The sequence below is a fragment of the Myodes glareolus genome, chromosome 22 (assembly GCF_982192425.1).
Source record: "Myodes glareolus chromosome 22, mMyoGla1.1, whole genome shotgun sequence".
Taxonomy (NCBI): domain Eukaryota; kingdom Metazoa; phylum Chordata; class Mammalia; order Rodentia; family Cricetidae; genus Myodes; species Myodes glareolus.
The window spans coordinates 20,342,780-20,919,495 of NC_142047.1; the positions used below are offsets into that span (position 1 = coordinate 20,342,780).

At 44.4% G+C, this 576,716-nt stretch overlaps 3 protein-coding genes across 7 annotated transcripts in view; 1 reads left to right on the plus strand and 2 right to left on the minus strand.

Annotated features, from left to right (window-relative positions):
- Nucleotides 1-13,068: 13,068 nt before the first annotated feature.
- On the minus strand, nt 13,069-111,453 carry Rpgrip1l (RPGRIP1 like). 4 transcript variants are annotated; one of them, XM_085682022.2, is made up of 28 exons: nt 111,324-111,373; nt 108,935-108,973; nt 108,519-108,610; nt 106,102-106,246; nt 102,720-103,018; nt 98,839-98,941; nt 97,502-97,645; nt 86,682-86,787; nt 84,491-84,637; nt 83,125-83,198; nt 77,370-77,509; nt 72,303-72,314; nt 71,858-71,964; nt 71,504-71,554; nt 70,630-70,809; nt 69,905-70,022; nt 65,414-65,866; nt 59,007-59,158; nt 56,124-56,502; nt 50,745-50,935; nt 50,523-50,606; nt 50,069-50,173; nt 48,911-49,064; nt 46,236-46,306; nt 28,721-28,904; nt 21,081-21,165; nt 17,536-17,669; nt 13,069-15,842 (listed from the first exon to the last, which is right to left on the minus strand). In XM_085682022.2, the coding sequence occupies exons 3-28, from the start codon at nt 108,601-108,603 to the stop codon at nt 15,739-15,741; spliced, it is 3,807 nt and encodes a 1,268-aa protein (XP_085538148.2). In that variant the 5' UTR covers nt 108,604-108,610; nt 108,935-108,973; nt 111,324-111,373; the 3' UTR covers nt 13,069-15,738. The 4 variants fall into 4 exon arrangements, 3 of the variants coding, with proteins under 3 accessions (XP_085538148.2, XP_048282738.3, XP_048282741.3); XM_048426781.3 differs by lacking the exon at nt 108,935-108,973 and having other exon boundaries at nt 111,324-111,453; XM_048426784.3 differs by lacking the exons at nt 72,303-72,314; nt 108,935-108,973 and having other exon boundaries at nt 111,324-111,453.
- A 25-nt stretch (nt 111,454-111,478) lies between these two features.
- Fto (FTO alpha-ketoglutarate dependent dioxygenase) lies at nt 111,479-448,290 on the plus strand. 2 transcript variants are annotated; one of them, XM_048426786.3, is made up of 9 exons: nt 111,481-111,740; nt 191,910-191,987; nt 202,150-202,768; nt 217,671-217,814; nt 247,876-247,955; nt 249,921-250,064; nt 260,730-260,849; nt 299,786-299,910; nt 446,165-448,290. In XM_048426786.3, exons 1-9 carry the CDS (start codon nt 111,696-111,698, stop codon nt 446,316-446,318), a joined length of 1,509 nt encoding a protein of 502 aa, XP_048282743.1. In that variant the 5' UTR covers nt 111,481-111,695; the 3' UTR covers nt 446,319-448,290. The 2 variants fall into 2 exon arrangements, with proteins under 2 accessions (XP_048282744.1, XP_048282743.1); XM_048426787.3 differs by lacking the exon at nt 299,786-299,910 and having other exon boundaries at nt 111,479-111,740.
- Nucleotides 448,291-574,753: 126,463 nt separating this feature from the next.
- The window catches only part of Irx3 (iroquois homeobox 3), a 3,159-nt gene continuing 1,196 nt past the window's right edge, over nt 574,754-576,716 (minus strand). The window contains exons 2-4 of the mRNA XM_087900248.1: nt 575,930-576,716; nt 575,680-575,746; nt 574,754-575,199 (exon numbers count right to left, since the gene is read on the minus strand). The exon at nt 575,930-576,716 is cut by the window's right edge and continues 333 nt beyond it. Of these exons, the coding sequence (XP_087756374.1) occupies nt 575,145-575,199; nt 575,680-575,746; nt 575,930-576,716 (909 nt within the window). The 3' untranslated portion in view covers nt 574,754-575,144. The remainder of the gene's footprint in view (nt 575,200-575,679; nt 575,747-575,929) is intronic.

Consider the following 576,716-nt stretch of genomic DNA (forward strand, 5'->3'; position numbering starts at 1 on the left):
AGCTAGGTCCACCTGCTGCATTCTCACTGCCTTGGGGTCCCTCCCTGAGCCACCGCTCACCCTCCCCAACTCCTGTAAGCATGTATTCTATACTGTCCTCCTCTCTGTGGAGTGCCATGCAGCCAGCACCACGCAGTACGTCACCTTTCACATAGTAGGCCTCTTCTCACTATTGGGCATGGAAGGCTCTGCCGTGCCATTTCTTGACTTGACAGCACTTGACTTTAGTGCCAGCACTTGGCAGCATTTCCGTATTGCCCGCTAAAGACTGTCCAGGCTGAGCCTCTGTGAACGACCCTCACAGCTTTCTGTGTGGCCATGTTCTCGGCCTCTTTGGACAGGTATCAGATAATTCCATTTCTGAATGCAGGGCACGACTGTGTTTCGTCTGGCAGGAAGCTGCCAAACCATCTTCCAGGGTGCGATGCCATCTTGCATTCCCACTGGGCACCCCCACCACCTGTTTCTCTGCTGCCTCGCCAGCAGCTCTGTTTGTGTGCTGCTGTGTTGTGGTACCGGGATGGAACCCGGGTCCTGAGCATGCCAGGCGAGTGCTCTGCCACCGAGCTACACCACAGTCTCTCTCGTTTGAATTTGGACGTTGTCACCTGTGTATCCTCTTCGGTAGCTGCTCATTTGGGATTCTGTGAGTTTATTTATTGGTATGCGTGAGCACCACAGTGTGTGTGCTGAGGTGGGCTGCTTTTCTCCTTCGCTGTATTTCGAGCCAGGATGCTTCTTAGTGCGCCTGTTTCTGAGCCGTGGACTGGCCTGTGTGTTTTCAAACCATCCTCCTGTCTCTGTCTCCCAGCTTGTGTTAAGTGCTGGGGTCACAGCTGTGTGCCCAGCTTTTTACAAGGGTCAGGGGTGGGGCTCAAGCTGTCAGGCTTGAATGGCAAGTGCTTCGATTCTGAGTCTGGTTACATGAAAAATCAACGTGCTGGACTCTCTGAATGAATGAATCTTTTATGGGAGACATGTTTTAACAAACTGCAAGTCCTGTAAAGTCCTCATAGATGTCGGTCGTCAGCTGTTGCGGTCCTTCCCCCACAGACCGCAGCTCTTCTCTTGGCGTTTCCAGAGATGCTGTGTTTCCATTGCAGCACGTGCTCCAGCACCCTCTTAAACACTTATTTCACGTGTCCCACACCATCTTTTCCCTTACAGTATTTTATCCTCAAATGTGTCTTGGAAGCACACTCAGAGGAGAAAGCCTGGTGAAGACAGGGGCCGCCTGGAGTGATGGACTGACAGCACAAAGAACACCAAGGATTGACATCACCAGGAGCCAATGCAACGCGGAGGGGCAGCTCTTCCTCCAGCACCCTTGGGTGATAGTCCTGCTGACGCTTTTAGGACTTCTCACCCTTAGGACCATGCAAGAATAAGCTTCTGCTTTAAGCCCAAAGCCAGCTTACCCGAGAGGGGCTTGGTCATGGTTACATGTTGGTGCACTTAAGGTACCACTTGTTTTACAGGGCTGCGTGCTATTCCCTTTCACGACATGTGTGTTCTACGAGTGAGCACCCTGCTGGACACGCAGTGATTTCAAGTTTGGTTTTTCTCAAACACTGCAGTGATAGCATTCTCACCTGTTACCTTTAGGATAAGATCTTGAAAGCGGATTAAAAGATAGACAGGGGCTGGGGGTGGGGAGCTCAGGGGTAGAGTGCTTCCCGAACGTGCATAATGCCTGCTTCAAGTCCCAGCACAGAAAAAAAGTGTATTTTTCCATGTTGATCTGCACAGTGTGTGTAGGAACTTGACTTCCAAAGAGGACAGTTCCCCACTGCTCTGAAGTACCACGTGCTCTAAAACAAAGCAAACTATTTCATGTGAATGGGTATTTTGTCTGCTTGTATGTCTGAGTACCACGTACAGAGAATACTTGTGAAGGCCAGAAGAAGGGCGTAGTCTCCTGGAACTGGAGGCACAGTCGGTTGTGAGCTGCCACGTAGGGTGCTGGGAATAGAACCCAGGTCCTCTTAGCCGCTGAGCCATCTCTCTAGTCCCCTATAAAATTTTGACCTTGTTAATCATGTGACTGAAAACTGTGTCCTTACTTTGTATTTTAATTCTGCTAAGCAGTCTTTACATTCGTTCCTACCCTAGTCAGTAACATTGTGCTCACTTTACAGAGTCACTTAAATGTGTTTTTCTGTGACTTTTCATTATCTTTTACCCATTTTTTTCTGTGGGTTGGTCTTTCTTTTGTTTTTCTCTAGGAGCACTTTATGCATTAGGAAAAATAATCTGTTTTTCCTGCTTTTAACAACTACTTTTCTGAGTTTTTATTTTTGCTAATTTTGCCACAAAGAAACCTTCATTTCCACGCAGTCATATGTGCCCTGCTCAGACCATTTCCTCATGAGACTGTAGGTAACTGCTTGTTCCTTCCAGGGTTTCTATACTCTATCTTTTTCAGCATCTGAAGAGTCCTATTACTATTTCTCTAGATACTTTTTCAGTATGCTCAATACTGTTGTTGAGTAGTCCATTTTTCTCCACAAATCTGGCATGTCACTTTTGGTGTACCAGCTCCTGGTATGCACGAAATCTCTAAGACACAGATCACAACATTCACATTTCCCAAACACCATTAAAGCATAATGTTATATTTTAATATGGTATTTTTATTATTGTAATTGTGTGTGCATGTGTGTGTGCATGTGTGTGTGCATGTGTGTGAGTTCAGAGGCATCAGATTCCTCAGGAGCTGGAGTTCCAAGTGGTTGTGAACTGCTTACTGTGAGTGCTGGGCCTCGAACTCGGGTGCTGTAGAAGAGCAAAAGAAGGTCCAGTGCACAGTAACGGAGAGGGAAGTGACAGCAAAGACATGTGCAGTATGCAGGCACTGCCCTGCATGTCCTGTACCTTTTCTTCTTTCAGTTAGCATATAAGTAATGGCTTTGCATTATGACATTGTCACACATTGTATCATGCACCTGGTTCCTCTCCCCAACTCTTGTCTCCGCTCCCCATTTGCTGATCTCCTTCCTCCTCTCAAATAGTTCCCCTTCAATGTAAGTGCTACATCACACACACACACACACACACACACAAACACACACACACACAGGCACATACACACACACAACACACACACAGAGACACACACACACAATTTTATACAGGAGAGGAAAACACGTCGTCTTTGTTGTTCTGAGTCTGGTTCACTTGTTTACATGATGGTTTCCAATTCTACTTATTTTCCTGCAAATGACATTTCATTCTTCTTTATGACTGAATAAAATTCCATAGGGTGGAAAGACACATATTGTCTTAAAAATTTAAAAAAAAAATCATTATCTGTTGAGCTGATTTTCCTGTATGCTGGCTAGTTTTATGTCAACTTGACACAAGCTAGGGTCGTTTGAGAGGAAGGAACCTCACCTGAGGTTCAGATTGGGCTGTAGGCAGACCTGTGATTGTGAATCAGCTCCTGCCTCCAGGTTCCTGCCCTGCTTGAGTTTCTCCCGTGGTTTCCCTCAGTGGACTCTAACTCGGGCCGTGAAAACAAATGAGCCCCTTCCTTCACAAGTTGCTTCTGATCATGGTGATTCTTCCTAGCAATAGTTACCTTAAGACAGCCTGCACACGTCTTTACACTATGGACTTGCCGCTCAGATCCTTTGGAACTGCAGTTACAGTGGTGAGCGGCGATGTGGGTGCTGGGAATCAAACCTCACTTGAGCCGCTGAAGGAGCCGTTGGTTCTCTTACCCAGTGGGCTCTCTCGCTCCACCATAGTGTCTCTGTCCAGTCATCTGTGAGGAGGTATCTCGTCTGCCTCCGTTTCTTGGTTCTTGTGAGTATTGCAGCAATAGCATGTGTGCAGCTATCTCTGTGGTGTGCTGCCTTAGAGTCTGGTTCTAGACCCAAGGTTCATGCAGTGGGCCATATGACAGTTTTGTGAGGAACTTGTCGTGGGATGGCTGAACCAGTCCACACCCCCGAGGGTTGTAGGGGGCCTCCCTTTCTCCACATTTTTGCAGTATTTTTTTTTTCTTGATGGTGGCTATTCGAACTGGAATGTGTGACATCCCAATCAAACTTTAATTTGATCATTAAGAATGTTGAGATTTTCTAAATATTTATTGCCTTTTATATTTCTTCCCTCTTTTTGAGAGCTCTGTGCTCAATTTATTTGCCTATTTACTGATTACATGATTTCATCTTTTGGAATTTAACTTTTGGCATTCTTTACACATTCTAGATATTAATTCCCCATTGGTTATATGGTCAACAGATACTTTTTTTCTATTCTGTAGACTATTGCTTCACTCTGCTGACTGCTTCCTTGCTACAAAGAAGCCTTTAGCCTTCTAATTCCGTGCAATCCAATTGTCAATTCTCAGGTCTATTTCCTATGCTTTTGGAGGTCTTGAATAGCAAGTGCTTGTCACTTCTTCAAGGGTTTTGTCTGTGTTTTTCTAGCAGTTTTGCATCTCCGGCTCTTATGGCTTGATCTTTGCTCAAAGTGAGAGAAAGGATTCTGTCTTCCTTCTTATGCGGAATTTCAGTTTCCCAGAATCATTTGTGGAAGAGGCTACCTTTCCCTCAATGTTTATTTTTTTTTTCTTAAAGTGAAAATGATGTGGCGATAGCTGTGTGTGTTGATTTCTGTTATCTGTTTTATTCTATTGGTTCATGTGTCTGTTTTGCACCAGGGCCTTGCTGTTTTTGTTACTACAACTCTGGAGTGTAACTTGAGGTCAGGTATTCCAGGGTTGCCTTTCTCTTGCTGATTAGGCCTGCTTTGGCTATTTAGAGCCCCTTTTATTTCCATGAGCTGTTCAACAATTTTAAAATGTTCGGGTGAAAAAGCACTGTTACCTTTAAAAACATATTTCCAGTCTTATTGAATTGTGATAGGACAGGACTGTTGATTCTGTTACTTCTTGATAGAACTTATTAAACTTTTCTAGATACTGCACATATGGCCAATTAACATGAATGCTCCCAAGTACTTAAAAAAGACACTTTCTCTTCTATAAGGCTGAAGTTCAATGTGTGTTTATAAGGTCTATTTAGGGATTACAACATTTATGCTATTGCCCTTTCTTCTCCTCCCCCTCTCCCTCCTCCTCTTCTCCCTACATGCCCTATCTTGAACAGGCCCTGGCCACCTCTCTAATTAATGTGTGTCCCTGTGTTTGTCCTCTCGGCCCTGTGTTTATGCTTCACGGAGGCTGCGGTTGTGGTCTTTACTGTGAACTATGGCTCTTAGAATCAGAGATCTGTTAGGCACCTATGGATAGGAACATCCACGGAGTTTGTCCTGTGAGATACCAAGCGCTTCCTCGTGGGCGTCTGCCTGGTAATTTTCCTTTTGGTTCAGTTGTTGTCTTTTAGAAGCAGTACTTCACAGGGAAGAGCTGAGTTCTGCAGGGTGGTCAAGCTGGACATTTGTTTCTTAAGTGTGCTGAGACTGTGAATCACAGCTTGGTCTCGGCCCCGTCACCTGCGTACATCACTGTACAGAGTCTATCTATCACTGTCCCCTCTTTAGCTTTTGCTTACAACATCTTCCTGTTTGACTCTGGGGGCTGTTTTCCACCAACCGAAAAAGTTCACACGCTCTTCCTCTCTTCCCCTTCCTGCCTGTGTGCTTACCTACTTCAAATGATACCTCGAATCATTCATAATGTGTGGTAAAATTAACGAGTACATTCTACTTTTTTCTGTAATTAAAATACATTTCTACTTTTTCAGAGCATGAAACGATCATCACTTTCCTTTTATTCTTCTCTCCATCAGTGGTTTCCTGAGCATCTTTGATTCTACAGTCAGCGCTCACGCCCAGTCCCCTTACGGTTCTTCCCTTGTAGACTATTTAGCTGCAAACTGTCTTCTAATAAATTCTCAGGAAGGGTGCCACCAGTCTAACACCCTCCATTTTTATGTTTAAATTGTTGTATAAACGAGCATGTGAAAATATGCTTAGTACCATTAGTGACTAGAGAAATTCAAATAAAACCACAGCAGACACGACTTCACACTCGAGGTAGAGAGGCCGGAACCCTTACACAATGTGCTGGTAATGTGTTATAAAATGGTTCAAAGGCTGTGGAAAAGAGATGAAGGTAGGCGTTTCATCACATGGCCCAGCAATTTCATTTCTAGATATATACCCAAAAGAGTTGAAAAGAAGTAAACGGATTCTTCTACCCAAATATTCATAGTAGTATTATTCAGTGTCCCAAAGGCAGAGACAGCCCAGATGTCTATCCACTGATAGATAGACAACATTTGCATATGCGTACAATGGCTTATTACTAAGCCATAAAAATTACAAAGTACTAATACATACTACAACATGGATGCACCCTTAAGAAACACTTAAGAAATCAGGTATATTCGATCCATTTGTAGGAAGTATCTAGAAGAGGTAAACTCATAGAAACAAAAAGCAGGTTGGCCCCAAACTGGAAGTGCTGAGGGTCCTAGCACTTGAAGGTCAGCAACACTGAGGTAACTGAGCCCCAAAGATCTCCATCATTGGAGCTCTTACTGGGATCCAGCAGAATTTCAGGAGCAACTGAGGTAAGAATCTACAAAAGCTAAGTATGGTTGAGGTACTGAGATGGTGAAAGATGGCAGGGAAACTGAGAGGCTGTGAGGAGCTGAAGGTGGGAGCTGATCCTCCACAGGATGCCAGTTCTGGTCCATTAGAAGAGTTCCCGAGTGCCAACAGAATGGAGAGTTGCTGGTCTTGATACCCAAAGAACTGAAACTTAGGCCGCTGTTAGTGCTTTAAACCCTATACAATGAGCCTTACAAAGGGGAGAACTCTCTTCCTTTGGAAGCTCCTGGTTCTCAGGGCTTAATGCCATAAGATTCTGGGTTCGGAAGCCCAGCCTTTGAGACTCTGTAACAGCAAGGGGACTGCCTGTTTGCCTGTCTGTGATTTTTATTGACACAGAACAGAAGAACCCGTCACCAGCTGTTTGTAACACTTCTGGTGATTTAACTGAGAAGTTCTCTCCAGTCTTGGTGTTGTCCCTCTGAACATGTGCCTTTTATCTCTACTTGCTTTGAAGATCTTCTTTTTCCTTTGGTCTTTCAGTTTTTCTATAAAGTATCATAAACATTTTTGTGTATTTAAGAATCCTGGACATATAGAATTAAATAATTAAAAAATTAACATTACGGTAAAACTTAGTTATTTTGTGTTTATGTGTTGGGGATTATGTATGCTATGATGCGTGTGTGTGTGTGTGTGTGTGTGTGTAGGTCAGAAGTCAATTTGAAGGGATTGTTTGTCTCCTTCCGCCATTATTAGTACTAATTTGAGGATGTAGAAGGTAACTTCTAAAGTGTTGTTTCTGTCAGTGACAGGTGGTGGTTCGAGGAGTCTGAGAACCCTTCATCCATTCAAAGATGGGAGAACGAGAACAGGGCTTCAGACTGGACGGTCTACTTCCCAGTCATCTTTGTCTTTAGTTTTCCAGTCCTGACTCAAATTGTGGAGGACTTACTTGGGTCTCAAGTCCAATAATGACTTTCTCTCTTCAAGACCCAGAGGTCTCTGAAGGTTCTGTGTGGCCTCTTGTCCTCATGTTCAAACCAGCAGGTACCTGTGAGGGAAGAGCAGGCCCAGTCTGGGCTCATCCTCCATGCGTTCAGCAGGCGGGACCATGGAGCACAACAGTCCAGGTTGCCAGACGGCATTTTTAACATTTCCAAATTATGTCCACTTGTTCTCAAAAGAGGGTGGTTCAGGCCATCAGGTTCACTAACACAGGGCAGATCGCTGTCCTGCTGCAGAAGGTTCACGCTCAAGCCACAGACTCCTCGATTTTGGCACTGAAATGTTAGCAACAAGGGTGGACTTCAAAAACATGGGTTAAAAATTATATGGAAAAAAGAATGCTATATAAACAATGCCTGCAGTGTCTGACAGTTATGTAAATAAAAAGCAAAACAATTCTATACATATTTTGTGGATAAATGTATGTGTTTACATACACATGGTGGTGGGAAGCAGGTCTGGATTCCGGGTGGGATGTAGCGGGAGACTAACCATCTGTATTCTGATTTCTAATGAACATATGGGCATGTGGCTCTTGTGCTATTTAAACATTTTTGTTCATTAAAAAAAAAATAGAGAAAACGAACATGCCCAGATGTGGATGACTACTTCTGGTTAGTGGGATGACGGGCAGTCGCTGCTTCCTTTGCCCTCGCCAGCTTCGTGATGCTCCACTGACAGCTGCTGAGAAGGCTTCATCCTTAGTTTGCATTCTCATTGAAGATGGAGGCAGGATTCCCTTTCAGTTTTGCATTTCTTGGACCAGCTGAGACAATCCTGATAGAGAAGGATTTGGGGGAACTCAAATTTCTTAGCTCAACATTGCCCTCTTCTGTTGCTGCGGCGCTCTTTAGTTTCTTGAGGGAATGCCCACTCTTATTGATTTAATCTTATTTATGGTGTTTCTTGGGAAGCCAGTTGGTTCTCTCTTTTATTTCGCTACAAGTCTCCAAGGCATCTCCCTCTTCCAGAATGGCCTCCTCCCTGCTGCATCTGGTCCTGCAGACTGGACGTTGCTTCTTCTTCTCCAAGAGCTAATGATCTGACTTTGCCAAGTGTGTTCGTCAGCTGACTGCTGCTATGGAAAAACATCTGAGGTAAAATTAATTTGGATACAGAGCTGCGGGTTTTCAGGCCATAATCACTTGGCCCTGCCGCTCTGGGTCTGTGCTGAGGGGGAGCAGCATGGTAGAGTATGTGGCAGGCAGACAGAGCAGACCTCTAGGAAGCAGAGACAGGGGAAGGGTCAGGCTCAACATCTTCAAGAGCACATCCCCAGTGACCCAAGGGCTTCTTACCAGGCTCCACCCCCTTCTACTAGCAACCCAGACTGGGTGCCATGAGCTTCCAGGGGACATTCTAGACTCTAACAGTAACACCAGGCCTTACCACCAGCTCCAGTACTCGGCCACTCGGGTTAGCTGGTCCCTCTCCTCTGCTGGCCCCATCTGTGTTCTTCCACCACCTGAATTCTGTCAGACCATGTTATGTGCAAACCAAACCATGCCCGGCTGGCAGCGGCTTTCTGAGTTGACATTTATTTCCCTCCCTTTTTCCCTCATGCATCAAAACATATTTGTAGATTTTCTTTCTCTTCATTCTGTTGCAGGAGTGGGGTTATTTCTAGTCCCATGAGAATCCCAAACAAACTGAAAACGAATACATGCATTTTAACTTTTAGAAAGGATTGGGTCTTAGCTATCTTTTTTTTTGCTATCTGCTTCTCATTTCATTGCCTTTTGCTTAGAGTAGTGCAGTCTAGCAGATCTGAGGCCTTTGGAAACTGAAGTTTCCTTTGTGGTTGAGTATGCTGTTGATTTTCCTTTGAATGTTCCATGTATGTTCTATATCTGTCTGAGCTTGGTGATCATGCTAAACAAATCTAGACTTTTCTACATCTCTGATCTGCCATGTCTGTAGGTTAAACAAATCTATGACTAAAATTCCTGCAGCTGTAACATCCTCTAGCCCGCTGGCTGTTGTATTTTGAGGCTAAATTCCTTGGTGCATGACTGGAGCGCACACATCCGTGGCCCACTGTTCCTTTTAATAGTACAAAGTCTTTGCCTTTTGTTTCCACTGTGGACTCTCATGGTCTGAGATGCCCCAATGTTTACAGATTCAGCATGTCTGTCTTGTGTTTGATACCTCCTGTCTTTCTTGTTTGGGTCAGAGAAAGGTCTACTTAATGTCTTGGTTGTGCGAACAGTATCTTACTTTTTCTTCTACAATCCCTCTTACTTCCTTGCTGTTAGTAACATGTGAGCCTATGGCAAAGCATATCTGTACCAAGGAGAGCTGGATTTTGATCAACTGTTTCCTTAGACATTTATAGAACTTCCCTTTTGTTTCCTGACCAGGGTTGCCTGAGAGCTGCCAGAGTGCCTGCCTCTGTGACCGGAAGCCCAGGCATGGAAATCAGTTCCAGAAGGGCTGCAGTGCCCTGCCATGTGCATGAAGACTAGCCTGTACCATGCGTGTTGGCATGCACTGTCATCCAGCTACTTGGGAAGTTGAGGCAGGAAGGCTTTGAGTTCAAGTCAGGAATGCCAGATTGGCCAGATAGCAGCCCCCGGCCTCATTGCCATCTCGAAAGAGAGAGACGTACAATGGAGCACTGTGAGAAGCCTCTGGGCTGCCACAGATGCTGCTGCCCACGCATGGGGAATGCCAAGCAGAGAAAGAGAGGAAGTATTCAACAGAGCTGGGGGGAGGGAGGGGTGGTGGTGGGGAGTGGGTCGTCTAATAGGTGAGTTCCAGGGCAGTATGAGCTGCACAGTGAGAGGGTCCAGAAAGTCAAGGCCAAGCTGCCAGCCAATGAAACAAGCTGACAGACATGGGGTGCTTGGTTGGCTAGAGGAATGACAAGCATAGATAACAGAAAGATAAGCATTAAGACACTAATAAAAAAGAAGCAGAAATGTAGGCTAGAGAGATGGCTCGGCAGTTAAGAGCACTGACTGTTCTTCCAGAGGACATGGGTCCCAGCACCCACCTGCCAGCTCGTATCTTCCCTTAACTCTAGCTCCAGCCTCTGCGGACAGCCCTGCCCACGTAACTTACTGCCATTATGACGACAAACACACAGACATAATGAAATATAAAACTTTAAATCAAACAAAACCAAATGGTGTTTCGTGAACAGAGAGATGGTGCCGTTACAGTAATCAATGTGATTCTCTGCAGAGTGGGAAGGGACAGGAGGAGGTGACCATCTCAGAGGGGAGCCACATTCTGTCTGGCAGTGCCAGACTTTACTCCAGAGCTCACACCATCCCTGTTTCTATTTTGTCTTCAGCTCTCAATTTGATTGTTTCCTGTCTTCTAGTTCTCTTGGGTGAGTTTCTTTTTGTTCTAAAATTTCCAATTGTTCTGTTAATTCACTAGTGTGGGATTTTTCCCAGCTTTTTTTTTTTTTTTTTTTTTTTTGGTGTGTCAAGACAGGGTTTCTCTGTGGCTTTGGAGCCTGTCCTGGAACTAGCTCTTGTAGACCAGGCTGGCCTCAAACTCACAGAGATCCATCTGCCTCTGCCTCCCAAGTGCTGGGATTAAAGGTGTGCACCACCACCACCCGGCTCCAGCTTCTTTATTATAGGCATTTAGTGCTATGAACTTTCCTCTTAACACTACTTTCATTGTGTCCCATAAATTTGGGTGTGTTGTGTGGTCATTTTCATTGAGTTTTAGGAAGTCTTTAATTTCTCCCTTTATTTCTTCCTTGACCCATTGATGATTCAGGTGAGCACTGTTTAATTTCCATGTGTTTGTGGGCTTTCTGGAATTAGTATTGCTATTGAATTCTAGTTTTAAGTCATGGTGATAAGATATATGGGGTTATTTCTTTTTTTTTGTATTTGTTGAGGTTTTATTTTGTGGTCAATTTTTGAGATGGTTCCATGAGGTGCTGAGAAGAAGGTATGTTCTTTTTATGTTTGGATGGAATATTCTACAGATGTCTGTTAAGTCCATTTGAGTCAAAATATCTGTTAGTTCCCTTATTTCTCTGTTCATTTTTTGTCTGACTGACCTGTCCAGTGCTGAGAGTGGATTGTTGAAGTCTCCCACTATTAGTGTGTGGGGTTTAATGTATGATTTAAGCTTTAAAAGTGTTTCTTTGATATATGAGGGCGCCTTTGTATTTGGGGCATAGATGTTCAGTATTGAGATTTCCTCTTGATGGATTTTTCCTGTGACTAATATGAAATATCCTTCTTTGTCTCTTTTGATTGATTTCAGTTTGAAGTCTATTTTTGTTAGATATTAGGATAGCTACACCTGCTTGTGTCTTAGGTCCATTTGATTGGAAAATTTTTTCTCAACCCTTTACTCTGAAGTGATGTCTGTCTTTGAGGTTGAGGTGTGTTTCTTGTATGTAGAAAAAAGATGGATTCTGCTTTTGTGTTCAATCTGTTAGCCTGATGCACACCATACCTGAATGCTATCTGGAAATCAAAGGGGTGCCAGGCTTGATGGTGCACACCTACCTCTGCCTTTAATTCCACACTCAGGAGATGAAGGTGCACGCCTGCCTCTGCCTTTAGTCCTGCACTCAGGAGGTGAAGGTGCACACCTGTCTCTGCCTTTAATCCAGCACTCAGGAGGTGAAGGCAGGCAGATCTCTGGGAGTTTGAGGCCAGACTGTTCCATATGGCGATTCCCAAGGCAGCCAAGGCTACATAGTGAGATCCTGATTTTTTTTTTTAAACAAAAGAAACATAAAAGAAAATGGAGAGGCCAGGACAAAGGGAGTCATACCTAGAGTGTGGGCTGGGCTTCCAGGAGTTGAACTGTGAGGTACTGTCCGCTGGTAATGCTTTGAGATGGAAGTGAAAGACTCTACCTTGCCAGTTGAAAGAGGATGTTTTCTAACTCTGCAATCTTAGCTTAAAAATGCTTGTTTCTATTACTTTGATATTTTCTGGCTGACCTAGAGGCTGTTTTTGTTGGGAACAAAAGGGATGTAAGACTGTGTTTGCTCCCACTTATGGATTTAATTAGGCGTGGTGCCCAATCTATCATAAATCATGGTTTGGTTTCTCTTTGTTAAGGGAGTCAGAGGCCTTTAGGCACTTTAGGGTCACTTACTAGACTGCACTCTTACCTTTGGGACGAGTTATCATCCCAATAGTGTCAATCACTTGATCACCTTAAAACCAAAGCTTCTTCCTCGGTTGTTTTGTGTTACACGAAGATCATATTTTATTCTCATATTTGTTCACAGACATGATTCACATTTTGCTATTTTGTACATAAGGAAATCATTCTAAACACAGCAACAGTGCCAGCTTGACTGAAAAAAAACTATTTTCCATATCCACAAAAATGTTAATCAGATTCTTGTTAGAACATGTGTAAGAACTGGTTCTCATTGTCACAGCTCTTGATGTCAGATTACTAAAATAATTTATGTTTTGTTGTGGGGACATGGGTGCACGCAGAGCCTCCCAAGTCACATGACCACATCTTAGCCCACACTTCTTCCTGACACATAGAAATTATTTGTGTTTTGTGGTAACAAATGAATGGCAGGAACAGTGGAATTTCAACGCGGCCGTTCTTTATTTGATTAAACATAGTCTCTATTTATTCTTAAAAAAACTAATTTAAGTTAAATGGCAACAAACCATGATAATTCAGAAAACATGTTGAAACCGAGAGTGAAGAGAAATGTCCTCTATGTAAACCACACTGTAAACCATAAAACTTATTTTTGTCAACTGCCTCTCATGACAGTGGCTGGGAATTTGACATTTCTACTACAGTAGGCAAAAAACCATGTACAATGCACTCGCCCACACGCCACATCACATCTCTGTTTATATTTCCAAACTAAAGCATTACAGCTCCCAGAGTGCTGCGTGCTCTGTGCGGTTACAAGAACTGCAAGTTCTTCTTCAGGCTGCGGCCGTGTGCTCGGTGGCCCCACAACCTAGCCATCCTTAACAAAGCAAGGCTGGCTCAGGGAGCTGAACTTTTCAATGAACCCTGGCTAACACACTGGTAGACAAAGAGGCCGTGGCCTCGGCGTGAGGGCACTCATTCCACTTCCGCATAGAACCCTTCAGCAGCCATTGCATTTGAACTTGGGAACCTCTGCGGGAGTCTGAAGCAGAGATTTTAAGGCTAGTAGATACAAATGGCACAGAAGCCTAAATCCCCACTGTACTTGAGGCACAGACTCTCACTTCTAAGACTTCCCTGTCTCTACTTAAAGATGCTAAGACGTCAGCACCATCCATTTTCCTCTCTGCAGAAAGCATTATTTAGTTTGGGATATAACATTTTAAAACAATAATGCATGCCTCCTGGGAGAATACCACAATAAATGTCTCAAAAACTGCTCAGCTAATCCCAGGGTATAATCTGGCTGTTTTAGATTACTGCAGGGAATATTATGGGCCTTAATGACACTTTAGCTGCACAAAGCCAAAGAAAGCTGGAAAGGGAGGCCAAAAAGATGAGCTCAGAGCCAGCTAAAGTGACAACAAACATGTGGTTGTTTACTAGGATTGGAGAGGTTTTGTCTGCAGATGTTTGTGGTCACTAGAAGGTTCCAGAGGAATGAGTTGTTATGAAGATCTGCAGAGTCTGATGAGAGCAAGATTCCTCTTGGAGATGGCAGGCCTGGGGGCAGGGATGCCCACTGGTACAGACAGAATTTATAGAATCCTGTGGTCAAATCATACTCTACTGGTCCCACAAAGTGTGCCAACAAATTAATATCATATGGATGTCATTTCAAAGCCTCCCAAGGAGGAGTCACCGCTGAAGCCGTCAGAGCACAGATGGTTCAACTGTACACTGATATTCATACTTGCATTTCTGCATTATAGCTGCTTTTTCCCCTGTTGAACTGTAATGAATTGTCTCATAATCTATTCCATCTTCCTGCCATTAGCAGGCTTTGAATGTTCACAAATAGGAGCAAAGAACTCATTTTCCAGGGCTTTAATCACACAAAGAGGGAATGCCTAATTCTCTAAATGAAATGGTCTGTGATCACTGAAGCAGAGATTTAATATAGCACGGCAAATTAGGTAGATTTTAATAAATTACTTATCTCACTGAATACTTTACATATGCTTAAGAAGGAATAGCCTGTTTGCAAACAGTGAAAACCCACAGCCTATAAAAATCCTTTGAAGAAAACGACAAATAAAAAAGTAAATTAAAAAATGAAATGCATTATATCTCAGACCCCCAGAGACAATTCTTTTGCAGCACTGATTCACAGCTCCATTAAAAATATCAATTAAACCCTTCAGCAAGACCGTGTAAAAGCTAGAAATTAACTTCTGGAGCTGCTCTTTGAGAATCTGCATAACCAGACCCATCCCAGCGCTGTGTAAGCGTGATGTAAGCTTACAAACGACAAAGGGCCTCCTTTCAAGTCTGACTAAACAGCTTAGAGGTCAGGTCATACTTTATTTTTTCTATGTGATAACTTTAGTTTGTAAAGTATGAATTCCCTATATGTATATATGCATGTATGTATCTCTCTCTTTATAATCTTGGGTCCCATATCAGCATTACAAACACATGGATACCATATAACGACTACAATGTTTATGGAAAACAACAAAAACTGGGAGCAATTTACTAAGCTGGTGCCACATCTCCTTCTTTATATCTAAGTGACAGAAACTGCATGCATCAAAGAAAACACACACTGAGCTTTAATGTGCACAAAGTGGATATTAGCATTTTAAAGCGGAAGATTAACACATTAATCCAAGTAATTTTCATATATTGCTTCTAATAAAATCTTCACAGTATAAAAGTCTTAATGAGGCTAATCAGAAGCTTTTCCTTTAGTGGGACAATTAGGGATAACATAAAAAGTATTTCTTTTCCATACGTTTCCTAAGATTTAGGCTTTTCCTTATGAAAAATAAACTATTCCCACTTCTTTGTAGGAAAATGTTGCAAATGTAAATAGATATTTCATCCTAACATGTTAATATAAATTATTGAGAAGGCAGAGCACTGAGGAGAACTGAAGTCCTAAGGGGTGGCAGTCATGGGTAGAGGGAATAGAAAAATAAACAAAAACCTCTACAAGATTTGAAACTGAAGCCTAAGCCCAGGCCCTCCCCCAGCTCCCCGTGAATTATAAATACACACACCAGAGTGATTACTCAGAATCTCATCCTGGGGCTTTCATATGGGCATTTCCTCATGAAGCAGCAGCTTCTTCCAGGCTTCCTAGTCCTCTCCCTGTTGCTCGTAGACAGACCGCAGAGCACCGAGCGCGCTCACGGTCACCTTCAGCTTGCCGATGCTGCCTCCGTCGGCTCGGGCGTCAAACACTGAGGAGAGGGAAGCAGCAAGGTCAATGGCGGTCAACAGTGTTCTCGGCTAGGCTGAGATGAGCACAATGTGTGGGAGCACATGTGTGAAGGCACACATTTTAGGTGCGCTCTTGAAGCCTACCAAGTGAGAGGCTGTAGCTATACAAACTTCAGCCCTCCAAACCTCTGCAAAGGCATCGTGCAATTAACGTTAGGAAAAGCAAAATGTCAGTCAGACCCACGAACCTTATGACGTCTATGAATTGGCTCTGCAGGCCTGAGGTTCACTTCTTGAGTGAATGTGGGTTTTCCTCAAGAGAGCTACCAGTGATGTCCCAAAGGCAGACTACAAGAAGACTGCTTAAGTCTTCTTTGAACACAGCCTGGTGCTATGCCAGGTCAGTCCCCCGGACCCTATCAGCTGGGGAGATATTTCCGAGGGATCCAAGGCCAGAATTCTAGAGTTTGTACGTTTGATAGTGCTTATGGGTCTTGTAGTTTCTTGTTATTTCTTTGAACTTTAATGATGGGGGTGGATCAAGTGTTCCTCCAGCCTCAGCACCCTGAGTAGATGAGCTACAGTGACTGCTCCTAGTAGTGCACGTGTTACTTCAAAGAGCCATTGTGAGAAGACCTTCAAAGAAAACTTGGTAGGCGTGTGGGTGGAGAAGGGAGCCGCCAGGCGCGCAGTGGCCCAGGGGTTCCCAGCATATTCTCCTGAGCTTTCATCTTTTCTGGGACCACTCACTTGCACATGATCCAGAACAAGGTATTAAAATGCTGTTAGGAACAGTGTCTGGCCACTGGACTGGCTTCTTAAACATGGTCCTAACAGCTGGGTGTCAGCCGAGTATGACCCTGTGGCCTCCAAGGAGAAGGAGGGTCACTAAGCAAAGCTGACTACAGAGACTGATTTTGGTGATTCCTATTGGATTCTTAGTCCCAGAAAGTTGACTAAGGGTACGTGAACATTTTCTCATCTTTTGCTCCATGACAAAGTGTAACTAGCTGCCACCACGTTAGCTGTGCAAACTTTATGGATGCTTCCAAACACGCTCCCAGATACTTATTTGCTCTAACTGGGGCAATCATTTGGTGCAGTCCGGACTTCCACAGAGCTGCCATAGCACTGTAGAATCCTGGACCCTAGAAAGTGCTCAGAAAAGAATTTGGTTGTGACCTCAACAGGTAAATCACAAACCCAGCACATAGTCTCAGAGAGGGCTTAGCCAGCTTGAAGCAGAAGCATTGAGTTTCTTGACTCACTGTGTGTGGCCAGGGCCTTCCTTGGTTATGGTTTATAAAGTATAATGCCTTGTGTGATGTAAGAACAGGAGGAATGATGCACTGATGGGACTCATGCCTAGAAAGGTAAAAATCTAGGCTACAGTTTTGTGAGGAACATGCAAACTACCAGAATCCTAGAGTTAGCAGAGGGGACACACCCTCTGGCTGCAGCTCTGAACTAGAGAAGCCTAGAAGATGCTGGTGTGGTTTGGAATAACAAGCTTAAGGCTGTGTATCTTAGCCCCCACACTAAGAAATGCATTAGTTATTTCTGTGAAGCTCAGTTATTTAAAAATTTCTATCAGCCACAGACGGGTGAGGAAGGGAAGAGGAGGGTGCAGGGAGAGGATTCCAGCTGCAGCAGTTGCAAGCCTGAGCTTTGGCAGTGGCGGCTGCGCAGACAGAGCCGTGCTTCCATTCATACCATCAAGGTCCTGCTCGATGATGTCTCTCCCTTTCTGAAACATATCCATGAGGTCGACGTGAGCAATGCCGATGTCCTCACACTCGAGGTCCTGCTCGTCCTCCGGAGGGTCACTCACCACGGTGAAGCGCACACTAAGAAGGATGGGACAGAGAAGGTCACGGACACTCATTTTGTTTTGTTTTTATGCTTTGTTTTTATATAACCATGTGGAAAATGACAATGTTTCCAGTGATGCTAGTAGAAAGGAAATTACCTTAGGCAAGTATTTTAACTGAACTATTTGAAGCTCAGAGCTCACCTCGCTTTCCAATGAGCACCAATCTCCTTTTTAAGTCTGGATGGTAATTTTCTCCAGAATCAAAGAAAATGACCAGGCAAAGAGAAGAACCCAATGTCCATGTCATTGCACCAAATCTGATATTTGATACCTCTACCTTTAATACTGAAAGGATGAAGCTCACAAAGGCCACGGTAGGTTACACAGTCAGCATTTTTGACAGAAAGAAATGCTTCCCCCCAAGCAGTACAACTCTGGGGTTGGTAGCAAGTAATCTATCCAACTGTATGTGTTGTTCTACAAAATGCAGAGGTTGCACTGCCTGGGGAGCGGTCTGAATGCCCACAGAGAAAGGCTGAGCTCTGCCCAACGGCTGTATCAGATATTCATATTGCTTCAGCAACCTTTTAATATACAACCACAGCATCCAAGTTCTACTTTACTTTTAGACACATAATTGCAGGGCTCTGATGGAACTGATTTGAATTAGTGGCTTGTGCTGAGGCCAAACACACTTGGATTGACCAAATGACAGGAATTTACAGTTAAGTACTCTTTTGATATGTCTTGGCAGCATAGCTTAAACCATGGATGCTTGTAAATCTTACCATTTTAAATTCTGTGAAACATATCTATCCCAAATCAGAAACAAAACAAGAAACAGAAAAACTGAAGCCCCTGAGAAATCAGACCTTGAAAAACACAAATCAAATCCTTTCCAAATGCTGCTAGGTAAACACGACGATGTCTCTAACTAGCTTGCTGAAGACAACACTCAGCATTGCATTCCTTTACAAGCCCGTTTTTAGCTAGAAAAAGAATGTGAAGACATTAGAAAATAGAGATCTCTTAAGTCCAAATGAAAGTTAACACCCGTTCATACAGAAACCATAGACATGGATCCTGACTGTCGTGTGGTCTCAGTATTTTACATGATGCACAGGATATAGGGATCCAGATGCATGGTTAGGACATTCATTTGTAGTTTACATTCTGACTGCCATACTTGTATAGCTGTGTGATGCTGGAGAAATCCCTCACGTCTCCCTGATCTCAGTTTTGTTATCTGTGCAATGAGGACATTAGACCTATGAATAGGGAGGGCTCTTGTGAAGAATAGATGTGGTGAAACAAGTAACCAGAGTCTGGAACACAGAAGGGTGGGCAACGTGAAGAAAAGTGAGTTAAACAGATTTCCAAGTTAACTACTGATTTCTTTACTCAATTAAACAAAACAACTGTTGATAGAGTCCAAGAGGTGGTACACTGGCTCTCTTGTAGAGGACTTGGATTTCAGTCCCAGCACCCACACGGCAGCTCACAAATATCTGTAATTCCAGTTCCAGGGGATCCAATGCCCTCTTCTGATCTCTTCAGGCATAGTACACACATGGTGCATATATAGACATGCAAGTGAAACACTCATGCACAACAACAACAACAACGAAGTTATCCTAGAATGAATGTAGTTTGGAAAGAAGCTACACTGTAGCATGGCGAGTGCCATGACATGCCATCCTCCTAACAGTGCCAGCGGAGGGCATCCTGCAGAGTGGGACACACAGAGAAGGAGGCATAGAGTAATGGGGTATTTTCAGGTACTTTGAGCTCATACCTGCATCATCTTATAAGGAAAGAACCTTCATTGAGTGTGCATTAATTATGAGACAAAATTAAAACACCTTCTAAGTTCTATAAAAAGGGCAAGGAATGTGAAAATGTAATATTCCTGACTTTAAATTCTATAAAGAGCAAATGAGAGGTCAAATAAAATTCGCAGATCTAGTGCAGAGATCAATGTAAAAACTCCAGCCTCTGGGACAGACTACTGGACCACTGGCAGTGGCGCCAGGATTTGTCCCTACTGCATGTACTGGCTTTTTGGGAACCCATTCTCTTTGGATGGATACCTTGCTCAGCCTAGATATAGTAGGGAGGGCCTTGAACCTTCCCCAAAGCAATGTGCCTTACCATCTCTGAGGAGTGGATGGGATTGGGGTGGGAGGGCTAGGTGGAGGGGAAGGAGGCAAGGGAGTGGGAACTGGGATTGGTATGTAAAATGAAAAAGATGATTTATTTTTAAAACAAACAAACAAACAAACAAACAACTCCAGCCTCACATGGACTCCAGCAACAACCTGGTTTCCATTCCCAGCATTTAAAAAAAAATAAAACCAATGAAAGAACTAGAAAGTTAAACTCAAAAGGGAAAAAAGTTTACTAGATAAAATTAAAAAACTAGCATGTATACACACATTCATACACCCAAGCATACCTCCTGACCTACTTTTGGCTGTTAGAACAAATGCGTTCTGGTGGCCATGCCTCATGGAGGCTCCTGGCCTGTCTAAGGACCCAGATGCACATCTGGGGGTCCAAACATCATGTGATCTCCAGTTGTCTTCCTGCAACTCTCTACTTCTAAGATCAGCTTTGCTAGTCCTCCCATCTATCCCAGAATGCCCTCTGCATCATCCTTCTTGCCCAGTATTCCCTCACCTGGAACCCTATTTCCCAGGCTCTTGATTCTCAACTGAGTCCCTCCAACCTTCATAAATCAGCTTAAATGTCCCCTTCCCAGATTGGTTTTCATGATTATCTACTCTTTTAGTATTTAGTTTGTTCAATCTTTTTTCTTTCTCTTTATCTTTTTAAGGGTCCTCACTACATAGCTCTGGCTGGTCAGTAACTTCTTATGTAGACCAGACTGGCCTCTAACTCACAGAGATGTACCTGCTTCTGCCTCCTAAGTACTGGGATTAAAGGTAAGTGCCACCATACCCTGTGTTTGTTCAATTTTTATTACTAATCATCACCGTGTGTCATTAATTTATTTGTTTACTTGTCACTACAGTTTGTCTTCCTCCTTGGTGAATTTTTTCAGTAGAAATTTGCTCAAGAAAAAGAAGCCAAAAGGGAACTTGAATCAGACTCAAAACTATGACCTAAAATTAATAAGGAAAAAACATTTTTGATATTTTATGTGTACAAGTGTTTGTCTGAATGTATGTATGTGTCCCATGTGTATGCAGTGCCCGTGGAGGCCAGAAGAGGGCCTTTTTTTCTTTTCTTTTTTTCCTATGGTGCAGGGTATCAACCTACTGTCTCACTCACGCTAAGCAAGCACTCTACCACTGAGCTACCCCACCCATATGTCTTCATTTTTGAACTTCCTTGGAGGTAACAGAACTGCAAGCAGTAATTCCAACACTCCAGACATAAAGAGGACATAAAAAGCTTCTTTCTGCAAACCTGCTGCCAGTACCTTCTGTGAGGCAGTTCTTGTCTTCGCAGTATGGCCTTTAAGATGCCTCTCTCTGTTTGGTTGTTTTCTTTATCCAGGTAGATCACTATAACAAAAGGAAAAACAGATCCGTAAGGGAACTCTTTCAGAATCACACTCCATTGGTACCATCCTGCACTCTGTAAATTCTGCTTTTATACACACACATCATGCCGTCTTGCTTGTGTGTCTGAGAAATCAGAATCCAATCTGAATGTGATCTAGTGTCACACCACTGGCAGGATTATGTGCACACTGTCAGAAAGGACACGAGCAACATCTCAGAGAGCTGCTCATCATCATCACTGCCTGTTAACGGCTCTGGCAGACCTCACGGACAAGCTGGAGGTCTTCACTGCTTTGTATTTGAGGGATTCACAGTATTTTCTTTCACCCAAGAAGCAAGTGATGATACCGTATGGCAGCATGCTTGTCCTTCCTGACAGCCCAGTAATTTAAGCCTTCTCTCCTGCCACTGCATGCAATAAAAGTGGCATCCAGTGTGCAGGTGAAGAATTCAAGGCTGATGTGGCTGTGCATGGTGGAGGAAGGGGGAGGGGCTATTTGGTGTGTGAAGACCGCTTTGGTCCTGGTGCTCAGGAATGTGGCTGAAACAGATGGAATACCTCTCAAAGGTGGATGCCATCTGGAGGATGGCAGTGCAGACGGACTACGCACACAGTGTGCACCTGGCACCCTGCTTTCTTAGCAGGAGACTCTCCTCTTGTACATTCCAGTCTGGGTTTAGGGCTCTCTTGTGGCCAGATCTCAGCTCAGACATGATCACGAGTGCACATGGGGACAGGGCTGGGACTCTGGAGCTCAGACATGATCACAAGTGCACACGGGGACAGGGCTGGGACTCTGGAGCTCAGACATGATCACAAGTGCACATGGGGACAGGGCTGGGACTCTGGAGCTCAGACATGATCACAAGTGCACACGGGGACAGTGCTGGGATGACTCCAAAACTCGTGCTCCTCCAGGTCCACTGTGCACACACATTTTACTGACAATGTTTGCAAGGACAGTTTCAGTTCAGCTCCAAATGACCATACCATTAACTCACTCAACAGATTGGCTTCCTGAACAGTATTAACCAAAATTCAAAGGTTTTTCCTGTGGGAGTTAAGCACATGGAGTGGGAGACAAAATGCCTGCAAGACTGCAACTTAGTTGCTCAGGAGAAGCAGAAGTCAATGAAGGAATAGGAGTCAAGTTACACAGCTCTGGAGAACTAAGGCCACTGTCCTTACAGAATGTCATACTCTGTGGAATTCACTTCAGCTACCAAAATTTGCAAAGACCAACACAAATGGTTTTAATGTTTTTCTTTCCTTTTTCTGTCTCTCTCTCTCTTTCAGACTTATTTATTTATTTTTTATGTATCCAGTATTCTAGTGTTCTGCCTGCAGACCAGAAGAAGGCACCAGATCAAATTACAGATGGTTGTGAGCCACCATGTGGTTGCTAGGAATTGAACCTGGGTCCTCTGGAAGAGCAGTCAGTGCTCTTAACCCCTGAGCTATCTCTCCAGCCCCTGAGTGTTTTTCTTATCATTGCCAGAAAGTCATCATAGTAGATACGTTTCACTAATGCTGTAGGTCAGTACCTCATTTTTAGAGGCAGCCAGTATATCAAACTTACTAGGATTTTTTTTTTTCTAATTCAGTATCTGGCTTATCGTATGTTCTTCTACTTTATAATTCCAAAAACTTTTATATCATATTGGTTTCTAACATTTGAGGGCCAGAATGATGAGAGTCATCTAGAAGAACAACTGTGGTGTGCTGGCTCAGCAGACAGAAGCTCTGCTGCACAGGCCTGGTGACCTACGAGCAATCCCTGGAACACGGGGATTGAGTGAACCCACTACCAAGGCTAGTCTCTGGCTTTCACACAGGTGCCGTGGCACACGTGTGCCCACACTCTCTTCCTCAAGCTTAGTAAGTTAAAAAAAAATTGAGGCAAAAACAGTGAATAATCTCTATAGCTTTTCAGACTGACTGTATCATGGCATGAACTCGCTATCCCTATCAAATAATAATATTTTGTTTTCAAATAATTTCTTAAGTCTCTGATACATAAATAAAAATATTTTCTTTGTAGTAAAAGCTTCTGAATTTCTAACATCATCATTCAAATTTAAATAAAAAGGTCTTTCAATTACTTTAGATTAGTTTTGATGAATTTCAATTTCTGTGGTAACATAATATAACTTAAAATGTATTTTAATCACTTTATAGCATATGCTATTGACATTAAATATGGACATGGTGGATATATTGCTACTTTTCCTCTCTAGAATCTTCCCCTCATCCCCCGCTGAACGTCTGCCTACTAATTATTGACTTTTCATTCTCATTCTTTCTCTACCAACCTCCGCTAAATCACACGTATGTCCTTTATGTGACATATGTGAAATCACACATATGTCCTTTACCTCTGGCTTATTTCTCTTAGCAGTGATCTTTAAAAGGCTCTTCTCTGCTGTAGCATGTATTATATGCAATGCCAAATTATATTCCATACATACACACAAGACATCGTGTTTTCCCAACCATTCTGTAATAGACTTGTGAGTTTTTTCTCCCTCTAGGTATTAGGAGCAGTGAACACATGGTTTATTGTGTGTTGTGTCCTTGATTCTGATTCTTTCTGCTACTTACACAGAGGCAGAGTTCTTGAGACAAATGGTGCTTCCATGTTAAACCTTCAAAAAGTAAACAAGTCCCCGACTACATTTCTATACACCGTTGGGCATTTACTGAGTGATGTTTTGGCACAAGGCACTACACTCAACCACAGAGTTGAGAGCAAGGTTGATCTGTATTTTACAGATGTCTAAGCAGACCAGAGAAAGCTTTGTTAGAACACAGTAAGGTTCTTTCGTGTCTGTGCCTCCCTCCCCCTACAGCTAAGCTTCTCCTGGCATTTCAACCTGGCATTTTGTTGGTCCAAGGCTGAAGTGGAGAGAAGTCTGTACCTGAACTGGGGCACCTACCTTCTTTCTCATTCTTCCACAAAGGGATATTGATTAGATCCACCAAGTTGACCTAAATATATTGGTTGACTCTTAAAAATTCATTTTTTGCAAATCAAATTCTAGTTCCCAACCAATACATTTTGTTTCAGAAAAACATACCAACTTGTAATTGTGCCTGTTTATAAAAACATATCCTAGATTGGGCTCCTGAGTTTAGCTTAGTGGTTCTCAGTGTTTAACACACATCCCGGCTACTTGGATGGCTTGTTAAAGTGCAGATTACTGTGCTGTACCCTCGGAGTTTCGTTTCTGATTCAAGGCATCTGTGGCACAGCCCAAGAATGTACCAGTCGACCATCTTTTCTCTTGCTGATATCAATGCTGGCCAGAGTACCATACACCAAGGACCATCGCAGACCAACATTACTTCACCCAAGTTTAGATGGGATCAGGAAATTCTAAACACTCTGTGTTGAATGCTGTGGGAAAGAGGACACCTTGGCCACCTACAATTGTGACATATGACCCTAATGACACTGTGACCACCAAGATTCATGTGGGATTCTAAAATAACAGATGAGCATTAAAAAAATAATTTCTATTATAAATAAACCCTTTAAAATGTAATTATAGTAGTCACTAAAAGTAAACTGACTCTCTCAGGTAGTGTTAACTCCCATTTTCAGGAGAGATCACATTTGTGTAGAACTTGCTAAGTTTTAACTTTACAAAAGCACACACTTAAAAAGATGATAGTCCAAATTCAAGCTAATTTCCAATTACCACCAAAATTATAATTTTCAGTCACAGAAAGGACAAAATTCTGTTAGTCGTGACAACACGAATGGGATTGGGGGGCTGGAGAGCATTATGTTCAGTCCAATAGGCTGGGCTAGCACCGGCGGTCTCTAGAGGAGCTGATCTCAGAGCTTGAGAACAGTGGGAGGGATGGCAAAGGCTGAGCAGTGTTCCCAGCTCATATCAGATAAGAGAAGGAAGTTCTGGTGTACACTGGACAGAATTTCTATTTCCAAGAGCAAACGATTAAGAATATTTTTACTACAGGGAAGGAAAAACTTCAGCAAAACCAGACAGGCTTAGTCAGCACTGGACATGGCATGCCGTGTGTATGTATAGCACCATCACGTGGTGCCCGGTAAAGAAGGATAGCTATTATGTTTACTATTATCTTCTGGGGCTCAGGGTTTGAACTTTGGGTTTCATGCTTGTTAAACAAGTACTCTAGCACTGACTATATCTACACTCCGACATTTAAAATTATTGTGTCAATTAAATACAGCAAAACGTCCCTCCCTTTGGTAGGCTGAAGAAATCTGCACATTCTCCATCCATATGAAATGCAAAAAGTGCAGATGGTTTAACTATAGAAGGTTGTTAACCTTGAACCTTTGATAACTTTTATATTAAAATATTATCACCCCTGTAATCTTTATCTTTGCCAAATTTCTCTTCCTATTAGTAACAAAATCTGATGTTCTACATCCTTTTCATTTTCTGAATTAAACTTTAATTGTTCCAAAAGATAGACTGCTCAATCCTCAGAGACTACGGGTCTGGATCCGCACAAGTCTCATAAAAACCTCGGCCGATTTCATTAATCTTTCTTCTTCCTACTGTCAATTCCCCAGAAAGCTTTATTCAGCCCAGACAACATTCTTCAGGCCTACCATTAATCTTCCCACCCAAAAAACTATTTTCTTTACTCAGCATTCTTGGAGTAAAATTTTCAAGCCCAATAAAGTGCAAATGTTTTATTCTCGCTACTAATGTCTACCAAGTGAACTGAACTTTAGCGTTTTTCAGAAGTAGTCCTAAGAAGATATTCTTGTCTGCACGTGGAGCTGGCATTAACACCTCTTCATAAAGACTGTATTTGATTATGAATAATCCTGGGGATTGCCAGTTTATTCCAGTCATCTTATGTACCTAACTTAGTCCTTGGCATTCAAGTTCCTTTTGTGTGTTTCAGATCACAATGTATAGTCAAACAGAGCTGGGGCAAGAGAACCTCTCTATGCGTAGAGTGTTTACACAATAGTGTGTGTCTAAATTGTGCCCTAAGTCTTCTATTGGGTTTATAAGTCGATTTGGGAATAAAATGACTTTCATTAACTTTCAATGAGATTTGGAGGGTGTAAGGCTGTTTTTTTTATCGACTTTCTCTAAGTAACAAGTGAATGGTAACTAGTACAATAATTAGTTATATTGTTCATTAACCAAAGATTCAAGGAAGTCTCTGAAACAGTGAGATAGATATAATGATTAAAGAATAAACATTCCTACTGTTCTACCTAACTGAAAAAAATGCTAGTAAAGTTACAATCTCTCAAATTTTGTGATGACCTGGGACTTCAGTTTCTGATATGAAATGACGCCAGTTTTAAGTGCTGAGTGCGTTTCTTTCCCTCCTCACAAAGATGCTTACAGTCAATCAGTCAAAACTCAATGGACAAGAACAGAAACACGTATATATAACAATATTGCTACTCAATCCTTTTCTGTCCTAAAAGATGTTCCCTGCCCCAAATCAAATGGCTAATTCCTTAGATCATAATCAACTCTCAAAACACCAATCAGATAGCAGAGGCCTTGCAATAAAGGGGAGAAATAAGAGCGACCTGGCAGCAAGATACCAAAGAGACCTCTACAACTCACGTGCACAAAACCTGGGAGGCATCCACATGTATCAGAGATTTCACCTGAAGAAGGACTGGGCATGCTTTCTAGGCAAATGAAAACAGTTGTTCTGCTACATGGCCACATTTCCCAGTGTACAGGTGATTTCTCAAGAACAATCTGTTGCCAGTTTATCTGAATACTGTTTAGGTGACCTCTAAACAACATAAAAGCCAAAGTTTATCTCTTTCCTTGGAGTAATTAAAATTTATTGAACATCTCTCTTACTAGTTCTAATATTTTGATATGGTTTATTTTTCTGGTACTATGCAACTGAATATCTTTAGGAAGCTTGAGAAAATACTTTTGGAAATGTTTCTTTGACAGCAAGGGAGTGAAAGAATGAACTCAGATTCTTGTCCTGACCACACCACTAACTTCTCAGACAATTTCTCAAGCCGTCACTTGTTACAGAGTATGAAATGGATGGGATCTTAGAAATCACTTTGTCTTTTAAATAAGAAATGAAGGGACCAGGGAATCAACATATCTGGACCAAGTTCACACATTAGTGAGAATTGTGTACACAGATAGGATTAGAGCAGATCTCTTGAGTCCTCACTATTACTGCCTCAAACAATGAACATATTTCTAAAAAGGTCAGTGTTTTGAGCAGGCATGATCATCTGTAATCCTGCTGCTACAACAGCACGACTATATGTGTTTCTTAAAATGCAGTTTCTAAGACTGTCAAAAAATATTACAGTAGCCTGGTTTGGTGACTCAGGCTTTTAATCCCAGCACTTGGGAAGCAGAGGCAGGTGGATCTAAGAGAACTCAAGGCCAGTCAACCTGGCCTATATAGCCAGTCCCAGGACAGCTAGGGCCACACAGAGAGACACTGTCTCAAGTCATCATTATCATCGTCTCCACTTTGGTTTGAATGAGAATGATCCTCATATTCGCATGTTTCAATGCTTGGTCCCCAGTTGGCTGAAGTGTTTGGGAAGGATTAGGAGTGTGGCCTTGTTGGAGGGGGTGTGCCACTGGGAGGAGCTCTGACCTTTCAAAGGCCATGGCATTCCAGTTGGCTCCCTTTCTGCCTCATGTTTGCTGTCTCACTATGTAATCCCTCAGTTATGCCTATCTGAGGCCACTGTCCCTACCATGATGGTCATGGACAACCCTCTGAAGCTATAAGACCCTAATCAACTCTTTCTTCTCTAGACTGCCTTCATCATGGTGTCTCTTAGCAGCAGAGAAGTCACTAAAACCTGGGTGAGACAGCCTGCTTCAATACAAGCTGTGAGCTCCCATCTTCACACTTTCACATGGACTCCAAAGAACATACTAACTGTTTCGACTCTTGGGTAAGGTAACTTGATCTGAGCTTTGTTTTCCCTCTGATTGTACACTGTTGATCATGGAATATTAAAAACTCCTGAGAAATGATTGATCTGAGCATCCTCAAGGTGCTTATTGGGTCTGTGTTGGTCCAATAGACTTACGTGTTAGCTGGTAGATAGAGCAAGCTGCCTGCCTGCTGTAATGCTAAGAGCTTATGCATTGCTGTATCAGGCAGTGCAGAAAGATTTACGGAAAGCACTGACCAAAAAGGCAGACCACAGCCATGGTACTACATGATCTGAATGCTGTAACCAAGGGAAAGCCCAGCACATTTCCCCCTTTTAAAATGTCGTGTTTTTAAATTAAAATTCAACAGTAGACTTAGGTGGCATTTCCTATAGATTTCCATAATATAGAAGAAGCAAGCAGACACTGCTTTCTCATTGACCGTGTTTTCTCTTAATTTTTAATGACTTTAAAGTAGTTTTCTTAATTGTCATGCTACAGTTCTGGCTTTTATTAACCTAGTCTGACAAGACTTCGATGTATGTGAACATCAGAGAATGAAATTCTATGCACATTACCTTAGCTACTTTCACTGAAAATAAAAGAAAAAGTACAAAAGGCTATATTACAAATAAATCATACATACCATTGGTATAGTTATAGTAGACCCACTGGCCAATCCTGGGTTTTGGCAGTGACACAGGTGTCTCTTCAGCTGGAAGACTGTAGAACCGACACTCAACAAACAGCCGTTGGATAGTGTCATCCCTGGTTATTCGAGAATCATTAAGGCTCAGAGCTATGATCTCAATCCGAATTTCCTCTGACGGCTGTTTAAAGAGTGAGCCCCAAAACAACAAAAGCAAAATAATCAAGTGAAAAAAAATCCTTTATTCTATTCCACTATTAGTTTAAAAAATAAAAGGTCACAGCCAATAGGTTTCTTCTCTGGAAGGCAGTATACACAACTGCACATTCCACATGATAGATTATTCATGACACACAGAGAGAATGAGATTCTAATGCCCCAGGGTTTGAAGTTAACAGTGTCATGGCAATCGTCTCCTGATTTACATTTGAGGCTATAAATACCCCACTGGTAGTCTATGAGGAGTGGAGATTATGAGGTCTTCATCTCCGATGGCTTTCAGAATGACAAGTATCAGCTGGCCTTGTTTCAAACTAGGTAATGAAGTACATGTTTATCACTGCTTTATTTAATCTGCAGTACCTGGGAACGCTCAGTTATGCAGCGACCAAAGCCTGTTGAACACTTGAGCACTATTATGCAACTGGAGCAGAACCTACAGCTCATTCTTACATTTCTGCTGTAATTTATTTCATTCAGTAAGTAACACATTTTCAAACAAAAGAAAAAAGTCTTATATCTAAGTTTACATATTATTTCTTGCAATATATTTTCCATTTCACATTTATAGAATGAAAAATTAAAATTACATTTGTTTGATATTCTCCTAGAATCCACAGATATTAACAAGAGATTTAGAAACATTCCTTGAGGAATGACTTCAATTGACAACGATGACTTAAATATTTGGTCAATATTTCCTCAGTTAAATTTGTTCCTCACAATTTAAAATTTGTTATTTAAAAAATTCTTCTTTATATCAAAGCCATGATACAGTCAATCATATTAACTTCAAGTGATAATTAGAAAAACATGAAAATAACACTTGTTTTGTGACCAGGTTGTAGAAGTTCACTGTTAAAGGCATACCAGCATGTAGATTCACCATAGCGATGATGCAGGCATTTCGCAGCACGTAATTAATCAAATTAAAAAAAGATTCGAGTATCCTATTGAAAGAATGCCTCCAAAAAGAACCATTTCCATTGCTGTCAAAACCCCCTCAATATTTGATGAAGTAATTTTACCCCCTTCTTCCAAAAGACATTTCCTTTTATTATGCATTCTAAGACACTTTAACTAAAAACTGAAATCTGAATATTTCAATAAGGTTATTTTATTATTCAGTAGATTCATGGAAATTTTACTAGGATGACAGAGAAAATTCCACACCATTCTGTCTCCACTAATACAGGTACAAGGCTGCAGCTGGCAATATTACTAGGATTAGCATAGTATGATGAAATATTTAAAGGGAAATTTTTTCTAAAACCTAATAAATCAAATGACTGCCAAATGTCATTAAAGTGATGGTCTTTGACTTGAATATGCTTTTCATATTCAAATTTGAAAAGAAAGAGATGAAAGCCTGGAAAGGTTACTCGGTTTCAACTAATAACCTCAAGCCCTCTCTGTTCACGTGCATAAAAGATGAAGTTGGTGCTATTGTCTAACCTCAGTTCAGAAAAGCCCTCTGACTGTGAAGACTATGCGGTAAGGAAAATATCTTAAACGATATTGTTTTTTCCTTAAAATGTATTGTGGCTGTAAGAAGTGCACACATTATTTCATAATGCTGGCATGAGGAAAGCACAAGGCAAAGGTGAACGGGAATATGGGCGCTTAGAATTCTCTAGCAATAGACCCTTAGATGTTTATGCTCCTGCACAAAAGCAGGAAAGGAAATAGCTGTAAGGAAGAAGCATATTCTCATTCTAGCTTGTGAAGATCAGAATTTAAAACTGCTTATGACACGTGTAATGAAGACAGAAATGAATTTTAAGATGGCATGAGACACCAATTTATTTCAGATGTTATTGTATTAATTCTGTATTAACTATGATTCCCAAGCAGAAACTGGCATGTTTTTAAGAACTAATTTGGGTTGTCAGGCCTATAAGGAACTCTCCAAAGGTAACAACAAAAGGAAAATACAATGAATTATCAAAAAAAAGCATGTAAACACATTTGTCTATTTTTCTTTCTGCTCCAGTTTTGTTATTTTGGCAACTTCTCCCACCTCAATATTTAAATTTCTGGCTTAATACTATGTTGTTAAATCTCTACAGGGGTGAATGTCAAATTATCTATGCCCAGAAATCACGCTCTGAAGAAGACATTTTTCAAGCATTATAATCGTCAGTAATGACTAGCAAATTTATTTAAACACTTGATTTAATCTGATACATTTAAGTCAAAAGTTCAACTAGTTCATCTAGGAAGATCGGGATGAAGAGATGCAGCATCAGCGTGAATGGACATCTTCTCTCTCCTCCCCCCAATCCCATTTGTTCTCTGGCATTTCTACCTTTGCCAACAGCATTGTCTTTTGACTGTTGTTGCCTACAGCTAGAAGGTCTGAGTCTTCTTGCTGTTTGCACCTTTCCCCCCTCCAACTATACTCTATAGATCACCATTTCTGTTCATTTTCCTTCCTATTTTAGTGCTTGGCCGAACTGTCAAAAGTACTTGATATTTCACACATTGTGCGGCCATTGATCCCTTTTCTCATTTAGTATCTGAAAAATGTCTTTAGATTTTTACTGGGGATAACTTTACATCAATGGATTTTTAGTTATTAAAAAGTAGAAACTTGAAAGGATGAGGGAGAAACTAAACAGGATTAATATAGTAGGTAACTTGTTGGCCATAGGAAACAGACTGTATCAAAAAGTTCAGCGATCACTACTGTGCACACCCAGGAAGCAGATCTACTCTCCTGGCCTCTATTCTCTTGCCTTTAATCCCAACCACTCTCCTGCTGTAAGAGAACTATCTCTCTAAAGCTAATCTACATCATCTTTTATTTTGTTTGAAATTTTTCTATTATCCTATATTCTAGCCATTCCCTTAAGCCATGGTGTGCTGGGTATATTGTTTGTTTTTGCATCTGTAATTTACTCTGTCTGAAATAATCTTTTTCATAGGACAAAATCCAGTCATTGAGACCATACCCTTTGTGCTGACCTCTAAGTGACTGCTGGCTGCTTTCTTCACATCCCTCACTGTTTCTCACACCCACAGCAGTGCATGGAGCCCTTCCCCAGCTGCTTCTCTGTAGACCATGAGCTCCAGCAGGGAGGCACAGGGCTTACCTGTCTGCCATTTACCATCCTTACCAGTACCTGCACATGGTAGGCTCACAACAGGGAAAGAAGAGGATACAGAGATGCTACATAGTCAGACTCTTGTATTCGCAGGACTATTGAAGCTGCTGTTTCTAGGGCTTTCTCAGTTGAAAAAATGTTTATGTGTGATACATTTTGGGAAATGGGTGATTTTTTACCACTGCATTAATTGGGGAAGACTATCTGAAAGACTAATGCACTGTATCTGGGTGGCAGGGTAGTATGACTTTAACTCTTGCGTATGTTTGAAATTTGTAAAGATACTTTAATTAAGAGAATTAGGAGTAATGATGTAGTTGAGAAGACAGTGGATGAATCTGGGAATGGTCCCAGCACTTAGGAGGTAAGGCAGGAGGATCAACACGAGTTTGAGGCACATAACTGAGATTCTGACTCAAAGACATATTTACACACAGGCATGCACACATGCGCGCGCACACACACACATGCAAGTATGCGCGCACACACAGAGGGGGCAGGGTTTTTTTTTCTTCAGTAGAAGCCTTCTAAAGTTTGCTTAGGATAACAAATGTAAAGTACATGTGACACCCTTGCACAGCATTAGTATTCACAAGATACAGGGCAGTGGCCAGAAGGTGCAGGCTTGGGCTTTTCCTGCTGTTTCCGCTTTATTGGTGTGGACCTTCGGTACTAGGTAAGTTGATGCATTCCATCACTGTCATGTCCCCCACTTGCCCCACCAGCTTCCCGTGTTAGGGAGATGTCAACATCAGCATGTAAGAGGAACGTTTATAAGTTGTGACTGCGGTGGACAGAAGTAACAGAAGTGGCTCAGGTAAGGACTGCACAAGACTTCCCTTAGTTGTCAGTATAGATGGACGCTCCACACTATGCGACTGAACGATGTGGAAATGTGACGACAGCTTGTGTTACTCAGAGAAACAGGAATCTGCACTCCCCGATTTTGGCTCCGTTCCACTGCTGCCCTGACTGATGCTACTTGACTTCCAGCCGCAGATCTCTGCAGTGCTCTTTCGGCTGTTGTTAGCAAGCGGGAAATGTCCGTGTTTGCTCTCACAGCACCCTGCTCAGTTCTCCATCTGAGTTTACACACTCCACTGACACAGTGGGGTTAGTTTGGCTTTTCTCTCCAGTGCTAGGGATTGAACCTAGGGCCTTGCACATGCTAGATGAGCACTCTGCCACTTTACTGTTTTTCAGAAAGTTCTCTAACCTGGAGGCTCTTCACACAGCATCATGGCTTTCTGTGAGAATGACTCATGATGCTTAGCAACTTGTCTCAGCCAGTAAGGCTGCATCTAACAATGGTGAAGTTACAGATGTGTTTAATTTTAGTCTCAGTTTCTACAATGAGATGGCATTAAGTTTTCTATGTATTTAATTTTTAAAATTACACTTATTTATTTGTGTGTATGTGTGTGTGTGTGTATGTGTGTGAGCGTGTGTATGTGCCACAGCATTCAAACGTCACAATGAGTTTGTGGCCAGAGGACAGTGTAAGCGAGTTGCTCTCTTCCACCTTGTGGGTCCTGAGGACTGAATTCAGCAGTCAGGCGTGGAAGGAATACTTTCATCCACTAAGCCATCTTGCTGACTTCAAATTTAAGTCTTCAATTTTAAAACATGAAAATGTGAGAAAAGTACAGAAAATAATTTGGTTTTTAAGTACCCACTGTCTTATAAAGGTGCCATGTATGTCAACCCTTTGTTCATGAAATTAATATTAACAATAATATTAATAAAGGCAAATCTCTCAAATACCAAATTCTCTCATGTTTCTTCAGAAGCAATCTGTTCTGAAACTGGTTGCATCATCCCAAAGCATACAATCATATTTTCTCTTTTCATATGTGTCCATAGCCAACATACAGCACTCTCTTCTGTTCTTAGGCTTCCACTGATGGTAGCACACACCATTAGTCATTTCATAACAAGTTCTGTCATCCACTATTATGTTTGTGAGATTTTCTTATCTTAGTCAAATCATTCTAACTCTTCGTCCCTTATATTACATATATAGTAATATATGTAAAATATATGGAGTCATTTCTCCCCTTGTGCTGGTTTTCGTCAGGCTCACACAGACCTACATCACTCTGGCCTGTGGGGCATTTTCTTGGTTGCTGATACAGGAGGGCCCAGCCCACTGTGGGTAGTGCTAGCCCTAGACAGAAGGGTCTGGTTATAGGACAGGAAGCTAAGTAAGTCAAGGAAGCAAACCAGCAAGCAGCTGCCTCTGTGGGATTTGCTTCACACTCCTGGAGCCTTGGCTTCCCTTAATGATGGACTGTAATCTCTAAGCAAAATAAACCCCTTTGTCTCCAATGTGATTTTGGTCATGATATTTTATCACAGCAACAGGAGCTTAAAGTAATATAATGCATGTGCAAAACAAAACAAAACAAAACAAAAAAACACCCCACAATATCTGCCTGGACATACGTGGAGCTTGGTTCTTTGTAACAAAGCAATAGAAGGAAAACAGAACTAGAAGGTGATCTACATCTGTGCCACTGAGGATGACTGTTCTAACTGGGGTGGTAAGTCCAAATCAAACTCACTACTGACGGCAGCAGAGGCGCGTGTAAGGAGGCTGAAATGCATACTGACTAAAAGAGTCTTCTACTTCCTTCCTTCAGACTGGGCATAGGAAAAGCCATTCCAAAGATTCAAAGAAACCCTCTTGACTTTATACTAGCCCCCAAGGCTTCTGTGTAGCAGGAATAATAACCTCCTTTGAGGGGAATGGTGGTACATGCTGTAATTCCGCACTGGGGAGGCAGAGAGGAAGACTGTGAGCTCCAGCCAGTCTGGGCCACCTAATGAGATGCTGCCTCAGTAAACCAAATGCTAAGTAAGAATGTGTTCAGTGCACAGTACATGGCTCTGGGTTTGACTCCCAGGATCCCTCCCTCCTCCTCCCCCAGTCATCTTCATACAGGCCTTGAAAAGTTTTGCTTTTTTAAAGATGATAACTATTTGGGAGAAATAAGAAGACACTGAAAAAAGCGTGTGTCTCCAGACCTCAGTGCCAAGGTGATGCTGTTAAACAAACAAAGCCAAGCTGGTCTCTCTTTTTGCTAAAACATTCTGTTAGCATGCACCACACTGAATAAATCTGAACACTGAAAAGTTCAGTGCAGGGTTAAAGTGGCACTAGGGTTAACTGAGAGCGCTTATTTTAAAAATGTTTTTATGTCCCTCTACCCCATGACATTACTCTTGTCTGTAATGGTCAGCAAATTTGAGGCTTATTATCACACATTGTAAGATTTTTCATGTCGTACAAGGATGGACATGCAAGACTTATTTTAACATCCCTGTGGTTGACTCTGATGGCGAGTGAAGGAAGGAGAGAGGTCTAAACAGCCCTCAGTTCCAGGTGACTCTGATGTGCTGCCACACGCTGCTGGTTTGAGGTTTATCCTTACGAAACCCTGCTCTAGTCCCCACACTCACCCTCTACCCACTGACCCTTCTCCGCTACTTAGAGGGGACTTCCAGAACAACCACAGTAAACGGCTCTTTAGTCATGTGACATTTTAGAGCAGGATTGTTAACAAATTATTTTCTTTGCAGAGGCAATCTATGTCATCATTAAAGACAGTCTAATGCACTGGTCCTCAACCTTTTTAATGCTGCGACCCTTTGATACAGGTCCTCATGCTGTGGTGACCCTCAACCATAACACTATTTTTGTTGTTACTTCACAATTATAGTTTTGCTACTGTTATGAACAATAATGTCAATATCTGATATTTGACTCCTGTAAAAAGGTCCTTCAACCTCCAAAGGGGTCATAACCCATAGGTTGAAAACCACTTGTCTAATATAAACTATAAACAACCTAACAGCTTTTGTCTAATCCTTTAAAAGTAAAGTTTCTTGGACATTAAGTCTAGAAGAGCTTCCTGAACAAACAAGGGCGAACTGATTTGTGTACTGAGTAGCTCCCAGAACCAGAGCACATTCTGAGAATGCCTTCTAGCCATAGGAACAGACAGCAGTTACCAAAAACCATGTAGAACCCAGAAAATAGCTTAACTGGCTATTGCTCCTTCAAGTACCCAATTGGTTACAGTCTGACTGAATGTTACAGTTTGATTAATTGGTTATGTGGCCTTTCAGGACTAAACAAAACTCAGTTACTGTGATTTGGTCCATACTGGCTCGGTCTTCTCAACCCTGTGCGCATGCTCAGTCTAATCTACGGTCTCCTGCAGAAATTTACTTGGCACATTCCATCCAATAAATTGGGAGCTGACAATTTTTTCTGTGAGGATCATACAACAAGTACTTTTGGTACTGCATATTACATGATCTCTGTGAAAACACTCAATTTTCCCTGTAATAAACTGGTGAGCAGTGCAGCTAACTGCCAGCAAATTATGACTTTTCACATATGTGTGAAATGTTGATTTTAACCAAAAGTTTGCATTAGCTGAAACTGTTCAAAACTCAAGGGGGTACCAAAAAAGTTTATTTAAATAAAATATACTAAAATAGAGTATATGTCTATGGAAAGATGTCAAGTATCCTGCACAAAAGCCCTCTCTCTCTTGCTGCAATTTGCCAATCTTACCTGTATACACATTTAACATACCTACATTAGTCCAGGTTCTTTATAGGAACAGAACTTACAGAAAGAATCTATTTATCTATCCATAGAAAGGGAATTTATTAGAATGGCTTACAGGCTATTTTCCAGATAGTACAGCAATGGCTCTGTACCAATGAAAGGTTCAAGAATCTAGTAGTTGGTAAGTGCACAGGCCGGACGTCTCGGCTGCTCTTCTGTAGACACTGGAATCCTGAAGAAGTGGGCTCTAATGCCACTGGAGGAATGGACTTGCCAGCCAGAGTGAGGACAAACAGAACAAACTTCCTTCTTCCACGGCCTTTGGATAGGCTGCCACTAGAAGCTGGGGCCCAGATTAGAGATGTCTTCCCACCTCAAAAGGTCTTTATTAAAAGTGGATCTTCCCACTTCAGATCCCTCACAGGTGAACCCAGTTACTTGGGTTTTAATTAATTACAGATGCAGTCAAGCTGACAACTAAGAATAGTCATACAACACCCAAGAGCTGACAGTCGTATATTTTGTGGAAAGTGGATGCCTCCTTTAAGTGATAAACTTAACAAGGATGCAAAAGAATTAATTTCTCACTGCCTTGGCAAGTACAAGTTCTCAGTTTTGACATCTATTTTGAGGCTCTAAAACAAGGCTTTTAATCGATGTATTATACATCAAATTGATACTGTTAACTTATGATTATTCAAATTAATAAAATATTCATAGAGAAATGTCCAAAGTTTTACATTTCCCAGACTTCTGCTCCCCACCCCCATTAATTATCATGCCTAGAAGCTTTTTAGCAAAAGCAGCAGTCATCAGGCTGACGGGGTCTGACAGGCCAGCAAGGCCCAATTACACTCGCGCTCTGTGCCACTTTGATGTCCGGGAAACGAAGAGAGATAGGGGCCAATTGGGTAGCACATTATGTTAATGACTTGATTTAATCCCACCACTAAACTTTATGTAGCCTGTTAAGAAAGATGCTAACACTAATTATACCACTTTGGAAAGGAAAGGAGGGGACAAGCATTTCATGCTGACAAAGTGAAGCTCATAGATGTTGCAAATGAAATGAAACAAAGTGAAGTAATCTGTGATTAATTATAGATCACAGACAGGAAGGAACGAGAGGGAACCAAGGAGTATGTCCAAGTCCTGGGAAATCTGCTAGATTCCTTTTAAGGATCAACATTCTAAGAAATAACTAGGAGCTGTCAGGATTTGTTAACAGAAAAAAAGAAACTAAGTGATCTTAAACTGCTTACACGGCAATACCAGAGAATTCCAGTCCACAATGTCACTGGCATCAGTGAGATGTACCTAGGACACTATTTCTAGTCCTAACTGCAACATTATAAAAGGAAGCAGGTCTAAAAGTCTGTGAAGAGGGGATAAGACAGGGTGGGTTATCTAATAACTTCTAAACTACTTTACCTCTAACAATTCTTTACACTGAATCTACCTTTTAAAATACATCCTAAGAACACAGACTACTTAAGAATAGGAGCCAAGATGGCTCAGTGGTTTTCTTGTTGATCTTGCAGAGGACCCAGGTTCAAATCTCAGGAACCACATGGCAACTCACAACTGTCTGTAACTCCATTTTCAGGCGATTGGACTCCTTTTCTGGCCTCTGTGTGATACAGACACACATGCAGGCAAAACACTAATGAACATAAAATGAAAATAAGCCTAAAAACACAGGAGCCCATCCCTTTGACTGCTTTATTCCCAGTCCCTAGAGTCAGCATTGTTTGTCTGCTTAATGATGAGTCGTTGTTCTTCCTCCATTCTTCAAAACTGTCAGGAGAAAACAGGGTGTAGTGGTGTTTATCTATAGAACTACTTACTCAGGAAGCTGAGGCAGGAGGATTGCTTTGAGCCTACGAGTTTGACATTGTCCTTGGCAATGAAACAGGACTCTAGTCTTTAAAAAAGCCTTATCAACCCAAGCCAAGCCAACCCAACCCCTAATAAAACTAAACCAAACCACTAAACCAAAACCAAACTAAACCAAACCTTATGCAGCCCCAAACCAAACCAAACCATCACTAAACCCAAGCCAACCTGGCCAGCCTTGATGCTCTGAATTCCCTATTTCAGTTGACTGTACCAGGGCTCCTCAAGTGCTCCACAAGCACCTTGTTCCAACCAAAAACTATTTTGAACCTCAACAATTTTTGCTCCATATTTTAAACTCTCGTGCTTTTCTCACTGGCCTCTAAATCCTTCCCTGTTTTTCCCTAGCTCCTAATTATCTGTAACACTGTCCAAGCATTACTAACTCTAGGAAGTCATCCTTCATCATGGTCCCTTAAACAAGACACCTCTTAGAGCATTCTCGCCACGCCCTGCACATTCCATTCTCCTGTACTGCTTAGCTTTTATCAATCTTGCTCCACAGCTCTCACGTTGGCTCTAGGCTACCCTTCTCAGATCTCAACTCCATAATAGAAGCAAGCCAGGCATGGTGCACTCATGGAATCCCAGCACTTAGGAGACTGAGGGAGCCGTTCTACAAAGCAACACACACACACACACACACACACACACACACACACACACACACACACACGTACACACGGAGAGAGAAAACCTTAAACACACTTATAGATAACCTTAACATATGTTCTCACATATTTAATCATCTCTAAATAGCTCATAGCTCAAGAATGTTATCTGAACAGATGTATTTTCTAAGGAATCATGGTGAGGCAGAGACAATTTACAAATAGTTTTGAGTGAGGCTGGTAGGTTCTTAGCTATGGAAACTGGCGGGTGGTGAGCCCTTTAAGTACAGGGACTATTTCTTTTATAGCTGTCTAATTCCTGCAGGTGCTATGGAATGGAGAATCACAGACATGCTCAGAACATAAAACACTTAGTAACATGTTTGCTGCAGTCTAGGTTTGCCATGTCCCCCAGGGACCCATGTGTTATATGCTAGTCACTGGCTTGGCACTATTGGGAAGTGGGGTTTCAAAGGAGGAAGTTAAGCTTTGAGGTGTGCTTTACAAGGAGATCCTGTAACAGCAGCACCTTCACGTCTTATCCCTAGGCATGAGGTGGGCAGGCCTCCTCCTCCCTGTGTTCCTGCTATGGTGTGCCTTCTGACAACATGCTGTAGACCAAGCTTATGAAGTTACTCTTCATAAGCTGGTTATTGCAGGGTTTCTACACGCAGTGACAGTTTGACTGACGTGCCCTCCTGCCTACAAAGGCTATGGTGCACTAATAAGCTATGGATATTTTTAAGTTTAAATTTGAGCCAAGTGCTGCAGTTTATGCCTGCAGTCCTTGCACTTGGGAGACTGTGGCAAGATTACTGTGAGTTCAGGGCCACCCTGGTTGCATAGTGAGTTCCAAATCAGTGTGGATTACAGCGTAAGACCTTGTCTCAACAACAACAACAACAACAACAAATAACAGGGCTACTACTACTGGTGATACGATACTTCAACCAAAGTTAATATCATCAACAATCTAGGAAGATGATGCCTCCCCCTTGACATGATGTGCTGAAAGAACACAGCATCATTTTTGTAGTATTCCCACAAGGCAGAACCAGAATGTGATCTCAATACCAGAGACACACCAGAGAAACCCAAACTACAGGGCATCATATAACACAGATGGTCTGTGGTCTACACAGTCAATGTTATAGAAGACTCAAACAAATGCTGAGGAATCACTACAGATCAATAAAAGCTAAATGGACATGGAACACAAGCACAATTTAGATACCCATAAATGATACTGTTGGGACAAGCGGCAGGATTTTAACGAGAACTGAGATTAGTGAGATGCTGTGGTCTTTTTCTGGCAGCCTAACATACAGGTCCTAGAACCCTTAGCCCAATGTAGCTCATAGTGAGATGACTTGGTGCTGGTCTCCTGAAAGAGCAGATTGGATTCAAGTTGTGACTTTCAGTTAGACTTCATAACCTCCAGCGAAAAGAGGGGGCTGTGGGTCAACCTAATTATCAGTGGCCAGTGATTTAATCTGCCATATCTATAGAACAGAGATTCCATATAATCCCCCAAGCTGTGAGAATGCAGATCTCTGAGAGAGCTGAAGGGATGTGGGGGTTTCAAATATGGTGTACCCCAAAGGGGCAAGGAAGTACCACAGGCCTCCTTTAGTACTTTGTCCTAAGTATGTTCATCTACACAAGACACTTAAAGGCAAATAAATGTTGGCCTGCATTTTGTGAGTCACTCTAGTGAGCTGATTGAACCCCAGTTGAGGTTGTTGGAACCCCAGTTTATTGTCAGAAGCACAGGTAAAACCCTTGATAGAGCTTGATATCTGGAGTGGGGATTCAGTCCTAGAACACTATTCCTGTAACTTGTAGCTTCTGATTTTGTTTATAGATATGCAAGAACTGAAGTAGATTAGAGGTCACTTACCTGGTATTCTTGAAGAAGTGTTTGGTTTATGGGGAGAACACCCACAAATATCTGATTACAGAACTGTTATGTTTTGTGTTAGGAAACTTCAGTAGGGGAAATAGAGTTTATCTTAGGTTCTCAGAATTATATACCAATGCTGTCTTGTTGCTGTGGAGTTCTTAGAGGTGAAGGGCCATCTTTGCAGTTCTGAAATAGTTCCCAGGAGTTCTATACATAAGGATGTATTTATATTATAAACAAACACTTAGGTATGCTCACACATACATATGTTTGAGAAACTGAAGGGTAAAAGAAATGTAGCAAAATGCTAACAATTGGTGGATTCAGATAAAGGATATATAGTTGTCTATGGTTTTTGTAATCATTAAAGTTTTAAAAGGGTTTTATTTCTCACATTAAATGATTTGCTAAAGTAGCATACAGAAAAACTGGCATAATCAATAGGAAATGTGCACGTCACTGTCTTAGTCCATTTGTACAGTGTCTGCTCTGTCTCTGATGGGGCCTTGCTGCTGTGTCCTCCAGAGAGGAGGAACATTATGTTCTTTTGTGGCAGGAGAGCAGGAGTCCTCCTTTTCATTCTGCCCTCTCTTTTTTTATTTGAGTGCTAATTCTATTTACAGTCTTGGAGTCCTTATGACCCAGCGAACCTCTTCCAGGTCTCAGTTCTTAACACTGCTGCCTTGGGGGTGAACTTTCAATATTTCTCCGTGAATTGTATTTTGGACAGCAAATTAAGACTGCATTGGTCCATTAATTTGGAGAGCTCTTTGTTGTGGGTCTTGAACATTGCAGCATGTTTACTTTATCCCTGACCTCTGCCCATGAGACACCAAGAAGCAGTTCCTCTTAATGTGACAGTAAGCAATGCTTTCAAACAGTGCCCAGTGCGCAGCTGTGATGGTCTAGGATAGTAAAATTTGGAAAACCCTTTTCTCTGTATTCCAAGTTAATTAAAGATGGTGAGTAAAGCTTTGAAAATTAGATTAACTACTACGCTGTCCCTGTTGTCTACTCTAGGCCAACATCCAAAGTATCTATTGCTCCACTCCATTGTAAACAAGGCCTTCTTACAAAAAGGCTGCAAGTTGGTGCATTCTTGTAGCTCTTCCTGAACTAGATGTGTTTATGATTTTCTTTTTGTCCATGAGCTGTCACAGCTACAACAGGACTCTCTTTACTATGTGATACAGGATGATATTGATGACAGGCCCAGTCCAGAGGTTAGATGTGACTAATTCTTCCTTTGGGGAATGGGCATTTTTGTGTGATTGTCTTCGGGCAATAAGCAAATCAAACAGATGAAGTCAGCCAAATGATTGTAAAGAAAGGAGGTGGTCACACCATATCAGAGCATACATATCCTTTAGAATTTCTATATTTAAAATTATCCCAAACTGACCCTTCCTATCAGTGTCCTTAGTTAGGAAAACGGCTGTTGGGCAGTGTCTTCCTTTCAAGATCTCAGGTTCTCATCTGGAGAAAGGGAAAGGAGGTTAGAAATCAGCTAAGAAATTCAAGTGTTGACTGGCTCAGCTACTCACACTATTTACAACCTAACTGATGAATTATTAACACTAGTTGGCTTTCCATAAGCATGTCTCTCCAATCAGTATAGAACTTCCTAAAAGCAGAGGTGGAATACTGTGTTTGCTATCACCGTAGGCAGTGAATTCCTGGCTTACCATATGAAGAATAAATATTGTTTACAAACTGACAAGATAAATATATTCTTATATTATTGTCTTCACAGACCCAGAAATTATTCAATATCTCATTTCTTATAATCTTATGTTCAAAGACTAAATCACTTATGTGCTCAAAAAGACAGCTGAAGTAGACACTGTCTTATGGAATAAACTACTGATATAAGAGAGAAAAATCAAACATGCAGACATGATAAATGGAAAGTTCTTAGTGAAATGGTGTGATGGTTAATTTTATTTGCCAACATGATTAAGCCAAGTGGTACCCAGACATTTGGTCAATTCAATAACGTTTGTGAAATAATTTACGTCTTGACAACTGAGTATCTGTGCTTCTGGACAGTGTAAATTCTAGATAGACTCCCAAAAGCAAATTGGTCTCCCTAACGTGGATGGGCTCTATCTAGTCAGTTGAAGGGATAATGGCACCAAAAGGCTGAATAGGAGGGAGCTCCTTGCTGGGCAGGGTGGCACACACACTTTTAATCCCGGCACTCAGAAGGCAGAGCCAGGCGAATCTTTGTGAGTCCGAGGCAGCCTGGTCTACACCGTGAGACCTTACCTCAAAGATCACCACATATGTGTACACACACACTCACGCAAAGAAGGAACTCCTTGTGCCAGGGTGACATCAATGGGGACACAACTTCAAACTTGGCCTGAAATAGATTCTTGGTTCTTGAGCCTGCTGGCTTTCAGATCAGAACACTGCCGCTGGGTGTCCTACTCCTCAGGCCTTTGGACTCAAACTCAAATTGGCAACACAGAATCTGTTCTTCTGCATTACTAGCTTATTGATCAAACATCTTCATTATAGTAGCCAATTCTCTTAGTAAATTTCTGTCTGTCTATCTGTCTGTCATCTATTGACTTATCTGTCTGTCTGTCCGTCCGTCCATCCATCCATCTAATCATTCCATCAATCCATCCATCCATCCATCCATCCTCCCTCTACTGTCAGTTCTACTTTGTAAAACCAAACCTTACACAAAAAGTTTATTTCCTTATATTATCAGCTCTAATGGGAGGCTGAGAATTTCTATTTGCTGGCTTGATAAATTATTTAGCAATTGATTAACAATTTGATTAATCAAAAATATTAAATTTAACTTAACTGAGCACCATAATTAAAACTGTTCAGGTAAGTGTATATAAAATTCCTTCTTTTATTTATCAATTTTAAGCAATGAACATTTCACATACTAGGTTACCATAGGTTAGATAATATTAATATAAGTCATAATTGTATACTAATTATAGTAATACTCTGTAGAAAGATGAGATGTTTCTTTATTAAGCACATACAAAATAGACATCATGAGATTCTGAGTTCAGATCCTCAGTAGCCATGTCAAAAGCTGATTGTAACAGCAGAGGCTGAGTATTGGGGAGGCGGACACAGGCAGACACATTCTCGGAGTTCACTGGCCACACAGTTTAGTCCATCAGTGAACTCCAGGCTCAGTGAGAGACAGGTTAAAAATAAGGTGGAGAATGATGGAGGAAGACACCTATGTTAGCCTTTGACCTCTACATGCATTCACACATGTGCACACAAACAAATGTATTCTGTTTCATGAAGGCACTGTAACAAACATGTTATGCTCATGGTTTTATTTTACAGAGATATTAAGCTTAGAATATGCAAAAGGAGTTAAAAAGAAGTACTATTTTTTCCCCAAAAAGGCTGAAATTCTAAAAATAAAATGTTCAAGGGAAGTTAATATGAAGGAAGAGAGAATGCTAAGCCTTTTCATTTTATTTACCTATACTTCTCCCTTCCTTCTGTTGCTCCATCCTTGCTTTCCTCACTTTCACTCTAGTGATGGGGATCTTAGCCTTGAATGCTAGGCTAGGACTGCACCACTGCACCACACCCACAGGGCTCCACCACTGCACCACATCCACAGGTCCTCCACTGCACCACACCCACAGGGCTCCACCACTGCACCACATCCACAGGTCCTCCACTGCATCACACCCACAGGACTCCACCACTGCACCACACCCACAGGTCCTCCACTGCATCACACCCACAGGACTCCACCACTGCACCACATCCACAGGTCCTCCACTGCACCACACCCACAGGACTCCACCACTGCACCACATCCACAGGTCCTCCACTGCACCACACCCACAGGTCCTCCACTGCACCCCACCCACAGGACTCCACTGCACCCCACCCACAGGTCCTCCACTGCACCCCACCCACAGGTCCTCCACTGCACCACACCCACAGGTACTATACCACTGCACCACACCCACAGGTTCTCCACTGCACCACACCCACAGATCTCTCTTTTCTCAAAAATGATTACATGGCTGCTTATGTTTACATATTTATTTATTGTGTGTATGCATGTGAGTGTATGTATGTGTGTGTATCTCCTTCCACTATGTGGGGTCCAGGGACTGAGACGGTACTTCTCCTTACCCACTGGACCATCCCACCAGTCCTTGTTTCTTTATGTCAGGTAGCTTGGCTTGATCATGCACTTTTCACGCCTCACTCTTCTGTGTATCGAGAACTTAGGCATGTGTTACCTGCCTGCTGCTTTTTACATGGAATGTATAAAATCTTTCCCTCCTATCTATGATAAAAATATGTTCTTAAATGTAGAAAATCTCATGTATATTTTGAAATTTAATTTTCTTTTCAATATTTCATTTTATATACTACATTTCAGAGATGTGATATAAAATGAAGTCTTGGATATGTTTAATCATTTTTTTTTCTGAATAGTTTTAGTCTTTCTATCAGAAGTGAAATAATTTTAGGAGTTTGTCAACAGACATATTTAGGTTTGAATACTCTACGAAGTTATGAATACATAAGCAGGTAGGCTATTACTGTTTCAATGCTACCTCACAGCTGTGTTCTCTGAGATGCAGATCTGCTTTAGTGCACCTTTGTACACAGAAACTGAAAGGGAAGCAGGTAGTTGGATGGTTTTAGCAAGAGGTGGATCACGTTACCAGTGTCAGGTACTCTTTGAAAAAGTAATGCTTACATGTTGCAGTCCATTTCCTTACACAAGTATAGGCAGGAACCAAGGAGGTGGTTCAGTTGATTAAGTGCTTGCCATGTAAGCATGAGAACCTGAGCTTGATTCTACAATCAAGTGTGAGTCTATAATCTCAGCAGTAGGGGGACGGGGACAGTTAGGTCCAAGTGGACGTGCTGGCCAGATAGTCTGGTCAAAGTGACAGGTTCAGGAAATAAGATACAGGGTTACTGAGCAAGACTCTTGGTGTTGATCTCTGGCCTCCACACACATGCACACATGTGTGCATTCATATAAACATGTGCATATATATACATAAACATACAGAGGAAAAACTGCATCAGTAAAACTATCTTGCAGTAGACAAGTAAAATTTTTCCAGAAATATTTTTACCTTAAATTTCCATTTATGAAGCCAGATATGCGGAAAATGACAGTCAGCCTTAGTTTAGAACACTGTTCTGGCATCGAGCTACTCACTTGTTTGGTTTCCTTGGAGACGGAACCTGGGATGATACAGTCATCGCTGTCAGAAGCCGATCTGTCCTCATCTGTCAGAAAACATGAGGCAACACTTACCTAGGTTGCCAATGTCCTTACACATGTCACAGAACAACAGAAAGGAACACCATGACAACTAGGTTTATCTCTTATGGATGTACATTTTAGGAAAGGAAAAAGTGACCTGAAAAACTACCATGTTTAATTTTGGTAAACGCAAAAGAAATAAAAACAATTTCTGCCATAAAATTAATGAAAACAATGTAAAAGGTAATAGATACTTTTTTCTCTTAAAATTCTTATGTTTAGTTATTTATTGTGTGTGTGTGTGTGTGTGTGTGTGTGTGTTTCACGGGCCACTACAAATGTGGAGGACAGAGGCTAACTTGTGTGAGTCAGTTCTCCCTTTTATTATGTGGGACCAGGGAATCAAACTCAGGTTCTTAGGGTTGGTGAGCCCCTTTCCCCACTGAGCCATCTTTCTAGTCCCTTCTTTTCCTCTTCATAGCTGGACTATAACATACTTCATTATTGATCCAATTATTTAAAAAATTCCTATATTCTGCTTACTGTATTTTAAACTCAAAGCAATATTACAAATTTTCATATATACTGGTAGCAAACAAAACTTAAAACATTCAGGCTTTATTATATTCCCAAGTAGAAAGAGCTGATGAGTGCTCAGGAAAGTTGGACTTCTCTTTCATAAAAAACAGAATGATTTTAAAAGGAAAAATAGCAAAGACGGAAGGAAGAACACTTTCTAAAGCGAAGCCACACTTGTATCACAATTTATATTATCTGTGCAAGGATGACATTAAGTAAATACTGGATATTCACAAAATACAGGTGAGAGGATTAGCAAATCTTTCAATCTTCTGGACATCTCAGTTTACACAGTAATTAAAAATGTGGTCATGCAATACATGAGAGAGAAAAGCAGGTGGGATTAACTGGGGGAAGAAAGGGAACCAGCTGCTGTGGGAACAGGGGAAGAGAATGAAAGAAAGCAAGGCATCATGACACATAGGTGTGAAAATGCAATGAGGAAATCCATTACTTGTATATTAGCCTAAAGAGTAAAACTCAGAGCCTAGCTAACTATAGTTGAAAAAGTATCAATGAAATTGTGAACAACAGCAATAGAAGTCGGGTATCCTTAATGTCCACTTTTTCCTTCCTTCATTGGTCACTGTGTGTTTGAAGGATGATATGTACATCCATGCTGACTAACCAGCCAACAGCCTGCACAGATCTATGCCATACAGCAATCTTACAGGGTAGTATGCAGGAGCAGGCCTATGCCCCAGCAGTGGTGTTCTGCTTCTATAACGAAAGTGTATTGTGGTGACATCTTCCTGCACAATTCTGGATGGTACTGTCCACAAGGCTTTGTCTCTTTTTTACCTCAACAGGAAACTGATGAGACTGTGTTAACTAGGTCATCTGCAACTGTAGCTACACAGCAAGAGCCAGCCCTTTTCTATTCATGCAACTAAGCATGAGACATAAGCTATCTACCAAGGCCAGATCCGACCAATTTCTGGTCCTACAGTTGGATCATCAATTATAGAAAGAACATCTTTCTTCCATTTCTCTCCCACGCATTCTTTTAAGTTGCCATATAAATTTTCATGTGTTTAGTAATGAAGTCTTGAGAGGCACTGGGTGCTTGCTAGAGTGTCTGGGCAAGCGATGCACAAAGGCCGTGGGGGTGGTAAATGGAGAATAAGGCCTAGTCTCACTCCAATATGACACTGGGGCTTCCTTCCACAAAAGCCACGTCCATGCCTGCCATCTCATAGTGGATATTTTCCAATGGCTTACACAAAATACTGTGAAAAAAATCAATATTACCCTTTCTTTAAATTTTTTTAAATTATAGCTCTATTGAGGTGAAAACACATATATAATAAACTGTATACCTATTTAAACTACAAAATTAGTTATTTGACATTTAAGTCTGTGAAACTATATTTTCCTAACTAAAATACCAAATATTGGCCTGAAGATGGCTCAGTGGGTAGAGGTACCTGTCGCCAAGGCTGATGAACTGAGTTTGATACCTGAAACCTACATGGAAGGGGAGAACCAACCCCCCAAAAATGTTCTTTGAGCTCCAAATGTGTAGCATACACACATGTACATGCATATGCAAAATCAATGCATGTTGTTAAAAAGGCAGTGGATCTAGCCAGCACTCCTGTTCCTCTGGATCTTTCTCCTTTGTTCCCACCCAACTTTCGCAGGCTACCAGCTTCCTGTGTATTCAAAATTAGTTCACTTTTATTACACTTTATATTAACGAAATGAGAGAGAACATGGTCTTTTTTTATGTCACAATTCCTGACTTTAATTTCAAAAAATCAAAGCTAAAGAATAATCCAATTGATAATATTGAACCCAAAGAGAACATAAAACATCTAAGACATAAGCTGGCAACAAGCTCGGCAATGACACTTGTATTCTATGCAGGAGCCCCAAGATGGCCTGAGAAGAGAGAGAGGACAGCCGAAGAGTGCTCACCCACCACTTCTGCCAAGAGGTGGGTGTCATGAGGTGGATTTCACCCTTAATGATGTGCTGTGGAAGGCACGCACGCTCTCACAGAAAACAGAGCAGAGTCAGGGAAACAACAGTTTAAACGCAGTCACCTTCTGGCTCCAGTTCTTCCGTTATTTCTGTTTCATCTTCAGAGGAAGCCACACTTTGCGATGCAAGCTGACCCTCAGATAGGAAAGAGATGTCATCTTCTTTTCCTTGCTGCATTCTCTCTATGGTTTCCTCTACCTCAGCCACACTGCTTTCCTGTGATACATGCAGAAGAGACGAACAGTGCTGTATTTATTTACTCATGTTGGGTTACATTTGACAGCGTTCTTGTTGGAGCACTTGAATAATAAAACATGTACATCTGAGACTTGAGTACACAGGCATCTAACTGGACACAGTGTCTCATGCCCATAGTTTCAGCACTCAGAGGCAGGAGGATCACAATGAGTTTGCGGCCAGCATGGGCTGCATAAGAAGAAGTGAGTTCCAAGCCAGTCTGGGCTACAAGTGAGCTTCTGTCACTAAACCACACCACCACCTCCTCCACCTTCTTTGCCTCTTCTTCCTCCACCACCACCACCATCACCTCCTTTACCACCACCACCTCCTCCTCCACCTCCACTGCCTCCTCTTCCTCTATAACCACCTCCTCCTCCACCATCACTCCACCACCTCCATTCCTATATCTTCCCCCCACCTCCACCTCTGCAACTACCTCCACTGCTCAAACAACAAAACACAAAGATCTAGGTAATACAGCTATTAAAGACTCATTAGAAAACCGTCACTTAGATTGTAGAAATAGATTAAAACATGCAGGTCAATAAAAATCCAAATATACATTAAGAATGAAGGATGCAAGTTGGGCTGGTGTGGTAGTACATATCAACAATACCAATACATGGAGGAAGAGGAAGGAGGACATGGAATCCAAGGTCATCCACAGCTACATAGTGAGTTTGAGATTAGCCTGGCATACATAAAATCCTGTCTCAACAAAACTAAACAAAATAATAAAGGATGTATTAATCCCAAAATGACTTTAACATTGATTTTAGTTTATATGCTTATATATTTCCTGCCCATTATGGACAACTATATCTGCTATATTTATCAATTTAAATATATTTATATCATGAGGAAGTCATATTCAAAAGTAGAAAAAAATGCTATGATTTCTTGAATCATGTCTAACATACAAGATAAAGTCTTAAGTCACAAAATAAACCTTTCAAAACAATTTTAATACAAAGGCATACCTTGGAAGTATATGTAACATCTGGCAGGCTATTTTCTGTTTCTGGTGTGTGTTCCATTTCTGGGGAATTGTCTTTTATATCTTTAGGAGGAGGAGGAGAAGTCTCCTTGAATTAATGGGAAAAAACAATGTATATTATTTTGTATTCATAACAAGAGTAGTTTTAGGTTGGTACACACTTGACTGTGTAAGATCAAGAAGCAGTATGAGGGAAGGGAGACAGAATTTATACAACTCCTTGAAGAGTCTTTTGTACAAGGGAGCAGAAAACTCAGCTGGGAGCTGGAAAGGACTATGGGGTCATGGAGGGTCTAACTAAAGCACACAAACTGGCAGCACAGTAAAGACGTGGTGGGTTTACTATCTCTGCTTAGGTCAGAAAGGCACAGCACAGTCTAGACTCTCAAGTGTCGGCTACAGGAAAGGGACTGGTATTTGGAATGTCTGTTACTCACAGGACTCAGGTGCGGCATGGTATCCACAAAAGAAACCTTTTTGTCCACAAGTGCTAAACGTTGTCTTGGTTTAGGTTTTGGTGCCTAAGATAAAATGATACGTCAAACTATGTTGAGTGTTACATTTTAGAGGAGGCTTCAGCTAGTTTTCAGTGGAATTATTTGACTATTAAGTTTATATATAAAGCACTATAACTGAAATTGAAAGCCATTTTTACTCACTACAACTGACGTAACACCCAAGGATGTTGGAGGTAGTTTCTGAACAACCTCTGGCTCTTCTCTGCATATGAACTTTCCTAGGTCTTCATTAGTTATTGATCCACTTGGGGGAAGGTAGGTGAATTTCCATTTTAATATAACTTGGATGGTTCCCGCAGAATGCTTTTCATTATCCATTAACTCAAATATCCCTGCAAATTATGAAAATCATTTTTACCAATGCCAGAGCCAAGCTTTGTTATTCTAAGAATTACAGCAGAGGCCTGGGAACCCGCAGGCCACTCACACCAAGGAGGCAGCTAGCCTAACTGTGAATCTTCACCTCTCCCACTAAGCCTCTTATTCCCAGCTGCTGCAGAACATCTGCTATAGTCTTCCCTTCCTTTCAGACCCATCACCAATGATCACACAGATCTTTTCCTCCAACCTCCCTTTCCCTGGCTCATACCATGATCCCAGCCTCACAGGCCAGGGATAGAGGTGGGCTAACTGCAGACCTTCCTCCTCCTCCAAATCCAAACCCCCTTCTGCATCTCCAGCTCTGTAGCAGACCGCCTTGTCCCTCCCTGCTCCCATATATAGTAAAACACACAGGTCCCCACCTCCAACCTTTCTTCACCCCACTCATTGCTTGGTCCCAGCCCCGAGCTCTAGCAGGCACTTCCTGGGAACCCCTAGGCCACTCCTGTCAGTTCCATATGGAAAGATACATGTGCAAAACAATAGCTGAAACAATCTGGATAATAAAAGAACTGCTGGATGTATCATCATCCCAGACTTCAAGTTGTACTGAAGAGCTATTGATATAAAAACAGTATTGTATTGGCACAAAAACAGATATGTTAATCAATGGATTGAACTGAAGATCCAGACATATGTCTATACACCTATGGACAGCTGATTTTTGACAAAGAATCAAAAAAAAAAAACTGAGAAAAAGTAGCATTTTGAGCAAACGGTGCTGGTCAAACTGGATGTCAAATGAATCTACATTTATCATCCTGCATAAAACTCGCTCCAAATGGGTCATAATACCAGACACCCTGAATCTGACAGGAAGGAAACTGGGAAATAGTCTTAAACTCATTGGCCCAGGAAAAGACTTTCTGAACAGAATACTGATAACAGAGGCACTAGTTACCAAGATATCCCTCAACTGAAGAATGGATAAAGAAAGTGTGGTATATTTGCACAATGGAGTATTGCTCAGCTGTTAGGAAAAAATGACATCATAAAATTTTCAGGCAAATGGATTGAATTAGGAAAAAATCATCCTGAGTGAGGCAACCCTGACCCAGAAGGACAAACATGGTATGTTCTCACTCATAAGTGGGTATTAGCTATTGATAATAGCTAATTACAGTTCACAGACCTAGAGAAGTCAGATAAAGAGGGGAGGTTGGGATGGGGTACACATATATCTCCCTGGGAAGGGGAAAAACAATAAATTTTACGGGTGACTGGAGGTGGGTGGGGATGGAACAGGAGTGATCAGGTGGGTAGGGAGGGACAGAGGAAGAGAGAACAGGAAGAGAAAACTGTAAGAGGTGGGCATTCAGGGGGCGATGTGGACACCCAGTGCAGTAGAAACTTCCGGAAACCTAGGAGGGTAACCCTAGTGAGGACTCCAGGGAATGTAGGATAGATATGGAGCCTGAATAGGTCATCTTCTGTAATGAGGCTAGGCTCCCAGTGGTGGGACAGGGACACCAATCCAACTACAACCAGTCCTGCCTGTAAGATGCTGGGCTAATGTTGGTGCAGGGCTTGTGGGAGTGGCGAAGCCATGACAGCAGCCCATGTTGGACACTGCCCGGATGGTCAGAATCTGGGAAGCCGGATGGTTCAGAGACCTAGTGTAGAACCAAACATGATATCCTGCTATACTCATAGATTGGTGCTTAGCTCAGTCACTGTCAGAGAGGCTTCCTTTAGTAGGTAATGGGAGCAGATACAGAGACCTGGACCAGATATTAGACCCAGAGTCTCCTGCATACACTCTGTGGTTGTTTTTAGCTTGGGGGTTTTGTGGGACTTCTAATAGCGGGAGTAGAGGTATCTCTGATTCCTGCTCGCGGGACCCTTTTTCTCCTACTGGATTGCTTCATCCAGCTATACTTAGTTTTAATTGGTTCTTGTAATGTCCTATTTGGTTGATATCCCTGGAAGGCCTGCTCTTTTCTGACAGGAAATGGAAAAGCAGTAGATCTGGGAGAGAGAGGAAGTGGGGGGCTAGGAGAAGGGGAGGGAGTGGAGGCTGTGATCTGGATTTATTGTATGAGAGAAGAATATAAAAAAAGAACAAAAGCTAATAAATGAAATGACCTTATTAAGTGAAACAAAACTTCTATATGGCAAAGGACAACATCATTATGGTAAAGTGGCAAGCTAAAAAACAGCTTTTTATAAAAACCAATTTCACATCTAATAGAGGGTTTATATCTAAAATATATAAAGAAATAAAAAACTGGGCACCAAGAAAACAACCCAATTAAAATATAGGATGCATAACTAGAACAGAGAGTTCTCAAAGGATCAAACACAAATGGCTGAGAAACACTTAAAGAAATGTCAACATCCTTAGTCATCAGAGAAATGCAAATCTTAACTACTCTGAGATTCCATCTTATACCAGTCAGCATCACCAAGATCAATAAAGGACATGACAGCTTCTGCTGTCAAAGATGTGGGGAAAGGGAACATCTACTCATGATCGCAGACTTGTACAACAGCAGTGGAAATCAGTTTGACAGTTCCTCGAGAGGCTGGCATTAGATCTACCTCAAAATCTAGCTATATCATTCTTGGGCATATACCCAAAGGACTCTACATCCTACTACAGAGAGAAAATATGGGGATGCAAAACTAACCCTAATGGCTACTTGAGGGACATCTGGAAACCTACTCCTCTAGAAGCTTCCTAAAATATGTACATATTTGAAAGAAATATAAATGGACTCACCAAATAAAGGGAGAGACTATGCTCCAATGAGATATCTTTCACCACCAAATAAAATATCCAGTTCCAGAAATAAATCTAGTTGAATAGTTGGCCAAGTGGCCCGCATGGATCCCTCCCCCTAAACATCCTGGGCTATTGCCAAGGTTATTGGCAGTTCCCACAACCCGTATAGGTTCAAGCCAGATGTGATCCCAGTACTGAAAGGGGGAAGTGGACATGCACTCCCACTCCTAATCTAGATGCTATCTGCAATTGATACAAACTTGTAAAGGAAAAGCTGGACTTCTCCAATGGAGTCTCACTGGGTATGTTTACCGCACGTAAGGGTAGGCCCTGTGCCCAGCAGTAGATGGCCAACACAAAACAAATTCCATGAAATTTTTCTAGACTTTTTGTCTTTAATTTATTTGTTTGGGCAGTTATTTTGTCTTACTGTTTTTTTTGCTTATTTATTATGTTTTCTGATTTTTTGGGTTTTTTTGGGGGGTTTTGTTTCTTTCTTCCGTGCTTTCTTTTCTCTTTTTTTTCCTTACTGCCTGTTTTCTTCCTAAAGAGAGAGAAGTAAGGACATGGAGTTGGGTGGGAGGAGAGGTGGGAGGATCTTGGTGGAATCAATGGAGAGGAAACTATGATTAGAATATACTGCATGGAATTTTTTCAATAGAAATATATGAGTAAAAATTAAATTATATGACAATGGCCTATGAAATAGAGACAGTAAGGAGAACCGATCATCCATCTATCCATCTCTATCTCAAATGGTGTTAGAATATCAGCAAGTGGTAGAGTGCTGGCTTACGTGAGTCTCTGGAGACCCAGCATTGGGAGTGGAGGTGGAGGACGGCAAAGAAGAAAATAAAAAGAAGTAATAGAAATTACTATTATTATTATTAGTAGTAGTAGTAATAGAAATTATTATTAATAGAAATTATGGAGCTCAAAACACTACAGCAACCAACAGTGGGGCTCAGCAGGAGACATGAGTGACACAGGAAATAATACAGTCTACTTGAAGGTAGAACAGTGAAACTATTAAATGTAAAGAATGGGAAGAAAAAAGAAGGGTGCCATTAGCCACATCAACCCATGTATCAGAAGAGAAGGGGAGAAACAAACGACAGAAGAAGTGACAGACTATTCACACTGGATGTGTAACATTATCTTACACGTACAAGAAGCTCAATAAACTGCAAGTGGAAGAAACACAAGAGGAAACACATGTAGGCACAAACTACTCAAACCTCAAAGACAGCCTTAAAAATAGCATTATGAATATGTGACTCTCCATAAGGTCAACAAGTGGCTTCTTAGAAACAACGGCTGCCTATAGCCAGAGCTTTGATGCACTGAATGTGCTAGAAGGATAACAAAACAAAACCAAAACCCAACAACCCAACTATTAGCCAGCAAGATAAGCCTTCAAAAAATTCAATAGAAAAGTAAGACTATTCCAAGATAAACAAGTGAACCCCTTGGCTAGCAGCAGGCCTGACTTCCAGCACACATCAAATAAGCCTTCTTCAGGCGGGAAGAAAAAGACACACTATGGTAACTCAAGTCCACACATCTGATAGGGACCAAAAGGGCAATTACATATGTAATCACAAAAGACCAGGCAACTATCTTTTCTTTTTTCTCTTAACTAGTTTAAAAGATAACCATTTGAAGCAATAATTATAAAATTATATTGTTGGGTTCATAACACTCAAGCAACACATATCATAAAGGACTGAGGCAGAGCGGCATGGAGCAAGGAAATGACCCTATGGTAAGGACATAAATCAGAGTGAGAAATGAAGCTGATCTATAAGAAGAAATAAATACCCCAAATAGTATATAGGTAAATATAAAGATCTCTATAGTTACAGTTTCTCATTCTCTTAACTTCATTACAGGAGCAAGATATTACATAAAGCAATTTGAACACTTCATTGTTGTTTTTTAATATATGTGGACAAAGGGGGTGGGGGAAGGAGGAAAGACAGTAACAGGGAAGAGAGGTGACTAGGATCACAACATGTTATATGCATGTATGAAAAAGTCATAACCCATTATTTTGTGCAATTATTATACATCAAGAAAAATGTCAAAATACCGGGATACTATGTACATATACATGGCAGTAACAACACAAAGGAAGGAAGGGAGAATGAAATAACATTAGACTTTTTATATTCTCATGTAATGAAGTTACTATCATTTTTAAGTAGACTATAAGGTGTATATTATAGTTTCCGAAACACTGAAAATGTTTCAATTCCAAGCAAGGAAATAACTAAAAATATAAACAGTATTATAGATCTGAAGTACAAATATTGTCTAAAGTTAGGAAAATTAGTAATAAATCATAGACATAACACTAAGGTACACTTTAAGTTTGCTTTTCCAGTTTTACAGAATCAAGAACACACTCTTACCTGAGATACACCTGTCATGGGCCAGTGAAATCAGAGGCACATTGACCTTTCCTATGTAAATATTTTCCTGGGCATCACTATCATCAAACACATAAAACCCCAGAGACTCTGACTTAAGGTAGCGATCCAAATCCATATTCATTGGCACTGGGAAACACATATGGTCATCAAACTGCGGATCATTGCTACTGGGAATGATGGCTGTATCATGGTCTGGAAAATCAAAAAACTTGTACACAACATATGCATGTGGCTGCAGGTGGCTGGCTCGGGACTGTAGGTTGCTGCAACATCTTACTGTAATGTGGAGTTCATTTAAGTTGCCTTCAGTGGAATCTGTTGAACTGATCTGAGCAGTTGTGGGTGCTTGCTGACTCAACTGAAAAAACATACATATTTATATTATAAAAATAATACAATTAAAAGATAATTATCAGCTGCCAACCTTCAAACAAAATTTTGTAAATGTACAAAACTACATATTTCACGCTAAAGTTATTTTTCTCAGCAAAAAGATTTTTATTCAAAACTAACATGCTCCCAAACTATATGCTGAAAGATCTAGCACATGCAAGAGTTCACAGTCCTGTGCACTGGCAGCTAAAATGGCGACTGAGGGTATCTATATAAATTAGTCCTCACATCAAGTAGACCCAAGACAAAAAGTTAATGTGATGTTCTTTACTTCTGTTTAATATCTGAGGAGCCAAGTCAGTGGTGGGTCTGAAGAACATCCTAATCAAAGGAGACTCATCTGCTCACCCAGAGTGTGGTTTGAGAAGCCCGAAAGGGTATAAAGCTGGATGTGAGGGCATTTCAGAAGAAATGAACAAAAACACTGGGCAGAAGAGGCAACTACTCTCAGTCCCTCTGGGAACACTGACGAGCACACCGGATGTTGAAAAGCATTTCAGGAAGTGGTAAATCTTTTCTAGCTGAGATGATTCGAGACAGAGAATGCCAGTGTTCTAGTGCTTCCTTTAGTTTACACTGGAGAGCTCGCTACTGAGCCCAGAGGAAGCCTTCTGCAGCGCTATCCCTGGACTGAGTAAGAGATCTGATCTCAATGCCTCTGGTGAAGACCCCCGCTGGTGTGCAGTGGAAGCCTGAGCAGGTACCATTCTGTTTACCCCAGTGAGCTTGCACTCAACCAAGCAGAGCTCAGTGGAGTCCTCTAAAGTACTCCCCCCTCCTACTATCCCCTCCCCAAATCAATCCATTAAAGAAGAAAACCAAGAACACACTAATTCTCATCTCTAACAGATTCTTTCAAGGCGGGCTGTGAAGAACACTACAGAAAGGTGATCTCTGGGAAGCAGGTGTCATGTCCTCTTTGGTTCGAGAGAGGATGTATGTTTACACATGATCCTTTAAATTAAAGTCAAAGAAGCAATACACCCGGCAAAAGTAAGAAAGAAAAAATTTCACATAACATTACAGGAATATTTTATGTACATGTACAACAGAAACACGGTTGGTCCCTAGAAGCTAGTACTTTTGAGAAAATACAAGAATTTACTTTGTCTGGTCTCGATTTTTCCCTGAGCACTGGCTCATTATTTTCTCTTTAGACTCTGTTCACTTAGCTGGCTAACATGGTGGAAGATGGCTGTCAATAGCTCCCAATTTTACATGTTAGAGACATGAAGAGTTATTTTCCTTTGCTTTCAGAAAGCAAAACATGCCTGGTCCAACGGAGGCCAAGGGGATATTCCTTAATCATAATGGGGTAGATTACTGGATTAGAAATGGGAGCAATGACCATAAACCTGGCCACTGGTTTATGGGGCCCAGAACCCATAGTCTGCAAGGAAAGAAGAAAGACAGCTGTGACCACACACATCTCAACATGTTTCTCCATGTTCTCTCCCTGTCACTCACATACGGTTTCTTTTGATATCCGTGTTATATAGAAGAAGTCATCAACTCCAAACTCAATGTTTAACTTGATTCAGTGCATTTACTGGCTCATGGAACTAATTTGAAAATGTGGCTATGAAGACTTGGTGAAATATAGTTAGGGAAATAGAGAGCTGCATTTAAACTCCTGGTATTTAGCAAGGAAGCATTAATTTTGTATTCTACTTTGCATTTCAGAAATCTAATGGTAGGAACCAGTTTGAAAGAAGCATAGAGAGTGATAGGATAGTTTTCTTTAACAGCAGAAGTCATTAATGAAGGTCTCGTGATGTGTGATAACACCACTGTATATCTTCTGAAACTGTCTGAGAAGCACAAGGGAATTCCTTTCTGTCAATGGAACAGCTCTGTCTTGTGGTAGTGGTTTAGTGAGTATCTACAAGCAATAAAAATACACAGAATGAACACACAAATGATTGTGAGCAAATACTGATGATGTCTGATTAAGGTATGGTGCTCAATTAATAATATTACACAGTCTCAATTTCCTGCTTTGTTTTGTTTTTCAACACTGGGTAGTGAGTCAGGAGACTGGCAGTGCACTTGCTAGACAAGCACTATACCATAAACCTACATCCTTAGTTCTTTAAAAAATATTTGTGTTTTGATTCAGGGTCTTGTGAAGTTGCCCAGGCTTGTCTTGAATCTGTCATCCTTGTGCCCCAGCCTCCCGAAGAACTGGGATGCCAGTGATGTACCCACATTCCCAGTTTGATTTCCACCTGTCCAGATTATGCTGTTAACTGTATAAGATGTTACAACTGGGAAAAAGTGGCAAAGTATACAGAGGCCACCTCTCTACTGTTCTTGTCACTTCCTGAGAGTCTGATTATTCTTAAATAAAAGGTCAAATTAGCTATTTGATGCCTATAAAAGAAAACAGTTTCAGTTTAAAGCGTAGGATTTAAGGACATAGTATAGAGTCCTGTGCTATAAAAGGGTTTTACAGTCAAACAAGCTTACCAATTGCATTTTCTCTGGCTTCTTAAAATTTGATGTTATATATCCTAATGCCTTTGCCCGCTCTCGATAAAGTCGAATTGCTTGATCCATGGGAACTCTTAATCGGAACCAGTATTCTACTGTGCCAAAATTTGGGATGTCTCCTTTAGTTCCTACAGATAATCAATGCATGACTTACTGTTAAAACAGTCACATAAATGAAAATATACATGAGTAAATACACCAATGGTATTATATATTAAAGGCATAAACTTTATACAGAGTAAAATAATATGACTTGCACAAATAATGTTTGATTGGGAAATAACAGAGATGAAGAAAAGCTACATCTGGAATATGAGTTTCACTGCATGTTAAATATTAAAGAGCCATATCAAACTATGATTGAGCTATTTCAACTCGTTATCATTTCAATCTTGCATATAAAGAAAAATCCAAACAGTGAATCGGATACTACACAGATTCTTCTGGATACTGTGGCATTTTTCTTTAAACAAGTTGGACTCGATCTAGCCTGACATTTACAATATACAACCTCACAATTATAAATATGGCATTCCATATCCTGATTCAACTTTTTAGGGATCTTTGGCATCCCTCCACTTCTTCGCTGGACCACAAGCATATGGAAGAGGTCATAGGTATGCCAAATAACAGCACTGTCAATGTGCCCTTGTATGGTACTCGCTGTGTGCACTCCACTCAGGCAGCCTCTCCTTCTCTACCATGACCTTGCTCCGTGGAAGATTTCACAGCCCTAAGCTTCCATTGCAGAGCTTATGTTATTATTACTGCACTGACCACTTCAGTCTGTCTGTTCACAAGTGTGCAGTATGTCTACCACACAAGTTCTTAAGGGCCAAGACTGTAGCTGCCTTCAAAATACTTCTTCCCAAGGACTGGTACATAAGGATTCTAAATAATTGTCAAAAAGAAAATTCTGTAACTTTTTCTGAATGTTACCATAGTATTTAAGTATATTATGTTTATTTCATTGGTTTTTTCTTACAAATGGGCCATCACCGTCAATACTGAAAAAGATTTAATATCAGCCACTATTTTAAAGGCCCCCCAAAGAAGAGTATCACTACAGACATATTTACTTGTAATACACATTAAGTATCTTTGGATGGACCTGTAGTCTTTGGTGAACAGCCAGAGTTGCTGATGACAGGAGGGGGGAAGGGCATTTAAATCTTGATTTCTGAGCCAGGAATCTATTATCTAAGCAAGAGTCAATCACAAAATAAAAGCTCTATCCAGACTCTACATTGTCCTCCTTCTCCTTAAGAGGCCTCAGTTTCTGAGGACCAGGGACTCAAGTTTTCCTGCTGTACACAGGCCACTGTTTTCTTGGGTGTTCTTCTTCCTGAGCCCTACTTCAGGAGATTGCCAACACTCAGGCATTAGTCACCTTCTCTTCTTTATCTGGATTCACTTTCAATGTGGTATTACCTGGCCCATAGGGTAAAGTGTATCTATCTATAAGCTAATGGCTCTGACTTCCAGACCTTCATCCCTACCTTCCATGCAATTTACCCAACCGTCTACCTGATACCTCAGCTCAGATGCTTAATAGGCAGGTCCACCTTGTCCAACAGAATCTTCCATTTTCTTATTTGTATCTGCTCCTAATGGGGCTTCCCTTGTGAGCTGCATCACCACTTTTCTAGATGCTCTTGTCAGGAAATCTGCTTTCTTTATTTCCTCACTGACCCACACTCAACTGATCAGCAAATATGCCCCCTCCCCAGACAGTTTGTCTAGCTGGGACTGACCTCATACTCACTATGACCTTGGACTTCTGATCCTCCTGCTTCTACCTCCCAAGTACTGGGGTTACAGACCTGCACCATGAGATAGGAGTCAAACCTAGGGTTTTGTGCATGCTGTGCAAGCAGTTACCACCTAAGTTATATTCCCCAGCCCAGCAAATCTTCATGGAACGGCTAAAGAACAGACAGGCTGAAGTTAATAAACTGCCTAATAAAATAAGGTCAAAGTATGATTTAAAACATTATCTTATTAATTTTGCTTTAGTGAGCACACAAAGTAATGGTGTTTCGTTGTGACATTTTTCTATGTATATACTGCTATACTTTGATTGTACCTTCACTCCCCTTGCTTCTCCTCAACCCTGGCTGCCTTCCTCCAAACTGCCCCCTTGGCTTTCATGCCCATCTATTCCATGACCCTCCTGTCTGCCCACATCTCATCTTCTACTTTCATGACATAAAAACATGTACTTACACACCTGGACACATTTAAGCATCAATTTCTCAAGCAATAATAAACAATATGTCTTCCTAATTTGGCTTATTTCTCTTAGCATAATGATCTCCAGCTCCATTAATTTTCCTATATTACTATAATGCTACCCTACAGCTGAATGGAATTCCACTGTGTATGTATATGTTTCCTTATTGCTTCTGAAGCTGGCTCCAGGGGTCTTGTCTGTTGTGAAGAGTGCAGCAGTTAGTACTAATGAAGCAAGCTCCTTCCATCCTGTGGATTCTTAGCTCCAGTCTCTTGAGTCATAGAGTTCATGAGCACGGTGGTCACTCACGCACACCTATAGCCTTTTCTTTATTCATATTTAAATGTATTAAACATATTTCCTTGACCTTGTCCTTATCCCTGATATTGTCTCTTGATTAGTTGAGTCTAGTCTGTTAGTGCCTCTTTGCACTGCAGTTTTTAAAACTTTGATTCACTCAAGTTTTCACATTAACACTCCCTCTGTCTTAATATCCTTGCAGGGTTTTTTAAAATCCATTTTTCTGACTTTCCTCTCATTGCTGCTGATTTTTCTCCCAGGTCCTAATCGAGTGCATCTTTTTGTCTGTGTATCTTCTTTAAGGCCCTTGGTAACTTTATTAGTCATCCCATCACCTGCCCTTCATGACTTCAGTGTCAGAGTTCAGCAGTTTAGGTGTTATGATTTTTGAGGAGTCAATGCTTTTTGAATTTTCATGTTTCTTGTATTGTGATTTGTGCTTCTATCTGCTTGGATATTGGTCTCAGTTTATCTGAGGATTTCCTTACTGAGCTGCCTACACTTGAGGGCCTATTGAGAGAAAGCAAACAGCACATCCATGTGTGGTACTGAGACGGTCCTAAATTACTCACAGCCCACTAGCATCCCTCAGTGACCACGGCAGATGGAAAGCTACTGTGCAGTGTGCTATAAAGTTAAACAGTAGCATTTTAAAAACTTTATTGATTTTTATTTCATATGCATTTGTGTTTTGCCGTCATGTATGTCTGTGTGAGGATGTTGACAGTTATAGGCAGTTGCATTACAGACAGTTGTGAGTTGCTATGTGGTTGCTGGGAACTGAACCCAGGTTCTCTGGAAGAGCAATCACTTCTTAACCACTGAGACATCTCTCCAGCCCAAGCTAAACATTATTTAGGGTAGATGTGGAAATAGAAACAATAAATGAATTAGATAAAGGAAGGAGGTAGAAAACTGGTAAACAAAGAGATCAGAGTTAAATAAAAGGAAAAAAAAGAGTCTGGCAAGAATGCTGTGGTATAGAGAGAAAAAACGAGAGACAGAAGTAACAACAATAAACACAAAGGAGATTCCCCTCCCAAACACGAAACCTTGAAAACATTAGAAAAACATAAGAATAAGACTAATATAAAACCCTAAACCAGTAAGATCAAGTAAAAATTCTACTAAGAGTATAGTGGGGGGAGAAGGCAAAACAAAATTAGGGACGAATGAGAAAGCCATATAAAAAGCTACTACTTTATTACTTTATAAGGAAACTAAAGCATTAAACAGACTTTGAATAGAAGTACCCTAAATACTACTCCCAGAAGCCATGCTTTTTTGTGTTTTGTCTTTAAACACCAAAGTTTCAGTGCCAGTCACAGAATACATCTCTGAGTGGTTGTCAGGAGAGCCTCAGGAGCTTTGGAAACAATAGGGGCTGTTGTCATTGCTCCTGTCCACAGAACTACATGGGAAGACTATCGGTGATGACACCACACTCTCTAGATACGGGTCACAGGACAATCAACCTGGAACTAAACTGGAAGCTTCCCTCTGGTGGCTAGCTTTCATAGCGCAGAAAGCACTGTGACTGCTAGGAGACAAAAACCCTTACTGGTCATACATAGCCGTGGACCTTACAAGCTAGAATATCAAGCAGTCAGGCAAGAAATGCCTACTGGTGGAAGAGTACCATGACTGGTTTGGGGTAACCAATTGCTATCTGGATAGATGTAGGACTGACCTATAGGAGGGAATACATGCTTGGTACTATAAACAGGTCAAAAGCATATGGCTGTTAAGATCATCTAGGTCCTGGGTGTGGGGGCGTCTACAACTGTTGTTTTACTAATGAACATACAGACAAACTGTCTTCTAGCAATGTTATGTTTATACCCACAGACTAGTGTTACTCTCAGCTTTGGGTAGAGAAACTCTTTTTGCAGCAGTTCATGCAAAGAGCCCTAATCGGCCAGAGAGCTAGGAATATGTGACTGCTGAGTGCTCAGTCCTAAACTGGACATCTATATGCTCTGTCTGCCACAGACCCACAAGACATTGCAGAAAGGGGGGCAGAAAGACCATAAGAGCCAGGGGATGGGGGAGCTACTATAAAACAATTCTGGATATGGCAAGGCTATTTCAATGATGAACACTCAGCAGCTGTGGGTACCTTGAACAAGACATGAACAACATTTCTTCATGGATGGCAGGAGGGTGGGAGTGGGTTTGGCTCATGAGGCCCCACTCTCTCCTGAGGAGCTACTGCCAGTTAATGGTTACCAGGGGAAGAGGTAACATTTCTTCAGCAGTACAGAGATTAGTACAGTGTCCACAATCCAAGAAACAGCCCTGTGCTCATGCTCAACCAAGCCGCCCTAACTAAACAGGCGTGAAAAGAGACTGCGAGGGAGGGGGTTGGGGAGGGAAGAAGAGCGTCAGCAGTAGCAGCAGGGAGGGAGAGCGAGTATGCTTGTACTGGGGAGTGGGTACACACGGTGCACTTAAGCTTTCCAAGTCTAGAACTGCTAGTGAAATTAAAAGCAATAAATTAAAAAGTATTTTGGAAGAAAGGGGAAATGGAAACATAAAACAAAAAAAGAATTTTTAAAAATTAAAAATAAAATAGACTGACCAATCAGGAAAATTATGTGCAAACAAACAAATATAGAAAATGGAATAAATAAAACCATAACTTTTCAGTATTATGAAATGAAAACACCACTATTGCAAGTGTATTAAAAAGAGAAACATGGAAGTACAGGGGAAAATTTTTTGTTCCTTTATTTTTTGAGATAGGGTTTTTCTGTGTAGCCCTGGCTATTGTGGAACTCACTTTGTAGACCAGGTCGGCCTCAAACTCAGAGATCTTCCTGTCTCTACCTCCTGAGTGCTGGGCTTAAAGGTGTACACACTGCCAAGTCAAGCAATTAAAAAAAAAAGGAACAAACACAAAGAAGTGTTAGACTGACTTCTTTGGAGTTTCTGATAATAGGAGATGATTTCAGTGCTGTGCATAGATGTAGGGGGAGGGTTATGAACTTTTATCTCTTCTGGGATCTGTGCTGGTGGTGAATCTGTATTGGACGAGTGTGTGATGTCTGTCAAAGTTTTTTCACTTTAGTTGTTACTCTTCTTTACACACCACAAACCTCTTCTGGCTACATTGAGCTTTACAGTCGGTGGACTGGGCAGGTTCTCTTGCCTTTACTATGTATACATATGTACTATATATATATCTATATTTTATAAAAATATCACATCTATAGGTGTGTGTGTGTGTGTGTGTGTGTGTGTGTGTGTGCTTATCTTCTCCTCTAGGCTTAGGAGTTGTCTGCCTTATTTACCATTTACCACTAACTAGTATTCCTAGAACTCAGTGTTGACATATCTTCAGAAGCATTTGAAGAATGTGTACAATGAACATTTTAATTAATCAAGAGTATCAATATCAAAATAAACATTTGACCTCCTAAGTTCAATGGCTATTTATAAAGATCGTAAGCATTGATAGCTATTTTGTACCACCATTCATGATATTGAAGATAGTTCAATCACTTGTAAGCAAAGATCTGTCCCTATCCAAAATGCCCTTAATGTATAAGATAGGAAACAAATTAGGGGCTGGAGAAATGGCTCAGTAGTTAGGAGCAGTGGTTGCTCCTCTAGAGGACCCAGATTCAATTCCCAGAACCTGCATAACAGCTCAAACTATAACTCCAGTTCCAGGGGAGCCATGGCACCAAGCACGCATGTGGTACACACACACACACACACACCCCAGAATAACCGTACACATAAAATAAAATAAATCTTTAAAAATAAAGATACAAATGAAGAACGCCAGTGAACACATAACCTAACCTAGTGATTCAAATATCCAAAGATCACAAACTGTACTTACCAACTAAACTTGCTGTGCAAAATATTCGGCCGCTTTTTTCTAGAATCTCATGGAATCTCAACTGACAAGATGCAATTGTCTCGTAATCTGTGCTGTAGGCTTGGTGGAGCTCCAGAGTGACAGTGTTCTTCTGAATATACTGCAAAAATAAGTCGTTTACATGGACAAGATACTGAGAAGTGAAGTTATATTCTGGGTGAAGGCCTTGAACAATGGGAGTGGTCTGCAGTTCAAAGTCATAGAAAGCATAGGTACAGAAAGTGACAGGCTCTTTGTCGCCAGATGCCTGCAGGGTTTCAGAAGAAAAGGTGACTTTATTGATGTGGATTTCAAATAGGTTTTCTCCTCGTTCCAGGTGGATGGTTTCATCAAATTCATCAACAGAGTCATCTGGCATGATTTCCGGTTTAAATTTGTACTGCTTAGTGCCGTAGGCAATGTCCTTTAACTGGGCTGCAAGGAAAGACAAAGTTTAGAGATGTCAACATGCCCACATGTGCAGATGCACACTAGTTTCTGAGGCTGCTGGATGTCTGCAGCTTTCAGCAATACTCTTCAAGTCTATAACTGTACTGTTATTTTCTTCAAATAATGCTCATTAACGACAACAAAAGTCCCTCAAGACTTGCTTTGACACCAGTCGTTAAACGACAAAATTACAACTTCAAAATATATGCTGCTCTAATTCATCAATTTACAATTAAAAGAACAAAAATGAAAAATATTATACCTTCAGTTGTAAGACAGCCTTAGCAGAAGGAGGAAGAAGAAAGGGCAGGTGACAGCTGAAGTCACTCTTCAGATGCCATGTGCTCCTCCCGCTTTGCTGGATCTACAGAGTAGATCTCCTTTGTCCTGGGTACCATCTCTTTAGCGTCATAGGATACGTCTGCTCCTCCTTGCGGGAGGTAATGGATATGCCCCACATCTCAATTATGGTGATAGTTCTACAGTTGTACACACAGGCCTAAACTAAACTAATTTATACTTTAAACCCTCAGTTAAAATTATATCAGTTATACTTTATAAGGCTGTTTTTTAAAAGTTATGCATCTTTCTAAATGCACAGCTTCCCCCTAGTATTACATTTACATTTCCAGAAGGAATAAAATGTGTCTCCAATGCCCCTATAAGACACTCCTGCACAAGGTCTGCCTTAGTCCTCTGTGAAACTACCCTTCAAAAGGTCACTAGGAGCCAGTTCAGCTCTAGACTGGGCAGTGTCTGACCTTCTGTTATTTCTTTTCTTTGTTTCAGGGTAATGAACACTCTCCTTTAAACTATTACCCTATCTTGACTTGTCTCTTTTCATCCTGTAGGTCTTTCTCTCTGCTAGTTTGCTGGGTTCTACATTGGTAAGCAGTAGCCTCTTTGATGTCCACCGTCTTCAGTACTTGAGTAGTCTATCTCATCAGTAACTTTATACTCTTAAAAGTTATTGAGGATCTGAAAAATCTTTTGATAACTATTTATACTTACTGTTATTGATCATACCGAAAAGAAAAAAATGTCTTTTTACATGTAACAACCATAACCTATTACATGTTAACATAAATCATAGTATTTATTTTTTTAAAGTTATAATTTCTAAAAAATGTGAGAAGAGTGACATTCTTTTAATCCTTTCAAATTTTTTTTAAAGATTTATTTATTTATTTATTATGCATACAACATTCTGCTTCCATGTATACCCACACACCAGAAGAGGGCACCAGATCTCATTACTGATGGTTGTGAGTCATCATGTGGTTGCTGGGAATTGAACTCATGACCTCTGGAAGAACAGTCAGTGCTCTTAACCACTGAGCCATCTCTCCAGCCCCTCCTTTCAAATTTTTTAAAAAACATTTTTATAAATGTCTTCTTGGTCTGGCTTAATAGCAACAAGCTGGAATAAGAATCTGTGGTTGGATCTAATCTGTTGTGATGTCACACATCATACAGCTTCCGAGAAACTCCGTTATAAACTTATAAGAGAATACAAATGAAAAAGGCAAATAACATATTACTATAAAGCTAGTTTTATCAGTGCAGACTTCTACAGCAGTTTAGGTTGAGAACCTGGGGGTACTTTGAGAACTTCTTGTCTATGAAGAAGAACTAACTAAATGTCTTTATTTGACTGAACAAAACTTTCCAGAAGTCAAAGATCACTATGTACCTTTTGTTCCGTACAGTACTCAATAAAAGTTTGTTTCATGGAATTTTATTGATTAAAAAGGAGGTCACTAAGTGAAGACTCTTCATTCAAGTCTTTGCAAGCCTTTACCGGCACACTTTGTTTTTGTTCCCTGTACTCAACAATTGATTTCATAAACACAATCAAAGTCTCTAAGGCATCATAAACAAACAGTAGACAGCAAGAATACACACAGGGAAACCTGAAGCACTGTCATTAAGGAACTCCTACAACCTAGACCAGAGTAGAAGTCTGTATTTTCCTGGAAAAAATGTGTGCCAAGAGAATGCAGACAGCATTGTCTTAATCCACTTCTAACGCTATCACAGGCTATATGTGCCCGGGTAATTCATAAAGAACAAAGATTGCTTGTTGTATTTCTTTTTTGTATTGGAGATTGAACTCAGGGTTCTGTGAGGCACAGTATGTATTCTACTGCAGAGCTACACTGCCATATAAGAGACTTAGCTCCTATAGTTAGTTGTAAAGTCTGGGAAGCTCAAGATGAAGGTTCTGCATCTATCAAGGCCTTTCTCATTATGCTATACCAAGGGAGAAGGGGTCAAATTTACTTATAGTAAACCCACTCTTGTAAGGATGAACCTGCTTCCATGGTAGTGGCATTGATCAATACTTGAGAGCAGAGTCAACTGATTTAACTACTTCTTAAACATTCTGTTCCTCAATATGATTGCATTTGGGGTTAAGTTTCCAATGCAGAAACTCTAAGGAAGATATTTGTAGGCATAGGCTACTTGTTCTTTTCCTGGCTGCCCAGACCCAAAATAATCACACAAAAACTGTATTATTACAACACCGCTTGGCCTATTAGCTCACACTTCTTATTGGCTAGCTCTTATATCTTAAATTAACCTATTTCTATTAATTTGTGTATCACCACATGGTTGTGGCCTACCAGTAATGTTCCATCTGGTGTCTGCTGTCTGTCTCCTGCTGCGGCTACATGGCTTCTCCCTGACTCCACCTACTCTCTCTTCCTTTATCTGCTTGGAATTTCTGCTTTGCCCTATTCTGTGCTATAATAGGCCCAAAGAAGTTTCTTTATTAACCAAATGTATTCACAGCATACAGAGGGAAATCCCACATCACCTCCCCTTTTCTGTCTAAATAAAACGGAAGGTTTTAACTCTAACTTAGCAAAGTTACATGTAATAAAGCAGGTAACAAAGAAGAATTGCAGTTACAATATTTATATCTACTTTATCTTTTATTATAACTAAGGAAAACTATAATTATAATTAATATTTCACAGCATACAGAGGGGAATCCCACATTAGACATTCATACCACAGCAGGTATCAGTGAAACAATGGCAATATAATACACAATATAATGTTTTATCCACAGAACATACAGATTTCACAGAAGATATGGGTCCATCACATATATACATGCATGCACATGCGCGCGCGCGCACACACACACACACACACACACACATGCTCTACCCTAAGAATAAGAAAAATCATCCTAGATGTGAAATAGGTCAAGTGGCAGAGAGAAGCCTAGGGTTATGTGGCTTCTAGCTGGGGAAGTGCATAAAGCTTCCACTGTCACTTGAGGTACAAAGAACACAACAGCTGGAGGCAGTACAGTACCTTCTGTGCTTAGATACATTCTTAAGATAGGATCTCTCTAGACAGCCCAGGCTGCTCATGAACTCATCATGGTGTGCAAGCTAGCTTCGAATCTGTATTCCTCGCACTTTATCCCCTGGAAAACTGGGATTCCACGCATGTACTGCCACACAGAGCTCTCTTAGATAACTTCTGTATTTGCTAAAGTTGGAAAATCACTGTGAGGGCATTTCAGGTAAAGGGATGGTGGCTGAATCAATCAGAGTCATTTCCTGGCATGCTAAGCACCAAATTAGATTTTGAAATACAGAAGGGTATTATCTTGATGTCAAGGAAGGAAAGAAGTTTAGGCAGAAAAAACATCAGGAACAAAAGCTGGTGCTGGGAATGAGCAAAATGAAATCTGATAAAGAGCAAGCACTTAGAATTGGCTAAGGTGCACATGCTGCTTAGAGGGAAAATCACAAAGGTGGTGTGAGACTTGAGTCTGTGACACTCTGTGGACCACTTTGAAATCTTGCTCACCATACTGAATCTGAAAGTAGCAAATTGTTGAAAATTCCTACTAAAAATTCTTCAGTAGAAGAGACTCAAATGAAATAGTCATTTGGTAACTTATTCCAGCTTCAAATTGGGAAAAAACAGAGCAGGAAGATATTGTGAGCCAGGGTTTGGACGGCATTCTCAACTGCCATAAAACTGTGCACACTGTACCTTCAAGCTTCTGGATGCGTGCAGTTCGGATATCAAGAAGATGAACATATTGTTCCACTTTGAGTTCATAATCTTGCTGCAAATTTTCCATCTTCTGAGTCACCGCCTCAACTTCCATCTAAAAATAAAAGACAGCAAGGTCCACTACTTATGATTATCCTATTTGCATCTGTCAAAGCGACTTTGAGCCAAGCATTTGAAGATGGAGCTGTAAAACCACCATGCTAGGATTCAAACGTTTCCTAGATGGAACTCAAGGCTACCATGTTATGAATCAAGTACTTCTAGTTGGATTTTTCAAAGCCATGATGATTTTAACCTTTTTTGGATGGCTAACAGGAGCTCTAAATCCTGGTGCCCTCCTGTCACAAGCCTTACAGTGCAGTGGCTTCGTTCTGTCACCAAACGTCCATAGTATTGAAAGCTGACGTGGCCAGCTGTGACGGGCTTTTAGACGATCACTGTGACTCACTGCAGGCTACAGTGACACTAGTAGAGGTGAGGTTACTGCCACCAGGAACTCCCCTAAGCCAAGGCTTCAATCATCTGCTTTTAAACTATTTACTCCAACTCTAGTCACAGGGCTGAATTACAGGAATGTACTAATACTTAATAAAGGTGACAATAGATAATAAAAGAGGGTAATACGAAAGCCTCTCTGAAAAGACAATCATCAGGAGAGTATCACAGAAAATACACTGTCTTGACTTAGCGTCTGACAGTACCTGATAGTCTTTATTGATTTTATGTTGCATAATTAGCATATTTCTTGTCTTTTCAAGTTCTTGTACTGTTTCTGCATGAGTTGCTTGAAGTTCTTTCATGGAATGTTCTAGATCTTTATTAAGTTTGTTGTCCACTTTTTCTAAAAATGAAAGGTCTCCATTCTTTTGTTCTTTTTGAGCCTAAAGTAAAACCAAAAGTTTAAATTGCAACAAGAATTTGCAGAATGTGGCTGTGTGAATTAATGTGATCCATCAAAAAACACTTTAATTGAATTGACACACTTCCGTTTTTCTACTAGAAACAAAGCATCACTAATATATACACTTGCATATATATTTAAAACAATTACAGAGGAATAAAAATAGTTTATCAACTTCATAACAAAAAATGAAATCACAAACATTTATTTTTCATCTTATCAAAATGTATACTATGATATAAACATAAAAGTGTACTTTTGATAACAGTATCTCAAAACTACACAATACCTTTGTGTTATATTTATGGTTCAACACCTTGCTTAAGAAGGCTAGCTTGGTTTCACAGTGGTCAGATAAAAATAAATTGTCTTTCGTAGTGAATTTAAAGTAGGACTTTAAATAAGAGTGCTAGCTCAACGTTCATGTGACTTTGACGTCACTATGAAATATGCATATGCTGTAACTAAATGTCATCTAACCACTTCCCTAATCTTAGTACATCACTGCGCTCTCTCCCCTTCACTCCCCCCACCCAGACATGCATGCACTAAGATGCAGTGAGTTTTAGAACATGCACAAATAATTCACTCTCTAATTATGGTTTATAGACAAAGGTCATGATTCTATGGAAACAGGAAGACATGGACTTGATGGCTAATTTTGAAAATGCTACCTTTATAAGCAGGAGCGCTTCACTGAGGTCATCAGCATTGATGTCACTTTCCTGTAGGAAAGAAAGTCAAAGGCCACACTGAGGGATTAGTTTCCAGCACAGATTCCCATGAGACTGACTGACTAGAACACTAGGAACCTGGAGGCCATGAATTTAAGAAACCTAGTACTCAGAATATTTCAGCTACACAGGATAGCCCCACAGAACATAAACAACCAGGTATACTAGCTAATAAACCAAGGGACATATCTATGTTTCTTGCTTTGCTGTGCATTGTTTCTTTCTGTGCTTTACACACACACACACACACACACACACACACACACACACACACTGAAGAAGGGAAATAGTCACCTGGTTGAAAAACCTCATGCGGCTCTTCAGCTCATCCAGCTGCTGCCTCTGCTGCAGACACTGCAGCTGGAGCTCTCTGTTCTCTTGCACAAGCTTTTCATTTTGGTCTTAAAAACAAAGTCAGCACGGTTAGAAATGTAAGTGAGAACTGTGTTGAAGAACACCTTTAAACAAATTTAAATTCGGCTACACACACACACCAAGCTGGCTCTAGTGGCATTCAGGTCAGAGGAGACAGGAGCCTGCCCCTTAGATGAAGGCATCAGCGGCCGAGTACCCAATGGACACCATCATGTGCCCGCCACATGACTTACTCGCTTATCAGAAACTTAAGACTTCAGTTCCCAGCATGAATACAAGGAAACTGCGGTTTCTGGAACTTCAAAGGAGCATTCTACTTAAAATGCCTAAAAAATACGTTTCTAAATATATGATTTTTACTTACTTATTAAGGGTCCTGAAAGACATGCAAAAAAAAAATTGGTTTTTAGTGTTCTGATTGACTTGCTTGAATTTTCTTTTCCTCACTTAGCATAAAGTCTTTGTATTAAAACAAGATCATTTATTTTATAAACTCTAAATTCATAACTTAATCAACCATATCCCTAACAAATCTGTTCCAACAGGAGAGATTTTTGAGGCAGCACCAATGATACTCAACTGTATTCTGAGCTCACTGTTCCTGCCATCACAGGACAAGGGTTTTAAGGAAAGAACACTGGTGCCTAGGCATTCAGTCACCATGACCCACAACAGGACTGTTGGGCAGAAATCAAGAAAACAGCAAATTCATATATTATTTGTTTGCTCTGTATTAAACATATTTAACTTTAAAGAGGTGGGGACATGGGCTAGAAAGATGGCTCAGCAGTTACAAGCTGTGGCGGCTTTTCCAGAGGTCTGGGTTCAATTTCCAGCAACTCCTCATGGCACCTTATATCCACCTGAAACTCCATTTCAAGGGAATCTGGTACCCTCTTCTGGCCTCTGCAGGCATTGCATGCACAAGGTATATAGAAATTCATGCAGGCAAAAACACCTAGACACATTAAACAGAAAAGCCACGGATGGCTAGCAGGCACGCGCACTGCGTTCTTTAGTGCTGTGTTCCTAGTGTGCTCCCACGGTCTGCACTGTGGTAGGCAGTTACTCTGCTCTGCTGACTCCTCGTGGACTACTTCTAGACCATGCCATCTACAGTGTGTCTCAATTTCTTTTTGATCTCAATTTTTGTTTATTCAAATAAACAAATTCAATTCAAGTTGTACATTTTCTTTCCTTTTATTAACAAAAAAAGTAAGTAACACATTTGCCAAGAATTCTTCCCATGAATGCATCTGCAGTCTGACTGGATGTTATACAGAAATATGTCTCTGCCTTTTTTGAAGGATTTGTTTCCCCAAGCTATAAATACTTCACACAGTAAAAATGTTAAATTACACAGTTAAGAGGAAATGGACTAATTTAGTAAGACTTTAATATCATATAGTTACTGGAAATCCTCAGGTATATAAAGATACAGAGGTACTTTATTAAATACACAAATACTTCTATTATATGGACATAAAGTTAAAGGTTATTTTGTTATTGTATGGTATAAATTGCTTAAATTCAATAAACTAAAGGAATTTCCAAGTGTGAAAAACACCTCAAAAGTTTGAAGGTATGGGCCAAACACCTGTCTCTCAACTAAAAATTGGCATTAATTATCATTGTGAATTCTTACAAAATAAACTTTTGTGGGGGGAATACAATGGTAATGTAGCATTCCTTGTACTGATCCAGTTAAAACAACTAGAACAGAGTGACTATGGCAGGGAATAACCAAATAACAACGAATGGTATAATGATAGACTAAAACGGTAACTAAGAGAGGGAGGAAACCTTAGATGCTGATGATAACTGAATTCACTCTGTGATCTGCACAAGCGGGAACTCTAAGATGTAATTAAGGTACAAAGGCAGCAGCTCTCAACTTGGGGGTCGAACTTCACAGGGGTCAACTAAGACCATTGGAAGACAGAGATATTTACATTATGACTCATGACAGTAGCAAAATCATAGTTATGAAGTACCAACAAAAACAGTTACAAAGTAGCAACGAAAAGAATTTTATGGTTCACATGAGGAACTGTATTAGAGGGTCGCAGCATTAGGAAGGTTGGGAACTGCTGTACATTGACGCTGCTCCTTCTTAGTATGGACACAGTATACACTGTGATCTTTCCTATGCTCTAGTTTTCTTTACTCCTTTCAATTCTGTACAGCTATGAATATATCAGGAGATACAAATAAAATTATATGAGCATTTCCATCCTTTTACTCTTTTTTTGTTTTGACAGCTATGTCCCCATTCACTGATATTTTAAAAATAGAATGCCATTTGTGGGAGAATAACTTAATGAAGAAACACACTGAGCACTGCTGACCTCTTTACAGAATTTATGTAGAATTATACACTAGAGTCTTCCTTTATCAAGCTGCTTATTTAGAATATGTTTTGGGTCTTTAAGAAGTACCAAAACGGCTACAGTTCAAAGAGGAAGCAGGCTTGCTGAATTATAATATGAAAAATCAAAACACTCTGCAAGAGATGAAAAACAACCGCCTTACCTTCTGATTTGACAAAAAGCAGGTTAAGTTAAACAGCATTTTATTCAAATGAGATACCATTTCACTCTTTAAACTTACATTCTTCCAGCACGCCATTAATAACAGTGCAGAGAACAATTCAACTAAACAATTTCAGAGCTCCTTTGTGCTAATATCTTCAGCTGTGATCAATATAACCATATGCATTATGCTGAATTATGCATTTCAGCTAAAGATAGAAAGGAACGTTCAAAAGCAAGCCCTTAAACACATGCAGTTAATTTAAGCATTAACCAAATGCAAACTGCATTTACATATCCTTCCCCACATATTCACACAATCTGAAACTAATTTGTACCTTGAATAAAGAGGTGAATATTCTCTAAAAATAACTTGCCGGTTAGATGAATGACTACAAGAAGCCAGGGAAGCATCTTCGGCAAGGGACACTTGATACAAGAGAAGGCAAATGTGTGAGCAGAGTTCAAAGTCAAATTAAACCATCTCAAAATCTGTACCACAAAAGGAACTTTCATCATATTCAAAGGCCTCCTTAAATAGATAATTACAAATTTTTGCTTATTTCCCCAAAATAATTAAAATCTAGAATATATTTCTTAATATTATTTTAACTTATTTTCTTTGATTCATCTGAATATTTTTATAAAGACTTAAATTCTTAGATTTGTAAATTTAAACCCTTCAAAAAAATAACTGGAAAAATCACAGATCCAGCAACTTTTACTTAGAAAATAATTATATTAATGTGTTAAGGAGGGTTTTCATGTCGGAAGATGTAGCCTATGATGTTAAAAATTAGTTCCTGAATATGTATCATAAGCAACTGCAGAGTCATCTTCAGGATATCTTACACTGAGAAACTGTAACAGGCACTGTCAATGATGGTGACACGCGTTTAAATTTCTACCAGAATACTGACTCAAAATTCAGTGACTAAAAGGACTTATTATAAAACTAAACCCACACATACACCAACACAAGAACCCTAAGTATCAGGAAGGTTGACTTGAGGGCTGTAACAGGGCCTAGGCCTCCCTCATGTGTGCATGCATTACTTTCAATATTCAGAAGATCCTTAAAGGGAAGAACCAGCAAAGAAGATGGGGGTGGACTTGGCAAATTAGAGTATCTGAGCAACTACAATACTTAATAATAAGAGATCTCCAAATAAATTAAAAACAACAGTTTAAAGAAAAATTAAGATTCTACCCTTTGAGATATCTTTAAGAAAATGCAGAAAAATAGAAACAAAATATGTTTATTTCATTTCCCCTTCTCTGTAAAATTAATTATGTATTTATTTACTGTGTATGTGTCGGGGGAATGTGGGGCCATGGTGTGCATGAGGTCAGAGGACAAGATGCAGAAGGCAGCTCTCTCCTACCACGTGTGACTTGGGGGATCAAACTCAGTTTGTGAGGCTTGGTGGCAGGATGCTTTTACCTGCTGGGATATCTTGCTGCTTCTTATTTCCCTTGTCATTTAAGGATGTGCAATTTATCTATTTTGGAAAATGAATGGGGCGATAGGGCACCTCTACTTCATGTATTTACTGAGCAACTATTAAGACGCAGCAGTCCAGTAAGACTCAATAGTGATATTAAGATAAGAAACCTGCTAAGAAGTCATGTCACCATGTAGTCCCATCGACAGTTCTCTCGAAATACTCATAATTAACATATCAGTCAATTTGAGCACTTGGTGGAAAATATTGACTACTGTGCTTCACTGGAATAAAGACTCCATTGAGTATGTGTTCCTATTTCAGGCTTGTTGAAATGTAAAAAACATGTCTAACCAGTTTTAAGGTGTTATTGCTAATGGATGCACTCTAATTTTAGGAACATTAAACATGAAAAATTCTCTTCCATTTAGTCAATAAAATGTGACCCTGTGGTAGTAGTACAACCAAAAATACATTTTTCTTACAGAGTCTGTATTTGCCTTTTTGTTGTTGTTGTTGTTAACACAGGGTCTTACTATGTAGCCCAAGGGACCTGGAATTTACAATTCTTCTGTCTTGGTCTCCTGAGTGCTATGATTACAGGCAGGTGCCACCATGTCTGTCTGTATTAAACTTTTAAAATTCTCATGTAACTGAACTGCAAATGTTCCAAAGGTCCAAGCTTATTACTACATTCCTAGGTGTATCTCATCAGTGCAGACACAGGTACCACGCTTGAATAAAAAAATCTGCCACCCCTGCTTTGTATCTATTTGCACTGGGAATGCATGTGTCTGTGTGCAATACACCAGTCCAGACATCTTTAATTACATTTTATTTCTATGAGACAAGACCCAATGATTATGCTTAATGATTATAATTTTAACAGGGACATTCTGACAAAGTGTTTTGGTTAATAGAATAGATTTAACATCTCACTATTAGATTGTTCAGTTTGATCTATCAAAAACAGCCAGAAGCTATTTCTCTTATTTGCCCCTACTTTGGGGTTTCCCCACTGCATCTGCCACTACCTGAGCCATTACAGATGTCTCTAGCTACTGCTGGCATCCATGTCTTACGTGGGCAAGTTTTTGTCTTGGTTGCTGTATCCTTAAAACTTACAACAATGCTGAGCACATACTGGTGCTTAATAAATACTTGTTTTCTGTCAAAGAGAAGTTCAAAATTTAAGGATATTAAATTAATGAAGACAACCTAGATAAAAGTGACTGTGAAAAGAAAAGCTCTTTCGGCATATATACGTTTGGCTGTATTACACACACACGCACACACACACACACACACGCGCGCACACACACACACACACATAAGCTGTGTCCCCAGAGGACAGCAGGATGATTGGCAAACAGTAGGTATACAAGAAGTACTGATTGACTCAGCAAATAAGCATCAGATGTCTGCAGAAGTAAACAGGTGGTTATTTCTCTGTACCTCTTTCAGTCTTTAACTTGTCGAGGACTTCAGTTTTGTCTGTTAGATCAGATTTTAGGGCAGTTTCTAGCTGAGCGATCTGCACTTTCATCTGCTGCTCCTTTAACCTCCACTGTTCTTCCTGGGCAGCACTGAAGGCACTGCAAAACACACGTGACACGCAGGGAGAGCTGGCAAGTCAGCTTCACCCGAAAATAATAAAGAGAAAGCTTTTAGTGGCACGGAGACCACTGTCATCATGTCTTAGGAATTAAGTAAACATATGCTGGTCTGCTGCTGTTGAAACCAAGGCGCCTTGCTCAGGCTGCGGTTAGGGAACATGAAAGAGTTTGTGGGATGAGCAAAGGAACTGGCCTTAATTTAGAGCTCCAAAGTCAGAAAAGTTGGCAACATGCAGCTTTTGTGGACTAGTAAAGGAATTCAGATACTGTACATACTCCAGAGGAATCCACGGTTCCAAACCTCAGCAACTGACAGGCGAGACTGTCCTCTCCCACTTACAAAGCCCACTCACCCAATACTGAGGAAAAGCGTTTTCCACCTCATCTTTAATTCTAAGGAAATTGGGAGTCTGTGATAACACAGACATAAGTGATGGTATACCGAACCACAAGGTGGTAATTCTGATACTAAGAAGTGGTGCAAAGGCAGTTTAACACAAAAGACAAAAGCAATAGGCTAAGAACAAATAATTTTACTTTGAACACAGATTATTATAAAATGAGTGCCTCTCTCTAATCTACTAAGATCATGAAGACAGGATTATAATTGATTCCTTATTAAAAATGTAATTCACTTTTTTTGTTGTTGTTGTTTTTGTTTTGAGACAGGGTCTCTGGCACAGGCTGGCCTTGAACTCCCTAAGTCCCTAAGAATGACCTTGAACTTCTGGCCTTCTGGCTTCTACCTCTCCAGGGCTGAAGCTGCAGGTGTACACCCCCACATCTGGTTTGTGTGAAGCTGGGGATAGAACCCAGGGTTTTGTGCAAACCCTCTACCCACTGAGCTACATCTGCAGCCCAAAGCAGTTTCAGCTCGGGTTTAAATCTGCTAGTGATCAAGGCATAGCACACCAGAAGAAAGGACAGGAATAGGAGTAACTAGATGCTACAGAGAGGGAGAAATGAACCATTTCCTCATCCAGGGGGCCTGAGCACAGTCCACACCGGTGCCTCAGCCGCTTGCCTCACTGACACGCAGGGACACTGCAAAGGAAAAGCCTGGCAATCCATGTTCCTGCAGCTTTCCAGGTGAGAGCCAGACTTCGGAAAACTGATCTTGATCTGCATTTCAGCAGAAAACCATTATCTGTGCAGCCTGACTTGACTGAGTAATCACCCACAGCTTTGACCCCTCTACTTATTTTAAATTCAGTAAATGAAACAAAAATCTATAAAATCTGGTTTTATACCAATGACAAAGTAAATGGAAAAGAAATGTACTGTTAAAACTTGACCCTGATGTTGCTCCCAACTTGTCCTGAGCTTTTATTCCAAGAGATAATTTCTGTAAAGACACAGTTTAAAAAAAAACAACTGTGTATTCATTTTACATTTTGAATATTTTTATTTTATTTAAAATAATATCACCTTGAAAACAAAAGGAATTCTAGACGTCACTCTAAAGGTGACATCTGTTTTCCTCTACCAGTGATCTCATTTCACATATGGATCCTTAAAAAACAAAAACCATGAAAACTGATATGCCAATTATCTTAAGCTAATTTTTGTCAAAGGTAGAATTACCTAGACTTAAATGGAATCTAAATAAACCATATATACTTTAAATACTAAAAAATATTTCTCTACAAATTCACTTAAAATGAATGCATACAATTTCTGTGTCTAACCAAATTAATACATATGCATGAATGTGAGTGTACATGTATGTATGTGTGCCTTCTATCATTAAAAACATGCACCACCCAGAAAACTTATCATGATGAAATAGGCACCAGCATACATTCCACGAGACGCCAGCAATTAGAAACAGTAGTATTCCAGCAGTGTGCGTACAGCAGAAGATCACCAGCAGCTAATCTGGCAGGAACATCAGAAGCTGGGTGTGTTTAAATTAAGAACAATTTAGCAGCCTGGTGTCTCCAAACCCACAAAATACTAGTATAAATCAGCATAAGTCAATCTGAATTTAGCCCACTGCTATCTTCCCTCTAAATTTAGGACTGCATTCCACTGGAGTTTCATGAGGAATTCCTTTTGAATTTACTATATTCCTTTATGCTTGGAGCCATCTGTGTAGCTATAAATGGTGAGCCACATCTGGCTCTATTTTCTTTGCAAGGGCCATATACATGATTAAATCTGCATATGAGAAGAATGTTTAGGAACTTTTTATTCATGAAAATGTTTTTGTATATGCCAACAGTGGCAGTGAAGGGAAGATGACGGTCTCTGTACCCATTGCACTGGTATGGCCTGTGACAGCCTGCAGGAGAGCTGCTGCTTGTTGGTGCCTGTGGTCACTAGCATGCCCATAGGCTGCCTTGGGTCTCAATTATACTGTTAATAACAACCTTTGATTAAAACATGATATGATCAAAATAAAACTTAAAAAAATTCCCCTCTACCCTCAGATCTTTTTTCTCACAGAAAAACTTCATCGCTCCAATGTTGTAGAACATGTTCCTCTTGTGAGAAATGAGGGAGCATAAGCCCCTCTCCCATGAAGAAACCCATAGGTACTGCATACAGTCAGAGCTCATGTAGAAAAGAACAGAGTCTACTGGGGGGGCAGCCATGCTCTTTCAAATTCTGAGTAATTTCACAATATAAAAACCTGATCTGTTTGGTTCTTGAAAGGTCACTACAACACTCAAACTCTAAATGGACTTTTTTTTTTTTAAACAAACAGCCATTAGATAAACATCTGTCAAAAAATTAATAGCTTAAACTCACTTTCAACAGGAATCTTGGACACAACCTGAAGATGAAAACTTGTCAGTGGATAGTGGTAGCAGCGCTTTGTGCACACAGTGAGTGAGTGAATGTGTGCGTGTGTGTGCGTGTGCACACGTGTGCATGTGCTCAGCATGAGAGGCTCAGGAAGTGTGGTGGAACCCAGATTCCAATAACCTCCCCAGGTTATATGTGCACATTGTTGCTTAAGGCCTAATGCATCTACTAGTTCCTGGCACCCAAACTACACTAAATTCAGGAATGGAACACAGCCTTACTATATTACTGCATGAAGTTTCTCTTTTACTGCACAGGAAGATTTAATTGCAGAAAGTTATTCTGAATCTTAAAACTGAAAATTTCTTAAAGTTCTTATTTCTTGGCACTGTATCAAAAATGTTTAGCATATTAAAGAAGTCTCATACCAAGTACTAACATGAGGGTTTTATCTTACCACATGATTCTCTAATATGTCACATGTCAAGTAATAAACACTTTCAAAATTTCATTTTAAAAAAGGAAGATGAGAATGCAATCTGCAAATCATCTTTTTTTTTTTCTCGTGAAAACCAGCCAACTTGGAAGAACAAACACATGCTCTCCTTTTAAAAGCATGTGATCATTATGAGTAAGCAAACAAGTAGCATTCGTAGTTTCTGATTAACATTACTTCAGCAGTGATGAATAAGAGTGTAATGAGAGAAAGAAGCTGCGAGAATCTGCGGACGATGGCCATGCCTGCAGTTTCTTTATGCTTCTGAATGCATAATAAAAAATCCCATCAGAAAATTTTGACATTCTACTTATGATTATATGCACATGTTGGGGTCGTTGTTTTTTTGTACTTTGTTTTGATGCTCACTTTAGCCATTTGTTTCCACACACATCATATAATATTTATGTGTGAGTGGCACAATGAAGCCTGCTTTCAGTGTGATGAGGAAAGATGTAGTGCAAGCCCAAAACATTAAAAAAGAAAAAAAAAAGAGCAAAATCTGCAAAGCCAGATTTACACTCTTAGATCATCTTCTAATATGGAAAGATAATGTTTTATGGTGATAAAGTAAATATGAGAAAAATATGCCTTGTCAAAATTCCATTTATGTTTTATTCCCAGATAAGTCTGATGTTTTTATTCCAGGAAAGTGTGTCTAGTAAATTCTCAAGTTGGAGCGAAGTAGAAATTTAGAAGTAATGGCCAAATGGTACTTTTTGTAATTTAGACCACATTAAATTACTTAGAGTTACAAGATGTTCAAAATAAGTATAAATCAATCAAAATCTCTGCATGTATGACAGGTCCATTATTTCATGTATGTTTCCTTTTCACACACATACTTTTCAAATACAATTAAAATCAGGGACAGTGGTGCACTGGGGAAAAATAAATCAAGTTTTAGAGCAGAAAGAGTTGGGTTCAGTTCCACACTAACTCCCAGCAGTGCTGTGTGACTCTGCACAAGTTTGTTCATCTGGCTTCTCGGTTGCCTCCTTTTTAAAAGAGCAGGATACCATCGCTTTTCACAATAGGGCAGCGCATTATATGCACAACAACTGACATCTCAAACATATGATTGTAAGGCATATAGATACATCAGTGTAAATATACACACAACATTTTAGAGATGGAGATATAAGCCAGGAGGTGTAATGGATTTTTTTTTTAGGTGAAGCTAATTAGAAGGGGACGGGAACAAAATGGTCTAGAAGGAAGTTTTATGCAATTCCACATAAAGATGTTTAGCTAGGCTACTCCTGCTAGAGGGCCCTGAATATTTAACTGGTAGCCTACTGTTATTAACCCCTAAGAAGGAAAAAAAGGTAAAAAGCATTACAATAATAACTAATATAGACTTCGGTCATGTTTACAAGTAACCAAAATAAAATTCCCCACACACACTGTCAGAACTAAAAATTCAAAATTTAAAATGTATATTAATCTGCAAAACATTCCATCAAAAGGGTAAAGATATATTTTAAGCACAGATACTATTTTGTTAGGTTTCAGTATATTGCCAACATGAAGTAGAGGTTGAGTATCAGATAAAGCATATTTAAACAGCTAAGTCAGCTTGCACGTCATCCCACATTTGTCATCCACATACTGCAAAGACAGTAACAACTCCACAGACATATTTAAGATAGACAGATCAGAATCGTTTAACAAGACTTAGCCATGGGGTAGAATTTTGCTTTGAATATTAGTAAAAGGGGTTATTTTCTAAAAGGCTGCAATTATGAAACATTAAGAAATGAAAGTGAAGTAGTTCTTCAAAATTCATCCTGAGCTGAGGCTGAGGTGCCCGAGTTTCTCTTTATAAGGAACATAGATATTGCTGGAGAGCCCCTTTCCCAACCACATTCACTCTGCTAATATGCTGGAAATCCAATAAGAGACTTAAGCAAGTTCCAGGAACCTCTCAGGCCTCCCGACTCTAACACTCTTCAGGAGCATATGGTATCTGTCGTACTCCAGCCTTGTTCTACCTCCTTGGCTGAGCATGCAGAATCCTACATTCCACAGTGTTCCGAGGAATTGATAGGAATGGATGCAGCCATCCCGCATGACATCTACTGGCTTGTAGCTCGTGTTCAATAAATGACAGACAGTGCTTGTTACTAGCAACAAAACAACCTGATTCTCCACGTGATGATATACTACAGCTCAGTTAAGAACCAGCAACCAGTGCCTTTAAAAAGCTTACTTTTCTTTTGCAAAGTAAGTACATGTCTTTCCATGGCATGTTGCTAGCTTTTAAATGAATATTAGATAATGCGACAATAAATGCTTTGATTAAAGAGAGTCCAAGGAGAATGAAACACATAGAATTGTGATTTACCTGTTATAAAGTTTATCATAGTTTTCCTTTAAAAGTTCTCGCTCCTTTTCTAAATCATTAATTCTATCCTGCAGCTAAAATGAAAATAAAATTACAAAGAGTTTCCATGGTTCAGGGTTAACACTCTAGTCTCTGAAAAATAAAGTTATACAATAAGTGATTATCATATCAAACCACACGGTAAGAAAACCAGAAGGGGACAGCCACTTGTTTAGTCTGGATTCCTATGCTGCTGCTGACTAGACCACATACAGTGCCTGCATTCAATTCAGTGTTGATTTCTTCCATGTTGTTAAATAAACATGAAATTAATATTCCTGTTCTAATTTAGTAGAAACGGATACACCACTTTATGACAACACGAGTCAGAACTCAATAAAGAATGTGTTAAGAGCTTTCTCTTAAGGTCCTGGAAACAATAGTTTTTCCTTTATACCATGATGAATTTCATCACTATATTCATTTTGTATTAATTTCTAACTGGCCCATAAAAAATGAATTCTAACTGTTCTTTGAGTTCATGATTAAAATAAGTTTGTTAATCACTATTTAAAGACACAATTTCTCTTGTTATCTAGAATTTATAAATGGTAGCACATCATAAGAATAAAGCATATTTCTTATTTTATCCTAATGAATAATATTTTCAGAAATAAATATAATTATCAGGTATCATAGTTATTAGATCATTTTGATTAAATGTGGATTGTTATCCTGTAGTATTTAAGGTTTTATTAGTAAATATGCTCTGTAGTCTGTAGTCACTCCTTTTTTTTTTTTTTTTTTTTGCTATTGAGTAGAGAACTTAAAAGTCATCTCTATTTTCGACATTCTCTTTTGATGCCAGTGAGAGACAGGAGGAGATTCTCCTGGTGCAGAACAGAATGTAAACACCTATTCCATTTCTGCTCTCCTTAGGAATACGTCTAATAGATACAGAAAAACACTATGCTGGTTGGGAGATATAAGTGGCAACAGTAACAGAAGGGTAAGTTTTCAAACAACCTCCCAGAACCCCTCAGGAGTACATCATTCCTCTGATTCCATTCTTGTGTCTCATGGACTAAGAAGCCGTATTTAGGAAAGCGCTGTTCTCCAGGCCATGCGCTATCACCTTACTTCTCATTTCACTCAAGGCTCGTTAATTTTAGATAAACAGGGGCTCTCAGCACATTTGCGGGTGATTTTAAGGCTCAGCTTGCCATTCATATTCTGTACTACCTAGTCTATTCTGCTGCATTCAGAATATCACACATATAGTTCAGGACTTTGACTAAATTTATTTTTGAACTGTTCTCTTTTACTTTTCCAAACAGTTCCAGAGACATTTCCATGCAGCAGATGACTCCGCTGTCCTGGAGCTTACCTCCTCCACTCTTCTTTCCGCAAACCTGGCCGAGTGCAGCTGCTTCTCAAGGCTGCAGCACTTTAAGCGCTGGTCCTTAAGCTGTGTATTTAGCTCATCTCCGTTGGCCATCAAGGCATCATGGCTGATCCTGAGCGTTCTCTGCTTCTATAAAACAGAGAGAAAAAACACTTCAGCATTTTAAATATTATACTCTGAATAACTAATTGCGAGTCTATCACGGCTTTATCCTCAACATTTACACTGCAGTTTCTTCCTCCAGCCATAAACACTGTAGATGTAACACAAGGAAAAAGAGGCTCACACAAACGGTCTCCTCTTTATTGTCCTTAGCCTTGACTTGGTGACAGTGACCAGTATACAAACTAGTTTTAGCAATTAATTTTCCCCCTTTTACTATGGTTATAGTGGTTGGACATGCTGTCTAAAAGTGCTTCAGCATGGGTCAAAAAACACTCATCACTGACATAGAGACTGGATGATTTGCCATTAGACCAAAGTAAACAATTTTGAATGGTTAGCTTTTAGTTTTAATACAAGAACATTTTTATAATTCTGCAAAAATATTTATAAACCTTTAAGTTGTAAAAAATTTATATGTGAACATGATTTATATTCAATTTTACATACTTAAATGCTACATTCTTTTAAAAGTAAATAAAACAGGTTATTAATTATAAAAAGGCATTTTGTAGATACCATTTGATCATAACATGAAATAGTCACCCGTGTAAGACTTTTTTAGTTCACCTACAAGAAATCTAGCCTTTAGGACAGATTAGGAATGCTCAGATCAGTTCCACTATTGCTGTTACTGGAGCAAGCTGCCTTTAGAGCCTTTCCTTTGAGCTCCCTACTTCATCGAGGCTGCTGGCCTCCACCTCTCAAGCCTTTCATTACACTAGTTCCCAAAAGATGTACCTGTAACGTAGCAGGCACTTGTTATTTTGTTATGTGAACAAATACACCAGGGGTCACTTTTACATGGGAATCAAGATAGTCAGAGAAGTAAGAGAACATAAAACCATTTTTCAGTTCCCCTCTTAATATCGCAGTTTTGAAACTGCTTTCTCCCACGTGTATTTCAGTCCAGAGGGACCTATCTATACACTGACAGAGGTAACACTCCCACTCACAAAACAGATTCTTCTCCTACAAATCTGTGCTTCTGTATGAAAGGTGGTTATATCTGGCACTACAGGAGGTTCCTGTAGGTTGGAAGATGTCACTCAGCGTGTCTGAAAGGTATTTAACCACTTAGTTCAACAGTGAAGCAGGCATCGTATGACCCTGTACTTTACATCAATGTACAGCTTTCCGTGTCTCTGTACTTCAAAGAAAGCATGACTTAATATAAATTCTGATCATCTGGAATGTTTTGGAGTTCATTAATCCCAGGACTTCTGTTAATTATGCAATGCCAATAAGCAGTAGCTCTGTGAGGGCTTATCAGTGTACCTACAGTCACCTGAAACCACCCTGAGGATGGGGAAGCCTAAATATAGCAGACTGAATTGTCAAGGTTTAAAATAAATATACTGATAGCTGACATTATGGGTACTCAAATATTTTCTGGTAATGGTGGTGACCAAAGAAACACAAAACAAGCCAGGTGGTGGTGGCTAATTCCAGCACTTGGGAGGTAGAGGGTTTCTTGGAGTTTGAGGCCAGCCTGGTCTACAAGGGTTAGTTCAGGAGGCTCCAAAGCTACAGAGAAACACTGTCTCGAAAAACAAACAAATAAAAACAAAACAAAACAAAAAACAAAGAAAAGAAAAGAAAAAAGAAAACAAAATTCACATCAAAGAAAGATTCAACAGAATATAATTATTGACCTGCTCGCTACTCTGGTCTTTGCTGCACACATGTGAAAGTGAATGTGCACGCAGGCACCGAGACATCTTCAGTACTGCAGGCCATTATGTGAGCTCAGAAAAAAGGAGATGAAAAGAATGTTCAGGGCATGAGGAGATTTATGGCAGATGCACTTGGTAAAATGACTTAGCTATTTATAAAAAGCCTAAGTAGGAAGGGAGTAACTATTAAGAACAATATATAAAGAGAAATTATACACATTTAATAAAGCACATATTAAAATAAAGATTTAGTGTTATGACCATTATTAAAAGTACAATTTGAATACTATTTTTGAATCCTTCTCATCTGTGAATAAAATAAATAATCACAGTACCTCTTGAAGCTGAATAAATTTTCCTTCTATGACTGAAAGAGCATTGCTTTTCTCCACTAGTTGTTTATGGAGTTTAATCAGCTCTACATTGTCTCGAATATTTGACCTTCAAAGTTGTGTTTAAGAAAAAGAAAAAAAATGAATACAAGTTAAATGGAAAACAACAACAACAATAACACAAACACACACCCATCGTTGATTTACTTGTGTATAAATAAGTCATCTAAAATTTTTATATTATTGTAAATTATGGTAGATGATTAAAACCAGTCACTATCCATTCTAGAAAGTGTATAAACAGACGCTCTGAATCTGAAGGGAGTTCCAAACTCGATGGCAATGTTAGCTTCATGAAGCTGATAGTATAGAATGACAGCTATTTTAGGATGGTCCGGAAGATTGCATAAAACCATCAGTTTTCAGCCAGCATTGTCTCCCAGCAAACTCTACGGTTCCATAATGAACTGCAACGCTACGTTCCTTACGTGCAGAAGAGGCAGCACCGTCATTCATCTCCCCACCACTCCCTCCACACACATAGTATCACAAGATTAGCATTTATTACAGTTTCCTCTTGGAGTTTCAACTTTTCATAAATATTTCCAAAAAAAGTGACTTAGCATTTTATACTAATAATGCCCAAAGCTGGCGTTTAAATATGTTGCAGATGTGCCTTTAGCTGTAAGAGATTATTTGATGTCCACAGGGTATATAGAAACCTTATATGCTGCAATACTATTTTGTATTTTTCCTACTGAGATTAAAGCAAATGTAGAATTTAACAGGAAGATCTTGTTAAAGGTTAATCATAGATCTAAATGAATACCTGTTCTCAAAAGGCATTTACTTTCCTGACAGAAAAAAGGTCCCTTAATTTAATGCCTCATTTAAACTTTTTTTTTTTAAATTGTGAAGCCTTGATTTTAAGACTTCACTTTAAAAAATATAAAGGTAAAAAAATTTAAATTCAGAAAATTATTTCAGCATTTAAACTAAGTAATTTGACTTCTAAGGCTTACCTAGTATCCACATATTGGAAACATTGTCACAAGGCCCAATGGAACCAGCAAATGCACTACAAAGCTCACACATCTGTAAACCAGCTGAGGACTTGAAATACTCAGTTTTCCTCTTTGATATTTGAAAGTTCATTGTATTTTGGCATTGCACAGTTAGTTGTCCTCACACAGAAGATAAACAAGTCCAAGAGCTTGGATCTTTCCCAGGGCACAGTCTTAACACAATGTTAAAATAATTATGTGTCTCAAACAAGTTATCTAGCAGCTCTGATCACAGATTCAACAGTGTGCTTATTGCTATTTTCCTTGTTCTTACATTTTTCACTAAAATGCAATATGTAGAAAAATATATTTTAAATAAAGAAAATATACAAATTTGTTTTCATTCAAAATGTGAAAAAACATTTGAAATCTAAATACAATTTACTTATTTTCCCCAGAATTACTTGGTTTAACCACTCAATAATATATATAGCATCTACTGATACAGGACAGAAAGAGACTCAAAAATATAAATTCTTTGTCATATTTTCTATTGTCTTAGTCTTTCTTAAAATTAAGTTAAACAATCTTGTATTATGGGAATTTGGCTGTATGTATGCCTGTGCACCAGGTGTGTGCCTGGTGCCCCCAGAGGGCAGGAGGCATCACATATCCTGGGACTGGAGTCACAGATGGTTATGAGATGCAGTGTAGGTCCTGGGACTGGAAACCAGGTCCTCTGGAAGAATGGCCAGTGTTCTTAACTGCTGAGCCATCTCTCTAGACCCCCTTCTCAGTTTTTTGCTATTTTTTACTGGGGTAGGGAAGGTGCCAAGGATCAAATCCACATTTTGTTTTAAAACAAAATTTCCAAGAAGAAAATTATATTTTCAACTATATTTTAAAATTAACTGTAGTTTAATGTTAATAACAAGCAATTAAATCTCAACAATCAGTTCAGTCATACAGCTTCACAAAATTTGATGCTGAATTTTCTTTGTATTGCAAAGGAGAACAAGTGCTTTAAACGCTGTAGTATTCTGGCTGAAAGAGTTCTACTGAGCACTGCCCTGAACGCTTTGGGGGTATGGACCCCAACATATTGGGAAGAAAAGAGGCAGAGCGTTTTATACCAATGACGGCCAACACTGGACATGAACACAACTGTATTTGAAATCAAGAATAATACCGTGGCATGTTAAGTACAAAGTCAGTTTACCATGGAGCACAGCTATTCTAGACTATGCAAAACCTCAATCCCATGTGAGGGCTTGGCAGGTAGCCGGTATTCTGATTACTATGATTACATATTTTCTGATGCCAATAATCTTAAGATGTTAATTTGTCACAAGTGCTGGTCAGAGATATAAAGGACACTCACATTAAAATTATCACCATGATATCTGTGGCATGGTGTTCATGATGTACAACCAAACCACCCCAACACCCCAGACCCGAGAAACAACTCAACATTTTTACACAGACAACTCTGGGGAAAGAGTGAGAGTGGAGTGACGGGAAAGAGACGTCACAAAAGGCCCCCAAGGATATCAGAAGTGAGAGGGAACAACTGACATCACTAGGCAGCCAGTCCTAGACCCAGATGTCTGTGGACAAAGCCTAGGGTTGGCTTCCTTTGAGGAAGAGGTGTAGGAGCAATGCATCAGCAATGTTCCCTGAGGCCTCTACACAGTACACTGCCCTTTACATGGATAGGACCAAGTCTTCAGGATGGTGCTGTTCTCACGGAATGAACTATGCACAATGCAATGTTCAGATGGACTCTGACAGCTGTGCAACCATTTGTATGGGCTGCATTACACAAAGTAAAATAACCTGCAGGCAGATATTAAGAGTTCTAATTAAGGCTTTGTAAAAATCCATTTCTCAAACTTTCAACAAGGAAAAAACTGTAAACAGTTAAGTCAGAAAATGCAGTGATTTTATTTTTCTTTTTTTGCTTTCTCTTTTTATAGATAAGATTTTGAGTTATGATCAGATCTTCTGAAACTATGAGAAAAGTTGTTGGCTCCTCTCTAGATTAAAAACAAGCTGAAATAAATTAGACTTTATGTTGAAAAAAGTAACCCAGCTCAACAACCTGTGTGCCAACTTTCTCTTGTATAATTTGAAACAGCCAAGCAATAAACTCTGAAAAAGAATTTCGAATGGAAGCCTTGAAAACACTTGACTCCAGCTTTGCTACTGGGTGCCATAATAAATCCAGAAACTTAAAACCTCAGCTATACTGGAGAAAGAGAACTTTCAGTGGAGCTATGTAATGTATAGTCTAATACGAAGGCTTAAAAAGCAGAAATCACTGCTACAGTCGAAGTTTCATATACTGCACTCCCTAGACACTGGCCTCCCCTCCTTAGCTGCCAGTGTTGCATTCCTTGCTACAGCAAGGATTATGGGCAGCGCACTACAGAGGATGGGGAGCCACTCCATCACACAGAAGCTGCGCTGCGAGGCTCTGGGAGGCAGTGAGGTCAGATGTTTAGGAGACAGAATGGAAAGGATTGCCGTGAGTAATAAAATAGTCTTAGGCTGTCTGAGTCCAAGGCACGAAGTTAAAGCAATCACAGTTGAAAACATTTTAATATTCTTTCCAAACAGCAGTAGGGACTTGATTATCATATTGTTGAAAGAAATGTGGGTCACCGATAACTGGGAAAAACAAAACGAAACAAAACACTAGCATAGATTTTTTTTTAGGTTTCTGTATTTTTTCCCTTTTTATTACTTTATAAATAATACCAATCAAAATTTCCACTTTCTCCCCTCCTCCCACTTACCTCCCGCACCCCCTATTCACCCTCTCCCCTCCCCCTCTAGTCCTAAGAGAGAACAGGGTACTCTGCCCTGTGGGAAGTCCAAGGCCTTCCCCCCCTCCATCCAGGCTTAGGAAGGTATGCATCCAAATAGAATAGGGTCCCAAAAAGTCAGTACATGCAGTAGAGACAAATCCCAGTGCCATTATCATTGGTTTCTCAGTCTGCCCCAATTGTCAGCTACATTCAGATGGTCCAGTTTGATCCTATGCTCCTTCAGTTCCAGTCCAGCTGGATTTGGAGAGCTCCCATTAGCTCAAGCACACTGTCTCAGTGGGTGGACCAACCCCTCGTGGTCCTGACTTCCTTGCATGAATGTTTAAAAAAAAGCTTCTAATAAAGACAGCAGTGACTTTCCCTAAAATTGTCAAGAGTAGACATAAAGGGTAATGGTTTTGCTCAGATTCACTACTTGCGGTCCTAGGTACAGATGACTCCCTGTTTTAAGAATGCATAAAGGAACACAAGACTATGTAAGTTTAGTTTGCTAATACAGAATAGTTCTCTTGGTGTTGGGACAAAGAACAAGTCACAACTCCAGCACTTTCTTACTGTCACCATTCAGAGGAGTGGAGGGACAGATCTGACAGACTTCCCGTATGCATGTACTCTGATGTGAGGGGAAGGGTTAGAACTGGTTTGGGGCAAAAGTAACCTAAATCTTCGCTCATCTTCTAGAGATGGTCATGTTCAGGATCAAGTTTAATAGATTTCAATAGAAAGTTTATTGTAACAGCTATGGGAATCTGGGACTTTTTAGCCAGTATTTCCAAAATCCCAGAGGAAAATGTACTTTTACCTTGCAAAAGGGAACTGAAGATTTTGTATTTTTTAAATTTAGTTTTAAGACTACTCCAATCCAGTGCAAAAGCAGGTTAACTCACAATTATCAGAAAGAATGAATGGAATGGTAGAGGTTTCGATGACAATAAAATGAGAAAATTGAAACGTTAGGAAGAGTGTTGGATAGGCGAATCTTCCAGCTATTTGGGAATAAATGACTTCTTTACAGAGTAGGGAGCCACTTACCCATTTCTTTATTCATTTATTAGAAAAATAAGGCATTTGAACAAAGTACTTAAGAGACTGAGTCAACACTCAACTCTAGTTTTAAGAGCTAAGTTTTTCTCATTCTTTCAAGTGACCTTCTCCTGTTAAAAGAGCCCTTCCCAAGTCTTCCTCCCCTGCTCTGTCGTGTGTATTTCCACGAGCATTGGAAGAATGTGTTAAGTTGTTATCCAGGAAAATCTTAGACAGTATGAATAATATAAAACAGAGGGACAAAAGAATATAGTTTTGGGGTATAATATTTGTCACTGGACACATTCTAAGTTATTCGGAACAATAGGGGAAGCTGAAGGTATTTTAAAAATGACAGATCGTCTCTCTGCATAATAATGTTTGCATGGGTACCCCAGGCCCCCATCATCCTTCCAGCAGAGAGCCAGATGTGCCCTCTAAATTAGTGGACTGGGCAATCAGGCAAATCCAAATTGAGGGGTATTCTGCAAACAGCTGTCACTGAACTGGAAAAGAGCAGGGACCACTCTAGAATAAGAAAAGTTAAAAGACATGGCAGTGAACACATCATCCTCGGTTGCATCCTAGATGAAAAAAAAAAAAACCCAAAATAAAATGTACTACTTAAAAAAAAAGCTATAAAGGACATTAGAGCAATCAGGAAAAAACTGGATATGGATTTGCATTCAGTTTTGAATGATGCTACTGTGTTATTCATTAAAGTTCTGAAGAACTGTTATATAGGAGGATGTTCCAATGCTTTCAAGTCTCCTAAGTATACAGTGGGTGAAGTAACAAAAGCAACTCACAAATGCGAAAGGGAGGAACTGAGGGAAGGGAGGAGAGGAAAACAGGAGAGGAGGAGGGGATGAAAGGAGGGGTCAGAGGCTGGTAAAGAAGGAAACAGAACAGAATTGGGGACAAAGGAGAGGGAAAGGAGAGAGAGAAGAAAGAGGAGGAGACAGCATGAGGGGTTTATGTAGCAGCGAGCGGCACAAACAGCTCTGGCACCACATTCAGATAGGTTAAAGGCAGAAGGCACGCAGAGCTCACCAGCGGCTCTGCCTTCGGGAGTTCACTGTGTTACCAAGTAAGTGCTGGGAGGGAATTTAGAGTGCTAGGAAGTAATCCTGTTCCTGCAAAAGGGAAGAGAAAGGCCCAAAGGCCAAGCTGTTTTTTATAATGCACGGCCGCAAAGAACCTCTTAGTTTAGAATTTGACAGTCTGCCGTCTGCCAAAGGGAACACGGCAAGTCAGAGAGTCTGAAACATATATAGGTCACATTTCCTCCCCTGGGACATAATGGCACTTACATGATTTTTAATTAAGAAAATAAATAGTGCCCTAATATTTATCTTTAAAGAAAGTACAAACTAGTTACACATTTGCTAAGGGTATAGCTATTTTTGGAGTTGAAAAAGTAAATAAAAGGTGAAACTGTTCTAATTTTAATGCTCACATACATGTGCCCACTGGTTACTGCTTTGCATTTAGTTTAAGACAGCCTTTTTAATAAGCAGAAAATGTGCAGTTTTATATTGTTTAAATTTTAATATGGATTTTTTGTTCAAAACAACAGACATTCAGGCTACTTGTAAATGATACAAGATTTTTTTGCTAATGAGGCATTATGTAGAACATATGCAAAAATCACAACTCAGTCTTCCAAAATAGACCACAACAACAGGAAAAAACATGACTTTAATAAAAAAGAGCAGCACTGGGATTTTACTTCAAAGCAATTAAGGGCTTTGGATAACCAAAAGTTTATGTCAAGCTGATGCCAAACCAAACTGGTCTATTAAACACACACTACGGAGAGTTTCTGTGCTGCTCTAGGAAAGGCTCCTTGCCATAAATATCAAGTGCTGCCACTCTGCAGATTACAGCTACGTTAGGTTCATGCTTGAGAACAAGGGGTCCAACATCCAGATCAGACTTCTAGAATTTCAATCTGAAATAATGTACCAGTGGGAGAGAAGTTCAAATATGTTTTCCATTTTGTTATTTCTCTCTACAGTAAATTACACCAAGTTTTACATTTTCCCCTAAGTTTTTCAATAATTTTCCATTAGCCTCAAAACATTGCTGTTACACATAAAGTTTTGAGCTACAAGTAAACATAATTGCTAAAATGTCTTGAAGATCTTTATTTCTTTAGTTTCAAAAACTGTATTCAAGAAACAACGTGCTATTCAACAGAGGTATCTTTCCTTCTAAGCAGATAATGTGGATTTTAGTTTTATAAACTCATTGGGGTAAGGTACTAACTAGCTTATTTCTTTGGCTTCTATAGCAATTTTCCTTTGCTCATCATACAATTTCTTTTCTACTTCTAATAGCTGATGTGGTAAAAAGAGACTGCTTCTTCTTATGTGGTTCATCTGGTCCCCGTGGAAGGCCGTGGTTTAGACTTCAAGGTAAACACTGTCTTTTCTTGGTAACACGTAGAATATGAAAGCATGTTGTCCTGCCTGCACTCTCCTTCTGCTCAACTGTGTCCTAGGGTTGGAGGACTTGTGGCGCCCCTCTTCAGTCACCGAAAGCCTAGCTCTAAGATGACCACACCCCTTTGGAATAGGAACAGTTAACACAGTCCGTCTTACTGTCCTTGAAGAATGTAATAGGAAAAGTAGTCCCTGATAACCTTTGCCTAATGGCTGAGCAAAACTGACGTGACATGTCTCAAGCCTGAACCTGCCCCGAGTAAACGTGTGTGTGTTGGGGTTGGTGTGTGTGTGAATGTGTAGGACAGAGAGGCCCATGTTTGGCATCTTTCTCAACTGTATTCTACCTTAATTTTTGAGACACGGTTTCTCACTGAACCTGGGCTTGGTGACTAACTGATAAGTCCCAGGGAGTCTCTGTCTCTGCCTTCTCAGTTCCAGGATCAAAGGCTGTCATGTCTGGCTTTTACGTGGGCACTTGGGATCTAGCCACAGATCCTTAAGCTTGCATGGTGTTCATGTTACTGACTGAGTCATGTTCCTAGTCACACACTGCATTTTCTGTTCAGGCAATATCTTAAGTATAGATGCTGGTAATAATACTAAGAAAGCACACTCAGATATGAGGTCCAAGACTCTGGCCCTGTCCTTCACGAGGAGGCAGCCATGCTACCTAAGGAGGCAGAGTCTAAAGTAGTTCTTTCTGGGGAACATGGTTAATGCCTTGTTACTAAAAGTGATGTAAAGCCAGAATTTTAATTATGCCCCAGCTTACATATAATTCTCAAAAATATTCATCTTTCTTAGGCCATGTTAAAAGAATACTATATAATTTTACTTGACATTAGGATCCTCTTATATAATATAGTTTTACATATTACAGTTTTAATATAATTATAAATTATACTAATCTTTCAAATCTAAGACTTTTCATATAATTTTTTAGTATGTTTAGACAAACAAACAAGGAAAAAAACCAAGTTGGTGCTAGAGAAATGGACCAGTGATGAAGAGCACTGGCTGCTCCTCCAGGGGACTTAGGTCTGATTCACAGCGCAGTTACAGCAGCTGTCAAACACCTGTGGCTCCAGTTCCTGGGGAGCCATCACCTTCATCTGGCCTCTGTGGACACCAGGCACACATATGATGTACAGACATATATTCAGGCAAAAATCCATACATATAAATTAAAATTAAAATCTTCCTTTAAAACCACAACCTAAGCCTACTGTTTCATGTATTTCCTTAGATCCTTCATCATGCAGGGCTAGCTTGTGAAGACAGGATTAGAGCTGGTGAAAGGGCTCAGTGGGGAAGGCGTGTGCTGCCCTGCTGCTTGGGGACCTAAGCTCAATTCCTAGGGACTCTTGTGAGTTGTTCTTGGATTTCCACATGGATGCTTGTGCACATACATGAGTGTGTACACACAAAATAAATAAATGTAATAAAAACCCTATTTTTTCTATTTCTAATTTTTAAAAAGCAATACTTAATACTCTATCTGAAATTAAAGTTAGAAAATCTTACTGGGATTTTTATACAATTTGTTACCCTATGTGTTTTTATATATCCCCTTTTATATAAAGGGATATTAATGTCCAGTGATTGCTAGTTCTTGTTATTTTAGTTTTTGTGGTGGTGATGTTATTGTGTGTGTTTTCCCCTTCTTTGGAATTTGCTGCTATGAGATCATCTATTGTCGGTGTTTTTGTGGATGTAGCTGACTTTCTTGGGTTGGAGTTTTTCTTCTAGTACTTTGTTTTGGGCTGAGTTTGTGGCTATGTATTGGTTAAATCTGGTTCTGACGTGAAATATCTTGTTTTGTTTGTCTATGGTGATTGAAAGTTTTGCTGGATATAGTAGTCTGGGTTGGCATCTGTGGTCTTTTAATGTCTGCATAACACTTGACTAGGACCTCCTGGCTTTCATTGTTTCCACTGAGAAGTCAGGTATAATTCTGATAGCTCTGTCTTTATATGTTAATTAACCTTTTTCCTTTGCAGCTCTTAATATTCTTTCTTTATTCTGTATGTTTAGTGTTTTGATTATTATGTGGCGAGGAGACTTTTTCTTGGTTCAGTCTATTTGATGTTCTGTAAGCTTCTTCTACCTTCATCTTCATAACTTTCTTTAGGTTAAGAAAGTTTTCTTCTGAGAGTTTGTCGAGTATATTTTCTGTGCTTTTGAGCTGAACTTCTCCTTCTTCTATTCCTATTATTCTTAGGTTTGTTTTTTCATGGTGTCCCATATTTCCTGAATATTTTGTCTTAAGCTTCTGTTAGATTTAATGTTTTCTTTGACAGATGAGTCTACTTCCTCCATTGTATCTTCATCGCTCGAGATTCTCTCTTCCATCTCTAGTATTCTGCTGTTTATGCTTGCACTTGTGGTTCCTGATTGTTATTCCATATTTTCCATTTCCAGAATTCCTTCAATTTGTATTTTCTTTATACTGTTTTTTTTTAAAAAGAGGAACTTGCCCAGTATGTCACATAGTTCACAAAGCAGAAATAGAAGTCAAGTCACTAAGTCTGATTTAAACAAATTATGAGATATGTGAAAAGAGCAAAAGCAATACCACTACCACATGCAATTTTATTTGGGGTCCACTAAAATGAACAGTAGAAAGGTATCTTTAGACAAGCCTGAATATAAACTGGCTATTAGATGCTATCAATAAATGATTATTAATTTTGTTGGGCATAGAGATACATTCTCAACTATTTATGAGTGACAGTGTGCTAGGACTAGCTAATTGAAGGAAACAGAAGTGTAAGTTTAAATAAAGTAATATTGTTAAGGTATTAACAGCTGTTGAAGTGGAGTTTTATATACATGAGTGTCCCATAAGCTACTATTTGCAGTTACGTCAAAAGAAGAGAAAAGGTTGTGAAAAGAAGGTAACTGAAGAGATTCTGTGGAGAAAAGAAATCTTGTTCAAAACACCATGTCAACACACAAATGAACAAATATGATCAGAACCAAAAACTGAGAGAGAACAAAAATATCATTTTATAAAACACCAGAATACAGTGGTCTCAAGGAAACTATTGCCAAGGTAGACCATAAACCACAACAATCATAAGATTTTCTTATAAACTGAGTACAAGGAGACTTGACACCTTTTTGTGGTCACATGCTGCTAAGCACTGTGGAACTACAGGCTGAGCAAACCCTTAAGACTTGACTTAAACACACAGTATGGGAGTGCAGCTTGTTACCCATGCTTCTCTGAGCAGCTGTGATCAAATGATGCAAACTTCTAAAGTCTTGACAAGTGGGGTAAATAGAGCCAGATGAGAGTGGCAGCCAGCCATAGGATGATTAGGGAAAACTGCCCCTTCTTCACAGGAGTACTTGATACAGTTAGTAGGTCTACAGCATTTCTACCCAAAGAATATTAAGTAGAAATAGGGTTTATAGAAATAGCTTAGATGGATTTTTCATCTTATGGTTCATGCTAAGTTATTTAAAATTAATTTGGAGTATATCAAAGTGATATTTCAGTCTTAACATACCTTTGATCTGTAGCTTGTTGTTCTCGAAGCTGAAGAAGAGACAACTCAATTTCATTTTCCTTTCTCCTCAACTGAGTTTTCAGGATCTCTGCTAAGTGCTCTAATTCTTCTATCTGGCCTCTTTGTGACTGAATAACATTTTCTCTGCAATAAAGAATTTTGATAAGAATATGCAGTTTGAGGAGAAATTTGTAGTATTTAAAGTCAGGGCAAAGATAGCTCTTTATTATAATATAGGGCAAGAAAAAGTTAATAAAGTGGCTTCTGCATACAGTGAAATAGCAGCGGATTCAATGTGATGACCTGGACTATATCTGGGACAATGTAAGAGATGGCCTTTTAGAAGATACTGTCTAGGCAATAGACTGGTCTGTGGTTGAATTCAGTTAAGGATGCACAGGTCACCTACTGGATGCTCTACAACATAATTTATGTGTCCTGCTCTTTAGTACATGCACAGCTGTTAACACTTCAGAGAGTGAGCATGACATGTGCCAAACATAACTATGGTCTCTAGCGTGCATTTATTTCTTCCTTGTCTGACAGCGTCCAGTGCAGCGAGTCCTGGGAAACTGTTACAAACCCTGGCTTTTCACTCGATTAGCTAAAAATGAGAAATTATTTAGCCTTTTATTTCCTCACTAGTTGATAACTAGTGTGATTGGTATTTAAAACATTCAAAAGAAAACATTTCAAATCTGTATCATTTTATTCTTTAGCAATGTTCTAAGGCTGATAATCTTAGTGTAATGCTTTCTTTCCTTAGTCAATGTTCTGATGATGCAGGTAAGGGCCTAACATCATTTGCACAGCTCAGACACTGAAAGCACCAGATGAACCAGAAAAAAGATGAATGAGGAAGAAGCAACTCTTTTGAAACCATGACACGATGAAGAATGCACGTCTCACGGAACCACAGGAAAGCAAGAGCTGACATCCATGTGTGTCACATACTTCTAGACTTTCAAGCAGCTCTTCACTCCTCTCCATGTCTCCCTCCCCCCAAAAACGGTTGAGTTAGGATCTAAAAAAAGGCCTGTAAGTTTATGGGAATGAAAATGTCTCTAAAACAGAAACTATTCGAAGTGACTGACTTTCAGGCCATTCCTTTGGTGGTAAATTGAACATACACCCTGCCATCAGTACAGATAGATAAACTATCCACTGAGAACATGTTATATAATACCTGTTACTACTCCCCAGAACTAGCAGTATTTTAGTAAAGCAAATTATTTATACATACTCCACTTTTGTTTACAATAAAGGAAAAAGAGGGATCAAAATAAGACATAATCAATATACAAAGTTCTAAAATGACCACGAAAAAGAATACATACAAATTTCTTATTTCTCCTCTGGCTTCTTCAAGTAAACTACTGCCATATTTTGTGAGCGTAGGTTGTGCAGTTTCTGCTTCATCTATATTTTGGAATCTTACACCTAAAAATAAAGTAGTAAACTATTATGGAAAAAAAGCTAAGAAAGACAGATCCTTGATTTGCTAAAAGTATATTTATAATAAACACTAGGCTACATATGTTCTTAGAATGGAGCAACAGAAGTGCAAGCCAAGGGGCATTATCCCTCAGCCACCAGCAGATAGTATGTGAAACAGAAAATGTATTGCCCTCTGAACAATTCTGCTAGAGAAACCATCTAGAAATAAGTCTATACATTTTGGGATTTAGAATTCTTATTTTCCTTTCTGAAAGAACCACCATTTTTTTAATTCAGAGATTTATAATAAAAACTGAAGTATGAAGGGAAAAATTTAGTCTATGGTAAAACCAAATATTACTGTTCAACTAAAAGAACGTAGCAATAAAGTGATGGCTATTGACATCCCGTGACACTGATAGATCAGTGCCCTGCACAGTCACCATCAGGGAAACGTCTTCCTGCAACAGAAGGGAACAGATGCAGAGAGCCACAGTCAGAGAGCGAGAGACCTTGGGACACTCAATGCATGTAACACAGCACATGTTTGGGGGTCAGAGTTATCTCTTCCACTGTATGTGTCCTGGTGATTGATCTCAGGTCACCAAGCTTGGGGGCAAGCACCATCTCATTAGTTCCTTTTTAGTGGTTTTGATAATGATCTTTTATACTTAATCATAAACATCCTTTGATCTTGTATCCTTAATTTATGTCATCTTTTTTTGTTATTCAATCCCAATAAGAAAATTCATATTTTAAAAAAGGTGGTTGGAGAATGAATCACCAACAAGAGATCTTAAAGCAGTATCCTACAGTATTTTTCTAATAGAAAGTTGCATGTTCTATTTATGGTGGCACACTCGTACAGTCTCAGAGAGCAGGGAATCTGAGGCAGGCTGACTGTTTGAGCTAGCCTAGGCAATAGAAGGAAACATTCATCTTAAAGGGAAAAAAGCATATGAAGTTTGGCGTGGACAGTCCATTTGTTAAAAAGTCAGACATACTTTTAATTATATGTGTCACCTTCTATTTCCAGAAGCATTAGAGTGAAGTGCAGACTTTAAATAGAGACTAGTCTAAGATCTAAAAAAATTCTCTTTAGAGAAGTTTTAACCTTTTCAAAATGAGAAATTCCAATATTTTTCAGTTGACAGATGGATATGGATTTCATTCATTCTTTCTGATATGCTGCCATAGCCTACTCTGCAGCACAGGAAAAATCTGCCTGAAACATCCAGACTTCACTGTGCTACAACAGCCAGACACATGGGCTACAATACTAAATCTTAAGCTTTCCATACACAATTATGGGGAAACGGAAAATTAGCAGAGGAGTTAAAAGACTAAATTCAAAATATACTGATTTGGTCACATGATGATTTGATTATTAATTAGTAACTTTGGTCATTATTTTTAACTAATGGTTATTACATACATACTCTTTTCAGCTTTGCTTTGATTGTCTGATATAGACCAGGATGGCTTCAAATTCCACATCTTCTTGTCTTATGTCTTTTTTCTTTTCTTTCTTTCTTTCTTTCCTTTCTTTCTTTTTTTTTTTTTTGGTTTTGGTTTTTCAAGACTAACTTTCCCTGTGCAACAGCTGTCCTGTCTTGGAATGAGCTCTGTACAGTAGGCTGGCCTCGAGCTTACAGAGATCCACCTGCCTCTGCCTCCTGAGCACTGTGGTTAAAACTGTGGGCCACCACTATCTGGCTCGTCTTAATGTTTTTAAGAATAATTTATCATCACTATCCTCATCTTCATCATCATTTGTGAAATGCCAGTTTTTGCCTGTGTACCACATGCATCGTGGTGCCCTCATAGGCCAGAGTATAGAATCAGATGTCCTGGAACAAGAGCTATTTACATTTGTGAGGTGTTATATGGGTGCTGGGAATTGAACCTGGGTTCTCTAGAAGATCAGTAAGCGCTCCTAGCCACTAAGTCATCTCTCCAGCTACTTGCTGCAGTCTTCTGAGTACTGGGTGTTGGATCACAAGCTGATACCATGCTCGGACACTAATGACTGTATTTTATAAACATACACACTTTACAAAAGTTTTGCTTCAGTGGTTCTTCACAGTAAGAACTGTGTCTACATAATGTCAATCACACTTGAGTTAGTGCTCACCACCATTTATTCCAAGGTGTAAACAGAGAATGAAGCCCTCCCCACAGCTGTTTCAGGGTAGATGCCTCCTAGGGCCAGAGGAGTCTGGGCTTCTCACTTAGCCCTCTCTCAAGTCAAGACAGTCTTAAAACTTGGGCCCACTTCCTAGTCTTCAAGGCAGCCTTGAAGGGTGTACTGCACATTGAAGATTAACTTTGCAAAGGACACCTCAGGTTTATTCACACACCATGATTAAGTATTCATCAATATTGACCACAGTGTGTGATTTCTGTGTCCCATACTCTATAAATGCGGAAGCAGTTCTAAATCACAAAGAGAATATAGATATAAGGAGATATTTAAGTTTACAAGTTATGTTTAAAAGACTGATGTTCCATGGATCAGTTTTAAAACAAATATTTTTAATAGAGGAGGTTAAGCTGATACCTTTGATTTGGGCAGTAATTTAACGCAAGTGGCTTGCCGTATCAATGCAAAGTTTGGGCATTACTTTTATGTAGCATGAAAGACCTGGCAGCCCTTCTATATCATCTCATGCACTTGCATTTCTAGATGACAACGCTAAGGTTCAGAGAGGACACGACACTTTAAGAGAATGTCCCTCAGTGAGCTCCACTTTCCTTCCTCTTACCTAATCCGGCATTATTATCACTCCATTTTATAGATGAAGAAAACGAGGCTGAGATGTCAAGGGCTGACTTCCATATAAAATAACAATTCACGGCAGAGTGTGTTTGCTGATTTATACTTCGCTGTGCTCACTTTGATTATACCCAAAGGCTACCGCAATCTCACATAGTGGCAACAGCTGAGCCCTTTCATCCTGCAGCTGCCTCCTGTCCGTGATGAGGCCGTCCTGACTTCAAAGGTTCACTATCTAGGGAAGAGACAGTGCTAACATTTTGCTTTGGAAAAGAAAACTACAACAATTTTTTCTACTCTCCTTCTGTTCATATGGTGTTTCCCTTTCCTCAGTGAATTATAACTAAAGGCTTACATCATTTTTTAATATCACAAAAGATGTTGGATATTTCTGTGAAGCATATTCCTAATAAAAACCAATTAGAGGGAGCATTTTATTTTCTTCTCTAGAAGTGTCATTGCAAAAAAGCGACTTAAGATATTTATACACTTTTAGTTTCATTTTAATAAGTTCATTTGGGAGTGGAAAGAATTTGGCCTTGATGCCTGAATTAGCTTGGTCTGCACAATTGCTTTGTAATACAGAGAAGCTTTACACCATTCTTTTCAGTGTGAATAAACTGATGGCATAATTATTTTAGAGATGACGAGACTTTTATAACCACCAGCTCTAGTACTTTTTACATGTAAAGAAAACAGCAAATCAACAGGGACAATCTGTCCTACTTTACCAGCGTGCAGGTCCAAGAACTCACATTCAACTGAGCCTCAACTGCTCTTAGCTTTACACATGCCTACTAAAATAGTTTTGGGATTGTTTAACTAAGTAAATTAGAGTGACCTAGGGATTCCTGAACAAAACCGACTTTGTTACAGGATTATGATCTTGCAAAAAGCAAGCCTCAAACTGTTTCTAGCCCCCTTTGAAGACATGTGAGAACATGAATAAGAAACAAAGCTGGAAACAGGTTTAGACTTAAGTGCAGTGTTTGGTGACTGTTTTACCTTTCCTGGGACATTCCTGTAAGCCTGTGGTTGCGCTAGCTCTCCTGCGGCCAGTGTTAATTCGAGCCTGCACACGACTGTGCGGAGTTTGCCTGTGCCCCTGGCCCTGGAGCTGCTGTTTGGCTGATATTAGCCTGTTTTTGAGGACTTCATTTTGTCTTTCAAGCTCATGGACTTTCTCTTGCAGCTGCTCAATCATTTCTTCCATTTCTACATCTCGTCCCAGCCGCTGGGGGCCGCCACCAACCCGCTCATATCTTTTCTTGTCATTAACTAGCCGTATTAACTTGGTGGCCATTCTAGGGAAATAATAAAAAGATGAAAAGGAATGTGAGAAGTCAGCATAAAATGCATTCTGTTGAAAGGAACATAATCACTGTGAAGACTCCAGTGCAGAACCTGAATAATAAATTTCAGGTTTTGATGTAACTATTACTGCCTGTGAAGAATCCTTTGATGCTAATTGAAACCACTGGGCAACAATCTGCTTTATAGCACTGACAAATAGCAGTTTCCTAAGGCTTATCATTTAAGGTTAGTAAAGAGAGGACACATATTTACCCCATATGTTCCAGAAACGCAATTTTTAACGCATGACCTTATATAGGAACACTGGATGCACTTAAATGTAGTCAGAGTGTGGATGTGGTGGGCCATGCCCACAACCCACAATGAGTTAGAACTTTTGAAAAGTGATCTAAGATTATGCAGATTTAGGTAGGATAGTATCTTATATTTCTATAGGATTAAGACAAGGAAAAATCATAAAAGTGATAGAATTCACAGATGTACACATATAAAATCCAGCGGAAAATTCAAAATAAACCAAAATGTGACATTAAATGTTGGTTAGTGCTCAATAAATGCTTGTGTTTAATTTCAGAAAATAATTACATGCAAGAAATATCATTTTAATGATACTTAAAGTTTTTTGACATAAATTGTTCTACTGACATTCCAGGAACTTATACCTTTGACTCTTTCAAGTTTTGATAAAAACTGGTCAGACAGAACAAAAGACAGAACGGGCACATGGGGGTGATGTAATATACACGCATGGAAAACATGCCTGACAGGGAATGGAAAAATCTTGGCAGGACAAGAAAGAAAAGGTGGCTTTGATGAGAGACACAAGTTCAAGACTTTACAAAATTGGTCGCACATCTTCAATAGCTGATTCTAGTTTATAGTGAATCTATTTTTATAAAGACCCAGACAGGAGATTGGAAATAAAAACACACTACATTTTTCTTTAAGTGCGGTTTGCTTTATTTTAGCATGGTTATGGACAGAAGCTTTTACTTAAGGGAACAAAAGTGAAATAAAAAAAAAAAACCCTTAATAGCTTTGGGATGTCATAGAACTACGTCTTTCCTCTAAGCACAGTCCTCTGTAAATGCGGTAGTAATACATGTCTATCTACACTTCTGGCTACTCGGTTACAGCATGCGGCATCAGGGAGAGCTATGCATAACATAATCAGTTAAGATTGTTTTCTCTTTCCCTTGAGGCACATCCACTAAGCATGCTTTATAAGGAATACTGAATAATAAAACCCAAGATCCAAGAGTACCACAAACATCCTGGTAAAGTAATTAGAGAATTACTTCCTTTTCCATCTAGTACTGTGGATGATCTATCACTGGGAAACCTGACCAGTTATCATCACCCAGCAAAACCACATTCTGCCTTGTCCAGTAATGAGGTTAGAGTCCTGAGCCCTGCTCAACGTCCCATAGTCATCCACATGAGAAGTCAATTAAATATCTGAATGCTTATTACAGGAAGATTAGCACTTAGAAACATAGATTACAATAAAGAGGAAAGTAAAGATTTCATATAAAAATCAGTTATCAGAAGAATGATAGAGGATTTTTTAAAGCAAGAGAAGGATATAGAGAGTGTCTTCAAATTCTTGACATGGTTTTCAAGGGAATTTCTTCATTTCTTCATCAGGAAATTTAAGACTGGATGTGCTTGTTTAGTCACAGGAATGTTTTAATATATTTAAGTTACTAATGAATTGTAAGTTATGTGGTAAGGTTTGAGTATTTACTTAAAAAGACAATTTGTAAAATCCACATTTACACAAGAGGTGACACCGACTCTCACACCTTAAGGATAAATGTAAAGACCTTCTATCCATGGATCCAGGCCAACGTCAGTGAGGTAAGGATGAGAAAGTGTTTACATCTATGGGCCTGTGTTCAGTAAGTAAGGACTCCACATTAGTAAAAAGTCTCAGGAGCGTAAATGGCCTGAGCACAGGATACTGGAGAAAGATAATAAAATACATACATACAACTCAACTCCTAGCCCAGTCCCGCCCCCAAATGAAACTAAGTGGCTCATTATTAATTAAGCTGGTTTTATTTTTTTGGTTAGGACAAATTACTAATATGGTCAGATTGTGAATTCAATTCTTCTACTGCCCAATTAAGTATATAAAGAAAAGAAAAAAAAAACAGTTTAGTGGTCACAGACTTCACATCTCATTCTGGCTGGTGGACCTAGGTGTGCTATTGGTCAGAAATGAACGAAGCACATCTTAAAAGTAGCCATTCCCATGTCTTGAAACCAACTTAAAGTAGAAGGCTTGCCCTAGGCTGATTGGTGGGTCTGAAACTAAGTCTACAGGGTAGAAAGTGAAATGGAATCACTTTTGAAGGATAAACTCTAAGCACTTTCTTTAGAGTCCACCTTCCTTTGAACCCAGAATGTGACTTTGAGTACAGATTTGTACGCATTCTTTTGTTTCCAATGCCAGGCACTCAAACGGTGGCCACAGTATGTATTCCTGAGTACAAAGGAACTGAAGAGAAATTACTGTGAAGACATTGTTTCTGCACGCATTTTTTTTACATGTCCATCAAAAGTGACAATGTGCTTTTTCAGAAATGGCAGAGACTGTTTGAAATAAATACAGAACGAAGACTAACCCAAGTGAAGTTAAACATGCCCCAGATATAAGTGATGTTTTCATTAGTAAATCCCAAATCATAAGCGAACACACATTCTAAGAAGTTGGAATAGTTAATTATTTTTTAAACTTTTATGACATTTAAAAAAACAGATGCCGGGCTATATGCTTATTAAGTCATAAATATTAACCCCAAAGTTATTTATAGACCGAATACACTCATGGTACTCTTAGCTATTAGCTGTGTTCTTTCAAACAGCAATGTCAGACATAATAAACACAATCTTCTTGGTTTATTATTCTACTTTGTAAGATTTTCCATTTTTAAAAAATTCTATTTATTTATAACCTGCCTGTTCCAGAAAAGATTGAAGGTGGGGCTTTCAATTAAGTTTATAAAAAAACTATATCCTTCAAACTTTACAGAGTTAAGAAAAAAAGCTAAAAGCTTTTTATCATAACCTTTTAATTTTATCCTCTTGCTTGCGGGCATGCTGTTTAAGTAGAATGTTCTCATCATGCAAACGCAAAAATCTGTCTTCCAGTTCCTCACGGCTGACACGTGACACTGCCTGGCGAGCCTTCATTGTTCGTGCAGTTGAAGTTTCTGAAAAAATGCCAAGATTATTAATTGTAGCATCACTGAAAATAGTCTCTAAAAACTGGTAACTGCTGATACTAAAAGAACCTCTGATGTATTCCTATTTTTCCTCCTATTTACTTTCCCCATTTTTTTGTTTTATGAAACAGGGCTTCACGCAGCATAGGCTAGCCTCACACTTGCTGGGATGACTTTGAACTCCTCCTAATCCTTGGCCTCTATTTTCCAAGTGCTGAGATTACAGGCAGGAAACATAACACTCCAACTCACCCCCACCCCAGCTGACCTACAAATTAAGTTGTTTTTCTCTAGAAAATGTTACAGCATTGTTCATGCCAATGACCTGAGGTGAGATGAAGCATCTGTGGCATTAATGCTTCATGTACAGTATTAGGGATCTGAGCAACAACTTTATTCACTAGCATGGACTTAATCACTGTTTCAGAATGTAGGAAGGACCTGATTCAAAAGATTTCTAATTCCTATTCTGAGTGATGTAAAGCCTCAGAGTTGGGAAAGTCAGGTTACCTGATCTGGGAACAGCTCTGTGGTAGAGCACATGCAGATCGTGTGCAAGGTTTAATCATGAACATGGCAGCAAGAAGAAGCCCCTGTCTCTGCAAATACATATAATATATATGGAGAGAGAGGGGGGCTGCAAAAACTGGAACAATTCAGTGAACATAATACAATTAGGACATTTTTCTCTAAATTAGGAGGCTAGGATAAAGAAAAATAAACTAAAACAAACACAAATCCTCCAAAATGAAAAAAAACCCCTGTCATTTGAAAGTTTAACAGAGCATTTCTCTACAAGCTTTTAATGTATTAAAAATTAACTTTTAGATCTGACATAGTAGCATTTGCTTTTAAATCTCAGCATTCAGGAGGCAGAGGCAGGACATTTCTGTGAGTTCAAGGTCAGCCTGGTCTACATGGTGAGTTCCAGGCCAGTCAAGGTTACGTAGTAAGACACTATCTCAAATACAAAACACAACACAACACAACACAACAGACTTCTATAACTTTTAAACATATATACATACACATACACACACATATATGCCTATTTAATTTTCAATCAGATATTAAGGACCAAAGGTGGCTACTGATGATAAGGACTAGACTTACACAGTACCAAAACCCAATAGTACTTACACAGTACCAGAACCCAATAGTACTTACACAGTACCAAAATCCAATAGTACTTACACAGTACCTAAACCCAATAGTACTTATACAGTACCTAAACCCAATAGTACTTACACAGTACCAAAACCCATAGTACTTACACAGTACCAGAACTCAATAGTACTTTCACAGTACCAGAACCTAATAGTACTTACACAGTACCAAAATCCAATAGTACTTACACTGTACCAAAATCCAATAGTACTTACACAGTACCAGAACCCAATAGTACTTACACAGTACCAGAACCTAATAGTTTTAAACACTTCAATTTTGTTTGTATGTGAATACCTGGTACTATTTCAGTATCAGGTTTCCTTTTAATATTTGTGGTCAGTTCTCAATGATCAATACATTGACTACCTTTCCTATGGTAGCTGAACCTGACCATTGATATTGTTATGATTAAATGGTATATGAAAAGTCCTTAAGATACATTTTGAACCTCCAGCCTCCTACAAGCAAAGTTGGTGGTGTGAGGGTTTGCCTGGCATTGTCCACACACATAAACCTGGCTCTCCAACCTACGCTGCTCTTTAAATCAGGGCTTTGCTTTCTCAGTTGAAAGTACTCTTCAACTCTACAGGAACAACTAAATGATAAAAGGATAAAGAAAGCCTTTAATGTATATTAATGTGATTGAAAACTCACTATCACTTGCATAAACAGGCCATTTTGAGATACTCTACTTGAAAGGCAAAAATTTTAAAATATGGCATTTCCTCTCGTATAAAATTTAAACATAAAGAAGTGTTTTAGTGGCGAATGTGATTTAAACCAGGCAATTCAGTTTGGAGGCCTGATACTCTATGCAGTTTCTACTCACGTGTGGAATTTTAAAAAGATGATTTATACCAACTCTTTATCAGAGCAGAGGGGATCTTGCATTTGCTATGGGCTGTTGATAATTGACGCGCGCAATAAAATACCATATGTGTTTTAAACTCCCCGTCTTGTTTAGTCCAATCAAGAGCTATATAGTTACTTAAATGGCTGGGTTTGTATGACTATCAGAAATACTTTAAATTAAAAGTACAGAAATTACTGATCAAAGTTCATAACTGTAATAAATAACAGGTGGCCGTACCTTGTAACCCTCCAGCTCCAAAGAGGTTTAGACCTATATCTTTCACCGGCAGGTCTCCTGCCGTCTCATCGCTTGGACCAGACATGGCTTATCTATGGAGAAAAGAAAATTCAAACAAACTCTTCTAAGTTATTGCATCAACTACGCAATGGAATGAGCCAAATAAAGAGACTAGGAAACTAGAACTTTAATGGACATGTTATTGCCCACATGTGCGGCTTGAGCGAGATGAAAGCTCCTATTCTACAAGGAATATTGCATCCAATCATGAAGACTGTCCTCTTTCAGCAGAGGATTTTCCACACTTTTCTTAGGGAAGGAGGTAAGATCATCATTGTTCCTTTTCTTATCCATCTATCTGAAAAAAAAACAAAAACAAAAAACAAAAACCAAACCCTTCCAAAGTTAAGACATACCTCCTATCCCTTCTCCTTTCCTGAAAGACAGCATGAATTCTGGGAAAACAAACCAACAAAAAAACCAGCTCAGGCCACGAACTTGAGGCAAACAGTTTGCTCTACCATCTAACAGCTGGTTATTAAATTTACCTAATTTAAAAAATAGAACAAATTATACCCATCTCATAGTTATTCTAAAAGCAAGTGAGATTACAAACTCAGGGCACTTAGCAAATGTGCCGGGGATGTCAAGAGTCTGAGAGTGCCAACTGTCTGCATGGTGTACTAATAAATGGCCCCATTCCGAGCTCTGTGACAGGCTCCATGTGTTTGTGATGTGTTTCCACGATTGTTGCAGCCCCCTTTGTTACTTCAGGCAAGTTCCATGGATGAGTCACCTCAACATATTAGCTTGTCTTGCTTGCTCTAGAACTTTTAGTTTTGTTTCTTTCCAGAGACATACCACAGTAATTTAGCTCTGCATATGGCTATGAATATACAGTACATAGTAAGAAAATAAATAAATAAATTCTCTATTTCCATTTCGACTGTTAGATGGAAACTGTTAGTGAAGAGCCCTTGTAATGAAGCGACTTCCAAGTTCTAGAATGTTGGTTGTAGAGTGTGAAGCCCTTGTTTGCTTCTGTCTCAGAGGCTGGGACAGAGTGTGGCACACGCAGTGAGAGCATCCACTAAGCAATCATTTGAATGGGTAAAGGGAGCTCCTGGATTCCAGCGTCTGGAAACTGAGACTCGGCTTATGATGATTTCATGGATACGTGCATGAAGATCATCTCTGAGAGAAAGGGTCCAGAAATTTGACTAGAACTCACAGTAGGCTGAGAACCACACTGCAAGGGACCGACGTCTCAGAGAATGACTGCAGAAGATGATGCTAACACATACTGAATGCTCAATGTGCTTGCAATACACACATGCAACAGCGACTCAGATGGTTCCTGATATACAAACAGAAGCTAACACAAACTAGCTCAGCTGCTCAAGGCCATCCATGCAGGAATTAGTGGTGTGGTGGTATTTTTGGTTATCACAACTGAGAGTGCTGTTGGCGTGGAGTGGGTGGATGCCAGCAATGAAATACTGGTTTGATGTATAATGATGAATTTTCAGGCCCACAGTGTGACTCATGTAGAGGCTAAGGAACCTCATACCATGCTGCATGGCCTCCTCAATGCCCCGAAGTTTCCCTCCTTGCTCTCTCTGCTTCACTTCCGCTGCTCTCCACTTCCCTCAAGTTCAGGGTTTTCATCTTGCACCAAAGGCCCTTGCATTACTTGTGTCCTCCTATGTCAGAGCTCAGACTAACTGTCTCAGCTTCCAGCTTTGCTTTTTCACGGGAAACCTATGCCGTCCAGGCTGACCTCAAATTCCCCAAGAACGCCAAGCACACCGGCCTCAAATTCTCTAGCCTTTTCTTTTCTAAAGACACGATTTCTCTATGTAAGCCTGGCTGGCCTCGAACTCAGATTCACCGGCCTCTGCTCTCTGAGGGCTAGCATTAAAGTGTCACATGCCCTGTGTAAACGCTGGAGTTTTCCTGAGTGTGCCATCCCACTGGGCTTATTTCTTACGGCAACAGCCTCTGTTATTGTTTCTGAGTTGTTCTGTCAAACCCATTGTCTTAGAATTCATTTTTAATTTAGCATATTACATTTTCACACCTATATCATTGTTCTTTGCTTTATATCTATCCCTGCAAACTCCCCAACTTCTCCAGCTTCCTCTCACTGGTCCCCTTCCTCCCCCAAATAACCCCCCACTTCTGCTATCTGATGTCACATAGTGGGCATCAATGTTCACATTTATTGAATGAATAAATAGTTGTCAGGCACTGAGAATGAACAATGTCTTTGTCTATAATGGCTCTAAGAGACTACGGGAGTAGACAGATGAGAAACAGTACTAAACATAGGTCACTAGGAACTGACTGTGGTGGTGGGAACTTGTGACAAGACCTATTACTGATTTTGAGGCCAGCACGGGCTAAAAAGTTAGTTCAAGGCCAGCCTGGGTACATAGGGAGCGACCCTGTTTTTAAAAATCGACAGCCACCACCACCAAACAACAACAGAAACAAGTCCCTTGGGAGTCTTAGGTTTTAAATCCAATCCCAAATCTTGGGAAATGGAGCGAACTGTGACTGTGCTCTTCGAACTGCAGGACTGAGACAGGGAGGCCAATTCCCATCAGCTAGGTTTCTGGTTTGGCAGGCGGTCAGGGCGGACAGTGAAGCAGGCCTGTATTGGGAGGTGTGTCGGGATGGACTCCTTTTCACGCAAGAATCTCAGGCCTTCCCCAGGCCTCGGAGAGGACCCCAGGCCCTCAGCTGTGAGGCAGAGGGAGGGCTGGCCAACCTGCATCTGCCCCCACCTCACAAGGTACTCACCTCAGCGTTCGCTCCCTGCTAGCTACCGTTGCTATAGCGCCCAGGGCGCGAGCTGCCGCAGGCCCAGAGGAGCACGGGAAAACATGGTGTGTCCCGCTGCCGCTGGGAAATGTAGTTCCCCCGGGCTCTCGGACGTCGGCGGGTCGGGTAGCGGACTAAGCTAGCCCAGCTAGCTGACTTGAGAAATTCGGCTCTGAAACCCAAGGAGTTCTCGGGAATCTCGCGGAGCATCCTGGGAAGCGTAGTTCTTGCGGCTCTTAGAGAGAATCGAGCCAGGCGGGAAAGAGTCGCTGAGAGAACTACACATAGGAGGCGGGGTCCTGGGACAGGGTAGTCGCGGCCCACGGTGGCGAAGAAGGCTTTAGAGGCAGCATGAAGCGCGCACAGACCGCTGAGGAACGAGAGCGTGAAGCTAAGGTATGTGGGACTCCGGGCATCTGGAACTCTGCGTTAGTCCAGGGCAAGAGGCAAGGAACCCACAGACCAGCTGGGGTGGTGAGCGGATGCTCGGCGTAAGGCCAAGGGATGACAGGGCCTTGTTTGCAAGAGACCTGCAGACGTGGTGTGTGTGTGCGCGCGCACGTCTGTGCTGTAGATTCGTATTGCTGGATGCAGACCTAGTATAGTTATACTTGGTCAGAAAGGAAAAGCTAGATCTACATCAATGTCCGTGTTCTGCTTCTGAACCTATTCCTTGGTTTTATTTGTTGCCACTCTTGTGCCTCAGTTTACCAGATGTGTGCTTTCTCAGCCCTAGTGGTCTCCAAGGCCCCGAGAGCAGCTGAGATAAAGTATCTATTCGGTGTCACTTATTTATCTGGAACATTGTCTCAGTGGCCAGGTGACGTAGTCTGCCTGGTCTACACAGGGGCTATGCTTAATACGCTTTACCTAGCTTCTGTGTCTAGTACTTTCCTTGTCTCTGTCTTTTCTGTTCAGTTTCTGACAGGATATTCCATGGGATGACAGTAATAACAGGAATAGTGCCTTTACTTATTTACAGTAATTATTGTATCGGACATCTAAATTAAATGCATAATATATTACTTTATATTATGCATCAGATGGCAAGACAGTATAGATCAAGTATAAACAGTCTGTTCTGCAGATGAGGAGTGGAAGCTCAATGTTTTCCTTTTCTCCATTCTCAAAATTGTGACCTATCGATTTGTTCTAATGCATCAGCATTCAGTCTATTCTTACATTTCTATTCCCTTGGGTGAATCTACCATGGTCTCTTAAGTGGCTTACCACAACAGCCCCGTTATTGGGCTATATCCACTCTCTCTTAAATCTTTATCCTCTTTCTTCTCCAATCATGCAATTCTTCCTACACTCTACTAGAGAGTGATTTCTTTTTCAGAATTTAAATCTATTCATGATCCTTTGACACCACCTGTTCAAATCTCTTAGGGACTTCTGCTGCTTAGGATCAATACAGATCTTCCCACAGTCCGAAAGATTCTGCATGGTTTGGGTTCACTGTGCTTCTACACCCACAGTGGACACAAGAGACCACCTACCAGTCGCTTTGACCTTCTCAAAAGTCCCTCTCGTTTGTAGTTCATTTGGTCAAAGGCCTTCTACATGCCGTTTGGTGCTTATTCAATAGTAGGTAAGTACTGGCTGTGAGGATCAGTGGGAGATAGAACAGGCACAGTTCTTGCTGTTATAGGATTTTGCCTCACAGGGGAGTCGGCCTTAAGGCAGTAAACGTAAGGATTTAAAATTTTGAATATGTTGTGTAGTAGCCTGAATTATGTATTTTACAGACGTGGAGACAGTCGGGCAGAAGTTGTGCCTTGCCCAGAGCCTGTTGTTTTCTATGTGAGAGTAGGGATCAGAATCAGGCCCTATGACTGTAATCCCCTAGCTCTTTCTGTTTGTGAAAAACACTTTGACTTGAAGCGCAAGTTGCTGGCCTCTTTGCTTTTTAAACATTTCTTTGATTTCTTTTTTAAAATTAGTTTGTTCCTTGAAATATTGGCTGAAATGAAATGTTTTAAATCTTAGATAGACAGTGTACAAGTAATCGGGAATGATTGTTTCTCATCCTGTTCAACTGAATTGAGGTATGACTTATATAGGGTAACTTGTAATTTATTGTGTATAGTTTGATGAGTGTGACAGTACATACATACAAAGTGTTCCAGTTGCATAGAGAACATCACGATCGCTTTTAAAAAAAATTTCTGCACAGCCAATATCTTCTTTTATTTTTACCTCACTGTGAATCAGTCACAATTGTTGAATCTCTATTATCTAGACCCTCTTATCTAAGCGGAGACGTGCGATACGTGTCCTGGTGTCTTTTGCTTTTATCTCATCATTCTTTCTGAGTTCTGTACATATTCTCAGGTTGCTCCTTTTCTGCTGGTGAGTACCAGTGCCTTTTGTGTGTTTGCTCACTCACTTATTGATGGGCATTTGGATGGTTACCGGCTTGGGACTGTTAAGAAAACAAGCTGTGAACAGTCATATATCTCTGTTTCTATCTACACTGGGCAATGCATTCATCTGCAATTTCCTCTACCTCTGTGTCTAGGCAACCACTATTGTTTTGTTCACAAGGACTACCTCTTGTGGATATTTGTACATATGCATGCATACGTGCGTGCTTGTGAAGGCCAAAGCTCTACGTTGAGTTTCTTTTTCAATTGCATTCTCCCGTATTTTTGAGGCAGGGTCTCTCCTTGAACCTGGAGCTCGCTAACTGGGCTAGGCTTGCTGGCTGGTAGCCCTGGGGTTCTTCCTGCCATCATCCTTCTTGTGCTGGGATTACAGGCATGTACTGTGCCTGATTTTTTACTTCAGTGCTGGCGTTCCAAACCCAGGTCCTTTTGCTTGAGCAACAAACATGTCACTGACTGAGCAGTCTCTAGCCCCAGAACATTCTCATGTACTAGATCATATATGGTGTGACCTTTGTGTTTGGCTGCTTTCACCCAGCATACATGTTCATACATGTTGAGGTTCCCACATCTCGCAGCACTCATCAATACTTCTCATTACCCAGAAGATGGTACTCCTATATCGAGACACACCACATTCTAGTTATTTATTTGCTTTCTATTGCCATGATAAAATATGACCAATAGCAACTCAGGGAAGAATGAAAGGGTTCATTTCATCTTACACTGTTTCGTAACAGTTCATCACTGAGGAAAGCCAAGGCAAGAACTTGAGGCAGGAACTGGAGCCGAGGCCATGGAGGAATGCTACTTACTGACTTGCTCCCATGACTTGTGCAACTTCCTTTCTGATATTGTCCAATACTACCTGACCAGGGTGGCACCATCTGTATCAATCATTAATCAATCAAGAGAATGTTACACAAACATGTCCGCTGACCAATCTGATGGAAGCAATTCCTCAAGTTAGTTTTCCTCTCCCCCAGTGACTGTAGTTTGTATCCAGGACATCTACTGTTTGGTGAACAATTTGTTTCTACTCATCTTAGTTAGGGTTTTATTGCTGTGAAGAAACCCCATGACCGTGACAACTCTTATAAAGGAAAACATTTAATTGGGGCTGACATACAGTTTCAGAAGTGTAGTCCATTATCGTCATGGCACGAAGCATGGCGCTAGGCGTGCAGGCAGACATGGTGCTGGAGAAGGAGTTGAGAGTTCTTGATCTGATGGTAGCAGGAGACTATGTGTGACACTGGGCTTAGCTTTAGCATATAGAACTCCTCAAAGCCAACTCCCAGTATGACACATTTCCTCCAACAAGACCACACACCTACTCCAACAGGTAATAATACCACCTCCTAATAATACCACTTCCTATGGGCCAAGCATTCAAACACAAGAGTCTATGAGTGCCGTTCCTATTCAAACCGCCATACTACTTTTTGGCTGTCATGAAAAATGATACCATGAGCAGGCACCCTAGTTTCTGTGTGGACAGGATTTTATCCGGCTCATGGCTAGAGGCCCAGTAGAACTGTTAGTCACATTGTGAGACTATGCTTAATATTTTGCAAAACTGTCACACTGTTTTCTACAGAGGCTGCTCCACCCTCCATTTCTCACCAGAGATTTTGGGAGTTAGAATTCCTTCAAGTCCTTGTCATTGCTTGCTACTCTTTGCTTTTTCGTTGTAACCTGCATGGTGAGCAGGAGGTAATATTTCTTTATGGTCTTGTTTTGTATTTCCCTGATGACAAATAATATTGACTATCTTCTTATATACTTAATGAACACGCGTGTATCATTTTTTTTGTGTGTGTGTGTTGTGGTACGTGTGTCTGGGTGTTAAGTGTGTATGGATGTGTTTGCATTGCATGTGTGGGCCTATATAATACTGATGCGTATGTCTGAGTACATGTATGTAGAGGCCCATGTGTGGGGAGTCTTTCTCTATCAATCTCCACCATTTCATTGAGGCTAGGTCTCTCAGTTGAAGCCAGAACTTGCACATACAGATAGTCTGGCTAGTCAGCTTCCTCAGGGAATCCTGTCCCTGCCTTAATTAGCTCTGGGACTAAAGGCAGATGCGCAGATGCCCCCCCCCCTCCTACCTAGCATTTACCTGTCTTCTGAGAATATGAATTTTGTTTCTTAAACACCCAGCCATCTCCCCAACCACATGCGAAGTGTGTGCTTATTTTTTTTATCCAGTTTTATTGTTCTTGTTGGCTTATTAAGTTTTATGAGTTCTTTATATTTTCTAAGTATATTTGTTGCCTCAGCTTCCTAATTAGCTGGGATTGTAGTCCTGTGCCAGTGTGTTAGCTTTTGAAATATTTCTCCTGAAGTCACAAAAGTTTCTTGTTTACTTTTTAAATTGAATGCTGTCATTCTGTAGTAATTACCTTTGATTCACCTTTCCTCTTTGTAATAACTTCGATTATATTTTTTTCCCTTACAACTGCTTGTACTGTAGACTTTATGCACTTTCCAAATCTGAAGGGCGAATAGGAAGATTGGACGAAATATCTGGCTTTCCAGCAAAGCATTTGTTCACTTTGTGTTGATGTATCAGTGTGCACATACATGGATTCGTGCATTTTAAAAGTGAACTTTTCTTACAGTGGCATGGTCCAGCAGTATTTGGTAGATAAATTTGTCCCAAGTTTGATCATTGGTTCTCTCAGTTCTCTGCTATTAGGATAGGGATTCATACTTTGGGCCTGTGTTTCTCCAACCAGACAGTAGTGCCGAGATTGGATGACTCTGGGCTGCTGTGAGTCTCCACTGTGTGTTTGCATGTGTGTGGGAGCTCGTATGGTACCTATATGCATGTATATGAATGTGCATGTGTGTGCCCCAGGGGCAAGGTAGGTGTGGCCTTCATCGAATTTGGTGTTCTCTTCAGATGATTTTATTTGTTATTTTAAGATAATGTAAAACTTACAAAAGAACTGGAGAAGTAGAACTTAGAACTAATCTTCTAGGCCTGTTGTCTCAGTTTACAGGTTGCCATCTTGCTGTGTCAGCTTTCTGCAGTTCCCACCCTCAAGTATACGTCTGAACCATTACTGCTACTTAGTTTTGTGTGTGCTGGGGATTGAACACGGGGCATTGCATTTGCTAGGTAACCTCTGGCACTGAGCTGCACCTGTCACTATTTTCTTTTTAACAAACCTTACCAGTGATAAGGAGATTTCAGTCCTCCTTAAATGATTCAGCATATATTTCTTGAAGAAAAGGGAAAGTCTAGTACATGTAAACACCTCCAATTGTCAATTTCAGAGACATTAATGCAGATGCAATACTTACTTAACCAATAGTCCCTAGTCCCACTTGCTGATTGTTCTAAGGTATATGCTTTGGAATTTTTTTCCTTGGTCCAGGTGCCAGTTCAGGATTGGCCGTTCCCTTTCGTTGTTATGTCTCTTTTCCTATAATCAGGTCTCCCTTATTGTCATTTTTTGGTGGCACTTGCACTGGAACTTAGAACCTTGATTATGCCAGACAGGTGGCCTACTATTCTGCTATTTATTTTTTTTTTTAAAAACTATTTATTTATTGTATGCATGTGTGTTTCTTTTATAAATTTGAGTATTATGGTTGCCGTTGAAATTGAAGTCAGGTCATTAGGCCTGAAGGCAAGTAACTTACCTGCTGAGCCATCTGGCTTGCCTAGCCTTTTTCCTTAATATCTCTTGAATTAGTTTTTACTTTTCTCCATCTTTAAAGGAGTCAGACTTTGTAGTGAGCACAGATGTTTGTTCTGTGTAATGGTCATATGTTCTTCTTTTCCTTCTTTTCTCCCTCTCTTTCTTTCTCTTCTTGATTCAGGGTCTTCCTGTGTAGCCCTGGCTGTCCTGGAACTCACTGTATAAATCAGGCTGGCCTTGAACCCATAGAGATCTGTTAAGGGCCATAGAAGTATACAGCAGGTGACTAGTATTCGGATGTCAACCCATCAGAGGAATGATTCTCTTTGATAGAGGAGAATCCCACCGAGATATAACCTGTGGGACCACCAACTCTGGAAACTGTTGCTCCTGTCTGTAGTTTCACACACACAAAAGCAGCTTTGGTGTCTCCCCCATACCTGCACTACTATGTAGTGTGTAATCTCATATGATATGTTTTTGTAATCTCATGATTGCATCTCAATCTTATGGGCACATATACTTGTGGATGGTCAGGAAGATGACTTATCATCAAGCTGTATGATTTCGATATATAGAAGATATGCTTTGTAACTAGACCTATTGTCCCACAAAGAATGTAAGGCATTTAAAAGTCTGCTTTGTTCCTTTTACCCAGACTAATATCAGGAAACGATTTCTCCTCAGTTTAGACAGACTGCTACAATTAGCTCATTTTTACCTCAGCGCAAGTTCAAACTAGACTAAAGGTTTTCATAAATGGATCTTAAGTTAAAAACCTTCCAGATATGCACAAGGTCAGAGTCGCAGGTATCTAACCAAGGTTATCAACTCAAACCTAAAAAATCATGCCAATTCTTCACTTGCTAAAGAACTATGGCTCATAGCTGGGCACTGGACACTGTGTCTCCAACTTCTGATCGCAGTCTTACACCAGAAACCTTGAAACTGTGTTGCTATGGTAAACGGCTCTGCCCTTATCACTTGCCCAAGGAATGTGCTGTGACCTATGAGATGTGACCCTTGTAACTTGTTTATATTACCCTAAACCTCCTGAAAGAAGTATTTTTATTTTAAGCCAGATGAAAAAAAAAAGCAAGGAGAACTGAAACAGAGAATTAGAAAAAGATTTAGAATTACAGAATTGTAACTAAAGAATTAGAACTAGGAAATTATAGACAATAAAAGAAAATGACCCTTAGATATGTTTGTTGCTATAGAAATCTTCAGTCCTCACTCCTGAGAATTTCTCTAAGTCATCCTGGGTAGTGGCCTGGGAGCTGGACTTCCAGACCGCCAAAGAGATCCACCTGTTCTTGCCTCCCAAGTGCTGGAGTTAAGTACATATACCACTATGCCCAGCTTTGTATGTTCTTCTTTGCCTGATGTTTTATTGTGGCTGTTGTAGGTCATGCAGTTTAAATGGGTAAATTTTTTGGTGAGCAAGGGAGATCATATGGTCTGCAATTTCATCCAGGTCTATAAGGGTGTTTTATTTGGATCAGTGAGTTACTTTTTGATGTTGAGAAGTGGAGGAATTTCACATAGATATCAGGATCTCAGGCTCCCCCAATATGATATGGAATATCCATAGCATCCTGTGAATACTTCCCTAGCTAGAAATGAGTGGACTTTCTTCTTCCCCGGGGAATGTCTGTTTCATTGCACAGCCATTTTTTGCATCCACCAATTCCTCCTTCATTCTCTACTTCCCCTTTATCCAGGGATTAACTTTCTGTGGTGTCAGCTACCCATGCTCGACCACATTTTCAAACGATTAATATTTGTCTTGGCTTTTTCTAGAGAGCAAAAGATGGCATCCATAGAATGTTTATTATAGTATTTTAATTATTCTGGTTTCTTATTTTGGTGTTGATCTCTCAGTATCTTGATAAAGTTTATTATCCATGGTTTTAGCCACTTTGGGGAGAGGTCTTAGACTGTATCCCCTAATCACAAGGCACAGCTGTGAGGTGTTTGCAGTGTGCCCCAGGTTAGAGGGCACAGCTGTGAGGTGTTTGCAGTGTGCCCCAGTTTAGAGGGCACAGCTGTGAGGTGTTTGCAGTGTGCCCCAGGTTGGAGGGCACGGCTGTGAGGTGTTTGCAGTGTGCCCCAGGTTGGAGGGCACAGCTGAGAGATAGATAGAACATGAGGCTCGGAAAGGATATTTTTTGGAGTAGTCGCTTTAGAAAGCAACTTAAGGTCTTTGGTCTGAGTTTCTTTTTTGATAAAATTTAAGTGATATGGTTACAGTGAATATTAAATGAGATTTGTGTATGCCTGTATCAGCTAGAACATTCTTGGAATGTAGTAAAGGAAATTTTATAAAGCTGGTTTCATTGTCATCACCACCTCTACTACTAATTGTTTGACCCTTTTAGATATTTAGCTTAAATTCTAAACTTCATTCTGTACATTGATATTGTCTGTAAAGTGCATTTTCTCGACTTGGATTCCAGAAACTTCTGTCCCATACATTTAAAATGATGGTACTAGTTGTGTTCCATGTTTTGGAAAATTGAAAAAATAGTCACTCAAACCGTTTTCTTTATTCTGGTTAAGTTCTTCATGTTAAGACTTGGGACATGTGTGTAGCGATGGAGAAATATCTAGATTAAACTACACATGCTTACACAAATGCATACTATATACATATACATATTTATATTTTGTTAAATCTAGGTTCCGCATTTGAGAGAAAGCATATTTGTCTTTCTGAGTCTGGCTTAATTCACTTAACATAATAATCTCCAATTTTATCCATTTTTCTGCAGGTATGTGTTCTTAGAGGTATATTCCTGCATGATCTAGATAGTCAACGGGCAGGTCTACTTTTAGTTTAGTTTTTTTTTTTTTGAGAACTCTGCGTACTGATTTCTAAAGTGACTACACAAGTCCACATTTCTCCTAGTGCTGAGTGTGTTTGGGTTCTTGTTCAGATACACCCAGGGCAGCCATTCTGATTTGGTGAGATGAACTCTCAAAGCAGTTTTACATTTATTTCCCTAATGGCTAAGGATGGTGAACATTTTTACAAATATTTATTGGACATTTATGTATTTATATTTCTCTTGAGACCTGGTGGTGCTTTCCACTGTGTTTTAAAATATGTGGTTTTTGTTTCTAACATTTCTTTCTTTTTTTCTTCCTCTCTCCCTTTCTCCCTCCCTCCCTTCCTTTCCTCCCCCTCCCTTTCTCTCTTTCCTTCTCTCTCTGTCTCTTTGTCTCTCTCTCTCTCTGTCTCTCTATCTCTGTCTCTCTCTCTGTCTTTGTCTCTGTCTCTCTCTCTGTCTCTCTGTCTCTGTCTCTCCCTCTCTCTCTGTCTCTGTCTCTGTCTCTCTCGGTCTCTGTTTCTTTGCTGGATTACCCTTCCCTGCTGCTGTCTTATTCCTATTGCTGTTATTCTTGCCATTTTTTTTTCTTTTTCCTCTCTGTTGCTGACTGTAAGCTTCAGGTCTTGGATTTAGCTAGTCTGAGTGTACCTTTTTAAGCCACTGATCATTTTTACTAGTGGACTTTTGGAGTCTGCGCCTGCCATTTTACCCATTTCAGGATCCTGAGTTCAGTAATGAGGAATGATCTTCAGGAGGAGTCACGTTGCATGTATTTTCATATTTCTTTTGTTTCTGCATCACTGATTATTATACACCTGCAAAGGAAAAAACACCAGGTAAAAACTAAGGGGAAAAGATTGCCTATAAAGTGAAAATTAAGGAAAAAAGGTTGCTCAAAAATATCCATTGTTAGCCAAATATCAAATAAACAAACAAGAAAACTGGAAGAATGTATAAAGGGGAAAAACACATTTTCAAAAAGTGAAGTTAAAAATACTCTAAAGGTATAGTTAAAACAAGCAATAATCAGCACGTGAAAAGGATTATTCCAATGGCTTCTTGTGGTCCTCGGATATTGGGAGACTTGTGACTTGCTCAGAAGATGGGGGTATTTATTACTGACATAGTTAGTTCAGTGTCAGCTTAAAACACAAGAAGAGGGGACCACAACCGAGGGATTGGCCTGCGGGCCTGTCCATGGGACTTTTTCTTAATTGCTAATTGATGTTGGAGGGCGTGGATCACGGTGGGCAGTGCCAGCCTTGTTAAGTGTGCCTGGACTGTATAGGCAATACCTTAGGGAAAGCAAGCCGCTCACCCGTGCTCATCCATGACTTGTTTGCCACCGTTGGTTCCTATGTTGGCCTCCCTTGATGAGGGACAATAACCTGTAAGATGAAATATCCCTGCCCTCAAGTTGCTTTTGTTGTGGTATTTTTCCATAGCAGCAGAAGCAAGCTAGGACAATTATAAAGGGTATTATGCAGGATACAGCCATGCCAAATGGATGAGATGCTTCAGACCAGGTGTCCGGGAAGAGGTACAAAGATTTTTTACCTTCTCCAGCTGGGCCAGACTCCGGTAACCACCATGTGTTCAGTTATTGAGAAGATCCCGGAACAAGTTTGTGATGTTTAATATTCATTACAGCTTGGTTGGACTTAGGTTTGCCAAGGAGACTGGACATACATTGGAGGGCATTTGAAGAGATTAAATGAGGGATAGAGACCCACTCTGAATTCCATGACTGGAGTTCTGGATAGTAAGAAAAAACATGTCCGATTTATTCACTTGACATAGGAGCCCTGAGAAGGAAGACCTAAAGTTTCAGGAAGTTTTTGGTGAAGAATGGCTACTCGGATAGACATAGGGCTGGGTGAAACTGGATCTTATGGAAAAGCTGAATGGGAAACTCACGGTGCCCTGCCTGGTATGTTCTAGACTCCTGTGTAATTCTTCCTCCCAAGCATGGGACGGGGCACTCCTGAAATGAGGGGCTTCCATGTCATGGCCTTCTCTTAGAAAGGTTGGGAAGTTATAATAATATTTTTAGGCTTTATGGTTTGTTTGGGAAAAGAACCTCAAGTTACACTGACTCCTCCTAGATAAGAGAGAATCCCTCGTTTTAACTTGTTTCTGTACAGTACGTTCTGAAGCCTTCCCATATCTCTTAGTTCAAAGTTCTCAGCAGGCCGAAACACCCTGCGTCAGGGTATGATTTTCCAAGCTCCAACCTTGTTTCATGGCTGCCACATGGCTGGTCACTCATGAGGCTACCAAAGACACTCAGTACTTCCAAGAGCCCATGGTTTTAAGGGTGTAGCTTTGGAAATAGGGATGGAAATTCAGTGCAGATAGTTCACAGTCTCAGGTTCTTAAAACCTCCTCTGAAAGATTCTGCTGTGCTTTTTTTTTTCTTTCCCCCAAATCCTTCTGTATTTTTTCATGCTTTCCCAGTCAGACTACCTTCTTCGCTGGTTTGTGTTTAGTTGCCTTCATTATTTGATTCTAGTTTCCAGATCACGTTAAACACCTCCCCGGATGTTTAATGCGCAGACCCATTGAGTGGCAGTTATTGTTGCTCTCTGTTTTCTCAGGTCTGCTTTACATTGTAATGTTGATTTTCAAGATGAAATTCCCTGTCTCCCCTCTCATCCAAGTATTGGGAACTTTGAACAACTATTATAGTGCTTACCGAAGACACCTTTTGTGGGGAGTCCTTTTTCTAGTGGTGCATGTCTTCCATGTAGGAGAGAGACGTTAGCAGTGTCTGCGGAGGGAAGACTGCGTGGTGGGGAGCCTCCAGTGTGTGGTATATGATATCACGTGACCAATAACAATGAATATTTCTAGCACCACTTTCCCGGCTACTGAGTACATTTGTTTTGTCAGAGTTTATTTAAAGGCTAAAAATATCTGAATCTGGCAAATGCTTGCACAGAAGCGCCCCCTCCCCCCCATCTCCCCCCCCCCCTTAGCCAAGTTCAGGAATAACCGCCAATACAGACAGTTCCCATCCTAAACTGCAGAGGCAGAACCAAGGCCAGAAAATTATCCACTGGTCTCCCACCCTGATGTGCCCCATCCTCCTCAAGCCCTGCAAAACTGCAGCCCCTGGTGCCACAGCACACGCTCTCCAGTTCCTCAAAGAGACTGTGGCCCTTAGTTGTTCTGATCGAAAGGACAGTTCTGCTTTGGAGACGCCTGTCCCCTCTCTTGTGTTTCCCTGTCGCCTCCATCCGCCCTGCTCTAACATCAGCAACTCAAGTTTGGGCATTTAGAAGATATGGTTGAGGAAATTCAGGTCTGCTCTTTTTTTTTTTTTTTAAATTTTTCCATTTTCCATATTATTCTCAGCATTTAACATTTTGCCAGACACATAGCAAATGTCCCATAAATATTTATTAAATGAATTCTCAAGAGTGCCACTTGTATTGGCCATGAGACTTCCTAATAGAGATGGAAGTAGAATTTGAAAGAAATAATGGAAAATGATTAGGTACTTAGGGATTTAAAATTAGTCACACACTAATGGTATGGCAATTAATTTTGAGAATCAGGATTCATCCATTGAACATGTGCACTGGCAGTGGTCAGCAATAGTTTCCAGTGTTTTCCTTCAATTTTTAAACTGCTAGTTACCCTTGTGTAGTTAATGTATTCTGTTAGCTTTTTATTTTTAGGGTAGATTTTTTCTTTCTTCCTAACCTCCTCTTCTTCCCTCCCTTCCTTTCCTTGTTTTGAAATAGTGCTGCACTATGTTGTCCCGACGGACCTCAAGTTTACCGTGTAGCCCAGACTGGCCTAGAACTTGTGTTATTTCTGCTTCAACCTCCTAAGTACTGGTATTAATGGGTACACGGAGTAGATTTTTTTGAGAGGGTTATTTTGGAAATGTGCCTTTCTGGTTTCTAGAAGACCTCCCCGTGAGATGGCGCTTCTGGAGCCTCAGGGAGGAAGGGCACTGTCGAGAGCAGCTGACTTCGGAACTCTGCTAAGTTCGTTCATCTGATCTTATAGATCAGCCTGGGTTTGTGTTATTGTACGAATGTGCCTCACTGGTTGATGTCATGGTGTAACGCAGGAGGAATCAGGAGGAATTGGGCTGGGTCAGGACACATTCAGGAGTTAAGATTTGCGTCGATCGGGACATGTTTCCAAACACTTGTTCTTGGCGTGTTTTGTAAGGCTGCTCTGGGTTTGAAAGGTAAGTGTTGAGTTGGAGCTGTAGGTTTCCATGCAGAACATTAGAAAAGCATTGTGTTTTAAATGGTATTACAAACCCTTACCGTGAGGTCTGTCCTCGGAGCACATTCTAAGCACGTCATACCGTAGTTTGGATGTTGCTGTGCACAGCGTTGTGCAGCAGACCCCTGCTCTCAGTGCTCTCAGATCGAAGCCCCCTTGTCCTCTTCCCCTGTTCACCCCACTAACCCCCGTTCTAGTCTCTGAGGGCACCAGGTTGACTACTGGTCCTGCATGAAAATTTCTATCCAGGGCCTCACCTGGTGCTATGCTGTGAATTTGTTTGCTGTGTCATGATAGAACCGATCTGCTTGTAAAGAGACCATGCCTTCCATTTTGCTGAAGAATTGCCCTGCAGATAAAGGGCAGTTGAGACTTAGTGGCTGGTGGAAATCAAGGAGGAGCTTGTTTTGAAGTGCCTTTTCAGGTTGCATCTGGTCCGAGGAGATGCGCTGGTAGCTGGGCAGTGTGTTCGTAACTGTGATCAGACACGTCAGAGCTCTGATTTCCTCACCAGCCCTAAGTCTGCCCTATGGCACCATGCCTTAGTGACTGGCTCTCTCAAGGAGAGCCTCCGGGGCCCATGTTTCTCCAGTACTAATACAAAATGGTCTGATGTTGCCACCTCGACTCATTGAGCTGAACTGCCTGTGATTCAAGTCCCAGGGCTGTGTTAATGAGGATTTTCTTTCCGTGTTCAGCAGTCTATCAATTCACTGTTTTCTGAAAACAGAGATGGAAAATTCTGCTGATGAATTTTCCCCCTGTCAGCATGAACGTTTTAATTTTTTATTTGCCTGAGAATATGAGCTGAGCACCAGACCACCAAATGCAAACATTTTAGTTTCTGAGCACACTAGCCTGTTGTCACGTCAACCTTGGTATTTGGGTAAATAGTGTGCCTTTTTTTTGGGGGGGGGGGATGCAAATCAGCAGGTAATATACTGCAAGCAGTTTTTGTTTGAGTCACATTATTGGCTGGTAGCACTATTAATGAGACAATAATTGAGAAATAGTAATCCTTGTTCCCATAAAACATCATCCTCCTGTGGCAGGCCCAGCCAGGCCGAGGGACCACGTAGGCAGACAGGAGGATTGGGTGAGGGCCACCATTCCAGCTTTTAAATGCAGCAGACCCCTGCTGCTTAAATTGTCCCAGCTGTTAATGCTGGAGCCATTACAGTAATGGGCTGAGCAAATGAAGGAGAGCGGAGACACGCACACTTTATTACCAGAGGGGCAATTTCTCCTCATCTGTAATAGCAGCGGTGCTTCATATTGATCAGACCATCAAGATACTAATCCTCTGTAAAATTACTTGTTATAGCTGAAGACGTGTTAATCCCAATCAGCCTGTGTCCTGACTGTCTACTTACTATTGAATACGGACTATTAGATGGTTTATTTTTCATGATTTAAAGCCTTCGCCTTGAAAATGGCTGGTGCTGCCCTCGCAACACTGAGTGCTTAATCTAAGCTGTAGCCCTGGGTTGTCTTTTTGTTTTAAGCAGAACATCACCCACTTAATTAAGGAGTGAGTGTCTGCCTTGCCATCTGAGTTATGCTGTGTTTTATGGTCCTCTGGATTTATTAAGCATCTTGTTTTACATTCAGTCTGCGGTTTGTGCTGTAAATAAAAACAGCCATCTTGCACATATTAGAACTCGCAGGTAGCACATGTCAATAAGTACCAGGGGCGGCAGGTGCTTTGATTTATATTTCAGGCACCGGGTTGTGCTCTGTCGATTGGACCCATAGGCAGGCTGCATCCGGGTGTCTTCTGCTTAGCAGATGTGGTTTTTGCACTGTTGTCTGAGAAAGTTTATGGCAATTTCTGCATACTTGGTTCAGGAGAGTGCTTTGTAGACAGTGAGGCTTATCCGCTTGCTGCACCTGTGACGTGTAAGAAAGGACTAGAGCTCGAATTGCCAAGATGTGTTAAAAACTGGTTTCTGTCTTCCTTAATATTTAGAGACTTGGAAACTCTCTATAAAATTTCCATTTTTATTATACTCTTTTCCCCATGCCATCTATGCATATTTGTTTATAGACTAGATAGTCTCTTGGCAATATTTTTCTTTGCTGTGGTGTCATCACTCAATGCATTTGCGTGGCTTTTTCAGTAGAGTACTTTCAGATATAATTAGTCCTCTTTGGGAGCCAGGACATGTGTTAGGGGCTGGAGAATCAAGAACCAGTGCAGTGCAATCTTTGCCAGCGATGACCACAGTGCAGCGTGTGAGCAAACAATGACGGCAGTGCACATAGTAAGCAGCAGACCGCCTTGAGTGTATTCTGGGGAATGAGCGCAGACTGGTGCAGTGAAATCAGCCGCACAGGGCTGCTGCTGTGTCAAAAGGCAGAAATCTGCTGTTGGTATAATCATCGTAAGCCTTGATTAGGAATGACTTCTAGCTGTTTGGAATCATTTTCAGAGAAGACTGTTTATTGCGTTCTGGGGACAATTAAAAAAAAGAATTTCCAAAAATGTTTTGAGCAGTGACCACATTTTTGGATATGTATAGCATTTCACTAGAACATTACTTTAAAAGAATCGTCCTTAATTTACTGCTTCTGCGTGTGTGTTGTAAGTCAGTCCTGCTGTTTCAGAGGGTACCTTACTTGGAGAGGCTGTGGGAGTTGAGAGCACAGATCTGGGGTCCAGGCTGCTTTGTTGTGTCCCTTCCTGGATACTTGCTAGCTGAATGCTGGTGGGCAGGTCACATCCCCTTCGCTTCACTCATCACCTCGGAGATGGCGCTGACAGTAGTGGCGAAGATCTAGGGATTTGAAGTATGTAGAGCATTCAGGATAGTGCCCCTGCCTTAGGTCTGACTGGAATGGACTTAGTTTTTACGGTGAATATGAAAGTTGGATTTGTAAATGTTATAACCATACTATGCATGGCATAAGATGATGAGACACTCACTGCTTAAAATAGTTTTTTCTGGTTGTAGTAATGTTTTAGAGAAACAGAAAAATGGTTTTTATTGTTTTTAGAATAAGATTTCTCTGTAGATCTTTAGAAATGACCACTGTTACTGTTTCTGTTTTGTTCACATTATTATTATGGTGCTTATTATGTACAATAAACATACTATGATCCTTTCGTTTAAAATATATGTATAATTTAGATTTTTATATATTTCAAAAACTCAGAATGTTTTTGTGAGCTTCAACTATGAAAATACATTTTAAACAAAAGTTGGAATTATACGGTATATATTTTGCACTGTAGTTTTCTCACAAGTATTCAATATATTGTGAATATTATTTCTATCATTACAGTGATAAGTTATTTCTTGTGCATTTTTTTCTTCTGCTATAGTTCATCATTTAGTGAACATTCTTACACATAAATCCCTGCACATCTGTGGCTTTTCCCCTGGGGCAATGGAAAGAAGGTGACCTGTGTGGGACAGCGTCTGTCCAGAGCTTTGGTTCAGGACATCCGCTTGCTGCCAGGGAGAAGACGCCAGTTTCTTATTTAAAAAATCATACAAGAAAATGTTCTTTGGTAGTTTCTTTCAAACTCTGGGAACTGTCCTAAAGTGAAAATCGCACTTGTGTTTTCTTAGCCCTTGTCCTTGAAGGACTTCTTCGGGGCCTGTTTATTGGGCAGACAGTTCTTTGAGCCTTGTTGGCTCCTGTAGTCTTAGTTCATTTGCTGTGGTGTTTTTGTCTTTTCTTCTGATTTTTAGGAACTTGTCATTTGTTAGTTATGTAGTCCTCTCTCAAGTGGGCAAATAGTTCTCGCCTCTGCCTTACCCCTTTCCGTGTTCATTTGAATCTCTAAATGTTCACCTGAGTTTTTTATTTTGCTTTGCCTTGTTATTATGGACACACTCCTTTAATTGCTGTAACTTTATGGTTCCTTTCACTATGTGGAAGTATAAAGGCACGTACTTACTCTGTTTTCAGATTTTCCTGGGATCTTTTCTTGTACATTTGGCAACTTTTTTTCCCCCTGATAAGTTAAAAGAAAAAAAAATATTTTTCAAGATTCCCCATGTGTCCCTCAAATCCTTGACAGTTTAGTTGCTGTTAGATTATTTCTAAATTAGTAAAGAACTGAGCTATTATAGTTTCCTTCATTCAGCAATGCTATCCATCTAAACGTGTTTAATTTGATAATTTTTAGAAAGTTCTGTAATTTTAGTTACTATACTATTGTCTTTGGGGTTTATTTTTGGTTATTTGCATTTTTGGTTATTGTGGGTTTTTTTTTTACTTCCTATTATAAATGGAATATTTTAAAGTTATATCTTTTGACTGATATAAAAGATGGCTTTGACTGCGGGACTGATTGCATTCTTATTCTAAAATTTTTGGTTGATTTTCTGTTTTTTAAGGTATATGGTAGGTAGATAATGTCTATTGTGGATATGCTTTTGTCCTTCTCCTCTTGACAATGTTTCCCTCCTTCCTCCAGCTTTAGAACCCTCAGTGCTGGTACCAACAGTGGACAGCCATGCCACTAGTGGCTACAGTTTGAGTTCCAATATGAAGAATAATAATAGCAGTTGGTAGTAATCTTTGATTCTTTTTTTTGAAAAAGATTGACATTTTGTTTTTGTTGAAGTTTTTGATATTTTTTTCACATGATAATGTCTTCGCTTTTTTTTACTATTATTTTTTTAATAGCACTCTGGTTCTCTGGTTCTTCTTCTCTTTTTTTTTATTTTTTTTGAGACAGGGTTTCTCTGTAGCTTTGGAGTCTGTCCTGGAACTTGCTCTTGTAGACCAGGCTGGCCTTGAACTCACAGAGATTCAGCTGCCTCTGCCTCCCGAGTGCTGGGTTAAAGGCGTGCGCCACCGCCACCCGGCTTTTGATAATGTCTTCGTTTATGGGTGGACTAAGTTTTTAATGGAGCTTCTAGTGGTGATGCACTTGATAAATCCTGCTTCGTCCATTAACACACTGCTGAATCCAACGTTGTGCTACTTCAGTTAGAACAGTCAGATGGGTCTGTGGTGGTGATTATTTAGAAGCTGAGGGTGGTCCTCCCTCGGTCTGTATGATTGTCTGTGAGTGTGACGTGTTTGGCATGCACAGTGCAGCCACTGCTCAGCCCACTCTTCGTGAAGCCCCATAGAGTGCTTTTTCTGGTGGGATAACTTAGCAGCCAGTATTCCGACAATACTTAGAAACCTTCCCTTTTGAACTTTGCTCATTTAATTTTGATACCGTATTATGCTAATATGAGATAAACGGCAATGCTTCCCTCCTCTGCCCTGGAGCTGTTTGTAATGTATTACACATTTTGTTCTTAGAAGTTTAGATTACCTTCACCTTTTTATGAGATGTTGGGGAAGGTTCTCTTTGGTGATGTCTCTATCTTCTGTAGTTGTCACTTGTTTTCACTGTGTGCTGGTTGAATTCAGGGCCCGGCACGTCTTTGGTCAGTGTTTTACCGCTTGGCTCCATAGCCACACCCCTGGCCCTGTCTTTTTAGTCCTCATCTTCATGAACATTCTTTGGTTACTATATTTTTTCAAAAATGAAGGTTTTCAAATGTATTAACATGAGGGGCTTGAGAAATGCCTCAACGGTGAAGAGCACTGGCTCCTCTCCTAGAGGACCTGGGCTCAATTCCCAGCACCCATGTGGCAGCTCACATCTGTCTGTAACTTCAGATCCAAGGGGTTTGGCACCCTTTCATTGGATTTGGCACCCTTTTCTGGCTTCCATGGGCTCCAAGCATGCATGTGGTGCACAAACATACATGCACGCAAACACCATATGCGTAAAAGAAAATTTTCTTTGCTATGACATTGAACATATTCTCCTGTTTAGACTTGTCTGTTGTCTTATAATTTAGAAAACCCACACTCGACTTTTCATAGCTTTCAAAATGAGAACATTCTGTGTTTAAGTCTTCTCTTTTAAAACAGCTTGCAGGGCTGGAGACATGGCTAGGGGATTAACAAAACTTGCTGCTTTACAGAGGATCTGGGTTCAGCGCTCACATGGAATTCCCAACCATCCGCATCTCCAGTTCCAGGCCATCTAATGCCTTCTGACATCCACGGGCACCAGGCATGTATCATGTATGTACTGTTGCCGCCACTCACCAGTTATCACTCTTCTTCTTCTTCGTCTTCGTCTTCGTCCTCGTCCTCGTCCTCGTCCTCGTCCTCTTCCTCTTCCTCTTCCTCTTCCTCTTCCTCTTCCTCTTCTTCTTCTTCTTCTTCTTCTTCTTCTTCTTTTTTTTTTTTTTTTTTGCTGAGGCTCAAACCCACAATATCCAGTGTGTTAAAATGTGGTGGTGGCACATGCCTTTAATTCCAGCACTCAGGAGTCAGAGGCAGGTGGATCTCTGTGAGTTCAAGGCCAACCTGGTCTACAAAGTAGAGGAATGGTAATTATCTAATGTCCTTTACTTACTTGAGATTTTCCATGGCTTTGGGAAATTGAGTGTCCTCTGGGTAAAGTTCATTTTGGGTAAGTACATTGTTTAAAAATTGCTGAACAACTCCCAAATGCAGTATTTCTACAGTGGGAAAGATATTTAGCATTCTCTTTCAGAATATTATCCATAGGAGGATTTTAATATCCACTGACATTTTATCACTGTGACTTTGGGTGGTGTGTGTGTGTGTGTGTCTGCACAGTATCCTCTTTCTCCAGCAAATCATTCACTGCAGTGGGAAAAGTAGGGCAGGTGTTATGGTTGGGATATGAAGTGTCTTCCTAAAGGATAATATATGGGGGACTTGGTCTTAGCTGACAGTGCTACTTTGGAATATTCTAGGCACTTCAGAAAAAAAACATGACACTGAGGGTGTGTTCTTGAGGACTGTATCTTATCTAGGGCCTCTGTCTTTTTCTCTTTGCTTCTTGTCTGTAATGGGGTGAATAGCTTCTGCTGCACACTCCTGCCTCATCAGGGTTCCAGAACCCATGGAGCCAAGAACTGTGTGTTGTTACCTCCAACACTGTGATCCAAGATAAGTAGTTCTTCCCTTAGGTTATTCAGGTTAAGCTAATGTAGTAGCTATAATCTTTTGAAAGCAGTGATACTTACCCTTCTGACTGCCTTTTAAAGATATGCGGTAGCCAGGCAGTGGTGGCGCGTGCTTTTAATCCCAACACTTGGAAAGCAGAGACAAGTGGATCTTAGTGAGTTCCAGACCAGCCTAGTCTACAAAGTGAGTTCCAGGACAGCCAAGAAACTCTATCTTAAAAAAACAAAAACAGAAAACAGAAAAAGAAAAAAAAGATACTATTCATGGTGAATTCTCCTAGATTGTTTGTAAGCTCAGAGTTTAGAGTTTTATCTTTACCAAAAGTGTTTCCTCTGAGAAACAGAAGTGAACTTGATGATGTTGTTTTAGACCCACAAATCCTTGAGGACTTTTCCTAAATATCTCCTTGCTCAAAAAGTTTTTCAGGATTTTCCTGTTTCTCTGATTTCTTCCCTCTTTTCCTCCTACCCTCCCTCCCTTCCTCTCTCCCTCCCTTCCTCCCACCCTTCCTCCCTCTCTCCCTCCCTCCCTTCTTTCCATCCCAATGTATCCTGCCAGCAGTAAGTATGTATTTACACTTCCTATGTATGGTAGATACCCTATATCTTGTCATTTAGGCAAATTATTTCGTGTGTGTGTGTGTGTGTGTGTGTGTGTGTGTGTGTGTAAACACACATGTGTGCATGTGTACATAGGGTAGAGATTGACATCAGGCATTTCCTCAATTGATTGTTGCCTTTATTATATTTTTATTTGAGGCAGGGTGTTACATGGAACCTAAGTGCACCATTTTATCAGACTGAAAAGGTTGGCAGACCATCTCTGCCCCCAGATCTGTGATTGCAGATGGGCAGTCTCTACTCAGCCGTTTATGTGAGTGCTGGGATCTGAACTCAGATCCTGATGTTTAGGTACCAGAACGTTACTGACTTAGCCATCTCCCCGGCCCAGTGCCTATTAGATTCCATAGGAAGATAGTGAGATCTCCTGGCCATGTCACAAATACGTTTATATGTCTAGAAATGTGCTAAAATGATTGACTTTCAACAGTTTTCTTTCAAGTAGGCACATATATAGGTTAGCAGTTGAGGTTTTGGGGCGGGGGCTTTACTTCAAATAATGTTCATTTAGCTGTAGCTCCCAATGTGTTCTCCATCAACAGTAAGAATACTGAATTAGAAAAGTATTGTGTATAAAGTCATATAAGAGCGTAGTAGACCACAGGAAAGTATCTGGAAGCTACTTTCGATTTTGGAGGCCCTTTATCTATCACTGCTTTCTAAGAGTTATATCTGAACCACTGAGTGTCCCGATTCATTTTGCCATTTCATCTGCGGTTCTTCTTCCTATTTTTATTTAAGACTATAAAGTTACTTTAGTGTAACTGCTGCTGTCACCTTTGCCCTTAGCTAATCAAATAGTTTACCTTGAGGGAAGCATTTATCTCCCACTTTCATTATTATTATTTTTGTAGCTGTAAAGATATATATTTTATGTCTGCAGAAGGCTGTAACAGTGAAACGAGGTATTGATCTGCTGTATTTAGCAATTTCTTTCCACCTTGCCATCAATAGCATGTCAGCATCTGTCTGTACTGGGGTTGACCTCACAAATAGCTCTTTATGCTCCCATTGGATTCAAATGATATAGTATGCTGAAAACTAAATCAATGAATGATTATCAAGTTTTTACTATTATTTCATGACCTGGAGGCAACGGGTACTCCTTGCACTGAACAGGGCCCTGTACAGTGAATATGGTAAAATGAGAATGTCTGGCTTTGTTCAGATGAAAGGAGGAGAGAGGGCACCTGTTCAGGCTAGCTCCTGCTTCTGACCAATCATCACAAAGCACTTAGGCACTGCTGTGAAGCATCCTATTCTGGTTCTGACATGGACAAGAGTAGCATCCTCCGGTAGCTTTCCTCTCCATCCCAACATGCAGAATTAAACTGTAGTGATACACAGAAGTCCCCAAACAACGATACAGCTTTGCCACCACGCTACAGAGGATCTAACAAAAAGACACATTGGAAGAGGATGGAGAATAACTTGGTCCAGTTCTGATGGCACTCTTGTATCCTCACAGCTCCGGAAACCAATACCGGGGTGTGGGATTGAGACCACATTTTCTTCCTCATCTCGTTTGTTCCTGCATTCCTCCCCATCTCTGGAGCACCAGAGTGGCTGGAGTCATAGATTTGTCTACTTCTGAATGCTGCTGAGTCCACTGACTTTTCTTATTTTACTCCTAATGAATCATATATTCAGATAAAACAACTTCACAGCTAGTAAAATTGACATTGGGATGTGGAACGGAGGGAGGGAATGATGGAGGGGATGTGGACAGTGAAAAGAGCAGCTGTCTGGGGTCCTTCGAGGCCATGAATCAAATGTCTAAGGAGGCAGTGACATTCTGATCCATTCCATTATCTCTGTTGAATGCTTGATACTGAAGGTTGAGGAAGCCACATGCTGATTCATTCCCCAGACATTTTTGAGTATCTACTTTGTCATTGGTTAGAGAGACCAGATGTCGAGACTCATCCTTCCTCCTGGATGTCATGACCAGCTGTTGTGCTCGCTTTATGAGACCCAGCTCTGCTCTGGCTTTGCTTTTCCCATTGCAACCCCTCTCTTCAGTATGATGTGGGAAACGCAACCCGGATTTCATGACCATGGTCTTAGATCTGGTCAGTTTCTCCCTTGCATGTTATCCATGGACTGGGGACTCCTTTATATAAAGTCAAAGAGCTAAAAGCCCAAGCAAGGAATTTCTCTTGGCTTTGGGATCTGGGGCTGGAAATGGTTTAATTCTGCACCTGCTACTTCCAGACCTTACTGACAGTGTAAAAGTTTGAACATTGAATTTATCTATATAAAGTTTTCCTTAGGCTCTGCTCAGGAATCTTCTTGCTCTTAAATTACCAGCCTATTTTTGTTGCTTCTTAAGTGTCTTAGACCCACTTATCATGAATTTTAGAATTTCATGTATAGGATATTCTGCAGGAATATGAGTGCCATTAGTTGACTCTGGAGTCCAAAGGAATATTTTCTTTTGTTTGTCTTCTATCAGTTTATATTAAACATGAGAGTTCCCTACCCAGGTCTAGAACATAAAGATTTGGGGAAGACATCTCTGATTCAGTTTTTATGTTTGTGTATATACATGCTTGAATGTTTGGTAAGGAGTTTTCTACTTCAAGCTCCGTCTGGGAAAACAATCCATTTCATCTTGGCCTCTTTATCAAGTCTCTATATTATAGAACGTTCATTTATTTCCCTCATCAGGAAGCTCTGGCTAGCCCAGAACTTGTTATGTAGACTAAGCCAGCCTTGAACTTACAAAGGTTCACCTACTGCTGCCTTCTGAGTTCTGGGGTCACAGTTATGTGCCCTCATGCTAGCTGAGTAGCTTTTTTCTGAATAACATTTTTTTAAAAGTAGCCCTGAATATAGTATTTGAATGTGTGCTTGTGGCTTGGGATATTTTTATTTATCAAAACTGCACGTAATACTGTGGGTTTATAATTTTTTTTTTCCTGAGTATAAGTTGGTACATGGTCATACATTACTTCCACATCAATTACGTGAGGCTGTCTGCAGCTCACCAAGAAACTAGCTATGCTTTTGTTGTTAGAAAATAGGGCAGCCAATATGGGTTTTAATAATAGGGTGTATTGGCTTGTTCCTTACAGATCATGATTTCTTCCTTCAGGCTGACTTAAGGAAGGATGGCGCTAGCCACGAGGGCTAAGGAGTTAACTGTATTGTGCAATCCCTTTCCAACCCATACCACCAAAGGCGGTCTGATACGGGCTATGCTGGGCTCTTTTTGTGGCTGTGATATTGTTGATGAAAAGGATGTAAGCAGATCTGTTCAACTTAATTCTGGATTCTTGCCCATTGCTTTAGTGACACTCAGCTGGCTTGTGAAACACTACATACTGCATGGCAAACAGTAACAGCATGCACTTACAGGTGTGTAAGGACGTGCTTTTGTCATGTGCAGCACTCTGAACTGTTGTGAACTCTTAATTTGTATACACAGGCTCTCAACAATTATGAAATATCCTTGTGAGCTTCGTTACTTAAAATTAAATTGTTGGGTAAATCAGCCCTGTGTATTCTCAGTTCTCCTGGTGCTGGGCTCATGTGATAAAATGAGTCCCTTTAAAGATTTCCATCCATAGATATCTATGAGGTTTTCTGAACAATGAATATATAAATTTTGTGTCTTTTTTGTTACTTCCATGTTTTGAGATTACAATTGCATCATGTTCCTTTTCCTTTCCCCCTCCAAACTCTCCCATAGACCTCTCCTTATTCTCTTTTCAATTTATAGCTTTTTAAAATTAATTGTTCCATTTTGAATTATATAGTTTATTAGAAACTTTAATTAGAAATTAAATAAATACTTTAATTAGAAATTAAAGAAGACTTTTGCATTTTATTTCTATTTTTTATGATCCAAGAAGGTACAAGTGTCTGAGGTTCTATATGTGTCGAAAGCAAAATCTGCTTAAAACCATGGCTGAAGAGTCATGCTTAACTGTATACTTTGCATGCATTTGTGATTTGAAATAGGAAAAAAAGTCAAATTTGAGACAGCTTGAATGGCATGCTGTCAGTTTGGAGCTTCATGAATTGGCAATGGTCTCATTTAGGACCTTCAGATGTGTCTTCGCCTGGACAGAATGAGATCGCTTTGCATGTTCCGGAGGAGACAGCCACTCCTTGCTGCCCCACGATAGGCAGCGGTGCATGACAGTTGCCCTTCATTGCTGGCTTCTTGGCGCTTAACCTCTGACCCTTCACTTAGTCGCTGAGAAGCAGCTGGAGCAGGTTGGAGATGTTGGTGAATGACGGGCAGTGGCCTGCAACGTGCTTGTCATTATTTGGCTGTCAAGAGGAGCCTGCCATTGGTTTCCATCAAGGCTTGAAACCTCTGTGCAGCAGTCCATAGTACTTAACTTCCAGGGCTGTCAACAGGACGCTCAAGTGTGCATAAAAAAATCAGAGCACTGAATATATCTTCAATCAGGAAATAGAAGTTTCCCCCTTTCTTTTTATCCCCCCCCCTTTCTGTTTGTTTTTCATTTGGCTAAATTTATTCAGAGAACTTTAACATGCCAAGGGGTTGCATCTTGCCGTGGTGAAGAAAGCGAACAGTTTTCTCAAGTAGTCGAAGTTTCTCAAGTAGCAGAGTTTAGATCCACGCATCTGCCAGTTAAGCTCCTTCTTGTCTTGCATATGTTGTCTGCTTTAAGCAGTAAAGGATATAAGGCAAGTCCACAGGTTCCTGGGCTAGCTCACAGGATGAAATGTTTATCATGGTATTTATGAATGCTGCAAAAGGGGAGGAGGGACCACTATGGGGAAGCATGAATAGAAACTTAAAATAAATAATGAAGTTGGAAGGTGTATGATTGGCATGCTATTTTATCAAGACTTTTTCTATCATGGAGGAGTTCAAACATAAGTAAATGAGTTGATTATGAGCATGCCTTAGAAACTTTAGTGGTCAGGACAGGGGAGATGGCTCAGTCAGTAATGTGCTTGCAGAGGAACTGAATCTGGACCCCCAGCACCCACATATAAAGGCTCTGGAGGGGGTGGAAACAGGTGGATCCTGAGGGCTTACCGTACAACCAGACTAGCTGTGTTGGTGAGCTCCAGCTTCAGAGACCTGCACCTCACACCCTGACATAAAACACCAGGAAAAGCCTGCAGAAGTCAGTCCTATGCAGTATAGTTTTTAAAGAGAGGAAGTTTGCGGTGAAAGCTGTCTGTGCTAACTTTCTGTCATTTCCCAAAGACCGAGACAACCTCCTTATTCAAAGAGACAAGGCCCGTTTTATTTGAGTGTTGGGGATTCTGGTCTATGATTGATTGGCTCTCTTGCATTTGTTCAAAGCAATAAACACATTCCGGTAGGGCCACGTGGCAGAACACAGCTACTTACCTGATGGTTCAAACACAAGGAAAAAGAGGAGTTGGGGTTCCAGCATCCTTTTCAAGGACATACCCGTAGTGACCAGAAGACCTCTCTGGGTCCTGATGTTCAAAGGTTCCAAAACCTCCCAGGAACACAGCCTCTAACCCTGACACATGGGCCTTTGGCAACATGAAAGTCCACATTAGTGCACTGTCGCCTCTCCTAAAAGTGTCCTGAAATGGAGAAGCTGAGATAGAGCTTAAGGTTGTCCTCCTGCCACAAACGCAGTGTGCCAGGGTGGCATGGGAGCATCAGAAGTCACTAGCTGCAGCTTTAGTTTTCCAATTCATCTGTGTCAGTAGGGTAAGTCACCTGAGCCCCCACCCTCAGTGTCCTTCTATGCCAAAATGGAGATATTTGCTAAGCACCAAAATTGCAAGTGTTGTCAGACCTCAGAAGGTACTAAAATTATTAAATAGCATAAGGTAGGGGTTGGCCTGCAAGTAGGTTTCAGAGCTAGACACAATCTTAGTATTTTGACATTTTCCTTTCTCTCATGTAACTGATTTTTGCTCAGAGTGCCGTAGTTGTGATAAGCATTGAAACCACAAGTCTGCGTAGCCTGCCTGCTTCCCTCTCCCCTTTCTCCTTTCACCCCTGCACTTGCTCACTCACTCACTGTTCAGTCTTCCCTTACCTGCTCGCTACTCGCTCGCTCACTCACACACTCACTCTCTTGCACTCTTGCAACCTCACTCACTCACTCATCAAGTATTTATTGAATTGTATATACCGGACGCCGGTCTAAATGTCGGCGTGCAGCCGTGAGCTGGACAGCAGCGCCTGTCTTTGCGCTGTCGCGGGAGACAGGAAGTCCATAAGCGGACTGTAGCGCACACTTTTGTAGTCCTAAGTGCAGTGAGAGAAGCAAAGGGGAACCAGATGTGACTGGGGAGGGTGGCCGAGGAAGAGCTGACCTTTGGGGCTCTCCCCAGCAGAGACATACCTGAGGCCAGAGTGGGTCTTGGGAAGATCAGAGGAGTATGCCAGAGGAAAGAGTGCCCCGTTCCCGCCCACGCTCTCATCCAAGTCCTGGCCTGTGACCTGCTGATTTCCGTCTTTATCTCACGCCTTCACACGACAGACTCCGACTCCGAGCTGTGGTTTTCCTTCCACTACGTACTTTGCCATCCTTGAAAGTGTAGAGTAGAGGTTGGGATGCAGCTCCGTGGAGGCCCACGTTTGGTCCTTCCCACTGCTAAGCTGAAGGACTGAATGGGAAAGTCAAGTCAGCATGTCCCTCGCTGGTGACCGTTTCTCACAGGTTTGACTTTCGCATCATTTTTTGTTTTTGGACAAATGAAATTCCCTGCCCTATAACTTTATGGTGACTAAAGTTTGATTTTGACAAAGGTTCTTTCTCACCTTAGGTGGGCTTCAACCCAGGACTTAGGGTGACCATACACTTACATCAAGATGTGGTAGTGGACAAATTAGTCTCAGAAGACTAATTACTTTAAAGAAATCCAACATATGAGTTGAGTTGCCTTTGGTAAAGCAATTGACAAAGTTGGTATTGCTGTTTGTAAATTTAACAGTTCATCCATCCTTCCATCTGCTTATTATCAGAGCATTCCATGTAATGCTGTTGTGGTTTGTTTGGTGTGTGCGTTGTTGTTTGTTTTCTTTCACATTCTAATTATATTCAAAATATTTTAATGCCAAACCACAATAGACCCTTATGGATATAATAATTTATTTGACTGTTCCATATGGTTGACCAATTAGCAGTTTCATTAATTTTGTTAGCTCAAATAACACTCTATTGAATCAGTTGGTAAGTTCCTAGAAACTTTGGGCAAAAGATAGTAATATTTTTTTAAGGCCCTTGATGCATACATATTTCCAGATTACGTTTTAGAAAATGTTTGTGTATTTCTCAAGGCAGCTTGTTGTAAACTTGTTCTTTGATCATCTGTGAGTGAATCTGGGGTATGGTCGAGGTTGGAATATAATGGATGATCCAGAGGAGGGTTCATTCATGCGTGAGGAGAGCAAGAGAAGTACTAAATGGATCAAAAGAGCTAGAGTCTTCTCAAGAGGCCTGTGAGCTGTGGTTCTGTGATCTTCGCCTGTGGTTCTGTGATCTTCACCTGTCCTGGGCTCCCTCAGGCCCTGCAGCTTCATTTGGTGCCTGAGGATAGCTCAGTGTCTGTGTGTGTTTCATTTGCTTGTATGTTGGGTAATATCTCTCTCATACTAATAATTTGAAACATTAACATTTGAAAGCTGTTGATCAGCAGATTTTTAAAGTTACTGCTACATTTTTGTTTTTTGTTTTGTTTTTAAGTCAAGATTTTTGCTATGTAGCCCAGGTTGTTCTTGGCCTTGTGATCCTCCTGCCTCAGCCTCCTATGTGCTGGGAATGTAGGCATGTAGTGCCATGCTTGGCCTCTCCTAATGTTTAGAATTAGATTCAGGCTGGATTGATTGCCTTGTTCAAACCTCTGATGCTCATTTGAGGAATCAGTGTCCTTCAGTGTTGTCTGCTTACAGGCCTCATCTTGCTAACTCACTCCATGGGGTCCTGATCTTCAGATCTGGGTGTCTCTGCTGGCCTTCTGTGCCTCACTCTACCTTCCTGCCTGCCGTGACTGAGACCAGTGTGGCTGACCCACACCATTTTCCACCTCCGACTCTGAAGTGTCTTTTAGGAAGCTAGCGCTTAAGGCACCTTTAGGGCAGCTACTTCTTATCTTGCTTTTGTTAGCAGTGGTGTCAGCATGTACTAACATGCGATGACCCACTCTCCTTTCTGATAAAAGAAGAACCTGCCTGGCATGGATGGAGAGAGGTGCCTGAGGCAGATTACATTGTCACCCCTTATAATAACAACAGACAATAAAAAAAAGCCAGCAGATTTCTGTTTACCCGTGTAAATGTTTGACAGTTTTGACTCCTGATGAGATGCATTGGGAAGAAGGGATGAAGTGGTACTGTACTAGGGCAAGGACTGAATGAACAAGGGAGACAAGAGTTCTGACTTTGTATGACAGATTGAACACACGTCTTAGTGCAGACCCATCTAATTGCGGAATCCCAAGATCGCAGGTCTAGCAGTCCGATTTATGTTTAATATATACTTACTTACAAACAGGCTCATTGCCGTGGCCTTCCTGACTTGTGTAAAAGTGAAGTAAGTGCACAGTTACTTGGAGAGTCACTAGTCTCTGAGATATCAACATGGAGGATGAGCGATAAGTCCCACTTCCTAGTGAGGGAGGTTTTCCCCTAGGTTAAAATACATTGACTGACAAGCTCTGAGGCCATTGCCAGAGAACTCTTGGAAAAAGTTGTGTTGTTTGGATGATGTGTTTGATATAATGCAGGGTTTCCCTGCACATTAATTGTGTGGTTCAGCTTGTCCGCCTTGAAGTAAAGTTAGAGGGAAATGACAGAGCTGCCTTCTGACTGCCAGGGGTTTCAGACAGAGCCTCAGAAAGAACATTGCAGGTAAATAAAATTACCTAAAGATTTCCTCCAGGGCTTTCAAGCTGCAAAGTGTGGTTTACTTGAGCCAGTATGAAAAAGTTTTATATGTATCGAATAGAGACTTGAAAGAAAAACAACTAAGAATAGTTCAGACAAGAAAAGCAATACTAAATTTAGCACACAATTATACAAATTGGCTGCCTCTGAGCCTTTTGGCCAAGATCAAGTGTAGTGTCTCTTCTTTTAATTTTAATTTTATCTTCATGTATAAGTGCCTGCATGTATGTCTGCGCACCACATGCATGTCTGATAGCCAAAGAAACCAGAAGTTGCATCTCTAGGAACTGGATGGAGTTCCAGATGATTGTGAGCTGCTGTGTGGGTGCTGGGAACCAAACCAGCTCCACAATAGGTCTTACCAGTTAAACAATTCTACAAATTGTGCACACAGAAAAGCACAATAATTCTTCAAATTGAAGATATTTAAAAATTCAAATGAAGACATTTGAATAAATTGAGGACATTTTCAAACTGTAAATACTAGCTCTTGAAATGTAAATGACAGGCTGTCTGAAAAAAGACACCTAGAGAACAGTCTTGGTCACAGTAGCTATGCTGACCAGGGTATAGCGCTGTGGCATAGCCCTTGCCTAGCATGCCTGAGGTCCTGGGTTCAATTCCAGATACCGTGTTGCAAAAACCAAAAGGGACATACAAAAACCACAGAAAACCTTACCTACGAATAAATTTAATCAAAGAGGTGAAAAGTCTCTACAGGAAAACTGCAAAGTAGTATGAAACAAATGGAAGAAGATACAAAATAAATGGAAAGATATCCTGTGTTCATGAATTGTAAGGATTATTCATAGACGGTCCATACTACCCTGTAATCTATAGATGCAGTATAATCACATTGGAAATACCAGTGTGATTCTTTGCATTACAAACCAAAATCTCAAAATTGATATGGAAGTACTAAAGACCCATCAGCCAAATCACTATAATGAACGCTACACTTTTATGGCCATTGGATTTGTTTATTTATTAAAACTTTTCATAAATATCGTTTGATCATGTCTTTCTTCTTCCCAAGATTCTCTGCAGCCAGTTTTATGTTCTTGTTCTCTCTTATAAAAACAACCAAAAACCAAAACCACAAAAACATAACAAAAGTTGAAACAAACAAAACTATCAAGAAACATTTTCTCTCCTCTCCTCTCCTCTCCTCTCCTCTCCTCTCCTCTCCTCTCCTCTCCTCTCCCCTCCCCTCCCCTCCCCTCCCCTCCCCTCCCCTTCTCTCCCCACTCCTCCACTTCCCTTCTCTCCCCTCCCCTTCTCTCCCCACTTCTCCACTCCCCTCCTCTCCCCTCCCCTTCTCTCCCCACTCCTCCACTCCCCTCCTCTTCCCCCTCCCCTCCCCTCCTCTCCCCTTCCCCTCTCCCCACTCCTCCCCTCCCCTCCTCTCCCCCCTCCCTTCCCTCTCTCATTCTGTCCCTGTCTGTTCCTCTGGAGAGCCCTGGCTAATGCAGGAGGGGCCGGAGATGCATCTCCATGCTGCCTCCTTCGCCAGCCTGAGCAGCTGCCATAGATTTTTAGACTGTAACCCAGGCCAACAGGGATTTGTGACTTTATTGCTGAAAAGAATCTGAGGACTAGCTGGTAGAGTGGAGTAGAATTGGAAATTTTGTTAAAGAGAAAGAGAGGTGCCCAGAAGGAAAGACAGACCCAAGTGTGGAATGTGCTTCTTAAAGAGTAGGGGAGTGAAGTGCTGAGCATAGCTTTGGCGCGAGCAAGCAGTTAACTGTCTTGGCATCACTGGCTGTGTGTACAGTTAGTGACTCTCAGGTGGCTGCTCAAAAGATTGCTAAGAAACTTGTTTTTTCTTTTTCTTCTTTCCTTCTTTTCTCCCTCCCACTCCCTTTCTTCTTCCTTCTCTCCTTTCCTTCTTCCCTTCCTCTTCCCCCTCCTGTTCATCCTCTTATTCTTCCTCCTCCTCCTCTTCTCTTTTTTTTTCTTTTCTTTTTCTTCTTCTTTGTTAAGGACTTAGTCTTGCTGTCTAGCTCTGGCTGGCCCCGAGCCTCCCTGTGTAGAAAAGAGTAGCCCCAAACTCAGAGATATGCCTGCCTCTGTTTGAGGAAAGCTGGGATTAAAGGCGTGTGTTGAGCCCCCCTTTATGATAAGGGGGAAGGTAAGGTGGTTTTGGAGATACTTTGATTGTAATTATAATTTGATGAGATAAAACCAGAAGCCGCTTAGGGCTCCCCAAGGAGTTTAGTATATTTTCCCCCTTTCTAAATGAGTTTCTGGTGAGATTCTTAGAAACTAGTAGGTTTGTGTCTTTGAAGGAGGAAGTCTTAAGCAATTGTCAGTTTTTGTAGAATTCAGTTCCACTGCTGCTGGTGAAGGCTTCAACCAGATGCCTGGGTGGGATCAGTAATCCTGCCCCCATCTGCCCAATTTTCCCTGCCTTTCTATCCGGCCTCAGATATTTTTCAAAAGAAGACATATATTTTGTCAACAACTATATGAAAAATAGCATCATTAATAACCAGAAAATGCAAGTGAAACACACAGTGAGATGGCACCTTGTCCCAATTTAGACTGTCGTCTTAAAGACAAATAAAAAGTTGTGACTGGCATATGGAGCAAAAGAGCGCCTTATATGCTATCAGTGAGTGTAAATTAGTATAGTAACTATTGGACAGTCTAGCGGCGCCTCAGAAACCTAAAAGTAGAAGTGCCATTTGCTTAGAAGTCCCACCAGTACGTGTGTACCTACGGGGATGAAATCAGCATGCAGAAGTGAAACAGCGGTTCTTGTTTTAGCTTTTTTTATTACATGCATTTATTTTTTTCCATATGTATGTGTCTGTATATCCATCAGTCTGTGCACATCTGCACACCTATGGAGGACAGAGTACAACTTCCAGGAGTCGGTTCTCTCATTCTGTCATGTGATCCTGGGGATCACACTCAGGTTGTCAGGCTTGGTGGTGAGTGCCTTTGTCTTGGTTTAGGCTTACTGAGGTCCAATCTGATGATGATGGTTTGGTTTTTTTTCCCCCAGACCTTTTTTTCATTTTTTGTCATGTTTAAAAAGTTTTAATTTTAATTTTATCCAGTGTATGTGTGTCTGTGGGGTGTTGGCTGTCCTGCCCTATCATTTCCCACCCTATTCCTTTGAGGCAGAATTTCTCATTGCACCTGGACTGAGGGTAAAAGCCAGCAAGCCCTGACAATCCTTCCATCTCTGCCCCCTGTGGTTGTGGGGTACAGGTGTACATGCACCGACATTTGAGTTTTTGCATGCTTGCTGGGATTCACACCCAGATCCTCGTGTGTGTACACTATGCACTCTCACCACTAGGCCATCTTTTCAACCCACATTTCACACGTTTAAACTACCAAGTTTTAGATTTAAGTAGTTTTTAGTCTCTTCTGTATGGGATTGACTCCCCTCCTTTCAAAGGCAGCTATTTCAATTGTAATAATGTCTGCTGTCTGTTTTGTCCTGCTGTTATAAATCCTCCATCAGAATCTGAGAGAAGCAGATACGGTCTGGTGAAGAAGGCAGTTCTCTAATGTTTTCCAAATCACATTTTGCTTCTCGCATAGGAAGTATAGTGTTCACTTAATTGCAGATGCTGAACACTGCAGCTCAGGTTGATGACAGGTGTCATGGTAGAACGGATGTGCCGTAAAGTGTTGTGTGCTTTTGTCTGTGAGCATTGGCTATGCGCACCAGAATCCCCAGGTAACAGTGAATTAAAGAGCAACTGTTAGAAGCTGCGTGGAAGAAAGTCCATCTAACAGTTGCTTGACCAAATGCTACCAAATGCACCAGAATATCCTAATGAATCCCATTGTTTTCTACATTAATTTAAGCAAACATTTTGAAAGGGGATGGGGACCCTGCTTCCTACACAGACAGATAAAATCAAACCTTTAGCTGTGTGACACCCAGAATGGTGCTGTCCACACTATTCTGCCTGGCTTCCAGGGCTGCCAACTGAGTTACATTTGCTTACATTACCTGTCTGTAATGTGCTTTGATCTGATGCATGCCCCCCCCATTATCCTTTCCTTTGCTGTGTAGTCCCCTTTCTGCCTTCATGTCTTTTAAACATTTACATATGAGGAGGAAAAGGCATGCAATGCTCTCCGAGCCTGGCATGCTTTCTGTGGTAGAATGACCTGTAGTCCCACCTGTGTCCTCTCCCAATGCTGTGGCTGTGTTCTTCACAGTGGGACAGTACTCCAAAGCGTAGCTGTCGTGAATAGTGTTTCAGTGACCATGGATTCTCCTACAATCTCTGTGGTGTGCTCCCTTAGCGTCCCTCTGGTGTGTACCTGAAAGCAGTATAGCTGGCTCACAAGACAGTTTTAATTTCTTTTCTCTTGAGACAGGGTCTCATTGTGTAGCCTGGCTGGCCTGGAACTCTCTCTGTGGACCAGGCTAGACCCAAACTCAGGGATCTACCCGCCTCTGCTTCCTGAACACTGGCACTGAAGGCATATAGCACTGCAGCCCAGCCATCTTGAGTTTTTCAGGAGCCTCCATTCTGATTTCCTTAGTGACTGTACTAACTGCTGCTTCCATCAACACTGCAGAAAGCTTTCCTTCTGCTCACATCCTCTCCAGAATTCGCTGTCACTTGTGTTCTTTCTAGCATGTATCTGTGCACATGTGTGCGGGTGTGCACCTGTGTACTTGGGCGTAGGGCCAGAGGTTAATGTCTGGTGTTTTCCTTTATCTTTCTCTGCTTTATTTTTTAAGGCAGAGTTTCTCTGAGCTTGTGTGGTGGTTTGAATGAGAATAGTCCCATGGGATTATATATGTGAATACTTGGTCCCCATGGTTGGAACTATTTGGGAAGGATTAGGAGGTTGTGGCCTTGGAGGGAATATGTCACTGGGGGTGGGCTTTGAGGCTTCAAAAGACTAGCTCCATTCTGAGTTTCTCTCTCTACCTCATGCCCTCAGCTACAGATCCAGTGCCATAGTTGCCTGCCTGCTGCCATACTGCCCTACACAATAGTCAGTGGACTTTGATCCTCTGGCAATGGAAGCCAATAAACTCCTTTCTCTATAAGTTGCGATGGTCACAATTCCTCTGCCAGCAATAGAAGAGTAACCATGGTAACCTAAAACACACTAATTCGGGTATAATAGCTGGTCAGCAAGCTCTTGGATTATAAGTATGCATAGCAGTTATAAGTGTGTATCGTCATGCCTGACTTTGTACATGGCTCCTGGGGATCATGTGTTAATGCTTACATAGAAAGCATTTTACTACCCGAGCCATTTCCTAAGCTTGTATCATTTGTTTTCTTTCTTTCTTAACAAAAATGTGTGTGTGTGATGTATGAGTAAGTGTGAGTGCACAAGGATGTGTGTGTGTGTGTGTGTGTGTGTGTGTATGTGCTTGTGCCATAGCATGTGTGTGGATGTCATAGGAGTTAGTTCTCTTCCACCTTTATATGAGTACTGTGTATTGAGCTCAGGTTGCTGGGCTTGTAACACGTGTCTTTTTCCCTTGGGCCATCCCTTGCTGGGCTTGCTGGCTGGCTTGCCTGCCTGCTTGCCTGCCTTCCTTTCCCTCATGTATAAGTGTGTTTACCTGCATATGTGTATGCATACCATGTTCGTTCCGTGCTCCCTTTTTTTTTATCCTCTGCTTTTAGCAAGTTGCCCGGTCTCAGCCTGTCAGCAACTCTGAAATCAGAGCCTTTCTACCCTTTCCCAGTTGCCTTCGCTGTAATTTGGGCTATCTAAAGATTGCAAGGCTCCAGATTGGATGTCTTGCCTCTGTTTTTTTCTTTCCTAGCGTGTTCTTCTGCCACTGCAGCCTCTGCTGCTGAAGGAACTTTTTTTAGTATTTGACTCTGGTTTGACTTTTGAAGAAGTGTTGGTCTTGTGTCCCTGTTCTGTGACACTGGGACACTGGTTTCTAGCACCATCTCGTTTCATCATCTTCTTTCCCAGTTTGGTCCATCTCTGCCTACCTGCTTCTCTCTCTCTCTCTCTCTCTCTCTCTCTCTCTCTCTCTCTCTCTCTCTCTCTCCAGAAACACATGCTTCAACTTCCCTGCAATGCTCACTCCTCTGAGCCTTTCCCCTTCAGTTTATGTGGGAGACTCTGCCCCTGCTGAAGGCTGTCTCACTTTTTGACTCTCCAAATCTTTCGGTTTGGTTGACTTCAGTTATGGCTTCAGTATGAGTCACTCTGTCCATGATTGTGGTGTTGGTGTATTTGGTGTCTCTTTGACGTCAAATCCCTGGAAGATAAGAATGCTGCCTGTATCTGTTTCTGCAGGACACACGACACAATTTTTGACAACATAAGGCCTGACATGCTGCTTACAGAAGTTTATGTTGGGGTCCTGAAAATTTGCTTTTAATTTTGCATATTGAACATAATTTATGTATTTGCCTTTGAGAGGCAGATTCATGTATAAGCATCTGTTTATATATACACATGTGCACACATATGTATGTGCATATGCATATATAGGAAGAGCGGTTCTTGCCACCTGGAAGTAATGTGCAACTCCTTTATTTTGCATGGTGTTTCAAGGGAAACAGTGATTATTCCCTTTGATTAACTTGACGAGCAAAGAATTTCTACTTTGATGACTGTATTGTTTTCTGTGTGCTTTTTCCAATAATTAAGTTTCTCATTATTTTAATGACACATTTGAAAAATAGTCACATTGCACAGAAAGATAATAATAGATAATGACCTTATACTTTTTCTCCCTGCCCATCTCCCTAATAAGAGATGATTACAGCTTTACTGAAATAAATTATATAATTCATCCATTTAAACCATACAGTTGTAAGTTCTATATGATATATTCTTAGATTGTACAACCTTTGCTACTAAATCCTCTTTTTAGAAATTTGCATCCTTGTTGAAGAAACCCTGGAACCCACTCTTGCTCTCTCTATAGTCTGTCTCATCCCTGGGCCTGGGCAGTTACAGTTGCCTTCTGTGTTTGTAGGTTTGCCTAGAAGGACTGCGCCATAGTCTATGGACTGTCCTTGTCACTTAGCCTGCTGTTTACAAAGCTCATCCAGGTTGTAGGCTGTGGAAATGCTTTATTTCCTTTTATGGATGAATTCCATTATATGGAGAGACTCCTTTTATCTGTTCATTACTTGGCAGGTGTTTGGATTATTCTACTTTTTATGAATGTTGCTGCCATTAGCATTCAGAGGCAGATGTTTATGTGGACATTGTAATCGTTTGTCTTCATCACACATCCTCTCTCTCTCTCTCTCTCTCTCTCACACACACACACACACACACACACATTCAGGAGTGGAGTTGTTGTTTCACTCTGCCTAAGTTTTTCAGTAGCTGTCAAGCTCTTTGCTAAGGTGTGTGTATCTTGTCATACTCCATTAGCAGTGTATCAGAGCCTTCTCTGTGTCCTTGCTACATTTGTCTCTTCATTTCTTTTTTTTTCTTTTCTTTTTTCTTTTTCTTTTTCTTTTTCTTTTTCTTTTCTTTTCTTTTCTTTTCTTTTCTTTTTTTTTTTTTTTTTTTTGAGATAGGGTCTCACTGTTTAGCTTTGGCTGGCCTGCCTGGAACTCTCTATGGAGACCAGAGTGGCCTGAAACTCACAGAGATCCACCTGCTTCTGCCTCTGCCTCTCAGGTGCTTGCGTCAAATGTGTACACCACCATACCAAGCAATTTAATATATATATATATATATGTATATTTAAATCATGTGTGTGTATCTGTGTGGGAAGGGTACCTGCAGTCATGCCCACAAGAGGTGTTGGATTCCCTGCAGTTGGAACTACAGGATTTTGTGAGCCACCTGATTTGTGTCCTGGGTCTCAAACTTAAGTCTTCTGGAAGAGCAGCGCATACATGTTCTTAATCACTGAGACATCTCTCCAGCTCTGAAAACTTCATGTTAACTGAGAGACTTGGTGGGATGCTTTGTGGAAGTATAAGTGACAAGAAAGAAGTGGTGTAGATAGTGTAAGACAGTACATTATCCCAAAGTAGTTTGGCTTAGGGCGGTTGAGATGACTCCAAAGTGCTTGCCCTGCACGCCTGATGACTTGTGTTCAATCCTAGAATCCAGGGAAAGGAAGAAGTTGTCCTCTGTCCTTGACAAGCACACCATGGCACACATGCACCCTCTCCAGATGCACACATACACAATAATAATAAATAAAATTTTTTAAAAGTTCTGTATTTAACACTCTGAGTATTTGGGATCTTAGGGATGGTATTTCCCAACTCCATATCCTTTATTTTTACTGTATTTTCTTGTCTGTCTCTTTTTGTGACATTGCTGTCTTCATGTCTATTTCTTAGCATTTTTAGTAGTTATATTATTTTTTAAAACACTTGTATACACTTAATATTCTCTCTTTTAGTAAAAAGGAAGGAGAAATATGCCAGTTTGTTTCCTTGGCAGCCATCATAAATCTATATTGGAACTAAGAATACATATCGAGCTATAAATGGTAGCAAAGACACTTCTTTTTTAAATTTATTTATGTATGTATTTTTATAATGGGCATGATGTTTGCCTACATGTATATCTGTGTGAGGGTATGGGATCCCCTGGAACTGGAGTGACAGACAGTTGTGAGCTACCCTGTGGGTCCTGGGAATTGAACCTGGGTCCTTTGGAAACGTAGCCTTACGTGCTGAGCCATCTCTCCAGCCCCATCAAAGCTACTTCTTTTCAGTAGTGAGGTATTTGTGTTGGCCTCTCTCTGTAGGTATGTGTGGCCTGGAGTTAGAAGGCTGTGCCTTCCTTGCTATTCTGACATGAATATTTAGCAGCGCCACCACTAACCCTAGGATCACACAGTAAATGTTAACAAGAAGCGCCAGAACTTGTGTGTTTCCTGCCCTATTGTTTTTCTACAAGAATGCTGACAGCTGGAATGGTTTTGTGACATCGAGCTGAATATTACATGTGTAGTTACTTGGGATTTTCCTAAGATCTGGACATAGTGACTGGATGTCATTACTTATGTCTGTTTTATTAGAATTTCTTAGATATTTACATCCCCATGGTGTTTCTGCTAAGCAAAGAGGCCGTTTTCTAAAAACTGAACCTTCTAATGTGCGCACAGGGTTGAAGATACGCTGAATATAGTGTCTTCAGATGTGCACACAGGGTTGAAGATACGCTGAATATAGTGTCTTCAGATGTGCACACAGGGTTGAAGATACGCTGTATATAGTGTCTTCAGATGTGCACACAGGGTTGAAGGTACGTGTCTCCAGATGTGCGCACAGGGTTGAAGGTACACTGTATATAGTGTCTTCAGGTACACTTGGACTTTCACTCAGTGCATCTTAATTTAGTTTTTTTTTTGAGGGAAGCTTGAACAGTGTATAGTCTTTTTCAGTTGCTGTCTTGTATTGTTTCTTTTGAATATGTTTTCTTTAGGGTCTTGAATATGCCACATAGGTGTGAGTAATTCTGGAAGCCCATCTTCCTTTCAGTACCAGTCTGTAAAAAGAGTGAGATTTGGTTAGGGTTAAACAGCAGTCAAAATGAACCTTTGTTTAATATATGTTATTCTATTTTTATACTGATGTTTCTTTTAATGAAACCCATTTTCCTGGATTATGATCTACTATTTGCTGTTTAATTGTAGTGTGAATGGGAACTTGCTTGGCCACTAGGTGTCGCTTGTTGGCACTGCCCTTCTGGTGCCACACTTAGAGGAAACTAAAAGACCACAAGGAAGATTAGAAAGCAAAGGCATCTAAAAGTGAATGACAGACACAGTGTGGTGATTCCCATTTTATACGTATCTCTCCACTTCTGTTCTTCTGTGCTCGCAGAGTGATGTTCGGGTAGGGCAAGTCTGGAAGCTCTAGGTGAGTCTTTAACTTCTCCTTCTCATCTCTGCTATAGGAGAGTGGTGCTGGGGTAATAAAACAATGGTAACATGTTTGCAGAGAATCGCAGGCACAGTTTTTAATATAGTTTATTATCCTGGGAATCCTTGTTACTAGGCAGATGGTGATTGCATTTATTAACATTAATTTCCTTGCTCTTTAATATAATAATGCCGGCTGTTATGTACATTTATTATCTCTTCTAATCCTCACCCATGCCCTTCATACTTACCATTTTCTCCCTGAGTTTAGAGATGGGCTAATTTGCTTGAAGTTAATTGCTCCCCTTGCTTTCTGATCCTCCCCCTCCATTTGGAACTTGATCATGGAAATGAAGAGTCTGACTTGATTATTGGATGCAGAAATTGCTAGGATGGAACTGTGTAGAGGGTGCTGTGGAACTGGCAGCGCTTGGCCGGGAGCAGGCGTGTCTCCTGCAGTTGTTTGATGGATGTGAGCAGCGTGCTCTGGATCCAGGCGCCCTTCAGGAAGGCCACAGGCTCTTTGCTGAGCTACAAATGTGTACACGTGGGGATCACTTCTTTTCGCTCACCTCCCAGTGAAGCACACATTGTCACAGAAACTGCAGGGCACTTAACCATGTGGCTCTGACCTGGAGCGTCATAGCATGGAACCTTCTTCTTAGTCAGTTAAGGGCCCACTAAAAAGAAGAGAAGAGAAGACATCAGGCTTTGGGTTTTCTGAGAACGCTAGCTGATCATTTCTCTTTTTACCTTTATCTGCATTAATTTCCAGATTTCTTCAATCTTCCTAGAAATGAATTGGCTCACTAGTTTTTTTTTTCTTTTTTTGTCACAGATGATTTAATTGTCTTAGGTATCTCTCTAGTTGACTTCCCAGTTCTATGGAGATTTCCCTGGACCATAGGAAAATGTGTAACAAATTCGAGATGAGAGACCTGTCAGGCAGGGAGCACTTCTCTGGGAAGTCAGGGCTGGCAGTGGGAGCCTTCCCAGTCCCTAACAGGCACACCCACAAGAGCTGCCTCCAACACTGTCACTTCTTTCTCTTTGTTCCCCTCTGGACTCACTTCCTGCCAGTGATTTGTGACATATTTTGCAGCAGATCAAATGAGCCCCTGACACCTGATTGCCGAGTGCTTCTTGTTTACAGTTGCTTTCCAAGGACAGGGAGTCAAGATGGAAAGCTTACCTTCGGTAATTAAATTTGCATCCGCTCAGTGACAGCACTCAAAGGCGCTTCCCTCGCCTAGGAATCTCATTGCAGAGTTCCTACTGTCTTTGACCATAAGCATCTAAGAAAGGCAAGATGTGGACAGATAAACAAACATTGGTTCAGCCCGCTGCCTGTCATTATATGATGAATATTAAATAGACTCGCCAAGAAGCCTGTCCTTTTGCCTGTCTCTCTGTCTTTCCACCTGCTTATTTAGCCAGGTTTATAACGGGTTTTAAATATAAGAACTGTAACTTGGAGGTGATTTATTATTATTTTTGTTATTATTATTATTATTATTATTATTGCATTTCAGTCCTTGAAAGGAAAGCAAGCACCGGAACACCCTGGATTGGTTTAACACCCTTTGGGTTGTGCATTTCTCACATACACTACTGAATAATTCAGCAAAGCCAAACACAATCTGCTGGTGGTATCTAGTGTGATTCACACTTGCTAATGAATAATTCCCTTTGGCTTCTATTGGCCAGCTCTAAGAAGTGACTTCTGAGACTCAGATGGGTTATTACTGGGCTATTTGTCAGTGTCCTTGGGGCTTTGTGAGTCCAAGTCCTGTTTGGCTACCCACCCCACATACCTTCTTGGAGTCTTCTGGGAAACATGGCACTCTGCATCCCAGTCTCAGTTTTTCAGCTTTAGAATCTTCTCGTGAAAGACACAGTTACAGAATTCAGCTGCATGATAATTTCATCAGTTCAGTTCCGTCATTGTTTCATTCAAATAAAGAAATCTTTAACGAGAACCTTATGAGAAACAAGGAACAGAGCCCTGGATTGTGTATGCAGGGGTGAGGTAGAGACGTGCTGTATCCTCAGGAAGTGAAGGGTCTGGAGACCTGTCTGGTCCAATGGAGGATGCTCACAGTCTTTTGTCAAAACGATTAGTTACAATTTTCTCACACTGTTCTCAGATATACATTTCAGTTCATGTTTGTTGGTGGTATTGGCTGAGAGTTATATTGCTCTTGATAACCTTAAATCTTGATTAATCTTAGAGCCGTTCACAAGATAAGCTCCTTAATATGATTCCAGATATGACTGGGTAAATGACTCTTGCTCATTTCTGCTGCACTGGTGTGGAATGCGTAATGGCCTGGCATTACCGGCCTGCAGCGTCTCCAAGTGGCTAGTGTGGATTTATGTAAGCATGAGTGCTGGGCATACCCTAGAAATTAGGCTGGTTACTGTCGACGTCTGCTGTCAGTGAGGTGCTCTCAGCCTCAGGAAGTTGTTTACAACGTCCTGCGTGTGCTTTAGCATTTGCTGGTCCACACTGAGTGTGTCTCTTCCTGAGGCACATAATGTCCAGTGTACAGTTCTGTAGGAGGCATGCGATTAGTTCTGGTCAGTGAAATATAAGTAGAGGTGTCAGGTGTTTTCTTGGTCAGCAAGACCGCTTCGTGCCCCATCCGTATCCCTTTCTTTGCTGAATCACCAATCTTGAGGCAAAGGGCGGAGTCTCCTTAGACTGAGTCTGTGATGACTACTTGGAGTTGAGCCTTCCTGTCTTCACTTGGCCCATCTGGTAAGTCAGCAAGAAAGGCAGTTGCCTCTCAGGAAGCACCTAAGGGCTGGAGTTCTGTAGTGTAGCCTGAAGGGATTAATGCTGGAACAGCTGTGTGTGGGAACAACAGACTGGCATCCAACAACATTTTAGCTAGATTTATAGAAGGTATTTCTTTTTATATAAAAAATAAATTTGTTCATTGACAACTATAGTTTTTAATGTGGTATAAAGTAGTTATATAATTTGTGATATAACATGGAATGTATTAGTTACATTTTGCTTTATTGTGTTCAAACACGCTTGATACAGGCAACGTAAAAGCAGGATTGATTTTTAGCTCCATAGTTCATATGTTTGGGCAGAACATCAGGGCACGTGGAGCATGTGGCAGAGATTGTACTTCACTTCTTAAGGAACAGGACGCAGGGATGCTGCAATCCAGGAAGGGACCAGGGCAAGATAAAGTCCTGGCGACATTGTCCCAGTGACACCTCCCTTCAGCTGGCCCCATCATACGAATCCATTCAAGGATAAATCCATTCATCCGGTCAGATCTGTCACTGGAAATGAAGAGGATGAGTATTTGAGAGTCAAGGCTAGCCTGGGGTAAAACCGTGTCTCAAAAATAATTAATTAAAAATAGGTAACACAAATGGCCAACAGATACTTGAAAGATCCCCATCACTAATCATTACAGAGGTTGCCTTCCCTAATCCCTTAGGCATTCCTTAATCCAATAAAAACTAACCTTCGTAGTCTAATTAAATCAAACTCATTTAACATGTCCATTTCCTCAAATACTTAGCGTTTTCTGTGGTACAAATCTATGGCCTTTACTGTTAGTGATTTTGAAGTGTCCATGTTTTATCATTTGCTGCTCACCACCCTAGGAGTCAAAAGACAGCAGTGTAGAAATGGATGCCACCGGCCACTCTGAGGCCTCGATGGCTCTGCTCATCACAGTCCCTCTTCTCTCCTCCTCCAGCATCTGGTAGCCACAGTTCTACCTCCTGCCTCTTGTCGTCAGCTGTCTGTAGATTTCACAAGCAGGAGAGAATGTATGATACTTATCTCTCTGTCTCTGGTGGATTTGACTCAGTGTACTGTTTTCCAGTTTTTCTGGAAAGGTAGAATTTCTTCCTTCGTCAAAGCTCACTGGATTGGGTGATGTTTTTCTACCACTTTTCTTTTATCTGTTCAACTGTTGGTGAACACTAACATAGTTCACTAGATGGTGTGAACAGCACCACACTGAACATGAGTGTGCAGACGCTCCCTCAACCTATCAAGTTTACAGCTTCCCGTCAGTGTTTTAGTTACTTGTCTTGCTACCATGACAAGTCACCCTAGCAAACACAGCTTAAGGAAGGAAGGGTTTATTTTGGCTTCTAGTTCTAAGATTTGGTCCACCATGGTTGAAGACCATGGTGTCTGCAGCAACTGGTCATCTGCAATTCTAGTCAGTCAGGAAGCGGAGGAAGATGAATGCTCCTGCCTAGCTCACTTTCTCCTTTTCAGACCCTGGAGTGCTGACATTCACGATTAATAAAATCTCAGGGTCTGAAGTCGGGGTTCAACCTGAAGATTTGAAAAGCAAAATAGGCATCCACTCTCTCTTACTTCGACCTCAGTCTGAAATGGTGATCCTGCCTCCCGGAATCTCAGAAAGAGACTGTGTGTTGAGAGCTGTTTCCTCCCATTTTATAATTCTCTCTAGGGCTGGGATTAAAGGCATGTGTCACTGTCATTAAAGGCATGTACTGCCCAGTTTCTATGGCAACTAGTGTGGCTACTGGGATTAAAGGTGCGTGTCATTATGGCTATTGAGATTAAAGGTGTGTGTTACCATAACCTGGTCTGTAAGGCTGGCCAGTGGGACTGTTTTACTCTCGGATCTTCAGGCAGTCTTTATTTATTACAATACAATTGAAATGCCACTACAAGGGTGCATCTTCCTACCTTGATTAACTTAGTTTAGGAATCCCTTGTAGATACTCCCACAGGCTAACCAAATCTAGATAGTCTCTACCAGCATGCCCACGAGATGCTTGTCTCCTTTGTGATTCTAGAGTCTGTCCAATTGACACTTGGTGCTAACTATCACAGGTATACATGCTCAGATGTGGAGTGTCTAGATTGGATGCTATTTATAATTTTAATCTTCTGAGGACCTCATTTACCTTGTTTTCACTAGTGAATAAGCTTCTTTTTTCCTATCCTTCTCAACGTTTGTCATCATCAGTTACCTTTACTAATAATACTGTTTTGATTAATATAGCATTGTGAATTTAGTTTGGGTTTCTATAGTGATTACTGATACTGAGCAGGTTTCATGTTGACTATTTTCATTGACTATTTATTTGTTAAGACAAGGTCAAGGTCTCACACTGTAGCTTAGGTTTGCCTTGAGTTGGAAGAAATCGCCCTGCCTCAACCTCTACTGTGCTGGGATTGCACACATGTACCATCATGCTTGGCTGTGTTGTTTCTTGTGAGAAATGTCCCTTCAGGTCCATTGTCCCTTGTAAAATTGTATTGCTATTATTTTCTGTGGAGTTGTCTGAGTCCTTTTCTGACTTGCAAATGTTTTCTCCCTATGTGTAGATTGTATCTGTTAGAGTCCTTCTTGTAGATGTTTATTATACAGACGGTTTTAATTTAAATGCAGCTCTTTTTGTCTGTTTGACTTGTGTCTATTGTTGCCTGTGCTCTTCAGATCAAGTCTAAAAAGTTATAGCCCAAATCAGTGTCCTCTCGTGTGCACCCTGTTTGTTGCTGGTAGTCTTACGGTTTAGGTGTAATGTTTAAGTCTTTTTATTTAAGACAGTTTGAGTTAAATTTTGGAGAAGGTGTGAGATAAGTAAGGATCCAATTTTATTCCTTTCATGTGGATATTCAATTCCCCAGCATCATTTATTGAACAGACTGTTTCCCAGACATGTACTTGACACCTCTGTTAAACTTCAGATGACCATACATTTGTGGGCTTTTCCCTTCTGCGTTGTTTAATCTACCTTGTTGGCCAGTGATCTGTTTTTATATTGGTACCATACTGTTTTAATTATTAGTGCTTTGTAATTTGAATTAGGGCGTGTACTGCCTCCATGTGTCACGGGCTAATGATTGCTCTGCCTGTCCAGGGTTTTCTATGGCCCAGCATGAACTTTAGGATTACTTTTTTTCTATTTCTATAAAAAATGACATTTGGATTTAGACGGGGGTTATATTGAATCTGGAAAATGTAATAACTTTCTATTTATGTGTGTCTTCACAATTTTTTTCACAACTTTTGTTGGCAGGCTTTTTTTTTTTTTTAAAAAAAAACCTCCTATTTGCTTACATTTGTTTCTAAGTGTTTTACTTTTTAATGCAGCTTTTATTAATGGGATTGTTCTTTCTTTTTTTATTCCTTTTTTTCCTTATCTAATTTTTCTGGAGAGTTACATGTTCATAGAAAACTGTTGTTGATATATGCATGTTGGTTTTATTCCCTACAGTGTTACTATATTTATTACTTATAGCAGTCTTTGACTTATACCACCAGCAAAAGTGACAGTTTCTCCGTTTACTCTCCTATTAGGATACTTCCTCCCCTTAATTGATCTGATTGTGAACTTCAGAACCATCTGCCTCAGCCTTTTAAATGCTGGGATTACAATGCACACTGCCATACCCAATGCTTTTGTTAGTTCTTTAATCATGGTGGTACTCTACTATAATCCTAACTCTTGGGAGTCTGGAGAGGATCCTGATCAAGTTCAAGGTCAACCTGGGCTCCATTGTAGTTTCTACGACAATTTGGGCTTACATGGTGAAACCCTGTCTCAAAAAACCCTGAAGATCTACCAGTAGCACACACAGTAAGAAAGTAAACAGATGAGCATTTGGAGCATATATATAATCCCAGCACTTGGGAAGCTGAGGCAGGAGGATCACTGTGATTTCAAGTCAGCCTGGCTTATGTGACTGTGAGGGCAGCCTTGTCTATGCATCAAAATCTTGTATCAAAAAATACAAACTAAACTTGTTAGGATGAATAAAACTATGTTTAGAGAAGTGGCTGACTGTCCTGATTAATGGAATTATTATTATTATTATTATTTAACAAAGAGTTTCTTTGTATAGCCTTGGCTGTCGCTGGAACTAGCTCTGTAGACCAGGCTAGCCTCAGACTTAGAAATATCTGCCTGCCTCCGCCTCCCAAGTGCTGGAATTAAAGGTGTGCACCACCACCTTTCAGATCTGTTTACATGGAATTCTTCAGACCTGATGTACAAATAAATTTCACAGTATAATAGGCAATTAATAAAAATATTTTTATTAAAAAGGAAAAAGAAATAAACAAATACTAGCTGGGTGGTGGTACATGCATTTGGTCCTAGCTCTTGGGAGCCAGAGACAGGTGAATCTCTGTGAGTCTGAAACCAGCCTGGTCTATAGAGAGAGTTACAGGACAGCCAGCGCTACACAAAAAAAATCCTGACTTGAAAAAAAAAAAACAAAAACAAACCAAACAAATGAAATGATGCTGAATTTTATTAAATACTTTTTTTTTTCAGCATCTAGTAAAGGATTGTTTGGGTTTTTGTTCGTTGCTCGTTTTTGTTTTGTTTTAGTCTTCCATGTAGAATGAGTTTCCATTTGGAATTGGAGGGACAGAGAAAAGTTTCAGCTGTCAGGTTTCAAATGCCAACTGGTGTAGAGAGTCATGGGCTTGAGAGTAATTAGCAAATAGAGACAGTTGAGGTTATCGTGAGCAGTATTAATAGAATGTAAGTTGTATCTGGCATGTTGAATTGGTGTGAGCGTCCATCTGCAAATTTTTCCCTTTTATGTGAGGGCCAACCCCTTGAGCTATGCATGGTTCTTACATTTTAAGAAATTGTGGAGGAGGTGGAAAGGGAGGCAAAAAAGCATTTAAGAGGGGATTTATGTGACACATGGGCCCAAATCATGTTTGACACTTAGCGGAAAACACTGCTGACCCTGCATTTATACCCTTAAAATCTCTACAAACTGTTGCCAGCAGCTGCCACACTTACCACGTCTTGAGCGTTTGCAGAATCGGGAACGTCAGGGTTCCAGCAGGGTGCAAGCACAGAACACATGTGTCTAAGTTAACAGACGGAATGTGGGCAATGAGAGATAGAGGCTGAGATGTCACCTTCTTCACCCTTCTCATGTTGGCGACGCTTCTGGGCTTAAGCCCATTATTATGGGAGTGTGTTTAATCTTCAGAGTCACTGTTAGACTGTGTCATACTTGAGCTTGTTTCAAAGGTTTGAACTTGTGTCCTGGCACCACCGAGCTGTCTTCTTGTTAATCTTCGGTGCTGGTTTTTGTTTTGTTTCTTTCTTGTCCTGCCAGTTACTCACTTAAAGGTAGTATTCAAGAGACCTGAGGACACATGGCCCTACCAGACCTGTGCACAACTCAGCAGGAATAGTTATCACAGCCAGAAAAATAAACAGCCCCAAATGTCTGTAGCTGATGAGCAGATAAACAAGTGTGTGTGTACGTAGAGAGGAGTAGTGTTCTTCAATAAACAATGGAGTTCTGATGTGCCCTATATTGTGCATGAATTTTGCAAACATGTTCAGTGAAAGCTAAGCACAAACAACTACATATTATAATTTTCTACTTATTTGAAAATTTCATCGATGTATGTACAGTATGTCTTGATTATATTCTCTCCAATGGGGCAGAGGCAACAGAGCCCCCCCGACTGAGGAGCAATTGGGAATTGTGGCTGGGCGGGGGAAGGGGGTGGCTGCTGGTAGGTTAGCCATGCTCTAGTGGAGGGTCCCACACCCACGCACCCATGTGCATATGGGCAGCGCTAATAAGACTCAGTGGGTTAAGTAAGTACATTTTAAAATTCTTTAAAAACAGCTTCCATTGATGAAAGATGTTTATAGCAGAAAGTCAAAGAGTGATTGCTTAGGGCTGCCTAGTGGGTGGAGTGAGGCTCAGGACCTAGTTAGAGCCAGGCAGCACAGAGGTTTCTTGGGGTGGGGGGGTCTTACATTAACAAGGTCTTACATTAACAAGGTAATTTCTGTACTACTCTGGGAATTTTCTCAGAACTGTTAACTTGAGCACTTTAAGTGGGTTAGTTCATTGTGTGAATTCCATCTCAGAGATGAAATTCTGTAGTGGCTGGCATTTATTTTCTAATGGTGCTTGCCTAACTCTTTATTAACAGCCATGATTTGAGTCTCTAAATTGTATTTTACCTTCTTAAACTAACATCTTCAGAAAACAAGATTGACAGTCAAATTCCCTTTGACTCATGTATTCTACTTATATAAGCTTATTATGCTTTATGCACTAGCAAGCATGCAGAATCTTATATGTGGGGACAGAGCGCACTAGGCAGCTCGGACAGCCGTCAGTAGGGAGCATGCTGAGTCAAAGATAAACCAGCAAGTAGGAGATACTCAAGGTATGTAAGCTAGTAAAGCAAGGTGCAGAATGTTATGTGACTATTTGTGATAAACGCTTGCATATAGATAGAACATTCTAGAAAGAGTCAACAGTAGTTACCGCTTTGAGAAGGTAAAATTTGAGGATTAGGTTTTTAAAGTTATTTGTCTATCTAAGTAAGTTTCATAGCAGCAACATTTGTGAAAAGGTCGAGCTAGCATACCTGGCTATCAGCTGATGGGTGGGGAGACAAAATGCAGCTCGTCTACATGTCCGTTTCTGTAGGGCTAACAAGAATTTTAGAGTAGATCAATTTTGTTTTGAGAAAGTATTAATTCAAGAAGGTGGTTTAATGTTCAATATTAAAAACCTCCCAAGTCAGTTTCTAGAAGGCGTTGCTCGCGTGTACCCGCTTTGAACCCGTGTGGCACAATCTGTTCTAGGACTCCTCCCCTTCACCCCTGCCACTAATAGTGCCGCAATTATGTGGTTCCACCAGTCATTTGAGCAACTGTCTCTAACACAGCTGTGTGGTCGCAGTGTATCTGCAGGGCACGGCTGTGGCTGCCAAAGGACGATATCCAACTGCCCACAATTATTTTACTGTCTCCTCTGAGATGATAAATGAAGTTTATAGTTATAATAAAAGCAAGCCAGTTTCCCCCAAGGTAAAAGAATGTGCAAGTAAAATTCCTGTTGTCAGACGTGACGACTGTTTCGTTTTCTAAAAACTCCTCTATTGAGGACTTCACAATAAAAACAAGGCAAACAAAACCCCAGCAGGGTGAGTTTTCAATATGATCATTTGCTCATGTTCAGCCCAATGAAGATGAATAAACATCAGATCTTTATATTATCGCTGTCCCTCTGGGGACTTATTTGGTTACCAGTATAACTGAAAAATTCTCACAGTTTTTGCACCTTCGTGATTTCCTTTGCAAACACAGACTTCACACAATTTGCAAAATATTTGCTGTGATTTTTCCTGGCGCCAGGAAGACCCATAACAGCTGCATAATTCCTGCTTCTTGTTTTTTGGTGCCGTATGAGGCTTGTGTCCTGATTACTGTCAGCCCTCCAGACTGCCCACACCTTTCATTTGACGAGATTGCTGTCTAGAGGGTAAGGAGTGGCTGGGCACAGTATCAAGCAGTGTGCCCATTTTGTAATGTAGGCATCTCTGAAAGAGGGCACTTCCCTCCACTGGGAAGTGGGGGTTATAGAAATGGCCCGACTTCTCCCTAAGTCTGAATCTTTCATTGCCCTCTTTCCATGGGCAGGTGGTCTGCCTACCTTTAGGATTGTGCTTTCTCTTCAGAGATAACACCTCTTTCTTCATAGTCTCATGCTTGCTCCCCACTGACTGCCCGCATTCAGTTTCTCCTCTTGCATTATATGGTACCCAGCTTTAGGCAACCACTGCCTTTGTTTTTATATCTTGTGTGTATCCTTGGAGACCTCTGGATATATCCTTTGTAATCCCTGTTAGCTAGGTCCCATTTGTGATTTTTTAAAATCTAGATGTATATTTGTGGTTATTGTTAGTGAGATAAGCCTGTGCATTTGAACTTATGTGGTGGAGAAGTACCATGTGGCTCTTCGAGTCAGTCCTTCCAGAGTAGAGCTGAGGTAGCTGAGGCCCAGAGGGTTCATTGCCTGCTTCAGAGTCCAGAATGACTAATTACGGAACAGAATCTATAATTTAGAAGTACAGGTTCAGAGCGTTTTCCACGGACTGACAGACTTAAAAGCTCAAAGCCCTTGAACTTGAGGGTAAATTAACAGTGAACCAGAAGAGGATTGCTACATCTCTGTACTGAAAAACAAAGCAAAACAGAACAAAACAAAAAATGACCTAATTAACATATCTCAGCCAAGAAATGTTTTGGTAAACCCAATGGTAAGGTCTTTTAAGTTTTTGCTTACCTTAGTTGTAATTAAAAGAAGTCACAAATCTCCCCTTAATACTCCTGACGGAAGCCTAAGGAGAGTGTGGCATGCTGTCTGCCGTGGCGCTCTGTGTTGGAGATCAGAGGCACCTGTGCTACAGCTGTAGCGCCATTCACCTGGCTGTAGGCGAGCCAGAAGCGACATTTCCTAGGTAAAGGGCTGACCTGTTACTATTCCTAGTTGCGTGTACAACACATGTTAGGAGAAGCAATTATTTTTAGCTGACTGACTATGACCAAGATTAATAGCTCCTAAGAGGGGTATAATGAAAGGCCGCCCCAACTGGCTTCTACATTTTTCTTTATTTTTTCCGCTCTCATCCCTGTCACCTTTAAGCATCAGCGGAATGTCATCCTGTGAGATTTGCCCCTTGGATGTGAAAGGCCTCTCTTTCTTAATGATAGGTGGTGATTGGGACTCAGGGCTGAGGAGCTTGGATGGTTGACAAGACCCAGAGGACAATCATCAGGTCTGTGGAAGTCACAGACCCAGGGTGTTAACTCCAGAAAAGGGAGGAACGCGTGAATGTCCAGCTGTTCAGTCTGGGTCACTGGGGTGTGCACGGGTATCAGGCAGGGAATCAAGGCCTCCCTTGCAAGGTCCTTGCATCTCAGTGGCTCTCGGGTTTGTAGTACTGTCTTATTCTAAACAAGTTACTTAACTGAAATCATAACCTCTGCCTAGTTTTATAAAAAATGGAAGACTCGTTGTGATAGACTGAAAGTTAACTTCTAAACCACGTCTCACTTCTGTCTTGAACTTTTAAGACGTGTAGTTTGGGTTGCGTCTGCTGGTCTCCCTGCAGCCAGTCGTAACCACATGACTAAAAGAAGAGGGATGATGTGGTTGTTTCCAGGAAGGTTCTTTAAGAGACAGCTGCTGCGCCCTTGACTGTTTTTTCTTAGGCCTTCTTTCTGTTATGCTTCCTGGCATGTTCTGCCCTTGGATCTTGAAGATGCAGGTCAGTACCAGAAGGAGTGGCAGCTTCTAACACCTTTGTGGGGGTCACAGACCAGGCCGGGAAAGCCAGAGCTATTTAGGGCTTCTGTCACCTGCAGGGAAACCTACACCTAGGTCATATACCGTTTCTCTTCATGGCACAAGAGGAAAGTAAGTCCGTCACCCCTAGATTTCTATTTCTCATCCTAAAGAGAGTATCAGAATTCAAACTGATTCCTCTCCTGCCCTCTCAGCTCCAACAGATTTTTTTTTTTTGATGGTTTTTCTAGACAGGATTTCTCTGTGTAACAAATCTTGGCTGTCCTGGAACTCATTTTGTAGACCAGGCCAGCCTCGAACTCACTGAGATCTGCCTGTCTCTGCTTCCCAAGTGCTGGGATTAATGGCGTATGCCATCACAGCACAGCTTCCAACAGACAACGGGATGATTAATTTAAGGAAATGGTTAACTTAAGGAAAAAAAGGCACGGGGTGGGGGGCTGTATTCATGAGAGAGCCACATGGAAAGGGGCTAGCAAGAAGGGTGCATGAGAAGCAGCAGGATGAGGGCCACAAGCTGGTGGTGGCCTTTGAGAACAGGGAGGTCAGGGAGCCCTCACTGCAGTTCAGTGCTAGGGCAGCAGCAGCTTCTTGATTGAGAGTTGGCCTTAGGGCGTCAGCTTCATCTGCTTTCTTAAGGCCTTGAAGCGTTTGAAAACCTCTGGCTTCAAATGTCAAGTTTGTGCAGTGCCCTGGGTCTCTTGCAAGGTACTGCTGTTTCTGTTTGCCTGGCACGTGGTGTCTTTACTCTAGCGTTGTGCTCAGTAGATAATAAGTACTGTATTAGTTACAGTGGCTTGTAAGTTATTATTTAATAGCCTTTTAAAAGATGCTAAAATGTGTAATTATTTTCATGAGTTGAAACTTGTGAAAAAGCAGAGCAAGGGCTTGCAGGCTGCGCTCGTTAGCATTTCCACAGTGAATGGCGGGAGATACTGTGTCAAGTGTTTCCCTGCTGTTCCTTCCTTTAGCTTGAAGAATGGCAGGCTCTTGTCTTTTGTTCACACCAGCGAGAGTCCATTCAGCTGGAAAGAGAACAGCGGCCTCTGTGTGTACTCCCGGCATTTGAATGCATTTTGGTCACACAGTAGCTGCTGTTTAATGACAATAAAATTGTGACCAAAGGAGATAAACATTTAAGGGATAAATGACAGGGCTGTTAATGTTAGCGTGAGAGCGAGGTGTTTTTAGCTAACAGGTGCATGGGCAGCAGAGAGAACTTTTAAGTCTAAAGCTGGTGAAATGGGTACTTCCAGCTCTTCAGAAAAGTTATGTCTAGACATTTTTTTCAAAAGTACCTTTTAAAATTTTTAAGACACTGCTTTTCACGTTCTCAGTAGAAAGGTGAAGATCAAGTCAATAAATGTATGTACACTGTGCTCATATACTTACCGTATTTTTTTCAATGATGGGAACACTTAAAATCTAGTCTCATAGTAATTTTTAAGTATATCCATACTATACAGTAGCTATTTGGCCGATCAGTTTGTATTAAACAAAAAAAAATCATTTGAGCCTGTCTAAATTGTCTTTGGAAGCTTCTAGAAATTTCCTTGACATAATTGATAACCATAGTCATGTGTGTATTACATATTTGTGTACATTTAATAATATGTGCATATGAATATATAACTGTAGTGTGTATATTTATAAAGCATATAAATATATTACCTAGTTAAAAAATTTGGGATTTTTTTGAGCATTAAAATTCAGAATTTGATTAATCTTTAACCCTATAGAACCTTGGTTTGCTTGCCTTTTCCTGGAAGACATCATTTTTGTTCCTAATTCTCTTCCCCTCTATTTTCTCCCCTTTCTATCTTGGGCACTAGGGAGGGAATGCCTTGCTATTGGGGTCGTGATGGTTTCTCGGGTGTAGAGTCTACAGGGTTTTTGCTTGTCTGTTGTCATAGAGTCCTGAAACGTGTTTAGCCTTTTCTTTCCACTTAAAACCTCTTAGATGTTATTTATTTTATGTGTAAGAGTGTTTTACCTGTGTGTCTATATCTGTACCATGTCCATACCTGATGCCTTGGAGGTTAGATGAGAGCACTGGATCCCCTGGGACTGGAATTGCAGGTGGTTGTGAGCCAAATGGTGGTGGTGGAAACCGAGCAGCAAGTGCTGTTAAATGCTGAGCTAGCTGTTTAGCCCTGTGTTTTACCTTTTCTGACCATTGCATCAAGCTGGTCAACCTTCTCCCAGAATAGCAAAAAAAAAAAAAAAATTAATCAAGACATATTTTGCAAATGCCCTTGTCTTTTATGTAGGTTCATTTCATTCCACAGCAGCTCCTACATGTTTGCTGCCTATCAGCTAATGATGGATGATTACTCAAGCTGAATCTCAGTCTCAGTTTAGGGGAGGATTTTGAACTGAGCCCCAGGGTGCTGAATGACAGCGTTTCAAGAAATTGGAGTCTTCAAAAGAAGCTGAAAATGTAGTTTTTTTCATTTGAAAGCATTTTTTAAAAAAGAAGTGGTGCTTTAATTTAGATTTAAAACACACACGATCTTATTACACCAAGTCTCCAAGCTGCAAGGAGTGAGGCCTTTCTGCTGTGAACTAGGGCTACTTGGAGAGGTTATGCAACTTTTGAGTCCAGAGTAGATGTTGGGGTTCCTATCTAAGGAAACTAGCCAGACCAGTGAAAAACATGGGTGACATGTAGTGATGCATAGAGAAAAGGTTCTGCTCTAGCCGACAAACTAAACTTTTGCATGTTGAGCCTCCAGTCTGGAAACTATGAACTGATAGGCAAGGCTCATCAAATACTAAGGAGTGCCTCAGATAGGAACAACAGAATACAAACAACAGAAGCAGAAAACAAAAGCTAAAAACCAAATAAAAAAGGAACCAGAGAAACAAGACAGTGTATGCTTTCCTTGGAAAGAGTCAAAGTCAGTGTACAATTGTAGTATACAGAGCTGTACACATTGGAGAACTATTCACATCTGCCACGCTGTGAATCAGCCTAGGCTTCCATCAAAGGGTAAATGGATAAAGAAAATGTGTGGCGTATACACACAGCGGAGTATTATTTATCTTTCATGGAGAATGCAATCATGGTGCAGGAAAAATGAGTGTTAGTGGAGGTGAGCAAGTAAAAAACTGAATGATTTCCTTATAGTTAAAAATATGATAGCAGAAGTAAACAATTTTCATAACAGTAATAGGAAATATTAAAGATGTTTTCCTTGAAAATGTGTGTGTGTGGCGGGGGGTGGTAGGGTGCAAACAGTTAAAGGGAGAGAAGAAATAGACAAAATGAGAGGATCCGTCCACAGGGTCCAGTATGTAGTGTTAGCAAAGAAGCGATAGAAATTGGTAGCTTCTTGTATCGAAGGAGCTTACCCAGGATGCCTAGAGATGACCCACTGAACTAAATTCTGGGATTTCTGAGCCCTGGGATAACCAGGGAGGAGAGGAGAAGGTCCTAAGTGTTGGATGCAGCTCTTATTTCTGCCCTTAGCTGGGCTGGGTAGCAGCTGATCTCAGCCACCCCTTCCAGACAGTTCAGCTCATGTTTTGCTTGATCAAAGATTCGGCATTGACCTAGGCTTAGGACAGAAAGAAAGGGTAATGCAGCTTTGCTTGTAGGTTTCCACCTAGCCTCCCTGTTTGCAGCTCCACTCTAAGATACGTCTACTTTTGGGAATATCAGATTCTTGTAAATTCTGAGGCTCTCAGGAGATGCGGGCAAGGAGTGGGGGCATCTGGGTCTTTCTGCTTGCTCCAAGGAGTTCAGCCTTTGCTGTTCTATTAATTACCTTCCCTTTGCCTCTTGACATGTATGGCGTCATCCCTCATCTGCTGTTATCTTCTCTTCCAATCTTTATGACTCTGACGTTTTGTTGTTATTTTGTTTTAATTCCCTCGCTCCCTCCCTCTCTGCCTTCCTTTCTTCCTTCCTTCCTTCCTTCTATCCTTCCTTTTGGAGACAAAGTTTTACTATGTAGCCCTGACTGGCCTAGAATATTTTACATAGACCAGACTGACTTTGAACTCACAAAGATCTGTTTGTGTCAGTTATTTTAATTTCTTTATAAGAATATCATTAAGATATGGGAAAAAAATCAAGTGCATATTTTGACATCATCATACTTAAATAGAAATTACTTTGTTGTGTTAATCATGACTTGGGCCTGGGTTTCTGTTTCTAAGGTCTGTTTGAAAGAAGAAATCAATTCAGTACATAAGTCAGTTCTTCCTTCTAAAGGTCTCCTTGCCTGCTGCCACTCAGATCGGTTCAACCCTGTATTCTTAAAATGTTGTGACCTTCAATATTAATTTAGCAATGGTTTCTATATTGTCTGGGGTCTTATTTAATTACTTGATGTGTGCTTTGTCACCCAATTGGATCCTGAAGCCTTGTGACTACCAAGTGATGTCTTAGTCTGCTGTTGTGTCCCCTTGACTGTGGATAGATCTGAGTTCATTGGATGCTTGGTGATCAAGTGTACACCCCACATTTTATCCTTTGTTTTTATTTCTGCTTTGTGTAATTCTTGGCCTGTTGCTCAGAGAACAAAGAGAGAAGGACAATTAGTTTATTTTGGAGATAATATTTCAAAGTCTAACATGTCATTTTTAAATTCAGTTTCAGGAGTATTTTATTGAGATTGTAGATGTATCTGTGGCATTTACAAAGGGTAACAATGGAAGCTCGACTACTTATTCTGAAGGAAGTCTTGGGACTGGTGTTGTGATTTTACCTTCCTGCTTGCGGGTTTGCTTAATGACTTACCTGTAAACAGTCACTTCTGTTTATTTGAAGCTCTTGTCTCTTAGCACGGCATAGCTTCGATTGTTCGGTGTGTGCTCTCTTGTATTAGTAACAATGCTGTCATTTTCTCTAAAGTCACCATTTTATTAGAGAAACTCTCTAATAGCGCCACACATTCCACAGTTATGCATTCCCGTACGTACTTACCGACCCCAGCAGAGTGTTTAATGAATTATTGAACTTGAAGAACCTTTGAGGAGCAGGGCTTTCTGTGACTGAGCAGCAGACATGAGAACGCGCTATCCTCCAGAGCACTGAACAGACAGAATGGAGGCTGGATCAGACAGCGTAAGCACTGAGTGAATGATGGTGCTCCCATGAAATATTTACACCCCGAGCATGCGAAGGGGGAGGAGTGTGTGGGCTTTACCGTTTGGGGTTGAACCTGACACCTATAACTCACCGCTCTGTGATCTTAAAAGCAAAACAGGAAGAGAGTAAGAAAAAAGGCTGGGAAAGAAATGACGGAAGGAAGGGCAGGTGGGAGAGGGAAGGAGAGAATCTTGGTTTGGGGATTTTTTGTTATTCACAGTCTGTCACAAAAGGGAAGATCCTTCTATAGATAGTGACCTTCCTAAGGACTGAGTTCGAACTGGTCCTGAAACAGACTACAAGCCTCAGAAATGATTTCTTTTGCTGTTACAAGGGCCAGGTTTCAACTTAATTATTGTATCACAAATGTACTTAGAAGTTGTCACCTAATTATCTGTGGAGACAGAGGGTTGATTAGCAAAGAGTTGATCGGCATTATTTTTGATCAGTATTATTTTCAAACAGAATGTGAAGTGAATTTGTTTCTTCTCAGATCACTGTTTGAAATTGGTTTGTGACGATAGCCTTAATAAGTTCTGTGAGAAAATAGAACAGTGAAGGAAAATATCTGGTTTACTTGGGAAAGCTTAGAAGATATTTATCAGACAATTTCTAATGCCTTCCAGTGTAGAAAAGAGCTAGGACAGCCTGGCTTGGCGGGGCGCATCTGTGACCCCAGCCCTCTAGAGGTGGAGGCAGGAGTTCAAGGCCAGCCTGGGCTACAAACCAAGCTCCTTTCTACCCCTCAAATAGAAGGACTAAAATAAACATGCTAGCCCAATTATTTTCGCCTCTTTGCCTTGTAGTGATAAACCCTTTAAGATGTCATGATGTCATGTGACTTATTAGAAATAATTATTGTAGGTGAGTAAAGATTGACAAGAGAAAAATCTGCTTCATTAAATTTTAATTTTACTCTTGATTTATTTAAAAAGCTCACAGATGAGAGGGTGTATTTTAACATAGTGAATCTGTGTTTTACTTTCCGGGCCTTCTGTTTATTAAGGAAGTTCAGATTGACCTCAGCCATTGGCTTTTGAGGATTGTTTGGCTTTGGAGCCCGCTGCGAGCACCTGGACGTTTGGCATGTGCTATGCTGAGCAGCTACTTGCCCTTTGATAGCACTGACATTTGTCCGGGTGAGACAGTCGTGCTAGGATGAAGAATTCAGTACTCCTGTTCTCTGCAACTGAAATGTCTTATCAGTGTACAATAGAAAAGGGAAATTTTACAGGGATTTTTAATTTCTTCTGTAGAAATTCAGTGCTTATAGAAGCCATAGGGTGGGGGGTCCAGTCAGTAAAAAGTGGTAAAGAACCATCTGGGACAGAATACATCACATTTAGACAGCAAAAGCAATATTTTATTTATGTATTCGTTATTTTTGTTGCTATGATGGTATCTTGGAAAGAATTGGGATTTTAGTGTGACTGATGTGGGTGTCAGTTCCTTCTCTGCCACTTCCTTGTTTGATTTCTGGAAAATCTTAGGCCTAATACTCTATATTTTCTTACCTAGAAATAGGACTTATTTGAATTTATCTCTCAGGCTTGGTAAAACTCCTAAGCATTCAGCACCACGTCCAGTGTATGAGTGGCTGTTAGCCCCCTCCCCAACATGTAGGTGGATACCAGTGCCTTACCCAGATATATGCAGATGCAAGCCTCTTATTGCACATATGATGGACATCAGCCCCTTACCCAGCCCTTTCCTGTCGTTTTTCCTTTTCCTTTGAGCCCAACATGCTTTATCTAGGAGATGGAGCTTTTAGATGTTCTTGATTGATGGAGGGGATGAGCCAGTGAACCAGAAAAGCACCGAGTGCTGTGGACAGTCTTGTGAGGAGATGAGAACGGTGTGTGTGATGGAGAGTGTGCAGGCAAGATGGTGTCGGTGTGTGCAGACTCCATCTGAGCTTCCACTGTCAGCACTAGCCTCACAGCATAGAAGTCGGGAGTGTCTCAGGAGCTGAGGCTTGATTTCTTCTTGACCTCTTGCTGAAAATGTTACTCTTTTGGAATGTTAAAGAGATTAAGCCAATTTGGAGAAAACCAAAGGTCTTTCTGTGCTCAGCTTCTATCTCTGACCGAAGCACTTTGCTAGTGTGTTCAGCATTAATATCAATACCAGATTCCCATGTGTTACCCATGTACTCCTTATAAGAATTCTAGCAGAGACCAGCGTGTGCTCACTGCTGTCCTGTTCTTGTTGGAGGAGGCAAGCCAGGAAGCAGTGACCATTATAAAGGTAATGAAGTGATGAGCAGAGGGGTGGGTTAGAGTGATCTGAAATGGCATTTAATATGAAACTCCAAATATGACAAGGACAGTTGTTCCAAGGACCTGTGGTGCTGATAAATTTTTTCAAAAAGGAGGCAAAAGCAATCAGTGGCAGGATTTAAGGAGAAAGCGTCAAAGTCAGATCTTATAGGCACCCTAAGTTGGGGTAAAGATTTAAGTTCTATTACAACTGTATGGAAGCCACTGGAAGGGTTAAGGTGAAGAATGTGTATAGAGTGACCCATCTGCTCTATACTTGTTACTGTTTTACTGTTTGTGACTATTTACACACACACATACACACACACGAAGGCAAGAGTAGAATGAGGAAGAAAGTCCTGCGAAGGATGTGCTGAAGACCAGGGGCAGGACACGATTACAGAAGTGGATGGAAGGGGAGAGGCTTAGAATATAATCTTGAGACGAAGTTGACAGCATCTCTTGTGAGACTGAGTGAGGATGTTGGTGAAGCTGGAGACACCAGAGTAGTGTCAGGATTTCAGTGACTAGATTATAACCATTTATGACAGCGAGAACACCAAGGAAGAACAGGGCTGTCCTGTCGACAGATACATGTCTGGTACCTAATTGGCATCCATAGGGCTATTGGGAGGCACAGATCTGAAGACGAGGGAAGGAGGTCCAGCATGTGGCTGCTGTGGGACATCTTCTCACAGACCATTGTTCTTTGGCTGGTAACAAACTTGGAAGTCTTGGCTTTCCTGAGCTACCGGGTGTACCTTCACCTTTCCCTATCTCCAGCCCCGCTGCCAGGCTCTCTCCATGCCCAACAAACACATTCCTTCCAGGCAAAAGCCAGAGATGACATACACCAGGAGCCAGATTGTCCACGACAGACTTGTAAGCAACAAGATAATCTCATTGTTCCTTCTGCTACTTAAAATAAAGGTAATATTGATTTTATAGCCGCAGTTCAAGTCCTAAGGCATCATATTGATTAAGCGTCTAGTGAGAATTTGTAGGGCAGCTTCTGAGCTGCAGCCACAGGGCATCTCCCCACTGGACAAGGCCTCTGTGCTGACCTTACTATTAGAAGTGTTTAGTCTAGGCCCTGGTCAGAGCATTCATTTCACCTGATAGATGGCTTAATCCAGCCTGTCACCTTAATCTGACCTTAAAGATGGGAACCCAGCTCTTTTGTTTGCAGTGAATGTGAAGACTGATTTTGGCACTGTTTGGAACTGTGTGAGCAGCAGCAGCCCACTGTTTAAACCTCCTCTCAATGCTGTCATCCAGCTGAAGACCTTTGCTTTTCTTCCTTATGATGCTTCTCTGCAGCAAGGCTTGTTTCATGGATTATTTTTTCTTTCTTTCTTTCTTTCTTTTTTTTTTAAATAGGGGAAGGCACCTCTTTTAACACTGCCATTATTAAGCCCATGGGCCTCTTCAGTTTTCATTTTCCATCAAGGAGAGTAGTTTGCTTGTGGTTTTTGTGGCATGAAGCTTTTAACATGCAAGTCAGGCTTCATAGCCTTTACAGACCTCGTTCTGAGGATATCTGGGGTAGTTCAATAGCAATGGAAGTAAATGGTTCATTCTTCTTAGTGTAGAAAGAGTCCCCAAAATTATCTAAAAGTAGTAGCTTTGTGCGAAAAAGTTTTGCCTGTCTTCTGTAATAAGGTTCTTTGTTTTTCCCCTGTGTCAGGTAGTCTGGGGTGGATTGTTCACAGGTTGGTGTGGACATCACATGAGTTACTACAGGCCAAGGAACCTGACACAGTAAATGCTTCACCCATCTTTGGTGCTATTAACTGTTGTGAAGTGATGTTAGCTATAGCTGCCTTTTATGTCATCCCCAATACCCAGCCCGGGCCCAGGCGCACAGGCTGGGAGATGCTCGGTGGCTGATGGATGCTGCCAGCGTTTGCGATCTCTTTCCACCCTTGTACCATCAGGGCTCATTTCATGTCTTTTCTAAAATGCTCTAGGTACTTGACATCCTTTTATCCTTCATATGGTTACTCTCAAAAGGAGCCGCGTGAATTTGACTGTTTGCACGTCTGTTCGATACCAGAGAGAACACAAGATTCAAACCTTCTCACAGTTAAAAGCTGATCAACCTAATATTCCTAGTACAGCTTCTGACACTGCAGCCTAACCGTGTCTGCTTCTCAGCTCACCTCTGAGGCGTGCTGGGTGCGAACTGGCGGCTCTTTTGGAGGGAGGAGACAGGACGATTACTTTGTAGCCTAGCCAGTTGGTGCATGGTTAGAGCGATGGATAGGCTAAGTGTGAGTAGAAAAATAGCCGCTGTTTGACGCAGGAGCAGTCATTTTAGGGCTCTTTCGAGAGTTGTCTGAAATAGACACTAAATCCAGACCCGAGGCTGCTGCGCTTATGATCGCGGCTGTCTTGTTCATGTCAAAACTTGCCTCCTTTCTTTGTTTACTTTGAATCGGGAGAATGTTCGTGAGCACGCTTGGACTCCTTCTTAAGTGTGCATTTGGTCTCATCACCCCTGGCTACCAGGAGTATGTGTCTGTTTATTTTGGATGTCTTTTTTGATGTTCAGCTAATTTAACCCACAATACAGTTAATCCTCATGTCTTTGGAAAAGTAAAGACCTACATATTAACTGCTTTCAGAGACGTTTGCATTTTCATGGGAGCAAGCGCATTGTTCCACTGCCTGTGGACCCTCCCCACATATGCAGCATGCGGCTTTTTGAAGTTAGGAATCAGAGCAAATCACAACTGTCCCGAGTTACTGAAGTTCTCTTTAATGTTAGCCGTGAACATGCATGTGTCAAACGTGAGGAGGTGGAATTGCTTTATATCCACTTATCTTGCCTTCGTGTGTGTGTGTGTGTGTGTGTGTGTGTGTGTGTGTGTTGGAGGGAGGGAGGAGAGAGAGAGAAACATATGCTGTTGGAATTGAAATTTTACTTCAAATAAAGTACACTGATTAAATGCCCAGATGCCAGGGCCGGAGTACTTGGATTTGAGTCCTGGCTCTGCCACTTATAAATTATGTAACTCTAGACAAGCCACTGAATTTCTCTGTTCTTTGCTTTCACTATCTATCAAGTGGAGACAACTGTGTTCACTGCCATTGAGGTTGCTCTGAGGCTCCAGGGCGTTCATCTGGATCAAGCATTTAGAACACAGCTTTGTGCGTAGCGAGTCTTTAGTTGTCATTTCTAGTAGTAATTAGCAATTGCACAAGTTTTAACAAAGAGGAAACTGCTAATGGCTAATCCAGGCCATGTGTCTGTCAGATGCTTTACGCACTGTGTCTAGTCCTACAGGTTTACGTTCCTACTTCAGGAAGGTCACTGCTGTAACAGAAACTATCAGAATCCGTGTGGTGATCTCAGATGTAACTTTGGTTTCCTGCTCATGTAGGCTGGTGCTGGCATTTGGCTCCATTAGCAGGGTCAGTCGGCTAAGGAGTCCTGGCAAGCGCAGCAAGACTGGGAAGGCCACCTCAGGTTATCTCCACCTCAGCCAGTGTGGGGAAGGTGACAGGCAGGGATGTGTTTAGGAGTGTTCTATGGGCCAGCCCTGGAAGTGGTCTCATCACTTGTGATCACGTACCTCTGCCCGGAGCTGGACAGACTTACTCCTCAGCCTCTTCCTCAGGTCTGTAAGAGTGGAGAAGGGAGAAGCATTTTCTCCAAACTCCGAACTGAAACTGCACAATTGGATAATTGTTCCATTGCTTGTTTATAAAATTCAACCTTACAACAGCTTCCAAAGATGACATAGATTTTTATGCAAAAAGTTTGACTATATTTGAAAATAATTTCTAAGTTGGGTTTTCTGATTTCCAGGAGTTCCCCAGAATGCCCAGAAATTTCTGAGAAAATCATTAAGGGTCTTTCAAGACCAAATACGTTTTAAAGTAAAATGATAAAAGAATGCGTTCACGTTCTTAAATTGTAAGGAAGCATTGATGGGAAATGTGGGTGCAATTTAATCTGTTTATTCTGCTGGCGAGTTGGGCCTTCAGAAGTGGCAGGATGTGGTTTGCTAACAAAGGCCTTAAACAGCCCTATTCGTGGGCCTTGGTCACATTTTGCATTTTGAGCTTTTAGATATTTTTCTCCCTTACATTCTTCCCTTTTATTGCTTTATTTTCTGATTAAATATTTGCTGCAGTGAAACCTAAGACCAGGAATCACACTGCACGTAATGACACAGGTGCGTGATCTGGTGAATTCGGTGCCAGAGAGGAAAGAACCTCCTGTGTGTGTACACTTGTATGTGTTCATGCATGTGAGGGCCTGAGGTTGACATCAGTGACATCAGGAATGATTTTGGATTGCTTTTCATTGATCCAGGCTGTCTCAGTCAGCTCCAGGGCTTGCCAGTATTGCTGGTCTCGCTAGTCAGCTTGTTCTGGGGACCCCGTCTCCAGGTTGTGAGGCTGGAATTTCATGTGGGCGCCCATGCCCTCTTGGCATTTATGTGGATCCTGGGAATTGCACTCTGTTCCTTAGCATGCTTCCTTTGTGCTTTGGTGGTCACATTCCTGGCTCTGCTCTGGCTTTCTGACTCCTTCATTGCTTCTTGGATCTTGACTTCCTTTCCCTAAATTCATACTGTTTCTTAAGGCGAGGCTTTTCCCAATAGGTGTGTGGGAGATATAGTTTGAGGCTTTTCTGAATGGGTGCCTGGGAAATGTAGTTTGAGGCTTTTGTGAATGGGTGTGTAGGAAATGTAGTTTGAGAGGCTGCTTTAATGATGCTTCAGCACGGCAGCGTTATTTACAGTAACCCCGAAGGGGGAAACCCCAAGTATAATGAAATGATGACTAGATAAAAATGTGGCGTATTCATACAATGGAATGCTATTTGACAATTCCAAGTAGTGAGACACTGGTACATACTATAGTCTAGATGGGTGGACTTTGAAGCCATATGTTAAGTGAAAGAAGCCAGTGAAAAAGGCCCATGTTACATGATTCCATGTGTAGAGCAGGCAAGGCCATGGTTGTCAAGTATAGGAGAGAGAAAGGCAGGGAAGAGTGGGGGTAATGAAAAGGGTCTGAAACTCATCGTGGTGATGATTGGATAATTCTGTGGCTGTACTGTCTGACCTGTGCTCTTTATGTCCAGTGTGAGCCTGTGGCTGTACTGTCTGACCTGTGCACCTTATGTCCAGTGTGAGCGTTGTGGCTCAAAGGTGCCACAGCCTTGCCCCTCTCTGATTTCCCTCCTCACGACCTCTTTGACTTGTCTCTCCATCCTCTTGCTCCTGATCTACCCCAATTGGGGTCCACTCTAGTCCTGCAGCAGGGCAGATGCTTCTGTACTTCCCTCACATTAGGCGTCTACACGGGACTCTGCTTTCTCCTGGTTTCTAGTCCAGGAGACTGTGGCCCATTGTCCTGAAATTGGCACTTCTGCCTCATATGCCGGAGTCTCCTTGCTTTAGTTTTCTCCTCTCATTCTCTGCTACACACCTGTGTTCTTGATTGACTTTTGTCTGTCCTCCATAGAAGGTGAGGACCAGGAGACAGTGACTGTGCTGTGTAACTTGTTTGAGCTACAGTAGTGTAGACCAGCTCTCTTCTGTGAAACTGTACCAGGAGAAAGGCATTATCCTGGTGCTGGCACTGTTCCTATTGCCAGGGTGTTTGAGGAATAGTTTCATTGATATATGTATTTGATGAGTATTTACCAATGTCAGGTTAGGAACCAGCCCCCAGCAAACTGAGAAAACAGTTCTCCAGGATTACATAGTCTGGTATTACTCTAAATCAGTAGATAACTGTATTTTCCTCCTCAGAAAACCATTCTTATTCTTTCAAATGAACTGCTTTTCATATTGGTCTGATGGAATCCGAACCATCAGCTCTGGTCAGTCTTCACTGAGTCCTCTGCTCATGTCCTTCCTTTCTGGGAACATTTAATTTTGAAGGGTCTTTTCTGCTAGCAGCTTCTTGGCAGGATAAAATACATATCTGGAAAATGACTGATTACTTTGGACTTTTAATTTGATTTTGGAGTTTGTTTTGAGACATACATACTTAGGAAATCTGAGGTAGAGAAAACAGGGAAGAAGAAAAACATGTGTATTTACAAAAACAAACATTTAGTTTAAGGAGTCTTTACAATGTGGTTATCTATCCATCCATTCATTCATTCTGGTGCAGAAGATTTAATTAGGACGTTCTAAGCCTGCCTTCTATCTCTATGCTACACCCAGTCACTCCAAGTGTGATTTCTTTTGACCTCTTTGTCCTACTTCCTCGTTCCATCTGGAGAGCCCAGGAGCAGGGCACTTTAAAACGTGATGGACACTAGGTGGCGCTGCAGCATTGCTCTTTATCAACCAAGCCTCAGAACACTTGCTCCAGCTGACTGGATTTCTGGGTGTCAGGGAAATTGTTTTGTTGGTAATGGGCATAGTGTAATATATTCTTCTCCACCTCGTGCAGCTATTTAATGCCCTGAAACATGCCCCTCTGTGGCCATGGCCTGTTAACTATGCTTATTTGGTGTAATAATTAGCAGAATTTCTCACTAACAGGGGTACTTACCAACACCTCACACCTCCACTGTGTTTTTGTACGTGATGGATTGTACATTCTCAGAAAAAGTTGGGAAGATCAAAGGTTAACCTGGGTCTAACAGGGCTACTTTCTGCACGTTTGTCCAGAATAGGTGTATATTAACTTGCTTCTGAGCCTCTTCAAACCGGGGTTGTGTGGAATACAAACATTTCTGAGCTTTTCTGTAAGGGCTCAGTGAAGGTTTGTAAACATAATGCTGTTAATTTTCTACCTTGTAGAATGATAGAAAAATAAATGAATAGCTGCCTGCATTGGATGGCACTCGCTGCTCAGTACTGTGTGTACTGGGAGTGTGCAAGTCCGCACAGCGAGCCTGGCACAAGCACTGCCTCCCAGGTTAAAATGGGGAGGAGAAGTTACACATGGGATTTTAATATTTTCCATGGCTGTAAGTTAGGCTCCATTTAATTCTTTGTGGTTTTGCAAGCCTTGCTAGGCTCCTACTATTTCTATGCCAACAATTTTATCATTTACAGAGCATGATCAGAATTAAGTGACAGAAGACCAAACAAGCTAAAGCTAAGTTGAAAGTAAGAAATGCTTTGGTTGGGCCATTAGCTTATCCCCCATGACCTTAGGCAGCCTGTTTACCGTAGCTTTGCTTTGATTCTCCCATTTCTTGTGGTTGGCACCATGCCTCTGCCCTCCTGAGTCTGGCGAAAATGAAATGAGAACTCTTCACAATACTTTTGCTTGTATTTATTTCCCTAGCCCCAGATAAGAGTGAGGTGTGATTATAATCATGTAAGACAACCAAAGAGGTTCCTGTGTTGACTCCAAGATAAATTATAGGGATTTTAAATGGAAGATTATTACAGTTTGAAGTATCTCAGACTTTGCCACTCATGCTGGGAATATGTAATATTCCCATATCTATATCTATATATAGATATAATTTGCTCTGTCCATCTTTGACCTTATTCTGTAGACCAGGCTGACCTGTAACTCTCAAAGGTCTACCTTCTTCTGCCTCCTGAGTGCTGGGGAGAAAGGCGTGCGCGACCACTATCTGGTTTGGGAGTTTGCTCTGACGGCTTTCTTTCCGAGTTCTAGCCCTGCACTTTTAATCACCTGCCACTTTGCAGCTTCCGCCTCAGCTCATGTCTGTGTGTGCACCTATGGCGCATGTATGGATTTAATGCCAAGATACAGCAATGAGGGGGTAGTTTCTGTATAGGAGCCTCCTGAGGAGCAGGGAAAGGAGCTCAGCCTGAGCCTCTAGAGCTGGGCTTCTGAAGCAGTGTTGTGGCCAGGGAGCCCCACATCTGCCACATGTGGGCAGGATAGGAATCAAGAAGCCATTTGTGAGAACAGACAGCTGTAGCTGCAGCCAGAGACAGCCAGGAATGAGGAAGGTGCCACCATGACAACTGGGCTTAAGAAGTATGAGTTAGTGGCCATTTCCGGGACTTTTGTTCAGTGTTTGCACAACCATGCTGTCTGCAGAGAAAGCCCAAACTTCACGACTCCGTTTCTTTCTATCTTCTGAGTCTCTCAGAAGTCTTCTCAGGCCCTGGGCGTGGTGGGGCCAAATACTTGTTCAGGGCCTTGGCTGCAGAGTGGCCCAAACCAGTATTCATTTGTTCTCCAGCACAGCGGATAGCTTAGCAAGTACTCTAAATGTGGTCAGTGGCGTTGACGTCCTCGTTTCGTGCATGGCCCCACCAGCCACTGTGCATACTGTATTCTCTACCATTTCCTCTGGCTCTCAGAGTGCTAGATTCTCTAGTTTGGTTTCCTTGGTTCAAGCTCAGCCGGTGCCTCCCTGGGCTTTCTCAGTAGTCTCCTTATCTGGCCCTTCGACCTCCAGTCTTGGTTCCTTTGAACTCACCCATATTATAAATAAAGTAGAATTTAAAACACAGGGCAACAAATTAAACACACACACACACACACATACACCCCACATACACACCCTCGTTCCCCAAAACTATCCCTTCACTGTGTTCCTGCCCTGCTCAAAAGCCTTTTGTGACTGCTTATTCCATTCAGGATGGAATCCAGACTCCTCAGCAGACTCTCTGGACCTTCCCTAATCAGGGCACAGCCTATCATCTCGCCTTATCTCCCACTCTGCCCTGCTGAAACCCAGTGTTAGCCAAAGGTCTAATCACCGACTCTTGATCACCAGCTTTGATTACTGACTTGTTAGCAGTGCTGCCCTTATTACCTGGCAATCTCGGTTTGCTGCTTTCTTCTTCTGGTCGCTTTGGCACATAGTTTTCCCTCCTTTGTTCAGACTTCTTACAGCACTATTTGCTAAGGCGTTTTTATTTTATTGCCTGCATTGTTAGTTTTCTTTTGCTCTATTTTTCATGTAAGCAGTATAAATATTTGTTATGGACTGATTGATTTGTTGATTCTGCATGGCTTTGACATCCACTTACTTGGGAAAGGGGGTTGGTGGAGGGTCAGTGTGGGGTTGAAGCAGAAGCCTGTCTCTATGACTTTGTCTTTTTGATTTCTAGTGAAAGGACAAATTAACTATTTGCTCTGAGCAAACGAATGCAGTGTTTTGTGGACTTAGTGTTTGAAAGGGACCCTGGGAGGGAGAGCCGGGGAGTTGAGCTCTTACCCCTGTTTGCTAGACTGGATGAGCTCCACTCTGCCGCAGCCTTGCAGTTTGTTTAAGTGCAGGCTGTGAAATCACAGTGAGGTTGGTGCTTGCTTGCCAGAGAGGAGGAAGAAAGGGTCTGAGTAAGTCAGGCATGCAAATTAGCCAGGCCTGTGGGCTTTAACAAATTGCACAATAAAGTCGCAAGAAATTTATTTTGTCTTCTTTTTGGGTTTTGTTTCTACCGTGCGAGAAAGTTTGTGTATGCGTGTGTGTGTGTGTGTGTGTGTGTGTATGTGTGTGTGTATGTGTGCATGCGCAAATATGATTTGTTTGTGAGTGCATGAGTATGTGTGTACAAGTGTGCATGTTGCATGTGTTTGTGAATATGCTTTGTAGATGTTTGAGCTTATGTGTTTGTGTGTGCAAGCAGCTATTAATATATTTGCTTTAGACTAGAAGTTCTCAAACTTTCTGTCTTACCAGCCTTTTTGTACTGAAGTTTACAGAGGTTCCCCAAGCCTTGTTTATGTGGAGGTTTGTCTGTGTAGTTACTGTGTTTGGAACAAAGCAGAAGAATTATAAAACAATTTTATCCATTTAATAATAGCAGAGACTGACTTTTTTATGAAAAGTAACTTTTCCAATACAAAAATGATCAAAAAGATTGATGTTATTTTACATACTGGAATATCTCCTTATTGTCTAGCATGTTGCAAGCTGTATTCTCATATCTAATTTTACACACTGTTGTTATAATGTGTTGTTTAGATTGAAGCATTTAAACAAACAAGTCTCCATCAGGTATTGAAGAGGGGAATATTGGAGTGTGCTTCTTAGTGTTAAATGTTCGTATTCTTCCTTGATATTATACTGAAACTTGACAAAGGACAGTTTTTTTATTTATTTATTTCAACAATGTCAGTTTTCAAAATTAACAAATAATAATTGTATATATGGAATGCATTGTCCTATTATGTCTGGTGCATGCGTATATTGTGGGATGGCCAAGTGAAACTAATTAGCATATCCATAATTTGCTTATCATTTATAGTAGTCTTTTTACAACTTAGAAATTGTCCATTGATATGAACTATAGTACCCAGGACTCATGCTTCTGTCCACTCAAATTTAGTAGCTGACTAGCATTTCTCCTTTAAACCCCAGTCCCTGCAGCGTCTGCAGACTGCTCTTCCCCTGTGTTTCTCAAGTGTCCCCATGGAGATCATGCATTCTTTTTAACCACAAATTAAAACAAGCAAATACTAATATTCTGAGAATACCATTATTGATCCTGTGGACTCTTTGCCAAACCAGCAGACCAGAGACTAGCTGGGCAGCTTTCAACAGGGAGCGTTCAGAGTGGGAGAAGAGCTTCAAGCTTATTTTTTCAAGGCTAATTTCTTCTTGATCCTGGAACTTAGCCCGAATGAGGCCATCAAGAGGAGAAAATCTCTTTCCTGTTCTTCCATTTCTTAGCCTAGGATCAGAATTCCTGGCTTTACTTTTCATTTTTTAAATTTAGTTTTTAAAGATGTATTTATTTGTATTGTATGTGTCTAGGTGTATGCCAGCGTACACCCGAGAGCACTGCCCACAGAGCAGGAGAGTTACAGGTGACTGTCAGCTGTCTTGTGGGTGCCAGGAACCGAACCCGGCTCCTCCGAAAGAGCAGGATGCTCAAAACAGCTGACCATCTCTCCAAATGTAGGAAGAGGTCTTTTTATCTTTTTTCCTTTTTTCCCAAATCTGCCTTTGGTGATAAGCACTCACCTAAGTCACCACAATGGTGGTGGTTGTTATTGTGTCTTAGGAGATTGATCGCCAGCATCAAATGTTGATCAAATGACTGTTTCCGCCACAGGGTCCCGCTGTGGAGACTTTTGTAAGGAGGCCTTTTCCACAGCAAGCCCTGTTTGGGGCAGCAAGCACACTCCCTTTCAGTCACTGACCCACTGCAAGCATTTCTGTGTGCTTGCTCATGTGAATTTACCCCTGCTCAGCGGTCTCCGAACCTTGAACACTGTCAGAGCTCCACAGAGCAGCTTCCTTTGCTGCCGGAGTAGAGTCCAGACGCAGGGCAGCAATTAAGCGAGCTTGTAATAGAAGACTCCCAATTTGCCAGTTTCTTTTTTTAACTTCTTGGGTGGTTGGGGCACATCATTGGAACAATTACTACATTTACTCAAGAGTTTGTCCTTTCTATTAAAAAAGATTCCAGCCAAGTGCCTTAAGGTGAGCGGAGGGGATTGTGTAACGGAGGCTCCTGCAAACCGGTCTTTGTTGTTCGAGAAGACTGAGTCCTTTGTGCTTCAGCTTGGCACCCAGCTTCAGTTCTAATTCAGGAGTCCAGCTCCTTTAATGATCAATTCTCCATTGTGTTCTGGACTTGGTTCACTCCCAGTTTACTGTCCAAGCCATCAGCTTCTTTGGAGAAATGGGGGCAGGGATGGCAGAAGAGACCCAGTCCTTTGGTGATAATTTATAGTCAGTCCCCACCCTTTATTTGTACACATTCACTGGAGAGAGTACTTGAGAACACGCGCTATGTGCTTTGCTGGCACTTTGTACAGCCTTGCCTAATTCTCGCAAGGTTCGGATGTGGGGTGGTTATGTTCCCTCTGTTGCTACTGTGACAGGGATAAGCATGTACCAGGTCCCCTTTATCTCACACCTGTGTGCCGGTCTGCCTTAGATCTTCACACACTGTCTTTTGTAACCCATTCAGTTAGATTCAGGGTTTAAAGTTGTAAATCAGTTTGTGTTACTTATGCTTCAGAGCCTCAGTGGCTCTGAGCTGCACATGAGCTGCGGTCCTTCTTTGCTGGAGGCCAGGCCCTACTCACCTGGCTCCTCCTGCCTCTGAGAGCCACCTGCGGGCTGTTGGACTCCAGGTACAGTTCCTCATGTTGTGGGAACCCCCAATCATAAAATTATTTTTGTTGCTGCTTCATAACTGTAATTCTGCTACTGTTATGGATTAGAATATAAATATCTGCATTTTCCGATGCTCTTAGGCTGCCCCCGTGAAAGGGTCGTTTGACTCCCCAAGGGGCCGTGACCCACAGGTTGAGAACTGCTGCCCTAGCGTGATTCGGGTGTCCAGGTCCCAAGTTGGTACTGTGGCAAAACTCCAGATGCGTAGTTTTTACCTCCCCTTCCAAATCAGGTGAACATTTCTCAGGTTCTTCATAAATCAGTACCTTTCACTGACATCCACTGGGCTTAAAAGCCTTTGGGATGGAATGCAGGCCATTTTAATGACAGGGTGACGCTCGTTACTACACGTAATTGGCTTGTTTATGAATATTGATACCAGTCCTCCTCCATCTTCCTCAGGTAGAGATCCCACAGGGATGGGAATCTCTTTCCTATTCAGCTCATTCCTTACCTCGTGTGTTATAGCTGGTGAAGCTGAATGAATGAATGAATGAACAAGTGTTTCATTGACAATTTCTTTGGATGTTTGTTTGTTCTGAGACAGAGCCTCACTGTAGAGAACATTTAGGTCTGGAACTCACCAGGTAGCTCATACTAGCTTCAAATCTGATGCATTTCTTCTGCCCTTTGAGTGCTAGGATCAGAGACATGAGCCGTTCTGCCCAGCTCCCCCGGCAGTCTGAATACTGTCAGGATACTTGCGATTTCACCCATCTTTAGTGAACGTTGGTGAGCCCACTGTGTATGAGACACCATAGCAGACACAGAAATAAGTGAGAGATGAGACCAACTTCAAAGAGTTAAAGTCTAAATACAAAACAACAGCACAGTCAGGATTAGCAGGTCAGAATCACAAGAGCACATTGGGACTGCAGTGTTTATTTATGAGATCTAATTGGAGTACATGCTTCATGACTTCCTATAGCAGCGGTTCTCAGACTTGCGAATGCTGCAGCCCTGTCATACAGTTCTTCCTGCTGTGGCGTCCCCAACCATAACATTTTCATAGCTACTTTATAACTGCAATTTTGCTACTGCTGAGAATCACGATGTAAATAATTTTGGAGATAGACGTTGCCGAAGGGGTCGCAACCCACAGGTTGAGAACTACTGCCCTCAGACTTTTAACACACGTGTCTTGTGTGTTTTGGTGCTTTACTTCTGATGACATTTACTTCCTGCTTTTCATTCTATAGATGAGTGTTCTTTAAACCTGGCTGATGTGCACTCTGCATCAGTGGCCTAGAAACAGTGCACACAGCCCTTCAGGATTTTCTCCTGTACTTCCTGGATCAGTAGGACCTGTGTTGCCTTGGAAGCCGTACTTAAAAAAAAAAAAATAACTCATAAAATGTGGTTTTAGAACTTGGCCCTCATATTTTACATTAATAAATCTTTCTCAGAGATTTTATGTGCATTTCACTGCATGATGAGTCTAATAGCATGCTTGCTGGTAGTGCATTCCGAAAAGTCCCTGAGATTTCTGGAGATGAAATAGTGAAAGTGGGAAAATGCCTGCCTTAGTTTAGCCAAGTTCATCATATAAGTTGAGTGTGGATTGGTGACATGGTGACTTTCAGAGTAACTACTATTTTTGTGTGTGTGGTGGGGGGGTGGTGGAACAAAAGCGGTGGATTGTACTTTCCTAGGATTTCTCTGCCTTGTGCCGGAGGAGAGCTAGCTAGACATGTGTCAGCAGACCTGCAGCGAGGTGAGCTGTCAGGGCGTTGGCGTTGATAGGCTCCTCTGGGTAGAACTCAGGGCATCCCACCAGCAAAATGAAGACTAGACTTAAATGGTTTCACATTTGGGCCTTACTTACTATAATTGCTGAAGCGCTAAATTGGGCGTGACAAACCTAACAGATAATTGCCAAGTAGGTTTCGTTACCAGTCATTGAATAGGTAGGTGATGTTCCTTCTGTTAAAGCCGAACTAGAAACAATGGGGACTATATTTGGAGTTAGGATTTGCATATTGCAGGTGTAGTCACATGCATTTAAACGTTTACAGTGGGTCTGTTAACTCAGTACACTTGCCTCTGTCACCATGGTCTGGAGTTTGTGGGGCACTGTGGGGGAGAAGTTGGAAGGGTTGTGATTTGAGAGAAATTATAAAAGAGGCTAGAACTCTAAAGAAAACCATTTTCTTTGAGTTGGTAAATATTAGGTCACATTTGGACAGTGGTCGTCTCTAAACACTTGTGTTACAGCTGAGCTTTCATTATTATCAGAGATCCCGTGGGAAACTAGTCTCAGTAGTTTTCATTCATTAGCATTAAGCATAAAGCGTTCATGGCTTTAATGGAAATGTAAAAGTCCTGCTGCAGCATAGTAAGGCTTACGATTCTCACTTCTGTGTGGGAACTCCAGCCTCACAGCACCCAGCCTTAGTGCTTGTGAAAGGGACTTTTGCCTTCATGGTTCAACAGAGACCCACTGACATCAGCCACCCTGTACCCAGTGTGGAGGTAAAATTACTTTTGAATAAAAGAATGAAGAAAGTCTGCTTGGTTTTTGCTTTGTGCGCTTATATTCCACTGGGTGAGAAGATAGCCCTTAGGACGAGGAAGCTGTTTTTTGTTCGGATGGTTTGGGAGTGAAGAGATGGGACAGTTGCAGAAAGCTGGGAGGCATGGGATAAAGGTCTGTATGACCTGGAGTAGGAGCCAAAGGGAGTTGAGGCAAGGGAGTCCCAGAGTGGCACAGATGTCTGTGTGTTGGCAGAGGTCGCTTGTTCGTCCCGGCCGCTCAAAACCGAAATACCCACACAGAAACTGTATTAATTAAATCACTGCTTGGCCTATTAGCTCTAGCTTCTTATTGGCTAGCTCTTACATCTTTATTTAACTCATTTCTATTAATCTGTGTATCACCACGTGGTTGTGGCTTACCGGCAAGGTTCCGGCTTGTCTGTTCCCAGCAGTGGCTACATGGCATCTTTCTGACTCTGCCTTCTTTCTCCCAGCATTCAGTTTAGCTTTTCCTGCCTAGCTCTGTTCTGCCCTGCTATAGGTCCAAAGCAGTTTCTTTATTCGTTAACTAATAAAAGCAGCACATAGACAGAAGGACTTCCCATATCATCTGTGGAGTTCATTAGAAAGGAAATGATACCAAGTGGCATGGTTCAGTATGCTTTTTAAAAAGGTTTCTGTGATTTGTGTGGAGAACGGATCCTAAAGAGGACGAGAAGAAAACCAGGAGGAAAAGTTACAGCACTGGGTGGCTTCACAGCGACTTGCCTGGAGGCAATAGCTCTGGGGATGAGAGGTGCGTGGATTGGGAATGTCTCGTGAAATGGAGGAAATGGTTCTGTGGTCTTGGGATTTCATAAGGAAGTTGATGCACACATTCTATGTTTGATTAGGAGGTTATAGGTCCTATAAGAGAAGCTGCTCTTTGAAGCATAGGTGGGGAAAGGCAGCCGTGGGATTGTTGGACACGGCCCTGTTGTGGTCCTGTGGCTGCAGGCACTTCTGACAGCATGCGTTCAAGGCAGAATGGCAGTGGAGTCACGTTATCTTTCGGCAGATCAGAGCAGAATGAAAAGAAAATAAATCATTCAGGCTCGTTAATGAAGTGGGTTTCCGAAGAGATGGTCTCAGTTCTGCTGCCTGCGATAATATGCTTTCTTAAGACACAAGCGCCAGTTACACATCTCAGATGTCTGAATAATTCTAGGTATCTTTTGACCGCTGTGAGCTCAGCGATCCATTTGGGTAGTCTCTGCAACTCTGAGGCTTTAATAGGTAGCAGTCAGAAGCAGAGGGGAAGAACATGGGAACACGCTGCAGTGTCAGTGGCTGGTGCTGTGGAGCCATTAGCCTTAAGTCTGCTAGGCTCCCCTGCTGTTGGAGCCCAAGGCAGCAAGGCAGCCTGCTGACGTGAGCACGGTCCTTCAGAACCAGCATTCTTGTCAAAATCCCAACCTCCACTTCCTAGGCAGCAGCGTTTGCTTACCAACACGTGTGTCTTAAGGGCCCTTGTTATCTGCACCGTCACCTTACGGGACAAAGGGACAGTCAGGTGAAAATGGCTCTAATATTGGCAGATGAGTTAACATGTGACTGCCGGTTCCTCTTTTTAGGAAAGGCAACCAACATTTGCTAACATACTCTGATGCTGGTAGTCTTCAAATGCCCCTGGGAGGGTCTGTATGTGGAGTTTGGCTCCCACCACTTTATGCCTAAGGGAGGAGTCTGGGGATTTGCCCATTAGCCACTAACTTAAGTTGTAACTTGGCTCACATTTAAGTGGCCAACTCAAATGTAAAAATAAATAGAAAGATAGCCTTTAGAATCGCCATCAGTTGCTTGCTTCTTTTTAATAGACTCATATTTAGTTGTGCAGATTAAATTTGAGACCTAATGTTAAACAGGGAGGACTGATTAATGCTGTGTTGGTAATTTAATCCCCACAACCCTTCAGATTTTCACTCTTCTTTTCCTCCCTGTAAGACTAGTGCATTTAACTAATTATCCAAACCTCTGTCATCTTAGACGGCAGGGTGTGTTCCTAGCAAAATAGACAAGTCAAATGAAATCTCGGCTAATGCACACCACTGCGTGAGAGACAAGGTATGTGAGTCTCGGCTCCATTGGTGTGAGGGGCTCAGAACAGGAACACCATGGTCACCAGTCCAGTCAGGGGTTCCACTAACTCTGAGGCATGGGTTTATTCTAGGGCTGTGTGTCCCCGTGTCCATCCGTGCCCCCATTCCATCTCCCTGCCTTCTCTTAACCATGGTGGGTAGTTCAGAAATGCCACGCTTTTGTTGAATGAGGTTTGTTTAATGACTGGGTAACAAGCAATGAAGGAAGAAAAATAGGCTGTATTTCCATCCAGTGATGTTCATTCACCATTTATAGAATGTGTGGCCTATTAGAAAAGTGCAGATTCCTAAGTTTAAGTAATTTAAAATGTGGTGGACATTCTACCCCTCAATTGTTTCGCTTTCACTTTTGCTTCCTTTCCTTTTAAGTTCCTTCTCTTATCTTTGGCTGTGTGCTTCTGATATAAAATGGATTTTATTTATGCCTAGTTTCTGACTTCATCACCCTAAATTCTCGGGAATGGTTGGTGTTTTCTTCTTTTCACCTCCCCCTGTACTGCGCTTCTTCGGTCTCGAGGGCTGTCCCCTGTGCCGTGTAGGGGCCGTGAGGCTTGTGTCCTTTGCTGGCTTGTACTGTGCTGGGTCAGTTATGTATGCACACACACTGCCTTTTCTCCTTCATGCACATTATGTAAGAAATGAGAACCAGGCCTTTGAGTAAGTTAATCACATGCCACATTTCACTCTGGAAATTAAATATGTTAGTTTAAGACTGTAGTATGTTTGTAAAGCTGAAACACACTACAAAGGGAGAGCTTGGGAATAGCTCAAGATTTGTCATAGTTGTCTGCCTTAAAATGTCCATGTGTGCTGCCATAGTTTTCTATCTGAATGTGTTCACTGACATGCCTCCAAAGCCGAGGTTTCATGTACCAAATTTCAGCCTAGATTGAATTTTCTGCATGGGAGAGATACCCTGTAAATGGAGCCATTGGCACCGTCCTGTGTGTAATGTAACTAGCGGGCAGCGCGGTGATGAACTGCAACATGAGCTGAGATCTTCAGACTGCTTGGAGAACATGGGCAAAACCCTCCCCACTCTTGATCTAGGTCGTTCTCCAAAAGCAACAAGTACTACTTGTCTTTTCGGAAAGCTGTCATGGAGCTGTAAAACCTGTGGTTTGTACTTAAGATTCCTCTGCTCCCTCAGCCTAGGAACACTCCACGGTTCTCTTGGAGTCTGATGAAAGTTTCCTAACTTTGAAGTTAGAGGAGGCTCTCATTTCTGATTAGGCAGTTGTAATTTCATTTTTTTTTTGGCTCATTTCATGATGCCAGAAAAATCATGCATGGTTCCATATTTGAAGACTAGCACAGGCCTCAGAACCTCAAGATCCTCCTTGATTTAGAAAGCACATCAGTGGACATCAGCTGCTCTTGAGTACTGTGACTATTAGCTTCCTGAGCTTTTAATTTCTTTCAACCCCTTTCCTCCCTCGCTCCCTCCCTCCCTCCCTCCCTCTCTCCCTCCCTCCCTTCTTTTTTCTTTCTTTCTTTCTTTTTCTTTCTTTCTTTCTTTTCGTCACATGTACTTTTCATAGTATTTAACATTTAAAAATTGCAGCAAAATACACCTAAAATGGCTCTCTTGATGAAGCAGCCCAGTGGCCCTTAGCCAACTGATATACTATACTCCTATCTCCACCATCCCTCTCCAGCTTCTCATCGTCACACACTGAGACTTCGTATGCGCCGTACCTTCTGGACATTGAATAGCTTCCCATTTGTTTTCCCTCAACCCCTATCCCCTATGATGATAACTTTCTAGCTCTCTTTGCAAAATATTTATTTTATTATGTGTAGGTTTTGCTGGTATGCATGTATGTCTGTGCACCATGTACATGCAGTGCCCATGGAAGATGGGAGAGAGTGCTGTAACTAGAGTTACAGAGAGCTCTGTACCGCCCTGCGGGTGCTAGAATTGAACCTGGATCCTCTGGAAGAGCAGCCAGTGCTCTTAACCACAGAGTTCTCTCTCCAGTCCCAATTTTCTACATCTTTAAATCGAATAATTCTAGGTACCCAACGCCTTTGGAATCATACAATATCTGTCCTTTTGTGACTGGAAAATTTCTTCAGTATTCGTCTGTGGTGTAAATGTATAAATTTCTTCCTTTTTAAGGCTGAATAATATTTCTTAGTGTGTAAAAATGCAGTTTGCTTAGCATTCATGCGCTGTGGACACTGGGTAGCTTCCATCATAGGCTCTTGTGAACAATGCTTCTGTGAGCACAGATGCTTTGAGTCCTTGTCTTTGCTTGAAGTGGGGTAGGTAAAAGAGTGTGCAGAGGCACTATATGTAAGCGAAGTGGAAGAGGAACAGGAGATACAATTCTGAATCATGTGTTAGGCCGACGGCGCTACTGACACGGGATTAGAAACAGGAGAAATGGGAACATGGGATGCCAGAGAGGAAGATGCTGACTTTGATTTTGGTCTTTTTGAATCCTGGGTGCTGGTGGGGATTTTCAAGACAGTTTTAAATATAGATTTGGGTCAAATGTGAGGGTTTGAGAGTTACCCTTAATAACCTCCTTCTAAGACTAGGCAGCCTGACCCGACCACCTCTGTCTACCTTTCCCATGTTACTCTACTTAGGTGTTTTGTCCCTACAGTGAGAGAAGTGACTAACACGCTAGGATTAGTCTCATGGTATAATTGAAAACAGTAGCTTCGAAGCATCAAATGCACGTACGGAAATAAGATTAAATGTCTGCTAATGAAGTTCCAGGGTTCTAGTTCATGTTCAAGCAAACAACAACATATACATGTGTGTACATGCGTGCGCGTGCGCATGCGCGCACGCACACACACACACACACACACACACACACACAAATAACAATGGAAGCAGAATGTTTTGAATCCCTATAAAGGAAAGCCATTGCTGTTCTGCTTTCTCCATAGTAGGAGTGTTCTTAAAGAATTTTATCCTTTGGTACAGCCTTTTGGGTGTCTTCAGCCTTACACATGTCTGGTGGTCTGCACCTCAGCTGAGCTGAGAAATGTGTTTCCACAATAATTTACTTGAAGCATTAATTACAAAGAGGTCCATTCTCTGTTGATGATTGTTGGGCTCTGAGGCAGATCTCTTGCTCTTTAGCCTGTCTTAGATGGAGTATGGATTTTCTCTTGGAAATATATATATATTCTTATACATGGATTAGCTTTAATGATAGACTCTCAGCAGAGACTTTTAAGGTGGCATCTGTAAGGTGAACCTTCTGAATTATTCAGTGTTTAATTTTTTGGTGGCATTTATAAATATTGTAGTGCTTTGTGTTTATAAAAAGTTCTAAGAACCAGTAAAAGGATCACAAGGGATGCAGGTTTTCCTGAGCTTCAAATGATAGAGTACATAAGTGTGAGATGTATATTCATGAAAATATCATTAGTTCTTTTTAGGCTACTGCTGAGAGCAGAGAAAGTATTACCTAATTAGTAAATTAAATGATTTGTCCTATGCTACTTTTCTAAGTCTTTCCTAATGAGCACTGATCACAGCTTAATTAGGAAGTCATTCAGCATTATGGGTAAGAAAATACCATCAAAATGGAAGACTGATTAGAAGAGTGGAAGCATGTGCGAATGGGATGCACTCTTTTGTTTTTAAAAGTGTACTAGTTAGATTTCTATTCCCTTTGTGTTATTTATTTTGAATTTTAATGCAAAAGGTCTAAAAAGTTTGGATCAAAGGGATGTTTACTCAGGACTGCTCTGGTTATGATAGATTTGTGAGTGAAGGATGCTTTCTTGGTGTGGAAGGGGATAACACTCTGGGCTGCCATGTCTGGTTGGCTGAGTGTGCACTGCATAAAATCAGTGACTTACAGAGTTGCAGAGAATAAAACAGAGTTTGTGTGTGCTAAGCTGTACTCTTTTGGGTAGGCCTGCACTGGTCTGGAGCAACGACACACCTTCCTGTTCTTACAGTGTTGCAGTGCTGCCTAACAATGACCCTGGCGGTGCTCTTTCTGGTATTCTTTCTTCCAAATAATTAGTATGAACCTCTGTCTGTCTCTCTGTCTGTCTGTCTGTCTGTCTCTCTCTCTCTTTCTGTGTGTGTGTGTGCGCATGTGATACTCACATGGTATATGCTACATGCAAGCATGGGCTGTGTAGATGTCTGAATATAAGGTGAAACATTACTAAATCTCTTGTTGCAATTACCTGTCCTCTTAGTCAGTGCTGTCTGACAAAGACTCGGTTTTCTGAAACAGCCTTCGACGATGCTGGATGGATAATTGCAAAAAGATGCCTCAAAACTGGATAAGAAAGCACAGAGGCTTACCATAAATTTGCGGTGATATTTGAGATGAGAGATAACTTTTTTAAAAGACACTATTTGGGCCTGGGGAGATGGTTCCACAGTTACAAGTGGTTGTTCTTCCAGAGGACACAGCTTCAGTTCCCAGCACCCTCGTGGCAGCCTACAGCCATGTGCAACTTCAGTTTCTGGAGGCCAGACACCTTCTTCTGACCGTTACAGGCTCCGGGCATGCATGTGGTGCACATACATACATGCAGGCAAAATATTACATACATAAAATAAAACAAATCTAGAAAAGAGCGCTACTGCAAGTGGGCACATCCAAATCAGGGTTTACAGGAGGAGTGGGCATCGCAGCTCCCCCGGCATCCAGGGTTGGTATCACTGAGAGCTGAACAGAGACTCAGGCTGTACGGGCGGCAAGATTCCTTCTGGGAGACTGTATTGACTGACTCGAAGGTCGCCTAGGCCATGAGAAAGACCCCGGATGGCACAGATGCAAGAGGAGTGAGTGGAACTGTCTCATGAAATGTGACAGGGAGCAGAATTAGTTTTGAAAGAATGCTTTATACATCTTACAATTTAAAGTGTGTATGACTCAGTTGGTCTATTTTATAATTGGCCCTTAGTGTATATCGTTAAAAGTGTACACATTTAAGTTCATTAAGATTTTTTTGTGTGTGTTTTCTTGGAAAATGATATATTGGCCTATATTTGAAGTCATTTTATACTCAGTAACATGTAATTCTTATTTTTAACCAGAAGCTGAGGCTTCTTGAGGAGCTTGAAGACACTTGGCTTCCTTACCTGACCCCCAAAGACGATGAGTTCTATCAGCAGGTACGGTGTTTAATACTTGTATCAGTCGGTAGGCTCTGTGTTTGCTCAGTGAAGTTGCTGGGCCTGCCCCCAGGCTGTGCAGAGGCTGCAGAGCACATGCCTTCCCTCGCAGTCTGCTGTCTCTGCGGACTCTGTCTAGGCACAGCACGCCATTTCACCTCCCCACATCCATGGCCCTTCCTACCTTTGCACCTCTCTGCTCACGCTGGCTTTCTGTTTGTTTTCTTTTGTTTTTGTCCTGCATAGAATATACCCTGTCCTCTCCTCCTGTTGCTGGGTGGCTGACCCTTTAGGAGTTCACTGAGGCATTGGCTCCTCTGTGAAGCTCTCGCCCTCTGTGTGGAGCTGCACCTTGAGAGTGTGCTGCGCTGCCTGCCTAGCCCATCGAATAGCAGTATTGGGATTCTGCATCTCCAACTCTGAATCCTGTACTCTTCCCTTATATATGACTAAAAAAATTCAAAATCACTCAAATTGGACTGGGAAAGAGGATTTATTGGCCTCACTTAGAAATCTCAAAGCATGTTGGTGTGCCCAGCCCCTCAAAAGCTGTCCCTGACCACTCTTTTTCTGGAGTTCTGGCTTTGACAGTCTCGTGTGTGTTCATGCTGATTTGGCTCTAACCTGATAGCCTGGGAGGACTTGGACAGCTCAAGGGATGTGTGGTCTTCAGCATCTGAGGTTGTAGAAGAGACTGGTGGGCTCTTTCCCTATGGTTCCCCCAGATTCCCCAGGCAGTGACTGGGTTAGCTTGGTTAGGCTCACTGTGTGTGCTGTTCATGTGCCTCTGTGGACTGGGGCTCAGTGGGGCCTTCTCACTCAAGCCGCATGGGTGAGTGGGTGGGGGGGAAGATGGATGATGTCCCAAAAGAAAAACTGAATTTGTTTCCAAATAAGAAGGGACAGGAGTGCTAGACAAGCAAAATATGGTGAAATTTCACCTATTTTTTTCCTGTTTGAACATATATTTGAAATATGGGAGTAGAACCATATCACCGTTGGTAGTGCTGGCTTGTCCATAGTAACCTCGACAATCAAGGAAGGGAGGGTAGAAGGCATTTGCCCACCTGGAGTCTGATTTCTAGGGCACTCTCATTTCTAAGACCTTGTCTTCAGCTTATGGGCACTCTCAGGTCTGAGGTTTTCTTCTCTGCCCTGGTTGTCCCTGAAGTCATGCCAGCTCCTAGCTTCAGGTCTACAGTGCATTGTCATTGCATCATCTCCCTCAGTCCTCTGGGATTTACCCTGCTGGATGTTTGCCCCTCCTCCAAGTAGCTTTGCAGCTTTCCCTGCGGAGCCTTCTCGCTCCACCTTCTGTCAGTCAGCCTGTTCCCTTCCTTGCAGAGCACCTGGGTGCTGGAGGCCGCGAATAGCTACTGGGCATCCCATAGGCTTTTCCTGAACCCCCTGAGCCCAGAGACTTGTCTCTGCCTCTGTTTTTTATCTCTACCCTCTCACCCATTTTTAATAGTGTTAATTTCATTTCGTTTTGGTTTGGTTTTGGTGTGATGCTGGCGGTCTGAGTGCAAAGCCTTACACATGCCAGGCAAGTGCTGTCAACTGAACGCTAGCCCCTGAAATGATTTTGTGTTTAAATATGCTTCTTTCTCTAATTTTCTGCACGTTTTTCAGTGCCTGGAGTCCAACACATGCTTAGTTTGCTCGGGTGAATGATGAATATCTTAGCGCTTACTTTTGAGACAGGGTCTTACTATATAGCTCAGGCTGATTTTAAAACAGATTATTTGTTCATGTGAATGTGTGTGTCTGTACAGATGTGTGCAGAGACCCATGGAGACTAGAAGAGGGTGGATCATAGTGACAGGTGGTTGTGAGCTGCCCAGTGTCGGGACTAAGCTCCTCCAAATGAGCAGCAAGTACTACTGACAGCGGATCCATCTCCCCAGCCCATCCCCTAAGCTGGTTTTGAATTCAAAATCCTTCTGACTCGGCATCCTTAGGGCTACAGTTACAGGTGTGGGTCATGATACCTTATTACTTTTAAATGTCAGTTATGTAATGAATCTAGAGTGGTTTGCAGTTTGATTTTACCCACATACACAGTTCCTCAGGAGATGGCTTCTTGAAATAGAGGAATGATACAGAAATATATTCAGTAGTGATAGGTTGCTCTCATCTTAGCTTATCTAGTTATCCAGATTATCACAGCAAACATGTACTTGTTTTACAGTAAAGAAAAAGTAATTTTTAAAAGCCCCTTTAAAGCAAGCAAAAGCAGTCTTCTTCGAAGTGCTTGTTGATTCTCCCGCTGACACATACCTTCTGGTACTCGGTTGTCCCAGTGGAGCTTCCAGACACTTCCGCATCACTGTTGTGCAGGAACAACATGAAGAGCTAAATGGGAAAGGTTAAAGTCCGCTCTACTCTGATCATCCCCACACCAGGGACAGTGGGGGAAAACCCAGATGCAAACAGACAACCCCTCCAGGCTCCCTAATTTCCCGAGACTCATTCTAAAAATTAGTTATCAGTACCTAATCATGTTAAATACATCTGCTGATAAGCCCAGTGCTTCTGTTAAGCTCTGTTTTTACAGACTGTGCTGTGGTGAATGCTCATAGACCCAGCCATCGGGGTGGTTGAGTGACAGGAAAGAGCCAGCCCAGCAGCTCAGAGCCGGACCCTCAGCAAACAGAACAAACCAGAGGCAAAACAGCGACAGTTGGAGGAAATTTATTCTCTTAAGAGACAAACTAAAAATATATGTGATTATTAGCATATATTATTGTATAAATTAGTGGGTCTACTGTGGTATTCCTGTATATGTGCCCATAGTGACCCTTCTGGTCTCGAGGCTGCTTTTCTTCTCCCCCGACACCCTTCCCAATCTTGACGTGTCTCTTAATTCTTTCTGCCCCAGCTCCATGCTCTCTTTCCCCACCTCTAGAGACCTGTGTTCAGTTATGTTCTACAGGATTCGGTGAAATCATGTGTTGTTTGTCCTACTGTGTCTGGCTTGTTTCATTCAAGTTAGTATTTATTCCATTCACGTTGGTGCAAACGACAGGGTTTTGTTTTTGTGGTTATGTAGTATTCCATTGTATATATACGATGTTTTCTTTCCTCATTCACTGTGACTGGAAGTATTTATGAATGACGGGAATGAATGGCTCAAGTCTGACATTGGGCCTCTTACACAGACGTGTGGTAAGATTCTGATTTCATGTACCTAGCATGTGGGCATGTTGGTTGTCTCCTAGCCAGGGCCAGGCAGGCACTGTCGGGCTCTGTGAATGCTCTTGTATTTAGCTGTCATACCAGCCGTGTTCATTTCTCCCAGGAGTCAGAACTGTCCCCCTCAAGTTTGAGATACCCAGCGGGTCTTATCGTTACTGTTTCAACCATCAGGAGAGTGTAAGTTCCTGTCTGGGCTTCAGAACTGAAGGCAGGACTCAAATTAATCGACTCCAAGACTGGGCTGTTTCTCCTTCTCTCTGTGGCATGTTCCAGTTCAAAACACCTGGGGAAATAAAGAACCAAAAACCCAGCAGTATCAACAGCTAGAAGCTGAGCAGCAAAGGGAGTTTCTGGTAGCTTGCCCCAGGACACCAGGAAATGAGCAGTGACACAGTCAGCCGACAAAGCTGTTCCCCAGTTCCCAGCCGCTCCCCGGGAAATAGTGTGGGTCCCCAGGCTCTCTTACTGTGCGCTTTCCTCATGTGCCAGCAGCACCAGGGCTGTTCTGAGAGCATTGCACACATTAGCTCATTTAAATACCACCGTAGTCCTCCACAGCAACTGCTGTAGAGCTCACTTTAGAGCAGAGGAAACTGAGGCACAGAGAGGATTAAAGCCTTTTTGAGATTTACGGGCAGGTAGTCTACAGATCAGGGATTGTTCTAGCTGGCTCTCTGGGTTGCACTCCGCTCTGGGTTACACCCTGCTACTTCCATCTTTTCCTGTCTCTCTTAGTGTTTCTGAGATGACTCTCCTCTTTCCCAGGGGCCCTAAGTTCTGCCCATTCTTGCTTACCTGTGACCACCCCCCTCAGTCTTGACTGTATACTAGAAGGTTCTACCTGACAGTCTTCCTAGTACCTCACCCCACCGCTGTATGATCCATATTAGTTAACTGCATGCTTTAGTCCCCCCACCCCCACCCCCCACCGAGGCTCTAAATGTTTTAGGAATTAAAGTTCGAAAGGTGACAGAGACCCTGCTCTTCTTGAGCTTTCTTGTGGGATGGCTAAAATGTGAGGTACGGAAAGGAGCCATGTGACAAGAAGCACACACGGGAAGTCCTGGTCTAGGAACAAGGGCTCTGAGCTGGCTTTGAAAGGGGACGCGCCTGAAGCTGACAAGGTGGAGCGAGAACTGAGAGTAGAGGCTCTGAGGTCGGATGCTGACAGTTGGGGGACTTGCCCAGAAGTGAGAAGAGGTGATGGGAGGCATGACTTACATTTTATTAAGGATCCGTACTTCCCAGCACTGGCTCATTTTTTCCTCTAGTGGGGTCCTCTTGTCCCGTTCTTCAGGTTAGGGGTCTTATCTCTAACTGCTCCCCACTGCTTCTGTCCCCTGGGCAGAAAGAGATTCTTGGCAGTTTTACTTCCCCAGAATGTCTCAGATTTCTGTCTTTGCCAGCACAGTAGAAGTCCTTGTTTATCTCCTACCTGTAGAGTGTCAGTATTGTCCTGATAGGTGCCCTGCAGTGCCATCAGAATAGCACTTTTTAGAAGTGTGTTCGTTGCTCATTTTGTTGAGTCTCTTGTTTCCAAGGTAAAGTTCAAACTAGGCGTGTCCGCTTATCACTTGCAATGCTATTGACAGTTAGACCCAGACTACCTCTGTGTCCAGAATCTGACCCTCACAGTGTTGGGGAACACCTTGCTGGACTTCAGCTACTCTGCCCTCCTCTTTCCCACTTCGTTCCTGCCAGCACCCTGCTCCCCAGTACTGTGAGGCAGCCACCTGCTCACCTAAGAAAAGTGTCCTTACGTAAATACTGCACATCCTGTAACTGTCCCAGGAAGACCCACTTGGAATGCATCACTTGGCTGCTTACTGCCTCTGCTGCTTCCCCTGAGGCCAAAACTGCTGCTGTCCCCATAGCCGTTGCCTCCCAGCTTCTCCATTCTTCCTCTGCTTCAACATAACATCTGGGGAAATCTTAACATTATTTCATTCATTTATTTTGCCTGTGTGTGCACGTGTGCTGTGCCATGGTGCACATGTAGAAACCAGAGGACAATTTGTGGGAGTCAGTCTCTCCTTCCACCACATGGGTGATCTGGATTGGCAACAAGTGCTCTTTCCCACTGAGCCAACTCATCACCCCACCCCACCCCAGAGCTTTCTCTTAATTAATTCTATCTGCTTTCTTGCTGAGAGTCTCTTGGTAGCTTCCCAGCTTATTCCAAGTAGAGGCCTAGAAGCCTGGCACTGGACATTGACTTATAAAGCACTGCGTACCCAGCACCTCACTGTCCTCTCACCTGTTCTTGCTTTCCCAGCTCCTCAACTCACATCCTCTTCCTACAGTGGCCTTCTTCCTCTTCCTTTTCCTGCAATGAGCCAAGCACATTTCTACCCTAAGACTTTTATACTCTGATCCCCTCACTTGGAGCTCTCTCATTCAGGTGTTTGTGGGGCCGGCATCCTCATTCTTTCTTCCGGCCTCAGGTCGCCTTGCCAGAGAGATGTGAGATGTGCACTTACCACAGCAACCCAGCCCTATGCACGCAACTGTATTTTCCTCTAAAGACTCACTGCCATCTTGGTACATGGTCTTTTATTTTCATTTGTGTGTGGCTCTCCTTCCCAGAATACAAGCTTGAAGACAGTGTGGGGATGTTTTGTTCTCTTGCATTCTTGGAACTTAGGGCTTTGCAGATGTGTGTGCTTGACTGGTCTGTGAGCCCCCAGATGAGGATTTTTTTTCCATTCTTCTCTTCCCAACTATCCTGCCATAACAATGTGCTTGTACTTCTGCCCTGGTAATATTTTACTCTGTTACTTTCCGTTCTGTCCATGCAGTTATGTGAGATATTATCAGTAGGACCTAGCTTATTTTTATCAACCTATTTATGGACTTTATCCCGTGTCTGATGCCTAACAAGTGCTGGTTGGGTATTGCATGAACACACAGAGTAGCGTAAGCTGTTGAGTGAACCAGTGCCTGAACCAACACTGTGTCACAACAGGACTCTGGCTTCACCAGCCTGGCTGTGACAGCCTGTAGCAGATCCTACACAGGTCTTCAGACGTGTGCTTCCTCTGGGTTCCACTTGGCATCATACAGCTGGAGGCTGGGCCAAGTGACTGTGTAGCCTTTTAGTGTTGGGATTGTTGCCAAGTTGCAAGTATTTTTAATAAAAATTATGTCGAAAATATCATAAAGGACAGTGTGCAGGATGCGCCAGAGTGCAAAGCATGAGGTGTTACCAGCAAAGGATGTGACAGCAGGTTATAGATGGAGTCTTTAGACCGGCCACTGACGTCGTCATGGGGAGCATGACCCAGGCTCCTTACAGATGGTAAATTCTGTAAATTGAAGATAGTTACTTATGGTCTTATTTGAGTTTACCTTCTGTAAATAGGTGTTTTACTCATTCAGCACCATGCCTGTCTTCTCCGAATGATGAAGTTATTTCAGACCAGTAGGAGAGGAAAAGATAGAATTCGTATGTAGTGCATTAAAGTCAGCAAAGACAAAGCCTCACCTCTGGAGCCAGCGTTGATCTTCCGAGCCATCGGATAGGGTCTGTGTATTGGCACATTATGGCTACCATACCTTTCCAAATACGAAACAAAACATCATTTTTATGCCCTAGAAGTATTCATAGAGCTCAAGAAATATAGTGTGCAACTAAACCAGCAATAATATAATTTCATGACTGTGTACTCCCTAGAAAAACTTTAACAGGATTAATAAAAAAATTATGCTAACATAGTTGAAAGTCTGCCAACAGCTGTTCCAAATTACTGTGTTTTATCTGATGTTCTTCATATACCTGTCTAAACGGAAAGTGAACTTACTCGCCTGACAGGATGAACTCAGATTATTTAATGTTCATCTCTTCTCCAAAGTTACTTGCTGTTCTCTAAAAGCAGTTCGTAACTAATGTTCCTTTGCTGTTCTGTGCACCAGGTACTAGATTAACTGCTGTCTAAATGGTGGACGAGGACACGTCAGAGAGGCGTTTGCTCCCATTCGTCTTCCTTGAGACTGTGGCAGAGTTAGCCCACTCTCGTTAATTGTTCTCATCGCAGTAGAGTAACCCTTGGTGTGACAGACACAGCAGATTCAAATAAGGCAGACGCTTTGGGGAAGATGGTTGACGATTCTGTATCATCTTATCATATCAAGAATAAATTTCTGGCAAGTGTAAGAATTTCCATAAACAAAATAAATTAAAATGGTCTTTTTCCTTGATTTTTTTATTCAAAGTAGTTTTCATCTAGTTTAGAAAATCATGCAAAAGTCAAAGAACGAAATTAAAATATACAAAGTACATGCCCAGAGGGTGTCTACTTTCATACCCTCTTTTGACCACTTTCAGCTTTTGACCACTTTTTTCTACCTTTGCTCTTTTTTAAATTTGTGGCCTCTTTTTCTTTAGTTGTTATTATGTGTGTATGTGCTATATATGTGTGTATGTGAATGTGTATATGTGTGTGTGAATGTATATATAATACATATGCAACATATGTGACATATATACATAATATATATCATACACATACTGAATCAGTTGACCTCTTATTAAGAATACTAATCTGATTTTTATCATATAGATTACAAATATTTTTCAATCAGAGCTTGATTATTAATTGTCTGCTTCTTTTTGTACAAACATTTAAAAAACATACATTCAAATCTACTAATCCTTTAAAAAATGTCTTTGACACCCTATCTATAATATGGCTACCATAAAATAGATCTTGTATAAGTAAATAATCTGTTGTTTGTTGTATAAACAGAATAATAGTTGTAGAACTTCATTTTTTCATTTTTCCTTCCCCTCCTTTCTCCTTTCGTTGTTTTGAGACAAGGTTTCATAATGTTCTCTGCTTACAAGACTGTATTGCTGTCCTCCTAGACTGTAGTAGAACAGGGTACTGTTGCTGTCTTCCTGGACTGTGTAGTGGAACAGGTGCTGTTGCTGCCTCTATTTTGCAGTTGTGATAAATGAAGTAGAGAAACTAAGTTCTGAGCGAATCTCTGACAGTGGTCAGCAGTGTGCCATGTGCAGTGTACCATGTGCCTCTGGCCTCTCATGTTACTTTCATGTTCATACACATCAGTGCTCCACATGCTTCTGCCCTCCATTACATCCATGCCATATATAGCAGTGGTTCACATGCTTCTGCCCTTTCCTGCCACACCCATGGTCATCCCAGCAGTGCTCCACATGTCTCTTCCCTTTCATGTTACATCCATGATCATCCCCAGCAGTGCTCCACATTTCTCAGCTCTTTCATGTTACATCCATGGTCATCCCCAGGAGTGCTCCACATGTCTCTGCCCTTTCATGTTACATCCATGGTCATCCCAGCAGTGCTCCACATGTCTCTTCCCTTTCATGTTACATCCATGGTCATCCCCAGGAGTGCTCCACATGTCTCTGCCCTTTCATGTTACATCTATGGTCATCCCCAGCAGTGCTCCACATGTCTCTGCCCTTTCATGTTACATCTATGATCATTCCCAGCAGTGCTCCACATACCTCTGCCCTTTTCTGTCATGTCTATGATCATCTAGCTCTTAGGCTTCTGAGAGCAAGGCAGTCAGACTCTGCTTATCTAGTGAGTTCTTTTTCCATGGTCACACTTGATGAATTTGTTTTTCTTTTGTATATTTCCTGTCAAATCTTGCAGGATTGCCCCCTACCCATTGTGTAAATGAACCCGAATGGGCTAGATGATGCTATAGAACAGATAGCCTAGCCTGAGGACTTGAGTTTATATCTCTAGTACCCATGTAGAAAGCCAGGAGCCATGGTACACGCACGTCTGTCATCCTAGTGCTGGGGAGGTGGAGACAGGCCCGTCCCTGGAGCTAGCCTAGCCAACCAGTGAGAGACCCTGTCAATGAGTGATTAAGGTAGATGCCTGACCTTGATCTCTGGCTTCTGCACACATAAGCACACAGGTGCACATCTGTCTGCATGTACACATGCACACACCCACAGGAATAAGCATGTTGCCTCCCCACGCATGAAGGTCTGAACAGCACAGTGGTCTGAGGACAGGTGAGTGGGTTGCTATCCCTAGGCTTTTCCTTGAGGACTCAGCCTGAAACTGAGGGAACAATTCAGATTAAACTTTTTAGGGACAAGCATAAATCTTGTGCTGAGGAGCCAGAGTGGTGCCAGCAAAGCCAATACAGTCCTGAGCAGTGTCAGTGTGTGTTTCTATATTAGTGGGTGGGATTTGTCTGAATACTCCATTCTCATGACACCAGTAGAATTGCCTTTTGTAGAATATTCTGGGCACTAGTATTGTAGTCATGAGTCAAATTGCCATGACTCTTGTGTTCATAGAACTTAATGTCTTCACTTCCAGAGAGGTGAGTTTTCCATACATGAGTGTGTTGAACCAGAAGCTAGTTTGCCAGTAATTGGAAGTGGTTCAGTCAGATAGTTAAGATCACCCCACTGGAGCCAGACAGATACGACAGCCCGTACATCCTGGCCTGACATTTACCAGTATGACTGAGGGCAAGCTTCCCCAGAGCCTGGCTGCTTCAGTGTTATGTCCGTAGGCTGGGGCTGATAGTGTATGTAAAGGCATGAGAAATTAGCCAGTCTGGCTGAGTCAGAACAACCTGGCATGGAGCAAATGCTGACAGCAGGCAATAATTACTTTGCAAATAAAACTATATTTTCTGCAAAGCCAAAGGATGCAAGAGAGATTGAAGGCACAAGAAGCCTGGGAATTCAAAGGCCAAATTCTTCTCAATTATTGTTGGTGCTGAAGATTGTTAGCAGTTAGAGCTTCAGCCCGACAGTGCTCACTGGAGAGCATCCTGTCAGTTTTGTGTAAGTTTTTGTTTTTTAGACTGGCAAGATGTGAACCCTGCTTGGAAAAGCCATGAGGTAGTTTTATTTCTTCCTGGACCCTTATAAAGAAAATAGCCTTTTGGAAATAATAAGATAGTAGCCATTTATACCCATTTCTCCCCTTTGGTTTCATTTTAGTGGCAGCTGAAATATCCCAAACTGGTTCTCCGGGAAGCTGGCAGTATATCCGAGGAGCTGCATAAAGAGGTCCCTGAGGCCTTCCTCACACTGCATAAGCATGGCTGCATGTTTCGGGACGTGGTTAGGATCCAAGGCAAAGATGTGCTCACCCCAGTGTCTCGCATCCTCATTGGGGACCCAGGCTGCACCTACAAGTACCTGAACACTAGACTCTTCACAGTGCCCTGGCCAGTGAAGGGCTGCACCATCAATTACACAGAGGCTGAGATCGCTGCTGCATGTCAGACCTTCCTCAAGCTCAATGACTACCTGCAGGGTGAGACCATCCAGGCCTTGGAAGAACTGGCCATCAAAGAGAAGGCTAATGAAGATGCTGTGCCACTGTGCATGGCAGAGTTCCCCAGGGTTGGCATGGGGTCATCTTGTGATGATGAAGTGGACATTAAGAGCAGAGCAGCCTACAACGTGACTTTGCTAAACTTCATGGATCCTCAGAAAATGCCATACCTGAAAGATGAGCCTTATTTTGGCATGGGGAAAATGGCGGTGAGCTGGCATCACGATGAGAACCTGGTGGACAGGTCCGCGGTGGCCGTGTACAGCTATAGCTGTGAAGGTACAGTCTGCTCTGATGGCAGGGTGACCAGAGTCACACAGGTGTTCGTGTGTTGTGTGTCCTTTCCTCTTCCATCCTGGCTCACCCGTCTGCAGAGCATCCCTCTTCCCCATCTAAATGCACTCCGGCTCATTGTTGCACTGTGTGCAGAATATTTCTGCATGTAAGCACTGCTGTCATTTTGTCTTCCCATCGCCCAGGAGAGCAGCCGTCGGATCCACGCAGCCGATTGCTGTTCTTTAATGCTCAGGGTCGGCTGTTCAGTCACCACAATTAGCTTGCTGAGGAAGAGCTAGGAAAACAGGAACCTGTCAAGTTTCCCCCAGTTCTCACAGGTGTACATTCTTGCCTTGCCAAAATGCTTTATTATGCCTGACATCACCATCTCGATGGTTGGGATCTGTCAGGTATGGACCTGTTCTTGGCTTCCTATCATTTTTATAAGACCCTCCTTGACAGAAGCAGTTAAGTGGCTTCTGTAGGCAGACATTCCAGTTTCCGTGCCTTTTCTAAGGTCCTGATGCCTTGGAGCAGAGAGCTGTAGATTGCCAACTTGGAGATCTAACTATCTTTCCTGCTGTTCTGTTTCTGTTTATCTAGGGGCCCCAAGAGTTTCTCAGAACAGGATTGTGAAAGGTACTGAGTGTGCGGAGCACAGCAGGACCACGGGCTCCTTATTACCTGATGATTAGACAAAGGAGTGCGGGAAGCCCTCGTAAAACTAGGGTACTGAGTCTTCTGAGAGGATGAACTAGAATTTTTAAGGTCATTGTTTCCTGACAATCCCAGGTTCTTAATTGATTTTTGTTGTTTCTTGTGTTTTGTTTGCTGAAATAACTATTTTGGAAAAATGATTTAAGAGAAAAAAAAACAAAAAAAATCCATCTTATGGTACTCTTAAATTTCTTCATTTTTCCAGTCTCAAAAATTTCCTCAGGATAACTAATATCTTTTCTAAATTTACCTTGGACTTTCAGTCCAAAACAAGGAACAAGTTGAGTGTTTGGAAATTTCATCAGTTTCCCTGGCATCTCGAGTAGTGGTTGCAACCTAAAACTCCCTTGAAGTAATAGTTCAGTGCTGTCCAGGAGGGAGGAGCCAAAGTCCTCTGATCTCGAATACAGCCTTTCGGGCATGTAAGAATTCCACAGGGAACAATGGAGTTGGTTAGCTCTTTCTGAGGAGGTGGCCACAGAACCTGCTGCTGCCCTGTGTGTGATGGTACGGGTGGGCGGCCCAGAGCTGTCTTTGTGTTCTGCCCTGCTGCCCTGTTCCCAGTTTAATCATTCTGTTGTACTTCCCTTTCATGGGGGAATCAAGAAAGGTATTTAAAATTTTAACAGATAGAGTCTATAAAGCATCTATGATTGGGAGTAGTTAAGACTGGTAAAGAGTAAAAAAAAATGCAGATTGTATATATATATAGAATTGTTGGGCTAGCGGAATGGATCAGGGAGTAAAGGCACTTGTTGCCTAGAGTTTAGTCCTTAGCACCCACATAGTGAAAAGGAGAGAACTGACTCTGCAAATTGTCCTCTGACCCCGCCCCCCCATATATAGGCTGATGTGTATCTGCGCGTGCATGCGCGCACACACAGAATAAATAATAAAATCCTAATAAAAACTTTAAAGAAGTATTTCTACATACAGTTGCTAGCTGGAAGAGAGGCTTGCAGGATTCCAGTAGGTAAGAGCAGAGCAGTGTGATTCCTTTGTTCTCCTAATCTCCAAGATGGCCAGACTTTATCAAATAATAGTGACAGCGCTTGGGGGTTCTTCCCTGAGCACCCGCTGTGGCCAGACACTTTAAGTACTTGACATGTTTTAGCCAGTTTCATCTTGTTCACAGTACCCAGTGACTAAAGTAGAAGCGAAGTACTGTCATGCTCCATGGAAGGCTGTTTTGATCAGTGGCCACACATAGGATGTTAGCTCTATGAACTTGTAATGGGTCTGGAAATTTTCCATTATCTAGTGACTCTGTAATATCACAGCACAGTGAGTTACTAACTAATACATGTGGACAGGCCTATGGTGCCATCTGCCTTGCAAGAGTAACATATCCAGTTCTGTCCATATCCCTGGATAATGATCACAAATGACTGCATGGGTCATGTATTTACTAGGTTTATTTTTTCTTTCTGTTGGTGTGTCTTCTATTCATTAAAAAGATAGTTATGGCAAAACTCTATGCTGTGGTAGGTGGGGAGTTGCTTCATTGACCACATATTGCGTCAGCTCTTGAGTGTATCAAGAGGAGGAGTGAAGTGTTTGGCCTGCACCACCTGTGCTTGGCCGGATTTCACTCAGTGCTTTTCCTCCAGGAATAAAATTCCCAAGGACCTACTTCTGAGACTGCCCCTCGTTGTTAAGGGATGTATAACCATCCTTGTAATGTCCGTATTTAACAGATGAGAAAACTTGGCACTTGTTGGCAGCTAGTGGGAGCAGGGCTAGATAACTTTGGCCTCACAGGGTAGATTCCTACACTGTGTGACTTATGGGTGTGCATTTCCAATCTGAGCAGTTAGGTGCTTTGGGAATGTGGGTTTTTAAAATGTTGTTCTGTCCAGTTTCTAGAGTGGTTAAGTGAACATTCTGCTCGCCCTCCTTTCTGGTACTGATGCCTTTTCTCCCTTCATCTGTGCTGCTCCGCCATGCTTATACTTCCCAGCACACACACCCTGGGCACTGGAGTGGGCTGAATGAGGATAGTCCGTGAACTGGAACCCTTCTCTCGTGGAGAGTCAAGTGGTGTGCAAACCACGTGCCCTGAACTGCCCCAGTGATTGTATTTCTTCCAAGTGACAGATGATGTGTGTGGCCCCAACCTCTTTATATCTCTGCGAGAACTGTGGTAAGGGTGAGCCAGAAAGCAAAGAAAACCAAGCCCCAGGCCACAACCCCAGAGAACCTAGACAGCAAAGAGGATCCTAAGAGAGACATATGTGGATCCACATAGGAAGGTGAAAGAGACAAGATCTCCTGAGTAAATTGGGAGCGTGGGGGTCACAGGAGAGGGTAGAAGGAGAGAGGGGAGGAAGGGAGGGACGCAGAGAAAGATGTATAGATCAATAAAAACAAGAAAAAGAGAGAGAGAGCCTTGGGTTCAAGTCCTGCTAGAGTGGTTACAGCATGTGGAAATATCGAAGCCAGACTGTTTCCCATGTCCTTTAAAGTGTCCAGTGCTAAAGATGTGGGACATTGCATGGGGCAATGTCTGGACAGCATGGGGCCCCAAGGACCTGTCCCGCCCATCTCTCCGTGTCCTGACAGACTGGCTGAAGTCCTGTGCTTTTGAGATTGTGATTATGGAGTTCTGCCACTTTGTATCTGGACGAGACTCTTGGAATCTCTTGGTCCCAGTCTCCAAGTGGAGGCAGGAAATACTCCACAAGGCTACACTTACTTAGTTGGAGAGTGTGCCTGAGCCATGGAGTGCTTCCCAAGGTGCACTGGGAGCTCAGATCAGAAGTGATTATTTTCTGCTGAACTTAAATGAGCTGCAGCTTAAGGTCTTTGGGGACTTGCTCTCACTACCAGGGACTCTTCTGCAGATTTATAATGAGCTGATCATTGCTTTTTCGTCTATTTTCATGAGTAGAAGCCATTGAGAAGCAATTTGTATAGGATACATGCAATTATATTCTAAATTTATTGGACTTCACATGCATTTCTGGCTAATAGATATCTCTAGAAGGAAGATTGAAACAGTACAATTTTTAATCAGGAATGGCTTCGGGGAACCATATGTAAATAGGCAAAGTATTTGATTTTCGTATATTCCAGGCTTGGTGGCAATTGCTTGTTACTCCTAGTTATTAAAAATGAATTTTAGCAGGGAAGGCTTTAAAACTCATAGTTAATATTGTCTAACACCTTGTTCTATGATTGGAACACCTTTGTAGACACCACTCAGACTCAACATTTGATTACCATTTTGTGCGTGCAAAGCCTGTGTGTGTGGATCCCTGTGTATGCACGTGTGTGTGTGTTGCATACACAGAGTGTACAGACATGTGCCGCCTGCACACGTACATATGGAGAGTAGAACAGGACTAGGAGTTCTCTTCCACCACCCTTCCCTCTTGCTGCTGTGAGACAAGGTCTGGGGTTACACAGTTACATGCTCACTAGAGGTTTGAACTCAGGTCCTAATGCTTGTAGAGCAAGCCATCTGCTCACCCCCTTGTTACTGCTTTGGGTTCTTTTCTCTCTTTCTTTTTGGTCTGGAAGGTGTGATTCCCTGTCACATTGTCTTTATAGGAAAATCGATCCATAAATTTTTAACTAGTGGCCAGTGTGATGAATTCTCTTGATTAGCTTCTGAATCTCTCCGGAAGAGCCAGGGAGGCTAATCCATGTGTGTGTCCAGTGTGTGATCGTCTAGAAAGTAAAGTCTCTACAGTAACTTCCTTAGGACTTCAGGGCTCCCATTCAGGGTTCTGATCTGGGGAAAGATGAATCATTTTGGGGTGGGGTTTGTTCAGTGTATTCTCACATTCTTGCTGTGAAGTGGGTAGCCCTGTGCCCCCTAGTTTATCATTAACATGTTGAAAGACTAGCTGGCAGTTGCAGGGAGGTGTTGGGAAGCGCTTGGAAGTTTCAGAGGGTTGTGTGTTTGTTGATCTCCTCTTCCAGGATCTGTTTAAGGTGTCAGGGCTGGTTTGACTCATGTGTGCTTGTTTGTATTTTGACATCTTTGTAAAAATTTATTTGGTTCTTTAAATGTTGGTTGCCCCCTGACCTTCTCTTTTACCATCTAGAAAATTATCATGTGTTCTCCCAGTATACATCTCCTGTTTTGCCCAATAGCCATCTAGTAGTTCAGCATTCAACAGTGAGAAAGACAGAAATCCTTGCCTCTGCTGAGGATGTGGAAGGAAATGGGTAGGCTTTTGCCTGCTACCATATAAAGTATTGGGCTTGAACCTTGAGTGAGATGGGAGTAGAAGGGAAGCGACACTGAGAACAAGAGAGCTGAAAGAGGCTGCCATAGGAACCCAGATGATGAGACGTGTTAGAACAGGTAGAATGCGCGGTAAGTGTCTGGATAGGACCCAAATGAGAGTCGCAGGACATCGGTGCCCGCAGTGGAGACGACCAACAGAGGAGTCCTTGGTCGAGAGAAGGGCAAGGCACCACGGGTGGAAAGATCTCTGTCCCAGAAGCTCTAGCCAGGATAAATGCCATGTAGGCGTCTCCTTAGGTTGCTGTGTTCTAATGCCCTTGCGAAGCCATCGCTACAGTCAAGGTGGCAAACTGCTGTGACCGCAGGAGTGGCTCTGTGTCCTTGATGAGCCCTTGCCACTGTCGTTGGGGATCCGTAGATCTGCTGGCACGAGCTGTCGTTCTCTAAAATTTACATAAGTGAAATTATGTGTGTGCTCTTTTAATTTTGGGGGGGTCTGACGTCATTCACTTAGCATAATTATTTTGAAGTTTATCCATTTTTTGTGTATCAGTAGTTCAGTCTCATTTTGTTGTGTGATGGTTGTTTTACTCTTTTGGCTCCTCGACTCTTTCAGGGCCTGCTACCCAGCTCCCAAGTAAACCACATACATAGACTTACTCTTAGTTAAGAATGCCCAGCCTTAGCTTGGCTTGTTTCTAGCCAGCTTTTCTTAACTTACATTATCCCAACTACCTTTTGCCTCTGGGCTTTTCCTTCTCTTACTTCTGTGTATCTTACTTTCCTTCTTACTCTGTGACTGACTTGGTGGCAGGGTGGCTGGCCCATGACATCCTCCTCCCCTTCTTCTCTTGCTGCTCTTTCTCTTCCATCGTTCGCCTTCTATTTATCCTCTCTGCTCGTCAGCCCCACCTTGCTCCTGCCTTCCTATTGGCCATTCAGCTCTTTGTTAGACTATCAGGTGTTTTAGACAGGCAAGGAATCACAGCTTCGCAGAATTAAACAAATGTAGCATAAACAAAAGTTACACACCTTAAAATAATATTCCCCAACATTATTTTACTATCTTTTCTGTTATGGTACAATTGTATGCATGCTAAGTTGTTGCATAACTATTTTAAGCATACCATTCAGTCAGGGGCATTAAACTTGTCCTTCTTTTCGTGGGTCACCACTGTCCATCTCCAGAATATTTTCTTCCTTCCATACGAGCTCCCTAGTCTCTCTTTCCTCATCCTCTAGTAACCACTGTTCTACTGTCTGTCTTTTTGGGCTTTGATAGAGTGCCTCCATTATTAAAACAAATTTCTATGGACTGTTCAACTGTGTCAGTCAGCCACAAAGAGGAATGTTTGCTGAGACTGATTTGAGAGACCACAGACCTGCGCCTAGTCATCCTGACTTGAAAAGTCTAGATGAGTTCTCTGCTGGTTTGAAAATGAATCAGCTCCTTAGAGGCATAGTCCATGTCTTGACCTTTCTTAGATAGTAGTTTGCCCATAGGTTTTCTCAACTGCTTAATGTGCAAAGTAGTACTAAGGCTGGGAGCTACAGTACCTGTGCTGTGGTCAGCCCTTCCCTCCCTGGCTCTTCTTGAGCTCATGGTTTCTCAACACCGCCCCCCAACCTTTGTAGATGTCCTTTCTGTGTCTTTGAACCTAGATAAGTCTTTGTGTATTGGATGGACAGCTGATGCCATTGGTTTGTTAGCTCATCTGGTTCTGGTCTTCTGTGTTACAACACCAGTTTCTTAGAAGTATTCTTAGTGTCTGTGTGCCACTAAGGTTGTCCAGGTTTGGAGACTCTTTTGTTGGGTGTTGCCTTCCTTTGTTTCCTGTTTTACTCAAGTGACGTAATTTTGAAACCTTAGCCAAGGCCCCCAAAGCAGTTTTTCTCTGTTTTTCCTATCCTCCCCGCAAATCCATGAAATGCAGCCTAATAAGGTTTTCCTATGTATATGAATATTTTTTATTAAACTTTTTCTCCTCAAATACTTAATCTGAAAGCTGAAAAAACTAGGCATCATGTTGAAGGGTTTCAGATTTTTCTGTAAAGAATTTCTGCATTTTGTCTGAAATTCCAGAAAACTATAATTAATTTTATAATTTATCTCTGCCAAGGGACTTCATTTGTCTTGAATTATTTGTTCGAAGTAAAGGAGAACCTCTTATCTGTTGTGAACTGGGACTGATTAGGCTTCCCCCATCCAGACTTTTCAGAACCCTTCATTTCTTCAGCCCACCCTTTCTTTGCTCACAGACTGAGAAAGGACTCACAAAAGGATATTTTGGGTTGTAAAACTTGTGGCTTGGCTCACCTTCTTCTGTTAGAGTATGGTTCTTCTGTGACCTTGCCTGAAAGCTCTGCTGTGCGTATTTGCCTGTTTGCTATTCCTCTGAGATGCTGTCTGGAGAGTGAACACCAAGTCTACACACAGAGGCTTGGCTGTGGGCGTTATTTTGAAAAACAGTGTCTTGTCAGTGCTTCCGTGGAAGATTCCAGGGGATGCTGCACCAAACCCTCTGTGACTTTCCCCACACTTATAGCTCCAATTCTTAGCAGTCCGTGTTGTTCATGTGACACTTTCAGCCCAGAATCCAGTGTGTGCTTACCCAGCCATACCATTTTCCTCCTTGGGTTTTTGTGGAGGCAGGGTCCGGGGCCTGGGGTGGATTCTTCCCAACTCTCCCCTAGGTTTTCTCTTCTGTCACATCCCTGCAGTGTCATAGGTCAGGACTAGACGTCATTAGTCCCCATCCACCAGCTGCCATCTTTAACTTATGGTTTCTTTTGCCTTATGACCTGTGGCATTGGGCTGATGGTACCTCTCTATGGTAGAACACTTGCCTAGCACACACAAGGCCAGGTTCAGTTTCAAGGTCTTCTCCTCTCTCCTAAACAGCCTGACTTGAACTAGACAGGACATCTAGGTTGATTGAATTCAAGACAGCTGTCAAAGATATCACACAGGTAGAAGTATGAAATCTTAGAAGTTGACTAAAGAGCTAAGAAATAGGCCTTACTTTCAGTTTGTGATAATGATGACTGTAGACTTGCATATAAAGGAAATTTTCGGCATACAGTATTAATGTGTATGTTAATTATGAAAGCTTTGTGATGTATTTTGGTTAGTAGTTTAATCTCCACCATCACACTCATGTTTCTGGCTTTGTTTCCTGTATAACAGTATTGTTGCAGATAGCTTTAAAATGTAAACAAAACGTTTGTCATCATTTATCATTAAATGGAGTCATTTTTACCCAAAACTACTCAGGGTAAAAAACAAAAACAAAACAAAAAAGCAAAACCAAATCAAACTGGTGAATTATCTGGAACTTTTGGATACTTGAACCTTGACCTTTACATTTCTATTCTTCTGAATTTTGTTGTCTTTTTACCTTTTTAACGTTGTGGTTTACAGGAGCTTGGCATGTATCAAACAAATGGAGACACTTGGAATCCTCCAACTTTACTGAGGTTTAAAGGCGAATAGGAACCTATTGCCCCTGCCTATTTCAAATGGCATGGGGCGAGAGTAATCAATGGCAGTTGCTATGGGCAATTACGAGTTGGATTCCCTGTGAAATTAAGCAACACTACACATAAGCAACAAACTTTATCACATTTCCAGCTGCTTTCTTCCCTCCATAGCCCAAGGGTGAGCAACCCAGGGCCTTGTTCCAGATCCAGAAGAGTGCCAGGACAAAAAAAATCAAAGGGGAAGGCAGGCAACGGTTCAGTTAGCCTGTAGATAGCCACATCCCAGGGCGTGTACACTCGGCGGGGCACACAGCGCCTAAATGCTGTGTACATGCATGCTAATGGCTGCTTGCCGTGTCTGTTACCAGTAAGGCCACCTGGACAAAGCATCTTGCAACCTTGGGTAGCAAATATGTGAGCATGTGCTTTCTCACATCATTATTCTTCTGCCAGAGAGCTGGGGATCAAGGGATTGAGCTTTAATCATTTATATTGGATGTTGTTAGTTACATTCTCCCATCAGGTGTGAGCCGTATGATGTCATTATGGTTTTGTTTAGGCTCGACTTGATCAGCATGTACCGCTGACAGCTCTGCCAAATCACCAACATGAGCAATTCATGGAAGAGAGCAAGTGTTTTCTGTAAACGGTCAAATCCTAGCTATTCTGGGGTTGGTGTGTCTTGTGGTCTTAGTGTTCCCTGGCCATCTTGCTGTGAGGTGTGGAAGCAGCCATGGATGTTGTGAGGACTGAGCTTGAGTAGGTTCTAGTTAAACTGTCGTTAGGAAGCAGGTCATGAGGCCGATTTGCTGTCAGGCTCACTGTGTCCTAGCTATAAAGCACGGATCACAGACTTCGCTCTAGGGTCCAGAAAGACATTACAAAGGAGTGAGATACAGTGGCTGCCTGGGAGCTCGAGATAGCAGAGAAGTCATGCCTTGTTTCAGAGGCCTGGCTATGTTTTACCTATAGCCACGTGTAATTGACGTAGGGATGGATGCCCTTATAATTCAAGAATAGTTGAAATTTTGATTTTAATACAAAGGTTTTTTTTTAAAGTCGTATGTGGAAGGGGCGCTGTTTCGCCTATTTGTATGTATGTGCTTGCCTGGTGTGCCCGGATCAGGGGAGGTTGTCAAATCCCTAGAACTGCGGTTACAGACAGTTGCGAGCTGCCCTGTGGGTGCTAGGAATCAAGCCCCTCTGGCAGAGCAGCTCTTGACCCCTGAGCCATCTCTCCAGCCCCTAGCTGAGCACATTTATCAGTTGCTCTCTGATTTAGACTTGTGAAGGCAGTGGAGTGCAGGTGAAGCTGAGCCCCTGACTTTCGGTTCTTTCAGGTTCACTAGCTCCCCTTTTGCAAATTCCAGTGTTTTCAAGTGTAGCTATGCATTATGCATAAAAAGAAGTGTCTACAGGACACTTGATAGCAGTGGCCTGTGCTGGTTCTGCCAGCAGCCCTCCTGTTGCCTGTGGTGACTGTTTCCTGTAGATCCTCCAGGAAGGTTCAGAAAGCCACAACTAAAAAGTAGCTGTGCCCCTGATAGTAAAGTTCCTTTTCTTTTAAGGCACCATCCCTGTTTCAAAAAATATGTTTAAAAATGGTTTTTGGATTAACCTAGAAAGTGGCTTTGAACTTATCATTGATGGTATTCTTAAAGAAATGAATTAAAAATTCCTCTTAACTAAAAGATACCCAGAAAAATGTACTGCCTCTGGGCATGCTGGTACATGTCTGTGTTCACAGCACTTGGGAGACAGAGGCAGGAGGATTGCTGTGACTTTGAATCAAGCCTGGGCTACAATAGTGAGACCCTCTCTGTGGGGCAGGGGCATATATTAGGATGAAGAACAAGGATGAAGAAGACCAAGAATCTGCTAACATGGCCGCATCCTATCTTCAGCTTCAGGTTTAGAGAACTGGAGGAGTTAGTTGAGGCCGTGAGGGTCCTTTACTAGCATTCTTCTCTGCAGAGACCAAAACTTGACTTTTTGGCCTGTTCTTTTTCGTTATACTTAGTACCAAGTAATGTGAATGAGTAGTCATGAAGGAAGTTCCTTTCCCTCGTCCCTTTCTAGTTCTTTCTCTTCCCCTTTCTCTGCTTTGAACTCATACATGGTTGCTCTGGAAGATGTTTGGAATGTAGGGAGTCGGTATGGGCATGCACTGCCTGGGATCTGGGCAGTTTGGGAATGGTAGGTGGTGTGTACACGATGGACCTGGTGATGTGCACTTTGCTGTCCATCTTTATGATGCCCAACTTAGCATCATTTTGTCTTCAGTAGTCTCTCCAGTGTCCCTGCCAGTCTAAACACTAACTTTCAAGTCCCATTTTTCTGCAGGAATTCTGTTTTGAACTTTAGAGTCCTTGAAGCTTCTCTCAGCATCTTTAGTATCTCTTCTACTTAGCAGTAATACTCTATACTTATACTCTATTTTTGATATTTAAAATTTAGTTTTAAAATATGTGTTTTATGTATATGCGTGTTTACCTATGTGAGTTTTTGTGCATCATATATGTTCATGCAGGAGCCTGTGGAGGCCAAAAGATGGCATTGGATCCCTGGAACTGTTGTAATGGGCAGTTGTGAGCCAGTATGTATGTGCTGGGAACTAAACCTGGGTTCTCTAAAAGAGCAGCAAACTCTCCTATTCTCTGAGCCATCTCTCCAGTTCCTTTTGTTCTTTTAAAAACAAGCAAGCATAAATAAACAGATGTTTGAGGGCTGTTTTTCCTTTTAAATTAATATTTTCTTTCCCTGCCACCTAATACAGGTGAGAACCGAAAGCAGCTCAGTGCGAGTGCCCAGCGTTGGCCTCTGTGCCCGTCACCAGAGCTCTGAAGTCAGAACTCAGACCTTGCCCTTGCGGCCCAGAGTACAGGCCAGCGGTTTAAAGTGTAATGGCTTGAACTTTGAAATGCTGTCTTACCAGTTCCGAGTGCCAATCGCTAACACTTCAGTAGAAGGAATCCTCTTCCCAGACTGGGTTCATTATTTCAGTCAGAGATACTGCCTGGCACCATTCTAAGGATTTAGCAAGTGCTCAATTAATATTTCCTAAGTGAACTTGAAAAGTTTATGTGTGGGGTCATTCCCAGCAAGACTTAGTGATCGTGGGAGATAGTGTGCACCTTTGGCTTCTTTCTGTGTCTCTTCCATTCCGTTGATTGTTTTTTCCAGAAGTGTCACTGCCTCTTTGTACAAATTCTATCCAGTTCATTTTCTCTTGACAATATATGACGTGGTTCTGTGTTACTATTCAGTCATACTATTCAGTCATGTGATGGTCACATGACATTATATTGTCTGGACATGTTCTGATTTCATCAAGGAGTAGCCTGCTAGTGGATACTGAAGTTGTTTCCGGTCCCTAAATTTTAAAGTTGGAACTGTAGCCAACAGTACTATCAGCTACAGTGCCTGCTCAGTTCTCACTGTCACCCTCGCCGAGTAGGAACAGTAGTGTGCATGCCTAAAGGTAGACTTCTCCGTGCACTCACAGTTTTAACATGCATTGCCAGATTGTCCTACACAGAGAGTGTGGGTGAGCCAAGTTGCCACACTCTTACCAACACTGAATCTTTTAAAGTGAAGACATAAGCCTGGTGGCGCACGCCTTTAATCCCAGCACTCTGGAGGCAGAGGCAGGTTGAATCTCTGAGTTCAAGGCCAGCCTGGTCTAGAGTGAGTTCCAGGACAGCCAGGACTGCACAGGGAAACCCTGCCTCCAAACCAAACAGAGTGAGGAAATAGCAGTCTCTCTGACTTGGCAGGTGGTAAAACAGTTCTGCTAAGTCTACTTTACATTCTTTTATGTGACTGGTTGGAAATCTTCCACTGTTCTCTCTGAGCTTTTCTTTGTGTGTGTCAGGGTCTTTCATCCCCCGGTCTTGTTCCCTCCTTATCTTCACTCTCCGTAACATTTGCCTACTGATCTAGCTGGTGATGTATAGGACAGACAAGTATCCCTCGGCTCTTCTGGTTTCTTTATACCTCCCTTTCTGCGGTGGTTTCTCATCATCTGTAGTTTGAAATTTCTGGAGTTTTGTCTGTCTTTGATGAACTTTTGTTAGAAATAACCAGTGAGTGACTTTGACAGTGCTTGCATCCTTTTGAGAAGCCTGATGAACCGGCCATCTGTCCTCTCCGGCCCAGGGTGAGACACTGAGTCAGTCACTCCAGTGTCTCCAAGCCTGCACACTAATGCCGTCAGTGGTTTGCTAACTTGCAGTTATCAGATCCACTGTGGCTATATTGCAGGTGCTGATGTTCAGATAAACTTTATTATTCTTGACGATAGCCCCAAATCTTAAGCATTTAATGCTGGTGATCTGTAGGTGTCAAAGACTAACCATGAAGTGTTTGTTTTCAGTGAAAAGATAAAAGTCTGGTAAACTATTTAGGATAGAGAGAGATAGCATAAGAAACAGAGAGTAGAGGCTAGAGAGATGGCTCCGTGGTTAAGAGCACTGGTTGCTCTTCTAGAGGACCTGGGTTCAGTTCCCAGCACCCACATGGGTGTCTGTAACTCCTGTTCCAGGGGATCCAATGCCCTCATGTAGACATACCTGCAGGCAAAACACTTATGTACATAAAGTAAAAAATTAATAAATTATCAAAAAAGAAATAGTATATTCAGATAGCTTTTATTAGCCTATCTTTTTGTAACTGCTCTATTTTGCTGTTATTATTATTATTAATTTCTTATTGTAACTGATTTTATAAATCAGTTTATGTATGTATGTACGTTTATGTATGTATGAAAAACATACTTTCTGGGCTCGACACTTGTGCTGGAATAGAAAGGGTTAATGATGCCACTCACCTACATGTTAACTTTGTTTATTTTTATTACTCTATCTTCATTTTCATTACTTCAAATTTATAGGTGAATTAAGGGAAAGCTGACATTTTAATTATGTTTTATTGCACTGTGTGTGCCAGTGTGTGCATTAGGAGGTTGGAGTCGAACCTTGGGTGTCCTCCTTGGGAACATGGTTGACCTCCTTTGAGATAGGGCCTCTCACTGACCTAGAATCCCCAGCTGGACTTGCTGACTAGCCCCGCAGTCACAGGGATCTCCCCTTCCTCAGCACTGGGGTGACAAGCATGCGTCACCACACTGGGTGTTTCTATGTGAGTTCTGGGGAACTGAGCCAGTTCTGTGCTTGTAAAGCAGGAGCTGAGGGCTGCTCTAACTAGATACCAATGGTTCCCATCAGAATAGTGATCGATGTTTGTGTTGCTAAGCCTCCATATTACTTACTTTTCTATTTTCATAAAGAGATACCATGACCCAAGCAACTTATAAGAGAAAGCATTTAATTTGGGGGCCCACAGTTCCAGAGGGTTAGAGTTCATGACCATCACAGAGGGGAGCATGGCAGCCAGTCGGCAGGCATAGCGCTGGAGCAGTAGCTGAGAGCTCACATCTGATCCCCGGTCCACAGACATGAGGCAGAGAGAAGGAATGAGAGAGAACACCAGAGACACATCTCCAGCAAGTTCACATCTCCTAATTCTTCTCAAACAGTTTCACCAACTGGGGACCAAGCATCAAATACATGAGCCCATGGGGCCATTCTCTTTCAAACCACCACAACACCCTTCTCTCATTCTTAGATTTGGGCAGTTTTACTGTTGTCTTTGAGGCTTAGGCAGGTCTGTACGATATCATGTTGAGAAAGTAGCTGTTAGTCTTACTATATTTAGGTTCCATGGAAGGATATTGTACTTAGTTGCTTACTTTTTGTGTCTCTAAAGTGATCTCTCTCTCTCTCTCTCTCTCTCTCTCTTTCTCTCTCTCGATGAATTTTAAATCTTAAGCTTTTGGATATTAGCTCTTTTGTAGAGCTACGCTTATATTCCTAAAATAAATTTTTCCAGGTCATAGAATGTTCTATTAATGTGATGTTGAACCTAGAGTCTATTTCCTTATAGTTAGATATTTGACGCTGATTATTTGATGTGAGGTTGGTTTCTGTACAAGCTTGTTTTCTTTTGTATTTTGATATACATTATTTTAATAGGATGAATCCAGAAATGTCTTTTTCTATACTCTTAAGCAGTATGGCGACTTACTAATATGACCTACATGTTCCTTAAATATATTTAGTATGGAGTTTTTTGAAACTCTTTGAGCCAGTTGCCCTGAGAGAGGATCCTTTCATAGTTCCCTCTCCACATTGTATGGTATTTTTTAGCTTTCCAATTTTCCTGGATTGTTATGGCAATTAATATGTTCTTGAAATCCCCTTAATTGAGCTTTTCTTATTTGCTTTGAACTGAACAAAATAATCTTTTATTTTCCTCTTAATCTCTGGTTATTTCCTCATTATTATATTTAAGAGTTTTTGTGGAAAAGATAAATTCATGCTAAGAATATTCTTAGTCTTTTTAGAAATTATGACACAAAAGGATGTACTTTACCTAACATCCATATTTTATTAAGAGATCAGTAATTTCTAAGGTAATGTGCCTTTTCTGACCACTTCCCTGTCTCCACAGGCTCTGAGGATGAAAGTGACGATGAGTCCAGCTTTGAGGGCAGAGATCCTGACACTTGGCATGTTGCTTTCAAGATCTCGTGGGATATCGAGACGCCAGGCTTGGCAATACCTCTTCACCAGGGAGACTGCTATTTCATGCTGGGTAATGTCGGGAGCCTCTGACACTGCTGTTCCTCTTGTCTGAGCTGAGAGTCATGGGGGCATGCATGTTTGGGGTCTGTCTTTTGAAATAAACTTTTTGAGTACCTTATATTCATAGTGAATGTTTTGAGAACATATAACTCATTTATTCTTTTCATATATATTTCATATATATTTGTTTGTTTGTTTATTTTGTGTGTATGAGTGGGTTTGCTTGCATGTATGCCTGTGCAAACACATACATATCGGCTCCTATAGACAAGAAGAGGTCGAATCCTCCTAAACTGGAATTGCAGACAGCTGTGAGCCACCATAGGCTCTGGGAACTGAACCCGGGTCGTCTGCAAGAGCAACAAGCCAGTTTCCTCTCAGGCTCGGTCACAGGATCTTTCTCTCTGCTTGTCTTTTAATTCTTTGGGAAGTATTATTTGTGGGCTTATAGTAAATGAAGTTGTGAAGTTTGAGGTGCTTTGATTTTTGCTGCTTTGTCTTGGAGTTTTTGGTGTTATTTATACTCAACTTGTTTTTCACTGCAAAACGTGCAAACATATGCTTCTTCTACTTTTTTACTCACGGAGCTTCTAACGGGCTAGGGAGATGGCTCACCATGCAAGCATGAAGACCTGGGCTTGATCCACAGAGAGAAGCCCTAGTGTGATGGCGTGCCCTAGGAAATCCAGTACTGGAGAGCAGACAGGAGGATCCCTGGGGCTTGCTGATCAGTCAGCTCAAGCAGAGAGAGACTATGTCTCAAAAACAGACTGGAGGAAGAGTGCTAAGGTTGACCTCCTGCTTCCACACGTACACACACGCATGTACCTCCACAGAACATGAACATGCGTATGTGTACACACAGCTTCTCACAGTTTGATCTCTCCTTGACTGTGTCTGCTGTGTGTCCCCAGGTTTGTCTTATTCTTGTCTGCTTGCAGCAATCTAATGGTCTGTTGACTTTTTAGCTAGGAAGAACCAGGGCTTGAGATCAGTTTTTGGTTAGGATTATTTTCCTCTTAGGTTTGGTATTTATGGAGTTTCTGTGTTGCAGGTATGGAATAAGGTTCTGGGGAGACACTGGGGAGCAGTAAATCGTGCTTCTTGCCCTCTAGGACTTCATAGTTTGAAATGGCACATTTGTGTTTTCCAGACTTCAGTTTATTGCATGCCAGTGTCCAGGTCCTTGCCATAGTCCCTTGCTAACTCTGTATTTCATGTACTATTTCTCTCAAAAACTTACTTTTTCCCACTACTGAAATAAGCTTAATTTTGAAGGCGATTTTATATCACTATTTCACATGGAAAACCAATATTACCTGACCTAACTACAAGGGTTTTGTAAATATGACGGTAGAGAAACTAAAAGACTATTAAGTACACACTACTTTTCTTTGTTGGAGATCACAGAGTCTGAATTTTGTTCTTTGTTTAAACAAGAGACTAACAGTTTATATGAATACTATGCAAATTAAGCACACAGTAAATATATGCCAATGAAAATGCATAGCAATAAGAAGAAAAAAAGATCTCATTATTACTCTTAATATCAGACATTAGATGTTTATTATTTGATTAGCATAATGGATGCTAAAATGATACCTCCTTAGTGAGATAAGAGTTATTTACATTAGAAAAAGTGAGGGTGGGGCAGACAGACAGACAAACAGACACACTAATAACATTAATTGAGGGAGTGTTAACTCTGCAGTAGGCCCATTTGAGGCTTTTTCCTTGGAGTTTGCACTTGGCTTGGAAGTAACCATGTGACTTAGTGCTGTATCCTTTTGCAGCTCAAGTTCAGTGTCTTGCTCCCATTGGCATCTTGCTACACGGTATACAAATCTGTTGGCTTACACACTCTGGGACTCTACACAGCCTACTTAGGGAGAGGGCAGAGGTGCAGACTTGTCCTTCACTCCATTCATATGTACAGAACATAGACCAGAGCAGGCACAGTCTTCACGTGTGGGGCTTTTCCCACTCCAAGTGTGATCATGTCAGTGGGGTCCCAGGATGCTGAAACTCTGGATGTGGTCAGTGTTAATGTCCTCTCCCGCTTCGTTCCCATTTGATTTCCTGATCCATGCTTTTACTCTGAGGTCTCTATCCATATCACTGAGTGTCATTTGTATAAAAAGATTGTAACTTAAGTTTTTTGTGTTCTCTCTAAATTTGGGTTTGGGGCTTGAATCTAAATAAATGACCTCTCTTGGGATACTTTGTCGGTAATTTCTGGTAATAATTTGTATATTTGGAGGAGATAAGAGCCAGAATGGACCCTTTTCAAATAGCTTCCTGTTTATCTGTGTATGAAACCAGTGAATTTGCATTGTAAAATCTCTGCTATCTTCTGTGCATTTAACAACATCCTCTCTATGATTCCCTCTGATTAAACAGCAGAATGTGGAGGTGGGAGAGATAACTCAGGGGTAAAGAATGTGTACTCCTTTTGCAGAGAGTGGTTCAATTCCTAGCGCCCCATGGAGCTGCTTACAACTGCCTGTAACTCCAGGGCTTCTGATACCCTCTTCTGGTCTCTGTTGGCACCTGCACTTACATGCATATATCCGCACACAGACACACATGCATGCACATGATTTTAAAAGGAAAAAGCAGCAGATGTTCATCCTAGAGAAAAGAAACTCTGTAGAGTACAAGAGGAAAGATTATAAAAACAAGTTTCATATCTGACTAACAGATTCCTGCCCAGTCTTTCCCCATACATGCACCTCTGGAATGGTAGCAATATTAATAGCAGCACATTTATTATGAATTAATGACAAGTGAAGCATCCTGTTATGTTGCTTGTAGGCCCGAGAGGCAAATGTTAGCTATTCTTATAAAGAAGAAGTCTTGTTAGACTGGCAGACCCAGCCATTGGTCTACCATACAGCTATTAAGAGTGAGGCGTTAGAACCTGACATTTGGATCTACGCAGATTTCATCCTTCCCACATGGGGCCTTTCTCTTCCCTGGGTAGCCTCCCTGTCTCCTCTCACATGCCCGTCCTTCCCCCTGCTCTGGGTTTGCACTCCACTTCCCTCCATTAAGTGTCCTTTAAGGGAAGAAAGGATGACAGTATTCTGGGTTTTGTTTTCTTCCATTTTAAAGTTTTTCTTTTTAATTTAGTAACTTAATTAGTAGTGAATACAATTAATTATATTATCAAAACATTTAATTGATTGCATTATCCTTTGATGTAGTCATTACAAAGAATGAATGTATATATTCAAACATTCGCCGAGTCTGTAGTGTTGTGTACTTGTAGGTGATAGACTCAAGAAATTCGTGCTGTTTTTAGAAGCTGATATTTAGGTTATAAAAACTTAATACTTTCTACCTTCTGCCTTCAGACATAGGTGACACTGTTGGTTTCTACTATACTGTTTTAGGCATAGCAAGTGTACTCCCCTAAGTCTGCATTTAGAATGGATTTTAATGAAGATATTGCATTGAATTTTAAAATGAATTTTCTTCTATCCGCTATTTTAAAAACTCATAATTTGAAAAAAATAATAAAAGCAACCATTGTATAATTTTGCCTTTTCATATTAGCTTTTAAAAACCCAAATAATAAGGAGCCCCATGAACAGCTCTGAGCCTTCTGATAACTGAGCCTGAACTTCTCAGCACTTACAGAAAGGAAACAGCTTAGCTCAATTTATAATAATGTATGGGTCTGCAGAGGAAGTGCAGCCCAAACCCCTCCGTCTCAAGTGAACACTCCAGGGGTGTGTGATGGGGAGCGTGTCGGGTGCCGCGGGCGTGAGCGAAAGCCCTGTTGGCAGTGCCTGAGGACACACTTCATGGGGTTGTCACGGTTTTACTTTTAAATTGGAATCTTTGCCCTAATCTCAGAGTTAGACAAGACCAGATTTGCAAACAGATTTACAATTTTCACTAATTTTCCAACCAGGACTTCAAAACACACTTAGAGGAGGAAAAAAAAAAAAGAAAGAAAGAAAAACGAAAAAAAAAAAAAACACATTCACTCTGGTGTTTCTCAGAGTCAAATGATTTACTTTGCCACAGCTGTTTTCCATAGACTGCTTGTAGCCAGGGAGTTAGGGACTTGGGAGTGTTTGGAGACAAACTGGGTTTGTGTTTTTGTGAAGCAGATTATACAGTTCAAGGGACAGCGTCTAAATTCTGTTCATTAACCAGGAGCTGGGTGTAGAGGTGGGGTGTTTGGGGACAAAGGTGAGTAAACATTGGGCGAACCTCTGCTGGTCCCCCTTAATGTATCGCCGTGATGTCTTGAATGTCACTGTTCATTGCCGATCCCTCTGGTCTCTTTGATTACTCCAGTCCAGCCGAGTCTCCCTTTGCACGTCTGTTGTCAGTACACTCTAACCAGCTACCTCAGAGCCTTCGTCGTTCCATTCAGAAACCGAGTCCTTGGCTGAAGCCGAGACCATAGAAGTTGAAATGCCTGCCTCTGTTGGCTTTTGCTTTCACTCACTCTGTGTAGAAGGGAGTAAGGTAAGACTGTAGGTAGGACTTCCTGCCAGCTGAGCAGGTTCAGGCTCGCTGCATTCTGCATGGCCCCACAGTGTCCGCACATCTTTGAGTCTTGACCCTCCATGTAAAATAAGAACCTCCCTATCTATGCCTTACTCCTCAGTGCACTTGTTAGGAGTCAGGAGTGGTATGGGGGGCCTGTGCCTTTCTGGCTACACTTAGGATGGGACTTACTGTCGAGGCTGGGACCTGAGCCACGGCACACTGGAGAACCAATGAGGCGAGGCGGAGATGGAAGAGCGCTGAATGTGGGCGCTTCTCCTGCCTCAGGCCCTGGGTTCTGTGGGCTTCGCAGTTCATTGCTTCACAAGAATATTTCCATAACCTCACAGAGTAAGTCCAAGAGTGGTAAATCTCACCCGCCGGCTTTGGAGGTGACACACGTGAGCATCTGGCCACTGCTGAATGGAACCCAGCTAACCAGGATTACTTTGTTGGGGGCTACCTTCACTTACAGAACCTGGTCATTTTCTTTAGATTTATTTCCCCGTCTATGAAATACTTGTGGCTTAGCGACAGAAGGCCAGAACACCGTGAACATTTGATGTGGTGTAACCTGAAGTGTGATGCCTGCTTCTGTTTTTCAAGGCAACATGGCACTCTAGGTGGAGGCTGTCACCCTGTGGGCAGGAAGAACAGAGGTCGCTAGGATTTAACTTAGCCTGACTCGGGGCTCTCTTGGGACTTAACTTGGAGACTGTAGTATCTTTGTAAATCCTTCAGGTGTTCCTCAGCCCTGCCTAGATTTAGACATTTTATTCAAAGCAAAAGGCTTCTGACCCCATTCCCTTCCTCCCCCAGCCTCTAAGTGACCAGCTGAAGTAAAAAGTACACGTAATTTATGGCTTAATCATAAATTCAAAATAATTGTACTTTATTACCTCTCACGGGCCTTGAGATGTAGGTGCTATGTTCTGTTTTCTGCCGAGGCAAGGGAATAAGGGAAACGGTAATAAATTGTAACTCGAGGCCGCAGCCCACAAGCTTGAGGAGCTGCCGTTTCAGTGGAAAGCGCCTGCACAGCCAAGTGAGCGCCCGTCATGTCTGTTTTCACTCCGAAGGCTGGAAACATGGCAGGATGGTTCCAGCTGCTTGTCTAATGCGGGCTTGTGGTGGTGCACTTAACTGTGCCATGGCAGATGGTCTGTGCCCCGGGTGAGGATGTCTCCTGAAACTTTTACTCCAACACACCTGGCCAGAGGCTGGCATTTTCACACGTAGGCTTTGTGACTGGCTTCCTGTCTCCTGCTATCTGGTAGAATAGGGAGAGAGCCCAACGTGAGGACAGAAATCCAGGCAGGCTCTTCAGTCTCTGAAAGGGTTTTCCTCTCTCTGGTACCTTCCGATCATACCTGGGTTCACTTGTGCATTGCTTCCATGTGGATATGTGTGTGTATGTAGGTTATGTACACGTGTAGTCAGTTGTGCATGCATAGAGGCCAGAGGAGGATGTCAAGTGTCCTTCTCTGTCACTCTGCCTTTTTCTCAGGAGTTAGGGTCTTTTCCTGAACCAGGTGGCCAGCAAGACCTCACCCTCCTCCCATTTCTACCCCTCCCCCAGTGCAAGGGTTCCTGGAATACATTGCCACAGCAGACTTTACACATTTCTGTACTCGGATTTGAACTCAAATACTAAGTTCATACTTAATCATAATGTTCTTGTCCACTGAGCCATCTGCCCAGGCCCCAAGACCCCTCTTGAAAGGAAAAGTGCTCTAAAAGTAGTCTGTGATTGTCATACAGCGTACGGACGTGCTAAAGCACATTCAGCTGTGATTGTTAAGCGGAAGAATTGTGTGCCATGTAAGCTCGATCTCAGTCAAGATTTTAAACAGAAATGAGCTTTAGAGACTTTTCTTTTTCAAGGCAACCTGCCCAGTGAATTGTGTATTTAAATTCAAACCAACGTGTCTGCAGCCCAGGGTCTTCATGCTTTGTCTACGAATTATGTAGTCATGGGAGCTTGTGTTCCCCGTTCCTGGACTTCTGTAAAGATGATTATGCTTAGATTCCCAAGAGCCGAGTGAGGGCTGGTTTAGCTTTATCTTTTCTATAATACTTGACAGAGGGAGTTAGACATGGTAAGTGCTTAATAAGCAATTATTAAATACGTGAATGAGCGAAACAAAGATGGGCTTTGTGCGTACTTCATGGAGTATGCCTTGGCTATGTAGCAGAAACCCTTGAAAGCCCTGCACTGGGACAGATTTTGAATTTTCTCCCCAAACAAATGTCCCTTTAACTAATCCCTGGAGATCTCTAGAGACAGATTTAGACTTTCGTGGGAGCCTCTTTCTGTGCATAGTGACCCGTCTTTTATCTCCATATGTTAGTTTCAATAAGTATGAGATATCATAGAATTTCACAACACAGTATGCTAATCAGTCTATGCATTCTTTTCTGTGTCTCAAGAAAACCCCAGGAGGTAGAAAGTGTTCTTCCCTTTCTGGCTCAGCTCCTATGGCTCCCTCCCATTTCATCCAGGCAGAGCCGTGCTGAATTGGGATAGTCCTGTTCTTGCCTGGGGCAGGGAGAATCCCTACCCGGCTTTGGCTAGCAGCATTTTGTTTTTCACTTCAGAGACTCCTCTTCTTCAGCTCCCAGATGTTGGGATTACAGGTGTGAGTCATTAGATAAAATGGACTTTTGTGTAATGGAGCTCCAGAAGCATGAGATGTGAAAGAATTTCCCAGGTGTCCTATTTTGTTCCTAATATATATAAACTACTGAATATATAAATCCTCAGTCCACATAATGTTATTTGTTTGTATATGATTTCAGGGTTGACTGTTTGGTATTGGATAAGCAAAAGAATACTATTTCTCACTTCTCAGTATTCCTTATTTGCCTGTAGTTCTTTTTCTAGGGTTGGAGCACCATGTGGTTTCCCTTCCCAAGTTGACTTGTCCATTGTTGCCATCCTTATTCTGGTCTTGTTTAGGCAGCCACATTGGTGAGATTTCATGTGTATGGTTTCCCTGACATCTCTAGGAAAGTCAATCCCATAGCATACATCCTGGTCCTCTGGCTCATGCAGTCTTCCTGTCCCCTCTTCTGAGATGTTCCCTGAGCCTTAGTTGCAGGAATTGTGCTGTAGATGGGTCAGTTGGGGCTGGGATCTACACCATCACCTGCTCTCTGCTGATTGATTTGCTTGGTTTTCTGATAGTCTCTATCTGTTGCAGAGAGTCGTTTCCTTGATGAGGCTTAAGAGTTACTCTTACCTATGGGTATAAATATTTAGAATATAGTTATGAATTATGCTGGCTTAGTCAAGTGGCAGTTGTAGGTTCTCCTCCAAATCCATGACCTCCCTTGCCTGGGTGGTTGACTGGGTTTCTAGTACCAGGCATGATTTTCCTCTTACTGAGTAGGCCATAGGTCTAATTAGAGAGCTGTTGGTTACTGCCAAGATATGCCTGCCACTCCTGCACTCTTGGGCTCATTGTGCCATGCTGGTCATTGCTGCACTTCATGGCATCATTGCTGGGTAGGACTATTGGTTTTATAAAATCACCTTTTTCAGCTCATGACTAAATTAGTAATTGAACGTAACTGTCCTGATTCAGTCTTCCCGTGTGGCATGTTTCCCATTGGACTGTAACTTTTAGTACAGAAGTATTAGCTTTTCTTCTAGAGAGCCACTTTTTGGGAAGTGGTAATATATATTTATCTCTCTCTCTCTCTCTCTCTCTCTCTCTCTCTCTCTCTCTGTGTGTGTGTGTGTGTGTGTGTGTGTGTATGTGTGTAAATTCTTCACTCCAGTGAATGAGTAAACCAAGATTCTCTTCATTTTATCTCATGATGATAGGTCTTTGCCATATAGGCAAAATAGAATATTTATTCTGTCTTTGACCATTCCTGATGAGGAAAGATCCTGTGGTGTGTGTGTGTGTGTGTTTGTGGTGTGTATGTGAGTATGCATTCTATGTGAACTATATAGCACCTAAAGCAGCTGTTCTTGACCTGTGGATTACCACCCCTTTGGGGGCTCAAAAGACCCTTTCACAGGGGCTGCCTAAGACCATCAGAAACATCACAATTCATATCAGTAGCAAAATTATAGCTGTGAAGTAGCAAGAAAAATAATTTTATGGTTGGGAGTCAGCACAACATGAGGAATTGTATTAAAGGGTCACAGCATGAGGAAGGTTGAGAATCTCTGCCTTAGAGGCTTGTTCCAAACAGAAACTTAGTACATATTTAGAGAGAATGCTTTTTTTTCCTACTCAGGCATTATTCAGATATGTCTTAAAACTCTTCTGTCATCTTCCTTGAATGTAAGATTAATTTTATACTGATTACTCAGGATATGATATTACTATATAAATATAATTATATTATTCATAATATTATAAACATCACTACTAGTTTACATATTCCTCAACTGCTGGTGAAAAGCTGAATGTAAGACCTGAGTTAGAAGGCCAGAGAGTCTGTGAAGGCACAGAATGAGAGGTGCCTAGGGCTGCTTCTGCTGCAGTCGCTAGCGGGGTTGCCTCACATGGTACTTGAGTAGTAGGTAGGAGTGATGGCTCACTCAACTTTTCTGTCAGTACAGTTCTGTCTCCTCACACCCTTCAGCTTCTCCAGCCCCCTCCCCTTCCACTGCTTGGGAAGGTTTGAAGCTTGGAAGAGGAAAGTGAGAAGATGGCTTTTGCCAAAGCGGGATTACAGAACTTAATGCAGATTTAGAAAGCCAAAATGGATTATTAACCTTAAGATTCTATTCTCCTTAAAATCCAACAGCAAAATAAACCTTCTACAAGTTAATATAAAACAAAAGGACAGAGGTGAGCTTCTCTCGCTTCTGTCTTGTTGGGCGTTGTTGTATGGCTAGGGCTGAAACCCAGGACCTTGCAGTGCTAGGCAGGTTCCCTGCTGCTGGGGCGCACACCTAGCTTTGTGGGTGTTTTTGTAGAGAAGTCTTAGCCTTCACTGGATAGTCTTTACCATTCCTTTCGTCTGTTTGTTTTGTTAATGAATTCCTCTCCATTGAACATTTCCATTTGTATCTTTAAAACATGATGTATTTGAATTTCAGAGAAAAGAAAAATATTATTGGGAAATTAGTAACATATGAGCCATACTCACTGTATAGAATTTACAATCTATATGAATACATAAACTAGTAATAATATTTACAACAAATTCATTTAAATTCTCCTTGCGTTTTCCCTACATTTGATAAAATTTGTTTATTTTTTAGGAATTGAATATATTACTCCAATGTTTGTATCTCATTTAGTTCCCAGTATTTTTCTTATTAAATACTCTTTGGTAATACATTTTTTTAAAGTATAAAAGTAATCTTTTACTTTCAAGCAATATGGTAACATAGGAGTTTTCAACCCATGCCTTCATTGAAATGCCATTTAAACAATTATCTATGCACAAGAATGCCTTCAGAGTAACTAAGTAATCTAGAGGGGAGATTACAGCCTGCAGGTAGAACACAGAAAAGCCACAAGGGGGAGAACAAGAAGGACTGTTCGGTCTCTCTGTCACTTCTTCTTCACTGATTGAGAGGACAGACTGCAGGGGTGGGGGAAGCATGGAACTGAGTGGGACAGACTCTGCAGGGGTGGGGGAGCATATAACTGGGAAGACAGCCTCTGCAGGGGAGGGAAGTGAAGTGAGTACCTGATTTGCTTTAGACAGGACAGCAGACCCATTCCAAAAACCTCTGGCCTGAAGGTCAAGTCTACCCAACCCAGGTCTACCTCTACTGGCCCAGGCTCCAGTGCAGCCTCTAGAGACGCAGAATCTATGTTTGTCTTTGTGAACTTAGACACTGGGTCAGGTTCCATGTTGGCTGTCTTTGCACACTTGTACTCCACATTTGGCACAGGGGCCTTAGCTAGGCAACTGGACTCCAGGCCTGAGACTGCATCCACAGAGTGGTGATTGGGAACCAGGCCTGGCCTGCTTGTATCAGTCCAGGTCCCAGGCTAGTTCCAATACACCAAGATCACAGGCCCATATTATGAACCCACAGTCTAGGCTTGCCTCTGAAGAGCCAGATATCTGTTGACCCAAACTGCAAGCCAGCCCACTTAGAAACTAATGGTTTCTTAGCACACACACACACACACACACACACACACAAAACAAAGCTTAAAGAATGATATATTCAAAGTTTTGCAAGAGAAAATCTGCCAACAAATAGTATTAAACCTGACAAGGCTGTCCTTCAGAAATAACAGGAAGGAGAATTCTTATCTGCACAATACAACATCTAGGCATTCATTACCATTCAGTGTGTCTATAACAATTGCTAAAGATCAATACCACTTTGGGGTATATATCCAAAGGATGCTCAGTCGTACCACAAGGACGTGTGCTCAACTATGTTCATAGCAGCATTTGTCATAGCTAGAACCCGGAAACAACCTAAATGCCCCTCGACCAAAGAATGGATAAGGAAAATGTTCTACATTTACACAGAGGAAAACAACATCTTGAAATTTGTAGGCAAATGGATGGAGCTAGAAAACATCATATTGAGCGAGGTAACCAGACCCAGAAAGACAATTATCATATGTACTCACTCATAAGTGGTTTTTAAACATAAAGCAAAGAACACCAGCCTACAAATCCCACTACCAGAGAACCTAGACAACAATGAGGACCCTAAGAGAGACATACATGGATCTAATCTACATGGGAAGTAGAAAAAGACAAGATCTCCTGAGTAAATTGAGAGCATGGGGATGATTGGAGAGGGCTGAAGGGGAGAGGAGAGGCAGAAAGGGGAGCAGAGAAAAATGTAGAGCTCAATAAAGTCAACAAAAAAAACCTAAATATACACACACACACACAAAAAGCATTGCTCAAGAGACATCTTCATGTCAAAATGAAAGGCTACTGACTGAGAAAATGAAAACAAAATATGAAACTCACTAAAAAGGTAAGACTATAATTCAAAATTTTGTGAAAGTTCAAAGTTAAAAACCACGATAGCCGTAGTAAAGGGCACACCATATATGAAGGGTCTAAATTGACATTAACCACAAAGTGTGGGTGGGCAAACTAAGGCACAGTGTTCTTGTGGTGTTGTCATTAGCTTAGCTAAAAGACTGTTCTTGCTGTAAGTTACGTAGATCTTGTGGTAACTAAGAAACATGTAGTGGATACACGGAGGCTAAAGACAAAGGAGTCAAAGTGTACCCTTGTAGAATAGTCACCATTTTGTAGAGGAGGCCAAAAAAAAGAGGAAGAAAGCAAAGGTGCTAACAGAAAGCAATGAAAAAATGGCAATATGTGGATTTAGTTCTTTAATCATGTCTAGTTATAGAGTTGCTGCATGGATTTTGGAAAAAAAAACCAAAACCCAACTACATTTGTTCCCCCTAGCCACATGCTCCGAGAATAGATGCCTAAAATTTGGGGTTTGTGAAACGTGATATATCCTGTTTTTTCCCTATAATGTATGAATTTATGATAGTTTAATTTCTAAGTTGGGTATAGGAGATTAATAGTAATAACCATAATGGAATAGCTATAATTATGGTGTAATCGAAGTTCTGATTAATAGCAGTGAATAATAGAATGACTATAATTTCCACATTAAAGCTCTGTGTATATGGGTTTCCCCCAGAGATCTCAGAGCATGCTCCCCTTTCCTTGGGCTGAGGTGTGACACGGTGCCTCCATGTCACACACTGAGTAAGTGAGAAAGCTGGGGTGGCACTTAGACAGAGTCTGATTATCTTCTGATGATATGTCACAAAGATTAGATCCTGGAGCATCATCATGGTGTAGATGGTGGATGTAGGATTGGGTTGATCGCCAGTAACTGAAACAGTAGAAGGTAGAGCTGAAGCCAAGGGAAGACCGCTGTCTGGGCTGCCCACCAGGTACTTGTCCTAGCCAGCTACCCCCGTGAAGGTGAGTGGGAGGAAAAGACGGACCACGTGAGGTGACAACTGAAGACAAAGGTGGCTGTGCTTTCATCAGACAAGTGATGCTTTATGTCACCAACGCATAGGAGGTGCAGGTTGTGTGCAATAACAAGTTGGTAAGCCTTCGTACATGGAGTAGTTACAAATATGCATTCATGAATACTGAAGTACCTAAATACATGAAGCAAATATTAGAACTGAAGGGAAGAGATACTCAGAAATATATATAAAATAGTAGAAGAGCTCAGCTCCTCATTTTCAATAATAGATAGATCATCCAGACAGGAAATCAATAAAAGAACAGCAGGCTTGGACAACCATGGCTGGAGCAGCCCTGTAAGTGCACATACAGCGGTCCCCAAATCAGGGAATATATTTTACCACAAAATGAGGACTGAAACTTTTCAGAAGCCAGTGTTTTCTTCTTTACTACGATGATGTAAGTGCAGAAACATTAGTGTACTGAATTTTTCTGTAAAATTCACATGCTGGAATTTCTGTAAAATTCACACATGCTGGAATTTCTGTAAAATTCATACATGCTGGAATTTCAGAACTCCTCAAAAAACCAGTTTCTTAAAAATGAAATAAAACAGAAACTAAACCATTTTTAAAGAAATGAAAATAGGAATACCAAAATATTTTGGTACCAAAATACCAAAACTTTTGATATACAACCAAAGCAACTCTCAGAGGGGAGTTTATAGCAATAGATGCTTATATTAAGTTATGGGAAAGACCACAAATAAACAACCCAAATTTTTATCTCAAGAAATTAGGCAAAGAAGAGAAAGAAATTCATTTCAAACTAGCAGAATAAAGAGAATAATGAAGACCAGAGTAGATAAGTGAACTATAGACCAAAAAGACAATAGATATATGCAAAACTGCAATTTTAGTCTTTTGAAGAGTTAAACAAAATTAAGAAAAAGAGCAGAGAAATAAAATTAGAAATGAATGCAAAATACTAGCAACTTATAGCAGTTTAGTAACCTAGGATACACATCCCATCACTAAGGCAGACTGTGATGAAGTAGAGAACCAGCACAGACAGATGTGTAGTGATGATTATGGTCTACTAATCACAACATCTTGACGGAGAAAAGCTGAGGTGCTGAGAGCTTCACCAGATTTAACCCCAAACATTTAAAGAACCTATGACAATCCTGAAAGTCCCCTAAGACATCGAAGAGGAAAGACCATTTCCAGGTGTGAGTTATGAATCCATCATCACCCTCATAGCAGCAGAGAAAGGCAGTAGGTCGAGGACAGTTACTAGCCCAGTATCTCTGGGGAACATAGATAACAATAATCCTTAACAAAATATTAGCAAACCTTACTCAGTAACAAAGGAGACATATACCAAGATCTACTCATATGTATTCCTGGTGGGCAGGACAGTTAGGCATATGCATATTGCTTACTATTGTATACTATACTAATCTAATAAAAGGATAATTGTGTGATGATTCTAACCGATACAGAAAAATCATTTGACAAACTCAACATCAGTGTCATATGTGAGAAGACTGTAAACATATGTCAATGTAGGGCTGCCACTGTTAGCACTTCTAGTCAGCATAGTACTTGGTGGAGCAGTTAGGCAAAATAAAGAAAGAGAAGGCTCTCATATCTGAAAGGTGGTAGTAAAACTGCCTTCACTGCAAATGATGTTAGATATGAGTAACTCTAAAAAGAAGATGTAAAAAAATAAAAGCAAATTAAAACAAAAACCCTGTTAGGACTCACAAATGCAATAAAGTTGCATGATATGAGATAGACATAAAGCATCGGTTGTTGTTATATACACAGCAGTCTTCAAAAAACAAAGTAGATAGCCCAATTGCAGTAATGTCAAAAGAAGTTATGGAAGGATAAGTCTGACCAAGAAGTGAAAGTTCTGTACACAAAAACTATGAAACACTCTTGAAAGAAATTGAAGGCACAGATAAATGGATGGGTAGCCCATGTTCATGGAATTAGAAGAAACAGTTTTGTTAATATGTCCATATTACTACCAAATGAATTCGAATTTTCTGAAATTCCTATCAGAATATCAGTAACCTTTTCTTTTTTCAGGAATAGAAGATACAATCTCTATGTAGCCACTAAAGGCCTTGAGAAGCCAAAGAAGTCTTAACTAAGAACAGTTAAGATGGAGTTCTCATAGCTGTCTCAATTTATACTGCAACTCAGTGAGCAAGACAACATGGCTGTGGCTTTTGTGTTAGTTACTTTTTTCTTTGCTGCGGCAGAATATGGCAAGATGAACTTAAGGAAGACTTGTTAAAGCTCACAGTTTGAGGATGCAGTCCATCATGGTGGCAGAGGCATGGCTACACACCTGTGAGGTTGTAAGTCGATTGCATCTGCAGTCAGACAGCAGACAAGCTGGTGCCCAGCTTGCTTTTCCCCTTTCTTCATCCAGAGCCCCCACCGGTGGGATGTTGGTGTCTAGTTCAGGGTGGGTCTTTCTACTTAGTTAAACCTTTCTGGAAACATCTTAGACCCACTCCAATGTGTGTTTTCCCAGGCAGTTTTAAATCTGGTGAATTTGATGATGATGTTTGTCATACAACATTTGTAATTTTTTGTTTGTTTATGTTTTGAAACAAGGTCCTACCATGTAGGCTTTGCTGGCCCGGAACTCCATATGTAGACCAGGCTGACCTCAAACTCAGAGATCCACCTGCCTCTGCCTCCTGAGTTCTGAGATTAAAGTTGGGCACCACCATACCTGGCCACAATGTTTTATATTTATTTTTTTCTGAATGTATTTGCATACTTGGTTAAGCACAAACTCAGGTGTTTTCACAGCTTTGGACACAGGTATATTATTTCTTTCTTGCTTTCTTGCGTTTCAGTGATAGGTATCGGTGTCTTGTCTCTCCTATGACTGTCTTTTCATTTCCTTCTGAGTTCTGAGCTATTTCTTCAGCTCACTCATCTACTTCAGTAGTTTAATTATTTTCCCCAGCAAGTCATTTGCCATTCATGCCAGGTGTCTAGTTAAAAACAAAACTAACTCCAGAAGTCTTCTCTGATCTCATAGGATTCCGTTTCCGCATCGGCTTTGACCTTCTAACTGCTACAGCACAGAGACTCAGAAGACACTAAATTTGTTTTATAAAAAAGTTGAGAATTTTCCAGCGTGCTTTTTCTCGCTTTGAGCCCCCTTACAGAGAGAGACTCTGCCAGTCAAAGTGGTTCCGTTTCTTTGGACTGTAGTATTTTTGCCTGCATCAGTGACTTCTTCTTGCCTGTTTATCCTTATAAAAGGAGGGCTACTCCCACAGCCAAGATGGCAGCTTAGCAACGTGGAGCATGGGTCATAACTTGTATGTGTCTTCATGTGACAGAGATGCCTGTGGCATGAGTAGATGTGACTCATGGTAGCACTGTCTTTTGTTCCAAGCCCTCACTTCAGACCTGCCTGTCTCTCTTCTCAGAGCACAGCTGGTAGCAGCAGCATCATAGCATCCAGTGATGTCCCTCAGTGACACCAGTGATGTCCCTCAGTGACAACAGCCCTGGCCTCTGAGCTCCACAGGCTTCCCCAGGTTCTGTGGCAGAGGGTCAGCACTCCTCTCGGGATCCAGCTGCATATTTATTAAGCCGGCTGCCCTTTGAGAGATAGCTACGTGTCTAGTTTCTTTCCCTTCTTTAATCTAACTCCACCCATGCCGTCTCTAGCCCAGACACTGGCTTCTGGAGGACTGAGCCCCTTTCTCTGGGCACGAGGAAGCCAGTGTCTTTGTCTAGTCTGACATCTTGCCGGAAGTTTCCCTTCCCCCTCTTATCAGCTATTCAGTTCTGAAAATGTTCTCACTCAAGGGTGTCCCAACATCTCGGGGAAAAATCAGGTCATAAATATGAAGATTGAGAGATGAGAGTGGACAGGTGAACGAGAACGCAGAGCGTCAGTGACTGCGGGAGCCCAGGGAGATTGGATTTCACTCTGCAGCCCATTTTCTTCAGGAGTGCCGTGAGCCGAGCTCCTGATTGTTACTCTGAGAAATTTGGGTGAAGTCGCCTCCCGTGACTCACTGAATGACAAAACCAAGGACGTCAGGGTCTAGGCAGATTTAGGGTGTCCACCTGTCTTGGTTCATCCATGAGCAAAGGCGTCTCAGGTTGTGGGGCTATTCATGCTAAAACACAGATTGGTTGCCATCAAACTTGTGCGTTCATGGCTTTTATATGTGAGATGAGATTTCATGCTCCAGTGAATGCCCAGGGCACTCTTCACCCGCAGCCACAGTGCTGTGATTGCTCTTTTGTTGACTGATCTGTAAGCCCTGATTCTAGCCGTAGTTACAGGTAGTCTTTTAGCTATGTCCAAGGATGCTGCCAATAAAGCCATGGCTTTCAGTGTTTTCTTTCTAAAATTTATTAAGAATAGACCTAGGAAGTGGAAATGAATGTCTCAGTATATCTTTTGAGATGTTCAATCCATAAACTGAGCCACCTTTAGAGACTTGGAGTTTTAGATAAATTAGTTCTAAAATGAAAATTCAAGGTCCCTACCCCAAAAAGGTCACAAAGGATTAGAGGCATTTGGAAGCCTATTCAAAAGAATCATTTGATTAGAGAGTTGCCAAGATATAAATAAAGGTTCACACAACAAATAATTCCTTTGTAGGGTGTTTGCCAATTAGCTCTAGTCGTGTTTGTTCATTGTCATTCAGTGAATAAAAGCACTTAACAAATAGTCTGTTAAGATGACCTTTCCTTAGTGATGTCTGTGGTCCTGATAGTGCAGTGTAACGAGGCCGTTCGTTTACATGGCATCTGTGTGCATTTCCTAGACTTGACATTTCCTAGACATTTCTTTCTAGAAGTCAGGCCTGTGGATCCCCTCTGACTCCTGCCTTTCACTTCTCTGCTTGATTCTGAAACTCCTTTAGGCAAGTGGTGAGGATGCCACACTCCAGAGGGCCTCCACGGATGCCTTAGTGTGTCCTCAGTCCTCAGAGGTGGCATCCTTGAGGAGAGAATGTCCATTTGATCCTCCTTGTCAGACTGGGCACCAAGTCTGCACAACGGATTGGCTTTGGTCTTCGGCATTGCTGTGCTTATGTCTGTACATGCATACACATGGCACAGACGTTCCTTTCAGACACAGCAGCCAGGGTTTTCTACTGTCGTTTGTCTCCTGTTCTAATGGTTTGTGATTTACTCACCTCCAGTCAGTTTTTCCTCAAAGCCCCAAGAACTGCTCTTGATCCTGTTGTTTCTCCCTCTCAGCTCACGCATGCATTGAGGGTTCTATAGCATTCCATAGTTTTCCCTGAAGCCTTCTGAACCCAGTCATTCAGCATGAATCTCTGTCAACTTGTGCCCTGCTACAGGTCTCACTAGTTCCCTGGTGTCAGCTCTCGCTTGCTTTCAGGCTTCTGCTAGTTTCCGTTACTGTACTGAATTACCCAAGCCAGGCTTACTCATAAAGTTGCTGTTTATTTATCTCACACTTCTATAAATCCAAGATGGGATCATATCTGCTAATAGTCCTGCTGGTGGAGTCCTGAGCTCACACCAAGTAATACATGGTAAGAGACAGAGCGCCTCTGCCCTTTCATGTGTGCACACGTGTGTGTGTGTGTGTGTGTGTGTGTGTGTGTGTGTGTGTGCGCGTGCGCTTATGCCTTGTTTTTCTCACTCTTCCTATAATGTTACCAGAATTCAATCATGAAGCTCCACCCTAATGACTTTATCTAATTCTTATCACTTCCCCAAAGACCTTGGCCTCCAAGTGCCCCAGTCAGGTTAACTTTGTCCTCTCTCAGTACCTCACAGCAGACATTAAATTTCAATCCTCAGAGCCAAGAGGGAACCCAAGCCATATCCAAACCACAGTGTCATCTCTTGTTTCTGTACAGCTGCTAGAGACATTTAAAAATAATTAGGCCTCGTGATTTTTCTAAGGACTTGCCAGAGTATCCAAACTAAAACTGTTGCAGTTATCTTTTCTCTCCCTCACTCTGTGTGATTTGTATATCTTTGTGTGGTTATGTTCCTCTGTATGTGGGTATTGGGAAGACCAGAGTTTGATATTGGATGTCTTCCTCAATTACTCTCGTCCTTGTATTTTTTGAGACAAGTTCTCTCACTATACCTGGAGCGCAAGTTTGGCTTGGCTAGCTGGCCAGTGAACAGTAAACAGGCCAAGAATATACATGTTTCCCTCTCTCTAGAACCAGATGTGTGCTGCTTGGCCTAGCTGTTACATGGTGCTGGAGGAGGCACACAAGCCCTCCCTGGCCCGCACTTTACCCTCTGGGCCATCTCTCCCACCCGGCCACTCCTTAGTCATTTTCCCTGTTGCTATGACTACATACCAGGCAAGAAGAAACTTAAGGGAGCGAGAGTTTATTTTGCTTCACAGATTAATATAGTTCACTATAGGATGGCTTGGCAGCAGAAAGTGTGACGGCTGACGGATCACATGTTGGAAGCTGACACCACATGGGAAGTAGGGTCAGGCTACCAGACCTGAGCGGCTGCTTCCTGTGACCCGTTTCCTCTATCGAGGCTCTACCTCCAAAGGGCATTTGACTTTCCAAAGCAGCACCAGTAACTGGGACCAAATGTTCAGGCATGTGAGCCTGTGGAAGAACATCATTTTCCAACTTCAGCAAACTTCAAATCCTTATCGTGACCAACAGAGACCCTTAAAATTTTGTCCAACTTCCCTTTGTGCCTTTCTGACTATGTGACAATCAGCTGGGCTTTTTTCTCAAGTGCCCCGAGCCCATCTCCATTTCAGGGCCCTGGCCCTCGTCATTTGCTCTGCCTGAGATCCTGGCATTGCTGTCTCATGCTTCAGATTCCTGCTTCAGTATCGTGGATATTCTGTCTAAAGTAGTTTGCAAACGTCCCGAGCTTAGGCTGTTCCGCTTATTAACATCCCCCCCCCCCCCCGTGGATGTGTTCATCCTGCATCTTTTCGTCATAACAGAACCTCTACTAGAACTGCTGCTTTGCTTTGTTCTCTGCGCCGAGGATAATGCTTGATGCTTAATAGTTGCTCATCCTGTTTTTAAATTAAGTACCACGTGTAGAGGTTTTTCTTTGTTATTTCAAACACAGAAGAATAGTGTTATGTACTTAAATGCCTACATATTGGTAACGCCAAAATGAGAAACTAGGCAGTCTTACAGAGTTTTCCAGAGCGGAAGAGATAGCACATCAGATAAGGGTACTTACTCTGCAAGCACGAGGATATGAGTTTACATTCATGGACTCACGTGTTAAGTATGGTTGTGTGTGCCTATAGCTTCAGTAGTGGAGAAACGTATTATTAGTCAGAGTTCTCTAGCGGAGCATGGCTGATAGAGTGAACATACCTGTCAATCCTGATATCTATCTATATCTATATCTATGACTCATTTATAGGCTGTGGTCAGCTAGTTCAATAATGACTATCAACAAAAAGTCCAAGGATCCAGTGCTCAGTCCATGAGACTGGATGTCTCAGCTGGTCTTCAGTATGTTCTGGAATCTTGAAGAAGCAGGCTCTAATGCCAGTGAAGGAATGGATGAGAGAGAGAGAGAGAGAGAGAGAGAGAGAGAGAGCGCACATCGTCAAGGATAGCAGGATAGCAGGCTTCCTTCTTCCATGGCCTTTATCTGGGCCACCAGGAGAAGGTGTGGCCAGATTACAGGTGGATCTTCAGTTGTTCCTCTCTGAAACCTGAAAAGATTCGGATTAAAAGTGGGTCTTCTCACTTTGGATGACTTAATTAAGAGACAGATTTCTCACAGGTGTACCCAGCTGCTTGGGCTTTAGGTAATTCTAGATGTAGTCAAGTTGACCACCAAGAATAACCGTCACCCCAGTAGAGGTAGCAGCTCCTGGGAGCTTGGACCAGCCAATCTAGCTGGGTCAGTGGGAGACCTAGTTCAAGGCATCAACGTGGAGATGTGGAGGAAGACACCCAGCATCCTGCCTCACTCTGCATGTGTCCACTCAAGTGAATATACCATGTTTGCGTGTGTGTGTGTGTGTGTGTGTGTGTGTGTGTGTGTGTGTGTGTCACTGTTACTGGTTATTTAAGAAAGTTAGGGTTATTGTCCTTTGAGGGTGCAGTCCACCATGGAGGTGTTCTGATGTTCATCATGGTCTGTTTGGGCTGAGAATCCTCTCATCTTGGAGGACCAGGAAGCAGAGAGAAATGAATGCTGGTGTTCCATTAGCTCACTTTCTCCTCTTCCCCATCGTATTCCATTCAGATTACCGGCCCACTGCCACCCACATTGTGCACCAGCCTCTGCCCTTCAGTTAGCTGTTCCTCTCTGCAGACACATCCCGGATGTGTGCCTCTTTCTCCTAGGTGATTCTTCACCATATCAAGTCTGTCTGTCCATCTGTCAGTCTGTCATCTCTTTTAGCCGTTTTATTGTTTTAGAACAGTGTTAGGATCATGGCGAAGCTGCAGAATGCCCCTACTGATTCTTACCCCATGTATGCGCAATCTCCCTCATTAGCCTCACCCTGCACCGCAGTGGTACATTTCCCACAGTCAATGAACTTGGGTTGACATGTCACTGTCCCTCAAAGTCTATCGTTACATTCCCCTGAAAACACTCTGTGCTTGCCTGGTTATCTCTCTCTCCTCCTTAATCTTGAAAATCTTTGGATTTTTTTGTTGTCTCTGTAGTTCCATCTTTCTCCAAACGTCTCAGAGGTTAAATCCTACAGTGGGCTGCCTCTCCAGGGTACTTCTGACACTTAGGACTTAAGGTCCCTGTGTATACTGTTTTCTGGTTAACTTCTGAATATTATTCCACTGTTGAGCATACCACAGCCAATCCATTCACCCACTGAAGGACATCTCGCTTGGTGCCAGATTTTAACCATCCCATTTGTGTTTTTCTGTGGGCAGAAGTGCCCAATTGTCCCAGCATCATTTGTTGGAAAGACTGTCATTGCTCCAAACTGTAAATTTTCTGTGCTCTCGTGTCAGCGAGCAGTCGGTTTAATTTACGTGGATCTGTATTGGGATCCAGTTTCTGTTTCATTATCTATGCATTTGCTCGCCACTATCACAGTGTCTCGATTATGTAGCTTTAAAATAGAATCCTATATAAAGTCACACACACTAGTCCTTAAAATTACTTCTTCCTCTATTGTGTTAGCTGTTCTGGGCTCTCCTTAGCTCCATTGAAACCTTAGAACTAATTATCTTGTTGGGATTTTCACTGGGTTTGTGTGGAATGTATAGACAGACAGAGCATTGCTGATCTCTTGACAGTGTGGGTCTGAATCCCATGAACATGGGACATCTTTCCACATGCTTGGCCCGTTAACTCCTCCACCATCATGGTTCAGTGGTAGAGATCCAATTCCAAGGTTCGTGCTAGATAAGTTTTTTGCCACTGAGATAAACCTCCAGTTCTAGATTGATGTATATTTTAGAATTGTACCGTATTTAATTAAAGGTATGCTAATATAAATCATATTATTAATTTCAAATTTCATTGTTGCTAAACAGAAAGTGATTTTTAATTTTAATCTTGTATTATGCAGTCTTGTTACAATGGCTTATTGCTTATTAGGTGTGGGGTGGTTTATTTTTTTCTGCATTGACAGTCCTGTCAGATGTGAACAAAGTTTATTTCTTTTTTTCAAACCTGTGTGCCCTTCGGGACCTTTTGCTGTATCATTCGCAGCCAGAGCTTGTCTGCTGCCGCACGAAGTTGTTACTTCAGCGTGACCCTTAAGTGTCAACTCGGGGGTTGTGAGGTTCGGTTAGGAGTCTATATTCTCTATGGGAAATTCTCTCTTTCTGACATGCTGACCATTTTCCGTCATGAGTGGATGTTAGATCCCATCACATTGTTCTCTGTATCTGTTGCTTTGATCATACATGTCTTTAGCTCTTTGATCAGATAGACCGCATCAATTGATTTTCAGATATTGAACCTGCCTTCCATCCCACTTGGTTACAATGAATAATTCCTTTAATTCACTGTTGAATTCAATTTGCTAATATTTTTTGAGAAGTTTTGCCCCCGGGCTAATGAGAAATTGTGCTTTAGTTTTCTTGTACAATTTTCTGTGTTTGGTATCAGGGAAAAGCTGACCTCGTAGAATGAGTGCCCCTACCTTCACCTCCTTAGAGGCTCTCTGAACTTCTCCCACTAATGTCTGATAGTGTGGATATTATTAGGATAAATTGCTTTGGGTTTTGGAAGGTTATTAATTGTCTATTCAGTTAATAGAGTTGGGATTATTTGTATTGTGTATTTATATTATTTATTTGTATATGAAACAGCATTTTATGCTTTCAAAAAAAGTGGTTCATTTAACCTAGGTTACCAATTTAGGGGGTAGAAATAGTTGTGGCATTCATGTATTATTTTTTAATGTCATGATATCTGTAGTTCTGTTGACTCATTTATTTCTGATATTAGTAATTTGTGTCTTATTCTAATTTTTCTCAGCCTGTCTAGAGTCTTATTGATTTATTGATGATTTGGCTGCAGCAGCTTTTGGCTTTATAGATTGTTTGTTTCCCTTTTTGTTTTTGAGTATAATTTAATGTTTTCTTTATATATGTTCATTGCCAGTTGTATTTTTACCTAAGGACCTTTTCATACAAGAATATATTGTACTTTGAACAGATTTCCCTGTTTTCTATTTTCATTTCATGAATTTCTCTTAATTCTACTCATTTTCTTGTGTTTGTGCTGGATCAGATTACTCTTCTTCTTCTTCCAGTTTTGTGAAATAAAAGCTCACACTGTTGGTTCCAGAGCTTTCTTCCTTTTAAATAGCACACAATTGCTGCTAGGACATTTTCTTCAAGGCATTCACAGTGTGCGCAGCATGTTTGTGTGACTTGCTGTGCTTCAGACAGGAAATGCTTCCTCCGAAGGCTGATGGTGATGGGGACAACCACAGGGTGAGCCATTTAGGCCGCTGGGAGATAGGAGCTGTTCGGAGAATGTAGGCCCCAAGACAGGGTCTGGGGGATATCATTGGTGGGGATATCTTGTCCTGGTCCCTTTCTCTTGCTTACTCATTCGTGGCCACAGTGAAGCGAGCACCTTCCTCCCCTATGCCTCTTCACCACAGTATTTATGCCTTGCTGTAGGCCTGAAAGTGATGCTGCCAGCTGGCTGAAGTCTCATAATTCATCTTCCTCCTCCCAGTTCACCCTCTGAGGTGCTTTGTCCCAATTACAGGAAGCGTCTGTAGACTTTTACTTTCATTTAATTCATAATCTTTTGTAATTTTTTTGAGATTTTTTTTTCTGTGACTTGTATAATGTAGAAGTATATTTTTCGGCCTCTGCGTGTTTGGGGATTTTTCCAGCTGTCTTTCTGCTAATCATCGTATTGCTGCTGCTACTAATTCCATTGTGATCTGAGGGCAGAGATGGCATAGGGCTAGTTGTGTTAAACGTACGAATGTGTGTAGGGTGGCCCAGAGTGTGGCCTCCCCTGGAGTCCGTTTCGTCTGCCTGCTTGATCCAGCGAAAGAATGTGCATTCCTACTAAGCTCAGAGGAAACCGACTCCAGTTGTTGAGTTCAGTTATTTCCTTAATGATTTTCTCTCTCTGGTGTCTTCCCTTTTTTTCACAGAGGAATTAAGTGTCCATCTATAATTCTCACAGTTCTGTCAGGTTTTTCTTACGTAGTTTGAGGTCTACAGTTAGGTGGATATGCATTAAAGATTTTTTTATTTTCTCAGAGAACCAAAGAATTATGGTTGTATCATGTCGTCCCTGAAGTCTGCTCTTTGATATTCATATAACCACATAGCTTCCTTTTTTGTTACTATACATTATTCAGTATGTTTATTATGAATTATTTCTCCACGTTCAATTTGTATTTGTTCACCTAGTGCCTTGCAGCCACAGTGGTGCTCAGCTGTGCGTTTGCTGAAGCCACATGACAAGGTGGCTGTCGTAAGGGTCCCCACTGTGAATCCAGATCCCGTACCCTTCTTTTCAACTGGCTTTCTCTTGATTAATGCAGTGTGGCATACTTTTTTCCAGTGAAAACACTTTTACTTAAGTTTGTTTTTCACTGAGATTGTGTTTCTTATTGACAATGTTTAGTCGGGCTTTGCTTCTTAATTTTGGTGATCTCAACTTTTCCAATAAAATTCAGAAACAATTTTCAAGTTTCATATCCAAGAGGCAAACCTTGGGGATAGCAGCATACATACAAGCAAACACATCTGTAGTCAGCCCAGAGCATTACATGGATCAAAAACTGCAAGCCCATTTCTTGCCCTTTCTCCTTTTCAAGAATTTGATGACTGTGAATTTGGAACTATGAAGTTCGTAGTTTCCCCAGAGAGGCAGCTATGGAGGGGGTTCACACTAGTTGTCTAAGTCCTGCAGTTAGGAAGGAGCTGAACCTGGAACTCGTATGCACAATGGTTTTCTTGTACGGCTTTTATAGCTGGGGTCGGATCCCACCTATGTCATTTCCGGTGTGATCGTAGGCTGGCGACCCTCCCTCACTAGGTTCGGGTGCCCTTCCCTTGCAGCAACAATTGAATTGTCTCAGGGTCATCCTCTGAAAGCTATCGTATATGTAGGTGACTGATTACTGATCTCGTTGACATAGTTACCGCCATGTTTGCGCTGCTTTCTGTTTGCTTTTGCTCAAAAGAACAAACCCCTTCCCTTTCTGCCATTTGTGGTTTTGAACATTTTGTATGATTCTTTTTTTTTTTCTGTTTTATATATTACTGGTACTTTTATTTTTGGTCTATTAAGCAGTACCCTGAAATTTGTAAGTCAGGTTTACTACTGATCCAGAGCTGTCTTTAAGAAACCTTCTACTACGTAGCCATTGCTGAGGCACACTAAAATTGCAAAGTAATTCCAGTTCCTCACCTCATCCTTCATATCCTTTCTGTCATTTATTGCAGTCCATGTAGACATACGTAATGAGTTGTTGTCTTTGAGAACAAGAGTAAAAGACGGTAGCTTTTAATGTTTGCTCCTTCTTTCTGAAATGTCTTCTTGACTGCTGGAGACTGAGTTTCAGACCCACACTGTTCTTCTGACAAGCTTAACATTGTGGAAATGTGAGTCTAGACAATTATTTTGGCTTTTCACACGTCTGAAAAAAGACTTTATTCCCCCTTTACCTTGGAAGGGCACTCTCCTGTGGTAGAGCTCTAGGCCGCACACCTTGCGTTGCCAGTGCAAACTATTTAACTCCCCGCAGGTCTTTCCCCACACAGTTTCTGAGAAGTCAGATGTCATTTTTATCTTTGCTTCCAAATAGATGAATTGTTTTCTCTTCTGGATTCATTCAAATTTTTTTTAATCTTTGATTTCCTGAAATTTGAATGTGATATGTCAGGGTGGAGGTATAGCCTAATGGTGGAGTACATGCTTAGAATGCCCTGGGTTCATTGCCAGCATCAACAAAACAATAAAAACAACGCGTAGGACCTAAGCAAGTACTGGATGCTGTTTTGTTATTGACACATAACTTTTCTTGATGTTTCCTGAGCTTCCGTGGACCGGTGTGTGATGATGACTTATGGCAATTTTTGTGCATCGTTGCTTCTGATTTTCTTCTGTTCGTCCAGTGTTTTCCTTCTGGTATTCCCGTTATACATGTATTATACCTTTTATAGCTGTGTCATGGTTCTTCCATAGTCTACTTTTTCTCGTCTTTTTCTTTTCTCTTTGATTTTCAGTTTGGGAAGTTTCTATTAACATATCTTCAGCTTTGAGACCTTTCCTCTGTCATGTCCCGTTTGCTAATGAGCCCATCAGCAATGCTCAGCGTTTCTGGTAGGGGTTTGATCTCAAGCATTTCTCTTTGATGATTAGGATCCCCACCCTTTGCTCAAGTTCTCCATCTGTTCTTGTATGTTGTCTACTTTTCCCTTTAGATCCTTAGTATATTAATCACAGTTTTTAAAAATTAATGGTCTGATAATTTTAACATTCTTGTCATATCTGACTGGTTCTGATGTTTGCTCATTCTTTCAAGCTCTGCTTTTTGCCTTTTAGAATGCCTTTTCATATTTTTCATGATATGTAACAGGATATCCCAGGTGACTAGAACTGCATTAAATAGGCTTTTAGTAAGGTGGTGAGGTGTAGGGGGAAGGGAGTGGTCTATCTTAATGATTCCTTCTTGGTCTTTTAGGGATCTTGTGTTTCTGAATGGTGAATTTCTCAGGTTTGTCTCAGAATTTCTCCCCCCTCTTCGCTGGTACAATAAGCATTGTAGAATCTGAATCAGTAAATTTCCTTTTTCAGCGGTGTGGGGCTGCAGTTGGTGTTTGTGTAGCTCTTGCACATGGATAATCTGAGGTGCCAGGGTTGTCCTTTGGTCCGCGGTGAAGTTCCTGCTGTGCTGTTTGTTCCCGCAGCTCCGTCTTCGGGAGAAGTCTGAGGAGTAGTCGTGCTGCTCTGGGAAGTCGCAGATATCCTCTTTTATATTCTGAGAATTTGACGATTTGATTTCAGACATCTATGACCAATTTTGATTGACCAGGATATTTAATTCTGCTCTGAAAAGATGAGTTATCAGGAAATGTACATCAAAAGCCCTGTATTACTTCACACCAATTGATATTACTGTGATTAAAAAAAGAAGAACAGAAACTAACAAATGTTGATAAGACTGTGGAGAAACTAGAAAGCTCATATGCTAATGATAGAAGTGTAAACTATGGAAGGCTGGCATTTTCTCAAATTTTAAACCAGAATCACTATACAAGCCAGGAATTCCGTTTCTAACTATATATCAAATGTGTTGAAATCAGTCCTCCCAAGGAAATCCCTGTACACCAGTGGTCATTTACAATAGCAAAAAGACGGAAGAGAGCCAAGTGCCCATGCATTAATGAATGGTTAAACAGACTGCACTATATACATACAATAAAGTATTATTCAGCCTTAAAAGGGAAAGAAACTCTGAAATGTTGCAAGATAAGTGATCCTTGAGGGTAGCATCTTCCAGTAGCCAATGGAAGCAGATTATACTTTAAGGTCTTGGTAGTGTTGAATTTACTTATTTCCTCTTATCTGCCTAATACATGTTATCTTAAACCCCTCCCTCTATGATCGATTCTTATTCTGATTATTCTTTCAAGCTCTACTTTTAGAATTTGTTTCTTGGTGGATAACATGATATTTCTGGTAAAACGGAGCTGCACTGAACAGGTGTTCAGTGGAGTGCTGAGGCGAACAAGAGGGAAATTGTCTGCATCTTATGGTTCAGTCTGGTCCTGGGGGTTTTGTGCTCCTGGACACTGATGAGCACTCATCTTTTGAGGTCTTTTAAAGAACCTTCATCTGACGATGGATGGAGATAGAGACAGAGACCCACATTGGAGTACTGGACTGAGCTTCCAAGGTCCAAATGAGGAGCAGGAGGGAGAACATGAGCAAGGAAGTCAGGACCACGAGGGGTGCATCCACCCACTGAGACGGTGGGGCTGATCTAATGGGAGCTCACCAAGGCCAGCTGGACTAGGACTGATGGAGCATGTGATCAAACCGGACTCTCTGAACGTGGCTGACATGGAGGGCTGACTGAGAAGCCAAGGACAATGGCACTGGGTTTTGATTCTATTCCACGGACTGGCTTTGTGGGACCCTAGTCTGTTTGGATCCTCACCTTCCTAGACCTGGATGGAGTGGGAAAGACCGTGGACTTCCCACAGGGCAGGGAACGCTGACTGCTCTTTGAACTGGAGAGGGAGGGTGAGGGGGAATGGGGGGAAGGGGAGGGAAATGGGAGGAGGGGAGGAGGTGAAAATTTGTAATAATAATAATAATAATAATAATAATAGAACAAAAAATAAAAAAATGTTAATTAAAAAATTATTTCCTTTATTTTGGAGAGGTTTGTTTTTTCTCATGTGCTTTTGTTCACTCATTGTTTTCTTCTTTACAGTCAAAATTTTCTTTAATCTCATTTAGTGGCCTCCTAAATTTCAGATACTAAATATCTAATTTTCAGAAGCTTCTATTTATGTGTATAAGGTGAAAGTTTATGTATGTAAAAGAAAGATCTGTACATGTCTTTTGTGGATGTAGATTTTTCTCCTGTTATTTTGTTCAGTGAATACTAGGGTATTTGACACATGTCTATTTTGTTGCAGTCTTGTAAATGATGTTAAATTATGCCTCAAGGGATAATTAATTTACTTACATAAATGGATTCTTTAGAGACTTAGTTTCGACTTGTCTGGGCTTATCTCTCAGAACCCTTCCTCTGGCACTAGTTTAACTTTGTTACTAAGGTACCACTTTTCCTGTGTCTTACCTGGTACCTTGTCCTAGGAGCATTTCCTGTGCTGAGCTCACATTCCAGGTCAGGAGTGAGGTGAGGGGTTTGCTTAGGCTGCTGTTCTCTGAGGCTTCTTTTCATTCCTTGGGAATTCTCACTCACACATACACTGGCCGGTGCTTAGTCAATGACTGCAGCATGTTCTCCCCCTACTTCCCCTCCCCGTCCCCAGTCTAGTACATTTTAGGAATCTTGCTGTTTTGGCTTTCCACACCCTCATCTCTGTCACTTCCTTCCCCTTCACTTCCCCACTCTGTCTTTGAACCCCTTTCTGGGCAGTAAGTTAGGGGGACTGTAAACCTGCCTGTTCTCTTTCTCCTTGCCCTTGGGATCCGCTTCCCTCTATTGGAAACCTTTGATTCCTTGTTTTGCTGTGTTACTTTTTACTGTTTAAAAGCATTTAATTGTTAAAGGTAGTGGGTAAGCCTTGTTTCTGTTTCTTCATGTTATCAGGGAGCAAAGCCTTCCCTTTGTCCTGTGTTTCTTTTCTGTGTTTAGAGGTGACCTGAATGCTTTTAGTCACTGTTTGTCTTGGTATCTGCTAGAGGCTTGTTGCCCAATGTAAAAATCACATGTTTTTGAGGCACCTGCTGTTCAATTCTTGTCTCTATAATAACTGAGGTAATGCCCTAAGTGATTAAGACCCTGACAATAGCATCAGTATTTGTAATACACAGAAACCTGGAGTCCGATTTGTCTCTTGGTGCTTGTGGTTTTAGGAGTATTCTTCAACTAATGGGTCACCCCTCCTTTTTTTGTTTTGTTTTGGTTTGGTTTGGTTTGTTTGTTTTTTCTGTTTTCGGAATCATGATCCATAAACTTGAATTTTGGTCCAAGAGCCGAACGTGCTTGGTTGGTTAATTGTCAAGACAAAATGAACACTTCTATGTAGATAGACAAAGATGAACATGGAATAAAAGATGTTTATTTCCAAATAATTGAAAAGGATTCTGGTTTCTGCTAAAGACATGGTTCTAACTATGAAAGAGGGTCCACAGCCAGAATATGCGGTCGTGGATGAGCATCACAAAGCCGCATGTCAGCAGGAGGCTATATGCCAAGGATAGCCCTGGAGCTTTACTGATAGCATCTGGGTGTGGGTGATTTATTTATGAAACCTGTTCTGTACACACAAAAAAGAATCCTGGTTTGAATGATTCATTTTATACATATACACGCAATGTTTATGTGGTCATCCTAGTACAAAGATAGGTTTATAAGATAAGGTTAATTCCTTGGTGATTGTCGTTCTTGGATGACACAGTTACTGTTTACTTTGTGTTAGTTAAACAGTAGATAACGTGCATTGACTAATAAACATTAATTGTTTTTTGTGTTCTGTGTTTTTCCTGCAGACGATCTCAATGCCACCCACCAGCACTGTGTTTTGGCTGGTTCGCAGCCTCGGTTTAGTTCCACCCACCGAGTGGCAGAGGTAAGCAAAGATAAAAATGTGATGATTCACACTTTACTGAGTGTGGCAGGAGTAATTGAATGAGCAGTTTGTTATAGGGCTTTGGAAGCACATTCACCCGGGAAATCACTCTCGTCTAATTTGCCTTCGGTCTTTATTTACTTACCTGTAAGCTCTGGGTCGAGGTAGCTGCAGTTTTCAAGTTTACTCACATTATAGCTTATCTTGCTTTTTGGAACTGTATCTTTAAAAAAAATATTACATGTCCATATTTGTGTGTGTGTGTGTGGAGGTTGGAGGACATCTTCTAGGGGTCAGTCCCTTCCTTTCACTGTGTTGGTCGCAGGGATGGAACTTAGGCCCTCAGGCTTGGCAGCAAGTGTCTTGCCTACTGAGCCATCTTACCAGCCAAGGGTGAAGCAGATAAATGCCATTAGGTGTGCTGAAAATTTAGATTTCCATAGGTGATCATGGTCATGATCCTGCCATGGTCAAAAACAAAGAAAATGAGGCAAATTTATTAGTTTGTGTATATGTTATTTGGTTTCATATGGCTGAGATCAACATTTAAGTTTTGGTTGGACAGCTGGTCATATGAATATAAATTTATGAGAAGTTTACAGTGATGCCAGAGAACTTCTGAGGTCCCCAATCATGTTCCTAGCCCAGTGACTGAAGTCAGAAAGACAGAGGCCGACATTTCTTTTTTACGGCCATCAGTAAAGTTAGGCTTGGGCAGACGTAGCTCCTCAATTGGCTCCACAGTGGTGGGGGTGCAGGTTGTTCCAGTTCTTAGATGTAGTGCATGGGCGTGCGCCAGCCTTACCTCACTCCATGCCTAGGAAGCAAAGATGAAAGTGGGGTGCCTTTCTTGGTGATTGGCACTTAGATGTAGGTACCAGGGCACTGTGTGAGTAGGGCTTCACCCCTCTTCTTCAGTGCTACCTACCCTCATGCACTCTGAGCTCCGGGGGCACCACGTTAAAATACATAATAGCCAAGTTTCTGTGTGGACACAAAAACTTAGTGTTTCTCAGACTTATCTATGCCATGTTGTGTAAAGAGGCAGTGATGGTTTCTATACCACCAGACTTGCTCGCGGGGGCTTTTCCACGTGCTTACTTTAAATTATAAATATTAAAAGAAAAATATTTTAAGGATACGTTTTCCTCAGACACCCAAAGGAAATAATTTTATTATCAAAATAAGTGAATCCATACTCCATCTGTATCCTTGGTTTTTCCAACCGATGCTCCTTTTTGAGCTCTGTCACATTTCCAGAGGCCTAGAGACAGATGAGCTAGCTGTCTCCGTCCCCTCTGACAGCGAGGTCTCAGCTTTGCCTTGAGTGTACTTCATAGCCTATTCCCCATAGTCTTCCTAGAACTTGTCCTAGGACGGATTGCAGCTTTCTCCTATATGTAGAAAAGGGAGAACATCCTTTGCCTTGAATTTATAATGTCATCCACCTCCCCCTCCCCCAGCACACACATACACATTTTTGCTGTTCTGGTTTATGTGCTTTGCACCATATTTTCTAGTCTGGCTACCACCCTTCTCCCATTGATCATTCATGACATGAGACAGAGGTCACTATCTTTGACATTTTTGCTAACTTATTATTATATGAATAATATTTTATTACATTTCTCCTACATTTATGCATCAGTTTATGGTGCTGCAGTGTATATAGAATATATATGCAAACATCTGTGTATATACATACACCTCATGCATATGACACACCTCAGGGTGTATGCTTATTTAGAGAGAGAAGTCGCACATAGTGTGACCGCAGCCTGTGGGACCTAGTGAGGCCTGACTGGCTATGCAGAGTCAAGAGAACATGCCACCACTGTAATTCTCATTTATGGAGCATGGGCTGTGAGGATGGCAGGTGAGCGCAGGAGCAGAGGCAGCCGAGCAGGAAGAGTGCATGGTGAGCTCGGAGTCATTCACAGGCCTGCTGTGGTTCTGTCTTGGCAGTGCTCAACGGGCACCTTGGATTATATTTTACAACGCTGCCAGTTGGCCCTGCAGAATGTCCTCAATGAACTGGACAATGGCGACGTCTCTCTGAAGTCCTTGGAACCTGCAGTTTTGAAAAAAGGAGAAGATATCCACAATGAGGTGAGGATGGCCAAGAAGTTGATGGGGCTGAGACTCACCCCTGCTTGCAGCTTTATGAGGGTCTAACACAGAAGATTCGAACCAGAAGGGAGGGCAGGTTACACTAACAACCACAGTAGTCAGAACCCAGCATGTTAGTGCTAGCAAAGCATGGCAGCCACACAGCTTCCAAACAGCGGGAATTTACCCTCTTCGTCTAGACTGGGACCCAATAGTAGGCACTGGCAATGTGGGTGTCTACAGGGGACCTGTTTTCGTATTCATAGATGCTACCTTCTCATTGTGTGCCTTTGCATGGTGGAAGGGACAAAGCCTCATTTTATATCTGCATTGAGTCCCTTCATAAGAGATCTGCCCTCGGAATCAGTTACCTCCCAAAGTGAGCTATCACTTTGTGATGGTTAATATTTCACCATAAGAATTTAGGTGTGAAGGGCACAAACATTCAGGCCACGGCTCTCTTTGAGACAGTTTCTACAGGAAATACACAGTGGGCAGGTAGCATGACACAAGAAGGGTTTATATTATATGAGTAGAACCTTGAGACAAGGGAGCTGATTTTTCTAAGGCATTGGAAGCATCTTCCAAGTTCCGAGTCTTTGCCCTAACTTCTCCTGGAGGACACTCTCTTCCCACCATGGTTTTTCCCAGTACATACATCCTTGCAAAGGGACTGCAACACAGAGCCATAAGTGGCTTCCTTGAAGGGAGGCAGAAATAAAGGGACTTGAGGAGAATGGTCGCCCACCTACCCTAAGCGTGCTTTGGCTTATATTTATGAGAGCAGCTGCTTTTCTGAAGTCTGAGCCAAGAGGGTCTGCATCATGAGGTCGGTGCACATCCTAAATTTACTTCTGATTTCCACATTTTCAAACTTTATGTATTAACTGTTTATCTTTTTCCAACTTTTATTTTTGTATAAGTGACTTTTTTTAAAAAAGAATTTTTGACGGTTGTTGGTGGTGCGTGCTTTTAATTCCAACACTCGGGAGGCAGAGTCAGGTGGATTTTAGTGAGTTCGAGGCCAGCCTGCTCTGCAAGAGCTAGTTCCAGGTCAGGCTCCAAAACTACAGAGAAACCTTGTCTCGAAAAACCAAAAACCAACCAAACAGACAAAAACAACTTTATACTTCTAATAGGCATCCTCTGTAGTTAGTCAAAAGTAAATGTAAAGTAGATAAACGTATTCAGTGAAGACAGAGCAGTCCTTGGACTCATCTGCAGGCACCCTTATAGAGAGAAGGGACTAAGCCTGCACCCTTATAGAGAGAAGGGGCTAAGCCCGCACCCTTAGAGAGAGAAGGGGCTAAGCCTGCACCCTTATAGAGAGAAGGGGCTAAGCCCGCACCCTTATAGAGAGAAGGGGCTAAGCCCGCACCCTTAGAGAGAGAAGGGGCTAAACCCGCACCCTTATAGAGAGAAGGGGCTAAGCCCGCACCCTTATAGAGAGAAGGGGCTAAGCCCGCACCCTTATAGAGAGAAGGGGCTAAGCCCGCACCCTTATAGAGAGAAGGGGCTAAGCCCGCACCCTTATAGAGAGAAGGGGCTAAACCCGCACCCTTATAGAGAGAAGGGGCTAAGCTTACACCTTTATAGAGAGAAGGGGCTAAGCTTACACCTTTATAGAGAGAAGGGGCTAAGCCCGCACCCTTATAGAGAGAAGGGGCTAAGCCCGCACCCTTATAGAGAGAAGGGGCTAAGCCCGCACCCTTATAGAGAGAAGGGGCTAAGCCCACACCCTTATAGAGAGAAGGGGCTAAGCCCTCACCCTTATAGAGAGAAGGGGCTAAGCCCGCACCCTTATAGAGAGAAGGGGCTAAGCCCGCACCCTTATAGAGAGAAGGGGCTAAGCCCGCACCCTTATAGAGAGAAGGGGCTAAGCCCGCACCCATATAGAGAGAAGGGGCTAAGCCCGCACCCTTAGAGAGAGAAGGGGCTAAGCCCGCACCCTTAGAGAGAGAAGGGGCTAAGCCCTCACCCTTATAGAGAAAAGGGGCTAAACCCGCACCCTTATAGAGAAAAGGGGCTAAGCTTGCACCCTTATAGAGAGAAGGTGCTAAGCCTACACCCTTATAGAGAGAAGGGGCTAAGCTTACACCTTTATAGAGAGAAGGGGCTAAGCCCTCACCCTCATTTGCAGCCACCTTTATAGAGAGAAGGCGCGAAGCCTGCACCCTTATAGAGAGAAGACGCTAAGCCTGCACCCTTCTGTCATGCTAAGGAGATTTGTGATAATGATCGTGCAACTTTGTAAGTTAAAAACAGTATTGACTTTTATACTTCAAATGAATGGATTTTATTACGAATAAATTATACCTCAGATAAAGACGTAACAATTAATAGGTGGTAGAGAATAGTAAAAACAGTTCAGCAATCTCAGACTTAATCTCACGACTAAGCAATCTCATGACATAATGAGAACTGGTGAGAAACCTGGAGTATGACACCGCTGCTTATCCTGTCAATCAATCAAGTGATGATCACTGAGCTTGCACCAGGCCCTCTTCTGATTGCACTAAAGTAAACTGGTAAAGAAAACAGACGTTCTAGTATATGGAGAAGGGAAACAAGAAACAGAATACAGGTCAAGTATATGGTGTGCTGACGTTGCTAATTCTAGTAAAATCAGAACAGAACAAGGAGATGGCAAGAGCCAGAGAGCGTGCATCTCTATTGGAAAGTGCTGTGGTATAATGCTCTTGTACTATAAAGATTTGTCACTCATATTGGTTTAATGAAATGATGATTGGATAGTAACCAGGCAGGAGTTATGGTGGGGCGACCAAACTAGGAGAATTCTGGGAAGAGGAAAGGCAGATTTGCAATTGACATCCAGAAACAGAGGAAGCAAGATGAGAATGCCTTACTGAGAAAATGTATCAAGCCATGTGGCTAAACATGGATAAGTATTATGGGTTAAGTTGCAAGAGGTAGTTAGGAATAAACCTGAACAATAGGCCAGACAGCTTATAATTAATATAAGCCTCTGTGTGTTTATTTGGGAACTGAATGACAGCGGGACCAGGCGGGACAGAAACTTCTGTCTACAGAAAAGAAGAAAAAGGGGTGAGCCAAGTGGTGGGGGGAGGAGGGGCATTTCAAGCAGAAGGAGCAACTACTACAAAGACCACAGGCAGGGAATGCTCAATGTTCATGGGATAGCTCAGCAGCAGTGTGAGGGAAGTTATAAGGCTACCAGTTGTAGGAGGTGTGGTCACACGGACAGTGTTAGCAGATGTATAGATCCTGAGGGGCCCTCCTAAGCATTGCAGCCCTTCTTTTTACTATGAGGGAAATAGTCATTGAAGAAGCCTGAGCAGACAAGAAACAGTGTCTTTAAGAGACCTTCTAATAGCTTTGAAAAGGTTTTCCGTATCTTGTGAGCTGTTCTACACTTTGGAAAACTGTATCAGAATCCTCAGAACCAAAGGCAAAAACAAAACAAAAACAAAAACCTAAAACACTGCCTTTCAGAGAATTATGGCTGCCTCGTGCTATAGCTAAACCTAGGGCCGGATTTTGCCTTGTGAGTGTCTCCGTTGGAGATGATACTTATAGCTAGAACTGCTTGAAACCGTGTGTTATGGGCCTGATGACCCATAACACATGGCTCTCCATCTTTGTGCAGGATCTCTAATCCAGGTATTCACTTACTCTCTGAACTTTCATGGCTTTCAGAGTCAGTTCAGCAAACTGGGCACCGACTCTATCATGCATGTTTGCTATTTTATTTCACCGTCTTCTCTGGTCTTATGGAGCCGTGGTGTTTTGTTATATGCAGCGGACAGGGAAAATATAAAACTACACAGCAGATTATTGTCATCAGAATTCATCTGCCACAGAAACTGGACGGCTGCTTTGACGTTGTATCAGGGAGATAGGGCGGCCCTTGAGGGTTTGCCCGGGTGAACAGGTAAAAGGGCTTGTAAATAAATATCCCCTGAGCCTATCACAGCCCCTACCTTCTCTTCTCCTGTTCACTAAAGCCTTCTTAACTTCAAGGCTAAGTTTGTGTCCACTAGTCAACTAGGAGTTGTTCTGTTGTTACCCAAGCTGGCCTGGATGGGCTGGCTTACCCACGGCCCTGTATTCTCAGTGGTTACCTGGTTTTCTGTTTGTTTTCTTCTTCTTCCTCCAACCTTTGCTGGGCTAATTATAATGAAACACTTTGGATACTTTGAAGCCATCTGGGCTTAGGAATGACTTGTTTTCTAGCAAGGCAACGTGAGAACTTCAGTCATAAGAAGGCAGTGATATATATATATATATATATATATATATATATATATATATATATATATATATATATCCCCGTTTTAAGATACAGAGAAAATGTGCACTTGCTTTCATGGTTCCCTGAAGGTGCAGAAGGCCTTTCGTGATCGGTAGGACTCCAGGCCGCAGTCCACCTTCTTCTACCCGTGGACTTTCATTCGATTGCGGATGGAAATTGCTCAGAAAGTTGGATAATTATCTTCATCTGTGCATGTCAGAAATCATACCGTTTGGTTCATACGTGAGCAAGAGAAGACCGCAGAGTCCCTCAGGGAGCTAGTCCATGTTGTCTCTGCTGTTCTTGTCTTTGGGGACCCATGTCACTTGTGGAATCTTTCTGTTTTTTATCTGCATTTTGCTTTCCTGGTGACTTGTCTTGTCTTTCTGCTCTGCTGGCTCTTAGCTTCCTCTGCAAGTTTTGTTCTCTAGAGAAAAGATAGAGACCCTGCTTCTAATATGATTGGAACTTTCTAGGTCGCTCAGTATGCCTACACTTTGGGTTTTGGTTTAGGTCTGCAGTAATATGACCTGACTCCTTGGCTGTTCTGCAGACCTACCCTCGTAACTTTCCCGTCCCCAGCGTTTGAGGGGTAAAAATTCTCGTAGTAATGAGGGAACTAGACAAGATGTCATTTGATTAAAATTCTGTGACCTTCCACCCCCAACACTGAAGAAAAAAAGGTCAGGTCATAGCATTGAATAAAATGTACACACACTGGATCTGGTGTCCACAGAAATGTGGCATTCCTGACACTGCTTCAGCCAGCCAGAAAGCCTCTGCCTGGAGTGAGCCCTCAGTGCGGGCCTTCTTGACAGGCATGGAAAGGGTAGGGTGTGAGCCAGCAGGGGTAGAAAACCTTTCTGCTCAGAAAACTCTCTAGGCCCGTGAGGTGCTTAGAAACAGAAAGTTCTGGGCTTGAGGTCTTCTCTAGCTAGTATTCGTCTCTGGCAAGAATCTGGCACACACCGGGCAGTTCCTTACGAAGGCACTGAAAGCTCCGCACAAACCTGTGCGGTTACACGGTTGTCCCTGCTCCACAGCGGGCACAGCTCTTCTGTAGACAGCCCATGTCACACTGACTTCAGAACTCTCATCCTTTTATCAATTTGTGTTTTTAAAACTGTTTTTGTTACTGGAAGTGGTGCTAGTCTTTTATTTTTATTGTACTTTAGTTTTATGGCTATTTTTTATTAGTTTACAGAGACTTAGGTTTCGTGATGGAATTTTCAAATTCATTTTACTCTGTTGTTTCTCTCCCCCAACTTCCCCAGCCCCATTTCCTCCCACTGCCCTTATTCCTTCCCATCTCCCCCTCCAGTTTGACTCAGGTCTAGCTGTGTAGTCCAGGTTGGCCTTGTTGCCCACCTCCCTAGCCTAGAAAGTGTAGTGCCTTTGTGCAGGCTTAGAACCATTCTTCTGTCAGCACCACTGCCACCATGGCCTTCTCTGCCTCTGCAGCCTCCTCCTCCACAGCATTGATTGCTTTTAATTAGCTTACAAATAAAGGCTTCATTGTGACATTCATATGTATATACATATATTAGTATATTTGTTGTTATTCAACCATTTATTCACTGACCTCCACTGTCCTTCCCTCCTGCTTTGTTCTGTTCCCCTTTGTCTCCCCAAATAGTCCTTGCTCTCACGTCACACAGGTACCATTGCCTGCTCCTGTTTCAGGCTTTCCTGTAGACCTCTTCCTGTCTCATAGTCTCCTCCGTTCCCAGTCATGTACGTATGCATGCATGCACATACAGAAACATCCATATAGATTTTTATCTAAATTCTCCTCTACTTTTGTCTGGCTTCTTTTGCTTAGTATAATGATCTCTAGATCCATTATTTTCCTGAAAACGCCATGACGGCAGTCTTTTTTACAGCTGAGTAAATTTCCACTGTATATATACCCACATTGTTTTTATCTTTTCATCTCTTCGTAGATAGCTAGACTGGTTCCAGATCTTTGCTATTGTGAATAGTGTGGCATTAAACACAGATGTGCAGGTATCTCCATAGTATGCTGACTTAGAGTCCTTTACATAAACATCTAAGAGTGATACACCCGCATCCTATGGTAGTTCCAGTTTTGCTTTTGAGGGACCTCCATATTAATTCCGCAATGACTGCACCCACTTATACTCCCACCAACAATAAATAGAGTTCTGATTGTCCCACATCCTCACCCTCATTGTTGTCATTTGTTTTCTTGGTAACTGGGCTGCAGTGGAATTCCTAGGTGGCTTTAATTTGCATTTTGCTAATGGCTAAGGATGTTGAATGCTTTTTCAAATATGTATTGGCCGCTTATATTTCTTCTTTTAGAACTCTCTATTATTCCATTCCATTTACTCCATTGATGATTTGCTTTGGTGAGATTTAGTTTTTGGAGATCTTTTGGAGTCTAGGTAGTAATGCCCTGTTGGGTATATATTTGGCAAATATTGTTTTCCTGTGTTGTGGCATGTCTCTTGACTTTGATGATTGTTTCTGTCTCTGTGCAAAAACTTTTTAATATCATTTAATCTCATTGATAGTTCTTGGAGCTATTTTCTGTGCTATTAAGGTCTTTTCCAGAAAATCCTTGCCTATGTCTATATTCTGAAGAGTTTTGCCTTTCTCTGCAGTTTCAGAGTTTCAAGTCGTGTAGTAAGGTCTTTGGTCTATTTTGAACTGGCTTTTGTCTGTGGAGAAAGATATAAATCTTGTTTCTTTCTTTTACATTTGGATGTTCAGTTTTCCCAGCACCGTTACTGAAGAGGATGTCATTTTTCTGATGTATCTTGACATTTTTGTAAGAGATCAGTTGATCCCAGTTATGTGGCTTTATTTCTGGATATTCTATCAGATTCCATTGATCTGCTTTTGTGTTATTCTGTGCATTGTTGTTGCTATGGCTTCATAGTATACTTTGAGATTACATTCTGTGATTCCTTCAGCGTTGCTTATTCTGTTTAGGATTGCTCTTGGCTTATGGTGGTATTTTGTGCTTCTATATGAATTTTAGAATTTTTTTCTCGTTCTGTGAATACTATCATTTGACTTTTATGGGAATTGTATTGAATTTGTAGATAACTTTTTGTAATATGACTATTTTCACTATATCCTGCCAATCCGTGAGTATTGGGATTTTTCCATCTTCTAATTGTTTGAATTTCTTTCGTCAGTGTCTTATTACATTGTAGACATCTTATACCCCTCTGATGAGGAAGGAAGTGAAATTATGAATGGAGGGGACTGGAGCGATGGCTTAGAAGTTAAGAGCACTGGCTGCTTTTCCAGAGGTCCTGAGTTCAATTCCCAGCAATCACATGGTGGCTCACAGCCATCTGGTACCCTCTTCTGGCATGCAGAGAGAATGTTGTATACACAATAAATAAATAAATCTTGAAAAAATATGAATGGAGCTTCCCCCTTATTTCTTTCTTGGTAAGATAGAGGTGTTTAGGACTGTGGATTTCTGTGTTGAATTTACATCCTTCCTTGAGGCAGAAAGCACTTAGGAGGTGGAAGAGTTTTCTAAGATGTCTTTATGGCCCCTCAGGTTCAGGATTACGTCTACTGTAAATAGATGTCATTTTCTTTTTTCTTTTTTTTTCTGTTTGTATTCCTTTTCCTTCTTTCTCTTGTCTTATTTCTCTAGCTAAGATTGGAAACAAGTAAGAGTGGAGAGTGTGGGAACCTTGTCTGATTTTAGAGGATTTAGTGTAATGTTGGCTATAGTTTTGTGTTATATAGCCTTTATTATGCTATGTTCCTTCTATTTGTAGTTTAATCAAGGATTTTATTATGAAGGGACATGGACTTTGTCAAAGGCCTAGTCTGCATCTACTGGTGGCCCAGTGATTCTTGTCCTACATGATTTATGTGCTTTTTTACAACTTGATTTGTATATGTTGAACCATCCTTGCATGCCTGGAATAGAAACAATTTGGTCATGGGTCACGGTATATGCTTGTCCTCATTTGTTCTTGAATTCGATTTGTAAAGATTTTTTTAAGAAATTTGTGTCTATGTTCTTCAGTGAATTTGATCTATAGCCCTTTGTTGCCATTCTCTGGTTTTGCGACTGTGGTAATGCCGCTTTGTTCACGATATTTTACAGCCTGCTTTCCCTTTCTGTTTTTGTGTTTTATGAACAGTTTGAGGAACACTGGTGTTAGCTCTTCCTTCAAAGTTTACTAGAAATTGACTGTGAATTCATCTGGGTTCTGGGCTTCTCTTTGTGGGGACACTTTTTGTATCTTATCACACCCATGGCTTTTTATGAATTTAAGTTGTTTTATATCTTGATTTAACTTTGGCAGCTCATCTGTGCTGGGAATTTATCCATTACAAGTAGGCAGTTTTTAGTCTTCCGTTTTCCCTGAACATCCAGAACCCTGATTTTTTTTTAAAAAAAAAGTTATGTTTATTTTTCTCTTGTGATTTGGGAGGGCTTACGCCATATCATGTGTGAGGAGTTTAGAGGAATCTGTTTCCTCCTTCCACCATCAGGGCTCAAACTCAGGTTGGTGGCCTTGGCAACAAGCTCCCTTACCCTCTGAGCCGTGGTTCTGAGGTGCCTGAGGGTGAAGAGAAGATTTTCTTCTGAGCATGACGGGGAGTCCGCATTTGCCCGCCTGTCCTATAACAGAGTTCCCCCTACACCCTCTTGCTGCATCCAAGCTCTGTCCTCTTCAGTGGAAATAACCGACTCAAGGGTTGAGAAGCCGTCGGAAACCACTTCACCTCTCCCTGACTTCAGGCTTGAGTCTCTCTGCTGTCTGTCAAACTGCTCTGTCCATGAATAGTTTCATGAGGAACCCGTTAAAAGACTCTCTTTTTTTCCTTGTAGTAAATGTGTTGCTAAACCTGGATCTTCTCTGAAGTTGAACTGTGGCCGTATTTATTCTGGTTTCAAACTACTCAGATTTACCTTCTGTCAACCACTGTCTTTTAATGCCACAGAGAAGGTTTAGCAACTGTCTTCATGTTGCCCACATTCCTGTTTTGTTTAAACAGCTTTAGCTGAAATCGGTTCTACACATCAAACAAGCATTGATTTAATGTAAACCAAAACCTTTCATTAGACTAGGTCTTCTCCAGTTTCTTACCTGAGCCATTTTCACCATTGTTAATCTTCACAAGTTGCTTTTTGTTTGCTTTTTGAATGTTCATTGTGGAGAAACAACCTGCAGTCCTCCATGGTCACAGATGGTGGTGACAATAGCCTAGCTCTGTGTGTGGAACGTGGTCACTCTGCAAAGCAGACCCCATGGCATGGCGCTAGACTCGCTGCCAAAGTCAAAGGAGTTTCGGGGTGGGATGGCGTTCTGTCTTGATGATTCCAACTGATGTTCAAGGAGAAGACAAGCCGTGGAAGACTTGTCTGCCCAGTGCTGGTCACTCTCTGATCTCTGTGCATTGAGACTGTTTCCATTGCAAGGATCAGACAACTAAACCTGAGTCAGCTTGACTGGAAAGGGACTGCGGAGATAGTTCATCCAGTCTCTGGGACCTGATTTTCATCTTCTCAACTCATAATCCCGTCCTGCCATATTGTCTTCAGTTTGACAGCAAAATGTCGACAGGCTTCTTCTGTTTCTCTAATCTTGAGACCTGTTCTTCCAAAATCCAGAAATGGGGGAGTCACGGATGTTTGACTTAACCCTGGGTTTCCACTTCCGCCATTAGTATTCTAGCTGGAGCTCTGCCTATCCCACAGGACCGGGCCTGAAGAAGGGACAGTGGTGGGAGCTGTGTGTCCATCCTGTGGGTAGGAGCCTCTAGGTGGTCAGCACAGACAGCTCCGTCGCTTCCCAGAAAAGAGCGTAAATCAGTGCCTTCTATCTTTGCTACTGTTTGCCTATTGCAATCAGCCCTTACTGAGTCAACAAGTGAGAACCTTAATGGCTGTGGAGGAGGTTGAATGCCTCTATAACTAATAATATATTGTTTGCTTATGTGGCTAAGATCATCACCAGCTCCTCCTGGCCCTTGAGTAAGTTCTTTCTTTTCTAAGAAGTTGACACATGATACTCTTAATATCTGACTGGTCGTTGCCTTCTTAGCTTTTACTAAAAATGTTTAATTGCTTGGTGGTGACTTTCTCTCATACTCAGTGGAGGCTGCTTATACCCCAGGATCTGAATGTTTGTTATATCTGCCTAAAACATGAAACCTGGCCTGGATTGTCATCCTAGCAGGACCTTAACTCTAAGATTTCCATTTCCGTAGCTTACAGAAAGCTCTGGAGATGCCAGGATGTGTTGGGAACTAGTTCGCCAGGCTTTTCTCACCGTTCTTGACCTCTTCTATGAAGCCGCCAGAGGAGAATTGAGTGGGGAAGTCATTGTCCTTGCTGGTCTGTCACAAGGACATGCTGACCACTTTTTTGTTCCGGTTCACAGGTCGAGTTTGAGTGGCTGAGGCAGTTCTGGTTTCAAGGAAATCGGAACAAACTTTGCACTGATTGGTGGTGTGAACCCATGACTCAGCTGGAGGAGCTGTGGAAGAAGATGGAGAGTGTGGTAAGTGCCCGAGGTCTGACCTCGTTCTCTGGGGTCTTGGCCGTGCAGATCTTCAGCTAATTGTCTTGGGCAAATGTGTATGTTGTTAATCCACATGATCGTGTTAGGTTATTCCCTGCAAGAAAATGGGAACAGTCTACAATTTTGTCGCCAAAGCCTCAGCTCATTTCCGGAAATATTTCTGATAGTCTTCAGAAGGTATTCTGCTTGACGTGAGCTGCGATGCAGCCTGAGAGTAGGGCGGTAGCAGTTCCTGCGTTCATTTGTTCTTACGCTCCAGCCACTATTCAAAGGGCTTTCCTACCACAGTTGATGTAGGCGGCGTTGTGAGCCCTGATGTATGGGTCTGAAATCTGAGGTATAGAGAAGTGCTTGTCTGCGGTCACTAAGCACACGATGGAGATGGAAGCACAGGCTGCCAGGCTGCAAAGCGCATGCGTTTAGTCACCGTAACCTAGGAGTTTAGGAAGGAGAAGTGTGGACGCCACCACATTATTACTGCACCGAAACTCAAACCATGCAGTGGGTTAAAAAAAAAAAAAAAAAGCCACAGGCTGGCAAGATAGCTCAGAATGTAAAGACAGTTGCCACCAAACCTGGCAACCTGAGTTCTGTCTCTGTGATTGGCAACCTGAGTTCTGTCTCTGGGATATCTTCCTCAGCATGGGAGGAGAAAATGGACTCTCGAGTCGTTCTCTGACCTCCACACAGTCACCATGGTTCAGATCAGTATCAGGTTCGGGTCATTACTTCTGGGACTGTTGTGAAGGTGCTGGTCTGGTTAGAGACTGTGTGGAGAAGAGGAAATGGAATAGACTAATGGGGGAGGAACATTAGATCCTGGGACTGTGAAAACAAGATCAAAAATCAGGGCATTTATGGTATGTAGAACATGGACTCTCTCAGCTAGATGGCAGACGGAAGCCACTTGATAAGCCTCCACTTGGGTAGCAATAACGACAGTAAATGCTTGCATGGCATTTTTATGAGTACAAAAGATTGCTGTCACTTAATGTTCGTGATGACCCTGTGGGATAGGTTTGACTTTATTCTCACTTTTACATAGGAGGAGCTAGGAGCCCAAAGGCCTTACGTAACTTTCCCAGGGTCACCAGCTAGTAGGTGGGAGAGCTGGGATTTGAACTCTAGAAGACTTACTGTAGGCTTCTGGCCCTTTGTTGGCTCACTGATCTGCCTCCAAATGCTTGAATTCGGAGTGTGGAGGAAGGCAGTAAAAGCCGCTGACCTCTAGAGAGTGCCGCTTGGCAGATCTGAAGAGTGCCAAGAGCAGTGGGCTCATCAGCAGGGTCCGCAGTGATCGCCAGTCCCCACACACACTGTTTTTCAGACAGCTTTATGAACCTGTGGTTGACGTACAGGAAGCTAAACAAGCATCATACATATGGTTTAATGAGTCAAGAGATAAATATACACCCATGAAGCCATAGTCATAGCCCATGCTGAAACCTGTCTCTCACCCCCAAAGGCGTTCACTTGGCCTGCCCATTTAGTGCTATTGTTTTGATAAAGATGTTAACATAATACCTTTCCCAACCCCTATTTTATAATAATGAAAGTACCAAGTTACAGATACGAAGGCCTCAGCTTAAAACCGTGAATCCGAATGCAGATCTCTGAGGTCCTTTGCAAGGGTCAGTGTCTGGGGAAAGAACACTATTACCCTTTTAATGTATTTATAGTCTCAAAGATCAGTTTCCCCAAAGCCCCGAGTTAGTGCAGAGCAGCATTGTATTGCCAGGTTGGCGGTGATGAGGAGCCCTTTCTGCCTGGCCGGCTCTGGTCAAGCCTGGGGAGACAAAGCCACTTCTATAGGATGTGCACAGAAATTCAGATAGTGCCCGTTTTACGTTTATTTTTAGAAATCTGCTTGCTGAGGCCTAATTCTTAGATATCTGCCTGACTTTGAAATTATAATTTGAGCCAGATGGTGGTAATGCACACCTTTAATCCCAGCATGCAGAAGGCAGAGGCAGGTGAGTCTCTGTGAGTTCTAGAGGCCAGCCTGGTCTGCAGAGCGAGTTCCAGAGTTCCAGGATTAGGGCTGTTACAGAGAGAAACCCTGTCTCAGGGGAAAAAAAAAAAGAAATTATGATTTGATCAAGTTGTAAATTAAACCTTAGAAACAAATAAGAGAACTCAGTCATTTTGTAAAATAATTTTTAAAAAGTCTTTATTGCTTTCATTTAGGAGCATCCCTCCTCCAGTGAAACAGTGAAGTTTTTAGTATTGTGATCACACCAGTGATGCTTATTATTAATTATTGAAAAGATATGAGTGTAGATGGATGCCAGTCTCTCCATATGTGTATGTACACATTTGGTAGTAGTGGCACATTAGTTAAAGGAAGTATCTTTTATTTATTGTATTCACCAGAAAAATGCTACAAGGAGTAGCAATCCGGGGAATTTTCCAGAGTGCAGTTCTTTGTACTTGGTGGAGCATTCTTTAGCTTTGCTGTTATATATAAAATCACTGATTCGGTGTCTCTCCAGAATACCACAGCTGGATAATTATCAGCAGAGTGAAGGTTTGGACCAAGTTAAAAGGGAGGGTTCTTCTAAATTAAGCTGAACAATACTTTGAGCCTTTGCAAAAGATTTCTAATAAACTCATGATAAGTTGTTTTTGCTGTTGGAAGATGCAGCAGTGACTAATCTTAGAAAGAATTCCCGGCTGGGTAGCTCTAGTGCAGAGCCACGTGGTATTTGGGTATGGGGATGAGATCACTCACTGGCCAGTGGGAGTCTGGCTGTCGCCCCTTCTCCAGCTTTTTTAAACTTGTCGGCAGTAGGGGGCAATGTTGAGCTGCCTGTTGGCAGTCCCAAGATGCTGCCTTTCAGGAAAATGCATATAAATGTCCCATTAACTGCCAAGAATTATCCCTGTTGCTTCAAGTTAACTGTAATCTCCAGGATTCCATAACACAGGAAATCAGTTGTGGGTTCACAAATTCAACAGCAATTTCACATCAAAAGTGCAGTGTTTGGTGCACATTTGGATTCTGTGGAATTAAGCTAATCTAAAGGGCATTTCTGGATGTTCAGACTTTTCTTCTAGGGAATATATTACTCCAAATTGTTATGATTTTAGAGGAGCGATTCTTTGTTATCTTTCTGGTTTTTTCTTTTGAGCTATTGAGTCATGTGAGTGTTGTGGAAAGATGCCTTTGATCACTGCATTTTGTCTGTTCTACAGTTTATATTCCATCTTTTTCAGTGAAAAAATAAGACCTAAAACTTTGGACACGGCATGCATTACTTTCCCCCCTTCATTTATGAGTAAACAGCCTTTGATGGCCCCTGCACCAGGGGAGAGGCGAGTGCTGTTTCTGTCCTTCTGTCCTTTTTCTCATGGGGTTGGGAGGGAGGGACAGTCTCCAGAAGCCTTAGAGAAGAATGGAAAATGGGTTTCGAAATAGCTATTCCTCCGTTAGTGGTAACACCGCACATGTCCTAACCAGCCTCACACTTCAGGCAGTTTAGTCGGCTGTACATAAACTCCCCTGGCCTCCGCTGCCCACTCCCTGGCCCAGCAGGCACGCTCTGCTCTGGCACACTGTCCTGCCACTTCGCTCCTGGAGGACAGTTTTACCCTGTGCGTGCTCTTGTGATGTAAATGTTAAACCTTATATTCGAATGACATTCTGATAAAACCTCACATCTCCCCTGAATATTACTTTGTGAATTCATTGAGCATCGAGCCCAGGGCAGCCTGACCCTGTGCACCAAGGTCGAGCCTTTCCTGCCTTCTTTGCTCTGCACTCAGGAAGTCTTCTCACACTGGGCACTGTTCACGTATTTGTATTTTCGTTTTTTCAACCAACCCTACTACCTCTCATCCAAGATTATCATATTCTGAGGAGACTCTTTGGGATAGGAGAGTTACCATTTGAAAGAAGCCATGCAAGCTTTTCTTGCCGGCTGAAGGGGGGATGAAAAGCTGAGGTCTCCAGTGAGGCAGCGAGTCACGCCGTGGCCTGAGATCCAGTGGATAGGCCATTTGTCTCCCAGGGGCTGGTATCGCTCTTTGCAAAACTGACATTTATTTTACCTATAAAAATGTTTTAACACTATCAAATTCACGGGGAGACTGAAAAGAATGCTGGGTGTAAAATCCTCTAAATTGATGACATTTATTCATTTCCTTTTGACCTTAAAAACCTCCGCTTGGTAAAATCCAGTGGAATTATTCCAGCCGAGCATCCCGAGGAAGTACCGAGAGAAGCCGATGATTTATGGACTGCGGGGATTTCTTCATGCATTCTGTTGTTGCCTTGTCTTTGCCGGGAGAAAGTGGCTCTTGCTCATCCTCTGTGTTCTGAGCCATTTCCTGCCCCAGCTGTCCCTGGTGCTACAGTAGCAGGCCCTGTGCGTGGCGATTGGCCCTAATAACCTTTGCCGGCTGGAGTGGGTAGGAGCCAAGGCAGGATTATTTTAATGTATCCGTTTTGAATCAGTGTAAAATGAAACATATAATTATGTTAGGTAAGCAATAGACTACATTTCATTTGCCCATTTGTGTGAAACTTTGGCTCAGGAGAGCAGAGAGATGTGGAAAATGAGTGGGTGTTTCATTTCATAACATAACCAGGGTCTTGATGTTCAAGTTTTAAGAGAGATGTTCTTCAGACTGTAAAGGCGTCCCTGACAAGTTATTTATAAAGGTTTAATTCCGAGGTGAGTCATGCCTCTTGACTTGTCATTGTGGTCTGCATAAATCATCAGGGAACCTTGTTCTGGAGGCAGCCTGCTGTTGCAGGGACAGGTCCCCTGTTTGTGATCCCACAGATGCAGGGAGTGAATGAGCTGGAGAGCAGTTTGCTTGTTTCGGGAGAGCTTAATGAAGCTGTCTCTACAGCTGCGGATAAATTCTTTGTAAGTGAACACAGGAACAAGGCTGCTTCGTGTGTACTAAATATGTAACACGTACAGTAGTATTTGGATAATAGCAAAGTAAATTCTTTTTAAAATTTCTCCCAAAGATTTTTTGGGGTCATGAGGGATATAATGATAAATTATAGATAACTATTTTGGGTTCATATTAATGGTGAATTTACCTAGATATGGTATATAAATATATGATATATATATATATATATATATCCCCATAAGTATTCCAGTGAATACTAAATTACATGTACTAAAATAATATTGTCTCACATTTATCGGCACTTTTATTTTCATTTTTATATTTATTTTAACTGTGTGTATCATCCATGCATGGATAGGTACACATGGATGCAAGTACCTTTGGAGTCCAGAAACATCAGGTCTCCTGGAGCCGGATAGAGGTGGTGTGTGCCAGCCAGGCGGGTGCTGGGAATTGAACCTGGATCCTCTGCAAGAGCCCCATAAGCTCTTAACCAATGAGCCATCTCTCTAGCACTTGGATCAGGATTTCTAATTTAGAAGCAGAGTATATTATAGTAATTTAAGATCTGGTATGAAATGTCTGGTGGTTTTCAATTAAGATTTAAATTCCTCTCTCCCTCTTTTGACTGGGACATTGCTGAGTGTCTCAAGATAAGCCCAGATTGGAAGCAGGTTAAACAGTTACAAGCACCCAATAATTCAAATTCTGGAACACAGTGTTTTAGGGCCTTTGTATTTATCTTTGGAAATTGGGGGAAAAAAAAAGAAACAAGTTACTTCCAGCCACAAAATCTACAGTCCTTGGCTTACATTTTTGGTGATCTTCAAGACACTGGAGTTTGGTTCTTTGCACCCACCCTAAACTCCAATTTCCCACAACTATATTGTTCTAAAAGCAAACCTCTTCCTTGAGGGAGGGAGGGAGGTTTTATGTGTAATTTATTTAACATTGACCTTCTTTCTAACATGTTTTAGGTTTTTCTTGATAGATATATTTTTTTTAGTTTCTCTTAGAACAGCCTCCCCCCCCCCCCTCACGCCTTCATTGCTACAGATTTAATAATGATTTTTTTTTAAGTATGTGTATCCTGTCCTTTTTTGGGAAAAAAATTACAATTCCAAGAGAATTCAGACTTCAGCCTCCCAAACAGAGTGCGCATGGGAAGCACAGAAGCCTGTGTTTGTGATTCTCTTTGAAGTGTTTTGAAACTGGATAAGGAGAAATTTAGAGAGCGGCTGATAGTGTTCAGGGTAAATACTTAAACCCCTTTAGAGAATTTCACACACAGATACTGTGTGCAGAAAAAAGGGGTACTTATGTTTCTTAAAGCTGCTACAGCCTGCAGCTTTGTACTTAAAGACAGAGGTGTTGAATAGAATTCTACTGAGGATACATCCAGTGACAATATCTCAAGGAACATCAGAGCCGGCCAGTGGTAGACTTCTGTTCTTAACCCTTGCGTGAGCAGTGTGCGCAGAGCTTCCGGTGCCCGGTGCTCAGAGGACCCGGCTGCGGCCTCTGTCCGAACACAGCGGGAAATGGAGAGCACATGTGACAGGAGTTAGGACGTGCCATGGGGAAGTGTGCCATCTCTCCTAGCTCCAGTTGGTGTATAGAACGGAATCCTGGGGTGATCAGCCGAGATTTCTACGGTAGCCTTGACACCAGAGCATTTGTTCATCTCCATTAAGTACACACATGCATGGCTCATATACACGATTTTTACACACTCTATTTGAAAAAAAAAAAAAAAAACAGCAACAACAACAGCCCCACACCCAAAAAAAAAAAAAAATGCAGGTGAATTCTTTTGATTCAAATGTTTTTAACTACTCTGAAATTCAAATCTGTGTTCCTTGGGGAACTGTGGTAGCCTCAGCTGCTAGAATTTATTTTGGGTTGCTCTGACAAGCAGGCCATAACATGCACGTGTGAATTCAGAAACCCGGATGCCAGACTGGTGTGTCAGGAATTTCCATTTTCCCAGGAAAGACAAAGGCTAATATATAATATACCGTCTCCCCCCACCCCAAGTCCTTTTTCAGATGGTTTGGTGGAGTGTTCGGTTTCTCTCTAGTCTGTCATTCACCTGACTGAAAAATAAACCTTCTCAGTGCCCTAGATGAATCATAGAGAATGAAGTAATGCATGCACGCATGAATGATTGAATGAATGAATGGACAGACAGACATCAAGCCCACAGTTTTGAAAAGGAACCAACCTTTCCCGGAATCTGTGCCATTTATTTGGAATATTATAGAGATTTTTGTTGTTTTAACCCCTAAGTTTAATGAGTAGTCCCTAAAACTGTTCCCTTCTGAAGTACATGGTTATAATGATCTCCTGGCAGAACTGGTAGGCCTCACGTTGCACCTGAAATAGGGATTTGCAGGGGTTAACTTACCTACCTTGCTTAGAGGTGTTTGATTGAGGTTCTGCCCCACCCCCATTCTGCCCTAAAGCCAAAGGGACTCTGCTGTTTGGAACATAATGCTACCATTGCAATGCTCCCACCCACTGAGTGTTAAATACTTGTAGGGTGGGACTGGTAATCTTGTCAGACTTTGCAAAAGTGTCCCTATGGAGAAATGAGCTCAAACTGCTAAAAGCCTCGCTTCTCTGAGAACTATGGGAACACATGAAATTCCGTCTTCCATCTCTCATGGGTAGCATAACCAACTATCCTGCTCTTTCTCCTTGACTTCTGAGAAATAGTGAGCCTGTAGTTTTCGGAAAGGGAACTGTAATATACTACCTTTTTTGTATTCTTAAACATGCTCTGTAATTGCTGGTCAGTGATGCTTTTGAGTCCATCTTCTAACAGGTACGCTATGATTGACCTTGCTTTTCCTTTCCATGAGCTCAGCCTCATCTGGGACCGCCTGTGAGCATCTCACTTGTCAACGTTTCCTCAGTGCGTATCACAGGCTCAGACTTGGTTTTGATTGATTGACAAAACTAGCCCTCAAATAAGAAAGTGAGTTACCAGGTTAGTGCTGAAAGTGAAGTAAGACCTGTGTTTGAATGTATCTTCTTTGGTTGTAGGACTCCAAGCTGGTGATTTTTTTCCCCCAAGACAGGAAACAGCCCTGGGTGTCCTAGAACTAGCTCCTGTAGACCAGGCTGGCCTCAAACTCAAAGAGATTCACCTGCCACTGCCTCCCAAGTGCTGGGATTAGAGTCATGCACCACCACTGCGCAGCTTGGAGCTGCTGGTTTCTTGCTAGTTACTTAAGCGTTGTTAATTTAGGTGAAGAGTTCTGAAATGCCCACAATTAGTCATAGGATGTTAACACATGTTTCAGGGAACTAAGAAGTCTGTATTTTATTTGATTTCCTAAACTAGCAGTTCTTAACCTGTGGTTCATAATCCCTTCAGGAAACCTCTGTCTCCAAAAAATATTTACATTATAATTCATAACAGTAGCAAATTACAGTTATGAGGCAGCAATAAAAATAATTTTAGGGTTGGGGGTCACCACAACATGAGGAACTGTATTAAACAGTTGAAACATTAGGAAGGCTGAGAACCACTGCCCTAAACTGTTCATGCAAGCACCAGTGAACTTCGTAAAGAATGGGGATAGGTTGATATGCTGATGCCTAATAAATGAATACTTTCTTGGCACTGGAGAGTCATTTCTTGGGCACCTGTGTAATAATTGGGATAGATGGGCAGATACCATCCCATAGTAATACTTCAAATTAAGCATATCTCAAATCCCAATCTCAATTCTGATAATCCCTGAATTCTCTCCCGGTGTCAGTGACTAGTACTGTCCAGTCATTCAGCACAAGCTTGAGTGTCTCTCTTGATTGAGCTCCAAGTCTGAGAAAGCTCTCTTTTTAAAATACACTCGTCACCTGAGTCACCTTCACCACCTATGCTAGCAGCTGGGCTAAAGACTGTAGTCATGGGAACTGCCTAGTAACCAGCCTTTCAGCTTCTCCTAAACTTTACCTCCTACCCATCTGCAGTTACCTTCCTTTGACTGCAAGTCAGCTCACTCACTGGCCTGGTCCAGACCTACCGTGACGCTCAGAAATCCATCTTCTTTATGTGGCTTTCAGAATCACAGAACCCACACTTCTGCCGGGGTCTTTGTGTTTGTTTTTGCCTCTGGAATATCCTTTCTGTGCTTTGCTTTTCTCATTCCTTCACTTCACGTGGTCTTTTCTTGTCCTTGGAGAGTTTCTCTGAGTTCACCCTGCTTGTAGGGGATCTTGTCCTCTTTGTGTGCTCTGTAGCATCTCATCATTAGACTGAATTCCTTTATTGCCTGCCTCAACTCCATCCAGACACTCGTCCCCACACCGGGCCGGGCAGCAGAGAAGCCCTTAGCTCTACTTAGGATCCCAGCTCTGGGACCCCGGCTGGCACATAGTAGGTGTTTACCGTACACTTACAGAAGGAAGAGCTAGATATGAGGTCAGTGTTCTGGTCCTTCCCACTGTGTGTGGAAACCTGATCTCTGTTAAGTTTCCTAAAAATTACCTCCTAATTAATTTTTGAGTTGGTTCTCTGCTCAGACCCTAGCACAACACTGGCAGACATCTGCGGCAGCGGCTTCTCCCTCTCCTTCAGGTTGAAAGCACAGAGGCAGGCTGCATGCCTTTGGCATTTTTAGCTAAGAAGATTGAGAAGTCACTGGCAAATGACTTATGTAAATATGGGTCCTTTTTTTTTAATGAGAGAAGTGGGCCTTTAGTTTCTTAGAGTCACTGTATTGCTGCAGCTGAAGAAGGTACCTTGTCTCATTTGTTGCCATCACTCATGCCTTAGAGTTTCTTACTCTTAAAAGAATCTAATAGAGTAAAATCCTGTCAAAAATATAGGACTTCTGTAGCAAAGCTTGAACTTTGTTGTGGTTAATTTCAAAATACAGAGAAAACAGCATGCACTGGGCAGGTTTTGGGCACAGAACTAGGAAAATCCCCGAGGAATAAACTGACTTCCGCCAGACAAGCTGAAAACTGATTAAAATATTTATCATCCTTTGGGTATGCAATAGCTTTTGATGATGGAAGGCATATTAATATTCATCTTTGCTGCTTGTCTACACTTCAGACAGATCCAGGAAAGGATGTTCAAATGACCAGTTTTCTTTCCTCACCAGGAGCCTTGAGCCCCGGTGCAGCTTGGAAAGGAGACGTGCCTTGTGATGTGACTGGGCTTTTCCTCTGGGGGATGGGGATGGGGAAACAAGCCAGGAGAGACCTTTGCACTGGGAGGCTTTAAAGGATTACTGCTTTCTCCAAGGAAGTCTTTTGCTAGAACAAAGGGGAAAGTTGGGCCATAATTTTATGAGCCACAGAACTACTGTGCTGTCTGAGCACAGGAAATGGACCTGGCTTCTTAGATGAAACCAGGGAGCCAAGATCTATAAAGGGTTTGATGGAAATGCCTCTGGAGGTAGACCCCCCTCCCCACTCCTCAGCCACTTTGTTAAGGAGGAAGGAGGGGAAAAAAATGAGTCGTGTCTGCAGCTTCTGCCCATGTCTTCTGATGTTGTTTTGAGTGTACCTCCCATTGCCCCTTCATCCTCAGCCAGAACCTGAATAAATGTGCTGTCTACATAAAGCTGCACAGAGTGGCTTGTGGCTTTTAAGATCAGTCTTATTAACTTCCTTTTTTTTTTTTTAATGAGAGAAAGAATGGGACTCTATTAACTGTGATAATTAAGTAGCATTTTCTGGCTAGTTTGAAATAACCTTGATTACATTTTTGGATGCAATAAGAGCACTGAAGGAACTTGCCCTTTTTTATTGATTGGTCTGAAAAAAACTAAAAATTGAAAAGAAGCCTCTCATAAAGCACGTCAGCACTTGGTTTCAATATTTCAAATCTGAAGATACAGAAGCTTCCCTTTTATACTTACTTTTTAAAAATAATTCCATGCTACTCAGATATTTGTATGAATGATAACCTGAAAATTGTACAATAATTTTCTTTTAAATCTATTTTAATATTGTGACATCAGAAGAGAAATGTTCAGTCTTCATCTAGTCATTTAATCATACATCTGCTCCGTGTCGCCCAGATAAGGGAAGCTGTACAAAGAGCTGGGACTTAGGTCTCCCAGGCTGATAAGGCGCAAGGCAGTAAGTAATTCAGCGGAGGAAAATCAAAGGCGAAAGGCAGAGTCTGACACAGGCCTGTGGGAAAACGAAGGGTTCTGATAGATGGAGACGGGTGGAAGATAGTCAAAGATGGCGTGAGCAGAGATGCAGTAGGCAGGAAAACATTCTATGCTTGCAAACTTGATTAGACTTCATGGAGTTTGTTTTGTGTGAGTCGGGCAGGGACAGATAAGATGAGAAAGATTAGCGTGGACCCTTTTGTCCTAATGCATTTTCGGTGAAGCACAACCCTCTCATCCCTAATGACTACCAAAGTCATCGGGAACAGAGCCAAGGATGTGCAGCTAAGAATAAAATGGAAACTAGTTTGATTATCTTGTGTTCGCAAAGGTTTTGCCTAGAAAACAAATCAGATCACATCATTTACCCCAATTTCACAATCCCTAAACACAGCTAACAAGCAACTCTCCATTGTCAGAATATGAATTACAAATGGGTGGTTTTTCTTACCAAGTTTCTTATTATTTCCCTTCCATTATCTAAATGCCAGAATAATAATTTTAAACCTTGGCCAGAGGCAGATCTTCCTACATGTGAGCCACTTACAGGTTCTCCCCCGTGTGCGGGAGCATGCCCCTTCACTGCTAGGACTGTGGTGGAAGAAATGGCATCTCCCGCATGTCTTGTCCTGGTGACCGTCTGAGTACTCAGTACTGCATAGGCAAAATTTTGAAATATCACTAAAAGCCATGCATTAGTTCCTTGATTTGGTTCAGGATAGCAGGCATGGTAATAAATAGAACAAAAGGGGCTCTTTTTCACACTCTCACCCCTTCTGGCTGGCGTCTCCTGTTTGGGACTGCACTCTGTGCTGCTCTGTGTTTGCCATTGCCCCCTGGCACGTTAGTGACACTGTGTGACGCACTGAGGTGGTGTCCGTAGTGTGAATGGCTGCTGGCTCCTTCTGGTCCCTTGCATTGCGTATGGATCTTTGTTCCGCCTCACTTTGTCCCTCTCTGCTACTGCTGTTCCTTCTAAGGCACAAGGTGTTGATTCTTGAGTGATCACTACGTCTCAGCTTGTCCAGCCTTGAGAGTCTTAAGATTGCCTTCACTTTGATTCTCTTTAGGATCTTAAGGTCTGGGGTTAATTAAAAAGACCCCTTCTCCTTAGATAATAGTGAGACAGAGAGATGGCATTATAGGGCTACTCTTTCATTTTACCAGAACCCTTCTGAGTTCCCACAGTGTAATTCTCTGGAGAACAAATTGGGTTCGTGCTTTCCAGAAAATTCCTCTTCTATATTCTTTTTTTTTCTTGTTTCCAAGGAATAGGTAGCAAAGATGTTTGGTATTGTTTAGTTTCTTCCAAGGCCTGCCCGCGGTGTTTACTCCGTCTTCTGATCTTACTGAACGTCACTCTAGGTGACATCTACCCCGGGAACTAAGCTCTGATGAGCAACTCAAGTGAAGATCATTCTGACCTCGTCCTTCGGCAAGAAGAGGAACTCAGAAAGGCATGGAGACGGAGAGGCAGACCATGGTGGGTGTGGAGCCTCATTTCCCAGCGGCCGGTCACACTGCACAGCAGCCCCTGTCTCCAGCAGCTGGACCTCCCTGTGCTGTTAGCAGCCTCCACCTGTGTGCTTGTAGCAAAGCACGACCAAGAAGCTGTTTCTCTGAAACATTTCCCCACCCCATTAGTGTAGAGGTGGCTGTGGTTTAGTGCACCCTCCATCCCCAGCATGCTGGTTTTGCTTTGTGGCACCATCTTCTTCTCTGGCTAGCAGGGTGAGTACTTAGTGTGGCTCCCATATTTACCAGAGCCCTGAGCTGGGTCTTTCAGGTAAGCAGAATTCACTGGGATGAAAACATTGTAGTGAAGAGAAGCGTTCTCTTTCCCTTGGTCCCTGAAGTCACCCTTTCCCTCCCTCAGTGGCTAGCACTATTCCTAGCTTTTTCCTAGACATTTTTAGTTTCAATTTGCATACTTAAAATTATATGTATCTTTTATGAAAAAGATTTGTCTTGTTTTAAATTGTGTATTTGGGTATGTGTGAGGTTATGTGTGCATGAATGCTAGTGCCCACAGAGATGAGAAGGTGTTGGCGTCCTCTGGAGCTAGAGTTATAGGTAACTGAGAGCCATCCGGCATGTTTTGAGACCTGAACTCAGGTCCTCTGCAAGAACAGTGTGTGCTCTTAGACAGTAGGCCATCATGTCAGCCCCCATATAACATCACCTTGCAGATCTTTCCAGGTTTGTATTTCTTATCATGTGGTTTCATAATCTATTTGGCTAGTCTTTTATTATCTTTAGCTTTCCACTTTCACAGATAATACAGTAATGAGTATTTTTCTATATAGTATTTTTAACATTTGAAATCATCATAACACTTAGAAGTAGAATTATTGGACTAAAATACATGCATTTTATTGTAGTTTTTAAGGAAGAAAGGTTTGGGCATTTTGTTCCAGGCAGAGTTCTTGCTGGGGAGGGCATGGCAACAGTCAGCTGGCAAGACCAGGAAACTGGCCAATCACATTTTCTTCCACACACAGGAAGTAGGGACAGAACAAGAAATGGGACAAGGCTTTATAAACCCTTAAGTTCTGCCCCCCTCCCCAGTGACATACTTTCTCCAGAAATGGGACCAAGTGTTTAAATACAGGAACTTATGGATTCACTTCTCCTTCAACCCATCCCATTCCACCTCTGTGTCCCTTAGGCTCAGAGCCATCTCATGATGCCAGATGCATTTAGCCCAGCTTCCAAAGTCCCCATAGTCTTTCACAGTATCACCGCATTTCAAAAGTAACCCCCTGTAGAATAAAAAGAAAATTAGATACTTCCAGCATACAATGGCACAGAATATACATTTCCATTCCAGAAGGCAAGGATGGGGGCATAGTGAGGAAAGATTAGGCTAAAGTAAGTCCAAAACCCAGTAGGGAAAACACCAAGTTCTGTAGCTCCATATCAGATATCTAGGGTGTGAACTTCAGAGGGCTCAGATGGCCCGACTTCTCCCTTTGCTGTCTGCTATATACATCTCTCTCTTAGGTTTTGTTTCCTCTATTCAGCTGTCCTTGGCAGATGTCTCATTTCTGCTTTGCTGATGAAGAAGTTGGGGCTCAGACTGCTGCGTGATTCACCAGGTCACATACTTAATGAGTGACAGACAGATCTATGGTTTGTAGTTAGGCAGAGGTTCCTGCTCTCTTAGTTGCTGTAATAACTTGAGCTACATAGCACTTACGTCGTTATGATCAAAGAACCAGAGTAGATCCCAAGATTCTAATAGGGAGCCGTCTTGCATGCTGACTGGTAACTGTGGGAACGATCACTCTCTGCACACTGTCACTGAATTAGCTGGGGCAGCTATGGGGCCAACTCGAGCCCTATAGGTAGAGTTTCCCCCCTCCCCCTGCAGATCCTAAGGCTTGGTCTTCTGACTATTTTCGCTGGTAGAATTGATGGAAAGAAACAAGCCTGCTGCCTGATTTCTGTTTAAAGTTTTGTTGCTGTTGGACAATGTTCAGGTCTGAGCTTCAGTTGTTGCTTTCTGATATGATGAGCCTCCTTGGCCTCTTGTTTGCTGTCATTCTTCCTCCCCCCAGACAGTCCTCATTAGGTTTATTTAAACACTGGTTTATCCTCTGCGCTGGGCCCTTTCCTGCTTTGCTGTCAAAGTGCAGCTCGAAGCCTTTACTGTGCACAACAATTTCCAGTTCCACTTCCTAGTTCCTAGGCAAGAGGTTTTTTTTCTGGAAGACTGTGGGTGGGGGGACGACACGGACAGATGACTGCACAACAGGACTCAGTAGATTGCGGAGCCCTTAGGATTGTGACATTAGTTAAACGTCCCACCATGGCGACAAAGATACTGCAGAGGAATCAGTTTAAGGGAGGACAGTTTATTTTTGTTAAGGGTTTCAGTCAGAGGTCAACTAGTACCATTGTTTTGGGCCCAAGGCAAGAAAGAATATCATGGCTGTAGGAATACATGACAGAGGAGGCTGTTTACCTCCTGGCAGCTGGGAAACTGAGAGAAGGGACTAAGGACAAGACAAAGTCCCCAAGAACATGCTTCCACAACCCATTCCTTTCAATGCCCCTCCCACACAAACGGATAGATAGATAGATAGATAGATAGATAGATAGATAGACAGATAGATAGACAGATAGATAGACAGATAGATAGACAGATAGATAGATAGATAGATAGACAGATAGATAGATAGGTGGTTGAGTAGCGTTTTAAAAGAACAGCCAAATAACTAGGAGCCTGTGGTACAGGTTGTGTTGGCTGCCCCTTCTGCATGTATGTTTGTATGGGATCTTTGTTGAATGGCCTGCTATCCCTACTTCTTGTTTTAATCTGGGTGGCCAAATTCCCTGAGTTAAAAACATTGACTTGCTAATGTCTTTTCAGCCTTTCCTGGGATGTTGTTTCCCTGCGTTAGTGAGCATCAGTATTAGGATGTGCAGTTGTTTGAACCCTCAAGTAAGGTCCCCAGCTGCTTGGGTTCTTAATCTTGACTGCAGATTGGATTGCCCAGGAAATTTCTTTCAAAATGTTGCTTGGACATCAGCTCCAGAGACACTGATTTAACCGGTCTAGGTCACGGCTCCCAGTTGATAGTGTTTTGGCAAGCTGCAGACTTGACTAAATGGGTGAGTATGTGAACCAGTTAACAAATGAAGAAGAAGGTCTTCTCCCTTTATCCCAAAATGAATGTATCCATTCTGCTGTTTTTCCCTAATTCCCAGAGTGGTCTGAAGTAGGCGCTCAGGACAGAAAGCTGTGTTTCTAATTCTTACGTGTGGTAGAGGTTAATGTTGATACAGTCGTCACATAAAGAATGCAGAGGGACCCATTGGGTGGGTAGGATACCAGAGAGCATCATGGTCAGTGGGGACTTCTGACTTCATCTGGAAATCAGTAAAGAAATTGACAGAGAAAGGGGAGGGAAGAGAATGGTTGTTTTCCATGGAAAGAATTGTATGTATTGGGTGTGGGACACAAATGCATATTGCACGTAAGGTTCCAAAACAGCCATGACTGGTAATTCTACTCAAACTCGTCTTATTCGGGATATGGCACCGCTCCTCTCCTCTCTGTGCCTGGCAGGTGTTGTGTGGAAGCATCTTGAACTGTCTCTCAGCAGCTCACTCTTTATTGTGTTTTCCTGCTGTTCTGCTGCTAGCCTGTCGTCGCCCCCCCCCCCCCCCCCCGACTGCAGCGCTTCTCCCCTGGCTTCAGGAGGTCCTCACACAGCTGCTAGGGTAATGTTTTGTTTGGTTTTTGCTTTTTGTTTTTTTCAAGACAGGGTTTCTCTGTAGCTTTGGAGCCTGTCCAGGAACTCATCCTGTCGTAGACCAGGCTGGCTTCGAACTCACGAAGATCCACCTGTCTCTGCCACCCAAGTGCTGGGACTAAGGGTGTGCACCACCACTGCCTAGTTTAGGGTGATGTTTTTGACTCCGGATCTGGTCATGCCTCTCCCGCGTAGACTTATCAGTGTGTTCAACTGATTCATCCTCAGTCCCTATGCTATCCCCCCCCTCCCCGCCTTTACTCTGGAGAGTCTACCCTGCTGCCCTGTGGTCCTTCCCCAGTCAGTGGAAGCACAGGGCTCCTTCTGCTTGATGGTCTTTGTCTATCCTTCCTCTTCCTGACAGACTCTCATATTTCAGGTGTGACGCCCTTGACCTCCTGACTAGATCAAATGCTGGACTCCGGTTCTGCCGTTATCCTCAGGAAGCCAGCCTTGGCGGCTCAGGCTTTATCTGGAGGCCTTGGGTATCTTTGTCAGACAGACCTTAGGAGCATTTCCTTGTTCCATGAAGATCCTCTGCCTCCAGAGGCCTGGGAATCGCAGCTGTGATTTTGGACAAATGATTTCTGTATCTCATTAGCTGCTCCTTGACAGAGAATTGGGGACTGTTGGTCCATACCAACTGCACCTCGAAATGCCATGGGATTTCCTTATACAGACTCCTCCCACTCACGAGAACTGGCCAGTTCCACGATGTTGTTGGGTACTGTTATCTTCAGGAATACTGCAGCGACACCTACACTGTTACCTGTTCCACGAAGACCTGACAGTGAAGCCATCATCCAGCCTTCATTGTGTCCAACACATCTCCCATGTCCAGCCTTCCAGGGCACCATTTCACTGCAGCTGTGTTCTGGGCATTGATGCGCTTGTGGGATGAGCCCTGGCAATGAATGTGTCAGCTCCTTCCTCAGTTCCGTGTCTTCCTAATGCCCTTCAACTCCCACATTTGAAAAGGCAGAGTTCTCGGGGGTGCTATATTTTCCTTTTCTCCTCCAGATATCAGCAACTCCCGAGCTCTGGCCCTCGACTTCCTGTCAGGAAGGTCTACAGCCTGCCCCTATAACCCAGCCCACAGTTGGCCTGGGCTGGGAGTCTCCTGACTTGGGAGTCACCTGACAAGGTCAAGGACCAGTGGACTTTAGCATGTAGAGCCCTACAGTCTGTAGACACTGGTTTTAGAAGCAGTCTTCAGAAGCTATTTTTTTTATGACTTTTCTGTGGGTGCCCAGCCTTGCCTTCTAACTTGGAAAGACTGGGATGTTTCTTGGCAGAGGGAAGGGCCCTTGGCACAAGTGCAAGACTCTTCATGCTGACTGACTTGGAATCTCTCAGTGAGAAGTGACTTGTTGTCCTGATTAGAATGTAAACACTTGCCAACGTTGAGTTTTGTCTCTCACATGAGTTTTATTATACCCTCCTGTGTTTATAAACATGTCTAAGCATAAGGGAGAAATTGTGGGAACCTTTTGTGCCCACAAGAATATCCTCTTTTTTTTCTGTGTGAGCTGAAGTTAAGGTAACTTTCCTTCCCCAGAAGCCCTAGTATAGTGCCTAGGTTCTCATCCCTGCACTGTTCCATTCTCTTTTAGAAGTCAGCAAAGAATTATGTTCAGTTGTAGTTCAAGTTTAGCTGGTGTCTACTATAGATGTTCAATTGTACTTCAAGTTCAACTGGTGTCTGCTATAGATGGTCAATTGTAGTTCAAGTTCAGTTGGTATCTACTATAGAGAGACAGAGTACAAACCAATAGACACCATTTTTAAGTTTAATGTGCCAAGCATTAGAGAACATTCATGTGTGTATATGTTAAGCAGACAGGTATATGCACAAATAAGACATGATGTGTGAGATGCCAAACGTATGGACCAACAGGGTAGTAATGGATCTGTGTTGGAGAGCTCACGTCAGACAGAAACATTTGAAGACTTCATAGAAGAGGCACCGCCTTTGGGTTGTGCCTCAGTGAATCAAAAGGAAAGATTTTCTGAGTTCTAAAGAGGAGAGATGGAACCATTTGGGATAAAGCAAATGGGGTGGGGGAACACAGAAGAAAAGAATGTGTATCTGGTTCTTAGATATAGTGGGTGGGGGGAGACACCTCAAAGGGGAGAACCAGCGTTGAATGGCACACTTAGACGTTTGTCCTTTGTTTTGGGCACAGTGGTGAAGTTGTCAAAATGATAATGGTAAGAGCACAGTGGATAAACTTTAGGGAAGCGAGGCTGGCCAAGAAGACCTATTGCAAGAAATTTCTACGACAAATAGCAAAGACAGTAAGGGAAGGAATACAACATAGGGCGAATTCAGTTTTGTATTTTATAGATAAAAGAATCTCATCATTGTCTAATCTCAAGAGACGGGGAAAGTGTCAGCTTTAGAAAAGGGTGGGTAAATGAATATTCAGTGCCACACTGAAGAACACAGAGGAGAAAGACGTTTGTGGTAAGAAATGAGTGTGACTCGCCAACAGAGCGTCTACATGAACTCAGTCCAGAACCCACTGAGGCCATCAGAGCTAGTGCACACTTGGGAATTTGACCAGTGTCTACAGTAGACACACATTGTTGTCTGTTCTGTACCAGCCGTGTTCTTTTCTGTCAACTCACGTGTAAGAACACCAAACACATGACAGTCATCTCCACTGAAACAGAAGCTGCAGTAATGGGAGTGAGAAAGAGAAGGGAAGTAAAAAAATAAGCACTCAATGCGATGAAGTATGGGATGTATCCAGCATGAGCAGCTACTGAAATGGCCTGACAGGCAGCCGCAGTAGGGCCCGATGTGAGCAGAGAGTCGGGGGCTTACCTGTGTCAGACTGCGAGGGAAGTGAGAAGGAGCAGGTGAAGGGTGCTAGGCCTGTAAGAAGACAGGTCTGGGAGATGGGGAACTCACCTCTTGCCAGTGATGTTCATCGGTCACCCTGAGGTGCCTGCCCAGGAGCCCATTTTATCCGTGGGGTGCTCCAGAAAGAAGCCTGGGGACATGCAGTTGCCACAGCCAACTGAAATAGAGGCTGACCTAAAGCCTTAAACATTTTAATTTGCAAACCCATTGTTGTATTAAATCACAAGTGGGAGGCGACTTAGCAATGCATCTCCAGAACTGCACTCGGCTCTGGCTGTGGCTTTGCAATTTATGTTGAAAATGAACATTGAACTCCATGGCATAAAAACAGATTGTTGATTTTGTGATTAATTTGGCCTCTAAGGCCAAGGAAACTGTTGATGATGTATATCAGTTATAAAGTTGTGGTAGCATTTGTGGGGCAAAATGAAAAATCAATACCGTAACTACAGGATAGCTCTCTTAAAATCCGAGGTGTGTTTGCTTGCGAATTGCATGGCGGAAACTGACCCCCAAAGGGACAAACCTACCTTCATTTTTTTCCACGAGTGTATATCTTGGGTAGAAAGGCAGAGGGAAATGTTGGGTGTTATTACAGTGTTGCTGGGGGTATGAGGAGAAAGATCAAATTGTTGCAATTTAGAGCAAAACCTCACTTACAGTTCTGTGTGTCCTGAGGCAACCTCAAGGAGTGTTCTCTCTCAGATGGCTGTGCACTCAGAAACCCCAGCATGCCTGGGTCATGCTTCAGTCTCTGCTGATCTGTCGGCTGGTGACATATCCATCTCTTTTGTTCTCTGGTGGGTGTGGTGGTCTTAGGTGAATACTTACCGGCGTCAGTGCCTTGACGTTCTTCAGTGGAGAGAGAGCTTCTTCCTTTCGCATGCTATGAATAAGACATTGGAGGTATTTGTTCTCCATTCCCAGAAAGGGAATCTTCTTGCCTGTTAGCCTGTGCATTTAGAAACTGGTATAAGGCCTTTCTTTCTTATCTAGCCTTTTGTTTTAGCAAAAGAAATTGATCTCTGTTTGCCCTGGTAAATGAGTCATTCTCAGACTTCATTAGACACTCAGAATCCAGGGAGGGGCCTTTCATTGGTGGCATTACGCTTGCCCAGGATCATTAGTTGGCAGTTGTGTTTGGATGAAGAGACCCATTCTGTGATGGCAACTGCCCAGATGTCTGAAATAGTATTGGGATTAAGTATGACCCATGACCTAGGCAAAACTTGTAGCATGAATAGTAAAAACCCAAAGACAGAAAACCCACATGTAGCCCCAACCTGAATTGGTGGCTAAAAATCCTCACATTTTCAATTTGTACCCCAAACATTTGGGTCCAAAATGAAGCACGAATAATAAAAGCCCAGAGACAGAAATTGGGGTTCAACCCGAAAACCAGAAAAGCAAGGTAGCCAAGTCACTAGAGAAGCATTACCTCTACCAAGGCTGGGCAACTGCAAACTAACTAACTAAGCCTCTCTCTCCTCGTATTTTATATTCCCTCTAATGCTGGGATTAAATCAGGCCTCTCTAGTACTGGGATTAAAGGTGTAGGTCACCACCACCTGGATTTGTTTCTGCTTTGATCTTGTGTAGCCCAAGGTGGCCTTGAACTGACAGAGATTCATCTGCCTCTGTCTCCCAAATCCTGGGATTTAAGGTATGTGTCACCATTATCTGACCTCGAGTGCCTTTAGCTTTGCCTCTGGTCTTCAGGCCAGATTTATTTACTAAAATGCAAATAATGCACCACTATAAAAATTCTCACAACCAAATCCTTCGCCTTACCAGGTATGCCATCCTTAGAGTCAGGACTGATTACCTTACTCAGGTAAGGGTGATTAGAGGAAGAGGAGGAGGCAAGGGTTAGTGACATGCCAGTGGTCGTTGTCCCTGCTTTCAGTGAACTTGCTTCAAGTAGCCCTTCTCATGTGACTGAGGACGGTTGAGTGCCCAGTTGCCTTGGATATGTGGGAAAGGAGGCTGTTTCTTTGCCATCTCTTTTGCTTCTCCTCATTTCATTTGAAGCAGTGAATTTGTGCTTTTGTATAATACCAAGATTAATATGGCCATGTTTAGTTAACCTTTGTCATCTCCCTTAGGAGCTCTCTGTCCACAGAAGAGACGCTCCTGCCTTGTAGGGTGACAGTGATTGCTCTACAGTTTTGACCATCTCCAACAACTTTGTTCCCTGCAAAATGAACTTGATCTGATGAATAAAAGTTTGGTGTATTTGATGAGTCAGAGATCAGGAAGAAGTCCTTGTCTCTGATGAGCCTCTTAGAGTCAGACACAGTGAACATCTGGGGTTTAAATAGACCCTAATCTCAGAACACCACCCTGGAGCATGGAAGCATCCAGCAAGAGATGTTGTACATCTTGCAGGCCATGTAGGTTTTCTCTTAGGGGCAACATCAAAGCTGGGAACTTTAGAGATGATGGTGCGCTTGCCTGTGCCCTGCTCCTCACTGTTCCCTGCCAGTGATTCACCCCAGAGCAACATCCTTTCTTCCCCCAAAGCAGGACGCATAGCCCCCTCCATCCAGAGCCTGCTGCCCCGCACTGCCCCTTTAAAGCCCTTGTGGGTCAGCATCAGGGCCTCAGCCATCAGCATTGTCCTGCCGCAGTGGAGGCACCTTCCCACGGCCACTTCCCAGGGCCTCTCTTATTTGTGGAAGAATTTCAGTGTTTTGCTGACTCCAAGAAGATCAAACAACGGGAAGACGGGATGTTTCCCTCATGCGGACAAAGGACTTGGTCCTTTACCTTAGAATTGTTTTATTTTCTGTGACGTCTCAGAGAAATGCACTCCCGTCTTTTCTGTAATTGTTTGCCCGTTCCCGACTGTGGCGGGACTGTCTCCACACGTTCTCATCTGTAGCCTGGAAGTGAGTGACAACAAAGAAAACTGCCTTTGATACATTGTTGTGGAAGAAAACCAAACTGTTCCTCAGTGATAGCTTTTTCTAGAAAGCAAGTTATGGTAGCGTTTTGCTTTTCAGGCTGGAAAACAAAACAAGGAAGAAAAGTTTCTAAAGGAGGCGATCCCTGGTTCTTGCCAGGATGCTTTTGGATCCAGCCTTTAGCTACTACTTGGGATGGTCAGATACCAGTGGAGAACAGGCTGGAAAGGCAAATGCTGTCGAGGGAAACTCTATGGCAGCAAACCTCAGTAGTGGAAAGTACTTTCTGGTCTTTCTGGTACACGGCTGGCGATGGTGAATGGCGAGGGACTCACTAAAATATCTTAAATCGTCTCCCTTAAACATGTAGCATCCGTAGAGGTCAGACAGAGCCGAAACTTGAACAGCTGTACAACAAGCCTCGGAGATTGTCTGTAATTGTGTCCCCTTTCTCTAACAGCAGTAATTCTTGTTTATATTGTCAAGAACCTTTCCACCGAGCACAAGCACACCATACTTGAAGGTCAAATGCTTAACCCTTCTGCATGGTTACAATGAAAATGGACCCTTTTGTTTTCATTAATGTATACCCCAGCCACGGATGCAGGGAGAATGGGGGCCCCAAGCGTTCACCAAGCTGAAGTAACTTATTGTAAAAGACCCACAAAGGGGGCATATTTCTGTTTCCACACACACTTGTTTAGCCTTTGCCTTGTTCATCCAACCACAAAACAGTAGGATCATTTATCAATGGGCAGAATTTTTGGGTACCATTTTGTTCCCTTGACCTCTGTTACTTTTTACTGACCCAACCAAATTGCTTAAAATTTTTTCCTTTCTGCTGTCAGTGTTTAAAGCCGCTTAATGTCTCTGAAGTGATCCCCTTTCTCTTGAACACTTTACACTCCTGTTGACCACAGCACCTGTTACTGTAGTGGACCATGAAATCGCGAATGTCATGCAGCTCTTATTGACTGATAATACTTTATTAGATATAAATAGAGTATCCTCCAGTCTCTGGGCAGATGCACATGTGCCCACAGAGACCCATGTATTGATTTGTGGAGGTCAACCAGGAAAGGAGTTTGGTGTATTTGTTTGTTTGTCAGGCAAGAAATATTTCTTTTTCTCCTTAAGAGTTAACCAAAGCTCAGGGGGCCAGTTCAGCAAACATTAAATATGAGCCTCAAACATGAAGGCCTCTTTGTTCCTGAAACAAAAATACCGCAGCAGGTGGTAGCCTCGAACACAGGAGGGAGGAGGAGGTCCAGTTGTTGCCCATTTTTCTAATCCTTTCAGAATGCCCATTGTCCAGACCCCAAATTTAAGCTGTCCCCGCTCAGTCTCATGGAGAGAAGTTTGGCATGAAAGGGCTGCACCCACTGATGCTCCTGCACATGGGCTTCATCTTCGGGTATGGAGTGTGTCACCACTAAACAAGAAGAGCCAGTGAGACCTGTTGAACGCGTGAAACTGTTCTCAGTGTGGGAAGATAGTGCAGTGGGAGAGCGCGCCAGCAGCGGGTGCTTCCACTGTGTAAACCCCGGCGGAAATGTGGCCTTTGTTGTCCTGGGGCTCTCAAAGCAAGTGTGTGTGAACCACAGCTCCCCAGAGCTATCCTTCTCTGCTTCTCAAGGCGCTGCTCCAGGAGGCCTAGCTTTTAGAGGGGTTAACAATCTAGGTTGGAAAAAATAAGAGGTTTTTGCTTTTCTTAAAATTGAGTGGGATGTAGTTGCTAACTCTAGACCTCAGGACACCCTGAGTAGGCTGCATTAAAAGATGAGCCAGAGGGCTAAGGCAGGCTCCCAGACAGGTTCCTATTGCTGCTTGTAATGAAGGCACCCAGAATCCATTCATGTGCTGGGCCCTTCTGTATTACCATTGAGCCACTCGTAATTGTTTCTTTGACTCCAAATCACAGTTGAGCCATTGAAGAAAATGGGTGCAGTATAATGATAGTTTTCTTTTATAAACTTGTGAGACGTCTGGAGCTGAAAATCATGTTCCCCGAAATTTAAGACACAAGTCCTAACAACTGACAGATACTCCACATGAAGTGCTGTGTGAATACTGGATGGCTCGTGCTTGCCAGAAGGAAGCTGCGTTTTTGCCGCGTCGGGTGCACATTTAGTCTGGTGAGGGCTGTGACTGGTGATGCTAAACTTATGGACAGAATTGGAGCTGCCAAGTGGTAGGGCTGTGTGTGCATGTGTGTGTGTGCATGCATGTGTGTACATGAGTGTGTGTGTGTATGCATAAGTGTGCATTGCATGTGTGTGTGTGTGTGTGTGTGTTGCTTGAATGGAACCTTAAATGGCTTAGCACATGCCAGCCAAGCACCTTACCACTGAGCTACTCCCCAGTCCATCTTCAGAGGTGTAGCTTGAGATAGGATTTCAATATGTAGCCCACGATTGCTTTAAGCTCAAGATCCTCCCAATTCTACCTCCCTCATGCTTCACCACCATGCCCAACCCCAAACTTGAGGACTTTATAGCTTTTCAGATAACAACAGCATTTAGAAGTTAGTGTTTCTTATGATACGAGTATCTCTTCCACTTACAGTGTTTACAAATGTGAGAAAAGAAATAATCCCCCTAATTTTTTTTTATCATTTTTGGCCTTTCAAGAAGCCATCTGGAATAGTTGCTTGCAGACCTGAGGCTCTTCCCTTTGTTAAGAAGTGGTGCCACTTTTAATGCCAGTGTGGCACAGTGTGTGGTCTCCTGGGATGAACCTCCCAGTGGGGATTGCCTTGATCAGGTTGGCATGTGGACCTGTTGCCTATGATGGAGTTTTCTTAAGTGGTTTAGCTGAAGTAGGAAGACCCACCCTGAGTGTGGGCAGCACCCTTTCAAGGGCAGGGAACTGTGTGAGTGACGAGAGTAAACATGGTCATTTCTGCTCTTGACTGAGGTGACAAGCTACTGCAGGGCCCTGTCCTGACCGCCCACAGTACTGCGCCGGAACTGTGAGCCACATAACCCTGTCCTGACCGCCCACAGTACTGCGCCTGGAACTGTGAGCCACATAATCCTGTCTCCCTTAAGTTGCTTTCCTCAGGGTGGCTTATCACGACAAAAGGAAAGGGAACTAGATAGTGTTATTCTGTCAGGCCTGCTGTGCCTGTGTCCAAGTAATACTCCCAGCAGTTATGAAGAGAACCCTTGCTCCCAGTGGCATAGACTGACACCGAGACTGGGCACTTCCTGAAGCCTAATATCTTTCCTCCCGGGCTTGCATACCGTGCCCACTCCTGCTCTGGCTCCTGGGCCAGTGTCAACACCTCGAACCTGGGTGTCATCGCTTGCAGGATAAGCTTGCTCATGCCATTGACCTACGCAGATGGTTGGGAGGATTTATTGAGCTGTTAGGTCACACATCAGTCCTACCCAGCTGTGTGACTTGAGGTGAGTTACATAATGCTTTTTTTTATTACCATTTATTATTATTGATAGTTATTATTATTGTGTGTGTGACCATGCGTGTGTGTGTTGGCACACATGTAAACAGTATGAGCATATGGGGGTCAGGAGGCCTCTCTGTGGAGTCCATTCCTTCCTTCCACTTTTAGTTGGATCTGGGGCTGGAACTTTCAGTTTGGCCTGCGCATCATCTGCCTTTCCTTGCTAAACCATGGCCTGTGTCTTGGTTTCTTATCTAGAAATTGTAGTGATAATTAAAATAAAACCATTTTTGCTGGATTCTTTTAACAAATTGTCCTAGGTATTTAAATTAGGAATGTGTAAAACTGATCAGCACAGGGTGTGGCAGTTGGCAAATGTCCAGTAACTAACAGTTATTGTTATCAACCCCTTTCTGATAATACTTACACAGCTACTGTATGACGTGCTTTTTCTTTTTGTGCCTAAACAGAGTCTACATAAATTGCCAATTAACAGGTACTGAATCCCTACTAGAGAATTCCGTCGCACAGATAACTGGGTATAGTGGTGTGTATCTACACTCCACCCTGGAATACACAGCTTAGACCTTGTCAAAAACCAAAATAACAACAAACAAAAGAGTTATATCACAAAACAGTGTGAGCATGTGCCTGTCTGTCTCTGTGCACCCTCCGTTCTGTGAGTCTGTGTGAGACACCTCCAGGTCTCCAGAGACAGTGCTGCTTATAGGTGAGGACTGCATTTCTCTGAGTGGGTCTTTTCCAAGAACAAATATGGCAACTGCTCATGGCGCTGTCCCTCGGTTATCTGGAGTTTTAAAAGTCACATTGTCAATAGCCACTTCGTTATAGTGGGCCAGAGTTTTCACTTTAGGGATCTTATAATAATAATAATAATAATAATAATAAGGTAGCTGTATTTTTATGGCGATGTAAACCATGGCTTTGTTCTTACAGGTATGTGTTTTAGTTTTATTGTCATGGTAAAATGAGAAGAATAGTGCTTAGCTGATTGGTGTTCTATGATGCTGCTGATGTTAGGATAGTGAGAGAACATTCTAATAGAGCAGAGTCATTAATAATGAATCAAAATCTATTCTAAAAGCTTAATTAAGCCCCTATCCACCCTCCCTCACCCTCCACCCTGTATGTATAGCTATTTCCCCTAGATTGGAAGCTCCTGGTGGCTAAGGATTCTGACCTCTTGATCTCCACTGTGTAGCAGAGATTAGCTATTGTTCCTCACATGGGAAGTTTGCCTTTGCTCTGTGCTCTGGGTGCCTAGTATAAAGTGCTCTGGGCCTGGGTTAATACATCTAATTGTTCATTGTTCCTCAGCTAAGCTTCATTATCTCATCTATAAAGGTATGATAAACGATGGCTTTACACATTGGCATAATTAAGATAATGTTCTGAAAGCATCTTGCAGTATATAAGTAAATAGAGGTCTGTGTTGGCCTCTGGCCTCTTGAGTTAGATGTGGCCCAGTTGCTTACTAATAGATTGAAACTTGACAAATTGCAAACCTTTCTGGGTCTCCTTTTTTTTTCCGTCTGTGAATGAAAACGCTGTAAATCCCTTCCTCTTGTAGACTTACTAGGATTCATTAACACAGAGCGCATGAGCAGTGCCTGACATATAGGACTGCAGGGCGATGTGCCTCGTGTGTCTTCACTATCACTGCTTACGTAGCGCTAAGCACCACTAGATACCCGGTTATCTAATAGATAAACACTGTGAATACTGAGGCAGAGGTACAGGGGAACAGCATAAGGTTTGGTTTTGTCTTCACTGCTGACTTGACTGGATTTGGAATCACCTAGGAGACACACCTCTAGGTGACCTGCAGGGTGTTTCGTGAGAGGGTTATTTGAGGAAGGAAAGCACCTTGAGTGTGAGTGTGCTGTCATCCCATGAGCTATAGTCCCACAGGACATAAAAAGGAACAAAGGAACTTAGCTGGGTACAAGCATCTGTCTCTCTTTGCTTCCTGACTGTGGATGCATTGCGACCAGCCACTTTATCTTTCTGCCACTGACTTCCCCACCATAATGGACTGTGTCTCCTGAGACCATAAGCCAAAAGAAACCTTATCTCCTTAAGTTACTTTTATTCAAGCATTTGGTCATAGGAACAAGGGATGTTGCTAACACAGAAAAAAGACTCAGTACCTGTATTATTTCTCTAAATCTCAATAGCAGAGTTCTAGACTGAAAGCCATAGCTAACATGTATTACCATGTAGCCCACAGTAATGTTGCTGCTCTAGGGACCTGATGTAGACAAGATGAATCTTGTTGGCTCCCTAATGTTAGAACAATAACTACTCTCAAACTGAGAGGTAAACTGAGACCAGAAAGGAGAAGTAATTTGCCTGTGGTCAGCTTCGCCACTGTAAGGCAGTTGCCACCTGGAGCTGTTGGCCTTCTTCCCCATGCTGAAGCCCCAGTGACAGAGAGATCTGAAGCATCACCACCCACCATTACATCTTCTGCAGCCCTGAGTCAAGTAACCCACTCGCCAGCTTTGCCTGCATTTGAATGCCATGCTGACCAGATTCGTGTTTGTGTTCGCGTGTGTGTGTGTGTGTGTGTGTGTGTGTGTGTGTGTATGTATGTGCCACATACATACACACATGCACACATCTGTCTGTGTGTGTGTGTGCGTGGAGGGGAGAGCAATTTCCTAAAACCTCTGTCTGCTGAATATCCCTAAGCACTTTGAACTTCAAGTCTCTAAAACTGAAACTCTCCTGTAGCTTAGCAGGGTAACTTACCATCATCGCTGTACCTCAGTTTCCATATTTAACATAGAGACTCCTCTCACATGGAGATAACTACATTAAGTGAGATACCGTAACAAATGCCCCTTGGCCTGGTAGAAAGATGCATTCGGTAACTGTGGCTCTTGCCCTTGGTGTCACTGTGGGGCCAGTTCTCCGGGCCTGAGGGCAGCAGAAAGGCCTCTGGCTTCCCTGTCTCAAGCCGTTAAAATTTCCACTGGGGCTTTGGCTTGGATGTCACAGAGAGAATGGGTGAGTGGAAGGGGGAGGGGTGGGTAGATACAAAGAGTGAATTATAACAAAGAGCCTTTTCTGCTTCAGCTCTTGTGTAGAAAACATATGTTCAGTGATGCAGGCAGCAGTTGGGTTAAAGACACACTGTAGGGCCGCAGACAAAGGGCCCGCGCTCTGCCTGCATTCACAGAGCATCTAAACATATTCACTTGTCTCCCTAGTTAGGGACTGAGCTGTCAGCTGGATCCTCTTGCAAGTGTGATTTCTTTTTCCCGTTCCCTTTCAAAAGCCTCCTCCTCCCTTCTCCCCCAATGTTTTACACTTCATATAATTCAGTGTGCATGACAGACCACTCCAGTCTTTGTGCTCCCAATGTTTGTGGAAGACAGGAACAGACCTGATGGGAGCTTGGATAACTTTCATGTGCCCAGGGACTGGAGGGCGTGCAGCCACCTTTAGGCCAGACATCATCAGTGTCTATTCCTTAGTGCTCGATATAGCTAACCACTGTTTCACCTTCAATTAGCAGTTCAGCCTTGAACAGATTAGTGCAGCAAGATTCTTACAAGTGGTGACTGGAAATTAGGGGCGTGTGTGTTGTGGCGGGGCTGTGAGCATTCTTCCTTTTGTTTATAGAGTGAATAGCTCTTGGTGAAAAGACAAACGACACCTCTACAATAATTGGAAAGAAGTCAGCTGTCATTCCAGTACTCATAATGAGAAATATATAGGCATGGCCTTGCTTACTTTTAGGTCCACTTGATGTTCTGTGCTATAGATTAACCCCTTCGTTTTCTATATTGAAACTTCTGCAGCTATGATAGGTTTATTCCATGAGTAAGATTTTAGAAACACACATCTTATATATATGGATTAGACATAACACTTTTATTTGTAATATATTAGGGATACTGTTGCAGTTCCAACACACTGGAGATCTGTGAATTAGCATGCTACTCATTGGGCCACTAAATGTCTCTTGGTCATTTTTTACCCCCTAAGAGGGCTGGTGAAAGTTGACAAGGAGTGAATTATTATCATACTTTATAGAACATACTAAAATTCAATGAGATAAGGTGGTTTATAGCAGTAAGTGAGACTTCTTGTGTCTGTGAAGATATCTTGATTTGTATTTTCATGGCCATATTCTTAGTCCATTTCCATGCTGGCTTTTTTCCTCTTGCTCTTATTGTTTGCTGACATTGTTTACTGGTTGAGTTATTTGTTCTGGAAAGCACCAGTGCATTCAGCAGAGAGAGGCCACAGAGAGGTTTTTAAAGCTATAAATGTATTGGGAACTCATGTTGGCAGTGGAGGCAACTGCAGTCAAGCTCCGTGGTGTCTTCCAGTATGAGGGTGATTATAGCTTCCACAGCTGCATCAGACAAAAGAGCAAAGTCATCACTGTCAGGACGTATCTCAACTGACGGAAGCAACTACTGAGTTCACCGACATTTTAACGCCTGCCTTTGAAAAAAGTCCCTGGAAGGAAATTGTGGAAATGTATGCACAGGGTGCAGAGTGTGTACCTGGGGTAGAATTGCTCCCAGTGCTTTGTAGACCAGGCTGGCCTCAAACTCATAGAAATCTGCCTGTCTCTGCCTCCTGAGTGCTGGGATTAAAGGCATGGGCCACTGCTGCCCAACAGACAGGGAAAAACAAAACAACAACAACAACAAAAAAGATTTGCTCCCTGCATGGCACCTTCTTCCCTTGCCTGGTGCAGCATGTCAGCACACAGCCGCAGAATAAGGAGCTGATATCTGTTCCCATGTTGAGTGGTCTCATTGTGGAATGCTGGGAAGAAGGAAAGTCATGGAAGTGTGTCGGGGGCGCCGTCCTCCTGGGGAGCTGCAGCTTGCTCTTGTGTTTAGAGTCATCCCTGCCCTGGCTCCAGGGCTGTCTTGGTGAGAATAATTAAGCCGTGTCTCTCACCTCGCTCTGCATCAACTTTATTAGGTAGACGGTGCTAACAGTGATGGAGAGTAGACTTGTGACACAGGCCAATCTTTTAGGCTACTTGGAAAACACACGGAAAGAAGAACAGTGATTTTGTAAACTCCATAAAGGTTTTAAAAAATAGCAGTCTGTAAGTATGTAAGTATGTAGAGCCTAGAAATCAAACCCCATCTCATCATAAGAAGCCGTTGTTTCAGTGGCGGTAGTTAATGTACTGTACGTGAAAGATTTAAGACTGGCTAGAAAGCCTGGCCTCCGCTCTATTAGGCTGCTATTGAAAAGCCAGCAGTGGAACTCCGACTCGGTGCTCTGAGGTTTCTTAATGGGCTGTCGGGGGCAAGACACCAGGGCTGCACTATACTAGCTCTTTCCTGTGCACTAAAATACAGGGCCAAATGATCACACACACAAGTATGAATTACTTGATGCTCTCTCTCTTCCATATGGCCAGCCGTGTCTTTGGCAATTAATCATGGACCAAATCGGCCAACGGCCCTCTGAAGCACTCAAGTCAACACTGAGTTGTACCTGTGCCAGTGGGGGCAGTGGGGTTGCAGCGTGAAAGAGAAGGATGGGGGCTGCTGGCGCCAAGGCCCAAGCAGCTGGCTTCTATAAACAACACACTTCTCCTTCTTCATCTTCACCTTGCCCCCATTTTTTCTTTGTGTTCTCTTCTTTTTCTCTTTTCTTCTCTCATCTTCTCCTGTTTCCTCCCTCCTCTCCACTTTTCTTTCTCCACTTCCCTCTTTCTTCTTCCCTTCTTTCCTTGTTCCACTTTTCCTCCTTCCTAAAGTCCAGCTTGCAGACATTGCCCTGGTGTCTGTCCCAGGTGACCACATCTGAAGGCCATCCCCCGCAAGGCTCCCACCAGGAACTTCAACATGGCAGCCGTGGAGCGCAAGGCTACCCTGAGATGTTGGGCCATGCTAGGGAGCAATTGAGCTGCAGTGATTTCTCTACTAGAAGGGTGGGAAATTACAGATACTGTGTGTGCTCTGTGGAAGAAAATAAGCCACCATTCCCAGTCATAAGGATTTTAGGATGTTTTTTTTTTAAATCAGTATCCATGTCCACCTTTCTGGGTGATTTTTCCAAAATCTTTTTTATATGTGACAATTTCTGAATTGGTTAAGCACTCTGTCTGTGCCACAGTATGCTGACCACTGTATGCAGACGGTCGGACTGCATATTAATAGCCTTAGGAATACCGTGCTATCACTTACACACCTGGGGAAATGAGGGCACTCATTAAAGAGTCATTTCTCCACAGGTTTTTCTCCTCAGACATCTTCCACTAGTCTCAATTTGCCCGCTCCCTAGCCCACAGATGCCTTAGAGAGAACATTGTGATGGACACATTTGGTGAACTCTTCCATTCAAATGAAACGGGTCTTTTAGAGACACTGAACCAAGTGTGCCTGTTGGTGGGAATGAAAGTCTCCATTGTTGGCCGCCTCTTAAGACTTCTACCTTTGAGTCCTCCCACCCCAAGACAGTGGGCTTATCTCCCTCTTGACTTGTCAATAGATTCTGGAGGAGAGGGGAGGGGACCAAAGACAGCCTCCTCCCGTAGTCCAGTAGAGGTGGCACCCAGTGGTGGCTCAGTGTTATCTCTTAGCTGAGGTCAACCAGGATGTGTTTTCTCAAATTCAGGAAACAGGGGAAAGAAAGTTTTAACATTGTGTAAACATTGGCACCCCCAAAATCTCTTGCCTCCAGAGAGGGAGATAAAGGAGGCAACAGGGCTGAGCCGAATGTTTATTTGTTCTGCTGAGCTGCAGATCCAAGAGCCGTGGAAATCTTTGGTGGTGCCCGTTCAGTTCAGAAAATGTGAAGGCATCACTCAGCGTTGAGCTTCGGAGACCGCACAAAAGAGCCATCTCGAGCTGACAATCAGCAAATGAAGGAAGACCTGCGATCGACCTCTCTTTGATGGGACTAAGGCTATCTCAGTGGGTTCAGAACCTTTTTTCTTAAAGGGGGAGGCACGGAAGAAAAGAGGAAAGGAAAAAGGAGCCCTGGATTTTTGAAGAGGGGAGGCGGGTTGGGTTTTTGACAGTGTTGATGTGGGGAAATAGCCTTCCTCACTGATAACATCTGAAGCCAAGTTTCTTCACAAGTTGAACCTTAGCCCACAGTATGACTTGGAGCATAGCTTTGTAATTTGTGAGTTCATGGGGTGGGGGGCAATCCTAGCAGACTGCTGTGTATGTGGTGTTAGGAGGGACACGTTCCACACGATGATACTATTAGTTCTTTGGTGGTGGTAAGGGAGCTGGGAAAGTAGAAAAGTCTTGTGATGCTGGGATCTTGGTGTTGGTATTTTGAAACTGCAAGAATGCCCAATGTAAATAAGCTAAGCAGAGGCCGTATTGGCCAGGTCTGTGGAATGCCGTTCCATTTCCCTGTACGTCTGTGTGTCCCTGAGCAGACTTCTCTGATTTTGTGGGTGGTAGATCCAGTGTGAGTTCTACAATTGTAGGCTGCTCAGAACTGTTACTCTAGGTCAAGAGAAGACCAAAGGACTTCCTGGCTTAAACCAAATTATTAGTGATGAGTGCATGAACCCTCTTCCTTTTCATCTAAGGGACTCCTCCCTGAAAGCCTGTATGTACCAAATGTTATACTTTGGCATGTGTGTTCATATGCACACTCATTAGGCATGTTAAAAGCTACTTAATATGATTATGTGCTCAACAAAAATGAGTTGCTTTGTCTTAACTTAATAAATCCAGAATTAAGAAATTCTTTTCGAAGAAGAATGTGAAATATAAGCCTAAAATTCAAGATTCCTTAGGGTCTTTGTTTCCCTCCCTCTTTTTTCCCCTCCCTTCCTTCTTCTCTTCCTGCCTCCTTTTTTCTCTCCCTCCGTTCCCTCCCTCTCCTTCCTCCCTCCTTTTCTCCCTCCCTGTTATGATTTTTTTTTGCATTGATTTTGTGCATGTAGATTTAAGGGCAAAGACACTGAAGGCTTTGTGGGATTCTTAGTGTCCCTGGTGTCTCAGACTCCTAGAATGACTCCATCTCTGTTAGAGTGACTTATTACTGAGTGTATACACAGATCAAATGCAATGATTCTACAGTGAAACGGTGCTGTAGCCAGTCCATCCAAACGAGAATCACCTTTGGTGTATATGCTTGTTTTTCTTAATTATATCACTTTAGAGAAGATTTTTACAAGCTCTTTCTTAGCTGTGTCTTCAGGAGTACTTTGAATCAACACTTGCCTTAAAAACGATGTGCTCGACAGCCCATCATTGGACTTCATTCATAGGCATCCCTCAGGAGCCTATCACCTTGGCAGGCTGCCCTCCCAGGAGCCTTGGAAATGGACATAGACCCTGTCTGTTGGTAAAGAGCTGTACTGTGGGGGAGGAAACATGGAGGTGATTGAAGACGTGCAGTGGACTGAGGTGCGGTTTAGGACATGCTCAGCAGTGGCCAGACCAGCTGAGCTTGGGCCATGCAAGCTTTTGCTAAGGAGATGAGGTCTGAGATGTGTCTTGAAGAGTAAGTAGGGTTCCAGGGAGCATCCTGCAGGTGCTTTCAGGTGCCTAGCAGTTTATATGAATAGAAGATGGCAAGAGATAAAACTGGCAAAACCAGCAGGAAGCATACCGCGATACCAAGGTTTCCTTTGTTTTAATTTTGTTTGGGTTTTGCACTACTTAGGTATTTGAGCTTTTTAGAAATGTATTTGTTGTTTTAAACCTTCTGAATTTTAGCAACTAAAAATGCATAAGCAGAAATACCTTGGTTATGTTGGGCTTTAGCGACCAGAGGTCTTCATCTCTAAGGTTACTCTATTTCATGGAGCACCAGGACTTTGTGCAGACAGCTCACAACCCACCACCTGGGTGAAGCTGAATTATAGGAAAGCAAGTAACTTGTTCAGACTTGCACTGTGAAAAATGACCCTTTCCCCTCCTTTCCTTTCCCTTCCTTTCCCTTGCTTTCCCTTCCCTTCCCTTCCCTTCCCTTCCCTTCCTCTTTTCCTCCCTCCCGCCCTCCTCTAGGTCACCCCTTCCCCCTCCCCAGGGACTTGTGCCTGCTGGCAAGTGTTCTGTCACTGAACTACATCCCAAGTCCCCAGCATGCTCTCTTTTGAAGTAAGAGCATTCACAGATAGGTAAGGTTGGTGGCAGTGTGGCATCCGTCATGTGGAACAGGTGAGAGGTCTGAACTGAGGGGCAGGAAGAGGCAGGTGTAAGAGAGGCATCAAGGTGTAGTGCTGGAGTGAAGGTGTGTGTACAGGGCTTGGGGAGACCAGATGACTCCAGGGATGGAGTCTATGTCATTGCTCTGAAAATGGTGCCACTCATTCTGCGGTAGGATTGGTGAGGAGATGAAAGAGAAAAGCCAAGGTGGCTCAGATGTGGGCAGCTGGAGATCATGGTACCGTGTTTGAGTGTCAATTTTAAGAAGAGATAGCCAGTCGTTGGCCGCATGAGGCAGAAGTTAGTGCAGAAGGTCAATGTGTAGGTGCTGTGAGTCTACAGGTGCCCCTAAGAGCTCTCTCTACAGAGAGAGCAGGCAAAGGAGACAGAGAGTGAAGGTTATGACCTCAGGATGACAACAGCTGATGGTCTTAGGAAGAAGATTCCCCTAGGAGACATGCCAAGGGTTGGGCAGTAGCCTATCTGATGGGTGAAGGCCAGGGCCAGTCAGGGCTGTCGCCAAAGTGAAGGCTACTCTGGAAGAAGAGGCTTTGTACTCAGAATGTACAGAGGGATGTCTTTGTGTTCCTGACGCACTGGAGGATTCTGGTCATGGTTGCCAGATAATTTTAGAAAAATTTTTAAATTTCAAGTAGGCAACAGTTTCTGGTGTCCTTTTGTTGAACTAGCACAGATTTGCACATGGTAGATGAACTGAATGTGAGAAGGAACCGAACACTAATAATCAGAATGGCAGGTGTATGGACGATTAGCCCATGTGTCTGTATGCAGAGAGAGAAGGGAGATGACCCCGGTTGAGCCTCTAGTTGTCTAAAGAATATGTTCGGTTCTTTCTTTCTCTCTCTCTCTCTCTCTCTCTCTCTCTCTCTCTCTCTCTCTCTCTTTCTTTCTTTCTTTCTTATGTATGCAGTGTTCTGTCTGTCTGTAGACCAGAAAGAGGGCACCAGACCTCATTACAGATGGTTGTGAGCCACCATGTGGTTGCTGGGAATTGAACTCAGGACCTTTGGAAGAGCAGGCAGTGCTCTTAACCGCTGAGCCATCTCTCCAGCCCCTGTTCGGTTCATTCTTATCTGCTGCTATCCTCTCAGACTTTATTGAAGAGGAGTCTAAGTGTGGCGGGGCTTTAGTTCTCCAACACTGTTGAGATCTTCTTCCTTGTTGCAATGTGATGGGGCTTTTGCATTCTCCAACACCTCCGATACCTTCCTTTATGATGCAGAAAGAGTGTGCTGCCATCTGGGAAGCAATGACCCACCTAGAGGAGGGCAAGGCAGATAATGTGCCTTTACTGTCTTTTTGGTTTTCATCTCATTTATGAAGAACACCACTGGTTTCTCCATTTTTCTTTAAAGTTTGTGTATTTTCTAGTTTTTAAATATGGGCTAATTTAAAGAAAAAGGTGTTAGATGTTATGTAGCTTCTAAGGGGATGAGAGAATGAATGCCTGAAGACCCGGAACTGAAACCAGGGGTCTGGTTATTTTCCAAGGTCATGAAGTTAGTTTTTGCCAGTGAAGAGCCCCTCCTGAAGCATACAGTCCTCCCAGTTCACCGGTTTTATGAGCTTATCATGTATGTAATAGTGATTTCTTAAAAGTCATCCCTTGTTCTTCTTGTTTGCAGTGCTTATTTTTCATGCTTGTTTCTTGTTTATCATTTTGACAAATATCAAGTAATTAGGTGGTTAATGGAAAACGGTGGTAACCGGGACAGTTCCCTCTGCTTCTGAGAAACTTCCTTGTACACTCTTCCCCCTCATAGACACTCCTCCCATGTACGAGAAACAAGAGCCTCTGGGTACAGTTGAAATGATGGTAGAGGTGACAGCTCACTGAAGGCACTTCACAGATTATTCTCACCATATATGGAGCCTACTGGATGTGTCCCTTGTCCTTTGTTTTGGTGAAGTAACACGTCCACACAGGCCTGGTAGTACTCTAGATAAAATTTTAAAGCTACTTTCAACTTTAACTGTATGATATAGAGTATCCCAGGCAAGGGACAGAACTGTGGTGAGTAAGACATTCTGAAATAAGACTTTTTAGATTAAAAGTCACAGGCCAGCAGCTGCCTGAGTTCTGTTTACCCCATCACATTTCTTATTCTACCTGTGTGATATTAAAAAAATTATGAATTTCCAACGTGATTAAAGCCAGGAGTGTTCACATTTAATACTCCCCTGCTGATGGATTTGTTTGTTTATTTTGAAAATTCCTGATTTGGCCCTTTTGAGCCCAGTCTCTGGATGACAGAGTTCATAGGAGCCCCGTTGTGGCCGTTCATGTGACAGTACATGCTCTCTTCAGGTAACCGTCCATCTGCCCTACGTGGGGGGCGTGTCATTGGCGGATCTTGGGTTGCAAGCTGGAACTGTCTAGAGAAAGTAAGCTTCCTCACTGGGCTGGAGGACCGACACATTACTTCTGTGAAAGATGATTGAGTGTCCCCTGCCATCATCTCTCAGGATCATGCATGTCTAGATGCTAGAGGCCTGAGTCAGAGTTCTCCTTCCACCTGGGACCCTTCCCAGTGGCGATACTGCCTCCTGCCTTAGCACTGTGCCAGCCGGAGGATTGTTTAAAAAAAAAAAATCAAGGCTTTATTTAAAAGATATGGGCAGCTAGGTAATTTGAGGAGAAAGACCTGACAGGATGCTCAGAAAAAGCAAGGCGCATCAAAGGCAAGGTGTGCTAGAAGCTAAGGTACCTGATGGACCTCTGGAGACACTCCTTTCTCCATCGTCCTCTCAAGAGTCTTACATACCGGATAAAAGAGTCAGAGTGACTTGGCTCATGTCCTTATAGGGATGTGACAGTCCTCTAAGGCCATGAGCAGTGAGAGAAAGGACTTTACCTAAGGGGCTGTGGGTGCGGTTTCTGGACAAAGGAGCCAGTGTTGGCAACAGAAACAATAAACCTTCCTGTACCCCTCCTCAAGCTAGTAATGGGGATGATAAGTACGTGCTGTAGAACGCTCAAGTGGAGCAAAGAGGTGAATTTCAAGTTCTGTGAGCAGCAAATCGTGAGTGTGTCCTGCACGTCAGCAGCTGCATCAGCATCAGACATGGAAGGCATGAGCTGAGCAGCCGGGACACAGGAGGATGCTTCAGCCTCGCTAACCTTGGCTTTGACCAGTCCATTAAAAAAGTTTTTATAAATTCAGAGGAAAGCCAGCTTTATTTTCATCATGTTTTTAGAACTGTCTAGGTATTTGTGACTTGTGTTCTATTTGATATACGTTTATATTTGGATACTCTAGTGTTTACAAAAGAATGCTATAGAATCCCCACAGACTTCATACTGACTTGAGAATAAAATAACATTCCCAGGGCTGGCAGCATAGCCCAGCAAGTAAAGGTGCATGCTGCCAACCCTGATGGCCTGAGTCAGGCTCCTGGTCCCACATGATAGAGGAGAACCGACTCTCATAGCCCCCATGCATGCACATAGGTCTGTACACCCCAAAAGTAAATATGTAAAAAGTAAATTGATGTAGGTCTCTAGAGTTGGATCAGCATTTAGAGAGGATAATGCTCTTCTAGAGGAACTGAGTTGCTTCTCAGCACCCATACCAGGCAGTACACAACCACCTATAATTCCTGCTCCAAGGGGTCACTTGCACACACACACCCACAAACACACACACAAGTACACATAACTGAAATCAAAATAAAAAATACTTCTGAGTAAATAAATGCTAGTAATATTCACATATTTTAAAGATGTTTATTAAGATACACTCTGTTTCTGATTAATATGCGGTATTTCCTTCTTTGCCAGATCTTGATTTGCAACGAGCAAGGGAAATGAGTGATAACACCCCAACCTCTGAAATGGGTAGAAATTGAAAGTAGTAATTCCAACGAGAGGGGCCATGCAGAAAGTCTCCGCTGGGTGGCAGGGAACAGAGGCAAAGTCAGAGCCTGCTTTTCCTTTATTGTTGTTTTTAAGGCAAAACAAACAACTCATGGTGACCGGTCCATGAAAATCATTTCTAATAATAGCTCATGGTGGGCAATTCCCTGGGAAAAAAAATCGTTGGTGTACTGAGAAAATGAGGGTGAGAATGCATGGCGTCTGGACACGTTTCTTTAGGCAATGGCGCTTTGGAGTTTGCCCTGTGTGCCATGTACATTGATTAAACCCAGAATATATGCTGGCCATTTTTGACCATCATTTACCGTATTGATTTGTTAGCAAGGGAACTGTAATAAAGAAGCCATTGATTTACTGTCCTTATTTGCTTATGGGCTTTTTTATTATTAATTTTTCACTTTTTCCTTCTCTTTTGGGGATCATTTCTTCTAGACAAATGCTGTGCTTCGTGAAGTTAAAAGAGAGGGGCTCCCTGTGGAACAAAGGAACGAAATTCTGGCTGCCATCCTGGCCTCGCTCACCCTGCGCCAGAACCTGAGGAAAGAGTGGCACACCAGGTTTGTGCTGCCGGGAGGTGGGGTTTGTGTCCCTGACCTGGCTCGACGTGTCCCTCTCATTGTGGGGCCATAGGAGATAAGCATATTGAAGATATTCTGAGCTAAAGTTAGCTTTCCTGCCCATGGTCACCTCATCAATTATAATGATGCCCGACATCGTCCTTATGTGTGTATGAGTTCTCTTCGAGTGTAGCATTTAGCCTGCAGGTTTGCATCTTGAGCATAATGTTGCTTAAGTACCTGATGCCCAAGTGCCCTTCTGGTCAGCAGTCTGAAGACTGGCTTTGCTCTTCGGTTAGGCAGATGCCTGGGAGGTTCACCAAGCCCACTCCGTCACTGCGAGTGACAGACTGGAAGCAGTGCATTCATTGGTCTCATTTTCAAAATTGACTGAGTGGAGATTCCTTCTGCTTCAGCCTGGTTTCTTTGTGCGTGGAGCTGTCACTGGTGGAAGGTTTGTGCAAGTCATCCATTCCGGCGGATGTGCTTGCAGAGGAAGTCTAGTGTTAGTTTGCTGTAAACAGTTAATGTCTGAGAGGTCGGAGCTGGCTCCTCCAAATGTTGGGATTCTCCTCTATGTTCAAAGCGGTAAAAACACCGAGTCATCTGCACACACAAGTGGGAGAGGGACCAGAGATGATGCTGTGTTTTGTTCACGGTTCTATTTGATGCCTAGAATTTCTATGTGCCTGGGAGTCAAAGAACAATTTTATTGATAGCCATTTTAATCTCTAAAACTTCATACAGTGTAATTTTCAGCAATTGATAGCTTTACTAGTAATTGTAATCCTGAAAATAAATGTGTTTGAAAAGGATGAAGTCACGAGCAGCATTTCCCAAGGAAGGCAGCCTGAGCTGTCGCTTGTCCTTGAGTATCAGAAAGCTGCTTCCTCAGGGGCTGCATGGTTTCTGTCTAATCCAGGCTTGTTTTAAGGGGAGTCTCACAGTTTTCAGTGTTGCCCCTTCCTCACAGGGTAGTCATAAAGAATGAGTTTTCAATGGCAGTGGCAAAGGAATTATTTGCTGTTTAACTTTCCACAGTTAAATTGTGACTTTTTTGTGTTACCATTATTATATTTTATTAAACAATGGACTATCAGCATTGGGACTCCAGAAAGGTTTCTTGCTTTCCTTTTTACACGTTCTTTCTTCTACCCTAGTACTGCTTGTTAACTCAGAAAGGAGAGAAGCATGTGTCCCCTTATGTTCTGTCTTCCACACTCTTCTCTCCAAAGCCCGCACACCGCAGAGTGCACGCTCACCGGGATGGCTGTCTTTTGTTGGGTACATATAGTTTGTCACCAGTGACTCCCTGTGACATCAGCTCACTAGACAGCATAGCTGACATGGCCTGTTTAAAGAGAGTCTGGCTTCAGCATTTCTGGCCCTTTACTGCTAACAGTTTAATCAGGGGCTGGAGCCAGTGTTGAAGTTGATGTAGTCTAGCATCTGAAGCAAAAATTCGCAATTCCTTTGTGGCACAGGCGGAGAGAAGAAGGGGCTTAGCAGCTGACACTGTGCAGACCCTCTTAAAACCAAACACCTGAAAGAAAATTTCAAGAGGTCGATGTCCTGAGAGCTCCCAAGGCAAAGTGTCCTCGGAGTATTAAATAACCTATTCCTCCCCCACCTTTCGGTGCCCCCATTTGATGTTTCCCATCCCGGTGCCCTATCTCAAAGCCTCATCCATATGAGCCGGATAAACAGACGGTCACCATATCCCTCTCTTTCCTCATCAAAGCCTTGCCCGGCGTCTGGCACAGGCCAGGCCTTGCGTGGTCGTCCAGCGGGTGGTGGTAAAAGTTATAAAGCATCCCAGGAAGTGCTTTTCTTCCTTGCTGCCTGGGCTTTAAAGATGGGCCTATTGTGTGCTTTGGAAGTACATGAAGAAAACAACAACAAAAACAAAATAAAACCACTGTGCTTTAACAGAAAATAGTTAGCACTCACCAGAGACCAAACGGTAGGTTACATATTTCACCTTCATCAGAGCTACCAAGGGACCAGTTAGACTGGATGCTAGAATTTTCTTTTTTTCAGAAAGTTGCATCCAGATGATTCTACTTAACTTTTAATACTCATTGAGCTGTGCAGCTTCGAGAACCTTTGGTCGGCCTGACTCCCGCAGGCACGGCTTCAGTGCAAGTGTGCCATCATAAGCCCTTTCTAGAGCAGGTTCATCTGCCATCATGGTCTCCAGAGAACATTTTCAGTGACGCTTGTAACTTGCTCATAAAATATGTGTCCTTCTCTCAGGCCAGGAGTGGAGCCATTGTCTGGGACTCCGCATGTCTGAAACCAAAAGCATATGTTCCCTGTGATTTAGCTCCTTGAGGAAAGTGTCAATTCTGCAGTACTCGGGGTAACTGAGTTTGTCACAGTGTCACACAAGCCCATGATTCTAGAGGCACATGTGAGCGCTGTTGGCTTCCCTTCCCCAAACTCGATAATCTTATAAACAGCCCTCTCCAAACAGGCTTATTAGGGCTGTCGATTCACCTCCCCAGAGCTGAATGATCCAACATCAGGAGCCCCGTGTGAATGCCGGCTAAGTGTTAACAGAAGTGGTACCGAGTTTCTGAAGATTTGCCTTTGTTTATACAGTCCACTCCGCCTGATGGACAGCTTGTTATAGCTTTTAAAGAACTGGGCAAGCCCTCTGATCTGACCCCTTCTTGACCTCCGCAGCCCAGAGGTCAGTCTGCAGCTAATAAAATCTGAAGCTCTTAGGGTCTACTGTAGGAGCAGGCAGAAAAAGAGCAGCTGCAAGGACTGAGTATCCCAGGATCGGCTGCTTTGGGTCACTGTCTGATAATGAAAATGATTACCAAATTATATGGAAGTTTAACTGCAATAGTGAGAGAGAGGAGGGTGGAGCCCAGCGTATTAGGTTTGATAAATGAACTGTGAAGAGGCCCATCTGGCTCTCAGCATCTCTTCTCCCCCTCTTTCCCTACCAAGGGGAAACATTTGAAAATAACAGCAGTACATATAGACTCAATGACCCATGCAAGGAGCTGGAGTGGATTAAGATTTAATGGTGACAGTGGAAGGAATTATCATTTGAAAAGTCCACTACAGAAAAGGTACAGTTCAGTGTCCGTGCCTGATTTGTTTTTCTAGATAAAGCCTAAAACCCAGTGCCTTTGTTTATTCTGTTACGTCCCCAGCGCAGCACCTAGAGTCCAGCAAGTGCTGGGGCACTGATGGCAGTTATTCGTGTTCGGCTTCAGGAGTCCAGCAGGCCCCCTTTGCCTTGAACATGTCAGAATGACTAGCAAACATTTTCTTTCTGCGTGCTTGCTTGCTCAGTTTCAGTGATGGACTTAATGAAAATGCTTTACAAAACAAAACAAAAGAAGGTGTCCATTTCAGCACACAGCCCTTATGCGTGTTGCAGCCCTGGGTCTGTACATGGCTCCTTGGCGCTGGATTCCAACTAAGACTTTGTAGTTTTTCTGGGAAAGATGTACTGTTTACCCAGTGAGTAAAGTTTACTCCCCCAGTGTTCATTCTACAAATGTGCAGCGCCTACATCAGGTGTGATGCTGGGGACCACACAGCTCTGTTCGTGTCTGCAAAGATGATGGGCGCATCATGACTACCTGCTTTCTGAGACTAGAATGATTTTACTCAACGACCATCTGTTTGTATATTTTGTATGCTTAACTTTGTACAAAATACTGCACACAATGCTGTTCCTACAATGTGTGCTCTGCAGCCATTTCCGGGCTTTATATGGGGGTGAGATATCCCAGGTGTCTTGAGAGGTGGTGGAAGTCTGTTCAGAGGAGTGTGGAGCTGCCGTGTAACCTGCTCAGCAAAGTTTGTCATCTTAAAAAGACTGCCATTCTATGGCATTGAGGGCTCTGACTTTGAGCTATTTTGTGTGCATAATAGAAGCCTTGCCTAGACGGTCATTGTATTGAAAATAGAAACAAAAAGCTTCTAAACATTACCCAAAGCTAGCATATTTCTGGCTTTGACTTGACTGTGTATTAGGGAGGGAGAAGACTGGAGGGAGGGGCAGCAGGGAAGGATCTGACTGACCCATGGAGGAGGCACACTTGAGAGCGAACAGTACTGCTCACTGGCAGGCACCGCCTCATTGTTGCAGTATGAGGAGCAAACACAACAATAAGAGAAAAGTAAGGTCATTAGGGGATTTTAAACCTTAAGATGTAATCCAAAGAGAGCAAAATGCCGTGTGCTCTAAAAGCCAGTGTTGTGAAGTACGCAGGGAGTGACTTTGGAAGTCATCACACTATCTAGTCGCCCTGAACTCGCTACCCAAAACAAAGCCCTGTTATCTGGTAATAGCCACTTTCGATTTCCCTTTTCCCCACAACCACTGGCATCCACCAGTTTACTTTCTGTATCTAAAGAGTTGCCTGTTATGAACAGTTTTATAAAGAGACCCATATTTGGCCCCTTGCATTTAGCATAATTTCAAGGTTCATCCGTGTCATAACATTCATTCTCTTTGGTGTTGAATAATACTCCATTATTTGAATATGCCATATTTTACTTACCTAGTTCTCAGCTGTTGGGCATCTGGTCGTTTACATTTGGAACTATTATAAATAATACACCTCTGAATATTCATGTGCATATTCTGGTAAGTTATGAAAAGGCATAGCATGGCTCTGGGAGTGTAGTTCAGTAGTAGGTATTTTTAATATGTGCAAGGTCCTGGATTCAGCCTCCCATAACCTGCTCATGCACACACGTGTGTACACACACACATAGAGCTAGTGAGTGATAGCTCTTCTCTGTTGACTTGATTCGGTGTTTATACCTGTTTCTCTACCGTAGGTTAAACAGTATTTGTTGGCTTGCTCCCTTAGAGCAGCTGGGATTGCTGTAACAGTTAATAGTCTCTTCCATTGCCGTCATGCCCCATCCCAGCGAGGGGGCTCGACACTGTTCATGATGTGTGCCTGGCATCTGCCAAGGCACCTGGCACTCCAGTTGACTGAATGAAGTACTTCTCCAGCCCGTGCCTGTGTTTCTAGGTACTTTGTGTTTCTTTTGGTGTTTCCTGGAGCTTGCTGAACGGGAACCTTGAACTTCGAGAGGAGAGAACCCTAATACTGGAATTGAATAGGAGTTACTTCTCTGACCTTACCAAGGGTGGAACACTTACCGCTGGGCGGATCTTGAACATAAAGCTTTGGACACAGTCTAGTTGGAGGAGAAAACACCAAGGTACTTTGCTAGCACCAAGTCAAAACCATGGTCTCATTCTTGAGCCAGCCATTCCTAATTTCCTGCTCTGGTCAAAGAGAAGTAGATCTGGGTGAGAAGATGGTGCTTTGGGAGGTTTGGGTCAGGCCCTAAGGTCCTCTCCAAAGGTCGTGCCTCTGAATAAGATCTGAGTTCAGTCCAGGAGGGCCAGGCTGAGATTGACATGGCTCCTACAGTGGAAGAGACTATTAAATGCTCTATTAAATGTTCTAAGTTCTGTGTTCCAGATGTTCTGGGCAGCTACCTTGTCCTAGTTACCTGCTGGTGTCCTGAGCCTTGGTGACCTCCCATTTGAGCCACAACTCATTGTCCAGTTATGGTAACAATGTGTGTAGTCACTTGCCCCAGGGTGCCCTGGGAGGCCGAGACAGTCACCTGCTGAGGTAAACTGTGACTATATCCTTGGACTATGTCTGATACTGCCCTTCATGCTCCAGAGTGGCTGATTTTTTCGGGCAGTTAGTTAGTTGGGCACTAGGAGTTTTAGCATGAGTGTGCATGTCACTGTCCTTTGCCATAGATGAATCTGTGGGTACTGTCTGGGTGGCATGAGGAGACAGGGGGGGTTGGGGGCACACTGGCCTACCAATCACCATTGATTTTTTTTTCTTCTTCTTTAATGCATCTGCCCTTCTCCTTTAGTAATTGCAGTCTCTGCTCTCTGCCACCCTTAGCTGAAGAATGTCCTTGTGTCTCTGAACCAGATCACTCCATAAAACCTGATAACTCTGTAAAACCCGCTATAAATGTGTAGGGATTGAAACCTTATATGAATGTAGAGCAAGAACTGAACGAATGAAGAGCTGGGTTACTTTTTGTCTAAGATATAGCAGCTTATCTAAGGTGGGCAGTGCTGTTACTGTTATTGCCATTGTCACTGTCATTACTTGAGCAGTTTTATGGGGACAGAAGCCGGGTGACTTCTGCACATCTTATTTATAAAGTCCACATGTGGGCTGGTGAGCTGGAACTCTGTCCGGTTACTGATTGTGACTAATTGTTAGCTGTTCTTTTGGGCACTGCTTCTTAGCTTTTGTGAGAAAATACTGAGTCCCACATTTATTTATTCAGCGAGTATTTCCTGGGGGGCCTGCTGTTTCCCAAGCCCTGCTCCAGGCTTTGGAAGCACAGCAGCGAGCATACCTAGGAGACTAGTCCTCTCTTGTGGGGTTTCTCTTCTAGGGTGTGGTAGGGGGCTGGCAGGCACTGTTTCCCCAGGGGAAGCCTGCATGGCGTGTCTGTAAAATGTATAGAGCTGAGTGAAGGGCACTCAACAGCACTGAACCAGAGCTATCCCATTCAGGTTAAAGATAGCAAGTTGTCCTGTCTGATCTTCCTCATAAATGGCCACTTGTGATAACTCTTGCCTTTGTAGTTGTAAAGGGTCAAGTCTTTCAGGTCCCCACAGAACACTGATATCCCCAGGAGCCCCAGCCTAGGCATTCCACATTAACTGCCTCTTTGATTGCCTGCTCCCTGGCTCCAAGTTACTTTACCAGACATTTGCCACTTTTAAAGCCTTCACTTTACGAAAGGCTTAAGTTCATTCCAAGTGTTGTATTGGGAAATCCCCTGAAGAGAGAACTTGAAAAGCCACACCTGTACCATAGGCGTTTGGGATTATGGCTGACAATGCACTCTCCTTTATCAATGGTTGTTATTATTGCTGGGATTGATGTCAGTCACATGTTGGGCCTCCAAATATCTATTGAGTTCCTCGGTAGTACTAGGTACTATCCTTGTTCCTGGGGCAATAGTGATGAGTAACAGTTGATTGGGAGAAATGGCTTATGCAATATAGAACAATAAATAGAAAGAAACTGGGTCATGATTTCAGTGGGAACTCAGGTCCCAGGGAAGGAAGATGCAAGCTTGCTTAGGTGTTCTCAAGTGAGTCACAGGAAGTCGGTCTCTGTGAGGATTACCCTTTCTCTGCTGGGATGAGTTGGCCGCTGATGGGTAGGAGAACTGCCTGCTCCTGAGAATAAGGTAGGAGGAAAAGAACCACATATGTTGTGAGTCCTTGGATAGAATCTTTGCCATCTTCTCTCAAGAGATCCCTTGTTCTCAATTCTGAATGTGGGACAAAGTTTTATTTTTCTAGAACAAATTGTATTAATAAATCATAGTCGTTGTCTGTATAGATTATGAATCATAGTGTCTGGGTTTGAATCCTGGCTGCACTTCCATAACTCTAGGGAACAACTGAAGACTGTAACTGAACAAGTTGCTTAAGTCTCTCTGAACCTCAGTTCTCCCATTTGTAATTTCTGGGTGGATAATGGTGGACCAGTTGCGCAGGACTGACTTAAGTGTTTGCAAAGCACCTAGGACAAGTATTCTATAAAACCATCACCACGCCATCATCTTGTAGTGTGAGGGGAATGGCCCCCATAGCTTCATGTATTTGAATATCTCATTTTGAGTTGGTAGGTTGCTTAGGAAAGATTAGAAGGTGTGGCCTTGTTAGAGAAGGTCTGTCACTGGTGGTGGACTGGAGGTTTCAAAAGCCCATGCCAGGCCCAGTCTTTCTCTCTGCCTTCTTCTGACCAAATGTCAGCACTAAGCTATTGCCCCAGCACCATGCTTAATCTTCCAGCCATGCTGGTCATGGACTAACCCTCTGAAACTTTAGGCAAGCCCCCAGTTAAATGCTCTCTCTGATAAGTTGCCTTGGTCATGGTGTCTTCTCCCAGCAATAGAAGAGTGACTAAGTCAAAAGAACAAAGTGAAAAATGAACTCCGCCTGTCTTTCAAACTGCCCTCTCCTTTGACAGTGTCCTGATGCAGAATCCTGCCCTCATAATGGAGGTCTGATGCTGCTGAAGTGGGTAGAGGGGAAATCTAAGCTGGACTAGCCCTGGTTTGGGTTTGTAATAAACACCGTCACCTGGAATTGACAGGGATCCAGGCTGATCCTCTTAGCAGCTGGCCATGGGCATCAGGCAGTTCACACTTTGGATCTTTTCAGCTTCACCTGAAACAGTGTCCTGATCCACATGACACTCAAGGCAGATGGCATCTTCGAGCTCTGACAAAAGATCCTAGAGAGCAGCAAACTTAGTCAAAGCTTTCTCTATTTTTTTTCCTTGAAATCTGAGCTGGGAACAGTGTTAGCAATAGTAGAAGCTAGCACTAGTTGAGAACGCCCTAAGTGCCGATCAGAGTTTCCAATGTTCTCTATGATGAGAATACAGAGCCTCTTGCCGAAGGCAACAGCTACTCAGTAGTGGAGATGAAACTTAAGCCAGTATGCCCAGCTCAGCAGCTCGGAGCACAGTGACAAAGCGTTGTCAGCCACGAGTGGCTTAGTCCGTTGACTTCAGTCTCTCAGTACAGGACCTCCAGCCCTTCAGAATCTTTCCGTGTGTGGAGATAAGCAATTGTGTTTCTGTAAATACACATTTCCTTTGCTGCCCAAGCACCCCTCTCCTTCCAGCCGTGAAAACATCTCTCCACGAGGCAGTTATTTGCAGCCTATGCTGTATGGATCTCACTGCCATTAATCTTTTAAGGGAAAGTTTCTCCCTTTTATAGCTGTGTTGTTTCTTTTCTATTGATTACAATCTGTTTAGAAGGGAGGGGAGCGGGGAGGAAGCTGAGAACATCAAAGGTTAGCCTCCAAGAATCTGTACATCCTCCAGGTCAAGTCATTTTGGGGCTGTGTTAATCAAGGCCGACTCGAGCAGGTGCCCTAAGGTGAAAGGGTAGTGATTTATCTGCTCATCACGGGTTAGTTATCAGCTGTACAGTATGTTTATATCTGGGAAACAATTCACTACATGTGAAGCATAGTAATTTTATTCTATCTCAGGGGTGTCCCCGGTGTATTTTACAGATTTACTCTGTAATGAATATTCCAGGGTATAGATAGAAGTTTAACTGGCTTTGGGTCTAGGAGGCACTGGGGGAGGGGAGGAGACCAGCCCTGTCGGCCTGTAGGGGACACTATTGCATCATTTATCGGGATTTTCCCCTAGCTTGTCCTGGGACCAAAACACACCAGAGTCAGAAAACAGAGCTGAGGCCGGCCACCTTAACACTGCTCGCTAAAATCATTTGATGGTCCCCGTGTGTCAGGTGTGGTCATGCTTCCTCAAGTAGTGACCAGGCAGTCCTGGACACAGGCACAGACAGGAATAGCTTGCCAAGTCAGAACAAATGCAGTGATTGGCATGACTTCTGATTAGCCGCCTCTGTCTTTGTAATTTAATAAACCTTCATGTTTAGTTGCTCACCTTTGTTGGTTCCTGAGATGTGCCCGAGCCGATGAGCAGTTTCCCTTCTGCGGCATCCCAGGCGTATACCTTGAATCCCAGAAGGACCTTTCTAGAAATTTTGATTCTCTACTTTTTATGTAACCGTTTCTTCACTGGCAAAGATACTTTCTGGCTTGTTTTAAAATGCAGCCATGTTGTCATGGAAGGCTCCCCTGTGAGGCTCAGTCTGAGCTCTAAGGACCCTGTCCAGCTCCCCAGTAGCTTCTAGTTTGGTGCCCTTCTCGGCTGTGGACCCACCTACATGCCCCATGGTTCTGCCAGCAAGCACCCTAGCTCCCTGCTCTGGCTTCTTCTGTCTCTGAATCTGAGGCCTGCAAGTGGCTGTGGTGGAGCCTCACGTCCAGCGACGCCTGGCTGGTGCGCGAGTGTGTGCACAGCCATCACGCCGCTCGCTTCCTTCATTCCCAGTTTCACCATCAATTATACCATGTGTTTCGTCCAGTTGGTGTTACCCTCCCAGTGTTAATTATAACCTACAAGACTGTTAGAGTTAATTTTATGGCAAGCATATTGTCTCTTCAAGGCTCCGGAGCAGCTCATAAATTATCTTGAAGGTAAAATGTAACTTGGGGAACCAGTTATGAAAATTCCATCCATCTCGCTTAGGAACTGCAGCTGCTACTGTCAGCTGCCTCGCGGCTGCATTGTGAAGGAATTACGGTGGGTCAAGTTTAAGAGGGTAGGCCCAGGCTGTCATGGAAGAGAAAGGCTGTCCTGGCCCTGTCAGGCAAATGCCTTCTGCCCATCCCTGGTGGTTTGACTCTGGAGGCAGGCAGAGGCAGGCAGCGCAGGTGGACAGTCCCCAAGCTGTCTGTACTCATTACTTTACAGAAACTTTCGGGTAGGCAGGACCAGAGACCTTGCCTTCTCTCTGTTGTCATGATGTTAGGCATCGTCTGCAAAGTGTGGGGGAGATAACTTTATCCTCACCTGGGCTCGGGCCAGGAGCCTGGGCAAGCATGGAGGAGGGATCTCCCAGGGCCAGCCCCTCCGGCAGCTGCCTGCTGGCCTCCCACATGGGTGATTTCTATCTTACAGAAGCTCTGGGCTTGAGTGAGCATTTTATTTGTGGTTGTTATTTTTCATATAATCTGATAAAGTGAGATTTCACTGTGAACATACTCTAAAATTGCCTACTAAGTAAATTAGCATGTTATCTTATTGGGATAATAAACACACTCCTTTTCGGCTTCCTCACGCGAAGTTGAAGCTTTACATTTCAGTCCTCGGGGCTTTAGCATTATTATTTTTAATGACTGAACACAAGTCTTTCATTTAGCTTGTTTGTACAGTCGCTGTAAATGATCTTTCTGCTGATGGTTCTCCATTTGCCATTCTGCACGTTATGCCAGCTTTCAAAACTTTGAGGGGGCCTCTGAGAGGTGGGAGCCGTGTTAAGCACAGCTTCTTCCAGCAACACTGGAAACGGGCTGTGGCAGAAAAGGCAGGTAGGCTGTGGTAGGAAGGTCTGCCTGTGTGCAGAAACCCAAGTGTGGGTGTGAGTGGGGTGTACAGACACTTTTGTGGGTGGCAGGTGAGAGCTCTCATCAGTGTAAAGTAACAGCCGCTCCCCAGGCGGCTGCTGCCACATCTCCCCTGCGTGTCTCTGGGTACTTTGATTTCATTCGTGTGTCCACTGGTTTCTGTAGTAGTGGCACCTACAACCTGTACCAGGGTTCTGTAAATAAGGAGACCTGGCTTTCCACCCCATGGAGGCCCTAGGCTTTATGGAGGACATATTTGAGCTCTTGCTGACCAGGCATGAGAGTTGGATGTTTGCATTTTCCAGTCGTTGCTAATACACTAGCAAACCCAGCTGTCCTGTCTGTAGGACCTGGCGATAACTGAGATGGATGAAGGTGGACTGAGTGGGGGTGAGTGGAGACTTCCTGCTATGCCTGAAGTGGGCCCTGCTCAGCCCTACATGGAAGACAGGATACACATTCCTGGGTCTTCCCCAGTTTCAAGGGGGAAAAATCAGGCCCTGTGTATATGCATAAGGAAGTCTACCAACTATTGAAATGTTGACAACCAGTTCAAGCATTTGTAGTTATTATTCATGTGAATTAAAAACATATCTGAAGCTGGTTGGTATGGGCATGTTTCTGACACAGAATGGGCATCCTCGCTGCTTTGAATTACAGGCTTTCTCCACTGGCAGTGGACTAGAGAACCGTGTGTGTGTGTGTGTGTGTGTGTGTGTGTGTTGATTGTTTTGCCTTGATTTGGGCAGTGTTTCATTTTTCCTTTGCCAGAGAAAGGCTATGGGCATTTTCAAATGTGAATGAGATGTGGATGGTACTCATTGTCACATTAAAAATGGTGTCTGCAAAATGTTGGTGGTTTCAACTCTGATGAAGGGTTTGGATCTGGAAAAGAAGGGCTAGGACCTTGCTGCCGGGGAGAGATGGTTTCTCCTGTTAAGCTCTGGAGCTCCTGGGCGGAGGGTTGGGCTGCCCTCTCCAGTACAGGAAAGCTTGCACAGAGACATCTGTGGTCAGTAGACTCTTCCAGTGTCGCTGCTCCACACTGCTGAGTTCACAGAGGTGTGCTTTGGGAAATGTCAGACATATGTGTGTTTGATCTTTTGGAGAAGAGAAAAATAAACTGATTCCTTTCCTTTACTAAAGTGAAGAAAGTAAGCCCAAACCTTGGCTACCACTGAAGTCAGCTGTTACGCATGCGTGGTTAAATTTCACTGTAAATATTTCATAAGGGCTATTAGAATGGAGCCAGGTTGACGTCACAGCCCCAACTGTACCAAAGGAACCATTTCATTAAAGTAAGCCATCCAGAAACACACATTTCTATGACAAAGTGAGTATATGTTCAGAAAATCCTGTGGAAGAAACGTCTGTATCAAATGTTTATAATCTCTGCATTTATGGATTTGCAATGTGTGCAAAAAAAAAGTAAAATGAAGTAAAACACCCCAAAAGAGACTTTATTTTGGTTAAATGAGACTAGTTTTTAAAATAGTCTGTATGTCCAAATCCATCTTCACTCAATATCTTGGCAGCTTTTCGGACAAATAATGTCTTCTCAAAAATTTGTGTGTTTAAAAAAGGGAAGAGAAAAATTAAGTGGCAAACTGTCTCCCTGGATTATTGTCAACTGGCGGTATCCTAGGAACTGAATGTAGAGACGGTAGCTCCTTGGCTCCTTGGGCAAATTACAGTGCTGTGCATTTATAGCACAGTGGAGTGCCTCCAAGAGCACACGCACACCCTGACTATTGTTCCTTACTCCCCTCCCTCCGTCTCTCTCTCTTTGAGTTCATTTAAGCATTCTTTCTTAAAGTGTCACACAAAGTATGTATGAGGTTCTAGAGGTATGTGCCAGGGGGAAAAAAAATGAAAAGATACATTTTATACAAAATGTAGTCCACACTCACAGATGGTCCTGTTCAGGTGTTATTTTAATTATGAGGTAAAAACCAGCCCCACACAGTAGGGAGTCGTCTTAATAAATGGAGCAGAGCTTTTGTCTTGAAGCGTCAAAAAGGCTTGTTACTGAGGAATTAAAACACCTTGCGTTATTGGGGATAGTCTCAAAATGACCAAGATATTTGAAGAAAGCAAAATAATGGGCTCTTGACAATCATGAATGCACGAGGAATGTTTTACAAGTGGCCACTCTGGACTTCTTTAGGTGCGGTGACTTAAGTGATGACTTTTCCAGGGGCAAGTGTTTGCCATCAGTATGGTCACAGAATCGGAAGGAGCGTACACAGAACTGTGCATACAGTTTTAAGATTTGAATGCCAAATTCAAGTATGTCTTCCCAGTTGTTAAACTCGGAGATCTGCTTTGCCCTTCAGGTGATAGTGTGCAGAGGAACCAACAGTAATGTGAATGGCGAGTTTGCTCCCAGCTTGCATCCACACTGCACAAGTGAAGCAGTCTTTGTAGGGGATACCCGTAATTCGTTATAATAATGCTTTCCTGTCTCTCCCATAGTGGGGAACCGTGAGGACCTCATGTTAGGACCTCAGTGTCCTGACGTAGTTAATTATCCATAGATAATGGTTTTCTGCCAGTGCTGTTGTGAGGGATACAGCTTTGTTGTTGAGGGTTATTGAGGGCTTGCGGACTCAGGTGCAGCGCACCTAGGCACTTTCCTACGAGGCAAGCAGCTGTGTTTTCCTTACTGTATTATACATCACAGAGAGCCTATCATTTATTATAGCCAGGCTAATGATGCAAGCGCAAACCTTTATGTCCCACTCTATATTGTGATAATATATTTGCTGTAGAGATGTTAGCTTGTTTTTCATAAGTAATTAATCTTTTCTCATGCCAAATGTATCACATGAGACTCAGTTAGCATGGGGGTCAAAGTACATTTAAAACAGTCTGCAGAGATTGAATGGGCCCACCGGATACTGTCTTTTTTTTCTTCTTTCAAAAAGGCCTTCTCCGTCTCTAGGCTGCCCCAACAGGGTTTCAAATCATCAGGAACTTAGACATGGAAGAAGGAACTGTGCTCAGTCCCCAGTGTTGAGGCAAGAGTGTGAGCTGACTATGTACTAATTAAAGTGAACTTAGTGACAGTCATCACCATGGTGTAGTCCCGAGGCCTCTGGGACAATTGTGACTGTGAGCTCCAAAGTGTCTTCCAGTGAGCCCAGGGTCAGCTAATACCCAAGTACCTGCGACAAACTGACAGATGCTTTCTATTTTTAAGAGTTATATAATTTTTTTTTGCCAGGAGATGTTAAAATAGCTTAAATTTACTCTTAGAATTTTTGAACTATGTATTATTATTAACTATGGTCTCATCCTGCTGTGCAATAGATCTGAAAAACTGTTTTCTCCTGTCTACTTGAATATTTTAGTTTAAATTAGAAAAGGACAGTTGGCACATTGGATCCATGATAGTCAAAGAGTATTGCTTGAGTATAAGACTAAAATCAAGCCGGGGGGGGGGGGTGTGGAGACACACGCCTTTAATCCCAGCACTCAGGAGGCAGAGGCAGGTGGATCTCTGAGTTCCAGAACAGCCTGAGCTACACAGAAAAACCTTGTCTTGAAAAAACAAAAATTAATAAATTAATTAAATGGATAAATGCTAAAATTACTATACCTTTTTGAAGGTTGATTTAATGAGTAATGCTAAAAATATAATAATGTGGATAGTTTACAAATGCAGCTGAAATTAATGATGGTGGAGCACATTGTCAAAGCTGAGGAGCTGCTGGCATGCTGGCCTTACAAACTATTCTGACTCTAGGAATCATGTGTGGTGCTTTCTAGGAAAGGTGGCTATGCTGTGGGGATAAACAGCAACAGCTAACTCCCGCATCTTTGCTACAGGCAGACATGGTCTTCTGTGTCTTTCCACAGCTCCTTATTTTCCCCCACACCACCCTGCAGCTCAAGGAACTAAACCCCAGGAAAGCTGGGGAATTTACCCAACACAGTTCTACATGGTTCTACATGGCTGAGCCTGGCTCGAGCCCGAGCTGCAGGTTCTGTCTGGCATTTTTTTTAATCCCTTCATTTTCTGTGCCCGATGGATTGAGAAATATTAGCCTCTGTTCACTAAAGAACAAATGTGGAGAAATGCCCGATAATGCAAAAGATATTGCAGTCCTCAGCCACTTTTCTAAGGGCTCTGCCCAGAGCTGCCCACGGAATCTGCTGAGAGTGTGTCCTGTGGCCTTGCTCTCCTTTGCTTCATGCAAGCATTTTGTAACCGATGCCTGAGGACTTGACGTTCTTCATTTGAATGTGAGGAGGGAGGGTGGGAATTGCAAGGAAGCTAACCCACTGCCATCATCCCCTCTGAACATGCACCATTAGGGTACAAATAGGATATTTCTTGCCTTGCAAGGGTCTGTGCTGAAAGACATACTACCTTTGTGCTTAGGCAAGTAGCTTCTTTTCCCACTGTTAACTCCAAATCAGTGCAGGTAGCATGTACTCTGGTAGGCTCTTACAGCTGACATGCTCCAGTTAATAGTGGGGTTGTAGTCCCCAAAGTGAGAGCTGGTGAGTTAACCTAGGAGGTTCAGAAGTGAGCTAGAATTCAGGGGCGCAGCCCAAAAGGACAGGGTGCAGGTGGGAATGTAGGTCTCTCAGGTCCCCGAGCAAGACCTGCTGCACACACAGAAGTGCTTCTATGGCTTTTGATTTATCTTGATCTGAAGTCCCAGGGAAAATGCTCAAATAGGCAAGCACTGTCATTACTGTCTTATCTGATGTTTTTCTGAGCCAAAGTATGTCATTTTCTTAAGTAGTATTTATGACATTGCACAAGGAAACCTGACTTGGGTGAGGTATTAAGGTTTGGAGAAATGAGGAATTAGGGCACTTAAAATATCAACAGCAGAACTGCCCAATGAGCATTTCTAAGCTACCGTCCCTGTGGGCCTAGAGTCAACATCAACAATAATATAAAAATGATGAGATGCAGAACAAAATGGCTCCGAAGAATTGATCCTTCCCCTCATTCCTGCTGGCAGCCAGGGGCTAAGACTCATATCTTGCACCATTATAATCTACAGCCATTTAATTTGCTAACAAGACTTAACTGATCTGGACCTGCAATCTCCTCCTCCCCTTTAATCAAAACAAGAAGCATTTGGCTCCGGACAGTGGAGGTTGCCTCCCTTTCATTGTCCGGTCCCACCATTTTCTTTCTGGCAGGCTGAGATGAAACAGAAAGCTGATATTTGGAGCCACTGGAATTGCAGGCCTTGTAATTTAGAAATATCCATTTTATCCCGTGTAATTTCTTCTCTAAGATTCCTCAGTCTAAATCTGATACAGGTAGGAGCCAAGACAAACAGTAACCATTTATAGTCACCCAGACCAGTTTGAATTTCACTCTAATGTAAAGCAAAGAGAGTTTTTGGCTTCGTTTCAGGTGCGTATAAGGGGTAGAAAATGCATTTAAAATTTAGCAGCAAATGTTACCATATGTTTCCATAACAACTACAAACTTTTATGTCAGAAAAGCAATCATATAAACACATAGGAATCTTGAAACAGTAAACTATTAATTTACCAAATATAAAAATCCAGTATGAGGGGGTTTTTATAGCCACAGAAGCCATGAGGGGCCCAGCATCCTGTGAATTTCTCCATTATGTGGCAGAAAATGCCGCTGGTTGGTTAAAATGAGCAGAGCTTTTAAAATTATAGGTGCAGCATTGCTTCTCTTCAGGGTAGTTTCCTGAGACGATGTGTGGTGGTGCCGGCCACGGCCGATTTCTCTTACCACCCTGAACAGGGGAACGTCCTTGAGGAGCTGCCCTATAAAACAGTCGCATTCCTCCCCCTTCACCTGTGGCTTCACCCTTCATGATGAACACCTGGAGTCTGCAGAAAGTGCAGTCCGGTTAGAAGCCGACTCCGACACCGGGCACGGAGAATGTGTTTGTCAGCTGTGGATTTGTCAGAGGGCGGTCTCCATTTCTTCAGCTATCTACTTTCCAGCATAAGAGCAGGACCTCTGTTTACCCACATCTTAGGAAGGAGGGCTTAGTTGATGGTGGCATTGACAGTGATCTCTGATTTCTATATAAGGCAAAGAAATTTTCTTGCCAGGGGGTATGTTAGAAACATGATCTAAAGGATCATTCAAAGGAAGCCATGATTTCTTTTTCTTAAGCCTTCCTCAGATTGAGCAGTGAGTTGTGACTGTTTCCCCAGAACAATATTCTTCTGTCATTTTAGATAAGATAATGCTGTCCTGAAACAGGCTGTAACAGTAATATCACGGACATACTGTTGACCTATGAAAAGCATAGTCCAAAAGAAAAGACGGCCAAAGAGAAGTGGCTGAGCTGAGATGTTAGTACGTTCAGGCAGGCCCTGGTATCAAGACTGGTGTTTTGCAAAGGCCTGCTTTAGTCTTGAGTACATGGTGGGCTTCTTTTTAGACCAGGAACCTATTGTCACCTTTCAGACTGGTGAGAAAGGTTCTTTTGTTCCTACTAGTGTGTCACTAGTCCTGTGTATTTCGTGCTAAATCTCTTTAGGTGGTTGATACCTTTCGAATCTAGCTCGGGCCCAAGGGCTCCTTCAGTCTGACTGTCCAGTTGTATGGAGACGAATGGTGAAAAGAAAGCAAGCACCAGTCGCTGAATCTACAATGTCCATTGAACATTCTGCAGTGTCCCGAGCTCTCGGAATGCAAGGGTGACCAAAAGCTAGTCTGTTTCTTGTCTTGGTGAAGGTTATTGTCATGGAACAGGAGACAGACTGTAGCCAGGTAAACAGGGAAGACCTTGTAAGTACTTTCTGTAGAGCAAAGGAAGCAGGTAGGTGATCTGAGAGGCACGGGAGTTTCTAAGGGCAGCCCCCGAAGGATCTCCTAGGAAGCCTTGTTGGAACTGAGTACAGAGAAGGAGGGAACCCGCCAACATCTGAAGCCCAGACACTGAGGAAGAGGTAAGCTGGACCTCTGGCACAGGTGGTTCAGTTCCTGCGACTGGGATGAGGAACCGTCTTGTCCTGGTGCTTGCTAACAGGCATTGACTACAAATCCAACTTCCATTAACAAGGAGGTACTCTGTTTGATAGGTTCCTTAGGTGCAATGGAAAACACAGTCTATCTAATCAAGGCGATAGTTCAGTTGTTGGGAAAGGAACAAGACTAATGGTGAAATAGACAACAGATTAAATGCTCCTGGCCATAAGTAAGTCATGAAGTAAGCCATTCATGTGAATTGGGACAGTTTCTACATAGGGAACCCAAATGGAGGTGTTGGGCATGCACTCTGTGTCAACACTGCGTGTGTTTCCTTCCTGGCAGTAACCACAGAGGTGAATGCTGCTCCTCCATGTGACAGGTGATGAAAGGGAACCCAGAGGAACTGAAAGGAGAAAACCTCGGGAAGGAAGGCGAGCCTGATAGTTGCTGACCGCTCACCAGGAACAGCATAGGCTTTCAGATATTCCTGTGATAATCTCTCTGTCTCTCTCCTTCTCATTCTCTGTTGCTGTTGATATGCTAAACATTAAAGCAGAAGCCATGTATATGTTGTTTTTATGGCTGTGGAGAAGAAAGAGGACTCTAGGGAGAACATTCTCTCAAATCTAGCCAGTAAAGTTGGCTATCGACGGATAAGGAAGGTAGACCCTGTCCCCAGAGGAAGGGAGAATTAATGGAACAAGTGAGAACCATGTATGACTTTGTGGGGTAAATAAGGGCACTGGGTAGAAAGACCCCAGAGACAGTGCGAAGGAGAATGTGTCCCTGCCAATGTGCTTACTGTCACAGATGCCAGTGCCCTAAGCTCCTCTAGGACCTACTACCCCACTTGAAATTTGCTTCTTTGTGTCTTGATGTTTGAGATCCTCCCCCTAGGAAGGTGGTGCCTGGGTGCCATTTTCCAAACAAGTGTATATTCTGGGACAGGTTTTCCTGTTCCCTGGCTTCAGTGGGGGCTGGCATTACCGACAGACAAAGATGTAATGTTGTTGTTAATGACCCGTGATTATAATAATCATGAAGGCCAAGGCCAATGAACCATGCGTTGATAGGAGCATTCACAGCGTGGTATTTAAGAATAGATATGAATTAGAAGTGCCTTTGCAGCAGGCTTTATCTCCCACTTGACTTGGGGGTTATCTGTTACTTTTATTTTTCAGAGTGCAGACCTTTGGGACTTGAAACTTTGGTCTGAATTTGTCCCTAAGTCATTGCAGGGCTCCAGAACATGGTAACTACTGGACTATGTGGGATCCAGTCAGTGTCTAAGACTCCATCCAAGTTTTGCTAGACGCTAGCAGTTAGAGTGTAGAAGCTGGCTAGGGTTGTGAGTCTGTTGCTAGGATTGTTCTTGGCATATCACTGTGTCCAGTGAGAGCCTGCTAGCAGTGCCTTTGGAGAGAAGTGTTTAGTTATTTTCATTGGACTACAGTTTTCCTACATGTTGCCTGTGTTTTCCTGATGTTGCTCCCGAGGATCAATAGATAGATTATTTAGTTCTTTGTCCCATTAATTCCCACTCTTGGGAGTAGGGGGAAAATCTCTAATTATCTGCAATCTGGTGTTATGAGGCATTAGAGTAAAAACAGTCATCAAAGCATCTTGTTTGCCCATTAGGTGGGAATGCAGTAATTCTAAAACCCAGTACATTGTTTTGGGTATTTACAGCATACCTTCTGCGGGTTGCTGGTGGTGGCTAGCTCTGTTCATATCCTTCGGAAAGCCTCATTCTCTATTCTTTAGATAGCAGACCTTTATGGGCTTAGAATTTATATTTTTTGATTATTGACTAGTTCTATCACTATGGTTTCATCTAATAAAATTAAAAGTTATCGTTTACCATTAATTATGATCCCGGCACTTGTGTCAACTGGGAACTTTCCCCAAGCAGATTAGTTCATTTCTTGGCTGTAAACCCATTTAGTTGTCACTTTTGTTTTGCTTCTGAGACAAGGTCTTGCTGTGTAGCCTAGAAATCATGATCTTTCTACCTCTGCCTCCAGAGTGCTGGGATTACAGGCATGTCCTTTTACACCGAGCTCACAGCCAGCTTTGTGTGTGTGCTGGGGAGGGTTACATATGAATTCGTTTGTGTGCGCTCATGAGAGTGTGTGCTTGCGCATGTGCACCAGTGTATTGTGAAGCCAGAAGTCAAAGTTGGGTGTCTTCAGTCACTCCCCACCTTACTTTTTGAGACAGCCGCTCCTACTAAACCCACAGTTTAGTAATTCGGCAAGACTAGCTGTTGAGCAAGCCCCAGCAGATCCTCCTCCCCTTCACCATAAATTGGGGTTGCTGGTGCTTATTGGCAGTCCGGCTTTTATGTTGGTGTTAGGGATCTGAACTGAGATCCTCACACTTGACAAGTACTTTACCAACGGCTTGTCACCTCACGATCTCCTTTTCGACACTCTTGGTGTTAAGATATGCCTAGCCATTGCAGGAGATGGGTGAAGCAGGCTGGCATGGAACACTGCCTTCCAGGCAAAATGTGACTGTTGCCATCTTAATCAGAGCGGTTATTACTGCCCACCTGCGACTGTCACCTGAGATTGTAGCCACTTCTTTTACATAATTCAGATGGTCTTGGGTGGTCCTAGAATATATAGGAGGTGGAAGATTGGCTGGAGAGGGGCAAAGATTCCATCTCTGCAGTTTTGAGGAGATCAGCACCGATGCTGGACCTCTTGGCAATATGCTATTTTAGGGTTACTCTGTGCTCCTGTAAGTCCTGGTAAGCTCACTTTATCGCTAAACCAGACTCAGATGAAATGGTTTTGATTTGTTTTCAGTGCTTTATCTGGGGTGGAAAGAGGCTCGTTTGCTTTTCCCTGGGAACAGTAACCCAACACAGATGATCCAGAGACGTAAGCGGCTCACTAGGCAGCTGCTTCAGTTGCACATCCTCTCTGGGAAGAGATGGAAGGAGACTCCCCCAGCACTGTGTGGCATGTGCCTAGGGAGTGACCAGGGATTGAGCCCCGTGGGTTGCTCTGCCGAACGCTTAAGCTAGCCATTACATTATGCTCTTTGGCTGCAGTGGCTTCTAAGTGAAGGCTCTGCCATGTAGGTAAAATGTCCCCCCTCCAACCCGTCAATGAGAGGAGGGAGTGGTTAAATTCCCTAAGCCTATCCATTCTTCGTGAAATATTAAGTCAGGGATTTTTAAATCCAAAGTTCCTAGGCTTAAGGTTGTGACCTTGAAAGAAAGAAGCGTTGTCTTCGGAGGGAGGTCTATACAAGTAACTGTTGTCCTTCAGGCCTGCAGCCTCAGGAAAACCTCCTGGCCACAGACCCATATCCAGCTAGACTCTAGGGCCTTGGATGCCCTTCTCAGAGAGCCTGTGTAACAAAGCCTGTTGAGGTTGAGTAAGCGGTGTTTCTGCCCTTAGGAGGCTTGACATCTGTCAAATGCAATAACCAATGTTATCATTAGACCTGATAATCACTCAAGTGTTTTACATGTATTATGAACTCATTTAATCCCAAATAATAATAGTGCTAACTAAGCACAGAAGCCAGACTGTTTCTAAGTGCTTATGAGTCTACTCTTCAGCTGTAGGTATTTTTATTAGCCCTAATTTAAGAAGGGAAAGTGGAGACCACAGCCACAGAGACATTAAATAACATCCCAGGGGCATAAGACTTCTAGGTAAAAGAGCAGGGATTCCAAAGCTTGGCATTTGGACCTACTCATTACAAAAGTTAGAACTGCCTTGTAGCCTTATGACACACTGACTGCAGGTCCTTGCGGGTGTGCTGTGGGCACTTTGATTTCTAAGGAATTTTGAGCTGGTACCAATGCCCAGTGCTGTGGTCCACGGAGAGAGAACAGTGAGCAAGGTGAAAAGTCTCATTGCTCATGTAAACGGCATGATTTAAGAATGGCAGCACCACCAACAACAACAGTACTGGAATCTGGGATGGCATTATTTCCCTAGCGTTTATCAAGTGCTTGGTCAGAACTGGGCACTGCTGGCCAATTGCATTACCATTGTAACTTGTCATGGACCCTCCTTCAACTAGCACAGCCCACATGTAAGGTGGACATTACTGTGAAACTCGTTTGCTACTAAGGAAAGTAGGCCACAGGGAGTTGCAAACTTACCTAAATGGCAGATCTAGAATTCCAACTACGCCCACTGCATTTCACAGCCCAGGTGCTTAGCCACCAAAAGTGAATAGCTGAAGGGATTCAGAGGCCTGCCTGTGGAGCAGCAAGTTCCTTAGCGGAGCCCTGCGCAAGGAGGGGGCTGGAAAGAGGTTCCTAAATGGGATAGGTCTGTGCACGGCCCAGAGGCATAAAGGTGTAGTAGGGGATGACTAACGTGGAAACCTCCCTGTAAACGGTGCGGGCAAGAGAGGAGGGCTGTCATGCCTAGAAGAGCGTACTGGGTTGGGTTGTTGTGCTCTAGACTGACTGTTCAGGGGCCTGCGCAGCCCCACGGGGCATCTTCCTGGGGTTCCAGAGTGCAGAGTCATCTGCCCTATGTGGTGAAAGGGCTCGTCATACGTCCCGACGGAGTTGACTCTGTGAGGTTAGCCACCCTTTTAGCAGTGAGTCATGTCTGCCAGGGCAAGGTGTGTGTAAACAGCCACATCAAAAATAGGCCCTCCTTGCACCCATCCCTGCTCACATTCTGCTGCTCTCAGAAGTGCCTACGGTGGCACCAGCACTCTAGTATCATTGGAGCTGCCAGCCTGTTTTATTTCCAGGATTGCCTGGCAGCCCCTGAAGGAGGAAAGTGTGAATTTTTATCTCCCATTTACCAGACTTTCATTATCGTGTGCTTACAGACAGAGTGTCAGCGTATAAAATGTTAAACATCACTGGTCTGCAAGAGGCTTCCATTGTCTTACCTCTGCTGCTGGGGGAACCTTGCTAGCTTTGCTGTAGTGGTTCTGTCTATGTAATATGACATGAAGCATTTCTCTGTAATGACAGACATTGAATATGAGTGACAGAAACTCTGACCACAAGGAATGGGTTCAATTACCAGAGATGGGAGGTTACTTACGATAGAACCAAAGGGCCCAATTGTTCTTGTTTTTGACCTCTTGACTCCCCAATCCCAAGCAGCAAAGACAAATGGCTGATTAACCATCCCTAGCCTTCTTTTTCAGTGATAAATTTGTTTAGACTCCCTGTCTAGAAATATATTACATGCACGCGCACAGGCACATGCGCGTGCGTACACACACACACACACACACACACACAAACACACACAGAGGATTGCTATGTTTCTTAAGGTAATATGATCAGAGCAGAGGGGGCTGCTGCTTGGTCATTCCCATCTCTTGCCAGCACAAGACTGAAAACTGTCACTATGCCTTGGAAGGGATCTCAGACAGTGCCCAGAAATCAATACGACATAAATGATTGCTCTCTTAACCCCACCTTTCTTCTGCCGTGCATACCTTGCTCCAGTTCACCTGTAGCCAACCTGACGCCAGTGTGAATGAGAGATCCTGCCGACAGAAGCTCCCCCACTTCCCCTCTCCCACCTTCCCCCCATCCCGCCAAGACTGTTCTGCTCAGCACCCAGGGCGGCTTTGTGCTTGTTTATAGCCCACTGCCCAGAGCCCCCAGATACAGTTCTAGTGAGCAGCCCAATTAAATTGTCGTAGGCTGCCCTCACTTGACTAGCTCTGCAGAGTCATTTAGACAACAGACATTCCTGACTGTTACAGCTAGTAGCAGCATGTCTCCAGCACTGGAGATAAAAATGAATGAAATTTGCTATTCTGGCCTGACACTTGATCCCAGCTGTTGAACTAATGCTGTTGCACCTGAAGTTTTTCTTCGTGGTAATTGCTGCCTGTGATTATTTCATATACTAAATTGGAGAAAATTGCAACAGGTATTAAATTCTTTGAGCTGATTCATGGGAGTTCTATTGTGCATTCTTCCAAGGTGGATTGCAGATTGTATGTAAGACTGGGAAGATGGGTTTTGCTAGCCAGATGCACCAGCTTGGGTTTCATTATTATCAGAGACATTGCAATTTTAGGTCTGACTGGGCATTTATCAGCTTTACCTGGAATCTGTTCTAAAGTCCACTTTTGCTTCTAATTCACTCAGCATCTGTTGGGGCCTGCCGAGGGAATTCAGTTCTCATGACCAACGTTGGTAGTGCTTACTGAGACTGGTGGATACATGCCACATCCTTGGCAATATTGGTAAGGCTCTTGCCCTGTGTTCTTAGGAAAATGGGCAGTGTGGAGCAAGACATCCCACCAGGAATCCTTAACTGTAACAGGGAGGCTGAGGGCACTCAGTATCGTTCAGTAGGAACTCACAGAAATATATAGAAGATATGATACCTCCTACCCTCCCAAAGTACCGAGTTGCTGGCCGTTATTTTGTGTGCCTTGTCCTCTGATCTCTATGAAGTTATCTTTGTAGAGGTAGAGAAGGTGATTTTAGGTTTTCCATGGTGCTATATACACTGTATTGAGAGTTTAGTGCGGCCCCTGAGCCACTGTTCTTACAGTAGGTAGCCTAGAGACCCTGTCCCTCACGGTGTCTTTGCATTTGCCTTATATTCAGAGCTAAGAGTGAAGGACCCAGAATGGGAATTCAGGTCTGACTAATGGGGTAAGTATTCTGTTCACCTTCAAGTCAGTGCTTTTGGACAGATGGTAACCCCAGGCATAACATTACTTGAATTTTTCCTGAGGACCAGATATGGCAGGATGCTGTTGATGCAGGAAATCTAGAGACTCATGTCTCTAGAATCCCAAGACTTTTCCCATTTCCACTAGGAATGACTAAGCAGACTATAACCCTTAGTAGTCTGATTTACTTAGCAGCAAATCTGAGAAGGTTGAGCCTGTGAGTGAGGGAAGGGGACACAGGGCCTGTATTTCCAGATGTGAATCCAGATGTGTCGTTGGTGCACCCTCACCTTTTACTAAGGGTCAGTCTGTACCTGAGAAACCCCAGATGCTGCACGTGTGTTCTGGTACTTTCTCTCCCGGGATAGGCATTTCTACTTGGAATACTCATAGTAGTGTTAGACCATCTACAGTGGAGGACTTACACGGTACTTGGAGTCCATGTAGTTTGTGGGATCTCAAATACATTGAATCTAGAGGTATACACTGTCCCTCAGAGGTATGCACTTGGTTTAAATAAGCTGCCTTAAAAACTCAAATCTGCTGAAAGTGAATTGCTGTAATTTACAAGGAATGAGAAAAGCATGAGAAATGTATATTTTCTTTCCCTGCCGAGAAAATGAAAGAAACATTAGTCTTTCACTTATAAATGAGATTGTAGAGTATCAAATATTGAATATGTTTTGAAATCCTAGTAGGCTTATTTTCTCACCTTGAAATCCAATAGGAGTAACTGGCATTCCGATTAAAAGGGAGACTAATCTTTGTTGTATTTCTCTGGAATTACCAAAGGTTATAGCAGTTTGAGATATTTTGAAAGCTGTTCCCAGGCAGACATTGTCTTGCTCCCAGAGGTCTTTCTGAAGCTCTCACTCTTGTATTTTGCTGTGTTAAGTATCCTAATGCATCATAATAACACAAGGGAGAGTTGCCGTATAGCATAGGTATTCATGCTCTGTAGACCCAGGGCTCCGTTTCCATATTTCTGTCTGTGTGTCTCAGGCCTGGGTGGTTCGTCTTGACCTACTGTCTTATATTTTGAGTTGCTCTTGGGCCCAGATTGTTTGACTTACCCTTTGTTTATTGCTTAGAGAACATAGCAGAACCCTTGCCGTATAACCCCGTGTAAGAACTTGTCTGGAAACTGATTATCTTAGCAGTGTCCCTAGGCATGGTGGCCACACCCTTCATCCCAGCACTCTAGAAGCAGGGTGGGTTGGAGGCCAGCCTGGTCCACCCAGCTAGGGCTATATTGTGAGACTGTCTGTAAAGAAATACATAAATAAACAATCAGAACTTTGAGGCTCGCTAAGAGGGGGCAAGAGAAATTAATGATTTTTTAAACTCTCAGTAAACGAAGTTAAAGGGAAGCAAAAACTTCTCCCTGGTTCTGGGAACTCAGACACCTATGTGCATGATGGTTAAGGTAAAAGATCCTGAAAATAGCAGATAGTAGAGTGAGGAGAGAAAGTCACCAAGGGGAAAGACTCTCAAAAGCTCCAAGTGGCCCTTGTTTCTCTTTTCTCCTATTTGCCCAGGGGTCGTTGGCCTGGGCCAAGTACACATTAGTGACATTTTGTCTCATTTACTCATTCATTGATATAGAAACTGCACCTTTGAAAGGCAAAGAATGATTCTCATTAACTGTTGTTTTAGAAGATGTGGATGCTGAGACTTGAGCCCGAGCATTGCTTTTCAAGCTACATCACTGGCTTTGAATCCCTGATCAGCTAGTCGCTCTTACATTTGGGAAGTAGAGTTTGCAGAGCTAGAATTAGTGTAGCTAGCTAAAATTCCTTACTGTCCCTAGTGATATGCTGGCTCCGTTTCTGGACTTTTGGTCCCTGTTGTGAATGTAAAATTTGTCAGAATACAAAGAAACTTGCATTTCTGCACACTTTAAACCAGTTTTCCAAAGGATAGATTATACAGAATTAGTTGAGCAGACTTACTTCTTGCCATATGGATCATAATAGGTCTCCAAACCTCCACACTTGTTAAAAGGCCAAGGAGAAAAACGGTTAGGCCTCTTAAGCTATGCAACCTTTTGCAAGTGTTTTGTTATAATGGGAAAAAAACAGCCTCAGACAATATGTAAATACATGTATGACTATGGAGGAAAATGCTTTATTTACAAAACAGGTAACAAGATTTCGCCCTTGGGCTGTAGTTTAGCAAATGCTTCCAGCCCCACCCAGACCAGTGCCATCAGGAGGGGCTGCTAAGGGATACAGACCACAAAGAAGCTTGTTCCGTTTCTCTTCTAGTTATTGCGTGTTTGTGTCCATTGCCAGAGAGAAAAATGCCCTCTCAGCACAACGTAAAACCTGATTCTCTGGCTTGCCATTTAAAGGCTTTGATTCTTCTTCTTCTTTCTTCTTCTTTCTTCTTCTTCTTCTTCTTCTTCTTCTTCTTCTGCTGCTGCTGCTGCTGCTGCTGCTGCTGCTGCTTCTGCTTCTGCATCTGCTTCTGCTTCTGCTTCTTCTTCTTCTTCTGCTTCTGCTTCTTCTTCTTCTTCTGCTTCTGCTTCTGCTTCTGCTTCTGCTTCTTCTTCTTCTTCTTCTTCTTCTTCTTCTTCTTCTTCTTCTTCTTCTTCTTCTGCTTCTGCTTCTGCTTCTGCTGCTTCTGCTTCTGCTTCTTCTTCTTCCACTTCTTCCTTCTCCTCCTCCTCCTTTTTCTTCTTCTTCTTCTTCCTCTTCTTCCTCCTCCTCCTCCTCTTCTTCTTCTTCCTTCTCCTCCTCCTCCTCCTTTTTCTTCTTTTTTAAAATAATCTCTTGCTTAAGCCTACGTTAACTATGTCCAGGTTCTTTCTGTTAAATATCTTGGTTGCCTTCCCAGACTTCAGATTATGGTGAATTCATCCCCAAAGGATGATTTATATCAATTCCCAAGATGCAGTTTGAATGTGTTCTGCCTCTGTAATGGAAACAGGATGCCAAATCTTTATTATTTAAGTTCCATAGCAGATAATGACTCATTGGATTGGCCCTTACTCAGCACTGCTAAGGTGTCCTGAACCCTCTGTTTTCTACTCTTCCCGCTTTATAGCCTCTCAAAGGATAAAATAGGATGAAGATTTCATTTAGAACTACAGATAAGGCCTTAGATTTGATTTTCCAGGTAAACTTGGATGCATTCAGGTTATATTGTAATGAGGCTTTCCCCTTTCCTTTCCCACTAAGCATTTTCTAACAGAGAACTATAAACAACCCCCAAGCTAAGTTATGAGTGCTAGAATCACTTCCTGACACTTTTGGTAGTAGTTTCTTTGTTGCTCCTCTTGTATAGACCATTAGGTGGAATCACTTCCTGACACTGTAGGTAATGGTTTCCTTGTTTCTCCTCTTCTGTAGAACATGGAGTGGAATCACTTCCTGACACTGTAGGTAATGGTTTTCTTCTGTTGTTGCAGTGAGGACCCTATTCTATAGAACACAGGGTGATGAGACTTAGCGGCATCATCAGAGGGGATTAATAAAGAGTCTGGTGGTGACAGTGCTGGTGATTAACTGGGCAGCAGGTTTAGTGGTCAGCTTTTCCATTTAACACCTACTAAAGGCATCTTTAGGATCCTCACTGTGCCCACCCAAGGACCACTGTGTCAAAGCAACAGGGATGAGAGCAGAAACTGCATCCTCAAACCACAGCTTCTGGTTGCCTCCCTATACCTGTGGATCCCCAGTCTTACCACCCCTAAAGATGCTGTGTTCTCTCGATTGTGCAGGATTGTGCCTGTGAGGTACTTATTTACCTTCATTCTGTCTGCTCTTCTTTCTGCAACAACATAGGACCGTGCTGAAGGTAGGAGTTTCACAATTCTAAACAGAAGGATGCTAACCTCACACTGTGCTCACACTGAAGCTGAGTGAGGATGTGTTCTTAAGAACTTGGCCAGTTGAGTCGCTTTACTGCCTTCTTCAAGACCTTCCGCTACTGTTAGTAAAATGTAGGACCACCTGTGTGCAAAGCAGGTTGCTTGGGACAAAATGCCAGGGCACTGTTCCCACTGTGTAGAGTAAGCGGCACCCCAGAAACACCATTTTGGATACTAATGTCAGTAAGGAAAGTTCCAGGCAGCTAGGTTTGTGGCGTCTGGTTTGGAACTCAGGGTGGAAAGTGCCACTTTCTCGGAGCACAGCATTTTAGTGCCCAGTCCAGAGCTTTCTCTGTTAGCGCACTCTCGCGTGCTGCTGTGGGTCTTGCTTTCAGTCGTTCCGGAAAGGACCGCCTTCCAAAGCTCCCAAAAGATTTGATATTTGTCTGTACATAGAATTAGACCAAGCTAAAGATAGTTGCTAAATTTGGCAACCATCTTTGTTGTCATATCCATGTGACACACTCACGAAAAGGAAGAAACTTAATTTTATGTAGATTATATGGGATATGAGTTAAGGCTGTAGCATTTTCTGCCATGTCAAATGAGCTAAGCCTTCCCCAAAAGCCAGCCAGGAAAACATATGATACCATTTGCAGTGGCAGAAAGTTTCATGCTGTTCTTCTGTAATTATAATGGCCTGATCCATGTGGGTGGTTACGTCTTAGTTAACAATCATTAATCCACTGAACTGTAGTATCGGCAGCCCATCTTGAGCAGCAGTGTTTGGCTGGATGAGTAGGGCTGTGACTTCATCGTACAAGGACAGCTTTGTTAAAATTCTGCTGCCTAGTGCCTGAGGATTCTGGGAAGGGGTTTTTCTCTCCCTTTCTGCACCGTGGGGATGAATTGCCTCTCTCTTCCATCCCCCAGGTTACTGTTTGTGCTCTCCCTTGATCTCCTGCTTGTCCCTTTATTTCCCCTACGTTGTGCAAGTTTCTTTCTGTGTGACCAGAAATCTGTTTAGCAGACCATATTGTGAGTGAAGGGCCAGCGTTTGTTGCCTGGTTTTGGCAATGCTGGGCAGTCAGCTGGGATGTAATTAAGACTCTGAGAACAGGCTGTCTTCTCCACGGGAAGGGCGTGTTAGATGGTGCTGGGATTTGGGGCTGTCAGTTTGGCCAAGGCTGGAGATGGAAAGCTAGGGACAGAAATTCTTCCTTTCATTTATACCCTTTATGTACAGTGTGTGCGCTTGGCGAAGCTTACATATAACCTGGAAGCTGGAGTGTACGAGCCAGCTCAGTGAAATTAGCATATGTTACATGTATATTTTAGCAATATTTTAAAGCAAATGCATATTTCCAAAGTGAATTATGCATGGATGACAGCAATAGGGCTGTGTTGCACTGGGTGTCAAATCCCACAACTTTTTGTCGAGACTGTGGATTTTACACTAAAAAGGCAGAAAGACTAAACGAAGTAAAACAGTTTTAATTTTTAACAGTTTGGTTTGGCCCAAGGAGCCAGACTGTGGCAGATATAACTGACATTTGAATAATTGGATTAATTTTGAGACGAGCAAAGCCAGTTTGGATTGTTGTGCTTCTGTGCATGTTTTCTTTCTCCTTTTTAATCTACAGAGATGTAGTTGTCTAGGTTAACTGTGTGCTTTATGTGATGCCAAGTTGAGCTTGAAGAACCGCTGCAAACTTTATGAAGTTACTGTTGTACTAATTTGGTTTAATACATACATATGTGCACATTCACACAGTATTCTATATTCTTCATACAGTAAAAAGAAATTCACCGTGTACTCTCTGTTTAGTGCGACCCTTAACATATGTCCATGCATACTGCATACTTAAGCATGTTATATGTGCACCTGGGAACTTACTAAATCCAGTTCAAGAACGGCACACACTTCACAGGCTGTGGGAAAAAAAAAGTACAGGTCTCATGACATTGATGAGCCTGCTCCATCCCAGAGCAGATGACACATCTCACTGTAGCATTGGTGAGCCTGCTCCTTCCCACATCTGCATGCTGCAGTGCAGCCCAAGAAAAACCCAGTTTGCTATCTGGGGTATCAGTAGCCAAATTCCACACAGTTACTTCTTCAGCTCTAAATTCTGTCAGGGCTACAGGACTTTGTAATTCCTTGTGTGAGAACAATCCCAGCAGCCTGCAACCAAGTGCAGTGCTGTAATAATCCCCACTCCGCAGATGCTGCTAATGAGATCTGCCATCTAAAAGCAGCAGACTAAGACGAGAACTGGTGGTAGCCAGTCTTGAATCGTGGCTTCAGGCCGGCTCTCGGAGCCTTACCCAGCAGGACATTAGCAGACATTAACACTCGGCCAAGAAGTGTTGATGTATGGTTTATAATGTTAGCACCCAGTTAGACAGGTATAACACACACACTAGGAATCTCGTAGCAACAAGATGTGGGTGTTGAGTCAGTCTGATGAGAACCATAGAAGAGGCATTCCCCTTGAGCTGGGGACCAAATCCTGCCCCCTTACCAAGCAAATCTAGTACTCAGCTGGTGGCAATGCCCTGACTGGATGTTTCCAATATTATCATAAGAGTGTCTGCAAGTTTTCTTTCACTGTGTCATTCTGGGTCATGAAGCCCAAAGTGCTAGTATTTCCCACTAAAACTCCGCTTTATCTGGTATCATGTGGGCCGGGCAGAGAGGAAGCATGCACAGTCCTTGCTTCCATGCTGTGAGGCAGAAGGTATGACCCTCCTCTCCAATTCCCCTGGCTCTTCTCCAAGGGTTTTCAGAACAGTTCCGAGATACTTTCAGGTTTACTTTATAAATGGGACACTGAAGCCTTTCTGTCTCCTGACTGGTTCTCCCAAAGCCTCTTAAAATCATGTGTTTTTCTGGGGCAGCCTCAAATGTCCCAGGGGAGAAGCTGCCATCTGTCCTTTATATTAACAGAATCTTCTGTACTGTCTGCCTGATGTGCTTGTCCCGGAGATAGATGTTGTTAATTAAAGGACAGCATTTGTCCTTTATCTGAAATAAATCTCTCTTGCCGGAAGAACTGTTCTCTGAACCTCAGGAAGCAGGTAAGGGCATTCTACCCAGTGTCCTGGCTTTACTGGGGTCCTGGGTCCTGCTTTCGTCTCTGAGTACTCATTGCATTAGACTCATAGACTAGGAGCACATTTCCTTTTTAGTCGTTTCTCTAAGTCTTTTTGCTTATTTTCTTCTAGTTTATTAACCAAAATTATGACCTTTTATGGAAACTTGCATAAATCAATATAACACATACCGCTAACTGACTCCTGTGTGTTTGTGTCTGTGTCTGAGTATCTGAGTGTGTGTATGTCGGGGGGTGGGGCAGTGTTTGGTTCCCAGGCATTCTCCCCCGCACTGTATTTCCCTACCGTATTTCTGAGAGCACCTTTGTGCAGTCTCTCTTCATATTCTATCTTCCGCCCCAAGCAGAGAAAACTACAAATGTCTGTGCCCCGCAAATAACCAGGGCTCTCTCCAACTTGAGCTAGAATTCATAGAGGAAGAAAGCATCTTCCTTAGCCTGCCTGATCCCTATCTCCAGAAACAAAGAAAGTGATTGTGTGGGGAAGCAGCCAGGGGAACATGTCTGTGATCTCCACCTAAAAGCGTGTTCCCCTCTGCTATTCTGTTAGGCCTGGGGATTGCCAGGGTCCAGCTTTGTAGAAACTAGAAGGCAGCGTCTGCTGACTGAGGAGTGAGGGAACAGGTGGCCCAACTGTCCTTAGGTTGGTAGGAAGGACCTTACTTAGCGTTGCCTGTGCCATAGAAGACAGCAGTGGATTGGTTCGCCTTACTTTTCTGTTGACTTGTGGTGGTTACACTCTCCCTGCTCTGAGGCAGTGGTGGCAGAAACAACCTAAGGGAGGAATGGATGGGGTGCTTTTGTCTCACAGCCTCAGAAGGGTTCCGTTCTTGCTAGGCAGGCATGGCACTGGAGTGCTGAGATGGTGGCCTGCTCACATGTCCAGGAAGCAGAGAGAGCAAGCTGTGAAACCAGGGATATATAACCTTTGAAGATCCACCCCAGTGACCTACTTTTGCTAGCCAGGCCCCACCTCTTGACGGTACCACAGCCTTCAGAGTGGTGCCCCAAGCTTAGGACCTCCAAGTATGAGTCGGCGGAAGGCATTTCGGATTGAAACCATGCCACAATTAACACTAAAACTGAAGCTTAAGTTTAATATGCAGTGAGTCGTGTTTAAAGGACTACTCAAAACCTATCATATTTGTTAGTTTGTTTATAACAAAGACTAAAGTTGTCAGGTGACATAGAAGAAGAGCATACAGTAGGAACTGTGTTAGTCACGGCAAGTGGCTAAGTCCTTCCCCTTCCCGGGGGCAGACTGCCTCACTCTAGGCAGTTGCTGCCTTGTGGGGTGTGGGCCCAGGGCTGCAGGCCCTCACATTTTGCAGTAGGTGCCATGGACATGAGTTGGCAGTGTTGACAAATGGTCCCATATTTTAAAATGGCGCTGGTCAGACAAAACTCATGTGAAGTGGGATATCCATGCTAGGTCGCAACTTTGTGTATGCTGATAAAGGCAGTGCAGTGACGCTTTCTCTGGACATGCTAAGTCACAGTGATGCTAAGGACATGCTAAGTCACAGTAATGCTGTCTCAGGACATGCTAAGTCACAGAAAGAATTCTGGAGGAGAAAATTTTTATAAAGGAAAGTTAAAAACAAACGATACATTGGGCTTTCTTATGTTGGGTCTTTGATTACTGTGCTCTCTGTTTTTATCTTATTTTTATTTTGAGACAGGGTCTCTCTAGTATGTAGCTCTGGCTGTCTTGGAACTTGCTGTGTAGACCAGGCTGCCCTCAAACTCACAGAGCTCCACTTCCCTCTGCCTACCAAGTGCTTCTGGGATTACAGGTGTGTGCCTCCATGCCCCACCTGATCACTGTGCAGTTTTAAGGTGCTGTAGGTACCTCTGATTGTCCACAGACCTCTGGAGGCATGTTCTTCATGGGGTTTATCATGGCTACAGGATACTCCGGCCAGGGGATGGGGATGGATCACTTCCTTACTGCTGGCACCGAAGCCCTTCTTCGTTTGATGCCACTGTAAAGCAGAGTCTTTGTGTTAGGTCTTTGCTCATGGCCTGCTTTCCCTTAGTTTGGATTCATTCCTCGGAACTGAAAGGAGAATGACTAAGTGACAAGATATGAATGTCTCTCTAACTTCCTGCGTGTATCATCAGGTCACTTCCAAAATCATTGCCCCAGTTCACAGTGCAAGTAGTCAAGTATGAGTGTGGGGTTTTTAAGGCAGCCTCGCTGGCATTTCTGCTTTAGAGATCTCTCCATTAGTAGGCCGGAGTTGGCTTTCACTGTGTCCTAGAGGGCATTTCCATAGATAGCTCGACTGTTTGTGTTTGTTCTTAAAACGTCTGTGTTTCCCATGGTGGAATTTTTGTTGAGGTTTCCTGTTATGTATGTTTGTGTGTATTTCTGTGTGTGTTTATGCTTCTCTGTGTCTGTATACATGTGTATATATGTAGGCACATGCGTGTGTTTCTATATGGTCTCTCTGCTAACAGCTAGTAGGTGATTTTGGAAGGCCTCCCGATGGGGCCTCCTCCAGCATCCTCAGTCGCAGTGCTGCCGCAGTTGATAGTTTTAACTACGTTCCCTAGGAACTGGGCCAGGGACCAAGCAGGTCCTACTCCCTGAAGAGCCACAGCTCAGGGCTGAATATGTTTTCTGTGGAGCCAGCTGATGCCGTCACGGGATGTGTGCTGTTTACAAATCTCACAGATTTGGATGGTAGTTACCAGTGCTTTTTCCTTTGGAAGCAACTACTTTCCATGTCTGTTTGCTTCTCTCTATCTCTCCTCTGTGTGGCTCTTGGTGTAACTACAGCTGATATATAATTGAAGTTTCCTGATGCATGGCCTGATGAAAGGGGCACTGAGCCAACAATGTGGTGACGAGGAGTTCTATTATTGGCTTTGCCCTTTGTTTAATAGCATAATAACAATAGCGGAAACCTAGCCAGTGCTGAAGTGCATTCTTCATACGATCTAGCTTTTGCTTGCTCTCGCTCTCTTTGTAAGACAGTCTCACTTGGGTAGCCCAGGTGGCCTTGGACTCAGTATCCCTGTTGCTGGCCTTGAACCCGCAATCTAAGAGACGGGAGTACAGGTGGATGCTCCCAAGCCTGCTTTCTTCATGTCGTCTCCAATCTTTACGATCATCTATGAATAAACAAATACTGTTTCTCATTCAGAAGAGGAAAGTAAAACTGAGAACGGAGGACTCTAACCCTGGTGAAAAAGCCTTGGGGGGTTCCCAGAGGCTGCGCATGCAAACTACGCATGTAGCTGATCCTGTGTGTGGACCAGCTGCCACCTCAGCCAGTTTTCTTAGGAAGTGCGAACTTTGGAAAGAGGAGGTGTCCTCATGAGTGTTCACAAGTAGCAGAGGGAAACACCCTCCACCCCCAGGTAGAGCCCTTGTGCTGGCCACCTTAAAGCCAGGAGGAGGTGGAGCTGTTACTGTGGCTCCGATTGTATCGTAGTCCCTTAAAATTTAGAAAGGGGGATGAATTTTGTTTCTGTCTTTCCTCTTGCTCTCCCTCAGGTAGGGACTTAATTAAGGATGGTGGCTAATGGAGGCATTGCGTTAGCTCCTCGCAAACCTGCAAAACTTTCTGCTTTAAATCAAACTTAAGTCCACCCAAAGTAACGTTAGAAAAATAAGGTTCAGCACCTAGCCTGCTAAGCAAGAACTATGAGGCATAGACAGAAAGCAGGTGGCCTGGCACGGAGAATGCAGGCTATTTTTGCTGCTGGGCTCCTGCCATTTCAGAGTTCAGCAGTGGCAAGACAGCTCAGCAGGACGCTGACCCCAGGTGATCTTCCTTCAGTGGCAGTGGAGTGTTGGCACCTTGGCTGCTGGGAATGAACTTGATCAAATCCAGCCCATCCTTACACTCCCAGAAGCAGCTACCTAGACTCACTCCCACTTAATTGCTACTTCCAGACAGATTCATCTAGAGTGATGTAACATTCTTAATTGGTCACCACCCTGCATGCCTCTTTAAGGCCTCCAGCGGTGACATCTTGGCATCTTCTCTGGCAGCTGTGCATATTCATGTTCCTCTTTCTCTGGCTAAGTAATATCTCAGTCTTGAGCATCCTCAGAATAAAGCCTTGTAGATAAAGGATGCAAATATGGATGCTGTTTCTAGCCCCATCTCTCCCAAGGGTCAGTTTTACTGCTTGTGATGGAAAGACTCTGACCAAGGTCAGGGCTTCAACTTCAGATGCTGATGATTTGGAGGAGAAAATGGGGGAGATGGGGACAGGCTGGAAGAGGATTGGTGCCCAGAAAGAGCCTGGAGGAGTTCACAGTGAGTGGAATGCATCTCCTGATTGGGTGACATTCCAAATGAACCTTTTACACTTAGGTAATTTACTTTATCCAGAGTAAATGCAGAGCAACTGGAGTGGACCAGGCAGTAAGTTGCAGAGCGCTATGACTTACGTGAAGGGTGAAGATGAGTTCTTGGCACTGGCTCTCTCTAGAATGTGGGTGAGTGCTTCTCCATTGTCAAGAGATGCCAGAAATTTAAATATGTATGTAAATTACATATATAATATGCATATAAGTTATGTAGACTTTGGGTGTTTTTCGGTCAGCTAGAACCCTGGTTTGTCACCTCTGAAGCAAGGGCTTCTTCACCTGACACTGACATTGTTTCAGCCGCCTCTTTCTTTGAGACCTTAGCCAGCACAGTCAGGCTTCCTACACCTCCGCTGTTGTCACCTGTCGGATGCTGAAGAGGCATGACTAATCCTACAGGGGTCTGCTAAGGAGCACGGGAGAAAGCTTGTAGAAAACCACTCTCAACATGAATAATGTATCAATCAGGTCACTGTTGCCTCGACAGCTATTTAAAAGGGATTCTTTGAATTCTTAACTTGGTATTCTGCAAAATCAAGGTGCTCTACTTTTTAAAGATAGCTTAAGAAAGCCATCAAGAATTCTCCGTAATAGGGTCAGCGAGATGACTCCATGGATTAAGACATTTTCTGCCAAGCCTGACAACCTGAGGTCAATTCTCGGGACTCACATGGTGAAACGAGAGGGAATCCACTCCTGCAAGTTGTCCTTGGGACCACATGCTCAGTTGTGATGCACACAAGAGTGGACAGATACACACACGAGGTGGAAGGAGGGAGGGAAAGGGTGTGTGTGTGTGTGTGTGTGTGTGTGTGTGTGTGCGTGTAAATACCTTTTTTGAAGAATTCACTGTGGATCAACTTCTTCTTTTTTTTTTTTTTCTTTTCTTGTTTGGTTTTTCGAGACAGGGTTTCTTTGTAGCTTTGGAGCCTGTCCTGGAACTAGCTCTTGTAGACCAGGCTGGCCTCGAACTCATAGAGATCCACCTGCCTCTGCCTCCCGAGTGCTGGGATTAAAGGCGTGCGCCACCACCGCCCAGCTATGGATCAATCTCTGGCCTGCACAGATTATGCAGCCTTCTCGTGCTCTTTTGAGAGGGAGGGGAGAAGCATTTGGTTTGTATGACTGCTCCTGAAATCACAACTCCAGCAGTGGCTGAAGTCCAGGGCGGCACTAGAATATAAGGAAGTTGATGATGTATTAAAATTGTCTTGTCGTTTGGACTCCCTGCCTGGCAGCCAGGATGCCCCAGCCTTGTCACTGACATTTTGTGAACAAGCAGCCTGTATTGGGTGGTGATAAATGGATTTTCTTAAATGTCACTCCGCACTGTTTTGGAGTTGCAGGGAGAGTTTTGATATTGAGTTGTTGGTTAGGATATTCCTTCCCAATCCTGCATGATGAAATAATCTCCTCAAGTTACATCCAGAAATGTCAAAGTTGCTGATGTCTTCGGTCGCCACAGTAGTTTCCCTGACGAGTATGCAGAGAGGGGTCTGTAGTGATGTCAGACTATTTATAGAGACGCTTCCCAGGAATCAGCTCTCCATGACTTGTTTGTGTATTTAATGCATAGATTTGTTTTTTCTGTGTGTTTTCTGTTTCTAAATTGACTTCAGCTGAGCCTGCTGCACTTGGTTTTTTATATGGAACACATTGAACAATGGATAAACCCAGAATTCAAAAAGGAGAACTAAAGCTAGGGTAACCTTTTAAAAATGCAATTATCCCCCCCCCTTTCTTTTTGAGACAGAATCTCACTGGATAGTTAGTCTGGAACTCATGACCTCCTGACTTAGCACTCAAATGCTGGGACTATAAGTGTGTGCCTGTACACTTAGCAAGGTTTGCTTGACTTGACTTCTAATCTTTTGTCTGAAACACAAAGGTGGTCTGTTTAAGACTTGCTACTTATTTAAAGTAATATACAAAACTTTGCCAAGTGGAGTTCTATTTGTTTTATCCTAATTTGTATATTATGTCATCCTTAATATCTCTAACCTGTGGAATTCTACATTTAATGAATGTATTGCTGTCATGTACATATTAGTCGGGGTTCTCTAGAGGAACAAACCTTATAAAATGAATATATATTACTTAGGGTTTCTATTGCTGTGAAGTAATACCATGACCAAGGCAACTTTTACAAGGGAAAACATTTAATTGGGGCTGACTTATTGTTCAGAGGTTTAGGCCATTATCATCATGGTGGGTGGTATGAAGGCAGACGTGGTGCTGGAGAAGGAGCTGAGAGTTCTTTATCTTGATCTGCAGCAGAATACAGAAGGAGTCTGTGTTCCACACTGGGCGTAGCTTTGGCATAGGATACCTCAAAGCCCACCCTAACAGTGACACACTTCAGCCAATAAGGCCACACCTATTTCAACAAAGCCACACCTCCTAATAGTGCCACATCCTATGGGGGCCATTTTCTTCCACACACTACAATATGTGTATGTGTATATGTTCACACCTAAAGGGGAAATATTACAAAGGCTTACAGGCTATGGTCCAGCTAGTCCAGCAATGGCTTCCTACCAATAGAAGGTCCAAGAATCCAGTAGTTGTTCAGTTCACAAGACTGGATGTTTTGGCTGGTCTTCAGTGTATACCGAAATCCTGAAGAATCAAGCTTTAATGCCAGTGGAGGAATGGACTTGCCAGCGAAGTGAGAGCAAGGAGCCTAAGGGAGCCATCTTCCTTCTTCCGTGTCCTTTCTACAGGCTGCCAGCAGAAGGTGTGGCCCAGATCAAAGGTGGATCTTCCCACCTCAAAGATCTGGATTATAAGTGGGTCTTCCCACTCCAAATGATTTAATTAAGTAAAAAGAAATCCCTTACAGGTGTACTCAGCCACTTATGTTTTCATTAATTCCAGGTATGGTCAAGTTGACAACCAAGAACAGCCATTACAACACATCTTTTATATGAACATTTAGTCCTGTGGATTATATGGAAAAAACATATGAGTAGATTTTTAAAGCATGGCTGAAATTATAATTGTTGTACACTCAATATTTTAGCTTTCTTCCCAAAGATAGATCATTCCAGATGCATATATGAAAAACACTGTGTCTGCACAGTGTCCTGCTTCAGTAACTCTGACATCGTCTTCCTGACTTTATAGTCCTAGAAAAGACATAGCTGAGATGCAGCCTGGAGGAAGAGTGCTTGCCTGGTATGTGGAATGTGTTGCCTGGGTTCGATCCCTAATATATTTATTAAAAACGCTACTTCTAAGAAATCAAAGCAATATGGAATACTTATTAGATTAGACCGTGTGAGCTGACGCCCTGGTGTTTGGTCAACATGAGTCATAGGCAGCCTCCTCCAGTCTTCTCTCTCTGCTCTGAGCTGACCACAGAAGCAAGGACTCCTCACGATGCTTTCCATTGACCAGCTTGCTGAGTCCTCTTCTCGTGCGTCCCTCGTGTGTTTGCAGATGCTTCTTTGTGGACAAATGGGAAATAGGCAGCCTCTTCTTTTCTGGGCAATATCCAATTTTCATAGCTTTCTTTCTTCATCTGCTCTTTCTTTTGCTCTTTCTCTTATTTTTTTTTTATTTTATCTTATTTTATTTTTTCTAGACAGGGTTTCTCTGTAGCTTTGTAGTCTGTCCCTGAACTAACTCTTGTAGACCAAACTGGCCTCAAACTCACAGAGATCCGCCTGCCTCAGCCTCCCACATGCTGGGATTAAAGGTGTGCACCACCACCTCCCGGCTGCTCTTCCTCTTCTTAAAATATAGATTTCTGTTTGCAAGAGGTTAATATCTAGAATATATAAAGAGCTATAACAATTAAACAATAAGAATAGAAAACTGACGGTCAAATCAATGGGCTCATCAAATGGACAAACAGTTCTCAAAAGGAGAAACACAAGCACCTTTACTAAGTGAAGGCATTCTTACTCTCTACCGTGTATTGTGTTTAATTTCCTTACTTAGGAGGAGGGAGCTGCTAAATGATATTGGTGAACCATTCTTGCATTCCTAGGTAAAACCTAGTTGATCCTTAACTAATAAAAACGGGCTTGATTGGCTAGTGTTTTGTTTACAGTTTTGCTAATTGTCTGTAGTATTGGGGTGCCCCCTCCACCTAACTCTGTCGACAGGTGCTCTGGCACTAAGCTACCTTCTCAGCCATCTTCCTTTTTAGAGGTGTTTGCTGGTGCTCCCTAACCCTAGCTAACAGGGTTAACTTGGCAGAGCCCATCCATTCCTGCCTTTACAGTGACATTGGCCTTTTTGAAGTTTGTCTAGGGCTTGCCTGGCTTTGGCAGTTTAAGGATCAAGGCTTTTGTTTGCAAGTTCTCTCTATCTTTGAAGTTCATTTCTGTTTATACTTTTCAGAGCCAAAGTGTATGTTTGCTCTTTCAGTTATTTTTTTTCTGGAATTAGCCATCATACCACTGGAAACTGTAAAGTTTCCTTTTTCTTCACTCTCTGTGCATTATGTAGTTAGTCCTGATTTATAACAAATGCCTCCCCTAGCAATCAGGATGACTTCACAGTGAGGAGCACGGGCTCTGGAGAAGACACTATTGGGTCATTTCAGTCGATGCTCTCAGGATAGCACAGCCTCAGCTACCAACCCGTGGTAGGTGCTGTTTCTCAGGAGCAGCAGAGATCACCAGCCAGAAGTCCAGGGCTCTTACAGCACTATCTTGAAGTTCTAGACCAGCCATTTGCAAGGTAATTCTTACTTTCAACAACAGCTATGTGTGTGTTGTGCTGTAGTGTGTGTGTGTCTGTGTGTGTGTGTGTACGTGTGCGTATGTGTGTGTCTGTGTGTGTGCACGCATGTGTGTGTCTGGATCTGTGTGTGTCTGTGTGTGTGTGCATGTGTGTCTGTGTGCATGCGTGTGTGTGTATGTGTGCGTGTGTATCTGTGTGTCTGTGTGTGTGTGTCTGCGTGTGTGTATCTGTGTGTCAGAGGACAGCTTCACGAGTCAGTTTTCTCCCCTCACCGTGTGTGTCTCAGATTGGCAGCAAAGTGCCTTTACCACTGCACTGAGCCATCTCTCCAAATTCAGTTACAGTGTTTGAGCACTTGACTGTATGTGCTCTTCAGCTATTCCTTTTTCAGTGCTCAGCACTTCCCTCCATTTCTAAAGTTAATAAATGCTCATTATAAAATTTGAAACTCATAGAAAAGCACAAAAGAAAGTAAAAGGTACTCAGAATCCTACCACCGGACTATTAGCATTAGCGCATGCTGAGAAGTAGTTCTATATTTTGGGTTTTATATTCCTTTTCACAGAACATTATTTCATCCCTTTTCCATTTACTATGCATTTTTTAAAGATAATTCCCCCTAAGGTATACACAGAAACCCTTCTACTTCCTAAGAGCCTAGTTTTAAGACATTGATTCTCAAACCTGGCTTCATCCCGTTATTAGAAAGCATTATGCAGGAGTGCCTGGGATTAATCTCAACCTTAATTGTGGATGAAGGTTGAGGATTACACCTGTATATTGGGGACTACGCCTTTATAAAAGGGCACGGTGTGCTTCTGATATGTCTCTTCTGTTTACTCAAATCTGCCGTTAAGGTGGAAGGTGTTGGCAAGATAGGATCTTGCTGTGTAGCTCAAGCCAACTTACTCTGTATCCTAGGAAACTTGTGAATTTGATGTAGTGGTTTTTATGGCATTTAGATTTTTCTTTCTTGCAGTGTAAATCCCAAGTTATTTTTCCATCTTTGTCCATGTGGTATAGTGAGAGACGGATCCTGCCCTGATGCTGTCCCCTCAGCAGTGTCCCTTGGAGGTAGCTCCCTCAGGTTCAGAGGCTTTCGTCACCCACACCCTGCCTAGTAGCTGCTATTACAAAATCTCCCTGCAAGAACTTGTTTGCCCACACTGAAACAAATTCTTTTCTTCAAGTGACAGGAAGCTAAGCCCAAGAAACTTAGTTTCCTAACTGGGCTGTGCGTTGTTGAAACTTCATCACCTTTCACCTGAATCTCTGCTGTGTTTTGCAAATGAGGAGCTGGTGAGAAAAATATGCAGCTGGAAGCTGGCAAAGTTTTAAGTGGGTAAAGCTTGCAGTGTTAAGATCATAGCCCCAAATTACTTAAGGGCTTCTGCTGACATGGAAATAGAACTCTTTGCTGCTGAAAGATTGGATATTCAGATAGATTTTTTTATGAAGGAAATAAATATTTCAGCATGCAAACACTACCCAAGCGGGTAGTAATGCTTCAAAACAGGGTCAGAGGTCAGGATTTTCTTCTGTTTGCTTTTTGAGATGGCTCCAAGTTGAAAGGCATTGCACATTACTACCTGCCCTGGGCCTCACGTGGTAAAGTAATTACTGCAGCGAGCACAAATATGCACATTCATTTTGATTTCCAGAGATCCTGAGGTTCCCTTCTGCATTTTCTGTGGCCCTCATTATAAAAATATACAACATGTACAGTGATGGTTTTCCTCCATCCTAAGTGTGAAAGAGTCACGCTTCTGTCTGGCAGCTCAAGTTCCTTCATTTATTTATTTATTTATTTTAGCAAACTTAATTTTGGAATAATAAAAAGAACGAAGAAGAGCGGGGTCTGGGTTTTTTCTTTTGGTTTTGGTTTTTTGAGACTAAGATAGTTCATGGTCACAGTTTGCCTTTAAAGCATGCAACAGATCCTAAGGGACTGCTAATTCTAAAGGAACTGATGCCCTGGTGGTCAGCTAGTGAGTACACCAGCGCCCAGGCATTTCCAGGTAGGAAGGATGCGGGCTTGCAGTGTTAGAGTTGCTGCTTCTGCAGTGTTTTCCCTTTGCCTTCAAGTAGTGAAAGTAATTAATTAGTAAACATATACACAACTCCTCTGGAGCCAGAAAGTACTGGCAGTAGCTGCAGCAGGCCCGGTGGTGGGAAGACAAGGTTGAGAGCTGCAGGACACACCCCAGTCCAGATGGGGGACTGTGGTCCTGCCAGTTGTCAGCGTGATAGACTGCCCAGATTCTTTTTGTGTGAGAAGCCAGACAGGAATCGGATTTCTATATGAAATGTACTTAGATAAACATTCTGGCCACTCACACATAATACTGTCTGAAAATACATTTGAGGGCTGACTTTGACTGGCATGCCACAGGTTAGACTTCCACTCTCAGTCTGAGTCACAGGCCCTACCCTCCCATTCTCCTGGGGAGGTGTCCTGTAGTGGGAAAAAAATTAAAAGAATGCAGAGTCATCCTGAAATTAAGGATGCTTTGTCACGTTTATGTCATTTATCTTTAGTGACATGGACCTTTTGTGAAGACGGACACTAAGGCGGTGAAGCCTATAGGGCATATCCTCCTCTGTTCATGTTTCTTGCTGATATTTAAACTATCACAAAGTACCAGTGATTGTACACACACACACACACGTGCACACACACACATCTCATTCCCTCTCCCCAGCCCATTAGCCTTTGGACTATGGTTGCTTAAACCATGTTCTATTCTAGCTGGATGCTGTTCCCATTTCTCCTACAGCCTCCTAAGCTTCAGCAGCAGAAGATGTGTATTCTGTGTGTCAACAGAAGTCATCTCTTTAATGTGTCATTTTGAGTACAAGCTGCTTTTCTAACTGCGGGGGGGGGGGGGGGGGGGGGGGGGGGGGGACACCAGAAAGGGCCTTATCTACTTCAGTAACACTGTAGTCAGATTACTGTTTACTCCTTTGGCTTCCTTTGGTTATCTTGTTACTTTTCCACCTAATATCTGAGTTTCCTGGGCAGAGAATAAAGATGGCAGACAGGAGCAGTGCTAAGTAGAGAAGTCAGTGCATCTTCAGCCTCCATTGAGATCCTTCCAAATAGGTAAAGTCTAGTTTAAAAGCTGCCATTAACTGCTGGCCTCTGGCAGGAAGGGTAGAAGGTTGCCTATTTGTTGCAGTGTGTATGGAAAGATGAGAGGGAGGAGGGAGAAGGGTGGCAATTAGTGGATGACATTTATGATCATTTATAAAATACAAATGAAATAATTGGTTTCAAAATCACAACAAGCCTCCACTTGTCCTTTATATAGCCTTGTTATCCACACATTGTGAAACTTTGTGAACATTCTTTCCAGAAAGTGAATAGCAAACGAGACCAAGACGAGCCTGAGGTGAAGGACTGGCTATAGGACGGAAGGCTCTTAAATTCTGTCTCCTGTTGTCTGCACAGGCATAGCCCGCTTCTCTTGTGGATCCAGAAAGGGGCTTTTATCGATTCCTCCAGCAGGGAGTCACTGACCAAATGTGAAGAGGAAAACTAAGTAACTCTCACCCTTAAGCTTTCAGTGCACAGGGGTCCATTTGGGACTGTGCTAAGACTAAAGTACCACATTTATAAAAGCAGGTAGTAGATGGTGACATGCATCACGGCAGCCATGCTGGCCTCCTCCATTAAAACACAACTGAGATGCACAATCCAGCCAGTGCAAGGTTGCCCCCAAATGCCACCTTCCCACCTCTAATGGCGCTTAGACTTTTCATCTTTTCCCTCCTAGAGAGACGACATTTGATGGATAAAATGAAGCGATTTGTATTATTTTTATTCTATTTTATTTTATGTTGCTTGTGCAGAGCTTGAGATAGAGCTCTCACACACCAGGCACGCTCTCTGCCAACTGAGCTAAATCCACAGTCTGTGTTTGTAGTTTGAAAGTTGTGTGTGTGCGAGAGAGACCTTAAATATGATGCTAAATTTAGAATCTGTCCAGGTCTTTGATAAGCAGCTTCTTGGCTCAGTTTCAGCAGAGGTAGTCCCTTTAGTTTTTAAAAGTCTTAAACATTTCACAAAACAGACAAACCAAAAAAAAAAAAAAAAAAAAAAAAAAAAACAGTCCTAGGTTTAGATCCTTTATTTCTTTACACTCCTGACTAAACCTCGGTAAAACTGGCCAATCTGGTTTAGAAAAGAAAGCTGAATGGAGTATTTCCAGCGCACATTCCTGCTCTGAGGCCTGTGCGTTTGCTGACAGACAGTTCAGATTCTGAGATAAACTTATGCTGGGCTCATACTCTAGGGCCTTGTTCTGCTTAGAACAAAACCACTATCACCAAATACCAGAAAGTCACTTTAGTTAATAATGTATTGAAATTGCAAAGACAAGGCTAGAACCAGGCATCCATTCCCCCAGCAGGGTCAGGTGGACGAGGTTCAAGTTGTCTAGAGCTCACTGTTTGTCCCCTGCTCCTTTGTGAGGACCGGTGTTCAGTGGACACAAGGGCCCCAGCTATCTGACGAGCCTTTGGGCCATGTGCAGGGAGGGCCCTGTCGTGAATATGCAGCCGCCCACACTATGTTGTCTCCTAGAAATACAAACAGGAGACTGTGATCTCGAAGTCAGGAGCTGATTTCTGTTTCCAGCCTCACTGGATCTGCTTTAAACTATAATCAAGCTGATTGTATTGCCTGGAATTCTAATTTCCAATTTAGGGGTTTGCTACATAATCTCTGGGCGAGTGTGTCTAATCGTCATGAAACTCCGTCTTCCATAGATGCTATAGATTTTCTTGGCTGTGTCTAGGCTAAACCAAGCTGCAGTTAGGTCTAGCTGTAGAGACCGTGGGTCCCTAAGTAAATGAAGACTGTGTTTTTGTGTCGTTCTGTCTTTTTGAAAGCCCAACTCAAATTCTGTCTCCTATAGCTTTGATCCTTTTCATGTAATTCTAAGTACACTTGTCATTATAGTAACTGTTGTTTGTATGTTATTTTAGCTTTTTACTTAAGTAGCTATTTAGCAATTTAAATGAAAACGTAATTAGGTTACATCTGTTTTACATGCATGTAATACCACACAGATGTACACTTCTATTAAAGCCATATTTTCTTTCTGGCAAGAAAAGGCAAAAATAGAACCACGCCAATCATTAGACTGTGTCTTGGTCTTAAAGGCAGTGTGTGCCAGGCAGGGCACTGTGGGTTGTGGAGTGGTGGGAACCGCTCAGCTCTGTGGTTTGAGGAGCGAAAACACCAAGTGAGAAACAAGCAGGTACAGTCCAGTTCCATCAGATCCAGTGTTTGTAACAGCACACCCCCCCCCCAGCCCATCTCCACACCTCAAACAAGTCCGCATCCAGTGCGAAAGCGTGGAGGAACAGCCAAGATTCAGGCTGGGCTCTGTTGTAAACCGACTTCGGTAAGCCACTGTGCCCATCTCTGTTATTCAAACAAAAAGCAAAACACACTCAGGGGACTAACAAGCATCGAAGCACTTTGGAGAGTATGAAGTGTAATTGCCAGAGAGATCCATTAGTATACAAGCTGAAATCAGCATGAACAATGAGACCCCCAGATACTCCAAATTCTTGTATGTACAGTGGGAATTGAACTGAGAAAATTAATTTTCCTGTTTAGGGAGCCATCACCTCCTTTATAGCCTGTTAATAGGATTTATAAAACATCATGTCAGACGGCCATTTATCTTGTTTGCTAACTCGACACATTTGGATTGTCTGGAACCAGGTAGCACTTTAAGAGGTGCCCATTTGCTCCATGTCTGTTCAGCTTTTCACTGCAGTCTTTTAAAATTGCAGCCTTTATAACATCAATAAAATATTTTGCTATAATCCCCCCCCCCCACTGTAAATATGGCTAAACTTTTAGTGTCCTTCTACTTGGTGACCTGTTAAATGACTTAATGTACTTTCAAATTGCTTGCTTGGTGCCAAGACAACAGGAAGCTAGGAGGAGCCAGCTTTAGGACAGGGCCCTTTTATACTTCGGCCTCCAGCTGAGCGCTGAAGGAAACATTCTAGCAGGGTTTGCAGCTCCCCGCTTCCCACTGTTCCTTCCTGATTCTCAGCAAGCATGGATGATACTTCCCTTTCATATTAGCTTAGGATATCCGCTCTTCTCTGAGACTGTCACTCTCGGGTCAGCAAGCCATGTCTTCCATGGCACAGAAAGAAAATGTGGTGTTCGTGGTACGTGCAGTTCAGCTGGGGGGGAATGGGGGGAGCACAGGATTGCAGGGCACTAGAACGCCAAGGACAGGGACATGGGAGCTGAAGAGAGGTGCTGCCAGTGTGCACTGGGATCCCAGGGGATGCCATTTGTCCTTGGCATCAGCGAAGATGTAGGGATGCTGACGTCAGAGGGGCGTTTCAGGCTCTGAGACTAGAATGAGACAATGCAAATCGTAGACAGGAAGCAGCAGCCACCTAGGAATGCTGCTTCCTGGCCCAGATTACTGTCAGCAGCGCCACCCCTGGCGGGCGATCCGGGACTTAATCAGAAAGCAGCCTGAGCAAGCCACAAGGAGCAGGCCAGTAAGCAGCACCTCTCCAGAACCTGGGCTTCAGTTCCTGCCTCCAGGTTCCTACCTTAAGTTCCTTCCGTGTAAGATGAAACACTTAATGAACTTCCCCTCTCCAAGTTCTTTCTGGCCGTGGTGTTTTATCACAGCAAAATAAAGTAACTCAGAGACACCCTTAGTGGTGTGTCCTGCGGCAGACAGTAGCTTTATGCCTTCTCTCCCTTTGGGTGTGCAGGCTTTCATGCTCATCATGACACCAGCAGAGTCTGGGTAGGTGGAGCAATTTTCCAAAGTTCTACAGCAGTGAAGGTTTGTAGGGTTGAGTAGAGACTAGATCATTGCTTCTTGGAGGAGTCTCCGTCCTGCTCCGTCTTGGGCATCTCACTGTCCTCCCCTAGGTTATTGTTAAGCTGAGAGTCACTTCTATCTTCCCCCTGGGAAGGTCCATGTAGCTGATGCAAATACTGACTCCTTCCTTCTGCGGCCCTTTATTGAACATGTCTCAAGTGTCCGATGCGCTGTTACCTGCTCTGCCTTTCCTTCTAGAGACTAAATATAGCTTTCCATTTTCCACTTTTCTGTCTTCCTATTAAAATAGATATACTAGGCAGTGATGGAGCACACCTTTAAATTGTAGCATTAGGGAGGCAGAGGTAGGTGGATCTCTGAATTGACAACTAGACTGGTTTACAAAGCAAGTTTCAAGACAACCAGAGCTACACAAAGAATCCCAGTCTCAAAAAACAAAACAAAACAAAAAGTAAATAAATAAATAAGTAAAATGGGTATTCATTTTTTTTCTAGAAGCATTTTGTGCATAGCAGAGTTGAGCCCTTGTGTATTTGTGTACTTTGGAATTCTCATTGGCACAGTACATTGTATTCCTGGTGACTTGCTGTCACTGGAATTTGGTGACCACCCAAAATGTGCCAGCATCTGTAACCTAGATCTTGTGTGTGCTCTTGTTTCCTGCTTTGCCTGTGCCCAAATTCAGCTACTAAGTGGATAATACACTGTTAAGCCCAGATCATGGCACTTGGGAAAACAACCCCAACTCAAGATAAGCTCAGCCTTCATTGTCCAACTGGCAGGCAGCGTTTGCCATGCGTAGCCACCACGACGGTGGGAGATGCGGGGCCACTGTATCAGATGTGTTCCACTAGGAGAACAAGATGGATTCATTGTGTTCTGCACGGGTGGAGTGGACCCAGCACCACTGTGCCCGTGCTTTTTCATTCCCTCATCTGCTAAGTATGCAAGTACAAACAGCTTTAACACAATTTCTTACCTAGAAAGGAGCCTGGGGCTGCATCCAAGTCCATTTAACATATGAAAATGGAGCTGCTTTGAACTTGTATGTTTTTGATAACTGCTTAGTGTGCTTCCTGGAGGATCACCTGTAGGCTTTTCTTCCCAAATCCTAATCCCTTTGATTGAGTGCCAGGACAGATAGCTCTCATTGAATAGCTCAAGCCTCGCCATTCTTCCTTCGTTCAGAGTTGAAAGGAAGCAGCCCAGATTCAATGGGCAAATCATCAGGTCGAGCTGGAGCAGCTTGGGGACTTTAGAACTGGGATTGTTTTGTTCTAAAGTAAGGTTCGGATAGACGGTGCTCCCACAGACTCCCTGCTGCCAGCGACTGCAGCGCGAGGAAGACACCCCAGGTTTCTGTCAGCCTCCCACAGTCTGCAGCCCGGAAAGTCCGGATTTCACAAACAAGCTGGTATGAGATTTTTGTGGGCTTAGGAACCCGCCTGACTCTGAGACCAGGTGGAACCCTCCTGTCCTCTCTTTTTCCCTTCCCAGGCCAGCAGGAGAACCAGCCGCGTCCATCTTATCTTTACAACTGTGGGCAGGAGGAGGCAGGGCTGCTCCAGTTCAAGATGCTTTCATTCTGAAACTGTTTGAATGCACAGAAGGTGCTAGATCTGGAGAAACCTAGGGGCGCTGGGGCCTCTTGCTGCCTGCACCTCAGCTGTACCCTTCTTTTGAGGGGCACCTACCTGGATTTGTGTCACAGTCTCTGTTTTGGGTCTGTTGAGGGATCGAGTTCACCAAAGGATGGCTCCTTTCAGCTTAGCATCCTGTGTCTGTCCTATTTGGCAGTAGCTCGCCTGTCGGGGACAGCACCTCTCCTCCCTTTGTGCCTAGTGCCCTATTTCAGAAGCTTGAAAAGCCGTCTCCACCTTCGCTGTGTGTTTGGACCTGCTCAGCTTACCAGAACAGGCCTTCTCTCTGGTGGATAGTCTCACCTTCCTCTGCCACTCGATGCACAGACAGACCGTCTCGGCCGTTTTTTAGAGAACTAGAAAGCTGAGCACCTTACCCGGGTTGAACTTAAGGAAAACTAGGAGCTTTATGCCCCCGCTCCACCCTACACCTCTAGCCTAGCTGTTGACACCAAGCCTCTGTACAGACCATAGCAGAGGACATTGTGTGGTCATGAAAACGGTTCAAGGCTGGACTCCTCCCACAGGGGAGGCTACGGAGAGAGCCAGTGCTTCACAGAGGTCTCTTCTGAACTCAGTTTGCTGTAGTTTGGGGCTGGGAGTCCTGTCTGGATCTTCACTGGGATTTGTTCCTGCCTAGCTTGTGGATTTTGACCTATCAACGCCTCCAGCTTATTAACGGCCTTGTTCATTAGCCCCTTCCCATCCCCCCTGTGGTTCCATCTGGGAGGCTTTTGTGGCACTCTAGTCACTGTCATCCTAAGGTGCCCGCAATGACGCTGAAAACAGCGCTCGGTTTGAACACTTAGCCACGCGAGGCTGGTGTCTGTTACTGCCCACTCTTACAACAATACTTTGGAACGAGAGTAGAGATTTTATGACACATTTTATTGTATTGCTAAATGTGAAAGAGGATTCTAATTTAAAAATAAGTGGCCATACTTTTTAATTCTTACTTAGCCCATGTAGCCATTTTAATGCCCCTTTTATGGTTGGCTGGTTGATGCTTTAAAACAAGTTCTTCAGGGACTCTATGCCCATTAGTCATTGGCAATAAAATCTGAACTTTACTAAAGTAAAACATGATGCTATGGGGCAATTAAGAAAACTTTCAGAGATGCCTGCAAATATGAAATACAATGATTTCTGTTATTAATGGATTTGGGGAAAACCGGCCCACCTCTTGTAAGCTCAGTCATGTATATTGGGGGTTATATTTTTACTTTATTTCAGTGTTTCTCTCAAGGCAGTAGGGGTTCCATAGCAGGCGCTAAGGTAGACCAGTCTTTCTTTTGTAGCCTGTTTCTGAATATAACCCTTGATTTTTTTTTTATTTTATTTTATGTGGAAAGTGGGTGATGTCACTTAGGAAAGCATTTTCTCCCAAAGTGGTCTTGGGAAGCAGGGTCTGGTGAAGTGTTATTTAAAAGCGATAACACAGCCAGGCTCCACTTTGTGCTTTAAATAATTGTGGGATTTACAGGCCATATCCCCAACCTGTCCAGTTTTATGGAGGGACAAAATACAGGGATTCATTTTATCATAGTTTCTTAAACAACACGTGCACTGGTTATTTCTCTGCTGTTACAGTAAAGTCTTTGTGTTATTAGCTTAGTTTGTAGTAATTTAGGACCTCTGCGATTTGGTAGTTTTTTAATTTGCAAATGGGCTTGGCCTCCATAACCTCTGGAGGGAAACATTGCTTTCAAACTTTCATTGACTCTCAGTTGCCAACTACAGAGTAAAGTCCGACGTTCACAGCCTCCCTCCAGCTCCATAGAAGACATGTTCCTGAGGACTTGCAGTGCCTCTGGCGGTAGGCTGCATTTCCTCACCCCCTCCTGCCTCCACCTTAGATGCTTCCCTCCAGGAGCCTTTTGGCACAGTGTCTAGATGTGAAAGGCTTGAGGTGGCCTTGTTGACTCTTGCTGCCGCCTGTCCATCAGATCGGCCCTCTGCTCTCATCCCGAGCACCGGCGAGAACTCACATGGCACACCTGCCACACTGAGCAGGCCCTGTTCACCAGGGAGCCTTCCAAGGACAGCTTCTGAATTCTTCCGTGTACAAAGTTGCTACAACACCGTGAGAAGTAATTCCATAAACAAGTTGTCCGTTGCCTTTAAAAACGCCAGCAGATGCTTGACAGAGGCAAGTGAGCAGGAGTTCCTTGTTCGTCTGACAGCTTGTGTGATCCCGCCAAGGGCAACTGGCAACTGAGAGAGAGTCCATGAGAGCTTGAAAGTAACGTTTCCCTCCATAGGTTGTGGATGCCAAGCCTATTCGCAAACTAAAGAACTACCAAGTCGCAGCGAGCTAGAAAGCCAGAGAGCATCGGCACCACCGACCACCAGCGACCGTGCAGAAACCCAGGTCTCGAAACCTGCTCATCCTGTTCCGTGGCCAGGAACCCTGGCAACCATATCTATGCTGTCTTGGCAAGTGCACTTTGTTACCCACCCAAGGACAGGTCCCCCCTCCCCACCCTGCCTTCTTCACCTTTGTTCAACTGGTGGATAGAGATCTCTTAATTTCAGTGGCAGTGAACCAGCCAAGGGAGAGAAAGCATGGTTGGGCTAAACCAGTTGTGGCATTCCTGCTTCCCTCCTGGTGTGCACTTTCCCAGCTTCCTGTACAAGTGTGTGGCCACATGATAAGTCCTGAGCTGTGGGCCATAAGGCATGGTGCTACTGGGGACTGCTGGGAAGTATTTTTCTCACCGTGAAGAGCCCCCTGTTGTTCAGAGGAGCCTGTTCTCTGCCCTTCTGAGAGGCTGCCCCTTGTGTAAAATGAGAGGTTTTTGTTTTGTTTTGTTTTGTTTTGTTTTGTTTTGTTTTTTCGAAACAAGGCTTCTCTGTGTAACAGTCCTTGCTGTCCTGGAACTTGCTTTTGTAGACCAGGTTGACCTTGAACTCATGGAGATCCACCTGCCTCTGCCTCCCAAGTGCTGGTATTAAAGGCATGTACCACCACCACCCAGCATAGTGAGAGGATTTGCTGCTGGGACTTTAGAGCCAGCTTTCAGGATGAAGTGATGTATGGGGACAAAGGGGTATAATAGTCATGCTGGTAAATGAGAAAAACAGAAAGAGCCTGGACCGTGGTAACCAACCCAAAGCTCCCACCTCTAGATAGTTGGTTTTCTGTTCCTTGAAAGATAAAATATCCCACCCGGGCGATGCACTTGTTTCTAGAGGGAGAAAATAAAACCACAGACAGTACCCTGAGGAAGGCTAAGTAGAATAAATGAGTAGAATTTCTGAGCGCCTTGGCAATGGAGTGGGAGGAGGAGCTACCAAATGACAGCGCAATGCTGATTAGCTAAGAAACTTACAACTTTTTGCTCTGCTCTTGGGACTGTGTAGGAATCTGAGGGTGCAGAACCGAAAGGAGTCTAGTAGGAGACGGACAGGTAACTAGGAGTGTGAAAGTCACAGGCGGGGTTTGTTCCTGGAGACAAGGTCTTGTTATCTAGTCTAGCTTGGCACGGTACTTAGTATTCAAGGTCCTGATGCATTCAAATGAGAAGACCAGGAAACTTTATATAGGCTGAGGGATAGAAGGGACCAGGAATGCATCTCTGGGTGAAGACAAGGCAAATACAAGGAACAAGCTATAAGACCAAGAAGCATAAGAGAAATAGAATATTTAGAAATATAAATCTTAATGTTTTGCCCACATTCGATTTGGATACTTTCCAAATCGAATGTGACTTTCCAAATCGAATGTGGATTTGGAGTCCAGCCTGGTCTACAGAGTGAGTTCCAGGACTGCCAGGGCTGCACAGTAAAACCCTGTCTTGAAAACAAACAAGCAAACAGGATATGAGTATAACCCATATTACCCAGTAGGTCTTCCTCAGAACTGAGAGTATAGGAAATATTAAATGATGCAAAACAGAATAAATACGGAAATGGTTCTGGGTTGTATAATAAATATGGAAATGGTTGTAACCAATGAGTTAATTAAAATTGAAAAAGTGTTCATTGCTGGTAAGAAGTTAGATGGCCGCCATGGATGACTCCTGGCGATTGCCGTTGTCCAAAAGAAGACTGCTAGCTGGAGCATTTCCCAAAATAGTTTTTGTGACTATTTGCAGTAGCAGTGAATTAGGAAGGCTTGATGGAGAAAAGCCCTTCAGGGACTGGGGCTGAAGGATCCCTCTTAGAGGAACAGTGCACCAGGGCATGGGTAAAGGAGGTGTTTCATAAAACGGGAGAGTCAAGATCACGCCTATGACAAGTGTGAGAAGCAGCAAAAAAGCAAAAGAAACAAACCAAACCAGTTGAAGGAGCGGGTAGAGTGGCTGATAAGCAGAGCCCAAGGCTCTCTGGGAACTTTTGGGTACCCATGCTCGTGGTATCCACTTTTATCACTGGTTTCTGTGTTCCAGGAAAAGGCTGGCCTCCAGACCACACACTTGATCTAATCCAGCTGCTCCTCCCATTAGAATAGTCACAAAGCCCAACTCTTACTGACTTAAGTAAAAAGAGTTTATTGGCTAGTGGCATTTAAAAGTCATGGCTACCTAGCTCCAGGCCTGGCTTGATCCAGACTTAACACACTGCCATTTCCGGTACTTTTTCTTTTAGGTTCTCAGTTGCCCTGCACTTTGCAGTTATCCTCATGGCTGCAGAAGGTTCAGCTGCTTCTCCTCTGATTGCAACATCGTTGCTGATGTAAATCTGCAAGCGTCCCAAGCCTTGCAGAGGGGGATATACTTTGTTTTTTAGAAGCTCATCTTCTAACATCCCTCCTGAAACTGGATTATTCTACCCCAGAACTAAGCCCTGTGACCACGGGCTAAGGCCCACACTAAGTCAGCTAACAGGCACACCCGCTGCTTTGCCCTGAGCTGTGGAAACTGCCAAAGGAAAATTGAGAGTACCAGTCCCAAGAGTAGAGAATGTTCCAGAAGTAACCTCCCCTCTCCAAAAAAGGCAACTTTCACAACAGAGGCCTTAGATTTTACCAAACATGACTCTGGGTTCCAAAGGTTGGAATATTTCGGGTCCCAGGTCTGACAGCATGAATTAGGCCCCTCTGTGTGGAGCGCCCGGGGTGCTGACAGCCTTCATGGGGAATGCCGATGCTCGCTGAAGAAGTCATGCAGTAAATCCTCTTTGGAAATAAACAGAAAGCAGCTTTTGAGAACCAGGCTTTTACCCCAGACCAGAACCTGTCAGCCACAGGCAGAAGTCATTAGCAGGATTTATGCTTGCCTCTATCCAGCACTGAGTCAAAGGGAGATCCGCAGCAGGGGTCTGTCCTTCCGGAAGCCTAGCAGAGGAATGGGGAAGACTTTCCGGGTAAAGTTTCAAAGAACCTAATGCAAAAATCCCCTTAACAAACACTGGGATTTGGGTTTGTAACTCATCCCTCTCGGTTTAGGGCCTGGGTGCAACCATAGTCCTGCACCAACAGAGGGAGGAAGAAAGGGGAGATGTGTCAAAAATATGGAAACAATGCGTCTTCTCTAACTCAGCACCGTGCACATTTTTGCTTGGTAGACTTGTGTGGTGAGTTAGCTGTAGCAGCTGGCGGCTGGGCTATGGGCAAGTCTCCTTCCTATTTGTAACTTCATTTTGCCTCTAAAAATAATGTACCATTTACTGGCTGGATCCTCCCCAAATCTGTGGCAAATTAGATTGAAAAAAAACTAATTGTCTCCACACTGCATTGTAAAGGGTCTCATTGCTTGGCTGTTTGCTCAACAGAAACATACAACACCAAGACTATCAGGTTTTTCTCTCTTCTCTGTATATGTCCCTGGCATTGAAAATGCTAGCAGGCTCTACAGCTCACTTTCTACAAGAGAACTAAACTCAGCCCAAACTGCTGAGTTTTAAAACTGTTCCCATTAATACTTTGCTGGCCCCTGGCCTCTAGTCAGAACCTCTATAGCCACTTTTTCTAAGGCTTTTCTCCCCTCCCGTGTTTGGTTGTGAACTTATTTTGACTGAGGATTTACTTGTCACCCCGTGTTGACATTTCACATTATTGCATTAAGGAAAACCTAGGAGAAAGCAAACAAGCAAGTGTATTCCGACAGGTCACAGATGTCCTACTCAGATTTCAAAGAAAAGCCAGGGAGCAGATTTAGGGTGGAGAATGGGGAGCAGATACGTTCATGGGGAGGGGGATTTCTCGGCATTTGGGCCTCCGTGAGGTGCTAGATGTGCGTGTTTCAGTCAGGTGAGGGTAGCTCCTGAGGCTGGGGGGACATTCTGGTCCCACCGCTGTCTCCAGGAAATCCTGTGGACTTGTGCTAACATTGTGATTCTCTGATTATAAGTGGCTGCAACAACAAAGGGAATAACTCTGCTCAGAGAACTGTTGCCACAGCGTCTCTAGGGGACAGGTTTGCTTTGGTCTCTAAATTCCCCAGAGGCAAGCTGAGACTATGTAAATTAAAGAAATGGAGCCAGTGACAACCAACTCTGTGGTTTTATTTGACTTTCCAAAGCACATGTCCATCAACGTGTCCCGGGCAGCACAACATGACTTAAGCTCAGCCACAGTCAGCGTGTGCTACGTTTTAATTGCTGTAGCGTGTGCTGGGGCCGAGAATTGGAGCTACTAGCTGTATTTAAAAAAAAAAAAAAAAAACCAGCTATTTTCTTTGATTCGTCAGAGTTTTGTTTTATTTTAAGCCAGGATCACACAGTGTGAAAGCCTAGCCTCAAACTCACGATCCTCCTACCGCAGCCTCCTGTGTCCTGCAATGGCAGATTTGTGCTACCAGAATGTCTAACAGTACAATCTAGGAGGCAGTTGGCAGTGTTCTGAGCTGAGCTCAGCTGTCCCACCGTGGATAAGTCATTTTCTTTGGCCCCCATTTTACTCAGCTCTGAAATGAGAAGCTTAAGCTAGAGACTTTGAGTTTGACTGTTCCAAAGCTTTTTTCCTTTCTTGAATTTAGTTCTTAAGATTTTTAAAATTTATTATACGTGTATGGATATTCTGCCTGAGCACTTGTTTGTATTCCACGTGCATACCTGGTGCCCGGGGAGTCCAGCAGAAGGTGTCAGATCCCCTGGAGCTGGAGTAGCAGATGTTTGTGAGCTGCCATGTGGATGCTGGGAATTGAACCCGGGTCCTCTGGAAGAGCAGCCCGTGCTCTTAACTGCTGAGCCAGCTCTCCAGTCCCTTGAATGCATTCTTATCCAATTCTGAGCAAAGACACATCCCACTTTCTTCTCCTGTCGTCGTCATCGTTTTCACGTGGTGTTGGGTTCACAGAAAAGATCTTTACTTGTCTTGACACCCTGCTACCCTGTAGGATTCCAGGATGACTTCAGCTGGTCAGAGTACTCAACAGCCAGTCAGCTTTTATTGTTACTTTTGTGCAGCTATGATACTTTTAAGAGAATGTAAATGCTCAATTAGAAATGTACCTCATCAACTAGACAGATATTAGCAGGTATTGATGAAGAAAGAATAATTGCAACTTTTATACACTGTGGGCAAAGATGTAAAATGTGCAACCACTATGGAAGGTCCAAAGGCTACACCAGGGCATCCGACCTAGCGGCACCACTCCACTCTTCCTGTCTAGGAGGAGGGGAACTGGGTCCACTTAGAACTTCTGTGCCGGTGTTCAGAGCAGCACTGTTGGTCATGTCCAAAAAGTGGAAGCAGTCTAGATGTCAATCATCAGATACTCTGTGGCAAATATGTCCAGTTTGGCAGGTAAAATAACGGAGCTCCCAAACACACAACCTCACAGATGGAATCTGATCTCGGTGGACTGCAGAAGGTACCAGGCACAAACTGCCGTCATCTCGTGTGTATGGTGTGCCCAGAAACAAGTGGATCGGTGGTTGTCTGCTGCTGGGGTGAGCGAAGCTGACGACCTAAAACCGCTGAAGTATGTGCAGTCTCAGAATGAGTGAATCTGCATTGCATTAGCGCTGTTAACAAAAGCAATTTAAAACCAAGAATGCATGATGTCAAACTATGCCATTAACCCATTTAAGACACCCTGCCACACCTAGAAGAGTCCCCAGGACTTAGCCTGCCTGCCAGCCTGTACGTCATCCCTCCCGGGCTCTGTCATCTCTTGGTCTTCCCTTAACCTCAAGTGTTAAGCCTTCTGGGGTGTGTGTGTGTGTGTGTGTGTGTGTATTGTCTAGGCTGACATCAGACTCATGAGTTTCCTGCCTCAGTCTCATCAGTGCTCTTGTTACATGACGGCCCTATTTTTCTGTTGAAAAGTCACCTCCTTAGCCTTTCTTGACTGCTCTCAGTGAAGGGACCTCCTCATCCCCTGCCCAGTCAGCTCATTCTGCCCATTTTTCCTCAAAGCCCTCAGCTCTGTCTGAAAGATATATTACCTCACTTATATCCTGGGTCTCCCTGCTAGGGTGAAGTCTTATCAACTCTTGCATGCCTTGGACCCACTCAGTTCCGGGCACATGTGCATCCCTTGCCTGTGTATTGGGAGGATGAATGAGCTATGTTTATTAGCTGGGGATGGACGCCTGCTTCTGTTCTAGTAGCTCCAGTTTTGGGAATGGCTAACAACTTTTACTTGGATCCTCCATATCCTGTCTCTGATGTATTCAGTAATACAGAAAGGCTGAAATATATTCACCTTAATTGTTAAAGGAGGCCCAGAAACATGGGGAAAAATTAAATTTGAAAATGGGATTTAATTATAAATTTGCAAAATAGTGTTATACTTTGGTATATTCATATCTAGTGGGTCTCTGAAATAATTTTTCCATTGATAGTTTTAAAACTACACACTATAGTTTTGTTGTCTTTGGCTTTTTTTTTCCTTTTGTTCTGTGACATCACTGGCAACCTCTTGTTTTCCTCATAGACACACAGCACACACAACTGTCAGTTCTAAACTCAAGTCCCTTATCCCCTAAGGAATGGAATTAGGTGTCACAGCCCCTTCCTGGAAATTTGATGCTTCTGTGCCAGCTTCACTAGATAAAGCCATTCTTCTTCTTGTGGATCTCAGAGGTCCTGGGAAGTATCCTAGATGCCAGCTTTCTCGTCCCTGCTCTGGAGAAGTGGGGAGCCCTAAGAGCCAGCACCACAGGCTCTGCTGACTCACCCACCTTAGCTGCTTGTCGTTTTTGACTCTTGTGTGCAAAGTCACCTACACCATAGCCCACGTGCAACCTCGGGGAAGGAGGGAAACTATGGACTAGGGCTTCTCCTCTGCTGGAGTACCACCTATGCTTTCCACGAGTGATCCATTTTTGGAATTTTGAGAGAAAAACAAAACCACCACCAACAAGATGCCCCCCTTTCCTAGGGCTCAGGACCGGCTGCTCCGAGGTGCTGCTGACATAGCACACACGGGGTCCAGAAAGGAAAAAGGTGTCACCATGAACCCTGGGTCAGCTCATGAGTTCCTAGATGGGGACTCAGGGAAGGAGAGACATTCTAGCTGACATCAGTCACTGTACAATTTATGTTACTTGTCATCCAAGGTCACTCAAATTATGGGTGGCAATCTTGCTGTTAAAAAAAAATGACCTTAAGTCATTTTATACTATGTTTTCTCCTTTAAAACATGGGGAGATGTGGCCTTCATGGGTGCCATGTTTAATGTTTGCACATTAGGGGAGGCTACACTGGAGCTGAACCGATAGTTACTGGCTGTCCTTATTCATGATGGGATAAAATAAGATCAGATATGACTCATATATTTGTGTGCATCACATTTTTTCAGAAATTTTCCCTACAAAGTTTTCGCTAAAACACAGCATCACTGATTCTGCTTTTAGTTTTGAATAATACGCTATTGCTTTTTCATTATAGCTTTTTAAAATAGGCTTGTAAAAATATTTGGTTATCTTTACTTGGAATGCTATAATTTTAGGGGAAAACCTTACTGAAAACTCGGTGAGTAAGCTGGACACAATGGCAAATGGCTGTGATCCCAGCACTAAGGAGGTAGAAGCAAGAGGGTCATTAGAAGCCAGCCAGGCCCACATAGTAAGATCCTGTCTTACAAGCCAAGGGCTGATGATGTATCTTGATGGCGGAGTGCTTACTTCACAGATGTAAAGCCCTGGGCTCAGCCATCCCCCTCCAAACATCCCCCAGGCTGTTCCATGTTGGGTTATTCCGTGAACCTAACTATCTTCCACATCAGGTTTGGTATTTGTTCATCCAAACCATGAGCTAAGCTGCCATGGGAGTAGAGTATGATCATCCAGCGAGTATGATCCACGTTAGACAATGCTCACCAGCTAATATGTTGATACCCATTCAAGGAGAGGACTGATTCAAAGTGGGCCACTTCACAGATGCGCACGACAGTTCCCACAGGCTAAATGAAGCCATTTCCATTTTGATACCAACCATCAATTCCAATGTGGTAGAGCTGTGTGGGATGTAGAAGTAGAACGGGGTATCGGAAGTGTGAGTCTATCCAGGTAGCACAGAAAGCTGACCTTTCCCATCTCATGTTCTAGAGACACTCCTAAGACTTAGCTATATGCACACCATATGTAACTTTATATTATCAACTATATTAACATAATAGTAGCCATGAAATATATCTGTGTCCCAAATACCATGCCAGTGCACACATGCTCATCTTGTCTCGTTTACTCCTCACGAGAATGTTTTGGGGATGTCATTGCTACGTTTACGGACGGGAACCCTGAAGAGAATCAAAGCAAAGCCCAGCTCCAGGCTTGCCCAGCTCCAGGCTTGCCCAACTCCAGGCTTGCCCAGCCAGCTCTCTTGCCTGGAGTTGATTTGTAGTGTTTGTTAATCAACTGGATACTGGCAGTAAAAATACAGAAAAGATCAAATACAACATTTCAAGTGTAAAGGCACCCAGACCGAGGGGAGGGGTGGCAACTGATGACTTAGGACGACTGGCTAAGATTAACATGTGTAAAAACGAACAGGAATGGAGAAGTGTCCCGGAAGGGCACTTTTTAAGGACAAGTTTAGGGTTCTCTGCAAGTACCCATTAATTATTAGGATCTTTTTAAGGACGAGTCTGGAATTCTCTGCAAGTACCCATTATTAGGGTCTTTTTAAGGACGCATCGAATCTGGGGTTCTCTGCAAGTACTCACTAATTATTAGTCTTTGATGATATAGACCAGACCATTTCTCAGAAATTTCTTCCCAGGGAAGTTTATAAATATCAAATAATTTTTCTAATGTATGACCCCAGAAAGGGTTAATGTGAGCTTCTCTGGGACACATAATGGGGAAGTAGCTGAACATGATTTGAAAGGGATTTTTTAGGACAGAATTCCAATTACAGAGAAGTAATTCCCTCTCTAGCTTGCTAAGCTTCATTTCAGACTAATGCAGTCCCGAGATCCATATCCCTTCTCCCTTATTTCAACAGATATTTTGAATATGAAAATCTTATGTCAAAACTTAGCTGAAGCCTCCTCCGGGCTTTTGAAAGGCTAAGTAAGAATTCTGTTTCTAGGAATAAAAAGATTTGGATCAGAAAGAGCCTTTGCTGGGGAGAGCCGTGCTCTGGATGGTAGTGCAGCCAGTCTTTCATCATATTTTTGTTGATTATTTATTAGTTTCCCCACAAAGTCAAAGACTCAGTAATGTGAAATGTGTTTTCCTTAAGACAGTTTATGAATCAGAATCCACAACAAAGAAATAATGGAAACAAAATAGATTTGATGATACGGAGTAATCGGGAAATCAAATGTCTTTCTCTAGTCAGTGGCCCACATGGAAATGCCAAGTGACCCAACTGGCCCAGCTGTACCAGCCACACTCTTGCCTAGACAGAACTCTAAGGCCACTGGCAGATAAAGAGAGTGCTTGTCCCTAAGTCCAGACTGTAGGGAGGGAGAACTAATTGAAGTGAAAGGGCCGGCTCCTAGCCAGCTGTTCTGTGAACCCACCCTGAACCAAAGTGAGGGCTGGTGAAACCGAAGCTGTGTGTATTCCAGTCACCAGCCTTGAGCTTCTGAAACGCAAGCCTTTGCGGTTGCCTCTGTGAGAAGTGTGAAGGCAGCCCCTGTCCTCAGCTGCGGGGCTCCCCAGCCAAGGAAGCTTCAGTCAATATTGGGTTTGCTATTAGGGAGCCAGACTTCAGCTCACTTCCTGGTGGCTAGGAATATTGCAAAATGTGCTTACATACAGAGATCCTCCCGACCAAATGAATGAAAAAGGGTCTGAGAGAAATCTGCTCAGTAAAATACAGAGGAGAGAGGATCAGTCTCATGCCTTGAGGCCTCTATGGTTTTAGGGGGCCGTAGTCTTGCAGATTAACTCCCATAGCAGGGACCTTGGTTATGAAGAATGTTCTAAGCTGCATCAAAACCCACTCTGCCCTGAGTTAGTGATTGCTTCTCTGCTCAAGGTACAAGGTGCTTGAAGCCTGGCCCTGAGTAGAACTATATCAAATGCGAGCCCTCAGCTCATTCCTAATCTAAATTCAGATTTGCTGCGGGAGCGTTAGGAGCTAATTCAGCTCCCTGAGACATGCACAGTAGTGCTGTTTGCAGTGCGCGAACAGTACCAGTGCAGACATTCCCCGCTCAAACTGCTGGTTACCCCAAGTCCTCCGCTGCTTTCTGGTCATCCTGACTTTTTACCACTGTGCAGTACTCGTAGACCGGAGCGCTGATACTTTGCAGTTATTTTCCTGTTGTTTTGTGGGGGGTTGTGGTTTGTTTCTTTGAGAATATGAATTCCCTTTATACTTTGAGAAGATGCTCTATGGAATAGTGGTCCTATGTCATTTGGAAACTCATAAAACCTTCCAGCAAAGCCAGTCAGACGTTGCAAGGAAACACTGGAGTGCAGAAAACTACAGTTCATAAAGCACTACCTAAAAAGATGTTTCCAAAAAAAAATTGATCAAAGAAAACCCTCACTTAATGTACCTTGATTTGCAAAGTTACTGGTACTGCTTGACCTGTTTGAAGAAGTGCCACACTGCCCACTTTTCATTTCTGCTAGGAACTGTCATGTCTTTCTCATTCCACTACCCAGTTATTTCCAAAGGCTTGGACTTCATTACCAAAGATCTAGAGTATGGTAGTGACGAGACTGCTGGGGCTACCAGCCAGTTTGTAAACCCTTTGAGACCCTGCACAGCACCGAGCCCTAGGCCCTTATGCTGCGGGTATAAGCGTGGGCCTGGCTGCTTCTATCACTGCTGTAAGTGTGGTTTAACCAAGAGGAGATGGACCCCAGCAGACCCATGCTGCAGGACATGCTAATAGGAGGTGAACTTGACTGAAAGCGGTATTTGACTGAGTGCTTGGGAAATAGTCTTCTGACTTTTATGTACTGAAAATGATTTTGAACTTTTTTATTTTCAGTTCATCAAATTCTTCTCTTAAATTGTATATATCTCAATCAAATAAATATGTATACATTATAACTAGGTATAATATCTTTGCAATATATTTAATAAATAAGCTAAGAGATGGACTAAAGGGGGCATTTAAGCGTAGTAGGCATGACAACATATGAACAACAAGATGGACTGATGGGGGTTTGCACTGGTTCTAAGATGATGCCCCCTAAGAGTCTAGTTCCCAGCCTGAGTCTTGTGACAACAGGATCTGTCAACACAAGCTGCTGGCTCCTCATCCCAACCCTTTCCCAGCGGCCTCCACGGTAGACTTCTGGCTTTGTGCTCTGACCTAGCCTCATCATCTCCTCTGCTCTCACGTTGCTGTCTCCTAAACTCACCACTGAGCTCTGTCACTCATCCCCCATCTCTATGGCAGGACCCAGCCTGGCCTTTCATTGGAGACAAATGCAGTTAGGTCATACATGAAGGTTTAGCTGTAAAACGACGTTTCCACACTCAAAGCTTGTGTGCCACTGGGGACATAAGTCTGACTTTTACTGTCCTGGTAAACACCCCTCCCCCAGCTAGAGGTCCCTGACCTACTGCAGCCAACCCATTTACCCTCTACTGTCTTTTTAACTGAGGCCAAGTGCGTTAATGCCGTTCCTTTCCCTTCGCCCTATACATTTGTGAATCTTCAGTGAAACCCACACTGGAAAGAGCACAGCGAGCTCCAATCCAGTTGCGACAATCGGGAGAAGGCGCCTGGTCTTGGAGGTCAGTCTGTTGACACCAGCATTTTTACAGCCAGTCTCTCTTCACTCTCCCCCACCTCCCGATTTTTATGAAGGCCAGTGACTCAAGACAATGCAAGTCACAGAATTTTAAATAGCTGAATTCCTAGGTGATTTTGGAATGGAAACAAAGATAACCTTGTTCGACAGCGAATTTGCGCCCCTGGGTGAATGGCCAGGTGTTCTTTCAACTGGACTGTGAGACTAATTTCTTCCTGGCCCCTGGAAGGCAGCTGAAGCTGTGGGCAGCTGGTATATCTTCAATCTTGCATACCAACATCTTTCTCTGATTCACAAATTTCCTTTATCCCCAGCACTTCCTCTGGCATGTGCATCCCGACAGTAAGTGATATCTCTTCTTGGATTGGGGCATTTTGAAACTGTGGGTCCTGGGCGAAGAGGGGGAGGGACTGGGAGGTGGCTGGTTACTGGACTGTTTGCAAAGGGACCCTACTTCCATCTCAGTGGCCTCTGGTTCCTGAGTATCCACTGACCTTCACATCCATGAGGGGACGGCGCTGGAGTGATTGAGGGTGGCATTATGGGCATAGCTCTTTGAATATTTAAATGATACACAATTAATCTGAGAGAAAGCAAAGTTAATGTTATAATCCAGTTATTTCCACAACTAGGCAGATAAAAGTAAGATGCTGTGGAAACTGAGCGAGAGGAGAAATTTCCTGGGGAAAGTTCTCAATGACTCTGGCTTGCGAAACAGAGGTCTTTCTTATGTATGAGGCTTTGGAGGAGCCAGCCCCAGACTTGGGGAATCACCAAGTACTCCTAGATGTGAGCCATCAGAGGCCTAGCCCTGACAGCCTGGTGGGTCTCAGTGCCAGGTCATGCCCATAATTAATTTTCCTAAATGGCTGCAACGTAAAAAGTTTCACGTGCACTAAGAAGGGTGTTTGAAGGTCTTGTGGAAGTGAGAGAGAGTCTGTAGTGACTTGCAGCCTGTCCACTTTTGTCACTGTGTACCCGTTAGCCCTTCTGGTGTGAAGAGAGTTCTCTTTGACACGGAAAGCGCAGTTGTCTTTGCGGGTCACACACGTGCTCTGGCTTGCAGGAGCCCCCAGGCCTCCTATGAAGAGTTCTGTCTGTTCTAGAGGCAGAGAGCTATACTCTGAGGCAAACTGGGGAACCCCCTTTGGCCTTGCCCTTGTGGAAATTACAGTCCAACATGTTTCTGCTTGGGACAGAAGCCAGGTTTTGGGTGGCAGCTGCATCTCTTGAGTGGTTCATAGGTCACTGTTATTGCATCTACATTTATGTTTTTGCATAATGCTCAGAACAGCCCATAAGGTAAAGCCAGCTAGAGCCCTCACTTAATATATGAGGAAACAGGCTTGGATTTAGCTACATGCCTCACATGTTAGTAGAGTGGACATCCAGACTCAAGCAGTCTAGGATTGACATTTTAAAACCTGAATGTTCGCCATGAAAACAGACTTCTGACTTAGTGAACGCTAACAGCAAGTGAGGGTGGCTTCCCATTTTAAAGGATGTCTCTTGCCTCATGGCCACTACCCTCACACAGGCTGCCTTACCCCTTTGGTTGCTTGACTTTGGGGCATTGGGCTCTGCGGTGCCTGTCCAGAGACACCCTGGTTCTGCCTCTGTGGCCGGCTAAATGCCTGCACGTTTTCTGCTAGCACAGGTCTTCAGTGTTCTCTGAACACGGTTACATAGAGCCACAGCTCCGCCTTTACCCTCCTCCCCGTCTCTTTCCTGCTAAACAAGGTAACTCTGAAGAAATGGAACGTAATCCCAGCCAAGTGGGGACATCTAAGATGTATAGACCTTGAACTCCCCTCCCGGCTGATGGCGCTCAGAGTGCTGGGTTGACAGTAACTGGGGTCATGGCTGCATGCATCTTCAGGCTCTGGCACAGCTTTGCTTGGCCATTGTTGACAGACTCTCAGTCGCTGTGCATGACAGAATGAAAAACAACTGTCACATCTCAGAATGGAAAGGAAGCTACAGGCAAGCACATGTCTCCTTCCTCAACTGGTGGTCTGGAAATGGTAACGGGTTGACTTTTCTGGGAACTCCGTCTTGAGTACTCATCCTGTGTCAGGACAAAGCCTTGCATTATTGGTAAGGTAATGAGTGCCGTTCACCACGGGGACTCTCAGGGGTGTCGCCTATGCAGTAAATCATGAGTGCAAAGCCTGAGTGCTTTATGCTATTAAAGTCTCAGGATAGAATTAGACTTGTAATCACCACTTGCCCATGTTTTGTCATTTATGATAATTATGGTGGTAATAATCCGTGTATTGTTGGGATGGAGCAGTCAGAAGCATCCATCAATTTTTTATCGACACCAAATCAAGTTGATACTTCATCTTTGCTGCAAAAATATAGATTGCACCAATTAGTCTAAAGAAATTGGGTAGTCATTAGCAATGGAGCAATCAGTTAGTCCGCATGATATTTCGGATCCCTCTGATGCCAACCATCCCTCTTAATTATGGGCGATACAGGAGCTTCTTTAGGACTCAACAGTGGCATCGTTGGCTTAGATTAGACACTGTACTTATGTCCCTAACTTCATTTAGAAGACAGCATTAATACCTCCCAACCCCCACCTCTCACCCTTCACTTCTACCAGGCAAATTTATCCTGCAGCAGAACATTTGAATCAAGGCATTTGACATTTTCTTTTGTGCTTAGGAATAGGGAGCTCCCCCATGGAGTTCTTTCAGGGGTGGTATGTTAGCTTACCATCTTGTTCATATTAACTGCTCTTATTCACCTTTCCCAAACCATGCATAAGGGGGAAGGAAGGGAGGGAGAAAAGAGAGAGAGAGAGAGAGAGAGAGAGAGAGAGAGAGAGAGAACCCCAAACACCAGGCTTTAAAAGAAGAATGCAACTCATTGTGAAGAAAGCCTGGTGCTAATGAGTTTTCCGCATCTACCTCATCTTTTCCCCAGGCTAACCCATACTTGCTCTCTAGACATTTTCAATCAGCCTTGCCTACAAGTTGTTCCAGGCTGTTGAATAATGCAGGGGTGGGGGGCTGTTTCATATAGAAGGGGTTTTCCTATTTGTGAAACTGGAAGAAAAATCAAAACAAAACAATAATATGTCCTTTAGTCTCCAAACATCAGCACCACTCTATGAACTCTGCAAGCTGTCTCTCACGCCATTAAACACACGCTGAGTTTCCACTGCTGCTGTTACAGATTCCTTGCTTCACTTCCGAAACAGCTTTAACCGACACATACTGCTCCATCAGATGTATACTGTTGGGCTTGATAAAATTAAAAAGCTGCCATACAGCAGAGGCAACAACTAGCCAAGAGACAGCCTACAAAATAGGAGAAATACTCTGCTAACTGCACATCTGGCAGAGGAGTCACATAGAGAATATATAAAGAGCTTAAAAAATTAAGTGCCAAGAAAAGAAACCATCCAATCAGGAAATGAGCAAATACTTCTCAGAGATAAAGTGCACATGGCCAGTATACATGAGAGTGAGTTGTATATCCTTAGCCATCAGGGAAATGCAAATCAGAATATTGAGATTCCATCTATCATTGAGAAATAGCAGGCTCTAGGGATGTAGCTCAGTTAGTAGAGTGTTTGCTTAGCCCACACAAAGCTGTGGGTTTGGTTCCCAGCACTCCATAGAACAAGCATGGTGGTACACACCTATAATACCAGCACTCAAGAGGTAGCGGCAGAAGAATCAGAAGTTCAGGGTCATTCTTGGCTACATAGGACTTTTCAGGCCAGCCTCAGATACATAATACCTTATCTCAAAAAGTACAGCACAAAGGGAAAGAAAATAAGAAATGCTGCCAAAGATGTTGGTGTGGCCTCATACACTACAACTAGTGGCAGTATAAAATGGTTTAGTGACTCTGGAAGTCAATATAGAAGTTCCTTAAGAAAACTATCTGGGGCTGGGCAGTGGTGGTGCACACTGTTAATCCCAACACTCAGGAAGCAGATCTGGGACAGTCTGGTCTACAGTGGGAGTTCTAGGACAATTCAGGTTACACAGAGAAACCATATCTCAAAAGAGAAGAAGAAGCAGGAGGAAAGGAGGAGGGAGAGAGAGGGAGTGCTGTGGGATAATGCTGTGAATATGTATTGCTTCCATTGGTTAATAATAAAGCTCATTTGACCTATCACAAGGCAGAATCAGGCTAGATAGGAAAGCCAAACTGAAAATAGAGGAAAAAGGTCAGAGAAGAGAAAGACTAGCTAGCCACTGGGGAAGCAAGATACTAGAGGACAGGTAAAGTCATGAGCCATGTGGCAAAAATGTAGATTAATAGAAATGGGTTGATTTAAGTTATAAGAGCTAGTTAGTAATAAACCTGAGCTAACAGACCAAACAGTGTTGTAATTAATATAGTCTCTGTGTGATTCTTTTGGGTGTGGGTGGCCGGGAAACGAACAAGCAGTCTCTGATTACAAACTGGTCCCAACAGCAGAGATAGATGAGAAAAGAAGGTGGAGTCAGAGAGATGCCATGTAGCTGTCGAAGGAGACAGATATCAGCTGGAACCCTACTGGTAAACCACCAGCCTCATGGTAAAATACAAAATAATAGGAATGGCTTAATTTAAGATGTAAGAGTTAGTTAATAAGAAGCCTCAACTAATAGGCCAAGCCGTGTTGCAATTAATATAGTTTCTTTGTTATTATTTGGGTCTGGGCAGCCAGGAAACAAGCAAGCAGCATTCATCTACACCCAGCAACAGATTAATGGATTAATAAATACTCCACTGTTGTAGACATACACAGTGGAGACTTACTCAGCCATATATTTACTCAGCCAAATTTGCAGGAAAATGGATGGAACCAAGGTGATCACATTAAGTGAAATACCAGACTCAGAATGACATTACCATGTTTCTATAGATCTTAGGTGTGTGTGTGTGTGTGTGTGTGTGTGTGTGTGTGTGTGTGTGTGATGAAAGTAGAAGCAAGGCATTTGGGGAAAAGGGAGCTTGAAGGAGGAGAGAAAAGGTAGGACATGGGGTGAATATGAGCAAAGCACATTAATGGAAGCGTCTGTATAAGCCCATCACCCTGTGCAGTGAATATCTGTTTATGTAGCTCTCTATACCTATGTATTTACAATGGTTTGGATTGTTTACCTAGGATAGATCCTAAGCTGAAATAGCTGGTCAAAATTCATAAGCTTTTTTATAGCTCTTAATACCTATCGGCAAACTGCTCACCACAAGGATTGTGCCCATTTAAAAGCCTTCAGCATTTGAATTAAATTGTAATTCAGATTCTAACTTAATTTTCATGAATGAGATTTAAATTCAGTTGTGTGATATGCTCATAGTTACTAAGCATTACTCCTCCACTGTGGACAAGTGGGCACTCTATGAAATTGTGCCCCAACTCAACTAGGCATAAATAAAGGTAGTCATTATCTCATATTAAGTAGATTCAGAAGTGGGACAGCTGTTGACCCAGTGATGTTGCAGAAGACCTGTGTTCTTCCAGTTTGGCCATTATGAACTTCACCTGGTGGTGACTTCCTTCATGGTCCCCAAAGACTGCAGTAGCCCCGGGCATCACATCGCCTGTAGGAACGACAGAGCTGGAAGGAGACGACCCTCCTAGTGTGTCTTCTCAAAGCTCCAGTTGACACTTCCTCTGCTCCCACCATGAAGTCTGAGTCTTATGTCAGCTCTTATACCAAACAGTATCACAGGAAATAGAAGGGCCATTAACCAAGACGTTTATTAACCAAGAGTTCTTCGGAACCTGACAGTGAAGTCAGCAGCCTCTGCACGTTCGGAGAGAGTGGTTGCAGGGTAATCTTAACGGGCACCATGACTATTTCCTTCCATTTTCACCACATTCGTAGAACCACTTTAAAATCCCCAAGTAACCATTATGCAGTCAAGGGATCTTTGCAAAAGCAGTTGGCTCTCTGCAGCACTGGGCCTTCCCCTGCATAGAAGGTCCTTGTGTCCGGGCAGCATGCTCTTGGTGTTTCAGCATCCAGGTCTCCTATGAGCTACATCGGATCTCTGCCCTTCCCTTTGGAGGATTCTAACAGCTGGTGCCATGAAACTGTCCAGTTTCCGCTAAGATGGCAGTTTGCAGCATGATGGACAGGCCTTGCTTTGCAGCCTGGATCGCATAGTCTCCTGGCATCTCACTCCATTTGCACAGCCCAAGCCTTTATCCTGGCATTGTTCATTAGTACCTTCAGTGAAGGGCCAAGAAAGCAGGAGAAAGGGACATTGAAGAACACAGATCAGCTAACTAAGTCCTTGTTTCATCTAGTTGGAGAAATGGCTGAAATTGCCATCTCTAAGGTTATTGTGAAATTATATGGTATATTTCTGTACACATTTGCCATGAATTTGTACAAATTATCATAATGTTTTAGAGTAAAATGCATAGACAACCACAACAGGCCATGGCAGAAGGGCCTGTTCCTTATGTATCTGTGGATGGCTTGGAAAGTCCTATGTATCCAGCCGTGTCAGAGGCGCTGCAATGCCTTAGTTTGTATTCTGTGTCTGGGACTTGTAGAGAAGTTGTGTTTTTCTTCCTGACTTACAAATGTTATTTGGTGCTAGGAGTCCTAAGGAGTCTTAGACCAGAGCGATCCACTCCTTCACCTCCTAAGACTGAGCCCCAAATGTGCCCATTTCCCATCAGGCTGTGGAAAGTCATTGCTTCCTGTAGGCAGAGATTGGGGGAGTGGAAGGCAGGGAGGCTAGTGACTGGACTGGCAAACTTTCTGTTTTACAGTTCCACAAAGATTTTTACAACATAATTACATGTCCTAATTATGAGATTACTTACATTTCCACTACTTAGATAATCAAGAGCAATTAGACTACTTGAATAGAGAGTGGAAAAAATTACTTGAAGCAAAAATTACACCATAAAACATTGTTTCAGAAAGGCTTTCGGAATCTATGCACTGCAGACCCCCACAAGAGGTAGATGGAGATGATTATAATAGCCTTCAGTAGCTAGCTGTAACCCACCAGCTTGCCATAGCTAGCCATAACCCACCAGCTTGCCGAAGCACAGATGCCTGGTTCTATTGTACATGATTCATTGTTGAAAGCTGCCATTCGATGACAGGTGCACACTTCCGGGTACACGCATATCCCAGCTTCCTGTGCAGAAACTCATTGAGGCCTAACCCTCCTGCCTTGAACTTCTTTGCTCTCCTCTGTCTGCCCTCTTTCATTCAGAGGCTGAAGGATTTGAGATGGCAGGCAATGGAAAGAAATGGAGTTGACTCATGGGCCGTTATTGCCCGCTAAAGTAATCTGTGGATCCAACTGTCAAGGGTTGCTGGCTTAAAAGAGTCCATGTGGTCCTCAGAGAGTGACCTAGCACGTTGTCAAGGTCCAGTAGTTCTTTGGACTTTTCCTAAAAATTATAGGGTGGTAACATTGATATGTTAGAGAAGAAAGGAAGGTATAAATAAACTCAGAACACAGTATATGAAAAGGGAGGAACTTTTAAAATGGAGAATGCGTTTATAGACAGTCCTCAGAAACAACATGATAGTTTACTACAGCTGGGTTTCCATCCCCAGGATCAAAATATCAGCTTATTCCCAGCTCACCCTTCCCTTGGATGGTTTAAATAGACTCTAGTTATTTCCTTGTGCTATCCAAAGGTGCTATCCATAGGCACTATCTATAGGTGATATCCGTAGGTGCTATGATAGGCACTATCTGTGGGCGCTATCCATAGATGCTATCCATAGGTACTATCTATAGACGCAATCTATGCTATCCGTAAGTGCTATCCATGGGTGCTATCTATAGGTGCTATCCATAGGCACTCACCAGAACCTCCCCATTCCTTCACCTACTGAATTTTCATTATTTAAAGAGAGACAGACAGACAGACAGAGAGAGAGAGAGAGAGAGAGAGAGAGAGAGAGAGAGAGAAGACCCCGTTGGTTTCCTGATCACCTGTCCTAGGTTTGCAGCCAGAGCAGTTGGGGAAGGGGGTAGCTGGTTGGCTCTATGCTAAGTCCAGTGACTCTTTAGAGCTGCTTGCTGTCCATGTGGAGCAAATTAAGGAGAAAGTGAGCGGGACTGCCACTGGTTCTGATTGGTTACGGTAGTATTTAAAAAAAAAAAAGCCAGCGACAGCCTTGCCCTGCCTTTGAGAAGATGGATAAAATACTCTTTGAACATACTAGTCTGTTTTTTTTAATGTCAGTACAGAAGGGTTGCGTTTATATTTGGCTTTCCAGACCCGTCTCTTGACCTTCTAATTACTTTATTTGAAACAGCACTGAGGGTATAATAAACCTGGAGGTTGCCTCTCCTTTGCTTTATCATAAATTAAAGCTGCTGCTTGTTGAGGTGAAAGTGGAGGCAGAGTGTTCATTACTGCTCAAGTGACGGCTTGTCAATAGCGGTGCTTTTTAGTTTGTTCTAGTCAGCACTTGCTGTGCACTTTGTTGGACCACTGGGAAATAAATACAACAAGATTATACATTTGGAATACCACAAGAGTTCAGGGGGAAAAAAAAAACCACAAATGATAAATCATGCGCTTGGTAGAAAGTGACATGCTATCTTGTGCTATTAACAGTCGGAGATAATTGCAAGGAGTTTGCAACTCACGGTGCAGCGCATCCAGCATCAATCTTCATAGTGAACAAAGCAGTTGATATTAAAACCGAATTCACCTGGTAACTTTCTGCTGTATACACGGGAGCTAACAGATGTAGCTTTTCAGGCAGTTCAAAGGCATTCGAAATGCGGCAAGCAATGCTAATACCGGAAGCCTTGGAGAAATGCTGCATTAGGACTTGTGATGAAAACAAATGTATGTCATTATCTCCGAGTTTGTGTTTATTTAATAAAATATGCAGTTTGCCCATTGGTGAATTTGCTGTTTCTGAATGGGTATGGGATGATGTTTTATTTGGAATCAAAGGCCAAACAGGCTGGCAATTATGCATCTTCAATGAGCCACCTGCATTCTGAGTATATACATTGGAACAGTGTGCACCATGGTGCTTCAGGGGCTTTGTATGAGGCAGAACAGCAAGCCAGGGTAACTTTATTCATGACTTTCTGTAGATTGGATGTCTTTGAAGGAAGAAGGGGAGAGCTGCTGGAATTACTTAGGAGAACAAGCGTATTTGTTTTGTGAGTTTGACTGATAGCCAGTAGAGCAGTTGAGTGAAATCTCTAAACTGATTAGGGCTCTCGTTCAAATAATCTTCTACCTTTTTCATTAATTTATTCCGTAATGCTATTTTGCTGTTCTTCTACCAGGGATAATAATCTCACACTCTCTGACCTCCGTGAGTGGATGACCTGGAGCCCTAAGCTAATCTTATTTACTCTCCTGACCGCCGAACTTCATTTACCTTGTCTGGATAAAGAACCAGGAGTTCCGAGCCAGCCCTCTTTTCAGCCCTCTGCTAATCTGTGCTGAAGGGCAAGCAGCAGGCTCTGCTGGCCTTCATCCAGAGCTTCCTCAACCGTGCAGACTTCGTACATTTCTCATCTTTCTTAAGAGCGTATTCTCCATCCTTTGAAAATTTTAAAATAATGGGCAAATAGGAGGCACAGGACTCACTCACACCCCACTCTCCTAGCAGAGCTATTTTTTGTTTTGAAAGTTACTTTCCAACCGCTGATTTGCGAATATGTTTGATTTAACCTCGATATGACCGTTGAATGCATATGATTTTGTGTTCTGCTTTTGTATGTAAAACACCAACATATTTCATGTAGTATTTGATGGTATGGTAATTATGCATTGTAATTATTGAACCATCTATTAAGTAAATATACTGTATTTTATCTTATTCCTCATTATTGAAAAGTTGGGTAGTTCTGTTTCATTTTGGTAATAGGGAGACCGCTGCAGTGAAAACCTGAGCCTTGTCCAGTTGGAGTCTCTGTGGACTTGTCATATGTTGTCATATCACTAAAATATACTCTCGATACCTGCCGCCAGCTGCATTGCCACCAGCAGTGAGGGCGTATAAAATTTATCATAGTCATTGTGGAGTTGGTCCTGCTTCCTCCATTTTCCAACTAGATTGTATTAAGCAAACTCTCTAACCTCTCTGCCTCAGTTTCCCCATTCAAATGAGGGATTGGGGGTGGTGTTTAACCTCATAAACTGCTGTATTATGTCAGTTTATATACTCATATTTGGGGGAAGAATGTCTGCCACGCCGGAATTACTAAAGATGGGCTCTTATTATTATTAAAAGTTCATTTTCTCTGAATTTTGCATCCCCTCGATTAAGTTACAGCTTGTGGAGGAGCTAAGTAGCCAGTCGACCTGTGCAGTTTCCAGGTGAGGCCGTGACCCGCTGGAAGCCACCAGCGAAGACTGTCCTGCCTGTACGGGACAGGCTTTGGGATGACCCGTGACCCACTTTGACATTTAGCAACATAAAATAGCTTCAATTCCAGAACCATCCAAATGGCCTTGAACCTTACTTGAAGTCTGGTGGGCCTAAGCAAGAACTTCTGCCTGTTCTGAACTGTGAGGGCAGCTCCACTCGGACTCTCCAGGGGGACAAATTCCTCCAAAGGAACTTAGAGGGGTAATGGAGCGGGACAGCTAAACCCTGGCACCGTGCTGACTCCTGCGTGAGTGCTCGGAGAAACACCTGAGCGGTGCTCGGAGACAGCTTGGAGAACTGGGCGATCCAGTAGCTGCGGCCCAGGAATATGAGAGCCAGGGTGTATGCCAGCAGTGCCGGGCATACACTTGTCCTCCTTGGCTGGTCAGGGTCAGCTGTCTCCTTTAGCCCTGGAGGTGCTGTTTAGTTCTCATTAGTCGGTATAACATTGAGGACTCTCACAACAGCGATTTTTTTTTTTCCTGAAGAAATATCTTAGCTGCTCCACACACATCAGCACCCTGGGAAGTGGTGGTGTAAAGTACATGGGAATTTGTTTCCTTTGTGTTAAGGAGAACACAAAAACAAAGACAGTCTCCTTGTTTCTGCAACCTTAACAGTCAGGCCGCTTTCTTGGACTGGGCTCTGCCCTGGTGTGGACATGCTCTCTTAGCTTCAGCTTCGCCTCCTGATCACAGAGTCTCATCTGCACCGTAGGGAAGAAGAGGAGGGGGGTGTTTATGGCACTAGTTGATCTGCTTCTACACTTTAAGGCACTTCCCCAAGACGGCCCTGCCCACCAAATCACTCCATTCACCAAAACTCACCAACCACTCCAGTTGCTAACACCAGGAAGTGTCTGCAAAAGTAGGATTCCAAGAGGGAGGAAGCAGTGGCTGTTAGAGAGGGCTCCCTGCAGCTGCTGGTGTAGCCTCATTGTCTGAAGCAGACTTTCTTCAGCTCTGTGAACTCTCCTGGAGTCTCAGATGCAGATGAGTGTTGGAGACTGAAGGCCCGAGCGTGTAGTAGTGAGTGCTTCACTGAGAGGGAGACCGAAAAAGGAGGATTGAGTGATGAGAACTTCAGGTCATTAAATGAAGTTCCAACATTTTTTTCCTGCCCAAACATTTGCAACAAACTCTGTGGAGTCGGAATCGAAGGGAAATGTGCCCTGCCATTTTTCTTCAGCCTTTTTGCAATGCAACAGGACAATCAATACAGATCTTTGCAGTAATCATGTATTGATTTTCCTAGAATATAACTCCATTTAAAGCACTTTTATCCCCAAGAGTAGGAACATTGGAGGCTATCAAAGGAGGAAGTAAGTTTCCTTGACCCCATCTGCAGAGCACAATTGATTAGCAGAGCATAGTTATGAGTGTCCGAGAGAGACGGAGAAGAGAAGTCACCGCAAGGTTAATACCAGCTAAAGAGAAACACGACGATAGGACATTAGACTTCCTGTAGAATCATAAGGTCGGGGTAAGGTGGCCGTACCATCTGAAGTGGCACGCCATTCTGAGGGCCTGGCATCCTTAGACTGTGAAGTTTAGCTCCCTGTAGCAGCTGAATTCTGGGGACCAAGAAAGGTGTAAATGCATGTAGGAAGGGAGTGGTAAGGGAATAACTAATACTGTTTTAATTTTTCTGAGTCATGCCTGTGTATCAACTCAGAATATAAACTTACATCATATTGGATGTTTATTTCATATGGCCCAGGAAGGTTTCGAAAGGATTTATTTGTTTGTGTTTTATGTATGTGAGTGCTTGCCTACACATTTATCTGTACATTTCTGGTGCTTTTGGAGGCCAGAAGAGAGTGTCAGATCCCCTGGAACTGGAGTTACAGACAGTTGTGAGCCACCAAACCCAGGTTTTCTGTAAGGACGGCCAGTGTTTTTAACCTCTTTGCCAGATTCCAGCTCCTAAGGATGTTTTTGGTGGAGGCTGAGGATATGGAGGTCTTTGCGCTTAAAGAAAGACGGCAGAAACTAGCTGTACTGCCTGACTGAGTAAACTCCTTCCTCCCCGTGCCTTCTCTCTCTACAGACTTTTTAAAATCCACATTTAAGAATCCTTGAGGTTTGAGTTCTGCCTTGCCTTTGTAGCTAGGATGTCACTAAAACCAAGCAGAGTGTCCCCTGTAGCAGACTCAATTCACGCTTCTGACTGAAAGAATGGGAGAGCCCAGTGGTCTCATGTTTACAACATATTGTTTTCCATTTATTTCTCTAAGTTTCTCTCTTGCTTTTTTTTTTTTTTTTTTTTTTTTATTTATTTATCTATTTATTATGCATACAATATTCTGTCTGTGTGTATGTCTGCAGGCCAGAAGAGGGCACCAGACCTCATTACAGATGGTTGTGAGCCACCATGTGGTTGCCGGGAATTGAACTCAGGACCTTTGGAAGAGCAGGCAATGCTCTTAACCACTGAGCCATCTCTCCAGCCCCTCTCTCTTGCTTTTTATAGGAAAACTGGCTTCTTACATGAAAACTCTTTATTAAACTAAGAATGCGCATACCCTCATTATCCTCCTCAATGTGCTATGCTGGGTACTGTTATTTTGCTAGTTTGTATTTTGTATTTTGTTTTGTTTGTTTGGGGGTATTTTTGGCTTCGGGCAGAGCAACTAGTACACATTGTCAGATAAAGTACCTTATCTGTTAGCTACACCCTTGTGAACTAATCATAATTCAATAGGCTTACTAATCAAGATTTGAGATTAATGTTTTGATAGAGCAATCAGATTCGTCTAATCTATCATTAGTTGGCAGTCGCTGTGGGCAGAGTGCAGGCTTGGCAATAGTCTGCCTGCCTCTGATGGCTGTGGCTGGGCCCAGCAGTTGGGTAGTGGCACTGTGATGGCTGTGGCTGGGCCCAGCAGTTGGGTAGTGGCACTGTGATGGCTGTGGCTGGGCCCAGCAGTTGGGTAGTGGCACTGTGATGGCTGTGGCTGGGCCCAGCAGTTGGGTAGCGGCACTGACTGTAGCAGTGGACCTGGGCCTTGCAGCTAATAAGTTCTGTCCCTGTCTTCCTACTCGCCCTCCCCTCTGTCAGTCTCAGAGTAGGTTAGGTAGGGATCCGTCCTTGTGAAGCCCTGCCATCCACAGATGGGGAAGCATGTGTCCCTTTGTCCCTTTCACCTGATAACAAAGGTGTACCCAGCCAAGTGACAGACCTCAAGGGGATCTGTTGTAACACTGGCAAATAGTACACAGAAGCAGAAGACAGATGTAAGTCATCATTGAGGGTTACTGATTGCAAACTCTTTCATGTGTCACTAAAACCCCATGTTCCTGAGCCTAGCATTCTTGTAGCTCATAGCATCCTTTGTTAGTTTTGTTCTGTTTGGCTAGATAAATGAAAGCCTTAGCTATCCACCAATTTTTATAGTATATAGTGCTTAAGGTTCTGATGTAAAATCCTAAAATAATAAATTATGGACTAGGGATATAGCTCAGTGATAAAACCCTTGTCTAGAATGCCCAAGGCCTTGGGTTCAGTCCCCAGCACCTATGATGACAATGATGACAATGACTATGGGGCAGATTATACTACACAGCTATCACACCATTGTATGAGTTTATTGCCAACTCTCATCCTTGTTCCTGCTTTGTTACTAGTGTAGGGTATGTTCTCATTTTAGAAACCTTGAAAATTCTAGAAGAGTTAAAGAAAACATTGTTTAACTTTTGTTACTTTTATTTATTTGTTTGTTTATATGGGGGCTGGAGACACACGTGTACCATGTGGAGGTCAGAGGACAGCTTGTAGGAGTAGCTTCTCACCTGCCACCATGTGAGTCCAGGGAATCAAACTCACATTGTTTAGTAAAGTCTCTTTACTTGCTGAGCCATCTCCTAGCCCAAGAAAAGAGTTTAATTTCCCCCAAAATCTGATCAACTCGGTGACCAATATTAATATCATATCATCTTATTAAAGTCAGAGACCCGAATGAATAAATGAATGCTTGCTGGTGTTGCCAGTGAAGACTTTCTCCACCTAGCATGGAATGCCAGGAAACAACCCAGAGGAGCTGCCCCCTCCCAAGGGTTCACTTTCTGCACGAAAATCATCCCGTGGAGGAAGCCTGCGGAGGTGGTGAGTGGCTCTCATGTGTCAGAAGTGACAGTTCCTCAACCTCACACACGTCACCACCCAACTACAGGAGTGTGCTAGCCACACTTTGAGAGATGTGTGCCTTGGATGGATGACTTAGACCCGGGCGGAGGGGCGGGGGTAGCGGAGACTGACCTAATTAGACTCCAGGTGTAGTTACAGGCGGCACGCTGTAGGCTGCAGTGTCTCTGTGTTAATTAACTGCTGGGCCGAGGTGCAGTAGCACTTGGAGACAAAGACCAGCTCATGGAGGAAGTTTCCACTCTGTGCTTGGCCTTAAGAATTTCTTTAGAAAGTTGTCCTTCGCGTTCCCCTTTTTCTGTGCTTGAGACATGAGAAGTAAGGCCAGCTGTTTTACAGGAAACGTTCACTCTTTCTCCTTTTCCCTTAATTTTGAACTGATCTTTTATACAGTTAGATTTATCTTATGCCTGTGACAGTCGCCCGGTCCATGTGACTCTCATCTTCATTCCTCCTCACCAAGCCCTTCAGTCCGCTTCTATGAAGAGGGAGAACCTGTCCTAGACTTCCATCAGTGACCCTTTCTGTCTGCAAGTGGCAGAATGGGAAAGGCAAGAGTCCTTCGGGTAATCAGTGAAACACTGTGTGGAAAGTATGTGGTACCCTCCCAGTTCTTCCCTGGTCCCCAAGAGGGAAAAGCCCCACCTTTAGGTCCCACTTTCCTGATGCTGTTTCCTTGACAGCATCCTCCAGTTTCATTCTTCTACTAATGCAGCTAAGTAGGACCACCTTACTCACTGGGTAGCATGAATGTCATCATTCTGAATTCTCTCTGTAGAAATCTTAGGTGCTGTAAGAACTCGCTAGATAAGGTCTTGCCAGAAGCACTAGGAGCCGATGAACTGATCAGGTCTCATTGTTTTCATCAAGACCTCTCATCAGCTATGAGGGAAAACCAAATGCTTCTATTTTACTGCCCAGAACTAACAACAGTTGGCTGTCTAGTGAAGCTCCAGCTCTGTTGTCTGCTTATCTTTTTTCTCTTAAATACCCAATGTGGTTACACCATCCTTTCCAACAGTGGTTCTCAGCCTTCCTATGCCGCGACCCTTCCGTATGATTCTTCACGTTGTGACCCCCAGCCATAAAATTCTTTTCATTGCTACTTCATAACTGTAATTTTGCTACAGTTATGAATCATGTTATATCTGCTATTCAGGCCATCTGATATGCGACCCCTGGGAAAGGGCCCTTTGACTCTCAAGGGGGTCACAGCCTATGGGTTGCACTGCTGCGTCACAACACTACAGCAATTGGTGTTGCTTTTGGAACATCAAGAATCCAGAGGAGATAAGACATGTTCTTTGTCCCCAAAGAGTTTGCTATCAGCCTAGGAGGATAAGACATAAAGCACATAAAAGTAAAACACTACCAGAGGGTTCAAGAACAGCCCCAGGGACCTCAGGAGAGAGACAGCACATGGCAGTGCACGGTTGTCAAAGGAAAGGAAAAGAATGATTTTGGACCCATCTAATAGTAGGATCTCATAATTACCATTATAGTCTCTCATATAGTAAGAAACTGAAATGTTATTGCGTAAGCAGAGGCCTTTTGGGTACTGAGCAGGTAGAGCGCTGTGGCATGGCCTGAAGAACCAGCATCAAGCTAGAACACACTTCTTAAAAAAGCCAGCTGTACCTTTAATCGTAGTACTCAGGAGGCAGAAGTGGGTGTATCTCCGAGTTCAAGACCAGCCTAGTCTACAAATCAAGTTCCAGGACAGCCAGGGCTACACAGGGAAACCATGTCTTGAAAAACCAAAAAAAGAAAAAAGAAAGAAAAAAGAAAGAAAGAAAGTTAGTTGAGTATTAATGCCTTAGAATCCCAAAACTGAAAAAATAGGTACTTGTAGATCCCTGGGACTTCCTGACCAGCAAGCCTAGCATAACTGCCCAGCTTTCCAGGGTGATGGAAGACCCTGTCTTGAAAATCAGTACACATGTGCCTACTAATACACACAGAGTGCATACACATGTGCCTACAAATACAGAGTGCCTTACAACAACAACAAAAAAAAAACTGTGTAGCCGATAAAGATGTATTATTCTGGCTCATGGCTGAAATGAAAATCCAGACATTTTAAATTCTCTTAATACTAATGAATGCCACAGACCCAGGTTAGATAATCATGTCACTATCAAGCGCCAAGTATAAGTGGGTTCACTTCAAGTTCCCTCACCACAGTCTTAAAGACAAATCTCAGTTGTGTGAGACTTAGGCAGGCAGGTCCCATAGATCTTTCCTATAAAACAGCATGTATTATGATGGCGGGCTTGTTGCGTCAGGAAATCTAGATCATTTTGTGGCAATGTTAAAAAGTGTCTGAGTTCCAGGAACCCCCAGATGCTGGGTGCGACATAATTCTAATAACGTAGCAAAGTTGGGGTTGTCCTTGCTCTCGGCAAAGAGGTGTCTATAGAGAAAAACACTGTTCTTGAAGTCAGGTGACGTAAGGGCACATTCAGTGGGTGCAGGGTAGCAGAGGAATGACGTTCCTAAGACTTCTGAGGTAAGGAAGTCTTGTAATCAATAGGCTATAGCAGTAAAGAGGCGGCTGGAGTCAAGGGTGATTCTGTGATTTCAGATGTAGAGATAAATGTACATTGGAGAAGTAGCTGTGTGCTCTGTTAGTTTGAGCCTAGGAAAGAATCTTAAAAGCTACAGCCATGTAAACTGGCTGCTAAGAAAACCTAGAATGCAAGGAACAATGGCGTTTTCCAAGTTAGAAAGAAGTGATTCCCCAAAGGAACTTTATGTCCGTGCAGTTATTGATGCCCTGGGTGCAAACAAATAATGAAAGAACATGATCCAGTTGTGATTTTGATGGACACATTCCCTGACCTAACGTCTGTTCAACTTAGGGCTCTCAGCTTCCGGGAGACGCAGAGGGGATGATCGACACCCAGAGGAGCTGCATGCTGGCATGTGCATTTTGACCCTTCTCTCGGCCAGTGATTGTGGCAGGGCACCATTGCACTGCTGAGCAGTGGTGATGACCTGCAGCTTCTGTTTCATCCCTGGGTCACCTAGGGAGCCAGCATGCTCTGCAGTGTGTAGCAGAAAGTGTACAGTAGGCCAGGTGTTGTCCATGCATTTTCAACTTACAATACCGTCAGCGAGTAGTTTGTGCAGGGACCTTCAGACCCCATCACCAAGCCAATGGGGCATGTGTATGTTATTGATAGTTATTGTCCTGGCCTTCATCTTGGAGAGCTTGTGTGTAATCCAGGGCTGTGTTTGTTCCCTCATCAGTTAGCAACCAGATTCTCTCTTCATTCTTGTTTACTTTAAAGGTTTTTCACTAGGTTGAAAAAATAAGCTCAGTTAATAAAGTACTTGCCTTGCAAGCATGAGGAAGTCCTTTTTTGCAACCCAGATAAAAAAGGCTGAGCATGGTACTGCATGCTTGTAATCCCAGCTCTGGGGAGGCAGAGCCAGGTTGATCCCTAAGCTCACTGGCCTGCTCACCCAGCCTACTTTGTGGTTGAGCTCCAGGCCCCTGGGAGACCAAGTCTCTAAACACAGGTGGTCTGTGACTAAGGAATAATATCTAAGGTTGCTCTCTGACCCCACACACATGCAGATATGCTTGCACTAGTAGTAATATTTCATTTGTATTTTAATTAACAAAACTCGCCTGAAGATTAGAGAGCAAAACAGGTGCACTGATTAGCCTTACAAACTAGGCAATGGTGGCACACATCTTTAATCCCAGTAGCCAAGCTAGTTTGCCATAGAAACCGGGCGGTCGTGATGTTTGCCTTTAATCCCAGCCCCAGAGAAGAATATTAGCTGGGATGAGACAGGTTTCAGGTGCACTATCATTCTGAGGTTTCCTGCAGGCAGGATCGCCATTTTTGGACTGAGGTCGAGGTAAGAGCCAGTGACTGGCTGCTTTGCTTTTCTGGTCTTCAGGTTGAACCCCAATATCTGTCTCTGGGTTTTTATTTCATGCTAAATATGCTCTCACACACACAGTCACACATAGTCACACACATGTATTACCTTGATTTTTCAGAAACTATGAAATTGCAAAGAGCCTGTCAATTCTAACTCATGTATTTATTTACTTATTTTAGGGTTTGTTTGTTTGTTTGTTCATGACAAGGTTTCTCTGTGTGGCCCTGACTGTCCTGGAACTTGCTCTGTAGACCAGGCTGGCCTTGAACTAAAAGATTTTTTTTGTCTGTGTCTGCCTTCAGAGTTCTGAGATTAAAACTGTGCGCCACAATACCAGGGCAGTTCTGACTCTTACTAGACTGTTCACTCTGAGGATTAGCAGTTTTTCCCAGTGATATGGAAGAGCCTATATAGTATTCACAAAACTGGCCACTTTCTGCAAAGGGTACTTGCAAGGTGTGAGGGCAAATAGAGAAGAAAGCCCTCTCTCTACCTTTTTGCTAAGTTTTTTGACCAGGTCTCAGGATCTAAATCTGGCCAAACGGTTGACTTGAGTACAGAGAACTGCCCAGTATGAACTGTCTTTACAGAAACTGGACTTGTCCCATTCCAGAGAGCAGGAACAATTGAGACTAAACTAAAGTTCCAAACAATTGTACTTTTAAAAATAGACAACACACTTCGAAATATTGTTTGATTGTTATTTATTTTGTTTTGTTTTCTTTAAGGAGCAAAGGACATGGTCCGGTTTGTAAAGTGCATGGCCTGAGTCAGTCCCCAGCACCCATGGAAAGCAGGGGCTGGTGGCACTTGCTTCTGATCCCTTTGTTAGGGAGATAGAGACCAGAAGGTCCCTGTGCTTCCTGACCAACTCTGGCCAGGAACTGGTGAACTCCTGGCCAGTAAAAGACCCTGTCTCAAAGGAATTGGATGACGTTCCTAAAGATGACACCCAAGATTGTCCTCTGGACTGTACATATATGCACACACATGCATGTCCAACCCAGTACACATATGGACCTGCATATGTACACATTTAAAAAAAAATGACATTCTTTCCACTAAGAGCCATGCCTCAGACCAGCACCACTGCATCAGGAGGTGATGACGCTGGCCACTTTTAAAAGTGTGAAAATCCTGAAAATAAAAAATTAATGGTTGGGGGACGAAGCATGGGAGGAGCTGAAGTAGGGAGAGAAAAGGGCAGGAAATATGTAAATACAGTACTCGTATGACACTGTAAAAAAAGTTATAATTAAGAATACTAAAGGTCATTCTTTCCTCCGCATCTAAATCATATATATGAAGGTTTCCAGTCACCTTTTAAAGCATACTTTAAACATTTCCTTTCCTTTTCCTGGGGAAGCTGGTGTGGCCAAGAAATAGAGCTGTTCCCAGCAGCACTGCTAAGGAAAGGGCTTGCTTTTCTAACTCAAAGCAGGCATTTTATGAGCTTTGTGATCCTAAACCGAAAAACTAATCTCAACTTACAAGGAAAGGGAAGAGTGATGGGATAGTCTTGCAAGAAATGGACCTTGCTTTGCCACGCCCTATAGCCTTTGGCTGAGCACACTGAAGTAGTGGAGCTTTTATTAGGCGGAACCGCTTCTGGCTTGGTTATGGAGACCTTTATAACCAGACAAATTGTGAGTTCAGTACTGTGTCTCGGAGTCTGCCTAGCCACAAGTGGGAAGTGAGCTGAGCTTTGGAAACCAATAGTATGGTGGCTGGTAGCAGACTATGCTAGGAGTAGCTGTTAGGTCTCTATAGGGCATCAAATTAAATCTCAAGCCATAAACACTCCTTGAAGTTCTGTACCTGTGCTTTCTAATCCTAGACTTCACATTTACACAGAAGCTAGCTCGAGCAGATTTGGGGGTTTTGTTTCCTTTCTTTATTTGCCTGTTTGTTTGTTTGTTTCAGACAATTTCACTAGGCCAGGCTGTGACCAGTCGCTGAGGACCTTGAACTTCTGGCTTTCTTTCCTGTCCATTTACTGAGATGGCAGGAGTGTACCACCATGCCTGGCTCTTGAGTGCATTTTTTAATACCAAACTGGCAGGTGTGGGTGCACACTTAAGGTATCAGCCCCCACCGGCAGTGTGTGTTTTAGGTACTGGATCATGTTGAGGAGCCAGCAACACAGAACTGGAAAGGTAAAACCCTTCCAGAATAATACATGTGGTCACCACTCTCAGTACATGTTCAGGATGTACTGAGGGGGCAAAATTAGGCACACTTTGTTGCCAAAAAAAAAAAAAAAATCCACTCTTTTTCCTGTATGGCAAAGGCATTCTAAATATGTAGTCCAGGACTGTCTGTTTGATAAGATTTGTAAGTGTGTGTGTATGATGATAACAGTTGTTCAGTTCAGAAAATGTATAGTTCAGTTCATTCCAGCTTTTTTGTGGTCTGAAAGACTTTAGGCATATTTCAGAGTAACTGATCTTCAGCCAGGAAGTGCCTTGACAGAACAGGATCTGATGTGTCACGTTTGCTGTCTTTGCTGTAAAGCAGACATTCTCTTCAGCAGATCTGCTTCTACTAAGACCTGTTTTCTTAATACCAACTACGAGCCCCGGAAACATCCCAGGCCCTTAAAGGGGTGAGGACTCCAGGAGGAGAGAGAAAGGTGTCTCCTCCAAGACACCGTAGCCATTCACCCCCAGAAGTAAAGGGGGAGTGTTCTGAGGCCTCTTGGTTCTGGTCAGCCCTCGTGCTGCTGGCCCTTGGTCTGAGGTAGCATGGCCTTGCAGAGCCCTCTGCTCTGAGCGCAGAGTTTTCCTTTGGTATCCTGTATTACTTAGTGTACCTGCGAAGGCCTCTGAGTCAGATATTGACGAGAATCCTCCTCCTCTGAGGGACAGGGGTCTCCAGGGTGCTCTGAGGGGGGAGCAGAGTAGATTCTACCCATTTCTCTGAATCCCATGTGCCAGCCCTCATTGATGGGTGGGCTTACGGCTTCTTTGAAGCCCCTGCAGCTTCAGGCTGAGTGCACTGAAGGTCACTGTTCTTGTCGGGGGGGCCTTTGCTAAGCTGCCACTTCGGGGAACCATGGGAAGTTTTGATGCTGACAAACCCAATAACATTTTTTTCCTTTTTTTAGATTTGTGCCTTTAAATTAAATAAACGGAGGCTTTAAGTCCCGAGATCCCTGGCCGTTTGAATGCAGCTTTCTCTTCTCTTTTACTCTTTTGGTTCATTGGCTGGTTTGGAGCTTGTGGTTTTGAGATTGGGAATTTGGGGTGCTGATAGCAGAGTGTTCTTGTGAGCACAGTCATCACATCCAGGCCTGCAAAGCTTTGGTTTAAAATGCAAAGGAGCTACCATTTCATATGGAAACAATTCCCCCTGGCCTTCTTTCCCGGCCTGAAGGCAAGGTCTCTGGTGAATGGTTAAATACCTGTTAGATGAGACCTGCAGATAGCTGGGTGGATTAGTGCAAAGCGTAGAGGAGGCTCATGTTTTCAGCTGTCTATCCTATTTTAAGGTTCCTTTTGCCCCTCAGTTCTCTGAATTCACCAGATTAGTCCTAATCTAATATTTAGTTCCTTAATGTTTGCAACCTCAGATTGGCCTGAGCTCCCAGCCTTTGTTGCCTATCTCTGTTATCATCTCTGCATGCATAGCTGGGCTGTCAATAGGCCTCACTGGGCCTCAGAAGAGCAGAACACATTGAGAAGGATCCCTCTGGGTCATAAAGACAGACTGGAGGGTCAAAACAAAATGCCTTAAGCCTCTGCCCAGCACTTCAGTCATTTGCAGAAAGGAGTTGTTTTCCAAGAGAGCTGAGTTCCTCTCCCGAGTGTTCCTCACTGTCAGTGGAAGTGAACCGCAGGGTTAGAAATACTTTAGAGAATCTGTGTCAGAACCAGAGTCGGAGTCTGTGGGCTAGCCAGCACATTGCTGTGTTGTTTGGCTTTTTCCAGCCTGAATTAGGTGTCCATTTCTGGAGCAACCGTCTATGGCCCTGAGTCAGCGACACCGAACAGCGTGACTGCCGGGAACCTGTTGTTGAGGCCACGCTGAGCAGTGAAGTCCCAGAAGGAGAACAAGAACACCCCTTTATTTGTTTGTCTGCTTTGTTTTGTTTTGTTTGTGTAACAGTCCTGGCTGTCCTGGAACTCGCTCTGTAGACCAGGCTGGCCTCAAGCCCACTGAGATCTGCCTGCCTCTGCCTCCCAAGTGCTGGGATTAAAGGCGTGCACCACCACCGCCCTGAAAGAACACCCCTTTGTATTTCCATGGGAGTCCTCCTTCAGTGAGTAAGTCACACTGCCCAGAGTTCTTCGCTGCTCTGAGAAGTGAATGTGAAATTTCAGAGCATGAGGGTTCTTACTTTACAGCAGCCTCCCTCCCTGTCATCTTGGGAAAACTAAGGTAGAAGAAAAGATGCTGAGCTTCCAGAATTTCTGGGCGACCTGAGAGTGCCCAGCGCTGACGCTGTGGTGAGAGCCCCCAGTGCTGGTGCTCTGGTGAGAGCGCCGGACACACCATTTATCCACTTTGCTTTGCCATCTTGTACCACCTTTCTTAGATGTTATTTTTCTTACTGCCTAGAGGTTTTTATATTATAAAGGGCTTATATTTATGGTCCTTGAGGCTTAAGTTTTATGGACTTTTCTACTTTAGAAAAATACAGATAATGTTTATGAAGACAACACAGAAACCTGAGCGAATGGCTTATAATGTATGTGTTGTCCCATTAAGACTTCATATGTTTACAGATAGCGACTAAACTCTTAGAACGGCAATGTTGTGTGCAAATTCAGCCTTCCCTTACCACTGTCCACAAATGAATTTTGCTGTTAGAAAGACCATTTGATACAAATGCACCTTGTCCTGCTTCTTTTCAGCTTCCAACTCCCTGGACCCACGTGCCTAATGCCATTGCTGGTGAAGGTGTGTGTGTCTGGGGCACCACCGAAACCTTTATTCTGGTAGTGAATACTTAAGTGAAGTCCTTCGCTATGACTCCAACTCCATTAAATTAGGGTCTAAATGGAGACTTGTCCTCAGACACTATGACCTGCCAGAGGCTCTCAGAGGACTGGGTGAGATGTTCGTGTGAAGTAGTCTCGGACTTTAGGAGCTGGGAGGAGCCTCACTCACACTGTATAGCTAGATTGACCTCCTTGGGCTACAGAACTCTTCTTGGGGTCTCAGAACAGGCCACAGGTTTGGAGGTAGAGCTTGGATAAGGCCTGGAGGGAGGGTTTCTTATGAAGTGATTTCTGTAGCTATGCCAACTGCGGCGTGATCCTGTGCAGCTGTGAAGTGGCCTTCCCAACCTCTCTGGCTCTCCTACCTTCCCAGAAGCCTCACTGGCTCCTTTGAAGGCAAGGCTTGAGTCCAAAAGCAGTGTCTTAGATACTGTCTGCTTTCTAATCCTTCCCTGGATGGCGAGCACGTGAAGCAGAATGGGGGCCGTGTGTGTCGGGGGGTGCTTCAAGAGTAGCCAGTCACAGGGCTGATGTAGGCAGGAGGGTCTCCCTTGGAGCTGTGGGACCTCCCATTTATGTGGCGTCCTTTCTTCCCCTTGAAAATGGTACACTGAAATTTGGGGGAGGCTGAGACTTGGAGGAAGGGATCAGAGCAGATACTGATCCTACGTGTGCCATACCGTCAGGGGCCTTTCCAGGCCTTCAGTCCTGGCATGCTCATGAAGCTACTCTTGTTAGCTTTGATGCAGCCTGTTACACAGCACTGTCAGGGATGAGGGGACCCCATGGAAATATGTGCTAAGACCCTTGATGAGGGTGAAGATCAGCAGCAGCTCCGGAAGTGCATCTGTTTCCCAGGAGTGTTAGAGTGAACAGAGAGTGGAGGGTGTGGAAGAAGAGATGGTGGGCTTCCTTGAGCAAAGCTCTGTAGAGATCAAAGGAGAAGCGCGGGGGTGGGGTGGGGTGGGCAGTGGTCACTTTTGCAAGATTACCCAGCATCTTAGCCCTGTAGCACAGAGCCAGGTGAGCTGCTCATTCATTGGTCAGTTTATCCAGCGTGATTTTTATTCAGCAATGTTTGCCAAGTTGCGCAGAGCGCTGAGCATACAGTAACGAACTAGAGAGATATGGCCTGGCCCTCCACTCCACTTCTACGCAAGTTCAGTCTGCTATATACAGCTTGAGTGCTTGGTATGTCACCTACTGTAAGGCTACAAAAGACTACACCTGTAGTCTTCGAGGCTCTGATCTTCTATCTGCCAGCTTCTTAAGTCTCTTACTTCCTGCAAGAATTTGTTTTCTACGTTGGTTTCAAGCACTTGGCCCTCTTGGCCCTAGTCACGTAACATGTACAAGGCTCTCATTGGTATCCACTGTTCAAGGCCGGGATGAGAGCCCAGTGGGGGTTGATTATTACCTTAACCGCAGTTGCATATGGCTACCCTTTGGAGAGCTGGGTTAGTGAGGATTTGATTGAAGCTCTGCAAACCCTGGGTCAGACTAGAGTTCAAACTCAGCCCTGTAAAACACTTTAATACCAATGGTGAAAAACACCAGGCCCTTTAGGGACAAACATGCAGTGGGTCAATCCCTGTACTACCTCTGCTTTCCAATAACAATGATTCCAAGTCTACGTCTCTTTCAATGCAGTTAATACCAGTAGGAGCACTCCAGAAAAGAGGTTCATTGGTGACTTCAAAATCTAAATGAGATGAAGAAAAATTATTCGTATGGCAAAAATCTCAGCTATATTAGCTAGATTGGTTAAAGGAAAAATGAGGTAAGGCTTAATCGCAACTATAGATATGTTTCTTTTATTTTATTTTTAATTATATAGGGTGTGGTGCACGTGAGTACAGTTGTTTGAGGAGGCCAGAGACATTAGATTCCCTTGGAGTTGGAATTACAGGTAGCGTGAGATGCCCAGCGTGCTGAGAATGGAACTCAGGTCCTCCGCAGGAGTGGTTTGCATTCCACGCTACTGGTCTATCCCTGCAGCCCCTAGATATATTTCTCTCTCTCTCTTTTTTACTGTGTATGAATGTTTGAGTGCACGTATGTATGTGTACCTCATGTGTGCCTAGTGCCCGTGAAGGCCATATTTCCTAGAACTGGAGTTATAGATGTTTGTGAGCTGCCAGGTGGAGGCTGGGAGCTGAATCCACATCCTCTGTAAGAGCAGCAAATACTCTTACCACTGAGCCATCTCTCCAGCTCCCTTAATGTGTCTCTTGAAGCACATGGAGAAATCTACTGTAAGTTCTATTGCACGTTCTCCCTGTGCTTGTGTTACTGTGGGAGAGACCCACGTTAAATATATACATACGGATCATTTCAGATGGTGGCTGGAAAGTGGGAGACAGAGTCGATGGAACAGAATGAGAGAGGCAGGTACGGCACCATTTAAACCAAGCTATGAAAGACAAAAAGGTCACAACCACATGAAGACCTGGAGTTAAGTGTTATGGATTCGGATTCAGGGAGCAGTGCTGAGCCCCTGAAACGGAATAGACTTGGTGTTTGGAGGTGTCCCTGCGCACACAGAGCACTGTTCACGGATCTGGGAGATGAGAAGCCGCATGGAGTTTAGCTTAAGTTTAAAGTTCAGAGAGTATCTTAGAAAGATGACTGGTGACGAGCCTAACCCATCCACAGAGACAACTGTGCCTAAAATGCGTGTTTTATTTAGGGACGAAATGCTGAGTTTCTTCCCTTCCACAAGTTCTGCACCGAGTGACATGGGCATTAGTGAAATGAACCGTTTCTTATGGAAGTGCTTCAGAAGGTCTGGAGCCCTGTTCTACAGACTGGCAAACCCCGCTGTGAAAGTGTTTAAAATGACCAGGGGTGTTGTCCCCTGTATGGAAAGCATCCCCTGAACTCGCCTGGCCATTGAGAGTAGCACGTTGCCCTGAGGACTCCATTGCTGTGGTCCTAATCTCACAGTGGACCATTGCACTGTCTAGACCCACAGCCCCCCAGGAGAGAACCCCTTCTGGCTGCCCTGCTGGCACAGGCATCCCCAGGGGCAAAGGTGAGGTGTCCTGAGACTGTGGGTCCCAGGATGTCTCCTCTTCAGGGCCCTACTAGCTGAATGGAAATTAGGAAACTATTCAGGGCAAGAAGCTAATAAATAAGAAGTGACAGGCATCATATATTAAGGGATTATTGTGCATGGTGGCTGTTCTGCAAGATACATGATGCCGGGTGAGAGGGTCTAATAATCCCCCGAAGTGTGAGTCTGGTGAGCTGATGATACGAAAGGAAAGTGGTTTGGCTGGAAGAGCAAATGAGGAGATTGACATCCTCTATATGACTGTTCCAGAACCTTCACTGTGGGTCCGTGGGATGTCCCTCGGAGCTTTCCCACCACCGATGGTTTCTCACTGTAGTCCCTGGCTCTGATGTCTGGAAAAGATAAAGGAATCTGTCTGTGGTTTGTTTGATGGTATTGGGAATACGGAGGCAGAGTCAGGTTTCTCAGCTGGTGTGGGTGAGGAGTACCCTCCCTGAGCCTCCACAGACTTCAGCCACAGGAAGTCACTGCCGGGCTGTACAGTTGTGCACCCAATGAAGGCAGGCATCGTTTCCAGGTCTTTGAACTGAATTATTCCACCAGCAGTGCCCAAGCTGTAAGTGTGGCACAAATTAATGGAGAAAAATAGTGACTTGTGTACAGTTGTCACTTCTGTTCTTATTAGGATCAGAAAGCGCAATTGGATGAGGACCACTTCGGGAGAGAAGGAAAAAGCATATGGTACTTATTGTTTTGGGTGCATGTTTTCATAAGAACGGGGGATACCACGTCGTTAATAACTCTGGCACACCACACCAATTCTGGTCGGTCTGATAGATTAAACATGAGCCCTCTCTCATTATCCCGGCAGCCACGCTGCTTCAGCTCCCGTCCCAGCCTGATATGTATTCCATGCACAGTCAAGCCTCTGAGTTGACATCTTCTTCTAAAATTGTTTGGCTGTAATAAATAGAAAACTTTCAGCGCTGCTGTAAAGCCTTGCTGGTTGGCATCATTTCCTACCCCCTTTTAATTATTCCTGACACTGTGGAGAAACATCTAATATAAATCTGTAATGTGCACTGATGACAAACTACACGGTTGAAGGGCCATGTAATTTCCCCACAATTAATTAAAGTGCATGGAGATTTTCCCCCCTCTTTCTTTCTTTTCTTTTTTTCCCCCCAGCAGCCAGATGCCACTGACTGGCTCAAATAACACTGCTGTCAACTGTAAAAAATTAAGATCCAAACCGTAAGAAAGGTTCTTAGATAAAGAAACCAGATGCCAGGTTATTTGTGATACCACCGCATACATCTTGATGTAGGCCACCATTGTTCAACATCTGTACCTCCGCCGCTTTAATTACGCACTTAACTCAGCAAGCCTGTCAGCAGTTTATTTCCACAAGTACCGTCACTTTGGTAAATCTTTTTATTAAAAAATTGAATGGTGCCAATCAGCCTAGGGAGGAGAGACAGAGACACTAGAAACCCTCGTGTGCAGGGAGGCGGCTGCCTTTTGGTGCCAGCAGCATGCTGGTGTTTATGGCACATGTGTGTGGTCACTCGGAGAGGAGAAACTGTTCTGCTACCAGTTCAGGCTGATCTGCCACCTGGAATTGATCAAAAGCAAATTAATTTTCATTTCCAATTAGGAATACAATTAAGTGCAAAGTGGTGAGGGGTGGGGGAATCGTACTGTTTACACACGGCTCCTGTGGTGGGAGGGCTGGAGGAAGGCCTTGTCTTCATATCTTTCTGTGTAATTCATTAGTGTGAACGTTTACCATCCTGGAATAGCCCCTCTTCCCCTCCCTTAGCGCTTAGGAGAGAAGGGGAGGGCAAGTCAGGTCCGGAGCTCCTCGCCAACCATTCACCAGCTCTGCCCTGCGATTCTGAGGACTTTCCTGTGTCTCAGCCTCACCTGGCAAAAGAGCTGCACTTCCCTGCCTGGCCCGTGATCAGAGATGCTGAGCAGTCTTGTGGCTCCCTCTGACTGCTGAATGCTGGAAACGGGATCCCAACTCTCTTCCTTTGATTTGTCTCTGCATTTCAACTGCTGCCTTTTGTCGGGAGTCTGGGAACAGCAAGTATGTTTATTGCCAAGGGTGGTAAACACAGAGGGCTTTGACCCAGATTTTAAGGAAAATCGATGTTTGTCGATTTTGAGTGTAAGAACACAGAGACTCAGGAGTGATTTGGTGGCCTCTCCACAGAGTCACGCTGCCTCCACCAGAGCAGCCGGCAGCAAGCTGTCTCGCTGAGACTGTCCTGAGCACCCATCTCAGTCCAGAGCGGATGATAAACATTTCGTCATCTGAATAACAATGAAGAGCACCGCCCATAATAGCTTCCATCTTCCCAGAGTCCTCCAGGTGATGGATGGAGAGAAGAAGCCTCTGGGTCAGAGGAACAGCTGCTTCAGTCGAAGAATATCCGGCCGTGTCCATGTGGAGGCCCCATCTCCACTGCTCCAGGCCATATTTTACCTCAGACAGCCCCCACCCTCCCCACCCCCGGTGCAGGGGTTTACATTTCCTCCCTGCATGGTATTTGTGCTTTAAAAGAAGATTTTATTACTTGTGCTGCAATGGAATTTCTCTTTACTAGACAGTTGGCATGACCGCAGCCTGAAACCACAGTGGCACTGTTAACACGCCGGGGTCAGCTTTCCCCTTTAAAGCTAGTCTTTTCTTTCCTTTATTTTCTTAGAGGGGGAGACGGGTAAGCACCAACAAATCAGCACAACTATTAGCTTTCTGATTTATTTGCTACAGAGAGCAGAAAAAGTTAATGCAAAGTGACAGAGGAACGCGGACCGACGGCACGAAAACACCCTCATCCCGCGCTTCCAGCTGAAATCACACCACAGGCGGTTGGTTATCTGAAGATAGACATCTTCAGTTTCCTGATTGCATAATAGAAATGGGATTTCTTTTCCCCCTAAAAAACCAAAAAGCCCTATCCATAATGTTGACATGGATTTCTCAGCGCCTTGGGTTCCAGCTGTCCCCCTCTTGAGCGTCTTCACAGTGGCTAACAGCAGCCTCCCTTTCTCTGCCCCGGCGGGAGAAATCAGAGAAATGTTCCTTCACTTGTCCCTTTGGGCATTTGGTAGCAGGCAGGACTCCCACCATCATGAAGTAACTCTGAGGAGAATTAATCCAATATTAACTGGACTTCTAATGGCTGAATTGCCAACATACCATGCGGCTTTCTGCTTCTGTTTCTGTTTCTGTTAGGGTTCGATGTTTCTGAGGGTTTGAGTCTGGCTCCCACAGCTCAGGGCGACTGTCCTGGTTAGGCATTGGTCACTCTGCAGTGGGCCTTCCCTCCCCACAACCTGTGGACCCTGTGATCCAAAGCTTTCTTGTCATCCAAATGCAGTTGGTCCCAGCTATGCTTCTCGCTCCCCTAGGTTTCTGAAGATGTTGTTCCAAGACAGAATTCTTGATTTTCACTTGTGATTACATCACTTGGGCATCCAAAGTACCCATGATCTCAAAAGCAGACCTCGTTTTCAAATCACCCTGTATATTGATACCTCATTTTATTTAACATGGTGTTTTAAAATCATATTTAAAAGACAGTTTCTTTGGTCTCATGTGCCCTTGGCTAGGAAACAAAGGAAGCCTCTTTTAAGAGGTGTTTTAAATTTTATGACTACTGGGAGAGAACATAGTTCTTTAATAGGTATGTATGTAAGAGTTCCACAGAACAGGGTTTCAGAGATTAAAAGCTTTAGAACAAGGTTGTTTGATAACATCTCTGAAGGGCGGAGGACAGAACGTAAACCTCAGAGCTTTAGATGCCAAAACAGAACACTCCCTAAACTGTGGGCAGTGGAAGCTTTTCTAAGGTCGTTTTATTCCAGCAGTAGTAGTGTTCTGCCCTGATTTGGGGTGAGGGGTGTGCAGGATGGACCCCTTGTCTTCTTCTTCGTGGTTATGGGCGTGTAATGTGTTCTTCGTTGAGCCAGGCAATTGACAGAGACGCCAGTGCGTTTAAGACTTGAGTCTACTGGAAATGAGACTTGCATTCCTGCCAGAAATAGATGCTTTACTGTGTCCACCACTATCACACATCTTGATTTTTTTTTTATCCGACTCTTATAACAATAATATCAAACAACTCCAGGGGAAAAAAAAGTTAAATGTTTCCATATGAAGAGCTGATTAAATTTGTATGGTTTTCTTTTCAGTAAAAATTGATATGTGATGAAACGCAGCGCAGCTGTGTGTCTGGTCGGGGCTGGTACTCCCAAGGCCTCTGATCTCGGCCGGGCTAAGGGCCAGGACCTGGCCGTTGCCATCCAGTAGCGTGGACCTGACATGCCCATTCCTCAGCACTGAGCACAGAGTCCCTCGTTCCTGGCTTGGGCCATCTCTCTTAATGCACACGATTCTCTTGTGTCATTTCTGTGTCCTCTTAAAGGGCAGACGAGTCCACACTGAGTCCTGTGGTTTATGGTGAACCGGCGGTGTTCTGTCAGGACTCCTTCTGTGGGAAGAAGCCTGGCTGGGTTTAGGGGAGAGATTTGTCATGAGGGAACTAATTGATTGGCTCGTGTGTCTGCAGAAGTTCTGATGCCTGGCTTTCACAGAGTGTGATGCTGGGCTCAGCATTATTTTCTCTGTGCGCTGCTTCTGTGAACTTCTCTGAACTTCTGTGAGTTCCCCCTCCATTCAGACCGTCCTCTGGGGCACCAAGAGATGGCCTCAGCTGCTGTCCCTCCATGGCCGTCCCCCATGGGGAAATGAGGGCCTTAGAGCATTTCCAGTCCAGCTGCTCACTTGCCTTGGTTCTAACCAGGGAGGTGGGTGTGCTGCTGCCAGGGTGAGGGTGGTTGAGGGTGGTGGAGGGACACCGTGATCGTCCTTCACCAGAGGATGTGATCAGAACACGAACTCCGAATCAGGAAACCGGAGTGAGTGAGGAAAGCCGGCCACATCACTTCTGTGTTTCCTGGTGATGGGGCGGAGGTACAGGCTCGACTGTGTTTTCCCAAAATCCAGAGCAAGGAAGAGGCTCTTGATGCTGCCACCAGTGGCCAGGGGTGCCGATGGAATTTTTGTTCAGTAGATTTTTTTTTTAGAGATGAAATCATACTGCCACTTCTCCACTTAAAATGCCTGTCCATCTTTCCTCTGTGTAGAGGACCCACATCAGAGTCTAGGCTCTGTCCAGGCTGAAGCCAGCTTCCTCCCCTGCTCATCCAGTGTCCTTGTTACCAGACTCTGAGGTGGACTGGTCTATGTTCTATTCCTAGTCCAGACTATTCTATCTCGAGGATTGGCAGGCGTCCTTCATTTCTGTGTCCCCAAAGTCTCATTTTACCCTGGGCGTGGCAGCACACCTCTGTAATTCCGGCACTCTGGAGACCGAAGCGGGAAAAGCATCAATTCAGGGCTATCCTGGGCTACATACAAAAAAAGGAGGGGGAAAGGGAGGGAGAGCTGGCAAGTTAGTTCCCCTCTCCCAGTTTCCGAAGATCTCCTGTGGCTGAAGTTTGCTTGACTCTTGAGTCCGTAGCCTTGGTTCCTCAGACCCTGATGTCCTGAGCACTACCCTGACGCACACACAGTATAGATACCTTCCTCCAGTAAGGTCAGAGCCTGGGAAAATGAATAGGTGAGCTCGCTCCAGGACTCCTCGAGTAGCAATCGTAAAGGTCTCCCCACTTGGGGACTTCAATTTTGTGACAGAGAAAAACAGACAAATCTGACTCAGCATTCATTAGACTCCAGGGAAGGGGTCTGTGCTGCACGGCATTGCAGATCTGTGTGCGTCAGGTGGAGTGTTTGCCCTGGCTCCCTCCCAACCCCCATCACTACACCTAGGAGAGACAGTGGGCAAACACAGCCCTCTCCTCAGAAGATTTCTCTTCAATTAGAATTTTACACATACCAAATAAACAAGAGCATGTTTGAAATGTAAATTCATCATTTTCATAGGCAACTTGCACCAGCTCCACCTGCCTAGAGACCGTTTCTCCTTGAGCACAAAGCGGTTATGTCTGTGCCCTGTTTCCCTTCAGGGCGGCTCAGCCCAGGGTTCCCAGTACACTTAGATCCTGGTGTGTGTGTTTTTCCTTAAACACTTTCTGCAGTTTAGTTATTTGTTGTAATTATCAAGTTCATTTTTCTCTAATAGATGTGATTAAGTATATTTAGCACTGTGTAATGAGGTTTCTGCCTGGTTGCATCTTAGCTAATAAGGAATTCCTTAGCGGCGTCCCTGACAGCTGCCGCCAGTCCCAGGTCTGTGCTGCCGCAAGAGACCCCTTCCCTGAACTGCTAGCATTAGAGAAATTAACTCCATTACACTAACCATAAAATTGAGGCTGAAATTTGATTACTAATAGAGCCTCAGTTCAGCTAGAAACTATAGCAGCAGGGGAGGAAGGTGAGTACGTGTGATAATGCCGGTGTCCGTGTTTTTCCTCTGTGCGTGTGCTCGGATACATCCAGCCATACCTCCCGTTTATTTCCTAGACAGAAAGGAGAGATGAATGTCTCGCTGATGGACTTAGACCTGTGCAGTGATTGGGCCGGTGTGCGACCGGAAGTCTTTGTTACTGCCTTGAGGATGGTGCCTAGCTATTAGTGTCTCTGTCTTTGCTGGGCAAAGAAACCCCTCAGTGTGTTTTTGGCCGTGGAAACTGTGCCATTGTCACTGGCAGTCCAGATTTGTAAGGCTAAAGTGCTGGGGACAATTAGTAATTGGTGACTGGCTGCTATGATGTATAGTTGCTTAGCAACGGTCCCTGAATTAAGTCTCTGGAAGGGACATACAGGAAGAGACAAGACAGGAAGATGAAATAGGTACCCTTTCAATGTGTAGGTGTCTCCATAATGAAAAAAGAGTGAGGGATATTTGTAATCATAGAAATGGTTGAGTGGGAAATTGAGGCTAAAGGAAAGAAAGGGCAGAATGCACTTCCTCTCTTTCTAAATAGAATAAGGGTAAGTGGCAGTTGAGCAGTCCATTGATAGAAGGGCTCACCGCCTTCCTTTGACACTCCGCTGCGATTCCAGTGCAAACAGAACCAGGCAGCGTTCATTGCCCAAAAGGCAGCATGGAAATTTGTGGGAGGACGAGATGGAGGATGGAATCCCTGGAATAAGATTCAGCTGGCTTCCGTCTGTATCAGGCACCGAGATTCACTGCACAGCAGGGTCCACTTTGGGTTTAGCCTTGCCCTGGGTACCAAGTGGCAGGGTGCTTTCCAGCACTGATGCCCCATCCCACACTATCAGAAGAGGCCAAGAATGGCATTTTCATTTCATCAGACTTGGCTGGGGTTAGAGGCCCTCGGCAGACCAAGCTAGTGCCCTGAACTACATGATTTAGTGAACTGGATTTGCCTCTGGAAGGCCAGATGAGCAGAAGCAAGCGGGAAAGCAGGAAAAGCCCTTGATGCAGCTGCCGAGCCTTGTTACGGGGTTGCCTTATCTGTAGCAGCTCTGCCCAGAGGTCTGCAAAGGGCCAGGGGCTCATTACTGAGAGTGAGGACTGTTTTGCAATTAGTGTTGAAACACTGAGATAAAGACAGGATATATAGGAATTAAAAACAGATAACGTAAACACTAACAAAGAGTCTTAATCCCTCTGGTTGAGTGTTTTGCATGTTCACCTCTGATCAGAATTCTTAATAATATTGAGTGTGTTGCAACTCAATAAAGATTCCCTGGGAAGAAACAAGTCGATTCTTGGATTTAAAAACCCACAACAAGGAAAAACAGAAACAGGAAAACTCCCCCTCGTGTAATTCTATTACTTCCAAAATAAAAGTCAAACACATCGTGTTATGCAGAGGAGTCTGTTTCACCTGGTTCTGATCACCTATGGTCGTAATCCACTCCTCCGTCTTCTAGTGATTAAAAGAGATTTTCAGGGCTCAGAAAGTAGAGTCTCTGTCTCTACCCATGGTTTGTTTCTCAGCTAGAGAATGCAGGTATTTTGATGTAGAATTACTACTGTACAGTTGAGAAAAGCTGGGGTTTTCTGGCCTGAAGTTCTAACCACAGAAAAAGCAGATAGCCATCTCTGCCTCCTGCCTGGCATCTACAGTGTTCGCCCTCGCTTGCAGTAGTGCAGTGGCTGTCAGCACAGTGTGAACCTCTACAGTGAGAAGGGGCTAAAGAGATCGTGCATAATCACAGTCCGACAGATAACCAGTATTCGCGTTTAAATGTTTTTGAGCTAAGGGGTGTTCTGTGCATCCGCATTCCCCATCCCTCATCACCCTCACTTAGTACCAATCCCAGTCCGGTTGTTTAATATCAGCTTCCTTCCATGTTAGGCTTTGAGTGCTGTGAGAGCAGGGGCCATATCTATCTTGCTAAGTTTCCTTTTTTTTCTTTCCTTTCTTTCTTCTTTCTTCCTTTTTGTCTTTGCTTTTTCTTGTTGATATAGTAAAATACCCTGACAAAAGCAACTTTAGGGGGATGGACTTAATTTGGCTCACAGTTCCAGGGTACAGTCTGTCAGGGTAGGGGAATCAAGGTAGCAGATTCGAAGCAGCTGGACTGCATGTACAGTCAGGAAGCAGAAACACAAAGACTGCATTGCTTGGCTCAGTTTCTTCTTCTTCAAGTCCGGTATTCAATCCCATGGAGTGATGTCACCCATAGTAGTGGGTCTTTCCACCTCAACTGAACCAGCCAAAGGCGTCCCACAGACTGCCTGGAGGCCCATCTCCTGAGTGATTACAGGTCTCATCAAGTGAATAATTGAGATTGCTTTGTTTTTCTTCTCTTTTTCTTTCTGGCCTTGAACTCACAGAGATGCACTTTCCTCTGCCTGCCAAGTCTTAGGACTAAAGGCTTGTGCCACCATCGCTGGGCTACACAATTGCTTTTCACTGACTGGTGTATTCTGACTCTCAGCGCCGGGTATTACATAGAAGGCACCCAGTAAATATAGGCTGGATGGAATTGTTAGAACTTGACAGTGGTAGCCAGCCCAAGATGGCCTCTGATGACTCCCGTTCCCTACTTTTCACAGCCTATATAAGTCACTCCCCTTTTAATGTGAGCTGGATTTGGTGAGTTACTTCCAGTGAATCATCAGAGGCAAAGTGCTCACTTGCCAACATCTGGCCTGGACCAGTCACTGTAGGCAAAGTTGGTTGCCATTTTGTGAGCAGCACATAGAGAAGCCCTCATAGCCCTAGCTCATACTATGATTGTATGCTTGATAGAGATGTTTAACCAGAAGCATCTGGGCCCCAAATTCACATGGAAGCTGCCGGATCATAATCTTGCAGGGGATTATCTTACTGGGGATCCAGTAATGAACACGCTATCCAGTTAGAGCACGCATCAACTCATTCATTCATTCATTCATTCATTCATTTTTTTACTTACTTACTTACTTATTGACTGCCAACCAGGGACTGTGCTGGGTACTGTGTATTCTGTGACATAGCAAGAATCATGCCTTCTAGGAGCTTATATTCTGGGATGGAGACGACAGCGCACACAGACAGTTCTGCAGGTCTTACAGGTACAGTGGATACACAGAGAGGCAACCTAGAATGCCAGGAGTCATCACATTGACAAGGTAGTCTCCTAGAACCATACCTCCTCCACCGGTCTACAGCTAGCTAGCTTTCAGCTTTAATACTGCTCCATATTGTATTCATTCCGGGACAAGGTAAATGACCACTACAGTAGAGAGAGCACTTGAATGCGTTTTCTTGGCTGTGAACCCCACCTCTTGTGCTGAACTTGACTTAATGATTCTTGCCAGTCTGTTGAGTTTTCTTTACTCTCCCCTGGTCTGCCATTTATATCCGATTTCCTAGGTGTCTCTTGATAGAATCAAGCAGTTTAGTTTTTAAAGGGACCTGGGTAGGGCTATAGCTTAGGGGTAGAGTGCTTGCCTATCATGCACAAGGACCCTTTGTTTAGTCCCCAGACCCCCTAATATTGTAAAATAGATACATGAGTGATCAAAAAAGTAAACTGATTAATTTATTACTAAAGTAATAAAAAGGAAATAAACATAGGACTATCTTGGTGTCGTTGTTTTGTTTTGTTTTAATGCAGGGTCTCATTTTTTAGCTCAGGCTAGCCTCACACCTGCTCTATAGCTAATAATGACTTTGAATTCCTGATCTCCCTACCCCAGCCTCCTGCTAAGCCTGGCCCCTGGGATCAACACAGTAGGTAGGGGTGAGTCATGCTCTGGGCAAAGCTCTATCCATCTACAGAAGACATCTGAAGAATTCCATGGAGAGAGAGAGAGAGAGAGAGAGAGATCAGGCAACAAGCCTAATCCATGGGTTCTCATCAGTAAGTAGATCACAATGCTAAATCATACCTCCTTAGGGACCCTCACTAGACCCATTTTCAGGGCCTCGCCTCCTGTAAACAGAGGCTTCCATGCATGTGAACCATGTGTGTGCCTGACTAAGAGCCTGCAGATGGGATGTAAAAGACAGCTTTTCTGACCCATGCTTAGGAGAGTAGAACCCGGACACAGAACCAGGCACCAGATAGACCCAGTAATACAGTGAAGATGAGCTGGGCTCTCATGGCCTCCTGTGAGGTAGAAAGGGGACAGGTCCTCTACCCCTCTGCTGCAGGCCACAGTGGGAAAGCAATAGATTCTGGTACCATCCTGCATGGTACCTTTTAGAAGTGGACAGAAGGGGACAGTTTAAGAGAGACATCTGAGAGTATTTGGCTCTTTCCCATCCCCTGTGCACAACGAGGACAGTGATGGAAAGATTGGTGTGTTTAGGGCCTCTATGTGTTTCCTTAAAAAGACTTCTTCCTTTGTACACCGCCACTGCATGGATTTTTGTTGTGGAGGTAGTTGTTTAAATAGGAGAATGTGTGAGATAAGACTGCATAAAAGATGGACCTGTTTTATATATGGGATATTGCCTGTCCTTCAGATCTATGTGCCTCGCTTATGGGATGAACCAAGTAGGAGAGATAAACTAATATTTTGTATAAGCTCAGCCAGACAATACAGATGATAAAGATGTTTCATCTTCTTATGCATGCAGAAAATATGAAAAATCGTAGTTTACACATATTTGCTCAATTCAAGTGTAAAATTGGGCCCCTCGATTGCCCTGGGCCACAGTGGCTGCGTTAAGGAAGCTCGATTTACCTTGCAGCCGAGTGAAAAATGATCAGAATATTAGACTCATCTAGCCCACATTAAGGAGCCATTGCATTTCCCGACAATTTTATGCTATCTCAATATGAAAACAGAGCAATTTCAACTCATATCAGGTTATGATCGGCAATTACAGTTGCATAATTCACCTAGTCGGCTCTTTGCAGGGCCTTTATTTTCCCTCTTGGTGACATTCCTGAGAAAGTGCCTGATAAAATGTCATACATCATCCCGGCTTTAGAACTCGTGAGGGGGTGATCTGCCATGCCTTGCTGAGCCCATATTCATCACTGGAGTTTTGACTTGGAGGGGTCATGGCACTCATAATTTCCTGTTTGATATTGTCCTCGCCAGCTCTGACAAGGGCTGTAAATGCTCGGCGGTAGGCGGTGGGTAAGCTCTGAGCCAGTGGGGCTCATCAGCAGCAATAACTGAGCATTACTGTGGCTTGTGCTGGAGTTGGCCGTTTCGAAGATAATTAGATTTGATGTCAACATTTCTTTATCACCTGCCTCCTTTGTGCATCTGTGTGTCAAGTTGTTATTTCCGGATTTATTAGCACCCTCAGAGCTACTCTCTGTCTGTCAGCCTGTGTGCTGTTTGTGTTGACAGTTGTAAAGTTAATTACTGGTACTAATGAGCAGCGGGCTTTTGGTGGACATGGCGTTTTGGACATTTAAAACTGTAATTAGTGTTTTTCCTTGTGTAGTGCTTCAGTACAAAAAAAAAAAATGCTCTCCTATTCCGTTTTGACATTCTGTGTGCAGTCAACTTATCTTTTATTCAAAGGCTCCAAAAACTCAGTTCTGTTTCTTTTTAGAATAGACTTCCTTCCCATTGTATCTCCATGAATAATTTCTTTTGTTCCTGGCCTCTCCTCCAGCTTGATAATGTGGCGGTTTCTTCTGCCTTGAGAATTAAAGGCTTTGATGACACAGTGGTCAGAAATGAAACTGGGTGATCGTTGGCCCCAGCCCAGCCAGTGAACTACAAGTTTCCCCTTTGAGTCTTTGGCCATCTCACTCTGGGTTCAGCAGAAAGAGCAAGCTAGTGGAGGATAAAGAGTATAAGAAATAACCCTCCAGGAGCCTTTTCCCAATAGAATAGTGGTAGTTGCTTTTTTTTTTTTTTTTGTGGTAATTCAAAGCCAGTAATCGTGGTCAGCTCTTTCTGCCGACAACCCTGATTAATCCTCACACAGGTCAGTGCTATCACCTCCATTTCACAGATGGGGAAACTAAGGTTTAGAAGGGCAAGGAACTTAAGCAAGATCTAAAGCAGCGGCTGTGTAGGACTGGACTCCAGTCACAGCAGGCAGAGCTTTACCCGTTTACCCGTTCTTCCTTAGATACAAAGTATGCTTTCAAGAAAATTAGCAGACTCCAGGGGGGTGTATTCTAGAACAACAAAGAACGATCACTTAGCGAATCAGACTTGCTCATTTGTATGTCCCTCCCAGTTGCGGAGGGACGCCAGCTTCGGTGTAGCGGCAATTATCTCCGGCGTGTACTTCATGGAGGTATTTTGTTTGGTCTATAGCGGCTGCGAAGCACCGCTCCCTCGCTGCTCTTCATATTTACTTTCTATTCATCATTATCTGCCATTTTGCTAAATAACTATCCTTCGCAGACATAAATCATCTATAAAAATACTCTCGCTCAGAGAAATCTCGCCCTGGCACTGCAGTGATGAGGTAACCATTTTCATCTCTTGTTGAAGCATTGAGATTTATTGGCTTTCGATGGGCAACAGCCCAGGCGTCCCTCTCCGCTACACAGACTCCCACTTGCATTTATTCTGATTGCATTTAGCCATTCAAAATGGAGCTCTCGGAATCCCTTGAGGGTCCCTCCCCAGCCTGGGTGGGGTATTATTACTTTATATTAGATAAGGGAAGGACACACAAAGAAACATGTGGTGATTCGGATGATTTTTTATTTCCGTTTAGCAGTGATGACAGAATGTCATAGTGAAATGACTTCAAAAGTCATTTCTCCCCACTGCCCTGGTTCTGCAGCCTTGTCCCTCGAGGGCTCTTCCATTGTACAGCGTTATTAATTCTGCTAACTTTCAGACTTCATTGCTGACAACAGGCCTCTTGGCTTTCGCAGCCTATTACATTAAATTTCCCATCAAACCATGTCAGCCTCTGAGGTCACAGATTTCGAGAGAAGCCTCAGATATTTTGCCATCTGACTTCACGGGCAGGTGTTTTCTAAATTGCTTTTAGGTTTGTTTTTCCAGTGTCAGAAATCAGCTTGAACCTATTTTACAAAACTCAAAACGGCGAGTACCCCGTTGGGGTAGGAACAAAGCTGAGTTTGAGACACGCCCGAGCTGCAAGCATGTTTGTGAGTGTGCACCTGCACACGTGCTCTTGTATTTCACTTGACCTTCCAGAGGGAGAGCCAGGCCTTCCAGGCCACCTTCATCCCAGCCGCCGGCTGACAGGCAGTGTCTTGTTTGCTACCTGTTTCCCTGAAGCCTAGCGAAGCCTCACATACAATGGAGCCCTGCTCAGCTCCTCTGCCCTTGATTGGGGCAGTCTGTGAAACTCTAGAGAGGCATTAGGAAATCATGCTGGGCAAGCCTGGGAAACGATTGTGTCCCTGGCCCGGGACCAGCAGCTCTTAACAGTGGCGTCCTCACCTGGGGGTGGTACAGTTTCAGGCTTTCCCCTGAGGTGTTAGTGTTGTGTGCTGTTGCGGAATTAAAATAAAGGAAAAGCAAAAACCTTCCTTCTAAGCAACATGGCCACAGGCACCCACGTTGGCTGTCAAAATTACATTTTGAAGGAAGGCCACGGAGGAAAATTGAACTAGGCCTCCATTTAAAGACAGAAAAGAAATGAGATGTTATTTTTGAAGCAGTCAACTCATAGAAATGATTACAAATCATTTGGCAAACCGAAGTGCTCTGAATCTTATTTACTATTAGTTCCAGTTGGTATTTCTTTTCCCAGTATGACAGCGCAAAACATCTCAGCCTGCCATTTCAGTTCGGATTCAGAGGCTTAGAAGTTCCCAGCCCTCCATCCCTTTGCTGTATAGAACATGTCTTGGGTTGGGGGGCAGGGACTTGAAGAGAGGGAGGATCTCCCTTCCACAATGCCAAGCATCCAGACATGTCAGGTACACACCCAGGAGCGAATGACAAGAGCTGGACTCCTCACAGAAAGCCCACGATTCACTCTGGCCCGCCCCCTTTTCCCTCTCTAATTTGTAGCCAGCCCGGCAGAAACTGCTCTGGCTGCACCCATCATTAGCCAGCTCTACCTGCAGGAGGAGATGTGAGCCCAGCGGTAGGCAGAGAAGGATGAGCGGGGCGAGGTAGCGTCGCTGTCTCCATCTGCTAGCAGCCATAAACAGAGAATCATTTGTGGCACTCTGGGGACAGTTTTGTCACCCTGACAGTAATGCTGTTATGCGCTGGCTTGACACACAGGATGAATCCATAAAGACAGATAAGTAACTGTGAAAGTGGCTGGGGATCAGGCTGAGTGCCACCACTCACCTGCAGTGACAAATAGATAGTCATGAAGGATTGGAAATCCTGCCCAACACGGAGATCTGTCAGCAAGGAGATGGACTGCCACCCTGGCAACACAGGCAGCTCCAGTGAAGTGGGTGTGCGCGCACACGTGCCCCTGGGGTGCTGGAAGAGTTTAACTCTAGAGCCTGGGGGTGGCTTTGTTGATGTGGCGGAAGAGGGGAGCATTTCAAGACTGTATCTCCGTTTCTCACCGTGGGACTGTGGGTGCTGCTCTGGTTATTATTGGTAATTCTGTTAAGAAGTGCTGCCTGGTTTCCATTTTCCCTGGGATTTTTCTCATACCAATAGGGGTCCCCATCTGCAAATCAAATGAGTTGGGTTATGATGGCAAACAGTATTCCTGCTAAGCTCCTGACATTGGCGGTGGCAGGCAAAGGGCAGGCAGAAGCAGGGAGCCTCGAGTTTTTCTTCCTGCCGGGAAGGCTGGCCGTACTGATTGGGAACCTGCTTTACTTTGCTGACAGAAATTTAGAGGGGATCAGTGCTGGCCCTGGTATTTCACACTCAGGCTACAGAGACAAAAAGCACTTTTTACAGTTTTAGAGTCCCTGGTATTAGGCAGAATATACCATCTTTGTTTTATTTAGTATGGAGGCATGAACATCTGGCAGTGTGCTAGGATCTTCCTGGAGAGCTGTGGACCAGATTTGAAGAAAAGAAAACCGCATGGTAAGAGTGGAACCTCACGCAGTTCCCCCAGGGGTTCAGACACAGCACAAGGGCCTGAAACAACTACTTAGAAGTTTTGCTTCCCTCTCATTAGAAAAAGGATTTTGACCCCAGAGCAAGCATAATTGTGTCTGATTCCAAAAGCTTCAAGTAGGATGGGTCCTGGGTCTTCCAGCAGGTGGGAAGAAGGTGAAACTGGACGAAGGCTGGGCTTAGCATCTGTTCTGCAGCAGCCATCAGCACGATGGTGGGGTAGAGTCCTAAGACCTCTCAAGTCCCTGTCCTAACTGTTTTTGAGGTAATGTTTGGTTTTCTGTTTTATTTTGGGGCCTCACATGTGCTGTGCCAAGCACTCTACCACTAAGCTAGGTTCCCCGACAGGGGTCTCGCTAGGTTGTGCAGGCTGGTCTTAAACTTGGGATCTTCCTGAGCGCCTGGAGTTACAGGCCAGTGCTACCAGGCCCTGCTAAGATCTTATTTGTGTGTGTGTGTTGGGGGTGGGGGGTAGAGTAATGAGCTTTCTTTTTACCAGGTGAGTTCCCTCACCTTCCCGCCTTACCCTCATACCCACCACCTGCCCTTACCATGGCAATGCCCTTAACTTTGGGCCTGTGTGCCTAGCTTTGCTTGGAGCCTGAACACAAGCTGCTTGCCCTGGGGTAGCTCTGTCTCTTCTGGAGGGTCACGTGGAGCTGCCGTGCTGGGGCCCCATTGTTGCTTCTTCCTGATGCTGTGAGCCAGGTATTTCTTTAGAAAACCCCAGCCTCTTTCTTGTTAGTTTATTGGTTTTGTTGTTGTTGTTGTGTTGTTTTGTTTTGGTTTTTTTTTTTTTTGAGGCAGAGAATATTTTAAAGTGATTCTGCTGCATTGAAAGCATTATTTGTTTGACCCTGAGTTCTTGGTGTGACTTGTTTTGACCCTAGCATTCTAGCTGTGATTTAAAGTCTGAATTTCAAGAAGCCTTATTAACGATGTCAATTTGTGCACCCGAATGGCGAATGTTCCCATGAACTTTGACTCCTGAAGGAAACTCTATTTTGAAAGAATAAAAGATTTTTCTGATAAATATGTTCCTCATTTCAGGCTAATACTTTCGGAGCGAGCACAGGGCAAGGAAGGGCTCCGCCATTGCCTGACCCCACTTGCTCCCGTATATTGGGAGCATTTTACAACCCCCCAGCATTAGAGTTTTATTTTGTCAAGAACACTTTCATAATGGGTTATAAATCTCCGGGTGCACAGCTGATTAAATAAGCCTCAACATGAATTAAAAAGAGGGTCAGCCACTTGCCACCAGGGGCAACAGGTAAGGCCGTCAGGTGATCATCAGGTGTGTTTTTATTAACTCGGGAGCTAAGGTCACATAGCTTGTGAAGTAAGCAGCCATTCCTTGGAAGGCTTGTCCTGGGGGTTTTGTGCCCTTCCTGCCTGTTGTCATTGACCACTGTGGGTCATCAAGGCAAAGACACTGACAAAACGGGCAGGCTGTGCTGGCCCAGTCCCAGACATTCCCCATCAGCCTTGGCTGCTGCTCTTTTGTGCACATGCCCACTTGGTAGTGAACACTGAGGGCCCGTATGTGTCAATAAAGTCTTAAAGGTTACCAATGTCTTCCATTTTCGCTCCAACCTCAACTGCTCAATGAGAATGCTTTGAAGCAGGCATTTCTTGTGGACAGTTTAACTGACCTTGGGGCTGGCTCTTTGATCCTCTCCAGGAGAAACTACTTGTAGAGGAAACGGCACTGTATTTAGTGCCATTCCAAGAATAGAAAAATTATTTCTGAGAAAGATACAATTTTTAAAAATGACACGTTTTGCTGTTCCTTGGGGGACACAGCATTGTAGCTGTTATGATTTGAGCATAAAGTGTCTCCTACTCCCATAGACTCCTATATTGAATACTTAGTGTCTAGCTTTGTGGAGCTCTATTTGGAAGGTTCTGGTGGGGCCTAGTCAGAGGAAGGTCACTGGGCACTGGCCTTTGGACATTGCACTGATGCCCAGTACCTTTCTTGTGCACTGTGCTTCCTATCTGCCATGAGGGGAACAGCCACCACCCCTACACGTCACAACCACAGTGATGTTCTACACAGCCTCAGGGTGCCAACCAGCCTCGTACCAAGCCTTTTGAAGCTGTGAGCCAATATGCACCATCTCTTCCTTGTTGCTCTCGGGTGTTTTGGACACAGCTGCTCAGAAGTAATTTCTATACTTCGTGTACACTTGAGATTACTTGTGTGCTCCAAGTCCTTGCCCTCTGGTCTCAGTGACTTTGATGACTTTTGGAAGCTGCCGGGAGGGCAGATTAGAGGGTAAAGCCCTTGAGAGTTGACTGGCCACTCATGCACAACTTTTCTCTTGATCCCCGCAGCGCAGTGAGTGGGCAAGGCAACCCAGTTTTCCCAGGAGGGACGCTAGGGCCTGAAGTGTCACCTGTAATGAGGGCTTAGGTTGGAAATGGCCACATAATTTGTACTGCCCCAGACAATATGTCAGCATTATTTCTCAGGATCTTTAACAACAGTCCCCAGAGTAGGTGGCCAGGTAATAATATGTCCATTTGCACGTGGGAACCCTGAGATTCAGGGGGGCTAACTGTCTCTTGGGGGAGCACACAGCGGATGAGTGGCAGAGCTAAGACTGCGCCCCGGATCTTCCACTCTTAGACCAACACCCTTTCCATTACACTAGGATTAACTCCACAATCATGAAAATCTCAAGAACAAAGCGAATCTTAAGTCTCTATATAGCTTCACTCCTAATATGACTCCAAATTCCCATGCCAATCATGCTGCTGTTCCTCGGGCGAGACGTGTGCGGGTAAGCTTCCCTTTGCAGACTGCTCAGGCCAGGCCAAGGACGGTGTTGGCCTGCACCTAGTGCAGGCTCACCAGCTAGTTGCTATAGAAGATAATGAGAATCTGGACCTGGGTTGGCTGCCTTGGCCGCCTTTTGCTGACTCACCCTGCAGAATGTTCTGGCCGGGCAGGAAGATTCGGAGGCAGCGTGGCGGGAGAGCATCAGGTGTAGCTAAAAGCCAGCACAAAGTACCCCCATCAGTGGGGCGGGGAGCAAGTGCAGGACCATGCCTCCCAGCAGACACTGTGGAAACTTCCCCCTCTCCCTGAAGCCGAGCTTGGATCACAGGGGAAGTTGCTGCACAGCCCAGTGCGCCGCACTTGCAAAGGTCAGGCTTTAATTACATGCGCAGTTAAATGGAAATACTGTAGAGAGGTCACGCTCATATTTCTTTGGCCTTCATTAATGTTATTGCTCTGTCACTTTCCCTCTCCTTGGGTTTTTAAGTGAAAGCTCCTTCAGTACATTTTAAAGGATTATTTGTTTGTATTTTTTTTTTTTTTACCCTCTGGAAGGGGAAGTTAGATTTTTGATGTTGGGGTTAGTTTTGAGGGGGAAGCAAGCAGATAAAAATAAGCTTTGCCAATGCAGTCCTTGCTAATTTTCTTTCAAACCTTGTGCTTTTTATATGTCTTACCTACTAACGCTTTTGATTAAAACACAAGCAGAACCAGCCAACATGAGCAGGTTGAATGCCACATCTGTGTGGAAGATAGCAGCTCACTTATTTATAGCTCGAAGAAATGGAGCCTAAATTAAGCGAGCTATTGCTGGAGAGTGGGTAAGCGGCCATTATGAATTATCCTTAATTATAGCGATTTCCTAAACTAATAAACCTGCTAAATCTTTATTGCAAAGGTTAGTTTACGCAGTGCATATAAAATCCGCATGTGCTCCGCATCAGCCACCAGCTGTCTGACAGTGTGCTGCTATTTCAGTGAGTGTTCACATAAATTTTATGTTGGTTATATTAGCAGTCAGTCCATATCACTACCCACAGATGCCAGTAGACATAAAAATTGCTCTCTAGTGAGCCTAAATATCCCTAGAAGCTAGTTGTGTCTAATGTTCCATGTAGTATTTGTACGTGGAAGCACCAGATTGGAGGGTTATTTACAGATGAATATTTCAAGCCAGTTAGTTCATAGAGGCCTACTTAGCCTTCTTTGCTGACTTATTTGTATGCTAAATAATTCACCAAAGGCTCTTGTTTATTCTGTATAGTAGTTTCTGTGAAATGTAAACAGGGAGCCAACTTTGGGCGCTCAAAAGGCTAAGCAGCCGTGTGTTTAAATGCAGGTCAGAGCGGCATATGCTGCCTTGCCCATGGCTGTCACTCACTTTTATACATTCCTCCGTTTAGTTTTGGTTCTCTTCTCCCCCTTTCTCATTCATTTTGTTTTATTTTATTTTATTTTATTTATTTTTACCCTCCTTATAGGCAGGGCTAGAACTTGCTTGGCATTTTCGGCTGGCCGGTCTTTTTCTCTAGGTGTTTCTTTCCTAGTACCTGGCTGCGTGTCACTTTCAGCCTCGGGATTAGCCCCAGCAGGGAAGAGCACAGCCTTGGCCTTTGGACGCTGCCCCTTAGTCCTCAGCACTAACAAGAATAGATCAGCCCTCTATGAAATGCCCCGTTTCTCTCTTTAACCCCCCTCCCATGTTTTGTTTTGTTTTTTTCCACTGATAAATTTCTGAATCTTGAGATTGCCCAAGCAGGGCCTTTCTTTGTTCCTTGGAAGCCTTGAATTAGTCTAACCTCTGCCACACAGGACAGAGAGGCAAAGTTCAGCTGAGAAAGATGCAGCCTTTGGTGGCATCAGAACAGATGTGAAACGAGGGCTGGCAAGGGTCACTGGTTCCTAGCCAGGTATCAACTACCTGGTCCTATTATTTAGTGGATCCTGTGCCACAGCATTTGTGTGAAAAATTCCTGGGTGCAAATGTTCATGATCCTCATTGCTTACCACCAAAGAGACTGGAAAACAGCCTCCTTCATTTGCAGCCAGGCGCTGCCAAGATCATGAGAGAGTTCAATAGCAGCGCTAACTTTTTATTTAATAATATTGATTTTATCATTTTTACTACTTACAATTGGGATTGGTCGGCTGATAGTTATTTGACCGCCCTTTGTGCATGGCTGTGGAGTGCTTCGTTAAAGCTATTGACATATCTCTCTCGTCCACTCTCCCTCCAGCAGCCCATCTCCGCAAATAATATTGAGATGCAGTAACTGTTCCCTGATATCGATTTCAGATTGTGTTCATCACACCCTTCCCGGGGCCAGGCAGAGAGCAACAGCCCCAGTCCTGTAAACCCTGGACTGCTGCAGGCTGAAGCAGCTCTCTGTCTTTCAAGCAAGAATATCAACTGTATGCAGTTCCCACAAAATTACCCAGGAAAATGAAAACGCTTTTTTTTTTCCCATGGTTATTTTTGTGCATGCATAATTAACCTTATCTCTTTGGTATTGTGTTGGGCTTTTTCTGTAATTTTTTTTTAAAGGAATGTTAGATCTGTGTGTCCCTGAACTGGGAGGAAGAACTCTGATTACATTTTAATCTTCTAGGATTCAGGGTTTGGCACACTCAGCCAGACCCAGGGCCTCTTTGACCTTCAGTACTCAACCAGCTGGGACCCTTCTCAACACCTGGGCCTAAGAAAGTTCCATGTTTTTGCCTCTGTGGAGGCAGATGTGATTGGTAGGTGTTTAAAAGAAGCAGGCATTTAGCACTTAGCTCAGTAACTCTAATCTGGACATCTGGTCGTGGGAAGGGTGTGGTATGGAGTTGGGGTGAGCTTGGCTGTTGGGAACACCGTCAAACACAAACAGTGCTGGAAACTGGAATCTTCATAGGAGGAGACAACAGACAACCTGCACCCGTGGACCGTGTTTAGAGACAGAGTTGTATCTGTGTCTTTTCTGCAGTTAAGAAACAGAGCCCTGCTGCCCAATGTTATTTTGGAAGGGGGTGGATCAGTAAGGCTGGAACTGCAGAAGATCCCCGTCCACCGGAATGAATGCATTAGCCAAGGTGGAAATTGACTCAGTGGCCGTGCTAATCTCCACCCTGAGGGACACGGAGCGGACACGACTCCTGTCAGCACGCACCTGCCAGTTCTCATTTCGGGAATCTGGTGGGGATTGCGCCAGCCTTTGCCACCACAGCCAACTAGGAAATGCTTAGGAGAGGGCTTCGGAGTCAGACATACTTGGTCTTGATCTTGGCTTTTTCTCTTGTCATCTGTGTTTCTCTCTGGGCCTCAGAGTCCTCGTTTGGAATACAGGTTTTGGAGAGGGTTAAATGAGATAGTGTTAAGTTCTTACTTAGTGCCTAGCATCTAGAGGAGTGTCATCAATAAATGGCAGCCGTCACTCTGGCATCTGCAAAGCAATCTCCTCATCAAGCCAGAGCACTAAGGGGAAGAACGACAACATAAACACAGTCCACAGAGGGGCAGGTTTGGGGCTTGGGGTCCTTTTGTTTAGTTTTCCTGTTCGTTCCTGCAGGGACCTAAGCAACACACCACACTTCCCAGGTCAACCTCATTGTACATTAACTCCTTAATGTAATTTAAAATTTGATTTATTTTCAAATAAGTGGAACCTGATTTTAACTCAAGAGTTTTAAAATAAAAACTTTGTTTTTTAAATACCTCATAGGCCTTTATTGGTGTCTCTGTAAACATGCTCGCTTCATTCTTAGTTCTCTGGCGTGGAATGTACCTGCCACTATCACGCACGCACACATGCCCACACACGGAAGCATCGTCCTTAGGAAAACACAGGCGACCTGACAGGAATTCTCAGAGCGCCTCATGTTTGTTGTGAAGCAAGTTTGACAATCTCAAGGGGTTTTTGTTTATTTGTTTGTTTGTTTGTTTGTTTGTTTTAGTTGGTTTTTGTTTTTTATCTGTAGGGTCAGATGCCCTTTCTAACACTAAGGTTGGCATGGATCCTCCCCACTGGCAGCCATCTTCAGGCTGGAAGCAGTGGGAAAAACAGCAAAATTAGAGACTTTACACAGTTGCCAGAACCTGCTTAATGAGAGACAGCTAACATTTTTCAGGCTACTGAGCTTCTGAAACATGACGATCCGAGCAAATGAAATCATGGTACCTTTCATTGTAGCTTAATTGGACTCAAAGTCAGGGAGAGAGGCTGCCACAAGCCGTACCGAGGGAAACAGACAGCAGTCAGAAGCACACTCGGCCCACACACCACATCTTACCCATGCTCTCAAGACTGACTCTTTTGGTCAAGAGAGACAACAGCGGCAAACAAAAGCCGAGATTGTGAGGCAGGCCAAACGCCAGTGTTGTGTTGTGAGTGACACGTCGTCACCCCAAGTTACGCATTCGAAGTAGCTCAACCTCGTGGCAGCCGGTTCAAGCCAATTTATTTTAAAGAGGCAAAAAGAAGTGAAACAAACTTGGGCCCTCTCTTCTGACTGTTAGGGTGTCAAGATATCCATGTCAGGGAGCGCTGTTAGCCGAAGGCCGGGATGAGCCGAGCTTCAGCACTAACAAGGGCAAAACTGAGCAAGGCCTCCTGTTGAGTTAAGCTAAATGGCAACCTCAAGCGAGTAGCCCAAAAGAAGCAGAAAAATTACCATAGCTGTCAGGACCAGGCCAGGGAATGGATGGGAACATCAAGGAAGAGGAAGGTTTGGAGGGCACAAAGGGAAGAAGCAGATCACCTCCGGGCATGCTCACCTGAAGCAGCCTTGCCTTGCACAATACGTGGCTTCCTTGTTCCTGTGTCATGGAATTCTCCGGGCTGAACATAGCCACATAGTCTCAGCCTCTTCTCATCCAGCCATTCCACCTGGCCACTCGACACTTTGACTGTCACTGTGGCTATAGTTTAGCCACGTACAGACAGAAGAGTGGACAAACTGGGGAGTCGTATGTACCAGAGCGTCCTGGGCATTGATTTTTGAAGGTTCATTAGATAAATGCTGACATCATAGATTGATGTCTCTTTAAACCAGTACCTTGTGCAGGACCATCAGGGGAATCAGAAATATTGACGGAACATGTTTGAGCAGAAGGCCCGCTGGAGAATTCCCCGGCCTAAGTGGGATCCATCAACTTAGGCTTCCTTTAATTATTCTAATTCTGTGCATCTCATTGGAAGGAGACTTGGTGTGCAGAAGTGCAGAAGCAGCTTGTATAGGGGATGCCGCCCTGGCTTTAGGAGCAAAGGAAAGCCAAATAGCGTACCCATACCTATTTTTCATTGTTTTGAGCTGCTGTTTAGTAATTAAAATTTTGATCATAGACTAATTTTCCCATACAGTGTGGCTATTGCAATTGACAAGGGACTGATTAATGGGCCAACCCTGGGGCCAGGAGGCTGCTGGGCTGCTCTCTTGTGGAAGGCATGCCGGCAAAATAAAGTTGATGGTTTTGTTTGTGTTTAACCCTTCACCTTGGCACTATCAATAGATTGAAGACATCATTTGTATCTGCAAGTGTTTCTTTAATTAAGACCTTCTAAAAATCTTTCCTATTGATTCATTCCATTATCCTATTGATTAGCTGCAGTGGATCATGTACTTGGTTTTCAGCGGAAGGCACCATTCTCCGCCGTCCGATATGACTGCAGATGCAGAGGTCGGGCATCCTAAGCAAGTGGCCAAGGCTGGCAGAAGTGGCTTTCATTCTAAGGAGACATCTGTGGGTGGGTGACTCACCAAACCCCACCAGGAAAGCCCGTTGTCTTCTGCTAGAGAGGCAACCAAGCTGAAATGTCCCCTGCACTCAGGTAGCTAGCTGCCTGGGAACAACAGCAGACTTGAGTGAGGGAAGAAGCAGGCCTCTGATCAGCCCTGGAACCTGAATCTCTTGAGCTCTGAAGTAAAAGTGAAAACTCAGAAATCTGCTGTAAGACAAGGACTATTGAGCTTGCTTTGCCCTGGCTGTAGTTTGCAGCCCTTCTCCTACCTACTAGCCTCCCCCATGGCCCAGGAGGGCCTGAAGGGCTTCCTATTTCAGAACTGCTGTCCTTGAGTCATGCAGAACTGTCCACCTTCTGCCCCTGGGCATGGATCCCAAGTATTAAAAATAAAGAGATGTAGACTGGGGAGATAGACAGTTCAGCAGCCAAGAGCACTGGCTGCTCCTGGGTTAGATTCCCAGCACCCTGGTGGCTAAAAACATCTCTAACTCAACCAGATGACCTCAGCAGGTACCAAACACACAAGGGGTACACAGACATACATGCAGGCAGGACACGCATGCACATAAAAACTTTTAAATCAAATTTTAAAAAGCTTTTAAAAAAAAACATGAAGAGTTGCATGGCCAGACTAGTTCTTAAATTTTAAATTTGATGCTTTAAGGATTCCTCAGTATTGGGGCTAGCCTGATAGCTCAGTGAGTAAAGGAACTTGTTACCAATCTTGATGACCTGACAGTCTGAGTTCATCCCCAGCCCTCACGTGGTGGAAGAAGAGAACTGACTCCCACATGTGCTCGCACATACACACAGATAAACAGATAAATAAACGTAAAGTTTCAACTTGGAAGAAGAAAAACCAAGAACGACAGAGAATATCATGGTTAGAGGAAGAATTTTTTCATTGTTGGATATTTTTTCTTTTTTATTAATTAATCAGTTAATTTTTCCATCCTGATTGTAGTCCATGGTGCCCTTGGTCCCTCTGGCTCCCATAATCCTTCCTCTCCTCAAGAAAAACTTTTAAGGGCAACGGAATGCATTAAAGCAAATGTGATCATCTCCAAAGCAGAGAAAGTGCAGGCTACAAGTCAGGGCTGAACAAGTAACCCAGTAACCCAGTGATCAGCCTAGACTTTGATTTTACTCCTCTCACTTCTCCTGGTTCATCCCCATTCTTCACCTCCACATCCTCCTACAAGTAGGTCACACAGGTGGCATCCACAAGGGTCCACATGCTATTCCTATGGAGTCCAGAAGAAGGATCGGTGAAGCTGGAAAGATGGGCCCAGAGTGGACTAAGTAAAGAATACAGTGTCTCTCTGTGTTCCGCTGTGACTCTGGACCAAATAGTTCATTTCAGTCTCAGAATGAGCAGTACTGAGATCTGGAGCATGTCTACTAAGTAAGATCACATTTTGGAGCTATGTGGTCCCAGTGTGAATGCCAGTACCTTCTGAGAAGGCACTGAAAAGGGGCATTGTAAAGTCCTCCCTTATGTGCTTTGGAGTAGAAAAGGTGAGGTGGTAATTCTAGGAGGGGCTCTCTTTTTAGCAAGAGAAAATAAAATGTTCTTGTTTATGGAATTTTAAAATCAAAATTGACTACAGTGTAGTCAGGTCTTTTTCATCCTTCTCATTGGCTGTCGTTGTCAGTCATGTGCAGGAGACCTTAATGCCACATTTCCGTTGGCACCATGTTTCAGCTGTCTGTGTCCTGTGAAGGCTTAATGTGATATGCCAAACAATGGCCTCAGGCCTCAGTCACCCCGACTTGTAGCATGCTTTCTTTTAGGTCACCAACCAGCTCACCAATCACAACATGGAAACTTATTATTCGTTATGAATGCTCAGCCGTAGCTTCGGCTTGTTTCTTGCTAGCTCTTATAACCTGTTTAACCTGTTTCTCTTTGTCTCTATTTTGCCTTGGGGCTTTTTACCTTTCTTTCAATTCTGTCCGTCTTACTCCATGTCAAGGTGATTGGCGGGTGCCTGGTGGCTAACTGGCTGGCTGGGCCCAGGAGTGTCCCTCTCTTTCTCCCTCATTCTCTCTCCCTCTCTCCAGCCTAGATTTCTCTTCCTACTTATTCTTTCTGCCCGCCAGTTCCACCTATCCCTCTACTACCTAGCTATTGGCCGTTCAGCTTTTTATTAGACCAATCAGGTGCCTTAGGCAGGCAAGGTGAAACAACGTATCTTTCTATAATTAAACAAATCCAGCATAAATAAATATAACGCATCTTTACATAATTAAAGTAGTATTCCACAACATTCAACTGCCATCCCACCCTTGGAAACATTTTGAAATGCCTTTCCCAGATTTCTGTGAGATGCACAGAGTGAAGGTTCCCCTATACTCTCCACCAAACAGAAGCTTGCTCAGCCCTAAGTGCGTTTGTTAGAAGTCTGATATGTAGTTCACAGAAATTGGGAGCTGTTTTCAGTGCTCACGGTTTTTAAAATTGCTTTGTAAATTAACTCTCTTTGACTGCTAATGTATATAATCTGTGCCAATTGAAAACATTTCTGGAAATTTTGGAAAAGTATGACCGACAAGTCTCTGGCAGCCCTGCCACCCTGGGGTATTATTGTGCATATGTTAATGTAAAGAAAAGAAAAAATGGAAGCCTGTTTTATGACTTGCCTCCTGCCTCTTTCCATTCCCTGTCTGCAGGGTGCGCGGTGTTTCCATTTGTTTGTTCTGCAGGGCTGGGTGTTGAACCCAGTGCTTCAGGTCCTCAAGTCCAGTGCTCTGTCCCTAAGCCAGGTTCCCAGCCCTGGCAGTTGTTCACAGTTTTCAGTATTGGGAACACGATTACTCATGGAAACCAGACTGCCCTTGTATAGGTGTGTTGTTAATCTATCTCCCCTCCCTCTGTTGTTGGCCATCTAGCTACTCACTGTTTCCCCTGTCATGCGAGTGCTGGGCTGAACATCCTGGTCCAAGAGCCCTGCTGGATTCTTTGTCACCTTTGGATGAATTCCTGGAAGTTAAATGACTTTGTCAATACGTGCCATCTCTTTAAGTTTTTCATACTTAATACCAAAATGTCCTTCCGAGAGGCAGAACCAGTCACACTAATTCCCCAGCAGCCTATGGGCCTGCCTGCCTGCCTTCCTCTACTGCGGCAGTACTGGAGAGCATGGGTGGGTGTGCACATGCTCACATGGGCGCCTTGATTCCGTCTGTATTCTCTTGCTTACCAGTGAGGTTGAGGTGGTTTCTATTATTCCATGGCTGTTTATGTTCCTTCGTTTATGAAATGTCCATCTTTTGCCCATTTTGAAACACTAGGCTTTTTCTAATTGACCGAGGAGAGTTCTTTTTTAATTAAGAATTGGAGCCTTTTGCTACCACTAATCAGTATCGATTGTTACAGATATTCAGATTGGACTTTCCGTGTAAACATTAGTAATATTTGAAGGATTTGTTGATACTAGCAATATTAATAATGCATTTTAGCTTCTGAAAAATGGCTCTTTTACCTCTGATAAAAAAGATACATGAAAGAGAATCTGACAGTGTCAATCCAGCGCGGCGAGCATCCCAGGCCACCGCCGGCATTTTATTACAGTTGTCAGGGAAAAGAACCAACAATTTTATTGTTTTGATTACTGAGATCCAGCCACAGATCAACTGAGCAATTAAAATCTCTAAATAACACTCTCTGCATTGTCAAACAAAGGGCTGGCTCCCGGTGGAAAGGCTTTTTCTGAGGAAGAGCGGTTTCTCTAATGCCTGTGCCAGTAAACGGCTGCACTAATTGGCATATACAGAAATATTTCCCCAGTTTAACATTGCATGACATCCTAATAAGATTGTGATGACAAGCTTTTCTTTTTATGAAAGGTGATGCTACCGCGTGCCTCTGCTATACACAGGCTCTCGTCTTTTTATGTAATGAGTGAAAAATTTTAGAAGCAAATAATTATTGCTCTAAATCTTTTCTGCGTATGAAACCAGTTTCCGAAAGCTGGACATCAGAGCCTGGACTTCTGTTTTTATTTGCAGTTCCTGGGATAATACATGTTTTAGGAATCGTGGATTTGACTAGAAAAGGGTCCCAATTAAATGCATATTGAAGTGCCGGGACCAAATGCCACTAATTTACACTGGGATGTGAGGCCAGATTCCACCGAGTCTCCTAGCTCAGGTGGCCGGCCGGCTGAGAGCGAGCTTGGGCCAGTTAATGACAGTCTTCCAAGACAAGCGGGACTTGACATCAATACCCTCTCCCTGGTAATCTATAGACGCTGGAGGTGGCACGCTCTGCAGGGTTTTGATGATTTCATGGTGGCCTGTGTATATTTACAGTGTGTTTAAAATACTCTTTTTAATTATCATTTGAGTGACAAAGCTTAATCTTTTGGATCGTTATCTGCACCTCCTGGTGATGTATGTTTGTTAGGTAGCTCCAAAGAGGAAATTTAGCAGAGCCAGGGCTTTATGCCAGTAATAAGAACGGGGAGTCAATAGATGATTAACCTGCCTTTCTCCTCTTCCCAAGAATAAAGGAGTCACTTTAGAAAATCTTTCCAGGTGGCCCAGATTTCTCAGAGCAGCGCCATTGAAACATGTGAGGGCTAAGCAAAAATGAGCAGTGATTGAATTCCACAAAGCAAGTGCATACAGGAGAACATAGCCAAAAAACACCCGCGTGTTCTTCTAGCATGTCGACTATATATGACCTCCCCCACCGAAACTAGCCAGATGCCTTCTCTTGTGCATTTTCTGTGCACATATGTGTTTTACATATCCACTTGTGCCTATGTGCATATGTGCTTGTTAAAAGGATGTGTGCTTGTTTATCTGTGGCTGTGTTTATATAGCCATTCTTGTTACATGCACATGTAGGCGTTCATCCACATTGCATAGGTGTGTATTGGGCTTATGTGTGTTACTGTGCAGAGTCAAATGACTTGTGTTGCTGTTCTCTGATGCATGTTAGGTTCTAGGAACTAAGTAAGCAGGCAGCACCTTTAAATACTTCCCTCCTGTGGTCTCACTAGAAAGGGAGCAAAAAGCCAGAATTATTCCTCCTTACTGCGAAGAGCAAAGCACCCGGTTAATCAGTGCCGAGGATTTAGAATTAACCAACGGACCTCTAGCTTGATTTCCCTGAAAGAGGCATAACCTGTGGTCCTTTCTGCAAGCACTGGTTTCTTAGAGTCACAGGTGAAATGTAAAACAGAGAAAAACAACTTTGATTAGCCAGCCTATGTGATTACTTGACATAAGGGGTTAACCAATCACCTTGAACGATCATTGCCTTAGAACAGAACTCCAGGCTCTGAGTACTGTCAAAGAAGCCTTAGAAATCCTGCGTTGATTTGCAGATTTAGTGGGATCTGAGAGCTAATGTTGCATCTGACTAAGACAAGTGTTCCGTAGTAGATTGTCCTGGAGAAAAGTCTTCAGTAGCTTTGTGGTTTTATTGACAGCTCAGAACTAAAGACCATAAATTCTGCTATTGGGTAGCATTCCATAAGAAAGGGCATCCTGAATGCTAAAGCCCTTGAGCAGGTACATTGTGGGATCAGACAAGGCATTAAACCCTTCTCAGCCCAGAACCTTCCCCGTTCTGGTTTTCAGCTGGTCCTGGTCAGCCTTGGCTGTCTTTGCAACACATTCATTCATACATAAGGGCAAATACTCTGCACAGCCTGCTCCCCGCTGAGCCATAGCTCCTTGGTGACTCTTCTTAGAAATGCCGCTCTGAGGTTTAGGCAGTAATACTACATGTGAAATACGTGCCAGGACTTGAACTAGACAGGAAACAAGCCCTCGAGTCCCTCATCCAGGCAGGCAAGTGTGCACAGTTGAAATTAGATCGTGTGCTGAGAAGGGCCAGTGGTAGGTAAAAGCAGACAGCGAAGACATAGTCAGTGAGCAATTTGGCCTAAGATCTTAGCCAGGACCAAGAGGCCAGCAAGATCTACTGGCCAGAGTGGCAGGCAGGCCAACTAGAAATCCTGACTAGGAGACTTGAGACAAGAAGATCCAGGACTCAGCACCCTTCTGGGTTAAGGGGTGTCAGAGAGCAGACATCTCTTTAAGGGCCAAATTCTTCAAGATCTCAGACCCACGGGGCTCTCCCCACTCCCCTTTCCTTTTGTTCTGGCAATAGGGCACACTTGCTGTTTAGAGAAGCTGTCAAAACTTGATGGAAGGGAGTCTCTTGTTTGCTAAAGATACTCCTGTAGCTTTTGCACACACATTAGCTTCCAACCAGCACATTTTAAGAATAAACATCTTTTTTTAAACACTGTTCTCAGAGGATTCTCAGTCACTCAGTCAGCTGGTACCACGCAAAAAAGCACATACACAAACACACATGCATACACACTAAGCTACGCATACAAACTTTAAGAGTGAGTTCATCACAATTTGGAGTTATTCGAAAGCTCGCTTTCAGTATTGCCTCCGACCACTCCAGCACTATGTGTGCTCAATCAGAACAGTGCGTTGTCAACAGTAAATAAAGGCAGAGACACCATTCCACACAATTCCCAGGGGGATTTCATTTGGGCTTTGAGTTTTTACTACAGAGAAGCCTTTTACAAGCTCTGGGGCTGATAATTTCACCTGATAGATGAAATTCTTAGTTCTCGTTATAAAATATTTGGTTGAGTTTTTATCATATTTTCGTTGAAATGATTTTGTTTAACTGAAAATCGATCCTTCTGGAACTAAAGAATGAGCCCATCTGTTGGTACTGTTCATCCTGTACTCGCTATTGTGGTGAAGAGAGGGAGGGGAAACCCCCAGCCGTCAGATCTGCTGGATGCTGGGTGGGGCCGGGAAGTAGGTGGTCCTGAGGCATAGCTCATATGCTGGGGCCCCACTGAGATGAGCAGTGAGAGAGGTCACCAGGACACGAGGGGGCGTCAGCTAAGAGCAATGGTTGGTTCTAAGTTTTCCAAGCAAGTATGTTTCCACCTGCTCTGGGTAAAGCCAGGGCGGAAACTGAAAAGAAAATGTATACGTAAACTTTACTCCTCAAGGGACTGACAACAAATAGCAGACAGACTTTCTTGTTGATGGTCACTGTAGGGAAAGCCAACGGAGTCCCTCAGCAATGCTGTAAGATGGAGAAACTCCTGACACTGGTACGTTAGCTCCAAGGCCCTGGACCACAGCCACAGGATGCAGAGCGGCAGGATTACGGCAGAGACCAGGTAGACTGTCTATAGCAGATCGTAGACAGCCTCGTCCTCTGCATCTCAGTGACTGAGCAGAGCCTGGGCGCTAAAGCAGGCCAAGCACAGGGATGCAGACCTGACTTCTGTCTGGGGAACGTGCCTCCCACTAAAGAGTGTGGCCACCACTCAGGTACAGCCAGTGCATGTCGTGGAGGAGTAGCCCCAGGAAGCAAAGCAGATCTTCCGGTGTTTCACAAGAAGGCCCAAATCTAACTTTTGAGTAAAATTTCTATACTTATACAACTTACTTTCCTTTAATAGCTAACTCATGCTGTAAGAAAGTTAGAAGGGTCAGTAACGTTTGAGCTAAAAATAAATATCTGTAGGTAAATATGGCCCCAGAACCACCCACCGTTTTATCACCTCTGGGCCAGAGACTTCAAGGTTTCAATTTAAACCATCAGTGGCTCCCAGGATCAGCCACATCAAGGCTTTCATGCTTGGGGACACCAGAGAAAAGTAATGATCGTACTTCCAGAGTAGAATCCTTCCAGCATATTAAGAGACAGTGACAGTGTCCCTGAGGTGCCATGCTACTTACTGGTAATAGCTGCCACCGCTGGGGCTGGTGACTGAGTGCCACGCATGGTGCCACAGACTTTACTTCCTGCAGCAGGTCTCTGAAGTAGATGCTTGCATTGTCTGCATCGCCACCTACAGATGACACATCTCTGCAGGATTCTGTGACTTCTCTCAGGTTCCCCACGCTGCTAAGGCTCCAGGAGAAACCTCTCTTGAGACTTGAGAGCTCAGGGTCTCACCCAGTGAGACAAAATCTGTCAGTGGGTAGGGAACCCTGTAAGTTACACCCCAAAAGGCACACGCCCTATCACCTTGACTATTCGGCCAGGGGTCCATCCACCCCAGAGCGTTGGCAGCATCCCCAGCAGCACAGAGATGAATGGGACCCATAGGTGATTTTTGCTACCTGTTCCGCAACTTATTTCAACACAACAGTCCGTCCTTTCTGTTGTGCCGTTAGGGAGCGTTTGCCCTGCCAGGCTCATGGGAAAGACGACTGACCTATGTGCAGTTTGGCCTGAAGCACTTGAGTTAATGCCCCGCTCCTGGAAGAGTAGACTTTGACTTAGGCATTGCTTGCTTAACAGACCACAAAAGTCAACATCCCTCCGCGAGCACAGCCTGTGCTTGGAGCCTCACAGGAGCCAATGGATCCTGTCAAAGCAGGATGCTGTGTGAAACACACCGCTAGAGCAAGGTCCCTGTCTCCCAATTATAATTTTAATATTTAAGGAGCCTTCAGAAACTGCCTCTGAGCAAGAAGGAGTTGAGGTACTGCGCACGTAAACGCGCGCGTGCGCGCACACACACACACACACACACACACACACACACACACGCACGCACGCACACACCATTGCTTTCCAGGCCTGTAAAGCAATACTCTTAAAAAAAAAAAGTACCCCTCAAGGCTGAAGAGATAGCTCAGTAGATCAAGTGCTTTCACACAATGATAAAGACCTGAGTTTACATCCCAGCACCTGCATAAAAAACCAGGGGTAGCACTCGGAAAGAGAGGCAGCAGATCTCTGTAAGTTCAAGGTCAGTTTGGTCTACAAAGAGAGTTCTAGTCTAGTCAGAGCTATGCAGTGAGACCCTGTCTCAAAAAAAAAAAAAAAATAGCCAAGGGTAGAAGGGTAGAGACAGACAGATCCCTGAAGCTCCTTGGCAGTTTTCCCAGTCAGGCTAAGGATCTCTAGAATCAGTGAGACACCTACCTCAAAAAGTAATGTTGAGGGAAACTAAGGAAGCCACCTGAAATTGCCTCTGGCCTTCACACCTAAACACGTGGACATACAGACACACACAGAGAAGGTTGTGTCTCTTGTTCTCGGGGTATGGCAAGGCTACCAGAAACCATCCTATAGAAGGGAGAGAGATTATGTGGCTGGAGAAGTCCACACCACACACTGGAGGTAATCCAAGGCCTGAGGCTCATGGTCAGGTGCCACCCTCTCCCCCACAGGAGGCCCGTAGATGGTATTTATGTCTTTCTTCCTTGTTTTCCCAGTCTGTTTCCCACGATCCTCCTGGTATGCCCCATCTTCTCTTGTCCTCCAGAGACTGGGCTTGGTTTCTGAGGTGGGCTGAGCCATTTGTTAAGGCAGGCAGAAATGAAATACAGTCTAACACCCAATCAGGACACACTCTTGGATGGCTGTGTGGCCCCATAACTGTCTAAACATTCAGTCTGTGTCAAGCCTTAGTGTCCTAGCCAAAGAATAGGCAGATTTGAAGCAAAATAACAGAGACTATAAATCACCAAATACCCCCAAACACTGTGAATTGTTAGGAGATGGTGGCATTCTTAGGAATAGCAGGAGGTGCCTAATCAGAAGTTCCAGATGAACAGCTTCATGGAACAGATGGGCAAAGCCCGTGGACTTTCCTTCATTCATGGAGGAGGGACCATTATTTAAATTTATATACACTGGAAGTCACTGGAACCCCACACTGATGATTAAACCTGATGATCACAGACGATCATCCAGATGATCCAGATGTGCTGAAGTGACCTTCCCAGGTCATCTGCCAACAGAGATGCCACATGGCCCTGGCCAAGGGCATGGAGAGTTGATTCCACAAGCCTGTTAGACATGCTGCTGGGTCAGTGGGGCGGCAGAAACAGCCCCTCTTCGCCACATAAGCCCAGAGAAACTTAGTTCTTCTATCTTAAATGCCCCCCAGAATCCTGCAGACCTGAGAAACAGCTTCACTCAGACTCTGAGACAATAAAGGGACCTGGCTTTGTGGAGTCTGCTTGCACAGCTAAGGATGGTGTCCCTCCTTCTCGACTTCCAGCTCCCTCCGGTATCTCTGCGCAGTGAGGACTATCAGATCCTCAGCTTTCATCTCATTTTCTCTTGAGTATTGCTCTTAAGGCCGGGAACTTAGAATGACCCCGTGTGGAAACCAGCACCACCCAGTCTTCACACAGGTTCCTGGGGCCCATGGTGTTCGGGGTTGTGTCCAGGATTCTCAGTCTGGGTAAGGTTTTGGGAAACGGAGACCATATTCAGAATGTCCCCAGTATTGCTCAGTGCTGTGGTCTGGGTCACCGTGCTCCATGACATGATCATCATCATGGGAGTTTTGAAGGCCTGTGTCGGCTGATGGGCTGGCTGGTGGCCCGTGATGATGCAGTGGCAGCTGGAGCAGGGTTAGAGGCCATGCTGTTTCTTGGGTAATTTTAGAAATCTCCAGTAACCAAACTGTAAATTGAAAGCTTCGTGAGACAGTCTGGATCAGTCTTGATTCCTCCCACTCAGGTTCAAGGCCCCCTTTGGGCTGCAATTAATGTAAGAAATCCTTTAAAACCAAACTTCCTGGGAAGAGGAAAAGGCCTGTAGTGCGGAGCTTGTTCATTAGCATTAGGTTTGCCTTTCTTAGCTTTTGCCTCGATGGGGAAATAGAGTGTGTCACATGCATATATTTCCTTAATTGTTAAAAGTAAATACCCTAAAATGTATTTTTAAATTGTGATTATGTTACAGTGCTTTCTATGTACCATAGATTAGATTTTTATTAAGGGTTTTATTAAATAACTGGTGTTTCACCAACATCTAATTAAATCTTCTATCTAAATTGAACAGAAAATTATGGGGGAAAAGAAAACGTTTGTAGCCGACTTTATTACAGATAAGGCCGTTATTTGTTCATCTTAAGAATTTGAGATCAAATTTACAAGCAGCATCCTCATCAGATTTCTTTTCTGGGCTGCTGAGCCCCAGCCCCTTGAAAGCAGCCCATTATCTCCCTTCCCCCCTTTTTATTACAGTGTCCTGGTTGTTGGCAACATGCCCGCTGTTTAAGGTTACTTTCATTAATTAACCGAAAGTTAATTTCTTTGCGAGCGAAATCTCTGATCTCATTATGTTGTCTTTAAAGCTGAAAGCCTCAGGTTTTCTGGTCTCCTTTGATGACACAATAGAAAGCATGCTCTTTATCTTAAGGGAAACTGTCTCCAGGGTTTAATTTAATAGTCCTTGAAATAGTTACAGCACAGCCAGGCAGACTGCAATAATATGCCAGTTCAAGAAATCTTGGCTCTGCCACGGTTCGAGAACCCAAGGACTGGTGCAGATATGGCCTGCGGCAGATCCAATCCCAAATGCGAAGCCTCTTCTCCCATTTCTCCTCCTGTACCTGCCCCTTTGGGGAGCTCATGGGAGAAGGAAACAAAGGCCATGGGAGTTGCTCCTCCAGTGTGTCATTAGCCCGGCCGTCCTGCTTTCCCACTTCCTGAAGGGTCATGGGTTGGCATTTGGTCTGTCCACATGCCTGCGATGCATTTGGCAAGCAACAGCTTTCATCACTGAGTGCCACCAAGAGTCTGGGCCCTACTGGCCAGCCTGCCTTCTAGTCCCATTCTTTCCTTGTGCTGTGCCTTCGGATGTGTTACTTAACTTCCCTGGGCATCAGCTTCTTCATCATTAAATTCGAGTGATTATGCAGACAGTTGAGTGAGATTAAATGAGGTAACCAATCTATAGTGAGTTCTCATAGATCTGTTCTCATCTTTGGTGACCAATGTCGTACAGAGAAGGGGTTCATCCTGACATTTGGGCTCATCTGTGTCCTGATTTCTGGGCCCAAAGAGGCAATCCGGAGAGGTGGGCAGATTCTGGAGAGCACACGTGGTGTGGAGCTGATGAGTTGCCCTTTGCATGGCCCCAAAGGTTCTTTAAAGCCAGGGACATGGACAGTGTATTCTCCTTGTCTCTATGAGTTAGCATCATTCTCAGTGATAAAACCTTGTTGCTTTCTGGAGCATTAAATTCAGTGAATAGAGAATGGCCAGAATGGCTTTTCAGAACCACCAGGTGTAGGTCGCACCAAGGGGACAGACTCTTCAGGTGGCTCAAGTCTCAGGAGCCATCCAGATACACGAAGAAGCCATTTGTATCCCATTGAGTGTAGTGATGCTACACACATACACACGGCCGAGATTTACAGAGTGGGGGCAGGGTTTGCTGAGACAGGGTAATGGCGTGGGCCACATGCTGCTTCGGAGCCCTGGGAGACTGGGCTTGTGTGATTTGTGTATGTTCCCTGTACCAATTCTTGGGGAAAGATGCTGTTGACTCAACTCAAGCAGGGAGAAATCACTTAGGCAGAAAATCCCAAGCCTTGGGAAGAAAAGTAAGGTGCCCCCTGGGCCCGTGGCAGAAGTCAAAGGCCTAAGGTAATGTATTGGCAAATATCCGGTCTGCCGTAGTGACTTGCTTGCTGCTCCCCTATGCTTTTAGGCAGAAATATTGTCAATGCTATTGATTAGTCGATTTGGTAATCCAGTGGGCTCCCTGATGTGTTAAATATCCTACTTTGCGGTGGCTGAAAGGGTAGGCAGGGCACACTTCCCTGTGGGGAGAACTTCAGGTGGTCCTTGCTGCGTGATGCTTCTGTCCCAGACCGCTGCAGCATGGCAGCTCCAATTATTCCTCCCGCTTTCACTCTAACCCGTTTCCCAGCAGTGATCTCCAGGCTGGCCGCCGTTCACAGCTCCAGTTTGGATCTGGAGAAGTACCGGGGATCCTGGGTGTGCTGGCATGCGTAGACTTTATTAATTCACCTTTCTGTCGTGAGCTCTCACCCTCCTTTCTCTGGGGTTTTCCTTCATTTGCTTGCACTTGCTGGAAAAATTACATTTGCCTGTCTCCTCAGCAGTTCCCAGACTTTATACATGCTTGGCCATCGCCGCTTCTTGTGAAGGGAGTGTAATTCATGGTGTGTAGAGAGCAGAGAAAGGCTGGCCGCAGGCCAGCGTGATGTTTCCTGTAAGGAACTCGGCGGTGGCACGCAGGCACTGGTGGCCAGTGGCAGGTGATGTAGGAAGACAGAAGCACCCGCTTGTGTTTCTCTTTAAATCTTTCAAATTTTGTTTATGACATTTATTTATTTATTTATTTGGTAGGGTAGGATGTGAGCGTGTGTGATGGTCAGTTCTCTCCTTCAACTCTGTGGGGCCAGGGATGGAAATTAGATCAACAGGCTGGGTGGCAAGCGACTTTACCGGCTGAGTACCTCACTGGCCCTACTCGCCACCACCCCTTCTCCAGGCTCCCCAGCCTTGTTGAGGGCACCGAGATGCCCTTGCATACTCACTGGGACACCTGACCTGCCAGCTGTGGGTGTCCCACCGCCACTTGGCTCACTGCACTGCACATCAGGTACATTTTCTGTCTTGGTCCAGGTGATCCAGGATGGCCACTTTAATTCCCCCTTGCAAAATAACAACAACAACAATAATCCTCCAGGCAGAACACGGCAAACCTAGTTCAGATTTCTTAAAACTGAAAACAAATCACAAATACCTGAGAAATGAGGTTCATAATGGAAGCTCCAAGAAGCCCTTTAACCCAGGCCGGATCCTATAACACAATTATATACCATTTCACACTTGGCTAGAGTTGTTTTTTGAGCAAAATAACCATTTTTTTTTCTGCTTACACTAAATGAACCAGCAGATCCATGCATCCAGCTGCAGAGAAATGCAGGCGTGCCGTCCTGTGTGTGTCTCATCAACAAGCTCCAAGGCAGGGCCGTTGAAGGATCAAAAGAGTTAATCATTGGATCCTGCCCACAGCAACCACACCATTAAGGGCACGATTAGCAGAGATGAAGAATTTATTGTGAAAATGTAGTGACGGACTCAGAAAACAAGGCAAGTGCTTTGTTGCCGCGGTCCTAATGACCAACTCTATTCCACCAATCGTAGAAGAAAAACGAGTTACAGTGGAGACAGGACAAATCTTTTTTAATCTGCATTGTCATCCCAACTAAGTCCCAACCCATTTGTATTAACCTCTGCTGACAGAGTCACATGATGGACATAATTTCTTATAATTTACCAGCTATGGATCTAACCTCTCCTCATCAAATATTCATAAAGCCAGGATTCTCAATGATTTTCTGTCTCTCTTCATATTTACAGCTTGTTGTCTTCTTCCCTTTTACAGTAATTTGGACACAATTGAAGTCAAATGGAATTAGAGTTAAATGCCTTTAGCAACCAAGGTGCCTAAAAGCAAAGACTTGGGGGAGGGGTCGTGAACTGCAGGGGTGAGGCTTGTAGCCCCAAGCCCCTCGGCATCTTAGAGGAGGCCACTTAGGAAAGGGCAAGGCAGAGTCGGCTTAGAGAGCTGGGGGGCATCTAAGAATGTGCCCACTTGCCTTTGGGGGGGCATCTAAGAACGTGCCCACTTGCCTTTGGGGGGCATCTAAGAACGTGCCCACTTTGCTATGTGGGGTGCTGTAGGCAGAGTGTGAAAGAGAGCCCCAGATCTTGCCCTTGTCCTTTGGACATGAGGGAACTTGGGCCTCCATGGCCAGACACTGTTTGTGCATGTGTGCCCAGGGGGGCCCAAAAGCATGCCAGGGGCTTCGCGGAGGACAAGGAGAGGCAGTTGGTGTGGTTAACTCAGAAAACAAACACGGCCGTCTGAAGCCATTCCTCAGAGCTTTTGGTAGAAAAAGCATCTGTTCCCACTTGCCAGCTTTGTTTTGACAAGTTTCCTTAACAGGCGTGCAGAGGAGAGAGAAGTTTGGCACAGTGTTCAGGATTAGGAACTGGTCCTCGCTCTCTACTCCTTCCTAGCTTTCCCCGTGCCGAGCCTTGGTCTCGTCCACAGAAGCTTAGAGACACGAGGTGGACTCGTAGAGGAAATCTCCCCTCCAGTCCTCCAAGGAGCCTGTCTTTGTTAAACCAACGAAGAATGCTGTGTGGGTAAACCTCCCATACGATGCAAAAAACCTGGTTTGCATAGCTGACCCATCCAGACCAGGAATTGGGTCTGAGAGTGGGGGAATGGGGACTGAAGGCTTCATGACCTTGATCACCTCTGAGCCGCCCCAGCTGAGGAACAACCGTTTACTTCCAGCTGTGCGAACCTCCCTCTGTCTTCAGTTACTCAAGTATAATGCACAAACACATTCCCTTTGTAAAAAACGTAAGCTCTCCAGGTAAGATGTTACTCTGTGTGTCTATAAATGTACGTGGACCCATAGGCAAATGTAAGTGGTTTCTTTGCTGGTGAAATCAATGTCCAAATTGTTTTTTATTTTTTAATTAACAATTGTCTTATATTTGGAAATCTTTCTATGGCAAAGCACATCCGTCTCTGTCATTTTCCTGGGTGTCCATTCTGCGCGTATCCTGCAATTAATCCTGTTCTCTCACCACTGGAAACTGGTTTCTCTGTTTTCCCATTCTGGAAAATATTAGTATGTGTTTGGAGGTGAGACCATTTGGTAAGACTATCTAACTGGCATGCCGACCAGTACAGAGGCAGTGTCAAAGATGTCTTACTACCCTTGTAGTTTAAAATAGTATTTCTCCTTAGAATATTTGGAGACTGAACTCAGAACCTTGTCCATACTACACGAGCACTCTCTTACTAAGCTCTGGTCATGAGATACTTTGTATTCTAGTACCCACAAATAAATAGGTATTCCAAACATGGCCGTGAATTAAATGTCCTCAGCATGGGAAACAGAATGTTGTGCTGTCAGAGGTCCCTCATCATTACAGACTTCCTTGTTTCATGAACTAGTTACATGCACTGGACTGTGTCCCCTGAGCTGCGACTGCCCACTGGGACTACCTTTAACCACAGGAGTGCTCCCTCTGAGGCCGCAGGGTCCTCACTCTCCTTATCCGCCAGTACCTACATTTTAGAGAGGTAACAGTGGCTGTCGGAAGAATGGCTTGCCAATCAGGATTAGGCACACCATAACTAAACCTCCAGCAGCCTCTTGCCAGGAGTTTTAAGAATGAAATCCCATGCACAACTTTTTGTTCAAGGTCTTAGATATCATTCCTTAGACAGAAGTCTTAGATGTGGTGGGAGAGGCCCTGAGATGCTCCCGCTCGTCTGGCTTAGTTGAAGAGACAGGCATCCACACAGGCATCCTGTGCATTTACGGCACTAGAGAATAAAAGCGTCTAGCCCAAGTCAGTTCAAATCCAAGATTTTAGAATCAGAAACCATTTACAGCATTTACTTCTAGTTCTATGCAACATCTCCAGCCTGGGTGTACAGCGCAGCCGAGCTTTGGCTCTCGCGAAGGCCGGTGACTGGCTTGAGACAGGTGCAGTGTGCCAGGAGAACAACCCGGGCGCGGGACGGGAAGCACGAGGAGCTGTGTAGCAAGGCACATATGCACACATGCGCACACGTCCCAAACAAACAAACCCACAAAAACTTAGTGAAGGAAAAAAATACAGACGAATCGGACTTCACCAGAATTATAAGCTTTTGTGCATCAGATAACTATAATTGATCTTTTTATTAATTTAATTAATATAATTAATCAAGTTAATCTTGATTGTCGGCTTGAGGGGATCTGGACTCAACTAAGGGACCTCCTCTGGGTGAGACTGTGAGGACATTTCCAGAGAGGAGTAACTGAGGGGAGGACTTCCGTGGGTCTCCTTCCCCCCCTCCCACCCCACCCCCTACCGGCAGAGTGGCCAGACAGGCTCAGGGGAAGTAGTGTAAGCATGTCATCTGAAGTTACAAAGACAGCACACACCATGACTGAAGAACCGCTCCACCAGCTCCCCACCGTAACCGCTCACCTCAACCCCATGACTTCAGAGAGCCACAGTTCATTATTTCTTACCTGAGACTTTGGCCTTCTGTCGGTGGACCAGGTCTCGACTGGTCACACAGGACTCCGGTAGCTGCTGGTCTACAGTGGACCAGGTCTCAGCTTCAGCCATGGCTCTGGGGTTGCCCGGCTTCCTTCTTGGCTTTTCAGGAAGGTCGTCTCCCTATGGTCTCTCTATCAGGGTATCTAGTCTTCAGAGGCAGCTCTGGGCTTCTAAGGATATAAAAGCAGAAATCACCATGTTTGTGAGAATTAGTGTCCCCTCTCCTGTCACCGGTTCTTAAGAACTAGTTACCACAGATACCATCCACACGTGTATGGAATAAGAGAGAAGAATGTGGGACCTATGTATTAAGAATGTAGTACACCAACCCTCAGTTGATCGATCAGGAAACAGCAGTCCCCGCGTATAAGAGGTACAGAAGGTGGTCACCGTGGGAAACAGATGGGCCAGAGAGGGACAGTGTGGTCTTCTGCACTGTCTTCTGTGTCATTAGATTTAGAACTTCGGGGTGACTCAGTAACACTGGAGGGCTCTGGTGGCTTCGGCAAGCTGCATGCCCACTCGGTGTTCCCATCTGTAAGCTGGAATGCTAACTGTACCAGAATCAGTGGGAGCCACTGACACAGCCCCTGGCACAGAGAGACGCTCAGAAGACGTCACAGAACAGGGAGGGCCAGGGAATGCTGGTCTCCGACTTTGTCACCAGCCAGTCTGTTAGTATCGCTTTAAGCCAAGGGAGTAGCAGATGAGATTAGCCCCTAAGGACAGAGATTCTGTCAAATTTGAAGTTGGGAGGCATAGGCATCGCTGTCAGAAATCCCCACACTGAAAAATGAGGAGTCCCTCCTTTCCAAGGAGAACGTGGGATCCCTCTTTGCCCCAGAGCTGATCTTCGTCCTTACTCTACCCACAATGGAAAAATAATTCACAGGTCTGCTGCCCAAAGACCTCTCTCCTAGAAACGAACTTTATAAATCATTTTAAAAGAGCTAGTGACCATAGTTCCCAGACACTTCCAGGAGACCAACTTAGAACCAATTAGATCCTGCGCAGTGTGTATCTGCTGCTCTTCCGAACAAATCTCTCCGGAAAGGCCGGTCATGTGGCCAGGGCTCGGCACCATTGACCAGTCACCTTCTTTTCCCACCCTGGAGAGGACTTGCATGTCTTCCTCACCCAGGAAGCAATATGACCCGCTCCTGTCTCCAATCTAGCCATTGCATTTAAAAATACCATTCTTTTTTCTCCACACAGTTGGGGAAATAAAAAAAAAAAAAGTGGACCTACAGTACAGTTTGCGGCATCGCTTGAAGGCCAGAGCCACGGCCGTTTTGGAAGGACTGCCTTCCTGGCTTCTCTTCATGTATGCGTCACATGAAGACCACTTGCTGGTGGCATGTCCAAAGCCTGGCCTTGGAACTTCCTGACAGGCACCCCTAGGCACGAGGCATCTTTGAGGCAGTCGGCACATAGAACGAGCAACTGAAATCAGCGAGCCAGCAGAGGCTGCATAATGGGCCTCGGCGAGGCCCGCTGGGCCAACTCCCAGGTGCTCTCAACTGCAGAGCGGTCTTCCAAAAAGAATAAATTGCAACTTAGCAGTCTGCAGAGAAGCCTGGCTCCCCAACAGGCCCGGCTCAGGGCAGGAGGTCACAGCGGCTAATCAGGCCTCACTGTGCCGGCCCGCCTCCCCGCCCAGCCCTGGCCATTCCCAGCTGCCCCCATCACCTGCTCTGCTTGGGAAGAAGCAGAGCTTCCCCGTTAATCGCCCATTTGCAGAAGCTGGGAGGTGACTTGTAATGGGCCTCCCGTCCCCCGACTCCTCTCTAATGGCACGCTGCTCCGGCAGATGTCGTCCTTTGATTCCCTGTGACCTTCTGGATTTGGGCAAATGAGAAAGTGCCTGGGCTCCACGGTAAGGGCCTCTGGGTGTCTGCAAAGCAAAGAGCCCCTGTCATCCACCTCACCCCCCTCATCACTACCAGACATCATGGCAAGGACATGGCCCTGCTCATTTGTCGTGTGGGAACAAAGCCTTCTTCCCGGAGCCAGGGGCTATGAGATGAGGTGGCCAATACTGGTCAAGCCTTCAGTGTTTACCAGTTGTGACTCCAGGTCTCCGTGCTGTCTCCGTTTGACAGATGAGATGATGGCTGTTAAGTGTCCTTCTCAAGGTCACCTCACAAGCAAGCAAATGCTGGTCCTAGGAGAATTACCCCCATAGTGACAGAACCACAGCCTAAGCTCCCAGGGCCCAGAAGAACCGTCGCCAGAGACTAGAAGAAATATCTAATGCCTTGTATCCCCTGCCTTTCTCTTACTGGGGCCAAGATAGAGAACAGGCCATGTGCCTAGTTAGCCAAAGGCTTAAGGACTCCAGTACCCACCTAGGGCCATCTCTCTGGTAGTTTCCTTTCTCCCCAAGGTTTTAGGGGTCTCTGTTCAGAGAACACTTCTTTCCCAGTTTCCCAGAAGCACATGGGGATCCTAGAATTCAGTCTGATCTCTCTCTGTAAAAATCACCTTGCAAGCCAAGTCATTTTCAAACCAGCCTAGCTCTGATTCTGAAGTTGGCTCAGACATACAAGGCTGGGCCTCTTTCTAAGCCTGAATCTACAACAAAGAAAATCAAAGCATCACTACCACAAACCAGATGTGAGCTGAGTCCTGGTGCAGGGACACCTTGGGTGGATTCAGGATCACAGGCTTTGGCCTGTCGCTTACGTTCTGGTGCAAAGGGACAACTCATGAACGCTGTTGGCACAATAAGGCTCTGAGCCCGCCCCTCTCTCTCAGCCCTAGAGCAGCTGGGAGCCGTGAGACTCCAGGAAGACACTCTCTGAGTTTCACCAATTCTGTGTGGGGTCGAGCATAGTCGTCTCCTCTCATGGAGGTTTTCTACAAAGCCCTGGGATGAAGCCCTCCCATGCAAAGCTCTCCAGCAGTTCAGCCCCCACTTAGAACAATCCAGTCTCCACAGTGGCCCGAGACCCCAGGGTTCGCTGACTCCATCTTCAGCCCCCTCCTCACACTTCTCCAGCCGTGGTGACGTCACTCTTCTCTTCCCCAGATAAACACTGGCCAGAGCCACCCTGCCAATGCCTCCCCCATGTTCCCGTCTGCTCTTTGCTTGCCACGGAGCGTTTGACAGACTAGAGCCGAAATGTACTGATTTCTCCTCCTCTTTCACTCATTCCTTCTGCCATAATGTAGAATCCCAGTTTTGATGGGAAAGAAAGGGACAAGGCAGCCTCTTACTAGCATCTCTTATAGGCTGGCCCGAGAAAGAGGAAGAGGGGCATATTTCACCCTCTCCCTTCCTCCTCGCTGCCTGGGACTCTGGTATGGTGGCTAGAACATACTGGACCACAGGTGCCCTCTCAAGAAAGACAGCCATCTGTGAATGTCAGAGCGGAGCCCAGGAGGAGCAGTGGGACCTGCACCCCTGGGCTTCTTGAATGTGAAGCAAAGATGAGCATCCGTCCCCTTTAACCACCTCAGCTCCTAGACCTTCTTACTAGCAGCCGAAGGAAGGTTCTACAAAACTTGCACCCCTGTCTAGTTTACTGCTTGTTCTAGATGTTTCTACTGCTGTGGTAAAACATCCTGGCCAAAACCAACTTGGGCTTACACTTCCCTGCCACTCTCCACCATTGAGGGTGGGCATGGATGCAGAGGCCATGAAGGAATGCTGAGTTCAATCCTGCTTTGCTTTGGGCTTCTCTTCTTCCTAAAAGCCACACTGGCAACCCCAAAGGCCCCTGCAAAGGAGTAATTCTCTGCAGCCTGCAAATGAAATGATAGCTTAGAGCCTGTAGACTCTGGCTAGTGGTACAGGGAAGTGCCCCGCACGTATGTTATGTCCGAGGGAACCAGAACCTGCCTGCAAACACAGCTTTTGGGTCACAGTGTCAGTATCTGGTGGTCCTTCTGGTATTACCAAGAAAGGAAAATCCTGGGTGAAACAGTGACCTAAGTTCTGGTTTGTGTGACACACTGGCCTTGTCTCCAAGGATGAGATAAGACCTCTGTGTCCTACCTTAGTGGTAAGAAGCGTGTGTGGTAGTGTGTGTGGATCTTTGCTCAGTGTCAGGGAGGTTCTTGAGGGTTGTCTTATCCAACCCCTCATCCAGATGAGCCAGGGTGGCCAGAATCAGGTTTTAACTGAGGTCACAGGGTAACCTAGTGGCAGAACAGAGTCCTAGATTCTCAGACCCATGTCCTCCCCATCACAGTATCCTTGTCCACAGGTAGTAATGACATTATTATTATCATCCTGTTGGGTGCGCCAGGTACTCTCCATTGCTGTTGTTAGGGTTATACAGTAGGGAGACTGATTTCATCTAAGCAGTGCAGGCAGAAGTGTTTTCAGTCATTAGTGTGTGTCAGAGTATACTCTATCTAGGTCCAGAGAATAGAACAGTGAGTAAAACTGCCAGGAAGCTTTCTTCAGAGTCTCTAAGCAGTATCTTGGAGGGCGAATGGGCAAGTTAGCACCATAGACCGCACAGAGGGGAATTCTGGGTAGACGGAACAGCTCACTAATCCCCTGCGCACGTTCTTGGCCTGCTAAAGGAAAAACAAGCCAGTGTGTGTGGAGCCAAGTGCACAAGCAGACCGATGGAAAACCAGAGCACTGGGGACAAATATACAGGAACTGAGAATGTTGACTTTGTAGCACAGGCTAGCCTCAAACTCTTACTTCTTCCTCCTCTCCTCCCATGTTCTGAGATGACAGATACTCAGCATCACGCACAGCAGAATTTTTAACTTTTACTTACCTGTTAATTCTGTGCAAAGCATGAACCTACATCAGAAATCTGGTGTGCCCTTAGTGAGCAGACATCTCTTCTTCGCCCTGTCTTCTCCGGGTTCTGAACGTAGACTGTTGCTCAGCACTGGTGTTCGATGACCCAGAGCTCCCTATGGCAAGTACCGTGGACCTCTAAGACACTCTTGGGCTTCAAGTTCCAAATGGGGTTTAAATGGACTTCAGTGGGTGTTTCTCAGCCTCCAAACCCCATTAAGCAGGCTACTCAGAAGTATTTCTAAAACCAGCAGCGCTGTGGAGACAGACTGACAGGTGAGCGTATGGGGGTCATAGACTCAGATTTCTGTCCCAGCTTTATAGCTCCAGTGCTCATCCCTAAGCCAGAACATCTGGCCTTGGATTCAGGAAGCCATTGTCCTTGGCTTGGCTTATCTCTCCAGAGCATGAATGGATTACACTCCAGTATCTGTCTGTCTTTGACTCTGCGGGCAAACAGCCTTTGTAAGACCCAGACCCTCTGGATAAATCAGATTTTTTTCTGTGACATCTGCTTCTTGCCCAGGTTATGTAATTTCTAGGTTTGGGAAATCAATGGCATTGGCTCTCTTGCTTTTATTTTTTTAACTATGTTTATTACCCATGTGACAGCTGTTATCTGATTCTGAGTAAATGGAATTTTCCCAAACATTTGAGCAATCTTAAGATTTCCAAAGATTTGCAAATACTGAGATTTGCATAAAGAAATGGTTTTTTTTTTTGAAATGTTATTAAAAGCCACACTGGCTTGAATTTCTGGTCCTAAGTTATTCTAGAATCTTTCTGAAGTTTGAGACTATCCCATGCAAACTTGACTTAGGTTTCAAGCAACAGGGAAGTCATGAAATTGAAAGGGTTATCGTTTGTCAGTCATAGCCCTTTGTGGGGTGCTGTACTGACAGAGACAGTGGAGAGACCGTATTTTATGGCTGAAAGCAGGGCTTGATCATACCCAGTGGGGATTTTGTTCCAGTAATTGCATCCAATTGGACCTTATGCCATGGCGCAGGTACGGCATTAATAACACTCATTAAGTCATATGCCCGTGTGCTTTCCCTCCCAATGGCTGAGTCACTGGCAGAATATATTTTCTTCCAAAGTGTTTGTTTTCATTGTTGCCCTTTAAAAATAATGAGTTCATTCTATTCCCTTGCAAGGCAAGCTACTCTAGCCTCCTTTGAAATTGTATATCTTTTGTCAAGCACATTTCTGCAGTGCGTCCATAGCTTTGTACGCCGGGGAACCCAACCCGGCCTCTCTTAAAGCTTCCAAACAAGTCGCCTCAGACTTGATACATAGAATGGCCAACCCGTTTGACCTTTATATTGTTACCCTTGAGCAGGTAGAAGTCATGCAGGTTTCAGGTGACCCTATCATGTGACCAGAGACCAAAGGTCAGCAGCTCCTAAATGTTCTGCTGTCAAGGTAGCCCATTCATCACCATCATTATGCAACTGACAGCCGACAAATGAACCTGGGATAAAATTATTCTCAACCTTCTGCCTCCCGGATTTACACCCGAGAGGTGGGCCAAGCAGCTTCACGTATTAAGTGGTTCCATGAGCCTGCCAGCACACCTTGGGAGACCTGCTGGATGCTCTGAACCCTGGAAGGTCACCAGTCGTCTGCTTTCCAGGCCCAATTGCGTACCTACGTGCTTTCTCTGGTTTCCTCTGCAATAAAGATGAATTCAACGTTAGTTCTGCATGGTCACAAAGGCAGCCTATGTCCCCACTACAGCCCTGCCTCAACATCGCTGTGGTCCTTTGGGCAAGTTTACATGGCGCAGCTTTGTCCTGAATGGCCCGCTGCTAAAAGTCACTTATAAAAGTAAGGTTCTCAGAACCCTCCCCTGGAGAGTCTGATTTGGGGCTTATGCCCTCAGGAAACTCTTTTTAGTCAACCCCCACCCCTCAAGGGATTCTTTCTTTCTCTGTTGTTTTGAATAGTACAAAGAGCTCGAGGTTCTGAGTCAGACAGAGCCAGACTCTACCCTGTGTTTGGTCCTAAGAGCTTGGGTTGGTTCAGTTCTTCTAGGGACAGGGCGCTTAAATAGAACGTGTGCAGAGTGTCTCCTTGCTGTGTGCATTACATAGAACGTGTGCAGAGTGTCTACATGCTGTGTGCATTACATAGAACATGTGCAGAGTGTCTGCATGCTGTGTGCATTACATAGAACATGTGCAGAGTGTCTGCACGCTGTGTGCATTACATAGAACATGTGCAGAGTGTCTGCATGCTGTGTGCATTACATAGAACATGTGCAGAGTGTCTGCACGCTGTGTGCATTACATAGAACATGTGCAGAGTGTCTGCACGCTGTGTGCATTACATAGAACATGTGCAGAGTGTCTGCACACTGTGTGCATTACATAGAACATGTGCAGAGTGTCTGCATGCTGTGTGCATTACATAGAACATGTGCAGAGTGTCTGCATGCTGTGTGCATTACATAGAACATGTGCAGAGTTTCTGCACACAGTGTGCATTACATAGAACATGTGCAGAGTGTCTGCATGCTGTGTGCATTACATAGAACATGTGCAGAGTGTCTGCATGCTGTGTGCATTACATAGAACATGTGCAGAGTGTCTGCACGCTGTGTGCATTACATAGAACATGTGCAGAGTGTCTGCACGCAGTGTGCATTACATAGAACATGTGTAGAGCGTCTGCACACAGTGTGCATTACCAGCAGCCTTTGTGTTTTCGGGAGCATTTTTGCTGTTTCTTTGGTCTAAAAGTTGTCACTGAAGGAGCAGTGGCATAATCTAGAATAACTCATATACTTCTCCCATGGTGACAGAGTCCCCAACAAATCCCAGAGGGCCATTTTCAGAGCCACGGGAGAAGGGAGTTGCTGTGAGGATCTGTAGTACAGTCACCTAGACACCGTGGGGGGAAGGGGGGCACAGAGCTCTGACTGAGGCAGTCCACACTAGCAATAGAAGGAGGGTGTGGCACTCCTAGGCTCCAGCAAAAAGCGAAGAGATGCCTATATTGTGCCTAGAAAGTGTCCCTGAGTTAACACAGCAGGAAGCTCTTGCATCTGCGTCTCTCTACTTCCTGCCCTGGCCACACCATGAGCACCATTCTCTCTCTGGTAGAACCTCTGCCCCAGTTCCCAGAGCCTGGAAGACCAGAAGCCCTTAGCAAAGGAAATCTCTTCTTAGAATTCCAAAGCTGGGAACCTCATTTGTCTTTCTCTTTTAAAAAATAAAACAAAAACCTAGATGCACATTCTCTGATAAACAATTTACAGTAGGGAAGATCATTTTGCTCATGGTTTCAGAGGTTTCTACCTCGGGTTGGTTAACCCTGGCTCATCAGGCCAGTAGTGAGGCAGGCAGGCATCATGGCAGCAGGAACATGATATAACAGACTGCTCACCTCATAACAGACAGGAAACTGAGCAACAGAGCAAGGGGCTAGGGATAAGATGTAGCCTTCAATGGCATACCTCCAGTGAGCCATTCAATTGGGAATCCACCTGTAGATTAATTCCTCGATTGAACCGGAACCCTCATGATTCGATCACTTACTTCCCCAATACTGTACCTCTGAAATCAAGCCTTCAACACACAAACCTTTGGGTATATGCTTCATATCCAAAGCATGCCATTTGTAGTTTTTGAGTGACGTAGGGATGATATTGTTTTTCAGACAAATTATGGGTCATCTACATTCTGAAGGAAAGAGTTGGGAGCTCTAAAAGCTACTTATACAGGAAATGCCTTTTAGTCTCGAGGTGTGGAGAACACAATCCAGTCCCAGCAGCTGGCTCTTCCCAGCTGCTTCCGTGGCCCAGCCAACAGAATGGTGCAGTCAGCGTTCTATCCGCTCAGAGTATTTGACCAAGATCCAGACAGCAGGCTGTCTGTGCTGAGTAACCCTGCCATCTCTTGGGTGATGACTAGTTGGCTTTGGTGGCATCATCTTGGTATTCAAAATGTCTGGGGTATAGTTGATATTTAGAACCTTTTGAAAGAGTTCATACAACCTTTTGTTTATTAGATTCTTTCTTCCCACGGTGTGAGGCACAAAGATAGATCTATATACAACTATGGTTTAAACCCGGATTCAAGGGTCAGTATTTGAAAGATGCTGTCTACCAGGAAGGTATGTGAGCTGGAAGAAAGAAAGATAGCCTATGGGCTCCCTTTGGTGCGCATTGACTTGACCAAGCTGAGAGCACCAATGTGACATGGAGGCAGGAGGAGAAGGGCCTTTCACAGGGAGCATGGAGGTGCCCCTCGATGAAATCCAGTTAGAAACTGCTTCTGCAGTAGATAAACTGAGTTCTCCAAAGTTGGACAGCTCATTTATGAGATCACCTTTGCAAAGTAGATCATCCTGGTGACTGGAAGATAAGGCGGCTCCTCACTGGTACCATTTTCCAAAATGTTATAATAGCGGTAACAGAAATCCACAAAGAGGGGCTGGAGTGCAAGGCATGTATGCGTGTGTTTGTATATGTGTGAGTATATATGTGTGTGTATGTATATATATGTGGAGGGGGGAAGAAAAAGAGAGTCCCAGTAACTCAGACTGGCTTTGAACTCACAATCCTCCTGCTTTTTCTCCTCCGTACTGAAATCCTAGGCGATCCACCACCATACCAGCCTAAGACTGAGATTGTTATCTCCCTTTTTGCATACCTTCTCACACTGAAATAAATTGAAACAAAGCCCAGTGAAGCTGTGAGAAACAGTACAACGAAATGGCCTGAGGTTAGGTTTTAAATAGTGGGTTTAAGGCAAACAACATGGATAAACTTCTTAAATTGTGCGGGAGGCAAGGACTGGGCAGCCATGCTAGATAAAAAACGCTGCATCACTCTGTGTGGCAGATGTGCCATCTCGTTGTCCAGAGAGGCTGAGTGGGGCAGGTATTTTGGGTAGCCACATTGATCTCCAATTCCTTGAAAGCCTCAGGCCTTAGGAAACCATTTCAGTCATTATTTCCTGCTCTTCTGGGCTGCTCCAGGCTCTCTGGCTTTGTGGGTTAGCATGGATCTCCCCAGCGTTTTTTCCTCAAGGCCTCATAAGCCTTGAGACTGGTATATATTGTTTGAGAGAATGTATTAGGCTGTGAGTGAAATCCTAACACAGTCTCCCAACTAACTTTAGTTAGACCCTCCTCTTACTGTAGGTAAAAATCCCAGGGGAAATTTCTCACTTGGAAAACACACTTCATTAGTCATTAGAGATTTTCTGATGATGTTACTAGTTTAAACTTGGAAAACACACTTCATTAGTCATTAGAGATTTTCTGATGATGTTTCTAGTTTAAACTAGTCTTGCTTTTAGAAGCACCAATTACTACTTTTTTATTCCCAAGTTCTAAGAGCCTTCCTGGATAACATTGCATTATCAGCTTCATTTTTAAAACTAGGATGCATGCCCTGTAGGAGGTGGGTGTTTTGGCACGATTGCATGTATGTGTACTTTGCCCACTTCGGAGGGCCTCATATGCATGACTTGATCTCATCTCCACGTAGCCCAGCAGAGCAGAGGACCGTGCACTTCATGTAACAGCTGAGAAACCTGAGAGCTTGAGATATTTTTCTCAAGGTCACCCGAAGGCTATAATGAGAGAGGGCTTGCGCACTTGAAGAAGGATAAACAGATCCCATTTATTTTTGCAGATAATGCCTGTAAGAACTTCAAAGCCTGAGGCTGAAAAGGAAGAAAAGGAAGATTGTTCAGTCATTTGCTATAGCAAGAGTCCTAGAAATAAGGGGAAAAAATGTTTGTGCCCCCCCCACCCCACACCCCACAAGTGTTGTGAAATCTCCCAAATACGTCAGTTTGGTAAGAATAACTGAGTAGTTGATGGACAGGACCCATTTTGATCCAAATGGAAATCCATGGTAGAGCTAGGATGTAATGCAAAGGGCAGCCAGCTTCTGCGCAGGATCTGGGCCCACCCTGTATTAACCTGGGATAAGGCAGGCCTCATTCAAATAGGAATCTAGATGTCAGCCCCGACCACCTCCCCCAGCTTCCTGAAGGGGTCATGGGAAGCACACCTGGGTGTTGGACTTTTAAATAAAAAAGATTGTGGTTATTTTCCTCAGTCTGCTTTCTCTTCCCCAGTAAAGAACTCACAGTTCATTTCTCTTGTCTCTTCTTGTCCTGCGCTTGATGACTCTCTGAAGTGTGTGTGTGTGTGTGTGTGTGTGTGTGTGTGTGTGTTTAGTTTGTCCGTCCTCATGATTCTCTTAGCAGAAACCATTTGTCCTGAAACTTTGTCATTGTCCGGGGAGTGTTACCTGTCCTTCTTTATTTGTTGCAAAATTTAGGGACAAGGAAGAACCATATGTGTTTTCTTAAAATCAATGGCCAGCACATTACTGTAAAACCTATTGATTAAAAACACAAAGTATAATGTTAGTCATTTAGTCTGTGAAGTGACGCGATAAGGGAAGAAATTTATCCTTTGACTTTTGCATTAACCTTTATTGACTGCTTGCATACCCATAATTAACACACACTTTAGCTAAAGTGGTTAATTTTAGCATGGCGGCCAATGTTCACTAATGTAGCTACCATCTTGATCACCCAGATGTAAGGGAAGCCCTGGGGGAAATCAATGACTTACACCTCAGGGTGGAGGCTGCAGGACCTCTGGGCCAGCCGGCTCCCTATGCTCTCACTAGGTCATTCAGAGAGAACCTTTCCTCAGCAGCAAAGACCTTGGAGGATGGTCCATTGCACCATTGGAATGGAAGCCAGGTGAATGGGAACGAGAGGGATGAAGGGCTTCTAGCTTTTGGTTTGGTTTGGTTTGGTTTGGGTTTGTTCTGTTCAGTTTTGTTTGGCTCCCTTTTAAGTGTTTCAAGAGAGGGGCAGGGTTTTCTAAGTAAATCTAGGTTTACTTGCTAACTCCAGAAGCATCCAAAAATAGAGGTTTCCCCTTAGGAGATGAGAATGAATGTTGGGAGAGGAAGCTGTGACCTTCATACCGGGTGGCTAAGGACAGCAAGAGCTGAGAAGGACACTAAGTTGGGTAGAGCTAGGGACGGTAAGAGCAGGGAAGAACACTAAGTTAGGTAGGATCTTAGGTGTTCTGAAAAGATCGTCAGGTTCTGGCTGTGAAAACAGGCTTATTTCCTAGCAAAAGCCCTCAAGTCCATAAGTTCAAGCCCAGATAGTCTGTGTGCACACGGCAGTACCAGCAGTAACATGGGCGCACGGTGAGACCATGACAGTGGATCCTGTGAAATGTGGGAAGTAGCTGAGGTGGGAAGAGTGACAGGCGTCATCAGGCTCTTTGGGTTGCAAGTCACAGAAGAACCTACCTCAGACAATAAAGCTTGAGAGGATGCAGCCTACAGAGACCTAGCTCCGGTGAGCCTTCTCCGTCTGATGGAGAGTTTAGAATCCTGCCTCTGGTGGCAGGGAAGCGGAACAACCATGAAAGGTCAGGGTTGCACAGATCCGGAGAGAAGAAAGTATTGTCCCTCAGCTCCTGCCTCCCATCTCAGGTTGACTCTGTTTTCTCCAGATTGTGTCCTGTGCCCCTCGAGCTATTCCCTATGACAAGGAGTAGGCTGGGCCAATCGCACCGCCACGCGTGGCACTGCTAAGACACATCTTAGGACACTCAGGGCCCCTCTCTCGTTCAGGGGACTGTAGGATTCAGGGTGCGCATGCTAAGAAACAACCCAGCATGGTTTCCAGTAAGGGGCAGGTTCACATGAAGCTGCCGCCACTCCTCCCTAAGTGTGGGTTGGAAGCTGCTGGTCCTACTGAGTCTATGCACTGTAGCCTGCTGCCGAAAGTTGCTTCTCTGGGTAAGCCTCATGCCTCAGGATGTCGCCTGTGACATGATTCAGCCATAGGCTGTGTGATTCAAGGCAGAAAGAAACTATGCTAGGGCCGCTGAGCTGCCCCCCAGAGAACAGTTCAGAGGCCCGTACCAAGGGACTTTGGAAGGAGGAGAGAGCCACTCTGCGGAGGACTAGAGCTAGGGCTCTGGCGGCATCTCTCGTCTGTCACTGGCACTCATGGTGAAAGTAATGATAGTGGTGATATTTAATAGTTACTGAGCTGTGTGCTGGGCAGTATTCCAAACACTATCTCTGTTCATTCACTTAATCACAGCAGACACATAAGTCAGAGTGTTACTACTGCAAAACACATATATGCACACACACACACACACCAGCTTGCTCGTAGGGAATATTTCCTCTGATTCCTCAGGCAAGCTTGAAATAATGGTTGATAATAATAATAATAAGTTTTCCTGGGCATACATGCCTAGATAAAGTTTAATTTAAAGATAGGCACAGAAAAAGATGGGCACCAGTAACTAGTAAAACAGAACCATTTTAACAGTGTGCTGCAATAGAATTAGATGCTTTTAGTTCTTCCCAAAGTACCGCGTGCTCCACTCACCCCGAGGGCAGTGCTGTGAGGTGCCTACAAGGAGGAAGTGAGCTGAGATGGGTGACAATGACATGGGTGCTTTGATGCAGCCTCAGGCCACTGCTGACCATATGACATGGTGTCAGGAGCATTGTCTGCTCTCTGTGACTCTGGGTCCTGGTGACGTGAACCAAGCAGCTTATATAATGCACTTAAAAGGTTATGTGAGACAAGGTGACTCACATCCCAGGTGGGACACAGGATCCTATCACCCTGCTCAGACTCGTGCACAATTTAAAACTTACAAATTACTTCTAGAATTTTCCATTGGTTGACTGAGTAACTGAAAACATGGCATAGATCGCAGGAACTGCTGGACCACTGTCATTATTCTCATTCCCATCATCACCATTACATAGACAAGAACCCACAGCTCCATACGATAAAGAACTTCCCAAATGATGGGTCCCTCCGCATCTCCAGAGAACACACCATGACCCTCGATGCTGCTGTCTAAGGACACTGAGACCCCAGCAGACAGGGGTGATTTGAGCACAACATAAAAATAACAGCTGAAAGGGCTCAGGCCTCCAGGTCTTTCTCAGTCCCTTCTTGTCCCCTTCTACAGTTTGGTGTAACACCGAATCAGACTGCGTAGCTGGAGAGGGCAGGAGTCCCTTCTCAAACATGAACCCCTGCTTATCCCTCTCACTGGCATTTGGAGATTAGCAAGGAGTACTGGCCATTGAGAGAATTTTACAGCAATCTTAATTATAGCTGAAGTGGGCCCCTGAGAAATTCAACACACACGCACACACGCGCGCGCGCGCGCGCGCACACACACACACACACATACACACACACACAAAATCTCCAAGCCTGCCAGGAGTCTTTATGAAGCCAGGTAGAGCCCTCAACAGCCATCCTTGGTAAGAACAGTGGCAGCAAGCTGGGAAGCAGCTTGCCCAGAAGCAGGCCAGCAGTGCTCACAGCTCTGCCATGGGTCTGAATATTTTTAGTACTTTTTCAAAGTGAGGAGGCAAAGCCATCTGACAGCCGAGAAAGCATCTCTATTGACTTTTTACAAACCTTATGATATTCTAGGTGGATCAACACTTATCATGGCCCTTTAATCTGCCAAGCAGGATAATATGTGCACGGATAATTTATCCACTGTGAGATTGAAATGTTCAATTTGGAATAACTTTCCCTACCCAGTAAATTGAGCATTGCTCTGCGATTCTGGGGTCGAGAGACAGCACAATTTAAAAAGCTTTCCCGGGTCCTTTTGTAATTAGTCGCAGCTTCCCTGGAATATTAATTCCCCCCTCGCCTCTTTCAAGTGATTTAGAGACCGTCACAGGAACTGCAGAGATGCACCCCGAGAAGGGCGACAGCAAGCAGCGTGGGCCCCAGCACCTATTATGAAGTAGGCTGCCGAGCGCGCCCTCTGCCCCTCCATGCCGCGCGTGCTTATCAGCACAAACAGTTGAATATTTATGCTAAGAGGATTGTCAGGGGCTGCTTCTGTTACTTTAATTCTTGTTTTAAATAAATAATGAGAACATTTAAACACATTACTCTTCTTGGGGCCCCGAGGTCAGCTAATCTTATTATTTATGAAGTGATGTGCTACATAATAGTACTTAGTACGTGTTAACAGACGCTATTATCAGGGTCTGATGCAGAGAGCAGAAGATATATTGGAATGTTACGTGTAATGTACGACGGATTGAGTGCATAGGATGCCGGTATAGCAATTAACCACATGCGAAAATAGGTGTAAAGTTGAAGTATGCTTTCCCCTGGGAATCCCCTCCCCATTAATAATCCCCCAGAGAAGAAATGTCTTCCCATGAGGGTCTTACCCAGTCCTGTGACTTGGAGTGGGTGTGGCCACTCTTTGGCTGACAGCGACGGGGAGGGCAGAGGTAGGGGCACCTACACAGCTGTTGCAAACACAGGTTTGGCGCATGTGTTCTGCCTATAAGAAATCATTCATTACTTATTACACCCATGCTTTTTCCTGTGACCCTCATTTTTCAGATAACTAGAACGGAAACCAAAGCATTTGCCAAGACAATTTAAATGTGCTCGACTCCCGGAGAGGGTGGTGCCTCCAAGATGTGAGGATGGCACTCCAACTTTTTCCTGCCAGGCTACAGTTTAGCTGCATATGATAATTAATTTCTCTACTATTGATGAATAATCCATTTAATAAAAACGGTGATTTAAGTGTTTTCCTTGGGGACTAACTCTTGCTAGCCTCTTAATTTAATTTGGTGGAAGTTTCCCCACCTATTCATCAGCGGAAATGATTATTAACCTCTATTTGCATATATCCTTATAAACCTCTTTCCCCTTGGAGTGCCTTTTCTTTCTGAGCCCAGCAAGCCGGGACACCTGTAAATCTCCAGGATCTCCAAAGTCAATCCTGGCCCGTAATATTGTTTAATCTATTCTTGGACGTTTTAATGCAGTAAATTCAATTTAATCTTTCCCAGTAATCTAGTAATACATCGAAATCCCACAAACATTTAAATCTGATAATGGCTTAATCACACACTTTAAATAACTGTTGAGATAATGAAAAAATAATTCACCATTTTAAAGGCAGAGTAACTCAATTTCCCTAGTGATTGGCTTCTCCGAAACCACTGGAGATAATGCAGATCTGGGAATTGGAAAAACCTGAAGCTCCAATGCTGAGCGGGACAGGTTTTCCTCAGAAACGTGTGCTTTCTGCCGTGTGAGCGCCTCCTCCTACTTCTCCTTCCCCATCACCTTCAACAACTGCTGACGGAACATTTGCCAGTTTTATTCGCCACATTTCCCAGAAGTCTGGGACTTCCTGGGCTTTCCCTCCAGTGGACTAATTGCTGCTCTTCCTCTCCTAGGTGCCAGTCCCGAATCGTCCGGAACTTACCAGCCAATCAGAAGCCAGACTGCCGGCCTTATTGGGAGAAGGATGACCCGTCCATGCCTCTGCCCTTTGACCTCACAGAGGTGGTTTCAGAGCTCAGAAGCCAGCTTCTGGAAGCAAAACCCTAGAGGAAGCACAAGATAGCCTTGGCTTTCCTCCCCGAACCCTGGACAAGGGTAGTGTAGCCGCCTCTCAACCCGTAGGTTATAGGACCTGGGTTCCAACTCAAAACCGCTAGGAAATAAAGCCCAGAAATACAGAAATGTTGAAAAAAAAAAATCACACAGTGTTTTAGTCTGATTTGGTGTTAAACTAGAACACACACATACCACAGAATATTGCCCACTCATTTTTTTCTCCCTTGGGAGCCCTTTTGTCCCCCAAGGCAGCAACAGGAATGAGCTAAGCATCGTCTCCTTTCCTCTTGGGCTTGCCACCTCAGAGACAAAGAGTAGACCCAGGCATGCAACCCCAGAGCCGGAGACAGCCATCCCAGCTTCTCATCTTGGCTTCTGCAGTTGAGCCACCCGCCGATGGCGGTTACTAGCCCACTGTAGCTGCATAGACCTAAAGTTAAGCTCAGTTGTAGCTACAAATCTCTTCTTCACGTGCCCTGGCCACATGTCACATGCCTGTTGGGGTGCGATGACTGCAGTTTCAGACAACACATCCGGGTGTTTCCGGGTTTCAGGTTTACGACAGGCATTTCCTTCTTATGGTTTTCTATCTGTAGCAGTGATGGCTGCTGTAACCGTGGAGGACAGAAATGGAAAGCAGTCACGGAACAGTAACTCAGCTCAGTGAGGGCCCGGCTGTGAGCCCTGTGCTCACACACAGGAAGAGGAAGGAGCAGCAAAGGAAGCAGCCACATCCTGTCTTTACGGGGCTTCCCTGATCCAATGACAGAGGACAGCCCTACAGACACTATTTCATGAAGCTAGCGTTTCGTTTAGAACTCCCCTGTTCATAGGTACCGACAGGTGGCGTGGGTCCCCACCCCAGTGATGCCAGAGCCTCAGAGACTCTGGGGAGAGGTCAAGCCTGAATTCAGATTTCAGAGTGCCAGGATTAAATTCTCCACTGTGACCTTTGCATGTCCTCACGTCTCAGTTTTCTTATCTGTGTAGTGGGAGGGATTGCAAGTACCGACTCCTAACTTGAAGATTAGGTGACCTGACGAGCTACAGATCCGAGGCAATTTCTAGCATACCGCTAGCCATCCGATATGTTATGTGAGCTGGCCTGGAAGTAGCAATCCTCCTATCCCGCTACAGCCCTTTGCTGTCCGTGTCTCATGGCCCACATCTCTTTCTGCTGGCCTGGGACCTTCTGGTGGCCCCAGATATGTTGACAACAGCCCCTTTCCTCAGCCCGATTTTCTTGTATGAGTCGGGACCCCACGCACACAGGGGGTCCATAAACAGCAGTATTTTTGCTATGACCACGATTCCATCCGAGGTTCCTTCCCGCCCAGAGTTACTCACCGGAGCTGCATTTCACCAGCAGCTGGGATTCCCTGGTACGGAAACCCAAGTCTCTTAAGCCTTGATTTGCCCCCTTTTGTTATGAGTCCCAGCTTCCTCATCAGTAGAGAAGTGAGGTCCATTCTCACAGGGTACTGATACAGTTGAAATGAAATGATCTCAGTAAGGTGTAGGTGGCTTCAGATGTCACAGGCAGGCCCACCACCACCATCCCCAGCCATCTAGCTCTGTGGGTCATTAGGCCCCGTGGTATTTTTTCTCTATTTTATTCCATTAGGTGCCAAAGTTATTAGTTGGGAGATTCCACATAGAGTAAGAATTTCTGCATTCTCTCTAGAAGGCAGGGCACCCATCCTGGGTCTCCGTCCTCGCATGGCCGTGGCTTGGCAGTGACTGTGACCTCGATGCTCTGCTGCAACCCTGCCACTCCCTGTCATCGTTCTGTAAGCACGCGCCCCCAGCGGCTCTCCAAACCTGCTTGCCAACGCCCTTTGGTAGAAAGCATTAGTGTCGAGTGCTCAGTCCGTGTTCCTCCTGTTGAACTGTGCTCCTGGTCTGCTCGTGCCGCTGTGCTGTGTGCATCCCTTCCTACACAATAAAGAATTAAAAGACGAGACACCCAAGAGTCTGTGCTTTTCTCCTTTTGGGGGTGGGGGGGGGGCGGAATTTGCTGGGTGGACGGAAGTGGTTTTCACATCAGTTGCTCTACCTACCTTCCTACCAGCCTTTCCTGGCCGACAGGTTACAGCTCACTTGAGAAAGGTGACAGACCTCCCTCTTTTCAGACTCCAGCAGTGTATGGAGCCCTAGGTCAGATCCTCCCACCGATCTCCATCTTCCAGGGGCTACAAGGCTCATGGAGGCCCAGGTACAGAGTGACTCACTTAGGAATTTATACTGTCACGGGGAGACAGACAAGAAACCAATACTGTGACAAGATCATTCTAGATGCTTGTGTTTGGAAGGGAAACACCTAGGTGGGGCGTGGAGGGGAACTAGTGACCCAAAGCAGAAGAGAAGGGTAGATTATCCAGGGGAAGTAGGGAAGACCTTTCCAGAAGAGGGATCGCAGTCACAAAGACTACGAGGCTTGGGGACCCTTGGAGGTGGCTTCAAGGAAGGAAAGGGGCTTTTGTGGCCCAGGCAGAGGACAGGAGAGTCCTGCCATCCCACTAGAGCAGAGACAGAAGCAGTGTTCCCTGGGAAACATGGAGGATTTTACACAGGACAGGTAGAGGCAACTTGATGAGATCTTTTATGCTTTCAGCAATCTCTCTAACTAATGCCTAGATCCCAAGGGTCTCGGGGACAAACAGGCTCAGTTCCAGGTAGAGTGTCTTGGCAGCCAGGAATTCCATGTGGTGGGAAGGATGCAAGCAGCCACCTCCAGCGTGCAGCGTCCACACTAAGCAGCACCCACAGTAGTCATCCACTCCTGTTCTTACCAGCAGCCTCCTGCCTGACAGAGTTTTCTAGACAGAAAAGAACGGGGTCATGGCATGGCTTGCGACACAATTTTAGTAATAAGCTTCCAAATCCATCACTGAGTGAGTGGAGGGGTGCCAGAAATGAGATTGCATGAGCCAGCCTAATGCTGGGGTGCAGGCTTTGTATACGTTTCCAAGGAAGGTATTTTCCCGTGCCCTTTTTTTTTTTTCCTACTCTAGTTAAGGCTGATTTTACCACTGGGCAAATTGCATACATTTGGATCCATGCCACGCTAAATACTGTTTATTCTGGGGATCTGTCAGAGGCGAGTGCATGGAAGACAAGGGGATTCCGGTTTGAAAAGGCAATTCTCATCCAAACAGGTTCAGATGGAGCGAAGCGGCGCGGATTAAAAGGCGCTGAAGTGGTAATGCCATTTATCCAGTTTGCCTTTGTTACTCTGTGATTAAATGGTATTTTTAATTAAGTTTCATTGGGAGCCATAGGTATCGAGGTGCTGAAATCAATTTGACAACCATAAAGAGGGAGGAAGGCGCAGGCGGGCTGTAATGACTGCCGCCGAGACTGCTGGGAGAGCCGCCGAGAGTCAGCAGCTCCAGGACAGGACTGCTATAAAGGCTTCTGAAAGGGGACAAGGGCACCCAGGGCAGCTACTGTGTTTGGGAGGCTGTCCTCAGTGGTTGCCAGCAAAAGGAGTACTCTCGCAGCCCTGAGACACCGCGATAGATTTGGATAGACTCCAGAACATGCTGGTGGCGCCAGGAAAGGGGCTGTTGTGTGTGCAGCAACCAACAGAATGTCTTCCCAAGACCCCTTGCTGCAGTCTAGCCGCAAGCAGCGACATCCGTAATCCCCCAGTCTGACTCCTTCTTTCTGTACCGTATGCTCGCTTTCCCCTTAGAGCCTTGCCAGTGCGGGTTCTTTCTGATATCTAGCCTTCATCTTCCGACACTGGAAGCTAGGTTTCCTTTGCACACCTGCCCGTCTATTTTGTTGACATCTGATTTCCCCAAACCTAAGTCCTGAGTGGCAGTAGAGGCCTCTGGGTACAGACTTTCTGGGTCTGTATTAGTTGCGTATATGTGTCCTAAGGCTACACGCCCCTTCCACACTTTTCCTGTCTACAGAATGGAAGGTGGAGTAACGTCTCTATTGCCCGAGCAGGTCATGAAGGGCGTGCAAATTCACATGCCTGTAAAGTGCTGCCGTCGGTGCCTGGCACGCACAGGTCTTCAGGAAGTACCAGCTACTATGAACCCAGTCACCTAACGTCCAAGCCCTTGCTTTGTGACTCAAGCAGATGGCTTACCTCTCTGAAATCCAATCTTCATTGACCCAGCAGGGGAAGATGGAGATGTGGCTAGCACTTGGCCGTGCCCCACACCCTGCAGTCAGGCGCTGTCAGCGAGTCCCGCCGTACCTCAGTAATCACTCAGTGCGTGTCAGTTACTATCACCGACGACACCCCAGCCGATAGTCAATAGCCACCAAGGAAGGGAGTGCCGCTACTTACAGCTTAGAAGAGAACGCCACCAGCATATGTTTCTCCCAGTGGCTCTTCACGACTTTTTTTTTTCCTTCTCAGCAGATGGCCTGGAACTTCTTCTAAATGAGATGGCCTGAAAAATGATGGCTTCATACTGCTATTACTGCTGCGGGATTAGGTCACCCCTGGCCATTTCAGATTTGCTTAAAAACGTTCCTGCCTCACCTCCTAATGGATGGCCTGTGTACAACAATTGTTTATTGACTCGGGTGCCTAAGGATCAGGGTCAGCCCGCTCCGGGGGAGGGAAGCATTAATTAACTCCCCGCCATTAGACTCGGTGATTCTTTTCCAATGACGCAGTGCGCGACTTGGTTCGCATTTACTTTTCATCAGTCCTGAGCCAATCGAGGGGAGCCAGCACGCCCGCACATATGTGTCGGGCTAAATGGATCACAGCAGATACAGATCGGTTCGCCTGTCGGCACTTGCCTTTAGACAAAATTCATCAATTTTACAAAAGCTACTGACTAATCCGGCACCAGTACAAACGAAGGGTTTACAGCCCGGATTTCCCCTTTGTTTTTGGCCTGCAGAGGTGGGAGCATGCTGACCTTAGACCAGTACAAGGCCCGTTTAGGAGAGCTGCTTTCTCAAACGTACAGTGGTTCTGAACCAGGCACGGGTCATCTGGCCCTCTTGGTTATTGACCATGTGATGTATAGTCTTGCTTGGTGTCTCACAAAGATCACTCTTGGAGCTGGAGAGGTAAACTCACGGCAGAGCGCCCGCCTAGCATGTGGGGACCCTGAGTTTCATTCATTGGTCTGCAGAAGTATAAAGGGGGGGAAGAAGTATCAACAACCATGCCGCCCTTCATGGTACCAGGATTGAAGTGACCTTCTGGTCCTTCTAAACACAAGACCAGCCGTAAGCCAGAGGGATCCTTGTGCTTAAACCCCTTGGCCCTGTGCTCTGTGCAATTCCGTCCCCCCAGGGAGATAGATACTTGTGCTTCTGTGCAACTCCTTCCCCCTAGGGAGCACCATCAGCACCCAAACCCACACAGGCCCATGGGGACTGTTGCTAAGGGCCTGGAACGTTTCTTGCTTCTAACCCGGCAAGGCAGTGCATGTGGCTCACTCTGGAGGCTTCAACAGCAGCAAGCCCACCTTTCCCAACAGCCATAGGGATATGCTAATGGCTACTCCTGCTTTTTTTTTTTCAGACTCTGTACACCCTATGACAGCACCAAAGCTGAGAACAGACGTGTTCCGTTCCTCATCCAATTATCCTAGAGCCTCAAACATGCAGGGAAGGTGGATGTCTTTCCATTTGCTTCCTGGCAAAATGGCTATCTCCCCCCCCCCCGATAACCCCAGTTTTCCTTTCAGATGAAGGATGGGGAAAAAGCAACCTCCAAGCCCCAGAAGGGATGAATCGGTTTTTCAGAGCCCCAACAGCTGCAACTGGTAATTCACCCATTGTGGAAACCGGGCCCCCGATTCCCTCCTTCCATCTCTCCACTCCCCAGCCCCTCTGATGGTGAGTTGCATTTGATTACAGTGATTAGGGTTGAGAAGGGGGCAAGCCAGGTGTATAGGATTCCCCCAGACCTCTCTGTATTCCCAGCCAGGTTCAGGCTGAGAGGCATCCCAGGGACTATGGGGACAATCAAACCCTGTTTACCATGGATGCTTAGTTTTCTTTTTACAAAATCAAAACAGAGTTTAGTAGGCAGTGTATTTCATACATGCCCCTTGATCAATGCAACGATCTGTCAGAAACCATTAAAGCCCCCATTAGCTCGAATGCATTCAAAGCTTAAACTATCGGATCATTTAAGGGCTGCAGTGATTGTTTTTAATATACTGTACATTGATTTCTCCCTGTGAGCAGCAACGTAAGTTTGAAACTAACTGTGTATGACTCCGGCCCCGTTGGCTGTCTCCAGCCCTCTGTGAGAAGCTTGCTTTCATTTGACCAGAAAGCACTGGGGATCGTTTTCAAAGCCATGTGGCCCCTGGTGCAGTTTCAGGGGGTTAGCCTGGGTGGGGTTCTTACTTTTTTTCTCCCCAGAACATTCTCCCATTCTTTGTTCCCATTGAGTGAGCTGTGTGTGCAGAAGGGAGTGGCATTCCTGTAGAGGGCCTGGACTCAGGCTTTTGCTGGCTGGGGACACTCTGATCATTTCCATGCTGGCCTCTATAGGGACAGTGTACTTAGGGACTCTTGTGGCTGTATGGGGGACACCGTCGTCTTGCCTGCCTGTGGAGCTTCTGCCTTTGGGAGAGGGGAAGAAGCATTCAAGACGGCCTCGGGAGCACCACATTGCCAGTTCCATGGGCGCTGACAGTTCTTTCTGCTTTACTAAAATGGATCCATCTAGCTAAAATGGATCCATCTAGCAGACATGTGTTGGTTCCTTCGTAAACATAAGAGCAGCAAGAGCCTGAGACCTGACCTTCTCAAATAGCCCGTCTGCTTACCGACCATTGCCTGTCTGCTTCCTGACCATTGCCTTTTGACACAGGGCCTGAGAAGCAGAAAGAGGCAGTGTGGCAAAAGAGGATCCTCACCCTATTTTCAAGGGCATGTACCCCAGGCATCATGCATCATACCCATTTTGCAGATGGGGCAAGTGAAGCCCAGAGGGGAGAAATTGGATTATTTAAGGTGAGTGGTATAAATCAGGTTTCAAGTTTCTGGTGTTTAGTGGAATTGGAGGACAATAGTTTTGAGTTCAACCTCCCACACAAAACTGTGTTCTATTGAAGACAGTGATTCTTGGTCCCTTACTGGAATGGCCTCTTTTTCTTCCCAATCCTGGCTCAGAAAGGAGCAGTTTTGTCAGCCTGGGAAACACTTTGTATGTCATTAATTGCTTTTTCCTTAGCCACAAATGCCCATGGGCTTGGGTAAGATTTTCCTGCCTGAGCCACTGAGATGTGTGTTCATGACTCAGAAGACAAACTTCAAAGAAGCCAGGTTGATCATTTAGAACGACAGAGCTGAGCCCGATGGTCCATCCCTGCACCTCAGCAGGCCTGTGTGGGAAGGGCAGCATGCAAGGCCTACCTAGGCTACAGAGTGAGTTCAAGGCCAACCTCAGAAATTTTGCAAGAGAAACCCTGTCTCAAAATATTAATTTAATAAATAGAGAAGATGCGACTCACTGGGAGGGAACTTGCCCAGCATGTGCAGAGCCCTAGATTTGACCCCGCCCCCCAGTACTACAAAATGATGAACGGCAGAGCAAGCAAAAGAGACAAAAGTAAAATCTCCAGAAGGAGTCAGAAGAGTACAGCTCTCAGTTAAATCCAGCTCAGAAGTGTGTTGACCAAAGAAAACTTTATTAAGACACGGATGCACTGTGTGTTTTCACATCGTCTATGACTGCCTTCTCACTATGGCAACAGAACTGAGTGGGTGGGACCCATAGATCCCCACATGTTCAATACAGGCCTGGAACAGACAGCGCTGACCAAAGACCAGCTCGAAGATTGTTGGGCCACTTGTGATCGTGTGTGTTAGGTTGTTAACATTGTCCCCAGGTTGTAGGAACTGTTCGGTGCATGTAAATTATGATGATATGTTCATAGTAGCTGCACCAAAATCCTCAACACCAAGGAATGGGGAGGGCAGTGAAGAGTGGTCAAGGAGCAGAGCAGACAGAGGGATAGGTCTGGATTAAAGTGAACCGAGCTAGGAAGAGAGTCACTAGCAAAGGTCATGTCAAAAGGGCATAGTGCCACCCTGGCTTCCTGCACCACACAGCTTGTCCCCACTAGAGTGTGTGTATGTGTGTGTCAGTGTGTGTGTGTGTGTGTGTGTGTGTGTGTCTGTTTGTGTCTCTGTGTGTGTGTATCTGTGTGTGTGTCTGTGTCTGTGTGTGTCCGTGTGTCTCTGTGTGTGTGTCTGTTTGTGTCTCTCTGTGTGTGTCTGTGTGTGTGTGTCTGTGTGTCAGTGTGTGTGTCTGTGTCTGTGTGTGTCCATGTGTCTGTGTCTGTGTGTCTGTGTGTGTGTGTGTCTGTGTGTGTCCGTGTGTCTCTGTGTGTGTGTGTGTCTGTGTCTGTGTGTGTCCATGTGTCTGTGTGTGTGTGTCTGTGTGTGTGTGTGTCTGTGTCTGTGTGTGTCCATGTGTCTGTGTCTGTGTGTCTGTGTGTGTGTGTATGTGTGTGTGTGTGTGTGTGTGTGTGTGTGTTGGGGGAGGTTCAGCAGATAAGCGGACTGAAGCCTGACCTTCGGAACCCCCTGGCTGCCAGAATCAAGTGATTTTAACGCTTCTGGTGGTTAGCTCGTTCTGGAGTGTTTAGTACCTGTGCTCTGTGGCATCCAGGGCTGACTGTGTGGTTTTATGAAGGTCAGTCACACATAGCTGCTACTTTTTTGTGTTATTTTGGAGGAGGATTCTGTTAAGTGTTTCTTTGTTTCATTTTATTCTTTTGAGACAGGGGCTTGCTCTGTAGCCCAGGCTAGCTTTGAACTCAGGATACTCCTGCCTGGGCCTCCTAAGTGCTGGGATTACAGTTATGTCACATGACACGTGATGTATATCTGCTTCTAACTCTGGGCTAGACTTGCCACTCGGAAGCCCCCAGTAGTTGTTATATGCATATATGTATGCATATATACATATGTGTGTCTATACATACATGTTCTTAAATATGTAAGTACCGTATACACATATAGTCTCACCCACAATGACTGCCTGAACACGAGCTGAACGAGGACAATAGACAAGTTAAAATTGGTGTGGCAAAGCCAGGAAGCCTCAACCCTACACCAAGAACTGCAGTCAGCTAAGGAAGCTGGGAGTGGGCAGAACAGTCTTCCCCAGGGAAGAGCACACTACTCAATTGTCCAGAACCAAGGAGTCAGGCCTGAAAGCCCCCATCTTCTAGATTTAGATTTATAAATTCCAAATTGCTCACTTGGAATCAGCCCTGTAAAACGAGCCTCGCTCCCCGCTGCCCTGCTGTTGGCCTCACAGTCCCCGGTGTGAGTTCTTCAGTCTCCATGGTGCCCCAGGCTTGCCAAGGTTGCCCCATCTGCCTTCCGGAATGCCCCTCTTTCCACCATGGCTTTTGGGTCGCAGGAAGTCACTGCGTTCATCGCTTCCATTTGTTGGTGTCAAAGTGTTTCTGAATACATGACATGTCAAATGTGGGCTTCGTATTAAATGTTCAGATACGAGAGGGCAAGCTTACAGCCCCAAATGTTTGCTTCTCTTTGGTCCCGTTCCACACTAATGCTTCATCTCACATCCCCAAGGCCCTTCAACAGAATTAACATTCCGGGGTGGGGCGCAGCTTTGTCTGATAGTTAATGGTGCTCAATAAATACTTGTCGGCTTATTAGCTGATGGTACCGAACTAACCTGGCCCCTTCTCGCTTTAAGAAACCCTTGAGTCCTGCCTTCCCCTTGACTTTCTGTCTGTGACTTACAGGGCTGTTGAAGTCACCCCAATTCCTTTGTCCACTCCAGAAACGTGTCCCTCACTTTTGGCTCCCACAGCCAACATCTACTTTGTTCCGTATCCCACATTGTCCCATGACTCCGGCATAGGGCCTGGTAAGGTGGCCATAATCATGGCAGGCACTTGGTAGGGGTAAGAAAATAAGGCTGAGAGCCAATGGTACAGGGCCATATGTGATCAACATTGTTAGGAATATCCATGGTTCCGAGAGGAGAGCCCTGGCGAGTGAGCCAATGGTCAGGGCAGAGAGGGCTACAGAAGGTCTTGGTTAGATCTAGAATTAACAGGGCTGAGGATGCAGCCAGGAAGGAACGTGCAAAGCCCTATTGTGGGGTGGAGGTTCAGCCATGTCACTTGGTATTCAGGTTATGGACCCAGACCCAGCAAAGCTCCAGAGGTAAACCTACCAAAGATAAAACTTCGCTAGCCAGGAGAGGCACAGAGAGGAGAGGGGAAGCTCGGTGTTTCTGCTGGGGGTGCTGGGCTTAGATCCCCAAGACTAACTCTAGATCCCACTGACCTGAGTCACCAGGCCACCAGAACACTGCGGCCACACTGGGAATATTTAACTGGAGAATTAGGTCGCCTGTGCTAGGCCAATGCACACGAGAGGGGCAAACAGCGCAAAGCCGCCATGCCAAAGCCGCCATGCCCGTGTTGCACACAGAGATCTTGGGGAGCACGGGGTGGAACTTAGGGACATGGTGGAGGTTACGGATCCACACTGCCACAGGAAGTAGAACCACAGCACCCCGGGGGCAGAGCCCCCCGGACAGGTGTGCAGTGCTATGGAGACAGCCACACGGGCAAAAGGCTGATCCGCGGTACCGTGTGTCTTTTAAGCACTAGCAGGCATGGCGTTGTCCGCTTCGCACCATCTGCTCCGCACTGGGCGAGCGACTCTCCAGACCTTCTGCCAAAGAGAATCGGCAGGGAGCCCCTAAGCAGGAGGAGAGCATCATAACGTTAGCCATCCGCACAGATTCAAACTATACTGAGAGACGGCTCCGTGGTTAAGAGCTCTGGCTGCTCTTCCAGAGGATCTGGGTTGAATTCCCAGCTTCCAGATGGTTGACTCAGAACTGTCTGGAACTCCAGTTTCAGGGGTCAGATACCCCCTTCTGGCCTCGATAGGCACCAGACACACATGAGGTGCACACACACACACACACACATGCAGGCAAAACACCCATTCTTGTAAAATAAAAATTAAAAACAAATAATCTGAGATGTCGCCACACCCCTTAGAGTGATGGTTGTCATTTTAGCCCCAGTGATGACAGAGCATCTAGCAAGGTGCAAATATGTGGGGCCTTCTGGGCCGCTGCTGAGAAGCCCAGGGCACAGCTGCTCTCACACGTAGACAGACTGCCTTTTAAATATTTATTTATTTGCAATGCTGGGAATCATACCCCACCTTGTGCACCCTAGGCAGGCATGTGACCTCAGCTACATCCCTAGCCCTGTAACTTTCTATAAAACTTGACACAGTTCCTTGGGGAGCACCTTACTGCACAGTGGTGGGATCGCTGCATGTGGGACGCAGCACCCTGGGGAGCAACACCCTGCTGCAGAATGGTGGGATCGCTGCATGTGGGGTGCACACACCCCCACCTCCAGGGCTCTGCTATAAGTTCATGTGCAGCAGTAGGCTGTGGGCGATTGATCAATCTCTTGGTACCTGTTTCCCTTCTGCAAGATGGGGCTGCTCATGGCCCCAACAACACAGAGTTGACTCTCACTGTGGACAGTAACCTGGCTTTTTGATGCTGAGTACTGTCTTTGTTGTTTGTTTGGGTTTGTCTTTTGGCACTGGGTGGTAGGGTAGTTCAGTGGGGAGAATAACTTCTGTCTGCACGTTATTGTATAAAAGGAAATGATTTTTGGTCCCAGATAATGAAGCAAAGGTACCAACTCAAAAGTCCGTATCTTACCAGCTGGCAGGCTTCAGTTGCCTTCAGTCCCCTCCGCACCAAGGAAGGATGAACCTGGAGGAGGGGCTGCATCTACAAGGTCCATTCAAGCAGATGGCAGATATGTGAAGGAGGCTGGTTCACATGTATGTGGACCATGTGTGCTTGTTGGATCCCTCTGGACTGGGCTTACCAATGGTTGTGAGCCATTATGTGGGTGCTGGGAATCAAACCTAGATTCCTTGCAAGAATAACAACTGCTCTTAACTGCTGAGCCATCTCTCTAGCCCCAGGAGACCGCTTCTTAACCATTCTAGAAGCTACCAAGGTTGGTTTTAGAGTGAAGTGGATGGACAAACTTGCTCCCAAGTTTAAATTTTTCAGCTTCGTAAAAGACCAGAGGAGGCTTTTCAATGAAGGAGTCTGGAGACGACATTCAGAAATGGCACCAACCGTGGGGAAGGAAAAGAAGGAAGAATAAGTCATCTGCCCTGGGCCTACAGTGGCTGAAGGAGAGAATGTGTTTGGTGTCTGCCACATCTTTGCATCCTTCAATGGCACCTTTGTCCATGTTGCTGATCTTCCTGACAGGGAAACCATCTGCCGGGTAACTGGTGACTGACAGAATGAAGGTAAAGGCTGACAGAGATGAGTTTTCTCCTTACACAGTCATGCTGGCTGCCAGGATGTGACTCAGAGGTGCGAGAAGCATTGCCCTGCAAATCAAACTCCGTGCTATAGGAGGAAACCAAGACCCCTGGACCTGTAGCTCAGTCAGCCCTCGGAGCTCTTGCTCAATTAGGGATGAAGTTTGGGTGTACTGAGGATGTCAGTCCCCACTCTCTCTGACAGCACCCGGAGAATGGAGGTTGTCGTGGTTGCTGTCCATGAACAGGACTTCTCAAATTATTTTTTGTTAATAAATGGCTTTGTACGAGAGAGAGAGAGAGAGAGAGAGAGAGAGAGAGAGAGAGACTGGCCAGGTGGTGGTGGTGCGTGCCCTTAATCCCAGCACTTGGGAAGCAGAGGCAGGCAGATTTCTGAGTTCAAGGCCAGCCTGGTCTACAGAGCAAGTTCAAGGACTGCCAGGACTCTTACACAGAGAAACCCTGTCTCGAAAAACAAACTAAAAACCTAAAACCAAACAAACAAAAAACAAAATCCCAAAATGAACAAAAAAACAGACCCCCCCCCAAAAAAAAATCAAAGGAAGCCCTGCGTTGATGAAATGCAGCTTCTGAAGTCTCCACGGACTCATTTTTTCTACAGTGTCAAGCCATGTTTCTGCTGGGCTGCTGGCAGAGATGCTCGATGTGCTATAATCGACGTCTCCCTGGTCTCCTCGTCTTCATTAAAGTCACCAGGGTATGGGTCTGGGATACAAGGATTGGAGTTTCATCACGGTTTTTTTATTGTTGCTGTCCTTTTTTTAGACTCTTGTTTCTGCTTTCCAGACGCCTGCTGGGGGAGTTCTCTTCTTCCGAGAGGGTTAAAACCAGTTCCCCTGAAGTGCCTTTGAAAGCCGTCGAGGCGAATGTGGAGTGAGTTCGGGGCTTGCTAAGGGCCACTGGCAGCTTGTGTTTAAGCAAGCATGACTTTGATTTAAGAATCTGACTCAATGGGTAATCTATCCACGGCGGGAGGTGATGTATATACGCTGTTTCCACCAGACACACCAAGCTCTTCTGCGACGTGTTTATTTCTGAGTGGTTATGTACTTAATAAATAATGCGTTTCAGTGGGTATTATTTTCATTTCGGTGTTTAATACCTCCGCAGTCTGTCTCGGATTCAGGGTTGAATGGCACCTCGTAAATTACAAGCCGATATTAGCCGCTCCCTCCTTGCATCTTAATTATTGGGTTGAAAAGAAAGGGCAGCCTTTTTATAAGCATTCATATTTTCTGTTTACAAGGCTTTTACTGACGTCTAATAAATTTAATTACCTCTAATAAGAAGAGGAAATGAAGTTCTATTTAGCAAATTCATAGCTTTGAAACGCATCTTGTAGCTTTACGAGGACCACAAGCTCCAGGAAGGCGAAAGCTATTTAACGGCTGCTACTGGGTTCAGCTAACTGCGAAACTGGCCAATTATTTTTGTCTCCATTGACTGCTCAACCTCCAGGGTAAACTGAGGGCTACCTGAGGGAACTACCTCTCAGGAACTTTAAGCTTCACACCCACAGGGCCGCAGCACCGTCCTGTATTAAAGGAACAATTTTCAAAAATAATTTTAAATTTGGAAATTGGCCGTGTCTTGACCTATTTCCTTTCAAGAGCACCGATCCTTTCCCCCTGCTCTGTTTCCTTCCTGTTATGGGCCCACTGTTCCTCGGCAGTAGTCGAGGCAGGATAGAAGAGGAATTCTGGAGCAGGTGCCAAGATTACTGCCAAGATGTGAGCCACCGCTGCCTCCCACAGGACACCCCATCAGGGGTGGGCCGCTGGGGCTCCCAGTAGGAAGTCTGTAAAGGTTGAAAGACTTTTTATAGAGCATCAGATAATTCATTTGGGTTTATGTGGGGGTCGAATACCTTCCCAAACAGTACTCCATATGCTTCTAGATTCCTTTTTATCGTAGTGTCTCCTACACAGCAAAACACACAGGGAATCCAACTACCCAGGGGAAAAATAGTCAGGCATGGTGGTGAACACCTAAGATCCTCACACTGGAAAGGCCAAGGCAAGAAGATCCCGAATCCTATCCAGCCTGGGTTACATAGAGAGTTCCAGACAAGCCTGGGCTACAGAATGATGCTCTGTGATGTGGGTATCTCTTTGAGTGGTTTTGCATTCTGGGTGTTAATGAGAGGCTGTGGGAGGCTGGTCATCTCTTTGGTGGGCCTCAGGCCATGGCCCCTCTCTGAGTGACAGCCACTGGCTGTCATTCAGAGTGTTGCTTGGAGTTGACCTCAGCGCAACATGGTCCTCACCTCCCTCTCCTCCCTGCAGGCAGTGTCTCCATGTCCTTGCAGTTGCTTCGGGATCCTGCCTCCCTTTGTCTTGCCAGCGCTTCCTCTGTGCTCTGTATGACTTCACTAGGACGTTGACCGCCTGCTGCCTTCCCTCTTGATCCTTCTAGACCATCATCCATAGCATTGACCCTGACTGGCTTCTCAGCCAAGGATCAACCCCAAAGCTGCCTCTCCTCTCACATCTGTCTCTGTGTCAGCATCCTGAACTCCTGGCTCTGCTCAGGCAACACTTCAGCTTCCCAGATAAACCTGTTGCTTGCAGCTTCCGCCACACCTGCAATGGCAGACAGAGGAGGACTGACCTTATAGGTCACAGTGACAATGGCTAGACCCCTGGCTGGGCTGCATGCTCTACACTGGAAGCAAGAAAGCCATGCTAAGGAAGACAATCCTCAAGCATATTTTATGGCCATTTCAATTTCTGCTTTTGTGAATTGCTTGTTTGTATCCTTTGTCATTCAAAAAATTCATTTTCATTTATTTGTGAGAGCTTTTTTTCATATTTGCACATCATTCCTCTGTTAAATACTGTCTTTTCATGCTGCCTGCATTATTTTTAGCATATATATGATAACATGATATTTTTTATTACATACAAGTATTTAATTTTCTTTCTGGTTTTGTTTTGTTTTGTTTTTCAAGGCAAGGTTTCTCTGTGTAACAGCCCTAGCTATCCTGGAACTCACTCTGTAGACCAGGCTGCCTCACAGAGATTCGCCTGCCTCTGCCTCCCCAGTGCTGGGATTAAAAGCGTGCGCCACCACCGCCTGACTCAAGCATGTGATTTTCAAAGTCAGATTCTTAGTATTTCTATCATTGCTTCTCATTTCTGTCTTATGAGTGCTCCACACAAATTCCTTTTTGTGTGGAGAGAAAAAAGCACTTTGTTTTTTTCTTCTGTTGTTTTTGGTTTTATGATTTTACCTTCCAGTCTCTAATTCATCAGACGTCTTGGTGTACAGAAGAAACATTTGTACACCCTCCACCAATCCGTTGCCTGAACACCAGTCAGAAGCAAACCAAGCCTCTCAAATCGACTTGAGAATCCATCTTCTTTTCTGAACCAATGTTCTTTTTTTATATTATTTATTTATTTTTATTTCATTTTATTTTAGTATTTTGACTGTATGTACATCTGTGTGAGGTTGTCAGATCCCTGGAACTGGAGTTATAGACCCCTGTGAGCTGCCATGTGGGTGCTGGGTGTTGAACCTGGGTCCTCTGGAGGAGTAGACAGTGCTCTTGACTGCTGAACCAACTCTGACCTACATTTTATGGGAGTTGATGGTTTGCACTGAACGCCTGCATCTTCTCAGGGCGCGCGGATGAGCACTCACGGAGAACAGCAAGCGAGAAGGATGTCTGTGAACAGGCACCAGGGTGCCATGGACCTTTGCCCAAACAGGCTGACAGTGTGCAGAGGGGCGAAGCCTGTCACACAGACCCATCATCTGAGAAGTCCTACGACACCGCACTGTTGCGCGTCTGCACGTGTTGCTAACTGCAACCATTCTGCGTAAGCAGGGGCTTCTACCTGTCCTGTTTACTGTCTCTGCCATCTAGAAGAGCAGGTGGTACACAGGAAACATTCATCATGCACTTACAGGATGAGTGAAGGGATGCTCAGGAACGTTCTTAAAACAAATGAAGTTCCTGGGGAAATAGTGGAATGAGCTAAGAGAAGGAAACACGAGGCATGAGGGAATAAATAGGAGGGAAATTTTATATATAAAATTATATATATGTGGGGCTGGAGAGATGGCTCAGTGGTTAAGAGTACTGACTGCTCTTCCAGAGGACCCGGGTTCAATTCCCAGCACCCACAGGGCAGCTCACAACTGTCTGAAGATCCAGTTGCAGGGGGTCTGACACCTTCACACCAATGCACATTAAAAAAAAATAAAGTTAAATAAACCATAAAAAATATTTTTAAAAAATTGTATATATGTATGTATGTATATATATGTATGTATGTATTTATATGTATGTTTGTATATACACACACACACACACATACACAGATGAAATGAGGCTGCTGGAACACTGGCAAGACTCAGCAAGCATCATCCTTGGGAGCTGTAAATATGTTGTCCTAACAAGCATTTGCTTACGATGCCAGACACAAACCTGCTAGAGAGAATTCCCTCTCTCAGTGGGACAGGGAAGGGACTTGCTGCCTTCAGGACATTCATCTGTCCTGGGTTACAGGTGGATCCTGAGCATTTGCTTGTCTCAGCCACCATGTGAGGTAGCTGGAGTGTTCCTTAGGGGACAAGAAGCGGCAAGATCCTGCAGGAATCAAAGCTGGTGTCCACCAGGACTTGCAGCTCTCTGCCTTCTGAGCATAAGGTAGGTGTGTATTGTGAGCTGGGCCGAAGATTCTTGAGCATAAATGTTGTGTGTCTTGTGACTCAGAAAGTATTGGGGTGCTGATGCGAGACCGCAGGAACTGTTCTGTCCACAGGAACACCCCTGAAGGATCTGGATGAACCCTGCAAACACACCCTGGTAGACAAGAAGCCTGAGTCAGAATCCTGGGGCTGTTCAATGCACAGCACAACCTAACCCATTACTACGTGCAAGCATTAAGTTCTAACCTGGGCCCTGGCTAGAACTAGATTCTTAGGGAGAAAAGAAAGGAAGCCAGGTTTCCAACTACAAAATATCTTCTTTCCTTTAAAACTTGTCCATTTATCTGTGCTTATTTGATGGCGGTGGGGTGAGGGGGAGGTCATGCCATGGCCCAGGTATGGGCATCCAAGGATAGCTTGTGAAAGGCTCTTCCCTTCTTCCACAGTGTGGGTTCCAGGGCATGGACTTGGTCCTCAGACTTGGCAGCAAGCTCCCTTTGCCTGCTGAGCCCTCTCCAGGATCCCCCTCCTTCCTTTTTTTTTTTTAAAGTATACAGATTCGGTGGAATTAAACACATTCACGAAAGTTGTACAACCATTAGCACTGAATATCTCCAGAACTTTCTGCGTCCTTAGGCAGAACCTTTGTACCCACAGAACGTGACTTCCTTGTTGCTGCCCCAACCCAGCCCCTGGAGACCATGGCTCTGCCCTTTGTCTCTAAGAGTTTGAGGCGACTCACTCGGTATTTGTCCCTTTGTGTTTAACACAGTTCACTTAGCATCATGCTTTCAGGATTCAGCCGCGTAGCAGACATCATTCCTTTTAAAAGCTGCATAGCATTCCACAGCATATATGTGCTATTCCTTGTTCATTCTGTTACCTGTTGGTGAGCTCCTGGTAACTCCTAGGCTGCTGTCAAGAACGCACTCCAAAGCATGCGTGTGCAAACATTGGCGGCTCTACTTCCAGTTCTTTTGCGTGTATAGTAGTACTTAGAATTGCTAGGTCACATGGTGATCCTGTGTTGGCTGGCGGTCCAGCGGAATGCTGTTCCTGCTGCAGCACACAGGGTTCTGACATGTCTGCCTCTATCCAGCCCTTGCCTTCCAACTGGCTCTGTTTGTCTGGTTGCTTTAAATATCACCCGTCCTGCTGCTGCGAAGGGAAACAGCATTTTGGCCGCTGTTATTCCTCAGATTTTTTTTTTGTTGCTTAGTTGCTTGCTTGCTTGCTTGCTTGATCTTTTCTTTGCAAAGGGCATATGAAGCCATAACTGTCACTCCCGGCACAGTCCCCCATGGTCCTCACTGGCTAATTCACTTTCACCCTAATATAAAAGAGGTGGAGTTGCTAAGTTGTGGCCCAGAGGATTTGGTCTCTTCCCCGGTCCTTCATGTGTCACCTGACCCTTTCCCAAAACCCCTCCTTATGACCCCTCTTCCAGCCAAAGTACTCATTTATACTAACAAGAGCAAGCTAGAAATATGCCACAATATGGTCAAACAGTGTGGCAATTAAAATCGTTTTTGTGTGACTATTTGGGTCTGGGTAGCCGGAAAATGAAAGAATGATCTTCATTTACACCCCACCCTCAGCTACACCCCAAGTCATGAATGTCTGCCTATAGCATTGCTGTCTGGGTACTGCATTTGATGCAGGCACACCTATTTAAATGGTACAATTACACAGCTCTTAGAGAACCCATAAAACCTCAAATGCTGTTACTGGCACTAGGAGTGACATCAGCCCTAGTATCTAACAACACACGTGGCAGTGCAGGAGTAAGGTGGGGGCTATCTGCCCAGCCGGGCCCCAACCATGCCACCTCCATCTTCAGAGAAGGCATCTGTTAGCCCTGAGCGACAACCAGAGGCACTACAATTCTTTGGTAGCGCCCCCTGGAACATGGATGAGGGAGCATCTGTTTGTCCTCACTGGGGGTCCAGGATGCAGCTCTATGACTGGTGAAAAAGAGACGACAGGAAGTGTAGCATCCAGCTCTATAACTCTGCTGGACCTTCCCAGGAGGTGACGGTGCTGGAGCTGTGGGCCTGAGGGATGGGACAGGGTGACTGCCTCCCTCAGGGGGCTGTGTGTTTGGTGCAGGCAACACGAGACTGTTGCCCCACCTCTTCGCTTCTCCTCTCCTGCTTCTCGCTTTGCTTTTAGCCACCTTCCTAGCTTCAGTGGGCTCTGCCTCCTATCATGGAGGAGCACTTCTTCTTTGAGGTCCCTGCTCTGCAGGGAGGACTATAGCCTTGAGGAATGAATCTGACAGCTCTCCTTATAGCCCCTGTGTACTGGTGGCTCAGGGCACATATGGAACTTGGGTTCCCTCCATCCAGAAGCCATTGTCCTACAGCTGACCCCTTTTTCTCCTCTCCTCCCACTTTACTGCAAAAAAAGCCAGATGATTCTGTCAGAGAGAGAGCTACCTCCTGAAGGCCCCATTTCTGTTGTCCCCAGCTCAAAGGCTGTTGACCCTTTGCGAGGGCAAATTTTCTAAGAGTCAATTGCCAGTGTAACAATTTCTGCATAGATGAGGCCTGGCCCCCAAAGACCAGTCACTGGCCAACTTTCCCAAGTGTCTGATGTGTAGTCTGGGATTCTGGATGACTCCATTGCCTAGTGCAGGGGTGGGGGTGGGAGTGGGGGGGGCACTCACTTCAGAATGAGTGCCAAGTGGCACCTCCCAAAGTAGACTGTATCTCAAAGGCCATTCATGGAGTTGCCAAGAGTCCAGAAATGCTGGCCCTTGGTTGCCTGTGGGCCCGTCCATCCTCAGCCTCCAGAATGGGCTGTCTCCCACATAGCTACCTGGAGATGGCAGCCAGGGATATCAGATTGCATGCAAGGGCATTCCTGCAGGACTTCATTGGCCATTGCCCAAGAAATGCAAAGCCTTTGAAAATTCAACTCTGAATTCAAGGCTAAGCAGAAAGAGGAGATGCAATGGAAAACATGCTATCCTTTGTCATCAAGGGATGACTCAGAACAGGGGACCAGAGCCACTAAACTGCCATCTCAGAGGATATTTGCTTCGGAACTTTGGAGCGGAAACCTGGAATTCAGAGCCGGAGGGATCTAGAAAATGAACTAACTGTCCAGTATCTCCACTTCTGAGGAAGGAGGCTGAGATCCTCATCAGCCCTCTGACTGGTCCAAAGTCCTCCTCTGGAGTGTGAAGTACAAAAGGAGCTCCAAATTCTGAGTAATTAGTGTGTGTCACCCCTTAGGGTGGGGACCAGCAGGGCCTGAGTGTTTAGAAGAATTAGAATGGTTCTTATACCCCGATCCCCTGCCTTACAGTGGTTGAATACTTGGGTACTCTTGGGCCTCTGGAGATCCAGAACTGGATCATTTCAACAGGACACATGCTCACTCGGAGGCTGGGCCTTCTGCTTCATTGCCTACCTACCTGTCTCTGCCCTTCAACCCACCAGAAATTTCCTGACACCCACCTCTGGTCTATGCTCGATCCTGCCTCCAGTTTTGAACTAGCTTCCAGAATCTTCTTGGAATCTGCTTACATAGTGGGCCCTTCTCTGCACTAAGTCTTACCTTCCAGAAGAACAAATATTTGGATTTGGCTTTGGACTCACGAGGAAATCTACACCTCGGTAAGTTTCTCCTGACCGGTGCACATTACACTCTGCCTTCCTTTTTGCTTGGGGGCGGGCGTCATTTGAGCTGTTTGGGGGATTTTTTTCTCCCCCAGCAGCATCCAGCATGCAGACTGGGCATACATAGCTGATGCCGAAATGGATTCACCATGGGTAAAGATGAAGAGAACGCCAGTGTTTTCCAAGCAAAGCCTTCTAGTCTGGTGTCCTGGGGTTTAGCTGGTGGCTGCACTGTTGAGGGAAGAAGAGGGACAGGGAGGGACAGAGACGAAGGGTCTAATGAGCTCAGTGCCTGAGATGGTCAGTTACGCTCCCGAAGTCACACGGCCACGTCCCCAAGATGGATCACACGATTGAAAAGTGAGCCAAGAAACACTCTGCCTCTTCGTCATTTATTAAGACCTAGAGAAAACGGATTGGGTTTGGAGCTCCTGGGGGTCAGCACGGAGCTCCATTCCTTTCTAGCAGGCCTGGAAAGGCTGGCAAACTGTCCCCAAGCTGTTAACCAGCACGCTGAGAGGCTGAGAAAGTGGAGGGGGGGGGGATACACATTAGGGAATGAAGTTTGCTGTCTGACACCAGCGGCCACGGAGGTGAAGGAGCGGTGACAACTGATGATTTCTCAAGGGCGTTTTGTTTGCAGATGGCTTTCAAGTGATTTAGGCAGGTCGTTAGCGGATCGATACTTTTCTCCGGAGTCCCTGAAACCCACATTGGCTTAATAGTTGGACCCAGCAATTATATCCAGAGAACAACTGTGCCCAGTGGTGGAACCAGCTTGCAATGGTAGCTGCCACCTGATGGCCTACTAGGCGCCAGATGCTGCATGGCCATCCTGCGTGTTTATAACTACCAGTTTGCATCAGATTCAGAGGACTCAAGTGTCTGCGCTGGTATCTTTAAATGGAGCTGTCTAAACTGCTATATCCCCTCCTGCAAGGTTCTGCCATGGACTTCATTTTCCAAAGCCTCATCTGTTAAATGCGATAGTGCTTCTCTTCTCAGTGCCATAGGAACCTTGTTAAAATGAGGAAGTGATATTGTTTGGGTTTTGTTAATGTAGCTGTTTCCTTGCAAGATATTGGCTGATGGTGCTATGTCTGGTTGAATAAGTGTATGCTATCGGTGCGGAACGCCACCAAACCATTGAGCAGGCTAGGATCACACAGAAGGTGTCCAGGTCCAGAGCCAGGCAGCTATACCACCGCTGTCGCCAACAAGCACTCTGCAGCCGTGAATAAGTGAGTCACTGTGCTGCTTGAATCTGAAATGCCCACACAGGTTCGTGTTCTGAGCTCTTGCTTCCTAGATGGCAACGCTACCTGAGGAGGTCACGGAGCCTTCAGGAGATAGGGCCTAAGTCACTAGGGATAGGCGTTTCAAGGTTATCTTTTGTCAAGGTGAACTAATCAGATCTCCCACCACAGTGAACTGGAATATCAGGAATCAGGAGCTAAACTAAAGCCCTTCCACCCTTAAGTTGCTTCAGTCAGGTATTATGGTGGCAGGGACACAAAGGCAACTACTCAGCCAACCCCTCTGAGCCTTCAGTTCTTATGGAAAAGGTGAAGGTGGTAACAGCACCCACCTGACATGTGGCTGAGAGATTAATGAGCTCACACATACAAGTGCAAATGATTGCTGGCTCTTTGCTGCTTTTTAAGTTGTGTGTGTGTGTGTGTGTGTGTGTGTGTGAGAGAGAGAGAGAGAGAGAGAGAGAGAGAATTGCATCTGTGTGATGTGCACTGTGCCCACAGGGGCCAGAAGAGAGCATCAACGCTCCCCTGGAGCTGGAGTTGCAGGTGATTGTGAGCCATCCCAACAAGGGAGCTGGGTCACACATTCTGGGCCTTTGTAAGATCAGTGTGCTCTTAACCGTTGAGCTTCCTCTCCATCCCCTTTAAATGATGAGTTTTATTATTACCATCTTTTTTTGCAAGCGGGGAATGAAAACATGGCCAGAATTTCAGAGGTCAAAAGTGGAGTTAAAGGGTTATGAGCGCTACTGAGGGGCTGTGTAATAGACATCGGGAAGACAATTCTGATAGTTTTGAATGTTAAACAGAGACACAAAGGAAGCAAAGGAGACCAACAATTGGGAGGTGGTAAATAAAGAGGTGGCTGTGTCAAGAAGAGCGCTGGAATGGGGTCAGTAGCCCCAAGTCCCCTCCAGGCTTAGCCACTAGCTACCTTCAGGACCTGGCCAGGCACAAGCTCCTTGGGAATCGGTCCCTTCAACCATAAAATAAGAAGGTTGACTGGAGTCTGTCCGTGTCTAACGACAGTTTTTAAACAAATGTCTACGAAGCACTCATGCACCAGGCCCTGGGGACGTATGAGAGGAAAGCAACTGTCACTCATTTTGTGAAGGGGACACAGACAGGAAGTCGCCTACCAGAGAAGATAATCGTTCGCCATGGTCAGAGCCCCCATGCGCTGAAATGGAGGGCGGCCGGATGGCCTTGTGGACCGTGACGGCCTCTCTGAGGAAGCAGCCTTTGTGCTGGTTCTGGGAACGGTCAGATCTGGGGGAGAGCATGGTAGGTGTAACCCGGCACCAGACAGAAGAAGAGAATGAAGACCTAGGTGGCAGGTGGACATGGTACAGCCGAGAGAAAAGAGAGGTACAGAGAAGCCATGAGCAGGTCACCCAGGGCCAGTGTGCAGGGACGGCGCCTGGGTTTATGTCAGAGCCCGTGAGAAGGCTTAGAGGGAGTGTAAGCATGATGTGTCCTCATCGCTGCTCACAGCCTTCCATGGCTGTGACAAGAGTTGGCACAACTCAGTTTGCAGGAGGGAGGGTTTATCTTGGCTCATAGTGTCAGTCTATTCTGCCCGGCTCCACTGTCCCTGGACTTGTGGTGGGGCCTGGCTGCTCAGCTCCTGGTGGGATTATGGTGGGAACAAGGTTTATCTTCAAAGGTATATCTGGAGTACCACTTCCTTCCATCAGGCCCCACCTCCCAGAGTTCTCACCACCTCTCATTGGTCCACTCACTCAGCCAAGCACTCCAAAGGAGCTATCCATGACCAGCTCTGAGACTCCAACATCCAGTCATTTCCCCTAAAGCCCCCTCTGTGGACCATACATCCCTGGGGACCCAGCTTTCAATAAGAGTCTTTGGAGGACACCTACAGAGAGCAAACTATAGCCATCTGTTTTCACGGGTGGCCACACAGTCCAGCTGTTGATGAGGAACAGCAGCATACAACCAGAGAGCCACCGCTGCAGGGGTACAGTTCTCAGCTGGAGACTGCAGCAGGGACCGAGAGGCATGGGGACCAAGACACTGGCCGTGGAGAAGGTCCAGAGCATGGGAGCATCAGTCTGGGAAGGCCGTAGTGAGCCCTCCACTCAGACGAAACCCTTTAGACCTTACTAGGCTACGAGGTGGTTAGGCACCTGGAGAATCTCAGCTCAGCAACTTATATCATATCTTACAGCCACTTCCAGCAGCGCCGGCTGTGGGTCACTGTGACTTGCTTGGGGGTCTTTTAGTTTCAGGACCCAGTCGGTGGGAGGAACTTCTTTCCCAAGTATCAAATGCAGTGCGAGTTCAAATGCTTCCATGAGATGGGCCAGGTACGCTAGGTACCGCTAGGTACCGGAGAGCAAGGTTAGCTTCCGGCGAGGAAGAGGCTGATCACCTGAGCCCATTCTCTCTGTCTGCTCCTTTTAGTCCAACCGCCAAGTTCTTACTGGCGGACAGACGAATCCGGGTCGTCCCCCCGCCCCCACTTCTTTGTTCTCTCTCTCTTCTACTCCAGGCTTGGGTCTCCAGGGCCTCCGGGAAGGTCAAGTGCTGGTTGCCTTCTTTGGTTTTCAGACATCAAAAAATGGTTCCCCGGGTGAACAATGGCCTGACCATCTGCGAGATGTTAACTGCGTAAGGAATGTAACGCGAAGGGCTTTTAAAAACACGACGAGAGATTTTATTGTAACTAATCGTGATGGATGGCGAGTGTGGTCACACTTGGGTCGTAAATCTTTGTGCCAAGCCTGGGACTTAAAAAAAAAAAAAAAGAAAGGAAGAAAGCCAACGAACTCGGGAGTTCAGAGAGTCTTGTCCTCAGCCGTGAGCAAATCACATGGGAAAGATCTTGGGACCTCATTTGCATCTGCGCCCTTCTTCGGTGAAGTCATTGGCCACCTCCGCTTGAGTGATGGGCTGCCAGGGTGACATCCTCTCACCCCGGTTCCCAGGAGTGGGCTATGAGGCAGACTGAAGGGGAAGGGGCTAGACAGAGCCAAGGACGTGTCCCCCCCCCCCCCTCCCCCCCGCAACTCACTCTTCTCTCGTTTAATTAAAGAGAAAACCCAGTCACAGATCAGGGTAGGCTCTCAACGGCAAAGTTCCCGGGTAATAGCTGCTCTAACTAGCCGTGTTCATTGCTTTAGAACCGTCTGAGAGCTTGTGTTGTTGGCCAAGGCACTTCCCTCGTGAAGTTTGTTGACGAGTCCGTTAAGGCTTTATGGCCATCGCAGAGGGAGCAGGAAGGGTGCCCAAAACTCGGCACCTTCTGCTACTCCAAGACTCCTCCGTCTTCTGTTAAATGGGTGTAATAGCAGACAGTAAATGGATTTGCGTGATGCTGCTTATATCTCAAAGCACTTGGTAGGAGGTTAGGATATACTATTTTGACTCAATTGGAGTTTGAAAAATAATTCAAACAATATACCAGGCATCAATTATTATTATTATTTTAATTTTTAAATTTTTTATTTATATTTCTTTACTTATTTGCTGGAGCGACAGCATCAAGAAAAAGTGAGGAGGGGGGCAGGGAAGTGTGAACACTGTGAGGGTCTCACTTTCAAGGTGTCGGTGTGGCTTGACTTCTGGTCCCACTGGCTCCCTCCCACTTCAAAAGCAGAAACAATGAAAGTGCTAGAACTCAGCTCTTTAGATGTGTGGGTACCATAGCCTAGCGCAAACGAGTCCCTCTAAAAATCATGTGCTAAAGCAGCATCCCAAAGCCATCGCTAAGTGACTTTAGGATGGACATGATTAAATCAGCAGGATGGAGTCCTCTTGAATAGGATTAGTGCGCTCCAGAGAGCTGCCTGCTTCTTTTGTGGCCTGGGGACTAAGAAAGAAGGTGACATTGAATTTGCCAGGACCCTGAGCTTTCCGGCCTCCAGATCAGTCAGCGTTAAGTCCCGACCGAGTGTGGCCGTGTTGAGCCCCTAGAATGGTGGGGACTGCGGCAAATGCTCACTTTGGAGAGAGGCTTAGAGAGAATGTCCCTGTGGGTAGCTTTCGGCTCTTTCCCTCTGTAGGATATTGCACAGACTCCCGACTCAGAACTTTACTGATGGCACTTCGCCATCTTCAAGGCAAGGGGGTCAGTGCCTCCAGGTCACAGAAAACCCCACTGAGCAGGGTAGATGTCATGGCCTCTCCAGGTGTCCTTTTGTGGTGTCACCAGACAGAACCAGGCTGAACATCACAGAGAACTGGGCTTGAGCCCACACCTGCTGAACCCTTCTTTTTCTAGTGTGGGGGTGTTTTCCTCTTCTCAGGGTTCCTCCATGTTTGAGGACGGTAAGACAGAGCCACCCTGGGGGCTACTTTCACTTTTATTTCCTCAGTTTCCAGAAATGCTTTTACAGTTTGGGGGCCAATTCTGCAAACCTGGGGGAGATGATTGGACTCTAGTCTCCATTTTAAAACTAATCTCTGGAGCTGTTGGATACTTTTCAAAGTTGTTAAAGTCAACCGTGGAACTAGAAGAAAATACTTTCTGCAAATATTCTTAGTGAGTTTTGAAGAATATATTCTTCCTGGACAGGGAATAGAGCACATCATGTATAAATTTATTTTACATGACTCATTTAACATTTAACATTTTGGAACTTTTTTGTGGTGGGGCTATTTAAAAAGCACTAATTTGTTTTAATTTTCTGACATAGAATCTAGATATGCAGCCCAGGCTGGCCTGAACTCATGGTCCTTCTGTCTCAGCCTTCCGGGTGCTGAAGTCATAGGTCAGTACTGAGATACCTGGAGCTATCTTTTGGCCCTGTCTGAGAATTTGGAAGTATACACATATCTGCATGGCTTTTTATTTAGGGGTTGGTCTATTTCTAGATGATGTGAGCAATGTTTGGCTTTTCTATTCTTCTGTGCCTGAGGCTTATTTGATTCTCCTTCATTCTCTTTGGTTGTATGAGTTATATTTACTGCCTTGCTTTCATTAGAAATAATTAGTACATTGCCCGCCTTTGTTCTGTTAGTGGCAACCTCTAAGTTCTTCAGATGTGTCTTGGGTTGGTTTTCTCTGATACCGTAAATCAGCATCTATCAAACCTTCCCATGTGTATAATGGAAAATGCCTTGAATTTGTCTCTTTCCCTCATTAAATTGATTTTCTGCAGTATCCGCCCTGCTGTTCGTGTGAGTTTTTAACTCACCGAGTTCTTTTTCTCCCCACTCACTCTCCCCATATCTCGGTTGCTTCATTCTCGTGTTGCTCACTTCAGCTTCGGGATTCATTGGCCCCTTGGATGTTCTTGAAAAGGCAAATCAGAAATTACCACCAGCTGCCATTTCTTGGAGAAAAGTCCATATGGCGAGACTGCTGTCTGTGGCCTCCAAGTATCCTGCCCTCTGACCTACAGGGGCTCCTTACACGACTGGGCCCATCTGCACATCTTTTAGCTCCATCTGAACAGGGTCACTTTTAGGGGACCCTGTCAGTACCTCCTCTTACTTCCTGGGTGAGGGATCATGAGTGGGTCCTCTGGAGCCTCCCCGCTATCCACAGAGCATGCCATGAGGAGCGGTAGTATTTGCCCTACAGACAACACCCAACTCGGCACTGGATTTTCATTGCCTTCCAGGAAAAAAAAAAAAAAAAAACCATTTTAGTGTTGTTTGATGAGTACATAGATGCTAACAACAGACTTTGATGTTGAGGCTTTTTGTTTCCTTTCTTTCTTTCTTTTTTTTAAGCAAAATATATTAGCAGAATCTGCAACTATGGTCTTATAATGATTCACCAGAAATAACTGACTATGGATAAAAGTGAGTCTATGGTGCTTTGACCCCAAACAGTCTAGAGGTCCAAAAACAAAGCATAGATTGATTAATGCATGGTTATGCAGTCCTCAAAATTGATGCAGGTATATTAGAGGGCATGGTACTATTTTTATTATTAAGAATAACAAAACCTTCTCTGATCTTTTTTTTAATAAAAACGATAGAGGACTTGAGATATATCTCAGGGGTAGAGTGATTGCCTAGCATGCCTAAAGCCCTCAGTTTAACTGCACAAAAATTACACAAATATAACACATATACATAAAAACCATATGTATGGATGTGTGTGTGTGTGTGTGTGTGTGTAAAAGTGTGTACAAGGTAGGAGAGATAGATAGTAACATGGTAATATCCTCATCCGGGAGGAGCTGATTATTGAGCGTCGAACATTTTTACCCACTTTGATTTCCTGAATTTTCCTTTCTTTTTCTTTTTCAATGCACACACTGTGTTTTTACCAAGAATAAGGGTTTCCTTTTTCCTTTCCCATCAGTTCTTTAGGGGACGTCTGGGAACCGGATTAAACAGGTTCTCCTCGTGGCTATCTGTCGTCTTGTCAGCCTCCGCCTCAAAGAAAGACCAAACTGAGAAACAGCTGGACATTCTGGTCCTATCATTAACGAGAAAATAAAAATGATACCCACCATTAAAGCCCTGCCCACAGGTTGGCCAGGTGGCTCAGTAGTTAAGAGCACTTCTTTTTGCAGAGGACAGGATTTGATTCCCAGCGCCCACACGACAGTCAGAACGGTGCATAATTCCAGTTTCAGGGGATCCAATGTTCTCTAGGCACCAGACACGAGTGGAGTGCACGTGTAGGCAAAACACTCACACACAGAAAATAAATAATTCTTTAAAAAAAAAAGTTGGAACAAAATAAAACAAACCACCCTACTACCCTGGAAGGTTCTGAAATAACTCGAGTGAGCAGAAAGATGGGTGCAGGCCTCTTCCTGTCTACATTTTAATTCTGGTGTGGATTTATCCATCACCTTTCTAGACTTGTCGGCTTCTGAAACTGTAAAAGGGTCAAGGTCAGGTAGAGCTGGGCTGGGGATGGCTCAAGGTATCTCTTCCAGCGGTGCCATCCGGAAAGTACAACTGGTACAGCTTGAGATAAGACACGGTAGGACTATTTACGTTATACGTATTTCTTTGTTTGGAGACAAGGTTTCTCTGTGTAGCCCTGGCTGTCCTAAAACTCACTTTGTAGGCCAGACTGGACTCGAACTCACTGAGATCCGCGTGCCCCTGCCTCTGGAGTGCTGGGATGAAAGGCGTGCGCCACCATTGCCTGGCTTTTTATTTATCTTTATTCATTTATTGTAGGAGCATTTACACCGGGGCAGTTGGCACCTGCTTCACTGCAGCACCCCCTCCTAGAGCTCGTTTCCAAACATTTAACCGGCACACCGCGGCCATCTTCGCACCGAGATGATCTATAAAGAAAGTGAATGGGAACAGTGAAACCATCTTGCCCAAGGTCACATGATGACATGAAGCCAGAGTTTGGCAGATAGGTCTTCCCCCCGCCCCCACACACACACACACAACAACTCTGCTTCCCACTGTCCCACAAGGACCCTGATACAAACAGCTCAGCTTAATCCTGGCCAGTGCTGAGCAGCGTGTTCATTTCAGTTAGGAGTGAGGCCCTCATTTCCAGAGCCTGAAGAAAAATGAACAGGTGCCCACAAACATTAGACTGCTTCCTGTGAATTCTCATAGAGCCTTCTGGTAATAAAGGTAATTAATCTACATGTGAAGCAGAACATTTCTCAGATAATTGTTTTTTTTTTTAAAGCTTAAATCCCTGTATTAAACAACGCAATATTCTTACCATGTGTGCAATGATTTTGTTAATTAATTTGCTGCTAAAACAATATTTATTTTTCGCCTAAAAATCAGCTGAATATCAATGCCCAATCAATACAGTGTTGCCGGGAGGCATGCTTGCTTCGAATTTGCTTCACAAATCTGCTGCAGGTAATTTACACCCAGTCAATAAGACATGCTTCAGAAGCTGCTTTTCCCTCCCAATAGGCAACCCTGGTCTAATTTACAATTGGATAAAAACTGGCAAACTATACACACCTGAGTTAAATGTAATTTGTAATAGGATTTTTTTTTTTTTAAAAGCAGGGAATGATTTGATTTTGTGTGTTCGCTATGCAAGCAATCCTGAGCTGTTTCTGGGAAGATCACTGGGAAACATAAATTGCTTTGTTTTTTCCTTTCAGGCATAATTTTTAGTTGTTGTTGTTGTTCTTTGCGGGGGGAGGGGACCATCAGGGACAGTGAACAAAATGGTCACTATCTCTACTATGCGCTTGCAGCCTCCATGGGTAATAAATTGGGAAGGCATTATGATTGCCTGGGCTCATTTTTTAAGGAAAAAAAAAACTGATTAAACTGTTTTTTGATTCCAAGATAGATTTTCCCCGTTTCTTCTATTTTGGGGGATCCAGAGAGGAAGGGGGGCTGTCAGGGTTTGGCTGAGTGAAAGACTTACAAATTAATCCCGGAGCCGGGAATCACATCAAAGGTTGAAATCTGTAATTAGTGATAGAAGCTGTAATTAAGTTATTGGGAACCGAGTGCAGCGTGGGCCCTCTTCCTCGGTGGGGTGATACCCTTATTAGAAAATTCTGTAGGAAACGGGTCTCTCTCGGCTCTCACCCCTCCATCTCAGCCCCTGGCTGCCAATTTGATTGGTTAAGTAGTTTGGACTGTGCGATCCTCTTTTTCCTTCGGATTGATGTGTTTATTACTTTTTGTGACAGTGGCTCCCAAGGCAGATGTTCAATAAAGGGGGAAAAAAAAAACCTGATACAGACCCACGCCAGGAGAGAGGCAGTGGAGACTGAAGAAAATTGGGGGAAGTTCTCATAAGCATAGAGCTGTTATTGGAGATTTTGCTCCCAGCGTTTGTAGCGCTTGCGTTATTTACCCCTTCACGGGTGGAAACCTAGCGGGGAAATTATTGAAAGCTGAGTTTCCTGAGTTTTAAATTGCACTTGTTTGGCGCGCATCGTTGCAGCCGTACGTCGAAGGCGAAGCTAAATTGAAGCTCCAAGCAGTGTGAGCCTCGGCTTCTCCGAGGCCCTCTCTCTGTTTTGCCTGGGATAAGAACGGACTTAGCTGCCAGGTAATTAGCTAGTGCTCATTCGGTGGCGTGGCGTTGCAGAGCAGGGTCAGCCCTTGACGAGGCTGCGACTGTGTCCGGGGCATCCCTGACTCTACACTCCCTGCTCACCTGCATAGCTCCCCTGGCTTCTCTCCCGGCTTGGTCGTGTCCCATAGATATGGATCTGGGTCTGTCTCAGATGTCTACTTGTTCGCCGGGAGCTTCATGACAAACCTGTACAAGTCACTTTCTTCCAAAGCCTTCCTGTTTGTTTACACATTCTAGTCTATTCCATCCTTGATGTCAGCACGGGGAATCAGAACCTTCTAGAGACAGCACATTCAACCAACATTTCCCTCAAAGGGGTGTCGAAGACATCACAACTCAAAATTTCCACCCGTTCTGAGAGGCAACTGCATCTCGAGTTGCCCCAGATGCCTTGACCTCAGACTTGTCCTTCCCCTCCTGGTCTGTGTCTTCTTTGCTTCAGCTCAGCATGGGGACCCTTTTAAAGGATAAAACTCTGCAGCAGCCTGGCCTCAGGGTGCAGGGTGACTGCAGCAGCCTGGCCTCGGGGTGCGGGGTGACTGCAGCAGCCTGGCCTTGGACTGTTTATTTATTTACCTGTTGTTGTTGTTGTTGTTGTTGTTGTTGTTGCTGTTTTGAAACAAGGTCTCACTACTTAACTGGGGCTGGTTTTGAACTGCAGAATCTCCCCTCAGCCTCCTGAGAGCTGGGACTCTGGTCGTGTGCCACCGCATCCAGCTTGATGTCCTTCAGTGCCTTAAATTCCATCCGTCTGAGAGCTTGGGTCACAAAAAACACCTCGTTCTAAGAGCAAGGGATGCTGGTGAAGGGTGAGACTGTGAAACACTGGGCGCCTACCCAGCACGGACTTCTCGCTTGTCCTGGCTGTGTACTATAAACTCATTGCATCTTCCACGGGGACAGGAGCTGGGACTGACAAGCAGGGCAGCTGTGTACTGCCTGCCACGCCCTCATTCCCTCCGGGTGAGAAGGGACACGCATGACCCAGTGGGACCAGCGTGGCTTCATTAGGTTCTGTCACCCACTAGAAAGTAGCAGACTAATAGCTTTTTGAGAGCACACGCAATCTGAAAATTCAGAGAGGTCCGGACAGCAAAACGTAGGGATCCTCTCTCTACCAGGAATTATGATAGATTAAAGCTACCTCCCATCTCATTCCTTCTTTTCCTGCCCCAAGTGGAAAAGAAAGGCGGCCTGCCTGAGAGACACTCACATGGTGACCACGTGAAATGCAGCCGTGACTGGAGAAAGCCGGGCACCTGACAAGCACACCCCTCCCAGACAGCTCCTGTGTGTCCCTCTGCTGCCTGATGTCCTTCTGCGCTAAGCAGCGTGGGGAGCTCTGGAGTGGCAGGAGGGACACTTGAGGAAGGCCCTCCTTCTAGTAAAAGGCTTGGTGTCCAACCTGGGGGTTATTGGACTGAACTGTATTCTTCAAATTCATGTGGTGAAGCGCTAACCCCAAGTACTTCAATGTACCCGCACCTGGAGATGATGTCTATACCAGAGGAAGGGTTAGAAGCCTTTGGGTGGTACCTGTCCAATGCCACTAATGACTATCCTAAGAAAGGGGCATTTAGACGCCAAGAGAGCATGTGGGGGACATTTTGGGAAGATGGCCATCTGCAAGTGAGGAGAGAGACCTTTGCTGTAGTTTGGATCCCAAATGTCCCCAAAGGCCCATGTGCTAAAAGCCTGGTTCCCAGTCCGTGGCAGTATGTAGAGGTGAGGGAACTTTGAAGGGACAGGACATAGAGGAAAGTTTTAGACCTCTGAGGACAAGCCATTGAAGGGAATTGTGGGAATCCCCCCCAGCCCTCACCACCGTTGCCTTCTAGGTGTCCCGGAACTGGCTTGCTGACCAGGAACTAACTCTCTTTCTGTCACGATCTGCAGTCTTGCCTGAAAGCAACAGGGCCAAGCATCCCTGGGTTAGCGTCCCCATTCTGTATTTCTTAGTGGCAGAAGTTGACTGATGCAGCCTCAGAAGTCAACCCCGTTGTCACCTTGCCCTTAGGCCTACCCCCTGCTGGATCATGAGAAAATGCTTCTCTGTCGCTTAAGCTGCTTGTCTGTGCTGTTTACTGTGGAGGCCTGAGCAATCTCGCGCAGAAGGGCGTACACCAGGCACAGTTACGCCCCATCCTGTTGAGGGAAAACTTGTGAGCATAGAACACCAGGAAGGAGAGATGAGGGAGCTGCCTGGTGTACTCCCCTGGAGAGGAGGAAAGGACATTCGCCTTCTCCTCCCAGTTTCTCCCTCAATCCCTTGCACTGCCCCGTGCATTCTCAGTGACTAGGAGACTGGATCCTGGATCCGAAGAACTTGAGACACAGCCTAGGAAGCAAAGTTTGCTTCCTGGGTATTGACTTTAGAGACATCTGATCCCACACCACAGCGTTTTATTTGTTTGTTTTCCAGATTTAAAAAATATATATATCTGTTTTGAGGCAGGGCCTCTCTATGTAGCCCAGGCTAGCCAGGAACTCCTGATCCGCATACTTCTGCTTCCTGCATGCTAGGCTTGCAGACCTGGCTTGACCATTTTGACTCTGTCAACAGAATCACCCATTAAATGGTCTCAGTTATTTCCAACTTCCATGCTTGGGCCGCAGACCCGCACACACTGGTGTTGATTCCAGTAGAGGGAAAACATTGGACAGGAGATATGAGGACTCCTGTTTCAAAATATTAAAAAATAAATAAAATGAACAAAATTCAAGAAAATGCCTTGGGGCCAGATGATCACGGTGGCCGAGATGTTTGGTTGAGGCTGAGAAGGAAGACTTTAAATAGCACTAAAAATGACCATTAAAAAAAAAGAAGAAGAAGACGAAGAAAACCCTCTTGGATGTCTGCATCAAATAAATCTAATAAGACAGAGTGAAAAATATTGGATTTATTTTTACAAGTTAGCTGTGACCTTCTCAACCTCCTGATGGATTCACTTCGCACAGTTCCTCTTAAGGGCCTTAGGGTTATGACTAACTCATAAAAATAAATCCAATATTTCCCCCTTAGCCATGTCATAGCCAATGTAGGAATTCAGATGACGGGGTAGGGGAGGCGGGTTTTCATTTTGTTTGACCTCCATTATGAGAGGCACGGGCCCTCAGCCCTGCCCGGGTCTCCAGCTTCCCAGCCCTCCCCAACCTCTGTACAAAGCAAGAAAAACAATGTACCTGTGGTTGAGGCCAAGCCCAGGGCAGGACATGGAGGAACAAGGTGACCGGACAAGGGTCCTGGTACGCCTGGAGAGACACCTGGCCTTAGAGGAACCCAGCATGAGAGGCTTACTCTGTCTAAGGAGACAGAAAGTATCCTTTCAGCAGAGGGACTCAGTCTCCACGGGATCTAGGGTGTGCCTTCGTAAGCCAAGACCTGCCAGATGCCTGGGCCAGAGGCCCCTTTCCTGTCCCTTTCAACGACACAGGAGTCATTAAACACAATGTCTGACCATTGCTAGTACCCAGGCATGAGAGGCCACTGAGCTGACAAGGATATACAAACCAGACATGCTCCCTGTCCCCAGGTGCCTGTGGGCCAGTACAAGACTCAGACACTGAGCAAACAGGCAGAGTTTCCATGCAATCACCACGAGCTAAGACCCACAGAGAACACCCGAGGTCCAGAGAGGACGGTCCCTGGCAAGTCCCTAGGGAGACAGTCCCAGGGGACTTCCAAGTGGTGATGGGGCCGGGCAGTAGTTGGAGACCCCCTCAAAGGGAGCCTCCATTTCTTTCTGTTTGCGGCCTGTGTGTTTACACATTATGTCGCCTTATTCCTCAAATGCGCTCACCAGCCAGCCATTTCTCTGTGTCCCCCCTCAGCACATCTTCGCTGGAGCCGGGGCTGTCTCACACCCTTAGGATCAGGAAGCACAGGAGCTTTAACCCGGGGCTCCTGACACCTCCTTTGCCTTTCTTCTTAACCAGGCAACAGATCCTGAATTTCAGCTGAGAACTTGTGGGCAGAATGGTTGGATGGGCCTTGCATGACCTGCCCTGTTTGCTGTTTCTTTTCCTCTCTAAGCATACTGAGAACAGGGGTCCACCATATGGGTCTCCTTTGTCCCCCTCGTCTACCTCAGGCCCTCTGCACCTGCAGCAGGCTTTCTTCACCAGCCTTGCCTCTTGGAGGATGCTCCTGCCTTCTTCACGCTTCCCTTCCCATAGCACATTACTGTCTAAACCTTGCTCTCCCTTCCGAAGTCTAGGCGAGCACTCTCACGGTGGATGAGGCACACCCTCCTCAGCACACTAAACACTACAGCCTCCTTCCTCTCCCAGCACTTCCGGGTCCTCTTCTGCTCGCTGTCTTGTTTCCATAGTCACAGCATCCTCTGCGATTCAGCTCCGTGAGGTCAGGAGTCCGCATTCGCTGTTAGTCCAGAAGTCCAGAGCATGTCTGTGCATACGGCAGGTGCTCAGTAGGTGTTTGCTGTGGGTAGCCTCTAAGATCCCCAAGACCTTTGCCCATAGGTTTTTGATGCCTTAGACTTATTCCTCCGAGGCCTCTATAGAATCATTTTAAAGTGTCTAACAAGATATGTATAAGACAAAATTGACCTCTGTGTGAGTTAGGCTTCTATCGCCGTGAAGAGACACCACGGCCATGGCAACCCTTGTAAAGGACAACATTTCATGGTGGCCGCTTACATTTTCAGGGGTTTAGTCCATTCTCGTCAAGGCGGGACATGACGGCATGCGTTGTGTGATGTTTCACTCTTTGTGCTTTTTGAGGGGCCCACCACCCAGCTTCCAAATAAATCACACACAGAGGCTTATTCTTAGATATGAATGCCCGGCCTTAGCTTGGCTTTTTTCTTGCCAGCTCTTCTTAAATTATCCTGTCTACCTTTTGTCTCTGGGCCTTTTCTTTTCTTACTTCTGTGTATCTCACTTTCATTCATAATTTGTGCCTGGCTGGGCGGCTGGGTAGCTGGGTGGTTGGGTAGCTTGGTGGCTGACCCCTCCTCCCCTTGGTCTCTCATTGCTCCTCTTCCTCCTCACTTCTCTTATTATACTCTCTGCCTGCCAACCCCACCTAGCCTTGCTCCTGCCTCACTGTTGGCCATTCAACTCTTTATTAGATACATCAGGTGTTTTAGGCAGGCAAAGAATCACAGCTTCACAGAGTTAAACAAATGCAGTGTAAGCAAAAGTAACACCCCTGAAAATAATATTCCCCAACAGGCATACAGGCGGATATGATGCTGGAGAGGGAGCTAAGAGTCTCACATCTTGACCCACAGGCAACAGGAAGTGCGCTGAGACACTGGTTGTATCTTGAGCATTGGAGACCTTAAAGCCCGCCCCCCACAGGGACACACTTCCTCCAGCAAGGCCACACCTCCTAATAGTGCCACTCCCTCTGAGCTTATGGGGGCCAATTACATTCAAGCTACCACAAGCTCTTCAGGCATTTCTAAGTGTACAGTCAGGGGCATTCAGTACATCTGGAGTACTGTGTACCAGCCTGGAATACAGTAATGGCCAGGATGTCACTTCTGACATTAGACCACCGCTTCCCTCTGCTTGTTTCTCTTTCCTTGCTTTGAGGGCTGCTGACTCATGATCAGCTCCCCGATTAGAGGCCAGGAGCCCAGGCACAGCAACTGCAGGTGGAGGAGGCCTGTGAGTGACCCCCCGACACCTGGGAGACTTTGGTAGTGGTTCGTCGAGAGGTGGAACCTAATGCGAGGCTGACCCAAGCTGGGACATGAGACCTGCGGAAACAGAGGTGGCCTATGGTTTTGTGGTCAGTTTTAGGGGTCCCTGGCTGGTGCGATGCTGCACTGTGGGGCAATTTACACAACGGTCCATGAGACCAAGGCTCGGTGCTTTCTGTTTCTCTCAAGTGGAGGATTCGGGTCTTTCTTGCCAGCTCGCAAGCCCCCACACAGGGCGATCCCACACAGGGTGGACAGAGCCTAGTGCCACATGATGCTAGCTGTCACATGGAATCATACATCATCTGTCTTATGCCCCCTTATTCACTCTATTGATGACAATCTCGACTTGGGGTCAGTGGCAGTTTAGTTGCGACCTTCTGCTAGAAAAGATGGTTCCCCTTGACTAGTCCTTTCTCGTTCTCAAGAACCTCCTGACCTGAGGTACCAGTGTGCTCTCTGAGGTGGTCTTGCTATCTCTCTTTAGCGTAAGTTCCTCCTTCCTGTTAGTGTTTCAATAGCCCATATGTTACAGGCACTTTCCACGCCCTGAGGAGACTTCTTTGGTGCTTACTAAAAATGAGTGCACCACTCATTGGGGTCCTCCTAAAGCACCTTGGGAAGTCTGGGCCCCATGGGTCCACAGGGGTCCCACCTGCTTGCCCAGCAGGGAAGCAAACCCCAGGGGACTCTACACCCTTCCCATCCGTAAGGACGTCCTCAGTCTCTCTACAGCACAGACACACAACGGAACCTTCATCAGGGATGATATGGCGAAAAGTTTCAGTACTATCCTCAGTGTCTTGTTTGCTTCTGTTTGTTCCCTAAGAGACTGTCTTCAGCTTCTGGGAGGTGAGGACAGGGCTCTTCCCATGGCTGGAGTGAGCTGAGTCACCTGCCATGAGTTGGAATGTGATATCGTTTTATGTCGTCTGCTCTCCACCCCAACCCTTGGCTAATTCACAGTTCGTTGCTGTCTCCTGTGTGTGTGTGTGTGTGTGTGTGTGTGTGTGTGTGTGGTGTCTCATATCATAGAAGTCCTTGACCCCTTAGGTCTTCCCATTTAGCTGGTTATTTTATTGTTGCCTGTTTCCCTCCCTCCCTCCCTCCCTCCCTTCCTCCCTCCCTCACTCCCTCCCTCCCTTCCTCTCTTCCTCCCTTCCTCCCTTTCTTCCTCCCTTCCTCCCTTCCTCCTTTTCTCCCTTCCTTTCTCCCTCCCTTCCTCCCTTCCTCCTTTTCTCCCTTCCTTTCTCCCTCCCTTCCTCCCTTCCTCCTTTCCTCCCTCCCTTCCTCCCTCCCTCCCTCCCTCTCTTCCTCCCTTCCTCCCTCCCTTCCTCCCTCCCTCCTTTCCTCCCTTCCTTCCTCCCTCCCTCCCTGCTTTCCTCCATTCTTTCCTTCTTTCCTTTCTTCCTTCCCTTTAGCATCTACCCCCCTTTTTTATTCTTATTATGAAAGTGAACCTTTGCATGGTGGTTTGAAAGAAAATGACCCCCAAAGGGAGTGGTACTAATGGAAAATGTGGCCTTGTTGGAGTAGGTGTGGCTTTACTGGAGGAAGTATGTGTGTCACTGTGGAAGGTGGGTTTTGAGGTCTCCTATGCCCAAGCTAAGCCCAGTGACGCAGTTCACTTCCTATTGTCCATGGAGCAAAGATGTAGAACTCTGAGCTCCTCCCCAGGACTATGTCTGCCTACATGCTGCCTTGCTTCCCACCACGACAGTAATGAACTAAACCACTGGAACTGTAAGCAAGCCACTCCAGTGAGGTGTTTTCCTTTATAAAAGTTGCTGTAGCCATGGTCTCTTCACAGCAATAGAAACTCTAAGTAAGACACCTTTTTTAAGTAGATCTTTAAATAATTCACAATTGTATGAAAAAAACAGAAATCAAAGCTGTAGTACCCCTTAAGGCAAAGAATGATGTTCATATGCGGCATCCCCCTGGTGTTGAGACAAGAAGGTCATTGTCACCTGGGGTGGCATAGAGCTACTGTCCCGAAGTCTGTGTTCACATGCTAGATTTGCCCCATGCCCACTTGTGAGACCTGGAAAAGTAACTGGTCTCCATGGATACTGTCCCACAGACTGGTGAGGATAAAAGAGGTCAGGGCTCCAGACAGGGTGAGCATTCCATAAACATCAACATGTCCCAAATCCAGCTCATGGCCAACTCACAGACAGAGCCACTTCAGACTGCCCATGGCAGTGCCTGGCACCATTCATCACCCAGAAGCCCGGGTACCATCTCTGATGCTTCTTCATCTGTTACTGCCCATTGTCTGTGCCCTGGTCACATTACTTCACTGCCTTATTTGTATATTTTCTATTTGTCTCTTAATGTCCCTTTCTAAGATCTGCAAACCCTCAAGGGGTCGGGACCTTTTGTAAGAAGATCAAACGGTGTGGCCCCCGAGGAGAACAGTTTGGTAAGTCCTTGGAAAATTGAACATGGAATTACCATGAGACCCATCAGCACCACTCCTGGCTATATACCCAGAGATATTGAACATAGGGCTCCAAACAAAGCTGTGCACACTCATGTTCACCCAGCTCAATACATAGAGACCAGTGGGTTAAAACAACCCAGGTACTGCCCACCCATCAGGAGATAAATCAATAAACCAAATTTAGTACACCCATGCAATACTATCCAGTCGTGATAATATTGTTTCTTTAAAATTCAAATTTGCTGGGGGTGGTGGGTGCACCCCTTTAATCCTAGCACTCAGGAGGCAGAGGCAGTCGGATCTCTGTGAGTTAGAGGGCAGCCCGGTCTACAGAGCGAGTTCTAGGGCAGGCTCCAGAGCTACACAGAGAAACCCTGTCTCAACTCCGCCTCCAAAAGGAAGAAATTCAAATTGAACTGATATCATATTTAACTGGATATCACATTTTTTCATCCAGCAAACCTGTCCCCAGCTTGATAGGGATCCCAAGGCTATTTATTGGGCCTCTGATGTCATTTGACAGCCGTACAGGTATTGTCTCTGTCTTTCGGAGTCTCCATGCCCCATGCCCACCACCAAAGAAGGCTTTCTTTTTCTTTCCACGCTCACATCACAGGCTGGGGAGAAAGCTGGCGACTTCCTAAGGCTCCGCTCAGCTCCTCACCCAGCCCATTGCCACTTGGTTAGCATTGACCTTGTGCCCAGTGTCCTGGGCTTTGCCTGCCAGGAGGCTGCGACGTCGCTGACAACCTTGTGCAAGCCTTGTGGACTATTTAAGTGCTTCATCTTGTCAGTGGGGTTGCAACCCCTTCACCCAACCCCGGGTCTCTTTCCAAATGCTCAGGCTGGTGGTGTTTCTGGAACTCTCTGCAGCAGGGAGCCATCTCTGTCAGTGCTACCCTCAGTTAGGCTGTTTCTTCATCCTGATCTTCAGGATAAGCAATATCCTCCCACCGGGGCTCCGATGACAGCAGTTGGCTTCAAGAGCACAAATTAAAACGATGACACCAAGAGCATTAATGGTGTTAGCAGAGTCAACACGGAAAGCATCGCGGCTCCCTGCTTAATATGAAGAGTGACTAGGCAAGGCGCTGGCCTTGCAGCCAAGCCTTCATACTAAGGAGACTGGTGGGGAGAAAGAAGGAGGGGAAGAACCGTGACCTGCCATTCACCTGCTACTGCCCAGCTCGTCTGGTATCCCTGTGGGGCTGTGGGAGAGAAGGTAAAGGTTAGGGACTCTCAACAAATATTTGGCAGGCTGTTCCCAGTGCTGATGGCTTTGGACACAAGGTAATTCTGTACTGAAGGACTTGTGATCCCTGAGCAAATGCCTGGCCTAACTAGTAACTCTATGACTGAGCCAACCCATCATCCCCTGGGACAGTCAGAAAGGGAGAAGATGGATCTAGCACACAAGTGGACGATTTGGTGAAAGAGCCCACCTGCCGGTGGATGCTTTCCTGTGTGGCCTGGAGCATTGGGCTTACAGTGTTTTGTCATCTATGAAAACATCATATGCAAACATCATACAGCAGCCTCTGAACCAGGGGTGGGGTGGGGGATAGGAGATGTGGTCTGACCAGGGGGCTTGCTTATGATTGGATCTCATGATTGAATGGCACCGTGAATAAATGAACCAATGACCCAGAATTCAATGGGTCCCCTGATTCCATCCCAGGGGTCTCAGGTTGGCTTCCTGGAGGACTTAAATAGAAGTGGGTGGGGAGAGGGGGGAGCTGAGAGGCAAGGGAAGGGCAGATGCAGGCAGAAGGAACAGCATATGCAAATACATGAAGACAAAGAGGTCGTGACACAGTTGAGAGCCACCAGCACTTCCAAATGACCGGTACATAGAGCTCCGTGGTTGGCAGAGCTACAGATGGAGCCAGCAGCAGAACCCAGAGATAGATAAAGATCTTGGATTCTTTCTGGATGTTTCTGGAAGGTTTTTAAACAAGACCTGATTTGTGCTTTAAACCATCTCTGCAGAAGTGAGTTTCTTCATTCTCATTATCAATATATTGTAAATGCATTAGCACCTATGGTCTTGATAGGCAGAGTCCCTAATGGATATAATGTGACTACACATATGTGTTTGGCCAAACGTGAGACCCCAGCCCTCTAACACTCCTATATTCACAGTCTAGATTGTAATATTAAGTTGGGAGTGTCGCTCCAGCCCCTGGCCTGGCAGTTGCATTGGTTCGAACTCCAACTCCCAGCCTGCCAAGTGCTGACCTGCCCCAGGGGAGGGGCAGAACCACTCCCACAGGGTATTTAGGCAGCCCCCAGAGAAGGAACACGTGGTTTCAGGTTTTGTGTGTGCTCTCCCTCTGTCTTCCCCCCTTGCCATGCTCCCGGCCACCAGAGAGTGCGGCATTCATTAAACGTGGGCCTTTTTGATTTGGCCTAATCTGGTTTGATTGGAGTTTTTTGTGCCCGCAGAGAGGCTCGGTTAGGAAATATTCCTAACAATATGTAATTAAACAATTTCTCTGTAGCAACATGTCCTCATTTCATTTCTGTCGCTGTGATAAAAACCAACACAGGGGAGGGGGTTTATCTGGCTCATAATTCCAGGTCACAGGTCGTCACTTCAGGGAAGTCAAGGCCGGAGTAGGGAAGCCACACGGCTGCTGTCACATCACACCCAGAGTCAGGAGCTGAGGGCTGTGAACACACCCAGGCTGCCTGCTTGCTGCTTACACCCGGGGAACTGGGTCCAGCCTAGGGTGTAGCGCTGCCCAGAGTGGGCCTCAATGAATAACAACCACCACATAAAGTTAGATATGGGGGCATGTTATGGCTATAATCCCAGCATTTCCACATTGAGACAGAAGGCAGAGACAGGGTGATCCCTTGGAAAACAGCCAGACTGGAGGCAAACAACAGAGAGCCTATCCCTGAGGCTGCCTTCTGACCTCCACGAAGCAATTTTCTATCCCAAAGCTTTCGAAGATAATTTCGATTTTATTTATTCCAGTTTATAGGATTTTTTTTTTTTCTAAATAGACTTGCGGTAGCAGAAAATGCTTCCAACGTATTTGGGGACTCTGTTGGGAGACGCTTGCTGTGATTTATGTTTGGCGAGTCTCTGGCTCTCACAGGTATGAAAGCCAGAGATATTTGTTTGCTGACTGCCCAATCATTTATCATAGACACCCCCAAGATAGCAGCCACGGCCAAGCAAACTGGCCATTACAGCTTTCCATGAATGATGCTCAGAGAAACGGAATGTCAGAGCCGATGTCTTATTCTTTGTCTTTGGAGACAGAAGTTGCACCTGACATGCCCGAAGATGAAGTCCCCTCTTGCATGACAGATTGCGTATACTCCAGTCAAGTAGATTCCAAACGGATGAAGCCACCCTAGGACAAACTAGCCTGCCTAGTTTGGGCTTATCTGAACAAAATGGCTCTGAATTTGCATAATTAAAATGCGAATGTCTTTTCAGATCATAACAATGGGTAATTAACACTGCTATTTGTCAGCTGGGAAATATGTGAGACGGAGGCTATCGGAGCCAGCCGTTTTAGTTTGGGCTGCGGCTCGTGGACAATCAGGGCTAATTGAATCACCCCCCAGCTCAGCGGAAATGAATGAAAGGGACTATCTATCGGCAGCGCCAGCCCGGCTTGCAGTCAAGCTGAGGAAGACGGCTTGCTTCAGCAACCCTGCTCAGGATCAGAACCCTGACCCAGCCTTGAGGACAGCAGCCTGACAGTCTAATTTAGAAGCGTTGCTTAAAATCTTAATCAGAGTGCTGGAATTAACAGAGGCGCGTTTTGACACCATGTTTGCCGTTTATGGTTATCATTCTTAATAAACGTTGAAATGTTTTTGCAGGTGTGGAAACAGGCACGTCCCCGAGACAGTCTCTCTTGGCTCTTTCAGGAAAAGAAAAATGTCATTGTGGGGAATGAAGACGTAACGCATCCATCAGAGCCCGCCTTTTATTTTGTGCTTTCCTGAAAGCTATCTGCTCTCCAAAGCCCGAGTCCATCTTCTCTGCGCAAGTCGTATCTTGATTGACACATCTCCAAATAAGCTTGTGAATAGCGTTCCGTATTAACCTCAGAATAATTCAGATGTCAAATTACAGCTCACAGACTCTCTGACTCCTCATGAGCCCCAGAATGAATTTTTTAAATATTTGGGAGAAAATATTAAATTTTGCTCAGGTTGGGTCAAAGTTCATATCATTTGGTAATAAAGAGCCGCCGAGGGTGTTTGCCCAGAGAAGGCTGCATCGATTTTATTTTGTGCAACAGCTGCAGATCTGGGTGACCCTCGGTGGGCTGTTTAGCAGTTGCTTGTGCTGCAGGCAGCTTTCGGTATTTTTGCAGTTTGCCGTGGGTTTCCTTTGGATGGAAAAGGGGGTAAAAGAAAAGAAAAAATGAAAGAAAGAAGAAAAGAAAGAGAAAGAAAGATGCAAGTTTTGTCCCCTCCCAGGTGCAGGACTCTAGGCTGATGTCATCCCTAGATATCTCAATATGCAGCTTTAATTGCAGCTCTCTGCAGAAGGAGAGAGCTTCCATGCTTGTTTTCATTACCATGGCAAGGCGGCACGGGCGCATCACTCCGGTCTTGCAGACTCTGCAGAAGCATCCTCGCAGGCAAGAAGGCAAAGCAGTGCTTGCTGGAGTGATAATGACCGCTTGGCGGGATATCCCTTGGATGCTCTGTAATGTGTGGCTGAGAAAACTCATTATTACTGGCTGTTTGTGTAGCTGTAAATATTTAACCAGGAATGCTACCTGCTTTGTGGAAAGGCTTGCTAATTATACCTGCTTCTCTCTATAATTACATATTGTTGTAAAATGCTATGATAATGACACAACTGTGTCTTTCTCGGGAGGGGTAAATTTATACCGACCACGGCCCCTGAATTTCCATAAGCAATTAGTCCACACGTTTATATCCCCGTGTTTTCCTGTGATTTTATTGAAAGGAGAGATAATGAATTAAATCCAATTATAGCAAGAAGACATCTAGTAAGTTGATGCGTATTTTCGTAAACAAAACAAGGAGGGGACGGAGGCTCCTACTTCACCGCAGTGGAAGTGGTTGGATAAATCAAAGCGATCAGGCTTCCAGGCGGGGACCCTGGAAAGCAGCCGCTGATGGAGACTGGGGTTCGCAGGACAAGGTGCATCTGCGAGCTGCATATTTCCTGGGTAATAAACGTGGAGAGTGCCTGTATCTTGCAGCCTAATGACAGAACATCTCCACAAAAAAAAAAAATCCATTTCTGCCTCGACTATAGCAAACCCAAGGCAACCCACCCATCATTCCCAGGGTCTTTTGAGGAAGGTTGGAGGTAGAGCCTGGAACTCTGGGAAGAGGAGACAAACAGCCTGAATTTACTACTATAGAGTACAAGTATTCCTCCTCCTTGGGAATCTGCTGGGTTTTTTTTTAGGGGGGGGGCATCTGTAGCATTTCTCTAGGCTGTGTCTGCTTCACCCCAAGGCTCAGGCATCTGCTTTAATCAGGAGGCTGTTTATTCAAAAGAAGCAGAGCCAAAATGCTTGAGAAGCCAAACAAAAACCAAGCAGAGCAAGCGCCTGGATGGCAGGCACACTCTTTCCCACCAGCTCCCTGCACCTTTACTGTCGCCTCCTGTTTGCTTCCTCAAATTTTTCTCTCCAGCCCCTCCCCCTCTGTATAAACGCAAACATCTTGAAATGTCAAGTGTGAGGACGTGACCCTCCCTTTAGCCACACAGGGGATGATCAGGCCCTGATGTCCTTGTCATTTCAGACACACATGAAATACCCAGGTTACAGACTTTCCGGAAGAGTTTGGGCCTGGTGACGAATCTGCGTATGGGTTCCCAGTTTGGGCCTGGTGACGAATCTGCGTTTGGGTTCCTCCTAACACCTCGGCAAACAGGAGGGTGTCGACACTTACTGCATCAAAGAGTAAGAGGAGCTGGCCTGGCCTGGGCTGGCCCGTGAACGCCAGGCTGGCTGAGGACCCGGGACTGATAGGTCGTCCTGCTGGGCTCTGACAAGGGACTGCATTCACTTCGATTTCCTCTCAGGGGCCAGACAGGAGTGTGGCTGCCCAACAGCCTACTGTCGATACCATAAAAATGTTAGCCCTCTCCATCTAATCCATTCCAAGGGGGTGCTCTTTACATAAATGCCCGTTCCATTGCTTCATTTTCAGAAAAGGCAATCAAATAAGATTGAACCGTGCGGGCTGCTGTACAGTGCATTTGCGTGTGTTTCAGAAAGCACAGTGATTAATTTTGAGACACCGCATTTTGTGTTGTCTTTGACTATTTTCTTCCTGGCCATTTTTTTTAAGAGCTCTGAAAATCAATGATATGCTTCACCGCCATCCATCTTTATATAGTAATAAATTAAGTGGGAGGTATTGATATTTTTTGACTGAGCTTTTAAAATTTACATACTAATGACAACTATACCCCGGCGACTCCTGATTCCTGCTGCGCTGCGCGGTTCCTGGGGTGGGGAGAGTCTCGCCTGTTTGCTCTGAGATTCCCAAGTAGCTCGGACCCTGGGTCAGTGGGCACAGAATCTTGGTTCCAGATATGTCCTTCTGCTGTCCACATAGCAACCTTTCATTCAGGGCTGGATGACAGGACAAGGTGGTCTCGGGGAAGGACCAGAGCACTGCCTAGAGGAAGACTTCCTGTAGGGGTGGCATTCATCAGCTGATATAGAGTGGCCCAAAGTTTAATATTGGTGTAGACTGGCCACAAGTAGTTTCCCTTGTCCTCCTTTCACACAACTGTAGGCGTTTTGGGGAAGGCACAAAAGTATCCAGTGCCCTTTCTACTCCTCAAAGGAAAATGAATCAGACTTTGATATTGAGAGGCATGGTGAAGCTAAACTTCCGGTGATTTCTAGGTTTGAGCGGTATAGACAGCATCTATACTGCCTGCCTTCTCTTCCCTCCAGAAAGGGTAGGTGCCCTAACATTCGGGAGTCTTAAGCAATGGTGCCCATGGAGGTCAAGACCACTGGGGGACTGAACTGTCTGAACCTCATCCCTTCGGGCAGTGTGAGTGAGGCTGCCACTGTCGGGGGAGGGGGGAATGCCACAAAACTGGTGCAAAGACATCAACTTCCTTAGCACAATTATTCTGGGGACTTGGGACAGCCTTGGTGTGCACAGCAGTTTATTTGCAGAGATTAATTTGTCAGTAATATTGATTGTTGGGGGCCTGTTCGTTCTGTTTAAGATTCCACAAGGCGCGGGCGGCAGGAGCTTGTTCACGGACTGTCCCTCTAGAATTTCCAGGATGTGGCAGAGGCAATCAGAAGAACCACAGCCAGAAAGTTCTGTCAAACCAGACACTGCTAGGCCAGTCCCAGAGGAAAGGGGATGGGGGTGGAATTTTTTTTGTTTACATTTTGCCAAAGCAGCAATAAATTGCGCACGTGGAGACTCTCTGTTTGGCCTTGCAAGACCTTTCCAAAGTGGGTCAGCCAGCGATTGGGTACCCAACAGCTAGACAGCTGAGTAGAGTCTTTCTCCACTTAAATCATCACTCCGGTCATCGCAATGTTAGGACTGCCGAAGACTGGCACTTCAGTCCCCTGCTGCACGAAGACAGCCCAGGTCCACTCTCCTGTCCAGGAAGAGCCTTAGCAAGCAAGAGTGTGCGGGGAGAGAGAGAGGAAAGAACACCGCAGAGGTGTGGAGGAGAGCCACTTTCATCAGCCCGGCTTTTAGGATGGTTGGGAGCCCAGAGCGTGATCATGTTACGCTTCCCTCAAAACGTGCCTTGTTTGCCTCTTCCCGCCTCCCCCCTTCTTTCTTTTCTTTGAGTGTTTTTGAAATGAAAGAGTTTCTTCTTCCAAATTGCGCTGCGAGGCAAATTCTTGAACGGTGTAATAGAAAATGTTACACAATATTCCTTACTGGAGCTATTGACATTTTGGATAGTTGTGACACTTTGATTTTTTTCTCAAAACATATGGATCAAGCCTGGTTGCCTTATTGGACAGGAAGCCCTGATGAAAACCCCTCCTTTATCTGTCTTTGTGTCCTCCCCCCTTCTGTTTGCTCATGGCTTTCTCTCTGAATATAATCGCGCTTTTCTTAGGCTGTCCGGGGAGTCGTTATTGCCCTGCTAAATATTTCATGGAACAGAGCACACGGTACCTGCCAGCCATCTCGTATTTGTTGTCAAAAATAAAGGGTTCATCCTTTGGAAGGGGGAAGAGAGAGAAGGTTTATTCTGTTGTTTTTATTTTTAAAGTTTCTCACAGGCAGCAAAAGCACAAAGCCCCCTGGAAGCCTGCGGGGGGCGGGGGGGGGAACGACACACAAGGAGGGCCACTTATTTATTTATTTACCTGTTTATTTACAGCTTATTCAGCCGAGGAATGTTCTTGCCTTAGATTCTCAGCACTGTTTCCTTGCGGGTCCCTTTCCTATTTGTTCAGAAGGGAAAAGTTCAAAGCGCCTCTGTCGGCGGAGGGAAAAGCTTGCAGCATACTAACCCTCCAGCACCCGCCCGCGATGACCTTGAGAGGGAAGCTCTAAACGGCCCCCTCGCAAACCTGCACGTGTGTTTTGTTAGACCAGGTCGGCAGGGGTCAGGGCTCACCTGAGGCCAGCAGCCGGCCTGCCTGCCTGAGCAGCGGGGTAATGCATCTTTAAAAGGGACATTCTCGCCTTTGAATGGGCTTAATATGGTCTCTGTTTAAAAACCTGTCAGAATCCCAAGCACACACTCCATAAAATATAAATAAGTACTTACTGTTTGCAGATGTTGCTTGTTTTTCATAATGTTTGTGTTTGAAGTCTCGAATCCTCACTTCCTGTCAGGCTCCCTCTGCCTCTCCTCCTGGTTTCTGAAGGAACAAGGGGACTTCAGATGGCAGTTTCCCCGATGAAGACACTTTCTGTTACATCTGCCAGTGTCCCTGGCACAATTAGCATTTCCTTCTCTCCTCTCTCTCTCTCTCTCTCTCTCTCTCTCTCTCTCTCTCTCGCTCTCTCTCTCCTGATGTACACTTACATTAAAGGACCCTCTGCCACCTTTGCCATTTTTCCTGAAGAAATTTCTAGATGGGACCTTGTACTCCTTGCTGCTCTCAACTCCACCCCCCCCACCACCCCCATCCTCAAAGTCTTCATAGGTAGCGCAGGTGTCTGGTTTCTTTCTTCCTGTGTTTGGCTGCCTGGCTCATCCCTGACCCGTGATCCCCACTCTCTGCTCCTCCTCAAGTCTCCATCTCATTGCAGGCAGCTTCCACCTGCTCCCAAAAGAGCCAGTGTTGGTCCGGAGTCAGTCTCTCCATGTGTCTGCCTTCACTTCTCCTCCAGTTCATTGTCCACGTTCTTGGTTACAGCAGTACGGCCGTGGTGAGGGTGATGGATGACGGTACATTTTTTTTTTTTTTAACATGACCAAGTCTCTGGGTGATTTACTTCTGAGTCTTTGATGGGCGATCCATGAAGACACCTATAGACGTTATTATTGCGTCCACAGGCCTTCCTTTGACTTACCTGAACGTTTTGCTATCGCAGTCTCCTGAGCTGCCATTCATGTTCTCCCTCGCCTTCCCGCATCCCTGTGGAAGCCCACAGTGAATGAATCTCTATGTCCTGTGCTTCTTTTTACTGTGAATGCTTGGGAGTAAACACAACCCGTTTCCCAGTCCTTCCCATTCTTTGCTTGGGGAAGTGTCTGTTCTAAGTGGTGCAAGGTCATGACCCTCTGGAGGCTGAGGCGGAAGGGTTGTGAGTTCAAGACCAGCCTAGGCAGTATGGTGAGGCCGTCTCAAATAATAAGCAAAGTAAAACCCGGAAGTGTTTGTTCGGATGGGTCCACGTGGGGATTTCTCAGCTCCTGAGGCCTGAGGTCATTGATAAACTCAGGGCTTAGAGCCTGCTGGCACAATCTCCTAGGGAGGGCTGAGAATCGGACTCCCCTTACCCACTGCAACGGCAGTCCTGTAACAAGTATTATTTGCTCGCCATTTGTTTTATTGTCCCTCACATGGGGAGAGGAAGGCAAAAAAAAGTAAGACCCATCCAAGCCCTGCCTAGTTCCTAGGCAACTTGGGGTGGGGTAGGGGATCTGAGCCTAGCAGCAGGCTCCAGACAGCCTGTCCTGGCGCTTGAATCAGATCAGGGGAGTCGGCTTCGTCCTTAGAGCCTGGAAGCCAGAAATCAAGATGAAAATCCCTCGGCACCCAAAGCCTTACCAATTGATACAATTTGAAAATGGGCAGCCGAAGAGGCTGGGGAGAGAGCTGACATGATGACTTCTCTAATAGCAGAACATTTAAGGTTATAGAAATAAAGGGAAGAGGGTGAAATCAGGCCCGTCGATCTCTGCCTGCAGGCTCTCTCCGCGCTGGAAGCTCCAGCAATTATTTCTGCTCCGGCTTTCCCCTCCTTTCGGCAGCAGTCTGTTTGAAATGAAGCAGAACCAGGCCTGGCAGGCTTATCAGTGTCGTTAGCAGACAGGGCGCCCAACACACCTGCTTTTACTTGCTGCTGTTTCAGACCCTAATGCCACAGAGAATGTTGTTTGGGCCCTTATAATGTGTAAAGATTCATTTATTTCACCTTTTGAACCTGCCTGACCCCCTGGGCCTGTGCTGGGAAGGGGGCAGGGCTATCTAAAGCTTCCCCCGCCCCCTGGTACTTAGAAGAAGCTGGTAATTAGGGGTCTGGCCCTAGGGCGGTTGCCATGATAGAGGCTTAAAAGAGGGGTGGGGGCTCAGTCAGGGAGGCGCTGGGAAGAAGGAACTGGGGGATGGTGGCCCGTGGCTGTGGCCTTCCTGGCTCCAGCGTGTCCCATGGGCAGGGCTATCCAGAGAGAGCAGGTACCTTTACTCTCAAAGACACCCCGTCTCAACACCATGCACCCTACCTCTTGTTTTCTACAAGCTGACTGAGAAGGTTTAAAGGAATCCTTCAGCCTTGGATCTGGCTATGGGTGCATCCACAGACGATGCCAAGATTTCCCAGTGACCATTGCATGAACTTCGGAAGCCAGCAAAGAGAGCAATATTTACCGAAACAATTACTTCCCAACATAATGGGACCTGGGAGGAGTAGTAAACATAGCCCTCAATGAAGCTGATAAAATATGAATATCTGCAGGCATTCTGACATTTAATTAAACGCTATTAGTTTTGGTGTTGTGTTTTTCTTCTCATAATTCAGAGCCAGTCAATATGTCTTGTTTTAGGTCTCAAACATTTTCATAAGCATTTAAGAGGGAAGAACTGTCTCTCAGTACCTGATTGGTCAGGTGCCCAGTGCCCCGTTTCTTCCTCTTGTTTGCTTTGCCTGTGAATTTCAGCTGGACATTTCCCCTCCAGAAGCCTTAAGATCTTAGTTTCCTAGGAGTGGACAAGCAACAACAAAACAATGAACAACAACCACAAAACTCCAAATAATCCTGACCTCTTTGGCAGCTTTGACTAGCTCCTTCTAGTTCATGTCTTCGGGCTGGCATTAGAAGTGGGGGCACACCCTCAAGCCTCTGCCAGGACATCTGGGACTCCCTTTGTTTCTGATTTTTTCTTCTTTCAAGAGGTAGACTGGATGTGGCATCTGCTGTTGGTGCCTAGTTAGCATTTCCTTCCCGCTGCAAAGAGAATTCCAACTTGATCTCCCCTGGAGGACAAACCCTCCTTCAAGATGCTTGTCTCCAGGAGTTGGGTACAGTCCCATTGTGCTGGCCACAGTCACTGGTTCTGGGGAAAGGAGCTTTCCTTGTAGGTAGGCAGTCTTGGCTTTTAGAATATCCAGGAACATCATGTGGGGAGACGCTGCCTGAAAACCAAATTGGTGCAGAAAAAACAGTTAGGAGGCTGAGAAAAAGGGCTGAGACTTGCTAGCATCAGAGCCCCTGATCCAGCCATGCCTGAAGCCAAAAAGAGACAGATCTCTAATATATTCAGTTATGTGAGCCAGTATATTCCTTTCTTGCTTATGCTGACTTGGAGTGGCATCAAACACAACCCACGGGCAAGGTCACAATCTGACTTCTCCAAGGAGCAAGTCCTCCTTGAGAGACGCCGGTTCACTTACTCATTTGCCAACAGTTTCTATTAGAAAGTGGGGTGGTGAGTGTGGGTGAGGTGGGAAGGAGAGCGACCAAGTAAGGAGAGTAAGAGTGTTTCCCAGGCATGCTTCCAGACACTGCAACCCCACTGGCCCATTGTACAGAAAGGAAAACGAGGCTCCCAGCTGATTCATGAGCACACTGCTTGGTTTGCTCTCACTTTCAAGTGAGACTCACTTTCAAGTATGTGCGGCCAACATACAGAACAAAGGTTCAGAAAGCACATCCCTAAAGAAGGCGTAAGGGCTCGGAAACTTAGTTTCTAGCACAGGTTGTGGTGGTGTGTTGCATTATACCTTCTAGAATGTTCTGGTGCTCCTTACCCACCTTCTTTTCTGCAACCTGTATGGAGCTTGAACTATTTGAGTCCTGAGAAAATGTTTACTGTAGTTAGAATCTTACCAAATTTCTGTTAATATTTAAGTAATCAGACTGTCTGGAATGTGTATTTCAGAGGAGTTTGGATAGGATAGGGGACAGAGGTGGATATCAAAGAAAAGAAAAGCTTGTCTATGTCAAGTGGAGTCCGCTGCTCTGAGATTCTATATTCTGCCCCTATATACCCCCTTCTTTTCCTGACCCCCAGTTTCTCTGAGCGCTTGGGTTGGCTACAGGCCTATGTCTTGACTTCTGCTTCCTGTAGAATGCACTATTTCCCAGTAGGCTTTAGGGCCCAAGGCAAATCCCCTCCCAGCTCAGCTGTGCTGGGCTTGGTTCTTCACAATTGGAAGCTGCTGGGCCTCTGGAAATATTTAGAGTAAACTGGGCAATGGTGGCGCACACCTTTAATCCCAGCACTTAGGAGGCAGAGGCAGAGGCAGAGGCAGAGGCAGAGGCAGAGGCAGAGGCAGGTGGATCTCTTTGAGTTCAAGGCCAGTTTGGTCTATAAGAGTTCCAGGATAGGCTCCAAAGCTACACAGAGAAACCCTGTCTTGAAAAACAAAACAAAAACAAAAAAAGAAAGAAAAAGAAAAACAAGGAAAAAAGGGAATATTTAAGTCTTCAGCAGAAGTGTTCATGGGGTTCAAGTCCTTTTCTGACCCTTGTGCTTTCCCCCCAAGTTAATGGCTTTATTGATTTAGCATCTTCTGTGTGTGTGTGTCTCCAATGGTCCCACATTTAGATAAATGTTCTCAGATTCGTGATAAGATTTACTTATGTGTTTTCATGGCACTGGGGATCAAACCCTGGACCTCTTATCTCCTACTACTACTGAGCTATATCTACTGCTCAAGACTTGTTCTGGTTTTAACAGCAGAAAGTGCCCAGGGGGCCAAGTTGGGAGCGATCTGAAATCTTTCCCTGGCAAAAATTCCATTCTTGCGTACTGGCACAGGTCAAAGGTCACAGGCTGGACTTCTGCAGACTCTCTGAGGTGGAAACAGCTGAGCCTGCAGTCCTGAGAGGTGAGCCTAGCCTTGTATCACCTGCACCCGGCTGCATCAGAAAGGACTTGGCCCTGTGAGACCGCCACTGCAGGCTAACCAGCGCCATTCATTTCATCTTAGAAGTTAGAGTTTTAATTTCATCCTGGATTTTGCGAACGTGGGAGGACTGACTTCCATTTCCTCCTTTATTTGAGTTCCAGCTGTCCCTCGGGGGACAATGTGCAAGAGGAAATTTTGTAAATTAAGGGGAGAAAATCCCCAAGACACCTTGACAGACTCAGAAATAAGAAAACCAAGCTTGGGGCTAGAGAGATGGCTCAGCGGTTAAGAGCATTGCCTGCTCTTCCAAAGGTCCTGAGTTCAATTCCCAGCAACCACATGGTGGCTCACAACCATCTGTAATGAGATCTGGTGCCCTCTTCTGGCCTTCAGGCATATACACAGACAGAATATTGTATACATAATAAATAAATAAATAAATATTTTTTAAAAAAAGAAAACCAAGCTTTCTTTCATCATTCCTTGATTGACTGTGTGTGTGTGTGTGTGTGTGTGTGTGTGCATGCGTACGTGCGTGTGCGTGTGTGTGTGTGTGTGTGTGTGTGTGTGTGTGTGTGTGTGTGTTTTCCACAGGGCACAGGATAATTTGAAGGTCCCGGGGGTCATCAGGTATGACAGCAGAAGCCCTTACCCATTGGGTCATTTCACCAGGTCAGAAAGTCAGCTTTCCATAGCAGGTCTGATCATCGTAATGCTTGGCTCCGCCCTCGTGATCAGTCAGAGGTATCGGATGAGCAAGCAGCTCCTTCACTTGCAGGGGAGATGCTGGTGGAGGTTTAGCACAGACATTTAGTTGGCTTGGCAGCAAGTGTGACTAGGAAGCCAACTGAATGATGACATTTGACTTCGGCCTAGAGATTATCCCTAGATCTGTTAACATACCTGAAATAACTGGAACTTTCACAAGGTCTGTGGGGAGCAAGGGAACAAGGCCCCTGGGTGAAGGGACATCGTTAATGACTGAGGATCTGACAGGAGACGGCGCAGTTTAACGGGCGACGATGTCAGTTCAAGCTTCCTCTCTGATACTTACTAGTTTTAAAATGTTTTTGTTTGCTTGCTTTGTTTTGTTGTTTGTTTTTTGTTTGTCGAGATCGGTTTAGCCCTGACTGTCCTGGAACTCACAGAGATACTCCTGCGTCTGCCTCCCGAGTGCTGGGACTAAAGATGTGCGCCACCACCGTCTGGCTTTAAATGTATTTCAGTATCTTATTACAGAAGATATAATTTTCTTAGAACGTATAATTTTATACAGAAGCAAAAAGAATTGGGAAAATTCTTAATCGTATTTGTTAAGAAGAAAGTTAGTTCTTAATTTTTTCACGTCATGCTTTCTAAATTGGTTCACAACTGTCCACGCACACCTATATTATATTCACAACAGTTTGCGCACACTTTTGTTATGTTCACAACTGTCCGCACACACCTATGTTATGTTCACAACTGTCCGCGCACACCTGTTATGTTCCCAACTGTCCGCGCACACCTATGTTATGTTCACAACTGTCCGCGCACACCTATGTTAGGTTCACAACTGTTCGTGCACACCTGCTATGTTCCCAACTGTTTGTGCACACCCACCTATGTTAGGAACATAAGGCTGCATGTGGCATTTATAAAGGTCCTTTGTTTGTTTGAGACAGGGTTTCTCTGTGCATCCTTGGCTGTACTAGAACTTACTTTGTAGACCAGGCTGGCCTTGAACTCACAGAGATCTACCTGTCTCTGCCTCCCAGTGCTGGGGTTAAAGGGGAGCACCAGCCCCATCTGCTATAACCATCCTTTGATATTATACCCCAAACACTGCTGACATTATTCCACGGCTGCATAGCGTTCAGTCTTACAGACACTTTTCAACTAAGCAGATTCTTTGTTACTGGGTACAGCTAACTGCTCACCCAGGTTCAGCATGTCCCTAGATCCAAGTATATCCTATCAGAAAAAAGCCCTCAGAAGTCTTAGCTTGGGGTAATGTGTAACCTACTTGGATATCTGCTAAGATTTTGGATGCTTAGATGCATATTTTCCCTCAAATTTGGGAAAAATTGGCCATTTTTCTTTCATCTCCTATCTCTGCCCCTTCCCCTCTCTCTCCTGTCTCTAGAACTCCCATGGTGCACAGTTGGCTCAATAGTATCTGTAAGTACCCTGATCTCTGTTTACCTCCCTCAGATCTGATCATTTAAAATGGCTTCCTCTTCGGTTTCCTCATTTCCTCTGCCTGCCAGAGTCAGCTGTTGAATTCTTCCAGCGAATGTTTCAACTCATTTACTTTTTTTGGTTGCAATTTTTGTTCATTTAAAAATTATCTGTGGCCTGGATAGATGGACTTGTGGTTAAGAGCACTGTCTGCTCTTCCAGAGGACCCAGGTTTGAATCCCAGCATTCACATCATGGCTCACAATCACCTGTAACTCCATTTCCAGGGGATCGAAACCATCTTCTGGCCTCCACAGACAAGTGGTTCACATACATGTAGCAGAACACGTAGTTACATACATGTAGTGAAACACCTGTACAAATAAAATAATAATAAAATAATTTTTTAAAGTTGTCACTTTATTTAAAGATAATTTATATCTCTTTGTAATGTTAAAATGTATTTACATGTCACTTTCCTAATTTCCTCTACCTCTTGTCTGTATTTTCCTTTAGCATTTTGAGAATATTTAAGAGCTGTTTTAGTCTTCATTTAGTAAATCTCATGACTGTGTCTTCAGAGTCAGAGACTAAAGACTAATTTTGATCTAGCAGATGGGTGGTGCTTTCCCGTTTGTTTCGCACGTCTCCTGAAAATGGGGCATTTGAAACCTCCCAGCTTTGCAGGTTGGCTGACGAGAGGGCCAGCAAGTCTGGGTATGTGTCCGACCTGGGTTTTCTCTAAGCTCCAAATACTCAGCTGCTTCTAAATGGTTTCCGTTTCCCAGCAGCGTCTTCTCTTTCTTCTTGGGAACCCTCGCTCTTCGCGCATGCTCTCTTCGAAAGCTCCTCTCCAATTTCCGTGGCCATACCCACTGTCGCTGAGCCTCAGTGAGACTCGGATGAGTTAGTTGTGACACTTTTGACTGTCTGAGCTCCAAGTGCCAGAGCCTGGTCTCTGAGGAAGTGTCTGGGCACGGTTACCTACTGCACAGTAGGTCTACTGCGTCTTCTTTGGTTCAGGAAAGGGAATTTGGAGTTGAGACGCCTCTTCCCTCACACCAGGCCACGTCACAGTGAGGAGGAGATCTAGGGTGCGTAAGAACAGCTTGACATTTCCTTCCCGTTAGTGCGGACTGGGTTTGCATGGACATTTGCCTGGCTGCTCTGGGCTTTTGACTGATCTCCAGAGCACACACGAAGCTATTTCACCCAGATTCTAGTTGTGTGCTTAGTGGTTCCATGAGTGGTCGTGAGATCCTCCGTCTTCCTCATGCCACCCCTGGGCTGATTTGTTTTTAAGGTTATTGTGGACAAAGGTATTTCGAGAACTGTAAAAACCTGGCATTGAATTCCTCGAGATGCTCTAGAGGGCAGAAGGCTAGTATGAAAAGCCAGAATTTCCAGACTTAATGGACTATAGAATATATGTGAATATTATAGTATATGATACACATATTAACATATTATGTAAATATTATATGATATTTAATTATTTAAACATTATTTATTTAAAATTGTAAAATAGCTATATTTTATATTCATATGTAGAATATAATTATCATATATCTATAGATTAAATATAAAAATGAAAATCTAAATGTTTAATGTCTAATATTGACTTATTATATACTAATTATAATTTGTTCTAGTAAATGAGATAGATAAAATTATACATTCACATATATTACTATACATAATATATGGTTTATATATGTTAGTATATATATAAAATATGTATTTAAAATACATATTTATTTAAAGGATCATTCTCTAGAGCTAGGAAAATGGCTCAGTTGTTAAAACATGCCCCTGTACAGGAATGCACATCCCCAGAAACTGATAAAATGCCAATTAGGCGTGGTGGCCTGCCTGTGATTTTATTTTGGGAAGAGGAGACAGTGGGATCCTCAGAGCAAGCTGCCTAGTAAGACTGGCCGTATTGATGTCCAAACTCTGGGTTTGATTAAGAGACCCTGCCTCAGCAAGTAAGGTGGGAGACTGATAGAGAAGGATTCTAGACATTAACCTCAAGCCTCTGCATGTGTGGGCACACCTGTGTGATGCATGCTCATTCATGAATGTGCACACATACACACACACACGGAAACATGTATATGTATACATACTCACATGTATTCAGCACAAATATGCATACAAATTGAAAAAGAATAATAATAAAAAGATCAGTCTCTAGAATTCACGTTCCTGAACAAAGTGTGAGAACTGCCGCCCACACTTCCTGAGGATTCTCTGGGGCTCCTGGTTCACAAGCAGCCTAAAGAGACTTCCAAACCTGTCAAGGAACCATAAGAAAGCATCAGTGAGACCCAGTTCTACCCCTGGAAGACAAGTTGCAGCTCTGTTTTGCTCATACACCTGCTTCTAGAAGCTTCAGACTCGGTCTTCAGGAACGGAGGATGTTTTGAAGCAGTCAAGGTTAGATAAACCTTGACTTCACATCATTGGCCTCTTCTGGAGCATGGGAGGATTGTTCCAAAGATGAGATCTCTGGATTTTTGATCTCATTTGAAAATATTGCTTCATTTTTCTCATTGACTGTTATGTTACGACATCAGAAAAAATTATTTCTGAGGTTTTGGAAGCACGTCATCAAAAGTATTGCTTGGGTCATTTCAAGTCTCCAGTGCCGACTCAACATCTCCAACATCTGTCCCAAGGACTGATGACCCTTTACACTTTAGGCTACTGTGGGGCTTGGCACATTAAATTAATTTTGTTTTCTTTAATTTTTTTTTAAAGTGTGTGTCTGTGTGTCTGTGTGTGTGTGTGTGTTCCACAGCAGCATGCCCTTTGGTTTCCTGTGTTACAGAGGAAGCTGGGGAAGAGGACCGTGGTGGCACAGCACCAAGTGAGAGTGACAGCAGAACTTTACAGTTTGTGCACAAGAGTGGGCCCCAGGCACCCTGACAGGCCTAAGTCAAGGTCATAGAAATGCTTACAGGCTTCAGCCTCTTAGGGAACTCTCTTCAACACTGTCTGGTCTCTTGTCCTGGCCTATTGCATATCTGATGCAATTTTTCATCATTTAACACTTTTCATCTAGGTGGTTACTCTTTTGTTTGTTTGCTTTTGGAGACAGGGTCTAGTGAGACCTATATAGCCCTTAGATGGCCTGAAATTCCCTATGTGTATCAGGCTGCCTTTGAAGTCAGAGATCTTCCTGTCTCTACCTCGTTGAGTGCTGGGATTAAAGGTGTGTGCCACCACACATTGATTAAGACAGGCAGTCAAAAAGTCTTTCTAAAACTCCAGGTCTATTCCTCCTATGTCCCGGGCACCCTCTGCTGGGCTGGCATCCCTCACTGGCCTTTGAACTCTTTGACACTGGGTCTCACTGTCTCCACTGACCTAGTCCTTGTTTTGCTGTCCACATCTTTGATGTCTGACCACCGACTCAACCTGTAGTTGGAGGCTGCTTGTTCATTTCCCGGTCGCTCAAAATAATCACTCAGGAACTATATTAATTGCAACACTGCTTGGCCTATTCACTTATGCATATTTCTAGCCCACTCTTATATTTTAAATTTGCCCATTTTAATTATTTTATATTTTCCCATGAGGCTCATGGCCTACTGGCAAAGTTCTGGCTGGCATCTTTTTCCTCTGGCGGCTCAATTGCATCTCTCTGACTCTGCTTTCTTTCTCCCAGCATTCAGTTTAGTTTTCCTGGCTAGCTCTATTCTGCCCTATCACAGGCCAAAGCAGTTTCTTTATTCATTAACCATTAAAAGCAACACATAGACAGAAGGACTTCCCACACCATTTTCCCTTTCCTGTTTAAATAAAAAGGAAGGTTTTAACTTTAACATAGTAAAATTACACGTAACAAGATAGTTATCAAGCAAGAATTACAGTTACAACATTTATATCTACTTTATCTTTAATCATAACTAAGGAAAATTATAACTTTCTATTCTTTAGCTCCATCAAAGACTCCAGAAGAATATAATATTACCTAAGTAAAGAGGAAGTGCATTGTAAGCAACTTCCAAAACTCTAGAATCAACAGAGTCATCTTGCTGCCTGAACAGTCACCCAAAGTTTTTCTGTATCATTGGAGCATCCATCTTCAGCCTACAGGTCCATAATATCCAGCAGACTTTTCCATGTAGCTGCTGCTGGGGACAGACATGCTGGAACCTTGCCAGTAAACTATAGTCACGTGGCAATACACAGATTAATAGAAATGGCTTAATTTAAGGTATGACTTAGCCAGAAATACGCTCAAGCTGTTGGCTAAACAGTGTTGCAAATAATATGGTTTCTGTGTGATTATTTTGTGGTCGTGCAGCCGGGAATGAACAAGCATCCTCCACCTACATCAACCAGATCCTGGTTGTGGATGAGGGGATTGTCTCCATGGATTTTTCCGTTATAAATAATGATGCGATTAATATATCTCAAAAGCTTTTGTCTGCCATCTCTTTAGGATAAGTTCCTGACAATGGCTTCTTAGCTTTCTGAATCTGGGGAGATACCAGAGTTCTAAAAGAAGCAGGGACTGGTGGATAGATTCCTTGTTTTTTTAGGGGTAAGTCATGCCCTGAGGCAGGGGAATGAGGGAAGGCCTTCTTCAGTCTCTCCCTATTTCATTCGTTCATTCGTTCCTGCGTTCATTGGTTCATTCATTCATTTAGTGTCCATTGGTGTTTTACTTCCCCTATTTCTGATGCCAAACTCTGGGTCACATTTTATGTTAACAAAGATTGGACAGAGGTGTAGCCATGCTTGCCTGTCAAGTGGGGTGTGTGTGTGTGTGTGTGTGTGTGTGTGTGTGTGTGTGGTGTGGGGAGTATGGATACTTTTTGAGCTTTTCTCTTTGCACATTTCCAGGTGTCCCCACTGCATTACAGTGTCACCAAAGTGCACTTCTCCTGGGAGGAAGGAAAGAAGGAAGGAAGGAAGGAAAGAAGGAAGGAAGGAAGGAAGGAAGGAAGGAAGGAAGGAAGGAAGAAAGAAAGAAACCTGTGTGTGTGTGTGTGTGTGTGTGTGTGCACATGTTTGTGCATGTATGGAGATATATGTAGAGGATAACGTCAAGTGCCATTCCTTAGGCACTATCTACCTTGTTAGAATTATTCTCCATTTTTAGACAGGGTCTCTCATTGGCCTGAAACTTGTCAAATATTCTGGGCTAGCTGACCAGCAAGCTGCAGGCATCTACTTATCTTTGCACTGGAATTACCAGACCCACAAATAAACAAAAAAAAAAACCCCTGAGATGTAGGGATCAAACTTAGGTTCTCATGCTCACCAGGCAAACATTATATTGACTGAGTTGCCTTCCCAACCAGAGTCTATGTCCTTTAAAACCCTAGCTTATTCCCAGGCAGGGTGGCCCACCTCCTCCCGGGGTGTAAGAGGCCGGGGTGTTGTCTCTAGCAGACCTGGAGATGAATTCACCTATGACCATAGCCCAAGGAGAGAAAGGCCTTTACAGGGCTGAGTGAACTGAATCCAGGCAAAGCCAAGCTCAGCACTGTCACTGGCTTCCTCCCAATGCCTTTTGTGTAGTCCTCGTGGGAAATAGGCTCTCTGGAGAGCTGGGAGTGTGTTTTCAGACTTGCTGACAAGGAGAGAAATGAGGGGTAGAAGGGGAAGGGGAGGAGAAGGGATGGAAGACCAAAAGGAGGGGGCTTGGGCAATGAGTTCACACAGAGAAAGTACAGTGCCTGGTGTAGGGACCTATAACACCTACAGTCTCCCTAAACTGTAAACTACCAATATATGACTCCTGGTTGCAGGCCAAACCACCACGGTGGGGAGGAGCCAGTGCTGAGACAGGCCAAAGGGAGCTCTGCGAGGTGGTGCCTAACCTGTGCCTGATGGACAACAGCATGCCCCACAAAGAGAAGGAAGTGAGTCCCAAGGGCCTACAGGCCGTTTGACTTCCAGAGCGCTTGAATGGATATGAATTTGCAGCACCCCAGTGCTGTCCATGTTCAAAGTGACTCTGGTAACTTCTACCTCTCTTCTAGATGCCCTGTCTTGGCCAGCCTCTTCACTACACACGGGGGCCTCTAGAGACCTGACAACATGGTGTGCACCATGAGAGGTCCTGTGTGATCTTTGGACGGGCAAGTCTCTTGTGAAAAGAAATGTCTTCCTTTAACTCAGCAGTTCTCAACCTGTGGGTCGTGACTCCCTTGGGGGGTCGCTTATCAGATATTTACATTTTGATTCATAACAGTGGCAAAATTACGCTCACAAAGTAGCAGCGGAATAATTTCATGCTTGGGGATCTCCATGACGTGAGGAACTGTATTAAAGGGTTGCAGCCTTAGCAAGGTTGAAAAGCGCTGCTTTAATTGATAATGAAATCAGAAAGGTCATATTTACATTCCGAGCTGGGTGGAGATGGTGCGTGCGAGAGTGAAGAAAATCACAAGACTGGTGGAATCCAGCTCTCTGTGCTGGTGACAGAGAAGGTGTTGGGGGAAGCGAGAAATGGCGGATCTGAAGGGGGCAAGAAAGGAAGAGCGGGAGGAGGGCGTAAAGAAGGAGGAAAGACAGACCCAGAGTAAGAGGCACAGAGAGGGAAAGGCCCGGAGGATGAGGAGAGGATGGGAACACCAGAGGATGGGAAGCAGAAGGCATCCTGTGACCTGCAGAGATGCCAAGCACAGACGCTGGCCTAGACTGTCACTGTGCTGATTGTCAGGCAAGGAGGTGGATGCAACTGTAGCAGAAGCCTTACTGTCATCCTCTGGGTCATTTCTCAACACCCCCACATGGCCAAAGAGACCTGTAAATGGAATTGAGTTGTTCTCTTACTCGGAGCTGACAGGGGTTGGTCACTGAGCCCCAATCTATCCTCCTGGCTTCTCCAAGCGGTTCATGGGCTCAGTCAGATATGGGTATCTCTACCTCTGCTCTCTCTCTGTGTCCCAAACCAGGTGGTCCCTCTGCCTGTACATCCCAAGTGCTGGGATTCCAGGTGTTCACCCTGAGCCTAGTTTATGCTGCCCAGGGGATTGACCACACTGCCTCACACATACTCAGCTAGCACTCTACTTGCTGAGTCACAGTCCCACTTACCAGACTTGTTACCTGTGTTGTGGTCGCCTGGGTAGTTGTCTGTTCCTCACAGGGGACCCTCATGCTCCCAGGGCTTAGGAACTTGTCTCAGGCACCGCAACATGCACACACACATGCACACACTATCCCTTTGGTATGTATATTTGTCGAATTGTGTGAACCACGGTAATTCTTCCGGCAGTGATCCAAAGGAGGGCCTTCCAGTTTCCTTCTTCAAGGGTGTTGAACTCTTTCTCTGACAGGAAGGAGCGGAGCACTCAGAATTGTTGGGGTTCTTGCAGGGTGAGCTAGTGAATCAACTCAGTGGAGGATTCTCTCCAGCTGTATCCCTGGACGGGAAAACAAAGAGTGTCCACCGGGAGAGGGTTCCTCTGCCCTAGAGTGGCAGCTGACGTGGTCAGTAGACTGGACAAGAGGAAATGGCAGAAACCATGTGTAAGAGAAGACTGTCCGCCGGGCCTTCAGACGACCCACTGCCAGGGCTAACCCAGGCATTCCGTGAAGCTGAGTACATTCAACCTTCGGTGCGGTGCTCTCCAATGCACCGAGGATAAAGTTGTCCCAGCAATGTGCGGACATTTGTTTCCAGCTGGTCCTTGAGCTGGAAGCCCCGCACAGCATGAGATGCTAAAGGAGGTGCTGAGTAGCTAGAAATCCAGCTTCCCACCCACATGGAAAGGTAATAAAGGAGCGCAGGGGGAGAACATAGAGTGCATGCTGTGTGTGCTGTGTGTGTGCGAGCGTGTGTGTGTGCACGTGCAGGTGTGCACATATGTCTCCAAGCATGCATGCCTGTGTATGAGTATTTATGGATATGTATTTTTGTATACGTGTGTGCATGTGAATGAGTGTGTGGCGTGTACATGGAAAATAGAGACCTGGGGATGCTGGTGGAGGAAGATGAGGCCCACTGGCCCGATTGCTTACATAGTTATAGGGCATATACGGAAATAATTTTAACATTTTTTTTTCTCAGAAAAGACAGAATTTCAAAGCTGCTCTGTGTGCATCCTTTTCCATGGTAGTATCACCTGGCAGTCATTTGTTCCCATCAATCAGCTTAGCGTGGGGAAGGACAGATCCCAGCACTGGGAAGCACATGAGGCAGATGCAATGGTGGAAGAAGGCTCCCAGGCTTCCTCATACAACCTGAGAGCTCAAAGCCCAGTGAAGGACATCAGCTGGAGCCAAGAAGGTGAGGGAGAGTTGAGCCTGCCTGTAGTGACCCGATTTATTTCTTCTTTTTATCACAGAGTCTGTTAGGGGGAAGGAATGGTACTTCAGCCTGGGACTCTGAGCCATTTCCTGGGCCTGGCCTGGAAATTCATGCCCATGCCCTACAGATGGCACAATTCCTGTCTGCTTACTGTATTCTGTAAGGAGTTTAAAATTGTAGCAGTTACATGATTGCCATAGTTTATAATAATATGTGGTACTGTGCGTTATAACACCTACTTTTGTTTGTTTATTTTTTGCCTTGTTTTTGTTTTTATTTTTCAGACAAGGTTTCTCTGTGTGGCCCTGGCTGTCCTAGAACTCTCTGCTCTATAGACCAGGCTGGGCTCAACCTCAGAGAGAGATCTGACTGCTTCTGCCTCCCGAGTGCTCAACACCCTTTTAAATGTCATACTATTCCTATTATTTAATGTTAGCAGTTTGCCCCTGTCATTTGATTTAATTCTCACAACACCCTCTGTGTGACTCTTTAGTAACCCCATTTTACATGGAAGGACGTTGAGGCTTTTCCAAATTAACGGACTGGGAATGGGATAAAGGGTGTAAAGCAGACTTTGAGTCTGTTGCCCCCAATGCAGCCATCGTGTTTATGTTGTGTGTAATATTATATAATGTGCTAGAAGAGATGCAGAGGACACTGTTGCGTGAGTTCCCGCCTATTGCATGGCATTCCTGTGGCTGCTCCTCTGGAACGCCGGGACCCGAGGCGAATCAAGCCCAGGACAGGGAAGCATGAGTCCACCAGAGGCGCTCTGCAATTAGCCAGCCCCTGCTTTTTGATTTAATTCTCCCCCTAATGTGTGTTCATCATGTAGCTCTGGAAAGATTGGTATTCAGGGAAGGAGCATCAAAGACGGTAATTAAAGTGTCTCTGCTGACAGGAGGAGTCTGAGAACGGACCTGTTTGATCCCGCAAAGGAAATCATTGCTGTTCTAACAGGAGGCAGGAAACTTTTGATTAGCGAGTGATAGATAAACAGATCGATGCCTTCTCTCTGGCAACATTTCAGCTTCTTATTGTCACTGGGAAAGAGGCAGGGACAGAGGGCAGGGGAGAGGAGGTCCTGCTGGGTCCTTTGGGGCTTGGGAGCAGGCAGGACTGGGGAAGTTCAGGCTGGGCAACAGGGCTGTGACTGGCTGGCTCTGGGTCTTAGGGAAATGAGGCCCTGTCTTCAGTGACATCTCCATGAGACCTCAGACCTAGGCTGATGAGAATCTCCTGGTCGCCAAGCTTCTTGGTAATCAGCTAAGTCTGTGTTCCCAGCCGCCACAGCCCCTCTGCGTTATTGCTGCTTCTCTCAAGGTCAGGGGAAGTTAAGACCAGAGATTATACTGTGTCAGTGGGGCCTTTTTGAAATATGACTCTGTAATCTCTTTCCACACCAGCGGAGAGATGCCAAAATCGCACTTCAATCTCTAGCTCGCAATGGGCTTATTGGGGTTTTAGCAGAGCTCTTCCTGGATAAGACTGTTTCTTCTCCCAGGGTGCCCTTTTACAAACTTTGGTTAAGTAAGGCCGCAACTTAGCGAGGGTGGCTTTGCAGGTGTCAGGGACCATGAGACCAGCGGACAGGGTAGGAGATAGGCTACCCAGCGCTGTCTGTCCTAAGGTAAGTGCCCTCTGGGGGAAGGAGCTTTAGAGTGGGTGTTCCTGGCCTGCGTGTACCCATGTGTGTACGCACACACCTTAGGCTGTGTGAAGAGCAGAGCTCTGATCACCCGGAGGTTACAGACGCCACAAGAATCACGCCTGTACCTGGCTGGCATTTAATAGGCACTCATCAATGGGAATGCCACGACTCTGTCCCTTGGTTCTTTTTCACTTTGAGTGTGGTTGGGTGGTGTGTGTGTGTAGGCCAGAGGTTGATTTGGGGTGTCTTCATCTATCGCTCTCTAACCTAATTTTGAGACACTATCCCTCATTGAACCCAGAGTCCAAGACTTAGCCCCAAAACTAAGAATACCAGACAGGATGAGTGGACAGGCTTAGTGTGCAGAATAAGTGAGATCCTATATGAAAGTCTTATCACGGCGCCTGCTGCAAGAGAAGTGCCCAGCAAACACCTGAAATCTCCATCTCCCTGCTGACTTCGGGCAGGGCTGGCATCCTGTGCCTGCCTTCTCAGCTAGATGGGCTGAGTTTCAGGGTTTCCATGGCAGGCTGTGCTGAGCTCCCCAGCTCCCAGTTAGCTCCCCAGTAGTGTAGTGCATATCATGGCTTGCTGCTCCAGAGTCTGCTTGCCCAAGTCACCATCTCCCTGCATCGCCGGGGCAGAGGGAGGCTGTGCTGGCCTAGGAAGCCAAGAGCCACTTGGAGGGGTGTTTGCTTTTACGACTGTATGCCTTGAGCAGGGTGGCAGCAGGTGGTTGTGTAGAGTTAGCATCTGATGGGTGTTGGGGCCTTGGAGTCAGTTTTGGGGGTCAGTCCTGTTGGTTGTCTACGGGCTTACAGCAGCTTCAACCCCAATGGGGCTTTACTCTTCTTTGTGCAACTTTGTGTCTGGCGACAAGGAAGCAGGTGGTGAGTCGGAAGACCCTGAGCAAAGCCAAAGCTGAGGAGGCAGGACTGGCCACTCAGTGTGGACAGGATGGAGCTCCCCATTCCCCTGGAGTCCCAGTGAACGCTTCTTGTTCAGCTCACAGAACTTGTCTTTGAGGATGAATGCTTGTTACCCCAGCACTGAGGAGCCTGGAGGATCATAGGTTCAAGGCCAGCCTGGGCTGCATAGTGAGATTGTCTCAAAAACTGTAAGTCCCCATTGAAGCTCAAAAGCAGCAGTTTTTGTCTGAGACTGTGTCTAGCTCTTCCCCAGAGGGCTGGGCTCCTCCAGAGACCCTTCAAAAGGCTCCTACCTCCTTCCCCAAGGTGACCCTGGCCTTGAGTGGACACTCTGTCTCGGTGTCCCTATGATGGAGGATAGTTATTAATAAAAGTGGGACTCGCTGACGATTCCTTTCCCACCCCATTCATTTTCATTTTCTCCGGAATCCTCTGTGGCAGGGAGTAGGCCAAGGCTGTGGGGACTGAATTCTGTGTGGCACATGGAGGTGCCCCAGGCAACTCACTTCTGCTTTCTGATTGATGTCAGCTCTGGAGCAGGCGTTTCTCTGTTTGGGGCTCTGGCCACATGGTCTTGCCCATTCTCGGCCACAGTTCCTCTCCCCCCATGGAGCCTCAGGCACATGGCCCCAGTCCTCCTACGAGGAGCAGGTTATTTAGGAGCTCCATTGCAGTCTTGGTCCAGAATGCAGCATGCAGAATGCAGCACAGCTCTGGACTGCAGCTGGCATCTCTGCAGAACCTTTGCTAGGTTTATGTGACCGGCGTTGAAGATGTCTCCTGGCAAAGGATGGGAAGAGGTAAAGGTGGGTTTGCCCTGTAGGAATTCTTGGCTGTGACATAACCAGGGAGCGGGCAATCGTTGCAGGTGGCCTAGTCCCCACTGTTCGAGAGGGTGACAACTAGGTGGCTTTAAAATGTGTCTCCGCTTGATCTGGTACTCTGCTGGGCTAAGAGCATTGTTCTGGGGTCTCCTGTCCTCAGGCGAGGGAATACAGGACATCTCAAACTCCCTCAAGATGTCTGTTTTTAAATACTGCACTTGAAAAACAAGGTGTGGATCCCTAAAGGTGAAACAAGCAAATTGAAGTGTTTGTGGCAAAGTGGTGTCAGGATTTTTACACCTCCCCTCCCCTGGATTCTCTAGATTTCCCCTGAAACTGTCCCGATAAGCTCATACTCAGCAATCTGTGCTGCTGTCTTTCTTTGGAGGGGTACCCCACTACAGACTGAAACTATCTTGAAACTATCTTTTTCCTTTTTTTTTTCCCTTGGGCAGAGAGCCAGCCCCTCAATGAGAGCCTGGTGCATTCCATGATGCCCCTTAGGCAACTCTCACTGGATCTGCCTGTCCAAAACTCCTTCCACTTCTTTGCCTGGGCTTAGCTGCCTCCCCTCATAGGCCCATCTGTGATGGCTCATCTTAGTGTGCCCCCCTCTGCCTGTTTCCCAGCTTCTTCTGTCTTTGCTCTATGTGCTTCCTTCGTGACACGCGTCCTGTTTGTATGTACACATGTGCCAGTCTGTCGCCTTCTCTGGTGGCTTCAGGCACTTGGTTTGATCTGCAGATACCTGCAGGAGAAAAGAGAAAGCAAAGGAAAAAAAAAAAACAGTTTCTCCGAGGAAGGAAGCAATGCCGGCTAGCATTGGGTGGTCACTGTGGGAAGGAGACAGATCAGGAACTTCCCCTGTGCCCTGCATTTCACCATTCAAGATGCAGTCTTTGGTTTTTCCAGACACATCTCACACGAGACTGTCATCCCCACAGGGACAGAGCACACACTGGGGCAGACTCGTTTGTGCCCCTAGTTCCCAGCACATGGCCGGCATGTAACTAGATCCTTAGGTGATCATTGCTGAATACATGGATAAGTAGCTGAAACCACTCAAGAAGAGTTAAAGTGCTATAATGAAAAAAATTTACAAATCTAGAGCTAAAGCCGGGACATTAAGGATGATAACTGCTAGTGGGAGGGGTAACCGAAACCCACTGTGTGCTTACCTTTCACCCAGCACTGTAGTAAGACACCTTGTATAAATGTCAAAGTTAACCTCTTTTAAATATTGTTATCAGCATTTTAGAAACGAGGAAACAGAGACCCAAACTGAATAAACAGCTTGGCAGGAGCCCAGTAGGTACCAAACAAGGCGACTGTTTGAATTCTGCAGGCCTGCTGACTCCTAGTCTTCTGAACTGTGTCATGAGTCAGCAGATCCATGAGCCCAGAGAAGTAAGTGTCTCTCGCTCCTAAGTACCACTCTTCTGTCCTACTGATGAGCGGGAGCCAGAGATGTGTGGGACTGTCCCCCTAGAGAGACCCTAAGGGATTCCGGAGAAGCTGCCAAGCCCAGCCTGTGTAAATGTGCAGAATGAGAAGGAAGGAGCCAGAAGAAGACAGAGAGAGAGCAAAGGATTGTGGGATACCCTGTGGCAGAGTTCTGAAACTTGAAACCCAGGACCTAAGGGTGCCAGGGACATAGTGAACCTTGTCGTACCTCTACTGTGTATGGGGTTGGAACCAGAAGAATAGAGCTGCAAGGAGACCTGGATGCTGGGTGCTCACCGCAGCCACCGTGGTCATCAGTAGCTTTCTCACCAATGTGACCAAAATGCCCAAGAGAACAGCTTAAAGGAAGAAAAATCAGTCCATGGCCGCTGGCCCCATGTGCGAGGGCAAATCTTGCTGTTGTTAGGAGTGTGTACGGTAGAGAAGTTCATATCTCCGGAGCAAGGGACACACTGAGCCGCCACCCTCTTCCCCCTTTATTCCTTCTGGCCTCCAGCCCATGAGATGGCACTGTGCACACTCGGAAAGACCTCAGTCAGTCCTCTCTAGGAATGCACTCACAGACACCCAGAGAGATGGCACCTCACTCACTAGTTGGGTACTCTAAATTCAGCCAAGCTGACCCTGAAGGCCACACTGTCAGTCGCAGTAGAGAGGGAACACACATGCAAAGGAGATGCGCTGTGGGGAGATAAACCATAGTGATGGCTGGGGTGAGCAGAAGGAAGGCTGTGCAGGCAGGCAGGGAGGGCCTCTCCGAAAGGCAGCTTTTGAGCTAAAGCAGGTGCAAGATGCCTATACAGAGAGAGGTAAACATATATGTGTTATTTAATATATTTATTATATAAATATATTTATTATATAATGTTAATATACCATGAATATATTATAAGATAATATTTATAATATGTTATATTATGTTATATAATTTATCTATTATGGGAAGCTTCATAGGTCTTATTATATATATATTAATTACATATATGCCACATGGAATAGTACTCTATAAAATGTATTATAATATAGCACTAATTAAAATAATTTAATTGGGTATATTAATGTATGATTATATCATATTCCAATATAGTAAAGATGCAGCCATGTAAAATTACAGGGAAGAAGGAGGCCGGGTGTTGTGTGAGTGTCCCCAGCACTCAGGAGGCAGAGGTAGGCAGATCTCTGTGAGTTCAAGCTTGCTGGCCTACATAGTGAGTTCCAGAATAGACAGGACTATGTAGAGTGTGTAGACAGAGCGGCCCCATGGGTCACCTGCTGCAGGGCCCTGGGACTCCACAAGGGAAGGTAGGCTTTACACAGGTTCAGGAAGACAACTGATCATTTTGAAAAGATTGTTTGGCTGTTCAGTTTAGCACGGATCGGAATGGGCAAGAGTGACCCACAGTGTCTTAGCCAAGGTGATCACATAGGCTTGGTGGCAGCCACGAGGAGAGATCCCCAGAATGATGGGATAACTGGATGTGCTAGGACCCTTTACTGTCTAGGAAGGGGAGTGTCTCTGATCAACAAGAGAGGGTCATTTCTCCCAGGTCCGAAGGGAAGTCAGGTTCTCCATCCTGCAGGCCCAGTACAATGAGGAGCCTGCATCTAGCCTTTGTCTCCAACCCACGCTGGTGTCTGTGATTAAATTGATTTGCCTATAATTGATGCTGCTTCTCAACAACAGCATCTGCAGACAGGACCTGCATCCATAGCATCCACGGCTGTGACGTTTGCTCCAGCACAAGCCTGTTCTTCCCCACCCAGACAGTGAAAATCACTAGCCACCGCCCAGCGGCAACAACAGAAATCTTGGCCCCTATAACATTTACGATGCCTAAACCTAACGGGTCTCCGGCATGGTTCTCAGGGCAACACATGTCCACATCACACAGCCCTGGCCTGGAGCCAGCGCAGACATCATCTATTCAGATCGAAAACAAATAAATCGTTGGCCTTTGCTATCTTCAGTTAGTCGAATGGGAAATTAGGAGAACGGAAGCATTTACAGCGAGGCTCTGCCGGATCGGAATTGCGTATGGTAATCAGGAGGCAGCATCCATGCGAGGTTGCAGAGTGTGTAAATAACCAATTACGGTTTTAAAAAAGAGAAGCTTGTTTGGTTCTGAGAGCCAAGTTCTTCCCAGCGGAACTCGCTTTTGCCTCTGCATGATATGGATGTAATTTAAAGTATCCCTGGGTGTTCTCCGTGCACTGTTTATTTAAGGTGTTTATAAGAGAACACGCTGTGGAGGAGAGCAGGCTGCAGAGGCCTCCGGAAGCCGGAGCGTTATCGATCATGATCACACGGGATTGTGCCGTCAGGTCACCTTCTCTCCATTGATTGTTGATCGCTCCCCAACTCCCTCCCCCTCCTCCGGTCACAGACACATTAATTGTAGAGACAAATTTAATCATTGCTCACTTGCATGACTGTCGTGATTCCAAGCCATTTCTCAAAACCTGTGGTCAGCATGTAGAAAGGGAACTGTGAGAAAACCGCGCAGGCGCAGACTCAGTCCGGCCTTCTGAGTAGCGCTGCGAGGACTGTTAATTCTCTTTGATGAAGCTTCAGCCCTATCTGGGTGTTAGGCCGAGCCAGAGGCAGGATTGACTTACTTCTTAGAAAAATTCTCATGTGTTTGTTAAAACTGGCCGCCCTCAAGTCTCTGGGCTGGAAGGTCAGAAAATCCAACAGCTTTGCTTATTAGCGACCTGCCTGTGCCCTGGGAACTGATAACGGCAGGGGCCAGACCAGCTATTACAGCTGTAATTGGTGTGGATTTCTTCTCTGCAGCCTGTTGGGGGTGGGGCATGAGTAGATTCATATTTGAACGGCAAAAACTTTAACCTTGCCAGGAGATACCCCACCAAATCCCTATGTTTGAAAAGTTGGAACTATGTGCCCATGTATTTAGGTTTTCTTCCTTTAATGGAAACAGCAGGCGTATCACGCTGTGCGAAGCCTTTTCATTCTGTGTTTTGGTGCAAGGTTCTTCAATTGTAGGATAAGGTCCAGTACAAGGTCCTTTGCAGAAGGTCCCTGCTTTGAAGAATTTATAGTACATAAGGAACAGTGGAAGCAAGACCTTCTGAATTGTTTCAAAATTACCTGCAGGTTTGGTTAAAAAAAAAGAAAAAAGAAAAAGAAAAAGAAAAAAAAAGGCCAGTTTCTGGGCTTAGCGCCTAAGTTCTGGATTCCACAGGTCTACGGGAGTTTGCGTTTCTTTTCTTCTTCTTTCATTCTTTTTAAATCTTTTTTTTTTAAATAAACTGTGGAGCACACACATACCAGAGACACACTTGCGAATGTCAGAGGACAACTTGCAGGTGTCTGCTCCTCCTTCTACCACATGGGATCTAGAGATCAACCGAGGTCCCCAGGCTTGGCAGCCAGTTCCCTTACCTGCTGAGCCATCTTGCTTGTCCAGGACTTTATAAGCCTTGGATGTTGATGATACTGCTGGCCCAAGGAACCCACATTTAAGAACTAGTTTTGAGGTATGGATTGAACGTCTGGCTGAATGTTAGAATCCCCTTTGGATAAACGAGATGCCTGGGGGCCTTAATTTGTGAGATCTGGGGTCTAGGCACTGAAGCTTCCTGTTTCAAACGAGACCCCCAAGGTAATTCTCATGGGCATCTGGTTTCCAGAATGTTCCTGAGTCGATAAAGTAAGACTAGAAGGTGGAAGCATTTAGCAGTGAATATAAAAAGCCTGACAGCTGTCAGCTAACGCTCTGTTCAGATTCAGGCCCAGCACTTGCCTTGGTTTCCACGCACCCCCATGTCCTGTCTCCGGTACTGAGAATGTTTAACTCTGAGCTGTAGCAAGGTTCAAGCGAGGCGATCTGCACACCTGGCCAATAGCGAGTCCGAGACACATGCTTCCGGGACTGTCCTTTGGGGTCCAGTTCAGGAGGACTTGATTCCTTTTAATTTAATTGTTTGGCATGCTTTCAGCCTACTTTCCTGCCTTGGATACCAGCAGAACTTCACCCTGTTGGATCCGAGCAGAGGTTTGCTCGGCTGGACCTTCTGAGGACTGCTGGTGGCCTCAGTGCTGCCTCGCGGAATCCCGGCCTCCTTGCTTCTCTTTCTCCACTCAGACACCCACAGTTGGGTCGGCGGCTTTCTCCCGCAGCTCCAGCTTCTCAACAGAAATGCCCTGTCTGCAGCTGTGGAAACATTCGTCACCCGGTGTAACTGAGCAAAACACCCCACCCTGGGACACGTCTAAGACACATGCCCGTGGTACAGTGCCAGAGCGCAAATGGTCCCCGAGAATAATTCCCAAGACAAGCTGCAGGCACGTAGGGAAAGCTGGCGCAGGCCAGAGAACCCATTTGTAAAAATATGATTGGCAGTCAGGTTTGTTCTTTTCACAACATTCTCACGTGCTGCGGTTTCTGCTGGGTGTATTTAAAAAGAAGAAGAAGTTTGGGGCCGTGTGGATAACTCAGCCATAAGAGGTACCACGATCGAGACTGAGGACCCGCGTTTGAATCTCTGGACACACATCGTGAAAGGAGGAGAGAGCTAACTCCAGTATGTTGTACCTCATGCATGCGTATGCAAGATACCTCTTTTTTTTATTTTTTAAAGAAAAGACACTCACCTCTTTCAGTGGGTGGGAGGAGGGTAAAGGAAAAGTCAGGAAGCTGGAAAGGGAGACTCCAGATGTGCACCTAGACAGAAAGGCACACCGATGGTATGCAGGCAATTCAGAAAGACCGCAGTTGGTGGAGGAAGGTGGTTAGGGTCAAGGAGGAGTCCAGAGCAGGACCAAGAGGGACACACTTTCTGAGTCAGCAGGAGTAGGAATGGCAGTGTTGCCAGCAGCCACTTGTTCCAGAAGCTCTTACGGAACAGACTGTCTTGTCACTTACTGGGGTTGTCCAGGAGCCGGGGCAAGCCCTACTGGCTACTGCGCCTCATGAGCTTGCTGAATCTAGTGAAAAACATGAACACTGGACTCAGACAGCTCTTTGGCTTGAATTGTACCAACACCTGGATTTCCTCTTCTGAAAAATGGGCAGAAGAACAGTGTGGGAGCCAAAGGACAGGTCTATCACCAGGATCCCAGGAGCTCGTGTCTGACCAGAGCAGCTCAGTTATCATGGCCGCTCCTAGTTTTCATCCTCTCTGCATCCGCTGCCTTGTTGAGCCCTTTTGTGTGCCTGATCCTGCTGAGGAGTTGAGGATACAGAGCAGAACAGGGCAGGCAAGGCCTCTACTCTCAGAGAGCCTTGAACTATTACCGAGAGGCTTACTACAGAATGTAAGCAGAGGGAAGAGAGCCCACCCATGTTCCAGTTATCGTCAAAATGGGGCCTGCCTGCGATGGGAGCCCGCATTCCTCCAGGATGCTACATATCTACAGTACCACAAGATCTAGGCAGGCAACTGGCTCCTCCAAAGCTCAGTGTCTGGGGTGTGGTGACTGGGACAGGCAGAGAGGAGGGAAGGCTACTGTTACAGAGGAATTGCTGGGAGAATGGAAAGAAAATAAACAGCGAGGAGAAGTGGGAAGCAGGTGTCTTCCATCCCAGTGGGCTCTGAGGACTCTGGATCGACCAAAGCCAGCAGGGAAACTGTGATAAGGTTTGAGCAGGTATTGGCATGACTTGGCTGGATTTTTCTTTTGGCAATCCCTGAGGCTGCTGTGGGAGAATTAAGAATGGGAATAGGGAGGATGTCAAGGATGCTCCTGCCCTCTGCAGATGGCGTATGCCAGCGGCTCACACTGCCCCTTGTCCACTTCCTTTTCCAGTCTCCCTCACTTGGGGGCAAGAAACAGAGGGTTCAGTTGCTGACCCCAGACCCCTAGCATCCTCCTGCCTCAGTGGTGAGCTGAGATGCAGCAGGGGGTAAGGCTGTGCTTGCTCATGGGGGTCTCAAAGTCCCCACTTTCTCCTGGGGAAGCTGGGTGTTTGCTGTCAGCTCCCTAACTATCAAGCCAGCTGCTCCCTGGATGGGCAGTCTTTCCCGGGGATGATGTGAGACACAGTGCCGGGGACTTCTGGACCACTTCCGTTCTTGGAGGCAAACACATCACCAACATATGTAGCAAACATGTGCTCTGCCTGGTGCCCAGATGCTTGGCCAAGCTCAGGAAGCTGCTTGGAATTTTATCCCCATCTTGCTGGGGCCATCTGCTTTGTATACCAAAGGAGTCTGGGCCAGGACGTGTGACGGGATCTCGCCAGCCTTCGGGCCCTCTTTGGGGCTCAGATCCACGTGAAGGTCATGGGCTTCTGCAGTAGAAAGGACTTAGGGAGGTAAGAGGAGGAGGGTGTTTCTACGGCCCCATCTGGGTGTCACAGAAACCCCCGAGCAGGCTGGCAGGACAGGGTTGGTCCCATGAGGTTCTGGGAACCCCATTCTGAGTGTAGTCCAAGAGACGATTCCTCTTCCACAGGCTCCTCGCTAAGCCCCAGCTTAAAGACACTGCTCCCCATTCTGCGCCTCTTCTAGCCCATCTTTGGATTCCTTCGATTTTTATAGCCAACCATTTTGTACGTGAACTCAGTACTAAACAAGCGTTATTACTGCGTTGTGCTCGGTGCGCCGCAAAGGGATAAATCCCACATTAACCCTGTCCTAAAGAGCGGCTGAATGCATTTTAATAAATGTCCCCAAAGGTTTCGGTGTCTAGTAGCCAAACGGAATAAAAAATGCACACACATTACAGGGCGTTATGAACCCTTCTATCAAAAGTAATAATAAACAGACAGTTTGCTGGGCTGGGCAACTGGGTTATGTTTTTAAACAGTATATTGAGAGACAAATCAAAGCAGAACTGAGACAATTATGGGATATGATCCAGTGTGGCCAGCGATTTCCGGGGGTGGGGGCGGAGGGGTTGCCTCAAGCCGGCAGACCTCCCTCTTGTCTCTTGACACATTTCCATTTTAAGCTCTCATGCTACATGGTACCAAGAGAAAAAAGCAAATTAAGAAATCTTTGCAGCGCTCAGATATTTAATATAAGCAGCCAGATAAAGGCTAGACACACGTCATTTGTCAGCTGAATAAAAATTCAGATGAGGTATTTTCCTGATGCTGTGCCAGGCACCATTAGGAGATCGTTTTATTTTCATGTGTCAGTGACGGCATGCCGTTGGGGCCAAACTTCATCAGACTACAAGGTGTTACGTGATGCCAGGCACGGCATGGCCTTCTATCTCCGGCATCTCGTCCAGGATGAGATGGCTTTGCCACCAACTTGCTCTTTTGTTCCCTATATGGGAACTCCACTCTGAAAGTCTCCAAAGTTAATTAGCCGTTTTGGTTATCGACCAAGGGCAGATAAAATATCCTGCCGGTGGCCGTTCTTGGTTGTGCAGATGTTTTGGTTTGGGCACATCTGCAGGCAATCACTCAGCATTCTGGGCAGGAACGGTGTTTTATTATAGGATTAGATGTGTAATCTTGGATAAATAGTAGAAATCGGAGTACTTCAGTTGGAAGACTTGCTTTCTCTCCTGGAGAGCAGTGTAAATAGCAAACCAGAAACTATTCGCTCATCATCGGAGCAATAATCTAATGTGCCAGTCTTCTCCCTTATGGCTGGACCTCAGAGGCCCGTGTAAACCCCCTGGCAAGTGGGATGCTGGGGGTGTCAAGCCAGGCATGGGGCCCAACAGCTGGGGCCTCTGCTGAGTTCTTGCAGCAGCCATTGGCTCATGGGCCTCTCTCATCCCTTCATTTTTGTCATGTTTGAAGAGTCTGATATTTGGTATCTGGGCACTAGGGAATCTGGATTGTGTCTCAGTGTCTCCCTGGGAAGATGGTTCTCACCACCCCCAGCCAAAAGGCTCTCCCACAAACTCTGGGGAATTTGCATGGTGGAGGCAGCGCAGTGGGTTCAGCCCAGGCCCAGCCTTCTCACCAGTTCTCTAATACATTGAGTGATGGTGCTCTGTTGTGTTTAGCAACTCAAAAAACAGGTATACTGAATCCCTGCAGAAGGATCTATGGTAATGCCCTTAATTTTAACCTCCAGTGTTAAAAGTCAAAACTAATCGCGTAAGACAGAGAGGCATGTGTCCTTCCACCGGAAGGTGCCAGAGGCAGCAGTGTGCCCCACGCCAATGAACTGTTCCAGCTCTGCCACTGGCCTCCTCCTGACAGTGTGTTCCTTTTTCCCTGTGCCCCTCCCTCCCTGATGCTTAAGCTCCTCTCTGGGAGCCCTCAGCGCCAAGGTCGTTGTCCCTGTCTTGGCTGTTCCCAGGACTTAGAGCTTCGCACTACTCTGTGAAGTTCATACCCAATGTGGCTTGGGAAGTTGCAATGAAAGATTGGTCAGGCTAGGGCTGTAGCTCAGTCGGTAAAAATCTGCCCACTAAGTGCCAGGCCCTGGGTTCAACTCCTTGTACCACACAAACCCAATAAAACACCTGTGATTCTAGGACTTGGTAGATGGAGGCAGAAACATGAGAAGTTCAAGGTCATCCTCAGACACAGAGTAAGTTCAAGGGCAGCCTAGGCTCCACGAGATCTTGTCTTAGGGGAGAAAATGTCCTACCTGTGTGGGGAAGTGTGGTGAAGCTACTGCAGGACAAGATGAGAGCTTCCCAACCAAAGTCCTGCACATGAGACCGTCCTGTGGCCACTACATGGTGTCTGAAAGCATGGGGAAGGGCTTGGGTAAACCCTGAATTTTTGACTGTTGGAGAGCTGGAGAGGCAATCCGGGATCTCTCACACCCTGGCCATGTGCTCTACCACCGGACTACAACTCATGCTTGTGAATTTTATGTTAAAAATTGGGTAGAACTTCTTGCTAGAAAAAGCAAGGTGCACTCAGAGCTCGGCACAGCTGTGGCAACTGGGAAAACAGACATGAAGAAGCTCTGGCAGTGCCAAGGTGTCTGATCCCGGCTGAGCCCCGCGTTCTGCACTGTTTGTTCCTTTCTAGCTGCCGTTGACATTGTTCTGGTCTTTTCCTTGGATTGCAAACCCTCATCTTGGGCCTCAGTGGACTGAGGTTTTTCTTTTCAAAATGAAAACGATCTTTGAAAGTTGCTGGTGGCCAACAAAGGCCCACCTTGGATTTCTGACCCAGAAATCTGCACTGGGCCCAGCAGTGGGTTTCTAACAGGCTCTCGGGGGATGTGCACACTGGTTGTTTGGAGACCAGAAGGTCAGTAGGGACAAGACTCTAGGTGTCCTCCATCCCCTTTGGCTTACAGATGAATGGCGCAAGATGGAGCTGTGTTCTTAAGAGGACTTCAGAAATGAAGGCAGAGAAGGCATCCTACAGGCTGCCGTGGGGACAGACTTGTCTCAGGTCTTACCTACCATGGAGGGCTCTTCTCTTCCTTTAGAAACACCACAGCAAGCAAGAGTTTAATGCGGTGGGATGAGTTCTCTCGAGGACACGTGCTCTTCCTTTGATCCCGTGTGAGAACACCTGTGTGCTGGTTTCTAGGAATTTTATTGTTTTCTCTCTGAATTTCACTCTTGAATACCCTCAGAGTGACCAGTGAGGACAGTGGGACAGAAGTGACTTAGCTGGGGATCCGTGTGCCGATGGAAGGGCTCACTGAAGCCTGCCTCTCATTGTTGTGTGGCCCTGAGCCAGTAATTCCGGCCTCTGACCCTTGGTACCCCCATCTCGAAAATGCAGGTATCCTGAGAAACTACCATCATGAAGGGGTGTTCCATCATTGGGTGCAGAATGGGGCTGCAGCAAGGTGGGGCTGCAGCAGGGTGGGGTTGCATCAGGGTAGGGCTGCAGCAGAGTGGAGCTGCAGCAGAGTGGGGCTGCAGCAAGGTGGGGCTGCAGCAGGGTGGGGCTGCATCAGGGTGGGGCTGCAGCAGGGTGGGGCTGCAGCAGGGTGGAGCTACATCAGGGTGGGGCTGCATCATGGTGGAGTTGCATCAGGGTGGAGCTGCAGCAGAGTGGGGCTGCAGCAGAGTGGAGATACAGCAGGCTGGGGCTGCAGGCATCAGCTGACACCACCTGTACTCCTCACTGTGGCATTGCACTCTTATTACTGATTTTTTTTTTTAAATACAGGATCTTAGGAGGTGGCCTAAGCTGGTCTTGAACCAACGCTGTCTCCTGACTCAACCTCTTTACTGCTAGGATTACAGAGATGCAATCCTCTAGCCAGTGTGTTGTTTAATGTCTATATACCCAGTACCGAGAACATAGGATCGTCTTAAGAACCATCCATTTCTCTTAAAGCAAAGCCAGTTAGTGGTCTACACTAGCGACCCCGCTGGTGGGGATGCTGACTTTGAGGGGATTGAGAAGGTTTGAGATTTCTCTCCAGAGCTATGGTTCCCGACCTTCCTAGTGCTGCGACCCTTTAACACAGGTCCTCATGTTGTGCTGACCCCTAACCATAAAATTATTTTGTTACTCCTTCTTAGCTGTAATTTCGTTACTGTTATGAAATCATAACGTAAATATCTGACTTGCAGACTGTCTCGACCCATAGGTTGAGAACCACTGTTATAGCGTGTCAAAGGACTGTGGATCAGAGGCGGGACCCCAAGAACCTGAGCCTCTTGGGCCCTGCACTGTGTCTCAAATTCTGCCCACATCTTGGGGGTCTCCTAGCCTGAGCTGTGCTCTAAATAGCAGTCACCATGACTATGAGCCCTAAGGAGTCTCTATTTATGCCTGGTAGAAGAGAGGGATCAGGAAGCCACTGGGGTGAGTAAGATATGAAAATGGAAATATCCTAGACACAGCAGCAGAATGTGCCCAGGCAGCAGGAGGCAGCAGACTCAGACTGCATGGCCCCTGTGCCTCAGTTTCCCTGTCCTGCTGATGAGGGCTGAGGTAAATGTGCTGATCATAAGCAGAGCTGGTCTGGCCCATGCAGGTCACTCCCGTCACTGTGTCCCTCTGCACGGCCTCTCTGCATGCCACAAGAACCTACTATATCGTCTGTGACTACTGAGGGCAAAGAGAAGGAATTTTTGGCCTCCCCGTTACTAACTTACAGGAGGCGTCAATACAAACAATCAACAAACGAACAAATCAGTCATTGGAACCTCACTCATGTTTTTAAAATTTAAAGCTAATATAAAAATTCCACATTGAACAAATTAGCAATTCTTTAAAGACACCATCCTTGCCTGTATTTGCAGGACTGAACCATATTCATCTGCCCTAACCCTGACCCTCTATCTCTCCATTTCACGGATAGAGAAACTGAGGGTCAGGAGGCAACTGTTCCTCCTGTTTGTGCTTCTGGACCTTCGGATGCTGCCTGTGGTGAGGAGTTAGGCTGCTGTCTTCTGATCTGGGAGCCTCTGGGTTCTCCTCTCTCAGCAGGTGGGACAGGAAGAGGACAGTCACCAGTGAGGAGGCAGTCAGGCGGCTGTCTCTGAGTCTTCGTTTCTATTTAGCATTCATCCAGGACCTGCAGCGCACTTTGAAATCGAAGCTTACCAGGAAGCGTCCTGATGAGGTCGGCTCTGTGGTCCTTGGGGCACCTGGCTGTGCATCAGAGAGAACCCAGGGGAAGCAAAGACAAGAGCATTGTAGGTGGCCCCAGCTTGGGGGAAAGAGGAGAATCGGACACCAGCAAAGAGCATGAGCTGACCTGAAAGGGCAGAAGGAGAGGGTGGCTCCTAGAACATTCTTGCTTTCTGTACACCATTTCACAAACATCCCTGACAGATGCCACGCCTTCCATTTTGCAGTGTTTTGGTGGGTGCCGGAGAATAGGCCCCCATCCTCTTTCCTGTCTGCTCCTTTTCTAATCTTCCCATTTCATCTCCTGTGCAGACTTTTCAACTCAGCACAGAGTGCTCGGGTTAAACTCCTCTACACAGCAACGAGCTCATCACGTCTCTGAACGGGATGGACGCCATGGGCTCTCACCCGTGAGTGTCCGCAGAGTCCCTTCCTCTGCAGGTGCCCTCGGAACCAGCCTCTGGACTCTGCCCTCACCACTAGTTATGTTTCATCGCCTCCCAGGCTCTTCTGGGTGTCAGTGTTACCTTTGGCTTCAGAGATAGAAATGACCTCTAATCAGGACTTCCTGTGCCCTTGCCTCTTAAACGTGACACTGTTATTCTTTCCACGGGGCGGTAGAACCTCTATTGCTTCCCTGTTGAATTAGAGATGGCTGTGGTGGTACTTTGACCTATATGACATGGCGGAATTGAGCCTGGGCTGAATAACTCAGGTGTTTGTCTATCCAAGGAGGAAAGCAACCACAATTGTGGAATCTCCATACAGTGAAGAACTAGCCGTCTTTAGAAGGAAGCACATTTGGAGACACACTACAGTGTGGTGAGTCTGGAGATCACTGTTAGGTAAAATGAGCCTGTCATACAAAGGCATGGGCGGCTGTAGCTTTATGAGTTCCTTCCACAGAAACCCACAGAGAGAACTATGAAGGATGATGGCCAAGGACCAAAGGTGGGGAAGTTGGTGTTCTAGGGAGCAGAGGTTCAACTTGGGAAGCTTGGAAAGCTCTGGATGGTATCATGTACTTAAGACACTGAATGGCTCAACACGCTTCAAATGGTTCAGTCAGCTCATTCTTACTAGGAAATGCTATTGTATTATTTATAGCATCTTCTGATGTATTTTACCACAATAAAAAAATTTAAAAATGAAGGTGAGGGAGTTTTCAGGAGTTTTCAAGGAAATCTGAAACCCTGTCGTGGTCCTTTAGGAATAGTCTTCCCAGACCAATAGGCAAGAAGAGGCTTCCAGAAAGTTAGTAGCTGCAAGGAGGAGCCCGAGGGACCAACCAGGGGCAGACTTTCTGGTGCCTACTGTCCTAGAGGCCCCTTTGAGCCATTTCAGATGCACGGCCCAGACCAAAGAGACCCAGGACAGAATCAACGAGCAACCCACAGGACCACGAGAAAGAACAGAGCATCGGTGTTTTATGCCAAGCCGCATGGCTTTCCTTGTAGCTTCCTAAATGCCTTCTTCCTGTCCTTGCTCTGTCCCTCCACTGGAGAGGATGTGTGTCATACGATGATAATGCTACCTGTATTTGTTCTCAAACAGCACCCTCAGCTTGGGAGCATGTGTTCAAATACATGAGCTTATGAGGGACATTCCATACCACAGTGCACTTTGCTATTGTGTGTGTGTATGTGTGTGTGTGTGTGTGTGTGCACGTGTGTGTGTGTGTGTGTGTGTGTATACACACGTGCGTGCATGCATGCACACGTGGAGGCCAAAAGACAATCTCAAGTTGTTCTCTTGAGACTGGGCCTCTTAGTCTCACCAGTAGAGCTAGGCTGGCTAGTCCCACCTCCCCAGCATGAGTCCCTAACACTCAGCTTTTAAAACAAGGATTCTGGTGACTGAGCTCAGGTCCTTTCAAGCAAGTTCCCTCTCCAGGCCTGGTTTTTATCTTTCAGACACAAAGCAGTGTCATTTGTTTTATTGTAATGGCTCAGCTGGGAGTCTCTTCTCTACCCCATCTTACTGATTTTTTGAGAATCAGACCATAAACCCAGAGATAGCCAAGGCCTAACACCACCCTAACAGCTTCCGGCTATTCCGCCAGCAAGGCCAGGCTCTTCCCCATTCTTTCTCCCAACTTCATTAACTAGAGGTGGTTGCTTTCTCCTCTCTGCCCCAGGGGAGACCGTCCTTCTAGGAAACCTTACCCATGCATTTTTCCAAGCTCAGAAACTGAAATACAACTGGCTAGTTTGATGTCAACTTGGCACAAGCTAGAGTCCTCTGAAAGGAGGGAACCTCGCTGGAGAAAAATCTCATCTCCCCACCAGATTGTCCTGTAGGCAAACGTTTACCTGATTGATTGATTGATGATTGATGCGGGAAGGTTCAGCTCACTGTGGGTGGTGCCACCCCTGGGCAACTGATAGAAGGAAGTCGACTGAGGAGGCCACTGGGAGCAATCCAGATAGCAACCCTCCTCTATGGCCTCTGCATCAGTTTCTGCCTTTAAGTATTTCCTGGAACCGTGGCTGTGGGCACTGAGAGTTTTAAGGGGAAATGAATAACTCTTCTCCCTCGAAGTTGCTGCTTCTAGTTGTGGCGCAGCAAGGAAACGCAAACTAAGACAGCAGCCATAGTAGAAGTTTTCTTTACTAATTAAATCACTGGTTCCGGTCAATGAAACATGGGATCTCATGTACTGATGATGGGGAAAATAAAGGCACACTCTGATTTTTACTGTCCTGAGTAAGAATTGTAGATGTGAGCTACCCGGATACAAACCCGTGAGTCGCATAAATACCCCGCCGGAAAGAGGGCACATGCAGCTGTAGAAGGAATGCTACGCAGTCATTAAAAATACGCCAGGAAAGACCGGGCAGTGCTGTAAACAGATGTTCCTCATGCCTCATCCACACCACGAGACAGCTCGATACGCTTTCATTGTTGTGGAAGGACCGTACGTACAGAAAAGCTAGACATCTGGCAGATTATACACAGAACACGCGGATGGTCTTGTGCCAGATGCTAGGGATGGAGGTGAGGCTGGCTCTTCTCTTTTAAGTGTTTTTTTTTCAGCTTGCCCATTGGGCTCAAGTAACCGACGTTTTATAGTTATCGTTTTGGACTTAGAAGTAAGCACAAGAAGAGGATACCGCACAGTCGACTAAAACCTGTATAGTAAAACTATCTTTATTTACTTATTTGTTTTTAGTTTTTCAAGATAGGGTTTCTCTGTGTCGTCCTGGCTGTCCTGGAACTCTCTCTGTAGACCACGCAGACTGGTATCAAACTCAGAGATCCTCCTGCCTCTGCCTTCCAAGTGCTGGGATTAAAGACATGTACCACTGCCACCTGGACTTAATGAAACATTTTTAATTGCAGAGAAGTTAGGGAAATACTGTCTCTATTCTTTTGCCCAAATGTGTGCATGTGATTATTTGTGTGTGTGTGTGTGTGCGTGCGTGCGTGTGTGAATGGAACTCAGGGCTGCATGCATTGTTCTACTGATGTTTTAAACGTGATTTGAAGGCAGTGGGGCTGGTACCCTTTGTTGGCAGAGATCTTTCAGGCTAGGACCTAGTGGGTGTCATTCAGGGACATCTGTCCCCAGCTTCCTGCAGACCTTTGTTTAGGGAGCCTCATTGAAAAACACCAAAGTGATGTTTCCCTTGGATGGCTGAGCAGCTGCTGAGCACCGTGACCGGATAGGACCTGGTGTCATCTTTGCCACCCACAGGCTCTGAGCATCCCAGCTCTTACTTCCCAGAGCTGCAGTCGCTTTGCTAGGATGGCCCCGCCCATTCTCTAACTAGTGGTTCTCTGCCTTCCTAATGCTGTGACCCCTTAATACAGTTCCCCATGTTGTGATGTCCTCAGTCATAAAACGATTTCTGTTACTATTTCATAACTGCAATTTTGCTACTGTTATGAATCACAGTGTGAATATCTGTATTTCCCATGGCCTTAGGTGACCCCCGTGAAGGGTCATTTAACTCAAAGGGGTCGTGACCCACAGATTGAGAACCAGTCCTCTAGCGCATCCTGGGGATCTGTGAGCCCTATGATGGGTGCCTTGCTAGGAGTAATTTAAAATACTCAGATTCCAGGCTTGCTTTCTACGTGAAGCAGTGGTTCATCCCTTCCTGCCCTCACTGGGACCATCTTACCTGGGCCGCATCAGTCACCCCCAGGCTGGAGCAAGACCCTATGCTTAGGGCACTCCCGAGCAGCCTGAATCTGTTCCTGGTCTCTATCAGAGGCTGACATCTCAGATAGATTCTGAAGGCCACGGTGCAGAAGACAGCCTGACTGAGCACCACCTGGATCAGCCAGAAGCAAAGACAAACGCTCAGAACTCCAACCATCCGGCCTCCTGTTCTCGCTATTTCCCTAACATATGCTAACATATGCTCTCCTTGAGAACTTCAAACACATGCTTTTTTTTTTTTTTTTTTTTGCAGCAATGAAAATAGGTCCATGCCTCCAATTCAACTCTCCACTTCAGACTTTTCCTCTAATGCCATTACCTCATGTACAGAGGGAAATGCAAATCTAAAATATGCTGGTGATTATAACCTTTCTTCCTGACAGACATTGTAATATAAATGCACATAAATTGAATTTCTTCTTTAAAGAAATTTGAATACCTTTGGAGCATTTTAGCAAATCATCCCCAGCCCTTGCGGCTCCACATCAATGATCTGTGGAAAGCGATCTGTCTGTAGCATGACTTTTGCGATAGACCGATGGAGTGCTGCTGGGACATGCCAAGAAAAATAGAATGTACTTTATTGATATTCAAAATTTATTTTATTAAACTTTCACAAAAGACAGAAGCCCAGGGAACTGCCGGCTACCAGGAATGCAGCCTCAGATATTAGCTGCCTGTGTCCTGCCCTGGCATCTGCCTGCCAGCTTAGGCTGGGGAGGAAGAAAAAAGACCACGGATTGCGAGTGGGCACTGGGGCTGCTTTGACTCCATGGCTATGGTGGAGGCCTGGGGACTGCAGTCAGCAGTGGTCATTGTGAAGGGTATTGGGGGAGGCCACATCAAGTGAAGAACTGTCAGGTTCTGGGTACCCTAGGTGGCAGAGATGGAACCTTCTGGTGCTCCCTAGCCTATACCTGTGTGATTTATGGGCATCGGGTAGCTAAGGTCTTGTAGGACGGCCCTCAGGAGAAATAAAAAAATAGAGTGTCCAGCATTGCTCTGTGATGCCCAGCAATGGACCACACATGTGCTAGGGACTCCATCATATTATAATGGGGCCAGGTGTGCTGAACACACAGCTCATCCCAGCACTGGGAAGACTAAGGCGAAAAGATGGAGAGGTGGAGACCAAGGCCTGTCCCCAGACTAAACTTCTGCTCTCAGAGAACAAAATAAAATGTAAAAGAGTGATGATGGAGATGCGTGACTTCTGTCGGCCGTACCTGTTCCGTGGTCAGATCTGTTCCAATGCGCAAATGCTTACCGTTGGGTTCCAATTGCTCACAGCACTCGGTGTAGTGACATGCTGTTTACAATGCCGAGTCTCAGAGCAACAGGCCTTCCCCCGTGCCTGCCTGTGACCATCGACATTTGTGGAAGTACATGCTGTTGTGTCTGCATGGTGTTGACATTACCTAACAATGCTTGTCTCTCAGAACGTGCTCTGGTCACTAAGCCCTGGACGACTGCACATATGCATTGCCTCTTCACACACACACAAATATAAGGAAACTATCAGAGGTTATTGGCTCACGCCCTTGTAGGGGCTAAGTCCCAGAGTGAGCTGGTACAAACTGGAAGCTCAGGAGATCAGGTGGGATAACCCAAAGGTCTAGGAACAGGCATGATAAAGGTAAGGAGAGCCTGAAATACAGTCAGGGAGGGCGAGTCCAGCCTCCTCACCCTGTTCCGGGTGCCCATCCACCCTGAGAATGAGTCTGTTTCATGAGATCCTCAAAGGACAATGTTAGCTCCTTCTGGACACTCCTTCAGAGACACACCCAGAGAGTCCTGCCAGCTACTGGGCGACTGTAACCTCTGGAATAAGAGGCCGGAAAAACTTCAGCCAATAGTGGAAGTTTTACAATTAGAATACTGCTTAAGTCTCTGTCACCTGAAAACATCAGAAAAGCCAAGAACTACACAGCTAGGCTTCTCTCCGGATGCCTGTACAGTCCCTTGTTGCTTGGTGTTTTTGTTCTTTTGGCTTTTTGAGGGATCCACCACCCAGCTCCCAAATAAATCACACACAGGGGCTTAGTCTTAGTTATGAATGCCCGCCTTAGCTTGACTTGTTTCTTGCCAGCTTTTCTTAACTTAAATTATCCTGATTACCTTTTGCCTCTGGGCTTTCTATCTTTTCCTATTTCAGTACACCCTTCTTTACTTCTTTCTCCGTGGCTTGCTGTGTAGCTGGGTGACTGGGTGACTGGCCTCTGATGTCCTCCTCTCCCTGTCCTCTTGCTCCTCCTTCTCTTCCTCTCTGCCTGCCAGCCCTGCCTGTTGTTACTCCTGCATTGCTAATGGCTGTTCAACTCTTTATTAGGACCACCAGGTGTTAAACAGGCACAGTAACACAGCTTCACAGAACTAAACAAATGCAACATAAACAAAAATAACACATCTTAGAAACTTTCCCCCAACTGTCCCTGCTCCCCAAGGTCCTCCTGCCCTGAGGAAACCACCACAGATAACTGTAGAAAGAAATTTCTGTCCTGCCTGGTCCCGCAGTAGTTCAGTCCCAAAGAAACAAACAGAGGTTTAATTTAATTTTAAATTGTTTGGCCTATTAGCTCAGGATTATTATTAACTAGCTCTTAAAACCCATAATTAACCCATAATTCTTGTCTATGTCTAGCCATATGGTTTGGTACTTTTTCTCAGGGAGGCCTTCTCATCTTGCTTCCTCTGCATCTGGCTTATGACAGCCTCTTTCCTCTTCCCAGAATTCTCTTAGTCTGGTCACCCCACCTATTCTTCCTGCCTGGCTACTGGCCAATTAGCGTTTTATTAAAGTAATATGAGTGACAGTCTTTACAATGTATGAGAGCATTATCCCACAGCAGATAATGGCCCATGTCTGCTGTCACATTTTGTTTCATGCATTCCTTCAGTCTGGCAGCCAGACGAGGCCCACAGGTCATGGTCAGGAAGCTCCTTTCTGGGAACATCGGTCCTCTACAGGGTGAGTCTTTCCAGCTTTTCCTTGATCTGCTTATGAAATCAAAGTCCACTAGGGCTGGGTGATGGAGAACCGTGCCGGCAGCTCTGTGGAGGAGCAGGAGTGGGGTGAGGCAGAGTGGGGGTCTCCTAGCACAAGGTGCTCTGGGATCCCTGGCTTTCTCACCCTCAGCCCTGGGTTGAAAAGCGTTCACCCTCCTGTTCCGGTTTGCTCATCAGTCAGATGAGGATGCTACAAGGGCTGAGCCATTAGGTAGTCGGTCAGCCGGTGATGTGCACAGGTTCACAGTCTTGTGTTCATGGGATCATGGGAGAGACAAGAGTGTAAAACACATTAGCGTGTGGAGTTGGGCATGCTGGCTGTTCGCTGTGCCTTCTCACCTGTACTCTCCAGCTGGATAGAGTCAGTCCCTTGAGGATAGAATTTCCTAGGGGTTGTCTAGATTCAGAGTTTGGGGAGAGAGGGCCCACTCAATGCCTGAGCCTTTGCCTGCACTTGACTTTGGCCTGCCACAGTCATCTGTGCCTACCCACCATGTGAGCCTCTTGCAAGCAACGTATTCATTCAGGCATCTTCTCATCCAAGGCTAAAACCAAGTTCCCCCAAACCTCAGTTATCAGGCTAAACAATGTTTGCAAAAATCAAAACTAGGTCCTGGGAAGATTAATGATAATTGTCAATTTGACAGAGTCTAGAATCACCTTGGAGAGGCCCGGGGTGGGCATCTTGATTATATTAGTTGATGTGGGAAAACCTCATGGGTGGGACCTTCCCCTGGTCAGGAAATTCTGTACCGTATAAAACAGAGAAAGCGAGCTGGGCCCTAGTCAGCATTTGTTGCTCCCTTTCTGAGTGTGGATGTGATGTGACCACAGGCTTCAAACTCCTGCAGTCTTGACTTCCCAGTCGTGATGGACTGCGCCCTTTAACTGGGCACCAGAACATACCCTTTCTCCCTTCAGTGCTTTCGTCAGGATGTTTGGTACAGGAGAAAGAACTCCAAGAATTCCCAGATCCCTGATGACTGGAGTCACAGAAGCACCCAACAGTGTGGAGACTGGCAGGAGGCAAGAAGGGCAGTGTGGCATGGACGGGGCAGCTGGCAGGGAGAAGGGAGCCTCAACCCCTCATTTCCTCTCCAGCCAATCATTGCTGTCACCCTTTTGCCTTCTGCCCTTCTAGCTAGGACTGATTTTTTTTCATGATTTTTGATGGTTTATTATTTTTTTTCTCAATGAACCATCTGATGTGCTGGAAGCAGAGAAACTGCAGACCATTCCATAATTACCTGTTGGGCTGAACTCGACTGATCATTGGGGGATCAGTCTCAATGGTGGCCTCTGTTCTGAAGGCTCTGATGCCAGGAGCTTGTGAGAGGCACCTGGACTCCCCAGAGAAGACCTACAGGGAAGCAAAGGAAGAAAAAAAAACAACAGACCTTCCTTCAGCCTGTCCCTCTAAGTACTGGAAAACCCACCATGAGTGAGAAGCCGGTGTTTCTCAGAACACAGCTAGACCCTCTCCAGGCCATTTGACTTCTCCATGGTCCGTTTTTGATGGAGCATGAAAAGAAATATCTGCAGATCCTGGGGAGCATTCTCTGTCACCCAGGGAGCATCATGCTCATCTAGGGGAGGACTCACTGTCACCCAGGGAGCACTCACGCTCACTTGGGTGGTTTACACAGGCCTTAACTTTAGCAGGGCAGGAACAATTCAGAAGGACTGGTGATAGGCATCAGGTCCTAGAAGGCAGAGCAATTTGTAGATGGCAAATGTGAAGTCCAAAGCAAAGTCAGACAACTGCAAGAATTCGGTTTCCAGAATGTTTCAGGCATGCAGCACTGCACAAGGCAAATAACTGGCTTTAGGCCTCATTTCCTCCCCTATAAGATGCACTTCCTGAACAGAATTGGTCTGTGCAGCAGGAGGCTCAGCTTCTGCCTGGGATCCATTAAGTGCTCAATAAATGCTGGCTGCTACTGAGGAGTCACAGAGCCGGGGGGAGGATCCCACTCTTCTGATTGTAAGGGTGAACCTGGGGGAAGGGGCATATTTATACTCTTTTGTACCTAATGTGGGGTCTGATAATGGACGACTGTCGGAAACAAGGTCAAGAATGAATTGTTGGATTGAGAGAGCTGGCTTCTAGTCCCAGTTCTGTGACCTTCTCCTCCTCTCTGGAACTCAGGTTTCTCATCTGTGAGATATGGTCTTGGCCTGGGAGCAGCATGGTTTGTATTCAGCAGACTGGGGATGGGGGTGGAGTCTGAAGCCATGGGTGTTTAAGAAAGGGTCACATCATGGGAGCAGTCAAATCGGTTTCCTCGACAGGACTCGGCAGAGTTCTATGAAGTCCTTGCTCTAGGTCTCTGACTTTGAAGCCACTCTGAGAGTTGCTAGACTCCCCTCTATGTACTCTATGGCATTTCTGTTCCAAGGAGAGACCTATGAGGTGCTCTGCTTCATTGGCCTTTGCTGGGTTAGGAGATCCCTCCGCAGCAGCAGGGTGACAGCCCTTAAGGGAGGGGAGCGACCTGGAAAAAGTCTGCAGCCCTTAGCTCAAGGCCAAGATTGGAGAGTGGTTATTAATGAGGATAAAATCAGATAAAGTGCGTAGGAGTGTGGGGTGAACAAAAACCAGGGAGGACCCCTAGGATCCTCAACGGGTGGCCCCTCTGCTAGTCTAACACCCCTCTTCCCTGCTGTTGTTCAGGGGTGTGGAGAACAGCGTGGATCACATGGGTATCTGAGGGAACCATGTAGCAGGTCCCAAGGTCCTGAGGTACGAATGAACTGCGCAAACTTACACAGGACAGAGGGGCCTTAGTGGGTAGGTCACTACAGGGAAGCAAGTGGAGGGGAGGGGAGAGAAGAAGCTTTTAAGTGAGTCTGTGGATAGCGTGTATAGACACACACACACACACACACAATCACACACAATCACAAGGGAGAAGAAAGAGAGAGCGATATCGAGAGATCAACCTTTTTCAGAAGTATATCCAGTGCTTTAAAAAGGTATGGTTACAGAATTGTGCAACTGTTACTCAAAATCTTTCTTTAAAATTAAGAACTTATTTTAAGTATATGAGTCTTTTGCCCACTTATATGTCTGTGCACCAGTGTGTGCCTGCTGCCTGCAGAGGTCAGGAGAGATCACCAGATCTCCTAGAACTGGAGTTATAGATGGTTGTGAGCTGCCATGTGGGTGCTGGGAACTGGAGTTGGCTCCTCTGGAAGAGCAGCTACTGCTTGTAGCCACGGAACCATTTCTCCAGTCCCATCCTAAATTCCCCTTAGACTGTCACCATCATCCGATGCCATCCCTCAGGCACATCTGCTGCTGAGTCCCCACCACCTCCCAATCCACTGTCTGCTCCCCATAGCCTCCCCTCTTGGGGACATTTTACCACACAGTCTCCTCCTGTATGGAGTCTTTGGAGGAGCCTTGCTGTGCTGCAACACATACTAGGGGCTGCAGCACACACTAGGCATTGAAGCACACAGTAGGAGCTGAAGTATACACTAGGAACTGCAGCACACACTAGGGACTGCATCACACACTAGGCGTTGACGCACACAGTAGGAGCTGAAGTATACACTAGGAGCTGCAACACACACTAGGAGCTTCAGCACACAGTAGGAGCTGCAGCACATACTAGAAGCTGCAACACACACTAGGAGTTGCAACACACACTAGGAGCTTCAGCACACAGTAGGAGCTGCAGCACACACTAGGGAGCTACAGCACACACTAGGGACTGCAGCACACACTAGGAGCTGCAGCACACACTAGGAGCTACAGCACACACTAGGGACTGCAGCACACACTAGGAGCTGCAGCACACACTAGGAACTGCAACACACACTAGGAGCTACAGCACACACTAGGGACTGCAGCACACACTAGGAGCTGCAGCACACACTAGGAACTGCAACACACACTAGGAGCTACAGCACACACTAGGGACTGCAGCACACACTAGGAGCTGCAGCACACTAGGAGCTACAGCACACACTAGGGACTGCAGCACACACTAGGAGCTGATTTCTCTCTATAATAAACGGCACTCCAACTTGGATTGACTCTTAACATTATTGGGCTTCAGCAAAGCATCTGGTGCCTGTGGGAGGTGCAGCCCAACTGGCCCTGCACCTTTCAGACAAGGTAGCTCTTCCCAAGGAAGCCCATGGCCCAGCATACCTGCATGGGTTCAGGGTCCACCATACAGGCTAATGGCATCCACGAGACTTCTTTCTTTCCTGAGCGTTAGTGCATTTCTTTTTTTTCCTTAATCAATTTCTTATTTTAGTAAATCTGTTTAACAATAGTTGGTCACGTTAGCCCTTGCTACACGCACAGCGAGCCACAGTAAGCAGTGTGTGTGCATTGCTGTCCAACTGTACCATGCCATTTTCTGCATGCCTTTCTCTTTGAGAACAGAGACTATCAGCTGGACACAAGCTTCCCATGCCCCCTTTCCCAGGCCTGGGCAAGCACTGAGCTACTGTCTTTAGAACCTCACTGCTTTAGTGGCCTCACACACGTACATCAGGACCCTCTTTGTCCTTCTGTATTTGTCTTGTGGACATAGTAATATATGCCAGGCTCATCCCTGGTGGCAAGTGTCAGGCTTCTCTTCATTTTATCCCTGATGAACATTTGTGCTATTTGCAACTCTTGACTATTGTAAAAATACTAAGTGCTGAGTCAATGCCTTCAAAGGCGATCTGATGACAACGGGGCTGTTACCGCTAATGATGAAGGCCTATGGCCAAGCTCTCAGAAGAAATGTCCTAAGACAGTAAGTTCAACGAGAGGGCAAAGGTCACTTTCTCCCTCCCTTCCTTCTCCTTTGATAACCCCAACCTTAATTTTATTTTAAAACATTTGTTGCTGTTGTTATTTTGAGAGATGAAGTTTGAATACATTGTCCAGGTTGGGCTTGAATTTACAATCCTCTTGCCTAGATCTGCTGGGACTACAACATGTGTCATTATTGCTGGAGTTCGTGTGTGTGTGTGTGTGTGTGTGTGTGTGTGTGTGTGTGTGTGTTGCTAGTGATCAAACCCAGGGCCCCAAACATGCTCGACAGTTGCTCACCCACCACCCAGCATCTCCAACCCAACCTATACTATTTTTAAATTTAGAAAACAGTGAAGAAAAGACACCGTCCATCTCCAGCCGTATGAAAGAGTTTCAATTTCCTTCCCTTCAGAGAATTAAAGCAACCTTTCAGGTGGGAAGAACCTGGGCCCAGGGCTGGCGAGTGTCAAAAGAGTTCCCTGGAAGCCCTTTCCCCAGGTATTCTGTTTGGAAAACCCTGGGCAACTGGCTCCGCCAAGGAAGGGTGAATATTTGGCTGAGGCCCTGGGAGAGAGGCGCGACAAAAGGAACTATCGTTTCCTTAACTAGTAGGTATTGATATCCCGTTTAATTTCATTTTGGCTTTCTGCGCCGATGAGCGCTTTCCTCCCTAACATACAGTGTCAGCTTGGCAGGGGGGTTCTGACAGCATCAAAAGAGGATTTAGCGCTGAACCCTTGCCATGAAAGTGTCTCTGTCTGTACACAGAAGAGAGCATTGTGTCCTGCGAAGACGGTAATTGAGTGAATGGGGCCTGGCACCTGGGCCTGCCGTGGAGCACTGATAAGGACATAAAGACGGGCTTAAAGGGCTTGCTTGCCAGAGGCGGAACCGCTGGAGGAGGCAGTCCAGGCGTCCCTGTGGGGAGCTCGAGCAGAGAGCAGGCTCGGCCCCTGCAGTGAAGCAGAAAGGGGGCCCTGGACAGATGGAGGCCTGAGCCTCCCGCACCTCCCCAGTGGACAGGAACTTCGGGGAGATAAGCGAGCAGCGGTGGATGGGTGGTTCTGGTTCTGGCTGGCTGCTGTGCCCTCCTCTCTTGATAAGCACACTGTTCTTATGTGGCTGGTTTTTGCAGACAGCAGAAGAGCCAAGATACAGTTTGAGCTGTCTGGACCTGCCTGTGTTCAGCCTTGCTTGAGATGCTGAAAGGTGGTGATCTTGGAGCCTCAAGCCCGGTGGCGGATTTCTCTGGTAATTCTGTGTGCATCTGTCTGCCCTTGTCTCAGTCTCAGAGCCCAGATAGGCATGCTTGTCCCTTTGAGAACCCTGGGCTGAGTCCGTCATCTCTTCCTACATTTCATGAGAATAATCCCTTTCCAGTACCACAACTGTGATACTTAGAAGACCAATGACAACAGGGTTAATGCCCACCGGTTCCACCCATCCACCCACCCAACTGCTCATCCATCCATCGATTCATTGATCCATCCACCCACCCACCCATCCATCCATTCATCCATAGATCCACTTACCTATTAATCTAGCTGTTCATCCATGCCTTCATTCATCTGATCTATTCCCCCAACCATCAATTTCTTCTCATCCATCCACTCAGCTGCCTATCTACTTCTATTGACCCATCCATCCATTCGTCCACCTACCCACCTATATCCACCTATCTATCCATCCATCCAACCCTGGAGAGTCTGTTATGAAAATACCTTTTTAAAAAAGACTTTTAATGATAAAGACTGTGGACACACCCCTGAAGCCCAAATCCCTGCTACTGTATGATCCTGCCTGGGTCACTGTTTCCAAGTCTGCATAGATGGGGCCTGCATTGGAATCACAGCTCCCAGATCCCGGTGGTTTAACAGAATACACATTTACTCCTGATGAATTCTCCTAAGTTGTGTTCCTGACTGAGATTGGCAGCTGTCTCCCACGCCGTGACATAGGGATCTGAGTTCCTTCCGTCTGGAGACTCAGCCTCCTCTAGCCAGAGCGGCCCTCCTTACGTTCACTAAGACAGCAATCAGAATAGGGTGTGTGGGGCCCGGAGGTGATGTCCACCACATCTGCTCACATTCGGCCCCCAGGACTTAGTCTGATGATCTAACCATCTTGGTGGCCTGGTGCCCAGAAAGGAGAAGGGAGCTGCGGGCATGGGGGGAGGGGGAGCGCCAGGAGTTTCTGCTGCTAAACCTGTGAGTGGGCTTTGTTTCTGTTTTTGTCACAAAAAAGGTAAAATGCTACAAAAATTAAAAAAGATAAGCTTCCTAACATGTTTTACTCCTAGAGCAAAAAGTTAAAAAGTTAGGTGTGACTTACATCGCCTGACTCCCCCAAAGGGGAGGGTCTTCAGTTGTGGAAATAGCCTGGGCACCAGGGTGGGTACGGTCAGGAGGGGAGAGGTGGGGAGGTCTTCTGAAACCTTTCAGATAGGACCTGAATACCGTCCCATAGTGGAGGCGGGGGTGTGCCGACATCTTCGAAATAGGTGACCTTGAGATAAAATCAACGGGAGAGAGTCCCAGCATCTCTGGAAAACAAACACACGGGATATCGTCTTCCTTCATGTGGGCTTGTGAGTGGCAGGTTTCTGGCTAGGCGCTTCTGGAAACATACACATTTCAGAGACCCCCTCCCCTATTGCTATCATGACCACCGACGTGCACAGAATGCCTCCAGTCACACATCAGGATGATTTCCATGCAGTTGCCTTGTTCGCCCCTTACAGCCACCTGATGGGAAAAGTGCCGTGGTTACCGATCTCCTGGCATTAGTGGTTGACACACCCAGGGCAGGTCGTCATCCTTAGAGTCCTGTTTATACCCACAGTATGTCCGTTTTTGCTTTGTAAAGTGGGGAGGCTGACTGACCTGCCTGTACGGTAGCCTTTTGGAGGGAAACACTTGTTGGGAATGGCCATCCTTCTGGGTAGATGATGTCAGAGCTGGGCAGAACCACTGCTCCTAAGTGCTAGCAGTGCTAGCATTCGTTAGCCCTTTGATGGTCCCCTCTTTTAAGGGGGGGGGAGTGTCAAGTGACTTACTCAGCAAATTGACATCTTATGACAGAACATGGCGTTCTAGTTCCATCTGCCTTTGTAATGGGGACCCCAGAAGGTCGGGAGGAACTGGGAAGTGCAGCACCTTCCCTCAGCCCTTGCAGGCTGCCCAGCTGTCTGGAATTTCTCTGGTCCCTTCTCTCCAGGTGTTTGCAGGTCTGTGGAGCTGTCACCATGCTGAAGGGAGCCATCGGGCACCAGCTCCGGTGCTTGCATCCTGACGTGAGTTGCCTTTACCCTCTTCAATTTCAGTGCAGGGGAATACAGGGGAAAAAAGCACAGACCCTGGGATCTGCTTTGCACCTGGGCCTGGTTGCAGACGAGCAAGGGTTGAGCCCCTGGGCAGGGGCAGCCAGTCCAAGGAGAGACCCACTCCTCTGCAGACAATCCACCTGCTTAGAAGGGACAGACATTTCCCGATGCAAGAAGTCAGAGAAGTTGGCCAGGTGGAGTGGTGGGTGGGGAGGGGTGTTTGCTTTCTAGAGGTTCTGGGACCATTTTTCTTGAAGTCTATCTAGTTCCGTCTGAGATCTCTGGAAGGAGTTAGGAGAAACAGCTGGCTGTTTGAGAGGAAAATGTCTAGTGTGCTTAACATCTTTATATAGCGAGCACATGGCTAGAAAAGTGAGTGATTAGAATTGATTCTCCCCCACACTGGCTGGATTTCCCCCGTGCAACAGTCTTTCCTGAAGCTTCCAAGTGTTTATAGGGTCAATTAACAAGCTGGAGTCAACAAGAGCAGCTGCTTTTGAAATAGAAGCATCCGGACTCCAGAATCTGATGACTGAAGATGCAGAAAGCTACTTACAGGCTGTGCCGCCAGCCAGCCACCCCATCTGCCTCCCTCTGACACAGTCCAAAGAGTCTCGCAAAGGTTTCTAGCATTAGGTCACAGCCTGGAAAACGTCAAGGGAGCTTGGAAAAGTCCTGTGAAGCTCTTCACATTTCCTCTCCTTGTTTCAAACCAATTGGACCAAGCAGCCGATGCAAGCTTTGAACCAAATTACACATTTCAATAAGTCATAGTTTCAGATTGTAGTCGTTTAGAGGAATTCAGACTTGTGATTTGCCCCCCAAAACATTCCTGAGGCTCTTTTGAAAGTCTCACCATGAGCAAGGCTGGGGAAGCAATTGGCTGTCACTGTTCGCCAAAGAGAGAACTCGCTGGTTGCTAGCTAAAGGTACCATGCAGGTCAGCACACAAACACAAAACAGTCTTCCCAAGTGACCTCCTAGGACCATCAAATAATTAATAAACCAAGATGCAAGTACCTCCCAAGAGTGACACATACAAGACGTGTCCTAGTCAGAATACTACCACTGTGATCAATCACCATGACCAAAACCAAGTTGTGGTGGCAAGGCTTTGTTTGACTTACACTTCCAGATCATAGTCAGTGAGGGAAATGAAGACAGGAACTCAAACCTCAAACAGGAACCTGGAGGCAGGAGGTGATGCAGAGGCGATGGAAGGGTGCTGCTTACTGGCTTTTTCATCATGGCTTGCTCAGCCTGCTTTCTTAAAGAATCCAGGACCACCATCCCAGAGATGGAACCATCTACAATGGGCTAGGTCCTTCCCCACCAATCACTAATTAAGAAAATGTCCCACCTTTGGATATTATGGAGGGATTTTCTCATTTGAGGGTCCCCTCTTTCAGATGACTCCAGTTTATGTCAAGTTGACAATAAACTATCTAGGACAACTAGTTCTACACACACACACACACACACACACACACACACACAGACACACACACACACAAATAAATAAATGTTTTAAAATACTTATCACGTCTAAATGTGTTCAATCCCATGGATCCAGAAAGTCCAAGAAATGATGACTTCAAGTTTTTCCTTGTTTTCTTTTGTGCCTTGGTCCACCCACAAAACCACACCTGTGATATTCATACCCACAGATTAAAACATGTTCCCACTGTGACCACCACGCTGGCAAACATGCCTCTGGAGCACGGCAGAGTGAGTTAGTTGCTGTCCATCCACATTTCTCACTTCCCTCTTAGGAATGGGTCTACCTAGGAATCACAGAGGGTTTGAGAGTCTTGTTCACACTGTCATGCTGATACTGTGGCGATGTCACCTTGAAGGCCTTCTTCCCCCATCTGACTCTGATACTGAGAACTAGATAATGTGTGCCTAAGGGGGTTCTGAACAAAAGAAACGCTGAAGGATCACCACCATCATGGGATTCTCTCCCAACATCATCTCCGTGAGAAAGAGGGTTAGTCCTCTGGCATAGGGTGTTGGAAATGAACTTGGCTGTGCAGGTAAACTCGTAAGAGCCTGGCTAATGCCCGGTGATTCTGTCAGCTCGTGAAAACTCGGCCTTTTACTTGGTCATATTTTCAGAAGTGGGGACAGCGAGTGGGAGTAAGTTCCTTACATTAAAAATATACTCACAGTTAACAGCGGCAGAGCACTTAAGTTGGCCGTGGGCCAATTATTAATGAAATGAATGGCCTTTTATAAATCCCACTGCAGCTTCAGGACAGCTGATGGCTTTATGGTCCTTGCATTAGGGAGCATGGATCCCCGGTGGTTACAGCTATCCGCAGATGCTGCAATTGTGGGTACGTGGCACCCCAAACTCTGTTGTGTGGACATCCTGTTCTGTGCTGTCATGGAAGTGAAGGAGAGAACTGAGGTAGAGAGGAGGGTTGGCTCTAGTGCCCTTCCTGGTTCTTCGATCTTGGGAAAGTATCTTGAGCATCTTTGTGTTGTGTGTGTGGAACTACCATTCTAGATTCACCTGCCCAGATCCCTTCCCTTTTGACTGCAGTGCCTACGTTCTCCTTCCCTACATTAACCCCATTTGGTTTGAGGAACAGCTCTAGTCTTAGCTCTGGGAAAGTACATGTGATCCGTGCCTGACCTGTGCCAGAACGCTCTCCTCCTGGTTTTAGTTAGCTCAGACCTAGCTCCCGGTGCCACAGAAACAGTGGCTGTTGGTGGGGGCAGAGCTGACCTGGTTTTTGTGCTGACAGCTTTGCCCACGTCCGAGGAGGTTTGCAAGTTACAAGCGTTGGAAAGGAACTTTCTGTGATCATTAAAAAAAAAAAAACACGTGGAAGCCTGGAAAAAGAAGCCAATTGCATTTATATGACAAGGGACAGAAAGTGGAACCTTGGCTCTTGGTGGGTAGAACCGAGAAACACGGATTCCATGGAGAACCTCTCAGACCTCTGTTAGCCAGTGAGCATGCTTGGTGACCTGTACACACACACACACACACACACACACACACACACACACACACACACACACACAGGTTCTTTCTACCGCCTGCCTCCCTCCCCCACACCTGCTACCTTTCTGTAAGGTCTCTCCATCCTGACAGCAGGTGGCAGGGAGAACATGGAGTGGGGTGCTGAGGTCTGAGGAAGGCTAGGAAAGGTGCACACCAGTTTTTCCAGAATTCAGAATGTAGTAGCTTGGGTAGGCCAGTGCAAGGGAGGCTTGGAAATGTAGCCCACTGGGATGCCCGGGAGGAGACGGGGAAAATGTGAATGCACAGCCACTGGCTCACTCCGCCATGCTTCAAGGGCACATTTACAAGTTGGTGGTCATGGTGAGAGTATGTTGTCATTTCTTGGATTTTTCTGGATCCGTGGGGCTGAATGTATTTAGATGTGATAGGTATTTTAAAACATTTACTTGTGTTGTGTGTGTGTGTGTGTGTGTGTGTGTGTATGTGTGTGTGTGTGCGTGTATGTGTGTGTGTGTGTGTGTGTGTGTGCGTGTGTGTGTGTGTGTGTATGTGCCTTACTGCACACATGTGAGGAAATCTTACAGCAATTGATTCTCTCCTACTGTAGGTCCTAGGGATCGAACTCAGATCTTCAGACTTGTGACAAGTGTATGCGTACATGCAGAGACATCTCCCTGGCCCGTGCCTGGCTTTTTGCTTATCCTTTAATAAGTCACCCATCTTAGGTGACTTCCTTGTGGTTGGGTAGCACAGTCAGAGGGTCCATGCTGATCCTAGTGAGAACCAGGCTTTCCTGTGACACATGCGCTCTCTTGTTTATGGCTGTCTTGCAGCCTAGTCCCTGGCAGAGCTGGAGTTGCACATCCATCAAACGGCTGTAGGCTGTACTCCGGTTCTATGGGTGACATTATGTGTGTTCATGAGAAAATCATTTCAAGGGCTACAAATGAGTCCTTTAGTAATCCCCAGGAGTCATAATGTCTGTGACATAATGAACCTTCCTAAATTACAACCTACACTAATTACATCACTTACTGCAGCATTCCAGACCCTGAAACAATTTGCTTAAAGTGATAGTTACCTCTAATGAAAAGATACATAACGGAAAATGTCAGCAACCTTTTAAGTCCGTGGTGACTTATCATGAGGACTGTCTCGTGCAAAGTGCCTGCCGAGTGACATCTGTGGGACCATTTCCTCCTAAATCAGGTGAGGTTTTTATGATCTCAGGGACAGAGAGAATTTCTCGGGACGGGAAGAAGGTTAGGTAAAGGCTGGCTGTGCCTTGACCCCGGACTCTCCCTGCGTCTTGACTAGGAAGCGCCAGGGCTGCCGCAGCTCACCCTGCACAGGGATTATCTGTGGATTCCTGGAGTCTGATCACCTGCAAGAGAAGGTTCCTTGCCCCTGAAGAACGGATTTCACTAAAGAGGTTGGGAGGGGTGCTCGGGTCCTGTGGCTGAGGGAGAGCTGGCGTAGTCGGGTCATTCAAGGAGGTCTCTAAAGGGTACTGTCTGCACATGTGGGGAACCTTGGGTATGACAGCGAACCCCATCATCACCTCAGCCCAAAGGCACAAGAGAAAGGAGTGTTTCTCAGAGTTAGCGGAGGACAGTGGGGGACCTCGAAGCCATAAGATGGAGCCTTCTGCCAAGGTTCACAGTTTCTCCTTAGCATCCCATGGAGGGGGCCAAGCAAATGAATGCCTCACTTCCTTTTCCTCCTCCTCCTCCTCCTCCTCCTCCTCCTCCTCCTCCTCCTCCTCCTCCTCTTCCCTACTCTTGCATAATTCTCCTGTCTTGGAGCCTGACTTTCCTGTTAATTGTATGCTGGTGGTCTGAAGAGGGAGTAGCAAGGGCTCAGGGACTGGTTCTGATCTTGAGATCAGCATCCCAGGCCACAGAACAGGGATGGAGGGTAGGGAGCAGATGGGAGTGGTACCCAGATGTCTCCTCTACAGCATCTTTCATCTAGGGTCCTTTAATCCGGGGAGTTGTCTTCCCCACCTGCACTGCACTGCATCCAGTCTCCTTGGTCCCTGAACTATCCTTCTCTTTCTCCTCTGCGCAGGCCAGGACCTTGCCTCTGTGAGCTTCAGCGAGGCCAGTTCTAGCTGGTTTGAGGCCCTGCAGTTTGGGAACATGCGGTTACTTTTGACTTTGGCTCTTTTATGGTGTTGAGTGACCACTTGAGCCATCTGATGACATCATTTCTGTGGTCCCCATCTCAGAAGGCAGGACAGACTCAAGACTCTCTCCATGTAAGGGCTTTTAACAGCTTGAGGGGATGTTCTCATGAAAATGAGGACAGTCCACCAGAAAAATATAAAACCACACCCACTGGAAGAGGAGCCTGTCACACTCCCCATTCTTGGTGGATGGGGGATGGAGCTGAGAGCTCTTGAATGCGGCAGCTCCCGTGAGTACAGGACACTTTCTTGGAGTTACCTAGGGTGCTTCTTGGCACACAGCAGGTGCTAAGAAGTTATTGGAGGCATCTAAGTTGCAGAACCTAAAAACTAGTTCATTGGGGTTTGGGGTTCTTGACAAATCTACTCTGCTATGGAGAAAGAGCGAGGGGAAATTGAAATTTAAAACCAGTTATGTGTCTTCAGGCTTTAGAGCTAGGATGGTTGTGACAGCAGCGATCTCCTCTTTACATACATTAGGTGACTCCTAAAAACATTTCTTTACGTTGGCTGGTCATGGTGGCGCACACCTTTAACCCCAGCACTCAGGAGGCAGAGGCAGGCGGATCTCTGTGAGTTCAGAGGCCAGCCTGGTCTACAGAGGGAGCTACAGGCTAGTAGCTGGGGCTGCATAGTGAGCCTCTGTCAAGAAACAGAAACAAAAAGCAAGAAAAAGATTGACTTTGTGTGTGTGTGTGTGTGTGTGTGTGTGTGTGTGTGTGTGTGTGAGAGAGAGAGAGAGAGAGAGAGAGAGAGAGAGAGAGAGAGAGAGAAATACAGTTGCCCTTGAAAGATAGAAAAATGCATCAGGTCCCTTGGAGCTGGAGTTATATGTAGTGATGGGTGCTGGGAACTCAACTTACATCCCATGGAAGAACATCAAGCTCCCTTAACCACTGAGCCATCTCTCCAGTCCCTTAGGCAACAGGGCAGTGTATCTAGAGAGAACAGTAGGGAGATTAAGAAAGGGTGGTGGGAGGTGCCTTGGGCTCCACCTGCTTTGGGAGCCCATACTGGGGAAAGAAAAGTTTGGAAGAATCACAAAATGTTAATGACCTCTCAGGGACTTTCTGGCCTCATTGAATATACAGGAAGACTTCTAAGGAAGGATTCTGGAGGCTGTGTGTGAGTAAGTGTATCTATGTGAGTATGTGTATATGTGTGTGTGAGTGTGTAATATGTGTGCACATGAGTATGTACGTGTGTGTTTTCATACTTTCTTACCCTGAGTCCCTCAAGAAAAAAATTTTTTGAAGCATGAATTTGATTGGTTGAGGTAGAATTATAGCCACACTCATGAGTTTGATTGGTTGGGGTGGAATTATACCCACACTCATGAGTTCGATTGGTTGGGGTAGAATTATACCCACACTCATGAGTTCGATTGGTTGGGGAGAAATTATACCTACATTCACTGTACAGGGGAAGGCGGAGCATCTTGGCTGATAATTTTGCCATGACAGTGATGGAGGGATAATATAACCAAAAGAAACACAGTGGCAGTCACTAAAAAAAACCCAGAATTTAATTATGGCCAATGAATGTCCACTGTGTGAGTCACTGTCTTGTTAAGACCTTTACCCTCTGTATCCCCGCATGGTGAGTAAAGGAGGTGGAATTTCCTAAGTGAAAGTGCAAGCTCAGAGAGGGAAGTAACTTGTCCAGGTAACACACAGCACCTGACTTTCGTGCCGATGCCTGTCTACCCTCACTGAACTTCACGCAACCTATGTGTCTACTTGGGTCACCAATTCCTGCCTGGCAAGAGAGCGACAGGACATGCCACTTGTCCAGGCTTGAGCAGAGTGGGCTAGGGATGAATGCAGAAGAAAGGAACAATGACTTCCTGAGAACATGGACCTCAGTCCAACCATGGAGTCTGCTGGGACTCTTGTTGGCTAAAGAAGGCTCTAGATTGAGAAGGCAGGGGCTGACTGAGGAGAGGGGCTTTGGGTGAGCAGTGCAGATTGGTAGGGTCCAGGAACCCAGGTGAAAGAAAAATTTACCATCCTGTACTGCAAAACTGTATGCAATCTGGAAACTCTGGACTTCTAAAACCAGGGGTGGGAACCTTTCAAGTCCCCACCAAAGTTTAAAAGCCCTGGTAGAAACTTCTCTTTCCCCTAGCTCCCGAGGCCAAGAGAGTTCGATTCTAACTCTTGCTTCCTGCGGTTTACCAGCTGTAGTCTTGCACAAATCCCTTTGGGTGTCATTTGTGTAGCTGGAAGTTTGTGTTAGAAAACAACGTGTTAAAAAGGATGCTAAAATCAGCGAACATCCCTGTAGGAAGTGCTCGTGGCAGACATCTTTCTTCCCACTGAGTATTGGAGCTTTTTCTGCCTGCCAGGAATTCAGTCACTGACTACCTTTCCCAGACTGCCTTGTATGGAAGTGGATCAGCATTCCAGGAAAACGTTGTTTGCAGAAACAGGCAGGGGATTGGGCTGGGGCTCTAGACTGTGACTGAACTCTGCTGTAGAAGATGTGTGTGCTTTCTTTCTCTAGATTGGGTCACCTGCTCAGTGGCATTTGCTGCTCTGCATGGGCTGTGCAGGGAATGGGTGGAGTTCGGGGCTTTACTGCTCAATTCTCCCAGCCAGAGTGTATGGAGTCAGAGTCCACCCATGTGCCAGGTTCTTCCAGAATGAGACTGTGACCAACAGAGATGGAGGGTCTGGGTGACTTGTGATAGTGCCAGAACAGATGCTAAAGAAGATGTTGGAAGAGCATCATCACAAATGGTGGGAAATGAGACGGGCCTGGCTACAGTCGGATAGAGGCACAGGCTACCTAAGAATAACAGGGAGGACTGGGGATGTAGCCTAATTGGTAGGTGCTTGCCCAGGATGCACAAAACCTTGAATTCGATCTCTAGCATCACATAAACCAGATGTGATGGAATTACATCTCTAATTCCAATACACAAGTGGTAGAAGCAGGAGGATCAGGCGTCCAAGGTCATCCTTGGCTACATAAGGAGTTCAAAACCAACCTGGGCTACATTAGTCACTATCTAAAAGAGAAATAGAAAAGAATAACAATTCAGCATGCTAAATATTTCAGTGGAGTACCACAAAAGCTGTCCATGTTAGTCCTACCCACGGTTAGGCTCTCCCCATGTTAGTGCCTGCCAGGGCGAGAGGTCGAACTAGAACCCTTATAGTGTTGGCCAAGGAAGCTAGGGTGGACTTCACAAAGACATGATAGAGCTTGAGTTTATTCTTAAAGGTTCAGGAGACATAGTGCAGCCAAAAAACAAAACAAAACAAAACAAAACCAAACAAAAACACAACAACAACAAAACCCCAAAACAAAATAAAACAAAACAAAAGGATATGGGTAAAAACGGCGTGTTTGTACTTTTTTAGATTTATTTGATATTGATATTGATATGTTTACTTGATGTCGACACTTACCATCTTCTCTTACTCTGTATTTTGAATTAGAGCTCTAAGCGAGAATGGGAGCCATTGCAGGACCTTAGCTGCACAGACATCCATGGCTGTTGCTCTTTGTCCTCTTCTGAACTGGGATGGTAAGGACACTCAGGCTAAGCAGCTTCAGCTCTGGGTGGAAGGGAATGAGGGGGCCGGGGAGAGGTCCAATGAAAATCTCTCTCTCTCTCTCTCTCTCTCTCTCTCTCTCTCTCTCTCTCTCTCTCTGTGTGTGTGTGTGTGTGTGTGTATGTGTGTGTTTTATCTCCTCCCTATGGTTATAACTGGGATAATTGGAGGGCCGAAGATGCCATCGAGGGAGGTTATTTTCCCCTGCAATCCAGTAGTATTCGGTATTCCTTTGTTATTTTACTTTCTTTCGTCTTCTTGTTTTGTTTTGTTGCAGGAAAACTGAGATAAAAAAGCAGGAGCCTATGGGAGTTTTTGGCCCCTTCACCCGTTCACTTGAGAAAGCCAGGTCATTTGAAGCAAGTTCATAGGCAGTTTTTTCTGTCCCTTCTACCAGTTCCAAAATCATGACATGGAGACTTATTATTAATTATGAAAGCTTGGCCAACAGCTTAGGCTTGTTACTAACTAGCTCTTACAACTTAAATTATCCCATTTTTATCAATCTACTTTTTTATTACCCTTCCTCTGTACTGCCCATGGTGCTTCCTCTTCATCTGGCGACTTTTTGCATCTCCACCCTTCTTCTTCCCAGCATCCTCTCTGCTGCACCCCCCAAATTCTGGCTAGCTATTGGCTACTCAGCTTCTTCGTGTGTGTGTGTGTGTGTGTGTGTGTGTGTGTGTGTGTGTATGTGTCTGTGTGTGTGTGTTTTGAGACAGGGTTTCTCTGTGTAACTTTGAAGCCTATCCTAGAACATGTTCTGTAGAGCAGGCTGGCCTTGAACTTATAGAGATCCACTTGCCTCCTCCTCCTGAGTGTTGGAATTAAAGACATGCACCACCAACACCCCAGAGGCGGCTCAGCTTTTTATTAAACCAATCCAAGTGTACAAGTCTTCACGGTGTACGAAAAGATTATTCTACAACACAAGTTCCTTTGAAATCTGATCTTGAAGGTTTAGTTGAGAATCCTGATTACCAGCTCCTCTGGTCACACAGCTTCATGTTGATCTTTGGGCCAGTTGCTTCTTTTCCCAGAGACTTGGCATTTCTTTAGAGAAGTGACTGTTTAGGTATCTGATATCCACCACATTACTCATTCTTACAGTCTGAGTTCTTTCTGCGGGGGAAGGGGCTGCCCAGTGCTTTGTCCCTTATGTCAGCCCTGGGCCCCAGCTTGCCATCCACCATGATGGGTGGCATCTCTCGGGTGGAAATCAAGACATTGGTAGAGAAGATGAGGAACAGAGTCTTGGTGCAAGGTGCTGGGTATGTGGCCTACCTGCCTGCCAGAGTTCCAGATATAGGGATTCATATAGCCAGGGTGATAGGCTCCAAAATAATAAACTGCTGGTTTAGCATTGACTGATGTTTGGAACTTTGGAGGGCATAGGAGTCCTCGTCTGACCTGTCGCCCTCAGTTTATAGGTTAAATACAAACCTAACGAAGAAAAAGACAACCCTCAGGCCACACTGCTAATGAATGGAAGAGCGACTTGCCCAGTTCTGCGCTTGGGCAGTGTTTTCTAGCACCTCTTCCCTCTGCATCAAGGGACCTCTGCGCAGTAGCATGGTTCTCCATCTCCCAGTCTCCCAGTCAGAATGCCATTGCACTGCCTCAAGCAGCCCTGTACGGTCTGTGCTTTTGGCCCCATCTTCCAGCACATTAAATAATAACCTGGCTCCCAGAGAAGTTTGTTTGCAAAGCCCCGCTTTTGGCAAGGCTGTTAGCTCAGATTCTGAGTCATGTATGAACCGGCCTCCTGTCAGCCTCTACAACACAGCCCAGGAAGGAGGGGACGCTCCTGACCTGGTACTTGTACTAATGAGACCAAGCAGGATTTCCTCACTGCAGGGCCCTGAAGGCCACGGAAACTGAAAACCAGCTTTTCCAGAGGCGAGGATCAGACAAGATCCCCATGCCTTACACCCCAAATCCTCCTCAGGCTGTAGTGGGAGATGGAGTGGGGAAAGCTCAGACAAGGGCTCCCAGAGTGCCTGTCCCTTCTGCTCCCTAGGACATACTTTGCTTTGCAGCTCATCGAGACCCGGTGCTCCCTGTGGTCAGTGTGTCCAAGGCCTGTCAGACTGCAAACACTCGCTTGCTTTTAAGTGTCAGGAGATGTAAATGGTTTTAGCCTTCAGTGGCTTCTGATTGAATAGCTTTTTGAAGTAATGATAGCTATAATTTAAAGCAACAGTTACCATATTTTCCTTGCTGGCTGGCCCTCTTTGAAGCACTAAGTATAAATCTGCCTAAAGTCCTAAAATAGCTGTATTTCTGATTCAATATTCTACCAGGAGCCAGGGTGATGCTGCCTCTAATCGCCAGCATCTGTAACTAATGCGAGCAGCCCAGCGGCTGATGCCGAGGTGGCAGGAGAGCTGCTTGGCTGTGCTGTGCACAGGGAGGTGGAGGCTGAGTCCTGTTCTCCCTTTGGGGACTTTGGCTTTGTTTGGAGTTCCAAGGTGACCTGTCTGAAATCGGGACCAAACGGGTGCACTGGGATGCCATAGATTTTAAAGACTCTTTTCTAGGATCTTTCTCGAAGTCTGAGATGGAAGATGGGGCCCCTTTACAAAAACAAACAAATGAACAACAACAGCAAAACAGCCACCACCAGCAACAAAAAAAGCAAAACAAACAAAAACAAAACCCAGAAGGTTCCAGTATGGGTGCCATCTTAGTCCCAGCCCATGGCATTCTGAGTACTGTGCCCATCGAGGGTGGGTTTTCAGGGGGTGACCGAGGTTGGAGCAGTGTGTTAATGTGGAGGACCACTAACAGGGAACAAAATGGGCAGTCACTGCTGTAGCACATATAAAATTTGTTATGAGGAAGGGTGAGACAGCCCTGTTGTCACCCCTGCTTGTGGGAGGCTAAAGTCTTAGGACCACTACGAATTTGAGGCTAGCCTGGGCTATGTAGAGAGTTCTGGAGTAGCCAGGGCTTCCGTAGAGACCCCAACTCAAACAAATAAGATAAAATTCACGGTGATCAATGAACTGCAGTGTTTCCATTCACTTTCAGGTGTCCGTTCGCTCAGCTGCCCATACTGTGTGTCCTTCACTCCAACGGTGCCCAGACCATGGGTAAAGAAGTGTTCACTGAGGTACGCTAGTACAATACAAAAAGGGGGGTAAAGGGGAATGCCAGGGAGTGAAATAAACCAGAGAAGGAGGCAGGGAGTGCTAGGATGCGACTTTAAATAAGCTAGCTACTGAGAAGATGCCATTAAAACATGTCACTAAATGATCCTTCTGCAGCCCCGCTGAAAATTGTGTGTGTCTGTCATGTGTCTGTATATGGAGACCAGAGGTTGATGTCAAGTGACTTTTTTGGTCACTCTTATCTTTTTATTTATTTACTATTTTTTTTATTTATTTTACATGCTAGCCACAATTTCCCCTCCCATCTCTCCTCCCTCTCCACAGCCCACCCTACCCCCATCCTCTCCTTCAAAAGGATAAAGCCTCCTCTGGGGAGCCTAAAAAGCCTGGTACATTCAGTTGAGGCATTGTTTGCTAATTTTTACTTTGTATGCATGTCTGTATAGAAGTATGTGCATCACAAGTGTGCAGGTGCCCATGGGGGCCAGAAGAGGGTGTCAGATCCCCTGGAACTGGAATTGCAGGTGACTGAGAGCTGTCTGGTGTGTGCGCTAGGAAACATGGGTTCTCTACAAGATCATCACAGCTCTTAACTGTTGAGCCGCATCTCCAGCCTCCACCTTATTTTTGAGACAATGCTTCTCACTGAACTCCAGAGTTTGCCAATCTTAGGTTCGTGTGTGTGTGTGTGTGTGTGTGTCAAGCCATCTGTTCAACCCCTGAAACACCATTTTTGTAGAAGTATTTGGAAAAGAATCTTAAACATACATACTTAGGCATTCTAAATAAAACCCCTGATGGGAAACATTAAGATTTATAGTATTTACCTTTGAATGACAAAGTTTCTCTTTTGTGCATTTTAATTCCTTCCAAGACAGAGGCAGGCATTTGGGGGAAAATGCTAAATGGAATTGATAGTTTCTCAATAAATGAAGTGCAGAATTATCGGATGACTCCTCAGTTCCACTCCTGATCAATGCCACAAAGACGGAAAACAATGGGCAAAGCCAAACTTGCACACTCACAGGTATAGGACATGCACTGTGATCACACTCCACTCAGTAGGGTCAGGAGACTGGTCAGCACCGACCACAGTGAATTGCTTGTCAACCTGAGCTACACAGAGAGACCCAGAATCTAAAAATCAGATTGCTTGTCTGGTATGTGTGAGGCACTAGATTTAATTCTAAGGATTGTGATGAGCAAAGCTTACATACAGGGTTGGAGAGATCACTCAGGGGTTAAGAGCACTGACTGTTCTTTCAGAGGTCAGAGGTCCTGAGTTCAATTCCCAGCAACCACATGGTGGCTTACAACCGCCTGCAATGAGATCTGGTGCCCTCTTCTGGTCTGTAGGCACACATGCAGACAGAACACTGTATACATAATAAATAAATCTTAAAAAAAAAAAAAGAAAAAACCTACATACAAATGTACAGAGCAGCAGTATTTGCAACATCTAGAATGCAGAAACAACCCAAATAGCCTTCAGTGGGCAAATGGAGAAAGGACATGTGGTATATCCATACAGTGGAGCATTACCTAGCAATATAAAATGCTGATCCATGCAGCCAAGAGATGAACTTTAAAATACGCTAAGGGAAGGAAGTCAGATCAGGTAATCACACTATTTGTGATTTCATGCATGCAAAAGTCATGAGAGGCAATTTTGTGCAGACATAAAGCAAGTCAGTGCTTTCTTACCTTTCGGTAAAATACTTTGGGCTGTGGACGGAGGCAGTGCCCGTGCAGCATCGTGCATATACAGACATCATTGATTCCTGTACTTTGCAATGGCCCCAAACAGTAAGATTAGAAGTATTTCCCATAATAAAGCCATCATAGTTGGGAATACTAGTAAAAAGACAAAGAGACCATATACACCTGGTGTCTCTGCAAGGTGACCAAAATGTCAGGTGCGGGGAGACTTGTGGAAATTCTGTTGGGAAGGTCTGTTACCTCACGGAACCCATGGTTACCAGACAGGATACAGGTAGTAACAACAAGTGACCACAGACAGGGTAGGGAGGTGCAGAGAGCAGGGGTGAGGCTAGTCGTGCGGGTCTAATCCATGTAGCTATGGCAGTTTCTAGGCTGAGGACGCCAATGTCAGAAAGAGGCCAGACTGCTTAGTGCATGATGGGAGTTGGCTGAGTAAGCAGGATGGGTCCAGATCCCATTAAGGGATCAACCACCTTCTGCAGATGAACCTGGAAGGAGAGAGCTGACAAAGAGCACATGTCCTAAGCTTGTGTCACTGCCTTGCTGGGAAGTGCCCATCTTGTTTCAAGATGCTGAAAGCCGCGGTGTCTTTTCATGAGGAAAGCAAAGAAAGAAAGGGTCCTTTCTGTCACTGGGCACAGGCAGGTAATCCTGTCTCCTTGCACCACCTCCTCCACAGTCCTGGGACCTGCCCCTACAAGCCACCCCAGGCCTCTGTATGCTTTGAAACTGGCTGGATCTTCCTGCCCATGCTTTCAGGCAGAAATGCAGCAGGGCAAAGCTCGTGCTGCCTGAGGGACCCAGGCAGAGTTCCTTGTTGTTTCTTTAATGACAAAGGTCAAGGACTGCCCCAAAAGATATGGCAGCTCCAAGGACAGTAGTGGCCAGACAGCCACTCTACCCCAGGAGAACTCTCTGTGCTCTGCGACTCCTTATTGGCCTGCCCTGAAGTTAATGCTTCTCTCAGTTGCTGTGTGTGTGTGTGTGTGTGTGTGTGCGCGCGCGCGCGCCCCATGCCCTGGCCACACCTGAATCCTTACTATCCTGGCATGACCTCTGCCCTTCCAGCCTTCGTTCGTTCCTTCTGATGTGCCCTCCACCAAAGTGCTGCCACTGAAACCCACGCCATCCTCCACATCCAATCACAAATGCCACCCTATCCTTCCTGAGCCCTGGGATGCTCTCTCCTCTGCACCTGCCCAGCACCCTCAGACCCCACAACACTGCCAAAGCTTTGCCTCACAGTCTTTTCCCACACAGGCTGTGGTTTAGAGGCATCTGCCCTGACTCACTGGGGCAGATGGCTTGCCCTCTGAGCACCTTGCTTTCCTTATCTGTAAGATGCTAATAATAACCTACCTAGAAAACACACCGCTTCTGGGGTTGAAAGGAAAAGGATCACTGCTCTGTGCCAACAGGACCAGGAGTGAGGTGGCACTCATGTGGGAGGAGTGTGTGCGCAGGCAGGCGAGAAGGCAGACCCGCTTCCAGAATCTTGGCTGCCTCATTGGATGTATTTGAGCAAAGGCATCACGGCGTCATGAGAACATGACGAGTGGAATTGGGGAATACCGTCATACTCCGTTACAGCGGTAGGTCTGGAAGTGATGCTGAAACCCTGCTACATGGAGGCAGAGCCAGGGAATGGGGGCGAGCCACAGAGGGGCTGCAAGAACTGGAACCGCCCTGTTCAGGCCCCAACCCTCCTGCAGCTGCTCAAGAAATCTACGATCTCGGACATTCCACCCCACCTCTCCGAGTCTCGATTGCCGATCTTCCACGTGGGACCTGCTGTGACGAAAGTGCACCTGGGGCTGAGCAGGCAGGTGACAGAGGCACAGGTGCCAGTGAGTAATGCACCAGGTGGCAGGTAGGCAGGGCGGCGAGAGCCAGCCAGGGAGGTGGCTGGGGGCGGCAGGTGCGCTTAGTCAGAGTGGGAAGGAGCAGAGGTGCGGAGACTGGAAAGACAGAGCAGATACAATCTCTTGAGCTTGGCAACTGATTTGAAGTAGGAGCCAAGGCAGCGTGGGGAAGAGGGAGGATGCAGGATGAGTAGAGAAGTAGAGGAAACGTCCTGGGGCCTGGGAGGACACCGAAGGTGGCTCAGAAGAACGGAGTTCTGTAACCACATTGGGCTGGGCATGCTGAGTTAGATAGACCGTGGGAACGAAGGCTGAAATCTCAGAAACAGGGAGGGGTGGTTCCTGCGAAGGGTGATTGATGTCAGTTTCCCGGTCACCTTTGAAACAGGCTCCTGACCTGGATGTCTGGGGGGCTTAGAACTGGTTGTTAAGGTGCTATATCACGGGGGAGCCCCACTTATCTTTTCCTGGGGTTCCCTCTCTTCCAAGGAAGGGTGGCTCTTCCAGAAATATGTTCCACACCTGGACATTCTAGGAAACGCATAGTTTATAGCGGATAAGTTTGGGAGGTGTTCAGTTGAGTAAGTCAGCATGTTCCTGTCACGCTGGACTTGTCGGGACCTTGGAGGAGCTGGTGTGGTTTTTTGTGGGGGAGGAGAACCTGGTGTGTAGGATTTCTCAGATTGATCCACCTGCAGAGATGTTTATTTATTCATTTGTCAAGAGCTAAGTTACATGAATCTGACCTGGGGTTGTGGATGAGGAGGTCTCCAGGTCGTCAGGGTTACCGAGTTCCTCCGTATTGGTGGGGCAGGCAAGGGCACGCAGCTCTCACGGGTTCCCAGGTGAAGCTGATGAGCCAGGCACAGACCACACTTTGATTTTTTTTTTTTCCTTTCTAGTATCAGTGGTTGAATTCAGGGCCTGGCAAGCCTTCAAGCACTGAGCTACATTCCTGGCCCTCTTTTTTTCCACCTTCTTTTTGAGACCGGGCCTCACAGTTTCTTAGGCTAGCCTTAAACTTTGAGCCAGGCTTTGAATTTGTGGTCCTTGTACCACGCCTCATGAATGGCAGAGGATTAAACATATGCCGGGCTGCAGACTCCGCTTTGAGTAGGAGCTTCAGGAGACCATGTGTCTCAGTGCTGTTAGGAGAGTCCTTTAACCTAAGGGATTCTTTTACAAAGATGACTTCCTGCCTCCTACTCCAAGCTGGCAGAAGGAGGAGCCAGGACGGGCCGGGCTAAGCCGATTCAGACCACACTGAGCAAGAAGCCCCACAGAGAGGCACACACTCACATACCACAGGCCTAGTGTGGCTAGAGCAGATGTTCCAGCAACCTCGAATTGACCTGGGTTAGAGGTGGTGGCTAGCCATGGTCCTGTGTATCTGCAGAGTGGGAGGAGCGTATGCACATATAGGAGACATTCCTTCATAACTACACAGTCATGTCTTCGGGTACAGCAGGTCTCAGGTCTCTTATTTAGATCAACCTATGTAGCCCGAGCCCTATTTTCCTTTATGGGGAAGAGAGCTGAGAAGTAGATTTCATGTTTGTTTTGAGAGAAGGGCTCTTCGACTCTCCATCCATCTGCTTCAGCCTCCCGAGTACTGGCTGATGCCACACATCCTACATAAACTCTGGTTTGACTGTGATAGAGACCCTAAGCAGCTGTCTAGACTTGGGGTGGAGGATGCTGATGGCTGAAGCTGTCCTTGATCATGAACCTTCTTTTAGTTTTTAAATGATGCATGCTTTGGTCGTTGTTGTTTGTGAGAACATGCTACGAGTACATACATGCAGACGTGGAGGCCAGAAGCCAGTTTTCAGGAGTCAGTTTTTTTGTCTTTCCGTCATGTCGGTCCTGGGGATGGAATTCAGGTTGGCAGGCTTAGCAACAGGCGCCTTTACCCTCTGAGTCATCTTGCTGGTCCCTACCCACAGATCCTCTGTTGACAGTGCTCCCAGAGTGTGCCAGGTGCCTCTCTATAAAGGACCTGTGCCCACCCTCTCCCATCCAAGTTCCATTCTGGGCCTACGTAAAGAGCCTAACTTTGTAAGATTGCTAGTCGTGGCGTTAGGTGTGAAGGTCGTGCTGTGTGCAGGCTTTGTGACCTCGGGCAAGCCTGTGAACCTATCCCAGGTCTAAGTCTGTCTTTGAGAGAAGAGGGATAATAATGTAGGCTCTAAGGTGACAAGCAAGATAGGGACACAGTGGGTGCTTGGTAAATGACGAAGGACTGAACATCCAGGGATCCCTAAATGATAGGGCGACACCACTGGACGAGAATTCTGCAGACGCAGGACATTCAGATAGAAGCAGAGAGCAGTGCCCTCCCATACAGGAACCATGGCTCTGCCATGACCAGGTGGGCTCTCCTGGTCTCCCCTAGGCATTCCAGCTCCAGGCCTCAGGAAGGCATCTTCAAGCTTCTTTCTAGAACCTTCCACCCAACAGGAAAGTCTGGGCAACTATTATGGGAAAGGATACGGCATCGACTGAGGACCCCTCTCTCCAGGCACAGTGTGGTGGGGCATGCCTGTCATCCCAGTATTCAGGAGGCTGGAGCAGGAGGATGGAGAGTATGAGACCAGCCTGGACCAAATGGTAAGACCCTATCTCAAATGGGGAAAATGAAAGGCAGAAAGAATGGCAAAGACTCACTTCCTGGCACCAGGAGCCCATAGTTCTTTACACATATCCCATGCTGGTGATCCTTGCCACATTAAGGTGAACATGGGGATATCTTCGTGTCTCTTAATCTCTTTGTTTCTCTAGGTTATGTGGAATATACCATGACTTTGACCCATGGTGACACATGGCTTCTTTCCTTCTCTACCTATTGAGGGGCCCGTGTTTCCTGCCTGGAAACTCAGACAAGATGCTGTCTATAGGGGGTTGGAGAGATAACTCAGTGGTTAATGGCACTGACTGCTCTTCCAGAGGACCTGGGTTCAAGTCCTAGCACGCACATGGCAGCTCACAACTGTCTGTAACTTCAAAATCTGACATCCTCACATAGACAAACATGTATCAAAACACCAATGCAAATAAATATATATATGATGCTGTCTACAGAACCCTCCTATGGATCAAGGCCAAACGTCTAGCTCGTCACAAGAGAGGAGGCGTCCACACTGGTTCTGTTCTAGGAGAATGTGTCTCAGATTGTCCAAAGAGCCCTGGGTAGAGAGGTGAGGTTTTGCTCACTTGTAGAAGGGAAAGACTTCCTGGTTGCGTGGTCACAGTGGGATGAGATGTTGAGGGCGGTGACATCTGGTCAACATTATCAGAGCCGCAACCAACACCAAGTCCCACTCTTCCTCTTCAAAGGGACCCTACTCCCTAAGGACAGCAGTGTGGCCAGCTGCAGAACTTTCTCCCAGCCTCCCTTGCAAGTGAAGTTGCTAGAGGGTTTCAGATGTCTTCTTAAACTAGCAATGCAGAAAGGCAATTCCTGTCCTTCATTTCCCCGGAGCACACATGTGGTGTTAGGAGTGCCAGCAGCCTTTGCACAGCATGAGGCATACGGAAATAACGGAAATAACGTACTAAGACTGGAAGAATAGGATCGCTGAAGGAGTTGGGGGCCCTCATGACCACGGCGTCACAACCTGGGCATCTTGATACTTTGGAAGGGAAATACCAAAAGCCCTCTTTCTAATTTTGAGTTGTTTGGGGTTTTCTAGGATGCACGCCTCCAACCCTTCCTAACATCTAATGTTCTGTGTATGGCATCCAGCTAGGTGAGCCTGCATCACAGGTGAGAGGGCTTTGTGGAGAAATAGACCTGGAGTTCCAGCATCTCAGGAGACTGAGGCAGAGATGCCAGCCTGGACCTCATATTAAAACCCTGTTTAAAAGCAAAACCAACTCTTACATTTTTTGTTGTGAGCCTCCTTGAATGTCCGAATCATCCCTCCAGTGGCACACACATTTAATCCTAGCCCTCAGGAGGCAGAGGCAGGTGGATCTCTGTGGGTTCAAGATCATCCTGGTCTACAGGGCGAGTTCCAGGACAGGCTCTAAACCTACACAGAGAAACCCTGTCTTGAAAAAAACGAAACGAAAAAGCAAGCTTCCCCAAAACAGAAACCAAAACCCCAAAACAAAACACAAGAGCAAAACCAAAGTCCATGATTTTAAGGTACATAACCCATGCCAGAAGACCACAGGCTCAAAAGAAAGTTCTGACAGTGAACCTTAGGTCACTACAAACAGGCCTGCTCACCTGGCAATGGTATAGAGGGTCCCTCATCCCAGAGCCAGGCCCTGATTCAGGCTCTAAGAATTTGCAGACTCCATGCCTGTTCTTACAGAGCTCAAAATTAAGGAAGTAGGGAAGAATATCTGAAGACAATTCCAACTAACCAGCACACTTAGGAGAAGGAATGTATAGGTCATGTGAAAATTATGGTTAATGTATCAAATAACTACCAAACTGTTTTTCAATGGCAGGCTTTATCATACATTCCCATCAACACTGAGGGCTGAGATTGCTCCATACCTTTGTCAACACTTGTTATTTTCTGTATTTTTTTATTAGCCCACCTGGTCCTCATTTTGCTGCAAGCTAGAGTTATCTAGAAAGAGGAATCTCAATTTAGAAAATTGCCTCCATCAGATTGGCCTGCAGGGAAATCTGTGGGGCATATTCTTGATTAATTATTGGTGTGAAAGGGCCCAGACCACTGGGGGCGGCGTCATCCTGGAGCAGCCTAAGAAAGCAGGTTGAGCAAGTCCCAGAGAGCAGGCCAGTAAGCAGCACTCCTCCATGGCTTCTGCTTCAGTTATTGACTTCTGGTTCCTTCCTTGGTCTCCTTCAATGACTATGGCTCAGGATATGTAAACCAAATAAATCTGTTCCTCCCCAAGATGCTTGTGGTCATGATCTTTCATTTGTGATTGTTTTTGTCTTGTATGCATTGACTGGTGTTTTGCCTGAAGTATGTCTGTGTGAGAGTCTTGGATCCCTGGAACTGGATTTACAGTTGTGAGCTCCCATGTGGGTGCTGGGAATTGAACTCTGTTCCTCTGGAAGAGTAGCCAGTGCTCTTAACCACTGAGCCATCTCTCTAGCCCTTGTGGACATGATCTTTATCTCAACTTTTGAAAGCCAAACTAAAACACCAACCTGGTGAAGTGGGAGTTGGTGGTTTTGACCTATGCTTCTCTGATAGGTAAAAATGCTGTCTACTTTTTCGTCCAGCAAGTGACCATTTGTACATCATTTTTGGAGGAATATCTGCTCAGAGTCTTTGCCTGCTTTTGCATTGGGTTGTCTTTTATTGTTGAATTATAATATCTTTATGTATTGTAAACATAGCACCCAGTTACATAATTTGCAGGCATTTCTTCATAGCTTACAAACCTCTGTTTTAAACTATTTCTCTCATTCTTTGGATGTCCTAAAGGAGGCTTTGCTGGACCCAAAGTTAAAAAGAGCTCCGTCTTTGTTTTCCTCTGTGGATTTTGAAGTTTTAGGTCTTCTTCTTAAACTTAGATTGTGTTTTGAATTAGTTGTATGGATGGTGTGAAGAGGGAGCCCGACTTAATTCTTGTGGATGTGAACAAGCCAGCTGCTGGATTTTCAAATGAAGTTTCATGCCACTTGGTAAGCCGGGCTGTCCTGAGACCTCCAAACGACACCTCTTTTGCTCTGGTCCTTCCCTGGACCCTCGTGGACATTCCTGTGTCTCGTAACTGAGCTGACAATACCTGGTGACCCAGGCCTCAGCATCCTCTTTGCTGTGACACTGCTGAGGTCCCACTGGTGAAGCACTTAAAACACCACGCCCCCAGGGATGCTGATGTCAGTTCTGAGATGTCCCATAGCCTTTCATAAAACAGCCTCATACCTCCATTGCCGGAGCGAGGAGAGATGCCAGCTTCACCTAACTGTCATGCTGGTGGGGACCCAGGAAAGAGCACGTGACCTAACAGGAGTGGGGTACTTGTACAAAGGCCTCCGAGCTGACAGTCCTGAGACTGAAGCCGAGAATAGTCCACCATGGGGTCTCTTCATGGGCTTCTATCACGGATGTCCCTGCTGGGGAACAGAGAGAGTCGGGGGGTGGAGAAAGGAGAGACCCGAGTGGACCCTTCCTAAGTTTCCCTCCAGGCCCAACAAGCTTGACTGCTGCCTAAAGTTTCTCAGGACACAAGAGGCCTGTCTTTCCTCAGACGGTTGGGCCAGCCATGACAGCGTCCTTAGAAGCCTATAGTTTGCAGACCAGCCTGGCTTGGTGCCTGGCACTCCCGGCAGGCCCTCTGCAGTCTGTCGGAACTGGCTCTGCTGCCACCTGCCCAGCCAATTCCCATCTCCACGCTCTCTCTGTTCAGCCCCTGGCTCCTGCAGTCTCTTCCTTCCACATTTCTGGATAATTCCGTTTCTGGCAGCGGCCCTCAACAGGCTGTGACCAAGTGGTAGAGTCTGTGGCCTTTTCCCTAGTCCTCTTTCCAGCTGGGCCCTACTACCCCATTCTTCTATTCTCGTCCCGGACATGAAAGGTCAGGGAAGATGGGCCCCATGCGGCAATCTCCTGGCCCGCCTGCTACAGGGACAAAAACAGGAGCATCTTAGGAAAACTAGGAGCATCTGCTAAGACACCCCGGGCTCAGCCCCCCCAGCTGACCTCATAAACGGTTCCAAGTGTGCCTGTGTCTTTGAGCAGAAGTCAGCGGGGTTCTGGGTATATTTGGAGAACTCAGGTGTTGCAGGGAGGAGACAGGAGACAGCCCAAAATAGAGTGGCTGCTGGCAGTCAGTTGTACTTCTCTGATGACCACAGATACAGAGACACGGTGACCAGTCCCTGTCCACCGGCTAGCTTGCCATACTGTCTGATTACTCCATCGGATAATGGTGTGTGAACTGTTGTGACATTTATACCTATTAAATCTGTTCAGGCAATTATATTGATGATGATTGTGTTAGTCACTGTCCAGTTGCTGTGGAGAGACACCATAACCAAGGCAACTCTTATAAAGCAAAGGCTTTGATTGGAGCCTTGCTTGCAGTTTTAAAGGGGCAGTCAGTCCACAGTCATCATGGCAGGAAGCAGACCGGCATGACACTGTAGTAGTAGGTGGGAAGTGTACATCATGATCTAGACAGCAGGTTGAGAGAGAGGGACTGGGCTCAGCATGGGCTTTTGGAATCTCAAAGGCTATCCCCAGGGACACACCTTCTCCAACAAGGCCACACTTCCTAATCCTACCCAAGCAATTCCCCTAATTTGGGACCAAGCGTTCAAACCTATGAGTCTATGAAGGCCATTCTCATTCAAACCACCACAGTGATTATATCTATTTAATAGGTTTGGGTATATGAGAGATAGCGTCTATATAGCTCAGTCTGGTCTCAGAATGAAGACCCTCCTGCCTTAGTCTCCCAAGTGGTGTTATGTGGGTGTTCCTCACACTTGACCTCGGTGGTTTTTATTTCATAAAGTATTTACAAGTGGTCTTCCTAAATATCAAAGAGATGCCTCCAGGGAAAGGCTGACACTAGTGCAGAATTCTCAAGCAGAAATGCATTTGGTAAACAGCGAGTCCTCGCTAAGCCTGGGCCAGCCCACAGCCAGGATAGTCCCTAGCTCCAAGGAGCATTTGCTGGGTTCAAGTGAGAGGGGGAAAGAGAAGGAAGGATAATCAAGAGAAGAGAAATGGTTGTCTAAAGTCCTGGTGACCTTGAGCTCCCCAGGAGTCTTCTTCAGCCTGATCCCTTTGTCCTTTGCCACCCCTGCTGGGGTACAGCATTACCAAGCTTGCAAACCTAATTTCTTATGTTGGCCTTGCATGAACTCTATGGTGTGTAACAGTACCCCAGCAGGCTGGGGACAAACATGGGACCTGAATGAGTCATTCTGTCTGCAGGCTTTATGGAGAAAACCCATTTTGGTAAAAAGAAAAGTAGAAAAGATCATGCAGGAAGATATGAAGTCCCTGGTTTTAAGATAAAAAATGCACGCATAAGCCTACTGCATGGGGCCACCTCTGCTTTAATCTCAGGGTCCTCATGGTGTTAGGGCTCCTTCCCCTACCCCAGGCTGTTCAGATAGGAAGGCTTGTAGCACAGTTGCATAGCCCATGTCCAACCCGGTGTGACCCAAAGGGGACCTCAGCACCTGGGAAGCTCAGGAAGGGCTCTGAGACTGGCTGCCTCTGGTCTCAGTCACTGCTCTTTACCAGCCTTGCCAGGCTGGCACTTGGTGAAAGAATAGAGCTTTAGTTTTGGTGGTGTTGGAGAAGGAACCCAGGATGCTCTACACCTGCCACACTCCCAGCCCACGATCACACTTGGTTTTCTCTCTCTTCTTAGACCTTGTCCCTCACCCCACCCGCGCCTCACTGCACTCTAGCCTACTAGACATCCCAGCAGTGAGCACATGACCCACTCCGAGCTCACTGGAACACTTCCTGGGGATTTTACAGCTGAGATGATCTAGAGAAACCATTCCACTTGACTGTTTCTGGCACCCAGAGGAATCTGCAAGCTGGCAACGACTGCTTTACGCCCCTGGGCTTGAGGTGACTGATTTTGTAATAATGTGTGACTCTCCGAGGCAGATTGTCACCTGATCGCTATTAAGGTGTTTCCCTGTGAAAAGTCCCTTTTTCTGCCCACTGACATGGTTCTATCACGTTGGTGCTATGCTAAGGACTGGGCACCTTACTGTGCCAACAAACATGCTGCAATTTGGGTCTCCACTGTCCCCAAAGAGCAACATTAAAGGTTGATTGCTCAGAGAATTGGGTGATAGGATCTTTAAAAGGAGGTTCTCAGGTCAGAAGGGTGTGCCCTGGAGAGTGATCATCCAGATTGCATCTTCTTCTTCTCTCACATCCTGTTCACAAGGGGAGGGAAGGAGCTTTGCTGTGCTCACCACCATCATGTGAGGTAGGCTAATCCCTCTAAAACCACGGGCCAAAATGACCTTATTATCTCAAGTGTGAGTGTGTGTGTGTGTGTGTGTGTGTGTGTGTGTGTGCGTGTATGTGTGTGCGTATGTATGCATATGTGTGTGCATGTGCAAGTGTGTGTGAGAGAGATGTGCATATGTGTGTGTGCATATGTGTGTGTGTGTGTGTGTGTGTGTGTGTGTTTGTGTGATGTGTACCCCCACAGCAATGACCTCCAATGGAGCAAGTACTGTCACTATGTCCTTGCAGAACAGCAAGGTGAGACCAAACTGGCTGACTTGAATTCTGTCTCCTTTACTTTCTGGGAATGTGGGTCAGCTGAGCTCTGTCTCTCCGAGCCTCAGTTTCTCCAGATTCAAGAAGTAATGAGAACTGCAGTAGCTGCCTCACAGGACCGTTCGAAGACTAGTTGAACTGGTGTGTGCGCTTGGACGGAAAGGCTCTGCTCAGGAAGGTCCAGGTACTAGTGCCACAGAGAAAGACCCTGGGGCTCCCCATGACTGGACCTTCAGTGGAGAGCAGTGGTTCTGGGCATGGATTCCTGGTATGTCAGTGTCTGGGGGCTCCCACTGTCCACTAGAAATACAATGTGAACCAGGGATGTCAATAAACAAAAACAAAACAAAAAATCATCTAATTACTATATTTAAAAAATAAAGCAAATAAAATTGACTTCAATATTTTTTATTTATTCTGATGAGTTCCAAACCAATATTGACATGTAAAAGTAAGAGATTATTGTGATGCCTTATGTCCTGCCTTTTAATTACCAAGTTGCTGGATTCCAGAGTATATACTTTGCTTTTACATTACCTCCCGCTGTGTGCTAACTTTTCCTCACTGTGACAACAAACCTAGGCAAAACAACTTACTTAAAGGGGGGAATTTACTTTGGCTTATGGTTTCAGAGGTTCTTGCCCATCACTGTGGAAAGGTATGGCAGAGCAGAGAGCAGTTCCCATTGGTGGCCAGGAAGCAAAGGGGGACCCCTCCTCTCCTCCAATCTGTAGAATGGCATTGCTCACCTCCGCGGTCGGTGAGTCCTGGTTAGTTAATCCTCTCTGGAAAAATTTCACTAGTCTCCTTGGTGTCTCTCAACACAACCAAGGTGGCAAGATGAACTCCCCCAAGCCATGCTTGTGAGTGGCACAGGTCTGAAGCTTAGCCAGATCTCATGGTATGGTGGGTCTCCTGGGTACAGATGCACAAGATTGCACTACACTATATGCCCCACTACCCATGTCCCATCTTGGCCAGGTCCCTATGATGTGCGTGTATAGAGCATCTGGATGGCATATTTCATAGCCCAGGAAAATCTAGCATGAGTTATGAGACCAACACCTTAAAAACATTTATTTTCTAGTAGACAGAAAGTTGCACGTTTGTTCACTGTATGTCACTTTGGTAACTATTTTTGAATGAATGAGTGAATAGATGAATGAGATAATGAATGAATGAATGAGTGAATAGATGAATGAGATAATGAATGAATGAATGAATAGATGAATGAGATAATGAATGAATGAATGAATGAATGAATGAAGAAGAGTAAGTGAGGTTGCCTTTGCTTCCTAGGGCTCCGGTCATTTTGTATCATCCCAAATGGCACTCCTCTTGCCTTCTTCCCTTCCTGTCTCCCCTCCCGTCTCTTTCTCCCTTTTCACACCTGACTCTGGCGCAGATGAGGTGTGAAGTTGGATGTGATAAGAAATGTTTCTAGCGACTGTCCCGCTGCTGTGAGAGATCTGGAAGGCCACACAGGCATAGGCAATAGTGGTGCTTACAGCCACCTACAGATGTGTCTACAGGTGAGCGAGCAGACAAAGCACGTCTAATCCTGACATATCTAGTTCTGCTGCCTCACGGCCCCTTCCCCTGCCTTTCCTCATTCCTTAGACTTTCCATCTTCCACATCCAGCTCAGCCCCAAGCCACATTCCCGGGAGGCCCCCATCTCAGGGATAAGGCCAGCTCCATGCTGATGGGGCCACATGTCTTTGGGGGGAGCCTCTAGACTGGTGAACCTCGCTCTCTAATACACATTTGTGTCATGACGCAGACCTCTCCAGGGAAAGGCAGATGCAGACTCCGTAGGCCTGGGAAGGACCTGAGCATCCATGCTTCCCAGCTGGGCTTCCACATGCTGCTGGTGGTCCAAGGAGTGGCCGAGCGAGGGGAGGGATGAATCTTCTGCTATGGTGGGTGGGCTTTTTCCTGTTCTTTTGGAAAAGCCTTTGTGTATGTGTGCAGATGCTGGCAGCCCCTTCCACAAGGACTGGGCATGAGAAGGAGTTAAAGGAGTGGGCAGAGACCCACATCCTGGCCTGGAGTTGCTGGAAAAGTATAAATGAGAAGATGGCAAGAGCTCAGGATTATCCTCTGGCAAGGCCACTTAGGTGGTCCAGCATTCCATTTACCACTGTAGAAGTGGATGAAATTCAAGGAGAACTACGGTCCTAGGGCCCTATCAGGAGTCCCAGGCCTGTGAACGTCACATATGTCAGGAAGTGGGGTGGAGTGGGGACAAAAGGGACTCGCAGATGCAATGCCAAATGTGCTCCAAATGCAGATGCAAAAAGCTGTGTCAGAGTTCTGTTCTGGAATCAAGAAGCCCTGAGTCAGGACGTTGGCTTTTTCATTTATTGGCCATGTTGGGCAAGCGACTGAGCCTGGATTTGTCCATTTACAAAATTAAGGCAATAGCATGCTGTACAGTAGGCAGTTGTAATTTATAAGAACATTAACTATATAAAATCGTATACTAGAATTAACAAGAGTGGAGGTCACAGGACAATTATAGGGCTTGGTTCTCTCCTTGTGGGTCTTGGGCTTTGTACTCAGGTTACCAGGCCTGATGGTGACGCTTTAACCTGCTGAGCCCATGGTTTGGGTCTTAAATGTCCCTCCCAGGCCCCAGATAATGGCACTATTGGAACTGGTAGACTCTGAGGATAGGGCCTGGTAGGGGTTGGTGAGGTCACTGGGAGTGTACCCTTGCAGGGGATATTACAAGGGCAACCCCCTCCCTCCCTCCTCTCCCACTCTCTACATCCCTGCCAACAGCTTTCCTCTACCATACATTCTTTGCCACGTTTCCACGTCCCACAGGTCGAGAGCACCGTGGACTGAACCCAGGGCCAGAATGCAGTTTTGCTTCTGGAAGCCATTTGCCCCACGCATTTTGTGTGAGTGGTGTGGAGCTGACACTTGAGGACTGTGGTGTCCAGCGAGTGGCTCACTTTCCTCCACGGTGACATTCAGAACAGTCAGCCTGTCTGTCATTCTTTGCTCTTCTTCCCTGTGTTTATTTTAGTTGTTTATAAGCAAACAAGATGTTTGAAAGTCAACATGTTTATGTGATCCAAAAGGAGCAAATGATTATACATGAGTGATTTCCCAACCTGTGGGTTGAGACCCTTTTACAGGGTCGCCTAAGACCATCAGAAAAAGCTGAGTGATGGTGGTGTATGCCTTTCATTCCAGCAGAGGCTGGAGGATCTCTCTGGGTGAGAGGTCAGCCTGATCTACAGAGCTAGTTCCAGGACAACCAAGGTTACACAAAAAAGCCTGTCTCAAAAACAAAACAAGACAAGACAAGACAAACAAAACAAAACAAAAAGACCATTGGAATAAAACATTACAATTTATAATAGTCACAAAACTACAGTTATGAAGTAACAATGACAATAATTTTATGGTTGAGGAGCTGTATTAAAAGGGTCTCAGCATTGAGAAGATTGGAAATCACTGTTACGCATGGAAAAATGTTCTTCCTGCCTTGAACTCCCGCTGCCAGGTGCTTTCCCCAAGGTCTCCCCTCTTACTAGACTCTGGCAGAATGAACCCACATCCTCCATTTTGATTCCTGGCATACCCTGTGGGAGGTTCTGCGGTGGGCATCTTATCACTGAGTGGAGATTGTTCCATCTTTCCAGGTATTTCTTGACGCCTTTCTCCCTGCTTCCCTTTCCCAGCTTTAGTTTTCTGTATCAGCAAAGGGAAGACAGGAACGACTGTGAGCGTAAAATAATGTGCACGGCAATTGCGTTGCCAACGGACTCAGTTCCACTTTCCTTAGTGTTTTAAAGTCAGTGCAGGGTGGCTGGACGAGGCGGCAGGAAAATCAGGAGTTCAGAGTCATCCTCGGCTGCATACTGAGTTTGAGGCTAGCCTGGGCTATGAGACTATGACACTATTTGACTCTATGAGACTGTGTCAAAACAAAAACAAAAAACAAAAACAAAAACAAACGAAACAAAGAAGCCAGGCAGGAAAGTGAACTCAAAAGTGACCTCCACTCTGGGTATTCCAAGAAGGGTGAGGGCAAGACTTCTGGGTGGTGGTGTCAGTCCATACTCCGAAGCAAATCTCCTCAAGGCAGGAGGGCAGGGAGGAAGGAGCAAGTGACTAAAAGGACAGAGACTTCAAAGTCACTTTCTTAAAAGTAGAAATGTCCCCAGACACTAGGCAACCCCAGTGATGGACTCCCCCTCCTGACCTTCCACGGCCCTCCCAGTCTCTACCATCTGACTTCAGACACCTTCACTCAACACTCCAGTGCCAAGCACAGTGGGGTGGGAGGAAAGAAACACATGGGGTCACTTCACACAGAGGCCCCAGATTCCGCGTCCTGTTGACAATACTGTAAAGCTCTGAAACCTGGGGCCACTGGAACAGAGGGAGGCTGGGTTGTCTTCTTCTCCAGGTGCAGGGAACAGGAACAAAGGCCTTCTGCTACAGTTTGTGAGGCTAAGATTTCCAGGACAGAGCAGGGTCCTTAAGGGGGCCAGGCCAGTCTGCCCCAGTGTGATCATCCGCCTGGCTATAAATAAAGACTTCAGACATGGGAGGGGTCTAGCAGCCAGGTAGAAGCACCTACCTCTTGCTCACCCCAATTCATTTGTCTTTTCATGGCCATCAGCACCCCAAAACCTAACATGAAAAACCTAAAAAAAAAGCAAAACCTAACAGGAAAATAACATTGATGCTCTTTTATAGACACACAATTTGGATGCCACTTACAAGTTTTTTTTTTCCAGTATTGCCCCTAGAAGCTCTCATTATGTAAGAATTATTAGGAAGAGAGTGGAGAGAGAGAGAGAGAGAGAGAGAGAGAGAGAGAGAGAGAGAGAGAGAGAGAGCCTGGAGAGGCGGAGAAGCTCTGTTCTGCTCTGTCAGGGAGAAGAAAATAAAGAGAAATCAGGCCGGCTTCAAAGGGCACATTTCCATAATTGCCCTGTAACTTTGGCAAAATAAATCTGAGCGTCTGGGGGCAGCACAGTTGCCAGATGAGTGCACTCCAAAGGCCCTGGAGGGCTGTGGCCCACTTGTTAGCAGCCTAGAGTAGTGAGAGAATGCAGGACTGTCACTGGCACAAAAGACATGACATCAGAGCCTTCGTGGCCAGGCCAAGCCAGGCTAGGCTACAGGCCAGGAGTCAGATTTGACCCCGCCTTTGTCTTTGTCCTGCTCCCTGACATGAGACACATACATGTGCCCTGGATCTCTCTCTCCCTCTTTTCTTCTCCTCTCTCTCCCTCTCTTCTCCCCCCCTCTCTTTTCCTCCCTCTCCTTCTCCTTCCCTCTCTCTCTATCTCTCTCTCCAGCCTCCTGGGAGAGGGGTTAAACTAAACCCATAACTAAATGGATGATGTTTTGTTCTTGGGGACCTGACGATGGCTGAGGAGTAGGAATAATTACTAGGGAACACTACGTGACTTGAGTGTGCATCTGTGATCACCTTTTTGTACCTTACTCTTGGCATCAGAATCTACAAGAGAAAGGCCCCAACTTTTTAGAGCCTTGGCCTCCTTGAATGGACCTCTTCTTCACCACCTTGGATGGGAAAAGGTTCATCCAGAAATGACCTAAGACCTATTTTTGCATTTCCTAGGCTCACGTTTTGTTTCCTGTTGGCCAACTCTTAACCCCTCTTCTTCCTTCTAACGCCACAAGCCCTTAAAGAACAAAAGCGGTCCACTCCGCACTGCACTCGATTTTAGCAGTTCCTTCAGCAAGCTGTGACTGCTGGGAGAGAGAATGCTATGAGCTACAGACACCTTGATGTCTCATCTCCATTGTCTCTTAGCTTCAGCACGGTGGACACCTTAGTCACATCCAAGTACCCGGCAGACTTTACCTGCATGGCTTAGAGGAGCTTTTGTGGGGGGTGCTGTGGACTCATTCCTGGCAGAGGATCCCTCATGTCTAAAGGACAGTGATTCTGGTGTCTATCCCATGGTGCAGTTCCATCCTCCACCCTTTGGTTTTATTCTTCTGCGGGCATCATCATATATCCCGGGATGGGAGAGGAGGCAAAATGGCGTCTCTAGGGATTACAATCCTATTCCTTAGGCATTTCCTATTACACCCCACTTTGGAGGTTTTTCATTCATTCACCTTCCAAAGGGCCTGTTCCTGGGAGCAATCCCACAGTAGGCAGACATTTTTAACGTGGTCAAGTTACATGAGTGGATCAGGTGATAGTGACCAATTTAGACCAGGAAAGGCTATCTGATGGTGTGTGGGGTTCTCTTACCTCACAATTATCTTTGGGCCTATTTTTCTTCTTCTTCTTTTTTTTTAAGGCCCATTCTTTACCATTTATGGATTTGCAAGAAAGTTTGGCTAAGTTTGTCAAATTCAACCTTTCCCTGATGTTCGAAGTGAGGCCAGAGAAACATGAGGCTTGCCCCCACTCAAGTTAAAGCTAGCTTCAAACACAGACACAATCTTTACAGACTCGTAGTTGCTCCCCCCCTTTTTTTCTCAATGGGACACATGTAACCAAGGATTCTAGGAAGGAGAAACTGTTTCCATAAAGACACAGGAATCAGTCCCAAAGGGATTCCTGGCAAAACCTTCCAATAAGCTAAAACCTATCGAAGATACCTGACATATAATTCTTAGCCAGGCATCAGTCTCTCTGACTAACTCCCCCTAAACAGGCAGGCCAGTGACGGAGGAGACTTTCGGCCTCCCTGTCCTCCAGGAGCCCAGAGGTGGAACTTGTCCCCCGCTCCACTCCTGGCAGACAGCAGGTGAGCAGTGTCTCATGTACTAGTCCCTGGCCCGTCCTTGTCACTTCGGGATTGCACTGTACTTCTTTCAAACTGAGTCCCCTCAACGTCAGCAGTTTAGTTAGAAACCACTAATGTGCGGATGGAAAGTCGCCTGGGAGGTAATTTTATTATTCTCCTTAGGCTCCCTGGCTTCGGGAGGCACTGCCTCCTCCCAGCTATGTTCAGATATTGAGGTCTCCCACCTAACTCGATCCCCTATACACTTTGGAGTGCTCTGAGTAACCAGTGGAACAGCAGGGACCCTTCCTAGTCGGGGACTGACATATTTAATTTCTAATTGAAGCTGCATTGGAAACAAGATGAAACCCGCTTCTTACCCCTGCCACCATCTCTTCTGCTTCCTCCTAGATTTTAGGGATCAATATTAAGGGACGGAGGGAGTTCCTGAGACCCCTTCTTCTTTGGTTGGTAACTTGGGAGCTTGTGTTTTGCCTTGGTTAAGTTATTATATTGAAGTACACTTGGGATCAGGGGAGTCAGAAGTACACACTGCATGGAGTCATGCCCAGGGTTAGTCTGACTCTCCTGGTTCCTCATTTTGTTCTTTCAAGACTGACAGGCTGAGCCTAAGAAAACGCCACCATCTGGGAACGAGATAGCTAGAAAACCAGAGGCTTCCCTGGAGAGACGCCCCATGCCGGCTGTCAGTCAGTCTTGCCAGACTCTGACCAGCCTCTCCACACCCATTTCCCTCCCATTGACAAAACTCCGCTTCCCGGGGACTCCACCCAGAAGAAGACTTCTGTGGTGGCCACCAAGTTCTCCTCTCCCCTGGAAGTTTTCTCATGCCCTTGGTAAAGCTGCTTGCAGAAGCTCTTGAGTCGCCGCTGGGAGGAAGACATCTCACTCTTCTGGGAGATGGGAGGGAGTGAGGCAAATGCCCCCACCGCGCGGAACTGGGGATGTTTGAGCACCTGTAAAGGTCTGGACAGCCTACCTAAGAATGAGTACGGGCAGAGCATCTTCTGTCGTTCTTCCTCCACCGTGTGAGGCAGGCAGCCGATGAGAAAGGACCCACGGAAGTGAGTTCTCTGCCCTTGGTTTCTGGGGAAGTAAATGGGCAGCCAGTGTGGGCCACAGCTAAGCCCCAAGCTGGAGGAGGGGTGTGGCTCTTGTCCAGACATTTATGGTGCTCACCAGAGCTCTGGCCTTTGTCCTGGGGTGCTGACTTCAAATTCAGATGCATGGCCTAAGAAAATGGAGCTTCAGTCTTCACCTGTGAAGGATCTTGAGCCTCTGAAATACCTTAGCAAAGAGTATCTCAGGTCCCTTCCTGGCTGTCCTTGTCAGTGGTCTACCTCTCTCCCCAGGTCACCTGTGGCGCTGGCAGCTGGGTCCTCACCTCATGGACCCCTACCTGCCAGCTGCCCTCGCTCGCAAACTCTCCAAGGTAGACAATGTTAACTGTACCTGATCCAGACTTCAGCTCTTCATATTGCCCAACAGCGCGCATGAAGGTCACAAGCCTGCTCTGCAGCTCCAATGCACGGCGTCCGGCTAGTCTGAAAATCTAAAGTTCCAGACAAGGGTGCCTCAAAGGTGCCCCCCCCGAACCCCAAGGCGTCACTATCCTAAGCGTGACTCTCTACTTCCTAGTGTCAAAGTTGGGCGAGCCGGGCCAGCAGTGTCAAGTCGGGCTAGGGCCCAATGGTCCGTCTGGCAGCTTTGGCCGGAGAGGCCGGACGCCGAGCGTCCCCTACGTCCTGTAGAGGGAGCTCCAGCCCCAAGTTTCCCACTATTTCCCCCCCCCCCCCCGCCCCACCCCCGCCGGACTCCTGCCGCGATCCCAACTCCAAAGGTGTCGGGATTAGACCCTAACCCATGCTGGCACCTCTGAAAGCAGCCCCTTCCCTAGCACTCAGGGTAAAACGCCCAGAAGCACCCAGGGACTAAACGCCGCCTGGCTTCGGCCTTGGACTCCCAACTTCAACGCGGTCACACGCCACCAAGCGGGAAGCGTGAGCACCCCGGCTTCTCCCGCATATCTCCTACGCCCATGCACCTATAAGGAAGGAGATGTTGGAGAGGGACGAGAGGTGGGAGCGGCCTCGAAGTTCAGCGTGGACAGTCTCTATACACGAGACTGAGAAACACCAGTTATGCGGGGTCCGAATGGGAGCAGGGAGGGAGATCCTTCTTGTTCATGCCCTGAGCTCCTGGAAGCTTCTCTAAGTCTTTCTGCTAAGTCATCAGAGAAGGCCCCAAGGCCCCACGGTTACTCCAGTGGACCCGCGGACAGAACCCAGTTCCCCAGCTCCTACTAGAAAGTAGACCTCTTTTTCTCCTCGGACTCCGCCCTTTCTCTCGGAGCCCAGGGACTACCACCGCCCCTTCTTGCAGAGAACCTAGCTTGCCTACCTCTGCGCGGACTACTTCCGCCATTGCTGTCCCCTGACCACGCTTGTTCTTTCCTGCAGATTCTTTAAACAACCGTTTAGGTGTGGTTGGGTGGGGTGAGGATGGGGGACGACGCGAAAACACCAAAGAACCATCAAACAGATAGGTCCAGGTGGCAGACCCGCCGGTTATAGTCAAAAGTGGCAACAGCTCATTTATTTAGCCAAAAATAGATACTTTCTTGTACAATTTGGTTCACACGTATGTACATTTCTCTGTATATACAAAAAGAGTCCGATACGCTTATTCTCTCTGCAACTCCACCCCGCCCACCCCCGAAATCAACAGAACAAACGAACCTCACAATCTAATGTGGGGCAGTACAGAAGCGACCTGGGGGAGGGCCAAGGGGAGCCAGCTTTATTCTTTCTTTCGTTATTTTTTTTGTTTGTTTGTTGGTTGGTTTAGTGTTTCTTTTTTAGGTATTCATACACAGACATGCTTGCAAGTCATAACTATACAGAGCGATTTGTTTTTTTTTTTACACTTAGTACAACGTTTTAAAAATTGTTCAAAGAATTAGGATGAGGAGAGAGCTGATAGGACCAGAGCAGCATCCAAGTGGTTCTGGGGCCTGGAAGAGAGAGCGGGAAGCAAAGGAAGCGAGATTTAGAAACGTGGAGCCTGCTGAGGTAGGGGGCACTCTACTGAGCCTAGGGTCAAGCGTATGGACTTATTCAGCCCTGGGTGTATTAGCTATAAACTGCACAGAAGCGATCAGAATTCCAGGTCGGGCCTAGAAGGAAATGGGCACCACGCAGGGTAGGCCTTGTGCTCCAGCGGCCTGTTGGAGGGGCCAGACTCCCCCAGCTCTGTACCCACAGGCCCTGCTTGAGGTGCCCGAACTGAGAATGAAAAAGCGTCTTACGGGTCCACAGGAAGTGACAGAAGAGTGGAATTTTTTTGTGCTTTTTAGAAATAGATTCCCAGCCACGTTTCTCCCTTCCCCGGGTGCGGTGTGGGGGAAGCAAATGGTTTCTGCCATTGGTTCTGCGTTTTCCTTATCATTTCTGAAGGGTCTCCCACTTTGGTTCCCAAATTCGGGGTCTCTTACCGCCTTGGCACCGGCTGGAAAGCTGTCTTGAGCAACTTTTTCTCCATTTCCAAGGCACTACAGCGATCTGTAGGAGACAAGGGGAAGAAAAGGGAGGCCTTCAGAACGCTAGGTCCAGGCCTCTAGGGCCGCTGCACCCGTTCTGGAGCGAAGAGAAAAACAGCTTACATTCCCCCAAACCCCCTGTTCTTTTGCTCTAGCCGAGAACCCCACTAACACCTCCCTCTGTGTCCCACACTTCTGTAGTCACCTGTTCCACTCTCCGGCTCCACAGGCCGAGCGTAGGCGGCAGCCGCCGGGTGGCCCGCGGCTCCGGGAAGTCCCAGCAGGTGCTGTGGGGCCGAGCCCAACATGGACAGCGGGTGCGGCCGCGGGCCGGGCGGCGGGCCTGGGAAAGGCCGGTTGGTCCAAGCGGGGAATTTGCCAAGCGGCGCCGAGACGAGTCTGTGTGCCGCTGCTGCTGCAGCGGCAGCGGCGGGCGAGAGCTGCAGCGTCGGGGGCGCGACTGCTGCCCCAGGAGGAGAACCTCCGGTTCCGGGAGGCGAGCGACGTGGGTTGTCCGGGCTGGTGGCCGTTTCGGCCAGTGACCAGATCTTGGGTTTCTGCAGGGTGGAGGAGGGCGCTGGTGCGGGAGCACAGGGGTCCAGGCCCGAGGGTGGAGAGGGCGGAGATGGAGGAGCCCTGGCCACAGGCGGTGGCGCTGGGGCCAGGCTCAGGACCGACAGTGGTCGCTCCTCCAAGCCTTCGGAGCTATCGTCTGAGTCGCTATTTTTGCAGTCCGAAATGGGTCCTAGGCCGAAGTCCCCGTTCCTGTGCGTTGCCCCAGCCAGGGTCAGTTCCGGCCCGGCTGCGGCGCTGTCTAAGTTTTCCAAATCGATCTCCTCATCTTCCTCGTCGTCCGCCAGGCCCTCGCCCCCCGTGTCCTCCTCCTCCCCTGCGAGCTCCTCCTCCTCCATTTCCAGCTCTCGTTTGCCCTCTTCCTCATCTTCTTCTTCGTCCTCCTCCTCCCGCTCGCTCCCATAAGCATTGCCCTCCTC

Excerpts from the sequence above, each read along its gene's own strand:
- Rpgrip1l (XM_048426781.3), bottom strand. The coding sequence starts at position 108,603 with ATGTCTGGTCCAAGCGATGAGACGGCAGGAGACCTGCCGGTGAAAGAT. Across the intron at positions 56,503-59,006 it reads AGCCAGAGAAAATGCAATTG|TTGAGTCAGCAAGCACCCAC; the intron begins GTAAGCTTGTTT and ends ATGTTTTTTCAG. Across the intron at positions 17,670-21,080 it reads CAAGAACTGCCTCACAGAAG|TGTGCGCTTCACCGTGGTGA; the intron begins GTACTGGCAGCA and ends CATCCTTCTTAG.
- Fto (XM_048426786.3), top strand. The coding sequence starts at position 111,696 with ATGAAGCGCGCACAGACCGCTGAGGAACGAGAGCGTGAAGCTAAG. Across the intron at positions 250,065-260,729 it reads GAGAAGATATCCACAATGAG|GTCGAGTTTGAGTGGCTGAG; the intron begins GTGAGGATGGCC and ends TCCGGTTCACAG. Across the intron at positions 299,911-446,164 it reads AGGAAAGAGTGGCACACCAG|GTGCCAGTCCCGAATCGTCC; the intron begins GTTTGTGCTGCC and ends TTCCTCTCCTAG.